This window comes from Cetorhinus maximus, chromosome 3, assembly GCF_964194155.1.
Source record: "Cetorhinus maximus chromosome 3, sCetMax3.hap1.1, whole genome shotgun sequence".
In the NCBI taxonomy this organism is placed as follows: domain Eukaryota; kingdom Metazoa; phylum Chordata; class Chondrichthyes; order Lamniformes; family Cetorhinidae; genus Cetorhinus; species Cetorhinus maximus.
The window spans coordinates 125,212,011-125,788,726 of NC_135881.1; the positions used below are offsets into that span (position 1 = coordinate 125,212,011).

At 43.0% G+C, this 576,716-nt stretch overlaps 3 protein-coding genes across 10 annotated transcripts; all 3 read right to left on the minus strand.

The window, feature by feature from the left end:
• Positions 1 to 6,984: 6,984 nt before the first annotated feature.
• On the minus strand, positions 6,985 to 119,024 carry fam133b (family with sequence similarity 133 member B). 6 transcript variants are annotated; one of them, XM_078538932.1, is made up of 14 exons: positions 118,899 to 119,024; positions 110,009 to 110,106; positions 106,018 to 106,096; positions 103,759 to 103,833; positions 102,101 to 102,130; positions 101,893 to 101,961; positions 98,699 to 98,797; positions 98,559 to 98,612; positions 91,773 to 91,847; positions 81,476 to 81,517; positions 36,789 to 36,929; positions 16,215 to 16,469; positions 11,889 to 12,146; positions 6,985 to 7,440 (listed from the first exon to the last, which is right to left on the minus strand). In XM_078538932.1, the coding sequence occupies exons 1-14, from the start codon at positions 118,920 to 118,922 to the stop codon at positions 7,294 to 7,296; spliced, it is 1,446 nt and encodes a 481-aa protein (XP_078395058.1). In that variant the 5' UTR covers positions 118,923 to 119,024; the 3' UTR covers positions 6,985 to 7,293. The 6 variants fall into 6 exon arrangements, with proteins under 6 accessions (XP_078395058.1, XP_078395056.1, XP_078395061.1 ...); XM_078538930.1 differs by having other exon boundaries at positions 81,476 to 81,523; XM_078538935.1 differs by having other exon boundaries at positions 101,893 to 101,914; positions 118,899 to 119,002.
• Positions 119,025 to 136,683: 17,659 nt separating this feature from the next.
• On the minus strand, positions 136,684 to 465,366 carry cdk6 (cyclin dependent kinase 6). 3 transcript variants are annotated; one of them, XM_078538938.1, is made up of 8 exons: positions 465,192 to 465,366; positions 462,749 to 463,053; positions 372,514 to 372,649; positions 301,438 to 301,605; positions 188,625 to 188,734; positions 149,964 to 150,014; positions 139,270 to 139,405; positions 136,684 to 138,913 (listed from the first exon to the last, which is right to left on the minus strand). In XM_078538938.1, the coding sequence occupies exons 2-8, from the start codon at positions 462,976 to 462,978 to the stop codon at positions 138,767 to 138,769; spliced, it is 978 nt and encodes a 325-aa protein (XP_078395064.1). In that variant the 5' UTR covers positions 462,979 to 463,053; positions 465,192 to 465,366; the 3' UTR covers positions 136,684 to 138,766. The 3 variants fall into 3 exon arrangements, with proteins under 3 accessions (XP_078395064.1, XP_078395065.1, XP_078395063.1); XM_078538939.1 differs by lacking the exon at positions 465,192 to 465,366 and adding an exon at positions 463,623 to 463,811; XM_078538937.1 differs by lacking the exon at positions 465,192 to 465,366 and adding an exon at positions 463,242 to 463,578.
• LOC144672286 (uncharacterized) lies at positions 409,996 to 430,405 on the minus strand. The gene is made up of 4 exons (XM_078534136.1): positions 430,256 to 430,405; positions 424,247 to 424,333; positions 416,529 to 416,637; positions 409,996 to 411,019 (listed from the first exon to the last, which is right to left on the minus strand). Exons 1-4 carry the CDS (start codon positions 430,403 to 430,405, stop codon positions 410,064 to 410,066), a joined length of 1,302 nt encoding a protein of 433 aa, XP_078390262.1. The 3' UTR covers positions 409,996 to 410,063.
• Positions 465,367 to 576,716: the final 111,350 nt, after the last annotated feature.

Sequence of the window (576,716 nt, forward strand, 5' to 3'; positions counted from 1 at the left end):
TCCCACTGACCCCCCGACCCTGGTACACCCCCCAACCCCCGATTAACCCCTCAAGGCCCAACCTGACGACCCAATCTGACCTGACCTCCCACCCCCGCTGACTACCTAACACTACCCCGCGACTGTCCGCCCCACACCCAACCACCTGCCCCTTCCCCACTGCAGCCTATCCCCCCTGTCCTGTGGTGTCCGACATCACCCCCACCCCCACCCCAACTCCCCCTTGGGCAATGCATGTCCCCCCTTGCCTGACGCCCTCCCCCAGTGTCTTCCCCCCCACTGCACCCCCACAAATACTAACCACGTACCTGACAAACCTACCTTCTCTCTGGCTGGACCTTTAAACTTATCAGATTTACAGCAGACAGTGCCTCAACATAGGGGGCATGGTCTCCTTGCCTCCGATTTATCCGCGCTCGACTGAAGTCTTCAGCAACATGCTGCACTGCACAGTTCTCTACCTGGCCTGAGTTGTAAGGTCAGGTGACAGGGATTGAAAAGATTGCAAGGTAAAAAAGTAGAAGCAGAGTGGCAATCTGACTCGGATCGCCACTCCGCGGACATTCGGGCCCGATGAAAGTTAAATTCGAGAGGAACTCTCATCTGCAAACCTGCTGGGTTTTCTCCTGCACTACCAAGCTCCCCTGCAGCCTCCCCAAAAATATGGGGGGCCCATATTAATTATTATCCATAATTATCTGAATAAGTAGAACAAAATAATAGAATCATTAAGATGATATTGAATTAAATCATAGTCCTAACCGACAAAACATGAGGCAGTTGCACACCAATGGTTTTGATGGCTAACGATTTACTAAATATTCTCCTTTTGAGGTAATGGCAAATAAGAATTCCAGAATATCTGTACTTCACACCAAGCAGCAACAAGGCTATCACCAAGAACTATGCCACAGAACTAAACCAGTATCTAAGGCCAAAGAGTTGGAGAAATCTCAAAGAAAGGCAAAAGAATATGTTGAACAAGGGGTCAGAGAAAATGATTGGTGATTAGGAGACCAGGTGATAATTGTGGTATTTGCCTCTCTGGAACATGATCTTGGATATAAAAGATTGGATCCATACTACATTACTGATGAAGCAGGTTCCTCTGTATATAATAAAGAAGTCACCTTTGTGCCAGGGGTTCATGAAAAAACTGATGGGCTATCACAATACATGTTTAGTTTATTTGGTGCCCCTTGCAAATCTAATTGTTTAATGTTGTAGATGGGCACCTGTGCATCTTTTCAGGATGGACCGTATGGGCGGAATCGTCCCAGATTTGCACTAAGTGCAGTAGCAGTAAAACGCCATTTTACCCACCAGTTGCAATGACGGGTTTTTACGCCATACCGTCCCAAACCCACTGCATTGTTATACTTTCCTGGGAAGCATGCCGTTTCCATGGCGGGTGGGCTCTCATTCGCCCACCACACCATCACCTTGCCACTTCTTCATGCCGGGCGCCATATTTAAAATCCAGCCACGCGCACACATCTCAGTGTTTCCAGTCTACCACTACTGCAGGGAAGTTGTCCAGGAAAGGCAAAAAGACTGCAGCCCCCAGGTTTAGTGCCTCATCACTGGAATGCCTTTTGGATGCCATGAAGACCTGCTATGATGTCCTCTACCCCCGGTCTGATGGCAGGATGGGCAGTGGCACGATCAACCAGACTTGGGAGGCAGTGGCAGTGGTGATCAGTGCCAATGCTGCACATAAGAGGTTGGCCATCCAATGCAGATAGAGGATGAATGATCGCATCCGTACAGCCAGGATATGACAACCATCTCATCACTCTAAACTCATACACTCAAGCCCATCATACATTCACTGGTATCTCACTCACTGCCAGCTCAAGGAATATCTTGATTTCTCACACACACACCCTCACATGTCCATCTGGCCTCATCTCCTCTGGAGACTGCCTCCTCAGCCCTTACCATCTTTAGGCCACTTGCACAGATCAACATGTGCCCCCCCGCCTGCCAAATACACACCCTGGTTATCCTCCTTCGCCAAGCAAGCTCTAGCCCTGCAGCCATTGAAAGGCCACCCACCTATGGCTGATCTGGTAGGTAGAGACTGCCATGAGCCCCACTAAAAGTGATGTGATGCTATTTGTGAAGTCTGGTGCTGATGACCGTAAGTGCTGACCAAAGCAAGGTAGGCAAACAAACCTTGAAGTCCCAAGTGAAGTGCAGCCCACCAGATGCATGTCATTTATGTAAAGGCAAAATGCTGCGGATGCTGGAAAACTTAAACAAAAACAAAAAGTGCTGGAAAAACTCAGCAGGTCTGACAGCATCTGTGGAAAGAAAGACAGAGTTAACGTTTTGAGTCCGTATGACTCTTCTTCAGAACTAAAGAGAAGTAGAAATGTGATGAAATTTACACTGTATAAGGGGGGTGGGACAGGTGAAGCTGGATAGAAGGCCAGTGATAGGTGGAGGCAAAGGAGGGATTGCAAAAGATGTCATAAACAGAAGGTCAAAGGGGTGTTGATGGTGGTGATACTGGCTAAAGGAGGTGCAAATGGTGACATTAAGTGTAGAAAACAGGATGAGCAAGTGTCAGATGGCCCTAATGGAGGTGGGGTGGCGGGGGTGGGGGGAGGATAGTGGTGGGAAAAAAGATCAAAATAGGCTAAAAGGCGGGGATAAATCAACGAATAAAAATGGAAATAATTTTTTAAAAATAATAATGATAAAAATAGGTGGGAAAAATATATATATGTAAAAATTTAAAATAAAAATGAATATTTGAAAAAAGCGGATCAAAAAGGGGTGGGGATGGAGGAGAGAGCTCATGGTCTGAAGTTGTTAAACTCAATGTCAAGTCTGGAAGGCTGTTAAGTGCCTAGTCGGAAGATGAGGTGCTGTTCTTCCAGTTTGTGTCGAGTTTCACTGGAACATTGCAGCAGGCCAAAGACTGACATACAGGCATGAGAGCAGGGTGGAGTGTTGAAATGGCAAGCGACGGGAAAGTCTGGGTCATGCTTGCGGACAGACCGAAGTCTGCATTTGGTCTCTGCAATGTAGAGGAAACCGCATTGGGGGCAGCGAATGCAGTAGACTAAATTGAGGGAAGTGCAAGTGAAGTGCTGCTTCACTTGAAAGGAGTGTTTGGGCCCTTGGACGGTGAGGAGGGGGGAAGTAAAGGGGCAGGTGTTGCACCTTCTGCGATTACATGGGAAGGTGCTGTGGAAGGGGGTTGAGGTGTTGGGGGTGATGGAGGAGTGGACCAGGGTGTCCCGGAGGGAATGCCACCAGCGGGGTGAAGGGAAGATGTGTTTGGTGGTAGCATCATGTTGGAGTTGGCGGAAATGGCGGAGGATGATCCTTTGAATGCGGAGGCTGGTGGGGTGAAAAGTGAGGACAAGGGGGACCTTATCATGGTTCTGGGAGGGAGAGGAAGGTGTGTGGGCAGAAGCGCAGGAGATGGGTCAGACATAGTTGAGGGCCCTGTCAACCACCACGGGTAGGAAACCTCGATTAAGGAAGAAGGAAGACGTGTCAGAAGCACTGATTTGGAAAGTGGCATTGGAACAGATACGACAGAGGCGAAGGAACTGAGAGAATGGGATGGAGTCCTTACAGGAAGCGGGGTGTGAGGTGCTGTAGTCGAGGTAGCTGTGGGAGTCGGTGAGCTTGTATTGAATACTGGTGGACAGCCTATCACCACAAATTGAGACAGAGAGGTCAAGGAAGGGAAGGGAAGTGTCAGAGACGGACCATAAGAAAGTGATGGAGGGGTGGAAATTGGAAGTAAAATTAATAAATTTTTCCAGGTCCAGACGGGAGCATGAAGCGGCACTGAAACAGTCATCGATATACTGGAGAAAGAGTTGTGGGAGGGGGCCTGAGAAGGACTGGAACAAGGAATGTTCCACATACCCCATAAAGAGACAGGCATAACTGGGGCCCATGTGGGTACCCATAGCCACACCTTTTATTTGGAGGACGTGAGATGAGTTTAAGGAGAAATTGTTCAATGAGAGAATAAGTTCAGCCAGATGGAGGAGAGTAGTGGTGGATGGGGATTGTTCAGGCTTCTGTTCAAGGAAGAAGCGGAAAGCCCTCAGGCCATCCAGGTGGGGGATGGAGGAGTAGAGGGATTGGACGTCCATGGTGAAGAGGAGGCAGTTGGGGCCAGGGAACTGGAAATTGTTGATATGATGTAGGGCGTGAGAGGAATCGCGGATGTAGGTGGGAAGAGACTGGACTGGTCACTTATGTGCTGCTGTGAAACATGTTGCTGTGTTTTCCTGCCAACATGGGCGGATGATCCAGTAGTGGGGAGATAAGTCCAGCAGGCTGGTCTTATAATGACATGCTGATGTATTACAATGACGTTCCCGACATCCGATGGTGGAGAACGCGGCAGCATTTTGGGGCAGAGAGTTGCAAAGTTCCACTATCCTTTGTGTAAAGAAGTGCTTCCTGATGCACAGTCCAATTCTAATATTAAGGTTTTGCCACTTTGTTCTTGACTCTTTCATCAGAGGAAATACTTTATCTACCTGATCAAATTCTTTAATCATCTTAAACACCTCAATTAGGTCACCCCTTAATCTTTTATATTCTGTGGAATTCAAGCCTAGTTTACATGTGAACATCCACACGAACATGCAAATTAGATACAGGAGTAGGCCATTCGGATCTTTGAGCCTGCTCCACCATTCAATAAGATCATGGCTGATCTGATTCTGGCCTCAACTCCACATTCCGCTTACCCCCAATAACCTTTGACTCCCTTGTTCGTCACGAATCTATCTACCTCTGCCTTAAAAATATTCATTGACCCTGCCTCCACCGATTTCTGGGGAAGAGTGTTCCAAAGATTCAAAACCCTGAAGAGAAAAAATTTCTTCTCATCTCCATCTTAAATGGGAGACCCCTTATTTTTGAACTGTGTCCCCTAGTTCTAGTCTTTCCCACAAGGGGAAACATCCTTTCAGCATCCACCCTGTCAAGTGCCCTCAGTACCTTATATGTTTTAATAAGATCACCTCTCAATCTTCTAAATGCCAATGGGTACAGGCCCAGCCTGTAAAGAGAATTATGTAACCTTTCCTCATAATTTAACCCTTTGGTAGTGATGGCAGTAGCAAAACAAAAAAAGTTAAGAAATGCCTTAATATAACTGCCTAGCAATGCTGGATGCCAGGTTTATGCTGCATTCTCACTGTGGGTATCAAATTGCAAAATTAAATGTTTGACCAGCAGCACTTCATTATTTAACTTTTTCTAATTACATTTGAACAGGTGCTGCCTTTCCCACTACGGCTTTGGGTGAAAACTTGCAAACAATTTTGTGGGCAGGAAATGGTAAAATATTCTCACCAAACTTCATGCTCCCTTCAATTTTGAAACCATCTGAAATTAGTTTTAAAAACTCCCCTGGGAATCAAGGGCATAGAATACAAAAGCAAGAAAGCAATGTTGAATTTTAGCAAGACCTTAGGCCACAGCTGATGCATTGTGAGCCATTTTGGGCACACCATGAGATGAAGGAATCAAAATGCAGCATAAATACACTCCAGATTACCAAGGTTACTAAAATGAAGCAGGATTTGAGAAAGATTTTTCAATTGAACTGAGAAGGTGAGAAGATTATGGTGTGACCTGATAGCAATCTTTAAATATTATAAGAGGTTATGTTAGGATTATAGGAGGTTAAGATAAGATCACTGACTGGTGGGAGGCCATAAAGTTAAAATAATCAGAAAAATAATCAAAGAAAGATTTTTTAAAATCTTCGAAGGAAGTGTTTGGCATGTGGAAATTTTGACCATGAATCACCATTGCAGCAGAATCCACAGCTGGAAATTTCCTTTGAGCTGCTCCTACTGCACTGCTATAATAGGATTGGAGTTTGTGGTCAATGATGAAGCAAAGACAATCACTGCTGACCTTGAAATAAGTTTCACTGAGCATTGTGATGATCTCTCTGTTCAGAATTTCATCTCTACAGCTGTGCAATACTGCAACTGATTGCAGCATTCTTTATTGGGCATTCCTAGTGTGGAGTAGCCAATCCCTGAAAGGGTTTTCACAGCACCCAGACAGGAAACAAAAAGCACCAAAGTAAAATCACTTTTAAAAATACTGACAGAGAGCACATTAAAGATTGGGACATACTGGGGTGAAGGTAAAAGCTCAAATATTGAGAAAAATCTTTAAAAAAGAAACTATTTGAGAAAGTAGCTTTCAAAAATCTATTATTTCACAGCACTCAATGATTCTGCAATTTTGTTTTGCAGTGCAAGTTATTCATCACATTTTGTTAATCACATTGCTGTTAAAAATCCAGTCACACCAATTTAAACAAGGTGGAACTTTTATTGGAGTTTCAGGTAGCGATATGGGTGGGGGAAAGTTGAATTTCTCACTGATTTCAGTTCTTGCCAACTCTGCTGGAAGGGGTTGGGGGAGCAGGGTGCAGCGATCACAATGCAGCCTGTGTTGGAACCCTGAGTAACAGTTAGCAACTTCAGGATTGCTATGCTAATCTCTTTTTGCCTGGGATCCTGAAATTGCGGTCAATTTCAGATCATTAATGACAGTGAACATTGACAGATCGCTATATCAACCTCCCACGTCCACAAAATCTGGCCAAAGTTTGTGCCACACAACCAGTGAAGCTACAACCACAGGGCAGGATCAGCTCAAAGGAAATTTCCCAGTTCATGTTTCTTTAAAAGTTGCTTAAAAATGAGAGGAACATTAAAGGGTATGATGAGCAAACATGAGATTAGATGGACCATGTGAAGAATAACACTGGTGGAGATTTGGTGGCTTGTTTCTGTGCTGTTATTCAAATTCTATGTCATCTCTTTGAATGGTTTTAATCTCACTTTGGTGATTTTTAATTTAATCATTTATATATAGTATGAATAAGAGAAGAGACAGAGTAGATAGTTTCCATTTCCAAATAAAGAAAATTAATATTTTTCAATTAACATAATAAATAAATCCTTCTGCCACATTTTTGATGCTTGTTTAATTGTGATTAATAAGATACATGTGTTCGCTGCTAAAAGCCAATGAAGAGTTGCCTTAAAACAAAAGAAAAACAAATTTGACAAGCTGATTATATTCCTTTAGACAAATTCTAGTAAAGTAGCCAAATAAAGAATGATTTTTGAAAAAAATCTGATTACTGAAAGTATCTAACAAAAAGAAACAAATAGCAAGTTAACAAAATTGATGCTGTTTCCACATCTGTAGCTGCAAAATAGAACGACTTCTCTGTGAACTTAAATTCAGCAGCACTACGTGCGCAGGACAGCTTTAAAAATTTTCAGATTCTTCTGCATTTTTGGCTGATGAGAACTGGAATTTGTTGTATGGAAAGAAAAAACGTTTGCAGAGATGTCTTTTCGAATCACAGTAGTGGAATCTGGGGCAGCAGTGTAGCCCATCCCAGCAACAATGAGCCTGAGAAGGAAATGCAGGAAATACCAATGAGATAAAATTACAGTTGAATGATTAAAATAAAGAAAGCTTATAAATAAATGGATTCTTTGATCCGGGATGTTATGTTTACAATAAATATACCCTAGCTAAGCAGAACGTAGTTTTGGTAAAACAGATTTATATTTGTGACAATGAAAACAAGAAAGTTGGCCTGTCGCGCTTCTAAATCATTGAAAGTATTTTTATAAAAACAAATTGGATTTCATCTTTATTACTTTTACATATTCAATGATCAATTAGAGCAATATATATGATAACACATTGTGTTGTAAAATGTCTTTAAGGGATAGCAGCATGACATCACCAAAAGGGAAGTGTGTCATGCGATCCAGTCTTAGTTTCACTTTTGTCTTTGGGCAGAGCACACACACACACACACACACACAGCTCTGCAAGCTTTCTACCTTTATATCACTTCTCTTGTGCCTAATCTAAATAAATGAATGCACAACATGTTTACCCGATCCCTTATGAACGATTGGAGCCCTTATCATTATAACAACACAACATGGTGCTCAGCAGTGGTCAAACATCCTGGCAGCAAGATTAAGCACAGGTACAACATGGTGAACAGAACCTAGAGCATGCTACACAGCATGAGAAAACCTCCAACCTTCTTGATTCAGGTATGTTTGAATCAGACAAACAAGCCACAAAACTTCATCTAGTAATTGGGAATGAGTTGGAAACAGGCTGAACATGTCATGATTAACAGCAGAAGACCAAAGGATCCCCAAAAGATATGGACGACATTGGAAGTCCAGTTCAGAATCACGTCAAACTTCCACATTCATCGACTAGAGTTCATGTCATTTCGACAACAGCTTGCAGACGCAGAGAACAGTGCACATACTGTGATTTTTCAAATGCAGAGCTAGCAAACAGAATTGTTGAGTTGGTGATCACATCCACTCCCATGGAAGCATCCCAGAAAGACCTGCTGGACAAACCCAAAACATATAGCATCGAAGAACTACTCAAGGATGAAGGTAAGTATGAAATGATCCTTGCAGGTCAATGAAGCTTACATGTCCTAAGTACTACCCAATTGTTGATGCACTTATTAGAACACCCAAACCTAGCAAGACATGTGGAAGGTGTGGCCTTCTGCGTGCACCAAGGAAATGCCCGGCTTTCCAGCAATTCTGCAAGGCATGTGGCTGAAAGGGCCATTGGCAGTGGCAGTGCACTTGGGCAAAAGCTGATGCAGCTAAAAGTTGTGTACTTATCCAAACAGACTGTACATAATGGGTACTTTCAAGCAATAAGAATGACCATCCAGTATCCATCCAGCAAAATGAATAACCATCTGGTATCCCATCAGAAACATATAAATGAGGTGACTGATGAACCAGAAAATGACGATGCTGTGCACGATGAGACAAAGAGCATTGAAAACATGTTTCACACTGTCAATCTCGTGGAAAACATAGATGCCATCTCAATATCTGAAGTGTTTGCCAAGATTCAAATTAGCTGCCCTAAGAAAGTTGGTTACTACTCATTATTGGCCAAGATTGACACAAGGGCAAGTGCCAACATACTACCCCTGCGAATTCCAAAAGACATGTATCCACAGACATGGAAGGCTATGGTGAAACCTACTACTGTGAAAGTTTCAGCATACAACCATTCACTAAGTCCATGTGCAGGTTCAATAGTCCTGGAGTACTAATGCCCTGGAGGATTGATCGTGTCTTTGATGGTCTACATCATGGAAACTAAAGGCCCAGGTATTGTAGGTCTACTGGCATGCTGTGACCTCGTACTAGTCAGAATGCATGAAATCAATCAGACTTCACAAGGCAGATCAACCCCGAAAACTACTCCTATCATCTCTGTTCATGACCTAACATTCAGATATTTAAGTACAGCATCCACTTACAAGACAAATTGAAGGCCGCACTAGACAAAATGGAGAAATATGGTACTGTTAGAAGAGTGCAAGAGCACAAAGATTGGTACAGCTCAATCACATGTCATAAAGAAGGACAGATAATTGAGAGTATGCCTCGATCCACTACGGTTAAACGCAGATTTGAAATGTTGTCCTTACAAAATGCCCAATTTGAAGAGTTAAATATGAGATTTGCAGGTGTAAAATTCTTCTCAAAGATTGATGCCAAGCATGGCTACTGGTCAGTACATCTTGCAGTGAAGACCCAAGTGCTTACTACATTCCATACCTCATTCAGGCGATACTGTTTTCAACAACTTCTTTTTGGGCTGTGTTAACCAGGGTCTCTTTCAAAGTTAGATGGACCACATTACATGCACTGTGCCAGGGTGCATCTGCATTGCTGATGACATTGCTGTTGTGGGTAGAACTAAGCAAGAACATAACCATAATCTACACTTATTGGTGTAAGCGGCACATAATGAAGAATTAGTGTCCAACATTCTGAAATGTGCCAATGTGCAGCAGATCAATTTCTTCCATTCTATTTATTCCAGTGCTGGTGCACATCCCAATCCAAGCAAAATAGAGGATGTTAAGGCCATACCAAATCCTCTGAAGAAGAATCATACAGACTTGAAACGCTAACTCTGTTTCTCTCTCCACAGATGCTGCCAGCTGCTGAGTTTTTCCAACACTTTTTGTCTTTATTACCATTACAAGATCAAGGCGTACGAGCAGATTACCTCTACGCTTTAGGGACCCATAGATTCATCTATTCTATGCACTTATGTAATGGTGATAAACATTAACACATATTGTAAATAGTTATACTTCTTTGGAAGGAGGGAACTTATCTTTAAAAAGAAAAGGGAATGTTGTAATATGCCTCTAAGAGATAGTAGCATGGCATCACTAGCAGGGAAGCGTGTCATGCAATCCAGTCTTAGCTTTGAAGTGGAGTAATGAAATAATTAGATATTAAAACTGATATTAAGACGTGTATTAACAGCTTAAAAAAATAGGCAAATGTAGTATGAATATTAAAAGCTTTAACATAGACCAGGGCAACCATGAAAGCTCTTTCTAAGCCTGATGGAAATATAGCTAGCACATAGAAATGATGGATATGGTACTGTAGGAACCCAATTGACAATCACAAGTTATAAAACTTAATAATCTTCACAGGATGGGTAAACAAATGTTAGGGCAAGGATGCAGTATAACTGCTGGGAAGTAGGGAGGGTGACAGCAACCGTTGCGTCTGTTGCAGTCTTAATAGTTAGTCTCTGTATTTGCTGTTATCAGAGCCTGATGGTATTCCAAGCAGTGTGGATGGTAATGCTGGCCAATAAAGGGTAGACCTCGGTATCCACGGCAACTGAAGTTCCCCTCCCAGGGAATACAAAAATTGGGAATGTTTATGAGCATTTCACAATTTAATGAAATGGTGGTTCTGGGCCTAGTTTAGGTCGGTAGGACTTAGGCAAAGCCCGTAAGACAACAGTAGAGTAGCAGACCGGACTCTAGTAGGATCCCTAGAGTTTTCTGGTGAGCAGAGGATCTGGGGGAATGTCCCTCCTGGGCCAGTTAGTGCCTGTCCAGAGGTTGAAAAGGAGGGTCTGAAGTGGGATAATGAAATAAATAGATATTCAGACTGATATTAAGATGTGCATTAACAGCTTAAAAAAATAGGCAAATGTAGTATGAATATTAGCAGCTTTAAAGTAGACCAGTGCAGCCATGAGACCTCTTTCTAAGCATGATGGGAGATATAGCCAACACATAGGCGATGGATATGGTACTTTGGGAACCCAACTTACAAACACAAGTCATAAAACTTAATGACCTTCACAGGACGGGTAAACAAATGTTAGGGTGATAAGAGCACAGACTAGGAGGTGTTAGAACCGAGGCATTTCCCAGCCTCCCAGTGAAATAACAGATATCTGCAGCTTGAATAATTCTGCTTGTAATATATGTGACTGGAGGTTGTACTAGGCAGTATAGTGAAATGTGATAACTAAAAGATATAAATATGCTACGCAGCCTTTATATCGGAGAGAGACACACTGTAGAACCAGGCTGTGTCCTCCCAACATATGCTTGAATAAAACCTTTGCTTACTAGAAACTTACAGATTTGAGTGGTCTTATCTTAATACCACAAGTTTCGCTTTTGCCTTTGGACAGAGCACACACACACAGCTCTGCTGCTGATGTCTTCAACTTTTTTACCTTTGTATCGCTGTTCTCATGTGCCTAGCTTAAATAAACAAACTCATAACGTGTTTACCAAATCCCTTTTGAGTGATTGGTGCCTATATCATTGTAACAATGAATTGATTCATAATTCACTCAGAATTGTAAAGTGGCCTTTGTATGTTGCAATAGTATTTTTCAATTAAACTGTTTCTGATGTGGACACTGCATGACTCTTCAGATTCAAATGACTGAGATAAACAAGTAGTGTTTTAACAAATACACAGTCCATGTCATCAATAGTGACTTACATTAGGAAATGGGCAACATCCCCATCCTTTAGACCACATCTTGCAGCACGTGCTTCCAGCTTTACAAACATGGGTGTCATCACAATAAACCAGTGGGCCATCACTGCTGAGATTATTCTGTAGATCTTCTGACACAATCTGAGCAGGTTTCTTCACAAGCCATGGGATACTGTTACTATCCATTATACACCTTAACCTTTGAATATCACATTTAGTGCCATGAGGACAGCAGTGGACACCATCTTTACAACAAACGGCCTAATTGGAAATAAAGACCAAAGAGTTATTTCACAAGTAAAGCAGGTAACTTTCACTAAAAAATTGTTTGTAAAAACATTAAGGAAAGGGAGTGTCATAGAATCTTATTGGCACAGAAGAAAGCCGTTTGGCCCATCAGCCCATGTCGGTTCTTTGTAGAGTCAGTGTAATTCCCCAACTCTATCCTGTTGCTCTGCAAGTTTATTCTCCTCAAGTGCCCACCGCAGTAAACAAGTGAGAGGTTGCTGCGGACAGTGGCACTTAGCACTGCCATGTTTACCACTACTAATTTTATTTTATTGTTGGCTTTGGCCAGAGTATGGGGTAGTAGGATTCTGCGAGAAACTCAAACCTGCACTTTGGCATTGCCCAGTAAAGGTGCCAATAGATCAGAGACCATTTGGATAGTAGTGGACACCAGTTGAGCAGCAAACAGCCGAAAGAAAGAATATCTAAAGGTAAAGACTTCTCTCTGTCACTTGTCAGAATTTTATTTCAAGTGAACTTAGGCTGTCAATATCAAGTTTTGGTGTGGACCAGCATAGAACTTCTCTTAAACAGACGGCCGTGAAGCAGGAAGATTCACATTGGTCCAGGAGACTCATTGCTGAGATTGGAATTAAGGCTTTGTTGAAACATAGTGGAGAGGGTTTCAGTTCTCAAGTGGTTATTTATGACTTGAGTGAGAATGCTCAATGTTGATATTGGATGACAATATGAAAAATTGCTCATTCCTTCCTACCATACATAAAACTTTCACCTTAATGAACACCAAGTTTAGTCGCACTTCCTCCAAATAAAAGATGTGGCTATGGGTACCCGCATGGGCCCCAGTTATGCCTGTCTCTTTATGTGGTATGTGGAACATTCCTTGTTCCAGTCCTACTCCGGCCCCCTCCCACAACTCTTTCTCCGGTACATCGATGATTGCTTCGGTGCTGCTTCATGCTCTCATCTGGACCTGGAAAAATTTATTAATTTTGCTTCCAATTTCCACTCTTCCATCATTTTCACATGGTCCATCTCTGACACTTCCCTTCCCTTCCTTGATCTCTCTGTCTCAATTTCTGGTGATAGACTGTCCACCAATATTCATTACAAACCTACCGACTCCCACAGCTACCTTGACTACAGCTCCTCACACCTCGCTTCCTGTAAGGACTCCATCCCATTCTCTCAGCTCCTTTGCCTCCGTCCCATCTGTTCTGATGATGCCACTTTCAAAAACAGTTCCTCTGACATGTCTTCCTTCTTCCTTAACCGAGGTTTCCCAGGGTCTTCAACCGTGTCCGGCCCATCTCCCGCGCATCTGCCCTCACACCTTCCTCTCCCTCCCAGAACCATGATAGGGTCCCCTTTGTCCTCACTTATCACCCCACCAGCCTCCACATTCAAAGGATCATCCTCCGCCATTTCCGCCAACTCCAGCATGATGCCACCACCAAACACATCTTCCCTTCACCTCTCCCGGGCGGCATTCCGCAGGGATCGTTCCCTCTGGGACACCCTGGTCCACTCCTCCATCACCCCCTACACCTCATCCCCCTCCCAGGGCACCTTCCCATGCAACCGCAGAAGGTGCACATCTGCCCCTTTACTTCCCCTTTCCTCACCGTCCAAGGGCCCAAACACTCCTTTCAAGTGAAGCAGTATTTCACTTGCACTTCCCTCAATTTAGTCTACTGCACTTGCTGCTCCCAATGCGGTTTCCTCTACATTGGAGAGACCAAACGAAGACTGGGTGATCGCTTTGTGGAACACCTTCGGTCTGTCCGCAAGCATGACCCAGACCTCCCTGTCGCTTGCCATTTCAACACTCCACCCTGCTCTCATGCCCATATGTCTGTCCTTGGCCTGCCGCAATGTTCCAGTGAAGCTCAACGTAAACTAGAGGAACAGCACCTCATCTTCCGACTAGGCACTTTACAGCCTTCCGGACTGAATATGGAGTTCAACAATTTTAGATCATGAACTCTCTCCTCCATCCCCATCCACTTTCCGAACCCCCTTTTTTCCAATAATTTATATAGATTTTTCTTTTCCCACCTATTTCCATTATTTTAAATGTATTTCCATCCATTGTTTTATCTCTATCTTTTAGCCTATTTCAATCCCTTCCCCCCACCTCACCCCCACTAGGGCTATCTGTACCTTGCTCGTCCTGCTTTCTACCCTTAATGTCACCTATTAACACATTCCTTAGATAATATCACCACCTTCAACACCTCTTTGTCCTTTTGTCTGTGACATCTTTTGGTGATCTCCACCTATCACTGGCCCTCTATCCATCTCTACTTGTCCCACCCCCCCTTAACCCAGCTTATATTTCACCTTTTTTCTATTTTTCCTTAGTTCGGTTGAAGAGTCATACAGACTCGAAACGTTAACTGTGTTCCTCTCCGCAGATGCTGCCAGACCTGCTGAGTTTTTCCAGGTATTTTTATTTTTGTTTTGGATTTCCAGCATCCGCAGTTTTTTGCTTTTATTTTAAACAAGTTCAACACTACCTGCCCCTCCAAAACAAAGATGTTATAAGTATTAAAGCTTCTGGACCAACAGTAGCAAATCATTGCATTGTACCAGAAATGGTAATATAGTGCTCATAGAACTGAACTAGCAACCCAAAGGTGAGGTCAAATCCAAATTATGAAATTGAATTCAATAAATCTGTTAATTTGCAGACTGACATCAAAATATTTAACCATGATAACCCGCCATCATAAATGCTAACTGATCCGCTAATGTATTTCATGGAAAGGAAACTGCTCCCCCCCACCCCATTCCCCCCACCCCTTCCACTCCACTGGTCTGGCCTACACATGATTCCAATCCAATATTATGTAGTTAACTCAATCATAATAAAGGTTGAATAGATCTACTGCCAACATTCCTAGCAACTAATCATCAATGGCATAGGGAGTGATTTAGACAGTCTCAGACAGGTTGACACTAGGGTTGCCAACTCTGATTAAATGTGATGAAATCTCCAGGAATACATGACTGCCCCCATGCTCCAGCTATTTGTTGGTCAACACATCCATCTATGTGAGGCACTGCCTTCCTACTCCAATTGGTAATCAAAAAGATTCATTACCCAATTGAATGATGTTTGACTGTGAAAAAACAGCCTTTTCCCCCTCTATTTTCAATATCTTTGTATCTAGTAAAGAAAAATGTTCAAAGAAAATGACAAAAAAAACCCCAAACTTTTTAATGCCCTGATGATATTTCTCCAGTGTAGCACACAGCAATGTCCTGGAGATTGATCTTTAATTCCTGGAGACTCCAGGACAATCCTGGAGTGTTGACAACCCGAGTTGACCTGGAAAAATCGTTATATGGAACTGATAATCAACTTGGGACAACAACATAGTGAAGCAATGGCTTGACATAGTCATTTCACAGAACCACAGCTCTGAGGCAATGCCCCAAATTCCTCCATTACCATCCCTGGGTGTTCCCTGTCCCACTCAAAAGATAATGTACCACATCTGGGTGCACTTTGCTTTACAGTCAGGTAGGGGTGACCTTGAGAATTTACAACATTGGCGTGCAAAGCATAACAAAAATGGAATTGAGGGCAGTATGGAAAGGTGAACACATAAGGGTGTCAAAAGGACCAAAGTCCTTTTTTATCCTGGTAACTGTTGTAGGTTAAAAGAGGGTTCCAGCAGTTGACTTCAAGAAATCTGGAAACAAATACAAATACATTATCTGAAATCGATTTTTGCTGTATTAATATATTGTACCCACGCTTAAATGCGCTGCAGGGAAAATCCATTCAGGGTCAATGCAGATTGAAGCCATTCATGCTAGTGGTCACGATAAAATCACCAGCTCCATATCAGAGTGTACCATTGCAAGCAATGAGAATATCAGTTGATTGCATTTTCCTCCATTTCCAGTCTCCGGTCACAGAATCAGGAAAATTGCAAAATGTGCTTAATATAATTAGAGTGAGGACGTAATGTAAAGTTAGTTCCCTTTCACTGTGGGGATTTGGACAACTTAAGAAAATATAAATGTAAATTCATAATTTATATTTTAGTAATACAGTATGTAACATACCGAAGTATGTGGACAGCAGCTCCAACCTCCGTTCTGTGTTCTACAGCAGGTATATCCATTTGGACAGTAATGTAACTTATCGCAGTAAATTATGGAGCTGTCACTGCTAACACTGTTGCTCAGAGCATTTGCCTCCATTTCGAGCATCTTGTTTTCCGCTGGAATGGTCTGATACTTCAGTGCCGTAGATGATGGAGAGAAATCACCTTTGAAATCTGTTGGACAGCACTTCGTGCCACCAAAACAGCAGACAGTCTAAATATAAATCCAAGGAAATATCATTGTTATAACTTTGTGAAGGTGATTCATACTGCTTTCAATACATCAGAACCAAGAGTTCATAGAGCTTACAAATGTGATCCAAACAAACAAATTATCCTATGTGATATTGCTATACAAACAATATTGTAGTGGTGGGGTCAGTCTCCTTATTTTTAACTGGGTGATGCCTCTGTTAAAATAGCTGACAAGCACTTTCATACTCATGCGTTAGGTGTCGTTGTGATAGTTTTGTGCTGCCAAATTGTGCCACTACCACCAGTGCAACACAGCTCAGTTTCCTCGCTGGGCCATTTCAAATGCACATGGGCTCCCAACAGAGTTCCTGGTTTCAAAAGGAGGCCTCCCATTGCAACAGAGGAAAATCCCAGTGGTTGCAGTAGGAGTGATACCAAAAGAGACAGCAAGAAACTTTAAAGGGGCAGATGCACCACAAAGCAAAATGGCCACTTCAATCTGAAGAATCTAATTTAATGTTGTGTATTAGACTAAAGGATCCAATAAATATTCCAATGTCGACAAAAATGCCTCAGTTTTTTGCCATAGTGTCATTAACCAAAATTTAGAAAAAGCTCTATGTGGCTGGATTTCAACTGGCATTACATATTTGCTGCCCCAGGCAGAAGTTGAAAATCTATTTCAATGGTGAGAGAAATTAACGCTTCAGAATCACATTCACAATCTCACATAATCCTACTTTGAAATTAAGAAGTCTATATACCAGAGTCAAAGAAACAACCAACGATTCACTGAGTTCAGAATCTCCACAGGAATTGAACTAAACATCATGGAAACAACAAAAAATGACCAATGAATTAGCCTAACCGTTACAAGACTTCCAATTTGGATTGTTCTTAATCTGTGGTCCAAAAAAGGAGAACTTCATTTGTTTGTCAGCTTTGAACAGTAACTATTGACTTTTCATATATTATCTTCAAGTGGATCCATGTATTAAACTCTCTTCAATTACAAACATTCTGCTTCTTTGCTTGGTAGGCTCAACTAAGGTATAGAGCCTTTCAAGAGGTCACAACAAGATTCATCACCGCTCTCACCAGCATGAATTTTGCTGAGGCCTTATATTAGTGATCAAAATGGAACATAACGAACATATGAATTATGAGCAGGAGTAGGTCTTTTGTCCTCTCGAGCCTGCTCCGCCATTCAACAAGATCATGGCTTAGACATGTCTCCTTTGTCAGTGGTAACTGTACATTCATGGTCTCTCATAATCCTGCTTTGAAATAATGATGTGCTACAGCTTTGGTGAAAAACCCATACATTATGAGTAACTGAGAAACATGGGACAATGAAAATGGCTGGGCATTGTTTCTTCATGTAGTTCCCTATTATCAACTCCAGTAATTCTAAGACGATTTTCAAGTGCATAGTTAGAGGTATGAAGGACTTTGTGAATTACGTAAGGGCTGCAGTATGGTCCCTGAGCGGGAGATCCACTGAAGTTGTATCTTTGCTGTGATGGGAACTTCCCGGCACTAGTGTTTAATCCAAGTATATGTGAGCTCTTGTTTGATTTTAGTATTATATGTCAGCCCAAGAAAGAAGAATGTAGTTCCATTGATCAAGCTTCCCACACAAATTCTACCTGTGGAAATTCCCTGGACAACTAGTGTTGTAAAACAAAAACAGAATTACCTGGAAAAACTCAGCAGGTCTGGCAGCATTGGCGGAGAAGAAAAGAGTTGACGTTTCGAGTCCTCATGACCCTTCAGCAGAACTGAGTAAAGTTAGGAGAGGGGTGAAATATAAGCTGGTTTAAGGTGGGGGGAGAGAAGTTGTGGGGGGGCTGGTGGTTGTAGGGACAAGCAGTGATAGGAGCAGATAATCAAAAGATGTCACAGACAAAAGGAACAAAGACGTGTTGAAGGTGGTGATATTATCTAAGAAAATGTGCTAATTAAGAATGGATGGCAGGACACTCAAGGTACAGCTCTAGTGGGGGAGGGGTGGAAAGACTAACAGGGTATTACAGTTATAGATTTAAAAATAATGGAAATAGGTGGGAAAAGAAAAATCTATATAAATTATTGGAAAAAACAAAAGGGAGGGGGAAGAAACAGAAAGGGAGTGGGGATGGGGGAGGGAGTTTAAGATCTAAAGTTGTTGAATTCAATATTCAGCCCGGAAGTCTGTAAAGTGCCTAGTCGGAAGATGAGTGTTGTAAGCTGGAATTCTGCTGGACCAGGTGGAAATTAAAATGCTAAAAAAGGGATATAGAGTTGTGTATTTAGCTATGGGAAACCTTCAACTTGATCATTGGTCAACTCCATAAAATTTCTCTCATGTTTTTTCTATCCTCTCAGTAAGTAATTTGTATGAAATCTTAACTGATCTCCATTACATCCTGTGATTAATGTCAAGGAAGATACCATAACTCATGGCCTGTAAGTCGACCCGGCTAATAGGACGACCCCATTTTTCCAGCTCCAAAAATCATGTTTTTGTATATTCTTGGTGTATAAATCAATCCCCCTTTTCAGCCACAACATGCTATACTTGCATTAGTAGTCAGCCTCAATTTGTCACCCTACAAATGCATGTTTTACTTCTTTTATAAGTACTTTATAACCAAGCGCAAGATAGCAGCAGGCGATTCAGACTGTGTTGCGAAGATGTGGAGTTTAAGACATGCCCACTCTTGGGTCAGATGCAAATGTAATTTCACACCCACAACCACAACAGCAGCTCATTTTTATACTGGACATATAAGTCAACCCTTGTTTTTGGAGGGATTTTTCAAGGTTTCAAAGGTCACATTGAATGGTGAAGCATGCCCAACAGGCCATATGGTCTACTTCTGCCCCTATTTCTTGTGTTCCTTGACTTCTATAGTATTTTAGCCTGACTAAATTGTGGGGAGGGTGGTGAGAGTGAGGGTGGTAATGGGAGGAGTTGGACTGGCAGTTCCTCTGCAGACCAACCCACTGATAAAAGAACAGCATGTTCTTTGATATCCTATTTACAATGCCCTGGGCACCTGAAAGTACTTTTTTTTTTTAAATATTGCATTTAATGTGCACTTAATGTCAATATTACTTGCTTCCTATTTCATGACTTTTGAGTGAAACGTTTTTTATGGTGCCACTTCTGAGGTCATTCACTATAACTTTGGTGGCACAGACATGCACACAATGGCTTTTACATTGCTTTGTGGTTTCCATTACTTTTGCACGGATGTCATGGTGGAAGAAGGGGAGAATCCCCATGATATTGATCCCGCCTATAATGAGAAATTCTGATGCCAACATTTTATTTGCCCATTAGTGTAATTGCAGGCTTTCAACACTGGACAATGACATTGCACCTTACTGCCCATTCTTCCAACTCATTTCTACGGGCTACAGAGGTATCTGGCCCCACTTGACACCCTATAATTCTAATCATTCCAGGAATACTCCTGCCTCCCTTCTTGACTCTGCCTCTGGTTTTCACTTTGGGCTGCCTTGGGTTGCTCCTACTTAGGCTTTATTCCACTTTCTTCCTTGCTCTCTGTTCATACCCTTATTTCTCCTGTGTTCCGCTTCCCCTTCTGGCCCACTTTTTTTCCCACTTGGCTGTTGCCTCTTCTTCCCTGCTTTTGTGGACTTTAGGCCTACTTGTTTCTACGTACTGTAGTCTTTCTTCAAACCCTACTTCAGTTTCCTTTCTGCTTCCCAGCCCATTTCCATTGCTCCAACTTTGCTCTCCCTGCCTTCAAGATCTGTCCCAAGGCAGGAAAACAGGAAAAAAATGTAAAGCTATGAAGTAAAAAATGGGGTAAATAGTGTGTACTTTGACCATTCATGTTTATAACCATGTAAATTGGCAGACATGGTAATTTACTCCTGACAGTACATTGAATCATACAAGTTCACTCTCTAAAAACCTGGAAAGACTCTTGATTTCTATCAATGAATGTGGCTTACCCAAATTTCACTTTCTACCTCACCACCTTGCGATTTAAAAATATAAGTTTCACGGGGATTGCATAACATTTGCGATACAGCCCGTTAGTAAAAACCAGTCTTCAGAAATGTATTGGCCACAAAATTTCAGACTCATAGGCCTGAATTTTTCAGGTGGCGGGTGGGCTCAGCGCTACCTGTGCGGGCGGGGAGGAGGAGGGAGAGTTGGGGCCAGCGCACCTTCGCACATGTGCGCAAAAGAGCGCTTCAATCTCCCTGAGGCACAGAGCTGCCTCAGGGAGATTGAAGGGCTTTTGAAATTATTAAATAGAAGTTTTAAAAATGTATTTAAACATATCCCCTCATGACTGTGCCACATGAGATGGGACATGTTTTTATATTTATGAAATTTTAAAAATTTATTTAATAAAAGCTTTAGGAAACCTCATCCCGCTCGTAGATGAGGTTTCTTAAAAAACGTGAAGGCCGCTTGGCCTTTTCGCCTGCCCGCCAACCGTTAGGTTGGACAGGCAGGGTTAACAATGACCTTAATCACTTCCTTAATGGCCTTAATAGGCCGTTTACATATCGGCGGGCTCACAGCCAACTCTGGTGCATGCCCGCTGAACGAAACATCGCAACACAGTGCGATGATGTCGGGACGCATGCCTGACGTCATCGCACGTCATTTTATGTGTCGGTGTGTCGGGCTCGCTCCCGCACACCGACTGAAAAATCCTGCCCATAGGCTCAGGCGTTTGCAGCACAGAAGGAGGTCATTCGGCCCATCATATCCACGCCGATAAACAAAGATCTGACTACACTAATCCCATTTTCCAGTGCTTTGGCCCATAGCCCTGGAGGCTCTGGCAACACAAGTGAATATCTAAATACTTATTAAATGTGACGAGTGTTTCTGACTTAACCACCCTTGCTGACAGTGAGTTCCAGACTCCTACCACCCTCTGGGTGAAATAATTTCTCCTCAACTCCCCTCATAGCCTTCTACCTCTTACCTTAATTTTATTCTCCCTGGTTATTGACCCCTCTACTAATGGAAAAAGTGCCTTCCTACCCACCCTATCTATGCCCCTCTTAACCTTATACACATCTATCAGGTCCCCTCTCAACCTTCGCTTCTCCAAGGAAAACAACCCCAGCCCATCCAATCTATCCTCATAGCTCAGATCCTCCAGCCCAGGCAGCATCACCTCCATTGTAATCACATCCTTCTTGTAATGTGGTGACCAGAACTGCACTCAATACTACAGTTGTGGCCTAACCAGCGTTTTATACAGTTCCAGCATAACCTCCTTGCTCTTGTATTCTATGCCTTGGCTAATAAAGGCAAGTATCCCATATGCCTTCTTAACCACCTTATCTACCAGCCCTGCTACCTTCAGGGATCTGTGGATGTGCACACCAAGGTCCCTCTGATCTTCAGTACTTTCCAGGGTCCTGCCATTCATAGTGTAATCCCTTGCCTTGTTAGCCCTCCCCAAGTGCATTACCTCACACTTTTCTGGGTTGAAGTCCATTTGTCACTGCTCTGCCCACCTGATCAGTCCATTAATATCCTCCTGCAGTTTACGTCTATCCTCCTCATTATTTACCACCCTACCAATTTTCATGTCATCCGCAAACTTCTTGATCATACCCCCTACATTTAAGTCCAAACAATTTATGTACACCACAAACAGCAAAGGCCCCAGCACAGAGCCCTGCAGGACCCCACTGTAAACAGACTCCCAGTCACAGAAACATCCCTCTACCATCACACTCTGCTTCCTGCCTCTCAGCCAATTTTGGATCCAACCTGCCACTTCGCCTTGGATCCCATGGGCTCTTACTTTCTTGACCAGTCTACCATGAGGGACCTTATCAAAAGCCTTGCTAAAGTCCATGTCAACCACATCAAATGCATTAACCTCATCAACACTCCTGGTTACCTCCTCAAAAAATTCAATAAAATTTGTCAAACACGACCTTCCCTTAACAAATCCATGCTGACTACCTCCAAGTGCAGATATATTCTGTCCCTCAGAATTCTTTCTAGTAACTTGCCCACCACCGAGGTTAGACTGACTGGCCTGTAATTTCCTGGTCTATCCCTTCCTCCCTTTTTTAATAATGGCAAATGTTAGCAGTCCTCCAGTCCTCTGGCACCTCACCAGTGGTCAGAGAGGGTTTGCACTGGATTTGATTTTTAGTATTGCTGCCAATTTGCAGCTTCGCCAGAAGATCAGCAGAAACCCCTTTGTGCCGGCAGATGGGGTTTCAGTCAGACTTCTGGTGATGTTATTGTGGCAGAGCAGGAGCAGCTCCACAGAAGTTCCTGACCACTGAGCTGTCATACCTTGGGCCCAAGTTGTCTATGCAGCCATGTCTCTGCAAGTGTTAAATTCAGTGTTAAATATTGAACTACCTGGTAATTCTGCGGTTTAGCAAGTGAAATATTTATTTCTACAAAAATGTGGAGTGTGGAAAGTTTAGAACAGAATGGTTATTTGAAAACAATTGATTGTGTCCTCTAGAATCTGGAGAGGTGGACTGTCATAAAAAGTTTCTTTCTCTACTTCAATTTTCTCCCTTGCTTCGTGCTGTGTAACAGATTAATAGAATAGTTATGGTAATGAGTAATGTAGACCATAATTTAACAGTGACATCAGGAGTCATATGCTAGACACTCCGGAGAGAGGATGGTACAGTCTATACCCATGAGAGACTGTTACAAGGATGTGCTTTTTTTGAAAGAAAAAGGCATAGCGAAGAATTTTCCAGTCCTGCCAGCATCAGGTTTGGTGGCGAGCAGGAGGGGAAAATTCGGAGAGTGGCCAAAAGTCGGAATCCCGCCAGCGTGAAATCAATTTGGAATTTTCCCCTCACCACTTTCATTGCAGGCTCTTGCCGGGTTGGGTTTCCCGCTGATCCATGTCAGGAATGCCAGTTGCAGGCATACTATGTCATGAATGCTCATTAAGAACACTACTCGCTGGAATCACATTCCCCCTCCCAAATACGTGCCACACCAGTAGGAAATTAGACTGGTCTAAATCATGACCGGATATAAGAGGCATGCAGCTGTCCACTCTACTTTGCTCGTGACTTTGGAGGGAGGGTTTGAATGTTACACTCAGCTCTATAGTGCTGCTCCAGTTTCTCAGCAATGCCAGTGTTATGCCACGCTGGTGAGGGTGTAGGGTTGGTCTGCTCACAGTGGGTGCCTCTGTTCTCTAGGAGGACAGTGCTCAATGTGTGCTGCAGGTCTCAGGCAGGACTGCACTGTGAAACAGAGACCAGCATAGTGCAGACACAGAATGGGGGTTGGGAATCAAGCTTTATAGGCAGAATTTTCCATGCCCGCTGGTGTCAGGCATCATGGAGGGCGTGTCAGTATGGCAGGAAGGCCAAAAATTGGTTTCACACCGTTGCGAAACCAGTTTGCAATCGTTTGCTCTGCCCGTCAATGGCGGGCCACGTTTCCTGCTGCACATCATTATAAGTCCAGCTCGCTGGAATCATCCTCACACGCTGGATCATCTGAGCAAGTCAGCATGCAGTGTTTCACAACTGAACATAAGTAACATGCACTTGGCGAGCTGCACTTCGCTTGGGACTTTGATGCTTGTTTACCTACCTTGCTTCGGGCAGCACCCGCAGTCATCAGCGCCAGGCTTCGCAGGCAGCACCATATCACTCTTAGGTGGGCAGGACTATACTTACAAGACCGGCCGTGAGATGAGGGTGGCTTTTCAACGGCTGCAGAGCTATGACTTGCTTGGGGAAGGGAAGAGGCTGCAGGGCGGGGGCTGTACTGGGGAAGAAGGGTGACCCAGGGTGTGTGTGGGGGCACATGTTGATCAGTGCAAGTGACCTTAAGAGGTCGAGCGCTGAGGAGCCAGCCTTCAAAGGAGATGAGGCCAGATGGAGATGTGACAGTGTGTGTGAGATAGTGAGTGGTGATGTCCCTTGAGCTGGAAATGGGCAAGAGGAATGTGATAGCTTTGTGAGGTGAGAGTGATGAGATGGTTGCCTTACCCTGGTGGCACGGATGAGATCATTCATCTTTTTTCTGCACTGGATCGCCAACATCTTCTGTGCAGCGTTGGCACTGACCACCTTTGCCACCGCCTCCCAAACTGGAGTGGTAAAACTGATGGGCCTCCTGCGGCCAGAGCAGGGGTAGAAGGTATCGTAGCGGGCCCCAACAGTGTCCAGAGGTCATCCCAGGGGCACATCATTGATTCGGGTGTCTGCAGTCTTCTTGCCTTTTGGGGCCACGTCTTCTGTGAAGCAGTCCTGGGCTGGAAGCTCTGTGCATGGCTGCATTTTAAATATGGTGCCCAGCGTGAGGAAGCAGCAAGGTAACGGCTGATGGGTGAATGAGAGCCTACCTGCCATCGGATTGGCATTTCCCGGGAATGCATGATTAATGAAGTGGGATTAGGATGATACAGCATGAAAAGCCGCCATTGCAGCCGGAGGGTAAAATGTTCCTTTTCCCCCCGGTTACCGCATGGTGCAAATCTGGGATGATTCCAGAATGAACCGGAGGGAAAGCACGCAGACTCCGGGATAGGAGTGCGGGAGGGCCGGTTTGTGTTCATGTGGCACAGGAGGGATGGGTTGACGAGAGACTCATGGAGTGTTGGGGGGCGGGAGACTGTTTTGTGATCAGTCATGAAGGAATGGGAAAACTCATTGAAAGATAGTCCCTGGTCTGGGGCTAAGAGGTTGGAGTGAGCGGATAAAGGCTGTCCTGGGGCTTTGTGGGCCATGCAACAGGGCTATGCATGGCATGCATATCATAGTGCCACTCCAGGGAGAGGCAAGGCCTGTGTGCTCAGTTGGGATAAGGCATGGCTTGGTATGCAGGGCTGTAAACAGCAGAGAGGCAAAGTGGGAGTTATGGAAGAAACATTTCCTCTGATATCGAGCAACATCAGGCTTTCATACTAAAGAGCAGAAGCACCGGGTTACTTCATTTCCTTATGCTGGAGGACCAGATGCCGGAGGACTAGTTGCCGGTGATGTCTTCTTGAGACAGGGTGGGAGAGACCTCCACAGACTTTGACACCGTCCTCAAAGCGTTCGGCACATATTTTAGCCCAAAACAAAACCTCATGATAGAGCGAGTGCGCTTTAACCAAAGATCCCAAAGACCAGGGGAGTAGATCAAATTATTTCTTACCCACCTATATCACCTAGCTAGCTCTTGCGGATATGGTGCCTTGAAAGAGGAACTTATTCATGACCACGTTGTCATCAGGGTCTGTGATGAAAAGCTCTCAGTTGTTTTACAGACCAAAGACCACCTCAGTCTGGATTAAGTGGTTCATTATGCGAGGCAGGCCGAACTCAAGAGGTAAACTGGGCCATAATCTGTCGCAACACCAAGGCTCTAGATGACTCCATTAACTGGGTAGGCCCAAGGTTGGTGGCCCCACCCATTAAAAGCCTGCCAAAATGGGTCCAAGGGCAGGAAGTCCATCAGCAGCAATTTTGAGGTGTTATGTTACAATGCAAAGAAACAGCACAGATGCCAAGATTGTCCAACAGAAGGTGCAGAGTGTTTCCAGTGTGGGAAGGCTGGACACTTAAAGTGTTTCTGCAAGTCCAACAACTTTAATGTAGGAAGAAGGCAAGAAAATATTTATGAAATGCACACCATCCAAGGAATTGGAAATAATAACAGATGAAATTACAGAGTTTCTGGGGGAAGTAAATGGTCTTAATCAGAACTATTGTTCAGTTACAGTGGAAGTTAAAGCCTTTGACACCAACTTTAAAACTGACAGTGACTTGGGTGGCGGGGGTGGGGTGGTGGGGAAAGAGTAGGAGTAGAAGTTGGGTAGAATCTGTAGCAGTTAAAGGGAGTTACAGAAATGCACTTTAATTAGTTTAAAACATAGTTTAATGTCATTGTAAAGAAGTTGACAATACTCGTGGGGAAGTGTAGAGTAACGGGCTAATAGAATAGTTATGGTAATGAGTGATGTAGACCATGATGTGACAGTTACATCAGCAGTAATGTGCTAGACACTTGGGAGAGAGAATGGAACACTCTGTATTCATGAGACACATACCTACTCTGTAACCTATCTTATATAGAGTGTGAATAAACCCGTTTGAATTAACTACCCAAGTAAGATTACCGTCTTTCTAGATAAGAAAGGCCACACATACCAGAAGCCAGCAACCACATTGCCAGTATATGAAACACTTCCATGAAGGTGTTGACTCCTCAGTGCACATTTGAGGAAGCTTTACCAAGTTGCCATTATTCCAGCTGTAACTGTGGCAATGAACAACAATGGCAGGGGAAGGATCATGACAACTTTAGCTAGTCTGTTCTGATGAAAGGTCATTGACCTGAAACGTCAGGAAGAATTTCTGTCCCCCCAATGGTAGGTTTCATGGCGGGTGGGATTGGAAAACTGAGGTCCAAAGTCTGAATTCCACTGGCATGAAAACAAGAGGAATGTTAACCATCAGCACTTTTATGGGGGGCTGATGGTGGGTCAGGCTTCCAACTGATCCATGTCAGGAATCCCATTTGCATGTATTAGTATATCATGAATACTTATTAAATGTGCAAATTGTTGGAATCACGTTCTCTCCCAATTACAGATCATGCCAGCAGGAAATTAGGCCAGTCTGAATCACGACCAGATATCAGTGGCGTGTAGCTGTCCACCTTCACTTCACTCATGAATTTGAGGAGAGCGGGGAAAAGGTAATGGGGATGGGGCGAGGGGGGATACTCAAAGCTCTCCTGGGGATGGGGCAGGTTCTCCACTGTGCACACAGCCTTGAGATGGGGAGCTGCAAGGTCCACATGGAGCAAGGGGACATCAACAATGCTGGGTTCAGGGGGCAGGGCTGGAATGTCAACCACAATAACTATGGGCTCCAGGGTTACTGGGAGAGGCTGGAGAATAATCGGAGGGAGGTCTACCTGCACATTGTGAGGATCCAGGAAGATTGGAGGGACCCAAACACTGACAGGGGGAGGGTCAAAGCTGATCCCAAAGTAGAAATGTAGCACCATCTTAAAATCCTGAAGTTATTGCACAGTTTGAAATGGAAGCCGAAAAGAAAGTACACGGGAAGGGTCTGTGGCAGTGTGGGAGTGTGCGCTGCCTAGCGCAGCTTCAAGAGGAGGCCCACCTTGAAGTCCATGGTCCAGGGGAGCCCCAGCAAGAACCAGGGGATGAAGAGGTTAGACCCATCCCACGAAGGTGACTCACGCGACCAAGGATCTACCAAAGATGAATTTCCTATCTGGAGATGAGTGAAAGACAATGCTGCACACATCTGAGGTTGTCAAGAGATGGTGGATCATATCTACCACATTCTGCAGGAGGATCTAATGCACCATGGACTGGGAGAACATCCCCTGCACTCAAGTTTCTTTGCTTGCGGATTTTTCCAGGGATCCACAGGGAACTTATGCGGCATCTCAGTCCTCAACACATAAATGTACCAAGGAGATGACAGGTGCCCTCTACAGTAAGGCTTATTATGTGAAGTTCACATGCATTGAAGCTAGCCAGGCTGCTGAATTTCTGGGGTTTGTAGCTATCTCAGACTTCTCCCAAACTTCCCTAGAGTACAGGATGCGATCAATTGCACACATATGGCAGTGGCCCCTCGGGTGCCTAGTGGGGCTGCTCACGATGGGTGCCATGTTTCTCTGGGGGCACTGCATTCTGTGTGCCTCAGGTCTCTGGCAGAGCTGCACCCTACCAACAAAAGGCAGCATAGGGGCTAGGAGATTTGGGGGAGTGGGGAAGGATAGCAGGCAGAGGGATGATTGGGTGTGGGGAAGCTATAGCCCAACATAGAAGAGTCTGTGCTGCAGACACGGAGGGGGATGGGTGGGTTTCATATGGCACAAGTTGAAAGGGATGAACACAGACTCTAGAGTCGGAGGGGTTAGTCTAGTACAAGGGTTACCGGGGGTATGGGTTAAAGCTTGCACAACAACTTATGGAGGGGGAGAGGGAAATGGTGTTGTGGTCAGGCCTGAAGGAACAGGGGTGGGGGTGGGGGCGCACTTAGTAACAGACAGACAGTCATAGACCCGGTACGGAGGCCAAAAAAGTTGAGTCTTGGGGCTCTGTGGACATCATAGTTGGGCTTAGATTAAAGGCAGTCCTGGGGCTCTGTGGGCCATGCTATAAAGCTATGCATGGCACTCATGTTGTGGTTCTGACCAAGGGAGGGGCAAGACCTGTGTGCTCAATGAGGGTCAAGCACGGCTTGGCGTGCAGGGTGTGGTCATAGTCTCAGTCGGTAGTCTTGGGGCTGGCTGGCTTGGCACTGGGCTGCAGATGGGATGGTCATGGTCAGGGGAGGCATTTGCAACCTGTAAATGGGGAAAAGGTAATAGGTGGGGTACTCAAAGCTCTTGTTTGGAGGGGGAGAAGTTCATCTCTAAGTGAGCATGCACACAACGTCAAGGTGGGGAGGGGTGAGGTCCACATGGGGCATAGGAGCATCCACCATGATGACTTCAGGGTGGAGGGCAGGAATGCCCACCACAATAACTATGGGCTCCAGGGTTACTGAGGGAGGCTGGAGAGTTACCTGACGGAGGTCAAACTGCACATAGGGTTCTAAGATGATCGGAGGGACGTGAATGGTGACAGTGGGAGGGCCAAAGCTGGCCTGGAAGGAGAAGTACAGCACCATCATCTTGAGACCCCAAATCAATGACACAGCTTAAAAATGAAACTGGAATAAAATCTCCATGGGAGGGGTCTGAGGCAGTGTGGGAGAAGCACACGGCTGGATTCAGGAGCCCTTTCAGGGGGCACCCTCATACTTAAGATTCTCAACATGGAGATTATAGAACTCATGAACACTATTGTGAGAACTGAGAGTTGGAACCACTAAGTAATGGTACACTTTTACACAAGACAGCAATAGTCAATGGGCTTGCATTAGAAGTAGTCTAATTGAGCATTTAAACGTCACGAATGGGAGAAGGGAAGAGGCATCCAGCCATTTAGGGAACACAACTGCTGGATATCTGCAAGATGCTAAATCAAACCCCATCAAGTACAATTCCCCAAACGACACGGTTAAGGGCCAAAGGGCATCTAGTCATTCCAAAACGTACAAGGCAGACCTAATCTCTAATCCAAATCAGGCATCTTCCGAGTGCCTTCGGTGAGGGTGACCATAGCATGGCTGGGCTCAAGCCTCTTCCATCCACATGGACTTGGGATTTCAGGGTGGCTTCTTAGGCACCTATAATCTGAGGGTGTGCCTCAGCTATAAGGCTAGAACAGGGAAAGGCGAGTAGCGCAGACACTGCACTAGATCCTGACAGTGGCTTTCTGGCTGAGTGGGAGGTCTACTATAGTTTATCAATCTAAATTTGTCTGTTAGATCGATCTGTCCACAAAAAAAGGGAGGATTTAATAATGGAGGCTGGCAGTGCTCCAATTGAGGGGAAGGGCCCAGCGCTGCCTAGCACAGCTTAGAGAGGAGCCCCGGTCTGAGGTGCATGGTCCAGGGGAGCCCCAGGAAGAACAAAAGGCTGAGGAGGTCAGATCCATCTCACGGAGACTACTGGCATGACCAAGGATCCACCAAGGACACTTAGCTTATTTGGAGGTGAGTGAAACACAGTGCCACACATGTCTGTGCTTGTCAAGAGATGTGGTGGCTCATATCTTCCCCATTCTGCAGGAGGATCTAACACTACATGGTCTGAGAGACTGCTCTCTGCCACATGGACTGAGGCCATCCTCTGTCAGTGCCCCTGAAGGTCACTGCTGCACTTAACTTTTCTGTAAGTGGCTCATTTCAGGGATCCACAGGGGACCTATGTGGCATCTCTCAGTCCTCCACACAAATGTATAAAGGAGTTGATGGATGCCTTCTATAGTAAGGCTCATCATTGTATAAAGTTCACAAGGGATAAGCTAGCCAGGCTGCTAAATTTCTTGGATTCACAGCTATCTCAGGCTTCCCCAGAATGCAGGGTGCAAGCATTTGCACACATGTGGCTTTGAGAGCTCCCTGGCAGGGAAAGGGTTCCACTCCTTGAATGTTCAACTGGTGTACGATCATCATACATGTTTGTGCCAGGTACCCTGGGAATTCTAATGACTCATACATCCTGAGTCACTCCCAGGCATCACAGGTACTCAAGGGGCTGCAGCACTTACAGGTTTGGCTGCTGGGTGGCAATGGTTACCTATTGAAAAGATGGTTCGTGCCACCTGTGTGTCATCCTCCAAGTGCCTCAGAGGGGAGATACAACATGCCACACTGTGTGACAAGATCCTTCAATGAGCAAACCATTGGCTTCCTGAAGATGTGCTTCTGATGTTTGGACCACTCAGGTGGGACTCTGCAGTACTCTCCACAGGGGATTGTCCTGCATCATCGTGGTGTGTTGTGCACTTCACAAGTTGGTGCTTCAAAGAGAAGATTGCTTGCCAGAGGCTGACATGGAGGAGGCTCCTTGGACAATGAGGATCTGGAAGGGCAGGAAGCTGAAGAGGGTAATGATGATCAGCTTCCATGTGAGGATGCCCTTGCAGCAGCACAACATGGAAGAAATGTCTGTGACACTCCGAAAGCCAAAAGGTTCCAGTGGGAGCAAGTGTCATGCCTGTGATCAGAGAGGCCTTTACAACCAGTGACATCGCAAGCAGGGCCAACAATCGGCCTTGGACCCTCAGCCCTTAAGGATCACAAGGCCCTCATCTTTGGAAAGGTCAGCAGCCAAAGCTGTACGTAGCTGCTGTGAGTGTGAAAGGTAACATACCAGCACAAACCCTCTGTCAACTGCACATGATGCAGTGGTGGCCACCTGAATGAGAGACACTTTGTGCAGCCACAGTGATGTGCACATGTTGTGGAAGCCATATTGGCCTCAGGTCCTGTGCTTTCTCACAAATTATGAAGACAGCTCAGTATTGATTAAACAACATAACTTATAACCCTCCAGGGCATGGACAGACATAATTATATGGTGTGTTGTAAGGCCTAAGGTTCCAAACTCAAGGTGCAGACACTTGCGGGAAAGAGCTCAACACATGTCTCTTACATTACACAAGGGGTGAGTAACCAAGAGTTCACTAAACATCACATGAATCTGAGGCTCACAAAGGGAAGCAGCCACGAACTGGGAGCTTGGGTCACCCTCGCAGTAAGAGGGCACAGAGATGTACATGAATGATGTATTCAAATCATAAGACCATTGTCATGAACAGGAAATATTTACAAAGGTGCATGATATATACAGTGAGTGAACACCTGTGCCCCCATAGTGATCTCAGAATTTTACTTTCTTCTAGCCCTACCACTATGTCTAATTGCATCCCTGACATCCACAGGAGAGGTGGAGGCAGCCTCCTACGCCCTGTTGTCTGTGATGAACTTGGCGAGTTTTTTTTATATTCATTCACGAAATGCAGGCTTCACTGGTTGGGCCAGCATTTATTGCCCATCCCTAGTTGTCCTTAAGGTGCTGGTGAGCTGCCGTTTTGAACCACTGCGGTGCTGTTAGGGAGGGAGTTCCAGGATATTGATCCAGTGACAATGAAGGAACAGCGATATATTTCCAAGCCAGGACGGTGAGTGACTTGGAGGGGAACTTCCAGGTGGTGGTGTTCCTATCTATCTGCTGCCCTTGTCTTTCTAGATGGTAGTGGTCGTGGGTTTGGAAGGCGCTGTCTAAGGAGCCTTGGTGAATTCCTGCAGTGCATCTTGTAGATGGTGCACACTGCGGCTACTGTGCGTCAGTGGTGGAGGGAGCGAATATTTGTGGATGTGGTGCCAATCAGGTGGGCTGCTTTGTCCTGGACAGTGTCAAGATTTGAGTGCTGTGGGAGCTGCACTCATCCAGGCAAGTGGGGAGTATTCGATCAAACTCCTGACTTGTGCATTGTAGGTGGTGGACAGGCTTTGGGGAGTCAGGAAGTGAGTTGCTTGCCACACAATTCCTAGCCTCTGACCTACTTTTGTAGTCACAGTATTTATATGGAGAGGCAGATCTTGCCTTTACAACAGACCGATCCATGTCCGCCCCACTAACTCAGCGGCATCCTCCTTGAATTGCATCAGCTCCAGGATGCTGGCCATTCCTCCAGTGGGATCTTTCTCTCCTGTTGTGTGCAAGCTTGGCTTGCATGAAGACAAATGGATGGAATGTGATGAGAAGGGATGGAATAGAGGTCAGGAAGCATATATGCCAAACTGTGTATGCCAAACTTTCCCCAGTAAGGGCTGAAGATGCTGTTTGTGCAGCAGGATAGATAAGATGCTGGTGATGTTAAACTGTCTGCGAGACAGTGCTGATATCTGGCCCATTAACATTATGCGAGATCCCTGAATAGTGTAACCCTTTGAGTGCATGGTGCCATTATAAGAGTGAGAGTTTGGAGTGAGTTGAAGGTTGCCTTACTCAGGCGGTGCAGATTTGATCATTCATCCTGTTCCTGCACTGCAGGGCCTTTTGTCGTTGGTTGCCCATGGCACAGACCTCCTTTGTGGCCACCTCCCAGGCCAACGAGGTGAGGTTGGTGGACTTCCTGGAGCTTTCCTCAGGAAAAAGACATCCAAGTGTTGGTGGACACCCCTTATTAATGCTTCCAGGGAGTTGTGGCTAAACCTCGGGCCCACACGCTTCTTGTTGCTGCGGGCCATCCCAGGGTTGGTCGTGAGCACAGCTGGGCTGCAGAGAGTGAATGTGTTCAGGTGGCATTTAAATGTGGCACCAGGATCTTTGACCCCATTAGCTAATGGCAGGGCGGATGAATCACTGCCCAGGGTAGATGAATTACTGCCTGCCCCTCCATGTGTTGGAGAGCTGCTCGCCGATGCATAAGTAATGGCTTTCAAGCATGAAATTGGGTGAAACATCCTGTCCTGCAGCACAGCGGGAAAAACGTCACTTATCCCATCCACCATCGCACTTAGTCTCTAGAGCAGGAAATTCCACCCGTTAACTTTGTTGCTCTCCACAGATGCTACCTGATCTGATGAGTATTTCCAGCATTCCTTTTATAAGAACTGAACCTGATTGTGACCTAATGAGGTGTTCACATGGAGGAACTTTCGGGCAATGGTCCCTATGCAGGGATAAGGGAGGGAAGTTTCAGAGCCATCAGCAGCTTGGGGCGGGGGGGGGGGGGGGGGGGGGGGTGCGGTTGGGGGGTGGGGGTAAAGGTTCTACTTAGGGAAAGCAGAAATTGGATTCACCTTGCATGTTCCAAAACATGTGTGACACTACTGACATGTTCCCCAACTGGAAGGCAGCCTGATTGACAGTCTTGACTTCCAGTCAGGTTGGGAGCAGCTCTGAGGAGTCCACAAGATCAGGTAGGTCCATGCCCTGACAGGTGCCCAGGAGGAAAAAACTGTTTGGACCAGTATTCTTATTTCCCAGTTTTTACTGTTGTTTTTGTTCTGGGTGTGGTTGATCACGGGGTACTGGGGGAAGATCCAATCCTAGTATCTGGGTATCGGAGGAGTGGGCGGGGTGGTTGGGAGAGAGATCAGAGGTTTCATGTAGGCAGGTCATGGGGGAATCAAAGGCCTCGGAGGGGGGGAGATTGGAGACTTGGGAGGTTGGAGGTCTAGGTGGGGGATGCCAGGAGCATAGTAGGAGAGGTAGAGGAGAGATAGGAAGAGTTGTGAGGAGTATTCAATCACGGGGTGTTGCTCAGGCTGGCACCCTGGATCCAGCAGGTGGTTAGAAAGGCAATAAGCTCCTGATACAGCAATCTCTCTTTAATTTAGCTGGGCAGGTATCCCCAAGAAATTGGAACTCTAGATGATTTTCCTTCCCTAAACCCAAGGATGCTGACACCATTTGTAGGATCACATCTCAATTTAGCTAACCCAACAGTCACTGACACTGAACCTAGGACCTTCCTGATCTATGCAAGCTCAGTATTACACCAGTGGCAGGATTTTTTGGATGGCAGCGTTTCCCTCAATTGACAGAAGTCCCACCTCAGAGACCTGTCAGCCAATCTAATTGGCTGGTAGACCTGGAGTCTCAGCAGCACCAGTACCAGGGATGGGGCTACAAGCAGTTCCCAAATTCGAAGACCCAGATTCCAGGACCAGTTAAGTGCGGGGGTGGGGGGGGAATGGGGGGATCTCAGCTTGTGGGAAAGGTGAGGTCCAAGGTGGGGGTAGAGGTCTGAATGGAGAGGCCGGGGGTGAGGGAGCACCTGTGGGGAAAGATCTTGTGGAGGAGAGGGGTTGGGGGGGGGTGCGGGGAGGGGTTGGGAAAGCTTGAGGGAGACGCCCTCTCTTAATGCCCGAGGCCCAATCAGGGTGACCTGCCATGCTTTCTCCCTGCCCCAAACTCCTTCCACCAGCCTCAGAATTGAGGATGGGGCAGGAAGCAACCCTTAAGTGGCTAATAATTGGCCACTTAAGGGCCTCAATTGGGTTGAGGGTGGGCAGGACGTCCCAGGCCTCACTCTCCCCACTTAAATTGCAGGCAGGTTGGGGTGAGTGGGGGAGCGGCGGGAAGGCCGCCTGGGGAATTTTATGTACCCCCCGCCCCTCCCCCACACCTGCCAGCAGGGAAGCATAAAATTGTGCCCAGGTTGTGCATTTATCTGTCGCGGTCAATCTATATTAAAAAAGTCTTTAAAATATTTGTTGCATTTGAAAGACAAACATGGCAATATGGGTAATTCCAAACAGAAGGAAAAACAGTAAAAACTGGGAAATAAGGGCACTGGTCCGAACTGGTCTTGTATACCTTAAAATGGAACGCCAGTTCAGACCAGTACTCTTATTTCCAACTTTTTACTGTTTTTTTCCACCCACAATTGTGAGTCAGGAGCCTGTTATAGAAAAAATCAGATTTTCCTTTCAGTCGTTTCCAACATGTGTTCCTAGCTCAATCCACTCCACAGAGCTGAAAAAAGGCAGAATAGGTGACGAATTTGTCCAGTACTTTTGTTTTATGTTTAATTCTCAAGTCTCCCCGGTTCATAATTTTAACTACCTCTTCCATCCCCAGTCTGAGCTCTTTTCTTGACCTCAAACTGCTCCAATGTAGCTCAGTGAGAGCTCCAGGAACAGTATCTTATATTTCTCCTACATGCAATCTGCAGATCCCTGGATTGAGCATTTGTCTTCAGCCATTTCAGATTTTATCCACTTATGTTTTTGTTCAAGATCCATTTTCCTGCTTGATGGGGAAAGTTTCTGGTGTGAAGTAAGAAGTTCTTGACAAACTGATTCTTTATATTCGCTTGCTTGTCCCTACAACCACCCCCCACCCCCTCCCCCTCCCTCAACTTCTCTGTCCCCCACCCCACCTTAAACCAGCTTATATTTCACCCCTCTCCTAACTATACTCAGTTCTGCTGAAGGGTCGTGAGGACTCGAAACGTCGACTCTTTTCTTCTCCACCGATGCTGCCAGACCTGCTGAGTTTTTCCAGGTAATTCTGTTTTTGCTTTATAGCTTCTGTTGGCTACAATGTAGAAGCGGGCAGTCAGGACCCAAACAAAAGTGAACACCATAATTCAACAAGTGAAACCATTGTGAGTTTAATCAAAGGTGAATGAAACTGAAATAGGTCAAATTTTGCACATCAACATTTCACCATGTTGCACAAGTCTGACTTGTGGAGTGTTATTAGTGATTGCCACATTCTGTGAAATCACATTCCTGACATAACTCTGATCTTTGACATTGTTGAGATTATATTGATACGATGTTTGGTAAAGTCACACACATGGGGCAGGAATGTACACTCCCTTGCCAGCAGGTTGAAGGTGGGGTGGCACAAAATCCAGTGGGTGCCATGCCTGCCACCTACCTGCCCACCCCAGCCCCCACCGCCATTAATGGTGAACAATCAGGTGGCCCACCTGTCCTTGAGCCCATTGAGTGGCCATCAGTTGTCCACTTAAGGGCCTCATGTGGCTGCCGTAGATATAATACCTGTGGATGGGGCAGGCCTATGCCTGTCAGGCAGCCTGGCAGCTTTAGCTACGCAGACTGGAGTCAGGCCAGGGGGAATCCTCATTTGTGGACCCCTGGGCCCATTGTAGGCACCCTTCCCCACAAGATCATCTCCTCCGTTTAACCCTCTCCCCGGCCTCTCGAACCCAGGCCCCCTCCCCCTTCACACCCCTCAACCTGGGACTATGAAACTGCAGACCATTAAAAATGGGGTTTCCACCCCAAGCGAGACACCTCCTCACATTAAATGGCTGTTGGGCAGTCGATGGGACTGTGGGCAGGCTCCACCTACCTTTTTTAGCTGCAGGGGGCAAGGACAACAGCACCCCATTAGACCCAAGCATGGTCTGTGTAAGCAAGAGTGAGTCATGCCCAGCCCAAGCATGATTAAATTACCCTTTTCCATTTAATATTTATTCCATACCTTTTCCACTGGGCAGCAGTTATAATTACCAGATTCAAGCTTACAACATGTTGATTGATCTGGGCAAGGACTTCCATTTGGGCACATCACTGCAGCAGAAGCCGAGGTTGCCAGCAGCAGAACTATCATTAGTGGCCACATCTGAATGAAATAAAGACCATAAGGTATGAGGCATCCTCAGAGAATTTAACTTCTAGAGTTATATTGTTCATGGAATTTGGATGTTTCCAAAGTAAATAAGAATTAATCGTACAACATGTTCAGATAATGTTGGGGTGTAGATCATTTTGGCAATCTTCTCTTGAGAAGTTTCAAGTTAGAAAGAAAGACTTGCCACAAGTAAACATGCAAGAAATTTCTCTGCTAATGTGTTAATTCTCTCATTTTGGAAGATGTTAATTAGTGAGAAGAATTTACACAGTAGAAGTATTGTGCAGGGACATATTTATACATGCAGACAGACTTAGGATGTATGGTATAGTTACAGTTAGGAAGTGCATATTGTCATGAAGCTATCAATGTATATAATGTTATTGAAAATTATTTTTTAAAATGGAGTTTTAGTCTGTGGGTATGTCTGTGTATGGCTTAACTGGATTAAAGCCAGCTAGTCTGGGTGCTTTGATTGAGACTAGTTTTGAGATGTAGGGCAGAATTTTGCCGTTGGCGAGCAGGGGACGGGGCCCGCTCGCCGACGCGTAAAATGACGCGGGATGACGCTGGGCGGAACCCCTGATGTCATCCCGGTCCATTTAAATTTTCAGGAAGGCGGGCCCACAGCAAAATCAGCTGGGGGCCCACCGACCTGTCATTGACCAATTGAGGCCATTGACAGGGTCATTTATACAATAAAAGGACCTGCCCGTCCAACTTTAAGGTCAGGAGCCAGGAGCCCTGGCGGCTAATAGAAAAAACATGAAACCTCATCCACTGGCGGGATGAGGTTTCATGTTGGGTTTTAAAAAGTTTAATTAAGTTATAATGTAAATTATGAACATGTCCCATCTCATGTGACATTGTCACATGAGGGAGACATGTTAGGGAATTGTTTATTCTATTTTTCATATTTTTAAAAGTGTAAGTAATCTCCCTGAGGCAGCACTTTGCCTCAGGGAGATGTGTGCTCTTTCTTGCACATGCGCAAAAGAGCATACTCTTGCTTTTAGGGAATCCCCCCGCCCGCACAGGAAACGCATACTGCTTCCCGCCGGACATCACACTGGGCGGGCCTTAATTAGCCCGCCCACGTAAAATGGCGGCGGGGCCCACTTCTCCGGCAGGGTTCGGCTCTCGGCCCGCCGGAGATTTTGTCGGGCCCACCCGCCCGCCAGGCAGAAAATTCTGCCCGTAAGAGAGGTATGGTACATTTGCATTTTGTTGAATAGGGCATTCATGAAGGTGAGTGAAATCTGGCACCTAGTTAGCAGACACCAATCAATGTTTATATTACTAATAAAATTGGTACAATGACAGGAGTTTTATTCTTAGAAGAGGTGGAGTTCAAAGGGGCTGGGGATACAATGAGAATTTATTTTCAATGAGATGTGCTGGATATAACAGACAGCAGTTTTATGTGTGCAGAGCAGAGGCAATGTAACATCAAAGCCTGTAAGCCTACCACTGTGTCTGCAAGGAACCAAAGTGAAATGAAACTCATTTTGAATTTGCAAGGTTAAAATGCTTTGCCTGGTGTCTGCTTAAAAGTCTATGGGTTGCTGTTGCCTTAGTGGAGATTAGTCTGGGAATTTGTTAAAAGTTATGCTTGTAGTAATTTGTAGCAATATGTATGTGTTTAATGTTTTGTAACTTAATAAAATGTTTCATTTAGTTTAATATAAAACCTCTTGAGAACTGGTGGTCTGATTCCTGAATTTAGAGTCGCATCTCAAACATACCACTTAAAAATATAGGTTATGACAGTTGTTTAAAGTTTCCCTCTGGGATTTTTAAATAACTCAGCTTTACCAGCTGCTGTCTCATAAACAATATAAAATGTGTGTGAGCAGTAATAGTTCTTAAAGGGACATTACATAGGAATGTGTACCTTCAATTTGTTGCACCGTCAGGCCTGAATATCAATAATATCACAGTTTATCATAAAGTCAAACCTATGCTTAAAGGTAGTATGTTGAAGTTGAGTATCAGCACGGGTGCATATAGCTAATTATGTAATTTCTCTTGGTAACTTCTCCTAAAGTTTCAGCAAATGACTGGAAAAACACCAAGAGTCCAAGCTCTTTGTCTACTTCTGCTTGCTGCAGAATTGAAGAACAGAATCTAGCCACTGCTGGTTTCTGCAAGCAAATCCACACAGTGCAGACCCTTGCATCACTATCAGCATACCTTAACAACACAGAACATAAAAAGCAACATTGAAAATGAAGCAAAGGATGAGCCACAGAGCTTAGTTAAGGAACAACCAAGAACTTGCTGACCAGAAATCCCTGCCTGAGATTTCAACTCTTAAGAACTGCAACAAAGTTTCTTTAAATGCTGATTGCTGGCTCAACACTAATGTCTTGTGTCTATGCAAGAACTAAGGAGCACAGAGCTGACTGCCTTGGAGCACATGCAAACTCCATTGAAGGCTTCAGACTACCCAAAAGCATTGCCATAGTAGTCAGCTAGCTCTCAAGTTGAAAGCACATTTGAGCCATCAAACATCCCTGAACAAGTGCTGGTAAATATCTTTGGAAGCAGCAGTACCAGGAGGGCTGACACAGCTGCAAGGCATGCCACCAGGAGATCTCTCAGTGAGGGTCTCTTAGGCAATCAACTATTTTAACTCACATTTAATGCAGTGCTTCATCAGTATTTTTTTTTGGTTTCATCTCTGCATTAACCATTACCATAACACTGTTTACCTAATTGATATTTGGCAACAGCAGTTTAATGGGTGAGAGACTTAATATTACTCATGGGTATGTCACAGTGCATCAAATTCTTTTGGCTGATTCTGAAGGAGGGGAGTCGGAGGCGGTATGCAAGGCAGGCGTGTTTACATCTTAGGAATTTAAGATATAACTACCCTAACCCTACCTGCCATGTAGATTACCTAAGGAGATCTACTTCAACATGTTTGGGGACATTGGCATGAGAGTCACTATGAACTTCTCAATCATCCACTGAAGTTATGGCAGATGATCAGGTGAACCCCTGCAGAAACTCACCCCCATTAATACACAAAGGAAATGGTGCAGCCTCCTGGAACCAAACCATGAAGACATTGAGGACTGATTGACTGCTGTCTTGAATTTATTTTTAAAAATCTACTAGTCCCTTCCAAACAACAGCAGATTAACTCAGTTCAATCCAGCAACTCACATTCGCATTGAGTAGGTAACAGATGCATTGCTTGCCTGGATCTTCAACCTGTAGAAGGCTGTACATTTTTGAATAGAATTGGCAGCACTTCCAAATGTTGTATGCAGAGGGCAGAGAGATCAGAATGTGGCAGGAAGGACAAAATGTGGCAGTCCATAAACAACCCAATATAAGACATTAAACAGAATCTACAGGCAAATGATTCATACCCTTATTCCCGTTTGATAGGTGCAGATATGGACCAGTTTGATGAATGAAGTTAGTGCTTGTATTTGGAAGAGTTTAAATTAGTTGCTCTTACATTAAAATGTCAGCATTTATGCCCTAATGTACAGCACTCCCAGCAACACCATGTGATGATTGCATCAACAGCCCCAGTGTGTATTTTGTGCTATTCCTTTGCTTTCTGAGTGCAGGTATTAATACATTTCATATGAATGGATCAATACCTCAACTCAAATGAGATATAACTTGAGTTTATATATAGGCCTTCATGACCAGATGGCAGGAATAGGTTTACAATGAACAAAATACTTTTGGACTGCAGTCACTATTGCAATGTAGGAAACACAGCAGCCAATTCATATATAGCAAAGTACAACAGCAATGAGATAATTACCAGATAACCTGTTACTTAGTGGTATTGGTTAAGGGATGCTGGGACACTGGGAGAGCTCTACTCTCTTCTTCAAAATATGCCACGGAATCTTTTACATCCACCTGAGAGGGTAGATGGTGCCTCATTTCACATCACATCTGAAAAGTGGTGGCCACTATTTTAAGTGCCTTCACATAGCAGAAACTGATAAAAGGGGCAGCTAAAATAACTGGAGTGATTTAACCTTCCGATCCTGCTTCTTTCCTGCCATCCCTTCCAATAGTGTAGCACTCAAAATACTGCACTGAAATATGAACCTAGGGCAGAATTTTTTCCCCCGTCCGGGGGGGGAAGTTCAGGAGCCTCCAATCGATGCCCACAATTGGGGGCGCGCCGCCATTTTAGGCGGGCAGGCCAATTAAGGCCCGCCCAGCGTGACGTCCGGTGCAGGTGGGAGGGAGATTCCCTCAGCCAGGAATGCGCTCTTTCGTGCACGCACGCGAAAGAGCGCATTCATCTCCCTGAGGCTAAGTGCTGCTTCAGGGAGATCGGTGCCAAATTTAAAAATGGTAAATGTAGAGAAATAAAATTTCCCTGACATGTCCCCTCATGTGACACTGTCACATGTGTTGGGACGTGTCCATCACTTTTAATTAAACTTTTATTACATTTTTTAAAACCTACATGAAACCTCATCCTGCCCATGGATGAGGTTTCATACTTTTTCTGAAGCCCGCCAGGACTCCCGGCCTGCCCGCCAACCTTAAGGTTGGATGAGCAGGTCCATTAACTATTTGAATTAGTTTTTAAATGGCCTTAATAGGCCATTGACAGGTCAGCGGGCGCACAGCTAATTCGGCTGCGCCCCCACCGACCTGAAAATTGAAATGACACAGGTGACGTCGGGAGTTCCACCTGACGTCATCCCTCGTCATTTTACACGTCGGCAAGCGGGTCTGGACCCCTGCTCACTGACCTCAATATATCCTGGCTCTAGGTTATATGCTGGAATCTCTGCAGGGGACTTCAATCTACAATAGACTGACTCATGAGTTGAGAGCACTACCACTGACCCAAGAATGAGATCTGGCAAATAAAGGACAGAGAAATGCCATATGAATGTAGTTAGCATTCATCGGCTAATGTCAACAACACAATTTTTTTCAATTATGGGTTGTGGGCGTTGCTGGCTAGGCTAGCATTTATTGCCCATCCCTAATGGACCTTGTTCAGAGGATAGGTTAACAAATGCTAGAACTTCTATTTAGGATCACTGTTTAATTGTTCTGAAATAAAACACACAAGCACTATTTTCATTTCAAACATCCAACTTTCAAAGTTTTACTTTTCACCCATTTAATATAAAACCATTATCTTTTTACCTGGTGTAGAACTAACAGTATAAAATTGGTGCAATTTACTAAATAACTGAATATAACTTCAGCATTACAATTTTCATTTCATGTGAGCTGATTCTCAGCATATTATCTGCTTAAATTTGCAGAACTCTTGCAGTCAAACTGAAATTCAAAAAAACATGCGTTACTTACTGTGTTCGCCAATCTTTGCTGAGACACCAGATTGAAAAACACTCTTATAAAGTGTTCCCTCGGTTGTGAAGGCAAAATGTGGGTGAATGATTTAGGAAGTGGCATTGTTAGCCAATAGGATTTAAAGTTAACTCATATCCAGAGGAAGCTTAATAGGTCACCGCCTGTATCAAGCAAGCTGAATCAAAGTGCAAGAAACACCGGAAAGCAGACAGGGGCCTTAAACCAGGCTAGTCTTTTCCAGACAGAGAGCTATGCCTGAAGTGTACAGCTGTGTTACGAAAAACATGGTGATTCTCAAGGTCCTCAGTGAAACAAAGATGCTTTATATAAAGCCAGACAATACAACCTCATTCTCAAACCAACAGATTTTCTTTATATTGAGCAAACTTCGTAAATAAAGGATCAGACAGGAAGTTTGCAAGGATCTCAGATCTTACAGGTGGAGATCAAAACCAATCCCCCTGAAAAAAAGACTTGAGATAAAGGTAGCAAAATAAGCTTACAATACCTTGGATTGTAAGTATAAACTGTTTTATGGGCTTGTTTGGATATCTTAATCATTTTTAAAAATTTTTAACTGGGTTTGAGAATTGAAGTCGGCATTCATAGAGGAATTTTTATAGTTTGTATTTACACTTTGTAGTATTTAAACCAATATTTCAATGCAATCTAAGATACATGTACTTAAAATAAATAATTATAGTACTCATTAAATAGGTTGTAGACTCATTCTGTAAAACTCATGAACCCTAAACATAAATATTCTAGAATTCTTAATTATAAGATTCTAAGTTTTGATTGAGGGGTGCTTTAAGAAATTCAAGTCTGTTATAAATATACAGTGTATGTTTCTTAGGAACTCCTGGGAGAAAGATTAATTATCTTAGGACCCAATTGCTATTTAGTTTGGTGATTAAGCTCTTAAGATATTTTAGAATTTCTCTTAATTAAGGTTTTAATCTAGCAATAAGTTCAAAAGGGAGATTTACCCTTGCTGGGGTAGGGCGGGTGGGGTGGTGGTAAAGATAACAACTCAAACAGTTATGCATAGGAGTGTTCACAAATGCAGGGCGGTGTTGCAGCTCAACCAATGATGGCTTTACTGTGTTCTTATGTAATAGCACCTTGTTAAGATCACAATTAATCACTTTGTAACTATATGTATCTGGTGCAAGGAATATTTTTGTACACTTATTGTCAATTAGGATGTTAACAGAAAGCATGAGGTTCTTACATTTGGCACTGGAGACTGCAGCCAGAAGTCCATTTCTCATTGATGTCATGAGGAGCTAGGATGTACCCGCATGCCTGGCAGTGAAAGGCTGGTTTCTTATCCAGGCTTTCAGAGAAGATAGTAGTACACCAAGTGTTGCAAACTGAGAGACTCCTTGCAGCATTCCTTGTCCATCAATAGTTGTTTTTGAGGAAGGGTCAGTGATCAGACTCAATGGTCAAACCCAGTTTATCTTGTGCACATCAAGCATGTGTGCTGTGTTGAAGGCAGTCATCCACATGTGATTGTTATACAGAAACTAAAGTGGATTCCCCGAATGTCAAGATGCTATGTACGCTCCAGGGAAGCATGCTTTTGTGATATCTCTCCTACAACTGAAGCCTTTGTCTTCTAGATAGTAGAGGTCACAGGTTCACAGGGAGCTTAGGTGTTTTGCAGCACTGCATGTTGCAGATGTTGCACACTGCTCACACTGGGTGCTGGTGGTGGATGGATAATGTGGAAAGTAGTTGAAGGAGTGGTGAGCACACGTATGGCATCACCCTACACAATGTGTAGTCACTTCAGTTCTGTTGGCCCATATAATCACATCTTCAGGTCGTGTGTCTTATGTCATACTTCCTACTCACCTTCTTGGCACAGTGGGCATGGTCTGACTAGGGACAAGATGAAGTTTTCTCCGTGTCTTTGTCAGCCTCTAACATAAATATGCGTGGTCCAGATTGTGAAGTACTTCTCAAGATGTATCTGTGGATGACGTTGAGGCCAAGGGTTATGATCTTCATGGTTTCAGCCATGTTGATGGCACTGAATTTGAGTGTGTGCTGTTGGTTTTCTCTTTTGTTGGGGATGGGCATCTCCCTGAAGATGCGTGACTTCCATGTTAAAGATCAATTATGTGGAAGCTGCTCACTGGGGACTGGGTGATGAATTAGTTACATATACTATGCACCTAGGAGCAACTACTCTATATTAAGAGGCTCTGGCGATTACCACCCTCTGTAAGGAATCAGCCATGGATATATGGACCTGCCCATCAGGTGGGCTCTCATTGCTGCCCTCCTCCTCCATGTCTTTGCCATTGCCTTGGACAGGGGCCTCCTCTCCACCACTTCCATCTTCCTCATTATCTTCCTCCTCAGAGGAGGGGCTAACTGTAGGATCAGCTCTGTCCCCTTAGTTTGTAGGTCCGTCCGCTGAGCCATATTATATAACATGCAGCACACCATGACTATTCTGAAGACCCTTGCAGAGGAATACTGGAGTGATCCTCCAGAGTGGTCAAGGCATCAGAAGCGCATCTTCAAAACGTCAATAGCCTGTTCAATGGTGTTGCAGGTCTGCTTTTGGCTGCTATTGTGCTACCTTTCGGGCTCTGTCTGTGGCCACCTAAAAGGGGTCATCAGCCACCCCCTTAAGGGATAACCTTTGTCTTCTAGAAGCCAACCATGGACCTGTGGTGGGGGTCCAGAAAAGCTGTGTCAGCTGCAAAATCCAGGGTATAATTGAGTCAGAATATCATGCACATACATGCAGGAACATCTTGTTGTGGTCAAACACCAAATGGACATTCAGTTAGTGGAATGATTTTCTATTAATAAAAACATTCGGCTGATGAGCAGGTGCCCTTATGGTGACATGTGTGCAGTCTACAGCTCCCTAGGCAGAATTTTTCGCTTGGCATGTGACCGACATGTTCGAGCATAAAATAGCGCGATGACATCAGGCGAGCTTCCTGACATCATTGCGCACTCGCGCAATATTTTGGTTAACGAGCATGTGCTAAACTCAGAAGTGTGCCCACCAACAATTAAGAGAGCTATTAAGCTCATTAATGGCGCAAATAACTGGGACTTTTCGCTGCCAGTCCAACAGGCGGGCGGGCGGGCGAATCGACCAGGTGGCCATTGCATTCTTCAGGAAACCTCATCTAAGGGCATGATGAGGTTTCCAATATTAATTTAAAAAATATATGGAAATGTTTGCACAGAATTTTCATTATCCATATGTTCCGATTCTGATTCGTGGGCACATTTTCCCAGTTTTTTAAATCTTTGGGCAGAATTTTTCGTCCTGCGGGCAGGCGTGAGCCCGAACCAATCGGTGGCAAAATAGTGTGCAATGATGTTGGGCGAGCGTGCCAACGTCATCATGCACTCGCGCTGTATTTCACATGGGCAAAACAGGCAGGCGGGCAGCTGACCTTCTCACAAACCTCATCCAAGTGCGGGATAAAAAGGGTCAGCAGCATTGCCAGTGTGAGTTGTGAGGAGTTTTGGAGATAGTTTGCTGCTGGTTGCTTCTTGGTACTTGGCAGCCTCGTCTCTGTTTGGGGCTTCATTCTTAGCATTTCCAGGCTTCATTACAGGACTTATTGGTGCCTGCAAGACCCTCAGAGGATTCAGACCGTGTGGACCCTTCCAGGTATCAGACAGCTTTCCCTTACCCTGGTAATGTGGTCTCCACTGAAGGCACCTCCTCTGAGGAGGAAGAGTGGGGCAGATGGGAGAGGAAGCCAGGTGTTCCAATGCAGATTGCAGGGGAGGGACCTGTGGGAGGAGAGGTGCAGGCACAAGGGACGCAGGGCCAGCAGGTAATCCAAGGTGGAGGGGGCCACAGAAGATGCCACTATCCTGCTGCCAGGGTTTACAAGTGGTGATGCAGCTACCACAATATATCTGAGATGCAATGCTGAAGGAGTCTCTGCCTCTCAAGGGAGACCGTCACCTCCATTTGCCAGGTGATTGGGCCTCAGATCAGCTCCAACTGTGTGGGTGGACACCCCATGCCAGTGGCTCTGAAGGTCACAGTGACCCTCAACTTTTATGCCTCTGGCTCTTTCCAGGGATCAGTGGGGGATCTGTGTGGAGTCTCTCAATCAGCTGTCCACAGCTGCATCAGGCTGGTGACAGAAGCTCTGTTCAGGTGGGTACTGACCTTTATTCTTTACCATACGGATGAGGCCAGCCAGGCTGAGTGAGCCAGAGGCTTTGCAGCGTTTGCTGAGTTCCCCCACGTCCAGGGTGCCATCGACTGCACACATGTGGCCATCAAGGTGCCAGTGGGTCAGCCAGGTGCCTTTGTCAACAGGAAGGGATTCCACTCCATGAACGTGCAGATAGTGTGTGACCACAGGATGCTGATTCTGCAAATCTGTGCAAGGTGCCCAGGCAGCTCCCATGACGCTTACATCCTGAGACACTCCCAGGTGCCGGGGCTCTTCAGTCCTTCAGCCCGACTGGATGGATGGCTGCTGGGTGACAAGGGCTACCCCTCGAAAAGGTGGTTTGTGACATCTCTCCACCACCCAAGAACAGAGGCAGAGCAGTGTTACAATACGAATCATGCATCCACAAGGGCAGTGGTAGTGAGGACTATAAGCCTCCTCAAGATGCACTTCCGATGCCTGGGAGCACTACATTACCCCCAAGGTGTCACTGATAGTGGTTGCATGCTGCACTCTCCACAATCTGGCACTGGCAAGGGGGCAGCCACTGGAGGAAGAGGATCTTGAGGCAGCTGCACAGGCCACAGATGATGAGTCCAGTAGTGGGTCCGAAGAGGAGCATGGTGAGGAGAATGCTGAGGGTATGGAGCCAGACCTCAGTAACCTGCAGGGAGGCTGAGACACCAGGGAAGCCTTGATCCAATGCTCCTTCAGTTAAGTTACCAAAGATCTGCTTCCACCTCATGTCAGGGCTGCCTCCTCCATCCAGGATGTCTGAAATGACCCTTTCATTTGTGCACAAAGAACACTCAATGCCTGTGCAATAAAGTTCAGAGGCACCTACGTCCAGCATTACATACTGGCGCCCCCCCCACACCAATGAAATAAAAAGGTGAAGCATTCTCAGGCCATGGGGACAAAAACATAATTTATGTCATTCTGACAGTTCAATAATCTTAACAGAAACATTTCTGGTATTCAACATCGGACCAGCATACATAAAATTGACAAAAAGAACATAAAAACACCCATGACTTGCCCCTCTTGTGCTCATGGTGCTTTTAACTTACACTTGCGAGTGCTACATCTAAGTGCTCCCCCTCGCTGGCACCGGCATTGGAGACAGCCTGCTGTCTTGTTGGTCTTGATGGCCTTGACAGTCATCCTCTGGCCAGTGGAGCCTGTGCTGGCCCCGCCTGGGAGGGAACAGCCAGTGCCAGCGCTGGCATCTTCCCTGTCACCACAGCCTCATCTGATGCCACGGTTACTGGCGGAGGGGCGGAAGAGCTGCTGCCATCATCCGGAGCGCCATGAGAGGAACCCACAGAGACAACAGGCAGATCGTGCGCCAACATAAGGTCGCTGTGGACCTCCCTGCTTACCATTGATGCACGGGCACCTAGCTGGGATACTGGTGCCTCATTCATCTCCCACACTGGTACTGGCCACCTGAGGTCAGTGCCAATGTGAGGGCTTGCAGGTCCGAACGTAACCCCAGGAACCCCTGATTCTGTCTCTGGAACAGCCTCTCCATGAGAGTTACCACAAGCATTATGGTCAATGCAGTGCTCACACTCCGCATGGACTCCTCCACAACAGAGACCATGGCACGCAGACCCTCATGGATCTCCGCCAGATCCTCCTGCATATCGTGCTAGACATCTAGCATCTGCTACCTAATGGACAACTCCTGAGGTGGAATGCACAAACTTGCATCTTTGATGGGTTTGCGCGAAGGTGGTTTTCTTCATAGTAGGATGTTAGTCCCTCCATGGCCTCAGAAAGCATTTTCTCCACGGTGTTAAAATCAGTGCTTTGGGCAGTGACACATAGGTCAACAGCATATATAAAACCACGTGTGACACCGTCTATAGGTTGGTTATTCGTGTAGATGTTGTACAGCAGCGGTGCGAGCTCGCTTCCCTGAGGAAGACCATTCTTCTGAATACACCGCCTGCTGTGCTTCTCACCTAGTTCAACATAGAACTGGTGATTCTGAAGCATGCTTTCTAACAGCTCTGTTAAGTGAATCTACACAAGATAAAGGCAGGTGTCTCAGTCCAGGGCCTCTTCCCTGTGCTCTGTGCAGCCTTCAGACCACAGTGATGGTCCAGCCTCACACTCCCTGGAAACATTACTGATGCCTGCACCTCGGCGGTGCTGGTCATTGCTGCCAGAATGTAGTGGGCAGACTCCATAGAGTTCTCTCATTCTCTGTCTGTGCTGTCAGCACCTTTTAAGGTGGACGCCGCCCCCATTCCCCCATCTCTTCAGCATCTGTGACCAATGACGCTGTGCTCCTGAAGGGCTCAGGTGCTGAAGGCAAGGATCAGATGCTTTGAAAGTTTCATGGCTGCGTCTCTATGTTACGACCCTGATCACGGAGCACAAGCGAGCTGCCCTCGGCCAGACAGGAGTCAGACATTCTCAGAGGCTATGTGAAGATCTATGGAGTGTCCTCACTGCATGTTGTCATCATCTTCCTGGAATTGAGCGACTATTAGGGCCTCCACTGCGTCTCCATGACAGGAGCGTTCTCACAGATGGTATTTGCACTGCCATAAACCAGACTGGATTCAAACATTTACAGATGCAATGTGAGGATCTATGGGGTCTCCTCACTGCATGTTGTCATCATCCTCCACAAATCTAGCAGCTATGAGAGCATCCTGAGTGCACCTGCCTCGTCTAGCTAGGGCGAGGGCTTTATCACCGTCATCGTTGCCTTCAAGGACCTCCTCACCCTCATCCCCATCGGCGTCCTCCTCATCGGAGGAGACCTCCAGCTCCTCCATCTCCTCCTCAGCCAGATACTCTCCCCGTTGCAGCGCCAGGTTGTAAAGGGTGCAGCAGACAACGATGATGCGTGACACCCTCTGTGGACTTTATTGCAGGGCTCCACCAGACCGGTCCAGGCACTTTGTAGGCAGAGGTTTGTGATATCCCACAGAGGTCACCTGTGGAGCTCTGAAAGAAGCCACTGGCGTAGAAATTGAGCACCACAGTCACTTTCAAAGCTACTGGCAGTGAATGCCCCCCATGTCCCCATGGCATCAGATCCTGCCGTAGGTGACAGATGTGACCGACCTGTTTCCTAGATGTACACAGTCTTCAGAGACACTGGTTCTCGGTCATCTGCAGGAATGAACGGAGGCGTCTATAGACCCTGGCATCACTATGCACTGACTTGTGACGGCTCTCTGTGGCTCTTCTGTGGCATGTGGGGAACCCCAAGCCGCCCCTTCTCCCTGAGGGTGCTGCTCCTCCATCTGCGCAGCCAGGAGCCTCCATCGCTCTCTCCTCCATCGACTTCACTCTCTGTAAGCCATGAGGCATATAGCTAGTTCACCAGGCTCCATGATCCTGATGTGCTCCTCCTGCAGGATGAAAGAGAGAGACATGTGGGTCAGCATGGGTGTACTAAGAACCTGTCCTGGTTAAGTGTGAAGGCCCATTAACACATCCCAGAGAGCGCTGGCCACCACTTGGATGGCCAGAGTTTAGTGCGCTGCATGGCTGCTCAAAACCCCACCCACCTCCACCCTACTCCATCCAACTCGTTGGTGACAGCTTTGCCCACTGGACAGCATGCTGTGCTCTCAGCTCAGGCACAGGCATTCTCCTAACCCACACTGCAAGGCTGCCCTGTTAGCTTGGACCATGTGGGAGGCTGGTCCAAACTGAGATGCTGATATTGCAAGGGTCTGTGAGCACCTCCAGCAGTGACTGCTCCATGACCAGCTTTGGCGAGGAGATTGTACAATGTGTACAGTTGTCCAACTGTTCTGCAGTCCACTAAACCACTCTTAATTTGCAGCCTGTGCCTGAGGGGTGAAAAGCTCTGGAACACTTGGTGGCACTTTCATGCCTTTGCATTGCTTGAGTGGGCAGATAAGCTACAAGCCTGACTCCAAACATATCAATGTGGCTGTGCCTGAATTGTCTCAGTTGCAGAGGAAAGGTCGCTTTGTACAGGTTTCCCTAATGCATGGCCACTTCCCTCACCCACCCTACCCCCCCCACCCCATTGGTGCTTGTGCACTACATTCAACCGCAGGGCAGCCCTAGCACCATCCCCACCAACGAGTCACCTCAACCGCAGTGCTGCCCTTGCGCCCCCGCCCCCTCTCAACACGCCTCAAGCTTGAAGTCCAACAGGCGATCCTGATGAGCCCTGTGCAACCTTACTGTACTCATCTCCCAGTTCCCCTCAATGTGCAGCCCACCACGTGCACGCCTTTTAAGTGCTGTTGTGAAACACATCGGCGTGCTTTCCCGCTGACGTGGGTGGACGATCCGCGATGGGTACGATGCCGGCGGCCAGTATTAATAATGCTATGCAGATGTATTACAATGAGGTTTTCAATGTCCAATAGCGGGAAATGTGGCCGCCATCGGCGGGCTGAGCGGACGATCGCAAACTGGTTTCACGCCGTCGTGACACTGATCACGCCATATTGTCCGCTCACGTCACTGAGCATGCCTGACGCTGGCGGACACAGAACATCCCGGCCAATGTTTATGAAACGACAACCGCACAAATTTATTTAAGTGGACAGAAGATCATGGGAAGGCCTGCAAACTCCTGAGCAAAGCTCCCCGAGTGTGCTGTCTCTGAACTTAGAGAATCAAATCCCAGGTCAGCTCTTTTCGCTATTCACTGAAGCCTTCATTTTGCTGAAGTCTTGCCAAATACTAGTATAGTACTGATTGCAGTTAACAAGTTTCAAAAGATGAGAACCCATTTGGCTGTTGCAATAGTTGCATGTGAACTGGCTGAGGTGGAGCAATCTGCGAGAGAGGAACAAGGTTTCAATCATGAGCTGACTTTGCATCACCTCAAGCAATTAAAAAGGGACAATTAAATTAATTCTTTGCAATTTCTGGATGGTTTGAAGGCTTCCCTGTGGAAGTACCATGAAGGCCATTGGGATAGGGGAAAACTACATTTTGCTGATGAATGAATTCAAAAATTTTTATGATCTGTTTCATTTTTTCTCTCTGCTTTATTACTTGTCCATTAAAAATGGAGGGCTGCGTTGTTTTTATGATAGATTTACCTCAATGCTTCGTAAGAAATTTCAGATTTTAGAAATTTTGAGGACCTTACACCAATGAGAGGGGCCAATCTTTCCTCATGATATACTCATTGGCTTGGTATATACGTTTACAGAAAGTGCTGTAAGAGTTCAGCAGGTCTGGCAGCATCTGTGGAGAGAGAAATGGAGATAAAGTTTTGAGTCCAATATGACGCTTCTTCAAAACCAGTTCCGAAGAAGAGTCATGTTTAGTTCAAAATGTTAACTCTGTTTCTCCCTCCACAGATGCTGCCAGACCCGCTGAGGTTTTTTTTTTTTAGCACTTTCTGTTTTTATTTCAGATCTCCAGCACCTGCAGTATTTTGCCTTCAGGTTAATACTTCTGTCAATTCCAACTTTAAAAGCTCAAGGCAAGGAGTTTTAGTTCGATGCTGGGTTATCACATAATCACGATTGTCTAACAATAGGAAAATCATGTTAAAAGTGGGAGGCAATTAATCATATTCATGTTACTATTAGGGAAGAATATGATCATGAACCAGAAAGCTGAAATGAAACCATAGGAGCAGGAAAGTGAAGAAACCTTTATGAAATAGAAAACATGTCACAAGGCATAACTGTCACAGTTATTCCAGATATCTGGGAAGTGTTTAAGAAGGTCCTTAAGCCAAGCAACCAAATCCAGGTAGCGTTTCTGTTTGCCTAATATGGAAAGCAAACCCTTCCCCTCTAGGGTACAGTCCCTTTCCAAATTCGGGCACCCTAGATGCATGTGGCAAAACCAATGAATAAGAACAAATGGTTGCAGATCAAATGCTGTAGTTTAGCCAATTTACACCAACTTTCACCAATGAGTTCCATTATAGGCAGGGATGAGAGAGAACTGAAACCCTTTCTCTTACTGTCTGTAATCAGTGTGTTTTTTAAGAGGAAGATGTGTATGTTTCTGAATCCCTGAGTGTATGGACTATTCAAATAACTAGTAGCAAGCTTTTCATGGGTATAAATAAAGAGGACTATTTCTTGATGTGTTCACCCTGAAAATCACTCACTTATCCACTCGCACACAAGTACACACGAAAGGAAAAGACAGTTAAAGAGAATAGTGCACTTTTACAAGTTATAAACAAAAGAATAGTTTGTAATTCACGTGATTGGCTCCTCTTGGAAAACACAAGGTGCAGGACTGTTGAAGAAAAGGTTTTTCATTCCTGAAGTGTAGTTTAGGTGGATTCAAAAGCCAAAGTTTTATACCAGAGCCATTGCAGGTTTCTCTCGAAGATATGGACTTCCTGCAAGTCATGGAGTTAGTTACTTGTGCTGTCATTACCAGTAGGTCAATTTGCTGTATTGGTGGACTTGAAAAGGAATAGGCTTGAAGACCTTAAGATATTACCATTTCCAGTTCTTAAGGCATAGGTGTTGCTGCCCTTCTGTTACTGCTGTTTCTGCAGTTTCATGTTTATTGTGCAGACAGCACTTAAAAATTTAAATAGGGGAACCAACGTGGCTGCCTTATCATGCAGTTTCCCACAGCTCACGTCCAAGTGTTGTGTTGGGCTTAAGTAGATTAGCCACAACCTAGATTATTATTTGCAGACGTTCATCTTGAGACAATCACTGTCTTGGGGCAGAATCTTTCCCTCGTCGGAAGGGCGCGCGCCCGAACCGAATGAGAGTAAAACAGTGCGGGATGACATCATCGCACATTCTTGCGATCTTTCACTCAGTGGGTGCACGCAGGTGCCCAGAGCAGTGCCTGTCATTAATTAACTGGCCACTTAAGGCCCTTAATACAATTGCCTGAGATTTTTCGTTGCCCGTGTGATTTTTCTGCTTGACGCATGGGTAAAGTGGGCAGGCGGCCAGCCGACATTTCCTCAAACCTCATCCAAGGGCGGGATAAAAAGGGTCAGCAGCATTGCCAGTGTGAGTAATGAGGAGTTTTGGAGATGTTTGCAGCTAGTTGCTTTTTGGTATTTGACAGCCTCATCTTTGTTGAAGGCTTTATTCTTAGCATTTCCAAGCCTCATTTCAGGACTCCTTGCTGTCTGCCAGGTCCCCAGAGGATTCAGACAGTGTGGACGCTTCCAGGTATCAGGCAACCTTCCCTTACCCTGGTAATGGGGATTGTGGTCTCTGCTGGGGGCACCTCCTCTGAGGAGGAAGAGAGGGGCAGAATGGAGAGGAGGCCACGTGTCCCTATGCAGCTTCCAGGGGAGGGACCTGTGGGAGGAGAGGTTCAGGCACAAGGGGCGCAGGATCAGCAGGTAATCCAAGGCGGAAGGGGCCATAGAAGAGGCCACTATCCTGCTGCCAGGATGTACAGGCGGTGATGCAGCTACCTCAATATGTCTGAGGTGCAATGCTGAAAGAGGCTCCACCTCTCAAGGGAGACTATGTCTTCCATTTGCCAGATGATTGGGCCTGAGATCAGATCCGACTGTGTGGCTGGACACCCTATGCCAGTGGCTCTGAAGGTCACATTGGCACTCAACTTCTATGCCTCTGGCTCTTTCCAGGGGTCAGTGGGGGATCTGTGTGGATTTTCCCAATCAGCTGTCCATAGTTGCATCAAGCTGGTGACAGAAGCTCTGTTCAGGCAGGTATAACCTTTATTCTTTACCGTACGGACGCGGCCAACTAGGCTGAGTGAGCCAGACGCTTTGCAGTGATTGCTGACTTCCCCTGCGTCCAGGGTACCATCGACTGTAAACATGTGGCCATCAAGGCGCCAGCAGGTGAGCCGGGTGCCTTTGTCAACAGGAAGGGATTCCACTCCATGAACGTGCAGATAGTGTGTGACCACAGAATGCAGATTCTACAAGTCTGTGCAAGGTACCCAGGCAGCTCCCATGACGCCAACATCCTGAGGCACTCCCAGGTGCCGAGGCTCTTCAGTGCTCCAGCTCGACTGGATGGATGGCTGCTGGGTTCCAAGGGTTATCCGTTGACGAGATGGCTCATGATGCCTCTCCGCCACCCAGGAACAGAGACAGAGAAGCGTTACAATATGAGTCATGGCTCCACAAGGGCAATGGTATAAGTCTTCCCAAGATGCACCTCCGATGCCAGGGCCATTTAGTGGGGGCACAACAATACCCCCAGAGCAAGTGTCACTGATCATGGTTGCATGCTGCGCTCTCACAAACTGGCATTGGCAAGGGGGGACCCACTGGAGGAAGAGGATCAGCTGCACAGGCCACAGGTGTTGAGTTCAGTAGTGAGTCAGAAGAGGAGCACGGTGAGGAGAGCACTGAGGGCATAGAGCCAGACCTCGGTAACCTCCAGAGAGGCAGGGACACCTGGTACCCCTTGATCCAATGCTCCTTCAGCTAGGCTACCAAAGATCAGCTTCACCCACATGCCAGGGCTGCCGTCTCCATCCCGGATGTCTGAAATGATCCTTTCATTTGAACACAAAGAACACTCAGTGCCTGTGCAACAAAGTTCAGAGTCACGTGCGTCCAGCATTACATACTGGCGTTCCCCGCACCAATGAAATAAAAAGGTGAAGCATACTCAGACCATGATGACAAAACCAGATTTATATCATTTTGACATGTGCAGACTACTTACATCAACCTCTCTAGTCTTAAGTCCCAGGCCAGTATACATTAACTAAACATAAATGAACATAAAATCACCCATGACCTGTCCCTCTTATGCTCATGGTGCCTTTAACTTAAGCTTGCAAGTGCTACGTTTAGGTGCTCCCCCCTCGCTGGCACCAACATTGGAGATGGCTGCTGACCTTGCTGTCTTGTTGGACTTGATGACCTTGACGGTCGTCCATTGACCAGTAGAGCCCATGCTGGCCTTGCCTGGGAGGGAATGACCAGTGCCATGGCTGGCATCTCCCTAATCACTGCAGCCTCATCAGATGGCATGGTCACTGGCGGAGGGGCGGAGGAGCTGCTGCCATCATCCAGAGCACCCTGAGAGGAGCCCGCAGAGATGACAGGCAGCTCAAGCGCCAACATGAGGTTGCTGTGGACATCCTTGCTCACCATTGATTGTCGGGCACCTAGCTGGGATACTGGGTGCCTCAACCATCTCCCGCATGGACACTGACCACCCGAGGTCATTACCTGTGTGAGGGCTTACAGGTCTGAGCGCAACCCCAGGAACCCCTCGGGTTGCCTCTCCATGAGAGTTGCCACTCTCTCAATGGAGGAGGCAGTGCGCACGCCCATGATGGTCAACGCAGTCCTCACGCTCCATCAAGGAGACCATGGCACGCAGACCCTCGTGGATCTCCGCCAGATGCTCCAGCACATCTCGCATAATATCCAGCATCTGCCGCCTAATGGACAACTCCAGAGGCTCATCATCAACCTTCGACTGAGCATTGTCCTGATCCCCAGCAGTCCTCCGACTGCCGGCGCCCTGGGCACTCTTTGCCTCCGCCTGCACCTCAAGCAAGTGTGAAGTTACTTCACCAATGTGCACCGAGATACTAGCCGCCGTTCTAATGTGCACCGAGGTGCTGGTATCTGCGCTGGTGCCTGCTTCAGACAGCGGGTGTGACGCAGGGGACAGTGATGCCTGGTGTCCTCTGGTGTCAGGGGTGGGCTTTCAGGGTCTGCAGATGGGACGCCTGCTGGCAAGCCTAAAAGGGAGAAGAAGGACATGTCATTAGTTAAAGTCATCACACTGTCACTGTGCATGCCAGGCACCCTGGTGAGTCAACGGAGATCTGCATCATGGTGCCATCATCTTCCAACGATCAATGAGGATGCCAGGTTCGAGGCTCACATCAATGAAGAGACTGCACTAGAATAGTTGAACAATGCGAGAGTATCACCTCTGTGCACTGCACTCTTACCTTCGCCTGGCACCCCACCTCTCCACACCCAGTTGCATGGGGAGTGTGCTAGCCCTCCAGATCAAGGGTGTCATACTCGAACCGGGGGAGCAGCAGCAGCAGGTTGGGTGGGCCTCTACCTGTCCGTGACCTCTCTGCTTGGTTATGGCTTGTCTTCTCCTGAATGGACAGAGCAGCATTGATTAGTCCACTCTCTACCTGCAGCGCCATTGAAGCCTGACCAACCCCAGATGAGGGACACCTTGCAGAGCACACCTGAGTCATGGCCCTCGAGCCACAAGGCACTCGGTCCAAGCAGCCAGGGCTCAACCCCTTGGCCAGCTCCGGTGTGATTGACGGTAGACACTCAGACTCTAACACCCCTGAGTTCCATGGGGGTGGGGGGGGGGCGGCCGCACCTTAACACTTCTGCACACTGACCCACGCCAACACAGTACTCACCCTTCCTGAGTGCAGCAAATCATTGAAGCACTTCCAGCACTGCATCCATGTGCGCCGAACCACATCATGGCTGCTCACCTCCTCCCATGCCCTCGTGGTGAGGTGCAGTGGCCTCCACCTCCCATCCCTGGGGACAACGGTGTCCCTCCTCGCAGTCACCTCCTCCAGCAGGATGGCGAGGCACGCATCAGAAAAGCAGGGGGCCGAGTGCCACATGACCTGCCCTCCCGCCTGCTGTGTCCAGCTACACTCGACCTCATAACTTTGGTATTGAGCCCGCAGAACAGACGTCCTTCTGTGGCAGCCATCCAGGGGCTGCCTGGGCCGTTTTTAAACTGGCTGCCGGGTCACCATTGGACCCGGCGGCCAACAGGCCCCCTCCCCCGCCCAGCCCTTCCAGACCAGTGAGGAGCCGCGTTTCATGCTGGGTGGGCCTTAATTGGCCCGCAAGCGTGAAATTGCAGTCAGGGCCCGATTGCAGGCGATGGTCAGTTTCGCGGCCGCTCCCGTGTCCGCCCACCGTGCCCACCCAACGAGGGCAAAATTCAGTCCTTGGTTTCAGAACAACCCATTCAAACCAGGAACTACCTTGTGGGTGGTTTCAGGAAATGGGTAGTGACACATCTAGTCTGGAATGAGACCTTCTGCCCTTTCGAGGCAGCGTGGCAGTTTTTGCATCCACAGACCGAGAGTCAGGCGACCCTCGGTGGCCATGTACTGTAGTCCGTCATTGTCCATTTGAAAAGAAAAGTCAGTTCCAGAAGATTCCACACTGCGTACCGTTTATGTTTTAAAAGTTATGCTTATGACATGCCTTTACTGAGCATGAAGCACTAATAAATTTGATGCGACTAGTCCAATCATCATTACCTTATGCATTAGAGTACTTATTGCAGCCTTATCTGAACCTGTGTGAGAAGAATTAAAATCGCTAATGAAAAGGCTAAATCTTCAAGTTCCATCAATAAGCCAGGTCAGCTGGCCACCCATCAATAGTGTTCCTGAGTGACACAAACCCAATGCTGCTCAGCTATCCAATTACTGAATATGCCACTATTCTAACCTTTAATTTTGAAGCCTGCCAGCTTGGAGTGACTTTTACACAAAGCGACAGTGCTCACCACCCTCACCGTGAAGGATGATCACTAGTTTCTCAGCATACAACTGAGAAGATTGGCTTTGAAGCTTTAGTCCATTAGTATCAGGCCTCCTCATGAGCAGCATAATTCATCCTGAAATGTGTTAACACATTGCCACATTGATATGCATTGATATGCATACAATTTGGACAACATCATATCTCATTAAATGAGAGATTCATCAGTTGAACAGGCACAAGATTCTTGCCTCTTTCTATCCCAATCATGAATAGACATCAAGCCTGCATGTAGTGAGTTCTCCTACATAGCATCCAAAAAAATCACTCCATCCACTGTTGTCATAAGTCTCAGATTTCTCTTTTCAGCTATATCATGGAGGTTTACTTTCAACATGGTGGACAATCCTACACACTGTAGTTTGTGATGATGTTGCAAAATCTAATCCCACCACCAAGCTTACTCATCACCAGCTGCATAATCCAGATCCTCATGTGATGGTCTGTGACAAAGGGACTTTCCCACCATATGACTTACTTCCCCTGTCCTGGATACCACTTGCAACTCCAATTTTACATAAGAAACATAAGAAATAGGAGCAGGAGTAGGACATTTGGCCCCTCAAGCCTGCCCCGCCATTCAATAAGATCATGGCTGATCTCCCCCAGGCCTCAACTCCTCTTTCATGCCAGCTCCTCGTAGCCCTCAACTCCCCGATATTTCAAAAATCTATCTAACTCCTCTTTAAATACTTTTGGTGATCTAGCCTCCACAACTCTCTGGGGTAGAGAATTCCAGACATTCACTACCCTCTGAGAGAAGAAATTCTTTTGCATCTCAGATTTAAATGAGTGTCCCCTTATTCTGTAACTATGTCCCCTGGCTCGAGATTCCCCACTGGTGGAAACATCTTCTCAACATCTACCCTGTCAAGCCCCCTCAGAATATTGTACGTTCCAATAAGATCACCCCTCATTCTTCTAAAGGCACAACCTTGATAAGTCAGCCCCTTCCTCCCAATTCCATTTGCCTTCTTAATTATTTGTTGCACCTGCATGCTAAATTTTTGTGTTTCATGCACAAGAACCCCCAGATCCCTCTGTGTTGCACTTTATTGGAGTCTCTCTCCATTTAAATAATAGTCTGCCTTTTGATTCTTCCTACCAAAGTGCATGACCTCACACCTTCCTACATTAAACTCCATCTGTCAAGTTTTTGCCCACTCACTCAACCTGTCTACATCCCCTTACAGATTCCTTATGTCCTCATCACAACATGCCCTCCCACCTATTTTTGTATTATCAGAAAATTTGGACACATTACACTCTGCCCCCTCCTCCAAGTCATTAATATAGATAGTAAATAATTGAGGTCCGAGGGCTGATCCTTGTGGCACTCCTCTAGTTATGTCTTTCCAACCTGAAAAAGAGCCATTAATCCCGACTCTCTGTCTTCTGTGTGTTAACCAATCCCCAATCCATACTAATACATTACTCCCCAATACCGTAAGCTCCTATCTTGTGCAATAACCTTTTATGTGGCACCTTATTGAATGCCTTCTGGAAATCCAAATACACTATATCTACCAGTTTCCCTTTATCAACTCTGCTTGTTATATCCTCAAAGAACGCTAGCAAATTTGTCAAACATGATTCCCCTTTCACAAAACCATGTTGACTCTGTTTGATTATGTTAAGCTTTTCTAAATGCCCTGCTATTTCTTCCTTAATAATGGACTCTAGCATTTTCCCAACAACAGGTGTTAGGCTGACTGGACTATAGTTTCCCACTTTTTGTCTCCCTCCCTTCTTGAACAGGGGTGTCACATTAGCGGTTTTCCAATCCACTGGGACCCTTCCGGAATCCAATGAGTTCTGGAATATTTCGACTAATGTCTCCACCATCTCTGCAGCCACTTCCTTTAAAACCCTTGGATGCAGGCCATCAGGTCCTGGTGACTTGTCTGCCTTTCGTCCCATTAGTTTGTCAAGTACTTTGTCCCTCATGATAGAGACTGTTACAAGATCTTTCTTCCCATTAGCTCCTTGCTTACCTGACATCTTTAGGATGTTTATAGTGTCCTCCACTGTGAAGACCGATGCAAAATATTTGTTTAAGCTATCTGTCATTTTCCTTTTCCCCGTTATCAATTCTCCAGTCGCATCCTCCAAGGGTCCCATGCTCACTTTAGCTACTCTCTTTCTTTTTATATGCCCGTAGAAGCTCTTGCTGTTTGTTTTATGTTCCTTTCCAATTTACTTTATTCAATTTTCTCCCTCTTTATTAGCTGCTTAGTCATCCACTGATGGTTCCTAAAAAATTCCCAATCCTCTGGACTACCACTAGTTTCGGCTGCTTGGGGTATGCCTTAGTTTTTGATTGGATACTCTCTTTGACCGACTTTGTTAACCATGGGTGGTTCATCCTTCTCATCGAGTCCATCTTTTTGACCGGGATAATTTTTTGCTGAGTGTTATGAAATATCTGCTTAAATGTCTGTCACTGCTCATTCGCTGTCCTTCCCCTTAATCTATTTTCCCAGCCCACTTTAAACAAATCTTTCTTAACTACTTTAATTACATCCTTAATGGCCTTAATAATGTTAACTCTGTTTCTCCCTCCACAGATGCTGCCAGACCTGCCGAGTATTTCCAGCATTTTCTGTTCTTATTTCAGATTTCCAGCATCTGTGGTATTTTGCTTTTATTTTAGGTGGGAATGCAATTTGTGAGGAGGGTGCAAATAGAGTAAATGAAGGAAATGCAGACATCATGAGAATATTTCTTACTCAAGCACAGAAGCATTGCTGGATTTCCACATACTGAGCACCTATTAAGATAACAGAACTGAAAAACCTACAGGCTAAATTATCTTTGGCCAGTCATGTATGGTCTCATAATACAGCACAGATGGAGGCCATTCAGTTTATCATGTTTCTGCCAGCTCTTTGGTAGAGCTAACCAATTAGTCCCACTCCCCACTCTTTTCCGATAAGCCTATAAGAAAAACTTCAATTATTTATCCAATTCTCTTTTGAAAGTTATGATTGAGTCTGCTTCCACCACCCTTATAGGTATTACATTACAGCCAGGGCCCTCGTCTCTGCCAGCCAATTGTTGTCGGAGTTAACCATATGGAGGTGCGGGTTCTTAAGCAGCAGCTCCCCTAAGCAGCTTCTGCAAAGGCTCAAGGATATCAAGCAGTTAATGAACAGGAGCTGTGTGTCATAATTCAGGACACTGGTGAAAGAAATGTGTTGCCAGCACACACACCACTTGGAAGATGATCATGTTGGTATTTCTGCAGGGCCTGAGGGCAGGAAGTTGGAACTTGGTGCAGAAGTATACATCAGTGTCTGACTTCCCTGCCTAAGCAGGAGCCTCAGAACCACAGTGTTCATCAATGTTTCCTTTTGATCAAAGTGACCAACAAGTACAATAGCATAATGTCAGTGCTTGACTCTATAGGACAACACTAGAGCGGTCCTGTCCTAGGTAAGTGGTGACTTTGATTTTATTCCTACTGTTTTCTGTCTGTTAACCAATCTTTCCTAAAATGTGGTGTACAGAGTTGGGCAAAGTACTCCAGCTGAGGCTGAACCAGTGTTTCAGGAATTTTCATATAGAATTACATAGGATTTACAGCACAGAACCAGGTCATATCTTGGTGTTTATGCTCCATTTAAGTGTCTCCTCACCCTACTTCATCTAACTCTATCAGCATGACCTCATATTCCGTTATCCCTTGTGTTTATCTAGCTTTCACTGGCCCGGCTTCCTCGAAACGGCTGAGCTGGATTCCCAGTATTGGAGGTGTTCCGAGCAAAGAGCCAAAGCATTCCTAGCAGGCAGTCCACCTTCCACCCATCTACCAGGCATCCAGAACCTTTGTTCCAGTTAATCTTTGCAGAGGACATGGCCGAGCCCATTTGCTGTTACTCATGCATCCTCCGCAAGCAGCGGGATCCATAAGTACAAGGAACAAATCATCAGTGTAAGGCGACATCACTGCCTCCATGCCTGACCCAAAACAGCCAGTCCTAAAAACCCCTTCTGCAAGAGGTGGCAGAAAGGCTTCAAATGGGGAAGTCAGATCCAGGCAAATACATATTTATAATCCATCCATACCTTCTCCTCTCTAGGGAAAGAAACATGCTCGACAGATCAGCCTTCTAATAATGGTGATCAGATGCATATTATTATGGATGGTGTTGGACTGGTAAGGGTGGATTATCTGAGTTTGCTCAGTACTGATGAACAGGCATTGTCCTGGCAAAGATCTTGAACTCCATACTAAGGAGGTACGTCAGGCACCAGTTTTTTAAATGCAGCAGGACAACAACTTCTCAGCACCAAAAAGGGGCATTTCTGTGGTCGATAGGCTTTACTACAGGATCTGGGGATAGTTCTCTGAGGAAGCCCCAGAACAAGCTGTGGAACTCCAAGGTCAGCCCATTTAGTCTCAGGGCTTTGCTCTTTGTGGGTTAGCAGATGGCATTGGTCAGCCAATCCAACCGCAGGCTTTAGCCCTTAAGGGCTGCTGAAGGGAATTGGTCAGTCCATTAACTTCAGGGCTTTGCATCTTGAGAGCTGGTAAAGAGCATCGGTGAGCTCCGCTAGGCTCAGTTGAGCAGTTCAGTGCCCTGAGGGTTGGCCTTCGGCAAAATCTGCAAGCAACCTTGCTGGATGGACCCAGAGAAAACAGAGGCTCATACTGGGCACAGGCCCTGGCACTGATCCCAAGGGACCAGGAGCTAGGGATGTCCTAGCGAATATAAGAAGGTGTGATCCAAACCCTGAAGTGACATCATGTACATCTTCAGCTTCTTCATCAATGACCTTCCTTCCAACATAAAAGTGGGGATGCTCGCTGATGATTGCACAATGTTCAGCACCATTCGCGACCTTTCAGATACTGAAGCAGTCCATGTCCAAATGCAGCAATACCTGGACAATATCCAGGCTTGAGCTGACAAGTGGCAAGTAAAATTTGTGCCACACAAGTGCCAGGCAATGACCATCTCCAACAAGAGAGAATCTAACCATCGCCCCATAACATTCAATGGCATTGCCATCGCTGAATCCCCTACTATCAACATCCTGGGGGTTACCATTGACCAGAAGCTGAACTGGACTAGCCATATAAATACTGTGGCTACAAGAGCAGGTCAGAGGCTAGGAATCCTGTGGCGGGTAACTCACCTCCTGACCTCTCAAAGCCCATCATCTACAAGGCACAAGTCAGGAGTGTGATGGAATACTCTCCACTTGCCAGAATGAGTGCAGCTCCAATAACACTTAAGAAGCTTGACACCATCCAGGATATAGCAGTCCGCTTGTTTAACACCCCACCCGCAAACATTCACTCCCTCCACCACCGACGCACAGTGGCAGCAGTGTGTACCACCTACAAGGTGCACTGCAGAAACTCACCAAGGCTCCTTAGACAGCACCTTCTAAACCTACGACCGCTACCATCTAGAAGGACAAGGGCAGCAGATACATGGAACACTACCACCCGGAAGCTCCTCTCCAAGCCACTCACCATCCTGACCTGGAAATATATCACTGTTCCATCACTGTCGCTGGGTCAAAATCCTGGACTCCCTTCCTAACAGCATTGTGGGTATACCTACGCTACAGGGACTGCAGCGGTTCAAGAAGGCAGCTCACCACCACCTACTTAAGGGCACTTAGGGATGGGCAATAAATGCTGGCCTAGCCAGTGACGCTCACATCCCATGAATTAATTTTTAAAAACATTCCTTGGGATCTGACAACTTACGGTTCCTTCACCGTGCCTATCTTCTCTTTGTACACCTATTGGAGGGCTGCATCTTTGATGATGAAATGGATGGGACTCATGCACCTCCTTCTTCATTCACCTGACTTCTGACGCCTGCCTCTTAGTCAATCCCTTGCGTCTTCTTGGCAGATGGGATAGATATGAACCCTGCCCACGTCCCAGCATCACCTCAAAGACCACCCACCCTACCTTCCCCTACCATCTTCCAGAAACAATGGACTGAGCACTGGTATCACTCATATTCCAGCAGCTGTTGTTAAAGTGCCAAGACAATAGACCCCACTCATGCATGGAGTATAGTACCAATTTTCTGATCTTTACATTCCCAGGACAAAGATGAGAAAAATTGCCTACTGTTCTTGAAAGATATTTCCTTTGTGCAGGGGGGTGATAAGCGATGCCTAATGTCTGCTACTGCTGCTTCTAAGTGCCAGAAAGGAGGCAGGACAAGCATTCATGGCATTGGGCATGGCTGACACAGAACCTGAGCACTTAAAATGTACATGGCAAAGTAATTTAGATTTTTGAGATCACAGCAGGTTGTTAGTGAAATCTTTATTTGTTTTGCAGTTGATTAACTGAGTAGGGCTTTCACTGACCACATGTCAGGATTTTGTCTCTCCTGCCCTCTCTGTCATGTGCATCCGTAACAGTCACTTCTCATTCTTTGGTGGTCGTCTGCTTTCTGGCACCTCCACTGTCCATTAATTAGGAATGATTGAGGGCCTGGATGTACCTTCAGCTTGATAGCTAGCCACCACATCCATGGCAACTGCAAGCGTAGCACTGCTGCTGAACATTTCGTCAAACTAACCACCGATCTACCCAACAGTAGAACTTTTGGGTGCATGTAGGTTCTAACATGTAGCATCATCTCAAGGCTGTCTGTATCCAAAATTGCAACATTTTCAAGTCAACCAAAAGAGATTCATTAACATTTTGACTCAAGTTCAGTTAACCTTTCAATAGCTTTTTTTATATTCGATCACAGGATGTGAACATCATTAGCTATGCCAGCAGTTACTGCTCATCCCTAATTGCCCTTGCTCAGAGGGCATTTAAGAGTCAACCACATTGCTGTGGGTCTGGAGTCACATGTAGGCCAGACCAGGTAAGGACGGCAGATTTCCTTCCCTAAAGGACATTAGTAAACCAGATGGGTTTTTACAACAATTAACGGTGGTTTCATGATCACCATTAAACTTTTAATTCCAGATTTAAATCAAATTCAATCATCTACCGTGGTGGGATTCAAACCCAGGTCCACCAAAGCATTACCGTGGGTCTCTGGATCACTAGTCCAACGACAATACCACTACACCATTGCCTCCCCCTGCTTAATTAAAACAAAGCGTCGTGAAGGTCACAGGTGGGTGTTGACGCGGTGTGATTTCTTCCCAGTGTCAAAGTAAAGAAATTCAATGAAATTACTTCCAGCAATATAGCATCACTCTGCATTTTCAAATATAAGTTAACAGGGGTGTGATTCAGAAACATAGTTAGGCCAATAACTTGAGAATGATCCACAATACATTGGAGCAGACACATTTCAATATTTTAAACCCTTTGTGCTACCTGAATCATTGTGGTTCATTCATATGCTTCCCAATAAATTTATAGTGGAAATTAGAAATGGGGCTCAATCTAACCCCGGAGAGAAGCAGTATGATGTCCCCTGGAGGAGGCAGTTATTTGGTACAACATTCCTTGATGTATAACTCCATTGTAATGTCAAACCTAATTTAAAAATTCTTCAGGGGATCATTTCAACCCTCGGGGAACTTTTCAAACCTAGTTAGAGTTGACTTAAATATTTAGAGGGTTTAGATACTGTTGACCATGCTTTCTAAATATTTGGGGGGAGGGGGTGGTGGGGGGTTAGGGGGAAGTTTGAGGACTTTCCTGACCTCCTACCATAATTGATGGAAATTCAAATCCTGGAATAAAAGGTAGCCATTTGCACTGTTGTCCCAGAGTTTCCACCAATCTTCCAGTGAAGTGATGGCAGGACTTTGGAAGAACACTCCACGGAAGATTCAGGTGTTAAATTCTAAAGCAAAATACTGTGGATGCTGCAAATCCAAAATAAAAATAGAAAATGCTGGAAAATCTCAGCGAGTCTGGCAGCAGCTGTGGAGAGAGAAATAGAGTTAACGTTTCGAGTCCATATGACTCTTCTTCAGAGCTGAAGAGAGGTAGAAATGTGATGGGTTTTATACTGTTGTAGAGAGGGGTGGAGCAGGTTGTCTCAACTGAAACCGTGACAAGAAACTTTTTCTATTCCTTTCAGGTGTTAAGGGACTCAAGCTCCAAAAACTTATTGGTACCAATGCCCATCTGGGTCCTTCCATCCCTTCCCATTCCCCTGATGCTTCTTCTAATCTCAGCCTTTGCCATGTATTCACCATACCCTCTGACCTTCCTTCCCTGATGCTGAACATTCTGTACTCAGCAATTGATTCAGTTTCATCCCCTTATGCCTTCACCTCAATGAATTCCGAGCTTGGCACGAAGCTGAACTCTTCTTCCGTCGCCTTCATCTCCGTGCTCACTTCTTTTGGCAGGAGTCCTACCCCCATTCAATGGATCTATTTACCTGCCTTCAGTATTCTCCCTCTACCCAGACCCCTCCTTCTGGCCTTTTACCTGCTCTTGATCTTTTCATTGAGAACCGTCAGCATGACATTGGCCGTCTTAATTTCTCTGCTTCTCTCATCCACTCCATCCTGTCTCCTTCTGAACTTGCTGCACTCCATTCTCTTGGGTCCAACCCTGACATTGTTATCAAACCTGCAGACAAGGGTGGTGCTGTTGTTGTCTGGCGTACTGACCTCTAACTTACAGAGGCTGAGCAGCAACTCTCAGACACTTCTTCCTAACTCCTCCTGGACCCTGATCCCACCACCCCATCAAGCCATTGCATTCCAGGGCTGTCACTGACCTCATCTCCTCTGGAGATCTTCCTTCCAACCTCATAGTCCCCCAACCCCACACAAGCTCCTTCCCAAAATCCACAAACAGGACTGCCCTGGTAGACCCATCATTTTAGCCCGTTCCTGCCCCTTGGGACTCATCTCTTCTTATATTGACTCTATTCTCTTTCCTCTTGTCCAGTCTGTTCCCACCTACATTCATGATTTCTCTGATGCCCTATGACTTTTTAACAATTTCCAGTTTCCTGTCCTTAACTGCCTCCTGTTCACCATGGACGTCAAATCCCTCTACACCTCCATCCCCCACCAGGGTGGTCTGAGGGCTCTCCGCTTCTTCCTTGAATAGAGGCCTGAACAATTCCCATCGACCATCACTCTCCTCTGGGTGAACTTGTTCTCTCACTAAACAATTTCTCCTTTAACTTGTCTCACTTCTCCAAATAAAAAGTGTGGCTATGGGTACCCCCATGGGCCCCAGTTTTGCCTGTCCTTTTTCTGGGGTATGTGGAATATTCCTTCTTCCAGTCCTGCTCAGGTCCCCTCCCATAACTCCTTTTTCTGGTACATCAATGACTTTATCAGTGCTGCTTCATGCTCTCGTCTGAACCTGGAAAAATTTATCAAATTTGCTTCCAATTTCCACCACTCTTTCACCTTCACATGGTTCATCTCTGAAACTTCCCTTCCCTCCCTTGACCTCTCTGTCTCCATTTCTGGTGATAGATTGTTCATCAATATTCATTACAAGCCTACCGACTCCCGTAGCTGTCGCAACTACATCTCCTCACCCTGCCTCCTGTAAGGACTCCATTCCACTGCCCCAGTTTCTCCGTGTCCTTCGCATCTGTTCTGATGATGCTATCTTCCAAAATGGCGCTTCTGACTTCTTCCTTTTTCCTGAGCCAAGGATTCACCTCCACTTTGGTTGATAGGGCCCCCAGCCGTGTCCGACCCATCTTCCAGACTTCTGCCCTCACCCCTTCCCCTGCCTTCCAGAACCATGATAGGGTTCCTCTTGTCTTCGCTTTTCACCCCACCAGCCTCTGCATTCTAAGAATCATCCTCCACCATTTCCGCCAACTCCAGCATGATGCCCCCACCAAACACATTTCCCTCATCAGCATTCTGAAGGGACCGCTCTCTCTGTGACTCCCTGGTCCACTCCTCTATCACTCCCAACAGCTCATCCCCTTCCCATGGCAGCTTCCCATGCAATCGTGGGAGGTGTAACACCTGCCCCTTTACCTCCTCCCCCTTCATTGTCCAAGACCCCAAACACTCCTTTCAGGTGAAGCAGTGCTTCACTTGCACCTCCTTAAATTTAGTCTACTGCATTCGCTGCTCCCAATGTAGTCTCCTCTACATTGGAGATCAAACACAGATTGGGTGACCGCTTTGCGGAACACTTTCATTCAGTCAGCAAGCATGACCCAGACCTTCTTGTCACTTGCGATTTCAATTCATCATCTTGCTCTCATGCCCACATTTCTATCCTTGGCCTGCGACAATGTTCCAGTGAAGCCCAACGCAAACTGGAGAAACAGCACCTCATTTTCCGATTAGGCACTTTACAGCCTTCAGGACTTGAGTTCAACAACTTCAGACCATGAGCTCTGTCCTACATTTTGATATTTTTTTCCCCAACCCACTACCCCACAGGGCCATCTGTAACTTGTTCTTATGTTTTGCTTTCAAAGGTTGCTGACCCTTGTTCAGCTTTTAACAACTTCTGCTATCTGGCCGTTACACCACTATTAGCGTTCGCCTTAGTCTTTAACACTGTCATTGCCACTCCTTTTGTCTTGTGTCCATGACATCTTTGTCAAATCTCTCCTGAGCTCCCACCTATCCCTGAGCTTCTATTTTGCTCCACCTGCTCCATCCTCTATCCTCAACAGTATAAAACCCATCACATTGCTCCCTTTCTTCAGTTCTGAAGAAGAGTCATACTGATTCGAAACATGAACTCTATTTCTCTCGCCACCAATGCTGCCAGACCCGCTGAGTTTTTACAGCATTTTCTGTTTTTATGTTAAATTTTAACTGGTGTAACTTTGCACTCTTACACTTCCATAAGTGAGTTATGCTCACGGGGGGTATATTACAGAAAATCACGTGCATTAAGTTCCTGATTTTCTACCAATGGGTTTCCCTCTGTAATTGCACTGGAGATGTTACCAAATACATTGCATCACATTCCAACATAAGCTGCAAAAGATTCCAAGGGCTGAATTTTATGTCAACAGGATTCTAAACTCCGTTAACTCCGAAGTCAATGGAGTGCAGAATGACTCACTACATTTTATGGCTCAGCCCCAGCCACAAATGTCTCCCAAATTCTGGCCCAAGTCTGTGTGGAACACTGTCGCTAAAATTAAAGACATAAAATAGATGAACTGAAAGTAACTTGGACTTCCACATTTTACTAAATCTGCTGTATCATATTAAAATTGATCAGTTAGAATATAACTACTTGTTCATTCATTTTTGTTCCTTTCTTGGTTTTCTTTAATTAGTCCTATTCCATGCTTCACACATTTTGAGCTAATTGAGACCTTGGGTGAACGTTGTCAAGCACAATTACCATTTTTGTTAAAATTAATTTAATTATGAATAAACAAAATCTCAATTTGTGCACATTGTGGTTAAAGTTCCACATTAGCATCACACTTTCAGAAAACGCAGCCTTGCTGAAAGAAAATAGAACTGCTTGGGGGAATTTTCATAAAATCATAGAACGGTATATCATAAGAGGAGGCCATTTTGACCCATCATGCCTATGGTGACTCTTTATAAAGCTAACCAATTAGTTCTATGCCTTTGCTTTTTCTCCATGGATTTCAGGGCCCTTCTTCGAATCTTTTCAGACCACAGACCATCTCTCACCACATTCAGACCTCAGGACATCACCCACTCCCACTCCTCCCAACACTTTTGCCCTGTAGCCCAGATGTCTATCCCAATGCTATCAATTCCCACTATCCTTAATTCTCCAGTATTACATGTTGGCACCTAGCCGCAACTTAATATTCATCTTCCTTCTGATCTTCCTGTTTTGCTGTGCTTTCCAAAGTGCAAGTGATGAGGATTTAGTGCAAAGCCAAATGTGCAAGTAATGCTTTTTTCAAATGGAAGAATTACCTAAAATGCAGAATTCAATTCCAAAACACCATTAAAATCTCAGAATGCAACATAAAAATGTAATTCCACTCAAAATTCAATGGTCCTCAAAAAAGAAAATCATATATTACATATCCTTTATTACATAAAATAACATCTCATTGTAAAATCATGTATCCTTTGGCTCATCATGTTGTAGGAGATAAAAACATGGATGCACAATGGAAGGATCGTTTGTGCATGTAATACCAAAAGCAAATTTAAAGTCTCCAGGCTGTTCAACCACATTTGTCCACCTTAATTTTGCAAACTTAATTTTTAGTAACTTCCTAGCAACTTTGTGGTTGTGACTGATGCAATTTTGTGATGGCCGTTAAGGGACTGGCTGAGACAAGTGGGGAAAGCGGCAATTAAAGAATGTAACTGGGAGCAATGTAATTCTTGCATGTTTCGAAATTTATCACATTGGTAAATTTTAACTTTGAGCAGAGTCTGAAAACAGAAACATAACGCAAAGGAATTATTACAATGTCAAATTATGCTTCCCATTTTCATCAAATAAAAAGTGAATGTGCAATTTTACATGGAACTGAATCTGCAATTGCTATCAATTCATCTGTACATCTGCATTAAGGCAAAATCTGTTAAAACTCAATAAAGCTTGCACAGGTCCAATAACTGCTTTTGGACTTCGGCTAATAAAGGCAAGTATCCCATATGCCTTCTTAACCACCTTATCTACCCGCCCTGCACCTTCAGGGAACTATGGATCTGCACATCAAGATCCCTCTGATCTTCAGTGCTTTCCAGGGCCCTACCGTTTATACTGTAATCCCTTGCCTTGCTAGCCCTCCCCAAGTGCATTACCTCACACATTTCTGGGTTGAATTCCATTTGCTACCTGACCAGTCCATTGATATCATCCTGCAGTTTATGGCTATTCTCTTCATTATTTACCACCCTACCAATTTTCGTGTCATCCACGAACTTCTTGATCATGCCCCCTACATCTAAGTCCAAATTATTTATGTGCACCACAAACAGCAAGGGCCCCAGCACAGACCCCTGCAGATGCCCACTGGAAACAGACTTCCAGTCATAGAAACATCCCTCTATCATCACCCTCTGCTTCCTGCCTCTCAGCCAATTTTGGATCCAACCTTCCTCTTCGCCTTGGATCCCATGGACTCTTACTTTCTTGACCAGTCTGCCATGAGGGACCTTATCAAAAGCCTTGCTAAAGTCCATGTAGACCACATCAAATGCATTAACCTCATCAACACTCCTGGTTACCTCCTCAAAAAATTCGATAAAATTTGTCTAACATGACTTTCCCTCAACAAATCCATGCTGACTATCCCAGATTAAACTGTGTCTCTCCAAGTGCAGGTATGTCCTGTCCCTCAGAATTCTTTCTAGTAACTTCCTCACCACCGAGATTAGACTGACTGGTCTGTAATTTCCTGATCTATCCCTTCCTCCCTTTTTTAATAATGGGATAACGTTAGCAGTCCTCCAGTCCTCTGGCACCTCACCTGTAGCCAGAGAGGATTTTAAAATTACTGCCAGGGCCCCTGATATCTCTTCCCTTGCCTCCGTCAACAGCCTGGGATTCATCTCATCCGGGCCTGCGGATTTATCCAATTTTAAAGCCGCTAAACCTGCTAGTACCTCCTCTCTCTCTATGTTAATTTCCTCTAATATTTAACATAACTTCCTTGCTTTTATACTATGTGCCCCTAAAACCTAGGAGGCTGTATGTTTTATTAACCTCTCTTTCAACCTGGCCTACCACCCTCAGTGATTTGTGCACACGTACACTCAGGTCCTTCTGCTACTGCAGTCCCTTTAGAATTGTATCCTTTTTAAAATATAGTCTCCCTCCATTCTTCCTACCAAAATTAATCACTTCACATTTCTCTGCAATAAATTTCATCTGCCACCTGTCCACCCATTCCATCAGTCTGTCTATGTCCTTCTGAAGTTCTACACGGTTCTCCTCACAGTTCACAATGCTTTCAAGTAACACCTACAAATTTTGAAGTTGTGTCCTGGTACAACAAGGTCTAGGTCATTAATATATATCATGAAGAGCAAGGAATATATATCATGAAGAGCAAGGGTCCCAACACCAACCCCTGGAAACTCCACTACAAACCTTCCTCTAGTTTGAAAAACATCCATTAACCACTATTCTCTGCTTACTGTCACTCAGCCAACTTCCTATCTGTGTTGCCACTGTCCATTTTATTCCATGAGCTATAACTTTGCTCACAAATCTGTTGTGTGGCACTTAATCAAATGCCTTCTGGAAGTCCACTTACATGACATCAACAGCATTAACCTCATCAGCTTTCTCTGTAACCTAACCAAAAAAAGATTCCAGTAAGTTAGTTAAACACAGTTTGTCCTAACATATCCATGCTGGCTGTCCTTAATTAACCTGCATTTGCCCAAGTGACCATTAATGTCATCCTGAATTATCATTTCTTGAACATTCCCCACCATCAAACTTACTGGCCTGTAGTCGCTGAGTTTAGCTTTACACCCTTTTTTGAACAAGGGTGTAACACTTGCAATTTCAACAGTCCTCTGGCACAATCCCTGAGTCTAAGGAAGACTGGAAAATTATGGCCAATGTCTCTGCAATTTCCACTCAGTATCCTTGGTTGCATTCCATCCAGTCCTGGTGCCTTATCAACTTTAAGTACAGACAGCTCATCCAATACCTCCTCCTTATCAATTTTAAATCCTTCAAGTGTTTGAATTACCTCCTCTTTCACCGTGACATAGGCAGCATCTTGTTCCTTGGTAAAGGCAGATGCAAAGGATTAATTTAATACCTCAACCATGCCCCTGCCTACTCCATTCCCCTTTTGGGTCCCCAGTCAGCCTCAGTCCTCCTTTTACCATCCTTTTACTATTTATATTCCTATAGGAGGTTTTTGGATTCTCTTTTGTATTAGCTGCCAGTCTTTTTTCATAATCTCTCTTTGTTTTTCTTATATGCCAACAACGCACAGTGACAGCAGTGTGTATCAAGTACAAGATGCACTGCAGGAACTCACCAAGCCTCCTTCGACAACACCTTCCAAACCCACGATCACTACCATCTAGAAGGACAAGGGCAGCAGATAGATGGTAACACCACTACCTAGAAGTGCCCCTCCAAGTCACTCACCATCCTGACTTGGAAATATATCGCCATTCCTTCACTATCGCTGGGTCAAAATCCTGGAACTGCCTTCCTAACAGCACTGTGAATTTACCTACACCACATGGATTACAGCAATTCAAGAAGGTAGCTCATGTTCTCAAGGGCAGTTAGTGATGGGGATTAAATGCTGGCCTAGCCAGTGATGCTCACATCCCATCAATGAATAAACAAATGCTTTTTCAATTTGTCTCTGAACCGTCTACATTCAACCTGGCTTTCGGTTGTATTTTTTAACCTGACATCTGTCATAACCACACTTTTTCTTCATCTTAATATCTATCTCTTTGTCATCCAGTGAGCTCTGGATTTGTTTACCCTACCCGTCATGGAAATATACCTCATCTGTGCCTGATCTATCTATTCTCTAAAGGCAGCCATTGTTCAGTTACAGTTTTGCCTGCCAGTCTTTGATTCCAATTGATCTGGGCCAGATCCATTCTCACCCCATTGAAGTTGGCTTTCCCCCAGTTAATTATTCTTACTCTAGATTGTTTTCTTTTCCATAACCAATCTAAACCTTATGATACCATGATCACTGTCCCCTAAATGTTCTCCTACCGATACTTGATCCACTTGTCCCACCTCATTCCCAAGGACAAGGACTAGCTGCGTCTCCTTTCTCGTTGGATTGGAAACATTCTCCTGTTGCAAGTCTCCCTGAACACACTCTCGGAACTCTTGTCCCTAAAGTAACTCCACAAGGGCTTGGTAATGATTTATATATTATGGGACTAAGAAGATTTTCATTTACTTGAGAAAAAGGAACTTTCCGTGTTTTTCCTCCCCAAACCATTTGCCAACCAGTCCCTGAAGAAACAGGAAAAAATGCAGGTACAGTTCAGGGCTGCCCCCAATTGCAGCTGTTCCCAATTCTCCATTCCTGGCACTGTGAAATGCCAGCATCTGGAATTTCTACTAGGGGCTCCTAACCCGGTGCTGTAACTTCAAGAGAGAATCTCCAGACATACTGTAAATGGCTAAAAAATTGCAACATAGACCATTTCTCAGATAGTTTTCATAGAATATTGGATCGAGTTGTGAACTTCAATCTGCAAATCATCAGCAAAATCCCAAAAGACCTCGTGATAAAATTGGAATGACTTAATGACCCTGAAAACTGTTAAACACCTCCATTGCAATCAAACAGCAAATTCTCTGACTCACTGTGAGCAATTCCATGGAACATCTATTTGTATTTAGAATGGATTTATTCTTGGGCATAGCACACAGTTCCAGTAAATATAACTCTTGTACCTTATCACACCTGTGTATCAGTATATATAATGCAAGTATGATATTCATTTTTTTGGATGAAAAAGGACCTTAATCCTTTCCTGGTGGAGTGATGAGAATATTCTATTTGTAGGCAAAGGGTTGAATAAACTCAAAATAGCTATTTAAATTAGTTTAAAGATAGGTTAATAAAATAAGAAATTGTGAAGGCATTTCAAATATTCACGAAGAACTATGCTCATGCCTTCCATCTCCACACGCAGGTTAACTTTCTGCTCTCTAACGGGCTCTACTCTTTCCTTAATTATTCCCTTGCTCTTTAGGTATTTATAAAACATCTTTGGGTTTTCTTTGATTTTACTTGCTATTATTTTTTCATACCCACTCTTTGCTTACCTAATTTCCTCTTTAATTTCACCCTTGCACTTTCTTGGCCTTCTGCCTAAGCTTTGAGCTTTCGGTTTGATACAAGCTTCCTTTTGTCTTATCCAATCTGTACGATCTCTGACATCCAGGGAGGTTTAGATTTGGGAATCCTACCCTTTTCCTCTCAGGAAGCATATTTGTTCTAAACTCTTGTCTATATCCTCCTTGATTGCCTTCCACTCAAGTAGCTGTTTCCAGTCCACTTTTAACAAAGCATATCTCAGCTTAACCTCAATTTAATACTTTTACTCTTGGTCTTTGTCCGTTTCCATAATTACTAAATCTAACTGAATTATGAGTACTACCAACATGCTTTCCCATTGACAACCTTTCAACCTACCCAACTTCATTCCTTAAAAACTAAGTACAGAATGACCCCTTCTCTTGCTGGGCTTGATATGTACTGGCTAGAAAAGTTCTCCTGAATGCATTTTAAGAATTCTGCACACTATCCCTTTTACACTGATTTTATCCTAGTTAATATTAGGGTACATGAAATTCCCTATTATTAGTGCCCTATTCTTCCTGCACATTTTAGCAATTGTTTATATATTTGCTCTTCTGCATCTAAATTGTTTAGGGTTCTGTAGTATATATTAAAGTGTGATTGCCTTTTTTGTTCCTCAACTCAACCCATATGGCCTCATTTGATGATCCTTCCAGCATTATTCAAAACTGATCGTTTCTTTAGCCAATATTGCACACCTCTATTTTTATCCCTCTTTATCCTCTCTGAAAACCCTGTAACCAGGAATGTTACTACTCTTGACTCCACTGCTATTGAAAACTACATCCTTTTCTCCTCTGCAAATTAGATACAGGCAGGGGATTTATCCAATCAGTAATTGAGCAATAGAGATGGTCTTATCCAAAGAGTAATTGAGTCAGGCAGATTAATCTCCCAGCCTGTTCTGAGTTAGTTGATGCCCTTCTTTAAGCAATAGTTTATGGTATCATACTTCCTAGACTCTGGGCCTTCAGCTCACCTGCTTTATTCACTAGTCTCCTTAATGCATTGAAGTACATATCGCCAATCACTGAACAACTTTTTTGCTCTTATCTTCTAGCCGTTGCTTCCTCTGTCTTCAATACTCATTAATTTTCTGCCTTCTATTTCCAGCTTTGCGCATGTTCCTTATGAAACTCTTTCGAGTTATCAACAGTCACAGATTGCAACTCTTTCGAGTACAATCACAGTTCTTGGTTTCCGGGAATGGGACATGAACCCACAACCCTCTGATTCAAAGGCGAGGGTGCTATGAACTGAGCCACAGCTGACACCTCATGTTCCTTATGAATCTATACTCAGGTTCCCATCTCCCTGCCAAGCTAGTTTAAACCCTCCCCAACAGCAAACCTTGTTGTCACAATTAAGGTGCAATCTGTCTGTCTTGTACAGCTACCACCTCTGACTGAAATAATCCCAATGCCCTACCAACCTAAAGCCTTCCATCCTGCATCATCTTTCAAGCCAATGTCACCTGCTGTATCCTTCTATTTCTGGAATCACTGGCACATGGCACTGGGAATAATCCAGATATTGCTACCTTTGAGGTCCTGCTTTTTCATTCCTTCGTGGCTCCTTAAAATTTGCTTGCAAGACCTCATCCCTCTTTCTGCTTAGGTAATTGGTACAAATATGAACTACACCCTCTGCTTGTTTACTGTCCCTCTTCAGAATGTTCTGCAGCTGCTCAGTGATACCTCTGATACCAGGGAGGTGACATATCATCCTGGAGTCACTTCTGCAGCCAGAGAAACACCTGTTTGCTAATGATTGCTTTCCTGACCTGCCTATTCCTCCCCATCTGATGGTCACCCACTCCGTCAGCACGCACAAGCTGTGTTATTCATGTAGCTCTCAGCCTCCATGATACTTTGCAGTGACACCAGCTGCTGCTTAAGCTCTAAAACCCCAAGTTGGAGCTCCTCCATCTGATACTTCCTTCACATGTGGTCTCCAAGATGCAAGACAAGCCTCATGGCACGGGATGTGCCTTTGACTGGACTGACGTTCCCAGCCACACCTGTTTAGTAGGCTACTAACTACCTTCTTAGTTGAACTCACTACCCTAATTTAGAAAAAAAGACAACTGTAATACTTGCCAACAAATCAACTACATGCTGGCTTGTGAGGTTACTCCTAGATTTTTTTTGTTTTTGTATCGAATGGTGGAGCAGGCTCGAAGGATCAGGAGTAGGCTATTCAGCCCCAAGTCCAAGAATATATACTGTTGCCTACGCTCAGGTCAGGACCATCTCTTCTGCTCTTTTTATGTTCCTGCTGCCTCCACTCAGGTTCTGACTCTGTTATGGGCCTTCTCTCTTGGTTTATTCACGGCAATGCCATTTTTGTTAACGATTTTAATGCCGGAAATGTTGGGGTTAGAGTAGGTGGAGGAAAACAAAAACATAGTTCAGTTTTTCTTCCATTTTAAGAGATTACTCAAGGAGGATCTGTCAATTTAAGGTTTAACAATGGCATAAATCAAGATTCAGATGTGTGTATAAATATGCAAATAGAAACTTGTACCATTGTGAATGTTGTGTCGGAATGTTTAAGCTCATTTTATTCTTCCCAGCTTTAGGAAAGGTGAAGAAGAAATTCCCACTATTTTGTTCCCCCTTGAATCAATCTGGGTATTTTAAAAAAAGTTTGCCCCTGCCAGGAAATTACATGGCTGCTGGTGCTTGGAGAGCGTGCCGGGTGATGATGCTTAATTGCAACATGGCTGAATGGGACAGCATCAATGGGCCAACTGTTGTTTTACGTCCATCATTTTTTACATGCTTTAGGTGATTAGAAAGAACTTTACTGTGCAAGAAACTTTAAGTGGAAAACAAAAGCTGTATAATACCCTCCAATAGTACAAAGATTGTTTTCCCTTGACAAGACAAGACCAGACAAAAAGATGTTTCAAATGATTACTTTTAGCAATACTGCTTACTATTAAAATCACCAATTGTATCAATAGTCACTATCTATTTTAAACATCCCCCTCCCCACCTGATGACAAACAACTGCAAACAAATAGGACAGATATTTTAAGATTTATTTTATATATTTTACAAAGTTATAAAACACTCAGGTCAATACTTTATTAGGAATGATGCTATTTCCCATTCAGAAACAAAATGCAAACTAAAACACAACTGAAAACTTAGGTATGTTGAGCTAAAAGGGTCAAGAAATTATACAAAAATAGCTTTCTAGTGTAGGCCAGACAGCATCAGGCTAACAGGCATCACTTTCTGTAGAGTTAACCAGTAATACAGTGACATAGAACTGCTGATAATTTCCAACTTATCAGTCAAGTTTAGATTCATACAATATAGGCAAATACAGTTGGATCGTCTCACATTTAAACAAGTTATCAAGGGACTATGTTACTTATCAAAAATGGTCACAGTTGGTAAACTTGAACCGTACAAAAAAAAAATCACAGAGGCTTATTTGTTGTTCATCACCTTGGATAAATAAAAGCTACCTGTAAAGTTACAAATGTTTGCAAATGCAAGCAGAGTTTGGAAATCATGCGTTAAGTAGTGTTCAAGTCCTTTTCCACCTCAACTCTCCAGGTCTTTGCCATGCAGCTTGCAGAATTCAAAGAACCACCAAAGATACACTTGTTTTTAAATTATTTTATTTATTCTTGTCTCATGCCGAATCTAAATCTGAACTAAAGACTTTTTTTTTCTTCTTTCCATGTTTCTTGTGCTTCTTTTTCTTCTTTAATTTCTCCTTAATAAAATTTAAAAAATGCTGTCACTATAAATACAGTAGTGAGATCATATGATCCAAACTGGTACCAACATGGTACCGTACCCTATAATACTGTTTCAATTGTCATAGGAAGAGTCTGAGATAATATCTTTGCCTGTAAATTTTGGTCGAAGTAACTAGCATGGAGTAAGCTTATTTATTCTGTTCTGCACATAGTATCTCCCATTAGTTTCCACACACTCAGACTCTTAACAAATAACCATTTAGTTGATAACTCATCCATCTTGATGGCAAGCTATTTTTCATCTTGGATAATATACTGCACTAATTATTTAAAACCCCTCTTCCAAATACACGTATTATACAGAACAAAGAATCCCTGATTAATCTGCAGGATTGAGCATTACCCACGTTTTTTGTGAACATTTGAACTGAGGTTTGATAGATATATAATAGACAACAACAGTTTTATACAAAAGCTTCCTACTCAAAGAACATTCATTTCAGCTAATTTTTAAAATTACATTTTCAAACAATTTTGTTCCCTTTCAGAAGGATGCTAGGTATTGTGAAAACAGGGCATTGACAAATAACAACTGTAGTGCATAAAATAACTACGTACAGTATTCAAATACTTTTTGTGGAGAGGATCATAAAATCAGTGGCAGAGGGATTGGAAGAGAGAATATACCTGGATAATACAAGTCATTGATTATCTTTACTTTTTTAAAAATTAGTGAATTGAATTCTAGAGTTCAAATGTTGAATGATGTTATTATGCCCTTTGCAGGTCTAAACACCGAACTATACATTGGGTGGACCCATCTATTTGTTGGGGGAAGTAGTGCAGGGGCGGTATTTTGAAAATAGCCTGGTCACGCTTTACATGATTGCAGTATACTTAACCCCAGATGACCTAAAAGGGATGTATTTGAACTGGAAGTTAATTAATTATGAAAACTGAAAGATAAAGCACGGTGTCAATTCACCACTAAGACAGTCAAGCAGGCAAAACTAGTTAAGCATTTGTAAGATTGGCATACTGATCAACTGGATATTTTGCAATTTTGAAAACAAGTGCGATGTACAAGGTAATAAGCCAGCAAGATAATTAGGTATCTATTAATCAGAGATGAATAGTGCATGTTTTATATAATCATGATATATATCAGAAGATTTAATAATATTATGATTCAATAAGTCTGGCAATTTATTAATGCAGCAATTTAAATAGGTGCTTTGCAATTTCAAAATTAAGATCCAACCTAAATTAGTAATGGAAAATAAAAATGAGACACACTTAGAGCAACACAGATAAAGTGAAAAGCTTTCAGTGAAAGTGGTTCAGGAGAATCTTCTGTCAAAAGAAAATATTTTTAATAGTAATACTGTGGACAAATTTAGGTTAGAAAAGTTACTTGGAGCAATTTGGTTTTGTGTTTCCCCCCACCACTGGCAGCTGCATTCATTAATTGCTCCATCTTAGAAAAAAGAACGGAAGAAAGGTGTCAACATTAAAGTGTTTAAGGGGAAATCAGCTAATTTCAGTGATATAAAAGGAATTCTAGTTCAGAATAATTGCTTGGAAAAAGGATACAGATCAAACAGGGGTTAGCAGTCGGAGATGTTTAATGCAACTTTGATTGAGGAAGCATGTTAAATACATGGTTAAATAGAGGTTAGAGCAATTTTAAAAAAAAAGTCATGTAATAAATATAGAAAAGAATTTAGAAAATATACTAAAACTATTATTTAAATGCAGTTCAATGTGCAAAAGTGTTAAGTAATAAGACTAGAGAAAATAAATAAACCTTAAACAGCAACATTTTAAAAATAAGAGTAAAAGAGTAGAGGGAACTTGTGTTCAAATGTACATGTGATTAAAAGGTGGGAATGCAGAGATAAGACCATAACATTTGCAAACAAGATCCTTGGTTTACATCTAGATGTACAGAATGCAAAAGCAACTGGGCAATACTGAACTTGCAGATGACCTTAGTTAAGTCACAGCTGGAAGGATTGTGCAATTTTGGGCACCTCATTATTGGACATATATAAAAACAATGGAAATGTGCAACGTGGATTCACTAGAATATTACTAGGAATGAGGGGTTATGAGTTATGAACGGAGAATTGACAAGTTGGGACAAAATAAATAGTCAATAGCTATTTTCATTGGTTTACAAGGCAGTAATGAGAGGGAAAATTTGAAAATAATCACAGAAAGGCGGCATTAGAAAATAATTTTATAAAGAGGTAAGATAGCATGTGCAGTTCTCTGCCACAAAGTGTTATTGAAGCAGGCTTCCTGTTTTAAATTAGTGAATTTGAGAGCTGTTTATACAAAAGGAATATTCAAGAACAAGGAACTGAGTTTAGACTAGGCAGCTCACGTAAACACTTACATACACAGTCCCCAGCAGAGTCATGTACACTCTTCACTCTGCATCACAAGTACTGAAGTTTTGGTCAAACAAATACACTAAGATAAATTCCCAGAAATATTTACAGATGGCCCAAAAATGCATGGATTACATTGCCTACATGAAGTAGCAAAGAAAATCTAGAGATTAATCTGCTGTGTTAGTATCCAATCATAACATTATTACCTAATGTTTGTTCTTTCCTAATTATTTCTCTATTAATTCACAGAAGGTGCTTAATTTCTCTACTAATTCTTGGGAGTTGCACAAGTGAATATCTTTTGGCTCGCTGTCCAACTTGATACTCCTTGTTTCCAGCATCTACTTGGCAATTTACCCCAATGGCTTGGCCAAATTCAGGAACTCATCATATAGGGAAATTAGGCTGCAACCTACATCTCAGCTAGGCAGTGTTCATTAGTTTAACAAAAATCTTCTCAGTTACAGGTAAATCATCATTGTACAAACTATTATTTTCTACCCCTTCCTCATACTATCATAGTGAGAATGCAAACATACTCAGTGGCCAAGTAACCAGAAGAAACAAAGGTATTCTGTGAGAAATGTAATCACGTTCATGAGGTCTAAATTGCAACAGTGCCTCATTCCTGCTTTTAGCACCTCGGTAAATACAGTTGTCTGGTGAGGAGAGGGGAAAAAGGGAAACAGTATTGTAACAACAAACCAAAAGATCTGTAATAAAGGGGTCAGTTGTACTGCCAATTCTATTACGTTTAGTACTTACTGCAGTTTTATCTCTCTCGTCATTATTTTTCTTTTTCCTTGACTGCATCTTGAAAACAAATGTGCTCATTAATGAAATACAGTTGACAAGCTACAGGAAATATAAATATGAAATCTGTACTCTTCAAATGCAATTTCAAGGGCCAATATCCTGTATCATAGCAAGGTTATTTAGCTTTGATCTTTAAAATTATTTTCACTCTTCCAATAATTGCTCAACTTCACATTTTCTGTAGACATGCTTAACTGAGTTGTTGTAAAGTTCAGTTTCACAGGGGTGATTTTTTTTTTTAAAGGTTATGCTTTTAAGTCACTCCCTAAGCAAACAGAAATCTAGGCAAATACGCCACTGCAATTTCAGAAATACTGCCCTTTAATTGAGATTGAAATCAAAGTTCTGTCTGCCATTTTGCGTTATTCAGTAGATGTTTTTTAAAAAGTGTTCTATTTCAAGCAGAAAGGATAGAACTGGGGTCTACTCTACACACTTATGGGCTTTTATTTACAGAGGCAAAATTACAAACATACACCTCCAAACACAGTTTCAGTTTGCCCCTGTATATAGCCCAAGTGGATCCCCAGATAATACCCAATTAATACACACATGGCACTTAGGTTATGAGTTTTTCCAGTGTTTGGGCCAATATTCCTCCCTCAACGATCACCACCAAAACTAAATTAATTGATCATTCACCTTTTTGCTGTGTGATCTTGCTGTGCACACATTGATTGACATGTTTGCCTATGAAACAGTTACAATTAATTCCTCTTCAAAATAAAATATGAAGCATTTCGGGACATTTGAAAGATGCAAGGAAGTGCTGTACAAAATGCAACTCTATCTTTCGTTTCTTGCATAATTTAGTGGCCTACCCATCTGCTAAACATAATGACTAGCCAAGTAACTAGAATAAAACCAATGTATTATGTAAGACACATAACCACATTTTCAATCACAACACTGCACATCTTTAATAGGAATGCCTTTAATGATTTATGTTATTCTTTCCTGCGCCACTGATTGGTCTAATAACCTGGGTACCAGGTTAGTAGACCAATGGTTTTAACAATGAGCTATTGTTGTCAATCTTCAGTCTTCAGGCTTGGTTCATTAAAAATAATTAATAGCTTTGTCGCTTTTTAAGCTTGTGAATAACCAATTTATTGGAGACTCTTCTCATCCCAGTACACATTTTGTAATACAATAGTTACATCATGCAAGAAGTTAAAAAATAAATGCTAAACCAGAAAGAAATAAAGTCAACAGCACACTTAATACAGCAGAATATTACAGCAATTAAATAAGTTGATAAGTCAGACACCAATGACAATTTTAAGCACATCCACAGTAACCAGACAAAGTGCATCATGGCAAGCAATCATGCCAGGAAGAAAAAGCCACAGCAAGCCATGAGCATAGATCATTTTCGGATATGCAGTTAGGCCCTAGATAGAATGTGCCATGGTCAACATTTATTTAATCTTCAACAAAATTATCTTGTTATATATTTCATTGCTGTTTATGGCATCTTCCTGTGCACAAACTGACAAAGTTACAACAGTGACTGCACTTCAAAAATGATTCATTGGCTGTAAAATGCTTTGGGACATCCCGAGCATGTGAAAATGCTACATTGATACAAGTTTTCTTTAATTCTTTATGCAATTTCAACTAAAGAAGGCACAAGTTAATAGGGCAATAAAGTGAAAAATGATACCATGTGAAATAGGCACTTAACTGAATGGGAAAGAAGAATGCTGAAAGAGAATTATTTCTCTTTTCATCGAAATGATTACAAACAATGGCTGGAGGGGTGGTGCTGAAAGCCATATTTAAATTACACAATTTGGTTTAGATAAAGCATGGATTCTTGCAGGCTGTTTGGGAATCCTATCCTATGCCACCTAAAAACAGATTCCCACTGTGAGCTATAACTCAGATTTAAGTATACCATTGTTATAAATACCGCATGGTTTATAGTAGTATTTTAGAGGTAATTTTTAGTTCTGGGAAGATTAACATTTAACTGTAGAAAATAGGCTAAATGCAACTAAAGCAGCTTGAAGACCGTTACATGGGGCCATGTTGACTTAAGGGGCTAACAGCCAAAAAGGCAAGATCATAGAACAACAGGTGGGCTCACTTAGCTGGAGAATTGGAGATGGGGTGTCTCTATTGCCTGCAAAGAAATGCAGCCCAGAGACTTGTTTTGCTTTATTTATTCACTGCTTGTGCAATCTTACTATGTGTAAATTGGCTTGCACAGTTACTTACATAAGACACTAAACTTTAAAAATAATGAGATAAAAGCAAAAAACTGCGGATGTTGGAAATCCAAAACAAAAATAAAAATACCTGGAAAAACTCAGCAGGTCTGACAGCATCTGCGGAGAGGAACACAGTTAACGTTTCGAGTCCGTATGACTCTTCAACAGAACTAAAGAAAAATAGAAAAGAGGTGAAATATAAGCTGGTTTAAGGCGGGGCGGTCAGACAGGTTGAGCTGGATAGAGGGCTAGTGATAGGTGGAGATAGCCAAAAGATATCACAGACAAAAGGACAAAGGTGGTGGTGATATTATCTAAGGAATCTGCTAATAGGTGACATTAAGGGTGGAAAGCAGGACAAGCAAGGTACAGATAGCCCTAGTAGGAGTGGGGTGGGGGTAAGGGATCGAAATAAAAATAATGAATTGGTCATTAAGGACTCTGGGCCACCCGAGGATATAAATGCAAGCCTGTCCTTTTGTCCTTAATTATGTCACTTCTAGTTTGTCCTCGAGAGGATAAATCACCTGAGTTATCCAATTCTAAACATTTCAGTCAATAACAACTGAAATATAGAAGTAAATTATCATAAACTGCAGTATCAAAGTGTTTTTTTCCCCTTACAAAACTGCTTCAGGTTTTGAACAAAGCCAGGACTGAGTTCCTTTGCTAGTGCCATTGGGGAGGGCTTAAACTAACACATCGCGGAGGGGGTGGGGGGGGGTGGAACCAGGAGAGAATATTAGAAAGTAACACCAGGGTGCACGGGATGTTGGGAGAGGAAGATAGCATTAAAATAGAGAATAATAAGTTAATAGATGGAGTCAGAGTAAGGGAGCAAGTAATGAAGTTTAAATCAGGGTTATACTACATGTATGTGAATGCACGGAGTACAGTTAATGAAATTGGAGAGTTACAGGCACAGATTGCCTTGTGGGAACATGATGTTGTGGCGATAATGGAGACCTGGCTTAAGGAAGAGCAGATCTGGATGTTAAATATACCTGATTACAAAGTGTTCAGAAAAGATAGAAAGGGGAAAAAAGGAGGGGTGGTGTTTTTGGTTAAGGAGAGTATTGCGGTACTGGCGAAAGAGGATGTGTCAAGAGGATTCAAGGATATAATCAATTTGGCTAGAGCTATGGAACAAGAAGGGTGCAATTACATTGCTCGGCTTAATACATAGACCACCAGCTAGTGGGAAGGATATAGAGGAACAAATCTGCAAGGAAATTACAGAGGTGTAAACATCATAGAGTAATTATAATGGGGGACTTTAATTAATCGAAAAAGACTGGGATAGTGGTAGTGTAAGGGGCAGTGAGGGACAAGCATTCCTAGATAGTGTTCAGGAGAATTTCCTACAGCAGTATGTGTCCAGTCCAACAAGAAAGGAGACCTGGTTCTTGAGAATGAGGTGGGCCAAGTAGATCAAGTAACAGTGGGGGAACATTTAGGGGACAGTGATCATTGTATCATAAGGTTTAGGATGATGATGGATTGATGAATGTCATTTTCCAGAGTAAGAATAATCAACTGGCAGACAGCGGACTTCAATGGGGCAAAAACGGAGCTGGGCCGGATAGACTGGAACAAAAGGTTGGCGGGAAAAACAGTAGCTGAACAATCTGCTACCTTCAAACAGGAGATGGTTTGGGCACAATCAAGGTACGTTCCTTCAGGGAAGGGTAGGACAAACAAATCCAGAGCTCCCTGGTGACAAAGGAGATAGAAATTAAGTTAAAGAAGAAAAAGTGTGCTTACGACAGGTGTCAGGTAGCAAATACAACTGAGAACCAAGCTGAATACGGAATGTTCAGAAGGGATGTGAAAAGGCAAATGTGAGAAGCAAAGAGGGATTATGAAAAAAAACTGGCAGCTAACATAAAAGGAAATCCCAAAGTATTCTATAAGCACATCAATAGTAAAAGGGTGGCAAAATGAGGTGTAGGGCCATTTAGAGACCAAAAAGAGGATTTACACCTACAGACAACAGGCGTGGCTGAGGAGTTAAATGAATACTTTGCATCTGTCTTTACCTACAAGGGAGATGCTGCTCAGGCCATGGTGACAAAGGAGGAAACTCGGTCACTAGAAGGGTTTAAAATCGAGGAGGTGGTGGTATTGGATAAGCTGTTGGCATTTAAAGTCGATAAGGCACCAGGACTGGATGAGATGCCTCCTTAATGATCGCCTCTGAAACCTTCCCCACGACGGACATCAAGCTCACTAACCTTTAGGTTCCTTTTTTCTGCCTCCCTCCCTTCTTGATTAGAGGGGTTATATTTACTACTTTGCAGTCTGATGGAACCTTTCCAGAATCTAGGGAATTTTGGAACATTAACACCAACGCATTTATTACCTCATTAGCCATCCATTTTAAGACCCTAGGACGAAGTCTATCAGGACCCCGAGACTTGTCAGCCCGCAGTTCCATCAGTTTGGTCAGTAACGCTTCCCCATTGATTGTAATTTCACCAACTTCCCCTCTCCCTTCCACCTCCTGATTTACAGTTATTACTGGAATGTTTTTGTATCCTCTATAGTGAAGACAGAAGCAAAATATTTGTTCCTTTCTTCCGCCATTTCCTTATTATCTACTATTAACTCCCCATTCTCACTCTCTAGAGGATTCACTTTACCTTTTTCTTTAATACTTGGAGAAACTCTTCCTCTCATACTCTAATTTATTTCTCCTGATTAATCTTTTAGTCATTCTCTGCCGTTCTTTATATTCCAACCAATCATCTGACCTGCCATTCATCTTTGTGCAGTTATATGCTTTTTCCTTAACTTTGATGCTTTCCTTAACTTTAGTTAACCACGGATGGTGTATACTCTCTTTAGAATTTTTCTTTATTGTAGGAATATACTTAGAGTATTCTGAAATATCCCCTTAAATGTCTGCCACTGCTTCTCTATTGATCTATCCCCTAGTCTAGTATCCCAATTCACTTCAGCTAGCTCAGCGTTCATGCCCACATAGTTGTCTTTTTTAAGTTTAAAATAGTAGTCTTAGACCCACTCTTCTCCCTTGGTGTGTTGCTGCAGTGCATTTTGTAGGTAATACACACTGCTGCTACTGTGTGTCGGTGGTGGAGGGGATAAATGTTTAAGGTGGTGATTGGGGTGCCAATCAAGCAGGCTGCTTTGTCCTGGACGGTGTTGAGCTTCTTGAGTGTTGTTGGAGTTGCACTCATCCAGGCAAGCGGAGAGGATTCCATCACATTCCTGGCTTGTGCCTTGTAGATAGTGGACAGGCTACGGGGAGTCAGGTAGTGAGTTACTCGCTGCAGGATTCCTAGCCTCTCACCTGCTCTTGGCTAGTCCAGTTCAGTTTTTGGTCAATGGTAACCCCCAGGATCTTGATAGTGGGGGATTCAGCAATGGTAATGCCATTGAATGTCATGGGGCGATGGTTAGATTCTCTCTTATTGGAGATAGTCATTGCCTGGCACTTGTGTGGTGCAAATGTTACTTACCACTTGTCAGCTCAAGCCTGGATGTTGTCGAGGTCTTGCTGCATTTGGACATGGACTACTTCAGTATCTGAATAGTCCCGAATTTTGCTTAACATTGTGCAATCATCAGCGAGCATGCCCACTTCTGACCTTATGATGGAAGGAAAGTCATTGATGAAACAGCTGAAGAAGGTTGGACTGAGGACACTGCCCTGGGGATCCCCTGCAGTGATGTCCTGGAGCTGAGATGACTGACCTCCAACAACCCACAATCGTCTTCCTTTGTATGGTATGACTCCAACCAATGGAGAGTTTTTCCTTTGATTCACATTGACTCATTTTGCTAGGGCTCCTTGATGCCACAATCGGTCAAACGTGGCCTTGATGTCAAGGGCAGTCACACTCACAACGCCTCTGGAATTCAGCTCCTTTTCCATGTTTGAACCAAGGCTGTAATGAGGTCAGGAGCTGAGTGGCCCTGGTGGAACCCAAACTGGGGATCTGTGATCAGGTTATTGCTAAGCAAGTGCCAGTGTTGTAGCTGTACCAGAGCAGCTTGCCTAGGGATGCGGCAAATTCTGGAGCACAAATCTTCAGTACTATTGTCGGAATATTGTCAGGGTCCATAGCCTTTGCAGTATCCAGTGCCTTCAGCCATTTCTTGGTATCACGTAGAGTGAATCGAATTGGCTGAAGACTGTCATCGGTGGTCCGGAGTAGGCCAAGTTGGATCAACCAGTCGGCACTTCTGGCTGAAGATTGTAGCAATTGGTTCAGCTTTATCTTTTGCACTGATTTGCTGAGTTCCTCCATCTTTGAGGATGGGGATTTTTGTAGATCCTCCTCCTCCAGTGAGTTGTTTAATTGTCCACCACCATTCATGACAAAATGTGGCAGGACTGCAGAGCTTAGATCTGATCCGTTGGTTGTGGGATTGCTTAGCTCTGTCTATCACTTGCCGCTTATGTTGCTTGGTACGCAAGTTATCCTGTGTTATAACTTCACCAGGTTGACACCTCATTTTTAGGTATGCCTGGTGCTCAGCAGGGGGGAAAGCCTACCTGCTGGGCTAAGTGACCAATGTCAACATGGTACTCACCCTTCCAGAGCGCAACAGGTCATTGAAGCACTTGCGACACTGGATCCAGGTGCATCGCACCGCGTCACAAGAGCTCACAATCTCCCCTACTTCCTCCCAGGCACGTTTGGTCATGTTGTGGGGGGGGCCTCCTCCTCCCGTCCCTGGGAACGAGTACCTCCTGCCGTGCTGGAGGGCAGCAAGACAATCGTCAGAAAAACGAGGGGCACAGTGCCCCCTTGCCCTACCCTCCTGCCTGGCCTGCTCACCAGCAGCACTCTGGGGAGCCCTTCTGCTGGCCATGTTTGACAGCCTTTGAAAGGCTGCAGCAGCTTTTTAAAACAGGCCATTGGACCCGGCGATCATAGCAGCCCCGGCCACGTAAAATGGCGGCCGGACCCCTGCGCCCATTCCTGCTCTACCCGCCAGTCAGAAAATTCTGCCCTTAATGTCGGTCTCTTCAGTTCTGATTTACAGCTGTTTTACTTTGAGTTAATCAAAGGGCAAAGTGCGATAAGCATGTAAAACAAATGCTACATTCAGCTTCAAAAGACTTAAATAAATGACTAGCTGCCCACTGTAGGTCATAAAGGTAACCTTTACTTACCATTACATTTTGTGTTTTTGTCTGTTTCCTATTTTTGTTTTTCTGTTTCCTTATAATTTATTTTTGTTGGGAAGAATTTGATGCAGCATGCTTAATAAATGGGGTCATTGAGATTGATGGCATTTCTTTAAAGAGATAAGACTTAGGGGAAAATGTGGGCTGTAATGCCTGATGTTTTTGCATCACCTAATGTAGTACAGGATGGTGTTGTGCTGTGCTCTGTATTCTTGTGTTTCTAAGCTCCCGATTTATCTGTATTTGTTGATCAGTATTTGATGAGTTGCTACACTTGAATTTATTAACCTATAAGGAGAAAACAGTTGTGTGTCTCTTTTTGGTTTGATAACTTTGGTCACATTTGTTTCCCCCCACCCCCACCTTCTTTGTTATATTGCTGATTCCATATCCTAATTCCATGTCTATTCATCTGTTTCTGTGCCCATTCTCCATTTCCACTGTGTCAGTCCAGGTTTGTTCCCTCCCTCTTGTCACATCTGCATGTTCATCATTTGAGTAAAGGAGAGAGAGAGAGCGCGAGCAGATTTGGGGAGGTTTCAATGGCACATCAGACCAGAAATTTCTCAATTTCAGCTATGCATCTGTCTTTTTTGTGACTGTATGTTTTTGTGCTGAATAAGGAAGGCAAGGGGGAGACTTATGGGCAACAGGTGGTCTGGGAGATGATGGAAAGCATGGCATCAGGGAGAAGGCCCAAATTACACTTGTGAGGCCTGGAACAGCAGTTACAGAAAGGAAAGCACTTTGTCCCCACCTGGTCTTGGAAAGTGGGTGACAATGGCAAGGCTGCATTCATTATCCACCCCTAGCCAAAATGAGAAGGTGGGGGGCAGCAGATGACTACAGCAGGCATTAGGAGTCAATCATATCCTGTGGGATTGGAGTCACACAATAGCTGGCAAGTTTTCTTCCCTGAAGATCAGTGAATCAATTGAGTTTTGCTTTAATATGGCATTCTGGCAACGTGGTCAATTTTCTGGCTAGCCTAGCTCATAAATGAGCAGACTTGTTTAATTCAACTTTATAATTTACCCGGGTGAGGGGGGGGGGCGGGGGGGGGGGGGGGCTACCCACAACTTGTGGGTTGCTAGTCCAATACTATGACTATTGTTATTATAGTTATTATATCCTGGTACAAACAATTACCTAAGAATTTATAATTGAAATACAGACAGGGGAATTTAAATATTCTGTACATCTGTACCACAATTATGTTTATAATAATGCACTTTTGAATGAAGATAGTTTCCCACACTAATGTAAAACTGTCATTGTCCTTGAGCACAAAGACAGCACCCACCCCTTGCAGATGCCAATTCTGCCAGTGCTGAGATTGTCCACTCAACAATTTTATACATGTAACATCTACAAATGCTTTCTGACAGCCACCTTTCAGAGAGTACCTTTGGCAGAATAAAAAGGATGGGGGAAGAACAGGATAAAGAGCCTCACATGAGAAACTTCTCTCCTTTGAAGCTTGGTAGCATAAGTTGCTGAAATGTCTTTACCTTAAATGTATTTATGGGAAAAATACTGTTTTCTCCTTCTCACGTTTAACTTGCCACATTTGGGGTACCATCTTAATTGGGCAGCTGCATGTGCAATATTTTACGAAACCAGAGTGTTAAAACTAGACACACTCCTTACCTTAACTGCAGTCGCCAGCTTTGCCAACTACTCCATTGAACGTATTGAGCAGCAGGAAGCTTGGAGAGCTAAAGAAACATTGCTTATCTCCAGGAAAACTAGAGGATAAGATCACCTGAAGGTCTTTACCCTGTAATGCTCCTTTAATTTAGTACAATAGCTTGCTAGAGGAGGAACAGATGTAACTCCTCTACTGAAACATTTTTGCTTTAGCTGATTTCAATCAGCTGCTGGCACTGAGGCTTTTCTTGGTTTCAGCACAGTACAACTTAGCTGGTGCTGGAACAGGCTGCTGCAATATACTCCAACTTATGTTATACTGCCACATAGGGGCACCAATCAGATATTGCAGAAAACTGATCAAATTTATTAAAAGCCAAATTGAGGATTTTCTGTTGGCTCCGTGTAAAATGGAATGAAAAGGTTGCACGTTTATAAGCAAAGCATATATTAATAATACAAGGAAATTAAAATAAAAATAACACAAAATAAGCAAAGGAAATAAACACAACATAAAAATGTCAAGAAAGATATTTACTTGGAAAAGTGCATTAATGAATATGGAGAAAAAGCATTGAATTGGATTAAAAAGATGGAACAAAACATAACAAAACATGGTGAAGATGGCCTTATGAGTCAGGATAGAGACGGGAAAAAACCATTTGTGAACTTCGCTAGATATTCACTGTGCTGGTTGAGGAATCTCATGGCTTTCCTTGTTATGACATTTCCACAGTGCAGCATATCACAGTGTTTGATTCTATTTTTACTAACTATCATGACCCTCCATCTCATTCCTGTCCAATTGGTGACCTAGCTCTAAAAATAAACTGCAAATAAATATACCCTGACAATTCTTTCACACCACCCAGATTCAGGAAGGCGAAGTGCATTTTGTTAAGTCTCACAATCAAATGGAAAATTTCTATACTATAAAGACTAAATTTTAAAAGCTAATTTGAAGCACTAAATAAAGTGTCTTTGTGTCTGACAAAGAATACCAAATCACTTCAACAAAACAGCAGCCATGCAAATATTATGCAGTGTAAACAGTATCCAGGTTTTCCCTGCAAATTGACGATATTGTCAATAAAATGCTTTTTCGATTGGAACACAGAGTCTTTCTTCTCAAGTAGACAAAAATCATTAAAAATGAAACTGTTACTTTTGGGGACAAAAACAATGGTTAACCAAGTAAATAAATTGCCAATTTACTGACCTTATTCTCTTCAGCTGAGTCTGACTCTTCCTCTGAAGATCTTCTCTGTGCATGATCACGCTTCTTCTTTTTATCCTGATTGAACAGGGAATTTAAAAGGAGTGAATGTAAGCTGTTTATTCAGCAACTTGACGACAAACATTTAGCAATACTTGAAGGCACTTGTGTCAAACTCATTCTAAGGTAAAAGCAAAATACTGCGGATGCTGGAAATCTGAAATAAAAACAAAAATTGCTGGAAAAACTCAGCAGGTCTGACAGTATCTTTGGGGAGAAAGACAGAGTTTACATTTTGAGTCCAGATGACTCTTCTTCAGAACTAAGTGAAGTAGAAATGTGGTGAAATATAAAAACAAAAAACTACTGCGGATGCTGGAAATCCAAAACAAAACAAAAACAGAATTACCTGGAAAAACTCAGCAGGTCTGGCAGCATCGGCGGAGAAGAAAAGAGTTGACATTTCGAGTCCTCACGACCCTTCAACAGAACTGAGTAATATTAGGAGAGGGGTGAGATATAAGCTGGTTTAAGGTGGGGGGGGGGGTTGGGGGAGAGAAGTTGGGGGTGGGAGGGGTGTAGTTGTAGGGACAAGCAAGCAGTGATAGGAGCAGATAATCAAAAGATGTCACAGGTAAAGGAACAAAGAGGTGTTGAAGGTGGTGATATTATCTAAGAGAATGTGCTAATTAAGAATGGATGGCAGGACACTCAAGGTACAGCTCTAGTGGGGATGGGGTGGAAAGACTGACAGGGCATTACAGGTATAGATTTAAAAATAATGGAAATAGGTGGGAAAAGAAAAATCTATATAAATTATTGGAAAAAACAAAAGGGAGGGGGGAGAAACGGAAAGGAGGTGGGGATGGACAAGGGAGTTCAAGATCTAAAGTTGTTGAATTCAATATTCAGTCCAGAAGGCTGTAAAGTGCCTAGTCGGAAGATGAGGTGCTGTTCCTCCAGTTTGCGTTGGGCTTCACTGAAACAATGCAGCAAGCCAAGGACAGACATGTGGGCAAGAGAGCAGGGTGGAGTGTTAAAATGGCAAGCGACAGGGAGGTTTGGGTCTTTCTTGCAGACAGACCGCAGGTGTTCTGCAAAGCGGTTGCCCAGTTTACGTTTGGTCTCTCCAATGTAGAGGAGACCGCATTGGGAGCAACGAATGCAGTAGACTAAGTTAGGGGAAATGCAAGTGAAATGCTGCTTCACTTGAAAGGAGTGTTTGGGCCCTTGGACGGTGAGGAGAGAGGAAGTGAAGGGGCAGGTGTTGCATCTTCTGCGTGGGCATGGGGAGGTGCCATAGGTGGGGGCTGAGGAGTAGGGGGTGATGGAGGAGTGAACCAGGGTGTCCCGGAGGGAACGATCCCTACGGAATGCCGCCGGGGGGGTGAAGGGAAGATGTGTTTGGTGGTGGCATCATGCTGGAGTTGGCGGAAATGGCGGAGGATGATCCTTTGATTGCGGAGGCTGGTGGGGTGATAAGTGAGGACAAGGGGGACCCTATCATGTTTCTGGGAGGGACGAGAAGGCGTGAGGGCAGATGCGCGGGAGATGGGCCAGACACGGTTGAGGGCCCTGTCAACCACCGTGGGTGGAAAACCTCGGTTAAGGAAGAAGGAGGACATGTCAGTGGAACTGTTTTTGAAGGTAGCATCATTAGAACAGATGCAACGGAGGCGAAGGAACTGAAAGAATGGGATGGAATCCTTACAGGAAGCAGGGCGTGAGGATCTGTAGTCGAGGTAGCTGTGGGAGTTGGTAGGCTTGTAATGGATATTGGTGGACAGTCTATCACCAGAAATTGAGACAGAGAGGTCAAGGAAGGGAAGGGAAGTGTCAGAGATGGACCATGTGAAAATGATGGAGGGGTGGAGATTGGAAGCAAAATTAATAAATTTTTCCAGGTCCCGACGAGAGCATGAAGCAGCACCGAAGCAATCATCGATGTACCGGAGAAAGAGTTGTGGGAGGGAGCCGGAGTAGAACTGGAATAAGGAATGTTCCACATACTCCATAAAGAGATAGGCATAACTGGGGCCCATACGGGTACCCATAGCCACACCTTTTATTTGGAGGAAGTGGGACGAGTATAAGGAGAAATTGTTCAGTGAGAGAACAAGTTCAGCCAGACGGAGGAGAGTAGTGGTGGATGGGGATTGTTCGGGCCACTGTTCGAAGAAGAAGCGGAGAGCCCTCAGACCATCCCGGTGGAGAATGGAGGTGTAGAGGGATTGAATGTCCATGGTGAAGAGGAACCGGTTGGGGCCAGGGAACTGGAAATTGTTGATGTGACGTAAGGTGTCAGAGAAATCACGGATGTAGGTGGGAAGGGACTGGACAAGGGGAGAGAGAAGGGAGTCAAGATAATGAGAAATGAGTTCCGTGGGGCAGGAACAGGCTGACACGATCGGTCTGCCAGGACAGTTCTGTTTGTGGATTTTGGGTAGGAGGTAGAAGCGGGCCGTCCGAGGTTGGGCGACTATCAGGTTGGAAGCTGTGGGAGGAAGATCTCCAGAGGAGATGAGGTCAGTGACAGTCCTGGAAACAATGGCTTGATGTTCAGTGGTGGGGTCATGGTCCAGGGAGAGGTAGGAGAAAGTGTCTGCGAGTTGACGCTCAGCCTCCACGAGGTAGAGGTCAGTGCGCCAGACAACAACAGCACCACCCTTGTCAGCGGGTTTGATGACAATGTTGGGGTTGGACCTGAGAGAACGGAGTGCAGTAAGTTCAGAGAGAGACAGATTAGAATGGGTGAGAGGAGCAAAGAAATTGAGACGACTAATGTCACGCCGACAGTTCTCAATGAAAAGAGCAAGAGAAGGTAAGAATCCAGAGGGAGGGGTCCAGGTGGAGGGAGAATATTGGAGGTGGGTAAAAGGATCCGTTGAATGACGAGCGGACTCCTGCCCAAAGAAGTGAGCACGGAGACGAAGACGGCGCAACAAGAGTTCAGCATCGTGCCGAGCCCGAAATTCATTGAGAGGAGGGCGTAAGGGTATGAAACTAAGTCCTTTGCTGAGTACTGAACGTTCAGCATCGGCGAGGGGAAGGTCAGGGGGTATAGTGAACACACGGCCGGGGCTGGGATTGGAAGATGGGGTGGGGACGGAGGGACAGGCAGGGGTGGAGAGTCCTAGATGGGTGTTGGTGTCGAAACATCAACTCTTTTCTTCTCCGCCGATGCTGCCAGACCTGCTGAGTTTTTCCAGGTAATTCTGTTTTTGTTTTGTTGTGGTGAAATATATACTGTTTAAGCGGGGGGGTGGGACAGGTGAAGCTGAATAGAAGGCCAGGGGAGATTGCAAAAGATGTCATAAACAAAATGTCGAAGGGTTGATGATGGTGGTGATACTGGCTAAAATTGCACTTCCCTCAATTTGGTCTGCTGCATTCGCTGCTCCCAATGTGACCTCCTCTACATTGGTGAGACCAAAGGCAGACTGGGTGACCGCTTTGCAGAACACCTTTGGTCTGTCCGGGAGCATGACCCAGACCTTCCTGTCGCTTGCCATTTCAACACTCCACCCTGCTCTCATGCCCACATGTCTGTCCTTGGCTTGCTGCATTGCTCCAGTGAAGCTCAATGCAAACTGGAGAAACAGCACATCATCTTCCGATTAGGCATTTTACAGCCTTCCGGACTGAATATTGAGTTCAACGATTTCAGATCATGAACTCTCTCCTCCATCCTCACCCCTTTTTGATCCACTTTTTTCAAATATTTATTTTTTAATATTTATATATACATAGTTTTCCCCAACTATTTCTATTATTATTTTAAAAATTTATTTCTATTCATTGTTTTATCCCTACCTTTTAGCCTATTTTGATCCTTGCTCCCGCACTGTCCCCTCCCCATCACCCCACCCCCACTAGGGCCATCTGTCACTGGCTCATCCTCCTTTCTACTCTTAATGTCACCATTAGCACCTCCTTTAGCCAATACCACCACCATCAACACCCCTTCGACCTTTTGTTTATGACATCTTTTGCAATCTCTCCTTTGCCTCCACCTATCACGGGCCTTCTATCCAGCTTCACCAGTCCCACCCGCCTTAAACAGTATGTATTTCACCACATTTCTACTTCTCTTTAGTTCTGAAGAGTCATCTGGACTCGAAACGTAAACTCTGTCTTTCTCTCCACAGATGCTGTCAGGCCTGCTGAGTTTTTCCAGCAATCTTTGTTTTCGTTCTAAGGTAAGTTATCTTTCAGGGCTGCCATTTTGTTTTGCTGTTAATAACTTCTGACTACCCAGTGTTGACTTTCAACATCATTGACACTGCTCATATGAAATAAGTAACTGGAGCACAGGGAGGCAATGTTGAGCAATGGAATGTTATTTTTAGCACCTGTTTCTGGAATTAAGATATTGGCCTGACTCCAGAGCCTGACTATTTTAATGTAATTTGGAATTTTAAAACTAAGGAAAGAAAATGGATAGGCAGTTGTGTGACATTTCCCCCCTCTCCACATGGAGGAATATCCCAGCCAAGGCTTTCAAAGTCACATAAACTCATCTCCTCTGGAGATCTTCCCTCCACAGCTTCCAACCTTAGTCTCCCAACCTCGCACGGCCTGCTTCTACCTCCTACCCAAAATCCACAAACAGGACTGTCCCGGCAGACCGATCGTGTCAGCCTGTTCCTGCCCCACGGAACTCATTTCTTGCTATCTTGACTCCATTCTCTCTCCCCTTGTCTAGTCTCTTCCCACCTACATCCGCGATTCCTCTCACGCCCTACATCATATCAACAATTTCCAGTTCCCTGGCCCCAACTGCCTCCTCTTCACCCTGGACATTCAATCCCTCTACACCTCCATTCTCCACCGGGATGGTCTGAGGGCTCTCCACTTCTTCTTCGAACAGTGGCCCGAACAATCCCCATCCACCACTACTCTCCTCCGTCTGGCTGAACTTGTTCTCTCACTGAACAATTTCTCCTTAAACTCGTCTCACTTCCTCCAAATAAAAGGTGTGGCTATGGGTACCTGTATGGGCCCCAGTTATGCCTATCTCTTTATGGGGTATGTGGAACATTCCTTGTTCCAATCCTACTCTGGCCCCCTCCCACAACTTTTTCTCCGGTACATTGATGACTGCTTCGGTGTCGCTTCATGCTCTCATCTGGATCTGGAAAAATTTATTAATTTTGCTTCCAATTTCCACCCCTCCATCATTTTCACGTGGTCCATCTCTGACACTTCCCTTCCCGTCCTTGACCTCTCTGTCTCAATTTCTGGTGATAGACTGTCCACCAATATTCATTACAAGCCGACTGACTCCCACAGCTACCTCGACTACAGCTCTTCCTACCCCGCTTCCTGTAAGGACTCCATCCCATTCTCTCAGTTCCTTCGCCTCCATCGCATCTGTTTTGATGATGCCACTTTCCAAAACAGTTCCTCTGACATGTCTTCCTTCTTCCTTAACCGAGGTTTTCCACCCACGGTGGTTGACAGGGCCCTCAACCGTGTCTGACCCATCTCGCGCATCCGCCCACACAACTTCCTCTCCCTCCCAGAACCATGATAAGGTCCCCCTTGTCCTCACTTATCACCCCACCAGCCTCTGCGTTCAAAGGATCATCCTCCGCCATTTCCGCCAACTCCAGCATGATGCCACCACCAAACACATCTTCCCTTTACTCCCCTGGCGGCTTTCCGCAGGGATCGTTCCCTCCGGCACACCCTGGTCCACTCCTCTATCACCCCCTACACCTCAACCCCCTCCCATGGCACCTTCCCTTGCCACCGCAGAAGGTGCTGCACCTGCCCCTTTACTTCCCCCCTCCTCACCGTCCAAGGACCCAAACACTCCTTTCAAGTGAAACAGCACTTCACTTGCACTTCCCTGAATTTAGTCTACTGCATTCGCTGCTTCCAATGCTGTCTCCTCTACATTGGAGAGACCAATCGCAGACTGGATGACCGCTTTGCAGAGCACTTTCGGTCTGTCCGCAAGCATGACCCAGACCTCCCTGTCACTTGCCATTTCAACACACCACCCTGCTCTCATGCCCACGTGTCCATCCTTGGCCTGCTGCAATGTTCCAGTGAAGCTCAACACAAACTGGAGGAACAGCACCTCATCTTCCGACTAGGCACTTTACAGCCTTCCGGACTTAATGTTGAGTTCAACAACTTCAGATCATGAAATCTCTCCTCCATCCCCACCCCCTTTCCGGTCGCCCTTTTTCCAATAATTTATAATTTAAAAAAAAAATATTTTTTCCCACCTATTTTTAAATTTATTTTGATCTATTGTTTTATCTTCACCTTTTAGCCCATTTCAATCCCTTCCCCCCACCCCACCCCCACTAGGGCCATCTGCCACTAGCTTGTCCTGCTTGCTACCCTTAATGTCCCCATTCGCACATTCCTTAGATAATATCACTACCGTCAACACCCCTTTGTCCTTTTGTCTATGACATCTTTTGGCAATCTCTTCTTTGCCTCCACCTATCACTGGCCCTCTATCCAGCTCTACCTGTTCCACCCCCCTCTACCAGCTTATATTTCACCTCATTTCTCTATTTCCTTAGTTCTGATGAAGTGTCATACGGACTCGAAATGTCAACTGTGTTCCTCTCCACAGATGCTGTCAGACCTGCTGAGTTTTTCTAGCTATTTTTGTTTTTGTTTCACATAAACTGAGATGTGACTACTCTGATAGAATTTCTTGTCTTGGAGTCAAGAAAATGAAATTATTTTCTGGTATAGATTTGACTTTGTGTTGCCTATTCAAGAAACTTTTCAGATTAGTGTTGCAATTAAACTATTACTCACTCGTTCTTTTTCAGTTTCCTCCTTGATCTTTCTCTTTTTATTCTTTGTGGTTTCCTTAAGACAAATATACCAATCATTTAAAATCAGTTTTAATAAACTCTCATCCCCATTAAACTAAAGCATATGGTAAATAGTTCTACCTTATTATCCATGTCACATTCGGCCCGGGAATCAACTGAGGATTTTCTCACAGTACTATGCTTTCTCTTGCGTTTCTTCTTAACGTGTTTCTTTTCATCCTGTAACAGATGTAGCAATTTCTACACTTTAATACCAGATCAATTTACCATTAAAAAATTTACTTGCGTTGATAGTTGCACTACGTCAATTATATATATTAATAGTTAGAATGAGACCAAAGGTTTAGTTAGCATAGCTCAAAGTGTAGCTAACTTTCACAAAAATTTTTATGTTGGCACCCAATTAGATGTGTATAACAAAAACACAGTAACATTTCAACTCAAACTTAATAATATTTCCTATATTACTTTATTCCAAAGGCCATTTTCAAATAGGGTCAGAATTTTTTTTATTCACAATCTGTTTTATTTAAAAACAAATGTGTGCAATTGACTCAATCTTTTTCCAGAACAGTCCAGTTCTGGTCCAGCATCAGAAAGGAGCTCAATGCCTCAACAGTCAGATGCAATGGAGAGCTTCTTGCAACAAAAGTGCTAATTGGAAAAAATACAGAAATTCTTCACATAAATTATCAGGGAATGAGTTCAAGGTTCAGTGTTAAATGTTTAGAAATTGCTGGAGCTTTGCTTATCACACCATAACCACTCAAATCAAGCTTTCAGTTTCCTCCCAGATATCTATTTTAGGATTGCATTTTCATGTCAGTTTACCTTTATCAATTAATTATATAAAAACAATGTATTTCAGTAGAAAACAGTATGTTTTTAAAAAGGGAAGGGAAAATAAGCACCGCAAAATCCATTGTTTCTTCCTCAATAAGGGAAGGGTACATTGCTGTTCCTAGATCTTTGCCAATCCCATTCCAGTCACCAAGAAATGCATGTAATCATCTCACAGTGGCTATTTTATCCCAGCTTGTACAAAAGCATTCCAATGGAACAGAGCAAGAACTCATTATAGATGGAATTACAAGTGCAAAGCTACAGTTCACTAACTAATGACACAATATCCCAACGTGGCAAGCAATGTGCAACTTTTACAAATTTAGCATCATTGCAATGTAAAATCAAGATCCAAACTGACACTGAAGCAAAACAATAGCAAGATTAACTCTCCCAAGGAAGTTCACTCTGCTTTGCTCCAGTCTCAGGTGTCCAAATCGGAATCTGGATTCAGGCTGCCTTCGATATAACAGTATCATTGGTGCAAAGGCATAATACTTCACTCCAGTTGTGAATGCACTATTGAGTAAATTGAGAATTCAAGTTTTGATTAGATATGTTTTCACCACAAATAAAGCTTCAATATTATTTCTTATGGTGAGTTAATTCCATAAAAAATAATTTTGCTGCAGAGAAAACATCTAAAATTTGAATGAGAAAGGCTATGGCGCTGGAATGTAATAAAATAAAATCAAAGGTAATTATTTCTCAAAACACTACAGTGGGAATAAAGTTTAAATTTCTTATTAAAATTCCTAGCAAATTAATTTCATGTTCGATCCTCCAAAGACTAAGATTTTATTATCCCTGAAGCATTTTTAAATGAAGTGCATACATACAACTGTAGTCCTTGGAGGATTAAAAGAACAAAGGGAGTCTAAAATGGGATATTTTTAATTAAAATACTCCATTTCATTGGAAAACTATTATATACTTCTGAAAATGAAGTTTGACAATTTTTTTAAAAACAGGCATCAGCTGGCACTGGGTCGGCTAGGATATTTGAGCTGGAATTTAGTCAGTGCAGTGGGGACACCAGCAGAGGGCTTGAAAACTGAGTTGGGGTTGCCCTCAGCTTGTGGGGGCCTCCAGCTGCATTTTCTGGCTGTCCGGCAAACAATTAATTACTGTTGAGTCTCCCATCCCTCTAAAGGGCAAGAGCCTGTCTCCAAGAGCTGCCAGCCAAATGAAGGGCCTGTGGCTCAGCAGCAACATAAGCAGTGGCCACTTCTGGGACTGCACCTAGCAGACAGGATTGCATGGGAACAAGCTGCCTTTCCAGCCAGTAGGTGAGGTCTGGGGTCGTCAGGGTTAGTCAGGAAGACCCCAGTGAGGGACGTGGAAGCTGCTTAGGATTGGGGGGGGATGGGGGGTGTGGATACCACGAGGGTAGACATTGTAGCTGGGGTGCCCCAGGTGGGCCACAGAGTCCCTTATTCGAAGGGACATGCCCTGAGCCCCAAGGAGCATGCCAAGGTTCACAAGTGGTTTTCTCACGCATAAGATGTTAACGGCAGTGGAAGAGGCTATTAATTAGTCTTTGGCAAGTAAGGTTGTCCTCCACCTTTCCTGCCACTGGTAAAGTGCCAAGACAGTGGAAAGGCACAGGCACTTCATACCCGCCTTCCATTGCCATTTTATGGCTCCCCACTCCCCACCACCTCCTAGCCCATCTCTAGAATCTCTAAGCCTCTGCAGTGACATCAAATGCAGACAGCAACACCATGCTCCTAATAATGGCTCCACAGGAAGCAGCAGAAACCCTGTCTTGCTGCAGGGTGCTTGAAAACTGAAACCACAACTAAAACAGTTCCACAGCTCTGAAGCATTGTCAGGTTGGTCTGATCATAAACCCTATTTTCCTGTGCTACTGCTCCAGGAAATACAAGTGCAATTCTCCTTACAAAATTCATCAAACCAACCTGGGAGAATGCCAGTTAAAAAAGAAACCAAGGGGAGGCAGTGGCATAGTGGTATTGTCACTGGACTGGTATTCTGGAGACCAGGGTAATGCTTTGGGTACCTGGGTTTGAATCCCACCATGGCAGATGGTGAAATTTGAATTCAATAAAAATCTGATGATGATCATGAAACCATTGTCAACTGTTGTAAAACCCCATCTGGTTCACTAATGCCCTTTAGGGAAGGAAATCTGCCATCCTTACCGGGTCTGGCCTACATGTGACTCCAGACCCACAGCAATGTGGTTGACTCTTAATATGCCCTCTGAACAAGGGCAATTAGGGTTGGGTAATAAATGCTGGCCTAGCCAGTGATGCCCACATCCATGAACAAATAAAAACAAACTAAGAGTTTAATAAAAATCAAACCAACATTTCATTTAATCCCATATTTTAAATAAAATATTGCGAGTGCTTTTAATTAAAAAGGTACTCACATTAACCTTTCATTCTTCCTTAGGACATCAATTTAATTTTGTGATGGATTCAAAACTGTTGTGAAATACTCACCTTACTGTCAGTGTCCGAAGAGCTGCTGGAAGAATCAGAGCTTGATGATGAGGAAGAAGATGAAGACGGCTTGACCAAACACAATAGAAGTACAGCTTGTGAGATTTATCATTCGTTTGATGTGAATTAGCAATTAAAAGCAAACAGGAATGAACTAAAGCAAATGAATAAGAATTTGAAGAAAAACTTTCTTTGAAAATTTGCTCACCCTACTTTTCTTCTTTTCCCTTCGTTTTTTCTAGGAAGGAAGGACAACAAAGAATTACTGAAGGTGGTGAAAATGGTCACAAGTATTGTAATGCACCTAAGTTTTCACTCATTTAAATGAACGGATGGAAAATCAACTAGAAAAGCAAGTAGAGCAATAGGTTTCAGCATGTCACATGCCCAACTAACCACACGAAAATAACCCAGCAATTTCTTGTTTTTAAACTGCAGCCATGCTTTAGGCTGATGGCTTTAAAAAAATACCATCTCAAGTTCCTTCCTTGACTCATACACTGCAAGATTGATCCATTCCACTGATCAACTTTGACGATCCACAATGCTTTCAGTGGGTTATGTTACAATTTTGAGATGGTCGAGCACCAGCAATATGTCGAGGGTTACTGCAGACGCAAAAAAGTGTACAACTGTTGCATCTGCAACTCGCAGAATGACATCATCTCCACTGTTTCTGGCTCAAATATTAATTTCAACATTTGATATCTGGAATAAATAGCTGTCAGGGGAAATGAGGACCACGTTGTTGTAAAGGCCCAACTGGTTTCATAAGCTCCCTTAGAGGAGGATGCCTGCCAGCCTCACCCAGTCTGGCCAATGTGCACTCAGCGACTCACTTCGACAGCACCTTCCAAATCTTTGACCTCTACCATCGAAAAGGAGAAAGGCAGCAGATGCATGGGAATGCCACCACCTGCAAGTTCCTCTCCAAGCCACTTGGAAATGTATCATTGTTCCTTCACCATTGCTGGGTCAAAATTCTGGAAGTCTCTCCCTAACAGCAAAATTGGCGTAACTACGCCACATGGGCTGCAGTGATTCAAAAAGGCAGCTCATCACCATCTCAAAAACAATTAGGGATGGGCAAGAAATGCTGGCCTTGTCAGCAACCCCCGACCCAAGAATGAATACACACAAAAAGCCCATTAACAGGTAGAGATGTCCTAGCTGGACAAATAGCATGAAGATTGCTAGTCTTTAGGTAAAGTCCAACACTACCCCTGCATACACTTCATGATTCTCAAGCTTTAGCTCTGCTGATCTGTCCCTGGGAGAGAATGAAGAGTGTTAACACTCTAACAATCAGAAGTTTTAGGCAAGCAGATTTCTCAGTGTCTCAGTTGAAAGATTTAAACATGCTGGTGGGAGGCTGTGTACATTATGCACCTGACAGGCCCACAAAAAAGACATTGAGCAGGACTAGGAGACATGGAAAGCAAACATAGGAAAAATACTGCAGATGTGGGAAAGTTTAAAGTTTTAAAGAAAACTTATGTTTAACAGCTTTAGGTCACTGAACAGTTAACTACTCTGCACAAAGCAACAGCTTAACATTTTCAAAGTAGGTAGAAAGTGATAAATGTCACAGGAAAGCTTTAAATCATGTTAACAGTGCATCTCAGCTCAGCTTTGGAAGAAGCCCCACTCTCTTATTATTTTAACAAGATAGGTTTTTCTTGAATAAAAGCTCTTTCTCTCAGACTTAGTTTAGGTCTTAATTTTGAACAGTTTGCAATGAGAACATATGAAAACAAATTGAGATTGTGTAAATTAACTTTAATTAGAACCTTGCAGAAGATAGAATTTCATTCCATCAGGTTTAGTTCCAGCTCAAAGCAAAATACAGATGTAAGCAAGTGTCACCTCTCTCTTTTTAGAAGAACTTTCATTTCCACCAAGAATCTTCTCCCTGTTTTTCTCAAGTTCTCTTCTCCATTTCTGAAAGCAGTAAAACAAACCATTGAGTCAAAAATAGGACACAACTGTCACATTACTATTAATTAAAGTACAAACTGTTGTTCAGAGCTTCTACATTGCTAACCATTTTAGTAACTCCCTGACACCAGTTACTTTACCTGTCCATTACACTGATATCACTGCTTATGTGTTTATTTCGTATTTGTGGAGGAATGTTCTTAAAATCATGCAGAAAACCTTTGCAGCAACCTTCAGTTGCAATCATATTTAAAAAGAATCATTTTCCATCTGTGTCAGCGGTTTATTAAGATCTGCTTTATATTGAAGCAGTATGTATGGTAATGAATGTCACACAAAGTTGAAATTCTCATTTTTGCTGGAACAAAATACTAAGGTAGCAATTGTGCAAATTAATGCTATCAAATTAATAGCTCGAATTGTGCAGTAAAAACTAGGTGAAGCTACCCGTGCTTAATTATTGAAGAGTAAATGGACCAGCAGCTTCTGGTGACTGGATATCCGCAACCAGGAAGTTGGTGTCCAAGTCGCCCTGTTCCTCCAGAAGCTTCACTGTAACAGCATCTTGCTGAGGAACTCAACACTGAACAAAAAAAGGAGTGAGGTTGCAGCACTTATACGATATATACCTACTAAATTCGTCAGAAAAAGTTAGAGCTTTTCCATTCCAGTGCAAGCATTTTTTTTAAACCATGAAAAATCTTAATTACTGGCAAACAACCTTTCTGGCATTGAAAATTAACTTATAAATGTGGAGCCTCATTCTTTCAAATTGCAATTATTGTTGAAGATTTAAAATTTAAGACAACTGAAATTCATTTTTAAAAAGCATTTTCTTTGTTTCTTTTAGCTTTGTCTGTTAATCCTAACTTTCTTGCGTTTTGTGTACATGATTTTTCTTGAATTAACTATTCAAACTTACATTCCCTAGTTCAGACTGTATGCCTTGGTAAGGATTCTTCAATCTAATTGGTTTAGGAGATACACAGCTGCTTGTCAAGTTCACACTGTTCCTGATCCCCTGTACATTCTGTGGCACCTAAATGCATTTCTAATTATAAGTTCCAGTGAAAAAGCCCATAGAAAATCTATGGGCAAGTCCAAGTCTAATGAATGGCTAGCAACATTCATTTACTGCTGACTGCAAAATACAAGCAACTTGTTGAAGCTACTTAGGACAGTGTAATTAATCACCCAGGATCATTCTTCCTATTTACAACAAACATTAAATGAATTTAATAAGTCACAAAACAACTTGAAAAGCTTTCAGGCTTATAATAATTATCCAAAAGTATCCAAAGGCAATGTACAATGTACAAAGCAGAAAGCAAATGGCTTCATTTCAAACAAAAGGGCACTTCTATAATACCCAGGTGTATCACTGGGCTGGGGAGAGGGAGCGAGGTGGTCGTGCCAAGGAGGTACCAGGTCAAACCAGAGATCACACATAATGGGAAGCACTGTAATAGCTGCATAATTTTGATGAAAAATAATAAGATTTTTAAAAAGTTCAATATTAAAAAATGTAGCCATTCCAGAATGACTGTACCTTGAGGCTGCAGCAGTGGGTGAACAGGAGAGCATTGGCAGCAGGCACAGTGATTTTTTAAAGAAAACAGGAGGCAAAAAAAAAGAGGGGTGGGGAGGGGAATAAGGATACACTGAAAAAAGTCTAAAAAAAGACTTACTTAAGAAAACAAGATAGAGAGAATTTTGTAAATTAGGCCTTGAAACTGTTCAAAACACCGCCCAATAGCCAGAGCTTGCAATCACAGGCTAAAACACAAGATTTTTTTAAACCAACTACCAGAATAAAATGCCAACCATTGTGTGCCACACAGGTATTTCAGGCCACATTGACGCTTAACATTATAAATGCCATTTGCAATGCCACCTCCAAGTGCAAAAAGAATTGCATGTAATTATAATGAGCTTTCAATGAAATGTGCTCCTGAGATACCAAATGTAACATGTAATAGATTACATATACAGAACAATAAATCCTCTACAACATTAACCTTCAGAGAAAGAGCAAACAGGACAGAGAAATAAAGCGCATAAAATCTGAAATTAGATAAAGTGAATTAATTTACAGTTTGAACAAGAAAGTGCTTAATTGCAAGTAAGCTACTGGAACTCGGTATCTTTCAAAGAAGGTTGAGTCACCTTCTAAAAGTATTAACAAACCTCATTCATTTTCTCCTCAAAATCTGCAAGAGTTTTTGAACCTTTCTTCTTTTTCTCAAGCTGCTGTTTTAATTCTTCCCTGGAAGAATACAACATAAGTCATTAATCTTATTTTTCTGATCATGTACAGACCATGATTCAACAAATCTCTCAAAAGCAATGCCAAAGAAAATTTGGAGTAAATACTAAAGGAGAAACAAAGCACTCCCTTTAGATTTGGCTTCTCCTTTGACAGGCCACATTATCCAGTGCTTATATACAACCAAATGGAGGAGTAGAAGCACAAGCATTTTAACTGGAGCACAAAAACTCCAATGACTGCAACTCCAGAGAAAATGTTGGGCGGTTTTATAGTTTGGTTGCAATTAATATCAAAAAAGTTAGATATGCAATATGCTTAATCCAATTCTGCTGCAGCAGTACAATTCCTCAACACCCAACAAAAAAGTGCATCCGAATTAGGTACTTTTCTACACAAATGGCCGAAGGGTTAAGTCCAAATATACATATTATATGGAAAACACTTAAGGTAGTGGTTTACTGATTTTTTAAATTCACATTTTTTCTCAAATTTTTCAATTTTTTTGGGGGAGGGGGGGGAATTTAGTTTAAATTCTTTTCATCTCCCGGTTAGTAGCAAGTGGCTACTAACAAGATCAATACTACACACTGCCTAGATTTACTCAGCTGTCCAACTCGGGTTCTGATCTTCATAATCAACAGTGCTGTTAATTAAATTGGTTCGCAAATAGTTCAAGATTAGGATTTTCCTTAGTGCCTACTGAAAAGCAACTTTTGGATATGTACACTTGGTTACATGCCATTCAAAGCAGTGCTAAATTTAAGGGAAGGGAGGTGGCAAAAATCAGCTTTCAAATCAAAGCACCATTTAGCTCATTAAATTGCTAGAATCCTAAACATAGTAAAGAATGTATTTTAATACTGCAGCATAGGTCACACAAGGCAAAGATGCATGAGTATAGCAGCTCTTACAATGTTAGCACATAAGTGTTTCTTCCAAGTTGAATTGATGTTTTAAGACTTACTTTATTGTATTATAAAACAAGCTTCTGCTGATGTCTCAGCAAGCTAATTAATTGAATAGCTGAGCCACAGAGACCAGCAAGGTTCCTGGTGCAAATCACAGGCAGGTGCTGCATTGGCTAATAACAGACAGGTTCACTAAAACTGTGTGCCCAAAGAGAGGGGGAATGAAAGAAATAGCTAGAATCCTGATTGCTATCCAATCATCCTTGCAGGGGGAAGCATGCTCAAATGTCAGCCAACAACAGAACTGGGGTGTATCTGCTGCAGACTGTTAATACATACAGTGGAGGCTCCAACACAATAAATATTGACTATGTGAAATGAGGTGCTTTAGGGGAAAACTTGGATGGAAATATTCTACATGAAGAACATTAGAAATTGAGATCACAAATCTAGCATGCACACGGAGATACAGAAATCTTGTGTCGTACATGCATATCAATTTTTGGTGGCCTGAAACATACGTTAAAATGAGGCAAAATTGGGAAAACACTGACTTTTAAATAATGAACCAAATCAGGGATCATATAATCTGTAATATAAATAGCAAATGTTGGAAAAACTCAGCAGGTCTGGCAGCATCTGTGGAGAAAGAAACAGAGTTAACGTTTTGAGTCTGTATGACCCTTCTTCAGGTCATATAATCTGTTATCTGTTTAGTATAGCAAATATAAATAGATCAGATTGCCATTAGATAAAGGGAAATAAACCTATACCAATACTTTTTCTTCAAAATACTGCATCTTTGTATTGATGACGACGTTGATGATATGCTCACAATTCTTCACCATTTAAAAAAAAATGTCAATTTTCTCGCCAGCATGAAGACTCTAAAAGGTTTCAGTCTCTACCAGGGTACTAAGTGATTCTAATTATGGTGAAATGATATCTGGACTCCAAGGATTAGAGTCACACCTTTCAGGAGTTCAGGAGTGAAATTAGAAAACATTTCTACACACTCTTGGAAATCTCTTCCACAAACAGCAACTGACGCTAGATCAATTACTAATTTTAAATCTGAGATTGGTAATACTTTTGGTCAACTAAATACTAAGGGATAAGGGGCAAAGTCAGGTATACGGAGATGGTTCTTAGATCAGCTGTGATCCCGTTAAACGGCAAAACAGGCTTCAGGGGCTAAATGGCCTATTTCTGCTCCTGTGGTGCAGATCCCTTCATCCCACCACTAGGAGAAGGCTGTGGTGTAGTGGTATTGTCACTGGACTAATAACTGAGAGGCCCAGGGTAATGCTCTGGGGATTGGGGTTTGAATCCCATCATGGCACATGGTGGGTTCAATTTAAAAAAAAATCTGAAATTGAAAGCCTGATGATGACCATGAAACCATTGTCGATTGTTGTAAAAACCCACCTGGTTCACTAATATCATTTAGGGAAGAAATCTGCTGTCCTTACCTGGTTGGGCCTACATGTGACTCCAGACCCACAGTAATGTGGTTGACTCTTAAAATGTCCTCCGAAATGGCCTAGCAAACAACTTAAAAACAGAAAATGCTGGAAAAACTTAGACTCTTCTGAAGAGTCATAAGGACTCAAAACGTTAACTTTTTTTTTTCCTCCACAGATGCTGTTAGACCTGTTGAGTTTCTCCAGCATTTTCTGTTTTTGTTTCAGATTTCCAGCAACTGCAGTATTTTGCTTTTATCTAGCAAGCCACTCAGTTGTTACAGTGGGTGTACCTACATCACATGGACTGCAGCGGTTCAAGATGGCAACTCACCACCATCTTCTCAAGGGCAATTAGGGATGGCAATAAATGCTGGCCTAGCCAGCGATGCTCACATCCCATGAACAAATAAAAAAGATGTTCCCCAGGAAATAATGAGGACAAATTAACTATCAAGCTACCAAGAGCTGTTCAAGCTTGGAAACCAGGATAGAAAATAAAATGACTGGATTCCAGTTTTAAAAATACCCCAATTTTTTGGTATTAGTTTCTTCTATTTTCAATGGAAAGGGGTGTACTTTGAATTAAGTCCCTTTTGTACTTGAACCCTAGATCATAAACATCGCAGGATCTTATCCAAGTCGGAAAAAATATTTCTTAATATAATTACGCCAGGTATGACTAACAGGCACGCAATCATGTAATTTCCCCCTCTTCCCTGCCCCCAACCCCTTTCAGTTTATAACATGCTGTCCTTATACATCTCCTCCATTGATCTACAGAAGTCTTCTTTTAAGGCAGCTGGCAGGGATCCTTGGTAAGAGTGCTTCTTCCACAGAATTTCTACACCAAAATAAATGACAGTAACGCAAAAGTAGATGCAAAGTAGTAACTGCCTTTAAAATATAGGATGCTTACCAAAAAAATTTCAGTGTGACAAACTGAAACAGTAAATGGGTGATGCAAATCAGGCAAGTTGTTTACACATTTAACAGCACAAGTTGTTATGAAACAGACGAATAATTCCAGCTGCAGCTCCTAGGATGCACAAAATATTCCCATGTGGTATGATGTGGAATTCAAATGAGATTATTTAGCATACTAGATGAAAGTCAATGCATGCAGCAATAACGATCAATCATCCATTTTGGAAAGTCAGAATGACTGCAAAAAAGGTTAAGCTAGAACCAAATTTGTTCTCTTATTTTAATTGATTTGCGAATCAGAAATAATTTTAAACATACTTTTGGGACTAAATTGTAAATGTATCCATTTATTTGCTGTTTAAAAATAAAAATCAGTTTCAACAACAAAAATGCTTTCTAAATTAAGAGTTTGACAAGTTTCTGGAAAAATACCACATCAAGTAATATACATTGTACACATATATTACTTGCATTTATATAGTTCTTTGATATTGAAACATTACAAGGTACTCCACAAACTCATCATTCCTCACTACAAATGAAAGAAATCTGAGCAACAATCAAAATTCAAATAATATTGCAGAAGTGAAATAATTTTCTGTGTTTCCTACCAAGTAGGTCTTGGCCGACTCAAGTAATCTTGAATAGAAGGTCCTGAAGAAGGAGCAGGGCCTCGAGCTCTTGCAAGGGCTACTGGATTAACAAAGGCCTAAAACAGGAGGAATATTTAGACAATTGGAGCAAGGATTTATAAATATTAATTTTTGCAAACAATAAACAAAGGTGTTACAGGCCATCTGTTTATCCAAGTAAGATAACAATCGCTGTCCATTTATCTAATCTATGCTGTTGACTTAATTTTTAAAAGGCATTTTTATAATCTGTTTATCTCACAGCTTTGTCTCTCATAATAAAAACATTATTGAAGCAACCAGTAAAGTTAACAAAGAATGTGAATTCCACTGAAAACATCAAGGCTTTTGGAAACAGATTATCCATCCTCTATGATGGTAACAGTCCCCAGTGATAATGACAATCATGGGAGACACCTGCAGCTAGAATGACAAGGTTCACAAATGTCTAGTTGCTTTAAATTTGTTTTTGCAATTTCAGAAAAAATGGATATACACAATCTCACATGTGTGGTTAACTTTTGTTGCTAAACATTCCCTGCAATATTAATGGGGCAGTGAGCAGTAAGGCAATCCTTTCCCTCACATGCAGATTCAATAGTATTAATTGCATAATTAGACATGATATATAAGAAATTACTATAACTAATGCAAAACTGAGGCAAACTTAATTGTGACAGCATGTTTGAGTACTCTTATTATTCATCCTTTTGCTGCTACATACGACGATGCAAATTATCAATGCGTATTTGTGGAAACTTTTCTAGTTTTTGGGTGTGGTTTCCAAACATTGTCTACATTTCACTCAGGATAACTGCCTTATAACCTTCAGTTTAGTGGTAGCTTTGATACTCTGCTGACTGAAAAATGCTTCGGCAGTCTATCAAAGGCCATGGCTGCTTTGTAGCCAAGGGGTGCCCATGCCCCATCAGGTACAGAACACTACCAGGTGTGACTGGTAGCTGTGACATAAATAGACTTGCTAAACAAAAAAGCAGTTGTGGACTGAATTCCAATGTCCCTTACTGTAGTGTGGCGGGATAGTTGGTGGTGCAGTAGTCTTTAAAATGCTATATGTAGCCAATGATGATAATGCCAAGGCGAGTGAAGTTGTTGTGAAGAAATGAGCAGCAATGCCCCATAACCTGACAGCTGACAAGAGCCAAAAGGTAGCTGTGGGGCATGTGTCTTTGCATATAGACAGCGCGACAGACTGCAGCCTTAACCATCCCAGTAGCTTCACCCTCATAAGCCACTGGATCATAGAATGTTAGAAGAGACAACGGTGGTGGTTCAGTGCAACCACTGCCACAATAATCCACTCTCACGATATGTATCAGTAAATGTAGGAGGGTTCAACGATCTGTAGAGATGGGCGAGTGTCAATGAGGAAAGCATATTGATGCCAGTGGTCATAGTCAGACCTGCATGCAAGTTGCCTAGAATACGAGTCATTCAGTGCTGGATTTGAAGCAGCACTGTTTTTTTCACATTCCACTGGCAAGACCAGCATTATTGCCCATCCCTAATTAGCCTTGAGAAGGTGGTGGTGAGCTGCCTCTTGAACCACTATAGTCCATGTGGTGTAGGTACACCCAAAGTGCTTTAGGGAGACAGTTCCAGATTTTGACCCAGCAAGGTGAAGGAACGACGACAGTCCAAGTCGGAATGGTGTGTGGCTTGTGAGGGTGGGGGAACTTGCAGGTAGTGGTGTTCCCATGCATCAGGTGCCCTTGTCCTTCTAGGTGGTAGAGGTCACGGGTTTGGAAGGTGCTGTCGAAGGAGCCTTGGTGAGTTGCTGCACTGCATCTTATAGATGGTACACACTGCTGCCATTGTGTGCTGGTGGAGGGAGTGAAAGTTGAAGGTGGTGGATGGGTGGCAATCAAGTGGGTTGTTTTGTTCTAGATATGGAACTACATTCATCCAGGCAAGTGGGGAGTATTCCATCACACTCCTGACTTGTGCTTTGTAGATGGTAGACAGGCTTTGGGGAGTCAGGTGGTGAATTACTTGCCTCAGAATTCCCAGTCTCTGACCAACTCTTGCAGCCACAGTATTTATCTATCTGGTTCAGTTAAGTCTATGGCCAATGGCAACTCCTAGGATGATGATGCTGGGGGAATTCAGCAACGGTAATGCTTTTGAATGTCAAGGGGAGACGATGAGATTCTTTCTTGTTGGAGATGATCATCGCCTGGCACTTGCATGGCACGAATGTCACTTGCCACTTATCACCCCAAGCCTGAATGTTGTCCAGGTCTTGCTACATATGGACACGGACTGCTTCAGTATCTGAGGAATTGCGAATGATACTGAACATAGTGCACTCAGCAAACATCCCCATTGCATATTGGAAGGAAAGTCATTGATGAAGGAGCTGAAGATGGTTGGGCCTAGGACATTGCTGTAGGTATTCCTCAGGGCAATGTCCTGGGGCTGTGATGACTATTCTCCAACAATCACAACCATCTTCCTTTGTGCTAGGTATGACTCCAACTGTGGAGAGTTTTCCCTGATTTCAACTGACATCAATTTTACTAGGGCTCCTTGCTGAAATACTTGGTCAAATGCTGCCTTGAGGTCAAGAGCAGTCATTCTCACTTCATCTCTGGAATTCCACTCTTTTGTCCATGTTTGGGCCAAGTATGTTATGAGGTCTGGAGCTAAATGGCCCGGGTGGAACCCAAACTGAGAATTGGTGAGCAAGTTATTGCAGAGTTAAGTGTTGGTCGATAGCACTGTCGCCTTCATTGCTTTGCTGATGATCGAGAGTAGACTGATGGGGTGGTAACTGGCCAGGTTGGATTTGTCCTTTTTGTGGACAGGACATACCTGGGCACTTTTTCACATTATTGGGTAGCTGTCAGCGTTGTATCTGTACTGGAACAGCTTGGTTAAAGGCACGGCTAGTTCTGGAGCACAAGTCTTCAGGTACTACAGTTAAGGCCTATAGCCGTTGCTATATTTAGTGCCTTCAGCCATTTCTTGATATCACACTAGGTGACTGAGCAACCTTTCTTGCAATTACAAAGATCACCCTGAATGTGAAAGGGTCTAGGAAAGTTGTCCTAAATATTGCCTCCACTAACAAGGTAAATAAGTTACTCATTATGAGGACCAAAATCAGAAACTAAGGAAGATTTTGAATGTTAATTGTGGAATGTTTGTACTTTGTTGGACAATTTGAGGAGGACAGTAATGGTCACCAGTTAGCTGGTTCGATGTGAGGTGGATTGGCTGCTGTGGTGACAAACGCTGGTGTAGTTCATACATTCTTTTGGTGAGGATGCTCGGTGGAGAACATGGTCTTTCTGGTGTCGGGTTTGCAAATTTGCATTAACACGGTTGCCAAGCTGAAGAATTTTCCAACGGCTATAAATGAGCAGCTAATTATATGCAATTTCTACATTGTGTATTTATGCACGCAACTATGACAGGTCCAGAGGAGCAAAAAGGAAAGTTCTACAATGAACTTGAGTTCATAGAGTCATAGAATGGTTACAGCACAGGTGGTGGTCATTTGGCCAGTAGAATGCATGCTGGCTCTTTGCAAGAGCTATTCAGTCAGTCCCACAGTCCTGTCCTTTACCTGTAATCTGCAAACTTATCATCATCAGGTGCTCATCCAATTCCATTTTGAAAGCCACAATTGAATCTGCCTCCGGCAAGCTATCAAGCAATGCCTTCCGCTTGCTACGTGAAAAATGTCGTCATGTCGTCTTTGGTTCTTAAGTCACCTTAAATTGGTATCCTCTGGTTCTTGAACCCTCTGCTAAAGGGAACAGTTTCTCTCTATTCTGTCTAGACCCCTCATGATTTTGAACACCTCGATCAAATCTTCTCTTCTCTAAGGAAAGGGGCCCCAGATTCTCCAATTCATCCTTATGACTAAAGTCCCTCATCCCTGGAACCATTCTTAGAAATCTTTTCTGCACCATCTCTCAGGGGCGAGAATGGCCGTAGACAAAACATTCTGAAAATTATTGGCCGAAGAGGAGAAGGGCTGAATTTTTTTTGTGACAAGCCCCTCTTCCTAAACACCGCCCTCCCCCACTCAGCAGTTCCTCTTCCCAACTTCTCTACTCACTCTCTCAGCAGCCTGGCCTTTCAACAGCCTTAGAGCAATATGGAGTCATCCTGAGCCCCACAGGGCCCTCCATGGCCAGGACACCATGCCTGAAAACCAGCGACAAGTCACCATTATCAGCTGAGATTCAGGCTCCGCTACTCTCTCCTGGGTAGCTGGTTGCACTGTGTTAAAGCAAGTAAGTCCCTTAACATGTCAGCTTTATTCCATTTTGCATGAACTTCATTTGAGCTTGATTCAATGAAGAACTCATTATAAAGAAAAAACGTACCCATCTGAATTAGCAACAGGGGCAAGTTATCAAATTCATTTTAAAATACTAAATCATCTAAAGGCGGCTGTTCTGAATCTATTTCCCAAAAGTACTTTGGTTAATCAATAACACTTTTCTTAATAACTGCAGGTTTGATTTTCTATGCTGTTATTGCATTGTTTAAGAAAGCTTCTTGCATCATGAGTTTTTCTTTGCACTGGGCAAGTATTGCGACATCTTGCATTTTAAAGCTAATTCAGTATAACATCCCAATGAATAAAGAAAAAATCTTTGTGCCATGAGCTTTTTTAATGCAAAGAATTCAGTAAATTCTTTTATTGCTTGAGATCAGAAATCTGCAACACCCCCATGTTCCCTTCCAGTGCACAAGTTTAAACATCGCGCTCTCTTTTGGCTTGACAAATCAATAAATAATGCACAGTGCAGAATCTACCTCACTACCACACCACAGTACACACATACATTGCTTCCACCCCCATCCACCCACCAGGGCCAGGCAAACTCCAGCTCTGCTTCTCTCCACCCTCCCAGGCCTGCCAAACACGACTCACTTCTCCCCAATCCCCCAGGCCTGTCAAACCTCGGCTCCTCTTCTTCCCATCAACCCCCCGCCCCAGACCCACTAAACGCTGACTCTGCTTCTCCCCCACCAAGAAAGCTACCTATAGAGACCACTGACACTAAATGCAGATTAAACAATACCAATAGCAAGACAGAAAATGGGAAGCTATGACATTGGACTTGTAGGGATATGCCAAAAGGCATCATGCAAAGCAGTTCCATGCAGAGTTGAAGATAGTCTATGACTTACATAAAAGGGGGAAGTGGGACTGTAAAGGGGAAAGAGAGGGTAAAAATGGTGAGCTGGCCTCATTCAGGCTTGGACATACAGGGACACCAGAACAGGAGTCAGGCGTTTAGCCCCTCCGCCCTGTTCCATTATTAAATGGGATCATGGCTAATCGAGATTCTAACTCCAACCACCTGCCTTGGCTCCATTTATCCTTGGCTGGAAAAAAAATCTATCAATCTCAGATTTAAAATTATTAATTGAGCTTGCTATGTGGAAGAGTTCCACACTTCCATCACCTTTTCCCAATTTTTCTCCTGAATGGCCTGTCTCTGATTTTAAGATTATGTTCCCTTATCCTGGATATCCCTGCCAGCAGAAAAAAAAGTTTTGCTTTATCTATCAACTTGTTTCAGATTTTTTTTGGGGGGGGGGCGCAGGGAGATGGTGCTGCAGTGGTAACTTAATATAGCCTCTTTTGGTTCAAAACGGTTGACCTCCCACTTACTGGTATTAAAATCCAGCTGCCTCAGTTTCATCCATTCTTGTAATCTATCAATTCTCTTTTTAATTTTATTCACACATCTACATTACTTACTATGGTATCAACCTCTGTGTCATTGACAACATTGATATATGGCTCTTTATTGCAATACCCAAGTCATTAATAAATATAGTGAATAGTTGAGGCCCCAGCACTGAAAAGTGAGACACACCATGAGTCATTTCCTCCAATGCGAGTGCATACACATTATCCTTACTTCCCGTTCTCCACAGCCTAACCATTCTCCTAAATGGATCAATAATTCCCTTTCAATTCAAGAGCTTAATTTTAACAGTCTCTTATATGGAACCTTATTGAATGCCTTCTGGAAGTCAAAATAAACTACATGCAAAGACTTTCCCCCTGGCTACTTTGCTTACTTCCCCAAAAAAATTCAATTAGGTTCATTAGGAATGACCTATTGATTACAAATCCATGTTGGTTCTCTTAAATCAGCTAAAATTTCTCAGTCATACTGTCCTTAATTTTAAGATTCCAATATTTTCTCCACTAGATGTCAGGTTAATAGGTCTATAATTTCCTGGTTTGTCTCCTTCACCTTTCATAAAAGGAGAGAGTTACATTTGCAATTTAACAATCTAAAAAGACTATTCCTGAATCATGCTGCAAAATCTGCGATTTCCCCACCTATTTTCTTTAACAATTCCGGGGTGGTCATGATAATGCGTCAGTCTTCAGTGCCATTATTTTTTCCTAATACAGTTTTCTGGCTTAGTGGATTCCAGTCCTGATTCATTATTAGTTTCCCTGGATTGTCAGAAATGTTATCCTCTTCCATTAATATGAAGATTGGCATACTGACAGAGTCACATACAGCACAGGCGGTGGCCACTCGGCACATCAAATCCAAGCCAGCTCTCAGGACAGTAATCCAGTCAGTCCTACCCCACCACACTCTCGCTCTATCCCCATAGCCTTACTGGTTTACTTCCCTCAAATGGCCATCCAATTTCTTTTTGAAATCATTCTCTCTCCTCTACCATTCTTGTGGGCAGCAAGTTCCAGGTCATTACCGCTCACTACCTAAAAAGGTTCTTCCCCCAACGTCCCACATGCTTTGCTTTCAATATAGTCTGCCCCATCAAAGATCTATGCACAGGGACCACCCCCACCCCGGTCCCTCTGGCCCTGCACACTATTTAGAACAGTGCCCTTACGGACACATTGCCTCTCCCTATCTTCTATCTAAATGCATCACTTCACACTTCTCTGTATTAAATTCCATCTGTCACTTGTCTGCCCTTTCTGCATCCTGTTGCAGTCAACTGATATCGTCACGACACCTCCAAGTTTGGTATTATTGGCAAATTTTGAAATATTACTCTATGTTCCAATATCCATATTATTTATATTGTGATGGCGTATATTTTTTCATATGTTGTATATTCTGTGTTGGTAAGGGAAGATGTGTGTGTGTATGTTCAAAGGAAAGATATTTGGAGTCAAATTGTCTATGGAGTCTAAGGGATGAAAGAGTAAAGGTGTTAACTCTGCATTTAAAATGAGGCCTTACGTTAGATTTTAATTTACAAGTAAACCTTTGGGGTTAAGAGTTGAAATTGATGTGTAGCTATTGCATTTCAAAAGAGGTTTAAAGGTCTCAAGGAACATTTGCATCTTACAGGAAATAAGAGAGTAAACAGGGGCAGACACTTTAAACTTTATTGATCCAAAATAGAGATAAAACAGGAACATAAAAGGTTTTAATATTTGGGGAACCTGAGTTTAAAAGTATTAGTGAAGACAGTGGAGCATGAAGATGAAAGGGGGGAAAATGTATTGATGAGAACAGATTTTCAGCTGGAGTGAGTTGCTGTGGGGGATCTCTCACTGAAGGTCAGCTCCTTTGGTTTTGGCTGTGAAAGATTTTTAACCGAAGAAAACAACAGTCTTAGGCCAGGAGAATATTTATCCTGTGAAACAGTTCAGTTTGAATCTGCCTTTGGAAAACCACACCAGTGTGCTTTGATTCTGGGAAGTTGTGGATTGTACTCCTGTTTGCAGTGAAAGGAAATTTCTTGATTTGGGTAATATTTCTTGGATTTTTCAGTTAAGACTGTATAAGGGCTGTTGCCAAAAAGTTAGTTTCATTGTGCGCCTTTGGCAAAACATTTTTGGGGGTTATTTTGTAAGATCTTTTCCAACTGTATCATTTATCTTGTGTTTAAGTTTTCTTTTTTCTTTTAATAAACATTTAAATTCTTTGAATTTTAAAAGTTATCACTGAAGTCCTGTGCTTGTGTTCAGTAACTATCCCTCCACCTTTCTACAATAAAAAACAGATTACGGTCAGCCGTTGTGGATTTCAATTTCAGATCTGGCTTGCTCAGCATTATCAGCTGTGGTTGTAACATTATATCTCAAAAAAGAATCATCCACCCTAGCACTGACCCTCGGGGAACACCACTGACTACCAGACTGAAACACAAAAATTTACCGCAACTCACTGCTTGCTGTCCTTAAATCAAATTTTTTATCCACAATGACACTGACCCTCCTATCCCAAACGCCTGAATTTTGTTGAGCAACCTTTAATGTGGTAATTTGTCAAGTGCTTTCAGAACACCTATATAGACAATATCCACAGCTTTCATTCCATCAAGCTTTTCTGTTGCTTCATTAAGTTAAATTAGTGAAGCACAATTTGCCTTTTACAATTCTGTGTTGGCTCTTCTTCATTAACTCAAACCTCTTCAAGTGCCTGTGAATTTTTTTCTGATGGTTTCTAAAACCTTACCCACCACTGATGTTAGACTAACTGGCCTGCAGTTGCTATTATTGTCCTTACACCCTTTCCTGAATAATTGCCACTTTTCAATCGTCCGGCATCTCGCCCATATTTCAGGAAGATTGGAAAATTATGGAAAACCCTTCCACTATCTACACTTCCACTTCCTTTAGCACCTTGGGATGCAAGCCATAAAGTAACTAATCAACACGTTTACCATTTGCTTTCCTGCATTTGCAATATTACTCGCTTGATCTGTTTTTAAAGGGCTGATTGCCCTTGAGTTCCTTGGCGGGTTCCAGCAGGGAGCGGCTCCCACAGGGCCAAGACTGCCCACCTTCACCTGCCTGTGATACTGTAGCCCAGAGACCGGCCAGCGACAACTCACTGATCCAGGTTTAAGCCCCGGGGCCGGTACTCACCACTCGGTTATCCCGCTTCCCCATGTTTTTCTGCCCCACAAGCTGCACATACAACGTCCCTTTTGGAGCCAGCCCCCGCTTATCCTCACGCGCCTGCGCAGACCAGCCACATCGCCTTAAAGGGGAAACGCCCGCCCCCAGCGCGCCTGCGCGGCGCAGTGACGTCACCTGTGCAGGAAGTGGCGTACCCAGTTTGACAAACGGATTTCCGGTAGCTGGGACATGCGCAGTAAAGGGTTGGATTTCAATTCGGAATGAACTCTTATTTCCAGTTAGTTCACTCTCTTTTCTTGGTCTCTCTCTCTCGTGGGTTTGGAGGCACGAATCACAGTTACTAACAATTTTCAGAAGGTCGAATACCCGTTTTGGTTTTGAGATTGGGATAAAAACAATAAGGTTACTGAGAAATGAACCATCTCTGATGTTTAAATTGTAAATGTTGCTGCTAATATTTCCCTGATGAAAATTTGCCCGGAAATTTTTGCTGTCAAATATGTTGGGAAGTATATGTTACGAGGTGTGGTAAGATCTCAGTAGATTTTTTTAAAAAACGGTATCCGATGCTGCTGTGCCACGGAAAGAAGTATTGAAGTAGCACCTGTCACATCCAGTGGACACTCCAAATGTTTAACAACCCAATGGGTTGAAATGTTGTAAATCCTCCAGCCACTTCTGTCCAGCAAGGTTCCAGAAGTAATTGGATACTTGGCTAGATAATCTCTTTTGCTGATGATGGATAGCCAAGACGCTAAGAGAATTCCTGCTGTCTTCAAATACAGCCATGGGATCTTTTGTATCCACCTCAGCAGGCAGTAAATGATCATCTCCAACAAGAGAGAATCTAACCATCACCTATTGACCAGAAACTGAACTGGACTAGCCATATAATTACTGTGGCTACAAGAGCAGGTCAGAGGCTAGGAATCCTGTGATGAGTAATCCACCTCCTGACTCCTCAAAGCCTGTCCACCATCTACAAAACACAACTCAGGAGTGTGATGGAATATTCCCCACTTGCCTGGATGAGTGCGGTTCCTAGGACACTCAAGAAGCTTGACAAGTGCATCTTGTCGATGGTACACAGTGCTGCTACTGTGTGTCGGTGATGGAGGGAGTGTATGTTTGTGAAAGGGGTGCCAATCAGGCAGGCTGCTTTGTCCTGGATGGTGTCAAGCTTCTTGAGTGCCCTAGGAGCTGCATTCATCCAGGCAAGTGAGGAGTATTCCATCACACTCCTCACATGTGACTTTTAGATGGTTGACAGGTTTTGGAGAGTCAGGAGGCAAATTACTTGCTGTAAAATTCCCAGTTTCTGACTTGCTCTTATAACTAGAGTATTTATATAGCTGGTCGAGTTAAATTTCAAATCAGTGACGACTCCCAAGATTTTTCTTCATTATTCATTCACGGAATGTGGGCTTCACTGGCTGGGTTAGCATTTATTGCCCATCCCTAGTTGCCCTTGCGAAGGTGGTGGTGAGCTGCCTTCTTGAACCGCTGCAGTCCATGTGGTTAAGGTACACCCACAGTGCTGTTAGAAAGGGAGTTCCAGGATTTTGACACAGTGACAGTGAAGGAACGGCAATATATTTCCAAGTCACCATGGTGAGTGACTTGTAGGGGAACTTCCAGGTGGTGGTGTTCCCATCTATCTGCTGCCCTTGATCTTCTAGATGGTAGTGGTTGTGGGTTTGGAAGGTGCTGTCTAAGGATCCTTGGTAAATTCCTGCAGTGCATCTTGTAGATGGTACACACTGCTGCTACTGTGCGTCGGTGGTGGAGGGAGTGAATGTTTGTAGATGTGGTGCCAATCAAGCGGGCTACTTTGTCCTGGACGGTGTCAAGCTTCTTGAGTGTTGTGGGAGCTGCACTCATCCATGCAAGTGGAGAGTATTCAATCACATTCGTGACTTGTAGATGGTGGACAGGCTTTGGGGAGCCAGGACGTGAGTTACTTGTCGCAGGATTCCTAGCCTCTGACCCGTCCTTGTAGCAACAGTATTTATATGACTAGTCCAGTTCAGTTTCTGGTCAATGGTAACCCCCAGGATGTTGATAGTGGGGGATTCAGTGATGGTAATGCCATTGAATGTCAAGGGGTGATAGCTAGATTCTCTCTTGTTGGAGATGGTCATTGCCTGGCACTTGTGTGGTGTGAATGTTACTTGCCACTTGTCAGCCCAAGCCTGGATATTGTCTTGTTGCCTTTGGACATGGACTACTTCAGCATCTGAGGAGTCACAAATGCTGCTGAACATTGTGCAATCATCAGCGAACATGCCCACTTCTGACCTTACGATGGAAGGAAGGTCATTGATGAAGCAGCTGAAGATGGTTGGGCTGAGGACAATACCCCGAGGAACTCCTGTGGTGATGTTCTGGAGGTGAGATAACTGACCTCCAACAACCACAACCATCTTCCTTTGTGCTATGTATGGCTGCAACCAGTGGAGAGTTTTCTCCCTGATTCCCATTGACTCGTTTTGCTAGGTCTCACTGGTGCCACACTCAGTCAAATGCTGCCTTGTTATCAAGGTCAGTCACTCTCACCTCACCTCGGGAGTTCAGCTCTTTTGTCCATGTTTGAACCAAGGCTGTAATGAGGTCAGGAGCTGAGTGGCCCTGGTGGAACCCAAACTGGGTGTCAGTGAGCAGGTTATAAGAACATAAGAACTAGGAGCAGGAGTAGGCAATTCTGCCCCTCGAGCCTCCCCTGCCATTCATTATGATCATGGCTCATCTAATTTCGGCCTCAACTCCAATTTCCCGCCCTCTCCCCACAACCTTTCAACCCATTACTAATTAAAAATCTGTCTATCCCCTCCTTAAATTTATTCAGCGTCCCGGCATCTACTGCACTCTGAGGTAGTGAATTCCACAGATTCATGACCTTTGAGAAAAGTAATTCCTCCTCATCTCTGATTTAAATCTACCACCCCGTAGCCTAAAACTATGGCCTCTCGTTCTAGAATGCCCCACAAGGGGAAACATCCACTCCACGTCTACTTTGTCTATCCCCTTTAGCATCTTAAATACCTCAATTAGATCTCCTCTCATCCTTCTAAACTCTAGTGAGTATAGGCCTAAACTGCTCAATCTCTCCTCATAAGACAAGCCCCGCATCTCTGGAATCAATCTAGTGATCCTCCTCTGAACCGCCTCCAGTGCAACTACATCCTTCCTCAAGTAAGGGGACCAAAACTGTGCACAGTACTCCAGGTGCGGTCTCACCAATGCCTTGTACAGTTGCAACAACATTTCCCTATTTTTATACTCTATTCCTTTAGCAATAAATGCCAAAATTCCATTTGCCTTATTACCTACTGTACCTGCATACTAGCTTTCAGCGATTCATGCACGAGGACACCCAGATCCCTCTGCACTGAAGCATTCTGAAGTTTCTCTCCATTTAAACAATAAGACGCCTTTTTATTCTTCTGACCAAAGTGGATAACCTCACACTTATCCACGTTAAACTCCATCTGCCAAATTTTGGCCCATTCACCTATCTTGTCCATATCCATTTGTAAATTTCTTATTTCTTCATTGCAACTTACTTTCTCACCTATTTTAGTGTCATCTGCAAATTTAGCTATAGTACCTTCTATCCCTGAATCCAAGTCATTAATATAGATTGTAAATCTTTGGGGCCCAAGGACTGAACCCTTATGGCACCCCACTAGTTACAGCTTGCCATCCAGAAAAAGACCCATTATTGCTAAGCAAGTGCCGCTTTAGAGCACTGTCGATGACCCCTTCCATTACTTTACTGAAGATCGAGAGTAGACTGAGGGGTAGTAATTGGCCAGTTTGGATTTGTCCTGCTTTTTGTGTACAGGACATGCTTGGGCAATTTTCCACGTAGCCGGCTGGATGCCATTGTTGTAACTATTGGAACAAGTTCTAGAGCACAAGTCTTCAGTACTATTGCTTGAATATTGTCAGGGCCCATAGCCTTTGTAGTATCCAGTGCCTTCAGCCATTTCTTGATATCACGTGGAGTGAATCAAATTGGCTGGAGACTGACATCTCTGATGCTGGGGACCACTGGAGGAAGCCGAGATGGATCATCCACTCGGCACTTCTGGCTGAAGATTGTAGCAAATGCTTCAGCCTTATCTTTTGCACTGATGTGCTGGGCTCCCCCATCATTGAAGGTGGTGATATTTGTGGAGCCTCCTCCTCCAGTGAGTTGTTTAATTGTCCACCACTATTCACGACTGGATGTGGCAGGACTGCGGAGCTTATATCTGATCTGTTGGTTGTGGGATTGCTTAGCTCTGTCTATCATTTGCTGCTTATGCTCTTTGGCATGCAAGTAGTCCTGTGTTATAGCTTCACCAGGTTGACACCTAATTTTTAGGTATGCCTGGTGCTGCTCCTGGCATGCTCTCCTGTACTTTTGATTGAACCAGGGTTGATCCCTTGGCTTGATGGTAATGGTAGAGTGGGGGATATGCCAGGCCATAAGATTACAGATTGTGTTCAAGTACAATTCTGCTGCTACTGATGGCCCATATAGCCTCATGGATGCCCAGTCTTGAGTTGCTAGATCTGTGCAAAATCTATCCCATTTAGCACGGTGGTAGTGCCACACAACACGATGGAGGGCATCTCAATGTGAAGGCATGACTTTGTCTCCTCAATGATTGTGCGGTGTTCACTCCTACCGATACTGTCATGGACAGATACATCTGCGGCAGGCAGGTTGGTGAGGATGAGGTCAAGTACGTTTTTCCTTGTTGGTTCTCTCACCACCTGCTGCAGACCCAGTCTAGGAGTTATGTCCTTTAGGACTCGGCCAGCTCTGTCAGTAGCGGTGTTACCGAGCCACTCTTGGTGATGGATGTTGAAGTCTCCCACCCAGAGTACATTCTGTGCCATTGCCATCCTCAGTGCTTCGTCCAAGTGGTGTTCAACATGGCAGAATACTGATTTATCACCTGAGGGAGGGCGGTATATGGTAAATCAGCAGGAAGTTTCCTTGCCCATGTTTGACTTGATGCCATGAGACTTCATGGGGTCCGGAGTCAATGTTGAGGACTCCCAGGGCACACCCTCCCAAATGTATACCACTGTGCCGCCACCTCTCCTGGGTATCCTGCCGGTAGGACAGGACATACTCAGGGATGGTGATGGTGTTGTCTGGGACATTATCTCTAATGTATGATTCCGTGAGGATGACTATGTCAGGCTGTTGCTTGACTAGTCTGTGAGACAGCTTTCCCAATTTTGGCACTAGCCCCCAGTTGTTAGTAAGGAGGCCTTTGCTGAGTTTACCATTGTCGTTTCTGGTGCCTAGGTCGATGCCAGGTGATCCATCTGGTTTCATTCCTTTTTTGAGGCTTTGTAGTGGTTTGTTACAATTGAGTTGCTTGCTAGGCCATTTCAGAGGGCATTTAAGAGTAAACCACATTCCTGTGGGTTTGGAGTCACATGGTAGGGATGGCAGATTTCCTTCCTTAAAGGACATTAGTGAACCATACGGGTTTTTACAACAATCGAAAATGGTTCCATGGTCATCATTAGCCTTTTAATTCCAGGTTTTTATTGAATTCAAATTCCACCATCTGCCATGGCGGGATTTGAACCCGGATCACCAGAGCTTGGGTCTCTGGATTACTAGTCCAGCGACAATACCACTATGCCACCGCCTGGGGTTTCAGCAATGTTAATGCCATTAAACATCAGGGGGACATTGATCATCTCCAAGGGAGAATCTAACATTGTCTGGTGCTTGTGTGGTGCAAATGTTACTTGCCACAAATGAACCCAAACCTGAATGTTGTCCAGATCTTGCTGCATACAGGCATGGACCGTTTCTTTATTGATGATTGCAGCGTGTTCAGTTATATTCACAACTCCTCAGATAAACATCCCATGTCTGACCTTAGGATGGAAGAAAGGTCATTGATGAAGCAGCTGAAGATGGTTGGGCCTCGGACACGGCCCTGAAGAACTCCTGCAGCGATGTGATGGGGCTGAGATGATTGGATTCCAACAACCATAACCATTTTCCTTTGTGCAAGGTTTGACTCCAACTAGTGGAGAGTTTTCCCCAATTCCCATTGATTTCAAGTTTACCAGGGCTCCTTGATGCCACACTAGATCAAATGCTGCCTTGATTTCAAGGTCATTTATTCTCACCTCACCTTTCATGTTCGGTTTGATCATTAATTACTTCAGTAATTTCACCTTAAGAAATGATGACATCACTAAGGGAATCATTTTTCCAAACAGCTCTGGCTTTACATAGGGAGTACATGATTCCATCCTGAAACTTTCAAATTTACCCATTTTAATTGGCTCAATTCTTGCATTTGCTACTGCACCCTCTTGTATTTGATGAGTATTTGGCCTCTGAGTGTACTCACAATAGCACTATCGGGATCACTGTGCTATTTTGTACAGGAATATTGAATAAACTGGTACAATTTGGTTAAAGGAGCAACATTTGGCTCTACGGGTATTAATCTTCTGCAAATTGCCTGTTTGCAACATCTTGTAATATTAATATTGTAATATTACAGTGATACCTTCTCAGCCTCTTTGAACTATGTCTGATTGTATTGGAACTCTTCCACAATACACTGGCTCATCTTGTTGACACCTTCCTTCTCTTGAGTGATGATTCATGCCTTAAAAAAACACTTGCAGTTTTCCTTCTATGGCTTCTGCCACCACATACAGGTCTGTGCAAAGGCAAGTGAATTAGGCACTAACTCAAATCTTTTCTCAAACAGCACGCTGCTAAGGCAGCCTAGGGTCATATTCTTAGATCGCTGGCACATTCTATGATTCAAAATCTAAAGGTACAAGCTTATTCAGCTGAGCACAGTTCACAGGCACCTAGCTTAGGCTTTGTCAGAAGGTTATCACCAATCCACATAATGATCTGCATTCCCCTTTAACTAATGGCTGAATTTTGCATATATTGCCTACTTGAGCACTAAAAATTTTCATCTAAGTTTGAAATTATGGTTAAATCTGGCTCACAGATTTGCTGCTAAAAGTAGGCCTTAATCTTGGCTTGTACAATTGGGTTTAAATACCACCCTCTCCCCTTGAAACAAACTGGCACCCTGTCCACCACCTTAAGCATTCATTTCCTCCACCACTGGTAGCAGCGGTGTGTAACGTCTACAAGATGCACTGCAGCAACTCACCAAGGTTCCTTCAATAGCATCTTCCAAACTCTACAAGGGCAGAGACGCATGGGAAATACCACCACCTGCAAGTTCCCCTCTAAGCCACACACCATCCTGACTTGGAACTATATTGCTGTTCTTTCACTGTCATGGGATCAAAATCCTGAAACTCCCTTCCCAGTGGCACTGTGGGTGTACCTACACCACAGGGACTGCAGCGGTTCAAGGCAGTGGCTCACCACCACCTTCTCAAAGACAGTTAGGGATGGGCAACAAATCCGGTGGCAGGAAAGCTCCCCTGATTTAATCCCGCTGTGGAAGAGACTAACGCAGGATTCCTGGCCACTACTCTTGGGACCTCAGTTAGGCTCAATGAGCCAATTGACACCTATTATCCCCGAGCCCACTGCAATTTAGTGGTGACTGAGGGATTAAATGGAGGCCACATGGGGCTCCCGCACCCTCAGAAAGCTGTCTAATAAAACCTGTCGGGTTTGCCAGCGGCCTCCCAGGGAAAGGGAGGGTGTCCCTCACCATCACTCACCTCTGGCTTGGGGTCCCTGCACAATCCTTGGCCTCAGTTGGGTCCAATGCTGCCAATAGCCAGCTCTCCCACTGTCAGCAGTGATTGGCCAGCAGCTTTCAGCAGGTAGGAATTCCACCACCAAGGACCTCAATAAGGAGGAAGGCCTTTTGGCGGCCGATTAAGTGTCTGAAGGGCATTGGATTCCATCAGGCCTCGGCCACGGAACTGAGGGTGGTTCCCAGCTTGTCCTCCGAGCAGTGGGTGAGACACCTGCCAGTCCAACAAAATCCTGGTCACTGCCTGCTACCAAAAAGGTAAATTTTTGAAATTTATTTAGCTGACTCCACATTTAAAGAACATGGGCAAGGGCTCTCCTTCGAGTGCCATTGCTCCTTACTCCCTGTCCTCCGATTTCCCCTGCCAAATTCCTGACCTCCAACCCTCATTTACCAGCTGGAGTGACAGATGTGTTCTTATTCTTTGGCATTTCTGGCATTGAAATTGTGTATATTTTAATACCCCATTAGAGTAATAAAAGAATCTTTTGGAAGTAACACACCTTTACACAGTATTGTACACACTACAATATTTATTTATTTCCAAAATAAAAAGACATAGCAGCTAAGAACAGTTCAAGCTAAAGTAAAACACCAGGTAGAGACAGCAAAAGTCCACCCAACACAAGCAGCATTAGCATTGGTGTATCTTGCCAATGCAATCTTGTTCCCTATTTAACACATTCTAAATTGTAGACCCTGGCAAGGCATAAATTTAGCAGCAAACATGAATCAGGAATGCTCTAAGTACAAAGCTATTACAACAAAAATACTATAAATATGAAATCATATTTGTTCCATGAAACATTTTTGACGCCCAAACTAATCCACCCCCTGCTTTGCAAGCTTAACCAGTCATACATATACTTGAACAGATAAATATAATTTGATGCAACATAATAAGATTGTTTAACCAAAAGTTATCTATAAGTTTTACAAATGAATTCAATTTAATTTGTAAGCTGAAGGTTTATCTGTCATACAAATCTATACAGAAAAGATCTTTGTTAAAGAAAAGTTATAAAATACTATCAATGTTACAAACATCTGTAGGTCAGTAAAATACCATGTGGACCCAGAGGGAACATGCTTTAGAAAATATGGTTGAAATTTCACAGGGGTTCTGCCAGTCTCCAGCCATAACTCTAGGAAGGCCTGGGGAAATGGTGGAGACCCAGTTGCCAGGTCTTTGCTGTTTCCAGGAATAAGGGGTGGAACTTCAATCTGTTCCTTACGAGACAATAGCAGGCAGGGAAGGCAAGGCTGGGGAAGGAATTCTCTAAGCTGGGACTCTGTGCAGCTTATGGAGTTCCTGCTCCAGTTGGGACTCAGCATTTACGTACTGGGCAGTATGATGAGTGGAGAGATATTGGCCTCTACAAGGTCTATTCCCATTACTCACTGGACTGGTAGGAATTGGCCAGATCAGAGGGAGAAAGGATATGGGAGGTTTTATGGGCATGGGGAAAATGGGCACTAGATATGCACTTGTGTTATTTTCTCCATGGAAAACAAGATGTCCTCCTGTTGACCCTGCAAAGTCCTGGAGTTTTAGGACTGGAGGGCTGTATTGGATGTGATCCAATTATAACCGCTGGGATTGCATCCTGAGGAATGCCATGGCCTCAGTCCTTAAAATATATTGGTGTGGGTAATATAAGTTATTAAATATGAGCAGCCTGTTTCTAAAGAAGTTGTGAACAAAAATTCAGAAAGTTATTTCAAACATAATAATTTGTTTTGAATTAAAGTTTACTTAAGGCAATTGATTATTAAGTGCACACAAGCTAGTTTTGTCTTTATTTCTGCAAAGCACTGGAATTCTGATTGAATTCAGTGTAAAACCAAAAAAAACTTGGTGTAAGGTCAAACAAGCAATAAAAAACATAGCTAAGGGGGCATCATAAATTGTATCCTAAAATGTACAAATGTGCACTAAATAGCAACAGCAAAGTGTTTTACTCACTGCAAGTTAAATATGCAAATAAAACTTGCAGTATGTTGTCTGCATTTTATAAAACCTGAGGTCCATAATAACTTATGATGGTTTAACTGATTTTAGACTGGCTTATGATTTAGCTATTGGGTAATTATACCTTCAGATATAAAGCACATATCATACTTCTATGATAAGTGTTAATTTGCAGAAGTAACTGCTTGTTATCAGTGACCACTGCATTACACCAATGCTGAACCCATGGTAAACTGTATAGTATAAAACAACTCATCATCTTATGACTGAAACAGGCACAGATAAAAATTATAAAGTGCCATGTTTTGAATTAGGAAAGCATTTGTTACAACTGCAGGTTAAATATAAAAATAAAGATTGCAGTGTGCCTTGCATATTTTGCAACACATCAGGTTATAGCAGTTTTATAACATATGGTGGATATTCTAAACTGGCCAGATAGTATTCAAATGTCAAATATTCTAAGCTTGATTTAGCTTCAAGTATTGAAACCATTGTGCACTATAAAACCAATATTGTTATTTGATAGATTTAAACAATACCCCTGTTATGGGTGACACACATACTTTTGAATAAATAAGAAAGCATATAATTGAAAGGTAGGTTGTTAAGATTGTGCTTTGAGATTTATTTTTCACTTTGACATGATGTGTGATGTACAGTTATATAGTACCAGCAGAACTCCCACCCATCAACACAATATTGAATATATTGAGGTAGAGTGTCTGCTTTGGGCACAATCGGGTTCAAACTGCATTGGTTACAGTTCAAGTTTTGGCTAAGATGTATTTGCATAATTAAATATAAAATCTTCCATGAACCAGCACAATCAGACAGCATGGTGGAATGTAATTGTTCAATTTTTTTCCTTTGCATTAAAAGTTATTAATTTGTGTACTTAACAGCTGCAAATGGGTGCAATTGGTGAAAATTCACCATCCTCATTATTTCCGTCTGGGGTCTTGGCCAGTTTTGTGGGTAAGACCAGCTTTAGACAAAAGTGTATTTACACCAGCATTAAAGATCAGGGAATTTCGATTTTATCTGAGCGTAATTTATGCTTGCTTTTCTGCATTGATAATTAGTGGAAACCTGACCCCACATTCAATAATTTTAAATGGCAGTGACACCACTTCATGAGGGATTTTGGTTCTTAAACCTGCTGCTTAGAAAATGCCACTTCTGTTTCACTAGCATATTTTTCTAGTGGGGAATCATTTATACTATAACATACTTGATGGGAGGCTTTCACCTTTCTAATCATAACATTTTCTAATCAAATACAGAAAAAAAGTTATATTTTGAACATCAGATACAAGGCAACATCGTGATATTTAAAGGTAAAATATGGCCCTTCACCATATCTAATGACCTCAGGAATGCCTATCTTTGCAGAAGAATTCTACATGAAGAATTGCAGAAAATCAGGAATCTCCCATTTTTTTTTCGAAAATTAGAATTTTCTGAAATCTCAATCTGTGGACATAAGAGCTCAATAAAACAACTTATCATAATGGAACTCCAATTAAAATGTCTTCTTCAGTCTATAGGTGCTGACCACCTTTGATAGCTCACTAATGATCGTCATTGATGTGAGAACCTTCATGAGTGAATGTTGTAGGCTTTCATCACTATGCAAAATCTTGTCTCACCTGCTAACTACACATTGACATTTCCTTCTGGAGTTGCTGGATAGTGATCAGAAATAGGAATCCTGATGGATTCTCTTCTCTCTAACCCATGGATACTCAATCTAACTGTATTTTCTCATATTACCACCCCAGCTGAGATTGTACACAGTGGGGATTGAATTTGGGACCTTCCTGGTCCTTCTGGTTCAGCAATTCATTATCAACTTTTGGGCATATCTGGCAAATTGTTCTAAAACATCATTTATAAGAACAATTAATCCATAATGCTGAAATAGTACATAACCAGCCATTATTCAAATCAGCATCACTTCACAACCAACCTCCCCTGTGATTTTACATTGCAGCCTGCTTAACATTGCAGCCTCTTGAATTCATGATAGAAATTAGTTACATGCTGTGCCATAGTGCTCTGCTGAAAAACAAGCTACTTATGGATCAGGTGACATTACAAACCCATTCCTACATGATCATATAATATGGTGTTACATATTTCTCAATAAATCAGTGTTTTGTTCTGTTTTCAATCTTTTCTCTAGTCACTAAAAATTAGCCCGTTTGATACCATACAAACGCTTTATATACATTCATACCAAATTCCTCTTTCTTCTATTTTAAGAGAGGCATTACCCATTCTGGCAAAGTTTCTCTCTCTGAATTACTAACCAAAACATTAGCAACTGAAAAGTAGGAAAAAGGTTAATTTAGTACATATTTTCCTGCATTTCCTGTGTTTTAGAATTTTAATATTTGCAACTGTCAACTCTTAGACCATTGGGGGTAATTGTATGTGCCTGTTTTTTTCCTAAACCTCTCGAACTCTTTGGTTCATGTAATGCAATTATTTTAACTTTATTTATTTATTTTCAACTGTCATCCATTGCCACAATTCCTGCACCTTCCCAATGCTCACAAAATCATTATTTCTTTGTTTTAACACACATTCTCAAATCTCTTTTATCACATTCTGTGTCTCTCTCCCTTTCAATGCAAAATAATATCTGTGGAGGAGCAACATATTTCCTAAGCATTGATTAATTTTAGAATTGGATTATTTGTCTCTTTTAGTAACTGTGCAGCAATTTTAAAATGATAATTTTCTCATTAAGAATTAAAATTACAAGAAAACAAACCAATATTGCTAGCTGTAACTATCAAATGCTTCAAATAGTTCGTTCCTCAGCTCTTAAGAATCTGAGTGTCTCCATTTGTTTTACAATTAAGCAGTTGATACTTCATAAATCTTCTTTTCAGATCTTTTTGAGTCAAAGGTGAACTATATTTTTTCAGAACCCCATTATAATAAGAAACCTTTGGTATAGAAGCACTTTTAAAGTACCTATTTTAAACAGTTGAAATGTCCATTCATACATTTATATGTTGCTATCATCAACAGACTTTTGCAGTTATATTGGTCTTGAGATAAAAAGTGGAAAACACTAACAAACCAAGTACTGACATAGTACTTTGTATTATTTTCATAAAAGTGTGAATTATATTGACTTGTATGTGCTATTCCACAAAGAGCAAAATTTATTAGCAACAGAATCGATTTACATTTATATCAATATTAACATAGTTTCAGGGAATTCAATAGCGTAGCAACTACTGCACATCAAAGTAATTTAGTGTTGTGAGGTGATTTGAGTCACAATCATACACTATGTAAGCTTTTATTTTACACTTAAGTATTATAAATGTGTGATTAAGAGATCACAGTCTTCATGAAAAATATTTTTGTAAAGCTTTTTTGTAGATTATGGATAATGAAATGATGCTAATCAAGTCTGAATGCATGATTGATATCAGACAAAACTGATGTATTGTGTTGAAAATTACACATAGCTCTTCTGTCTCCTCCATTCTTAAAGAATGAAAGGTTTAAACATTTTTCATTTAGAGCATGCTTCTTTAAACTTTTACAAATTTAATTCAGGAAATGTGTCATTGTTCGATGTATTTTGTTGTAGCTGTGGCAGTGTAACCTGTATTACAGTATCTCCTGGCTTGCAATTTCATTTGTGTTTGCACAACAGTGTTTATTACATTATTTGGAGAGTTGCTAACTGGGACGCCACTCTAATCTACTGAGTAACATATTCCCATGTTGATGGATGTTAAGGCCACGAGTCTATTATGTTTGATGCTCTCAGTCTTAGCTATAATTAATGAGAAAGCAACAAACAATAGTCTCAGGGACAGAGTATCAAAGGTCCTGATGACTATTATACACTAACGGCTGTCACTGGCTTGTAGCTCAAGCTACACAACTGTGACTGGCTGGCAATATAGTTATGCACAACAATGTTGTAAATCATATATGGTTATAATTATCACAATTCAATAGTGGCATTCACTGGATACACAAACATCCATTGAATCCTTTGCTTAATAGACAGCAAACCATGAGAGGAGAAAGCCGGGAGATCAGTTTAAAACAGTGAGGAGAGAGCGGGAGCAAGAAAAATGGAATATATTTTAAAGCAAGGAGCCTGAGGAATAAGACAGACAAGCTGAGGGCACAGAGAGGCACATGGGAGTATGATATCATAACTATGACCAAAGCTTGGCTAAAAGGGCAGGATTGGCAGCTCAACATTCCTGGATGTAGGATATTCAGACGAGATTGAGAAGGGGATAGAGGAGGGGTGCGGGGTCGCAATATTGATCAAGGAATCAATTATAGCAGTGAGGAGGGATATCTTGGAAGGATCATCAAATGAGGCCATATGGGTAGAAGTAAAAAACACAAAAGGGGCAAAGACACTGTTGGGTGTATACATAAGTCCCCAAACAATCAGGGAGAGATAAAGGAACAGATATGTAATCAAATTTCAGAGAAGTGTAAGAATAATAAGGCAGTAAAAGTAGGGGATTTTAACTACCCAAATATTAACTGGGATAGTTTTAGTGTGCAAGGTAGGGAGGGACAACATTCTTAAGTTGCATCCAGGAGAACTTTTTTAGCTAGTATGTAGAAAGCCAAACAAGCGAGGGGGGCAATTCTGGACCTAATATTCGGAAATGAGCCCGGGCAGGTGGAAGACGGGAACATTTTGGAGATAGTGATCATAACTCAGTTAGATTTAGGATAGTTATGGAAAAGCATAAGGTTGGGCTGGGAATAAAAGTTCTAAACTGGGGAAAGGCTAATTTTACTAAGGTGAGATATTTGGCCCAAGTGAATTGGGAGCAGTTATTTGCAGATAAAAGCTGTGTCAGAGCAGTAGGAGGTATTCAAGGAGGAAATAGCGAGAGTACAGGGCAAATATGTTCCCGTAAAGGTAAAGGGGAGGGGACCAAGTCTGATGAACCCTGGATGTCAAGGGACATAAAGGTTAGGATTAAGAAAAAAAGAGATGCTTATAGCGATACTGAGGGTTCAATACAGCAGAATCCCTAGAGGAGTATAAAAGTGCAGGGGGCAGGGGGGGGACTTAAAAAGGAATTTAGGAAAGCTAAGAGTGTGCATGAGAAAGCATTGATGGGTTGAATGAAGGAAAACTCAAAGGGATTTTTTAAAGATATATAAAGAGCAAGAGAATATCTAGGGAAAAAGTAGGGCCAATTAGGGACCATGGAGTTAATCTGTATGTGGACCCGGAAGACGTGGGCACAGTCCTCAATGAATACTTTGAGTCAGTCTTCACAATGGAAGGACGCTGCAGATATAGACATCAGGGTGGAGGACTGTGAAATATTAGAGGAAACTAATAGAGAGAGAGGAGGTACTAGCAGGTTTAGTGGCCTTAAAGGCGGATAAATCCACAGGCCCGGATGAGATGTATCCCAGGCTGTTGAAGGAGGCAAGGGAAGAGATATCAGGGGCCCTGGCCACAGGTGAGGTGCCAGAGAACTGGAGGACTGCTAACGTTGTTCCATTATTAAAAATGGGAGGCAAAGATAGACTAGGGAAATTACAGGCCAGTCGATCTAACCTCGGTGGTGGGGAAGCTACTGGAAAGAATTCTGAGGGACAGAATATATCTGCACTTGGAGACACACAGATTAATCAGGGATAGTCAGCATGGATTTGTTAAGGGAAGGTCGTGTTTGACAAATTTGATTGAATTTTTTGAGGAGGTAACCAGAAGTGTTGATGAGAGTAATGCATTTGATGTGGTCTACATGGACTTTAGCAAGGTTTTTGATAAGGTCCCTCATGGCAGACTGGTCAAGAAAGTAAGAGCCCTTGGGATCCAAGGCAAAGTGGCACATGCTGAAAGGCAGGAAGCAGAGGGTGATGGTAGAGGGATGTTTCTATGACTGGAAGTCTGTTTCCACTGGGGTTCCACAGGGCTTCACGCTGGGGCCCTTGCTGTTTGTGGTGTACATAAATGATTTGGACTTAAATGTAGGGGGTATGATCAGTAAGTTCGCGGATGACACGAAAATTGGTAGGGTGGTAAATAGTGAGGAGGATAGCTGTAAATTGCAGGAGGATATCAATGGACTGATCAGGTGGACAGAACAATAGCAAATGGAATTCAACCCAGAACAGTGTGAGGTAATGCATGTGGGGAGGGCTAACAAGGCAAGGGATTACACGATGAATGGTAGGACCCTGGAAAGTACAGAAGATCAGAGGGACCTTGGAATGCATATCCAGAGATCCCTGAAGGTTGCAGGGCAGGTAGATAAGGTGGTTAAGCAGGCATATGGGATACTTACCTTTATTAGCTGAGGCATCGAATACATGAGCAGGGAGGTTATGCTGGAACTGTACAAAATGCTGATTAGGCCACAACTGTAGTACAGGGTGCAGTTCTGGTCACCACATTATAGGAAGGATGTGATTGTACTGGAGAGGGTGCAGAGGAGATTTACTAGGATGCTGCCTGGGCTGGAAGGTCTGAGCTATGAGGAAAGATTGGATAGGCTGGGGTTGTTTTCCTTGGAGCAGCAAAGGTTGAGGGGGGACCTGATAGAGGTATATAAGATTATGAGGGGCATAGATAGGGTGGATTGGAAGGTACTTTTTCCATTAGTAGAGGGGTCAATAACCAGGGGACATAGATTTAAGGTAAGAGATAGAAGGTTAAGAGGGGAGTTGAGGAGAAATCTTTTCACCCAGAGGGTGGTGGGAGTCTAGAACTCACTGCCTAAAAGGGTGGTTGAGTCAGAAACCCTCATAACATTTAAGAAGTATTTAGATATTCACTTGCGTTGCCATAGCCTCCAGGGCTATGGGCCAGGTGCTGGAGAATGAGATTAGTATAGTCAGATCTTTGTTGACTGGCACGGAAACGATGGGATGAATGGCCCCCTTCTGTGCTGTAAATGTCTGTGAGAAATCTGTAACTGGATATTTTGCATAGAAACTTGAGTTTGAATATAAATGAAGCTACAGCAGGAGGACTCTACTTTTCACAAAAACTGCAAAAAACAAGGTTTTCTGGTTGTGTGAGCTTCGAGACATATGGGACCTCCACAACTGCTACTCGTTTCTTGGAAATGTATTTGGAAATACAGTTGACTGCATTCTAATTATTAAGCACTTGGTGAAAGTAGAAATATATAGTGTGACTCTTATTTAGGAAAACTTTTAATTTCACATTTTAAAAAAAGTTGACAGTATAAGGTAGAATTTAAGGCAGCTAGGATAAAATTCCTTTATATTGCTTCTAGGAAACCAAACACAGTATTGTAACTGCTATGAGCACTGGACTGTTTCAATGTTGTGCACCTCTTAAAATAAAACAGACAACCAAAAGTACAGTAATGTCATTAGGTAATAGTCTTTTTCAGAAGTGGGACTTACATTGGTGATATGCTGGGAACAGGGCTGGGGTGAGGTGCGGTGGTGAGAACCGCAGATTGAAGGACGGAACTGTAGCATTGCAATATCAGGCAGAAGTATATAGCAACCTAACAAGCACACTTACATTTCCAATGTTGCACGTCACTTTATTTCCTTGAATGAAAATGCATCTGTAAAAGTAGCAGAGCTTTTAAAGCAGGATAGGAAACCATGAATTAATAGTATTTTTCAAAAATAAATTAGTCACAACCATTTTTCCTTTGATAAGTCATGTCACTTGTACCTTTTGCCATTTATTTTCAACTTTATGTTTTCTCTTTGCTGATCCATTTATCTTACTTACTACTTTCTATGTTCATATTTCTGCTGGACACAGTGGTTTAAATATAGTATAATGGTAATGTGATAAAACTATTATGATTCAACTGAAAACAAAAAGCCACTTGAACATAATAGGGAGGAAAATGCTCGCTAGATATCCACCTCACCTATTTCAGAAAATACAACCATTGGGCCCTCTTGAAGGATAAAAATATTATCTACAAGCACCAGTCAGATTAATTGCTGAGCATTGGTATCACATAGGTATATTTCTTCAAACACTATTAATTCACCTGAAATTGATGTGTTAGAAAGTTTATAATTTCAGTTTAATATAAATGTCTTGGTAAAATACAGGTTAAAAAATTATCCCCTTTATTTTATGTATTTTTGAGCAGTATTTACAGATTGAATTTGTGCACAATATTCGTTTGCACTAACATGAGCCTGAACATATATTCATATTCTAGTTGTTGAGGTTAAAGATGTACCTCATCAACACCGAACTCTATCCTAATACGTATTCTAATCAGTATTTTATCAGTTTGCTTTTTATCAGTCATTAAAACACCAAGACTAGTAACACAACTTGTTTTATGTAAAAGTCCCTTGCAATATTGTGTTACTGTAACATGTTAAACCCTCTTTATTCATAATAAATTATCGAAGTAAATATACCCTTCTCACCATGCTTTAGTTTTTGTAAACTGCAAAGTTTTGATTTATAATGGATGTTACTTATTTTCTTGCACCATTTTATAATACAGTTCATAAGGCCATCCATTAATGATACCTTACTAAAGTATGACTGTCTTAAAGGCAAATACAAATATTAGCTACTATATGAAATAGTTTCTTAATTTGCTTCAACATTCATCCAGGTTTATATCCTAAATACAAGCACTTTGATTATAAATCTATAATATTATCAGAGTCATCCGAAGCAGATGGTTTTCCACTTGAGCACAACTGCTACAGTACAGTTTATAAGGAAGATACTAATATGCATTGGACTAGATCATTTAATCAGTGCTGTATCACACCACAATGATGCATCTATGATGGGGTACTTATCCACTCATCTGTAACATTGCAGTTTGACTAGTGATGCCACCCATCCAGTTTGCCCCAGACAGTCTGCTTTAACAGTGGAGTTTCTGGCAATTTACAAAATGTAAACTTGTGACAAAAAGTCAGATTTTTACACAGAAATTCATTTTTTCATTATAATTCTGTGTTTTTATATGCAAGAATCAGTTACCAAGCCTATTCAAGTTTCCATTGAATTTCATCAACAAAAGAACAAGGATCACATCATGCTAACTCTGCCCCTAAAACATGACTATCAGGTTTTAGATTTGGCAAATGGTGGCAACCCCAAATTGAACACATGCGACTTCATCATAACGTTCTGCAGGTACAAGGTATGAGGAGTGTTCCTGTGAGATTCGAAAAGCATCACAAACTGAAAATTGATGTGATCCATTCACTAGCTTCTTCACTTTGCATTTAAACATACTGATATGTGTTAAGCATTTTATAATTCTAAACATATGTATTCCAAATTCACCGCAGCTCTGCTTTGTCTTCTGTTGCAGCATATATAAAAATACCATCTAAAACAAGCAACTTTTATAAATGCAAAAAAGTAGTCTTGATTTTTCTAAAATCTTTCTTTGTTTGAAAAACATGTAGCAGTTCTTTAAATTTCGACTTTGCTTTTAAAATCTTTTGTTACTGCTAATGCCACAGCAAACAAGCTGTGTAAAAAGCACATAAGCAACCTCTTCAATGGGTTCTTCTTTCCACATTTGTTGATACAGAAGATTCTTGATATCCAAATGTTCACAGCACCATGGACGATGGCTGAAGAAATACATTTCACTTTTAATGGTGTATTATTCAAACAACATTTAATAACTACATTCGTCAGTTAGGAGATTTAGTATGTACTTTGTTTTAATGTTGAATTCTGGCCTTAGCAGCTGGAAACAAAACTGGCAGGTTTGGCAGCGACTTTATTCGGTAGGTTTGGCAGTGACTTTATTCCATCTTCCAAATATTTCACATTTGCAGCACTCCACATTTGGATAACAAGATTTTGCAGCATTGGTGAATAGACAGCAGCTAACTGAGTCCAGAAATTTCCTGGGGTAGAGTGGGGTGGTGGGGAGGGAGTGATGGGGGAGCTGCAATAGTTTTTGCATTGTTTAATTCAGAGTAAACCTCCACTGGGCTATTAAAATCAAGAAAGCACAAGTAGGACATGTTTCAGAAGCAGCATATGGATGAGATTGTGTCATATTGTAAAATACTTGATTTGTCAAGTAATCTTTGCAAGAATGTCTGATCAAGAATTCAATGCTTGACAAATAAAAATACGCTAAAAAAAACCAATCAGCACATCTCGGAGCCTTGTCCACTATCGGTAGATTTTAAGCTGTGTTCCCCTCTGAAGACGACTGGTTTGGAGATGAACACAAGTTCTGATTCTCAGTGTATTTCTCATGGTCCATAAAATATTGATGGGACAGTGCACTGAAAGCAGATATTCTCTTCTCTGGGTTGAACGTTAGAAATTTCTGTTTTTCAAAGTAAAAACAACAGATTAGAAATACAATTCCAAATTAAAATTACCTCAAGATTTACTAAATGCATGTTTCCAAAGCTCCAGTAACAGCAGCAGAGCAACAACAGCTCCGAAGAAATTCCCAGTGGTAACATTTCATCACAGACATAGGAATGCAGAACTTATAATAATATGAAATGTACACAGAAAAGATATAGGCATCCATCATTTGAAAGAAGTAATGCTTATATTTTGGTAATTTTTCAAAAAATAAGTCACATTGATTCAACATTTTTCAATTTTAAAGATTGGATTTGCCCACAAAAAGAAATTATTCTCTTAATGAAGAATATGTTAACACAAGCATACCAGCAGCAGGTCTTTCCCTGGTTCATTTATCTCTGGTACTAAATCCTGTATTGGTTGTGGAGATCTTGTCGAAAATGCATGTCTTGGTAGGGCCACGTCACAAGGCCAATCGTCCTCATTTGGAAGACCAAGTACGCTGTGTAAAAGTACAGTACTTTAACATAGGTGCATAAGGCATTCAAGAACAAAACCACATTCATAATAACTCAGCCGTGTGAAGTTATTTTACAATGGGACATATTTATATATATATTTCCCTCCACCATTTTGTAGTTTTGTTTTCCATGTAATGTGTCATTCCACAGCCAAAAGAGTGGACAGGTTGCTTAATGTCATATCCATAAATACCACTCTATAGTTGTCTTTCAGAGATGCGTTTAAGCGGCTTTGGAAACTTTTTTGAATGTCCCTTCCTTGCTGTAAGAAGTACTGTCATTCTTTTAGTCAGCCACACACCATAGGAGTGAAATTCCTTTTTTGATGAAAAGTTGTATTTTTCTTTGTAACTAGCAATCTGCTAAAAAAAAAAATTCAGTCTCAGAAATCACAGGTTTCAAAGCAGTGGGTTCCTGAAACTATTTCCCATTCCTTTTTAATTAATATCGGAATTTCGTCTTCACCTTCAATGTGGGTAACTGTGGGTGTTAACTATAACAAAATCACCTCTAACACTCTGAAGCAGTAATTCAAATAGAATGGGATTAAATGAATGGCCAGTCTGATTAATGGATACGATTATTAATGTTCAAATAACCAGACTGTTGCTAATTTTAAAAAACAGAAAATGCTGGAAAAACTCAGCTGGTCTGGCAGCATCTGTGGACAGAGAAACAGAATTAACGTTTCAAGTCCGTATGACTTTTCTTCAGAGCTGCTTTGAAGAGGAGTTATGTGGATTTGAAATGTTAATTCTGTTTCTCCCTCTCCCCACAGATGCTGCCAGACCTGCTGAGTTTTTTCAGCATTTTCTGTTTTTGTTTCAGATTTCCAGCATCCACAGTATTTTGCTTTTACGTTGTTACTTTTACATTTTTTGATAGTTTTCTCATTGTAAACAGGTTCTGAGAAAGCCCCTCTTCCCCTACAGTAAAAAGGCAGCTTTAGTGACTTTGTGTAATAATTGTTTTAAGTTTGTTAGAGTAAAATAAAACAGTAACTGACAGCATGGTTATATTTGTAACATGAATAAACTTAGCATTTTCAAATTGTTACCTCTGAACCCCAAGAGCTGTCCCTGACAAAACTCACTAGGCAGACAAGTCAACTGTTTCTTAGTCAAAACTGAATGCCTGTATTATTAATGAGAAATTGGGAAAGGAGTGGTCAAGTCTAATTATATTTGATAAAAACAAAAAACTGTGGATGCTGGAAATCCAAAACAAAAACAGAAATACCTGGAAAAACTCAGCAGGTCTGGCAGCATTGGCGGAGAAGAGCAAAGTTGACGTTTCGAGTCCTCATGACCCTTCAACAGAACTAAGTAGAAATAGGAAAGGGGTGAAATATAAGCTGGTTTAAGGTGGGGGGGGGGGGGGGGGGGAAGGTGGGGGAGGTTGTTGGGACAAGCAAGCAGTGATAGGAGGAGATAACCAAAAGATGTAACTGACAAAAGAACAAAGAGGTGTTGAAGGTGGTGCTATGCTAATTAAGATTGGAGAGCAGGACAAGCAAGGTAGCTCTAGTTGGGGTGGGGTGAAATAAACCATGGGTGGAATACATTTAAAAATAATGGAAATAGGTGGGAAAAGAAAAATCTATATAAATTATTGGAAAAAACAAAAAGAAGGGGGAAGAAACGGAAAGGAGGTGGGGCTGGAGGAGGGAGTTCAAGATCTAAAGTTGTTGAACTCAATATTCAGTCCGGAAGGCTGTAAAGTGCCTAGTCGGAAGATGAGGTGCTGTTCCTCCAGTTTGCGTTGAGCTTCACAGGAACAATGTAGCAAGCCAAGGACAGACATATAGGCAAGAGAGCAGGGTGGAGTGTTAAAATGGCAAGCGACAGGGAGGTCTGGGTGATGCTTGCGGACAGACCGAAGGTGTTCTGCAAAGTGGTCACCCAGTCTGCATTTGGTCTCTCCAATGTAGAGGAAACCGCATTGGGTGCAACGACTGCAGTAGACTAAGTTGGGGGAAATGCAAGTAAAATGCTGCTTCACTTGAAAGGAGTGTTTGGGCCATTTGACGGTGAGGAGAGAGGAAGTGAAGGGGCAGGTGTTGCATATTTCGCATTTGCATGGGGAGGTGCCGTAGGTGGGGGTTGAAGTGTAGGGGGTGATGGAGGAGTGGACCAGGGTGTCACGGAGGGAACGATCCCTATGGAATGCCACCAGGGGGGGTGAAGGGAAGATGTGTTTGGTGGTGGCATCATGCTGGAGTTGGCAGAAATGGCGGAGGATGATCCTTTGAATGCGGAGGCTGGTGGGGTGATAAGTGAGGACAAGGGGGACCCTATCATGTTTCTGGGAGGGAGAAGGCGTGAGGGAGGATGCGCGAGAGATGGGCCGGACACGGTTGAGGGCCCTGTCAACTACCGTGGGTGGAAAACCTCGGTTAAGGAAGGAGGACATGTCAGAGGAACTGTTTTTGAAGGTAATTATATTTGGTTGTATCTGCAACATTTAGATGTGCCACTGGAGGGCAGTGTTTATCCTTTTTGGTAAACTATAGGAGAGTTAATGTAAATTGTCCATGGCCATTGAAAAAGTAACAATTCTGTCATTTTTCTTACCTAAATTCATATATGCAGTACAAATGACCAGAAATAGATATTTGAACAAAAATCTATTGTTTTTATTGCAGCAACACCAAATTTATGAGCTGTGTGTATCTGTGCCAAGATAAAGCTAGAATAAGATACAGAACAAAATATTTAAATAATTTTATTATCCTTTTTGTGGGAAAACATATCCTTTATGAAAGTATAAGCAACGCTTGGTGAAAAATTTGCCTGGGAATTCCTCTGGTCTGGAAGTATAGTTTCAGAGCTTTCTAGGTGAGTGGCGCATGAATTGGGGGCAAGTCTCAGATATGTTTTTTTAAATCTATTTTTCAACATGATGGGTATTTCCTGTGTCAAAGCACCACACCATCCAGTGCAGATATCACTGAAAGAGATAGAACTCGCAGGATTATATTGCACTACCACCCCACCCCCACCATCACCCCCCCAACCCCCCACCACCACTGCTTCCCCACTCACCTTCTCCGTCCTCCTCCCACACCTGCTTCCATTGCCTTCAACACTAAATACACCTGCCTGATGCAGGTAGACATAACATGGTCGGTGCCAATCCTGGTGGAAACAGAGGTTGCAGTCTTGCGAAAAGCCAGTTGCCTGAGGGCAATTCCTTTTCTCAGAGATTTATAGATAGCACAGAACCCCTCCTTTTGAGGCAGGCTCCTGGGTTCTCATGCAAATTGCCATGACTTCAGGATTTTGGATGGATCACTGGCCAGGCATAAGTTCCACTCCAAATCTGACCTGTCTGCAGAAGGTCGCCCCCAAAATTTATAGTTGTTTCTTTCTCTGATTCCAATTTTTGTGCTGCCAAATATCGGGGGGAGGAGTTATGCTGCCCATTATTCTACACTTGCTGGCGCATTACCGGTATTGAGTGTGTGGCAGTACAGATAGGCAGTGTACTGATATACTGGCTGCATGTACTTCCATGGGAGTAGCATGGCTGACAGAGCTTTTCATCTAGTGCTCCAAAGCATACACATCATTTGCTGACCTCCTGCATTGCTAGTAATATCTATTGATGGAAAAGTGCTGGACGCTAGAGTTGTAGTAATGGGGAACAAAGAAATGGCGGAGGAACTGAATAGGTACTTTGCGTCAGTCTTCACAGTGGAAGGCACGAGTGACATCCCCAAAGTTCAAGAGAGTCGGGGGCAGAGGTGAGTATGGTGGCCATTACCAAGGAGAAGGTGCTAGGAAAACTAAAAGGTCTGAAGGTGGATAAATCAACTGGACCAGATGGATTACACCCCAGAGTTCTGAAGGAGATAGCTGAAGAGATAGTGGAGGCATTAGTGATGATCTTTCAGGAATCACTGGAGTCAGGGAGGGTCCCAGAGGACTGGAACATCGCTAATGTAACCCCCCTGTTTAAGAAGAGAGTGAGGCAAAAGACGGGAAATTACAGGCCGATTAGCCTAACCTCGGTCGTTGGTAAGATTTTAGAGTCCATTATTAAGGATGAGATTTCAGAATACTTGGAAGTGCATGGTAAAATAGGGCAAAGTCAGCATGGTTTCATCAAGGGGAGGTCATGCCTGACAAATCTGTTAGAATTCTTTGAGAAGGTAACGAGTAGGTTAGACAAAGGAAAGCCAATGGATGTTATCTACTTGGACTTTCAGAAGGCCTTTGACAAGGTGCCGCACAGGAGGCTGCTCAGTAAGATAAGAGCCCATGGTGTTAGAGGCAAGGTACTAGCATGGATAGAAGATTGGCTGTCTGGCAGGAGGCAGAGAGTGGGGATAAGGGGATCCTTCTCAGGATGGCAGCCGGTGACTAGTGGAGTTCCGCAGGGGTCAGTGTTGGGACCACAACTTTTCACTTTATACATTAATGATCTAGATGAAGGAACTGAGGGCATCCTGGCTAAGTTTGCAGATGATACAAAGATAGGTGGAGGGACAGGTAGTATTGAGGAGGCGGGGAGGCTGCAGAAGGATTTGGACAGGTTAGGAGAATGGGCAAAGAAGGGGCAGATGGAATACAACGTGGGGAAGTGTGAGGTCATGCATTTTGGTAGGAAGAATAGAGACATAGACTATTTTCTAAATGGGGAGAGAATTCAGAAATCTGGAGTGCAAAGGGACTTGGGAGTCCTAGTCCAGGATTCTCTTAAGGTTAACTTGCAGGTTGAGTCAGTGGTTAGGAAGGCAAATGCAATGTTGGCATTTATTTCGAGAGGACTGGAATATAAAAGTAGGGATGTGCTGCTGAGGCTTTATAAGGCTCTGGTCAGACCACATTTAGAATATTGTGAGCAATTTTGGGCCCCGTATCTCAGGAAGGATGTTCTGGCCCTGGAGAGGGTCCAGAGGAGGTTCCCGAGAATGATCCCAGGAATGAAAGGCTTAACATATGAGGAACGTTTGAGGACTCTGGGTCTATACTCAATGGAGTTTAGAAGGATGAGGGGGGATCTGATTGAAACTTACAGAATACTGAAAGGCCTGGATAGAGTGGATATGGGAAAGATGTTTCCATTAGTAGGAGAGACTAGGACCCGAGGGCACAGCCTCAGAGTAAAGGGAAGACCTTTTAGAACAGAGATGAGGAGAAACTTCTTTAGCCAGAGAGTGGTGAATCTATGGAATTCATTGGCACAGAAGGCTGTGGAGGCCAGGTCATTGAGTGTATTTAAGACCGAGATAGATAGGTTCTTGATTGGTAAGGGGATCAAAGGTTACGGGGAGAAGGCGGGAGAATGGGGTTGAGAAACTTATCAGCCATGATTGAATGGCGGAGCAGGCTCGATGGGCCAAATGGACTAATTTCTGCTCCTATGTCTTATGGTCTAAGTGTGGATGGGACATTCTCTCATTTTCAACTGATTGGATAAAGAACAGCATTACAGGATCTTCAAGTTTGAAATGAGATAGTAAATTAAAGGTCAGTAATTATGCTGCTGCATTTATACTGCACATCTGGCACTGAGAAAAAACACAGTATGACAATAACATTAGAATATTACAGGATACATTTTCTTAATTTGCACTCCCCACAAAATTTAATGCATGATAAATATGGTATAGCCCCCTGACCTCTGCACCTGAATTCACAACACATGCAACTCTGCACTTGCAGCATAAAGGTGAGAGATTTATTCCTGCATTTTCAAATGGAACCTTCTACAAATCACAGCCTGAAATGTCAACTCTGTTTTGCTCTCCAGAAATGCTGCATGACCTGAGTATTTCTAGCATTTTCTGTTTTTATTTCATACTTCCAGCATTTGTAGTATTTTGCTTCTACAGATCAAGTTACTCAACAACTTCCATTTTAAACCCTTTACCTAACTTACCTGTCCTCCTCCTAATTATCTCTATGAATTCATAACATTGAATTTCATCATACTATTGAAACATATTCCACATTTTTGTTGCTGACTGTATTTTTTGATTTTATATTCATTTTAGTATTCATCACTATGATTTAGTGATGACACCTGATAGTCCACAAGATTTCTGTCTGCTATCCAACAAGAGCACAAGGAGTCTGAACCAGGAAGTGTAAGGTGCAATATCTAATGCAATGCCAAATCATGTACAGAAAGTAAATTCAAGATAGGAAAAGAAAAATGGAATTATTAAGCGGGATACAAAAGAGATAAGAAAAACATAAAAAAAAGTTTTTCAACTTTTTAAATCTCTAACCATAATTAAAATATTGAAGGAATGAGACTCCATACTTGTAAAAGATAATTTTCAGTGTAGAGAGGTTGTCTGGCAATAATTATGACTTACCACACCATTACAAATTAATTTACACTTGAATGGAAAAATTAACTTTTGTGCTGCATACCCACTAGATCCCACTAAACATGCAAGAAAAAGAACACAAAAAATAGGTGCCGGGGTAGGCCATACAGCCCCTTGAGTATGCTCTGCCATTCAATAAGATCATGATGATCAATAAGATCTGATCTTGACTTCAACTCTACTTTTCTGCCTGTTCTCCATTATTCTTGGCATCCTTACAATTCAAAAATGTGTTTATCTCAGCTTTGAATATATTTAACAGCTCAGTCCCCACAGCTTTCTTGGGTAGAGAATTCCAAAGATTCAAAACTGGCATCACTACAGTGCAGATGGGAAGCGGAGAGTTTCATGTAATTCCAGAGGCCTGGGAAACCTGGAGAACCTGCATTAAACTTATAATGGGGATAAAAACTGAGGCAAACAGCTTCAATAAAATATTTAAATGAGTAAGTTGCCTCCTGAAGCCAGCATGGTTGCCCACCCTCTACCTCACCTCCATTAAAACTGGATGTTGAAGATTCAGGTTTGAAATTTTGAAATTGTTTTTTTACATTCCAAACTCACCTGTTTTTAGGGTAAGAATTCCCTCAGTTTCAGCAGGCCTCAGAAATAATTACTGTGGCGGCATGAAGGTAGAGTTGAGAATCATAGAAACCAACAGGAATTTTAAAATTTTAATTACAAATTCAACAAGAACCTGAGTGTCTGTATTTATTTAGGATTTACCACATTGATTCAGGATTTATTTCCGCCTTAATAATAAATTGATCTTTATTGTACTAAAGTTCACAACAGTCCTGCATTTCTTAAATTCAGCTATACTGAAGCACATGAACATACTTTTAACTTTAATATAAAATCGGATTTACAACTTAAATACTTTTCAAAGTTGTGAATAGCTGTCCGGGGATGGGGATAATAATGAATTAAAACGGTAGCAATGCCAACACTTTTCCATTTATTTATGAATCTCATGATTCTGAGAACTTTTTTTTAATTCTCACAATTCATGCAGTAGATTTAGTATATTTAAACTTCCCAAGCAAATCACAGACATTAAAAGTTTTTGCATTTTGTAAGACTTAAGTGAGTTGTGAACACTGGCAATGCCAAAGGTTTAACAATGGAAAATTCAATGGGACTCCAGAGGTGAGGTGAGAGTGACTGCCCTTGACATCAAGGCAGCATTTGACCGAGTGCGGCATCAAGGAGCCCTAGCAAAACTGGAGTCAATGGGAATCATGGGGAAAATTCTCCACTAGTTGGAGTCATACCTAGCACGAAGGAAGATGATTGTGGTTGTTGGAGGTCAAACATCTCAGTTCCAAGACATCACTGCAGAGTTCCTCAGGGTAGTGTCTTAGGCTCAACCATTTTCAGCTACTTCATCAATAACCTTCCCTCCATCATAAGGCCAGAAGTGGGGATGTTCGCTGATAATTGCACAATGTTCAGCACCATTCACTACTCCTAAGATACTGAAGCAGTTCATGTCCAAATATAGCAAGACCTGGACAATATCCAGGCTTGGGCTGATAAGTGGCAAGTAACATTCACGCCACACAAGTGCCAGGCAATGATCATCTCCAACAAGAGAGAATCTAACCATCGCTCCTTGACATTCAATAGCATGACCATCACTGAATCCCCCACTATCAACATGCTGGGGGTTACCATTGATCAGAAACTGAACTAGACTAGCCATATAAATACTGTGGCTACAAGAGCAGTCAGATGCTGGGAATCCTGCAGCGAGTAACTCAGTTCCTGACTCCCCAAAGCCTGTCCACCATCTACAAGGCACAAGTCAGAAATGTGATGGAATACTCTGCTTGCTTGGATGAGTGCAGCTCCAACAACACTCAAGAAGCTTGACACCGTCCAGGATAAAGCAGCCCAGTTGATTGGCACCCCTTCCACAAACATTCACTCCCTCCACCATTGATGCACAGCAGCAGCAGTGTGTACCATATGCAAGATGCACTGCAGAAACTCATCAAGGCTCCTTCGACAGCACCTTCCAAAGCCACGACCACTGCCATCTAGAAGGACAAGGCCAGCAGATACATGGGAACACTACCATTGGGAAGTTCCCCTCCAAGTCACACACCATCCTGACCAAATTGCTGTTCCTTCACTGTCGCTGGGTCAAAATCCTGGAGTTCCCTCCCTAACAGCACTGTGGGTGTACCTCCACCACAGGGACTGCAGCGGTTCAAGAAGGCAGCTCACCACCACCTTCTCAAGGGCAATTAGGGATGGGCAATAAATGCTGGCCTAGCCAGTGAAGCCCACATCCCTTGAATGAGTAAAAAAAAAATCAGTGGGATAGAAAACAGAGCATTTGGGATCTGGATCCATGACACTCAAGGGCCATCTTTATGAAATTGAGCTCGCAGCCAAAAGCACAATTTGGAAATCCAGATGCAAGTTCCCAATGACTTTACTTCCTTTACAGAAAATGTACATACACACATTTCCAATATGTGCTACCACTGGTGCGTTGGAACATAAATTATAAGATTCATCTTTCAATCCTAGCAGTCTTAATTGATAGTCTTGGTTCTTATGAATAAACACCAAATTAGATAATATGCCACAAAAAAAGGACATAGCAAATAAAGGCCATAACAAGAATGCTTTTGTGACCAGTTTACACTCCATGATTTAATCTGTTGGCATAAGGAGTCTAAGAAAGACTACGGCCTAGAGTTTTGCAACAACAGAGAGCCTCTCCGTCATAGTGAAAACAGTGAAAGTGGGAATGGGTGTAGGTCAGAATTTGTGGATGTGTGTTTTGTGGAGACATTTGCCCATATAAATCAGCAGCCGCCAACATTCATATGATTTTGGTGTGAGGGGCTTCTGAAATCCAGTATACGCAGATTAGACCTGGTAGGGGCAGGGTTGAATTTTGTGGATTCGTTAGGATAGTCAGGGTATTCTTTTGGTGAGGCAAGGTACCTTTATGGATATGCTCCCGGGACACCTTTGAGGCAGGCCAGGTTCCCCTTGGGATTGCCAAAGTAGGTATGAACGTGCGTAGAAAGTGCATAAACTTATCGGAATTTTGAAGCTCATTGGATCTGTCAAAAACAACTGCCAAAAGTGTCAAGAGGAACTATCAAGCTGTCAAGGCATTTAAAACTCCAGCCTTTTAACTCTTTGACAAAAACTGTGTGGAGTGTTTTTAAAAATTGTTTGCTACTTCACTACTTGCTACTTTGCTAATGTTTGATTGACAGCTGCAAGTGGTTATGTATTCTTTGAAATGGGACTATGAATTCTAATGCTTGTTTTTATAAGGGATAATGCAATTGAATGAAATGTTTGTTATTACAAGGGATAATATAATTGAAGGAATGTAAATGTAGTAAATGGGTTTTTATGAAAATATTTTTATATAAAAAATTAAAACTGCAAATAGACACTTGGTACTTACTTTATTTAATTTCAGCATGGGTCCTGAAGTCTACCCCTGCTGGATACTGGGTGAGTTGACATGACAGATAAGGGCAAAGGATAGTAAGTGGGGGGCATGGGTTGGCACTAAGTTGACACAGATGCTATAAAGAGCCGGGGGTGGAAGAGAGACATAGGTTGGCACAGAGGGTATGAGGGACCATGGGGGTGGGTGGGATCACCGGGGTGCGTGGTTTAGCATGGGTGGGGCATTGGGGAATGTGTGGGAGCAAGGGCCGTTTTATGTTTTTTTTAACAAATCTGGCGCACTGAAGCAGGCCTTCCACCCAGTCTGCCTCCACACATGGCATCCTCTGTGCTCATTCTGGGATTGCCCAGCCTGCCACCCCAGAACAAAACTCCGACCCTCCTGGCCACTTTCTCCCAGGTTGGGTTTGTGGAGCCAGGAAATGTCCCGACTCTGAGCTCCCAACCCGGGAGCAAAAATCCAAGACTAGGGAAAGAATGATACCATAAAAAAAAGGAAAGGCACTTGGTAGCTTGGCTGTAGCTGTGAAACTTGCAGCTCTAAGTAAGCTGGCAGTCACAATCTGTAATCCTAGGCACACTTTTGCAGAATGATTTTGTTTACATCACTACATATTAAAGAAATGCATTTGACCAAATCTAAGTAAAGCATTTTGACAAAAGTAGTGCAGTTAGAAGTGTTTCTCAGAATTGCATTTTAATCCCCAATCTCCACATAAATTAAATGTAAAATTCTGATAACTTACTCAAAAATTTTTCCTAATTGATCAATATCTGAATTACCACGGAAAAGGGCACTGAAAAAAATAGAAACAAATTATTAGTCAAAATGATATTTACTGTTAAATCATAGTTTTTTTTAAGATATAGGAATTGGCACAGATACTGTGATATGCACTCAAATAGTTGATTGAATTTCTCCATTTCAGTCAATAATTCAGCTCTGAATGACAAAATATATGATCAAACGCAGTTAGCCAGGTCAGTCTTGTTTGATAGTTCTGTACTGCCTCTTGTACGCTTACACAAATCAGAGGTACATTTCATACTTAGCATTCAAAAATACAGGTTTCCAATTCCATTACAAATTGACAATATGCAGCCTGATGTCTCTAAAATTGTTATTAATGCAAGAAATTCGGCGATTTCTCTATATGATAGACACATTATTTTATATCACAGAATTGATTCACAGACCAATAGGCCCCCACTCAAATTTGTTTTTATTTCTATACTAGATTTTTCCACAGTGCCAATTCTATGATCTGTTAAACGAAAACAAATCACATCAAAGATGGACGCAAAAGGTTTGCTGTAAATGTAACTGACCCCTCAGCTGATAATGGGGGATGGTTTAACTGTGACTACCAGGTATAAGTGGGGCAGCATTAAGCTGAAAATCATGTCAGGCCATTTGCCACACTGATTATGCTAATATTCTAGTGATCACCATCTAGGTAAAGGTCTTTAGATAAACAGGCAGGAAGGCACTTTTAATAAACAAATCTTGTTCTGTCATAAGTGCTGTATTCTGCAGCCACTTGTTTTCAAAGGGACTGCTGGAGGCTGCGCAAAAATAGTTCACAACCATTTTCATCTTTTATTTTTGTGAAGCGAGGAGGATGAGGAATACTCTGGCTCATACCTACAATTCTCCTCCCTTGTTGCTCCAGGAAGGCTAATTGCTGGACCCGACGAAGCACCCCCCCTGCACCAAATAGATCCACATTTAGAATTCCTCCATTTGTGAAAGGGTTTTATCTTTTTGAAACAGCAAGCCTCAGAATCTCAATTTGGATACAGCAAAGGTTTTGGGCCCCAACAACTGTCTGTAGTGTTGAAGAGTTGTATTCTAGAACTAGCTGCCCTCCATGTTGGGTCCGGTTGACATGAAAAGAAATCCAAAACTTTTTTCTTTTGCCATTTTTAAAAAGTGGACTTTCTGCTGAACCAAAAAAGATAGCTGCTATATGTCACAATCACTGACATGGCCCTAACTTCTGGGAGCAACCACCAAAGGTTACAAGAACAAAAGAATTCCTCTCTCAGCCTGTGGAATCTCACACCTCATTCTACAGACCCCTTGTATCAATGAAAATAGAGGAAGTGCAGACGAACTGGCTTCCTAACGTGAACTATCACAAAAGAGAGAGATCGAAATTCGTTATGCCTGCAGAGCTGTTGACAGACTCATGTTACACCTGGGACTATCCAGGCCCATTCCAAAAGAGGACCATTGGGGGAACAATGGAATTCTGGCCAGAAGCACAGAAACGGATTGTTAAACTGCAATTAACCATTAACGAGCCATGTCACATGAATCATGCCTCTGGCCTTTTGGACAGTTTTAACATTAAATATTTGGCCTCACAGACAGACTGCTGTTTTGCCAACTGGAGTTATTTTGTTCTTGTAATTCCTGGTGATAGCTCCCAGAACAAAGAACAAGCAGTCTAAGCACAGAAAGCCCTTTGTGTTGCAGCGCCATTCGTTTCAAGGATTTTCGTGCTGTCATCTCCAACCAGAAAATCAACGAGACTGAACTCCATCACGAAGGAAACACCCTCTGGACTTTGACTTCTCAGACTCTGGAAATCACGTGCACTAATATTCATTTCTACAGTTCTTGTGCTATTACTATCCATAGTTGTAAAACTCTTTTTTCTATCTCCCATTTATTGTGTGTGTAGTGGAGTGGGAAGTTGCAAATACTCCTTCCTCGGGTTTTGAATATGAAATAAACTAACCTTCTGAGTTAGTCATAACGCAAGTTTGCCGCATGCTATTCGTAAATTAGATCACACAAACTGAGGGTTTAGGAAAGCATGGCACAGCATACTTTAAAAATAATTCAAAACACCTTTTGTTTATGGACAGTTGATGAGAGGAAAGAAGTACAGTTTACCTCTCTCTCCCGTCCATTAGAGCTATAATACAGCATTTACACATCTACCCAACAAGCTGCTTCATCGATGATCTTTCACCATAAGGTCCAAAGAGGAAATGTTCTCTGATGATTGCACAGTATTCAGATTTCATTCACAACTCCTTAGATAGTGAATCAGTGTGCCCATGGGAAGAATTTTCCCCCCGTTGAGGGGACGGGGGGAGAAATGCAGAAGCGGGTGCGGGCAGGTGCACCTCCGATCGGCACCCCCGATTGGGGGCGCTCCACCATTTTATGTGGGTGGGCCTTAATTGGCCAGGAAGCGCTATGCACTCCCTGTGTGGGCAGGGGGAGAAATCCCTCAGCCGAGAGTGTATTCTTCCGCGAAAGAGTGCACTCATCTCCCTGAGACTAAGTGCTGCCTCAGGGAGACCGGCTCCAAATGTGAAAATGGTAAAGGTACAAAAACAAAATTTCCCTGACATGTCCCCTCATGTGACATTGTCACATGAGTTGGGACATGTCCATCACTTTAAATCAAACATTTATTAAATATTTAAAAACCCTCATGAAACCTCATCCCGCCCGTGGATGAGGTTTCGTGCTTTTTCTGAAGCCTGCCAGGGCTCCTGGCCTGCCCGCTAACACTAAGGTTGGATGGGCAGGTCCATCAATGAGGTTACTGACTTTGTCAATGACCTCAATTGGCCGTTGACAGGTCAGCGGGCGCACAGCTGATTTGGCTGCGCCCCCACCGACCTGAAAATTGAAATGACGCGGGATGATGTCGGGAGTTCCACCTGACATTATCCCGCGTCATTTTATGCGTCGGTGATCGGGACCCGCCCCCTGCTCGCTGGCCTAAAGATCCTGCCCCATGTGCAGCAGGCCTGGACAACACAGCTTTGGCTAGTAACATTCACAGCAGGCAAATGCAAGGCAATGGGCATCTCCAGCAAGAAAGAATCTAACCATTTCCCCTTGACATGAAATGGCATTACCATCACTGAATCCCTCCACAATCAACATCCTGGGGCTCACCATTGACTAGAGGAGGTGGTGGCATAGATGTACCATCATTGGACTACTATTTCAAAGACCCAGGATAATGCTCTGGGGACCCGGGTTCAAATCCCACCACGACGGATGGTGAAATTTGAAAATTAGAAGTCTGATGATGGCCACAAAATCATTGCTGATTGCCAGAAAAACCCATCTGGTTCACTAATTGCCCTTTAGGGAAGTAAATCCACCATCCTTACCTGGCCTACATCTGACTCCAGACCCACAGCAATGTGGCTGACTTTTAAATGCCCTCTCAACATGGACAATTAGGGATGGGCAATAAAAGCTAGCCTAGTCAGCAATGCCCACATCTTATGAACGAATAAAAAAAATAAATTTATCTGGAACAGCCATAAAAATACTGTGACTACAAGAGCAGGTCAGAAGTTGAGAAATCTGTGGCAAACACCTCACTTCTTGACATCTTAAAGCTTGCCCACCATCTACAAGGCACAAGTGAAGGAGTGAAGAAATATTCTCCACTTGGCTGGACGAATGTGGTTCCAACAACATTCAATACCACTTCAAGAAAAAGCAACCCACTTGACTAACTCCTCAGCCACCACCTAAATATTCACTCCCTCCAATAACAGCGCACCATGGCTGCAGAGTGTACCATCCACAAAAATGCATGACAGCAACTTTCCAAGGTTTTTTTGACACCACCTTCCAAACCTGTGACTTCTAACTCCTGGGGACAAGGGCAGCAGGCACATAGGAATGCCATAATCTACAAATTCCCCTCCAAGCCACAAAGCATCATGACTTGGTACTATATTACTGTTCCTTCGCTGTCACTTGATCAAAATCCTGGAACTCCTCCCTAACACCACTTTGGTAATACCTACATCACAAAGTCTGAAGTGGTTCAAGGCGGCAGCTCACCACCATCTTTCTCATGGGCAATAAATACTGGTCTTGCCAGCAATACCCACATCCAATGAATGAACACAAAAAAGAGAAGTGATTTGTTTGTGTTACATAACCCCTCAGGTGCTGCAGAATAAGAGATGATGCTGGGAAGGCATTCAGAAGTTAACTACTCTGTTTGAAAGACAAACTACAGCTGAATATGCAAGTTTTAACCTATTCAGAGAATTTACTTCAATTCTGAAAGAAAGATTTGTAAAATGTAAATAAAAGTATCACAAGTGGGAGCAAATGTAGAGATCAGGATGCAGGTCAGGATGAGGCTGAATAATTGTGCTGACCATGAATCAGGTGTCTGGATATCTGTGCCCGGATCCCAAATTTTTGTTTTTCTTGTGTCTGCATTAAATTGTATAACTCAACTCCCTAACCTACCACGGACTCAATTAAATGCTCCCCCACTGTTTCAAAATGAGAATTAAATTACATTACATTAAATCCAATGGGCAGCCTGCCCGCAACCTACCTGCTCGCCCTTGGCGGCCAGTGGGCCAATTGAGGCTCATAAGTCAGCAATTAATGCCCACTTAAGAGCATCATCCTGCCAGAGCAGCAGGCCCATGCCAAGCAACCAGCCCAGCAGGTTTCCCTGTGTGAGCTGGTGGTAGGTAGGGTCCCTCCCTAAGGTTTTCCACCCCATGGCCTCTCAAACACCATCCCCCACACCCTCACCTTGCCCACCTGCAAACACTAACAAAGTTCTGCTCCATCGCAGCTCACCTCCTCAGCACCTGAGTACAGCACTGGCAGTGGTCACCGCTCATGCTGGTGCTACCAGCACATTGAGAGCTGCCGGGCTCTGATTGACCGGCAGCTCTCAGAGGCGGGATTTCCTGTTCCTGAGGGGGCAGAAATTCCACCTCCCTATTAGTAGTCAATTGGCTGTTAAGTGTCTGTGGGGCAGATGTTCTTACCCTGGATGGGCTCCCCCCGACATTTTAGCTGGGGCGGTGGGGACCCTGGCGCCCCACATTATTCAGTCTCATGAATCAGAGGCTTCAGGAGAGGAAAATAAACAGGATGCAGAGAACTGGATATGTAAGATTATTAACATTTGGAAATCAATGATATGAGGAAAAGCTAGTTGTTTGAATTACCACTTGTAAATTATTTAACTGAAGTGTAAACCTTGTATCGGCTGCTATTTCCAACTACTGTATTATTATTTTGAACAGCTACACTCAAACAAATGAAAATTGATTCTTTTTGTGTTAAGATATTTATGCTTAAGAAACAGGATATTTGAACATACATTAGACATTTCTCTTCAGAGTATTTTTGAAAAAAAAAATCAAAGATTTCTAAAAGGCTCAGTGAACTTTGGAAACAATGTAGAAGTATAAATCCTTGGCAGGTCATAGTTCCATAGCAGCACATAAGTCTACCAACTTCCAATATGCCTAACTCTGATCATCATTAAGTTTGCCATATACTTTTTCAGCCATTCACATCAGAAAATCAGCCATGAATGTATAGAATGATCGTTAGTTAGAAACTGTACAGTGGAGTTTAAATACATTAGGCTGAAGACCTGTACAGCCAACAAGGTGCAAAATGACCTATATAGTTTTTCACTGTCTCTTTAAGTTTAACCTTCCATGAAAGGTGGTATGAAAACTCAGCAAATTTGAAACTAATTCTTTGAAGCTGTATGCCTATCTTGATTTTCATGCCTCTACTCCCTGTGATTTTTCCCTTATTACTCACCATTTTCACCACTTGCCATTTCTTGGCTTAAAGGATAGGCACTTGGCCAACTTCCAGATTCCTTGATAGGGGATTCATGAATTCTGTTGATGTTACCTTTGCCTCTAGTCTTCCCCTATCGGTCCTAAATAGGATCAGGAATTTAGCATGAGGTAAATTCTGGATGCTGCATACCAGGATGCATAAATATGTAAAAGGTAATATAGCACCACTTTTATTATTTTCTTTTAAAGAAGCAAAGGACAAATTCTACAAACCCATGGACTGCTGACAGGATTAGCAAAATTTACTCCTTAGCAATCCATGTTTTCATAATTAAACTTTTTCTTTTATAGCTTTCTGTACTCACCAAGTTGAGGAACTGATTTTTTTCTCCATTTTGGGCAACCTATGTCAGCTTTGAGCATGCTTACATTAATTAGACAAAGATGCAGAGCAAAGCTCCCTGTGCTTTGCTCCAACATTATGCTCTAGATCAAGTTTATATGAGCACCTGTTACTATATCACTTTTCCCATTTTATATTCCAGCCGTCTTTCCGAGATGCCTTTCCATAATAAAATGTAATACTAGTCAGCAGCAAAATAGGGACAGTATAAATCAATGGATTATGCCTTTAGCACTTTTGTTAGGTTGGCATAAAGGGACTATTTTACAAAATTATACTATTGGTAGGAATCTCCCCTACTGGCAGTGTGCATTCACGAAACTGACTGTAGAATGTTCTCATGCTAACCAGTGGAGGGGACTTTAATCTCATTTTCTGTACTGGATTAAAATAGCGATTGTTACTGCAATTTTGTGGAGGTGTTTAGTGAAATCTTCGAATCATATAGCACTGAAGAAGCTAATTTAGCCCATCAACCCTGTGCAGACTCCCTGAAAGACCTAAATTCACCCCCCTCCCCTGCTCTTTTCCTCTAGCTCTGGAAATGTTTCTTTTCTAGAGAGCCAATTCCTTTTTGAAAGTTACTGTTGAATCTGCGTTCACTTTCACTGCCTATTCAGGCAGTGCATTCCAGATCATCATAACTCAATGTGTAAAAATATTTCTCATCTCCCTATTCTTTTGCCAACCATTTTAAATCTGCATCCTCTGACTACCAACTCTCAGCAGAAAGACTGTTTCCCTATCTACTCTATCAAAACCTTTTGTCAATAAATTCATCAATTTACCCTGGTAACACAAATTATCTAGTGGGGCATAAAATTAGAAATTGCAGAAGGCTACATGATTTTACTGTGGCCTCTCAGCAAACTTGTATTAGTCTTTAAAATGGGATTTCTGGCAGTCCTGGCCAATTTATTCAAGAACTTAGACTGTTAGCTCCATGGTGATTTCCTATCTGCTATGTTGTAAAATGTAGACACTTCTGGGGATGGCCAGCAAAATCCTTCCATTCCTTGAATATTTTTTTCTAAAATGGACTGGAGATCATAAATCAAAAATGGCATTAGGGCACATAGTAATTAGCCCCAGTTATAGGTCTCCATCACTGTTCTTTGGTAAGGAAGGTTGTAATCAGATTCGGGACAATAGCAGTCTTCAAAGAGGGAAATACAGCATATCAGGTGGAAACATAACTCAAATAGTATTACGGGGACTAAAAATCCACATTTGGAATACACTGGAAAGGCAAAACTGTAGACCAGGACCCAGATACACCCAGTTTGGTCTTGCAAGAGAGGTCCTGCACAACTTAATAAGAGGTGGGGCTTACTTCTACATTTTAGGGGATTCAGGCACAGCCCTCTGCCTGTACCTCAAAGGTATGCACAGAATTACCATTCAGCAGGCTGGTATGCCCTTTCTCAATTGGGAATACGGCCTCTGATCATACCTCCAACCTTTTAATAGGCCTGGTAAACGGGAACTCCCAATGTAGGGAAATCCTGCCCAGAGCCTTGTCCAATCATTGCAAATGGTTATTTCTGGGATGGGTGGAGGCTGCGGAATCCAGGAACTAGTATGTCCAGATACTGGCCTAGTTTGCAATCCAGATATGAACAGAATAAGGAGAATAGTTCACGCACTAGGCAGATAGATATGTGAATATTGTGTAAATGGATTGCTGTGGCTTTTCATTAAAAATGGCATTTGTTCACAAGCTACGCTGACTTCAGAAACTATATAAAATGCAGTAGGTACAGAACAATTACAAATGATACCTTGAAAAATGTATTCCCATTCATGTCATTCAATGGTCAGTTAACTTGAAGTAATAAGAAAGTACCGTATGAGCTTAAATCAATGATAAAAGGACAGAAATGGACAAAGAATAATACTTAGACAACTTATCAGATAAAAATGACAAAGTGTGAAATTAAAAGAACAAAACTATGGCCAGAGATAGAAACTGACAACAAAAGAGGACAAGTACATCGACTCCATGGTGCTACAAAAATGCTGACCTCAGAAGGGAAAACCAGTTCCATTCTTAAATCACCTTAAACAGTATCATGCCAAACAAGCACAATGTTAAAGATTCTGAAGGAATTTTCCCACCACTGCTTGTAGATCTTAATTAGTAACTTGCTGGGAATTTATTTCAGTCCAAACCAAACTATAAATATCCACTGTACTCAATATCTGACAAAACAGAATAAAGATGACTGCATCATTTTTAATGCCTACAAAATCAGTCCCCAGTGTGTGCTGTTTATGAAGTGCAGTTCGATATGTGCATGACCTACAATTTTAGTTTGCGTGGATGATGAAGGTGGGGCATAGTAATCCAAAGTATTTTGGCTGGGGAAAATTAGAAACGTGTAAGGATGTATTGTTCGTCTTCTCTCACTATGTGACAATGCAAACTGTGATGCCCTTTGCCTTCAGGTAAGGTTGACGTTTTTAATTAGTTTGTCGTTGTTTAGTGGAAAGAACCAGTAATTATACAAAATGCCGCAAGAAAGGTAGGATATTACCATTCACAAGGACCTGGCACTGGTAACTATTAATAATAAGTATGCTCACATTTCCTCAAGCATATTATTCTGACTTCACACGCACAATAGAGGGAGCTTACAGCCAAATCTTTTCAAAAGGTTGCATTTAGTTCCATTCATCTGACATAAAATATTGTATTCAGTCCCTTTATATACACAATAGAGAGATCCTAGAACCCAAAATATTAGCGCCATTCTCTTTTGAACAGCTCAAATGCACCTATTTGATCATGAACTATTAGATTTGTTTTTATTTACCTGCCTGCAATGTACTGAAGCAGAAAAAAATCACAGTGAAATTTGTGCCAGAGAAGTGAATGGGAAAAAAATCCAACAGCGGATTGAAAGTGTCCAATGGCTATGGTTGTTTTTTAATCCAAACTCCCCTAATTTCCTGTATGATAAATAACACCATATCTGTAGAAGGGTACCTGACTAGAGAGTTCAGATTTAAGAGATAGTGTTGACATAATAAAATTTGCTGAATCCATAGGCTGCTTGTAGATTAACTTTTCCCTCTAATAATGAAAATAGCACTGACAATATTTGAAACTGGTGAAGTCGCAACTTTGGCATAGTCAGAACCAGTGGAAAATCAATTGGGCCCTGGATATGTTGCACTGGGAAATTCCTAACCCTAAGCTCCATTCAGCTTGACGCTGAGGTTAACCTGTCCTAAAGGTCAGCTAAGACGCAGTAGTGGAGCCCACTGGAGTCCGAGGAGGTCATTTATAAGACCCCATAAACGTGCTACGGAGATTTCCCGACTGGTTATCTTATTTAAAAAGAAAAGTTTTACATGTTAGCCTCAGTGGCTTCTGGCAGTGGCCTGCCAGCTATGCCCCAGTCAGGCATTAATATATGTCAGTAACACTTTCCTCACCCTCTTCCTTTGGCAAATGCGCAGGTTATGCCCATAATAGTACAGGCATGTTATACAAATGACATGATCTTCACCAGACCCTGGATACTATGGCGGGGTCAGGGGTGGAGGTTACTGTAGCTTGCTCCATTGCGCTTCTGCCAATGGAAAGGGCCTGCATAATTTTACAGTGATTAGTGAAGCAACACTGCAAAGCATTCCCTGGTCTATTGACATACTTAACACACTGCTTCACGGATAGTACAAAGGTGTCCAAGGCTGAAGTGGATAGCCTTGGTGTCTGAGGAGCACATCCTTCCAAGTTGCTTTTGCATTCAAATTGACCCTCACAGACAGCCACCTTCAAATAAAAGCATTCTGACCCATCTGGGAAGTAGTCCATGCTCTGCATGAAGTCGAGTTTTTGATCAATGCCCAGATGGTGAAGTCTGCAGGGAGTAGTACTCTATGTGGAGAAGGCCTTGGTTTTAACTGCAAGGATTCTGGTTAGGCCACTTTCTCCCAGTCAACCCTGGGTCTGCAACATGAGAAGAAGATGGAGCACAGGCAGCAAAGAAGAGGACAAACTGCTTGCAGCGGGGAGTGGGGGAAGGCCTCTCAGCAGATGGCCTTATCCACCTAGGGTCTTCCGGGAGCACTTGTCTTACCGCCACCTTAGCCAGCAACAGTGTGCGTGTCATCTGCACTTTATGAAGGAGAAGCTTGCAGAACTTTGCTACCTCTTGCAATCAGACCTGCAGCCTCAGAGCATGGCAAGTACAGTGCTGCCAGCCGCAGTGAAAGTGACCCTCGCCTTGAAGTTCTTTGCATCGGGGTCTTTCCAGACTAGAGCAAGCAACATCCCCCAGTTCACCATTCACTGCTGTATTAGAGGGGTAATAGATGCTTTTTATGCCAGGAGAGGGAAGTACATTTTGTTATCTCTGAATAGACAGAAGCAGCTGGAGCATGCACGTGACTTTGCCAGGATAGCGGGTTTCCCCCTGCTGCAGAATATCAACAAATGCATGCACCTGGCTTTGGAGATGCAGCATCTAATACTGAGATGCATCATAATTGTAAAAGATAACAAGTGCAGAATGTGCAGTTGGTGACTGACCATGCTCAGCATATCATATAAATGCCCAGTGTCCTGGCAGCTGTCATAATAGTTTCATTCTGCAGGATTCCGTGGTTCCCTTTGCCTTTCAGCCACCATGTCAAACCGAACAATGGTTGATAAGCCACGTAGGTTATTCTGCTTTAAAATTGGCTCACGATTCCACTCTGCAATCCAACCACACAGAGCCAGCATGTGTACAATGAGGGCCATGCTGCCATATGAAAAACAATAGAGCAGACTGCTGGGGTGCTGAACGAATGATTCTGCTCTGAAAGAGCCCTACAATATTTACTGTAGTCTGTGTCCCGGTTTCTGGTGATCTGCACTATTCTCTGCAACCTGATCACAGCTCTTGCCACCCAGGATGCCAGTGAATAGTTCAGGAGGAGGAGGAGGAGGAGCAGAGGAGGAGGAAGGGAGGAGACAGCGAGCACATCCGCATTCCTATTGGACTGTCCGTGATTGCCTCATTTGACTATGGTTTCTCTGAACACAACCCCAAATCCTCATTTAACAACTGTCTCACACTTTGCCATCCCTGTATTATGGACCATCACACTGCCCTCTTGGCCACAATGCTGAAATAAAAGCTCCAACAAAACAACCATTTCAAACCAACTTTATCCACTGAAAAATCCAATATTGCACACAAAAATCAACTAGTCACCCTTGTGCATTTCCTTGGTGCCTCTCTTACGTGTGCCTTTGCCTTTCCCTAGTGCTCCATTGCGGTGCTACCCCAGTGGCTGCAGCATAGCTGGTTGAAGGCAGCTGACCTTCAATGGGGGAGACTGCAGATAGCCTGCAGCTATATGCCGAGAAGGCCTAACTTCACACTGTCTCAGCGCCATCTCAGCATGGGTGGCAGCACTCAGGGCTGGCTGGTTGACAGGCAGTAGCTGGCAGAGTGGGCATGGTGGGATTACGAATGCTGTCCTCCTGAGAGAGGCCAGCAGGCTCATGCTCCATGGCGCCACTGCCACCCCCCCCCCACTGGGGTGGTGCCTCTGCAATCCTACTTATCTGCTAGCCTTTTGGGATTCATGCACAAGGACTCCCAAATCCCTCTGTGCTGTAGCTTTCTTCAGTCTTTCTCCATGTAAATAATATTCAGCTCTTCTATTCTTCCTGCCAAAGTGCATAACCTCACATTTTCCCACATTATATTCCACCTGCCAAGTTTTTCCCCACTCACATAACCCGTCTATATCCTTCTGTAGACTCTGTGTCATCTTCACCCCTTGCCTTCCCACCTATTTTTGTGTAATCCGCAAACTTAGCGATAGTACATTCACTTCCCTCATCTAAGTCATTAATATATATAGTAAATAATTGTGGCCCCAGCACTGATCCCTGTGGCACTCCACTAGTTACAGGTTGCCATCCTGAAAATGTCCCCCTTCTCCCAACTCTCTGTCTTCTATTAGTTAGCTAATCCTCTATCCATGCTAATATACTATCCCCAACACCATGGGCTCTTATCTTATTAAGTAGCCTTATGAGCGGTACCTTAGCGAACATCTTTTGGAAATCCAAATATATTATATCTACTGGTTCCCCTTTATCCATCCTGCTTGTTACCTCCTTAAAGAATTCTAATAAATTTGTCAGGCATGATTTCTCCTTCATGCAGCCATGCTGACTCTGCTTGATTATATTATGCATTTCTAAACGCTCTGCTATTACATCCTTTATAATAGACTCTAACATTTTCCCAATGACGTATGTTATGCTAACTGGCCTGTAGTTACCTGTTTTTTGTCTCCCTCTTTTTTTGAATAAGGGTGTTACATTGACAGTTTTCCAATCTTCTGGGACTTTCCCAGAATCTAAGGATTGTTCGAAGATTACTACCAGTGCATCTACTATCTCTGTAGCTACTTCCTTTAATATCCTAGGATGCAACCCATCAGGTCCAGGGGAGTTATTGGCTTTTAGCCCCATTAGTTTCCCTAGTACTTTTTCTCTAGTGATAGTTATTGCATTTATTTCCTATCCCCCACCACCCCCCACTTTTCCCCTTGATTATTTAGTATTTTTGGAATGCTATCAGTGTCTTCTACCATGAAGACTGATGCAAAGTATTTATTCAACTCCTCTGCCATTTCCTGATTCCCCATAATTATTTCCTCAGCTTCATTTTCTAAGGGGCCTATGTTCACTTTGGCCTCTCTCTTCCTTTTTATATATTTAAAGAAGCTCTTACTGTCCATTTTATATTACTTGCTAGTTTACCCTCAATGTTTATTTTCTCCCTCATTATTATTTTTGGTCATCTTTTGTTGGTTTTTAAAACTTTCCCAATCTTCTGGCTTACCACTAATCTTTGCCACATTGTATGTTTTTTCTTTCAATTTGATACTATCCTTAACTTCCTTGGTTAACCATGGTTGGCTTATCCCTTTCCTAGAATCCTTCTTCCTCACTGGGATGTATCTTTGTTGTGAGTCACGAACTATTTTCTTAAATGTCTGCCATTGTTCATCAACTGTCTTTTCTGCTAAACACTTTTCTCAGTCCACTCCAGCCAACTCTGCCCTCATTCCTTTCTAATTGCCCTTATTTAAGTTTAGAATGGTTGTTTCTGACCCAAGTTCCTCATTCTCAAACTGAATGCTAAATTCTACCATGTTATGGTCACTGTTTCCTGTGGGATCTTTTACTCTGAGGTCATTTATTAAACCTGCCTCATTACTCATTACCAGATTCAAAATAGCCTTATCCTCATGAGTCCTCTGCAGCAGAACTGTTGTACGACCTCACCCACTGGGGTGATGCACCCCGTGCTATACTTTAGACCTACCCTGAATACAGCCAACTTGTGCTGATCCTGCCTCTATGGTACCCTCTAAAGTTTGTGCAATACCAGTATCTGACACCTGCTAACGTGAGATTGAGTGACGGTGTTTCTTCCTGATCACTGTCTTGTTCCTGTACTTCAGGGTCCCGAACCAATTGTCAGCTATCTGAAAGGTTAAAGAAACAAAGATAGGTTCAGCGAGAGGGAACAGGGAGGGGGAAGCAAGAAGTACATGCTTATACCAACTGTAGCTTCCAAATCAGAAGAGGGGGGTGAGGAGGAAGTGGAAAGGTGGATTATGTAGGAATGTACAGTCATCTTTTATGGTTTCAACCCCTCTTCTGGCCATGGCCTCAATTGTGGCTGCACCAATAATTGCCAGCACTGTCTCAAGAGAGTGAGGACATGCATCCGTGCCTGCCCATGTGAGTTAGGTACTGCTGCCTCTGATTATGGGCCACCTTGTCTTGCAAAAAAAGAGGGAATTGTATCAGTGCAGATGGTGCAATTTGTTTGGCTGATGTGCTTGCCATAGATGAATAACTGGCAGTGTGTGCAAGCTATGAAGTGTGAGTGTAAGGCTTGCTGCAGTGTTAGGGTGAGGCAATGAATATTGAGTTTGAGTCGTGCTTCATAGTGGTTGTTGAGAGCTCAGTGATGGGTGATAAACTGAACAATGTGTGAGGCTAATGGTTCATTTGTAAAAATATGAATGCATGTGAAGATGCACTCACTGACCTTGACTGCCCGTGTAAGATCATTGATTTTTTCTGCAGCGTGGTATCCTAGCTCAATTTTCTGGAGCATTGTATCCTAGCTCAACTGCTGACACTGACCACAATGGCTATCTGCTCCCACTGCCTTAGTAGTGTCAGTCTGTTTGAGTCACAACATCTGTATGATGAGGCAGAGTGGCAGCAGAGAAAGAGAGAAAAGGAAGCAAATCTTGCACTCCAGATCCCACTACCTCATGAGACATCCTGCCCCATGTGTTCAAAGATCTGTGGGTTGAGAATTGGCTTGTTCAGTCACATGAAGACTAATGCAGAAACTCCTGACCCTGAGTAGATGTCATCCTCGAATCGAGGAACAGCCACCACTGCAACTGACACGTCTGCCTGGAGAATCTGCTTGCCCCTAAGAGAAGGCGGCCTCTCTCCTCCTGCACCAGTGCTACATCACAGAACCTTGGTGTATGCTCTTCAGCACAACGCCCCACTTCTACTCCTCTTCCTTATAAAATCTTCAACAACTTCCAGCACCTGCTGCAGCCAGAATGAACCCCACCCCCATCCCTTTAAGAGGTGCAGGTTGGCTTCAAAAAGTGAAGGCTAACTTTTGATGGTGCTAATTTCATGAAATTGGGCCTTCTGCTGAGGTGTGTGGCCACTCAGTAGTGAACACTGGGCTACACGCCTCAATCATTATAATTAGCAGGCAGGACAACATTTGTCTGCTGCTGCATTACTTTGAATGGGTGGGGCTTATCTCACATCATAGCCCCCTGTCCACTCTTGGGGGTTGCGGATTTTTTTCTGAGGTGAGGAAAAACCTTGGTAAATTGCTGCAGTGCACTCTGTGAATAATACACATTACAGCTGAGGTGTAGTCAGTGGATGGAATGGATATTTAAGCGGTAAATGGGTTTCTTATCTAACGGATTGCTTTGTCTGGATGACGTTGAGTTTCTTGAGTGTTGTTGCAGCTGCACCCATCCAGGAAAGTGGAGAGTATTTTATCACACTCCTGACGTGCCTAATAGATGGAGGAGTGGTTTTGGACAGTCAGGAGTAAGGACATTTGTCACAGAATATGTAACCTCTGAACTATTCTAGTAGCCATGCATTTATGTGACAGTCTGATAGTGTTTTTCGTCCACGATGACCTAAGGATGTTGATCTTGGTAATGCCATTTAATAAAAGCAAAAGAAAAGAAAGACTTGCATTTATACAATGCCTCTCATGGCTCAATGTTTTGCGGCTGATGAAGTACTTTTGCAATTTAGTCATTGTCATAAGCAGGAAACATCATTGAGTTGCGGTTAGACTCTCTGCTTTTGGAGATTTTTAATTGTCTTGCACTTGTGTGCTGCACGTTACTTTCTAATTAGCAGCCCTAGGTCCAAAGGATTGTTTCACCATCTGAGGAATTACAAATGGTGTTCAGCATTACAATCATCAGCTAACAACTACACTTCTGATCTTTGGATCAAGGAAAGATCATTGATGATGATGGTGGGGGCCTAGGACACTACCCTGAGGAACTCCTGCAGCAAAGTCTTAGGGATGATGATTGTTCTCCAACAATCAGGTTCCTTTACGTTTGGTATGACTCCAGATGTTGGGAAATTTTCCCCCAGTTCCCCAAAGAATTCAGTTTTACTAGGGCTCTTTGATGCCATAGATGGTCAAATACTGCATTTATATCAAAGGCAGTTACTCTCACCTCACTGGTGGAATTCAACACCTTTCCCTATTCCCCATGTTTGGCTCAAGGCTATAGTTAGATTGGGAGTCAAGTGTCCCTGATGGTACCCAAACTGAGCATTGTTGAATAGGTTATTGCGTATAAGTGCCGCTTGATGTTGACAACACCCTTCCATCATTTTGCAGATCATTGAAAGTAACTGGATGTGTTGGCATTTTTCATGCTTTTTGTGGATATACCTGGGCAATTTTCCACATTGCCCGGGAGATGCCACTGTTGCATCTGCGCTGAAACAGCGTGGCTTGAGGAATGGCTAATTCTGGACTACAGCCAAGATGTTGTTGAGGCCTGTAGTGATTGCTGTGTCCAGTGCATTCAGCAACTTCTTGATATTGCATAAAGTGAATTAAATTGAAGTGCACTTTAATGACTGACTCACTGGAACGTGCAGAACAATTCTACATTTAGTTGGCATGATTGGGGAAGCTGCAGAAAATGGCTACTCATATTTAAACAGTGTTGATAAATTATGGAAAATAATCACTAAACTAAAACATCAGAATGTATTTGCAACAGACATTAGCTGTTAAGTTTCTGGCTTCATGCATGGACCAGATGTCAGGAAATTCCAGACTTGCTGTTATTTCTACATTTGTCAACATAAAATGAGTCAACAAGGCATCAGCAATGCAGCTGAATTAATAATTTGTCTTATTTTACTAACTAGACTGAGCTAGCTGATAGATGGCCAATACATTGAATTTCAAGTAAATAGGGATAATGTGGATTAAAATCTGATTGACATATTGGCAACTATGTCAAAATGTCTTGTAAATTAAAAACTTAAAAATCTTCATGGACTAGGTTTCTTCAACTTTTCCCTCATGTACCAATAGGTGTGACATTGATCTATATAGAATAGAACAGCTGTAGGTTCAAGATCTGGAGTTGGATTTTCACTTTGAGGGCAGAAACAGGAGCCAGCACTGTTTCTAGGTCCTGAACCCACCCCCGGTGGGAAGCTGTCACTTTCTGTGGTTTTGACTGGGGCACCACATGTTCCCCCGCGCAACCCCCCCACCCCCTTGTCTAATTGACATAGACACAGATTCCTAATTCAATTAAGGGCAGCACTTCAACATAGAGGTTCTCTCAGCAACTTTTAAAATAATTAAATTAAAAAATAGGAAAAGCAGCCAGGCCACGACTCTGTGTGCACGGGGAGGGGTGGGGTAGGGTCGGCAGGAATCCCTCTATAAGACTGCCTTTGGCTGCACCCCCAACCTGGCAGGCAGGGAGGCCTTGTGGGTCTGCCTGGAGCTCTGGCACCCTGGCCTGCCACTGGGTGCCTGTTTCCAGGCAGTTAAACTGTCCCCAGTTGCACGGGGGACAACAGTCCTTCCAGAGAAGGACTGGAAAATCCCAGTTGGTCCCCCTTCCCTACTTTTAACAAGCCTCTTACGAGCTTAATTGGCTAACGGCCTTATAGGGACATGTGCTCTTGCTGGGACCAGAACCCACCTCGCCCAATACAGATGGCACTGGGAAACTGGCAGGATATCCAGTGCCGGTATTTTCAGGCCCCGTCTGCCTCCGTTCCTGACCTCGGCGGAGCCTTAAAGTTCTGCCCTGGCTAGTACAAACTTAGCTAATTTCAGCTGGGTCATGGTGCAAAGTACAATGAGCTGTCATTTCCCCAAGCTAGAGATAAGAAAAGTATCTGCTTTGGTTCCTGCTTCTGATCGCCATTCAGTATTCCAGCTTTATGTGAATGTTAGATTAGTACAGGATGAAACACGGTTGTAATATCTTTCACCTGCCTAAACTCATAAGGCCCTGGATTTCCCTGGACCTTCTACTGCTGCACAGCCATGACTTTGCCAGAATTATTATGGAAACTCTGCTTACACATGTAGAAGTCAATGAGCTCGTTGCACTTGTTTTTGGAGATGAGGGGATGGGTATGGATTAAGAAGATAAAAAGTATTGGAGAAAAGAAGCCACAGGTTATTGTTCTCCATGATAGTCCTGGAGTAGTGATTGGTTTTGGCAGAGGAGAGTGATGCCATATTACACTTTACGTGTTGAAACCAGAGGTGGCGATGAATGGCTGTATGCCAGATACATACAAATCTGCACCACTCTTCCACAGTTCTGAAAGTATTCAGGCAATTTTGTAAGCAACTAAAGAGAAAGTTCTTCAAGATGATGGTTTATGACTTTGAGGCGAATGGTCTTCCATGGCTGCCAAACCACAATTATAAGAACTGCACAAGGAGCGTATGTTTCCTTGTAGTATTTCAGTCTAAGACAGAAGAGCATGTTGCTTAAGTGCCAGGAGGAACTGATAGTGAAGGACAGGAACTGATCAAGGACTCAAAATGGAGCTGGCTCTTTTGCCTGAAAAGTGCATAAGTAATCTTAGGTCGCAGATTCGAATAGTGTTAAAGTCTATTAGATGTCCAATGTTTTGCGCAAAAATTGAAAGCAAAACGTTTCATGATCTATCAGAGGTGCAATATTCCTTGAACTATTATCTAAAGTAAGGCTTTTCAAAACAAGATGCATTTTTTACAATCAAATAAAAAAACCATGTGTGTCTCAAAAGTCACTTAGGGCGTACGATATTCAAATGAATATAGTGCCAAACTGAGTGTAAACCGTGTACACTGTTGCTCGAGGTGCATCAATATTCCATTCTAAACCATGGTGGAAACCAGCACAAGAATGCTGATAGTACGTCAGGTGTGTCCTATTCGCTGGCCACCAAAAAATTCATGCACATAACCATATCCATGTACCCACTGTCAAAGTTGAATGAATCCTCTCAAGCCAAATAGGGTATATGAAAGGATATAATGTGCTGGAGAAGTAAGGAAGAATTAGCAATGGAAATTCCACCTGACCCAAATCTCAAAAATGATAGGTATTCTGTCAAGAATTTTCAGATAATATTCCACCTTTCATGATAAAATGATAGTCAGTGCTTTGGTTAAAACAGTGATTTTTAAAAAAAATATATCACTTGAAGGCAGAAAATCCACACCTATCAATAAATGATTAGCCAAGACACAGGGGTCAAAATGCTAAAAGATCATGGCAGAATTCTGGTTTGAGTAGGCAGTAGTAACCAGGGGCAGAATTTAGTGACAACAACGTAGGTCCCGCCCACCGGTTCAAGAAACAAAGGGTGTCCCGTGATGCCTCTCAACCTGTGGCCCGAAGCTCTTCCAAGGTAATCAGGCACTTAACTGGTCAGTGTTAGGTCTCCCAGTTAATCAAAGCACCAGTTGGGTGGAAATCCCAGCCCTGAGAACTGCCGACCAGGGATTGGCAGCTCTGCAGTACCAGCAGTGGCACTGGGAGCGGTGGTTGCTGCCGATATTGCACTGGGGCCTGCCCAGAGGATCAGCAATGGATTCCCTGGAGACAGGTAAGTGGGGTGAGATGGGGTTCCCAGCGAGGCGAGTGCTGGGGGTGGGGGATGGGGATGCTGTTTTCCTTTCTTTGAATTGTAAATAAATGATGACACTTTAAGTCAGACTTATTGCTGACATGACAGGAAAAGGGGCATGTGGTGGTGAAGGAGATTGTGCATTCCTCCCCGATGAGGTCAAAGCCCCTGGGCATATGTGCAACCTTCACTGGTGGTAAGATTCAGGACGTGTCTTCAACGGGTGTGTTAGACAGGTATCTCAGACTGAATTCCATGCCACGACCTTCCTCCTGGGTCAGTGGGACTCAGGTGAAATGATCCTGAATCAAATGACCCTGACATTTATGCCATCCTGATGGACCCCTCATGCACTGGCCATCTCTTTGTACAGCCAGGGCACCCAATTTTTCAGCATCATCTCCTTCTATTTCCTTTTCCTCTTCTTCCTCCTCTCTGACCTCCTGCTCCAGCCCTTCCTCCGATGGGCTGTCTCCAGGACCTCAGTACTCAAGGTCCACACCTCTCCGTAGGGTCATGTAATGGAGAGTATAGCAGACCAATGCAATGATTGAGATCCTTGCAGCAGAATATTGCAGGATGCCAGCCAACCTGTCTAAGTGCTGAAAGCACACTGTGAGAAGCCCAATGGTCTGTTCAACAGTTGTCCTAGTGAGCATGTGGCATTTGGATCTATTGCCTATGCTTCTGTCAGTGGCTCCCATGGAGGGATGAATGACTGACTATTCTTTAAAGGGGTGTCCCTCGTCCCCAAAGATCCATCCACAGACTGGATGTTGGGGTGAAGTTCTGAGGCAGCTTGGACTGGCAGAGGGTGAAGGAGACATGGCAGCTGCCAGGAAAGCGAGTGCATACATGCAGGAAGCTCCTGTTATGGTCACAGACCAGCTGAACACAGAGAGCAAATCCTTTGTGTTGATGAATCTAAGTGGGCAGTCGCTGGGTGCCTTGATGGCCACATGAAATCAATGATGTCCTGCACCTGGCGGAATCCAGCATTGGCAGCAAAACCACTGCCTTCTGCCTCTGGATGTCGTGTCTGTCATGAAATAAATATGTTGTCCAGCTCTGGCAAAGTGGTCATCAGTGACCTGCGAGATGCAGTGCTGTGCAGCTGTCTGTGAGGTGCCACTAAGGTTCAGAGCTTGGAAGGACCCAGAAGAAGGGGTTCAAGGCTACGCTGGGCACGGTGATCAGAGCTGTGTGGTGTAAGATCTTCGGTGGCCATCTGCCTGGAAAATTGCAGTCTCTTGCAGCACTGGGTCTCGGTCATCTCTAAGTAGCTTCGTCACTGATGGCTGATGCTATGTTGAGGGTTTGGCCTCTGTTGTCATCCTGCCTTTCTTTTTTCTCCCGTGCCCTCTTGCCGTTCGGGGTTCCACGCTTTCTGTGGAAGGTGTTGCTATGCATCACCAATGAGCCAAAAAATCTGCTCCCATTGCCAGTTGCAGCCTCCTAGTGCTCAGCTGGTTGCCCAATTCTCCTCAGTTGCCTTGTCCCCAGCCCATCTGCCTCCATGATGCCAGGAGGCTGATGATCCCCTGCAATGGCTGACTGCCCACTCTCACTACCACCTGCGCAGCACCAGGGGCATCTGTTTCCCAAAGGCCAAGTCCCCGTCTGCACTGTTAATCCTTTTAAGAGGTCGAGGTGATTTCCATGTCTGGCTTTCCACTCTGTACCTACCTTCCTTCAGCCCCAGATAGTGTGGGCAACATGTGCACCACACCCCAACCTGTAAAAAAAATCAACAAGACCCTTCAACAAGCTCTTAATGACCGCCAACTATTCTAATTGGCCTTATTTGGTGAGCAGATTGAATGGCTGAGCTGCCCTCTTCCTACTCCAATGGACATTGCCAGCACTGGGAAGTGTCACAAAATTGACATGCTGCCCAGTGCCGCTATTTTCGGGCCACTTCTGCCTCCGTTCCCACCCCAGTCAAAAATTCAGCCCTTAGGTTCTTATATTATACGTGAGTTAAGAGTTACATGCCAAGTTAAGTATTCTCATTGCTTTATCAGGATGACCTGATGGTTTGCTCGAGCATCAGAAGTACATGCAAAGATAATATAAAGGAAAACCACAGAACTATAAATCATCCAAAATCTAACAACACTAATATAAGAGTTTAACCACAGGTAACGAAGCTAACGGTTTTAACTACCTTCTCTTCAGCAACGCACAGCTGAGGAGTCATTTTGACCAAAAGAATCATATCTGTTACCATCTGGGGAAGCAGATGTGGAGAGAACTATTCCTGGTTTCTTAACTTCAAAGCCTTAATTCCTTACTATGCCATTAAACTGTGAGGGAGCGCTCAGAAGCTTGAGAGTAATTGCAAGTTCCTGTCTGATTTAGTGACTGTACTTAATTATTCCAGTAATGTTTCAGTACTATTCTTCCTCCTCTCAAAAAGTGGGATCCTCTGTGTATGTCCAGAAAAAGTAGTTTTATTACCACTTCTTCTACTGCTATTACTGGTTCATTTGCTGCAGAAGAAAAAAACTGTGTAGCGTAGGAATTGGATATACTTCAGGATTGCCTTCAGATGTGTCAATGAACCACTTAGTAACAGTGAAAAAACGAGAACTGTAAAAATGGAGAATCTGTAAGAGTAGGATACAATTTAAAATAAATAATGTTCAAACTGTAGCATGCTCGAGCTAGCACATTTATTAGTAAGTTTCAGGCGGAAGACTGTTCATCCATCCAGCTCTCTAGTCCAAAATATTCCCTTGATGTATTTCTTGTAACCCTGAATCTCATTTGTTGACCATAGTCTCTATAGTTCTTTACTGAAACACATTTTAGTTTCTTGTTCCACCATCCATGCTGGCAATCTGTTCCATCTACTCACCACTGTGTTAGTAAAATAATCCCTCCTGTAATTCTTGGCTGCGTCACTGAAACACAAGGGATATTTTCAAACCCCTAAGACACTTCAGGCATGAGCCAAAAGGCTAATCCTTAGTACCAGAAGTCTGAGACCAGAGAAACTTGACTCTTTATACGCTTGAAAAGCCCAAGTGGTAAGCTTATCAAAGTATAGAATAGTAAATGGCATAACGGTAGTTCAGAAAAAATGATTTCAAATTAAACCATGAGAGTAGGACAAGGGGCCACAAATGATTGATGTCAGCTAGTTCTTGATTGCAGAAAATGATCAACACATCTGGAAGGACTTTGAGGAACTGAATTACAGGCAAAAGCCCTGGAATCATTCAGATGTTTTTCTAGATGCCTGAGCTAAAATGGGTTGAATGGACTGCTTCATCTACTTCCATCTTGTGATATTAGATGTTTTCCATAGTTATAAATGTCACATATTCTGTTGCATAACTTTGACTTAACTCCTATTTATTTAACATTAAAGAAGTTACATGTAGTTTGTATAAGGTTTAGATTCTGCTTATATCACTTAGTGCTTATTGCTAGCAGTACGCATCTCTCGAGCAGCTGGTAGCAAGTGAAGTCAAGCAATCACTAGGTTTCTGGTTCTTATCCCATGTGCACTGATATTTGGGAACCACCTCAGAAAATTGGATAAGGAGTCAATGATACCAAGTACCCAGCAGATATGGTTCCCTTTAAACGATAACATGACTGGTACTGGCTGTTACCTCTCTCACAATTTTCTAATTTTATTTCTTCTGCAATTCTCACACTGTTTATTTCTAGGGCAACAATCGCTAGAAAAATGTTCACATTTAGCCTTTGAGCTGTCTGCTCATCCACAACTTTTGACTGAGAAACAGTGGCCCGATATGGATGCATTGCCACTGCCTGCGAAGTTTTCTCTGACCTGACGATATTACCCATTTTCAGCCATTTCTTCTGATCCCAGCAGAAGCATAAATGGGCAGTGCAGACTCTCCAGGGTAAGTCCAGCTAGCATAGGGTTGGAGGAAGGAGAGGACACACCTTTTTACAAAAGTAACTGCCGTATTTAGGTAAGTTTTTAAAGGTCTCAAGTCTTAACGAATGAGTGTGGGTTAGTGAATGGGTAGGTGGGTGAGTGGGTATTCAGCTGGGTGAGTTGGGGGAGTGGGGGTGCTGGTCAGGTGATCAGTGGGGTGGCTGGGTCGGAGGAAGGTAGTTGGGTAGGGCAGTCCGAGGGGAAATAGTTGTGTGGTTGGGATGGGTGGTTGGGTCAGGTGATCGTGGGGATAGTTGGGTGGTCATACAGGTAATCTGGTGGTAAGGGGGCTAGTCAGGTTGTGGGGGTGGAAGGGGGGGGTGGGGGGGGAGTAGATTGGTCAGGTCAGGCAGGGGGTGTAGTTGGGTGGTCCAACAGGTAGTGGATTTGGGTTGGGGGTGGGAGGTGTGATTGTCGGGGGTCGGTTGTGGTGCTCAGTTGAGTTATCCTTGTTTCCAAATCCCTCTGTGGCCCCTCCCCTCCCTAGTTCTATAACTTGCTCGAGTCCTTACAACCGTGTGAGATATCTGTGCTCTTCCAATTCAGATCTCTTGAGCATTCTTGATTTTTATCGCTCTATCACTGGTGGCTGTGCCATCAGCTGCCTAGGTGCTGAGCTCTGTACTTCTCTCCCTAATCTTCTCCGCCTCTCTACTTCTTTCTCCTCCTTTAAGATACTTGTTAAAACCTACCTCTGACCAAGCTTTTGGTCATCTGTCCTAATATCTCTTTATGTGACAAAGTGTTAAATGTTGTTTGATAATACTTCTGTGAAGCGCCTTGAGATACTAACTACGTTGCATGTCCATATAAATGCAAATTGTTGTTGTTGCTGAGTATTTGCTGTGAACAATAGATGGAACTGAAATAGTCTATTGGGGTGTTTGTGGAGGTGGGATCGGGAGGGTGAGTAGTCAATACTGAGCAGTGCTGTAACAAATTACAGGGTGATTTTAATAAATTTGCAGAATGGGCAAATAATGACAAATTAGTTTGAACATAGATAAATGTGAGGTAGCACATTTTTTAGGAAGAACAGGGAGGTCACTTATTGCTTGCAGGTCCAGGTGGGATAAAGGAACAAAGGGATGTCAGGATACGAATACATCACTCACTAAAAGTTGCGTCACAGATTAGCACATGTTATGATCTCTGTGGGGAGACTATAAACCAAAACAAACCGATTTACTGAATGACCCCCAAATGGAGAAATTACCAACAGGATTCCATTCCCTGCAGACATGTACACTACGTAGCTATAAAGTTCCACAATATGCTGTTTCTTATTCACGCAGGGTATGTCAGGAGTCCTATCCAACATCAACTTTCACCTCTGAGTATCACAGACACTACTATCATCAGTAAGGCACACGTCTATCAATCCTCTCTCCCTTGGATCACAACAGTCCTGATGTTGTCTTTCCAGAATTCCTTTTCAACCCACCAACCAATAACAAGCCAGTTCACGCTTTGGCTATTTCTGGGAAAACATCAGCTGTAGCGTCTCTGAATTATTAATATAGCTTTCCAAGTTTTAAACCCATAGCCAGCTTGAACATTGCCCCCAAAAGGTCCTGTCTCCTTTACACCAAACAGAAACAAAACTGACTTCTTCCTGAGGATGATTTGCTTCTTCTTACACAACTCAGTGTGTTCCTCTTTCTATCTCTGTCAGTTTTTCCTTTGTGTCTGCATCTGTGGCTTCACTCTTCTCATGTAGCTTTCCTTTGTGAGTGGCCACATAGCTTTTGGCTTTTATTTACCTCCTGTTAGTACTGCTTCCAGATTAAGGGTCGCCAGGTCACACGGACCAGTATTTCTTATTATCCAGGAACATTACAATTAATACTTTTACAACTGATGCAGACTCTCAAAACATTCCTAAAAACAATTGACCGTAACTCCGACTAGTGTCGGAAAGTGCTGGCCCGCAGAAATTAGAAGTAGTAAATGCACACTTACCTGGTCTTGAAAATCGTGTTACCACTTCCGTTCACCGGAGCTGCTTGGGGTCTGCATTGAATGAATCCTCGCAGGCCCCAGCAAAGTCCAGCGTATTCAAGGAGGCCACGCCCCTTTTTAAAAGTATTTGATGCTGTAAAGCAGGCAAATTTAAAGGGCCAGGGAAATTGACAGGCCAGGAGAAGATAAGTGTCTAAGGTTGGGGGGTGGGTAGGAATGGGGGTGGGGGGGAAGTCTCATGGGGTTGGTCTGGGTCTTTACAACAGTTAAGCAGAAGTTAGAAGAGGTTTTAATTCTTCTAACTTTTTCTGGGTAACAATTGGTAAAACCCCCGGCGGAACCATTGAAGTTTGCGATTTAAACTGCATTTCCGGATGGTTCCCAGTGCAGTGCAATTGTCCAGAAGAAGTTAGCACTTCTGGGCAATTGCCGTGCAAACACTTGCCTGAGGGATTCCCCAGCGCATCTTTTGAGGTACCCCCAAATCCGATGCTGGGGAGCGTAGAAGTTACGGGCCATGAAGATTCCACAGATGTTTTAAAGAATCACTAACTTTCCTTACTTCACTGCTTCCAGGTCAAAGGTCATCACAAAGGCCACAAAAAAATCACCAAGCACTAAGTTTTATATCTAGAGGGTTAGAATTGACACAGGGACGTTATGCTAAACCTGTACCAAACCTTAGTTAGACCACACTTAAAGAGTATTGTGTACAGTTCTGGTCACTATATTACAAAAAGGATCAAGGCACTAAAAAAGGTGCTGAGAAGATTTACAAGGAAGATACCAGAACTGTGCGGGTATACATTTCAGGAAAGGGTCGACAGGCTAGGTCCCTTTTCCCTTGAACAAAGGCAGCAGAGAGATGACCTAATAAAGCTCTTTAAAATTATGAAAGGTTTTAATGGAGTGGATACAAAGAAAATGTTCTCTCTTATGGGCAAGAGCATAACCGAAAGGCCATCAATATAAGATAGTCGCCAAGAAATAGAAACTTCTTTACCCAAAGAATGGTGAGAATTTGGAACTTGCTACCACAGAGAGTGGTTGAAGTGAATAGTATAGATGCATTAAAGGGAAAGGTAGACAGGAAGGAAATATATGGTTATCATAGTAGATTTAGATGAGGATAGATGGGAGGAGGCTTGAATGGAGCATCAACACTGGCATGGCCTATTTGTGCCATATATCCTATGTAATCCTATATGTAACTGATGGAGCTGAAATATTCCATTGGGGTGTTGGTGAAGATGGGGGAATGATGATGAGGAAGAATAAAGGGGAGGAAAAGATTCAGATTGTTTCATTATCCTAGAAGACAGAGGGTGCTTGATGGAAAGCAACATTATCAAAAATGAATAATGTTGTCTGTGTTACAATATAAAGGCACCAATTGCTCATCAGGGATTGTACAAACATGTTGTTGGTTCATTTATTAAGAACAGGCACGTGTGATCATATATACACAGATAGAAAGCTTGAGGACATCAGAGCTGCAAAGCTGTGTGTCTGTGTTCTGTTGGAATAGATCTGATTTTCCTTGGTTATGCTTCACCGTTGCACCTTTGCGTGTAATGACTTCATAGGACCTTGGTTCCAAACAAATCCTAGTCACCTTGGTTGGCGGCCACGTACCTTCTGTGGGATCCTGGCTGTGAACTTCTTGTCCCAGATGTAAATTTAGCAATTCTGTACCTGCATTTTTAATCATGCATGTTGGTCATCTTCTCTTGTAGTTTTAAAAGTTGCTTTGTAGTTTCAGAGAATTGAATGGATAAGAGTAGGTAAATTAGTACACACTAGTCTGCCAAACAAGATTTCTGCTGGCGATGGAATAGTTGCTCTCAGGTGTAACATTGCAATGTGTAAATCTTGCTTGGTCTGTCTACATTTGAGAATAAGGGATTTCACCGTGAGAATCATTTGTTCAGCTGGGCTATTAGGTCTAGGGTAACGAGGAGATGATGTAGTGTGATTGATATTTCACTTCTGACACATATCCTGAAATGGCTTATCGATAAATTGCACACTGCTATCCGTAATGATCTCTCTAGGCACATCAAACAAATAGAAAAAAGCACTTGAGTGTGTGCGACTGTTGTGCTTGACATATTGTGCAATTGTTGAATAATGGGGCACTTGGTAAAGTAGTCGACGATGATGATGAAGTCAGTGCCATGGGCATGAAAGTGGTTGGATGCGATTTTGGACCAAGGATGGGTAGGAACCTCATGCGGAATCAATAGTTCTTTGTGTTGACTTGGCATATGCTTTTGACATGCCTCACTTCTTGACAATGACTTCAATGTCATTGTTCATACCCGCCAACAGACTGTCTCTCTTGCCCATGTGCGAGTGAGCGATGGCATCTATGTTTTCCACGAGATTGATGGAGTGAATTGTATGTTCTTCGCTCTTCGTCTCATTGTGCACATTATCATGATGTTTTGGTTTGTTAGTCACCACATGTATATGTTTCTGACAGGATAATGGATGATGATTCTTATTTCTTGAAGGTACCATTCTGTTTAGATAAGTACACAGCATTTTATAGCTGCATCAGCCTTTGCTCTAGTGCACTGCTGCTGCCAACGGCACTTTCTGACACATGCCTTACAGAATTGCTTAAAAACTAGCCAGTTCCTTGGTGCATGCAGAAGGCAATGCCTCCCACGTTTTGCTAGGTTTAAGTGTTCTCGTAAGTTTGTCGTCAATTGGGGCTGAGCTTAGGACCTGTAAGCTTTGTTGACCTGCAAGGATTGTTTCGTACTCATGTCCATCTTTGAGTAGTTCTTCAATGCTACGCGTTTTGTGCTTGTCCAGCAGTTCCTTCTGGAACACTTCCACGAGAGTGGATGCAATTACCAACTCAAAAATTCTGTCTGTTAGCTCTGAGTCGGAAAAATCACAATATGTACCCTTTTCTCCGCATCTGCTGATGAAGCAGTCTATGGATTCTGTAGGCTGTTGTCAAAATGACATGAACTCTAGTTGGTGGATATGGAAGTTTAACCTGATTCTGAACCGGTCTTCCAATGTAGTCCATATCCTTTGGGGATAGTTTAGCTCTTCTGCTGTAAATCCTGACTTATTCAGCCTGGGTAGAACTTCAATCGAAGCGCAAATTTTTATGGCTTGCTTTTCTGGTCCAGACACACCTGAATCAGGAAACCATAGCTCTGTGCATTGTTTAAACATTTCAGATGGTAGGTCAACTGCATCCCAATTTAAACTGGGGAATTTAGTGGACATTTTGACAATATCTCTTTGACCTTCCTTCTCTTATAGTACCTGGAATGAGTGTCCACTCCGCCCGTTATAATTGCAATGTTCTCTAGCCCGATATTAATGATGATTTTGTTTGCCTTATGTTTTGTTGAACTCTCTCTCACTCGGTATCGATCTGGCCCACACCCAGTCACTCACCTTTCCAGACTGAGCTAACCTGGTGCTGGTCCTCTTGCTGTGTTGTCCTACTCACCATGAGGGATCCGTCTACTTACTAGTTCGTTATTTGTGCACTATCCCAGCACTGTCCTCAAAGCTGTTCTACGCAGTCACCACGCTGTGATTTCAACACTCTCCGACGTTGCAGTCTGACCGAAATGTCGAGGGTCGTCTCATGCCATGTAGCATGATCTAAGACTGTCGTACCTGTACTGAATCTTGCTGCTAGGCTGAGCACTATGTCATTTAGAAGGAACCAATGCTGCACACCATGTTGTGTGTGTTATAATAATATAAAGGCACCAATCGTTCATTAGAGATTGTGCAAACACATTGTGGGTTCACTTATTAAGAACAGGCACATGTGAACATATATACATGGACAGAAAACTTGACATCAGAGCTGTGTGCCTGTGTTATGCTCCAGCCCAAAGTGAAACTGAGGCTGGATCACATGACACACTTCCCTGATGCCTGGCTGCTATCCCTTAAAGGCATATTACAACAGATAAGACGGAGAGAAAGGAATTCAAACTACAGCAAAATATACTAGTAACTGTATGCCACAGCATGTCATATAATGGATAATATATAATCAATATAATGATGCCTAATAATACATCAAATAATGGATAATAGGCTGCTTTACTAAACAGAAATCAAGAATAAATTCTATATCTGATACATATTTAGGAAAATGCAATTTTCAAGTGAAGTTCATACTTGCAATTTGCCACCATGGTCTTCAATACTGCATATTACAATCAGTTCCAGACATGACAACTGACATTTCACACCTAGAACATTGCACAGCTACAGCAAACGTGCATCAAGAGTATCTTGGATGACAATGTGGCCACTTTAATGCTTTAACTCTGGCAGTAGAGTATTTTTATTTAATTTGGTAACAAAAGAATACAGTGACATACAGGCCCCAAAACCCCACTTCACACCTGATGCAGGGCCCAGATATATAGGTTTGTTAAGTATACAGCGGATGACCCAACACAACACAGTTAACTATGTTAAACTTCTGTGCTCCTACCTTCCCACAGTGGTAATAATCATTACTGCTCCAGCTCCCAAGGGGATGAAAGGTGTAAGGGAAAAAAGGCTTCTATCACAATTACAGCAATTTTTTAAACCTTGCAAAAACACTAAAATTAGAGAATGGAAGCATGCATTGCTTGGTTTGGTGAAAAATTGAGGCTACTCTCCCTGTACATTGGGCAGATAACTATTGCCATCACAAAGGAAAAGTGATAGTACCAAAGGCAGTGTGCCTGAAAAGCATTAAGAAGCAGTGCCATGGAATCTTCCATGACCACCCAAGAGGGAAGACAGGGCCTCATCCAAAAACAGTAGTCTGACAGTGCAGCATTCCGTCGGAACTGCAGGGGGGCTGTTCGTCTAGATTTTGTGCTAAAGTCTCTGGAGTGCTGCAACCCTTCTGTTCTGCACACTTACGTTTCTGCCCTGCTGCTCTTCAAGTGGTGTCAATGATTTCTGAATTTAAATTGTTTATCTTGATGTTATCTAATAATTTGTAAGTGCAGTCCCTCTCTCTATCCCCTCAAGCACTTCATTTAACTCTTGTTTTTAAATAATACAAGGGGTAGTTCTTAGAACCTGAATAGAGTTAATTTTGACTTTGTGCAATGGCAAATCGGCAGCTCATATTACATCTCTCTCTTTTTTAATTTCCACTCTTGCCAATTACCCCCAGTATGCCCAAGGTTTAACCTGAATAGATGCAGGAGAGCCCCCAAATTAATTTGGTTGGGTAAATACAGTTGAAAAGTGTTTGATTTTGCGTATTCTTGAAATCTCTACATTTTCCGGCTGAAGTTGTTCATTAAAAATGAATTGCGAAGTGGCAGTGATGGGGGGAGGATCGGGCGTGCTGACAAGCCGAAAATTCAAGTCCCAAGGTATGGAGTGGTTAAGCTGAATTAGTCAATGTGACTTAGCAGTTCTGTTTGCCACTGTGAATGAGGTATTTAACACTGCAATTTCACAATACTGCATTATTAATCTCTAATTAATTTCAGGAACCTCAAAATGCTATATCTGCTATCCAGTTTTAAAGGAATTATTGTTTGTGAGGCCAAGTACAATTTTAATTTTTTTTGAATATTTATGTTGGAAGACATAAATGGAGGTTATCACCAGGGTTTTACTAGCTTCCCCAAGCTTTAGAATTATCAACCTGAACAGATGACAGAAACTCCAAGTATGTGGCAAAAATTTCTCCTTTCAGGTTTTGCATCATGCAAACATGCATGACAACGCTTTACTGTAAAACAACAGATAACAATACATTTGATATGTCTTGGCAACTGGCCTGTGATAAAGAGCCACACACAACCTCCTGTTGCCTCACAAAGACTATATGTGGCAGAACATGAAGATATTCTCAACGACTGCAGCAGTTCTTAGAAAACCCAACAAAGCCACATGCAGGAGCTGATGACTAACCTTAATGCTGACTAACTTGGAAGAGATTGGCCCAGACATTCAGACCTGTTCATTTTTGGATGCATAGGGTTAGAGCGCAGGGTATATTCCCTGTGCATGAATGATGAGGCCTGAGGCTCCCCAGTGCAAGATTGGGCTGCTGCACCTGTTTATAGGTAAGCACCTCAGGCTGAATAAGTCAGAATTCAAAGGGTCTAATGCTTGCTTTAGGCATGAGTAAAGGATGCATATATTCTGTCCTTATCTAAATTGCTAGACATAAGGACATAAGAAATAGGAGAAGTATGCTATTCAGCCCCTCAAGCCTGCCCCGCCATTCAATAAGATCATGGCTGATCTGCCCCAGGCCTCAACTCCTCTTTTGTGCCAGCCACTCATAACCCTTAACTCCCTGATATTCCAAAAATCTATTTACCGCCTCTTTAAATATTTTCAGTAATCTAGCCTCCACAACTCTTTGGGGTAGAGAATTCCAGACATTTACTACCCTCAGCGAAGAAATTCCTTCGCATCTTAGTTTTAAATGAGTGCCCCCATATTCTGTAACTATGTCCCCTAGTTCGAGATTCCCCCACTAGTGGAAATATCTTCTCAACATCTACCCTGTCAAGCCCCCTCAGAATCTTGAACGTTTCTTAAGATCACACCTCATTCTTCTAAACCCTAATGAATAAAGGCCTAACCTGTTTAGCGTTTTTGATAAGTCAACCCCTTCATCCCAGGAATCAGCCTAGTGAATCTCTTTTGAACTGCCTCCAATGCCAGTATATCCTTTCTTAAATACAGGGACTAAAACTGTACACAGTACTCCAGGTGCGGCCTCACCAACACTCTGTACAGTTGTAACAAGACTTCCCTATTTTTAAACTCCAACCCCCTAGCAATACAGGCTAAAATTCCATTTGCCTTCTTAATTACTTGCTGCACCTGCATGCTAACTCTTTGTGTTTCATGCGCAAGAACACCCAGGTCCCTCTGTGCTGCACTATTTTGGAGTCGCTCCGTTTAAATAATAGTCTACCTTTTGATTTTTCCTACCAAAGTGCATGACCTCACACTTTCCTACATTAAACTCCATCTGCCATGCTTTTGCTCGCTCACTCAACCTATCTATATTCCCTTGCAGATTTCTTATGTCTTCATCACAACATGCCCTCCCACCTATTTTTGTATCGTCAGCAAATTTGGACACATTACACTCTGCCTCCTCCTTCAAGTCATTAATATAGATAGTAAATAATTGAGGTCCTAGGACTGATCCTTGAGGCACTCCACTAGTTACGTCTTTCCAACCTGACAAAAGGACAAATTAATTCTGACTCTCTGTCTTCTGTGTGTTAACCAATCCTCAATCCATTCTAATAAATTACCCCCAAACTACCTTCTACCTTGTGCAATAACCTTTTATGTGACACCTTATCGAATGCCTTCTGGAAATCCAAATACACTACATCTACCAGTTCCCCTTGATCAACTATGCTTGTTATAGCCTCAAAGAACAAATTTCTCAAACACGATTTCCCTTTCACGAAACCATGTTGACTCTGTTTGATTGCGTTAAGCTTTTCTAAATGTCCTATTTCTTCCTTAGTAATGGACTCTAGCATTTTCCCAATAGGGAAATAGGTGATAGGCTGAGTGGCCTATAGTTTCCTGCCCTTTGTTTCCTTCCCTTCTTGAACGGGGCGTCACATTAGCAGTTTTCCAATCCTCTGGGACCCTCCCAGAATCCAGTGAGTTCTGGAATATTTCAACCAATGCTTTCACTATTTCTGCAGCCACTTCCTTTAAAACCGTTGGATGCAGGCCATCAGGTCCTGGCGACTTGTCCGCCTTTAGTCCCATTAGTTTGTCAAATACTTTGTCCCTCATGATACAGACTGTTACAAGATCTTTCCTCCTGTTAACTCCTTGCTTATCTGACATCTTTGGAATGTTTATAGTGTCCTCCACCAAGCAGACCGATGCAAAATATTGGTTTAATTTATGTGCCATTCCCCTGTTCCCTGTTATCAATTCTCCAGTTGCAACCTCCGTGGGCCCCATGCTCACTTAAGCAACTCTCTTTCTTTTCATATACCTGTAGAAGATCTTCACAGAATCAGAGCGCAGAAGAGGCCCTTCGGCCCATCGAGTCTACACCGACACATGAGAAACACCTGACCTACCTAAACCCATTTACCAGCACTTGGCCCATAGCCTTTAATGTTATGACGTGCCATGTGCTCATCCAGGTACTTTTTAAAGGATGTGAGGCAACCCGCCTCCACCACCCTCCCAGGCAGCGCATTCCAGACTGTCACCACCCTCTGGGTAAAAAAGTTTTTCCTCACATCCCCTCTAAACCTCCTGCCCCTCACCTTGAACTTATGCCCCCTTGTGACTGACCCTTCAACTAAGGGAAACAGCTGCTCCCTATCCACCCTGTCATAATCTTGTGCACCTCGATCAGGTCACCCCTCAGTCTTCTCTGCTCCAACAAAAACAACCCAAATCTATCCAACCTCTCTTCATAACTTAAATGTTTCATCCCAGGCAACATCCTGGCGAATCTACTCTGCACCCCCTCCAGTGCAATCACATCCTTCCTATAATGTGGCGACCAGAACTGCACACAGTACTCCAGCTGTGGCCTCGCTAAGGTTCTATACAACTCCAACTCTTGCTGTTGTTTTTATATTTCTTGCCAATTTACAAAAACCACTAGTTTTTGCCACTTTGTATACCTTAGTTTTTGATTGGATACTCTCCTTGACCGCCTTTGTTAACCACAGGTGGTTTATCCTTCTCATCGAGTCCTTCTTTGACTGGGATAAACTATTGCTGAGCGTTATGAAATATCTGCTTAAATGTCTGTCATTGCTCATCCGCTGACCTTCCCCTTAGTCTATTTTCCCAGCCCACTTTAGATAATTGTTTCTTCATATCTCTGTAATTGTCCTTATTTAAGTTGAGGACACTGGTTTGAGACCTGAGTTGCTTTCCCTCAAACTGAATTTGAAATTCTACCATGTTGTGATTGCTACCCACTAGGAGGATCCTTAACTACAATATCTCTTATTAATCCCACCTCATTACACAATACTAGGTCTAAAATAACCTGTTCCCAGGTAGGTTCTGCAAAGTATCGCTCTAAGAAACAATCCCTAATGCACTCAACAAATTCATCTTCCATGTTACCCCTGCCAATCCGATTTGTCCAGTCAATATGCAGATTAAAATCACCCATGAGAATTGTAGCACTCTTCTTACACACCTCCATTATTTCCCGATTTATACTTTGTCCTACAGTGAGGCAACTCCTTGGGGCCTATAGACGACTCCCACCCGTGACTTCTTCCCCTTGCTATTCCTTATTTCCACCCAAACTGATTCCACATCATGATCCATGGCATCTATATCACTACTTACCACTGTACTGATACCTTCCTTTATTAACAAAGCTACCCCATCTCCTTTTCCTTTTTACCTATTTTTCCGTAATGTTGAATACCCTTGAATATTGAGTTCCCAGTCTTGGTCACCCTGCGACCACGTCTTTGTAATAGCTATCAAGTCATATCCATATATTTTTATTTGTACCATCAACTCATCTACCATGTTACAAATGCTGTGTGCATTCAGATAAAGAGCCTTAAGCTTCGACTTTTTACCAATGTTACTCATTCTAGTTCTAATTTCTGCTGCACTCTTCTGCTTATATTTTCTGCCCCTTCCTGTCACACTTTGATTATCGTTCGCCTCTTCACTACCCTGCACCTCTGCTCTCTTGTTTCTTTTTGATTTTTTAAACTTCCCTTCAATTGAACCCTCCATCCAACTAATTAGTTTAAAGTCCTATGTACAACCCTAGTTATACGATTCGCCAGGATGCTGGTCCCAGCATGGTTCAAATGAAGCCCGTCCCAACGGAATAGCTCTCTCCCTCCCCAGTACTGGTGCCAGTGCCCCATGAATCGGAATCCATTTCTCCCACACCAATCTTTGAGCCACGCTTTTACCTCTCTAAGGGTACAATCTTTGGCTCGGTGAGCAGGGTCCACTCGCCCAGGCGTAAAATGATGTGGGGTGATGTCGGGTGTGTGTCCTGACGTCACCATGAGTCATTTAGATTTTCAGTTTGGTGGGCGCGCAGCCGATGTGGCTGTGCGGCCGCCGAACTGTTAAAGGCCTATTAAGGCCATTTAACAATCAATTAAATCATTGACCTGAACTGCCCATCCAACCTTAAGGTTGGTGGGCAGGCGACGAGCCCAGGCGGCCTTCCCATTTTTCATGGAACCTCATCCACGGGTTGGAAAATTTTTTATTAACATTAATGGACATGTCCCAGCTCATGTGACTGTTTCACATGAGGGGACATGTCCTTAAAACATTTTTCTCCCTTTATTCAACGTTTTATACGTGAAACTAATCTCCGAGGCAGCTCTGTGCCTCCGGAAGCTTTCTGCGCTCTTTCATGCATATGTGTGAAAAAGCGCACTCCCCAACTCAGCCTACTCCCCGTCGAAACAGGGAGTGCTCAGCACTTCCGGGCGTGCGTCACACTGGGCAGGCCTTAATTTGCTTGCCCATGTAAAATGGCGGCATCCAGCCAATCAGGGGCACCGATCGGCTGCGTGCTTGCCCGTGCCCGCCCCCGCACAATCCCCATGATGGGGAGAAAATTCTCCCGAATCTTATTCACCCGATGCTAGTTGGCACGTGACTCAGGTAGTAATCCAGAGATTATTACCTTTGTGGTTCTGCTTTTTAATTTAGCCCCGAGTTGCTCGTAGTCCCTCAGCAGAACCTCTTTCCTAGTCCTACCTATGCTGTTGGTACCTACGTGGACCACGACAACTGGATCCTTCCCCTCCCACTCCAAGTTCCTCTCCAGCCCAGAAGAAATGTCCTTAACCTTGGCACGAGGTAGTCAACACAGCCTTCAGGACTCTGTCTTTGCTGCAGAGAACAGTATCTATTCCCCTAACTATGCCATCCCACATTACTACTACATTTCTCTTTTCTCCCCCCACTTGAATGACACTCTGTTCCATGGTGCTGTGGTCAGTTCGCTCATCCTCCTTGCAGTCTGTGCCCTCATCCACACCAGGAGCAAGAACCTCGTACCTATTGGACAAGGGCATCGGTTGAGTCTCCTCCCAAAGCTAAATTCTGGATCCTCACTTGCAGCGACACCCTCCTGTCCCTGACCACGGACCAAATTTGATGTAATTAATCTAAGGGGTGTGATTGCCTCCTGAAACAGTGTCCAGGTAACTCTCTCCCTCCCTGATGTGTCGCAGTGTCCGCAGCTTGGAGTTCAGCAAATCAACTCTGTGTTGAAGTTCCTCAAGCAGCCAACACCTCCTGCAGATGTGGTCACCGTGGATTGCACCGGTGTCCACCAGCTCCCACATGCTACAGCTGCAACACATCGCCTGCCCAACCACCTCTATTCTATTTAATTAATTAATTAATTTGGATGTTAACTATTTTAAAAGTGAATTTCTTAACTGTATTCTACAGCTGTAATTATATCTCTTGATTTAAACCACTTGGCCAATCAAAATAGACAGGGAAGAGATACCCACCAATCACCTACCTGTTTTCCTGTGATGTCACACTTGGCACTGACAGGTAGAAACAGGTTGAAGGGGCTCACTGCTGCAGGTTTTTATCTCCCGCCACCGCTGCCCTTCTCACGCCGGCCTGCTCTCCGCATCTGAGCTTCAGGCTCAACTTGCTGTTTTAAACTATGAAAATCCCGGCTCTCCTCTCGCTGGTTTAAACTATGAAAATCCCGGCTCTCCTCTCGCTGGTTTAACTGTGAAAATCCTGGCTCTCCTCTCGCTGGTTTAAACTATGAAAATCCCGGCTCTCCTCTCGCTGGTTTAAACTGTGAAAATCCCGGCCCTCCTCTCGCTGTTTAAAACTGTGAAAATCCCGGCTCTCTCCTCGCTGTTTCAAACTGCGCACGTATGGACAGAAACATGTACACGCTTCCTGCCTGCTGTATTGGGACCTCGGTAGTCGGAATGGGCATTGCCTCGATCAGTTGCTAGGCCGTTGCATTTTGTTTTTTTTATTTCTAGTACCTTCGCTCAGTGTGATCAACATTTCAAACAGAGGGAAAACCAAACTAATACCACACCGACACAAAACACCAAAGCTATTAGTCAAGCTGAAGAAATCAGAATATTTGGATTTGCAAATTGTGTCAAAAAGCAGACTAAAAGGGAGCATTTACCTCCCCTAATGAGTTGAGAACATAGGATGATGGCTGATCTACACTTCAACTCAATATCCCTTGATAATCCTTACACAACAAAAATCTAACTATCTCAGTCTTGAAAGTGTCTTTGGGCCCAGTATCCATTTCCTTTTGGGAAGTTAGTTCCAGACTTCCACTATTCTTTGTGTAAAAAAAGTGCTTCCTGTTTTTTCTTCTGAATGGCCTAGCTCTAACTATTATTATAACGGTTTGTTCCTAGTGCCCCATCAGAACAAATAATATCTCCATATCTACTCTATCAAATCCTTTTAACATTTTAAGCACCTCAATCAGATCTCAATCTTCTACATTCAGTTATTCCATATTATATACAACATAGTGCACAACCACTTAAGTCAACATCTAGGTTCATATCGAGGAGTAATGTTTGCCAAGACGAGCAGAATTGGAAGCACTTTCCAAGCATGTTTATGATTTCACTAGAAATACTGAAAACAGCATGGGGGGATTTTAAATCCATCTGCTCTACTGAACTGGGTCAGTTAAATCGAGGTGGTTAGCTTTCAGCTCTATTCCTACTCCATTGCCATTTTAACTTGGGCCTTCTTGTTAGGTGGCCTAAAACAAGCAGGGCTCAGATTAATCTATGAAAATCAGGGTCATATGAGTTATATAGGACCCCAAAGTAGTTCTGCAGGCACAATGAGCAAACTGTGCACTCAGAAAGACCTGGCGATAAGAGAAAAAGGCCTTAAATGTAAAGAATAAAATTAGTTTTTTATGAAGCAAAAGGAGCAGGAGTTTGCCTCTGAGCTTCACAAGAGTGCTGTCGGCTTCGCCTCCTCAGGTTTCCCCACTCCAGAATTGCTCCCCAGGCAGATCTAACATTCCACAGCTGGGTCAGCCTCTGGGCCACCCAATCTAGGACTGACCCAGAGTCAGTGCGATGCAGCAGGCCACGCATCGGAGCATGCATTTTACAAGCAGCAACTTAATAAGGTCCTGTCTTCAAACTGGACTGGCCCTTAGATTAAAATACCTCATGTGTTCACACAATACTACTACACAGAGACTCAAGACATATACTTTCCCCTACAGATCTTCATCTAAAAGTTAACAAGGGATTATATTCTCCTGATCTCCTTAAATAAATGTAATATATTTGCACCAATATGAGCCTTACCTTCGACGGAACATTTCTGCAAATATGCAGCCAACACTCCATAGGTCAACAGGCGTAGCATAACTAGACTGCAGCAGAACTTCTGGTGCCCGGTACCACAAAGTGACAACCTGCAAAGGCAAGATGTCTGATTTAGTGCACATAGAAGAGCTTAACATTTCAAATTTTACATGTCATTCTATAGTTTTTGTGGCACTTTAGCACAGAATAGTTTCATGTACAAGAGACAATATTACATGCCTTCTCTGGCTGTTTAAATGGCATATACACCACAGTGGCAAAAGCATTCCACAAACTTTAAAGAAAACCACCTTCCACCCCATATATGTATCTCAATTCCCAAAAAAGGCATTACAGAAATACAATCTTTCTCTCCAAAATATTCCCTCAAAGAAAAATGTTGGTGGGCTGTGCTCAAGTATTAGAGATTCTGGCCCTGCTCATGTAACCATCTCTTCAAGGGAGGAGTCTTTTATGCTACAATGGCCACAATAGATCTGACAGTTCACTATGTCCACATTCATGCCTATGTGGCATCGTATCTAAGTATGTAATGTCTCAGACTTAATATCCCATCACTCCAAACACAACGATTTCCCTATCTCGCACCTCAAGGTAGATGGGCCAACTTTTTTGTGGCTAATAGTCACTATAGCATACCAAGATAATTATACTACAAACCTTATGCTTCTTCTCTGTTGCCCTTTTTGCTGGGGGAAGGTTTAAATAAAGTCTTTAACAATGGCTGTTTGCAGTGAGTCCATGTGCAATACACAACAGAAAGATGGTGACGAGGCTTGGATGAAATTTTTTTTTACATTTTATTTGAGAAATTAAGGACCGAAAAACTGTGATACACATTTTGGAACTCCTAAAGTGGACTTTGAGGAAGTTTGAGTGGTTTGAAAGATTGCTCATGTTGTCTTCATGAACAATTCAGTGTGGTACGTAAATGTATAAAAAAATGTATAAAAAAAGGCACAGAAAGCATATTTGATGACAATGGGGAAATTTAACTCTTGCAAAGAGGACTGGTGTAATTATGAATTATGCTGAAAGTGAATAAAATAGGAGATGAGGATAAAGTAAATGTTTTTCCTCATGGTGATGGGGTCAGATGCTTTTACTTTAGTGTTTAACTAGTGTTGCCCGTGAGACCCCAGTACCATGGACTAAAATTAATGAGATTCTGGACTTCTATCACGGCACAACTAAGAATGAAACTGCACAGAGAGTTGCATTCTGTCAAAGGAGACAGTTGCCAAGTGAGACTGTAGCAATTACAATCTTGACTTAAAAAACCTCTCTCACACTGTGGGTATGGCGCAAACTTAGAAATCGACCTTAGAGATACTTTTGTAGGAGGCCTAAAGAGCTATAAAATCTGGGTCAAGCTTTTGAGTAAAGGCAATAAGTTGACATGGAAGAAGGCCTGTGATGGGGTAATACAAATGGCAGAAAGAGATAGTTGCAAATGCTAGAGAGTTCTTTTCCTGAGCCTGTAGGGGAGCTCCACCAGCTTTCTGTGAGATCCAGGTCACAGGAGCCAAGTTCACAGGTCTCCGAGTCAGAAATTTAGATGTTACCATTGCCACGGTAGCCACCACCTATCTAAATGTCCCCACTTCCAGTCAAAGTGCTAATCCTGTTGGAAAGTCAGTCTTATCCAGATGGCATGCAGGAGTAGAGGAAACAGTAATGCTCCAGGTCCCAGTTAAACACTAGGCCACAGGCAAGCACCAGCTCACTGCAATACACCAGGTTGAGGTAGATTTAAAGCTATTTCATGGACCTGGAAGTCCTTGAATATGCATGTGGTCGATATGGAAACAAAAGCTGATGTCAAGCAAGAAGATCAAGAGTTGTGCTCAGTTAAAGAGCAAGGAAAACAACACATGGAAAATGAGAATAATAGGGCTGAAGGTATAATTCCAGCACCACAATAGAAATGAAAGTCGGAGATTCACAACTTACTTTCATCTTTGCAGCATTTCAGCTGCAGCAGTATCTGTTATCTCAGAATAGGAGTACAAGAAATCCCTAAGTTATATTCCCGTATGCAAAACTGGTGTGAAACTGGGTGGCTATTGCAATAATGGTGGTCCAATGTTGGCCAAGTCAGTGTTAGGGTAGAATATGATGATGCATCCTATTATTTGTCATTAGTAGTAGTTGGAGGGAACAAAGTCCCCGATGAGAAGGAATGGCTTAAGAAGATATGGTTAAACTGGGCCAAGTTATTTACTGTAAGAGTATGTCTGACATTTGATAAGTGCTAAGAGAGCACAGTGGTTTTTGAACAAGCAGGACCAAATGATTAAAATTAGGCACCACAAGTATGAATTCCACATTAAGGACAGTGTACAGCCAACGTTTTGCAAGACTATGCCAGTATTTGCCAGAGAAATTAGTGAAGAAATGTGGTTCTCAGTAAAGTGCTCAATTATGTCATGAATGGCTGGCCTAAACAGTGTGATAATGAGAATCTACAGGAGCATTTCACACATCAAAATTAACCGATATGGATCAAGGCCATCTGCTTTGGAGGTTTAACAGTCATTATTCCATCAAAGTTTAGAGAGAGATTGTTAGAGGAACTTCATCAAGAGCACAGAGGGATAGTCCATATGAAAGCAGTAGTAAGAAGCTATTTTTGATATCTTAAGGTAGACAGAGAAAAGTTGGTGAAAAGTTGTGAAGTGCGTCTCAGAATGAAACATGATCTACCTAAAGTTCCTTTCATTCCGCCACCAAACACAAGAAAATTGTGGGAACAAGTATCAGTCGATTTCTTTGAAGTGGAAGGAAAAGAGTACTTTGTTTTGGTTAATATCTATAGCAAGTGGATAAATGTTGAGCCTATGGTCAATGATACAAGTGCCAGAACTATTGATGTTTTGCAAAATTGGTTTGCAATTTATGGGTTGCTAGAGGTGTTGGTGTGAGATAATGGTCCACAGTTTATCTCAGTAGTGTTTGAAATATTTCTGAGTGAGAATGGAGTCAAACACACCCAAATGCCATCATATCACCCAGCATTGAATGGTGCTGCAGAAAGAAGTGTATAGATTATGAAGAGGTCTTTGCAGAAGTATTTGCTAGATGACATGTTTCTTTTTGACAAAGGCTAGACAATTTGCTGTTTTCTTACAGAATAACCCCACAGTCGACAACAGATTTCTCACTTATGAATCAGTGTTTAAACACTTTCCCAGGGCAAGGTTCAGTTTGCTTAAGCCTGATGACAAATAGCAAAGTAAGAAAAAAGCAAGACAAAGTGAAGATGAGTCCTGATGCACAAGGCATGAAACTTTAAGAGTTCAGTGCTGGTCAGAAGGTCATGGTGAAAAAGCACCGAAGTGATAAGAAGAAATATATGATTTGAGTTGTTGTGAAGAGACGAGGATTCACATATTTAGTGAAGTTTGGAGAACGACTCCATTAGCGTTATGGTGATCATTTGCCTGAAAGAGAAAATCTGAATCTAAAGGAGAGCATGACAGCCCTTCTATGGTTCCAATTCCTCCTACAGTCCAAAATGAAAGTCTGAAAGAAAGTAAAAGTCACAAAGAAACTGAAAGTTTGCCGGTATCATAGAATCCACCGGTAGAGCAAATTGAGCCAGGGTCAATCAATGTCACATTCCCAATCATTAAGCGTGGCAGTCAAAGTCAAGAAGTTCAGAGTTGAGAAAGCAGAGTCAAACTAATGGAAACGGAAGAAGATACCAAGACAGAAAAAGAAGCAAATAGGTTAATTGAAAGGAAGAAGATAGGAAGAAGAAAAAAGTTGTTCTTTTCGTTATTTGTCAAATTATGATATTTTTGTTAGACACTGATATTAAGGAAAAGCATTTTTTTTTACAATTACATTACTCTGGTTACATTGGTCATAAGTTTTAGTTGTGATTACAGTAACAACAAATATGCAACTCAACCTCTGAAATTTCAGGTATTGTTGATATTGGTTTATTCACATTATATTCTGGGAAATTGTGTATCATGTTACATTTCAACATATAAGTTGCTTTTTAAGTGGGGAACGTGTGTAGTACACAAGAACTGCCTTCTCTGCTGCCCTCTCTGTTGGGAGGTGTAAATAATTCAACACTTTATGTACAGTGAGTCCACGTGAGACTTTTCTCAGTGCACTACGCAATAAGCTTAAAGCCACAAAATACTATGGAATAATCAGCACTGCTATTTCTCACAATGTTATCATGCAAGAAGCCATTAGTAAGAAAACCAAAAAAAACTCTTTTCAATATTTTAAAGTTAAAAAGCACCATCTATATAGAAAATTATTGGAACATAGGACAGGAGTTGCTCATTCAGCATCTTGACCCTGTTGGCGAACCTGCTTTTGGTTAGGGAGAGAAAAGAACTGTGCACTAACTTTATAAGCAAAGGAAAAAAAAGGTTGGGCAAACATGATGATGCCCCTTTAACAGTCGCATTTCTTTTTCTAAAGTATATAACATTTTGCCTCAACATATGTTAGTAAAAACGAAATCTCTCCCGGTTCATATGAATGGTAAACGTAGCACCTTCTGACCATGTAATATGATTTCCTTCAAGCCAAGTTCTCTTGCAAAAATATTAAGTTTAGTCCCTGAGGTAACAAATTAGCTTAACTAACGAAATAAAATTGAAACAGAGTTCAATTCCAAGATTTGTCTGATATGCATGTCTCTGCACCACATATTACAGGTATCTCTTAAATATTTGAACACTCATTAATCAAGGAAAAACGGATGCAAAATTTAAATTTGTCAGTTTCAAGTTGTGCTTAAACTACTTTTGTAAGATTTTAATATATAGGCATAGTAGAGTTCTTAGTCTTACAGGTCAAAAATAAGTAATAAGGCAAAAATTAGTTTTAAGAGAACCTAAAATAACATTTACGTTTTTATCATCCTGGATAACCAGAAATGAAGTGGAAACTCTCTGAAACAAGGAAATCAAGGTTATTTTGGTTTACCAACTCTTGCGGTTAATGCTCGAAAGCATTTCCATGAACTGAGAATCACAATCACAATCACTTAGGTGAAAATCTAAAACCAGTTATGTCACTGCTGTTTTTATTCATATTAACCCTTTGCCCCTTTCAAGATGCATTTGTAGTTTCAGCAGGGCAAAGGCTTAAAACTGTGTTACCTACTGTCAGTTCCTAAATGATAGCTCTCAAACATTTGCTTTTGGGGCACTAAATTTTGCCATCACTGAAAACTAGACGAAAGAAAGAAATGTGGTTTTTTTGTCAGCTGCTAAAATGTGTATGCCTAAATCATTTTTGGAAGTCTGTGAGCTATGACAAATAGATCTCTATTGATATTACTGAATAGACGGATGGCATTCTGAGGGGAAGGCAAACAGCCAGAAGCCGTGGTCCCTGCTGGAATCAATGAAATAAGTGGGAAAAGCATGGAGGCCCGGAGTTGAGACTGTATCACCACTCCTTCACTGTTTGTGCGTCAAAATCCTGGAACTCTCCCTAGCTCAGCACTGTGCGCGCACCTATACCAGATGGATGACAGTGGCTCAAGGTGGCTCACCACCACGTTTTCAAGGGCAATTAGGAATGGGCAATAAATGCTAGCCTTGCCCATGATGTTCAAACCCCATGAAAGAATAAAAAAATGTTTCAGGAGCTAACAGAAACATTAAAGAACAGAACCTCAAAGCTGGCACTTTTTAAAACACTCCCTGTGCCATAAGCCTGCGAGTAAAGAAAGAAGGAGGCAGTGCAGTTGAATGCGTGGCTGGAGAAGCGGTGCAAGAAGGCTTCAGGTCCCTGGGGCATTGGGAGCATACAAGTCAGAGGGGTTGCACCTGAACATGGCTGGGACCAACATCCTTGTGGGGAGATTAACCTAATGCCCTGGGGGAAGAGTTTACATTAATTTGACAGGATGGAGTAGAAAACTGGAAGATCAAACAACAACAAAGTAAACATTAGTGTGTTGATAGAGCAGGAATTAGATGGAAAAGAAAAGCCAATCAAACTAATATGGAGTTGGAGTGCATGTGCATTGATGTGAGGGATGTTACAAATAAGAATGACGAGTTTTGGGTGGGTGCAAAGTTGCCACATGGGGTTATGATATAATGGCTACAATGGAGAATAAGCTTAAACATGGCTAAGGATGGGAACTAAAAGTTCCTGGCTACAATATATTCAGGAAGGATATACTATATAGACTGAATCTATGTCATTAGAGTTAAGAGAGAGAAAAGTAGCTGTTAGGATGCTGGGTGCAGATTATACATCCCAAATAGCAAGGAGAAGATTGAGGAGCAAATCTGTATGCAAATTGCAGAGAAATCCAAATATAATGAAGCAGTTTTAGTGGAGGACTTCAACTGCCCTAAAATGGATTGGGGGGCTGGGGGAACAATGTAAAGGGCAAGGAGGATGAAAAATTCCTAAGACGTGCACAAGAGAACCTACATTATCGTAATATTTCTGCCCTAATAAGGAATGAAGTAGTGCTGGATTTAGTTTTTGGGAATAAATTTAGTTTTTGCGCTGAGCAGTCAATCGCACAGCTGATCCATTCAGCGTAAAATGATGCATGATATTTTAGTCCGCAGGCGCGTGCCGGAGCCAGCAGCGCTCCCACCAACAATTAACAGGCCTATTAAGGCCATTAAAATATTAATTGAATTCAACTTTTTGCTGTCTGTCCAACCTTATGATTGCCAGGTAGGAGAATCAGCCAGGCAGCCTTTGGATGTTTTATGAAACCTCAACCACGGGTGGGATGAGGTTTCCAACAGGAATAAAAAATAAAAAATGTTGAAATGTAATTTATAACATGTCCCTGCTCATGGGACAAAGTCACATGAGGGGGCATGTTTTTAACATTTGTAAGATCTTTATTTTTGGATTTTAAAAATCTTCAGCTCCCTGAGGCAGCTCTGTGCCTCAGGGAGCTTTCATTGCGCACACCCACGCACATGCGCAAACTTGTGCGCTCCCGCCCTCACCCCGGCAGCGCTCAGCGTTGTAGCGCATGTTTCACGCTGGCTGGCTGTTAATTGGCGAGCCATCGTGAAATTGGTGTAGGGGCCCGATCGTAGACGGTGGTCCGCTTCGCAACTGCTCCTGGGCCTACTTGCTGCGTCCGCCCGACAAAGTAAAATTCCTGTCCCTGGACAATATCCAGACTTGGGCTGACAAATGGCAAGTAACATTTGTGCCATAAAAGTGCCAGGCAATGACCATCTCCACCAAGAGAGAATCTAACCATCACCCCTTGATGTTCAATGGCATTGCCATCACTGTATCCCCCACTATCAACATCCTGGGGGTTGCCATTGACCAGAAACTGAATTGGACTAGCCATATAAATACTGTGGCTACAAGAGCAGGTCAGAGGCTAGGAACCCTGCGAGAAATAACTCATCTCCTGACTCCCCAAAGCCTGTCCACCATCTACAGCGTGTACTGCAAGAACTCACCAAGGCTCCTTAGACAGCATCTTCCAAACCCACAAATGCTACCATCTAGAAGGACAAGGGCACCATTCACATGGGAAAACCACCACCTGCAAGTTCCCCTCCAAGCCACTCACTATCCTGACTTGGAAATATATCACTGTTCCTTCATTGTCACTGGGTCAAAATCCTGGAACTGCTTCCCTAACAGCACTGTGGATGTACCTACAGCACATGGACTGTAGCGTGAACCGCTACACCACCACCACCTTCTCAAGGGCAATTAGGGATGGGTAATAAATGCAGCCTAGCCAGCGATGCCCACATCACATGAATGAATTAAAAAATCAACATGAGTTATGATGGTTCCCCAGCAGTTTTGGATTTTTGTGGCTGCAGAAGCCACAGGAATGGAGAGGAGACCTGGGAAGGTTGCTGCCCCCAGGTTTCTCACTCTTACCTAGGGATCCTGCTGCAGGATCTGAGGGGCTTTTGCTGCTCCTGCAGTATTGTAGCTTCTGCTCTTGTCCCACTTCAGGGTGGAGCTGCTTAAACTGATCCCATACCATAGTGAAGGCTGGCAGGAGGCAAGTGTAGCTGAAGGTGAGTGAAGTGCCAGACAGGAGGAGTGCCTTCCAAGTAGTTGGCAATCACCAATCATGTAGTAATAGCACCCTCTGAGAGAAGTGCTTTCATCAGTGGCCTCTAAATAGCCGTGGCTAGAGCACTTCAATGTAACCGTTCAAGTTTCCCAACCTGTTAGTTTCACTGAAGAAACTGTGCCTGCTGTGTACTTGCTTAGGTGACTCTGGCAAGTTGCTGAAAGGTCAGGGCACAGATCCCTTGGCTGGGAAATCCAAAACTGTGGGGTAAAAGAATTCTTAATTGTTTTTTAATTACCTTAATAACTACCCCACATATCAAATGAGGTTCCCTGCTCACATTAAATCCCACCCTGCAGAATCCTGGAAGAGAGTGGGATGTCGGGATCCCAACCCAATGTCAATTTCAGGGACACACATTCGTCTCCCTTGCCTGCAAAAATTCCCCCCAAGTAGATGCATTGGTTTTGAACTTCCAGAATTCTTTAAATTCTAGAATGGTCCAGGTGGATTGGAAGGTAGAAAATGTTTCCTCACTGTTCGAGAAAGGAGGAAGAAACCATGGGCCAATTAGCCTGACATTTAGTAGAGAAAATGCTAAAATATGTTGTTAAGGATGTGATAACAGGGCACTTGGAAAATCAAAATATGATTAGACAGGATCAGCATTATATTAACTAAATCTGTTAAAGCAAAATCATGTTTGACAAATTAGAAGTTTTTTTGAATGTAATTAGTAGGATAGAAGGTACCGGGGAAACCAGTGAATCCAGTATATTTAGATTTTCAGAAGACATTCAATAAGGTTGCCACAAGAGGTTGTTATATAAGATTAGGGTTCATGGTATTGGGGGAAATATTTTGCCATGGATTGAAAATTGGTTAAGGACAGAAAAATGCAGGAATACATGGGTCAATTTCAGGATAACAGGGTGTAACCATGAGTCTCAGCTATTTACAATCTGTACCCAATGATTTAAATGAGAGGAGTGAGTATAAAATATTGAAGTTTGTTGACAATACAAGGCTAGATGGAAAAGTGAATTGTGAAGAGAACGCAAAGAGGCTGCAAAGAGAATATAGATGGTTCAGTGAGTGGGCAAGAAGGTGGCAGTTCAGGTTTAACGTGGGGAAGTGTGAAATTATTCACTTTGGTAGGAAGAATGGCAAAGCAGAATTTTTTTTGAGAAGATAAGATAATAGTAAATGTTGGTATTCAGGAGATTTGGGTGTCCTTGTATACAAATCACAGAAAATTAACATGCAGCTACAGCAAGCAGTTAGGAAGGCAAATGGTACATTAGTCTTTATTGCAAGGGGGTTGGAGTATAGGATTAAGGAAATCTTGCTGCAAGTATATAGGCCTTTGGTGAGACTCCATGGAGGACTGTGTACAGTTTCGGTTTCCATACCCAAGGCAGGATACACATGCCTTTGAGGGGATGCCATGAAGGTTCAGTAGATTGATTCCTGTGATGAGAGGTTGAGTAGAATGTGTATAATATGTTTTATGGAGTTTAGAAGAATGACAGATGATCTCATTGAAATGTCTTGGCGGGCTTAAAGGGCTATTTTTCCTGCCTGGAGATTCTAGAACTAGGGTCAAATGGTAAGGGGTCTGCCATTTAGGGCTGAGATGAAGGGAAATTTCTGCACTCAGAAGGTTGTGAAGCTTTGGAATTCTCTAACCCAATGGGCTGTGCCTGCTCAGTCAATGAATGTATTCAAGACTGAGAGTAAAGTAATCAAGGGTTATGGAGTAGAGCAGATAAGTGGAGTCATGTAGAAATTCAGCCATGATCTTGCAGAACAGCGGAGTAGGCACAAGAGGTTGTATTGCCTACTTTTGCTCCTATTTCTTATGTTCTTAGGACACTTAGTGTTTGAGGCCAACCATTCCCAACTGCCTCACCAATGACCTTCCCTCCATCATAAGATCAGAAGTGGGGATGTCCACTGATGATTGCGCAATATTCAGCTACATTTGTGACTCCTCAGATACTGAAGCAGTCTGAGTCCATATGTAGCAAGACCAAGACAACATTCAGGCTTGGGCTGATAAGTGGCAAGTAACATTCGTGCCACACAAGTGCTAGGCAATGACCATCTCCAACCAGAAAGAATCTAACCATCTGCCCTTGACATTCAACTTCCTGGGGTTACAATTGATCAGAAACTGAACTGGACTAGTCATATAAATACTGTGGCCACAAGAGCAGGTCAGAGGCTGGAAATTTTGCAGAGAGCAACTCATCTCCTGACTTCTCAAAGCCTGTGTTCCATCTACAAAGCTCAAGTCAGGAGTGTATTGGAATACTCTCCACTTTCCTGGATGAGTGCAGCTCCAACACCACTCGAGAAGCCTGACACCATCGAGGACAAAGCAACCCACTTGAATAGCACCCCATCACCACCTTAAACATTCACTCCCTCCACCACCAACGCACAGTGGCAGCAGTGTGTACCATCCACTGCATCAACTCACCAAGACTTCTTTGACAGCACCTTCCAACTCCATGATCTCTACCACCTTGAAGGACAAGGGCAGCAGATACAATGGAACACCACCATCTGCAAGTTCCCCTCCAAGCAACATTTGGAGCTATATTGTTGTTCTTTTACTGTCGCTGGTCAAAATCCTGGAACTCCCTCCCTAACAGCACTGTGGGTGTACCTACACCACAAGGCCTGCAGCAGTTCAAGAAGGCAACTCACCATCAGCTTCTCAAGGGCAACCAGGGATGCGCAATAAATGCTGGCCTAGCCAGCAATGCCCACATCCAATGAAAAAAATAAAATAAAACTTTGGGCGCGGTGGTTATGGTTCACAATTAAGTTGTGCCTGATCCTGCTGAAGCAGGCAGGATGCATACTTTGTGCTGCCTACTCATTTGAATTATTGTAGAATGCAGCCTAATGCCAGCTGCTGGCTGGCTGGATCTTCGACAGGGGTCAAGCAGTGTGCATGGTTAGCACGTGTTTCAACAAGCCTGCATGTTTTATAAGTACCCTGTACCTCTGGAAGGGAGCTGCATTCATTATGTAGAAGTTGCTGCTGACTGTCTGTGGAATAATTGTCTACAAAGAAAAGCATATCAAATGGAGCACCAGGAAAGAGGAAGGGGTCCCAGATTTTCAAAGCGTAGTACAGAAGGTGGAAATGAGGACATGAGGAGAGAAGCAATGGGAAGAATTTTCCCGTCGGCGAGCGGGGGTACGGGGCCCGCTCACCGACACATAAAATGATGTGGAATGAGATCGGGCGGAACTCCCGACATCATCCCGCGCCATGTGCAATTTCAGGTCAGTGGGGGCGTAGCTGAGTCAGCTACGCACCCGCTGACCTGTCAAGGGCCTATTGAGGCCATACAAAAATCACTTAAAGCAACTAGTGGACCTGCCTGTCCAGCCTTAAGGTTGCTGGCGGCCACCTGAAAAAGCACGAAACCTCATCCACGGGTGGGATGAAGTTTCACGGCTGACTTAAAAAATTAACAGTCACTTTTACTTAAAGTTATATCCATGTCCCAGCTCATGTGACATTGTCACATGAGGGGACATGGATGGTTAATGAAATTTTCCAGAGATTAATTTTTTCCCTTTGGGAACTGATCTCCCAGAGTCTTAGTCTCAGGGAGTCGGAGCGCTCCTTCGCGCGCATGCATGAAGGTGCGCACTTCCACATTTGCCATTCCCCCCCTCCCCAAACTGGATGTGCACAGCCACCCACCCATGAAAAATGGCAGCATGCCCCCAATTGGGGGCGCTGATTGGAGGGCCGCCCGCCCACACCCACAAATCCCCCCCCCCACAATGGGGGGAAAATTTTACCCAATGTTTCTACAGGGGGCCAGAAGGCCATCAAGGCACACCCTGAGGGGAAATGGGAACAGGTGGTCAAGGAGGTCAATCTCTGAGCCTGGCAGCAGTGCCGAAAGAAGTTCAATGACAAACATGGGTGGTCAAGGTCAGTGAATGTATCTTCAAAGGACGTATCGCAATCAAACACAAATCTCTCACACTGCTTGTGGCACCTTACCCACATCATTCACCCATTCACAATACAGACCTAGACCTAATATTTAGACATTATCGGGAGAATTTTCTCCGTCGGGGGGCGCTGAGTGGGAGCGAGTGTGGGCGCGCAGCTGATCACCGCCTGCAATCGGCTATGTGTTGGCATTTTACGTTGGCGGGCCAATTAAGGCCCGCCCAGCGTGATGCGCACCCGAAAGCGCTGAGCGCTCCCTATGTGGGTGGGGGGAGGAGGCTGAGTCTAGGCCTGCGCTCTTCTGTGCACATGCGCGCGAGAGCGCAGAAATCTCCTTGAGACACAGAGCTGCCTCAGGGGGTTTAATTTCATTGTGAAAAAGTCAATAAAAGATTTTAAAAAATGATTCAGACATGTCCCCTCATGTGAGCTGGGACATGTCAATGAATTTTATTTAGAAAAAGTTTAAAAACCTTCATGAAACCTCATCCCACCTGTGGATGAGGTTCCATGATAAATGTGAAGGCTGCCTGGGCTCTTCGCCTGCCCGCCAACCTTAAGGTTGGACGGGAGCCCTGTTAATTGTTTTAATTGATATTTAAATGGCTTTAATAGGCCTTTGACAGTTCGGTGGGTGTGCAGCCGACTCCGGTGCGTGCCCGCTGAACTGAAGATCTGAATGATGCGCGGTGACGTCAGGACGCACACCCGACATCATCGCACGTCATTTTACGCGTCGGTGGGTGGGGCCCGCCCCTGCACGCCGACCAAAAGATTCAGGCCTATATTTCACCTTCATAAATCTTTCCATGCCGCCAGCCTCACAACCACCTCTTGCTGCTCCCATATACCTTCAGCTATTTAACCATGGAAGACACATCTCTAAAACATACTGCAAAACAATCACTGACATTCTTCCCTCTCTTTTGCAGGATACGTGGTCCATAACGGGACAGATTCAGAGTGAAGCAGAACTGGCAGGGGTCAGACACACCTACATTATTCGAGCCCTCTGGAAATGAGGCTCTGCATCATGGGGGCATATGTGATAGAGCCTGTTGCATTCGGCATTGCAGAGAACATTAAGATGACACTATGCTCCTGTAATATGCCCCTTTTCAACTCCCACCTCACCCTCCTCCTGCCATTTGGTATGAAGTGAAAGCATCAGATGGTGTGACAATGGACTTCACCAGCTTTCCACTCTGCTGTCACAGTCAAGGGTCCAGCTCCAACTTTGCACAGGACATTGTGCAGAGTTTGGAGTCCAATCTCCCATGTGCAACCAGTGGTCAAGGCAGGGTGACCAACAGTCCCAGATTTTCCAGGACTGTCCTGCAATTTGGTCTTTCATCCTGCGTCCTGGGTCAGGCCTTCCCAGATTGCGTTTTGTCCTGAATTTCTTCTGCCTCAGCAGGCCTTTTTTCTGCACACATGTTGAGCACGGCAATTGGTGGCTTGTGTTTGGGGCTGTCCTGCAGGAGGGTGGCATTTGAGTCAACAGGCTGCAGCATCAGAATCGGGGCAGCTCACAGCCACCCTCCACTCTCAAGGAATCACCAGCAGGACAAATCCAATCTGGTCAATTACTGTCTCATCAGTATGTTCTCAATCACCAAAAAAGTGAAGAAAGGTGCTAGCAGGTGGCAATTACTTACCAGTAACCTTTTCAATGGTATTCAGTTTGGGATTCACAAGGGTCACTCAGCTCCAGACCTCATTGCAGCCTTAAGTCCAAACATGGACAGAAGAGCTGAATTCGAGAGATGAAGTGAGGCAGTATGCTCTTGACATCAAGACCACATTTGACCGAGTGTGGCATCAAGGAGCCTTAACAAAATTGAAGTCAATGGGAATCAAGGGGAAATCTTTCCACTGGATGGAATGATACCTAGCACAAAGGAAGATGGCTGTGGTTGTTGGAGGCTAATTATCTAAGCTCCAGGATATCACTACAGGAGTTTCTCAGGGTAGTGTCCTAGGCCCAACCATCTTCAGCTGCTTCATCAAAGACCTTTCCTCCAACATAAGGTCAATGGTGATGATATTCACCGGTGGTTATACAATGTTCTATACCATTCACAACTTCTCAGATACTGAAGCAGTCTGCTTGCATGCTGCATGACCCGGCCAACATCAGGTTTGGGCTGATAAGTGGCAACATTCACACAACTCAATTGTCAGGCAATGGCCATTTCCAACAAGAGAGAGTCTAACCATCTCCTGCTAATGATCAATGGCATTACCATCATTGAATCATCCCCACCATTAACATCCCGGGGGCTACCAATGACCAGAAATTGAACTGGACCAGCCATATAAATACTGTGATTACAAGAGAAGGTCAGAGGCTGTGAATTCTGTGACGAATAACTCACCTCCTTACTCCCCAAAGCCAGTCCACCATCTACAAGGCAGAAATCAGGAGTGTGATGGAATTCTCTCTACTTTCCTGGAAAAGTGTAGCTCCAACAACACTCAAGAAGCTCGACACCATCCATGACAAAGCAACATGCTTGTTTGGCACCCCATCCATCACCTTAAATATTCACTGCCTCCAGCAGGGTTGTACAGTGGCAGCAGTGTGTACCATCTGTAAGATGCAAAGCAGCAACTCACCAATTCTCCTTCAACAGAACCTTCTAAATCCAAAACCTCCAACACCTAAAAGGATAAGGGCAGCAGATACTTGGGAACACTACCACCTGCAAGTTCCCCTCCAAACTACACACCATCCTGACTTGGAATTATATCACCGTTCTTTCACTGTCACTTGGTGAAAACGCCCTAACAGCACTCTGGATATACCTATACCACTAGATTGCAGTGGTTCAAGGTGGTCGCAATTAGGGATGGGTAATAAATGCTGGCCTCATCAGCGAACAGCACATACCACAAACGAATAAAAAAGAACCCTTGTCATTTGGTTTATGGTGGGTATTGAGCAATCATCCCCTTGTTGAACTGTAGTCACTTCAGATATTGCTCCTGGCTGAGGTGAAAGTAGGAAAATAAAACAAATAAAATAAGTGAAGAGACTGTGTGAGAAAAAAAACTTGGCAGTGAACATAAAAGGGAATCTGAATGTGTTCTCTCAGCGTATAAAAGGAGCCGTTAGGGCAGATTAGTGACCTAAAAGGGGATTCACTCATGGAGACAGAGAGCATGGTTAAGGAATAAATGAGTAGTTTGTTTTTGTCTTTACCAAGTCATAGTGAAAGTGCAGGTAGTCGAGACACTGGATGGGCTAAAAGCTGAGGTACTAGAAAAGCTGGCCACACCTAATGTTGTTAAGTCACCAGATCTGGATGAGATGCATCAAAGGATACTGAGGGAAAGGTGGAAATTGTAGAGCTCCTGGCCACATAATCTTCTAGTCCTTCTTAGAAATAGGGGTGGTGCCAGAGGGCTAGAGAATTGTGAACGTCGAAAAATTGTTGAAAATAAAAAGGGTGCAAGGATAAACTCAGCAACTACATGTCAGTTAGTTTAATGTCGGTGTCAGAGAAATGATAACTTGGGACAAAATGAATAGCTACTTGGACAAATGTGGGTTAACCAAGGAAAGCCAGCATGGGATTTGTTAAGGGTAAATTATGTTTAACTAACTTAATTGAGTTTTTTGATGATGTAACAGAGAGAGTTGATGAGGGGAATGTAGCGGATGTGGTGTACATGGACTTCCAAAAGGAATTTGATAAGATGCCACACAACAGGCTTGCCAGCAAAGTTACGGCCTATGGAATGAAAAGGGCAGTAGCAGCATGGATACGAAATTGGCTGAATGACAGGAAGCAGAGTAGTGGGGAATGGTTGTTTTCCAGACTGGAGGAAGGTATACAGTGAGGTTTTCCAGGGGTCAGTGTTAGGACCCTTACTTATCTTTATATTCATGGCCAAGACATGGTTGTATGAGTCACATTTTCAAAATCTGCAGACGACACAAAACTTTGGAAGTGTTCTAAACTGTGAGGTGAATAGCGATAGACTTCAAGAGGACATAGAAAGGCTGGTTCAATGGGCAGAGAAGTGGCAGGTGTAATTTAATGTACAGGAGTGTGAAATGATTCATTTTGATTGGAAAAATGAGGAGAGGCAATATAAGATAAAGGCTATAATTCTAAAGAGGGTGCAGGAGCAGAGGGACCTGGGTATACATATGTACAAATCACTGAAGGTGGCAGGGAAGGTTGCATAAGGCATGCGGAATTCTGGGCGTAATAAACAGAAGCATAGAGTACAAAAGCAAGGAAGTTACAGTGAACATTTATAAAATACCTATTTAGCCTCAACTGGAGGTCTGTGTCCAATTCTGGGCACCACACTTTCAGAAGGATTTGAATGCTTTAGAAAGGGTACATAAAAGATTCATGAGAATGTTCCAGAGATGAGAAACTTCAGTTATGTGGATAGACTGGAGAAGCTGGAGCAGTATTCCTTAGAGATGAGAAGATTAAGAGGAGATTTGATGGAGGTATTCAAAATCATATGGGATCTGGACAGACTAGGATCGAGAACCAGAGGACACTGATTTAAGGTGATTGGTAAAATAAACAATGGTGTCATGAGGAAAAACATTTTTTAAGCAGCGAGTGGTTAGGAAATGGAATGCATTGCCCGAAAGCGTGGAGGAGGCAGGGTCAATCGATACCTTCAAAAGAGAATGCGATAATTTTCTGAAGAGAAAAAACTTGCAGGGCTACGCGGAAGAGGTGGATGAGCTGCTTTTGCAGAGAGCTGGGACAGACATGATGGGCTGTAACCATTCAATGATTCTGATTCAAAATGCTCCCTGAAAATCCTTGGTGGAAAGGCATTCTGCTGATTGCACTCTTCCTTCTTCTGCACAGCTTCCTCTCTCTGCAGCCTGTGCTCCATGTCTTTGACATGTTGCAGCCCAACAGGGACCACAAATAAAGCCCCAGTAACTCAACAGGCTTTCTGTTAACATGGCAGAAAACCCCACTGACGTCCCTCTGAGTATGTAGCAACACTTGCTTCAAAATCCATCAGGTCACCAAAACTCCTACAAGAACACAACACAGTACTATGACAAACTTTGCTAAAGTAAAAGTTTGTCAAAAGCCATTCACCTACAAGTAGGATGGCTGTCCCTTTAAATAATACTGGCTGTAGGGGGGTGGGGGGAGAATTAGGGTGGGGTACCTCCTGAAACTCTTTCGAGTTATCAACAGTCACAGATTGCAACTCTTTCGAGTACAATCACAGTTCTTGGTTTCCGGGAGTGGGACATGAACCCACAACCCTCTGATTCAAAGGCGAGGGTGCTATGAACTAAGCCACAGCTGACACCTCACCTCCTGAAGCTGAACACATTTTCAGCTGGGACTGATTATTAGAAGATGTTAACTGCAGTCCAAATTGACAGAACATGCATCAAGTCAGCCTTAAAGGCTGTTTGACATTACAAACTGCCCCCTGCATACTTCCAGCACATGCACGGCAAACCGATGCCATCACCGGTGCATCTGTCATTTTCAGTTTCTTGGGAGTTGGCAGTATGGAGTTGAATTTTACAGCCATTATCTTTACCAAGGGATAAATAAGCCACAACGGCAATACTTCATGTTCTGTTCAACACGACATACAGATGCCACCGTTATGTTTCTCTAAAGCAATGATATGCATTGATGCAATTGTACTGATTATTTTCTATGTCAATAAAATGGCTTGGCAAACAGTTTCCGATGAAGGCTCTGACTCTTTAGTACTTCCCTGGATAACAAGGTTTAACATCTCTGTTGAATTATGTTATGTGAATATGAATTAAAAATGATAAATAAAGCCATCAAAACAAGATGGATGTTAGACTAAATATAGCTCTGTGCTTTTCAAAAGAACTGCAGGGAATGTAGCAAACTGCTTCTCCTATGATATTCATTTTGAGCCCTGGCAGTAGCATGTAAAATACAGAGCATGGCTTTAGTGGTTTAATATTGACAGGTGATGTGACCACAACCAAGACTCACAAAGAAAGCAAAAAATAATTATCGTGAAAATTAGCATATAAATTAGCATGAAAATTAGCAATCTTCCCTCACTATCCCCGTACCCCTTAATGTCATTGGTATCTAGAAATCTATCGACCTCTGCTTTGAGCATACTTAATGACTAAATTTCAACAGTCCTCTGGGGTGGAGAATTCCAAAGATTTACCACCCTCTGACTGAAGAAATTCCTCCTCATCTCAGTCCGAAATGGCCTACCTCTTAATCTGAGACTGTGTTCCCCTGGTTCTAGACCCCTAAACCAGGGGAAACCATTACCCTATTGAGCCTTGTAAGAATTTTATACATTTTAGTGAGGTCACCCCTCATTCTTCTAAACTCAAGAATACAGGCCCAGTCTCCTCAATCTTTCCTCATAGGACAATCCTGCCATCCCCGGGATTAGTCTGATGATCCTTCATTGCACTCCCTCTATGGCCAGCATATCCTTCCTTAGGTAAGGAGACCGAAGCAGCACACAATACTCCAGGTATGGTCTCACCAAGGCACTATACAACTGCAGCCAGACTTCCTTATTCCTGTACTCAAATTTCCTTGCAGTAAAGATTAACATACCATTTGCCTTCCTAATTGCTGTTGCACATGCATGTTAGCTTTCAGTGAATAAGGCCACTTAGGTCTCTTTGGACATCAACATATCCCAATCTGTCTCCATTTGAGAAATACTCTGTATTTCTGTTTTTCCTACCAAAGTAGATAACTTTGCATTTTTCCACATTATATTCCATCTGCTATGTTCTGCCCACTCACTCAGCCTGCCTAAATTTCCTTGAAGCCTCTTTGCATTCTCCTCACAACTCACATTCCCATCTAGTTTTGTGTCATCAGCAAACTTGGAAATATTACATTTGGCTGCAACATTCAAATTGTTGATTTAGATTGAATAGTCGGGACCAAAGCACTGATTCTTGCTGTATTCCGCTAGACTAATCACAGCCTGCCAACCTGAGAATGATCCGTTTTTCCCTACTGTCTTGTTTTCTGTCCACTAACCAATCTTCAATCCATGTCAGTAAATTTCTCCCAATCCTATGAGCTCTAATTTTGCTTACTAACCTATGTGGCACCTTATCGAAAGCCTTCTGAAAATCCAAATACACCACATCCACTCCTTCTCCCTCATCTATTCTGCTAGTAACATCCTCAAAAACTCCCAACAGGTTTATAGATAATCAGGTCTAGGGGATGAAAATTAATCACAAACAAACCTGCACTAGTTTATTAAAATGATGTAATTATTTATTGGTCAGCTAAGGCCCTTCACTGAAGAATTCACTGTCATCTTCATTTCTAGGTAGAACCACAGATTCTAAGTAAGCCGATTCTGTTGTATTTCTAGGTAGATCCGTTGCCTAGATACAAAAACCACTAGCAGTCACCACAAATACAAGGCAGAGGTTTGTTTGCTTCATCCTACATGTGATTCAAAGTTTGTTCATAAAATTGTATTACTTCACCACTTAAAAAGAAAGGAAGTGTCTATTCGTGTCAAATATACTTGATGCTTCTCAATAAATGCTGCTCGATTCCCTCCCCCCAATACCATGGCACAACAACTAGTGTGTTGAATGCACCACAATAAAAACTTTTTTTTGCCAGGAAGAAGATTGGAGTTGGAGCTTTTTGGAGCAGTACTAAAGGCTACAAGATTTACAAGAATGTTGCCAGGGCTTTAAAATTGCAGCTATGAAGAAAGATTGGATAGGCTAGGGTTTTTTTCCTTAGAACAGAGGCGGCTGAGGGGTGACCTAATTGAGGTGTATGAAATTATGAGGGGCCTAGACAGGATAGACAGGAAAGACTTGTTTCCCTTAGCTGAGGGGTCAATTACCAGGGGGCATAGATTTAAGGTGATTGGTAGAAGGATTAGAGGGGAAATGAGGAAAAACCTTTTCACTCAGGGGGTAGTGGGCATCTCAAATTCACTGCCTAAATTGGTGGTAGAGGCTGAAATGCTCAATTCATTCAAACGGTACCTGGAAATGCACCTGAAGTGCTGTAACCTGCAAGGCTACTGACCAGGTGCTGGAAAGTGGGATTAAAATGAACGGCTAGTTTCTTTTTTCTCTTTTTATGGCTGGCGTCATAAACACGATGGGCTGAATGGCCTCTTTCCATGCTGTAACATCTTCTATGGCTAGAAGAGCCACTGAGTACTGGAGTTACTTTCTGAGCAATGGGAACTTTTTTGCCAAGTTTGCATGAATTAGAAAATAGTCCACCTGGTGTGAATATTCGTATAACTAATGTTAATATCAATGTCATGTTACATTTTCTGCTTGCAGTAAAAATACCCAATAGGGCATTAAATTACAAGTACATTTAGTTTTGAAACAACCAAAATGATTAGAGCAATGTTTTCCAAAACATAATCTACTAGCCACATTATGGAACTAATGGGGAATCCAAGGCTGGATTTTACAGCCCTGCCAATATCCCAGACTTACCTTTAATCTGGCTTCCATAAGCTCCACTTTTTTGGGTTCTGACTGTAGTCCCAGCAGTGGTCACCACTTGAACCCGGCATGGCTGGGCCGACAGACTGCTGCTTAATTGGATTGGCTGGCAGCTCTCTAAAGTGGGTCTTCCTCCCCAGATGAGGCGAAAGTCTTGCCCTGAGCCAATTACTGCCCTGCCTGTAGAGTAAAGGGTTAACTCTAATAATAGCTACTGAGCATGTGCATAAGGAGCTTGTGATGTCACTCACAGAGATGATGAGTAAGAAGCACCTTGGAGAGGAACTGTAGCTATGCCATGATGTTCTATAACCTTGCAAATAGTTAGTGATGTAATAAAGATACTTTGAATAAAAGACCATTGCCTCCAGCAAGATCTCTTCTAGGGTAAGAAACCAAGAAATCCAGAGACAAATAACCGACAATAATGGCTGCAGAGCAGCAGACCTTTTCGCAAGTGGGCTCCTGACTGGCATTTATTTGGGGGGTGTGGGTGGGGAACATGACACCCAGTAAAATCCCAGATGTGGGTAACTGAATTCCAAATAGTAAATTTAAAAAATGACTAATCAACACGGTCCTTGTGTATGTGACCTTAATACTCATTCACATGTTGTGTGCATGTGCACTTCACCTTATTAACAACAAACGCACAAAAATGGTCAAGACAAAAAGGGTGTGCCAGTGTTTTTTGACCATTGTGATTGCTTTATTTGCTTGCTAACTGAATGGTAGTAGATTGTTGTTGAAACACTGTCACCGTAGTCAAACATTTGTGGATAGTCAACGATTTTGGATGATACTGGGGCAAGAGAAATCCTTAAGTATGTGCTGACCTTCATAATTGGAGCAGGAGGCCTTTGCCTATATGAATATACCATTGAGTCGTTGGTAGTTGACGTGGTATCATGTCATTCCAACAGGGGCAAAGCCCCTTGAAGAGCAGAAGAAAATATCCGTCAATTGTTTTCACTATCTATAAGGAAGGGAGTTCTATCTTTAGATAGAAAATATTTCTTGAATTACTGAGAACTTTGAATTAAACAACAAAGATAACATAGGCCCAGAACTTCGTGAAGTGGCAATCGCTGTTGGATTGCTACTCTGCTCCTTTTAACCTACACTGGAATATCCAGACTTCTGACCCAGGCCTGGTGAGAAAAATACAGCATAGCAGCTCTGGAGTCCTTCCAGTGCAGGGCAGCGATATCAGGGGAAGTGAAGCCACATCCTCTCCTCATGTCATTAAACTTACTGGCTTACAGTAGCAAAGTTCCCAGCCACTTTGACAGGAGAGAAGGCATGTGTAGGATGGGTCAGGAGAGTGGGGGGGGGGGGGAAGAAGAGGTTGAGTGGGGGAGTCGTGAGGGTAGTTGGAAATAGAGGGTAGGGTGTTTGGTGGGGGTAGCGTGGTCAGGGGTATAGGTGGGGAGGGATCGGGTGGTGTCGGTTGAGGGGGAGTGGGTGGAGGGGGGTAGTTGGGCGGGGGGGTTGTTGGGGGGGGTCAGGTGGTGTCAGTTAGTGGGGAAGTGGGGAAGTAGTTGGGGAAGGTCGGGTGGAGGGGAGTCAGGAGGTGGGGTGGTAGTCAGGGGCTGGAGGGCAGTCAGTGGGGTTTTGTTGGGTGGGGAGGAGGAGTCAGTACTATAGCTACTCAGGAGCTAGAAGTGGTTTTAATCCTTCTAACTTTTCCTGTGTAATTATTCTGCTAAGGGAGTAGGAAACATCCAAAGTCTCCAATTTATATCAGAGTATTGGATGGTTCACAGTGCAGGGTAATTGCCTGTCAAGTTTAAATTTCCCAGGCAATTCCCGTGCAGTCCTTGTCTGGGGACTTCTGGGAGGTCCCCCAGTGCATCTTCTGCGGTACCTCCAGGGTACTGCCCCTGAGGAACGAAATTCTGGGCCAATGGAATTTAGTGTTCAATTATTGGACAGTTCAAAATAATTTGCTTAGAATCAAGAAAGTTATCTCTATCTTTATTGATCTGTAAATTTTCTGCGCCTGACTTTTGCCCTAAGAAGCAGTGAAAGTTCTAGTCTCATATTTGTAGGCTGCTTGCAGCAAGAGAAATTCCAAAACTAGGCCTCTGGTGGGCCCTACAGAAACAAACAGCTGGCCTTGCCTTGGGTAGGCCAAAAGGATTATAAAACCACCAAACATACAATTAGGATAGGCTTTCAATTTGAATATGTTGCGTTTGTGCACTGGCCATCCTCAGACTATCTTTGACACAAAAAGATGGAAAATCCATAAAATATCCAGGTAAAAAGCTGACTAATGCCATTTGTACTACGCATTTATTCTTTTTTTCTCTCTCTAGCAGTCCTTTAAAGTGTGGAGGTGGAGCCTGTGGCAAGAACTTGTGCATGGAGTCTTTTAACGTGGGGATTCTGTTGTGCTGCAGCTACCACACTCTGCTAGTTGACCAGGAAACTTTCCCACTCTTAACACCTGCCATCGGCATATCAGAAGGATTTACAGATTGACAATCAACTCGCTTGGCCACGCCATGAACACACCTTTTGTGGCCATAATTATTCTATTTTGAGATCACATAAAAAGCAAAACCACTCAACTCCCAGCCATGAAGTTATGAATAGATCAAGAATGGAGGTAGGGACATTTGCATTCTTATTGTATTTACATAGGAACATAGGCTGTTCAATCATTCAATTAGATCATGGCTGATCTGAACCTTAACTCCATTTACACACTTTGTCACATATCCCTTGATAAAATCTATCCCTAACAAAAATCTATCAGTCTCAGTCTTGAAAACCTATGGCGTGTGTGAGTTGAAGGTTTCCACTAATCTTTGGGTATAAAGGGCATCCTGCTTGATTCCTAAATGGCCTAGCTCTAATTTTAAGGTTATACCATTTTCCCTGGATTCTCTCACCATTGGAAATAGTTTTGCTTTATCTACCCTATTAAATCTATTATTTAAAACATCTCAATTAGATCAAACTTCAAATATCTAAACTCAAGCGAATGTTTAACTTCATTCTGACTTCTCCTTCCTATGGCTGCATTAAGCCTCCACCAGCTTCAAATCATTCTGAATTATGCAGCCTTTGTTCCTGCTCAAATTATCCCACATTCCTTCTTCTCCATGTTCCATAAACTCAAGTGTCCCAGTTGGTCGAGTTCCAAATTCTCATTCTCTTTTTCAGATCACATCCTACCATGCTATTAGCCATTATATTCATCTAACATGGGATTTTACAACTTGAGTTCCCACCATTCCGAATTTGATTTGGCCATAGGTGTCCTTTGGAATTCACTGCCTAGTCATTTCTACTTATCCACTTCTCTCACTGTTTTCAAATCCCCTCTGTTTTCAGTATACCTTTTGGCTTCCCATCATGCCTCTCTATTCCTTTCCTCATACTTGGCGTCTGCTTCACTTTGTTACACATTCCCATCCCAATAGCCCAATCTAGACCGGTAACTCAGAAATCAGGTCTGTAGTCTCATTAAAATATTTCATTGTGATTTAATTACAAATAATTTGAACTGCAAGAATCTGCTATCATTACCATTCAAACTGTTGTAGCATTGATTTTACAAAAAATGTTCATTAAAGAATGTTTCACTCACTACAACAATTACTATCATTCAATTCTTTGTGCAGACGTATCTCTTGTTTATTTTAATTTTTTCAAGATAAATTCCTTCCTTGCATGTAAATATCACTGAAGAAACTGGGTCTTTCGCAGATACCAGTATATGATAAAGAAATATGATTTGGAACTGGAGACCAATTGTAACATTTCCAAGTTTGCTGATGATGTGATTTGTGAGGAAGATGCAAAGAGGCTTCAGGGGGATTTAGACAGGCTAAGCGAGTGGGCAAGAACATGGCAGATGGAATACAATGTGGAAAAATGTGAAGTTATCCACTTTGGTAGGAAACACAGAAATGCAGAGTATTTCTAAAATGGTGAGAGATCAGGGAATATTGATGTCCAAAGACACCCGAGTGTCCTTGTTATTAAGTCACTGAAAGCTAACATGCAGGTGCAACAAACAATTAGGAAGGCAAATGGTACATTGACCTTTATTGCAGGAGAGTTTGAGTACAGGAGTAAAGAAGTCATGCTGCAGTTGTATAGAGCCTTGGTGTGACTGCGCCTGGAGTATAGTGTACTGTTTTGGTCTCTTTACCTAAGGAAGGTTATACTTGCCATAGAGGGAGTGCAACAAAGGTTCACCAGTCTGATCCCTGGGATGGCGGGATTGTCCTATGAGTAGAGATTGAGGAGACTACACCTATACTTTTCTTCTAAACTCTAGAGAAGTGACCTCATTAAGAGGTACTAAATTTTTGCAGGACTCAACAGGATAGATGTAGGAAGGATGTTTCCCCTGGCTGGGGTGTCTAGAACCAAGGGACACAGTGCTGAGAATAAAAGCTGGGCCATTTAGGACTGTGACGAGGAGGAATTTCTTCACTCAGAGGATGGGGAATCTTTGGAATTTTCTACTTCAGAGAGTTGCCTCAAGGCTCAGTCACTGAGTATATTCAAGAGAAAGATTGATAGATTTCTAGTTATTAATGATATCAAGAGATATGGGGATAATGCAGAAAAATGGAATTGAGGTAGATTAGCCATGATTTACTTGAACAACGGAGTAGGCCTGAGGAGCCAAATGGTTCCTGTTTTCTAGGTGTTAATGACCAGATAATCAGTTTTTGTGTTGTTGGTTGAGGGATAAATATTCACCTGGACATCATGAAGAAGTCCCCTGCTCTTCTTCAATATAGCATCATGGGGTCTTTTACATCCTGTGAGGGAAGATGGGGGCTCAGTTTAACATTCATCTGGAAGACATACCTCCATCAATATTGCACCCCTTCAGTACTGCGCTGGAGTGTCAGCCTTAATTTTTTTGCTCAAGTCCTGGAGCGGGACTTGAACCCAGAACCTTCTGCTCATTAGAATGATTTCTGAATGCAGCTAATGCTTACCATACTGTTGAATGGCTACACCATCAGTAAAGGGCCCAAAATTATAACTTCCTAGCACCAATTAAAGCTAGCCTACATGTCTTAAAGAGATGCATTGTGGCTGGAGTAGGTGCTGGCATCATTCAGGAAGTGAATCTTACTTGGGAAACAGTATGGCATGACGTTGGAGAGAGTTTTCTCCTGGGTTTTTGGATGTTACACTGGAGATCTTGTAGGAGGTGGTGGACAGGAGGAGAGATGTCCTGTATCTGCAGGGGGACAGATGGCCCTCCAGATACACAGTCAAAAGGCAGTGGGACCATATAACTATGGATCAAGCCATGAGGGCCTGGATGTAGTTCAATGACCTCATACGAGTGGTCAAGGTCAGTGGATGCTATCTTCAAATGTGATATCCTACCAGCTGCACCACCAGCCTCAGCCACTGCTAAATCAGCACACCCCCATTATATACCTACCAACAATCTCTATCAATCAGGACTTATATCCAAAGCTTCACCTCAACCACACACACTACTGCAAGCCTTATGCCCATGTGTCACAAATTTCACAGACTGCCAGCTTTTCAACCATGACCACCACATCCCACGTCAGCCAAACACACTGGAAAACACTCACTGGCACACTTCCCTCTCTCTTGTAGGACAAGGTGATGCATATTTGTAGATAGCAAGAGCAAACAAGAGTTGGACAAGTGTGCCTGCATGTCCTGACTCCCATGGAGGAGATGGTGTTGGCTATTATTAGAACAGCCATTACTAAGGCTGTAGCCAGCAGCAGGGCTGAAACCATTGATGATAAAGATACCCTCATACCTAATTCTCCTTTTCCTAGTTCTGATGAAAGGTCACAGACCTACAACATTAACTGTTTCTCTCTCCACAGATGCTGCCTGACCTGTTGACTGTTAACAGCATTTTCTGATTTCTAAATTTTCTGATTTAATGTCAGATTTCCAGCATCTTCTGCTTCTCCTTCTCACACCCTATTTCCCCTCATCCCACTATCCCTTACACTATCTGCAAATTGTAAGTTTTCACCTCTTACACTGTACCCTCCCCTCACGACAATCATAGCTGTCTGCCATTTTCATAGTCATAATGATACAGAAGAGAATCAGTTAGCCCCTCAAGTCCATGCCGGCTCTGTAGAGAGCAATCCGATCAGCCACATTCCCCCCACTCTATCCCCATAACCCTGCAAGAGTATTTCTCTCAACTGTTCATAACTCTCACTTATGACTCCAAGTAGCTGGTTATGCACACCAGTGGTCATACCTCGACTCATCAGTCGCAACAGGAAACAAATGGAAACATATGAAAGTGAGTATAGAACATGCTGCAAAGGAAATATTGCCAAAATAGAAAAGAGAAAGAGACAAGGAGTGGATGACTGACAAGACACAAGCAATGATGATAGAAAGAGGAAGGAAAAGAAACACTCCCGAGTATGATGGAATTGAAAAGAAAATAAAGAATGCATGTAGGTAGGCTAAAGAGAAATGGTATAATGAGATGCGTGATGAAGTATTGGAGCTGGAAAGAAATTATAAAATGGGAATTACGTGCACCTGAAGGTGAAACCTTTGACAGATAGAAAGAAATGGATAACAGCAAGTAGTGGGTGCATAAGAGACAGAGATGGTAAAATATTGGTTGAGAGGGATGCAGCAGCAAAACGATGGACAGAATATCTAAGTTAATTGTATAATGATCTAAATCAAGGGAATCCTCAAGATATGGAGGCAAATGAAGGAAACATGATATACGAGGTAAAGAATGCTTTGAAATTGAAACTCACAAGAGAGGTCAGCTTCTGAGCCCATTACACTGAAAGGATGAGGCAGTTTCTAGGTAATAGCAAAATGCAATATAAAGACTTTACATCAGGTGGGAAAGCTTGATAACTGCATATAGGTAATGGACACTGTATTGACTTACTAGGACTTGCAGAAGTAAGATGGTTAGAATCTGGTCAGATGGAAAAGAAGAATCATGTGCTTTACTTCTCGGGAGGTGAGAAACTTAGGAATGGAGTAGGAATCCTAGTAAACATAAGATACAAGAGATCAGTTCAAGGTTACTGGCCAATCTAAAAATGAGTGATGATGATTAAAATCAAAGGAAAGCCTTTTGATCTCGTTGTCATACAAGTTTATGCCCCAACACAAGATCACAGTGAGCAGGAAATAGAGACATTTTATGGTGACATCCTGAAGTGTTATGATCAAGTTAAATCAACTGATGTGGTATTTGTAATGGGCGACTTAAATGTTAAAATCGATGAAGGAACATAAGGAACGCATGTCGGTCAACATGGCCTTGGATTGAGAAATGAAAGGGGAGAGAGACTGATACAATGTCAAAAAATAATCTAATGGTGGCAAGCATCATCTTCTTTAAGCAACTAAAAAGACTGTACACTTGGAGAAGCCCAGGCGATGTAGAAATCAAATAGATTATGTAATGGTGAAACAGCATTTTAGAAAGAGTATAAAGAACATTCATATGTATACTGATGTGGATATAAATTCAGATCATTGTCTCCTTGTGGCAAAAATTAAGTTGAAACTGAAAATATCAAAAAAAAAGATTTGCGACCATTTAGACCTCGACATGTTGAAGGATGAGGACAGAAAGGTATTCTCTCAAAGTAAAAAAACAAGTCTCAGGATTGAGGAATCAGAAAAGAAATCCCAGAACAAGAAACAGGAAACAAATGGAAACATATGAAAGTGAGTATAGAACATGCTGCAAAGGAAATATTGCCAAAATAGAAAAGAGAAAGAGACAAGGAGTGGATGACCGACAAGATACAAGCAATGATGATAGAAAGAGGAAGGAAAAGAAACACTCCCGAGTATGACGGAATTGAAAAGAAAATAAAGAATGCATGTAGGTAGGCTAAAGAGAAATGGTATAATGAGATGATTGATGAAGTATTGGAGCTGGAAAGAAATTACAAAATGGGAATTACGTGCACCTGAAGGTGAAACCTTTGACAGATAGAAAGAAATGGATAACAGCAAGTAGTGGGTGCATAAGAGACAGAGATGGTAAAATATTGGTTGAGAGGGATGCAGCAGCAAAACGATGGACAGAATATATAAGTTAATTGTATAATGATCCAAATCAAGGGAGTCCTCAAGATATGGAGGCAAATGAAGGAAACATGATATACAAGGTAAAGAATGCTTTGAAATTGATGAGTACAGGAAAAGCTCCAGACATAGATGAAATAACAACACATCTAAAAGCCCCTGGAGAAACAGGATTAGAAATAACAGAAATTTGTGATCAAATATACACCAAAGGATACATTCTAAATGATTTGAAAACACTCATTATTCATTAAGTTACCTAAAAAACCTAAAGCAATGCAGCACAATCACTTTAGAACTATAAACTTAATGAGTCATCTCATTAAAGTGATCTTGAAAATCATATCTGAAAGAAATAATAACATTTGAAGTAGAAATTGGTGAAGTACAGTCTGGATTTAGGCCTGGAGTAGGAAAAGAGTGGGAATATTAAATCTAAGAACAATCTTCAATAAATATCTAGAAATAAATAAGAACATATGCTTCATAGACTATGAAAAAGCATTCGATCGTGTTTATCATCAAAAGTTAATAGACATGTTGCTGAAACGCAACGTTGACAGTAAAGATGTGAGATTTATCCAGAGCTTATATTGGGACCAAATAGCAAGCATTAGGCTAGAAGGTGGACAACCATATAGGTATCAAATGAAGAGAGGAGTGCGACAAGGCAATACAGTGTATTGTCAAAATTATTCAATCTATATACAGAACAAATATTCTGTTGAAGACAAGAACATAACAAACTTGCAGTACACTGACGACAGTGCTACTTGTAGAATCAGAACAGGCCCTACAAAATATCGCAGATCAAGTAAAATCTACAAGTTTAGAACATGAATTGAGTATGAACACCAAAAAGACAAAAACAATGATAGTTAGAAGGAATACATTAGAAAAAAAAAGTGAAGATTGAAGTGGATGGTTTCACACTGGAGCAAGTAAATAAGTTTGTATATTTAGGACTGTTGGTAACAGAAGATGGCAGATGTGATACAGAAGTTAGAAGAAGGATAGAAATAGCCAGAAGTAATTTTGTGAAGATGAAAGATTTGTTAACAACAAGAAAACCCAAGCTTATAACAAGGAAAAGAAACTCATAAGATGCCACATTCTATCCACTTTCCTGTATGCCTCAGAAACCCGGACAATGAATAAAGATCTGTGGAAGAAATAGAGGCCTATGAAATATGGATACTAAGACGCAAGCTAAAAACTCCATATGCAGACCATAAGATTATTGAAGAGGCACTTGAAATAGCAAGAGCAGAAAGAACTCTAAAAAGTGACAGACCTGAAAAGAGAATTTCAGCATTTTGGCCATTTGATGAGAGTTGAAAAGCTACAGATGTCTCTTCTAGAGCGAAAAGTGGAGAGCAGCAGAAACAGGGGTCAACCTAGATGTAGTTGGATGATGGCTGTCACAGAGTGATTGCAGACGAGTTAAAGTGAATGTGTGAGGATGGCACAAGACAGACAAGTGTGACATACCATGAGAGCAGATCTCCTAGCAGGGGTAGCAACAAGTAGCCGCAGCTGCCCATCCAATTTCCTTTTGAAATCATTCATTGTCTTTGCTTCCACCACCCTTGTGGGCATCGAGTTCCAGGTCATTACCGCTCGCTGCGTAAAAAAGAGCTTCCTCACATACCCCGTGCATCTCTTGCACAAAACCTTGAATCTGTGTCCCCTAATCCTTGTTTCATCACTTAATCAGAACAGCTTTCCTTTGGCTCCTTACCTAAAATCTTGCACACCTTTATCAAATCTCCCCTCAATGTTTGTTCCCAGGAGAACACCCCAGCTTCTCCAACCTAAACTGGTAGCTAAATAAATAAAGCATACAATATTCTGGGCCTTATTAATGGGGCATAGAGTACAAAACCAAGGAGGTTATGTTAAAATTGTATAGAATCCTGGTTTGGCCTAAACTGGAGCACTGCATCCAGTTCTGGGCACCACACTTTAGGAGAGATGTGAAGGCATTAAAAAGAGTACAAAAATTATTCACGGGATGATTCCAGGGATGAAGAACTTCAGTTATGAAGAGAGATCGGCGAATTTGGGACCATTTTCTTTGGAGAAGGTTGAGAGGAGATTTGATAAAGCTATTCAAAATCATGAGGGGTCTGAACAGAATAGATAGAGAAAAACATTCCCATTGGTGGAAGGTTCAAGAACTAGAGGGCACAGGTTTAAGGTAATTGGCAAAATAAGCAATGGAGACATGGAGAAACTTTTTCACTCAATGATTGGTTAGGATCTTCACTGTCTGAAAATGTGGTGGAGACAGGTTCAACTGAAGCATTCAAGAAGGAATTGGATTATAGTCTGATAAGGAAGAATGTGTAGGGTAATGCGGAGGAAGTGGGGGAGTGGCACAAGGTGAATTACTCCTTTTGAGAGCCAGCGCAGACATGACGGGCCTAATGCCTCCTTCTTTGCTGTAATAATTCTGTGATTCTGTGGACTAAGAAACTGAGATCTGGTGAGAAGCAAAAGTACAACCTCATGTAGAGCACAGAGATGTACACAGATCTGTAAATAAACAAGAACAGTTTCTATGAATAGTGGTTTAAGGAGCATTCTTAGGGTAAAAGGCAAACCCTAAAAAAACCCCATCTAGATCCCGAACCCAAGGTGAAGCGAGAACTGTCACACCGGTCTTTGAAGGTTCTTGCAACCTGAAGGAACTTTGGCAAGCACCAAACCTTCATACAATTATGGCCATAGCTAAAAGAAATCAACCAGCAACTCACCTGTAAATAGTTGATGATCACTTTTAAACAGGTGGAATGCCAAACATGTGTTCAGTCAAGTTCATCTGTTCTGATGACGCTACCTTCAAAAACAGCTCCTCTGACATGTCCTCCTTCTTCCTTAACCGAGGTTTTCCATCCACGGTCGTTGACAGGGCCCTCAACCGTGTCCGGCCCATATCCCGCGCATCCTCCCTCACGCCTTCTCCTCCTTCCCAGAAACATGATAGGGTCCCCCTTGTCCTCACTTATCACCCCACCAGCCTCCGCATTCAAAGGATCATCCTCCGCCATTTCCGCCAACTCCAGCATGATGCCACCACCAAACACATCTTCCCTTCACCCCCCCTGACGGCATTCCGTAGGGATCGTTCCCTCCGGGACACCCTGGTTCACTCTTCCATCACCCCCTACTCCTCAACCCCCACCTATGGCATCTCCCCATGCCCACGCAGAAGATGCAACACCTGCCCCTTCACTTCCTCTCTCCTCACCGTCCAAGGGCCCAAACACTCCTTTCAAGTGAAGCTGCATTTCACTTGCATTTCCCCTAACTTAGTCTACTGCATTCGTTGCTCCCAATGCGGTCTCCTCTACATTGGAGAGACCAAACGCAAACTGGGCGACCGCTTTGCAGAACACCTGCGGTCTGTCCGCAAGAAAGACCCAAACCTCCCTGTCGCTTGCCATTTTAACACTCCACCCTGTTCTCTTGCCCACATGTCTGTCCTTGGGTTGCTGCATTGTTCCAGTGAAGCCCAACGCAAACTGGAGGAACAGCACCTCATCTTCCGACTAGGCACTTTACAGCCTTCCGGGTTGAATATTGAATTCAATAACTTTAGATCTTAAACTCCCCCTCCCCCCATCCCCAACCCGTTTCTTCCCCCTCCCTTTTTTTTCAATAATTTATATAGATTCTTCTTTTCCCACCTATTTCCATTATTTTTAAATCTAAAACTAAAACTTTGTTAGTCTTTCCACCCCACCCCCACTAGAGCTGTACCTTGAGTGTCCTGTCTTCCATTCTTAATTAGCACTTTTCTTAGACAATATCACCACCTTCAACACCTCTTTGATCATTTTGTCTGTGACATATTTTGATTATCTGCTCCTATCACTGCTTGCTTATCTCCACAATCACCACACCCTCAACTTCTCTCTGCCCCGCCCCCCCACCTTAAACCAGCTTATATGTCACCTTTCTCCTAACTATGCTTCAGTTCTGCCGAAGGGTCATGAAGACTCGAAATGTTAACTGATTTCTTCTCCACCGATGCTGCCAGACCTGCTGAGTTTTTCCAGGTAATTCTGTTTTTGTTTTGGATTTCCAGCATCCGCAGTAGCTTTTAGCTTTTTGTTTTTATTTTTGTTCAGTTAAGTGTTGGCTGCAGTGTTGAGTTCCAAAATGACACCGCTGGCATCAAATCGTCATTGCACACTGACTGATGTGATGATCTGCATAGTTCCAGCGAACATTATCTGTCCATGCAACATATCTTATCCAAAACCACATCCGGCGTGATTTACAGCAGGAGTGTGGGCTACACATTTGATTCCATTTTGATCCCTGACATGCATCTGTGGCTCCTAAGCACGGGTGCTGCAGAGCCCACTTTTGTGCCCAGAGACTCTCATTCTACCTATTGGACTGGTTTTAAATCTATATAGCAAAAGAACAATATTGCACTACTAATATTGTACAAACAATTCATATGCTTTATGGTTTATGATTACTATAATTTATCATCTTGTTTAATATTTACAAGCTGCATCATTTGTTTTTATTTTAACCAAAGATGTAATCTGATTCTACAAAGGTAAGCTCATAACATTTCAGGAAATCAAGGGTGGTAAAGCACTGAACACACTAACTCTTTTCTGCCAAAATTAGTACCTTTGTGCATTACCTTGCCTTAAGGTCTTAAACATTGACATCTGAAGCCGTGAGAAAATGCTTCCTGTATCCAAGACTATTGTGTAACTATTGAAAGTAATTGACTCCATGGGAACATGTGATCTTCCTAGCTGCCAGAGCTTGTAGTATAGCCTGGGAAAATCCCAGAGGGGATGGAAAGCTGCAAATTTTCTAAGAATTATACTTATGTCCTTTAACAGCATATCCTAAAAGTTGCCCATTTTTACGTGATTTTTTTATGCACACTATATTTGCTCAGCTCAGTCATCACCTTTGAGTGATTTTTGTTTGGCCAGTATTAAGCATCTTAAGGCATCAGTTGGCATGTTTTTTCAAAAACATATTCTAGCAAGTAGGCGTTGCTGACAAGGCCAGCATTTATTGCCCATTCCTAGTTGTCCTTGACTGGGGTCCATAACACTCCACTATTTCAATGAAAAAAATAAGGACACAAATGATCTCACGGTAACCAACAGCTGCTGTTTCATTCCACCTCATTTAGTGGGCAGAACCTTCCAAGGCTCCGTGTACTGGCTGGTCCTTATGTGCCATGGATGTCTTACTGGTAAAATCATGAATAAATTGCCCAAGCTTGATCTCCCATTGATATCGATGAGTGAATAATTGCTGGGAAAATTGCATATGATTTTCTGCTAAGTTTCCTGCCTGTGTAACATCCTGCTAGTAGCTCAGAGCCTCAGAAGCCTCTGCCTATTTTCTGCTGTGCAGACCAGTGACAGGATTAAAGCCTGTGTGTGTGAATAGCAGTGGTGTTGCTTCCTGTTAGTTCCTCTGTTGGGTTCCTGGCAGGTTCAAGTGTATGGGCCAGCTCAGATAAATAAAGAACCAGTCTTCAGCTGCAGAAGAACTACATGCATGGGTTGGCTACTCCTGATCTAAAGGACGGAAGTACTGAGAGACAAACACCTGCACCCCAGAGATACTTTGCATCCTGGGCAAATGAATAGCTGCACTCCAGTCCATTAAGCACAGAAAGACAAATGAACATGGAGGCTGCAATGCAATTTTCCATGATCTAGGGATTAGCATGGAAGTTACTGTCGTTGATGTTACTTTACAAATGCTTAATGTTGTCATGTCAAATTCAGATTTAGATTAATATATGTGACGACTGCTGGTCTATGCTGTACAGAAACAGAACACAGTTTAACACAAGGACATAATTTGGCATATCATTGACATGTATAATTGAATCGAGGAAAAGAAGCCAGTATTTTAGTTTAAGTGCTAACCTACTGGATTGATCTAGACGTACCGCTGCAGAAGGGTAAGCTGAAAGACAAAGTAACTTGGCATAACGCATCATCACTTAAACGTTTAATAATGGGCATTCTGGTGATGCAACCAACACCAGGTTAATCCAATGGTAAAGTAAAGAATTCTACAAAGTTCACTCTTTCAAGTTTCTCTCCTCTGGCTAATTGTATGTAAGACCAAGTTAAACAATACAATACCAGTATGCAAATGTTGCTTAGTAATAACAGGGTTCTTTCACTTTATAAGTTCCCATGTCTGAGGGCAGTGAAGCAGGCTGAAGGACAGACAGATAAGAACAATAATGCCGGCTAGTAATAAATGGCAGATAAAAGAGCTCGAGTCAGTTATGATTAAATGACAACATTTTACGCATTCTTTTCTGGTGAGAAAGTTGTCCCACTTAGCTCGAGACAGGCAGCCACAGTATAGCAGACATTCAGCACCATAGAGAATGCAAACCCTTGCATGTTGAACTACTGACAGGAGACCCCGAATGCACTTTTATAAATACAATGTTTCCTCCCGTCCCGCTCCACACGCTGTAAAAATAAATATATGTTTTATACTCCTCAGTTTTTCTTAATTAAAAGCAGGAAAGTGGTGCTCAATGCACATAAAGCTTCACCAGGACTCTCAGCAATGTGCCAATGTTTACATTCCCCCCGGGTGGGAAATACAGGGTGAAAGGCCTTTGATAGCAGGCCTTTGAATTCTCAACTGTAGCTGCCTGTGACCCCTCTGCTCTCATACTTTCAGAGGAATTCTCCATTTAACCGTTCAAATACTGCTGCAAAACAACAAAAAAAATGAGAATCCTGTTGAAGTGCTTGTTCCAGTTACTGAGCCATTTTCTTTCCCCATAAGAGTAATTCCTAAATCCAATTATACTGATGAAAAGATCAGTTCATGCTGCAAACCAAAGTTTAAAGAAAACTGGAAAATAAAAGGGAAACACTAACTAAATAATTAAATATTGGTGCTGCAAGAAGCATCAGTAAGAAAAATCAACATAGAAAATATGCCCTGTTCAAAAATCTGCAAAATTTTAATAAGCACAGCTCAAAAGGAATGTTATTGGGGGCCCCAGTTTGCGAACAAAGAGAGCTCAGTTTGGCTCTTCCACCCACCTCCACCCCCACCCCGGCCCCCTCAGTGCTACCACATCCGCACATCGTTAGTGGAAAATTCCTGAGATATGCTGTAATTTTTGCTTTTTTTTCCCCAGTACAGTCAAAGCTTTAATGTCCAGATGACATTTTCCCAATTTATCCCTATTGAATTGGCTTGTTGCCCACCTTGGTGAATAATTAATACACCAGAAAAAAAATAGTTCACTCCCTGGCAACTGGCAGCCTGACAGGAAATACCAAATAAAAACTTTATTATGCATTGTTTAACCATTTTGCTTGCCTGTAGGCCACCCTGTTCTAAGTGTAATTTATCTATTGGCACACTCCATCTCTGACACTGAGCAGAGATTTGTCATTCCCAGAATATGTCATGCAAAGGCACTTGTCTGAGTTTCTGCCTGTGAAAGTGACAGTGGCAAAGCTCCAAATATTTGGTACATTATACAGTAGATTAGTGATGTCAAGTACAGTATGTTATTTTTAGATAAGGTTATTCAAAAAAGAAATTCACAGGACAATGGTATAATGCTCCAAAAGCACTTTAATTTTATATCACACATAGCTGTTCCCTTTGCAGCAGACCAACAAAGCAGTTTAATGCACAATCACTATTCTGAATAGTTGTACTTCATCCCTTTAGATGTGCTTGATAAGGTGCATTTCTACATATGAAATCCTGTCAAACTAATGTTGATGTAGTTCAAGGCCATTCCAAAAAGGGAAGTTAAACTTGGCTGCATGTGTGCAGGCTGAAAAGTCACTTAAATTTAACCTCATATTTTTCAGCAGATCTGCACTGGCTAGGGTGGAAAGTTACTCAAGTACACAAACCATTTTCCAGAATCCTATTCGCCAGAACGTACCTGCTAAGGTACAAGAGAGGGGAAAATGAGCCCTGATGTTAAGCCCACCACAGTCAAGGTTCAAAAAATGAGAAATGGGAGACATGTCCACAACCAACTGAGAACATATCCGTTACTGTTTTTATGATGACAGGTTCCAAGGTGTCGGAGTATAGAGAGACAGGACATTTCATTAATATATTTAAATTGGGCTTCCACAGTGTGATTGGGACTTAGTCCTCCCCTCTGCTGATCACGCCCCTCTCTCTCTGTCCTGCTGCAACTTCTGCCCCCCACAACTCCTGCAATTTGACCTTCCTCCCACTTGCCATTTTTGGAGACTGTCCCTCGGTTGTGGTCTCCTGATGCTGATTTTACAGCCCAATTTGGCCAGCTAGTGTGGGAAAGAAAAGGAGAAATCGGCCTAGTCAGATTCTTCAGCCCTCCTTGGCCTCTAATTCACTCTCCTTGCCTCACCAGGGAGCCATGATCTTTGACATGTTTTCTGCATTTGCTCAGATAGAATGGTGGATGTATAGGCTAACTGTTAACCCACAACACCCAATGTTCAAAGATGGGTGGAGAGAGTCTTACGGCATTGGGTAAGGAGTGGCCTGTCGAATTGTTTTCATGGCACAACTGTACAATTGCTTTTGTGGTGTCACTGTACACAGGCACCATTACCAAATTAATATTTTTAAAGAAATTATGGTAGTGCAGTGGATGCATTACAGGGATCATAATCCAGAGCCCAGGACTGATAATCCAGGGAATGAGAGTTCAAGTACTATAACAGTTTCAGTATTTGAATTCAGTTTAAGAAAACCTGGAAATAAAAAGCCAGTATCAGTAAAAGTGACCATGAAGCAGTCAGATTCCTGAAAAAAGCCATCTGGTTTACTAACGTCCTTTAGGGAAGGATATCTGTTGTCCTCGCCTAGTTTGGCCTATATTTGACTTCAACCCTATGCTGTTGGTTCTAAAAGCCCTCTGAAGCGGCCTAGCAAGACACTCAGTTGTATCGAGTCTCTATACTGCAGCAGTTCAAAAGGAAGGTTGACTACCACATTCTTAACGGAAACTGGGAATAAGGTGATAAATGCACATCCTGAGCATAAGATTTTTTTAAAAAAATGTAATTAATAATGCAAATGTGATACGACTGAAAAATCTGTGCTTTTAGCATTTCTACTTCAGGTGGGCCTTAAAGAAGTACAAAACAAATTAAAACTAGTTTACACCTCAATATGTAAATCACCTCTAGTCTTTAAACTTCTTTTCTCAACGTATCCAAGTAATTGATGAGCCTTGTTGATAGCAACTTTACAATTTCTGCAAATCCTCAGTAAATGACCCATGATCAGATCCAAATACATTTCTTTATTTTCACTAATTGGCACCCTTTCAACATGGAAACACTTTGTGTTTCCAGCTCCACTGTGCATAATGTTACATTTCTCCATGTCAGAATTTATTTCTCACTTTTCACAAATCTGATCCATTGATGGTATTCAAAAGGATTAGAACCAATCTTCTAGCAAAATAATTTAGTGTTATCAACAAAGGTTATACTATCCTCCAGGGAATAGCATCCTCCATATTGTTTACAGATAGGCTAAACAGTGGGGATCAGCACAGAGCCCTGGAAACTCTCTTGATAGAATTCTGTACAAGGCAGATTCCGTTCACTAAATCTTAAGCTAATTTGATATGTTGGGTGGAATTTAATGTCTGCAATATGGGCCTTGTCCGTCGGATGGAGAACCAGCTGGAGCTCTGTGTCACCTCTGTTGGGGAAGGCCTGCTGCAAATAAGTGCTCATCAGGCACTTTTAACTGGCCAATGTCAGGCCTTCCCCAGGATTTAGGCCCCCTGGGGCAGAAATCCAAAACGCTGAGAGCTGTTGGCCAATGAGAGGCCTGCAGCCATCCAATACCATCACTGCCACGGGGGGTGATGACAGCTGATGGTAAAGCACCAAAGGAGAGGCCTAGGAATGACAAGGGAGCCAGGTTATAGATGAATGCGGGTGGGATAGGGATCATAGGAAGGGTTGCTGGCTGGGAGGGGAGGAGGGGGTTGGAGGAAAGGGCAGGGAGTGGCTCTCAGTGGGCTCCCCCCACTTACTGATGCTGGATCCTTGATCAGGGACCGAGTGCCTTTGAATGAGGGAACACCCTGAAATTGCATTTTCGGCCACTCCACGACACCCTCGCACACGTTAATTGCCCATTTAGGGCCAAATTAGCATCCGGACAGGAAGGCCATCCGTGAACTTTCCCACCCCAGATTTAATTGGGCAGAGGCAAGAAGGCACTGGGGTCACCACCCTGCACCCTTCCACCCGATTAAATGCCACCGTGCCCCCCGTTTCTGAACTCAATGTCTGGGGCAATGAATTCCGCCTTCAATTTCAAGGTTTACATCTCATTCCTTTTTTGATTGCTGGGATACCATTTACTATGTTTCAGTCCTCAACTACAACACCAGTCCTCAGCTACAGCTCTGAAAAATATTAGTCTAAGGATTGCATAGTACAATTGGTTAAACATAGCCTTTTCACCTCCAAGACTTGGATTTGCATCTATCTCAGACAAATGGGATGAAAGCTTCCTCTCTCTGCTGCTGGTAAGGATCCCCTATGAAATAAATTTGAGCAGGTTTAATCTAATGCCTAATTGGTGTTGGCCTACATTACAAAGTTACCCATACAGGCAATCTCACTCAGAGAGGTCTCAGGGATAGCAAATGCGTGAAGTGGAATAATTCATAGACATATTAGGAAGCCTTTTCTTAGGCTGGGAGGCTGTCTCTAGATACACTAATGTCCTCTGGAAATCTCTTTTGATAAAAGCAAAATACTGTGGATGTTGGAATCTGAAATAGAAACAGAAAATGCTGAAAAAGCTCAGCAGGTCTGGTAGCATTGGTGGAGAGAGAAACGGAGCTGTTGGCCTACATTACAAAGTTACCCATACAGGCAATCTCACTCAGAGAGGTCTCAGGGATAGCAAATGCGTGAAGTGGAATAATTCATAGACATATTAGGAAGCCTTTTCTTAGGCTGGGAGGCTGTCTCTAGACACACTAATGTCCTCTGGAAATTCTCTTTTGATAAAAGCAAAATACTGTGGATGTTGGAATCTGAAATAGAAACAGAAAATGCTGAAAAAGCTCAGCAGGTCTGGTAGCATTGGTGGAGAGAGAAACGGAGTTAATGTTGCAAGGCGAATTACTCAAGTTCACAGCCATTTTGGAAAATTGAAAAAGGATATAATTTTTAAAATTCTTTTATGGGATGTGGGAGTCACTGGCATTTGTTTCCCATCCCTAATTGCCTTGAACTGAGTGGCTTGCTTGGACATTACAGAGGTCAGTTAAGATGCAGGACGGCAGAATTCCTTCTTCTATAACAATTTTTTAAAGTTGGTATGGTCACTATTACTGAAACTACCTTTATATTCCAGATTTAATTGAATTTAAATTCCACCAGCTGCCATGGTGGGAATTGAACCCAAGTCCCCATAGCATTAGCCTGGATCTCTGGAGTACTAGTTCTGTGACTTTAGCACTAGGCCACCATTTATTCCTCTATAATCTATCATAAATTAAAAGTTTTGAGATGTACCATTTGTGTCATGCATGCTTACTTCCTGTGTTACAATTTGTTGGTTATGTTATTCCTAAACTAGGATGTCATGCCTGGGTGTCAGTTTGGTAAGGGTAGTCGCAATGACATAAAGCTTTTAGATCTCTCAAAACTAGATTGTGATTGATAAACTGGCATGTGACCCTGGCTAACACCCTCCTATCTACAACCAATTTCCTTGTTGCCAGATGCCCTGGCCAGATTCCCCGCCCCCTCTCTTCGCATTTGCAATGACCCATCACCCAAGATGCACCAGCTGAAATGAAAGAACTGAAAAAGAACAGAAGTAGGGGAATATGTAGAATGGGGAGAGAGAGACAGAAACAGAAGGTTGGAGAGAGAGCAGAAGAGAAATAGAGAAAGAGCAACAGATGCAGAAGACCAGAAAATGAGTTTTTGAATAAAAGAGAAAGAAGTAGAACGAACCAGAAGATGTGACCAAGAAAAGCAAAAGAGGCTAAATATGAAAAGCAGCAATGCGAAAATAGAAAGAAACAATGAGTTTTTGCTGACTGACTATGAGCAGTGCCATTAGGGATTTAATAGTATTTAAAGAAACTTTCAGGGTTGTGTTGAACATTTAACAATGATCAAAAATCACCTTGATGGAAGAGAACCTTGCCCTACAGGAATGTCAATTAACGTTACCTCAAAGCATATGAATAAAATTTATCTAAAAAGTTATTTGTCGGATTTAAAGCCACATACTTTAAGTTCCATTAACTGCATGAGTAAATTAAATTTTCACGTTTCACCAAACATGAGAAAATAGCAGAGCCAATTTGAACTAGTCCTAACTGGTGCAAAAGTAGCAGCAATACACTTAAAATAACAGTGCAATACTTACTGTCTTTGTGTGTACATTGCAGCTGTTGTCATTTTTAAAGGGGAAGACTGTTGAGCAACTGAAACATTTCTAGGCCCTTTTGATATGTAAATCTGAGTCAATGGTATATATAATACCTCTAGGGGTCCAAAAATAATCTGTGTCGCTTCTCCCTGGTAACCCCCTCCTGGCAATCACAACTCTCCACCATGCTGTGGATGCCAATAGCGAGGGCATACCATGTGTGCACTGGAAGCACACAAGGATATTCAGATCATGATGCCAGTCAGCATCTAATGACTTGGCAACTGACTTGCCATTTTTGGACTTAACACCCTCTCAAACACGCCCAGCTAAATATGCATTCAGCTTCATGAGGCGTGCCCCCCATCCCACCCACCACTATTCAACTTTCAGGTGAGGTGATTTTGTATATTTTTTTGCTGCTGCAGAGCTTGTGGAAGTATTGTGTAGTTGGAGGAGTTGACAAATTCTGTAAGTCAGAAGGGAGTGATGCTGGACCTTTGTGCTTTTGAAAGGTCTTGGAGTACATCGGTTGCTTACAGCCATGGGAGCTATAGTTGAAATTCCCCTGGGCTACAGTATGACAGGGAAATAGGGCAGAGGCAGCAAAGACAAACTGCTTGCAGAGGGATTAAGAAGAGGACTCTCATGAGGACGCTGCATCCACCTAGGGTCTTCAGAGAACATTTCTCATGCCTGCACCCAAGCTAGGAGCAGTGTTTGGCGGCTGCGCTTCACCAAAGCCATCTCTTCATCCTGGACTTGCTGCATCAGAGCAAGGCTAGGATGGCGCTGCCAGTTGCCATCAAGGTCCATCTGGCCTCCAATTTTGACAACTGCAGGTTCCACTGGAGCAGGCGATGTCATTAGTTGTCATCCATCGCTGCATTCGGGAGGTCACCGAGGCCCTGTGTGCCAGGAAAAGGGTCTTCACCATCTCTTCTCAAAGCAGGAGAAGTGGGCATCTGGCTTTGCCAGGATATCAGGCATGGTGCAGGGAGCTATCATGTGAATGCACCTAGCCTTGGGGGGGTAGTTGATTTAAATGGGGAGAATGTGGCATCAAGGAACCGTAGCAAAACTGGAGTGAATGGACTGGAAATCAGGGGGAAAACTCTCCACTGGTTGGAGTCATACGTAGCACAAAGGAAGATGGCTGTGGTTGTTGGAAGCCAGTCATCTCAGTCGCAGGAAATCACTGCAGAAGTTCTTCAGTTCTTCTTCAGGGTAGTGTCCTAGGCCCAACCATCTTCAGCCGCTTCATCAAGAACCTTCCCTCCATCATAAGGTCAGAAGTGGGGACCTTTGCTGATGATTACACAATGTTCAACACCATTTGTGACTCCTCAGATGCATTCCGTGTCCATACACCGAAAGACCTGGACAACATTTCAGGCTTGGGCTGATAAATAGCAAGTCACATTCACACCAGAAAAGTACCAGGAAATGACCATTTCCAAAAAAAGAGAATTCAACCATCTTCCCTTGACATTCAATGGCATTACCATCACTGAATCCTCCAATATCAATGTCCTGAGGGTTACCATTGACCAGAAACTGAACTAGACTAGCCATATAAATACTGTGACTACAAAAGCAGGTCAGAGGCTAGGAATTCTGTGGAGAATAACACACCTCCTGACTCTCCAAAGCCTGTCCATCATCTACATGGCATAAGTTAGGAGTGTGATGGAATACTCTCCACTTGCCAGGACAAAGCAGCCCCTTGATTGGCACCCCATTTACCACCTTCAACATTCACTCCCTTTACTACTGACACACAGTGGCAGCAGTGTGTACTATCTACAAGTTGCACTGCAGCAACTCATCAAGGCTCCTTCGACAGCACCTTCCCACTCCCGTGACCTCAACTTCCAGAAGGACAAGGGCAGCAGATGTATGGGAACACTGCAACCTGCAAGTTCCTCTCAAAGCCACACACCGTTCTGACTACATATTTTCATGACTCTTCCTGGTAGCCACTTCAATGACATAAGCAACAAACAAATTATACAAAATATCCAGCAGCTGTTCGATTCATCGGGAACTGTTCAACCCGCTTGGAATGGCTATCAGGATCAATAGTTGTTGCCATTCAAATTCTGAGAAATCTACATGTAGCCTCTACCGCGTTCCTTTCTCCAATTCCACGGAACATCCTTCCTCAAGAGTTCATTCAATGGGTGCAATAAAGTTGCCAAATTTGGTGTGTATTTATTATAAAGGCCCAAAAAAGATCTGAGCTCAGAAACATTTTGAGAGTGTGGCACATTTCTTATTGCTTGAACCTTACTCTTGATAGGACGTAACCCATCTTTGTATATCCTGTGACCCAAATACTCGACAGAGTTTTGAAACATTTCACATGTGTGCACCTTCGCCCGAACGCCATGCTTTTCCAAATGTTAGAACACCTTTTTCAGCCTGTCATCATGGATCTGCCTGTTTGGAGCTGAAATAAGCATGTCATCCAAATGGCAAACTACTCTGAATTCCTTGCAAAATTTGGTTCATCACCTCTTGGAAAATTCCAGGGGCTGAAGAAACACCAAATGACAGTCTATGAAACTGACACAGACCCATCTAAGTATTAATAGTCAAATATGACTTAGACTCATGGACTAGCTCAATTTGCATATAGGCATTTGTCAGATCTAACTTTGATAAAAATCTGGCCTCCTGATAACATCGTGAACAGATCCCACTACGTTTGGCAAAGTATTGGGTGGATTACATTCTGGAACCTGGTTTACAGTCGCTTATTGTTGTGGAGTACACTCAACATTGAGTCGACCATAGGTAGATTCAGCAACAATTCTTCAACCAGCAAGGCAATGTCATCTGCGAAATCCAGATTCATCAACCAGTGGTGTTGCCACGGGATGCCAAAGTCTGCGCCCACCAGCGACTCCCTCATGATACAACAGTTCTTTATTTTGTACGAGTGTGCACACAAGGGAAAAGCTCTTTCAGAACACTCTAAAAGGCAGTTCAAAGTTACACGATTTTTGTCAGATATTTATACCTTCTTTTGGGAACTCATCATTAACTCACAATGTTCTTATCTTGTATGTCTAATTGTTACACTCTTAATTGCAAACAAGTTTACAACGTAAACACAGAATGACCTGTTCCTCACCTCCGCTGCTCTGGAGGAATTTGTTAAACAGTCACAGAATGACCTGACCGTTAGCACAAATGATGTTCTGAAACATGTACTTTGCTTAAATATCCTGTTGTTTCACTGCAGTGCCTAGCATTCTGCATATCTTGACCCTGAGGTCAAACTATCAGTTTATTACAGTATAACTCATAGACCATTCATCAACTTCCTCATCTGGCTAGAAGGTCATATTCATTCTAGTTTTTTTTAAACTGCAGATACTTTTAAAACTTATAATTCAAACTTGGCCAAGCCTAGGTAATTCCATGATGCATCCTGATATGCCTCTTCACTTATAATAACCATATATTCTTACACCACCATCTGATTTTGGTACTACCACTATGGGAGTAGCCCAATTACTCTGCTCTACTTTAGAGATAATACTATAGAGACTCGAGTCTTTTCAGTTCTTGCTCCACCTTCTCTCAGAGCCATGGGTTCTGGCCATGGCCTACAATGAACTGGTCTTGCATTCCTCTGAACCCATACATTAGCCTTCTACCCTTGAACTGAGTAATCATCAAGCTGCCAAAGAAAGGGAGCCTCAGAGACAAATGAAGGGGCATAATACTATTGTCACTGCCTGGCAAGATCTTCAGCATGGTACTCCACAGATTGAAAGCAGAAGTAGACAGTAGCCTTCGTGAAGAACAGGCACGTTTCTGGGGTGGCAGATCATGCAACAAGCAGATCTTTACTGGAACATCATAGGGCAGAGACTAGAGTATCAGTAGCCACTTGTTATCAACTTCATTGATTTCAAGAAGGCTTTCAATAGCATCAACGGCAGTCACTCTGGTACATTGCAAGACAGTACGGCATCCTGTCACGGTATATTAACATCTTCAAAACCTTACACTATGACTTCAGCTGCTGCATCAAGACTAGCATTGGCACCATAGACTCCTTCAATATCATCACAGGAGTATGGCAAGGCTGCATACTCCCCCCATTCCTTTTCCTCTTGGCTACTGATTTCATCATGAGGGAGTCGCTGGTGGGCGCAGACTTTGGCATACCGTGGCAACACCACTGGTTGATGAATTTGGATTTTGCAGATGACATTGCCTTGCTGGTTGAAGAATTGTGTGCGTTCCAATAAATGACCACCAGTCTTGGGATTAGCGGCACCAAGGATGGTCTATGCATCAGCTGCAGGAAGACCAAGGACAATGATGGCTGGATAGCAACAAGGCTCTCCAATTACCCTCAGGTAACAGAACGTAGAGGACGTTGATCACTTCCTCTACCTAGGAAGCAACATCTCCAGGGAGGGTGATGTACAGACCAATGTCTGCACACGAATCAGCAAAGCAACATTGGTCTTCCAGCGGCTCCACATGGTCTGGACATCCAACACCAACATGGTCATGAAACTGCAACTCTATGACATGTCCATAGTAATACAAACTGCAATCTATGCCAGTGGGACATGGAAAAGAACATCAAAGGTGTCACGTAAGTTGGACGTTATTCACCAGCATTGCCTACATAAGATCCTGAGCATCACATGGACAGACATCATCACCAATGAAGAAGTGCTACAGAGAACTGATCAGGAGCGCCTGTGGGGCATCATGATGCAGAGATGACTGAGAACTGCAGGACATGTATTCTGCCTCTTGGATGTATGTCCTACCAGGGTGGCAGTAAAATGTACACCACAAGATGGAAAAAGAAAACGAGACTGGCAAAGGAAGACCTTACAAAGTACATTTAAGGAGAATCTTCAAGAATGGGACACCACCTGGGCTGGAGTGAAGGAAATTGCGATGGAGCGGGGCCAATGGCAAAGTCTTGCTGCCCATTGTTCCTCCGGTCCTATGCAGGACAAAGTATAAGCCTAAGTGTCTCAACTACCACTATGACTTTGATAGCATCTTCATCCATGTTAAAGATGGATGCAAATTATTCATTTCATACCTCAACCATGCCCTCTGGCTCCACGTGTAGAGCCCTTTTTTGGTTCCTAATGAGTCCCATTCCTCCTCTTATTACCGTTTTAGCATTCATATGTCTATAGAAGACTTTTAATCTTAGCTAAAATAAAAGCAAAAAACTGCAGATGCTGGAAATCCAAAACAAAAACAAAAATACCTGGAAAAACTCAGCAGGTCTGACAGCAACTGCGGACAGGAACACAGTTAACGTTTTGAGTCCGTATGACTCTTCAACTGAACTAAGGAAAAATAGAAAAGAGGTGAAATATAAGCTGGTTTAAGTGGGGTGGGGGGGGGAACAAATAGAGCTGGATAGAGGGCCAGTGATAGGTGGAGATAACCAAAAGATGTCATAGACAAAAGAACAAAGAGGTGTTGAAGGTGGTGATATTATCTAAGGAATGTCGCTTGCCATTTCAACACTCCACCCTGCTCTCATGCCCACATGTCCGTCCTTGGCCTGCTGCATTGTTCCAGTGAAGCTCAACGCAAACTGGAGGAACAGCACCTCATCTTCCGACTAGGCAATTTACAGCTTTCCGGACTGAATATTGAGTTCTACAATTTTAGATCATGAACTCTCTCCTCCATCCCCACCCCCTTTCCGATCCCCCCTTTTTTCCAAAAATTTATATAGATTTTTCTTTTCCCACCTATTTCCATTATTTTTAAATGTATTTCCATCCATTGTTTTATCTCTACCTTTTAGCCTATTTCGATCCCTTCCCCCCACCTCACCCCCACTAGGGCTATCTGTACCTTGCTCGTCCTGCTTTCTACCCTTAATGTCACCTATTATCACATTCCTTAGATGATATCACCACCTTCAACACCTCTTTATCCTTTTGTCTATGACATCTTTTGGTTATCTCCTCCTATCATTGGCCCTCTATCCAGCTCTGCCTGTCCCCCCGTTCCCCCTCCCCCACTTAAACCAGCTTATATTTCACCTCTTTTCTATTTTTCCTTAGTTCTGCTGAAGAGTCATACGGACTCGAAACGTTAACTGTGTTCCTCTCCGCAGATGCTGTCAAACCTGCTGAGTTTTTCCAGGTATTTTTGTTTTTGTTTTAATCTTAGCTGCCAGTCTCTTCTCATCCTCTCTCTTTGCCTTGGTTATACCCTTAACTTTCTATCTTTGGCCTTGCTCTCAATTGTATTATAACCTGACATTGCCATATGTACCCTTTATCTGCTTCATCTTACTCTATCTCTTTTGTCATCCAGGGAGCTCTGGCTTTGCTTGTCCTGCCTTTCCCCCTTGTAGTAATGTACCTTGACTTAACCCAAATCATCTCCTGTTTAAAGACAGCCCAGTGTTCCATTACAGTATTGCCTGCAAATCTCTGGATCCAGTTTACCTGTTCTCCAGTTCTCACCCCAATGAAATTGGTCCTCCCCAATTATTTTTACTTCAGAATTCTTCTTTTCCTTTCCATAGCTAACCCAAAACTTACAATTCTATAATCACCATTTCCTAAAAGTTCCCCTACTGACATCTATTTGACTCACCTCATTCCCCAAAACCAGATCCAGCAATGCCTCCTTCTTTGTTGGGCTTGGAACGTATTGCTCAGGAAAATTCTCTTGAATGCACTTCAAAAACTTCCCCCCCCCACCCTCTCTGCATTATTATTATCTCAGTTTATATTCAGATAGTTGAAAATATTATGATAGTTCATAAGTATTTTCAATATTTATGATGTGATCAACTTGATGAAATTATTTGTGAAAAATTTGCTATTGCTTTTAAAATGCTTTAGTCCTCAAGCTGGCACAAATGGGTGGGCAGAGAGATCACTTTGTCCACTTCACACCATGTTGGGCACATTCTTTAAAAATGCCCACAGCAAGAGACCAAGACCACTAAATAAAGGAAGATAATGAACCTCCAAACACAAAGCACTAAACCCATTATAACTGACCAGTCTAATCTCTCCTGTGATAACTGTACTTCAAAGTAATTAATTGTGTGTGAAGTGCCTTGAGACATTTGCCAAAGAGATGATTAGGTGCTGAATAAATGTAAGTTTTTCTTCCCATTGTCTTCAGTAGTCAAACAGTGGGATCTTGTTCAAAAGACCTGAGTGAATATTCAACTTTGAGAGTTTGAATTTAGTTAGTGGTTATCGGTTCTAGCTTCACAGTAATAGAGTGCACTATTGTTGTATGGGGGAATGATAGGAACTTGGCAGAAAGGAGGGAAAATGCAAAAGAAAACACCTTTTGATGATTGATGTTGTTTATTCTGCTATCCTGATGCTGGTTGAAAGAGATAGCAAGGAGATAAAAAGGTGTTCTAGGGGGAAAAAAAGCCTGCATTTAGATTGCACCTTAACCTATCTTGTGGAAAAGTTTTAAAGCACTTTCATACAGTAATTTATGATAGATAGGAGAATGCAACAGCCATTGTGTGCACAGCATGATCCCACACACAGAAACAAGATAAATGGTTAACTACACTATTTTTAGTCGAAGTGGTTGAGGGAGAAATATTGGCTAGCTTCTTATGAGCTCCATGAGCTCCTTAAAAGAGAAAAATAAAAATTAAGAACTGCTACATATGATAAATAAAACAGTAAGGTGGCACTTCTGGCTCAGTAGAGAAGTGCCTTCCACTTAGTAACATTCAACTTATCACTAGATAACTGGACATACCTTCTTTACACAAAAACAAAAACTGCTGGAAAAACTCAGCGGGCAGAATTTTACGACAGCGGGATTTTACGTTCCCGCTGAAGTCAATGGGGTTTATAATGGCTCGCCACATTTTATGGCCCCGTCCCCACCGAAACAGGGCCGTAAAATTCTGCCCAGCAGGTCTGACAGCATCTGCGGAGATGAAGACAGAGTTAACGTTTTGAGTCTATATGACTCTTCATCAGAACTGATGAAGATGAGTTCTGATGAAGAGTCATACGGACTCGAAACGTTAACTGTGTTCCTCTCCACAGATGCTGTCAGACCTGTTGAGTTTTTCCAGCAATTTTTGTTTTTGTTTCAGATTTCCAGCATCTACAGTATTTTGCTTTTATCTTTTTTGCTTACACCTTTACAGATACTTTTCATTCAATTGCACCAAGGCAGATTGGGACAGCTGCAATGTCTAAATTCTTGTGAAACAACATTTATATCTTTATATTTTGGCCAATGTCTGTGTAATCTCTAGTTATCTGCATTTCATAATTAATATTAAAGTTCCAATGAAACTTTCTGGCAAAACCTGGTTTGTCAGAGGTTGAACTCATACTGCTGAATGCACTTTGCACTGTTTACCAGGATCAGATTGTTTAACCTTGCTCTGATTCTCTCTCATTATACAAAGGGTAGTATCAAATAGCACATTCCAACGCTACTTAAAAGCAGTGAACCAATGAGGAACATTTTCTTAGCAGAATCCGGACTAGTTACCACCACACCCTGTTACTGTACTTTTTTTTTATTACTGACAAATTAAACTTTTTGAGATATAGTTTAAGAGTAATCTTTTAAAGTTTCAAGTGTTACCATTGGTAAAATTATAGGGTTACCTTAATGAAATTGTTTAAGTGTGAGAATATACTTAATCACATACATAATTACTTTTATATACAAATTTCAGTCCTGATTTTAATTTGGGCTGAAGATGGTGACAGACTATCCTTTTGATGCTTGCGCAGTTTCAAATCCTGGGCCTGCATGTGCCTTGGCAATTGCCTGCCAGAAACTGGTGGGAATATGAAAGCTGGCCGATGAGTGGGATCAAGCACAAGGAGGCCACTGCCAAGGACCAAAGGAACAGTCTCTGTTACTCCTGCTCCCACAAGGAAAGTATACCAAAGTTGAAAAGATTTACCTATTCACGTCACTTTGGCCCTTACCGGTATATTCACCTGGCATGAAAGCCACAATGGCGTTCCTGATTAGGCCATTGGTTAAAATAGCAGTCAAGACTCAACGATATCACTGGATCCCATTATACATAATTGAAGAAGAAACCTAGATGTTGAGCAGTAGAAGGTGCATAATACATCATTGTGTAAAGCACTCTCTTATGCGTGAGTGAGTCTGAAGCTGACAAAATATTTATTATTGAAACCCAGAAACCTAACAGAAGGTTAAAGATTCATCTGTGCCATTCAGATAAATAGGAATAGAACCATGGAAAGTAGTCCCATAAATTCAGATCACAGGGCAGGTGTGCTTGAGGAGGATGTCATAGGCAACTATATTGATCACTGCAGAAAGGTTGAGAGAAAATTTTAATTGTTCATTAGTGACTTAGATGATCGGACACAAAGTCACATATCCAAGTTTGATGATGACACAAAGAGAGGGGGCACTGTAAGTAGTACAGATGGAAGTATAAAATTACAAAGAAATATTAATAGATAAAGTGAATAGCAAAATTGTGGCAAATAGATTTCAATGTCGGCAGAAGTGAGGTCTTCCACTTTGAACTGAAGACGAGTAGAACAAAGTACATTCTAGATTATGAAAAGCTGATAACATTGGATGTCTAAACAGACTTAAGGGGTCCAGGTAAACAGGTCATTAAAAGGTCATGAACAGATAGAGAAAATACTGGGTGCCTTTGATAATGGACCCCAAACCCCCCACTACCAAAACTGCCACTCCCTTCCCCCGACCCCCACCCGAGGTGGCAAGCGGCCCACACAGTTTCACCTGTCATGCAAACCGAATGGCGACTTCTGCAGCTGGGTTAATTCCAGCGGTGGTGGGATGGGGCCCTTAAGTGGTCATTAATTGGCCACTTAAGAGCCTCAATTGGTGGCAGGACAGGAAGGCTGACCATGGGTCTTCCTGCCTTGAACTTAATTCAGTTAATAAAGCATATGTATCCTGGGCTTTATTGATAGGGGCATAGAATACAAGAGCAGGAAGGTTATGCTGAATTTATATCAGACACTCGTTAGACCTCAGCTGGAATATTGTGTACAGTTCTGGGTGCCACGTTAAAGGAAGGATGTGAACACATTGGAGAGAGTGCAGAAGAGGTTTACAAGAATGGTTCCAGAGATGAGAAACATCAGCTATGAGGATAGATTGGAGGGGTTGGGACTGTTCTTCTTGGAGAGAAGGCGGCTAAGAGGAGATTTGATAGACATGTTCAAAATCATGAGGGGGCTGGACAGAGTAGATAGGGAGAAGCTGTTCCCGCTCATAAAAGGATCAAGAATGAGAGGGCACTGATTTAAAGTGATTTGCAAAAGAAGCAAATGTGATGTGAGAAAAAGCTTTTTCACACAACGAGTGGTTCGGGTCTGGAATGCACTGCCTGGAAGTGTGGTGGAGGCAGGTTCATTCGAGGCATTCAAGAGGGCATTAGGTGATTACTTGAATAGAAACAATGTGCAAGGGTATGGAGAAAAGGCTGGGCAATGCCACTAGGTCATGATGCTCATTTGGAGAGCCGGTGCAGACATGATGGGCCGAATGGCTTCCTTCTGTACCATTAAAATTCTGTGATTCTGATTCTGATGGAGGCGAAAAGGCAGTGGGGTTCAGGTATGCCACGACCCCGCCTAATTACATACCTTTCCTGCCTCCAAGCTCACCAGCAGTGAGAGCAGAAGATTCTGCCCATAGTGCTTGAATTTCTTTGAGATTGCCCCCAATCTGTTACCATAACTTTGGCATAAGTACAAGGGAAACCTTGTTTACAAGCAATGTTTTTTTTGGAGAAGTAGCACTAGTTTGAGTGACAGCAGCTTCAAAGAAATTCTGGGCCATAATGTGGGCTAGGGCAGGACAGGGGCTGAACATTTCTGGCTAAAAAGGGAAAGAGCAAAGAAGAATAAGGAGGGGAATTAATCAAAGATTTTAAAAAAAGACTGAAATATAGGGATTATATGGAATGATACATAAACTAAATCTATTTCGTTGGAATGAAGAGGGAACTGCTACACTTTTTGGGGTAGGGCCACTTACTGAAAAGGACATAGAAGAGGTATGGAGATAAATTAGATCAGAATGTAGGAAAACAGCACTATAATAATACTTGACATTAATTATCCTCCAACTGATTGAGGGCAAGAGTAATGCAAATGGTATAGAAGGGGTTGAGTTTCTAAATGTGCACAGGATTGCTTTCTAGATGAGTGAGTATATTTACAGTCCAACAAGGAAAGGCACAGTGCTGAATTTGATTCTAGGAAAGGAAATGGGCAAGTCAGTAAATATGGGGAAGAGAACAAATAGGAAAGATGATCATAATATAAGTTTGATATAAAAATTGAAAAGCAGAACGAAATGTTAATGATTAAGGTACTTGATTGCTGAAATCTCAATATCAATACGATAAAAAGGAAACTAGCCCAGATAAACTAGAAGGAAAAGCTGGCAAATAAGGCAATGGGCAAAAAAATGGGAAATGTTTAATCATGGATGATTCGGGTGCAGACTGGATATATTCCCACAAGTAGTAAAAGTGGTGTAGTAAAAGCTGGAGCTCCTTCAATAAAACATATAAAACACGGACAGCAGCAAAAAAGATTAGAAAGGTTAAGAGAAACTATAAAGAATGACTAGGACATAACATAAAGGCAAATAGGAAAGCATTTTCTAAACACATAAAAAGTAGTTATAATTAAGGAAGGTAGGGCTGAATAGAGATCAAAATGGAAATCATGTTATGGGGGAATGGCCAAATGTATTAAATGAATCCTGCATGAGATGGTGAAAGTGCAGAATTTAGATACAAAAGCTATAAATAAGGGATTGGTACTGAACAAATTGGTGGGACTCAAACTGGAAAAAGCACAGGGATTTGATGCCAGGCAGCCTAGAATGCTGTGGGGAGTCAGTCAGCAGTCAGGGTTTTTCAAGCATCTCTGATATGGAATGTGTGTCATTGCAATACCTCTCTTTCAAAAGAGAAATGGTTAGTTAAGGTAATTAGAGCATAGTAATTCTTGTTAAGAAGATAAAGTGATGGGTTGAAAGTTTAGTGATTGTGGGGAGGAAAACACAAAGTAGAAAAAAACTTTATTGTTGTCGAGCAATAGTGGTCCAGGGACACAGACACAGACACAGAAAATACACAAGGGAGAGTTCAGTGTGTGTCTGAGAATGAAGACAGGAATTTTCAGCTCTCTGAGAAGAAAATGTTATCAGGCTATTGAGACAGTAGTTGACGGAATAGTCAGTTATAGAACTTCGTAAAGTGATCAGTTTAGCAGAGGTGCTGCTGGAAGACTTGAGTTTAGAGTGCAGGTTTTTTTTGGGTGTCTCAGGGAGAGGTAAGAGTTGGGTGAAAAGCATCAAGTGAATGCTCAGGAAGTCACTGGAAGAAAACCATTTGCAACTGTACCAGTCCCAAGCAAGTGTTAAGCTAGTGGTAACTCTTCACTGGTTTACTTGTCTATAAAGATATTGTTAGGTAAAGGAATAGTGTGAATCTGAAGCATCTTCTTGTGTATGTATTGAGATTTTTCCAACCTTTTTGTCTGGTGCAAAAGAATTCATTTTTCTTGTTCAATAAATATTTTCTTTGTGAAAAAGTTCATCAGCAGACTCCCGTGAATTTGTTCAGTAACTTTCCTCCGTAGTTTCTAAAAAAATAAAAGCTGGGATATATCAAGCCAGGTTTCACTCTGGGATCTGACTTGTCCAGTATCAACAGTAGCTGGGATTGTAACATTCTAAGTTGATAGTGGGTCACCTCGAGATGCCATGATACAAGAATCAGCACAAATTTTAAAAGGCCTGATGACATCAGCAAGCAGCCTGGGCCATATTCATGGTCAGTCCTCATTACAATAAAATTGGGGGGCTGCCTGCTTAATGAGCATTGACAGGCAGCTTGCCAAATGGGGTGGGGTGGGGTGGGAAGGTGGGAATCTAGGACTAATCCATAGAGTCAAGCTGAAAGTAATGCAATAGAAGAGATAGAGACAAACCCAGGTGAGGGGGGCATGGAGGGACCGGCTGTAAGAATTCATGCTCACAAAAATCAGAGATTGAGGAATTTTGAGTTAAATTGGGAAACATGTTTTCACTAGTTGCTGAGTCCAAAACTAGAAGGCAAGAATTTAAGATCAGCACCAAAGGAACAAAGGAAAAATTTGGGTCTCCTTCTATGGTGCAATGTTTTATGAAGTTAGGGGAGAGGGGGATACTGAGCTGGGTGCAGACAACACATTTAAAAACCTTAGAGGTGAAAGGGTCATTGAATGTGGTGCAGTACTGACGAGGATGCAAAAGTTGAGGCTACGCATTTTTAAAGGAAAGTAATGATATTAACAGTTTTGGAAGAGAAGAGGGATAAAACCTTGAACTGAAAGAACTTCTTGAAAGGCAGTCTTACAATATTTAGTTTGTATGTAGTGCACTATTGTGAGGAAAAATTATAAAATAAAGAATCATAAACTATTCTCTTATTTAATTGCATGACACATTTTTTCTCGTCTGAAGGATATTTTGAATTTATTTAGGCTTTCAAAATTTGTTTAACACAGTTATCATGTGTTTTTATAATTGAGATTTATGATCTGTTAAACTGAGAGAAAAAATATTTGTGGTTATAAAGCATTTTTTATGTGGAGGTCTTGTGGCACAGTGGGTAGCGTCCCTGCCTCTGAGCCAGAAGCTCAAGGACTTGATAGCCAAGGAAGGTGCATTCATAACATGGCCAAACAGGTTGATTATCAACTTGTAAATCAATTCAACATATACCAATGGCAGGCAGTAAGAGCTGGAGAGATTCCTGGTCAGCCATGTGATGGAAAGAAATGGAGCCTCCACCATCACCATCCATAGCTCCAAGCTACGTGTAAAAGTGTATGTTGCCACAGCAACTCGGACTCCTTGGGGAGCTGGTTGGTTCAGTTGGCTGGACGGCTGGTATAGATCAGGTTAGTGTTAACAGCATGGGTTTCAATCACTGTTCTAGCTGGGGTGGACCCGTGACCTGTCTCCTTGCTCTACCCTTGGTGGAGATCGTGGCGCTGTGGATCGGAACCTACTTTTGGGCAGAGAACTCGGGAAGATGACGACATCCTCGAGATGTTCCAAAATACATCACATTTGAAATGGGGATAGTGTTTTTTTTCTAGGCATTGGGAGAACTCCCAGTTCTTCAATAAAGTGCTTTTCAATCTTTTATATCCATCTCAAAATTCAAACAAGGCATCAGCTGAGTGTGGCAACCCCAGCAGTACATTACCTCTGACTGCTAGACAAGAGCACGATTACTATGCCAAGCTGACACTTAACACTTCAACTCTGAGCTCCATCCTGAACATGCAATAGCAATAAGTGACCAAATGTCCAACCTTATCTGAGGGCAGACAGATAATGGGCAGAATTTTCCATTGTGGAGACTAAATCCGATGGCGGGTGGGAGAGTCAGCATGATTCCTGCTGGGCAGTGAGGCGGGTGAACACATGCAATTTTCCGCTTTTGAGCTCATTAATTATGCCTCTGTGAGAAGCTCTGCAAATTACTTGATGGGGCAGGCAAGAATTCGCCTGCCCTGCTATTATCTCATGGGGTCACAGGTCCTGGCACCATATTTAAACGTCACCTGGACACATATTCACTCAATGCAGGCCAGGATCTCCTCGCTACTCCTCCAGAGTCCTTGCAGCTGCAGCTCATACTGGAGAAGCTCACAGATGTGAGCAACCACATCCCGGAACATATGACGGCGCCTCCGGCATTGCCTTACACACATCTCTAGATAAGAGCACTGCTGGTGATACACCCATGGTCGGGCCAATGCTCACCGTTGCAGTGGTTCATGTTCGCCAGCCTCTTGACATTTGAGGCCTTGCTGCCTCTTGATGCTCAGGCCTTTGTTCCTCCTGACCCTGTGACAACCTGAAATGGGCCCTCCCTCTCCTCAGCTGGATGAGACACATTACCTGGCAGGATTGCCTGCAGCATGCATCATTGACACCTCAGTGGATGTGTGAACGAATTGAAAGGATGCATTAAGTGAACATGTCCCTGACAGGTTTCCCTCCATCTGAAAGCCAGCAGCCAGTACAATGCCCTTCGCCTTGCCCCCGTCTAGACAAGGCATCCGTACCCCACCCCTTCTAGGTAAAGGACATCCTGGATGACCAAAGATGGATGTCCCTCCTGTTCATACATGAATGCGTACGGAGACATTGCTCTTTGACTGGGGTGATGAGAGCCACGTGCAAGACGGCCTCCCGTGGACACTTTTCTGCTCGTCTCCACTACCCTCGAGACTCTGAGACCATTGCCTTGGCAGCATGGAAAGACTAACCGCATGATCCTTTATCAGCCATGACCATTGACCCAGGAGGATGGAGGTTTGGAGTTGCGAGTTGGCTGCCCTCCACCAGCCATGCCCCTTGGAGGCATCCACCTTTCTCCCTCCCTCTAACCCTGCTTCTGGCTGCAGCCGATGGCAAAAGGCACAGAATGAACAGCAGCTCCACACCTTACTGGAGTCTCAATGTTATGAGACCCATGAGTCAGGAACAAACCTGCTGCAATGCAGCTTCACCATAGAGAGGAGAACACAACTGAGCATTGGTGACATCCAGTTGCCTCAATTATAAGGGTTTCCCTTTAGTCGGCCATTTGTGCTGACTTTGAATTCCAGCCACCCAAAAATACCCTCCCACCCACCTAGACGGATCTCACTGACTGACTAACTGCATGGTCAAGGTCAGTTTGGAAAAGTAGTGCGCGTCACCTTTCAAACTCACTCCACCACCTTTTACCTTACCCTGCCCCCCCCACCCCCAGACACCCACCAACTTCCCCCCACATCACCCTTGACCCACATGATATCACTATTTCTCTCCCCTCTGTCACCCTTGAACCCTCCCCTGTTACTCTGGACCTTATTGTGATCCGCCTCCACATGCCTTCCCTCCCTTCAGAACCGACTCCCATTACCGTTCCCATGCCCCCCCTTACCCTGCCTCCTCCCATTATCCAAGCTATCTATCTTGTCCTCCCCTGTGACCGCCCCCCACCACGAACTATGATGAAACCTTCACCTACCAGAATCCCAACCTGGACCTGTCACCCACTCCCCACTCTGCCTGTGACCATTCCTTCCTACCACCAGTACCCTGCATTCCCTCCCCAGGACCCCACCATCGACAGCACCGAGGCCGTCTTCTAAGACACTGCTTCCCCAACCCACAGCCCCCAACATTCCTTTCCCCCACTTGCCCGGACACACACTTTGCTCTCCCCACAATCCCAAATAGCCATTAAGCCTGCCTCCATTGTCCAGCCTTTGCTGCACCCTTTCAATCTTGGCCTGCCTCCATTGTCCAGCCTTCATGCAGTGTTTGCTAATGGCACTCGAGCAAAGTTACACGAGGTCCCCAAGAAGGAGAAAGCAACATCTATTGACCTCAAAGTGGTGGGAGAGGTGAAGCTCGCCAAGTGCACACCACTTATATACAGTCGTAAAACTGAATGTTCTAAATTCTCGCTGGTGGGAAACTTAATTTGAAGGACAAACTTTCAGTGAGGTGGCCTTTTAATGAGCACGCGTGAGATGCTAATGAAGGCAAATGGGGTTCCTGACATTGCTCCTTGGGAATCTTGACCTGTTTAACCTGCCTTGAAAGTCGAAAGAAGAAAATTTGCACAGTTCATCTCACTGTCAGGTGCTTGCCAAATTAAGTGCACCCGCCTGCCATGATTCCCGCTGCTGGCATGAGTAGAAAATTCCACCCTGTAACTGTTTAGATGCGTACTGAAAACTGTTGATTAGATTTGGTTACACAGAGGGTGGAATCATCCCAGAATTGCACTAAGTGCGGTAGCGGGTGTTAAAAACGATGTTTCAACCGCTGGCTGCAGTGGTGGATTTTCGCGCTGTATCATCCCCTTCAAACCTCATAAATTATGCAGTCACAGGAAACACGCCATTTTGCTGGCAGGCGTCCTCCGATTTGCTCAACACATCATTGCTTTTGCAAAGATGTCGTCTGTCACCTCCTGGATGCACTTGAGGGCGGAGGCTTGCGAGATTCCGCATAGGTCACCTGTGGAGCCCTGGAAGGATCTACTGGTGTAAAAATTGGGCACCGTGTTCACCTTCACAGCCACTGACAGTGGATGCCCTCCATGTCCCCGTGACACCAAATCCTGCAGCAGGTGGCATGTATGACCGACCAGTTCCCAAGACATATGCAGTCTTTGGCGATACTGGTTCTCAGTCATCTGCAGGAATGACTAGACCCTGGGTCTAGCGAGGTGCCTACGAGTGACAGCTTGCTGTGGATCTTCAGCTGCATGAGCAGGAGGCCCTGCCACACCTTCATCTTGAGGGTGGTGCTCCTCCTGTTGGTGAGTCAGGTGCCTCCGTCGCACTCTTCTCCTTCTTCTCTGCTCCCTGTAAGACACTGCTAGGTCACCAGGCTCCATGACCCTGATGTTCCCCTTCTGCAAGATCAAAGAGAGACGCGTGGGTTAGCCCGTGTCCTAAAGACCAAGTCTCCGGCTCCGGCTGCATCTCAAGGCCTCTTCACGCATGCCAGGGAGTGCTGGCCACCACTTGGATGGCCAATGTGTAGTGCACTTTAAGGTCGTCTGAAACCTGACCCACCTCCACCCACTTCCATTTGACCGACTGGCAGCAGCTTCGGCCACTGGACTGCATGCTGTGCTCTCAGCTCAGGCATTCTCCTAACCCCCACTGCAAGGCTGCGCTTTTAGCTTGAACCAGAAATCTTACTGATCCAAACCTGAATAAAGACATTGCAAGGGGCTCCGAGGGCCTCCACTAGTGACTGCTCTATGGCCACCTTTTGCAAGGAGGTTCTACAACCTGCCTAATCAGCCAATTGTTCTGCAACTCCCTAAAATGCACATTAATTTGCAGTCTGCACCCAGTGGGGTGAAAAATTCTGGAGCATTTGGTGGGACTTTCATGTTTTTGCATTGCTTGAGTGGGCGGAAAAGCTTCAGAGGCTGACCCCGAGCATGTCAATGGAGCTGCTGCTGAACAGTCTCAGCTGCAGAAGAATGCTCACTTTTGAAAAGCCATTCCAAGTGCACGGTCACTTCCCTCACCACCCCCAAACCACCCCCTCCCCCCGGCATGTGATTGTGTACTTCCATCAGTCTGTGCTGCCTTGGCCCCGCCTCCCAGAACCCCCCAGCACTGGAGCAATGGCCCCGGCACCATACTGAAAGCCAGCCTGGAAAAGCGACTTCCCTGTGCGTCCCTCCTCCCCACAAAATGCGCGGCGCCTTTTCCTTGATGTCCTACAGGCGATCCTCACGAGCGCTGCACAGGTTTTGTGTGCTCACCCCGAGTTCCCCTTGAAGGTCAGCTCACCAACTGCATGCCTTTTAAAGGCAGGCGTGAATCATGCCATTCTGAAGTCACGCCAACATGGACAATAAATTTGACATGGAAGGATGATTCCGGCATGCGGGCACAATGATGAGGTACAAGTGCATTCAAATTAAGCTCCCGACATTGGACGGTGAGAAACGTGGCCTGCCATTGACAATCATAAACAGGTTTCACGACAGCATAAAACCGATTTTTGGCCTTCTCGCCATATTGTCCGCTCATGCCGCCAAACATGCCCATTACCAACGGGAGCGGAAAATTCCAGCTAAAGTATTTTCAAAAGATAAAACATTAAAACTTAAGATATTGTCTAATTTTCACTGATGCAGTCTAATTGTGCCTTTTAAAGAGATTCACTGTGATTCTGAATACATTGTGATCTGTGGGGTCAATGTCTTTAATTGTTTAGGAAAATGAAGGCAAAGAGTCAGCAACATGAGTGTGCTGCATGAGAACGCTGACAAAGCAGTTCAAAGCACTACCATTTCCAAATGCTTTGTCAGCAGGACTACTGAAGAATACTGAAAAACAACCATAATTTAACCTGATTAAAACAAAAAAATGCTGGAAATAAACAGGTCAGGCAGCATCTCTGGAGAGAAAACCAAAGTTAATGTTTCAGTTTGATGGCCCTTTCATCAGGACTTGAAGGTCACAGATGTAGCAGGTTTTAGGCAAGTAATGAGGCAGGGATAGCAAGTGGCGAGGAAAGAACAAAAGAGGACGTCTGTGATAAGGTTAAGGGAAGAAAGATTAAATGACAAAAGGGATGATAGTGCAGGACAAAAGGAGATGGTAATGTGGCAAGTAAAGAGACAAAACATTGACCTAGAGATGTAAATGTCAACAGAAGAAGCATTACAGGAAATTGCACCAATATATTCCATGTACTTGAAAAAAAGATGAGGGAGGGGACCTGAATAGGATTGGAACAAAGAATGTTCCACATATCCTAGGAAAAGGCTGGCATAACCAGGACCCATATGGTTCCCATAGCAACATTTTTTATTTTGAGCAAGTGAGTGGAGTCAAAGCAATTGTTCAACCTGAGAACAAGTTCAACCAGGCAGAGAAGGGTGTTTAGTGAATAAGTGGATGGCTCTCAGACTGTCCTGGTGTAGGTGTAGAGTGATTAGATGTCCATGGTGAAAAGGAGACAGTTACGCCCAGGAAACTGGAAACTGTTAAATTGGCAGAGAGCATTGGAGGAGCTGCGGATCTAAGAGGGGAGAGACTGCACAAGGGGAGGAGAAAAAAAAAGTCTAGATAGGAAGAACTGAGTTCCATGGGACAAGAACAGGCTGAAACAAGGGATCTATCAGAACTTCTCTGTTAGTGGATCTTGGGAAGGAGATAGCTTTGGGTTGTGTGAGCATGGGGGAAAGCCGTGGAGGGAAGATCTTCAAAGGATATCTGTGACAGTCTGGGAAATTACGTTTTGATGTTCGGTGGAGGGTTCATGCTCCAGGGGGAGGTAGGAGGAGGAGCAAAGGTGACAACCAGCTTCTGAATTCTATGGCAGAATTTTCCATGCCCGCTGGCGTTGGGCATGTCCAGTGATGTGTGTGGACAATATGGCGAGAAGGCCAAAAATCGATGTCGTGAAACCAGTTTGCGATGGTCTGCTCAGCCTGTTGATGGCGGGCCACGTTTCCTGCCATCGGACGTTGGGAACCTCATTGTGATACATTGGTATATCATTATAATGCCAGCCCGCCGGACTCATCCCCACCCCCACCGGTCCCCGGCGAACTGGATCTGCCCATGTTAGTGGGAAAGCACACCAATGTGTTTCACTACAGCATATAAAAGGTGTGCACTTGGCGGCCTGCACGGAGGGAAACTCGGATGTGAGCGCACAGTAACATTACGGAGCATTCACGAGGGATGCCTTTTGGACTTCAAAGTTGAGGCATTTTGGTGGGCGGCGGGGGTGTTGGTAGCTGGGGGAAGGCTGTCCTGCAGTTGAGGTGAATTTGCAGGTTGGGTGGGGTGGGCAAAGGTTGGCATGCGATTGGATTGAGGCAACTTTGGGGGGGTGGCAAAGGCTGCCTTGCAGTTAAAGGTAGCGCAGAAGCACATGCAGGGTGGGAGGAGCGGGCAGTGGGCAGGGGAAGTTGCCACGCATTAGGGAAACCTTGTATAAAGTAACCATTCTTCTGCAGCTGAGACAGTTCAGGTGCAGCCATGTTGATATGATTGTAGTCGAGTCTCTAGCTTATCTGCCCACTTGAGCAACGCAGAGGCATCAAAGTGCCACCAAGTGCTCCAGAGCTTTTCACACCTCGGGCACAGACTGCAAACTAATGAGCGTTTTATTGGACTGCAGAACTGCTGGACGACTGCACACATTGTACAATCTCCTTGCTAAAGCTGGCCGTGGAGCAGTGACTGCTGGAGGTGCTCACAGCCTCTTGCAATGTCAGCATCTCGGTTTGGACCAGTCTCCCCCATGGTTCAAGCTAACAGCATGGCCTTGCAGTGCACGTTAGGAGAATTCCTGCACCTGAGCTAAGACCACAGCTTGCAGTCCAATGGGGGAAGCTGCTGCCAATCGGTCAGGTGGAGTTTCAGGCAGCCGTGCAGTGCACTAACCTCTGTAGTAACCATCCAAGTAGTGGCCAGCACTCTTCGGGATACACGAAGGGGCCTTCAGACGTGCCCAAGAGAGGCTTTTAGTACACCCATGCTAATACACGTCTCTCTCTTTCGTCCTGCAGGAGTACAACATCCGGATCATAGAGCCTGATGAACTAGCTCAGGTGAACATGCCTCATGGCATGAAGAGGGCGATGACTACAGAGAAGAGAGCGAATGAGGCGTCTGGCTGTACAGAGGGAGGAGCAGCAACCTCAGGAAGAAGGGGCGGTTGGGGCTCCCGCACATGCCGCCCAAAAGCCTCGGCGAGCCATTGCTGGTCGATGCCTAGCGAAACCCAGGGTCTACAGATGCCACCTTTCATTCCTGCAGATGACCAAGAACCAGTGTCGCCGAAGACTGCACATGTCTAGGGAACTGGTCGGTCACATCTGCCACCTGTTGCAGGATTTGGCACCACATGGATATGGAGGGTATCCATTACCAGTGGCCATGAAAATGACAGCGGTGCTCAATTTATACGCCAGTGGCTCCTTTCAGAGCTCCACAGGTGACCTCTGTGTGATCTCTCAAGCCTCCATCCACAAATACATCCATGAGGTCGCGGATGCCATCTTTGCGAAAGCACACAACTTTGCATTTCGCCAGGGACCAGGACAACCAGGATGCAAGAGTGATTGGATTTGCCCATATCGGGTTTCCCACAGGTGCAGGATGCCATCGACAGCACTCATGTGGCGCTCAGGTCTGTGTCACAACAAGCGGACAACTATGTCAACCGTAAGGGATTCCATTTGTTGAACGTGCAGCTGTTGTGTGACCACCACAAACGCACCCTACAGGTGTGCACGTGGTTTCCAGGGACTGTGCACGACTCCTACATTCTCAGTCGTTCACAGATCACCGACATCTTCAAGGTCCACGGAGGCTGCAGGGATGAGTTCTCGGGAACAAGGACTACCCATGGAGGACATGGCTGATGACACCTGTGCAGCAGCCTCAGACTGCAGCAGGGGCGAAGGTATAACAAGGTTCATGCTGCAACTTGCAACTTGGTGGAGCAAACCATTGGGATGCTGAAAATGAGGTTCCGGTGCTTGGACCGGTCTGGTGGAGCCCTGCAATACAGTCCGCAGAGGGTGTCATGCATCATTTTTCGCCTGTTGCGCCCTTTAAAACCTGGTGCTGCAACGGGGAGAGGAGCTGGAGGTCTCCACTGATGAGGAGGACATCGATAGTGATGAGGGTGAGGAGGTCCTTGAAAGCGACAATGACAGCAAGGAGGCCCTCGCACTGGCCAGATGAGGCAGACGTGCTCAGCAGGCCCTCATAGCAGCTCAATTTGTGGAGCAGGATGACGACATGTAATGAGGAGACACCATAGATCCTCACATTGCATCTATGAACGTTTGACTCCAGTCTGGCTTATGGCAGCGCACATATCCTCTGTGAGGATGCTCCTGTCATGGAGATGCAGTGGAGCCCTAATGGTCACCCGACTGCAGTAGGATGATGATGATGACAACATGTAGTGAGGACACTCCATAGATCTTCACATAGCCCCTGAGAACGTCTGACTTCTGTCTGACCGAGGGCAGCTCACTTGCGCTCTGTGATCAGGGTCATATTGTAGAGACACAGCCATGAAACTTTAAAAGCATCTGATCCTTTGTCAGCCTTCAGCACTTGTCCCCTTCAGGAACACAGTGTCACTGGTCACAGATGCTGAAGAGATGGGGGCCAGCCCCACCTCAAAGGTGCTGAGAGCACAGAGTATGAGAGAACTCTGTGACGCCTGCCCACTACAGTCTGGCAGCAATGACAAGTGCCATCAAGGTGCAGGCATCAGTAATGCTTCCAGGGAGTGGGAGGCTGGACCATCACTTTGGTCTGAAGGCTGCAAAAAGCACAGGGAAGGGGCCCTGGACTGAGACACCTGCCTTTATCTTGTGCAGAAAAGTTTCACAACTGAGTGACAAGAACACTGCTCATCAGAACAAGGAGCCTTAGGCAGGGAGATATTCTTGGGAGTTGATTGACAGTAGTGAACATTATGTACAAGTAATTAACACCCATGCTCAGGCTGTGCAGTTACATCTTCTTAACCTTCCTAACCTTTCCGCTACATCTTGGTGCTCCACAGACCTCCACAGTGGAGGTGGAGGCAGCCTGCTGACTGCCACATCCTGTTTGTGATGACCTTGATGGGCATCCCCTGGAGGGCCGAGACCTGTAGGGCCCCAGCCTGCTTTCAGGGTCCTGCTATGTGGCAGTGCCACCCTCCTCAAGCTGTGGAACTGGAGCTGCTGAGGTCACAGGAAAGTATACTGCAGCCGGCTGGAAACTCCCGGAGTCACCTGGGTGGATGGCCCTGGGGGGTACACCTGCTGATCCTCCTCCCTGTGGCTGCCCAAGGGCCGCTGGCTGACTCCTTGATAAGGGGTAGCTGGAGGGGAGATAAAGCTGCCCCACGCCCCTCTCGTGTACAGACTGTTGGAGGTCAAGTATGGCATCAGCAGTGGAGTTCAGCCAGTACAGCAGTGTAGGAGCGACGTCCTGGACCAAGGTTTCCATGGCGGCTGCTATCCTACCAGTGTTGACCTCAGTGCGTTGCAATGCCAGCGCTATCACCTCAGCCTGAAGGTGGACGGACTCCTCCATCATGCCTCGCAATCTGAGGAGTGCAGCGGACATCCATTCTTGATGTTCCCGAGCTTGCCTTTGCAGCTCCAGCAACTGTGACATGACTGAGTCCAGAGGCTCGTCATCTGACTCTGATTCAGCAAATTTTTGGCCTCCAACAGTCGTCCAAGTGCCAGACACCTGGGAAGTCCCTGCCTCCTGCGGATCAGACAGTGCGATTTGCTCACCAGGTTGTGATCCTGAGGCTACTCTAAGGCAAGGTCCCACTGGGGTGTGTGTCGCTGTGCTGGTGGAGGGTGTGGGTGAGCGCAGTGACAGGACTTCAGGGAGGGTGCCTCCAGGTCCCTCTTCAGAGGTTTCTTCAGGGCTTGATTGGAGGCCCTGGGTCATGGACGCCGTTGGCTGTTTTCCAAGTGTGCCTGTGAAAGCAAGGAGAGATAATTAGTCCATGGCAGTGGCCTGTGAATCAGGAGACATCACTCACAGCATGGTTGTCTGATGGATGTTACACTGCTGGATCCTCATTTGGTAGAGCACTGCCAACCTCACTGTCAGCACAGGACTGGTCCAGATCCTCGCTGGCTAGCTGGATTGCTCTGTTTTCAAAGTCCATGAGGACCTTGATTTCAGACTTTCCTCCACCAGTCAGCGACCTCACCCTCTTGTTGTGTGCCAGCTTGTTCTGCATGAATAGAGTTGGAGAGAGCGTTATCAGAACGCCTGCCAGGCCAGATGGTAAGTAGGCCTGGCATGTGTGGGCGGTGAGTGGTCTCATGGACGGGACAAGGACAATGAAGCTATGTATGAGAGAGTGAGTGGTGATGTCCCTCGGTAGTGAGTGAGGGCCCTGTGGATGTGTGATGGGTTTGAGAGTGTATGAGTTGAGAGTGATGAGAAGAGTGACTTACCCTGGTGGAACAGAGGAGACCATTCATCTTCTTGTGGCACTGGGTGGCTCTCTTCTTTTGAAGGGCATTGGCGCTGACCACCGCTGCCACTGCCTGCCAAGCCAGATTCTTGAGGTTGTTGCCCATCCTGCGACCAGAGCAGGGGTAGAGGACATCACGATGAGACTTCACTGTGTCCAAAAGGTGCTCGAGGGATGCGCATTGAACCTGGGGGTTGCAGTCTTTTTGCCTTTGAAGGCCATGTCTTCTTTGCAGTTGTCATGGGCTGGAAGCCCTGAGAGGTGTGCGCATGGCTGGACTTTAAATACACCTGGTGTGACGAAGCGGCGAGGTGATGGCTTGGCGGACGAATGAGAGCCTGACCGCCATGGAAACGGTGTATTTCCCAGGAATGATTAATTAATGTGGCGGGTTTGGGACGATGTGGCGTGAAAAGTCATTTTACCTGCCTGCTACCGCACTTCATGCAAATCTGGGACTATTCCACCCCTAATCATTCTTTCAACAAAAGGGGAAAGCATGCAAACTAATCAAAAAAAAAATCAGCTTTCTTAAGAAACTATCCATGGAATTTCTCACAACTGAACCCGTTTGGTAAATTTCTGAGACCTATGCTGAAATATAGAACTGGAGAAAGTAAGATCAATGCTTACAAACATTGTGCTGTGCTGATCTTTCAGAATTTCTTGGGTTCAGCCCTAATTAGCTATGCATGGCAAGGGGGAGGCGGTGGCATAGTGGTAATGTCAGGGTTCAGGCTAATGCTCTGGGGACACAGGTTCAAATCCCACTACTTCAGCTGATGAAATTTGAATTCAATTATAAAAAAAATGGAATTAAAAACTAGTCTCAGTAATAGTGACCATGAAACGATTGTCATAAAAACCCATCTGGTTCACTAATGCCCTCTAGGGAAGGAAACCTGCTGTCCTCACCTGGTCAGGCCCACATGTGACTCCACACCCACAGCAATGTGGTTGACTCTTAGCTGCCCTCTGAAATGGCCTATATTGTATCAAACTGCTACAAAGTCTAAAAGGAATGAACTCCCTCCCTAACAGCACTGCGGGTGTACCTCCAACACATAGACTGCAGCAGTTCAAGGCGGCAGCTCCCCTCCGCCTTCTCAAGGGCAAGTGATGAGCAATAAATCCTGGCCTAGGCAGCGACGCCCACATCCAGTGAATGAATAAAAGAAATGTAGACCTTCACCTCCAGAATTGGAAGAACGGTGTGTGCAGCACAAGTAAACAGACCTGAAGTAGAGGAAAGCTCAGGAACTGCAAACCCCCGTCATTAAATTTAATTCGGCCTGCTGGCTGTCAAGATAATATAGCATGTACTTGCGAATTTCTGAGCTTCTGTAAAATTTAGTAATGTAGTAATGCCGCTTTTTTCACTCTTTGTTCCTGCGGACTCCTGTGAAATGTTTCAAGAATATTTGACTTTCTGGTGAATTAGCAGGAATGATTCAGCTATTTTAGGTTCTGTATATTGACTGTCAATTATTCTCTGTTGTCTGACCCTGCTTCATCTGAAGATGACACAAAAACAATAATTTGCACTTACATAGCACCTCTAACATAATTAACCATCTTAAGATGCTTTAAAGGATCATTATCAAACTGTGCACATGGTTATGACTCAACCATGCGCAATACCACAAAGGATTAATTTAGCAATATATTTAAAGTCATACATCTGTTCATTTTTCCCATTATGTCCACACTTATAATCGAATTTACCGATTTCTATTTGTCACACTATAATTAAACCTTCCCTGCAGTGATGATGCTGCAACGTCCAAGATGTGTGTCTCTTACATCCTAAGTCTGTACGCAGAGAAATTTCTAGAGCAAGATTTTCAGTTGGGCATCAGGACTCCAATGTTGGAACCATTTCTGCGTCCTGAGCTGGGGGGGGGTAGGAGGAGAACCGGAAGGTAGGGGTAGTCATAGCCTAGATTAGCAGCAAGGCGAAATTGCCAGCCAATTAGTGGCAGCAGGCACGGGATGGAGACAGAACTCTTAAGGGCGGCCTGATTTAAAGGCAGCCACCTTGCATAGATATGGAAGGTCAAAGTCAGAAGGGAGAAAGACAGAGGTCCAGCACCCATGGCACAACTGTCCCCAAGGTTTACTGATGACTTTTTCAAAGCTGCGCGTGCCCCCAGTTTCATTTTATTCTTCGCCTCATCCGTCGCCTCAACAAGAAACTTTTTCTCTTTCTCTCATGTGCTAAGGAACGCAAGCTCCAACAACTCATCGACACCAACACCCATCTGGGACCCTCCACCCCTGATTGTCCCTCCGTCCCCACCCCATCTTCCAATCCCAGCCCCAGCTGCGTATTCACTATACCCCTGACCTTCCCCTCTCCGATGCTGAACGTTCAGTGCTCAGCAAAGGACTTAGCTTCATACCCTTACGCCCTCATCTTAATGAATTTTGGGCTCGGCATGATGCTGAACTCTTCTTCCGCCGTCTTCGTCTCCGTGCTCACTTCTTTGGGCAGGAGTCCTCTCCCCGTTCAACGGATCCTTTTACCCACATCCAATATTCTCCCTCCACCTGGACCCCTCCCTCTGGATTCTTACCTTCTCTTGATCTTTTCATTGAGAACTGTCGGCGTGACATTAGCCGTCTCAATTTCTCTGCTCCTCTCACTCATTCTAATCTGTCTCTCTCTGAACTCACTGCACTCCGTTCTCTCAGGTCCAACCCCAACATTGTCATCAAACCCGCTGACAAGGGTGGTACTGTTGTTGTCTGGCGCATTGACCTCTACCTCGCGGAGGCTGAGCGTCAACTCGCAGACACTTCCTCCTACCTCTCCCTGGACCATGTCCCCACCACAGAACATCAAGCCATTGTTTCCAGGACTGTCACTGACCTCATCTCCTCTGGAGATCTTCCTCCCACAGCTTCCAACTTGATAGTCGCCCAACCTCGGACGGCCCGCTTCTACCTCCTACCCAAAATCCACAAACAGAACTGTCCTGGCAGACCGATCGTGTCAGCCTGTTCCTGCCCCACGGAACTCATTTCTCGTTATCTTGACTCCCTTCTCTCTCCCCTTGTCCAGTCCCTTCCCACCTACATCCGTGATTCCTCTGACACCTTACGTCACATCAACAATTTCCAGTTCCCTGCCCCCAACCGCTTCCTCTTCACCATGGATGTCCAATCCCTCTACATCTCCATCCCCCACCAGGACGGTCTGAGGGCCCTTAGCTTCTTCCTTGAACAGAGGCCCCAACAATCCCCATCCACCACTACTCTCCTCCGTCTGGCTGAACTTGTTCTCACACTGAACAATTTCTCCTTTAACTCCTCTCACTTCCTCCAAATAAAAGGTGTGGCTATGGGTACCCGCATGGGCCCCAGCTATGCCTGTCTCTTTATGGGGTATGTGGAACAGTCCTTGTTCCAGTCCTACTCCAGCCCCCTCCCACAACTCTTTCTCCGGTACATCGATGATTACTTCGGTGCTGCTTCATGCTCTCGTCGGGACCTGGAAAAATTTATTAATTTTGCTTCCAATCTCCACCCCTCCATCATTTTCACATGGTCCATCTCTGACACTTCTCTTCCCCTCCTTGACCTCTCTGTCTCAATTTCTGATGATAGACTGTCCACCAATATCCATTACAAGCCTACCGACTCCCACAGCTACCTCGACTACAGCTCCTCACACCCCGCTTCCTGTAAGGACTCCATCCCATTCTCTCAGTTCCTTCGCCTCCGTCGCATCTGTTCTGATGACGCTACCTTCAAAAACAGCTCCTCTGACATGTCCTCCTTCTTCCTTAACCGAGGTTTTCCACTCACGGTCATTGACAGGGCCCTCAACCGTGTCCGGCCCATATCCCGCGCATCCTCCCTCACGCCTTCTCCTCCTTCCCAGAAACATGATAGGGTCCCCCTTGTCCTCAATTATCACCCCACCAGCCTCCGCATTCAAAGGATCATCCTCCGCCATTTCCGCCAACTCCAGCATGATGCCACCACCAAACACATCTTCCCTTCACCCCCCCCGGCGGCATTCCGTAGGGATCGTTCCCTCCGGGACACCCTAGTCCACTCCTCCATCACCCCCTACTCCTCAACACCCACCTATGGCACCTCCCTATGCCCACGCAGAAGATGCAACACCTGCCCCTTCAGTTCCTCTCTCCTCACCGTCCAAGGGCCCAAACACTCCTTTCAAGTGAAGCTGCATTTCACTTGCATTTCCCCTAACTTAGTCTACTGCATTCGTTGCTCCCAATGCGGTCTCCTCTACATTGGAGAGACCAAATGCAAACTGGGCGACCGCTTTGCAGAACACCTGCGGTCTGTCCGCAAGAAAGACCCAAACCTCCCTGTCGCTTGCCATTTTAACACTCCACCCTGTTCTCTTGCCCACATGTCTGTCCTTGGGTTGCTGCATTGTTCCAGTGAAGCCCAACGCAAACTGGAGGAACAGCACCTCATCTTCCGACTAGGCACTTTACAGCCTTCCGGGTTGAATATTGAATTCAACAACTTTAGATCTTAAACTCCCCCTCCCCCCATCCCCACCCCGTTTCTCCCCCCTCCCTTTTTTTTCAATAATTTATATAGATTCTTCTTTTCCCACCTATTTCCATTATTTTTAAATCTAAAACTAAAACTTTGTTAGTCTTTCCACCCCACCCCCACTAGAGCTGTACCTTGAGTATCCTGTCTTCCATTCTTAATTAGCACTTTTCTTAGACAATATCACCACCTTCAACACCTGTTTGATCCTTTTGTCTGTGACATCTTTTGATTATCTGCTCCTATCACTGCTTGCTTATCTCCACAATCATCCCACCCTCAACTTCTCTCTCCCCCCGCCCCCCCCACCTTAGACCAGCTTATATTTCACCTTTCTCCTAACTATACTCAGTTCTGCCGAAGGGACATGAAGACTCGAAACGTTAACTGATTTCTTCTCCACCGATGCTGCCAGACCTGCTGAGTTTTTCCAGGTAATTCTGTTTTTGTTTTGGATTTCCAGCATCCGCAGTAGCTTTTAGCTTTTTGTCTTTATCTACCTGTGATGCCCTTGTTTGACTAGGACACTGACAGTCATTGTCCAGGCACAAATAAAGTAACCACCCAGAAAGGTTACCGGAGGGCTACTAGCCCCCATTAAACAGAACCAAAATATATGACAGCACTTGTGGAAAGAATGTGAAAGATATGGGAGGTGATTTTTTTTCTAAGCAAGTTCCATTTATATGCAGAGAGAGAAAGATCAATGTCTGTCAGGGGACTGAAAGCAGTAATTAAGTTTTTGGGTTATTCCAATGAGCAAATTATTTGATCTTTGCTCTAGTGCTTTACAATGACATTTCATTATTTCAACTATATTACTACATTGTAATCTATTACCAGGCAAGTTGTGTCCTATTTTCTGCAGCAGTGCAGCAACTCAATGTAAACATTGGACCAGGAATAGGTTTTTCTTTACTCATTTTAGTTATATATTAAAAATATTTTTAGTTTAGAGGTCAGGAACAGAGTGATTAGGCATGGGAGGGAATAAAATTGATGGAGACAGCAGGAAGGAAGCAAAATAGTTTCAAGGAGCCAAGAGGAGCTGTTAATGGGAAAAACATAGCCTGGCATAGGGGCGGAAGAGAAACAGATTAAAAAAAGGACAAAACAGTCCACAATGGGATAGCTATGAATTTGGTTACTCCGCAAATTCAAGCAGGATCAGGAACTGGGAGGTTAAATCAAGCTGGAAAGCTACATTATTGTGATCAGAGAATGAGCAAATACCAGAAATAGAAAGGAAGTGTGACCAGGAATGTCACTTAACAGGAACAAGACCAACAAGGGAGCATAACGTACAGAGAACTGACTGAGCTAAAAATGTTTGACCAAAGGCAGGATTTACTGGGAATGAGAGCTGGTAAAGGAGCACATATAAATTTAAAAATGAATGTTACAGAACCTTGGATCAGGACAGTTGATCAAACCCCTCTTTTGATCATTGATCTGTATGCAAAGTACCAGCAAGTCTATAGTATATTGTATCACGACAGACAGTGACCAGATCCAAGTATCATTTCCAAAGATTCATTTTCCTTCTAAATGTTATTTCTTGGTAACCTATTATTTATTCGCTAGCTGTCCACTTAAGTAACTTAAGACAGCAGACATCTTTTTATGACTTTCTTTTGACATTCTAATAATCACAATTTTCCAAATCCATGCATCATTATTTAATTATTAAAGTGGTGAGTGCCAGTGATTGCAAGAACTACAGAATGGGCAGGACTTTTCAGTTGTTGTGCAGGGGCGGGCCTGACACGGTAATGCGTAAAATGACACGCGATGACGTCAGGCATGTGTCCCGACGTCATCGTGCAGTCCCGCGATATTTCGTTCGGCAGGCGCGTGCCGGAGTCGGCTGTGCGCCTGCCGATATGTAAACGGCCTATTAAGGAAGTGATTAAGGTAATTGTTAATGCGGCCCATCCAACCTTAAGGTTGACGGGCAGGCAAAAAGGCCAAGCGGCCTTCGCGTTTTTTTAGGAAACCTCATCCACAAAAAGGATGAGGTTTCCTAAAGCTTTTATTAATTCAATTTTTAAAAAAATTATAAATTAAAAGCACATTACATGAGGGGACATGTTTAAATAAATTTTTAAACCTTTTATTCACTATTTACAATAGCGATTCAATCTCCCTGAGGCTGCTCTGTGCACTACGGCTCGCGTCTTACGCTGGGCGGGCCTTAATTGGCCCGCCCGTGTAAAATGGCAGCGCGGAGCCGATCGGGGTGGTGATTAGTTCCGCAACCGCCCCCGTCGAGCCCGTCCATTGCCTGAAAAATTCAGGCCAATGTGTGGAGATGTGCATATAAGTCTTTTAGGATTTATGTGAATTAAAATGGATTAATACTTGAAAAGCCAACTGCTTATAACCATGCTGGAGCAATGAAACTCTCACATTCAGTTTCGGCCATCCTCTAAATATGGTCATAGATCACTATGAGTAAGAAATTGTTGTTGCCTGCTATTTTAGCAAAGGTAGCAACCCAGTTGTTTTAGGTATTTCATATAAATTTGTGTACTTTTTCATTACTAATATCACAAAATGTAAATTCATCCCCAACACTGTTCCTAATAGCCTATGCCAGTATGTGAGTCTCCTCAAATTGGCAGACACCATGTATCACTTAAATGGACACTTAGGAACAGAGCTAAAGAATTCGCTTAGTTTAATTGACACAAGGTCCTCCTCGGGGTCTGATCCATTTCACACACTTCTGCTCTCACTCCTTCCCCTCCTCCCAGAATCTTGATAGGTTTCCTCTCTATAGTATAAGGGCCTGGCACATACAGAGTTAACGTGGGACTGAGTCCTACAAAGTGATGTGCGAGAACACATGACCTGCACCAAGGGGTCAGTCTAGTGTTGGACAGAGCAGTGTGCACAAGCAAGCATGGAGACAGCTCCTCGCTTGAACCCTTTACTGTATATATGTACATAGTTATTGTAGTTAATGAATACATACATTTAGCCTAGTTAAGACTATGAGGACTTCATTAACTTACCAAACGGTATCCAACTCTTACAACATGGCGGCAGTGAATGGAAAAACCCAAAACCTCGCAAAAAATGCAGGTAAAAATTAAAATACTGCAAGACTAAAATAAAAATCCAAAGAAACATTCTGATCTGAAGAAAAGCTCGAGAAGGAAATGCATAGAGGAAAATCACTGGGAAAAGCTCCAAAGAAAGACTTGGAAGCTGAAGGTAGAAATTTACAATTCCTCACTCAAGCAGAAGAGTCCATGGGATCTCTCGGAAATCCAGCTTTACTTCCCAGAGTGCAGATTCAGCAGACCTAGCAGGGGTAAGCTAAAACTTTTAGATTCTAGGATAAAGCAAGTCCTGAGAAACTTTAAAATAGTTGTGGTCAGAAATTGCCATTTAAAAACTCTGTTGGAAAAACCAGATTCCTGAGTCGGCGCCTGAACACGTGGCACCGAGCTTGCTTCAAAAAGGAAAAAAATAATTAATTCAGAAGAATCTCGACTAAATAATCAGTTTTAAAGACCAGCAAAGGCTGAGATTTGACTCTACTGTGACCCTAAAGCATAGCACTGAAAAGGGGAAGTCTGCAGCCAGCTGATCCAAACAGCCATTGTTTAAACTTTTTTCCAAGGCTGACCACGAGTGTAATTGCAGCAGCAACCTGCCAAAGCTGACAAACATGGGTAAAACCCCTTTGTCTTCAAACAAAGGGCACCACCACCTTGAATTTCAGCAACCTCTTAAAGCTAAACCTACACTTGAAATTTATTTTAAACCATGGATCAGAAATCCACTCTTCCAGATCAACTTGGACCTGTCCAAGGCCCAAATCAATCACATAATTGGTGACTTGGAGAAAAAGATTCCCTAGATACATGATTGCTTCAGGTCTGGATAAAAAAACAGAAGCTCAACAAGTTAACACACTGCTTTATTTCGGTCCGATAGCAGACGACATTATTGATAGACGAGGAATCAACCAATCATTTGCTAAATTTTAAGAAGTACTAAAATCATTTAACATTTATTTTAACCTAAGAGGTTACAAAATCACTGACTGTGCTAATTTTAATAAATGTGTCCAGAAGAACCAGTCGACTCATTCATTAATGATCTGTACAAATAGCTGAAGACTGTGAATATGGAGACTTAAAATCTTAACTTATCAGAGATAGAGTAATTGTAGCAGTAGTGGACAACGCACTCTCTGACATGCTGCAAGCGGAGCAAGATGTAACCCTCCAGAAAGCTATCCAGATTGTTAGGCAGTCTGAACTCCATGTGTAGCACAGGTCAATTTTAAGAGAACAAAGTAAACCGTGGTACAAAGGAAGCACCACAGACCAGTTAGTTAAACAGCACAGAAACAGGGACACTCTAGGCCAAAGGAAGTAGTACCCTAACTGACCAGTAGACCAACCATGCCAACGCTCTGGAACAAAGCGCCCCCACAGGTGAAATCAATGTCCACAGTAGATTTCAGCCTAATGCTTTTAACGTAACAGGATTGGACACTTCGGCAAACTGTGCAAGGCCAAAACATCTAAACACACAGGAGACCCAAAGATGATTCATGAGATCAAGGCTGCACACCAAGAGAACACATAGCCATGCTTCTTGGGCGAGATCAAAGATCCTGGATTTGCGTTTTGGAACATGGACATTTTGGTTAGCGGCCATCTCACAAACTTTAAGTTGGACATGGGCCAGTGTTATGGTCCTGTCAGATGGAGAACCATGGCTGGCGCCCCAATGGCTGATGACACCCATGAAACACCTATAGGGAGCAGGAAGCATAAAGCTCCCAATGAATGGCACCCTGTAGGCGACACTGAGGTACAAGAAGTAAAGAATCTGAGAGATCCTGTTCATGGTCTGCAACCAGGACTGTTCACTGCTAAGCCGCAAAGCCTGTGTCAAACTTAACCTTCTATAAGAAAATTGACAAGGTCAACCAACAAGGGCTTGGCTCAGAGTATAAAGTGAGTTCCTAAAGCTCTTTACAGGACTGGGGCAACTGAAAAATGCATACAAGATCACACAGAGTATATACTAAAACCATATGCCTATTCACGCCATGAAAAATTCCCCACCTACTCATGAAACAAGTGCAGCAGCAGCTGGACAAGATGACAAACATGGCAGTCATCTTCCCCAGTCACACAACCAACCACATGGTTTTCCGGGATGGCCCCAGTCCCAAAACTGAACGGGTCCATCCATATTTGCGTTGACCTGACACAACTCAATAAAGCCATAGCCAGAGAAGTACATCCTATGTCCTCAGTGGACAAAAGCCTGACTAAAGTCTCGAAGAGCACAGTATTTTCAAAGCTGGATGCCAACAGCAGCTTTTGGCAACTTCCCCATGATGAAGTGCCCAAGTTGCTGACCACATTCATTAGCCCCTTCGGCAGATTCTGCTTTAACCACCTGTCATTTGGAATCACTTTGGCATCAGAAATATTTCAACGTACAATGTTGGCCATTTTGCAGGGCCTACAGAGGGTCATTTACCACATGGATGTTGTATTGATTCATGGTACAACGGTGGAGGAACATGGCAAGAGACTCATTGCAGTCTTAGAAAGCTTGCAGGAAACAGGGCAGACACTAAATGAAAAATTATTTCTCCAAAACATCAATTTGGTTCCTGGGCCACATCATCAGCAATAAAGGTATCATGGTGGACCCACAAGAAACTAAAGCTGTTAGCAAGTTCCCAACCCCATCCTCGATTCCAGACCTCCAGCAATTCTTGGGGATGTAGAACCAGCTGGCAAAATTTTTACCAAATTTGGCACAGGCTATAGAACCTTTGAGGCATCTGCTTAAGACAGACCAGGCATGGTGCTGAGACTCACATCAAGAGCAAGCATTCACTTGCATCAAGGCAATGCTGCTCTCCACTGATATTCTGGCTCATTACAACCCATCCCTGCCCACCACCATTGCTGGCAGATGCTTCGTCCATAGACCTTGGTGTGGTCCTATTCTAGGAACAACTGGATGGGAGTTGCTTATTGGTTTACCACGTTTAGAGGGCTGTTGGACGCAGAAACGAGATACTCCATCATAGAAAAGGGAGCCCTCACAGTCATGTGGCCATGTGAGCAGTTTTCAGACTATACCATTGGCCTCAGGGGCACAATCAAAACAGCCCATAAGCTAGTTTCATTACTGGATGAGAAGGAGCTAGCAAAGATGCTTCTCAGAATCCAGAGGTTCTGCCTATGCTTCATGAGGTTCACTTAGGAGACAGTATATGTCCAAGGTAAAAACCAAAAAACTGCAGACACACTTTCCAGCGCCACAGTAGGCATTCCTATGAAACAGGGTGCCAATCTCACCTAAGAGCTGGAAGCATACTCCCAATTGACAAGGAGACACCTGCCAGTGACCACAAGTAAACTCCAACAGCTTTGCCAGGAATAAATGCATGATGACTTGTGTGCCCAAACCCACTATTATTGCCAACAAGGGTAGCCACGACATGGTACCATGAAAGCTTGGTTCAAACAACAAAAATACTTTACAGTCACAGACGATCTCCTAGACTATAATGAGCGGCTGGTCATCCCAGTTTCTCTTCAGCCAGAGATCCTTTAAAAAATACACTAGGGCCAGCTGGGCATCACCAAGTGCAGGGCATGGGCCCAATCCACTGTCTGGTGACCAGGCATTTCCAAGGCAATTGAGGGCACCATAGCAAACTGTCAGGTGTGTGCCCTGCACACTGAGACCAAAAAGAGAGCCTCTTATCTCCACATAGTTCCCTACCAGGCCATGGGAGAGATTGGGCATCGACCTATTTGTCTTCAACAGCAATTTGTTCCTTATAGTGGTGGATTACTTTTACAGATGGGCTGAGGTGAAACAACTATATACGACTGCCACAGAGGCAGTAACTAAGGCACTGAAAGAGATGTTCATGAGCCATGTCATCCCAGATAAGATTGTGTCTGATAACGGCCCACAATTTTCAAATGAGCATTTCGCGCACTTCGCCTTCACATCCGGCTTCCACCACCGCACCATTTCCCCGTGTTAGCCACAGGCAAATGGTCAGGCCAAAAGGGGAGTCCACACTGTAAAAGCCCTCCTTAACAAAAGAATAAGTACTTTCCTACAGCCCTGCTAGCGGTCCACCCAGTTACAATGTGGCCTGGCCCCATCTGAACTCTTGATGGGCAAGAAACTCCACACAACTGTCAATCCTGCTGAAAAAACTAATACCAGGGTTGGTAACCAACGATTATCACAACATCCAAGCAAGAGAGCAGTCCTATAGGCTGAAGCAGGTTTCCACCTACAATGAAAGGTACTGCACCAGACAATTGACATAACTACAAAAGGATGACAAGGTTTGGATTAAAGACCTAAAGAGAGAGGATACTATCATCAGGAAAGACCATGATCAACTTGGGTCCTATCTGGTTGGCACCTCAGAGAGTACAGTCAGGAGAAACAAGAGGAGTCCCCTCCTCATCCGTAGTCCACCTGTTCCCACAGTACTGTGGACCCACTGAGGAAGATATCCAGAAGCTAGAACAACCTTCAAATCAACAGAATTTACTTGCAACAACAATGCCTACAACTCCTCCGACAGTAGTGCAAACGAGGTATCGAAGGGATATGAGGCCTCCAGACCGCTTGAACTTATTAATTCAGAGGCTTGAAGGGGGAAATGGGATAGTGATAATGATGTAAATACAAGGGGTAAACTAGATTAACTTGAAATACATTGGATAAAGACTTGGGGGAAGTATAAGGGTCTGGCACGTTTAGACATTCACTTTCTGCCATCCCCTCAATGTGCTCATAGATTACCATTCACTTATGAGATCTCAGCACTTTGTGCGAGGGCTTAAAAGAAAGCGATTCCAATAGTGCAATGAAAAATCTCCAGGCACTTGTTTAATTCATCAACCATTATGCATTTATCTCTGTATTGTAATACATTTGCGCTCTAAATTATACATATTTTCTAAATATTTTAATGGAGAAAAAACACAAGTCATTCCTTCATTGTCGCTGAGGCAAAATCCTGGAAACCCCATACATAACAACATAGCGGAAGCACCTTCCTCACATGGACTGCAGCGCTTCACCACCATCGTTTCAAGAGCAACTGGAGATAGGCTATAAATGCCGACCTTACCAGTGATGTTCACATCCAGAGAATGAATTTAAAGAACATAAATACAAATGGTTTTCTCATCGTTATCCGTCTCTGCTCAATTTTTTGGTTTTAATGAAAATTGATAATCAATGGATTTAAAGGAAAACCTGCAGCAATGAGAGAAATACAGTTGGTAATAGCATCCTGGTATGAGGAGGAGGAGGATTGGGCCACGGTTCCTGCTCCAGAATACCATACAGTTGCCCCTGCTGGAAGTATGTGCATGGATTTTGTAATGAGGACAGGATCGTGCTAGGCTGAGGTGTGGATGTGGTTGAATAATCTGCTGACAGTGACTGTCCAATTTCATATATTAAAAAAATAGCCATATGTGGAAGGGCTGCATGTCTCTGGTGCCTGAGGAACCATTATCTAGTCTGTGTTCACGAGAGAAGAAATTAGAGAAAAAAAAGAAAATCGGTGAAAGCTAGCAAAGAATCAAGGTCAACTTAAAAGAACCACAATGTAATATTCCTGAAGGCACCATTGAGAATATTTAAATCCCTGATCCAGGTGGGGTAAGCAGCAGAGGTCTTTGCCCGTTCCAATACCTATAGCAGGATGTCAGCCCTGCAGAATACAAGATGAACATAATGTTAACCCATCATTGCTCTTTTTGGGTGTTGATGGAAGTGCAGAGTTTCTAGTATTGCTGTTTTACTTCTTAATATTCTCCAGTACTTTCTGCAATATTGCTGTTGACATTACCAATCATACCTCCAACTTTATTTTGAACACTGCAATCATATTAAGAGTCTGGCTGGTTTTTTGGCACAATTCCTCGTTTCAATCTTCATACATTTAGATGCAGTAAGAATATAAGGAAAAAAAAGTACAAAACAAGAAGAAACAGCTGAGCTGTGGAAAGTTGTAGGTTTAGAGGGAGGAACACAAGCCAGAGCTCCAACCCCGGATCACTATCCAACAACCATGGATGGAATTAGGCATGTCGATGCAGGTTGTGGATTGGACATTAAGAATGACAGTTTGTGTAAAGGAGTAGAGAGCACTTGTGAATTATAATCAGCAAGGGATCTGTGTTTTGATAGGCAGGGTGGGGGGAAGAAAATTGGTTAAAAAAATTCTATATTAGATTATATAGTGCACTGAGTGACAAAATTTGTCCATCATGTTAGTTGCTTCTTTCTTTCTGTCACAGAACATATGGTGTTAAAAACTAGACTCTATCACAGAAAATCATCTAGCTGGTTTTGATATGATAACCAGGTGTCTCTGGAAGGGGCTAAGACATTTCAGTGCAAGTATCTTGTGAGCTGTTCTGGTATATCTGTTTGCTTGGAAGCTTTTCTTTTAGAAACACATATTAAAATGTGCTTTGTCTCAATCACTATGAAATATATTTTTGTGACTTATTAAAATTGAGTAATCAACTATCAACCATCAGAGACAGATAGGGAGGCCGGAGACAGAGGCCGGGATTTTCCGGCCCTGTCGCGGATGGGACCTGACGTGGGCAAGGGGGCGCCCCAGCCAGAAGTCCATGACTTGCGGCAGGACTGGACGGCGGGTGGGTGTGGAAAATCCCGCCCAGAATCTCTTAATAATCAGCAACAATTAACCCACATAAAGGTTAATATGTAACGGCAAAGTCCAGTATACACTGAATACTTAAGCATCTAAAGTGTCTATTGTCTTCTACTTTGCAGAACATGCAAACAGCTTATGTTCACTTAGGTAGGTGGGCAGGAACAGGTAGTGGCAGTAGCAAGAGAGGTAAAGGCAAAAATGGCTTTGAGGTCTTAACGGTGCCATTTGAGCTAGATTTGCACCTATGTACAAACCTCCATCACCTATTTCCAATAGAAGGTCTGTCTGCAAGCATGAAGGTCTGCCCCAAAATTGTAATAGGTGTCAATGCAGCAGTAAGTTGACATGACGAACCACCACTACTGCCATGTTTTGAACTGAAAACAAGGCAGTCGTAACATGAAAATTGCCTTCCGTATTTCTGCTTCATATTTTCATACTAACTGTTGTGCAATTTGTGTCTCCTTCATTTTCTATGTATTTGCAAATAAATATTTTTGTCACTTTTATCTATTCAGAATTTAATATCATGACCATTCTGAAGATCGTGGTGTTATACTGCAGTGTACAGTTAATCTGGCCAGCAGATTAAGGCAAATAAGTAGGATTGTTAATCCTCAGGGTAATGTAATTCTGCGGGATAAATTATCAATAGAAATATAGCTTTCAGGTCATGGGAAAACAGAGTAGACCTGTTAATTAGCAATTGGCATAAAGTGGGTAGAGTTTGGATAACCTTCATAAACTTGGCATTATCCAAAACTCTGCTGCCTGTATTCTACTTTGTAGCAAGTCTTGCTCACTTATCACCCCTGTATTTGCTGAGCTCCATTGGCTCCATGTTAAAGAGGGCCTTCATTTTAAAATTTTCATCTTTGTTTTCAAATCCCTCCATGGCCTCACCCCTCCCTAACTCTAATCTGCTCCAGCGCTACAACCCTCCCAGATATCTTCACCCCTCCAATTCTGTCTTCAAGCATCCCCAACTTTAATCACTCCACCACTGACTGCCATGCCTTCACCTACCAAAACCTTAAGCACCACTTTTAAGGTGCTCCTTAAAACTCTTCATCCTCGTTTCTCCTCATGTGGCTCTGTGTCAAATTTTGTCTTATAGTTCTTCTGTGAAGCTCCTTGGCACATTTTACTGCACTGAGGATTCCATATAAATACAAGCTGTTGTTTCTGAAATGGAATGGGGTGATGGGGGGTGGTGGGTGTAGGTTGCTGAAGAACAGGAGATCTACTCTCAGCAGTTTACCGGACTTTCCACGTAAATGAAACTGTTAAATTATTTCTTTGTCACTTTGTAAACAATTTCTTCAACAACCGCTACTTCTGTTGCTAACAATTCAAAACAAATTAAGGGAGCATGCATGCACTGTGTGATCTCTATGCATCTGGAGACCAATTTTGATTACGGTGCTACAACCAGCATTAGGGCCTCGATTTACATATGCAAAGCACCAAACGCCTCTAATTACAGTAATTGCAGAAGATTGCTTTTGCCATAGTAATAACAAATCAAAATATATATCAACGATAAAATGACAACCATGCATTTCCTCGTTGATTGCATACAGATTGCTGTGATGCAATTTCTCAAGAAAATTTAGCGAAATATAAATCAACCATTTTTGAAAAGGGCTCGAGTGCAACGCTGGGCAAAGATCTTAGAGAAAGTCTATTGTCCAGTACACATTTATTTCAGTGTTGTCTTTACAGTGGCAAGGAGATCTGAGAGCATCAATTTTTCTCATGCTGGTGACATCATTATTGTAATATTGATTTTGAAAACAGTCCACAGGCAGTGAATCAACTGGTTGTTTCCAAACTTCAAACTGCACCCCTGCCATGCAATGATGTGCAATGCTGGGCGACGCCCAGCATTATGTTTTACTGAAATATTGAAACACTAATCATTAAAATATTTCAGAAACATGGCATTATTTACTAAAAACACTCAAATTATCTTTGGAAATTTTTATGAGTAACTGAAAATTCATCAGTTAAAATGTCAGGACATTTGATGTTCTAGTTTCTATTGCCTGCTTGACCCCAAAATGCAAAAATGACTAGATTTAACCAGAACTGTTATCTGGTTGACTCATTATGAAGCTTCAATCAGTTACTGTAGATATTATTGCTTTCACAAAATTAATGAAACAGTTGGGCCAAGTGTCTTTTTTTCTTTTTCTGTATCATTTTGGTGTTTTTTCTTTAGGCTTTTCAATTTTTGTAAGAAAATCTTTTTCTCTAGTGGAAACAAAATCTGTTAAAACAGTCACCAATTTTTGTGCAAGAAACATGTGGTCATTTAGCTTTTTCTGTGTTATTCTCTGCAGCCCTCAGTTTTCTTACACTTTGTGAAGGTTTTCACACTCCTAGTTTACTGCTTCAAGTGCACAGCCAACTCCCTGGTAATTCTTTTATTCATGTGTGAATCTTGCTCATACGCTTTTGTTAAAAAAAGCTGTTGCAAGCAGTACAGGTAAGGCCACATTAATTGGCTGTTCTCAATTGGCATAAGAAGAGAGGGCATTGTGTATCAATGGCGTAGTCTGAACTAGGGTCACAAGTAAGCCGCACTGAGTATGGGTAGCTGGTCCCTTTTCCTGAAGATCACTGGTCAGTCAATTGTGATTAGATGACAATGTAGTAGCCTCCCTGATGCATTTTCCCTGATGCTAGCGCACAAATTACCAAACTTACTGATATCAATTCACTTGCCAACCATCGACATTTTGCATAGAGAACAGCATTTCAAACCCAGGGCAGAATTTTTGCCCCAACATGGGATGATAACAGAAGCAGGCAAGCGGGTAATTTCACACCATTGGTCATTACGCCAGTACCATCCCACCCCTGAGCCATTTTCCTGGAGGCGGGATCAGGAACCAAAGGGCTACCTGCCCAAAGTGGCAGGTAGCCAATTAAGGTAGGTGAAAGGCCAATTAAGACCAATTATTAGAAGATGACTGGAGTTTTCCAATCAGCCTATGGGCTCCCCTCAGAGTTGGAAACAGGTCAGCTGCCTAGGGATAACCTCCCGACAACAGACCCCGAGGGCCAGTGCCCCACAATGCCTTTTAGGCCACCCCTGCATACCTGGCCACAGCTGTGGCGGGTTACTCCTCCACAATGGAGGCCGAGTATCTGTGGCCATTTTTAAATTCATGATGGAGGCGTCCTCTCTCTCCCACACTTGCAATGGCAGACTGCGCCTCTTTCCATGCTGGAGGGCCTCCTCCTGGCACTCCAGCTTCACGAGCTACCTGCTGTCCTTACTTGGGCAGCCAGTACATCCTCTGGCCACTAACTGGCCAATTCAGGCAAAATCATGGTCAAGTGCCTGCACCTGACAGTATGGGATCAGGACATCCATTTGACCCTGACGTTTGTGACCTGATCCAAAACACAAAGGCCTGCCATTTGTGAGATTGGATTAAAATCAGCATAGTATAATTCTTAAATAACACAGGCACTTTTACGCTATGAGTCCTTGAGGTTCAGCTGTAATATGCACTGTGTCCACAGTCTGCAGGCTTGCAATCATCAAGTACAGCAAATGTGGTTACAGCTGAACTTAGACCACCGAACTGATGGTTAAGAATTCATGAAAAGAAACTCTCCTGAGTTTACTCACAACTTTTACAAAACAGTGGGATGTTCACCATTGCAAAAATTTGTTTTAATGCAGGGCTCATTGTGCAGTCCCCTAATTCATGTTCGGGTTTACGTAAAATAGTGCCTGAAATTTGGGATACAAGCATAAGGATACTTAAAAGATTTTGCCTAAAATTCTTCTGCCATTTCACTTAAAGCAGTAACTCATTTATTTTGATTCCATGGGGACAAAGCACAAGGAATTATTTCCTTTAAGAAGAATAAAGTTTTGACAAGCCCTACCTAAAATTGGATATAAACTGATATCCTTATCTATGCAACATTGCTGATCTTTTCAAACCCATAAATCAGTCTAATTACAAAAACTTGAAAAGGATGAATATGGAATTTGTTTCACATAATAAAGGTTCCAGGGATCAAGGCAGGATTCATGGTGAATGACAATGGATTACACAAATATTTCAGGATGAACTGACTGCATAATCCACAAATCATTCATTCACTATTGTGCTACTTCCTGATCAAAACAATTAAAGAATCAGTTTCAAAATATATGTCAGGTTTGAGTCTAGTCAATCCTATGGAGACTCCAAAGAAGTCAACAGAAAAGCTTTAGGGATGTCCTCAAAACATTCCTGGGGAGAACAAACATCCCCATTGACTCATGGGAGTCCCTGGCTTGAGACCAACCAAAGTGGAGAACGTTCATTTGGGAAGGCATCAAACACATTGAGAGACTTCATCTGGAACAGGCAGAGGGGAAGACAAGGCATTGGAAAAAGTGCACAAACATTCGAGCAACTCACCTACCAAACCCTCACCTGCCCTACGTTTAGCAGAGTCTGCAGATCATGCATTGACTTCTCTCAGCAATCTCAGGATCTATCAAACTGGAGTGGAAGCAAGTCATCCTCAATCCTGAGGGACTGCCTAAGAAGAATAATCCTATGGAAATGAAGTTGTGTTTCACAGCACCAATAAATTGGGCCAGACAACTGCTGCTTCTCTACTGTCCCCAAGCCAAACAAGTTGCCATCTTTTGTTGTGATATGTCACCACACATACCAACTTGGAAAACGAGAGATAGGTGAATAATAAATTTAAAAGGAACCTGACAAATCTGAAACATTCTTGAAAGTAGAACTTTGACATGCAATTATATTAAAAGTACAATGGGCAAGGGAAGTAATAACTTTTTCATAATGACCGCCTTCTCTCTGTCTCCCCGCTCAATTAAAAAAAACATTCTTCTTCCCCCCCTCCTCACAGGTCCTGATCTTGCAACAATCCCCACACACATTTCAGCACAGGTTTTTGCTCTTGGGTCAGGTACACAGAGATGAGAGAATTCATTGGATTAAAAGTCAGAGCCAACGACCCAGGAAGAACTGAGGATGCCCCTGGGTGTGGAGACGGACAGGGCGGAAGACCTGCCTCAGGTTGTGTCCAAAGTTGAAAAATAAAGAATAAACATGAAACATCCCTTCAGCTCTTACCCCTCATCCCACTTATCCCCCAAACACTCCCCATGCCCCATCTATGCCAACCCATGCACTTCATGCCCCCCACCCACCCCAATGGCCCTTCATGCTCCCATGCCAAGCTATGCCCCCAAACTACTCCTCTGGCCCCTCATGCCAAGGTATGCCTCTCCACCCCATCACCCTTCCTAGCCCCTATGCCAACCTATGCCCTCCACCCACCCACATGGTTCTTTATAGCCCCTGTGCCAACTTCATGCCAACTCATGCCCCTCCCACCCACCACCCTTTGCCCTTACACCATCTTTGCCAACTCACCTAGTATCTACCATCAGCAGACTTCAGGACCCATGCTGAGATGAGATAAAATAAAGTTCTATGTCACCATTGCAGACTTCACGATATTGAAAAAAATACTCATTCATTAAAAAATTTACTACATTTACATTCCTTCAGCTAAATTACGCATTATAACAAAACATAATTCAAGTACACCATCTCTTATAACAACAAGCATTGGAATTCATAGTCCCACATCAATCTATAACCATTAGTAGCTCAGAATGTAACTGCAAAATGGCAGGCACCCTACCTGTGATAATGGATGGCTGTGAAATCAGTCATGCAGCAGCAATCCAGTAATGGAAGCCCCCATGCTTATGTCAACAGACAGAGTGAAATAGCAGAAATCTCTTTTTTTTTAAGAACATGCCAGTCATTTTTTTTCCATAGATTTAAAGGCAAGGACATTTAAATGCCTTGAAAGGTTGGCAGCTCCCTGTGATAGGTCCCCTTGACAGGTGCTCACAACAGTTTCGATAATTGATTGTTGATAGTAGATCTGTTGACAGTTCCAATGAGCTTGACAGTAATGAGTTTATGTACTTTTTACACACATTTATGCCTACTTAACAATTCCAAAGGCCACCTGACCTCTCACAAAGGTGTCCTAGGACCAGATCCAAAGGGGTACCTTGTCGCACCAAAGGGATGCCTTAGCTACCCGAACAAATCCACAAAGTTCAGGCCTGCTCTTACCAGGTCTAATCTGCACACTTCAGGTTTCACACTCCAAAGCTATCAAAATCTGACTTCAGTGGAGGCAGCTAATGAATTAAGTGGCCAGCTGTCTCCGTAAAACATGCATGCGTGAAACTCCTCCTACCCCCATTCCTGCAAAAATGGGAAGCACTATGTTCGGGGGCTGGACTTGTGATTTTCGAGCAGTTCTGCAATTTTCATCAAGATGGAGAGGACCTCCTGCATGGTAAAATAGCTGGGCCTTAAGTGTTTAATCCTTTGGAGTTTTAGCAAGTGGCAAGGAGCAGTAGCTGGGTACTGGGAGGAACCAGGAAAACTGATCTTCATCTGGAGCATAGGAAAATCAATACTGCCCCAAAAATGCTGACTGACTGCTAAATGCAGATGGTTAACATACTTGTGCTTCAACAACATTTATTGGTGGTTATTTAACAGTTTGTATTTAAGATACTAATATCATATCCCATCTAGTTTTTAGTGAGTTAATTTTTAGAAGAAATTCTGACTCCACCCATTATTGCAGCTTCTCTAAGCAAGACTGCCAATTTTAGTGCTAATTAGGATCAATTTAACATTTTGTAGCAGTGCAGACGGGCTGCTTTCACTTTGTCCCTGATTTTGTTACTTTAGTTTAATTGTTTTGACTCAAAAGAGTTACAAACTAGTTTCAAACTGTTTACGCTTGGGCTCCTAATGCACAGCAGAGAGATAGTTGCCCCATCACACTGGACTAGATTCAAACTCTGGAAAATCTAGGCATGAAACGAGAATGTAATAATTTCATTCTGTACTCTATACTTCCCCATGAAAAACAGACTCAGACAGAACCTGGAATTCTTTTTATCTGCTTTATAAAATTTATTCAATTTAGCAACTCCAATCTGGCTTTAGGGTTTAAGGACTTGAGCTGTGGTAGATACTCCTGCATGATGATCTGACTCAACTCCTGCTTCAGCCCATGGGCTGCTCAAATCCTCAGCTGTGCCTTTCTTAACTCTAGACTTGACTCCTGAACAGTCTCCCATGTTCTCCACCCTTAAACTTGAGCTCATTCAAAACTCTGCTGCCCATATCCTAATGAGCATCATGTCCTCCTCGCTGACCTACAGTGGCTTCTGATTGAAGAATGCCACAATTTCAAAATTCTCATTCTTGTTTTCAAATCCCTCCATGGCTTCACCCTTCATATAAACTTCACCACTCAAATTGTACGAACATATAACGTAGAAATCATTTAGATCATCATCAACATGTTATGAAAAAATACGTTCACAGATGTGATACTGCAATTAAAAGCTTAATTTTTAATTTAAAAAATTGCACCTATTTTTCTGAGTTTTTTTTTTAAAGCCCCATGTGTTACTTGAAATCTATAAATCACTGTTAAATTAGTTTTCACTACCGTTAAGTTTTGGGTCCCCTTGACATGGTGCCAATTTACTACATTAGTAACCTAAATGTAATTGGCCATTTCAAATAGAATTTTTGCAGACATTTCTGACAGTTTAGATCAGAACAGAATGAAGAGAGTTTCAGTTTAAAAGGGAGCCTCTCCATCTGGACTCTGTTTATAAACTCAGTTGCACAGGACTATGATTAATTTTAGCATCCTTTCATTTTATTTCCCCTGCATATATTTTAAGAATATTTTTGTTAAGTGGCATATGCTGTTGACATGAAGTACTTATCTTTAATTATCATTGCTGATACAATCCTTAAACTAAGATGCCATATTCAATTATTTTTCCAAACTTTCAGCTTAGCTAGAATTAGCAACTCACCCAAACACATTCACTACTTCCACGATGTTATCAGTAATCAAAAGGTCAAAACAAAAAATAAATCAATAGAAACAGAATGGATGTTAATGCTTGCAACAGTTTGATTTTTAAAAGAAGTGCCAATGTTGAAGCTCAGTTTTTTTTTAGCTAAAATACAGTGTGGGAACAGGGATTAGGGAAGGAAAAGTCTGGTTTAAATGGAAGAGGCTTTCTTTAGAAGTCTTTATACTTTGAGTTGTTGGCATTAAACTCTGTTTTTGGAAGTGGATAGCATTGCACAAATCCTTTGAAGTCTTTCCACTTTTGCCATTAGTTATGCAATTAAAAAGTGAACACTTTTGTGTACTATACTTGGACAACCTTATCTGATATGAGCTTAGAAATTCCAGACAGATAAGCAGAAAAAGGATCCACTGTCCAATATAAAAATGTCTATGGTAATTCAAACATAATTTGGTTTTGGAACTTCTTAAATTAATATGCAATGATCAGCGCAAGGCAGCAAAGTCAGCACTGAAGCTCTATTTAAATGGATAATGCAATGAGGATCATCGTCCAATGAAAGATTCTCTGTTATAAAAGAAAGAACTTTGAAGTCATTCCTCATCATGATCAAGCTAACTATAAAGAGGCCACTTTGACTTTTACATTTTACTTTGGCAATTGACCTGCACTGACTATTCACAAACCATGTGACAGTAATCACCCTTACAATCTGAGCCCTGGCCTGAAGAGGTCTTGGACAAAATAAAAGGCAATTGCTGTGAACCCTTTGTTGCTGTTCCTCCTGCCCCCACTCCCGTCAAAAACAATATGATCCATATGTGATACATCCATGATGCCTTCCAGAAATCAGGAGCAAGAACAGCATTGCTTACTCCGTTGCAGATATTAAATACACTATTCCGTGGGATTTTAAAAACAATTTCACAGGATCTTAATGATTATCTTGGATCTTAATGATTGACATGGTTTTAGTAACACAAGGTTCAGTTAAGGATGGGCAATAAATGCTGGCTAGGCCTAGCCAGCATTTATTGCCTATCCTTAATTGCCCTCAAGAAGGAGGTGGTGAGCGACCTTCTTGAACCACTGCAGTGTAGGGTACATGTAGGGTACACCAACAGTGCTGTTAGGGAGGGAGTTCCAGGAATTTGACCCAGCGACAGAGAAGGAAAGGTGATGTAGTTCCAAGTCAGGATGGTGTGTTGCTTGGAGCGGAACTTGCAATGTGATATAATGGTAAAGTTTTCACAGAACTGTAGATGTGTAATGTTATACCTTGGAGCATTCAACCGGTAATCTACATTGACCTTTTAGCTCCCTTATTCGACAATGTATTTTTCCCACTTTCAGATCCCCTCACTTCTCTCCCCAATCTTCCCTCTCACCAGTATTATTCACTGGCAGAAAAAAAGATTGGCAGACAACTTGCTTCTAAGCCTCTTCCAATGTGACCCTGTGACTGACCACTAGAATGCACTACAGCAGTCAGATGTGATTCTTAGAGAGCATCTGCATCCTGGGTGGTCCAGCCAAGATTTGGAATTTTCCACATGGGGGAATCATGAAGACAAACTTTCAAGTTACCACATGGTGGCACAATACAATTGTAAATTTACATGACGTCACTCGGATGTCTGCTGCAGACATATCAGAGATGCCTGGTTGATCTCAATGTCTGCAAAACTAGCTAAGAATGCTATATACAGGTTAGCTGCAATAGCTAATCAGGCTCTGTGTAAAAACTGATGATGATGTTACAGACCTGCAGGTGTTATAAAGTGCGACATTTTATTTCATGTTAACATTAGTTTAATAATATTGATTAAGGCAGAGTTATAAACAAAGTAATACATCTTGTTCTCATAGTGAAGAACAGGCTTGGTTTCCATGATCATGCTGAATGTGTTCATCAATTTGAGTACAGGAGATTAAAAGGAAGAAAGAACGATTCCTACTTATGCTCTGCGTTGGTTGTTCTTCAGCTTAGTGCTAGGTTGAGAACAAGCTCCGAGATGGGTCTCATTCGTGTCAGCATTCATATGGTTTGGCTGTAGTTTGATGAATATGAACTTTGTGTTACTAAAACTATGTCAATCATTAAGACCCAAGGCAAATCCAGACATGGAGTAAATTAACTGCAAAGAACCTACAAACTGCCAATCTGAATCACAAACTATTCAAAATCAGCAAGGAAACAACTCCAATACCAAAGGCAAGTCCAAAGCTCTCCTCAAACAAGGGTCACAAATACTTGAGGAAATATAAGGACCAAGAATGCAGTTTTATTACTGCTCTTTGCTTAGGGTGATAGAAAGCGAGCTGGCACATTTTATAACACTAGTTCTGTATTATAATTGCTCAACAGTGTCCAAATGGCAGTTAAGTTTTAACATCAGTTTTTCTAATATTAAAAAGGTTAATAATGACATTTAAAAAGTTCACAGGTGGCACAGGGAATTTTTGGAATTTCATAATGCTTTCCAAACACAATTTTCAGTTTTGCTGTAGCTGATACAAAATTACCTCCTTGGATCACCCTCACTCTTGTCATTCAAATATATTAGGCCATAATTAAGCTCCAATCAAAGTCACAAATGACATCCTATGTGACTGTGATAAAGGTAAGCTTTTCCTCCTTGTCTTCCTCAATCTGTATACAGCCTTTGACACAGCTGACCACACCATCCTCCTCCATGCCTCTCCACTGTCCTCCAGCTGTGTGGGACAGCTCTCACGTGATTCCATTTTTCTCTATCTAATCATAGCCAGGGGATCACTTGCAATGATTTTCATTCTGCTTCTGCACCGTTACCTCTAGTTTTGCCCAAGGATCTATTCTTGGCCTCCTCCTATTTCTCATCTACATGGTGCCCCTTGGCAAAATCATCCAAAGGCACAGCATTAGTTTTCATACGTATGCTGAGACACGCAGCTCTACCACCTCCTCTCTCAATTCCTCCACAGTTGCTAAATTATCAGACTGCTTATCTGACATCCAGTACTGGATGAATAGAAACTTCCTCCAATTAAATTTTGGGAAGAAAGAGACCATTGCTTTCAGTCCCTGCTCCAAACTCCATTCCCCAGCTACCAACTCCATTCCTCTCCCTGGCACACTGAGGTTAAGCCAGTCTATTTGCAACTTTGGTGTCACATTTGAACCCAAGATGAACTTCTGACCTCACTAAACCCATCTATTTCCAGCTCTGTAAAATCACCCGACTTTGCCCATTTATTTTTATTCATTTATGCATTTATTACCTATCCTCAATTGCCCTTGGGAAGATGGTGGTGAGCTGCCTTCTTGAACTGCTGCAATCCATGTGGTGTAGGTACACCCACAGCTCTGTTAGGCAGGGAGTTCCAGGGTCTTGACCCAGCGACAATAAAGGAATAGTGATACATTTCCAACTCAGGATGGTGAGTGGCTTGGAGGGGAAGTTCCAAGTGGTGTTCCCATGTATCTGCTGCCCTTGTCCTTCCAGATGGTAGTGGTCGTTGGTTTGGAAGGTGTTGTTTAAGGATCCTTGATGAGTTTCTGCAGTGCATCTCGTAAATGGTACACACTGCTGCCACTGTGCGTTGGTGGTGGAGGGAATGAATGCTTGTGGATGGGGTGCCAATCAAGCGGGCTGCTTTGTCCTGGACGATGTCAAGCTTCGAGTGTTGTTGGAGCTGCAATCATCCAGGCAAGTGGAGAGTATTCTATTACACTCCCGACTTGTGCCTTGTAGATGGTCGACAGGCTTTGGGGAGTCAGGTGGTGAGTTACTCACGGCAGGATTCCTTGCAACCACAGTATTTATATGGCTAGTCCAGTTCAGTTCTGGTCAATGGTAACCCCCAAGAGATTGCCAGTGGGGGATTCAGCGATGCTAATGCCATTGAATATCAAGGGGCGATGGTTGGGTTCTCTCTTGTTGGAGATGGTCATTGCCTGGCACTTGTGATGTACGAATGTTACTTGCCCCTTTTCAGCCCAAGCTTGGATATTGTCCAGGTCTTGCTGCATTTGGACATGGACTGCTTCAGTGTCTGAGTCGTCGCAAATGGTGAATATTGCACAATCATCAGTGAACTTCCTCACTTCTGACTTATGATGGAAGGAAGGTCATTGATGAATCAGCTGAAGATGGTTGGGCCGAGGACACTACCCTGAGGAACTCCTCCAGTGATGTACTGGAACTGAGATGATTGGCCCCCAACAACCACAACCATCTTCCTTTGTGCTAGGTATGACTCCAACCAGTGGAGAGTTTTCCCCCCTGATTCCCATTGATTCCAGTTTTGCCAGGGCTCCTTGATGCCACACTCAGTCAAATGCAGCCTTGATGTTAAAAGCAGTCACTCATCTCACCTCTGGAGTTCAGCTCTTTTGTCCAGGTTTGAAGCAAGGCTGTAATGACATCAGGAGCCGAGTGGCCCCTTTCGGAACTCAAACTGAGCGTCAATGAGCAGGTTATTACTAAGCAAGTGTCGCTTGATAGCACTGTTGATGACCGTTTCCATCACTTACTGATGATCGAGAGTAGACTGATGGGACGGTATTTGGGCAGGTTGGATTTGTCCTGTTTTTTTATGTACAGAACATACTTGAACAATTTTCCACATAGCCGGGTAAATGCCAGTGAAATAGCTGTACTGGAACAACTTGGCTAGGGGCGCAGCAAGTTTTGGAACACAAGTCTCCAGTGATATTGCCGAATGTTGTCAGGGTCCATAGCTTTTGCAGTATCCAGTGACTTCAGCCATTTCTTGATTTCAGGTGGAGTGAATCGAATTGGCTGAAGACTGGCATCTGTAATGCTGGGACCTCCGGAGGAGGCTGAGACGGATCATCCACTTGGCACTTCTGGCTGAAGACTGTTGCAAATGCTTCAGCCTTATCTTTTGCACTGATGTGCTGGGCTCCCCCATCATTGGGGATGGTGGTATTTGTGGAGCCTCCTCCTCCAATGAGTTGTTTAATTGTCCACCACCATTCACGACCAGATGTGGCAGGATTGCAGAGCTTAGATCTGATCTGTTAGTTGTGGAATTGCTTAGCTCTATCTATTACTTGCTGCTTACGCTGTTTGGCACACAAGTAGTCCTATGTCACAGCTTCACCAGGTTGACACCTAATTTTTTAGGTATGCCCTGTGCTGCTCCTGGCATGCCCTTCTGCACTCTTCATTGAATCAGGGTTGATCCCCTGGCTTGATGGTAATGGTAGAATGGGGGATATGCTGGGCCATGAGGTTACAGATTGTGTTACAGTACAATTCTGCTGCTGCTGATGACCCGCAGCACCTCACGATCGCTCCGTCTCGAGTTGCTAGATCTGTTCAAAATCTATCCCATTTAGCACAGTGGTAGTGCCACACAACACGATGGAGGGAATCCTCAATGTGAAGATGGGACTTGCGCCCTTGCCACCATCAGTGCTTCCTGCAAGTGGTGTTCAACATGGAGGATTCACCAGCTGAGGAGGGGGGGAGGGGCGGGAGGTGGGTGGGGACGGCACATGGTAATCAACAGGAGGTTCCCTCGCCTATTTTTGACCTGATGCCATGAGACTTCAACTCAGCTCTTTTACTGTTGAAACCCTCATTTATGCATTTGTTAGACTTTACTATTCTATCACACTCCTGACAGGTTTCCCACATTCTACCCTCCGTAAACTTGAAGCCATTAAAAACTCTGCAGCCCATTTCTGAACTCATAAAAAGTCCCTTTTTCCTATCACTGTGCTTGCTGACCTACATTGCTTGAAGGGGAGCCAATGTCCTGATTTCAAATCCTTCTGTAGATCTGCCCCTCCCTATCCTAGTAATCTCCTGGAACCCCACAACCCTCCAACATATCTGTGTTCCTCTAATTCTGGCCTCTTTTGCAGTCCCAATTTTAATTGCTCCATGATTGGTGGCCGTGCCTTCAGTTACCTAGGCCCCAAGCTCTGGAATTCCCTCTTTCTTCCACAATAAAGGAAAAGTCCCTTAACTCTCCCATAACCATCAATGTGTGCCAACCATAAAGTGTGTCAGTGCATTTGGCTCTCTGACTGAGCTAGTCTCAACAAATAACAACAAAGCACATATGAATAAAGTGAAACCAATGTAACGCAAAATATTTACAAATGAAATTTAGTTTTGAAAAACACCCATGCCACCTTTGTGCTCCCAAGTCTCATCTTAATGGCAATGGAATTGGGCAGGAAGGTTTTGGCTGTGATGCCGAGCATCCCTGTTTGACCAGGAGGTTCTTTTACAGCCCACCCATAGCTGCAGTATTGTCAACTGATGGCAGTTTCACCACTGAAAAGCTTCCCCTGCCGCAGAACTGCACGTGTCTCCTGTGCGCACGCCAGCACTCCAAGTTTAAACTATAATCGTGTGGGAAATAGGAAAAAGCAAAAAAGCAGTTGTGGCGCACACTTCTGGCTACATCGACAGGAATGGCATGCTGTCGACAAACTTGCCCCCCCTTAGAGTGGATGAAATTGTTATAGAATCAGGCACAAAAAGAAAAATAAAGAGGGAAAAATTATTGGATTCAGAATGGGAGAAAATAAAGAGGCAAAGGAAAAATAACAGCCCGTACTTGCAAACCCAAAGCAAAATGTCTAATGTTAGATGTATTTCTGCAATTGGCCAGCACTTGCTGAACAATCCGGAGTGTGCTAATAGCTACATTAACAATCAATTTAACATAATGTTGAATTCGTAACGTGGCTCATTTACTCGTAGCAACATACATTCATACGTAGTGACCCATTCTCTGCAAACAAAAGGAATATGTTCAAGCCTTGCACCTTTTTTGAATTACCCAGGAGTTTGGGGAGGCCTGTAGCTCCCCATTGTTTTCTCCATGACAATGCCTCAGTCAATCAGAGTCCACTTGCCAACCAATCATCACCCTTTTCTCCTGTAGTATAAATTGTTGCGATCATTTGGAATTTAGCAGCTTTGTGTTTGTCCCAATGAGTGCATGACAAAAAGCTGAGAGCATGCCTCTTTTCAGCAATATGAAAAGTAAAACATACAAAAATTAAATTTTACATTTTTAAAATCTTCAACTATTATTAAAAAGTGGAAGGAATGAGAGTACCCACTTGCAAAAAGTTAATTTTCAGTGCCAGAAAGGTTGTTGCAGTAATTAACACAGCATTGTTAAATGGGTACTTTTCTGTGGCAGGTTTAGTTTAATCTTGCTGTGCAAATGCCACAACTTCCATGCTTTTCAAAGGTGAGGCAGCCCAGCAATGCTGCTTTTGTGTGGTTAACGGCGGTGCATTTTGGACAGCAACTTTTGAATTTCAGCATTTCACCTGAAGCTGCTGCAGCATTTGAAAATAATAAGTGAGCAATGCTAGCCGAACCATTATTTTGACTGCATTTTATGGGCAAAGTTAGCATACCATATATTTTAATGCTGATGTAATGGTTCAACTGCTTTTCATTAGCATAAAGTATGCAGCACATACTAATACAGTAGCCGCTTTGAAGAAACTAATGATGGATAAACTGTGAAACCTTAATATGATATGGGATTTTTCTGCAGATCAAAAGTCTTGTATAATCTTGGAAAACACTATCAGAAAAATGAAATTTGTGGCCAAGCTATTGTGTTTTACCTATAGTTTTCTGAATATTAAATTGACTGCTGTAAACCAATAAAATTAGAATATAGATGGAATTAGCTCCCACCTCAGAGTAAACAAATAAAGATGCAAAATTAAAATGTTGTAAAGGTGCACCTGAATAAAAAGTGATTTCATTGATAACGTTATTTAGCAATTAATTTATTGTAACAATAGTAAAAGTAAAAAGAAAAACAGCTATGACTACTCTTAACTGTGAGATTTAATCATACTTTTTAAAATCAGTACAATGCCTACTCATATCTAGGTGGACAGAAGCATCAGCAGAATAATCTAACTTATCAAGCAAACTGAAAAGTGCCATCAACTTCCCATCAATGAAAATGGCCTGACTCAGATCAGCTATTTCAGTTGCAAAAGGATGGCTCTCTAGTTCTTGCTGCACCTGCTGCATTGCTCTCACTTTACAGATGCACCATTAGCTTGCATCCCAGATGATTATCATGGAAGGATTCCGGGCTGTCCCGGGAGACTAGCTCTTTCACAGTAGAAACCTGTCACACTTGTGACCTACTAGCAGGAATTCTTAGGCATTCAGAACTTTACAGAACTCGTTTTCCGCCAGAAAGCTTTTGCTTTGATAATCCAGACTTGCAACATCTAGTGGGTGAGATCGGATTTTTTAGTGGAAGGCTCTCTGGCAAGCTCATTGTCCCAATGAACAGTCTCTTTGTCAGCAGAGAATGTGGGTGCAGTAGCATGTGAATGAATGAGGAACGCAAGAGGATTCTTTCAACAGATTTAGTGATAGGCACATTTTTTTTGGACTGGGTGCTTAGTATCTGTCTTCAGCATCAATTATGTAATGAAGTGTTTCTTCAACTCCTGTAGAGCTTTCTGAACAGCCAGCTGGATTTGCTTTTGATTGCCAACAATCAGTTTAAAAAATAGCATTCAGAACTTTGGAATCGTATGCAATTCTCAGGTCGTTATTATTTCAAAAAACTTGGGAAAAAGCTATACATTTTTTCGACTGCCAGTTGGGATGTAGTGAATTTACTTCACACTTTTTAGTGATGGAAAACACCATTAAAGTCAAAATGAAACAATTCTGTTATTATGTTTGTCACTAAAATATCCTATCATGACTAACTGCATTCTTGGAACAAAACCAAACTTCTAAATGTTGAAAAGTTTTGTAGCTGCAATGATGTGAAGATTGGTCTGTACTTTCAGATTTTAATAAATTCATCGGACAGTTTTGCATTGAGCTTTTTGTTTTTCCATTCATGGGAGGTGGACATTGCTGCCAAGGTTAGCCTTCATTTCCTACTCCTCATTGACCTTAACCGATTGGCTTGCTGGGTCCACTTCAGAGGGCAGTTAAGAGTCAATCACATTGCTGTGCACCAGGAATCACATATCAGCCAGAGTGAGCAGAGCAGACCTCTTTCTCGAAAGGTTATTAGTGAACCAATTTTTTTTAAAGAAGTGACAATCCAGTAGTTGCATTGTCACCATTACTGATAGCTTTTTATTCCAGACTTATTTAATTAACCAAATTTAAATTTTCCAGCTGCCTTGGTGGGATTTGAACTCATGTTTCTAGATTATTAGTCCAGGATTCTGGATTACTAGCCTAGTAACATAACCTCTATCATGGGGAATCCCTTTTACAGGGAAGAATAGATTAGGGGGAACACTTTCTGTTCAAAGTAGGTCATTCTTTTGTCTCTAAGTAAGATAGATATTTTACATTTAATAAAATAAAAGCAATTTTCTGGCTTCGTGGTCTTCAGCCATTTTGGGCTCCCTTCCTTTCCCAGTTACAAGGTAAGCATGTCTACTTCCCAGTAGTGGGTTCTTTGCTTTAAATTGGAACCATAACTTTGAAAGCCCTTGAAGTTCATTCAGAGCCACCCGGGCACAGAAAAATAGAGGAGGGCTGAATTTTCTCCCCGTTTGGGGGGGGTGTGGGGACAGGCCTGAAGCCGATCCCATTTGGGGACGTGCCGCCATTTTATGTGGGCGGTCCAATTAAGGCGCTCCCTGTGCGGGTTGGGGGGGAGGGGGGGTTCCCCGAGTCATTCCCTGTGCGAAAGTGCGCAGAGATCTCCCTGAGGCAGGGAGCTGCCTCAGAGAGATTGGTTTGACATGTGTAAATTTAAATAAAGGGAAATAAAAACTTTTAAAACATGTCCCCTCGTGTGACACATGAAAGAAGCATCATTTTACATGTCAGTGACCGGGCCCCACCCCCGCTCACCAACCAGAGAGTTCTGCCCACACTATGTTAGTCCATGGTTCTAGCCATCATTGGAACAAATGGATCAACTGCAGAAAGCATGTTTTACTTCTCCTCATAACTGGAACTAAAAAAAATGCAGGGAACTTGAAGCAAGGCATTCCCATGAAGCCAGAAAATCAACTTGGTCTTATTAAGAACCTGAAATAAGAACAAAAACAATGCTGGAAAAACTCAGCAGGTGAGGCAGAATCTGTGAGAAAAACAGTTAATGTTTCAGATTGATGGCCTTTATCTGATGCTGTGATTGAAGAGGACTGCTTGCCACCATCCCCAGGGAAATTAAGGAAGGACAATAAATGCTCGCAGTGACACCCATATTCCATGAATTAATTAGAAATGTACTTGAAGGTTACTAGTCCAAAATGCCAGCAACATTCCTGCTGTCGATTCAGCAAGCATCATCCTTCCATTAGTGCATTGATTTATAGGGTTAGTTGGAGATTAGTGAGAAAATTTCAGCCCCAGTTATGGTCGACACTCTCATCAAAGAAACAAGGAAATCAGTGACAATGTCTGTGGACCTGCTCAGGTCAGATGTCAGGTTATTCAGAATACCACAGAGAACTCATTTTCCACCGTCAGGCATTCAACTTTGGAGCCAACTGCGTTCCAAAGAGAGCCATCATACAGATGTACCGAGGAGGGGGTATACCTTGAGCAGCAACAGTGAAAAATCTGGATGGATAAACATCATCATTTGGGCACCATGAGTAACCTTGCAATTCCAAAACGGTGGTGGTAGAGCACGAACATACTTTTGGATCAAATTGTGCCGGACACCATATTGGTCAGGGATGGCCACTGGAATTATGCAAAGCAGGTAGATACAAAGAACAAAGAACAAAGAAAAGTACAGCACTGGAACAGGCCCTTCGGCCTTCCAAGCCTGCGCCGATCATATTGCCCGTCAACTAAAACATTTTGCACTTGCGGGGTCCGTATCCCTCTATTCTCATCCTATTCATGTATTTGTCAAGCTGCCTCTTAAACACCACTATCGTACCTGCTTCCACCACCTCCTCTGGCAGCGAATTCCAGACACTCACTACCCTCTGCGTAAAAAACTTGCCCCGCACATCTCCTCTATAGTTTTCTCCTCTCACCTTAAATCTATGTCCCCTAGTAATTGACTCTTCCACCCTGGGAAAAAGCTTCTGACTATCTACCCTGTCCATGCCACTCATAATTTTGTGAACTTCTATCAAGTCGCCCCTCAATCTCCGTCGCTCTAGTGAGAACAATCCGAGTTTCTCCAACCTCTCCTCATAGCTAATAACCTCCAGACCAGGCAGCATCCTGGTAAGCCTCCTCTGCACCCTTTCCAACGCCTCCATATCCTTCTGGTAATGTGGCGACCAGAATTGCACGCAATATTCCAAGTGTGGCCTAACCAAGGTTCTATACAGCTGCAGCATGACTTCCCAGCTTTTATACTCAATAGCCCTGCCAATGAAGGCAAACATGCCATATGCCTTCCTGACTACCTTATCCACCTGCGTTGCCACTTTCAGTGACCTGTGGACCCGTACACCCAGATCCCTCTGCCCGTCAATGCACTTAAGGTAGATCATGACATCAATCATGGGCAATGCTGATTTGATGCCAGCAATGCCATCTCGTAATCTTGCACAGCTGACCACATGTTAAGCAGCAGGAAAGACCCCCTACCAGCACTATTTAAAGGGATCAACAGCCACTCACAGGTTGATTTCCTCTGGCCATTGCTTCTATTCTACATATGTGGTGTTTGCTACAGTTGGTTAAAGTTGCAAAAATCTACAGGGAGTAGTGTGGCAGGTGGCGAAGAAGCTTTTGCAGACTTCAAGGCTTCTGCACAAACCAGTTGCTCCCAGATGTGGATGCACTAGTCATCCCTTTGGGATACACCATGACTGGGAGAATGAAAAGAGAACACACAGAGCAGAACAAGGAGGATGTGTAGAGGCTCTCAGCAGGAGGTCGTATCGATGCTGGATGCTTAGGGAGCAACTCTTCTAACTAAACCTCAGCACATGTGTAAGACATTCGTGCTTTCAGTAAGCACTTCCTCACTGAAACCTGTTGTCTGTTGCAGCAACATTGCAGCCTCAGAACTAGGCAAGGGCCACATTTCCAGTGGCTATGAAGGTCTATCTCCTTCCAGACTGAAGCTGAAGATGTTTGTAACATCTCAATTTGCTGTCCACTGTTGCATAAGGGAGGTCACTGAAGCTCTCTACTAAATGCCAGCTAACTATATTTCATTGTCTCTTGCCAGAGAGAAGCAAGCAGAGTGAGTCCACAGCTTTGGTATGATTGCAGACTTTCCCGTTGTGCAGATTGACACTGACTGCACACATATTGCTTCGCAGGTGCCACATGTCAATTCTGCCCTAAACTAGCAATGAAGGAGATTCGACTCCCTCAATATCCAGCTGGGGTGTGCCCATAGATTAAGACTCACAGGGGGCAGTGGTAGGTATCTTGCAGCAGCCTTAATTCTGTAGCAGCCCGATGTGCCAACTGCACTTGAGTCATCACAGCAAATCAATGAGAAGCTACTGGGTGACAATGACTATTCAGTGACCACATGGCTTATGATTCTGGAGTGCCACTCATACACACATGTGTAGAATGCATGCAATGAAAGCCATGCTGCCCAATGAAATATGACGGTGAAGATCATTGGCATGTAGAAACAATGTTGTCTCTGCCTGGATCACTCTGGAGAGCCCTGTAGTACTTAGCAAAGGGTTTCAAGAACTGAGGTGGTTTGCTGCACAACATTGTTATCACGAAGGGACACGCCCTAGCTACCAGCCATGAGGAGGGCCAGGAGGATCAAGAGAATGAGAAGAGAAAGGAAGGAGGCAACCTAGGCAGTCTGTAAAAAAGAAACTCATCCAAGGTGTCACAAAAGTATAATAACTCTCATAATATTATTGTGATTTATTGTAAAAGTAGGTTAATAGTGGGGCTTGGATAGTTTGTGTGCGTGCATGCGTGAGTGATTTAACCGAATTGGAGATTAGTTGTTGATTAGATCAGTTGGTCTGAAGGCTTTGACTCATCAAAAGAAGCTAGGTTTGAAATGATAAATATGTAAATATGGCTGAAGTCTTAGAATGGGAGGTGAGGGGAATTTGCATTTTTAGATAAATCAGGGTAGTTTGAATTTCAAAGAAATGGTAGGATGTTGCACCTAGCCAGAGAAGCTAGGCCAAGCAGTATGTTTATTTTTCCCAAAGGTTACTGATAATATAAGCACCATGTAAAATTTATATTATGGGAAAGGTGAAGTTATTAATGCATATGGGAACAATAGGATTTACATTAAAAGAGGGAAACATGTATAAAGGAGAATGAGGCTGTGTGTCAGGGAAGGCATTGTAAGATCTAACACAAGTGTTTGAAGCCTCCAGTCTTTGTGCATCAAGCCTGCTGCCCACAGAAACTAAAGCTGGGAAAAGCCATTTTGAATTCTGCTGTCCCGGGTATTGTGTTAACTGGCTGGAATCTATTTAAAATCTATTTTTTTGTTTACTGTTGCCTTAATAGGGGTTTAACTGGAAGCCAGATTAATTAGGGGTTTTAGGAGTTATTGTAGTAGTAATTTGTAGGCCTGTGTAAATGCTTGACATCTTTTTTGTTAATAAATGTTTAATTTAGTATTCTAAAAATCTCAAGTCTGGGTGGACTTATTACTACTGAGTTCAGGGCACGCATCTCAAAATAAATGCAAATTGCAAAACCGCTGTGACCATGTGATCAAGTTTCCCTCATGGATTTGATCTGCTTGGCACACATCTGCCGCATCATAACAAGCACAATACCAATAACTGCAACCCCAAATCTCTATTCACCAACAGTGCCACATCTTACCTATCCTCTGTCACTGATCATCACAGCTTCTGCGCTTGGCCACAAAAATAAACGCCACTTGAAGATAAGCATTCCAAAATCTTTCCTTAAGTTATCCTCTTGCTATTTATGCACTTAAAAATATCTCTGTTTTTGTTGATTTTACTTGAAAATATTTTTTGTGCCCCTCTTTGTTTTCCTAATATCCTTTTTAATTTCAGTCTGAACTTTTCTAAAATTCGATAGGCTTTCTGAAATATGGAGTTCCTGGTACCTGACATAAACTTCCCTTTTTTTGCCTTACTTTTTACCCTGCATGCTCTTTGGCATTCAGGGCAATCTAGATTAGTCCCCACCTTCAAAATCAGGGGAAACTTAAAATAATCATTATCACTAGAGAAAAATACTCACATAACATTGCCCGCGTAACATTGTTTCATTTTAAAGTAGTTTATTCTTTAGGGTCTGTTTTTCTGATCTGCGTTGCCCTTTTCTTTTTACGTTGTTTGTGTGTGTTGTCAACGCCAGAGTTGTGTGTCATCATCGCAGATCGGCTTACAGTAAGTGAACAGAAATCCTATTCGCATGAATGTGTAAATTCAGGTAAAGAATACTGGAAACCCATCTGAAGGTGACTGAAGGGCTTGGATAGTCATCTGTAACATCGGATTAAATGTTTTCTTTAAAGGGCGAATAATGTTTGGGAAGAAAATCATCAAGAAAACTAAATGCAATGTGCAGAAATAAAAGTGGTGAAAATATAATGCAGCACTTCATGATTGAAAGGTTACCAATAGAGTTTTTAAAAATTGCGTTTGGTTGTAAGACAAGGTTTTAGGGACAAGGTTTCTGAAACTTACAGAGGTAAATGTGGCAGAGATTTTCTGTGAAGTTTAGGGAAAGGGCCAGAGGACCAGACTCAGAGGCCTCTCCTCAGCTTCTAATCATAGAATAATCAAATTATACGGCACAGAAGGAAGCCATTTGGCCTATCATGCCTGTGCCAGCTCATTGAAATACTGTCGCTATCCAAGTAATCCCACTCCTATACTCTTTCTCCATAACCCTATAATGTTCTTCCTTCAATTTATACAGTGATTCTTCTTTATTTAGTGACTTATTTTATTTTGCAAGTTATTTCAGCTAGGAATGCAGTGTTGCACATGTATGGTTCAGTGTTTCAACTCGTACATTGGTTTTTCTGGGTGAGAAATGTCCGCAGGAACCTAACTCCAGCTTTAACATTGATTCCTCTAGATACCCATAATTCACTTACAATTATTTCACTTAAAATCGTGGTTTTTTGAGGACGCAACTACTTGAAGTGAAGACTTACTGTACAATCTACATTAATGACTTGGATGAATGCACCGTGCATATTTTTACCATATTTGCCAATATGAGTGGGAAAGCAAGTTGAGAAGGACATGTAGGGCTGTATTTTCGCAGAGTTAGGGCGACTCCGGAGCCTTTTGAAATGGTGGCAGGATCCGGATGCAGAAGTTCTACCCCTATGCCAGCAAGGGGAAGGGAGCAGGGCGTGAATCACACAGGCAGGAAACCGAGGCAATTTGAAATTAGTTCTGAATTCAGACAGACTCCGTTTTCACTGCTCCAAGGGCCTTAACCTGCAGTGTGGGAGTCACAAATTTATGAAAGTGTCATAAATGCAATTAAGGGCAGATAAAACATGTTTAAGTGTCATGATCTGAAGTTATTTAAATTCCCAGCCCTTTAAAGATAAAAAAAAAGCTGCAGCTGTCAGTTAGAGTAAAAAAGCAAACACCCTCTGCTAGAGTGCATTGATTGACAGGCCATCTGGTGCAGCTTAGAAAAAGCCATTAGCCATCTGATCATGTAATTTCAATGGACTTAATTGCTGACATTTCCCAAGGGCTGTTATTAAAGCTGAGCCCATTATCAATGCTTTGCCGAGTTTCAAAAACTCTGAAACCATTTATCTCAGCAGGGGGATGAGTTCACATTTTGATTGACAATTTTAAGAGGTTATTCAAGGATTAGTTGTTTTCTGATGTGGTTACTGAATAGAAGTTTGTTTGCTTTTACAACAGAGTGATTACCTGAGGGGAACAGATTTATCACTTGAGGAGATTTAAAATATTTTAATGGGTTTCATGAATGAGAATCTTTTCAGTATTAAGTGTGTATGCACAAGAGCACTCTTAGATTGTTTGAAGATTATATTTTTCATCTCCATATGGCTCCTGAGGTCTGCCCATAATGGATGCTGGGTGAATGGCTATGGAGGTGACATGAGGGTTTGGGGGAGGCATGGTGGTCATATGGGGCTATGAGGGGGCATGGAGGTGGCATGGGGACTATGAGGCGTCATGATGAATGGTTGGTTTGGGGGGGGGGCGGGGAGTGAAGGGTGAGGGCTACACGGCCTAACAGCCTTTTGTACAAATAGGCCAAAGTATCAGGAAACCGAAGTGGGCCTTCTAACCAGCCTGCCTTAGGACTTGCCAAACTCCATAGCCATCTCCGAAGGTGGGGGACCCAACTTGATCACAACCCTGCCCCCAGGAAGTAAAAATCATGCGTGTGGGGATCGTTTCCATGGAGGTGTGTCTGCCGAGATTTCCCCAAGTCAAGCTTACCACCTCATTGGCAAAAATCCGGCCCAGAGAGTCTACAAAGGGTTATAGATAGGTTAAGTGAGTGGGCAAAAATTTAGCAGATGGAATACAGTGTGGGAAAATGTGAGGTTATCCATTACGCTAGGAAGAATTGAAAGGTGAAATATTACTTAAATGGAGAGAGACTACAAAATGCTGTGGTGCAGAGGGATCTTGGGTGTCCCCATACATGATGCACAAAAGATTAGCATGCAGGTATAGCAAGTAATTAGGAAGGCAAATGAAATGTTAGCCTTTATTGCAAAAGGGATGGAGTATAAAAGTAGCTGTGAGGATACAGGGCATTGTGAGACCATGCGCCAAGAGTACTGCGCACAGTTTTGGCCTCCCTATTTAAGAAGGGATATGCTTGCATTGGAGCAGTTCTGAGAGAGCTCGCCAGGATGAAAGGACTGTCTTATGAGGAAAGGTTAATAGGTTAGGCCTTTAATCATTGGAGTTTAAAGAATGAGGGGTGATCTTATTGAAACATAGAAGATTCTGAGGGCTTGACAGGGTAGATGCTGGGAGGGTGTTCCCCCTCATAGGGGTATCTTGAATTGGGGCCATAATTTCAGAATAAGGCATTGTCCATTTAAGACTGAGATAAGCAGGAATTTCTTCTCAGTCAGAAATGTTTGAAATTCTCTACCCCAGAGAGCTGTCGAGGCTAAGCCATTGCATATATTCAAGGCTGAGACAGACAGACTCTAAAAAAATTGGGGAATCATGGACTGTGCGAATAGGTAGTAAAGTGGAGTTGAAGCCAAGATCAGATCAGCCATAATCTTACTTGCATTGAAATATATACCATTAAATGCTGCCAAACTCCTTTGTGTCTATTTTCTAGCCTTTGTTTGCTCATCTTTCCACATTCACTTACTAATCTTCTGCCTTCTATTTTGACCTCTGCTTCTCTCCCTTCTGAATCTACACTCAGGTTCCCATCTCCCTGGCAAGCTGATTTAAAGCCTCCCCAACAGCACTAGCAAACCTCCCCACAACAATATTGGTGCCAGCCTTGTTGAGGTACAAGCCTTGTACAGGTTCCACATTCACCCAAAATTGGCTCCAAAGCACAGAAAGCTAAAGTCTTCCCTCCTGCACCATTCCCCCCAGCCATGCATTCATCTGTACTTTCTCCTGCTTCTGTACTCACTAGCATATGGCACCTGGAGTAATCTGGAGATTAGTACCACAGAAGCTGGTGGAATTTAAAATCAAGTAATAAATCTGGAACTAAAAAGCTAGCCTCAGTAATAGTGACCATGAAACCATTGTTGATTGTTGTGAAAATCCATCTGGTTCACGAATGTCCTTTAGGGAAGAAAATCTGTCGTCCTTCCCTGGCCTGTTCTACATGTGACTCCACATCCACAGCAATGTGGCGGACTTTTAAATGCCCTTTGAAACGGCCTAGCAAGCCACTTAGTTGTATCAAACTGCTACGAAATCAGAAAAAAAAGGAACAAAACCAAATGGACCACCTGGCATCGACCCAGGAACCAGAAACAATAACACGACACCCAGCCCTGTCGACTCTGCAAAGTCCTCCTCACTAATACCTGAGGGTTCATGCCAAAATTGGGAGAGCTGTCCGAAAGATTGTCATACAGTCATACTCACCGAATCATGCCTTACAGATAACGTCCCAGACACCACCATCACCACTCCTGTCCCACCAGAGGTGAGGGCACGGTGGTATAAAGTTGGGAGGAACTAGCCTCAGAGTCCACAACATTGATTCTGGACTCCACGAAGTCTCATGGCATCAGATCAAAGGAAAGCTCCTGCTGATTGCCACCTACCAGCATCACCACACAAGGAAAGGATACAGAATGTACTTCAATGTCCATCACCAAAAGTGGCTCAGTAGCATCATTACTGACCAAGCTGGCCGAGTTCGAAAGGATATTGCTGCTAGGTTGGGTCTGTGGCAAGTGGTGAGGGAACAAGGAAGAAAAACCTACTTGACCTCATCCTCACCAACCTATCTGTTGCAGATGCATCTGACAGTGACAGTATTGGAAAGACTGACCACTGCACAGTCCTTGTGGAGATGAAGCCCCATCTTCACACCGAGGATACCCTTGTGTTGTGTGGCATCACCACCATGTAGAACGGATAGATTTTGAAGAGATCTAGCAACTCAAAACTGGGCATCATGGAGGTGCCGGGGGCCGTCAGCAGTAGCAGAATTTTGTTCAAACACAATCTGTAACCTCATGACCCACATATCCCCTACTCTACCATTACCATCAAGCCAGGCGAGCAATCCTGGTTCAATGAAGAGTGCAGGAGGGCATGCCAGCAGCAGCATCAGGCATACCTAAAAATGAGGTGTCAACCTGGTGAAGTATACGCAGCAAGTGATAGACAGGGCTAAGTAATCCCACAACCAACGGATCAGATCTAAGCTCTGCAGTCCTGCCACATCCAGTTGTGAACAGCGGTGATCAATTAAACAACTCACTGGATGAGGCTGCTCCACAAATATCTTCATCCTCAATGATGGGGGAGCCCAGCACAACAGTGCAAAATACATTGTTAAAGTACTGCAACCAGCTTGAGCCAGAACTACCAAATTCATCTCAGCCTCCTCCTGAGGTTCCCAGCATCACAGAGGTCCATCTTCAGCCAATCTGAATTACTCCACATGATATCAAGGAACAGCTGAAGGCATAGGATACAGCAAAGGCTATGGGCCCTGACAACACTCCAGCAATAGTCTCCAGAGCTTGCCACGCCTCCAGCCAAACTGTTTCAGTACAGCTACAACACTGGCATTTACCCAGCAATGTGGAAAATTGCCCAGGTGTGTTCTGTCCACAAAAAGCAGGGCAAATCCAACCTGCCCAATTACTGCCCCATCGGTCTACTTTCGATCATCAAAGTGATGGAAGAGGATGTCAACGGTGCCGTCAAGCGGCACTTACGCAGCAATAACCTGCTCACTGACGCTCAGTTTGGATTCAACCAGGGCCACTCGGCTCCTGACCTCATTACAGCCTTGATCCAAACATGGACAAAAGAGCTGAACTCCAGAAGTGAGATGAGAGTGACTGCCCTTGACATAAAGGTAGCATTTGGCCGCATGTGGCATCAAGGAGCCCTAGCAAAACTGGAGTCAATGGGAATCAGGAGGGAAAACTCTCCACTGGTTGGAGTCTTACCTAGCACAAAAGAAGATGGTTGTGGCTGCTCAGTCTCAGAACATCACTGCAGGAGTTCCTCAGGGTAGTGTCCTTAGTCCAAACATCTTAAGCTAATTCATCATAGGATCAGAAGTGGGGATGTTCATTGATGATTGCACAATGGTCAGTACAATTCACGACTCCTCAGATACTGAAGCAGTCTGTGTCCATTTGCAGCAGCACCTGGACAACATTCAGGCTTGGGCCGATAAGTGGCAAGTAATATTCGCGCCACAGAAGCGCCAGGCAATGACCACTCCAAGAGAGAATCTAACCATCTTCCTTTGACATTCAACTGCATTACAATCACTGAATCCCCCACTATCAACATCGCTGGGGTTACCATTGACCAGAAACTGAACTGGACCAGCCATATAAATATTATGGCTACAAGAGTTGGTCAGAGGCTGGAAATTCTGCAATGAGTAACTCACTTCCTTACTCCTGAAAGCCTATCCATCATCCACAAGGCACATGTCAGGAATATGATGGAATGCTCTCCACTTGCCTGGATGAGTGCAGCTCCATCAACATTCAAGTTCAACAGCATCCAGGACAAAGCAGCCTGCTTGACTGGTACCCCATCCACCACCTTAAATGTTCATTCCCTCCACTACTGATGCACAGTGGCAGCAGTGTGTACCATCTGCAAGATGCACTGCAGCAATGCCCCAAGATTCCTTCGACAGCACCTTCCAAACCTGCAACCTCTACCATCTAGAAGGACAAGGGCCGCAGACACATGGGAACACCACCACCTGCAAATTCCCCTCCAAGCCACACACCATCCTGACTTGGAACTATATTGTCGTTTCTTCACTGCCACTGGGTCAAAATCCTGGAATTTGCTCCCTAACAGCACTGTGGGTGTGTCTACAGCACATGGAACACAGCAGTTCAGGAAGGCGGCTCATCATCACCTTCTCAAGGGTAATTGGGGATGGGCAATAAATGCTGGCCTAGCCAACGATGTTCACATCCCGTGAAGGAATAAATAAAACGCTCTTTCTTTTCATCCTCTTTCCTTTCAGATATTGATTTCAGGTGATGGAGCAGATTAAAAATCTTGCCTTTGACTTCAAAGAATCTCCTTCATTGTGTTCTTTAATGTCAATAGGAAACAATATTATGCACAAAATATACAGGAAATTTGGCACCGAATTAGGACACAACCTAGCATGCAGTACGGGATGTCTGACACAATAGGTGATACGTGTTAAAAATAGTGAATATATATTTTTAAAAATTCACTTAACAATCAAGACCAGCAACCATGCTTCACATAATAGGTAGATACTTTCTATAAAATATTTGCACACTGAAATATAGAAATTTCATTGTATAATGAAAGAAGCTATATGGTTAACCAAAGCCAATCCAAGATGCACTCCAGCAACTCACCAAAGATTCTTTGACAGCACTTCCCAAACTTCCAATCTCTAACATCTAGAAGATAAAGAGCAGCAGGAGATGGGAACACCGCCATCTCCAACTTCCTCATGTTACACACTGCCCTGATTTGGTAATATATCGGCTTTTCTTCACTGTTGCCGTGTCAAATTCCTGGAACACACTCCCTAACAGCGCTGTGGGAATACCTTCACTACACAAGTGCAGAAGTTAAAGGTGGCTCATCACCACCTTCAAGGCCAATTAGGGATGGACAAAAAATGCTGGCCTTGCTAGTGATGTCAGCATCCCACGAATGAATTAAAAACATTCCATTTTACTGTTACGATTAATTCCCACAATGCTAACAAGACAAACATAGTGGTAGAAATGCAGCATACCTGAAACTGAAAACTCTCAAATTTCTACTCCTGGATTATTCTAGTGAGCAACACTAAAGTTGAGATCGTAGGACAGGTTTTCAGCTTTGGGAAGCTGACTGACAGAGTTTGCTTCCTGTCAAGCGGGTAAGGAAGCTGAAGCCATTTGGAGCTTGGATCTCAGTTAAACTTTACCGGTGAGCAGCACAACCTGCATAGGTTTCCCGCTGCAGCTCACTAGCTCTGAGCCAGTGCAATATTAGGCAACCTGAAAGTTGTGCTAGCCCATAGCTAGGTCCTTGAGGAGGGTGGAGGCAGGGAAGTTGGGTGGGAAGCAACTGTGGAGAGCATGAACCTGGGTCAACAGTGACCTACAGTAGTTTTGTGAAACACTCTTGCTACTCCTGGCTTTGCCAAGTATAACCGAGCCATCCCTTTAAGGATTGCTGGTTGGTTACGCAACAGCAGGAGACACGAGTGAAACATACATGCCATTTCCTCTACTCAAATTGTTCCTGATTCTGGCACTCAGCATCCTATGTCTCACAATCTCAACTTGCAGAATCAAGAGGTCTACTGCCCGAAACTCGGGCTGCCTGGAGAAGACCCCATCAAAAATAATGACGTTAGTCTGCTGTAAATGAGACCCAAGGCCTCCATCTATTGCAGGAATTATTTGTTGTGCCCAGCTCAAAACAAATTCCTGGACCCTTGTTGTCTCCCAAATCTATGTCCACCTTTCCCACAACTCTATATGAATCTCTCCAGTGAGGTTTCACAAAGTGACATCCTTTGAGACTGTGATCATGATACATAATCCCTCCTTGTCCTCCTTAAACTTGCCGCAGCCTTTCGCCAACCAAACCATTCTTCTCCAATGATTTTCCTCTGTTGTATAGCTCAGTGGGTCTTCTCTAGCTTGGCTCCACTCCTCATTTGGCTGAAGCTACAGCATCTTCACCAACTGCTTCTCTTTAACCTTGCACACTACCTCCGAAATCCCCTAAGGGTCTAACCTTGATCCCCTCCATCTCATCTACATACTTCCCCTTGACAACATCATCCACAGACATGGGGTCAGCTTTCACATGCATGTTGATGACACAGCTCATCCAAAACTCTGATGCTTGTGTTTTATCCCACACCTGGTCCTGTTAACCCATCACCTCTGTCCTCTAAAGACCAACAGTGACTCCCAGACCTCTACACTACCTCAAATTTCAAATTAACTTGAAATATATTTAAGACCTTTCTGCTTTTTCATCTTTATAACTCCATCCAACACTAACTTCTGTCCTGAACTCTGTTCCCCTGGCTCTGACCTCTTGTATGTTCTCCCATCCTAATTTGTTCCACCAATTATATCAGTGCCTTCATCCACCTAGGCCAATAATACAGAATTGCCTTTCTAATCCCCTTTCCCCATTTAAAATCTTCCTTAATACCCACATTTTGAAAAATCCTTCCATGGGATGTGGGTGTCGCTGGCAAGGCCAGCATTTGTTGCCAATCCCAAATAGCCTTTGAACAGAGTGGTTTGCTAGGCCATTTCAGAAGGCAGTTAAGAATCAATCACACTGCTGTGGATCTGGAGTCACATATAGGCCAGACCAGTTAAGGATGGCAGATTTTCTTCCCTAAAGAACATTAGTGAACTAGATGGTTTTTTACAACAACCGATGATAGCTTCGTGGTCACCATTATTGAGACTAGCTTTGTATTCCAGATATTTATTAATTGAATTTAAATTCCATCAGCTGCCACGGTAGGATTGGAACCTATGTCTCCTGAGCATTAGCCTGGGCCTCTGGATTACTAGCCCACTGACATTATCACTACACGACTATCTCCCTCTTCTTTGACCAAGCTTTAGTTCACCCTTCCTAATATCATCTACTCCAGCATCCATTTTTTATTACCCCTCAATTTTCCACATTAAAAGTGCTATATATAGAGATTGCTTTTGCTGTTGTCCCAACTCTTCCCAATGTAAAATATATTTAATATATAGTTACAAAAACAGACAATGTAAAAGAAAATTTGCCAGATATATTATTTCATCTCAGATACCTTATAGATCTTTGTAGAGAAGTTTAGCTGACTCATTTGTTTTAAACAAATAAACTTGGAAATTATCCTGGGCATTGTTATTGTACAAATGCTTAACTCTACTGGTATCAAATTCTTCTGTACACTATTTTAATGCAGCAATAATCCATTTGAAACAGCAGTCCGCAACCATATGTAGCAAGACCTGGGCAACATTCATGCTTGGGCTGATACATGGTAAGTAGCATACGCACCACACAAGTGCCAGGCAATGACTATCCCCAACACAAGAGAATCTAACCATCTTCCCTTGGCATTCAGCAGCATTACCATCATGGAATCACCCACCATCAACATCCTGGGGATATTAGCCAGAAACTTAACCAAACCAGTCATATAAATATTGTGGCTACAAGAGGAGGTCAGAGGCTGGGAACTCTTGAGACAATGAACTTCCTGACTCCCAAAGCCTGTCTACTATCTACAAGGCACAAGTCAGGAGAGTGATGGAATACTCTCCACTTGCCTGCTCCAACAACACTCAAGAAGCTCGAGACAATCCAGGACAAAACAACCAGCCTGATCAGCCCCCCACATCCACCACCATAAACATTCACTCTTTCCACCACCTACATACAGTGGAAGCAGTGTGTACCATATTCAAAATGCACTGCAGCAACTCACCAAGGCTCCTTTGACAGCACCTTCCAAACCTGCAACCTCTACCATCCAGAAGGCCAAGAGCGGCAGTTGCATGGAAACATCACCACCTGCAAGTTCCCCTCCAAGCCACACACTATTTTGACTTGGAACTACATCCTTGTTCTTTTACTGTCGCAAGGGCAAAATCCTGGAGGTCCTTTCCTAACAGCACTGTGGGTGTACCCACACCAGAGGGACTAAGCAGTTCAAGAAGATGGCTCACCAACACCTCATTCAGGGAAATTGCTGGCCAAGCCAGAAATGTGCACATGCCATGAAAAACATAAACATTTACTATTTTATTTGAAGTGTTAACCCAAAGAAATTTGATATGAATACATTAAGCTTATGATATCATCTACAGCCTTTCCCAGGCTAGTGAGTAATATTCACCAGTGAAAGAATACAGCTAATGAAATCCTATATACAAAGAACAAGTGCTGGACAGAACTTGCTTTTGGTTCCAAACTGAAGAAAAGTCATTAAATTGTTAAAATATTTATACATTCATGAAAGAAAATTTTACCATTACAAATTGTATTCATCAGTACATGCCATCTGGGTTGCCTTGGCCTGTTGTTCTACTAGGAATTATGGTACTTTCTCTTATATAGCCCTTTATCCATCAAAATAAGTACATCCAGACAACCAAAGATACTTGAATGCCAAGTTGTCCGATATGAAGACACAGAAATAGCTAAGAAAATAAATTACAGAACATAAAGGGACAAAAAGTATTTAATTACTTTAAAAGGAATTTATGGAGTTTAGTCCATTTTACCAACTCTTCCAAGGCAGCCAGTTTGGTCTATCAGAAGGAACACAACGTTTTTCACTCAAATGAAACCTACCTGTAAGATAAAACGTTAACACCCTTCCATTGGTTGCAAGGTTATGTATTCTCATAGAAATCATTCAGGAACTTACCACTGAGGTAAGTGCCATCTGAAAACTATAAATGCGTGCCAAGCCAAAATCAGCCAGCTTGATTTGGCCACTGCTGGTTACAAGAATATTTTGGGGCTTCAAGTCTCGATGAACCACACGGTGTGAATGAAGGAAGTCTAGTCCACGAAGCAGCTGAAACATCATATCCTACATAAAAGGAAGGGAAAATGGGAAATTAGAAAATATGTTTTAAAATCCTACTCATGCTATATTTTTGGTTTAAAAGTTTCAAATACTATGCAGTTTAGTATTTTTATTTTTGCTCCTTCTCCCTGTAAAAAAGAATCTCACCTTGGATACTTAAATCACATTCAGTAATTTCTAAGTCCTCCACTGCTACCAAGTATATTTTATTGCACTTTAATGAGAGAGATAAATGTCATTTAAGAAATACTTTTGTTTTAAATTATGACATTTGTGTCATAATGAGTATGCATTCAAATTGCCCAGTGATGTCCCCGAAGGATTTATTCTGAGGCCTAAAGTTTTCACAATACTGTATTTATAAATTACTTGGAATTAGGAAAGGTGAGCTATATATTGAAGTTTGCTGAGAACACTAAGTGTAGTGAATAGTGTAGATGATACAGAAAAGCTGCAAGTGGTCAATGATACATTAAGTGAATGGGCAGATGGAGTTCAATGTGGGAAAATGTGAAGCCTCCATTTTGGCCCTAAGACAGTCAGTTCAGGTTAGTTCCTAAATTGTGAGAAGCTGGGAACTGTGGAAGAACGTATTTGGAGGTCCTAAATATATCTCCCCATATTCCTTGATTCCATGATGTCAAAAATCTATCGATCTCAGTTTTAGATATACTCAATGATGGGAGTAATCCATAATCTTCTGGGGTAAACAATTCCAAAGATTCACAAACCTCTCTGAGTAAAGAAATTCCTCCTCATTTCAGTCCTAAATGATCAATCACTTATCCTGAGACTGTGCCACTATGTTCTAGATTCCCTAGCCAGGGGTAACAGCTTCTCAGTTTCTATCTTGTCAAGCCCCTTCAGAACCTTGTATGTTTCAATGCGATCACCGCTCCTCCTTCTAAACTCCAGAGAGTATAGGCCCAATTTACTCAGTGTCTCATTCCAGGAATCAATCTGGGGAACCTTTGATGTCCTGCCTCCAATGCAAGTATATCCTTCCATAGGTACGGAGGGCAAAACTTCTCAGTGCTCCAGGTGTGGTCTTACCAAAGGCCGATGCAATTATAGCAAGACTGCCTCATGTGCTCCAACTCCCCTTACAATAAAAGGTCAAAACGCTACTTGCCTCCCAAATCGCTTGCTGTACCTGCATGCTAACTTTGTGTTTCTTGATGGGCTGCCCAAAATCAACAATTAAAAGTTTGACCTCTTTTTAAAAAAAATGTCTTTCTATTCTTAAAACCAAAGCAAATAATCTGACATGTTCCTACGTTATACTCCATTTGCCATCTTTTTGCCCAGTCAATTCCTGTCTATAACTCTTTACAGCCTCTGTGTCCTCCTCACAGCTTATATTTCCATCTAACTTTGTATCATCAGCAAACTTGGATGCAATACTCTTGAACTCTTTGTCAAGTCATTAATATAGATTGTAAAAAAATTGAGGCGCTAGCATTGATCCTTGTGGCACTCCACTAGTTAGTTATAGCTTACCAACATGAAATGTCCTGTATAGACTCAAACTCATAGATGTTTACAGCACAGGAGAAGGCCATAGGGCCCATTCTGCCTATGCCAGTCAAAAAAGATCGGACAATATTAATCCCATTTTCCAGGGCTTTGGCAATGCAAGTGAATATCTAAATACTTCTTAAATGTTACGAAAGTTTCTGACTCAACCACCCTTTCAGGCAGTGAGTTCCAGACTCCCACCATCCTCAGTAAAAAAATTTCTCAACTCTCCTTTTCGCCTTCTACCTCTTACCTTAAATCTACAACGCCTGGTTATCGACCACTCTACTGATGGAAAAAGTGCCTTCCTATCCACCCTATCTATGCCGCTCATAATCTTATGCATCTCTATCAGGTCCCCTCTCAACCTTCATTGCTCCAGCAGAACAACCCCAGTCTACCCAACCTTTCCTCAGAGCTCAGACCCTCCAGCCCAGGCAGCATCCTGGTAAATCTCCTCTGCACCCTCTCCAGTGCAATCACATCCTTCCCATAATGTGGTGACCAGAACGGCATACAGTCCTCCAGTTGTAGTCTAACGAGCATTTTGTACAGTTCCAGCATAACCTTCCTACTCTTGTATTCTATGCCTCAGCCATATGCCTTCTTAACCACTTTATCTACCTGCCCTGCTACCTTCGTGGATCTGTGCATATGCACACCTCTGAACTTCAGCACTTTCCAGGGTCCTACCATTCACAGTGTATTCCTTTGCCTTGTTAGCCCTCCCCAAGTGCATTACCTCACACTTTTCCAGGTTGAATTCCATTTACTATTGCTCTGTCCACCAGACCAGTCCATTGATATCCTCCTGCAGTTTAGTTCTATCCTCCTCACTATTTACCACCCTGCTAATTTACGTGTCATCCGCAAACTTCTTGATCATACCCCCTACATTTAAGTCCAAATCATTTACATACACCACAAACAGCAAGGGCCCCAGCACCGAGCCCTGCGGAACCCCACTGGAAACAGACTTCTAGTCACAGAAACATCCCTCTAGCATCACTCTCTGCTTCCTGCCTTTCAGCCAATTTTGGATCCAACCTGCCACTTTACCTTGGATCCCATGGGCTCTAACTTTCTTGATCAGTCTGCCATGAGGGACCTTATTAAAAGTCTTGCTAAAGTTCATGTAGACCACATCAAATGCATTACCCTCATCAACACTCCTGGTTACCTGCTCAAAAAATTTGATCAAATTTGTCAAACACGACCTTCCCTTAACAAATCCATGCTGACTATCCCTGATTAATCCGTGTGTCTCCAAGTGCAGGTATTTCCTGTCCCTCAGGATTCTTTCTAGTAACTTCCCCACCACCGAGGTTAGACTGACTGGCCTGTAATTTCCTGGTCTATCCTTGCCTCACTTTATAATAATGTAACAACGTCAGCAGTCCTCCAGCACCTCACCTGTGGCCAGAGAGGATTTGAAAATTACTGCCAGGGTCCCTGATATCTCTTCCCTTGCCTCCCTCAACAGCCTGGATACATCTCATCCGGGTCTGTGGATTTATCCACTTGTAAGGCTGCTACACCAGCTAGTACCTCCTCTCTCTCTATGTTAATTTCCTCTAATATTTCACAGTCCTCCAACCTGATGTCTACACATGCGTCGTCCTTCTTCATTGTGAAGACCGACGTAAAATATTCATTTAGGACTGTACCCACATCACCTCTATGATCCTTAGTTGGCCCTACACTTTCCCTAGTTGTTCTCTTACTCTTGATATATTTAAAAAACCGCTTTGGGTTTTCCTTTATTCTACCCACCAATGCTTTCGCATGCTCTCTCTTAGCTTTCCTAATTTCCGTTTTAAGTTCCCCCTGCACTTTTTATACTCCTTTAGGGGTTCTGCTGTATTGAGCCCTCGGTACCTGCCATAAGCTTCTCTTTTTTTCTTAATCCTAACCTTTATGTCCCTTGACATCCAGACTTTGTCTTTACGGGAACATATTTGCCCTGTACTCTCGCTATTTCCTTCTTGAATGCCTCCCACTGCTCTGACACAGTTTTACTTGCAAGTAACTGCTCCCAGTCCACTTGGGCCAAATCGTATCTCACCTTAGTAAAATTAATCTTTCCTCAGTTTAGAACTTTTATTCCTAGCCCAACCTTATCCTTTTCTATAACTATCCTAAATCTGAGTTATGGTCACTATCTCCAAAATGTTCCTCTACTGATATGCCTTCCGCCATGCCCAGGCTTATTTCCGAATATTAGGTCTAGAACTGCCCCCTCACTTGTTGGGCTAGCTACGTACTGGCTAACAAAGTTCTCCTGGATGCAACTTAAGAATTTTGCTCCCTCTCTACCTTGCACACTAAAACTATCCCAGTTAATATTTGGGTAGTTAAAATCCCCTGCTATTACTGCCTTACTATTATTACACTTCTCTGAAATTTGATTACATATCTGATCCTCTATCTCTCCTTGATTGTTTGGGGGTCTATAGTACACACCCAACAACATGTTTGCCTCTTTTGTGTTTTTTACTTCTACCCATATGGCCTCATTTGTTGATCCTTCCAAGATATCATCCCTCCTCACTGCTATAATTGATCAATATTGCGACTCCCCCTCTTCTTCTATCCCCCTCTCTATCTTGTCTGAATACCCTATAACCAAGAATGTTCAGCCGCCAATCCTGCCCTTCTTTTAGCCAAGTCTTGGTCATAGCTATGATATCATACCTCCCATGTGCCTGTCTGTGCCCGCAAATCATCCGTCTTATTCCTCAGGCTCCTTGCATTAAAATATGTTCCACTTAAGCTTGCCAAACTCACTTCTTTCTTATCCAGCCTATGTTTCCTTTGCCTTCCAGACTCTCATGCTAACATTTTAACTTCTAATTACATCTCAGCTTCTCTCCCCTCTGAACTACTTTTCAGTCCCCATCTCCCTGCCGATTTAGTTTAAATCCGCCTCAACAGCATTAGCAAAGCTCCCCACAAAGATGTTAGTCCCGGTCCTGTTCAGATGTAACCCGTCCAAATTGTACAGGTCCTACCTTCCCCAAGAAACGGTTCCAATGCCCCAGGAAATTACAGCCCTCGCCCCTGCACCATCTCTCCAACCAAGCATTCATCTGCTCTATCCTTCTGTTCCTATACTCACTACTGCGTGGCACCGGGAGTAATCCAGAGATTACTACTTTTGAAGCCCTGCTTTTTAATTTCCTACCTAACTCCTTAAAGTACACTTTCAGGACCTCATTTCTCTTTCTTCCTATGTCATTGGTCCCAACATGGACCACAACCACTTGTTCACCCTTCACCCCCCCGCTGCCCTGCCTGCCCCTGCGGCCACCACCCCCCCCTCCCCCTTCAGAATGCCCTGCAACTGTTCCGTGACATCCTTGACCCTGGCACCCACAAGGTAACATACTATCCTAGAGTCACGTCTACAGCCACAGAAGTGCCTGTCTACTCCCTTCATTAACGAATCCCCTACCACTATTGCCCTTCCACACTTCTTCCTTCCCACCTGAGCAGGTGGACCACCCACAGTGCCATGGCCTTGGCTCTGGGTGACCTCTACCAAGAACTGTTACTCTCATCGTTTTCCAAGGCCGAAAAATGGTTAGTGAGTGAAATGCACTCGGGGATTCCCTCACTACCTACCTGGTCCCCTTCTTCTGTCTGGCGGTCACCCATTCCCTCTCTGCTTGCACTTCCTTAAGCACGTCCTGAAACGTGCTATCCACAAACCTCTCAGCCTCATGAATACACCATAGTGCCCCCAGATGCTGCTCAAACTCCAAAACCCGGAGCTTGAGTTGCTCCAGTTAGCGACACCGCCTGCACACATGATCATCCAGACTGCCAGGAGCGTCTAGGATTTCCCACATAGCACTGGATGTGCAAATCATGAGCTATAGGGATATCTAGCTCCCCAGACATATCTTAACTAAATAGAATACGGACCCTTGCCTTTATTTTACCTTTACTCCTACTCGAGTCTCGCTGTTTTAACCTCTCTCTCCCGAAGTCTCGCGGTTTTAACTCTGAAGCTCTTCTTGAAGTGCGGCAGCATCGACAATAATGACTAGGAGGAGCTTGTTACTAATCATTCAAAATGGCGAAAACTTTTTATCAAGCTGCATCATGTTTTGAGTCCAAATGCATGAGGAGGTAGAGCGCTGGGAGGGAAGGAAAGAAAAGGAAGTAAATTCTGCACTCTGGATCCCACTACCTCGTAGGATGCCCTGCCCCATGTGCCCAAAGATCTGCAGGTCGGGAAGCGACCTGTTCAATCACATGAAGACCCATGACAGAATGTGTAGACGTCATCCTCAAGTCGATGCTCAGCCGAAAACAATGTCGAAGAAGAGGAATTATTTCTGGTCTTCTGGCCAATATTTATCCCTCAATCAACATCACAAAAACAGATTATGTCATTATCACATCAGTCTTTGTTGGAACTTACTTTTTGCAAGTTGGCTGCTATTGTGTTTGAGTTAATAGTTTTGGGGGCTGTCTCAGAATACTATAAGTGTTTACTGACTTGCTGAATTTTTTAGCTTCATGTGTATACTGTTGTTTAAATTTCCACTCTTTTCAAACCGTCAGTATTACATTGGAATGGCTGAACTGCAAAAGTCTGCAATCAGTTTGCAACTAAGAACACACAATGTCAATGGTGCAAAATAGGAGCACGTTTGCTCATCACAATATGTTAGAGATTTTTTGTAGCAAAAGCATGGTGATTCATTGCAACATAATGATATTGAATTCACAATTCTAGAAAAACATAAAAATCAACGGGAAACCAAATCATTTCACATATTAATTGCAGAGATCGTTTAGAGTTAATATTAAAGAAAAGTGTTTCTAATTACAGCTGTTGTGGTCCGTAGCTGCCATTTTTAACACTTACGTATTTTCTGGTGACACACCATTTTATAAATACAAAATATCTCTAACACTTTACAAAACGCAGTAATGCATCAAAATTAAATCCAACAAGTCTATCCATTTTGTTTACTTGGATCATATAAATCGAAAAATGTCTTCTTTGCAGTGTAAAGAAAAGTCAAAAATAGTTTCTAGGCTGTGAATATTAATTCCATGATATCCTATTAATCAGCATAGAACATGAACACAGCAGTGTTCTTGTTTTTTTACTTTGATCAATAAAATACTAAATAACAATTAACTGAATTTGCAATTTCTAATAAGAGACAAAAGTCATCATTAGTAGAAAACAGAAAAACATGGATAAGATAGAAAATATGTGAAAGGCTAAAACAATAGAGAATTAAACATCGAGAAACATGCAGATCCTGGCAGTATTACTCACTTTATTATGGGAGAATTTTAATATGGGTGAGTATGTGGGAATGGGTGCAGGTGGGAAGGGACTTGTTAAAGTTGAAAAAATTCCAGGTGCATTGGGAAACCAGCTTTGACCTGCCGACTTCTGGGTATTATCTGGACAGGCAGTTAACACACTCTGAAAGGTAAGTTGGCATTTTAAATATGTTAGTGAGGATGGCAGCTTCAGAATAAGCTACTTTGCATGCTTTACCATTGGCTACTGAATTTCCTAGATCTTGGGAAACTGGACAGCTGAAAGGAGGCAAGGACAGCTTCAAGGGGAAGGCAAGTGCCTTTACAGCACTGCTTATGGGTTAGGAGGAGGACGAGTGCTTCCCTCCAGCACCCCCAAGATCCACCCTTTCAGGGAACTCCCTCTCGCCCCATAGAAAGGCCCCTTGGGTCAGGGATCAGATCACCCCTCTCAGGGTCTGGAATCAGAAACCCACCTCCCAACCCAAGTCTGGGATCAGATCTGCTCCTTGGTGCTCCCCACCCAACTGGAAGTCAAGTCTGACAATCAGGCTGAAATTTGGGGAACAAATCAGAGCCAAAAGATGCACACCGAGGTTTCCAGATATCTGGGTTTCTTGCCTGACACACTGTTCTCCACATCACAACCACCCCCCTCCCTACATTTTGCCCATCCCCACTTGCCTCAGCGAATATCCAGGCCTTAATCGCTGTAACAAGAAAGGACTAACAGATTACTATACGTATCTTACAAACCAGTGGTAGAGAATCAGGTATATAACCAACCAGGTGCTCCCGATTCAAATCCAGCCTCACTAAAGTGTTTCAGTCTTGCTTCAGAAAGATCAGAAAAGTACATTGTGGGGGCATGTATAAAACATTTTTGTCAAGGAAATGGGAATTGTGAGTTGGGAATTTTCTGTCTTCAAAGAGCCTGTCACCGTATTTTTGTATCAGGGAGGCGTGCATGGACTGGAGATGGGCCTGCTGCCGCCAAGGTAGGCAATGGAGGTTGGCGAGGCTGGAAGGCCCGCATCCGTTAATTGGGACATCAGCCCAGTTGTAATCATGGTTGTTAGGTCCTCTAGCCAAGCACTTATAGTGAGGCCATCTGGCAACTGCATCAACAAAAGCAGGTTGAGCAGATGGCCAGACATCGTTTTTTTTCCATATGGCCTCATTATAAATCCCTAGTTAAGTTCTAAGAATGGCTAATGGACTCAGCTCAGCAGAGGTCTGTTTACTCAGTTGCAATGGGGTATGCCAGCTTTGTGAGATTACCATCTTTATTACCTTGTAATAACTTGATTTTTTTTTGAAGAGTTTTTCTACGCCTGTGTTTCTATTTAGACAGGATCAAGAGGTGTGAAGTGGATTGAAGATTTCTTCAATGGGATTTTCACTGCCTGCGACTGATTGACAGTTTAATGAGAAGGTAAAAGGTTAATGCTTTTCAAAAGGAAGATTGAATGCCAATTCTTTCTTATTGACTCCTGACTCAAGACTAGGGTTCCCTCGTGGTTCATGACACCTCTAAGGTTCCCTGAGCCAGTCTCCGAACAAAGCAGGCCCACTGCCTCCATCAAAATTACAAGGGGGATGGTGGAGGGTTGATATACTCACCCCTGCAATACAGCCAGGAAAGGCAGGAGTGCTGCACGCGGGCTTATTCTGCACTGGCAAAAATTGCTGGAAACGGGAGTCAGAACTGGAATCCTGAAATTGGGTCCTGCCAGCTATATTTAAAGCCCTTCTGCCTCCATCCCAACTTGGACGGAGGCATAAAAATTAGATCATAATATCTGGTGCAGGTCATTTAGGAATCCTATTGTTAAAGCCCCAAGTTATGTCATCATCTAATTAGATATTGGGCAGTATAAGCAATTTACTGCATATAAGATGTTTGGATCACTAATGGGAACGGCCAATGGTACCCAACAGAATATCTAAGGCGCTCTTGAAAGTTATTTTTAAAAAGCCAGAGTTCATAAAATCTACTCTTACGCAGTGAGAGAAATTAAATATAGAAAGTGAAAAAGGGACAGCAGTTGGCCTGAGTTTCCAAGCACTAAGACAAATAGAGGAGATAAATTCCCATGCTTAAAGTGCTAACCAGTTCCAGCGTCAAGGTTCACTAACTTGAAGAAGTACTGGACCCCAGCATAAGTCAAAAGGTCAAATTTTTCCGGTTCCCTTCTTCCCTGGTGCTAGACAAGGGCAACATACTCAAAGCGTACTGTTCCAATTCAGGGTTAGGATCGCAGGTATTTTTTCCTGGGCCATTCCACCTTCCACAAACTACCAGCCATTGAAAATGTTCAGGCTTGAGTTCTCACTCACATCATTAACTCAGTGCTGATTAGGTTTCATTGGCTCACTGTGCCCCAAACAACTTTCCCCCTTGATCATGCTTCCTCCTCTTCCAAAGACCCCTCTTATTTTCTTTTCCTTGGGGTCCATTCATTATCCACTGCCTTACAAAGCAAAGTGAATGTTTTTACGAACATGACGAGTGCTATACAAATGTAAATTGTTGTTGTTTTAACCGCTGTCACGTTTTAACATTTTGGGTAAACTGTAGAAGGGCCTAGCTTTTGCTTAATTCAGGGCTACACAATCTACTGTCAATCTAACTATAAATCACTCATCTCCTTCAGTGAAAGGACCACAGAAAGCCTTTTCTTCTAACTAACCTTTTGTGTAGGGAATTAAAATCAAACCTTGTAGTAACACAGATACCAGATTTAAGCTAACACGGAAACGTCTTAAAGAATGGGTGCCTTCTTTTCAGCACTGATCAAACTTATCTTGACCCGGATACGCACTGCTAATGCTGCCATTTGAGTTTGATTTACAATGACTTGGGCAGAGAATCAGGGAGAAGCTTATGTTTATTTAAAATACATTTACTTTGAAAATGAGGGATTTATTTGTTTTTAATTTTATGAATTGACTTTTTGATTAGCTAATAATATTTTAGCATTTAACTATTATAGGCAATATATATCTATTTATATGCAAACCATCAGACAAAAAACTGTAGAATCCAGTTCCAACTATATAAACCACAGATAAAAATCTGAGAAGCCAAGGTTGAAGTATACAGTCCAAGCAATTTTTGTAATCCACATTTTTGAAGGCTTTTAGGAAAGAAGGCAAGCCATTATTCACACTTGTCCTCTTCTTTCAAATATAATTAATGCAAGTAAAATGACTGCGAACTCCACGACCCACAAACTTGCTAAACTGAACAAACAATATCATTCATACAAGATAAGAGTACAGAATATGTTTTTTTCCCTTGAATGCTTGCTGTTCTTGCTCATTTAGGATCCTAATGGTGCATTGCATTGCAGTGGTAAGCAGTTCTGAGAATAGTACATACCGAATAATAAAAATGATGCTGGCTTTTGGCTCTATCAGTTCATGATTAATTGACAGAAATTGCTGCAAGTAGAATTGGCACAGTTGTGTACAAGTTCCACTTTTCTGCTCTATGTTATCAGAATTGGCCAAGCATTATCTTTACCTAAAACATTGATTATAAAGCATAGGGAAATCCAGTTATGCAAAAATTCTTAAAACACAAACAAAATTAATGCACAAACAACTGAATAAGTCAAAGATTTAGTTATAAAATGAAGGAACTACTGAACATTTATGACCTCTATTTGAATTTTCAGGGAGGGAAATTACACCGTGGGACATTACGTTGTAAATGTTTAATGCACTCATCTAAAATTCATTTGCTATTAGTGTTGTGGTTAACCTATTTCATGTAACATTTTTGCATTATTTTTATTTTACTTCCATTTATTCCACTTCCTTTGTTTAAGACTTTAAGATAACCTTTTGATCTTCTTTATGTTTTACTTTTCCTTCTGCTTTACTTTTACTTCAACTATTTTCTCAGCTTCTTTGATTGCCTTGGTGGCGGGGGGGGGGGCGGCAGAGGGAAATTTCTAATGTTTTTTCCCCACAAATTGACCTTGGTTTATATTTGTTTTTTTTGGAAGAGCTGTTCATCTTTTCCTGCTTTTGATTTTTGTTGTTTAGTTCAGAGAATATTTTAAATCAGAGGACAGGTAAGATAACTTTACCTAACAGAAATAACCATACTGTGTGGTATCCATCACCTTAAACTTTCACTTGCTCCACCACTGATGCAGTGTGTACCATCTATAAGATTCAATGCAGCAACTCACCAAAGCTCCTTTGACAGCACCTTCCAAACCACAACCTCTACCAACTAAAAGGACAAGGGCAGCAGATTCAAGGGAACACCACCACCTGCAAGCTCCCTCCAAGCCACACACCATCCTGACTTGGAAATATATCGCCATTCCTTCACTGTCGCTGGATCAAAATCCCTTCCTAACAGCACTGTGGGTGTATCTACACTACACATACTGCAACAGTTCTAGAAGGCCGCTTACCACCACCCTCTCAAGGCAATTAGGGATAGGCAATAAATGCTGGCCTAGCCAGTGACACCCACATCCCAAGAATGCATAAATAAAACAAGAGTAGGAGCAGACCATACACCTTACTCAAGCCTGCTCTGGCGTCCAATATGATCATGGCTGATCTTGAATTCTACTTTCCCACATACTCCCCCTAGCTGCTGATTCTCTGAGAGATCAAAAATCTAATGAGCTCACTACTTTCAGTGCCTCCATATCCTTTTTGTAATACAGAAAGTACTACAAACTACTCTACAGGAGTGTAGACAGTACTCTGTGCACTGTTGTCACCAGTAAACTGTGTAAAATTGACACTTATACTAATCAATTGTTTTATACTAATCTACTTAAACTTTGGGCGGAATCATCCCAGATTTGCATTAAGTGCGGTGGCAGGCAGGTAAAATGATGCTTTACCCGCTGGCCACAATGGTGGCTTTTCACGCTGTATTGTCCCAAACCCACAGCATTAATTATGCATTCCCAGGAAACGCGCTGTTTCCATGGCGGATGGGCTCTTATTCGCCCGCCACGCCATCACCTCGCCACTTCATCACGCCGGGCGCCATATTTAAAGTCTAGCCGTATGCACACCCCTCAGTGCTCCCAGCCTATGACTGCTGCACAGAAGACAGGATGGCCCCGAAAGGCAAAAAGATGGCAGCCCCCAGGTTTAGTGACATGTCCCTCGACCGCCTTTTGGACACTGTGGAGACATTCCGTGATGTCCTCTATCCCCGCTTTGGCCGCAGGAGGGGCAGTGGCATCACCAACCCAGCATGGGAGGCAGTGACAGCGGTGGTCAGTGCCAATGCCCTGTAAAAGAGGACAGCCACCCAGCGCCGTAACAGGATGAATGGTCTCATCCGTTGTGCCAAGGTAATTCACTCTTCTCATCACTTTCAACTCACAAACCCATTATACATCCACAGGGATCTCACACCTCAAGGGACATCACCACTAACTCCCACACACACCCTCACAACTCCATCAGGCTCATATCCTCTCGAGCTCGAATCCTCATCCTATACATAGTTTCACTCACCACACAAACATTCCATGCAGTGCCATGTCACTCTCTCTATCTGTTTCCATGAAGGACAAACCTGCTCACATCAACAGGAAGACATCCCAGAGTGGCCCACATTAGGCTCCTCCCTCACTTTGAGGAGTGTGCTATCACACTGACTGGTAAGGACATGGACTATGCCTGCGGTGATATTGAGGTCGGCGGTGAACACCCTCGTGAGGATCCTGCACCACATCATCCCTCTCTCAATGCAAATGTGAATGCTCTCTCTCTCTCTCTCCTGCTTTTAAGTCTGCTGCCATGCACTAATTATCTTTATTTTGGTTCACAGGGAGCTCTGCCAAGCGACTGACACCCTCAGTCAGCCAGTCCCTCAGCCCCATCCGGGTCCTCACCTCCAGCCAAGAGGACACCTCCTCCATTGAAAAGCTAGAAATAAGCAGGCTGAAGGACCCATCAGCACTTACCCACATCATGCACCAGCGCCGAGGCATACACCTCGGGTGGGACCTAGATCTAGAATAGGCTCAGGTTCACATTGTGGTGGTCACCACGTGGACAACTGCCCGCAGCAGCAGGAGGCAGGTTCTTGCGAACTCCCCAGCACTTGGAAGACTGCTGGGGATCAGGCGTCTGTGAGGTCGGAGTCAGATGACGTGTCTCTAAATTTGGCTTTCTAAATCATCCTGCAGAGTTAAGAGAAGGCGTGGCATGCAGAGCTGCTGAAAGCCCTCAACAGAGTGGCACGCAAGTCAGAGGAGTGTATCCACCTGCTCTGTGAGCCCACGTGTCTCCCCATGGGAAGGATGGTGGATGCCATGGAGACCCTGGTCCAGCAGAACGCAGATATGCGCGCAGGCCTGCACTCCATCGTGCAAGCCATGGGTGAGTTTCTGCAGTGGCCACGCGGGAGGGAAACGGGGCACCTCGACATCCCTCCAGGTGCTTCTTCCCCTCAAGGAGTCAGGCTGGGGCCCTCAGGCACCTGAAGGGAGGAGGAGCTGGACACACCTGGGCCATCCACTCAGGAATCTCAGAGGCTGTCCACTCCCTCCAAGTCCCCCTTGCCAGTGAGCCCCTCAACCTTGTCCTCTGTCACTACACAGCAGCTGGTCAACAAGTGACTCTGGAGAGAAATGTGTGTGTGTGTGTGTGTGTGTGTGTGTGGGGCAGGGCCTTTCAGAGCCTTGCGCAAGCACTCTTCCACGCACGGAGAAGCTTCACATATCACACTCACCTCAATGTCCTGAGCATTTTGAATGCTGTCTGCTTTCGGTTGTCTATCTGAGCTGACCTGCATCTCCGCCCACTCAATGATCACACTCCCAAGCAGCACCTGACCTCGCCCACCACGGCTATCGTTTCACTTTCGATTTGGACAGCCTGGTCTAGACTCGCTTTTTCGTCAGCTCCCCCATCTTTTCCCCTCCCCCAGTCACCCATTTCCTTTCCCCTATCACACCTGGCCCTTCTGGCATCACCTTCCACCTCCTCTCCATGACTTACCAGCCATAATCCTTTTCTTTCAGGATGTCCAGGTGAATGTGCACCTTCTCTTCCTCCCTGAAAATCCCACCACCATCCACTCACCTCCCCGACCTCCTCCTTCCTACCCCCAGGGTCTGTGACTACCTCTGAGTCCCCACCAAACACCTTCGCTGTCTCTTCTACCATTACATCGAACCCTCACCCTCCCACCCTATCGTCTTACTCTGCCCTTGGCCATTCTCATCATTCCCTCATACCATGCCCATCTTCAGTTTGCTCTCCAGGAGGCAGTCATGGACCCATCAGACCCCTCCCTTGCATGCTCATCTGGACATTTCCCCCCTCTGGAACCCCTTTATGCCTAAACTCCTCCCCCCCGCCCCCCGGTTAGTCCCTCCACCTTGCTGACTCCCTCAGACACCCTTATTTCTTCTGCTGCCCTTATTCCTTTCCCCCCTCCAGAGTCCTTCCGCCAGCCTTACCTCTCCTCCCAGCCTCACTTCGTTCTCCAGCCTTACTCCTTCTCCCTCCCTGACTTCCTCAGACACCCACATTTCTTCCTCCAGCTTTACTCCTCCACCCTTACTTCTTCCCGCACCCTGCCCACTCCCTCCCCTCTCCGCACTCCCTCCTGTTTCCACACTCCTCCTTCCCCCTGGACTCCTTCCCCTTTCCTCCATTTGAACTCCTTCCCTTACACCTTACACCCCCCTTATGCCTACATCCCCAGTTGCCATCTTCTCCCCCATTACCCCCTCCTCCCACAGTGCTCCCTCCTCCACCAACCTCACCTCCCCCTATATCTTCATTCCTCCCCCTACACCTTCAATTCCCCCCTCTCAAACTCAACCCCGACACCTTCATCTCCCTCCCAACCTCACTCCTGACACGTTCATTTTCCCAACTCCCAACCTCAGCCTCCCGACACCTTCATTTTCCCAACTCCCAACCTCACCCTCCCGACACCTTCATTTCCCCAACTCCCAACCTCACCCCACGACACCTCTTCCTCTCCCAGTCGATCCTAGACCTTCCTCTCCCACCCCCTCGACTATCATCCATTGTGAGCATCAAAAGTGACTTTCAAACTTCCATGAGCTGCTTCCCAGCAGAGCCATGTCCATGAGAATCCAACCAGCATGCCACGGACATTCATCGATGATGTTGATGGTATTGGGCTCCAGCATCTTCTGCTCCTTGGATGTCCAGCATGTGAGCAAGGTCCTGGCGGTAAGTCCTGACTTCTGCATATCACAGTTGTCAAGATGTATTCCGCACTGATGTGTTTTCCCGCCGACGTGGGTGGATGATCCAGCAGGGTGGGGGGGGAAATGAGTTCAGTGGGCTGGCCTTATAATGATCTGCTGATGTGTGACAATGAGGCGGCGAACATGGCCTGCCGTTGACGGACTGAGCGGACAATCGCAGACTGGTTTCACATCGTTATGAACCAGATTTTTGGCCTTCTCGTCATATTGTCCACTCACGGCACGGAACACGTCCAACGCCAGCAGGCATGGAAAATTCTGCCCTTTATTTATATTAACTAACTCAAATAAAGGAGATTTTTTAAAAATGTGAAGATGGGAAACCTGATAAAATTGTTTTGCTCTTTTACTTTATGGAAAAGTAGTCTCTTGCTGCTGCTCCATTTTGTGACCTATCCTAGCACCTTAGGTCTAAAACGGATGTTGGTTGCAATGAAGCCACATCAGGTTTTGCTCCTGCAATATTGTTAACCATGTACACAAACCTGATTAAGGGTTTTGGAATGTGCACCACTTTAAGAAAAATTTCAGAGTTAATGCAACACACTGTTTGGGGTGAAATTCAACATCAGTAGGGTTCAAAATGAGCACCACTGGTTAGACAGTCCACCCAATTTCCTCTTCTATTGACTTCAACGTAAAGGAAAATTGTCTCTGAGTGTATAATAGGTGCCTGATATGCTAGCATACATTTTGCATCCCTGCCAAAGTTGAACTTTACCCCTACCATGATTAGCTTTGTGGAGTATGATTTGGCATCATTTTAAAATCAACATTTTACTCAAAGTTTTCATTTTACTTATACAGGTATAGGTAAATTGTGTTCTTGCATTTGTACATTTATGCATGCTTAAACACGTTTGTGATGTTTCCTGCTATTTTATTTTTTTGGCCAAAATTTACAAAAATGCCATTATATACTTGTCGCCTGCAGCAATTTTGGATAGAACAACTATCGTCACTGTAATAAAGATTTTGCTAAGGTCCTAATGCCAGATACACTGTGTTCAAAGAAAAACAAATTTTTCACAATTTATTCTGATTGTTCAACTGCTAACCAGAGGTAATGCAGAAATAGCATCTTTTCAACTCTTCAAAGAATGAGGTTGAGACACACCTAGGAGTCTTAGCATACTCGAAACTAAACATGTCCCAACAATTCAGTGCCTAAAAATCCAATAAAATATATAGGCCATAGAGTCATTACAACATAGAAGGTGGCCACTTGGCCTATCAAGTCCATGTGGCTCTCTGTAGGGCAATCCAATGAGTTCCATTCCACCACTCTATCCCAATGCCCTGTAAGTTCATTTCCCTCAAGTGTTCATTCAATTTCATTTTGAAATCATTAACCATCTCTGCTTCCATCACTGGTGGGCAGCGAGTTCCAGATCATTACCACATGCTGCATAAAAATATTCTTCGTCACATCCCCCTCTGCATCCTTTGTCCAAAACCTTAACTCTATATCATCCTTGTATTATCAGCTAAAGGGAACAGTTTTTCTTTGTCTACCTAATCTAAACTTGTCAATCTTGTACACCTCTATTCAAAATAGTAGAATACAAGTCAGAGGAAGTCACTTATGAGGAAAGTCAAGGGATTTCCAGCCTGGAAAGGAAGGGATGATTTTATAGAAAAATATGATAGTAAATAGTATAGAAAAGGTTAATCTGGACTGTGACTTTAAATAGTATGAGTAGAACAAGACAACGCAGGTTCAGACTAGCAAAGGGTAACTTTATGGCTGATATCAGGAGGTGGTTCTTAATGAACAAAATAATTACCACTTGGAATAAACATCCAGCCATAAAACTGTCTTCTTTCATTTTGCATATTTACATAGGTTTAACTGGAGACCCTATGATCATTTACAAAGCAATGAGTATAATAAGGGGAGTGTAGAGTTGCTCTGGATGGATGAATTATGATGGGCCAAATGGCCCTCATCAAGCAAAAGTTTCTTGTGGTCTTTGTGATAATTAATGGAATTAATTAGTTCATTGGACATGGGGATTTAGTACATCAGGCTTTGGGAAAAATTAACCTTTCCCCTCAGCTACATATTGCAAGCTGTCCTGCACTACACTTTTGATATATTGTTGTATGTTCCTGAGAACGTCAAGTCATATTCCTCTTTGTTTGCAAGCAGTTGGCCTTTAGGCGTTCAAATCATAATCAAGGAAGCTTCAGAGGAATTCTTCAAATATTTACCAAGATGATGAGGGTTTGTCTACATGAACAGGTACAAGAAAAGCTTTATGTCCTTGCTATTCAACATTAGCAAATTCTGAGGCTCATCAAGCAAATGAAAACAAAACTGTGTAATTTACTTGTCTAATTTTGAAGTAACAATGCAGAAAGCACAATAAAAGGCAATTAGGGACAGTCAAGGCTACCTTAATACAGTAGGGGTTCGTTAGATGTTGTTACAATTGTGCTGTAACTCCCCGTTTACAGCAGAAGAAACATTACATTATTTCCTATGAAATTTATGGCCCCAATATTTATGAAGAGGCATGAAAGAACAGGGAGCATATTTCAGTGACCAGCCAATTTAACAACAGGACCTCATCAGAATTATCTTTTACAGATTGAGAGGCTGGCCAGCTGCCAGGTGGGAAATGCCCCAGCAAACAAGAAGATTGGTGTTGTGTGTGGGGGAGGGGGCAGGGGTGCAGGGGGGATGTCTCAGAGCCCACGAGGAAGAACACACCGTGGGGAGGGGAAAGCCATCGCAGAGGAGAGAAAATGCAGTGGGGTTGTGGAAAGAGATCACAGCAGAAAGTTCCCCCGAGAGACCACAGGGAAGCACTTCCATCATTATTATTATCTGCATTCATGCAATACTTTGTCATGTCAAAATATCTCAAACTGCATCACATATTGAATGACTTTGATGTGCCATGACTGTTCTGTGGCCAAATTAAGATGCAGAGAATTTGTACAATAGTTTAAGAGAGTTTGCTCTAACTTTAAAAGCTCATCTTTTTGGTCAGGCTTTGCACCAGTTGTTTTATAAACACAGCCAATAATTATTCTTCCTGGTGTGAGGTTACCACTTTAAAGTGCTTCCTGAAAGTTGATAGATTGAAGGCATTCCTCTTCCACTTACTGAGAGTTGAGGCTGAAGAAAATCTGAGACTCAGAGAAGCTGGATTAAAGCACAAGCAGGGTAGTGGCTACAACCAGTGTGAAAAATGCACCTTAACACTTCTAACTGGAGGGTGAATTTCTTCACAGCTCCTCCCATTCCATCACCATAATTTCAGCTGAAGTGCACAGAAATCCATTTCAATTTTGCTGCATATATTATAAGTTGCCACAAAGTGTGATTCATTTTACCTAGTACAACTCTTTCCTATTATGCAAGTCACATTTAGATGCTAGAGATCTGAAGAATTGCAAATATTGTACCCTTGTTCAAAAAATGAGTGTAGGGGTAAACTCAGCATAGCCACAGCTCCCCGGATAAAGAAAGAGATAGGGAGTAAGATGGAGCAGAACAAGGGTGCAAATGACAGATGTCAGACTGATAATACAAGGGAGAACCAGACTAAATATAGAAAGTTCAGAGAGGGAGTAAAAAAGAAAATGAGAGGCATAGAGAGCATAAAAAGAGACTGGGAACTAACATAAAAGGAAATCAAGGTAGTCAGAGGAGTGATGGGGCTAATTAGCAAAAAAAAAGGGGGATCTACACATGGAGGCAGGAGGCATAGCCGATGTACTAAATTACTATAGATTCTGCTATTACAATTGCTTTCCCAATCTTCCTCCTGCCCTCTTATACAACTGAGCCACCAATGATCCTATGGACGTGGTTCTGGCTGCATTCCCCAGAGGACCCATCACTTCCACTAGTATTCAGGACTAATGACTGGATGGAAAGCAAGATGCACTCGAAGGATTCTGCACTACCTGGTCTTCCTTGACTGCCTGCTGGTCACCCATTCCTTTTCTTCCTGTACACCATCTCTGATTGGTTACATTGACCCAAAATGACAGAACAACCCCCCTGCTATCTAAAACAAAATAAAAACAGAATTACCTGGAAAAACCCAGCAAGTCTGGCAGCATCGGCGGAGAAGAAATCAGTCAACGTTTCGAGCCCTCATGGCCCTTCGGCAGAACTGGTCTGAGGGCCCTTAGCTTCTTCCTTGAACAGAGGCCCCAACAATCCCCATCCACCACTACTCTCCTCCGTCTGGCTGAACTTGTTCTCACACTGAACAATTTCTCCTTTAACTCTTCTCACTTCCTCCAAATAAAAGGTGTGGCTATGGGTACCCGCATGGGCCCCAGCTATGCCTGTCTCTTTATGGGGTATGTGGAACATTCCTTGTTCCAGTCCTACTCCGGCCCCCTCCCACAACTCTTTCTCCGGTACATCGATGATTACTTCGGTGCTGCTTCATGCTCTCGTCGGGACCTGGAAAAATTTATTAATTTTGCTTCCAATTTCCACCCCTCCATCATCTTCACATGGTCCATCTCTGACACTTCTCTTTCCTTCCTTGACCTCTCTGTCTCAATTTCTGATGATAGACTGTCCACCAATATCCATTACAAGCCTACCGACTCCCACAGCTACCTCGACTACAGCTCCTCACACCCCGCTTCCTGTAAAGATTCCATCCCATTCTCTCAGTTCCTTCGCCTCCGTCGCATCTGTTCTGATGACGCTACCTTCAAAAACAGCTCCTCTGACATGTCCTCCTTCTTCCTTAACCGAGGTTTTCCATCCACGGTCGTTGACAGGGCCCTCAACCGTGTCCGGCCCATAACCCGCGTATCCTCCCTCACGCCTTCTCCTCCTTCCCAGAAACATGATAGGGTCCCCCTTGTCCTCAATTATCACCCCACCAGCCTCCGCATTCAAAGGATCATCCTCCGCCATTTCCGCCAACTCCAGCATGATGCCACCACCAAACACATCTTCCCTTCACCCTCCTTGACGGCATTCCGTAGGGATCGTTCCCTCCGGGACACCCTGGTTCACTCCTCCATCACCCCCTACTCCTCAACCCCCACTTATGGCACCTCCCCATGCCCACGCAGAAGATGCAACACCTGCCCCTTCACTTCCTCTCTCCTCACCGTCCAAGGGCCCAAACACTCCTTTCAAGTGAAGCAGCATTTCACTTGCATTTCCCCTAACTTAGTCTACTGCATTCGTTGCTCCCAATGCGGTCTCCTCTACATTGGAGAGACCAAACGCAAACTGGGCGACCGTTTTGCGGAACACCTGCGGTCTGTCCGCAAGAAAGACCCAAACCTCCCTGTCGCTTGCCATTTTAACACTCCACCCTGTTCTCTTGCCCACATGTCTGTCCTTGGGTTGCTGCATTGTTCCAGTGAAGCCCAACGCAAACTGGAGGAACAGCACCTCATCTTCCGACTAGGCACTTTACAGCCTTCTGGGCTGAATATTGAATTCAACAACTTTAGATCTTAAACTCCCCCTCCCCCCATCCCCCCCCCACCCGCCTTTTTTTCCAATAATTTATATAGATTCTTCTTTCCCCACCTATTTCCATTATTTTTAAATCTAAAACTAAAACCTTTAGTCTTTCCACCCCACCCCCACTAGAGCTGTACTTTGAATATCCTGTCTTCCATTCTTAATTAGCACTTTTCTCAGACAAAGACCACCACCTTCAACACCTCTTTGACCCTTATGTCTCTGACATCTTTTGATTATCTGCTCACACCACACCCTCAATGTGTCTCTTCCCCCCCCACCCACCTTAAACCAATTTATATTTCTCCCTTGTTGAAACTATGCTTCAGTTCTGCCGAAGGGCCATGAGGGCTCGAAACGTTGACTGATTTCTTCTCCGCCGATGCTGCCAGACTTGCTGAGTTTTTCCAGGTAATTCTGTTTTAATTTTGTTTTGGATTTCCAGCATCTGCAGTAGCTTTTAGCTTTTTGTTTTTACCTCTGCTATCTACACTGTCATGATTGAACCCAGGCCCTATTTTTGAACTTTGAAGATATTCCACAAATTTAGCCTCAAACATTTCCTTCTAGCTGTATACTAACCTCAGTGACACAAAAAAACTCATCCTAAAATACACCTATTTGTTCAAACATTTTAGTTACTGGTTTAAAATATGAACATTAAGTAAAATGATATTTTTTTACATTTTTAATGTTTATATCTACTGCATGCATCAGTTGTTTTCTGTAAATGTTCTGCCTTCTTGTCACATAACATTTTGTATTTGTAGCTATACTGGAGAACATCACATAATGCATCACTTTCACAAAGAAAGAAACTTGTCAACAGGAGATAGAAAAATCCAGACACATTTCACAACATAGAAACTGGCCTGATCCATGCTTTGCTCCAGATAAACTTCCTAGTGAACTTCTGGGAGAGACTGAAACTGGTTGAAACCATACAAAAGAACACAGAGCCATCAGAGCTCTATGATGATGAATCTCACACAGGCAGGAACAGGCAGAGTGTCATAAAGAGATACTAATGTCTATAATGTTATTGGAAATTACTTTTAAATTGGAATTGTAGTGGGGTCTGTGTCTATGCATTTGGCTGTGTGTGACTTAATTGGATTAATGAGAGCTAGTCTGGGTGCTTTGATGTTTAGTAGTTTGAGAGGTTAATTGGGTAAACAGTAAGGAACTTAAAAAGGTGAAGTGTACATTTGCATTTGTTGAATAAAGCATTTAAGAGTGGGAGTAAAGTCTTGTACCTAGCTGGGAGATGCCAAGCAATGTGTTTCTATTACTAATAAAATTAGTGGGATGAAAATGTTATTGTTAGAAGATGTGACATTAAAAGCCTAGTGATACAATGGGAAATTTACATTCAAAGGGGAAGCTAGGCATAAAGAGGAAAATGAGTTTGTGTGTGTAAGTCAGAGGCATTTAAGAGCTAACTAGCCTGTAAGCCTACAACTGTGTCTGCAAAGGAACCAAATTGCAAGGAACCTCATTTTGAATTCATTAGGTCAAATGTACTTTGCCTGCTGTCTGTTTAAAGTCTATGGGTTACCGTTGCCTTGGTGGAGATTTACCTGGGAGTGATTAATTTGGGGATTTGTCTACAAGTTATTATGGTAGTAATTTGCAGACATGGGTATGAATTTATTTTGTTGTTAATTTAATAAATGTTTAATTTACTTTTATAAAAAAAACCTCGAGGCTCGGTGGTTTTATTCCTGAATTCAGAGCTGCATCTCAAACATACCAATTAAAAATATAGGTTAGGACAGTTGTTCAAATTTCCCTCTGGGATTTAAACAACTCAGCATTTACCAACTGCTGTGTCATAACACCCACCCACACATGCCACAAGATTCTAGGGTTTAAAGCAAACAGATCTTTACTATACAAGAGTCAAACAAAGCAAACACTAAATACTATCTTGGGTAACCACCTATACTCTAAAACCCAAAATCAACATAAGTTGAACATGAATTTACAGGCAAATTAGTCAATTATAAACTATAAATTACACATTAAATGACAGATACAACTAAGACAAATCTTATGAATTGTCTCGGCAGTCCACTCATCATAAATTTCATAAATTTCAGTATCAAAGTCCTTCAAAACTGTGTCTTCCTCACCAAGAATTTCAGCTCCTCTTCTAGGATTTAGCCTGATCCCCAGCTGCCAGCCTCACACAACCAACCCAAGTTCCATGAGTATGGTCTTCACCAAAAATGGCATATGTCTGCAGGACCTCCAATGGCATAGATCCACCAATATTATCTTCAAGTAACAGAACCAGCTGCAGCAACTGTTTATTTGCCTATTCTCAGCTTCTAGGTCTTCTTCAGCCTGCATGTACTGCACCAGTGGGGTCATCATTTGAGCTCAGTATCTTTTCATATGGTTTCAACCAGTTTGCCTCCCCAAAAGCTTTTGTTTCCAATCTCAGTTTCAGTCTTAGTTTCCTTAGAAACGGAAAGGTCAGTTTCCTTTCTCAGTTTCCCTTTTCAATTAGGATCTGTCTCAAAAAATGCATGTTTTGAAAGCACGGATTCCATTACAGCATCCAGGTCGAGGTGAAATTTTCAACTCAAACTACAGGTTCCTCCAGAAAGGCAGGTCAAAATGGGGGAAATGTCTTTTGAAGGTATTTTCTATCATAATATATCCAACTTTATGGTAAGCTTAATGCTTTTTCAGGCTCATGTCATTTTCTATGTATTTTATGCTATAATTATTTGCTATAGACATTCACTTCAGTGAACAAAGAAATGTGGTTGAAGTTCTTTGCGTTAGTTAATTGACCAGCCGTGTGGTTACTTGGTTTGTGAACGGCAGTTTTGAAAGAATTAAAGGACTTGAATGCTCTATTTTCTGCTCGTCACTTGTTCCTTGCTGATACTTTTTATTATTTTTGACTTTCTCACATTTAGTCAATCCAACATTTGATGTGTAATTCAGCAGATAACAGACTTTTGTCCGATGGCCATGTGATGATTCAGAGGTAGACACCATGAGGTGCAGTGCCACAATTGGCACTATTTCAGGTGTTTTGATTTTGAAAGTCGTGGCACAGTAACCAACAACTATATAAATGAATGTAACTCAACCTTCTAGTCTCTTAAAGTCTATAAACGCAAACGGAGTAGTAATAAAAACAAATCAGTGCATTCAGCAGCTTCTCGCAGATCATCTTATCTAAACTTGTCTGACTTACTGTAATTCACTGAAATGTACTTATCTTCCACATGTATAGACAACAGATCTAGAAACCTTCCAATAATTAACTGCATATGATTGCAAATATAAAATGTAAACTGTAAATGTAAATACATAGTGATGAGATTGCAGATATGAAGCCACTGAGCCTAAATTTAAACCTAAATTTAATTCCATGAGTGATAGGATCAAGCAATTCATGTTTTGCATTATCCACAAATTTTGAAATTGCAGCCTAGACATCAAGAAGCGGAGGGGTCCAAACACCAACCCCTGGGGAACTCCACTATTAACTTTCCTCCAGTCCAAAAGACATCCATTAACCACTACTCTTTGTTTTCAGTGACTCAGCCAATTTTGTATCCATGTTGTTACTATCCCTTTTATTCCATGAGTTCTAATTTTGTTCATAAGTCTGTTGTGCGGCACTTCATCAAAAGTCTTCTGGAATCCATGTACACCTCAACAACATTAACTTCACCAATCCTCTTTGCTACCTCATCAAAGGAGGTGGTACTCCTATTAAAGTAAGTTTTAAAACCTGAAAACGAATACTGTCAAGGCGGCGAATGAACCCTGGCCACCAGGTTCCTGGTGCAAGCAGGATTCTTTCAGGGACAACAAAGCACAGAAGCAGGACCAGCAACAAGAGCATACCAGCTCAATGTTGAAGGCCTCTCCTGGGGAAAAACATGAGCTACTTGCAAAAGAACCCTCTGACAGGAACATGGACATAGGGCGGAATCGTCCCAGATTTGCACGAAGTGCGGTAGCAGGCGCATAAAATGATATTTTACCTGCTGGCCGTGATGGTGGGTGTTTATGGCATATTGTCCCGAACCCGCCACATTGCTTATGTATTCCTGGGAAACTGTTTCCATGGCGGGCGGACTCTCATTCACCCGGCACGCCATCACCTCACCGCATCATCACGCCAGGTGCCATATTAAAAATGCAGCCACGTGCACACATCTCAGTGCTTCCAGCTCATGACTGCTGCAGGGAAGATGTCCACGAAAGGCAAAAAGACTGCAGCCCCCAGGTTTAGCAACACATCACTGGAATGCCTTTTGGATGCCGTGGAGGCCCGCCGCGATGTGCTCTGCCGCTGGGTGAGCAGTGGAGTGACCAACCAGACTTGGGAGGCAGTGGCAGCTGTGGTCAGTGACAATGCCTTTCAAAAGAAGACAGCCACCTAGTGCCGCACAAGGATGAATGATCTCCTCTGTTCCGCAGGGTAAGTCACTCTTCTCACACTGTAAACTCTCACACTCAAATCCATCACACGTTCACAGGGATCTCACTCACTGCCAGTTCAAGGGACATCACCATTCATTCTCTCACACACACCTTCATTGTCCTCATCCCGTCCATGGGATGACTCACCACCCACACATTCCAGGCATACTTATCATCTGGCCTGGCAGGCGTCCTGCTTACACTCTCTCCATCTCTATTCATGCAGGACAAGCTGGCACACAACAAGAGGGAGAGGTCACAGACCAGTGCAAGAATGTCTGAAATCAAGGTCCTCACAGACTTTGAAAACAGAGCCATCCAGCTGGCCGGCGAGGATCTGGTCCGTTCCTGTGCAGACAGTGAAGTCGGCAGTGCTCGACCATGTGAGGGTCAAGCAGTGCAACATCCATCAGACAACCATGCTGTGAGTGATGTGTCCTGTTTCACAGGCCACTGCCATGCACCAATTATCTCCCCTTGCTTTCACAGGCACATCTGGGAAATAGCCGATGGAGTCCACGACCCAGGGCCTCTGATCGAGCCTCGAAGAAACCTCTGAAGAGGAATCTGGAGGCACCTTCCTTGATGTCCTGTCACAGTGCTCACCCACACCCTCCCCCATTGCAGAGAGACACACCTCGTTGGGACCTAGCTTTAGAGTGGCCTCGGGATGACAACCTGGTGAGCACATCGCACTGTCTGATCCACAGCAGGCGGCGACAGAGACTTCCCAGGTGTCCGGCACTCGGAGGACTGCTGGAGGCCAGAAATTTGCTAAGTCCGAGTTAGATGACGAGTCTCTGGGCTCGGTCATGTCACAGTTGCTGGAGCTGCAAAGGCAAGCTCAGAAACATCAGGAAGGGATGTCTGCTGACTCATCAGATTGGAGAAATCAGATGGAGGAGTCCCTCCGCTTTCAGGCTGAGGTGATAGTGCCGGCATGCCAATGCACCGAGGTCAACACTGGGAGGGTGGTGGCTGCCTTGGAGACCTTGGTCCAGGTCTTCACTCCTGCACTGCGCAGGCTGAACTCCATCACTGACACCATGGTTGGCTCCAACCGTGTGTATGCAAGAGGGGTGCGGGGTAGCTCGATCTCACTCCAGCTACACCTTCTCCTCAAAGAGTCAGCCAGGGGCCCTTGGGCACCCATAGGGAGGAGGATCAGTAGGTGTACCCCCCAGGGCCATCCAACCAGGTGACCCCAGGAGTGTCCAGCCCATCCGAATCCCCTCTTCCTATTACCTCAGCAGCTCCAGCTCCACAGGCCGAGGAGGGTGCCAATGCCACACAGCAGGACCCTGAAAGCAGGCCCTCCAGGTCTCGGCCCTCCAGAGGACAACCGCCAAAGTCATCACAGACAGGACGTCACAGTCAGCAGGCTGCCTCCAGCTCCGTTGTGAGTGTCTGGGGAGCATCCAGACTTAGCAGCACGGTTAGGAAAGTTAGGATGGTGTAGCTGCACAGCCTGGGCACGGGTGTTAATCACTTGTACATACTATTCACTATTGTCAATAAACTTGCAAGAATGTCTCCCTGCCTGTGGCTCCTTGTTCTGATGAGCAGTGTTCGAGTCACTCAGATCTGAAATCTTTCTACACAAAATAAAGGCAGGTGTCTCAGCCAAGATCCTCTTCCCTGTGCTTTGTGCAACCTTCAGACCACAGTGATGGTCCAGCCTCACACTTCCTGGACACATTACTCATGCCTGCACCTTGATGGTGCTTGTCATTGTTGCCAGAATGTAGTGGGCAGGCTTCACAGAGTTCTGTCATTCTCTCTTTCTGCTCTCAGCACCTTTTAAGGTGGGGCTGGCCCCCATCTCTTCAGCATCTGTGACCAGTGACGCTGTGCTCCTGAAGAGCTCAGGTGCTGAAGGCAGACAAGGGATCAGATGCTTCTGAAGTTTCATGGCTGCGTCTCTATGATGTGACCCTGATCACAGAGCGCAAGTGAGCTGCCGTCAGCCAGACAGAAGTCGGACATTCCCAGAGGCTGTGTGAAGATTATGGAGTGCCCTTACTGCATGTCATCATCATTGTCCTCCTGCAATTGAGTGACTATTAGGGCCTCCACTGCATTTCCATGACAGTAGCCTTATCATATGCCATAAGCCAGACTGAAGTCAAACGCTCATTGATGCAATGTGAGGATCTTATGGTGTCTCCTCACTGAATGTCGTCATCATCCTCCACAAATATAGCAGCTATGAGGAGAGAAACAAAGTTAACATTTCGAGTCCGCATGACCCTTCTTCAGAGCGGATTCGAAATGTTAACTCTGTTTCTCTCTCCACAGGTGCGCTAGACCTGCTGAGTTTTTTCAGCATTTTTTGTTTTTTTTTCAGATTTCCAGCATCCATAGTATTTTGCTTTTATTATAGCAAGCCCAAGCGCGCCTGCCTCGTCTAGCCAGCCTGAGGGCCTCAATCCCATCACCACCTTCAAGGACCTCCTCACCCTCATCCCTATTGATGTCCTCCTCATCAGTGGAGACCTCTAGCTCCTGCATCTCCTCCTCAGCCAGCTCCTCTCCCCGTTGCAGTGCCAGGTTTTACATGGCACCCTCTGCGGACTATATTGCAGGGCTCCACTAGACTGGTCCAGGCACCAGAGCCTCATTTTCAGCATCCTGGTGGTTTGCTCCACCAAGTTGCGAGTTGCAGCATGAACCCTGTTATACCTTCGCTCTGCTGCAGTCTGAGGCCGCTGCACGGGTGTCATCAGCCACATCCTCTGTGGGTAGGCCTTGTCCCCAAGGAGCCATCCCTGCAGCTTCTGTGGACCCTGGAAGACGCCAGGGATCTGTGACTGACTGAGAATGCAGGAGTCGTGCACACTCTCTGGAAACCATGTGTAGACCTGCAGGGTGCGTCACACACACCAGCTGCACATTCAGCTAATGGAATCCCTTGCAATTGACATAGTTGACCGTTTGTTGTGACAGAGACCTGAGCGCCATGTAAGTGCGGTTGATGGCACCCTGCACCTGTGGCAAACCCAATCGTTCTTGCATCCTGGTCCCGGGCGAAATGCACAAAGTTGTGTGCCCTCGCGAAGATGGCATCCGTGACCTCATGGATGCATTTGCGGGTGGAGGCTCGTGATATCCCACAGAGATCACCTGTGGAGCCCTGACAGGAGACACTGGCATTGAAACTGAGCGCTGCGGCCACTTTCATGGCCACTAGCCAAATCCTGCAGCAGGTGGCAGATGCGACCGACCAGTTCCCTTGACATGTGTAGTCTTCGGCAACACTGGTCCTCAGTCATCTGCAGGAATGAAAGGCTGCACCCATAGATCCTGGGATCACTAAGCGCCGACCAGCAATGGCTCGCTGTGGCTCTTCGGTGGCATGTGCAGGAGCCCCATCTGGCCCTTCTTCCTGAGGTTGCTGCTCTTCTCTCTGTGCAGCCAGGAGCCTCAGTCGCTCTCTCCTCCATTGTCTACGTCACGAGCCATACAGCTAGTTTACCTGGCTCCATCATCCTGATGTACACCTCCTACAGGATCAAAGAGAGAGACACGTGGTCAGCATGGGTGACCTAAGAGCCTGTACTGGTTAAGTGTGAAGGCCCCTTAACGCATCCCAGAGAGCGCTGGCCACCACTTGGATGGCCAGAGATGAGTGCATTGCATGGCTGCCCGAAACCCCACCCAGCTCCACCCAACTGATTAGCGGCAGCTTTGCCCATTGGACTGCATGCTGTGCTCTCAGCTCAGGCATTCTCCTAACCCGCACTGCAAGGCTGCACTGTTAGCTTGAACCATAGGGGAGTTTGGTCCAAACCAGGATGCGGACATTGCAAGGGGCTGAGAGCGTCTCCACCAGTGACTGCTCCATGGTCAGTTTTAGCAAGGAGATTGTACAACGTGCCCAGTTGTCCAACTGTTCTGCAGTCCACTAAAATGCTCATTACTTTGCAGTCTGTGCCCAAGGGATGAAAAGCCCTGGAGCACTTGGTCGCACTTTGATGCCTCTGCATTGCTTGAGGGGGCAGACAGGCCACAAGCCCGACTCCAATCATACCAATGGCTGCGCCTGAACTGTCTCAGTTGCAGAGGAATGGTCATTTTATATAAGGAGTCCTTATTGTGTGGCTGCTTCCCTTGCCCACCCTACACCCCACTCTGAATGCTTGTGCCATACATTCAACCACCGGGCAGCCCTAGCACCTCCTGCCAAGTTCCCTCAACCACAGAGATGCCCTTGCCACCCACCCACCCGCAATGTGCCTAAAGCTTGAAGACCAACAGGTGATTCTGGCGAGTGCTGCGCAACGTTACTGTGTACTGACCTTTGATTTCCTCCTCAAAATGCAGCCCGCGAAGTGCACGTCTTTTATGTGCAGTTGCGAAACACGTTGGCGCGCTTTCCCACCGACATAGGCGGACGATCCAGCAAGTGGGGGAGGATTCCGACGATCAGGCTAACAACGATATGCAGCTGTATTACAATGAGGTTCCCGACTTCCGATGGCGGGAAACGTGGCTCGCCATCAGCAGGTTGAGCGGGTGATCGCAAACTGGTTTCATGCCGTCGTGAAACTGAACGCACCATACTGTCCACTCATGCCACCGAACATGCCCAACATCGGCAGGCACGGAAAATCTTGGCCATAGTCACCATCTTACCTCATGGACCACTCCTAGCCACCAAGGAAAGCCTCTTCATAGATGAAAACTCCAAGCTGACCATCAGAAATGTCCACAAGCCACCAAATTTCCTGTGGCCCTACATCATAATCCAGCCTGCAGCACACCAAACCATCTACATTGGTGCCTTTAACAGCCAACATCACTAGTGGGGGTAGCTCAACAACAACACTGAGGGAGGAGAACTGACAGACTGGACCTGCATACATGACCTAAAACTTCTGCACAATGCAAAACAGTCTGGCACATTACATTCTGCCATATGGAAGAAGGATTATTCACCTGAACTTTTCTTCACAACACACAACAGCAATGGCTGACCACTGACATGCTCTCAACAAGGGCTACCTATCTTCTGCCACTCCCAACATCACTAACCCTCATTCGCACTCTCCCTCAAAGTACTATACATAAACTCAGCCAAAAACACGCTGGAATCTGGTAAAGGGCAACTGAGATGCCTTCAACATATACTTAGGAATCACCATAAACTGGATTCCACCTCTCAATGAAAGGTACAACCGCTTTACTTGATTTCCCAAATTAGCAACCACCAAATTTGTTTCCCAGGCTTCAGAAAAACTTTCATCACTACTGGACCCCGGAAAGTGAATGGCTCTTGGAAGAGTACAGGGAAAATGAAGACCCCAACGTGGCAGAAGCACTCAGAGTTCCTTGATGAAGGTCACCTTATAAGATTGTGGGAAACAGTGGAAAAGGTTGACTTCATGCACTAAAGCCGAAAGGCATGGAAACTCCAATGCCACCTGGGAGCATGAAGCAACAACCACACCAGTGACCCAGTATCAATACATATGCCGTTGTTTCACAACTCCTAATAAGCTCAAAGACACTGGTTATCAGTGAAGGTAAGCGGACAGTAAAAACAGCCTTGACAGTCTCTCAATGCTCCCAGAGCAGACAGGCTTCTCAAGACCTTACACACAAGAGGAAGTGGACAGCACCCCAAAAGCAACCAAGTCAGGCAGAGCAGCAAAAGACGTTAGGATTTACACAGAACTTCTGAAGAACATCAGATCACAGGGAAGGAAGTGGTTCGCAAAGCTGTTTACCAACATCCACAGCACAGGCACCATTCCAAACATCTGCTGCCAATCCAAGATAGCAGCCATTGCCAAGCCAGGGGACCAACACAACTACCAACCCATCGCTATGCTGTCAATAACATACAAGGTCCTGAAACACCTCCTGCTAAACAGATCAAGTCCCACCCTGGAAGCAGTAATGTTCCCCAACAGGCAGGTTTTTGCACAGGCTGAGCAGGTCCTGACACTGACCTCGTGTTATTGGGGCTGGTTTTCAGAAAGGCCTGAAGATGGGGACATCTTTTGTTGACTTATCCTGTGCCTATGACACAGTGTGGCACACAGGCATGCCTGCTGAAACTCTCAAAAATCATCTGTTACATGAAAACTCTATTAATAATCAAATCCATGATCAGCAACCAAAAGTTCCGTGTGCACCTTGGAGATCAAATCAACTGCCCACACAGAAGCAACAACGGGCACCCACAGGGATCTGTCCGCACACCGGACCTCTTCAACATATAACTAGTGACCTCTCTCCCACAAAGCCATGGCTCTTCGCATATGCTGACGACTTGGCCCTGGCTTTCCAGGCTAAAGAAATACAAGATATTGAGAAAACACTAACTGAAGATCTCTGTTCTGAGGCCTACTTCAGAAAATTGAGACTTTGACCTAACACTGCCAAGACATGTTCCATGTTTCAGCCTTCCACTGAACACAACAAAGGCCAGGGAAGAACTTCATGCCCAGTTCTGTGGCTGACTACTCACCCATGACTCAATGTCAAAATATCTTGGCATCACTCTTGACCATACATTGACCCATCCAGAACACCACAGCTAAGGTAAAGACAAGAGTGAATCTCATAAGGAAACTGGTGTTGCAGAGCCAATACACTACACATTGCTTCACTCACCTAGTCTACCCAACAGCAGAGTACTGCTGCTCAACGTGGCTCAGGAACCGCCACACAACCCTGGTAGGTATCCACCTCCAGGAAGCCATTAGGATTATTTCTGGGATGTTGAGACCAACACAGCTCGAGTGGCTTCCTGTGCTAGCACACATTGAACCTCCCGATGTCCATAAGGAAAACATTTTCCTCGAAGAACGCCACTGGCTGGCAGCTAACGAAGAGCTCCTACTGACACAGCATCTCAACCCCATGCACTCATCTGAAATCCCATTGTTCCTACTGGAGCACACTCTACACACTACAAACAGCCCCACTGAACAGTAACTGACCAAGTGCAACTCACCAATCTTATTTCCTACCCTCTGCACATTCACATACATGCACAGTAACCCTAATTTAGACTTTATTACTTACCCCCTTACTCTGAACCCATCTAATAGCTTACTATTAGCGACTCTAATGCTATCTGTCTCTCCCAGCATTCTGTACACATCGGTGTTCCTCTCTGTTATCTCCTGGTTCCCATACCCCTGCCAAGTTAGTTTAAACCCTCCTCAATAGCACTAGCAAATCACCTCACAAGGAAATTGGACCGGGCTCTGTTTACTGTCCAGCACACTGTCTAACTTGTACAGGTCCCATCTCCCACAAAGTTTGGTCCCAATCTCCCAGTGGTGAAGTCCCAGATTTCAACCTTCCCATGGAAAATCTGGACAACCCTCAACTGCTTGAGGACAGACCAGAGAAGACGTGGCCACTTGCTCCACAAGTGGAACGCGAGGAACAGCTCAAATTGTGACTGTGGACATCCAAGCTGGACCACTGCCCATATACTGAATTTATGCCCTAAGAGATCCACTCCTGGTGGCACCACAACCAGTCACACTGTGTCAGCTGAAACTGTTGAATGGATCATTAATCTTGAAGTCAAACCATAGCTATTTCCCCAGGTTTACAAACAAAAAAACCTCATCAGAAAACTCAAGTAAGTTAGTTAAACATGATTTTCCCTCAACAAATCCATGCTGGCTTTCCGTCATTAACCCACATTTGCCCAAGTGACTGCTAATTTTGTCCCAAATGATCATTTCTAGAATCTTCCCCACCACCGAGGTTAAACTTACTGTTCTGTAGTTACTGGGCTAATCTTTACACTCTTTTTTGAACAAAGGTCATTTGGCACTACCCCTAAGTCTAAGGAAAACTGGAAAAATTATGACCAGTGCACCCATAATTTCCACTGTCATTTCTCTCAGTATCCTTGGATGCATTTCATCTGGTCCTGGTGCCTTATTATCTTTAAGTATAGACAGTCTATTCAATACCACTTCCTTATCAATTTTAAACCCTTCAAGTGTCAAAGCTACCTCTTTTTCAACATGGCCCGTGCAGCATCTTTTTCCTTGGTAAAGACAGACATAAAGTATTAATTTAATACCTCAGCCATGCCTCCTGCGTCCATGCATAAGCCCCCTTTTTGGTTCTGAATTGGCCCCACTCTTCCTTTTATCACTCTTTTACTATTTATATGCCAACAGAAGACTTTTGTATTCCCTTTCATGTTAGCTGCCAGTCTTTTCTCATACTTTCTCTTTGCTTCCCTTATAATGCTTTTTCACTTTCCCTCTGGACCTTCTATATTCAGCCTGGTTCACAGTTGTATTGCTCACCTGGCATTTGTCATAAGCACACTTTTTCTTCTTCATCTCAATTTCTATCTCTTTTGTTATCCAGGAAGCTCTGGACTTCTTTGCCCTACCTTTCCTCGTCGTGGGACTTGACTGTGCCCAAATGCTCTTCTTTAAAGGCAGCCCATTGCTCGTTTTGCCTGCCAACCTTTGATTCCAATGGACTAGATCCATTCTCACCCCACTGAAGTTAGCTTTCCTTATGTTAAATTATTCTTATTCTGGATTTTTCCTTTTCAGAAACATACTTCTGTAGAAAATTCTCCTGAACACACTCCAGAAACTTTTGCCTCTGTCTGCCCTTTACTATTACTATCTCAAACTATATTTGGATAATTAATTATAATTACTCTATAATTCTTGCACCTCTGTAATTACCTCGGAAATATGTTCCTCTACATCTTTCCCACTAGTTTTTTTTATTCATTCATGGGCAATGTGCCAGCATTTATTGCCCATCCCTAATTGTTAAGAGTCAACTCATTGCTGGAGTCTGGAATCACATATGCAGACGCGGCAGATTTCCTTCCCTAATGGGTATTAGTGATGGTTTTTACAACAATCGACAATGGTCGTCATCAGGCTTTTAATTCCAGATTTTTACTGAATTCAAATTCCACCATCTGCCGTGGCGGGATTCAAATCCAGGTCCCCAAAGCATTACCCTAGGTCTCTGGATTACTATTCCAGCAACAATACCACTCTGCCATCGCCTCCCCTATTGGTGGCTTACTGACTACACCAAGCATTATAATTGCATTTTTTCATTCTTAGCTCTAGCCAAATAGATTCTGTCCCTGACCCCTCTGGGGCAGCCTCTCTCTCTCCAGCACTTAATACTGCCATCCCTCCCCCTTTCCTATCTTTTCTGAACACCTTGTAAAGAGGAATATTTAATATCCAAGTCCTGCCCTTCTTTGAGCCAGGTCTCCATTATAGTCAAGACATCATATTTCCATGTGACTATCTGCACCTGCAACTCACCAATCTTATTTACAACATTCCGTGCATTCATATACATACACAATAACCCTAATTTAGACTTTATTATTTTCCCCCTTACTCTAAACCCACCTAATAACGTACTACTTCCTACTCTAGTGCTATCTGAATCTCCGAATATTCCGTGGACCTTAATATTCCTTCCTGGTTCCCACGCCTGTCCATTAGTTTAAACACTCCCCAATAGCACTAGCAAAATTGTCCTGCAAGCAAATCAGTCCCAGTTCCATTTAAATACACACTGTATGACCTGTACAGGTCCCATCTTCCCCCAAAGTTGGTCCTAATGTTCCAAGATCTAAAACCCTCCCTCCTGCACCACCTTTCCAGCCACATAGCTGGGTCAAAATCCTGGGACTCCCTCCCAACAGCACTGTGGGTGTACCTACACCACATGGACTACAGCAGTTCAGAGAGGCAGCTCACCACCAACTTCTCAAGGGCAATTAGGGATGGGCAATAAATGCTGGCCCAGCCAGCGAAGCCCACATTCCATGAATGAAAAATTTAATAAAATCATCTGCATCATCGTATTTCTATGCTCACTTGCGCGTGGTACCAGGAGTAATCTAGGGGTTTTTACTTTTGTGGTCTTACTTGCTAATTTCCTACCCAGCTCCCTAAATTATGACTGCAGGACCACAGTTCTCTTTCTACCTATGTCATTGGTACTAATGTGGACAATGACTGCTAGCTGTTTAGCCTCTCACCTCTGGTGCTTTGCAGCCAGTGACATCCTTGACCCTGGCACCAGGGAGTTAACACATCATCATGGATTCACGTTTGAAGCTGCATAAATGCCTGTCTGTTCCCTTAGCTATCGAATCTTCTACCACTATTGCTCTTCCAGTCTTCTTCGTACCCTCCTGTACAGCTGAGCCAACTATGGTGCCATGGACTTGACTGACTGCATTCCCCAGATGAACCAATGCTTTCATCAGCATTCAGAACTGAATACTGGTTGGAACCTAGTCCAACATTGCCTCAAATTTAAAAATCCTCATCCTTGTATTCAAATCCCTCCCTGGCCTCACTCCTCCATACTTCTGTAACCTCCTCCAGCCCTATAACCCTCCAAGAACTCTGCATTTCTACAATTTTGGGCTCTGTGTCTCCCCAGTTTCCTTTGCCACTATCATTTGTAGCCACAGCCTCAATTATCTGGGCTTCACTTGCCTGAATTCCCTCTCCAAATATGTCCACCTCTTTTCCTCCTTCAAGATGATTCTTAGGATCATCTTTCCTAATAGCTCTTCATGTGGCTCGGTGTCGGGTTTTGTCTGTGACACTCCTGTGAAGAACCTTGAGACATATGACAATATTAAGGGCGTTATATAAATGTGAGTTGTATCAGATGTGCATTATTTTCTGTTTACTGCTGTTTAATATTCTAGGTTATGGTAAATAATAAGAAAATTAACTCCCATGTAATCATGAGAAGTGGCCTTGGAGAATAACTTTAACGACTATAAGGAATGATAAAGTTAGGGCGAAATTAAAAAGAATTAGAATTAAAATTGTATACTGGGAACTAACTCAGAGACCTTCTCAATTCTCCTCTGTCAATATTAAGAGTAGATGAGAAGTGATTTTATATGCCTGTAAACAAGTTGACTGCAACATGTTATTAAAAAAAAACTGACTGAAATTCATCAACAGTTTCTGAACATGGATTCATGGCCACAAAATACAAGATAAAAAACTTACCATAAACTAAACTGTCTTACATATATTATAAATAACACTGAAAGAATTTCAAGGCTGCAATAAATTCTAGAGTTTCCAATGATGAGTGAAGCATTCTAGCTTTGCTCTTGTAGTTTATGAGATAATCCAAAAGGTTTGATTCTTCTGTTTATAATCTGAGTTACACTTTTCATTTCTCGATAATTGACTGCTGTATCCCCAGCACATGCACAAGTGAGTACCATTTGAGTTTGCGAAGCACCTGCTACTTTATTTTTAAATTTTAAATGAAGTTCTTTAACTTTAGCATCAATGGACTATTAGATGGAAAAAGGGTACTTCAGAGAGAAAGTTTGCCCAGCTCATGACACATAGAAAATGATGAACATGTTCTTATTGAATGCATTTCATGATTAAGCAATTCTTTCTCCAAGGTTATTTGTGCTCCAAACTTATCAGCAACTATGATTAGTTTTTTTCCCCCCAGAATAGTGACATTGATACCCAAAAGAATATTTTTTTGTTTCTGCGAAATTTGGACACTACATCTGCATCAGATAAAACTGCAAATCACTGTGACTGAAATCATCTGCTCTCTTCCAATTGTACTGCCCAGCTGTGCATTTCTTAACATTTCAGTCCTCTTTTACTGTTTAGAAATTCAAGGGCAAGATTTTATGTCCTGTGAGCAGGCATGTGCCCGACCCGATTGGGCATAAAATAGCATGCAATGACATCATCGCGCGCTCACGCGATACTTCGGTTGGCGGGCGCGTGCAAGAGTCGGCATTGCGCATGCCAATAATTAAGTGACCTATTTAGGCCCTTAATCAAGTCATTGAAAGCAACTTTTCACTGCCTGTCCAACTTCACAGTTGGCGGTTGGGCGAATTGGCCAGGCGGCCTTTGAATTTTTTATGAAACCTCATCCGTGGGCAGGGTGAGGTTTCCAACAGTAATTTTAAAAAAAATTTAGACATAATTTTTATTATGTTTCTGCTATTGTTACTGAGTTCTATGTTGGGACATATTTCTAACATTTTAAAAGTCTTTCTTTTTGATTGTACAATTCTTCATCTCCGTGAGGCAGCTCCCTGCCTTCAGGGAGCTTTCAGTGTGCGCTCCCCCACGCATGCACAGACCTTTGCACTCGCCCTCCTCTTGCCCCCACCCCGGCAGCGCTGAGCTCCTTAGCGCTCCTTTCACAGTGGCTGGCCATTAATTGAGCAGCCAGCTTGAAATCGTGGTAGGGTCCAGATCACGGGCGGCAGGCCATTTCGCGGTAGATCTGGGCCTGCCGCCCGGCAACTGGAAAATCAGAATCTGGAAACACAGATATGCAAGAAATTAACTACAAAGGACTTATTTTGTAAAGGGTCTTACGTGCAGATATAATTTAAGGCCTGCTCATCAGAAGGCAGATAAAGCAGTATAAAACACTGGTGAGGCCACAACTGGAGTATTGTGTGCAGTTCTGGTCACCACATTACAGGAAGGATGTAATAGCTCTGGAGAGAGTGCAGAGGAGGTTTACAAGAATGTTGCCAGGGTTAGAAAAGTGTAGCTACGAGGAGAGATTGGATAGGTTGGGGTTATTTTCCTTAGAACAAAGAAGGCTGAGAGGTGACTTGATTGAGGTGTACAAAATTATGAGGGGAATAGATAGAGTGGACAGGATAAAATTGTTTCCCTTGATGGAGAATTCTAGAACCAGGGGACATAGATTCAAGATAAATGGCAGAAGGTGTAGGGGGGACATGAGGAAGAACTTTTTTACGCAGAGGGTAGTGGGTGTCTGGAATTCGCTGCCCAAGTTGGTGGGAGAGGCAGAAACTTTAAACTCTTTTAAAAAGTACCTGGATCTGCACCTAAAGTGCTGTAAACTGCGGGGCTATGGCCAGGTGCAGGAAGGTGGGATTAGAAAGGGCACCCGCTTGTCCTCGGGCTGGCATGGACAAGATGGGCCGAATGGTCTCCTTCTGTGCAGTAACTTTTCTATGGTTCTATGGTGTCAAATTAGATCCACACTTTCCCATCATTCTACATCCCTTTATAGCAGGAACCTCACCATGCATAACCATCAAAAGTATCTGAGAGAACAAATGGCCTTGTTCCAGTGCTTCAAACCTTGTTATAAAGCTACTCCTTACGAATGAAACATGCATTCCTATGTAGAAGCTTGTCCTTTGTAACTGTTAATTTCCAAGTCAGACTGCCGTCAGTTCAAGTCCCTTTTGAGGATATAATGTAGGCGAATGTTGTTGGAGATGTTGCCTTTGGATGCAGCATTAAAAATAAGCTCTGCCAGTTAAGGAGATACAAGGTTCCATTCAAAGAATCATACCCAACAAAAGAATGCCATTCGACCCATCTTGCCTGTGCCAGCTCTTTGCTATCCAGTTAGTCCCAATTCCCCTGTTCTTTTCCCATAACTCTGCATTTATTTTTTGCTTTCAGCTATTTATCCAATTCCCTTTTGAAAGTGCTTCATCATCTTTTCAGGAATACGTTCCGGTTTATAAGAACTCATTGCAAAAAATAAACTTCCACCTGGTTCATTTTGAAGAAAAGCAGGAACTTCTTCCATGAACCCTCCTCAATCAACAATAGCAAGACAATTTATTTAGCCATTGGTTCTTTTGCTGTTTATGGGACCTTACTATGTGTAAATTAGCTGGAAGTTTGCCTACACAATAATAGTCAGAAATAATCCATTTTTCAAAAGTCCTTTGGAACATATTGAGGATGTGGTGAAGTGCTTTGACAAATGCAAGTTTGTCGTTTCTATTAACTATCTTTCCATGACGAAGATCACTTTCCAATAGTTTGAACACCATGGGCTAGATTTTGCCATGGGCTTTGGGACCCCCAACATTGTGACCAAATGGAGTCTTAAACCCGCATTTGCTGGTGTGAGACTAGCTCAGCAACCTTCCAGGAGGCACCCTCCTAATTTGCCGCCTCTGCATTTGCTGTCCTATTAAGCATATTAGGCAACCTCTCCCAGAGGGCTGGCTGTTCTGGAGCCTCGGCAGCCCCATGAGGAAGGGTGCACTGCTGAGGCAGGTCAGTGTCCACAAGGCACTTCAACATGGAGGCGCCCTCACTGACCTGCAGTGCAGTGAAGAAATAAACAATATCCAGGATAGCAGATCTATAGGGATGGTGGGGAAATCTTTCCACTGGGTTGGGTTTGGCAGAGATTGTACATGCTCATAGCCCTGTCAATGAGACATGGACCCTGTGGTTCTAATGGCCGCCTGCTGCAAGAAAGCTGTCTTGCATGTTGTGCGGGTGGGGTTGGGGTGGCGGTTGGCCGGGGGGGGGGGAGGGGGTTACTCTGCCGGTGACAGAATGGCAGAGAAACTGCAAAATCACCCCATAATGGGGCCTTAACCGGAGTAATTAGCTGCTTGGCTGCGTGCCTCCGTGAAGCGGGCAGCTGACCCACTTTTCAACTGCCCCTGGGAAAGCTCTCTGGAGGAGGCTCCCTTGCCTCCAAGCCCACCATCATGAGGCCAGAAAAGTTCACTCCCAATTCGCCTCAGTTTATATGTCACATTTGACCCCGAGATGCACTTCCAACTTCATATTCACACAAAGGTCACCTATTTTCACAACCTGAAGCACAACTTCACCCTGTCTCAGCTCATCTGCTGTTGAAATCCTCGTCCCCATACCTTTGTTTCCTCTAGACTCAACTATTCCAACACACTCCTGGCTGCTCTCCCACCTCTGTAAACTTGAGGCTATATAAAACTAATGCCCATGTCTTAGCTCACAGCAAGTCTGGTTTCCCTATCAACCCTGTGCTCACTGACTTACATTGGCTCCCCGTCAAGCAGCAACTTGATTTAAAAGTTCTCATCCGTTTTCAAATCCCTCCATTGCCATACCCCTCCCTATCTCTACCCCACGGCCATCTGAGATATACATGCTCCTCTAATTCTGCCCTCTCTTGCATTCCCAATTATAATTGCTCCACCATTGGTGGAAGTGCTCCAGCTGCCTACACCCCAAGCCCTGGAATTCCCTCACTACATCTCTCTGCCTCTCTACCTTGCCTTCCTCTTTTAAGACATTTCTGAAAACATACTTCTTTGACCAAGTTTTTGGTCATCTGTCCTAATATCTCCTTATGAGGCTTGGTGTCATATCTTGTTTCATAATGCTCCTGTGAAGTACCTTGGGATGTATCATTATGTTAAAGGCACTATATAAGTTGTTGTTGAAGTTGTTACAAGCAGTGGAACCAAAGTCAGTCTTTTACGACAGAGGGCGGCAATTATTACCAGAAATAGACTAATTCCGATTAAAATAAAAGCACTTGGTTACATCATTGGAACTATTCACTGATACTTTATTGGTGATACAGAAAATGCTAACAGAATCTTTAAAGAACTGAAATTAGAGAAAAGAACTGACTGAAAAGACAAATCAAATCTCCTAAAATATTTGTTTTATCAAAATATTTCTAATAAATCATTAAATTATATTATTGTCTTATTCAACCACACCTTATTGTTGAACTAAACAGTTACACCCATTCACCACTGAATAACAGCTGCACCCTTTTATTACTGAACTAAACTACGATAACCTTGCATTATTGTATTGTACACCCACTCTTCCTCCTTTTATATGCTGCTCTGTCAAAACATCTGGTTAGTTTTTCAGAACACCTCCTGAGATTTGAATGATTAGCTTCATAATGTGACATGTGCCATTGTTAAAAGTCACAGAAGAATTGTAATTGGTGTTGTGAACATCTAGTTCATGGTTCATCTGTTTTAGAATATAACTTTTAGTTTAAAGAATTAAAGTTCTAGCTGTAGAGAAAATAGGGCAAATGCAACATAAAAAAGCTGGGAGATTAATACAATTAGAAGGTCAGAGTAGAAGAGATAGAACTATAAAACAGCAGGAACTTAAACAATACGTGACCTAGCCGAAAACAGAAACTGAGAATGGAAACAGAAAAGGGAAACATGAAAAGGAAACTGACCCTCCTGGTTTCTAAGGAAACAAAAACTGCACCTGAGATTTGGAAACCAAAACTGCTGGGCAGACTGAAACTGGTTGAGGCTATATAAAAGGGACATAGAGTCATACGAGCTCAGTAGCTGCAGAGTGAACCTGGGGTGTACAGTTTGCAGCTGAGAGAAGATAGCCAAAGTAGGTGACAGTTAGTTAGACCTAGCACTGTAAGAAGAGCAAAAACAAACAAACTTCATCATTCACCCTGTGGAATGAGAGTGTCTTAATCTCAGTTTCCCTCCCTAACAGCACTGTGGGTGTACCTACACCACATGGACTGCAGCAGTTCAAGGGGGCAATTAGAGATGGGCAATAACTGCTGGCCTAGCCAACGACACCCACATCCTGTAAATGAATAAAAAAATAGAGAGGGTACAGAAGCCAGAAGATTGTCTAGTTTGAAACGAGTGGAAGGATCTAAAGTGGTCATCACTGAGTCTTGTGGCAAGGAAATTAGATTAGCTTGGAAGCTTTAGAAAAGCAACCAGGATAAGGGACTGAAGCATCCACAGTCAAGATGTGCTAAATGAAAGTCTCACCTCTGAGAACAGCTGGAACTGAGGAGAATTAAAAGATAGTTTCCTGAGGATTGTGGCATACTTATGGTTGTTCCCATAGAAGTAAATTACTTTAAGATATTGTAATTTATAAGAGAATTCTTGGGGAAAGTAAGAAGGGCCTGGCATATGTGGGTATTAGCCATAGAGCTAACTAAATCATGTTTGCTTTGTTTAATTTGTTCTATATACAATAAAGTTTGTGTTTTGTTTAAAAGGTGTGAAATCAGGTGGCATGGTTTATTGGTTAAAACAAAGTGTTGGGATTTCTCTTTAAATGTTAATGATCCTTGACTGGATCGTAACAATGGAATATGTAAACGATCGGCAAAAATTTCTGGCCACATAACCTGGATATTAATTGGAAAATTGGCTGCCAATAAAGTTATGCAGGCAGTGCAGTTGTGCATCGTGTACACACTGGGTTATTTTTAAATTTGAGAGATCAAAGATGAAAGGCTAAGCACAGATTAACTCTAAGGCTAAAAAGAGTAGAGAAAAGCTGAAAAAAAACAGAAAATTATCATAAGGTGATACCAAGTGAGTTAATTTGAAAAAGCTTAAGTTTGAAGGAAAAGAAAAATGGCTGAGAGAGGTCAAGACTTTGGGAGAAAGCTTGTTGTGGCATCAGGAGTCTTGCTTGCCAGCTGGAGAACTGGTTAGAGGCCTGCAGTGCCTCTTTTCAAGAAGGACGTCAAAACCACACACCAACCAGGTAGTGGCGAAGCCATCGACGGGACATCCCTGGGAATCAAGGCGGAAGACGGAAGACTCACCCAGTGAGAGCTGCCAGCCATGTTTGGGTTTTGAAATGCAACATTACTTCATGCTCTATCTGTAGAGCATGCTGCTGTAGTCATATGACCTCTGCCATGAGGGGCTCTATCTGCAAGCAGCCATCTTACAATCAGTTTAATAAAGTCATACACTAAGAAAGATCGCAGTTTTTGAGCTTGAAACAGCCAAAAGGCCAGCAGCTCTTACGATCAGCAGCACCACTGAGAAGGCCACGCCTGCTGCCAGAAGGACACCCTCTGGAGTCCAGTGACTGTGGAGGACCCAGGCTACAGGAAACTAATGCCCGGGGGGGGGGGGGTTCGTAGGGTGGGAGTTGCGAGCAAAGGGGCAGGGTGGTCCAAAGCACGGGCTCTCAGCAGGCTCCTGCCTTACAAATGTCCAGTCTCTCAATCAGGCACTGATTGCCTTTGATCGAGGGACACTCTCCCCTCCCCCATCCCACCAGGTGAAAGTGGCCCAATCAGGTTCACCTGTTGTGCATTCCACATGGCAACAGGGCCACTTGTAGCTGGTTTAATTCCAGTGGCAATGGGATGAGGCCTTTAAGTGTCCATTACTTGGCCACTCAAGGGCCTCAACTGATGGCGAGGCAGGCAGGTCGACCATGGCCTTACCGCCCAAAACTGGTGGAGGCAGAAGGGCAACGGGATTCAGATACACCAGCATCCCGCTTAAGTAAATGCCCTTCCCACCTCCAAGCTCGCTACCAGTGAGAACAGGAGATTCCGCCCTTCATGTTTTACATGGCCAGAAGAAAACTTTAGTTTCAGCATATTAGAGATATATTGGGGAATTCACCTTCAACAATCTCACTGGAAATTGGGTATAATTGTGGCAAAGGATGCTGGACAATTAACATGGCGAGAACCACCACAATCTTGCGGATTTGCCTTCTATCTGCAACTTGCAACTTTGTATGTATGCCAAAAGGAACATTGCAATAGGCCACAGGAAATCACCAAATTTAAGGACACTACCTTGCAACAGCCTTCTCTCCTCCCAGACAGTTCCAGAGACTAAGTTGCTGAAGACCTCAGTCTGGGCTGAAGCCACTTATGAGAGGTCACTTTTGACCTCTGTCTTTGAAGTTTCTGTCTTTGAAGTCTCTTTTTGGATCTGCAGATTCTGCAGCACTGCTGGACTTCCGAGCTATCACTGATCACAGATGGAATCTTGGGTAGAGCTGCATGACATGTTAATTGAGCATGACCCTGGAAAATGGGTCAGGTCTGGGGCAGACAGAAGTACAGCAGTGCCAAAACTCTACCATGAAGTGGAAAATCCTCAGTCAATGTTTCTTTTAATATGTCATATTTATAGGTTACAAGTACCAAGTGAGGAAGAGTTGACATGAACACTGACCACAATTACAGAGATAAGCTAGCGATAGATGAGAAAGGGGTTGGACAAATGACATCCCATGTGACTATGATAAAAGTAAACTATTCTCCCTCATCCTTCTTGACCTGCAGCCTTTAACATAGTTGACCACTCCATCCTCCTGAAATGTCTCTCCACTGCCTTCCTGCTGGGTGGGATTGTACTTGCCTGATTCCATTCTTATCTATATAATTGTAATCAGACTAACACCTGCAATGGCTTCTCTTGCCATTCCTCTTGTTTCTTAAATGATTTATCCTTGGTCCCCTCCTATGTGTCATCCATATGCTGTCCCTCAGTTGCATCATCCAAAAACACAGCATCAGTTTCCTCATATATGTTGCTAATACCCGGCTGTACCTCATTACCACCGCTTTGAACATCTGCCCATCACCCACATCTCCCCCGCCCCCCACAACAACACTGTCTCTCAATTGTCAGATGCTTGTCAAACATCCAGTACCAGTTAAGCATAAATTTCCTCCAATTAAATATTGGGAAGACAGAAATCATTGTCTTCAGTCACTGTCATAAACTTCTTTCCCTAGTCACTGATTCATACCTCTCCCTGGCAAATATCCGAGGCTGAACCAGACTGTTTAAAATCTGTGTGTTATATTTTACCCCGAGATGAACTTCTAACCACATATCTGCACCATCACTAAGACTGACTATTTTAATCGTCGTTTCATCGCCCAATGCTCCACCTGCCTCAGCTCATCTCCTGTTGAAACCCTCATTCATGCCTTTGTTACCTCTTGACTTGGCCAGCACTGCATTAGAATAGTCATGTTTTTCTCTCCATAAGTTTGAGATCCTCCATAATTCTGTTGTCCATGTACTAACGCACACCAAGCTCTGTTTATCAATCATCCCTGTACCCAAAGACCTACATTTGCTCCTAGTTAAGCAACTCATCAATTTTAAAATTCTCATCCTTGTTTTCAAATCCCTTCATTACCTCACCACTCTGTAAAATTTCTGTAATCTCCTCCAGCCCCACAATCCTTTGAGATATCTACACTGCTTTAATTCAAACATCGAGTATCCCCGATTTTATTCGCTCAACTGTTGGTGGCCGCTCCTTCAGCTACCTAGGCCCCAAGCTCTGGAATTCCTTCCCTACACCTCTCCGAATCTCTAACTCTCTTTCCTCCTTTGAGCTGCTCTTTAAAACCTACCTCTTCGACCAAGCTTTTTGTCATCTGCCCTAATCTCCTTATGTGGCTTGGTGTCAGATTTGTTTTATAACTCTCCTGTGAAGTGCCTTGAGACATTTTGTGTGCTACATAAATACAAGCTGTTGTTGGAGGACAGAGGTGAAAAAGGTTTCTCTTATATTCAACTCACATATAGGAGAGAGATGCTAAAGAACATCAACAGATATGGAAGCAGAATTTGGATACAGTTTGGTTTTATAGAAAATAAAGTGCTATTGATGGGAAATAAATAAATTGGCACACTGGAGGAAACCAAGAATTTTGGAGGAAACTTTGACATCAAAGAGATCTGAATGTTCCATTTCAGTTCAGGAAAGAATGCGAAGTCAAAAATGTTGATAAAAGAAGTAGCGTTGTAGCCATTAAAGGTACTAACTTGAATAGATTCATGGAGCTCCAATCAGATATATTCCTTCAGGGAATCATTGAGCAGCAAGAATGAATGAAGGGAAGAATAGAGAAAGAATCATAAGAGTTGGAAGAAGCCTGCAAAGGGACTGCCCATCTCACCTCTCACAGTCAATAGGACCATTGCTAGAATTAATAACAAAATAGAAAAAAACCCAAAGAACAAATACTCTTCAAAAAGGGAAACATCTTTTAGATAAATAAGATAAAGACAGGAGGAATTTGGTTTTTGGCAGTAGCAGAGTATCACCCCAATATACAGTCCACCCATTGAAGTCAGTGGAAAAGAAAAATTGAGCAGGGTGTAAAACAGCATCCCAAGGCTGCTGATTCACCACCACCAAAAACCAATTTCACTCACAGACACTTTTAGCAGAAAATTGTGTATCTATAGAACAATGCCACGCTATTAGAATATAAAATATGATGCAATTTAAACAAATTTGATTGAACACCATACAGGGTAATCTTCAAGCAAGCTATGATAAAATGAGTAAGTTTAATAAATCTTTGTAAAAGAAATGCAACATCCCTCAGGAGAATCCTTTTCTTTCTCAGCTGATGTATTGTAACTCTTGTCTCATTATCTACAGGGGAGTGATATCTGCTTAGAAAGACTGGCAGGGCCCCGCTCACTCCACACTCTACAATAATGATACAGATTTCTGTGCCTATGTGCTTAAATACATGTGCAGAGCTCCACTCACTGGTATGCAAATGCTGGTGAAGCTTTTAACATTATTAATGGTTGGCCTATCTCTTTCAGCTTTTTATTACTATTAACTTTAGAAACTTTAAGAGTGGGCCAACAAACCACCTGGTTTTAATTTTAGCGCTTAAAAAGTTGGCTCTGTGCCAATTACAGTTATACTGCAGCTGGTGCGATGTTAAAGCAGTAAGAGATTATTCCCCTGGAGGTGGACTCTCCTCTTCGGATAAATCAATTTGAACTCAGGTCAGTTGCTTTTAAACTCAAGTTCTTCAACAGATTCTGCATAACGTGATGAGAAAACAATATCAAATCAACACAATTTGTAGGCAGTAATTTATGTATCAACCATCTATTGAGGATAAATAAAAAAAAGCACAATCCTTGGGAATATGATCAATGCTGCAACACCTTCTCAGGATCTCTGTAAGCCGTTCCAGCTCCACTCTTTACGTTTATCATATCATCCAAATTTCTTGGATTTGCTACGGCAACATTATACACTCCCAGGCATTGTTTATTCTTCATAGAATTACTTACAGAGCCATGCCTCTTAGAAAATGGAAGCATTTGTTAGGAAAGAAGCCTAGTTAGCCACTCAGGAAATAATTGTTCTGTCAGCAGGCATGGAAAAGTATTAATACCCAGGAGGACAATGTTAAACAAAGTCCAACTTGAGGTCATCTACTCCTCTGTGTGTTTATTACTATTTGAAACACAAAGCTTTAAACAGGAAGGGATTATTAATACTATTATTCTTATAAGTTTAAAGCCTCTGGCGTTATTGTGTTTTTCCCATCTGACTGATTATGTCAGAGATAAAAGAAATAATGACTAAGTAACCTTTAGTTAAATACTAAAACATGGAATTAACTATCCTAATGCTCAGGCTGCTTCATATAGAAACAGCCAGCTTTGTATCAACGGGTCTCAGGTCAGGGCATCTATGTTCTGGTAGTAAAAAGCTGTCTGATCTAATAAAGCTGATCATCTGAAACCAGAAACAAAGAATTACACAAACAAAGAGTTACAGAAACATAATTTTTAGTTAAATACCAGGAAATCAATTTTTCAGCTCAAGTTTATTGATAGAATTTTGGTTTATTGTTGCCATTTATCAATTATAAATTCAAATGTACACCTCAGTGACTGTTCTAGGTGCATCTTTAACATAGTGAAAGGTCACAAGGGATTTCAATGCGATGAAAACAAATAGAAATGGGAGAAAAGTTAGGGGAGATGACCAAAAGCATGGTCAAATAGGAACTTTTTGTGGAAACTATTTAAGGATGGAAGAAAATTACTGGGGGTTTGGGGAATGTTCTGCAGCATAAGGCTGAGACAGCTGAAGACTCTGCGCCACCAAGGATGCAGCAGAGGAGAAGAGCACGCAAATAAAGCCAGAATCAGAAGGGCAGGAGTTGAAGTTGGCAGATAGGGCTGAAGAAGTGTGCAGAAAAAGGGAAGGGACAAGCAATTTATGAATGTCAGCTAAGAATTTGATTTCTTTTTGGGAGCCCATGGAAGTTGCTGAGAACAGGAGTAAAAAGGGAGTAGGGCTTAGGAGGAGATTATGACTCGCTCAAAACCCATTCACTAAGTTAAAATTGGGCCCTCAGTGCGGGATAAGATGTGGAGAGTGGAGTTTTGGAAGAGTTGTAACTTATACAGAAATTCAGTAGGTCAAGAGGGGAGTTTACTTTTTGCGTAACAGCTACTATCTGAATTTTAATAATAATCCCAAAGGCAAAAAATACAGGCAATATACCATACCAACACTGTCCTATAAATTTAACCAATGTGCGATGATATGTTTGCTTAATATTCCTGTGGGTTGAAATTATCCTACGTAAGCACGATATTAACAATGGACATGTATGAATTTTTTTGAACATTACTTTAATAAAGGTATTAGCCCTTTGAAAATAAATATTTTGATAAAACAGCAGAGGTATTTCATATATTTATTAATACTGCACTGCATGATTTCAATCCATTGGTGTGCTGCATACAGTATTTCCAATACATTGTACTATAAACATTACAAGTAGTCAAAGCAAACCGATAAGCAGCATGCTTTTTCACATGCTGTACCAGAATAGTTACATATTTAACCTATAGGCTACATTTATCATGACATATTCATTACTGTTTCTGGATTTTTAAAATGAGATTCATAGATGGTCCTCTGGAAAATGTATTTGAATACAAATTAGAAAAATTGAGACACAGTTCTTTTTTTGTAACAGCAGTTCAGCAGTCCTAAATGAAAGTTTTGGGTTGAGTCATTCCAGTTCTTTTTGGATCCAAGCCCATTGGACAAAGCAGCCATAACTCAGACTAATTGGGAAATGTCACTCAAACACTGTATGGATGGCGATGTTGGGAAATGTAAATGTCACACTAGTCTATTACCTGGGGACTGAAAAGTGACACTTTTCTCAGACTGCAGAGAAGACACAGAGACTGAGCATCCTCTTGATATATGTTGGTACTGAGCACTAAGCAACATCAATTTGTTTTAAACTGGTGTCATCCAATACCAATGGTTCCATTCTTTTCCTTTCTCCAAAACAAAACTTTTGTAACACAAGCATCAATCTGAATTCTACCTTATCAACGCATTCAGAGAAATGGGCTGGATTTTACGGCACCCCTCCAGCACATTTGAAGGCAAGATGGGGCTTGTAAAATAAAACGGGTGGCCTTCCCACCACTTCCCCTCCCACTCCCGACATGTCCCCCAATTATGGTGGACTGGAGGCCCTTAAGTGGCCAATTAATGGCCTCATTCCACCTCCACTGTAATTTTACGAATGGAAGGGGAAGGCAGAGGCAAGCGGGAAGCCCAGAAGCTTTCACTGCATGGACTACTATCAGGCAGGAAGGGTGGAGTTACCTTCTTTGGCAGGGTTCCCTGTGTCCATCCAAGGCACCTCCCAATATTGTGGGGGGAGGTTTACAATCACCCCTGGCCTCTAAAAACCCAACCAGCCCACTCTGAATCAATTAAGGTTGCTCCTAGCGTACCACTATTGAGGGAAAGCCGGATTCTAAGTCAGCGGGCTCAAGGCCAACTTTTCCATCAGGATGGGCAGGGAATACATCTCCATGTAAAACCCAGCCCATGACTGTGGACTATGGGTATAGTAACATTCGTTCTGTATCTGCTTTATATATGGCTTTGGAAAGCTTGATGTTGCCAGTGAGTGATGAGAGTATGAAAATGTTCCACAGCACTGAAACCCTTCATCTTCAGCAGCAGAATATTCATCCATTCATTCCATTGCAGCTCAGGAACATTGCAAGTGTTGGAGAGGAGAAGAATGAAGTTGAGTTGGGGCTATAATGCTGGGGCAGTGTAACGTACATTTAATATATGGTTTACCTAAGGCTAGGGAGTCTGTCAAAACGTTGCTAAGCAGTATTACATATCAAACAGAATTTTGTTCTTATTGTTCTGCAAAATTAGCATTTCTACAACATCCTCTAATAGAAAGTTATAAAATCCTTATGTTTAGTGCAGAATTATACCATTTGGTTTGGATGGTTCAGATTCTCCAGTAAACTGTGATGACTTTTTATCGTGTATGTCTGCTCATGGAATTGTACGAGTTGGCAACACTGAATTACGCTACTAGCTCTAGCACTTTTTTTGGGTCAGGTGAGTGCATGACCTGAAGAACCCCACTACTCTGATCAAAAGTGCCCAACCCAAACTACTAAGAAATCCACACAGGTAGAGTTTCTGTTTACCTCATATGGAGTGCTTGTTTTTTCACTGTGGAAGCACTGCCTATTTACCTAAATCCAGTTTGGTTAGCCAAAGATTGGCAGAGCCAGGGGTTGGAACTACCAAGGGCAAGCAGAGATATTGCTGGAGTTTATCTAGCTAAAAACACTCAGCCTACCCGTACAGAGCACATGATAAGATTCTTCCTGCCAGTGCCATTTTACTGTTCAGGGCACTTGGATTGCTGGGTTTTCTGAAGCCAAGTGGGAAGAATCGTAGCTCTTAGTGACAGTTATCTCCTCAGTTCCTCATAATAAGCCAGGTTGGCTGACCATCAACAGTGCCCTGGAGGTACTGCAAGGTATGTCTGGCTCAGTTTCTAGGTTATCAAGTCTGTCAGTGATAACTTATTTCCAATCTATCATCATCAGCAAGCCATCTTGGAACAATTCTTGACTTTCAGAAGAGTCATTTTACCTTTAAATTCCCAGATGGAAGTTCTGTATTGTACTCATTCTGGGGCAAAGCCCAGCCCCATTGGCATATACATTTAATAATCAGCATCAAAACGTAACAAAAATAAAGAGTCTATTTTTCTGTCATTCTCCTGTAGGAAGTAGGAACTTTAAGAGAGCTTCAGCAGACTACTCAGGAACTTGCAGAACTTTAAGAGTTAGTTTCAAGCCAGTTGTTATACCACATTTAGTGCAAAATCAAATCACCTAAGGGAGAACACTAATTCATGCTGGTTTGACTGGTCTTATGCTGCATATGTAGTGAACCTACAAAGATAAATGTGCAAAAAGGCAAATATCTCAAAAAAATGTCAAATTGTTTTTTAATCCAATGGAAGGCTTTATCCCCAAGGGGCTGTACATAATGTAAAAACCACACTGTATCCAACTAAAAAGTGAACCTGCCATTACGATTTTCAACCTTCATTACTCAACTAATTTTGCAGCACAAGTGCTTTACTGGTCAGCAGTAGCTGCCCCATCACCATTTGTATTTCTGTCGCTGTTCACGGGCAGAATATTAGCAAAACAGTGCTTCCAGGTAAACAGAAATTTTACAAGTATAAAGAAATCCAAAGGCAACCTTCAAAATGAGCCCATTGCTGTCTTTGGTTGCTTCAATGTATGAAACACATTTATTTTGAAAGAACATTTTGTGAGGCACTCTGCAAATACAAATTAATATTTCTTATTGAAACATTATGGTGAGTTTTTGTGGGGAAAATGAAAAGTGAAGAGAAAATAAAGTTCATTTTAATCCTATACACTCATTTAGTGGAATTGAGATCCTGTCTCCTTGCATTTTGAACTTTAATGCCCACTCTCAGACATTCCATGCAAAATCCACAATTTTTGTTGTGAGGAAACATTATTGTAACTCTTCACATTAGCTCATCAGTGAGAAAATTATTGTTTCTTTGGCTTGCCAGCAAACAAAACTGTATCTTATCTGGGTTATTTTATAAGGTCATGCTCCTCCAAGACGATACAATTTCAAAAATAAAACGTGTTGATTATTAGGATTAGAAGAGCCCAAGTAACAAAATATTTTTTTGCCCTGGCCTTAACAGTTAAACAATTGAAAAGCTCATATCCTAATCTGCTGCTCCCAGGCCAGATGCATTTAAACTTCAGCCTTGTACTGAGGCCCCAGCAACAGGCCCTTTTTTCCTGCAGCTGTTTGTGGATAGCAGCTAATTGTATCCACTTTTTTTAACCTAAGGGCGAACGTCTGGAGTTGGGGGGGTGGGGGGGGTGGGGTCATCTAAGTGCTGTAACCATACATTTTAACGGTCATTTCCTCTGGTGTAACTTGCATGACAGCATGTGACATGCAGAAATTAATGGGGACGCTGTACTGCCAATTCTTTTTAAATGGCTTTGACACTGGTTGCAAAAGGCCTGTTTATATGCCCTGCCAAGACCCCACATTGAACAATCCGAGAGGCCTATTACTTCATTCTGTAAATGGTTAGGAAGTGACTGGAAAGTTGAAATAAGGTTACGAATATTTATCTAGAACTCAGTGAAAACAAAGGTGGTGGCAATGTGCAAGCAAGGACTGTGCTTACATTTATATGAGTATAATAAAGCCAACAACAAAAACTACATCATAAAATGAAGCAGCATTTGCTGTTTTGAAAATGCTTTTTTGTTGTTTAAGCTCTGCTCAACACGGCAATATTGTTTTCTTTGGCCAGCCACAAATCACATCAGATGTCTATCTATTTTGTGTCATTTTGTTATCTGTCCTTATGCTTCATTAAAGCATTATCATCATGACTAAAAGAAATCTGTCTGTTCAGACAGAAGAGTTTTGTTGCATACCCCGAAGCAATAAAAACAGCAGTTGTTAATTTAAAACAGATGATTTCACCTATTAGCTCCTACAGTCATCCTTCTTGACGTAGGTTCATTTTCATGCAGAACATCTGAAAGGCCTCTGCTATCATCATACCTGTCTTTCATATTTTTTGACAACAAAAAATTGGTAACCACAAGCTGGCTGCTTTAAGCATGAAGCAGGTATGACATGAGTCTTTCACATTCAAATTATAATAGGAATTAATTTGAAAACAGCTGTAGACCAAGGAAAGGTATGACTTATATGATCATGGTTATATTTTATGTAGGAAGTATTATGGACATATGGTTAACTATGTGGTTGAACTATTTTGAATGTAATTAAGTACCCTCTTCATGGGAAAAAATGTTAAATTTTGCTTATATTTCATGTTAACCTATATTGTGACAGTTATCTTGTTGGCACCAGAAAATCTAATAAATTCAAAATAATTCTAATATTGCTTTGAGGAATTTTTTTGAGCTTAAAAATTACTGTTTGCAATATTATTGGAATTGCATAGTATGTTGGCGTGGTATTCATTTGTTCCCTACTTTAACGGAGTTTTAATTTGTTTAAACAGTTTGACTGAACAGTTCCATTAAATAATAGTGCTGATTAAACCAAGATATTCTTAATCTGAGCATTCACTGCATGTATTGTTTGCAGTTAATTACAGAGATGTACTGTTTACTGAGAGTTGTGTTTATCAAGCCAAGATTGATTTTAAGGCACGTTCAAGACTCGGGGCAGCATCTTCCAATCGGCAAGCGGGGGCAGGGCCCGCTCGCCGATGCGTAAAATGACGCGGGGATATGTCGGGCAAGCGTCCCGGCGTCACCCTGTGCCATTTAGATTTTCAGTTCTGCGGGCGCGCAGCCAAACCGGCTGCGTGCTCGCTGAACTGTCAATAGCCTATTAAGGCCATTAAAAAACTAATTAACACGATTGATGGGCCTGCCTGTCCAACCTTAAGGTTGGCGGGCAGGCTGGGAGCCCAGGCGGGCTTCGGAAAAAACATGAAGCCTCATCCATGGGCGGGATGAGGTTTCATGAGGGTATTTAAATTTTTATTAAATGTTTAAATAAAAGTTATGGACATGTCCCAACTCATGTGACAGTGTCACATGAGGGGACATGGCAGGGAATTTAAAAAAAAATCATCTTTACTGAAAGTTTTAAATCGGAGCCGACGTCCCTGAGGCAGCACTTTGCCGCAGGGAGATCTGTGCGCTCTTTCATGAGCATGCACAAAAGAGCGCACTCCAGGCTGAGGGAATCTCCCCCCCTGCCCGCACAGGGAGCGCATAGCGCTTCCTGGCGGACTTCACGCTGGCTGGGTTTAATTGGCCCATCCACGTGAAACGGCACCGATCGGAAACATGCCCGTCCGCGCCCACTCCTGCACTCCCCCCCCCCCCCCGGGGGAAAATGTTGCCCTCAGCAAACATAATTATAACAAGAGCCAGTTTTGCTCACGGAACACAGCCTCGCCAGCCAAGAGAACAACCTTGAGATTTTTGTTTGTCATCAGATTTTGTAAAATTACCCTGAAACTGTTTGGCCTAAGCAAAACAAGAAAGTGGAAAATTCTATCTTGAGGTTCAAAGGCAGCTACACTTTCAGAACATGTGACATCAAGGAAGGTTTGACTGAGACCAGCACCAGGCACTCCTTGTAAAACACAGATCAATTGGTGTTTAAGTGGAAAATCTTCTATTGCTTGAAGTCATAACTGTTACAAAGGAAGATGGCTGTGGCTGTCACATCCAGACATTACAGCCTCAGGGTACTACTTACAGGAGGCCCTCAGAAAAGCATCCTTACCCTAATCATCATTAGCTGTCTCATCAATAATCTTCCTTCTAGCATAAGGTTAGAAGTGGGCTGTTAGCTGGCAATTCCAACGTGATGAGTTACATTCAGAACTCTTCTGCCCCATGCCAACCTATAGAAAGAGCCTGAAAACATTCAGGCTTTGGCTGTCAAATGGCAAATACCATATACATCGTATCCTTCCTTCCTTGTTTGAGGTGAAGACAGCCATGTACATAATTTGGAGTGTTTGTTAAGGTTCTGGTGGGTACGTAGGTGACTGCTATGGCTGATCTGTGCCCAAAAGGTTCTGCTGAAAATATAAAGGAAACTGCAGATGATTGAGTTTTGTACAAGTTGCTGGCTCGGGATTCCCCTCCTTGCGTTTTCTCTCTGCCTCTGATAAGCACTTGCTTTTGAAGGAGCGCAGCATTTTTTATTTGGTTGTACCAGGTGCAGCGATCCTGGGTGAGCTTCTCCCAGGATTCGAAGCCTTCAAAGTACCCTTGTAGTGCATCCTTTGACCGCTATGAGCATGCACCCCAGACTCTCCATGAAGATTCATTTTGGTGAGCATTTGGTCAGGCATTCTGGCTACATGACCAGCCCAACTCAGTTGTGACTATCTCAATATGGTGCAGATGCTTGGCATGCCAGCTCAGGTGAACATCTCAAATGTCTGTTATTTTGTCCTTCCTTCTGATCTTTAGAATCTTCTGAAGCCAGCTCAAGCGAAAGTGGTTGAGCTTCTTGGCATGGTGCTGATACACAGTCCAAGACTCACATGTTTAGAGCACAGTAGGCAAGGACATTGCTCTATAGACTTTCAGTTTGGTAGGCAGCTCTTTGCACCTCTTCATTCCCAGGCTGATGTTTGAAATCTGCCGAAGGCTACGCTTGCTTTGGCAATTCTTGCACATATCGCACCATAAATATAAATAGCTCGAGAGACTGTGCTGCTGAGATATGTAAACTTATCCACTGCCTATAGGCTCTGGTCATGGATTGAAACCGTGTGCACGAAATAAGGCTTTCCTGGAGCAGGCTGGTACATTACTTCAGTTTTCTTTGTGCTGATCACAAGGCTGAAGTTGTCACATGCACTTGAGAACAAGACCATGCCAAATTGCATCTCCAGCTCTGAACCAGCAGACAGTGCACAGTCATCAGCAAATAGGGAATCACAAAGCACCTCCTTGGAGATCTTGGTCTTTACCTGGAGTCATCTTAGATTGAGCCGCTTCCCATCCATTCGATATTTGATTTTGATGCCAGGATTATGATCATGGAAGGCATATGCATCACACAAGTGCCAATTAAAGACCATTTTCATTAAGAAAAAGCCTACCTATCTGTCCTGGATCTTCAAAAGCATCACCATTGCCGGTTCCCCTATCGTTCAACTTGGGGTCACCACTGACCAGAAGGTTAACTGGGCCAACAATATCAGCACCATGGCTACAAGAACAGAGCAGGGGCTAGATGCTAATAATAAGCACCTCACATCCTGATCTCTCAAAAGCTCTCCACCATGAGACTCAGACCCAGAATGCAATGGAAAACTCGCCACTCACCTGGATGGGTGCAGCAACATTCAAGGTGCTCAACAGCATCCAGGTCGGACAGTTAACTCAATCAGCACCCTTGCCGCCATAGTCACTGGGTCAATATCTTTGAATCCTCTACCCAACATCATTATGGAGGCACCATCAAAACAAGGACTGCAGCTGTTCAAAGAGAAGTACTATCGCTACCTTCTCCTGACAACTAGGGATAGGCAATAAATAGGGCCTCGCCAGCATCTCCCACTTCACAAAATAATACATTTTTTTATATAAGTAGAAAGCTTCAATGTGATTAGGCAGTCTAATTGACATCTCTCGCAATCACCCATTTTATACAATTGCCCAAGATCAAATTGACCCCATTTGATCTTAATTTTTAAAAAAATGTTTGATTTTACTGCCTCATCTATATGACAATCCACATGCCCAGCATGGAACAGTACTTGCAGGGGCATACCATTACATTTACACAATCCTACAGATGCTGTCTTGTATATTATCAGTCTATATATTAAATATCTATGAAATTAAAAATAAACATACATACACGGCCTATGACCGAGAGTTTAGAAGAATGAGAAGTGATCTAATTTAATCATATAACTTTCTTTTTTAAAAAGAGATTTGGCAGGGTAGATCCTGAGAAAATGTTTCCCTGCCTTGGGAATCGAGAACACGTGGTCACATTTACAACATGATGGATTGACCACTTAGAATGGAAAAGAAATTTTCTCATTCAAATGGCTGCATACCTTTGGAATTTTTTTTTATTCTTTCACAGGATGTGGATGTCACTGGTTAGGCTAGCATTTGTTTTCCATCCCTAATTGCCCTTGAAAAGTGAGCTGCCTTCTTGAACCACTGCAGTCACACACACAGTGCTGTTAGGGAGAGAATTCCAGGATTTTAACCCAGCAACAGTGAAGGAATGGTGTATAGTCCCAAGTCAGAATGGTGTATGGCTTGGAGAGGAGCTTGTAGCTGGTGTTCACATGCATCTGCTACCCATGTCCTTCAAGATGGTAGAGGTTGCAGGTTTGGAAGGTGCTGTCGAAGGCTACCCTAAAGAGCTGTGGATGTTGAGTTGTTGAATATATTCAAGATGGGTGTCAATAGATTTTTGGACACTAAGACAATTACCAGATATGGGGATAGTATAAGAAGTTGCTGGAAGTAGAAAATCACTAATGCCCTTATTGAACGGTGGGGCAGGCTCAACGAGCAAAAGACCTACTCCAGCTTCTATTTCTTATTTCTGACTTTTGCTCATGAATATTGATTTCTTAAAAATTTGGAGTTGAGTATTTGCGATGCCTCACTCTGAACATTGCTCCTGCACACTTGCAGGTAGCAGGTACTCTCTCATTTGTGAGTTTTATTTTTGCTGAATTTGGGTTAAAATATGAAATCAGCTATGGGAAAATCTGTGCCTGTAAGTGAAAAATATCTGTGCCTATAAGTGAAAAATAAACCAGACTATTTTATAACAATGAATCACTTTAGATTGCGGGTGGTCTGTATCGCAACTCCATCTATCCACCTTTGTTCTGTAATCCTTAATACCCTAGCCTAACAAAACTCCATCAATCTCAGTCTTGAAATTTTAAAGTGACCTAGCCTCAGCTGCTTTTGGTGGGGGGGAGGGGTGGAGAGTTGCAGATTTTTACTACCCTATGTGAGAAAGAGGAGTGTTTTCTGACTTCACCCCCAAACAGCCAAGTTCCAATTTTAAACTTATGCCCCTTGTTCTGGATGTCATGTCAATCACTACAACTACAACTTGTATTTATGTAGCATCTTTAACATAGTAAAACGTCCCAAGGCACTTAGTGGGAGCTACATAAAGCCACTCAAGGAGATAACGGAGCAAATGACTAAAAGCTTGATTAAAAAGATGGGTTTTAAGGAGCGTCTTAAAAAAGCAAAACATGCTAGTGAGGAGCAGAGGTTTAAGGATGAATTCCTGAGCTAAGGGCATGGATAGCTAAAGGTAAGGCTACCAATGGTGGAGGATTAAAATCAGGGATGCTCAAGAGGCCAGAATTAGAGGAATACAGATATCTCAGAAACTACAGGCTGGAGGAGATTACAAAGATAGGGAGGGTCAAGGCCATGGAGGGATTTGAAACCAAAGACGAGAATTTTAAAACTCCAGGCATTGCTTAACGGGAACTAATGTAGGTCAGTGAGCACAGGGGTGATGAGCGAATGGGACTTGGTGCATATTAGGACACTAGCAGCAGAGTTTTGGATGACCTCAAGTGTAGAATGTAGGAGGCCAGTTGGAAGTACATTGGAATATTCAAGTCTAGAGGTAACAAAGGCACGAACGCGGGTTTCAGCACAGTTGAATTGAGGTAGGTGTGGGACCATGTGATGTTATGGAGCTAGAAATAAACAGGGAAGGGTGGGCATGAATTTGGGAGACAACAATACAGGACTTTGAAGAGTAAAGAGAGGTTTGGAGATAAGGTAATAGTTTGCAAGGACAGAGGGTTGAAAGTTTTTTTTTGAGGAGAGGGTTAATGACAGCACATTTGAAGGAGGGGATCAGTACTGAGGAAAGGGAAGGGTTAACAAAAACATGGGGGCCAGGAGAGGAAGCGGATGGTCGGTAGTTTAGTGGTAATAGGGTCGAGAAAGCAGGAGGTTGGTCTCATGGACAAGATGAGCAAGGAGAGGGCATGAGGGGAGATAAAAGAGAAACTAAAGAAAGATACAGGTTTGGGTCAAGATAGAGAATTGAAAGTGCGCATTTGGCCCAGTGGGCTAGGGGGAGGGAGGGAAGTGGTAGAGGTAACTGATCAGATGACCCCAGAGACAAAGTAGTTCATGAGCTCCTTGCACCTGTTGTTGGAGGCGGGGGTGGAGGACACAAGAGAGAAGGGTTTAAAGACAGCCTGCAGTACAGAAAAATGCTGAATGTTATCTTTGCATTCCAGGATGATTCTGGATTAGTGAGCAGTTTTAGCAGACCAGAGCAGGACCCACTAGGAAACAGTTTCTCTCTATCTAACCTAACAAATCCTTCTATCATCTTAAACACCTCAATTAGTTTACCCCTTAATCTTTTATATCCAAAAGAATGCAAGCCCAGTTTATGCAACCTATCCTCAGGAGTTAACCTTTTAGCTCCTGTATCGTTCTGGTGAATCTACGCTGCACCCCTCCAGAGCCACTATATCATTCCTGAGGTGCGGTAAATGTAGTGCTGAACGTAGTACTCTAGATGGGCTCTGTACAACTATAACACCATTTCCACCTCTTTGTATTCCTGCCACTTTGAGGGCAGTCACATTTATTATGTTGGCAAATTTGGCAGCCAACAAGATTTTACAAACACCAAATGAATCAATAACCATTTTGGTCTGCTTTTGATGCCGTCGAGGAAGAATGTTGGCCAGAGCACTGGAAGAACTCCATGCCTTTCTTTGAATGGTGCATGGTTTCTTTTTTTATCCTCCTGAAGCAAATGTGTCTCTCTTTAATTTTTTTCCCCAAGGGATGGCACTTCTAATGTAACACCTCACTATGTACTGAAGTGTCAGTCTAGGTTGATGAAGCCTGGAGGGCAGCTTGAACCCAAATGTAGGTTATTGTTCAGAAGCAAGGGCATTACCAAATGAGACAAGATGACACTAAGTTCACTAGATTTATTTATAACTGGACTGGAAGCAAGGTTAACATTTGCGTTAGATATATTTGGATGTAAATTTAAAAGATTTTAACTTAAACAGTATAAACAAATGCTAGTTGATCCGCCTTGGCATTTTTCTATGGCAGTCTGGGATCTGAAGAGGAGTTTAGAAAGGCCCTTTTTCAAATCAGGGAATGAAACACATTGTTGGATCTGAAAGAGGGGAACAGTAAGCCCTGAGCAAAGCATATTGGAACCTGGGCAGAATTTTACAGTCCCCCGCCGGAGGACTTGCAGGCAGGGTGGTCACAGGGGGTGGTGGGAGGGAAGGAGGGGGGTGGGCGTGGGGTGTGGGGAGGGGTGTTGTAAAAAATTCCCAAAGTGGCCTTTCCGCTTCACTCCTGCCCACCCCTGACCTACGCACGATTTTACGTGGGGCACACAAGGCCTAGGACGGCCTGCCCACACTCACCCCAAACGAGATCCAATTGGCCACTTCTTGTCTGGCCTCAATTTTGAGGCTGATGGGAGGAGTTCACGAGCGGGGAGCAAGCAAGACAGATCACCCTGCTCAGGCCTCAGGAAGGAAATGTGGGGAGTGCGCCACCCTCAAGGACCCCCTTTCCACATCAGGCACCGCCCCCAAGGCCTGCCCCCCCCACTGGTGCACCCTCCTCCCTAGCCTCTCCATCAAGACCCCCGCCTCCCCCATCCTCCCACCCCAACCAGGCCTCACCTCTCCTGCCTGCCATGAAACTCCACTCCACTACCAACCACACCAGCCCACCCGTCTACCTGGTGTTGGACACTTAGGCCTACCATTCATTCTCTAATCCAGTAATGGATGAGCACACAAAGCCCTGTGTTCCTGGGTGCATCCGGAACAGGAAAGAAAATATCACAAGGGTGACCTAAATGTAGCTTTGGCTAAAAGATGAATTGTGGATCACACAATTCGTGTACAAATTAGGGTTTACAAAAGCCATAGGGCAGAATCTTCTGCTCAGCGTGCGGGTGGGGGGGGGGGGGGGGGGGGGGGGGGGGGGGGATCCCGCTCACCGACGTGTAAAATGACACATGGTGACATCAGGCATGCGTCATTCCGATCTTCAGTTCGGCGGGCGCGCACCGGAGTCGTCTGCGTGCCCGCTGAACTATCAAAGGCCTATTAAGGCCATTTATCAACTAACTGAAGTACTTGTCAGGGTTGTCCGTCCAACCTTAAGGTTGGTGGGCAGGTGAAGAGCCCAAGCGGCCGTCGCATTTTTCATGGAACCTCACCCACGGGCGGGATGAGGTTTCATGAAGGGTTTATAACTTGAATAAAATTTTTTATTAAAATTCATAGACATGTCCCAGCTCATGTGACACTGTCACATGAGGGGAAATGTGTGAATAATTTTTTAAAATTCTTTTTCTCAATGTTTCACAATCAAATTAATCTCCGAGGCAGCTCTGTGTGGACAGGGGAAGGAGGGAGAGTCGGGGCCTGCACTCTTTCACGCACATGCGCGAAAGAGCACAGGCCCCGACTCGTCGTCCTCTCCCTGCCCGCACAGGGAGCGCTGAGCGTTTCTAGGCGGCGATCGGCTGTGCGCCTGCCTGCTCCTGCCCAGCCCACCCGATGGGGAGAAAATTCTCCCCGTAGATGTTTCTAACTACATTTCCTTAACTTAATTTTATTGGAATTAGTGTAAGTAATGTGAGGGTCACATAACGGGTTTTTTTTTAAACTTTCCTGAAGCTTTCGTTTTGTGTAAACATACTTAGGGCTCTTGCTTTACACTTCCATATTTAAGGGAAATTTGTGTATTAAATAACTTGCCTGCTGTAGAAAGATTTGGGATAATGATATCAACTTAACTCCAAAGTGAGTCAACTTCATCTGCTCAATGCAGAGTGAGGAAGGGAAGTAGGTAGGGAGGGGAATGGGGGTGGAAGGATTAGCCAGCATGGTGGAGATGTGTTCAGCTAAATCCGACCTTAGCAGCTTTCATTGGAGAAATGCCTGAACACAAGATACTTAATTTGTGCAAAGATATTTTGCTGCATGTTCCCATAACCTATGCCCCTTACTTGCCCTACAAACTATGAATCTCGCAAACTCAAGCTTGGACATTCAATCACCATATCCACAAACTGACATTATTTTGAAGCTATGATTGCTATATGCTGTACCAGTACTTTTATATAATTTCTCCAGGGTTTCCACTGATCATCCACAGCAGTTACGGTGAATAATTGGGGAACACTTACAGAAATACCTTGTAATTTCAAAACACTAAATAATAGGATCGCTACATTAGACTTTCAGCAAATCCATAGTTAATGAACAGGAAGTTCAACTTCTATATTTGGTGTTCTTACAATAAGAATCAGAGGTGTACCAGGTATTCAACTCACACTGTAAATGTATACAGTTAGAATTAATGATTTCAAACTCATTCAAGTTAGAATTGTGCTGTGATAAATGAATTAATATCTTAAGTAAAATACAGACAACAGAATTTCATAGAAATAAGTTAACATGTTTGTTAATAATATTACATGGCCTGAGTACATCCTCAAAATGTCCAAGTATATGTTGAGTCGCCAGTGAAAGCTGATCATTAAATAATGATGTTCAAGTGCTTCATGTGATGGGCATAAGACTATAATGCCTAATTTTGGGCACTACGTTGTAGAATGACAGAAAAAACAATAGCATACATTTACTAGGGTATTACCAGGAAAGAAAAGTTGCAGTTACAAAGAGGCTTTGGAAAATTTAATTTTTAAACGGAGCTGGGAAGGTTAAGAGGTCACTTTTTTATTCATTCATGGGATATGGGCTTCACTGGCTGGGCTGGCATTTATTACCCATCCCTAGTTGCCCTCGAGAAGGTGGTGGTGAGCTGCTTTCTTGAACCGCTGCCATCCAATGGTGTAGGTACACCCACAGTGCTGTTAGGAAGGGAGCTCCAGGGTTTTGACCCAACGGCAGTGAAGGAACGGCGATATATTTCCAAGTCAGGATGGTGAGTGACTTGGAGGGTAACTTCCTGATAGAAGCATTGAAGAATACTGAGGTAGTAATGCCTTAGGTATTACTTAATACCTTAAGTAATAAGGGTTTTTGAAATTATTAAAAGGTTTAAAAATTTATTTGAACATGTCCCCTCATGCGACATGTGACATGTTTTTATATTTAATGAATTTTTAAAAAATTTATTTAATAAAAGCTCATCCCACTTGTGGACAAGGTTTCCTAAAAATCGCGAAGGCCACTTGGCCTTTTCGCCTGCCCGCCAACCGTAAGGTTGGATGGGCAGCGCTTACAAATACCTTAATTAGTTCCTTAATGGCCTTAATAGGCCATTTACATGTGGACGGGTGCACAGCCGACTCTGGGATGCTTCTGCCGGGCGAAACATCGCAACTCAGCACAATGACATCGGGACACATGCCCGACATTATCGTGTGTCATTTTACACGTCGGCGTGTCAGGCCCGCCCCCGCATGCCGACTGAAAAATCCTGCCCCATGAGACAGAAACAGAAGATGCTGAAAAATACTCAGCAGGTCAAGCAGTATCTTGGGGACAGAAACAATATTAATGTTTCAGGTCGATGCCCATCAATCTTCAACCCCCATCCATTACATCTACCTTCTCCACTTCTCCCAATATTTTGTCAGCATGCTCTTCCCTAATAAAATCCATTGCAAAGTACTTACTGAGCACTCAAGCCTTGCCCTGCATCTCAAAGCATATGTCACCTTTTTGTGGGCTGGATTTTACCAGCCCTCTCCTGGTGACTTTAAGGCAGAAGGCTTCAGGAGGGACACCCAACATCTTCCTGCTGTGGTGTCATATGCAGCAGGATACTCTGCAGCATGTCTGCCCACCAGCCAGTCAACTGCGCCAAATAGGTGCCCAATTAAGAGCCACTCCTGCCCCCACCAGCACTTAACCAGCATTGGGAGGGATTGCTGCCACGTGGAGAGACCACCAGGTAAACGCTGGCAGCCTCCCAACCTGATTCCGGAGGGTGGCGCTCCTTTATGATCATTCCACGGCACATGGAAAGGCCGCCCCCACTAGAATATGCTCCCCTACTCCGAAGCCTGCCTGTCAGTCCGCAGCATGGTCTTCAAGGGTGCCTCTGCATGGAGGTGCCCTCTCCTTCTTGCAGTCCTGGCAGTGGCCACCTCTTAACAGCAGTGATGTCGAGCCTGCCGTGCTGATGGCCCTCTGATTGTGCCAGCAGCTCGGGCAGGCAGCCATCCTCAATTGGACAGTGCTACCAGTGGCAGCCTCTTATTTGGCTGACACCAGCAAAATGCCACCCAGGCTGCTGCCCGCCCTCGCAAGCTCAGGACCCACATTCGGCCCTGGCAGGGGAACCTCTTCTCAGAAAATCCAGCCCTCAGTCCCCAATAGGTCAACCTGATTACTATTTACAAGCTGATAAAAGATTTCTTGGTTACTTTTTATGTTAACTGCCATTCTATTTTCATTTTGTTTCTTCCTCCCCTACCCAAACTTCCCTGCCTTCGTACAGGCCTCCGCAACTTTAATGACAGGAAGTGCCATTTTAAAAAAATTTAGTCAAAAACGCAATATCTTAAGAGCCACAATGTGTTAACGCTATAAGCATAAAACAAGACAGAGCCACATTTATGGATTTCTAGGCAACACTGATTTGCTGACACTTATAAACATACATGTATTAGTATCCATGAACGAGGACATCTGATTATTAATATTTTAAAGATTTTGACAAGTAGTTGCTAATTGAATGATACTTTCTCAAATGTAAGTAAAACTTTAAAATAATGAAACAAGCCATTTAACTAACCAACTCCTTCCTTATATGAAAAAAAACCCTTTTATTTTAATGCAATTTCCGCTGCTGCATTTCTTTGGAGAGCCATAAGAGCACAGTATACTGTCATTTTCTTTTTCAAGCAGGGTGTTAACTTCTCATCTTTCAATTGGCTGCTCAACTTGATTTTTATGAAATTCTTACTTGAAAGCACTTTCTCACAATGAAGCTGAATTTATATCCTCAAATCTGCTGGCTGGTGATACCTGTGGCCATTTTCACTTCTGATCCTCATGGTCTTTACAGATAAAGGTATGTCTTTAATTTTTTGAATAATTTCATGTTTGTTTTTAAAATCATTGTACAGCTGCTCTGAACCTTTGAATATTTTAAATGTTCACCATGTATGGTCAACTTTCCTTGTTTCACAGACTTTTGAGCTGCCACAAAACTAGCAGTAGCTGAGCTACTGGTGGTTTCACCAACTTACTGAACTCGCTCGTAGATTTCTCTGCTTTGCTCTTCAGCTCCTCCACCACTTTCTTTTGGGCTTCCCTAGTGGATAACCTTTGGCTAAGGCACTGTGCTTTTAAGTAAAATGCTCTCAAGATTTGGCTTCTTGTTTGTGAATTTCTCATTGTAAATGTGACAAACAGGTAGGCCAGCCAAACATGGGATGAATACAAATGAATCAATCCATTCATCTTAAAATTCCCGACTTTCCTGTTCAATTCTTCTCTTCTTTGCAGCCATTTCTTGCCAAAAAAGCAAGGGCTAGAGTATGTTCCTTCAATGATTTATCTGCCTGCCTGCATGTGACACATGTGCTCATCAACACAGCCTCAACAGCAGGGCCAGAGTGAGGGCGCTCTTTTTATTGATTAATGTACCTGCCTGCAGTAACTTATGTTACAATTGACTAATCAGTGCTTTGCTTTGTACACCCATCCAATCGCGGAGGAGTCACCCATTAATACTGGCCAATCAGGTTCCGAATACAACGGCCAATCAAAACGCACCATTTTGGGCTAACCTTTTGAAGAGACCAACTACGGCCAGAGGGAGTGTGATGTTTTATTGATTAATGTGCTTGGCAGCATGTGATTCATATGATTGGACGGCGGGTGATAGTGCAGGGCACCATTTTTCTTGGTGAAACATTCGACAGACAAAATTTTTTCAAAAAAATCATCAGCTAGCTAACGTTTCTGCATTAACAGAACACTGGGGAGAGAATTCTCTAAAAACTCATCACTGTCAAACTTTCAAAGATGTATTGGTTCGGGAGCCACATATTAGACCCCGGGGAACCACAGGTTGCCAACCTGTTCTAGCACATCGCTAACCTTTCCAGCTCTGTTGAAAGGTCACAGACCTAAAATGATAATAACTCTGTTTCTCTTTCCACAGATGCTGTCAGACCTGTTGAGTATTTCTAGCATTTCCTTTCCTTATTTCAGATTTCCAGCACCCACATTATTTTCTTTTTGTTATGACCTTCAAGTCTGCAATAATAAACTGTTTCCCTGCTAATTCGTCGAATGTATCAATCATTTGGAGACTTAAGATGGTCAGCAACTCAGTAATATCTGGCAAACCTAGTGACTAACTTAAGTTTAAACTTACTAAAACTTACTGCTGTCCATTTTAGTGGGAAGAATAAAATAGCACATTATAAATGGAGAGAAACTGCAGAATGCTGCAGTACAGCGGGTGTCCTCATACATCAATCACAAAAAGTTGGCACGTGTACAGCAATTAATTAAGGCAGCAAATCGAATGTTAGCCTTTATTGCAACGGAGATGCAGTGTAAATGTAGGATGTCATGCTAAACTGTACAGGGAATTGGTGAAATTGCACTGAGAGGACTGCATACAATTTTGGTCTGCTTGCTTAAGGTGGAATATACTGCATTGGAGGCAGTTCAAAGAAGGTTCACTAATTTAATTCCTGGGATGAAGGGGTTGTCTTATGAGGAAAGGTTGAGCAGGTGGGGCCTGTAGTCATTGGAGTTTAGAAGAATGAGAGTTGATCTTGTTGAAGCGTATAAGATTCTGAGGAGGGGCTTGACAGGGTAAAGACAAAGAATATTTCCTCTCGTGAGGAACTTAAGAACTAGAGGGCACAGTTTCAAAACAAGGGGCCTCCCATTTAAGATGGACATAGGGAGAAATTTCCTCTCAGAGTCATTAATCTTTGGAATTCTCTTCACCAGAAAGCAGAGGAGGCTCGGTCACTGAATATATTCAAGGCTAAGCTAGACTGATTTTATATCTACAAGTTAGTCAAGGGTTATGGGAGACAGGGAGAGAAGTGGAGTTAATGCCACAATAAGACCAGCCATGGCAGAGCAAGCTCAAGAGTCGAATGGCCAACTCCTGCTCCTATTTCTTCTGATATGTTCTTTGAATCTCCATCAATTATGCATACTGACTTTCTGTAAACTGGGTTATTAACTATATAAGTGTTTTGACCAAGAGCAAACATTCTCTACTGTTTGAATGAACCGTACTAAAATAATATGGTGTTGAAATTTGAAGTGATACTAATTTGGGCTTATAGCCGACAATGTGGTGGACTTCACCATGGTACAGGAAGACGTAAACAAGTTTACAGAGTGAGCCGGCAAATGACAAAATAAATGCAATATAGCAAATGAGAGGTAGTATATTTTTGTCGATGAAATAAGGATGTCACTTATTTTCTTACCTTCCAAGAAATAAAAGGGCAGAGATGGGTACAGATAAATAAATCACTAAAAGTAGTAACACAAGTTGATTTGGGCATAAAAAGTGCAAAGTACTGGGATACATTTCTAAAATAATAGAATATAAAAGCAGGGGTAAGGTTAAATTTATATAGAACCTTGGTTAGAACACTGAGTACTGAGAGTAGTTTTGGTTTTCATACCACAAAGGATACCAAAACACTGAAGAAAGTACAGGGAAGATTTGCAAGCAAATTGCCAGAATAGAAAGGATGCAATTCTCAGGGAAGATCAAGTAGGCTGAGAAACTTATCTCTTGAAAAGAGAAGACTAAGAGGAGACCTAACAGAGGCCTTTAAAATTACAAAGGGGTCTTGTAAGTTGGATAGGGACAAACCGTTTGAACTTGCATGCTAATCCAGAACATCGGGGTAAAACTATAATACAGAATAGATCAAAATAAGAATTTGGGAGGAATTACAAAGATAGCGGTGAGAAGATGGAATGCAATGCCACAGAGCGGTTGAAGTAATGCAGGTGGCATACAAGGGAAGTTTGATGCATACCTGAGGAAGTGAATAAAGGGATAGGGGATGGAGTGGGATGAGGTAGTCAGAATAGGAGGAGTCTCTATGGAGAATAAACTTTTAGGGGAGAATTTTCTCCCCGTCGGGGGGGGTTGGGTGGGAGCGCGCGCGATCAGCTGGGTGCCGCCATTTTACGTGGGCTGCCCAACGGGCTGAGCTCTCCCTGTGCGGGCGGGGGTGTTGCCCAAGTCGGGGCCTGTGCTCTTTCGCGCACGTGCAGGAAAGAACGCAAAAATCTCTGAGACATAAACTAATCTCCCTGAGGCAGCTCTAAGTTCAGAAAAATTTAATAAAGGAAAAATAAAATTTTAAGACATGTCCCCTCATGTGAAATTGTCACATGAGCTGGAACATGTCTATTAATTTTATTAAAAATTTTTACAAGGCTTTAGCAAAACCTTCCTGAAACCTCATCCCGCCCATGGATGAGGTTCCATGAAAAATGTGAAGTCCGCCTGGGCTCTTTGCCTGCCCGCCAACCTTAAGGTTGGACGGGCAGCTCAGTTTATTGTTTTAATTGATAGTTAACTGACCTTAATAGGTCTTTGATAGTTCGGCGGGTGCGCAGCCAACTCGGGTGTGTGCCCGCCGAACTAAAAATCTGAATGACGCGCGGTGACGTCGGGACACCCGCCCAACGTCACTGCGCGTCATTTTACGCTTCGGCAAGCGGGCCCCGCCCCTGCTCGCCGAGCCGAAGATTCTGCCCTTAAAATTTGTTTCTTTGTCTTAATTTAACTTCCTAAATTCGTTATAAACACCATCATAGACCAGTTGGGCCAAATTGCCTGTTTCGCTCAGTAGGTTCTATGGATTGGATTTTCATCCTTGAGGTGGGTTGTGGGAGTCGGGAACATTACTGGCTTGGCCAGCCCACCTTCAGGGAAAGTGCCCACAAGGGCAGGATTTTCATCGTGTGCGTTGTGGGGGTGGTGGCATGAGTATGGGTTGGAGTCAGGCCAGCCGACCAGGGAACAAGTTAGGAGGTAGCCCCAGGGGCTGCCAGTTGCTGAGGTGGGCTGTTTAAAAGGCCTGCTTTGGTGCTGGTGCTATTGGACATCATCCCAGTTATAATAAAAACAGAAAGGCCCTCAACCCTCATGCCCCCTCACCATCCCCTTGCCCCATCCATGCTCCCTCATTCCTTCCACCCACTCCCTATGGCTGCTCATGCCCTCCCATGCAAAGATATGCCCTCCAAACAATCCCTATTGCTCCCCGTGCAAAGGTATGCTGCCCCAAAACCTCTATAGCCCCACATGCCCCCATGCCAACATATGCTCCTCACCCATCCCCTATGGCCCCTATTCTCCCATGGCAAGGTATGCCACCCACCTACCCCCTTGTGGCCCTTCATACCTCCCGCCCACTCTCTATGGCTTCTTATATCCCCATGCTAAAATATATTTCCTCAAACAACCCCATGGGCCCCTCATGCCCCCATGCCAAGCTATGACACTTCAATGTGCATTCACCCACTATACACTGTATAGAAGCATTGAACCCTATAGTGACAGTAGGTTGTGTAAAAAGAAACTTTAAAAAACGCTGATAACTTTCCACTTTCTTAAAAGAACCGTATCTTTACTACAGCCCAATAAAATTGTCTATCATCCAGACCCTTTAAATTTCAATAGCAGAAATTGCAAGAGCTTGAAGCCTCTATCTTGTGTAAATAAACATTGTGAAATTGACAGCAAAGATAAGAGAGCCAGGGCTATCAATCAGGCATTTTCTTTTTCCCTGGAGCTCAGGTGTTTCAGTGCTCTAATGGATTTCAGGTCTCATAGCCAAGAATGCATAATGAGGCCTGGTTGAGATCCCAGAAATCCGTACACCCGTTGAAACACCTAAGCCTTGGCATGATGGGCATGAGGGACCATAGGCGTTGTTTTGGGGGGGGGGGCATACCTTGGCAAGGGAGGCATGAGGTGGACCTTTTGAACTAACCTTTCAAAAGGTTCCCTCATGCAGACTATGGTTCTGGCCTGACTCCATGAAGGTTGTGGAGGACTGAGACATGCCTATCACCGCAATAGAGCCGGCTAGGTCAGGGGTGCAGGGTGCAGGCTCGCAATCCGATCCAGCCCACACCCTTAAAGAGCACTCCTGAAGATTGGAAACACCGGGAATGGGGCTGGGAACCCTGGAATTGGGACCTCCTCCCCATTTTTAAAGAGCTCCCAAATCATTCTGACTCGGTGAAAATCCAACCCTATGTAATCATCATTTGGGCAAGAGAATTGAATTATAATCCAAATTGGATAGGCATGGCCATAGGAAAATAACCAGAAATAAGTAATAAATATTGATTCTATCCAAGACTTAGGAATTAGGAATTAGTTAGGAATCAGCAGGAGCATTACATATACTTTTGGGCACCCCAACATAGTAAGCTATAATAGCCACTTCCAAAGTGTATTGCGCTTCCTACATTACAACAGCAGCTACATTTCAGAGTGCCAAATTAAAGTACTTTGTACATTCTGAGGCCATGAAAGGTGCTCTATTTTTTCAAGTTCTTTCTTAAGTGAATAGAGATCAATTTCCACAGCCAGATCAGAGTCTAGGTGAGCAGCCATTGTTTATCTTGTCAGACTTGAGCATAAGCTAACTGGAATTTGTTTACCTAAACTGATAAATGAGCACAACCAGCATGAGTACAACTTATATCTTTCTACACTGCTAGCCAGAGCCACATCATCACAAAAAACAGCACCAAATGATGCTGCTACTTTTCCCCCTACTCTACGTTAAAGCTTTGAGGCGGTTCTATCCCACTTTAGATAACACAAAAAAAACTTGCATGTGAGGTAGTGCAGCATGTTTTTAAAATAATTATGTAAAAATTATCATTTTATAGTCAAGAGAGAAAGCTTCTCAAAACAAAGAGAAGATTCTAAGAGGTCAGGAAGTATCCTCAAAAGAAATTAAAGAAGTCTCTAATTGATCTAAGAATCTCCCAAGGAGCAATTAGCTTTTGAGTGACTTCACAAAGACACAGCAACTGCATTCTGTGACCTTAAAGTAGCATACACTTTTACCAGCAGAATAATACATTGTATTGACATATTATAATGCTTCTGCTGCTCTGCGGTGTTTTCCTCTGGTCCCAAGGGAGATTCATACATATTTCTATATATCAAGTGGTAGTTGAAATTTAATGCAGAAAAGTGTGAAGTAGGAAGAGCGATGAGAAGCAATATGAAGTAAAAGATACAATTCTAAAGGAGGTGCAGGGGCAGAGGGATCTGGGTGTATATGTACATAGAAAAGTACATATGCATATTTTGTATTTAAAAATTACATCTCATTCTGTTCTTAGGGCTCATTTTGAATTTGGACGACTGAGGTAAATAGGTGATATCAGATCAAGTATCCACTAGATTTCTCTCCCGATTTTCATTTCCACTGAAGAGAAATGAGCACTTACTGCGCGTTACACATTAAAGGAGTTATTTTGACTCGGGCGATAATGTGGAAAAACTTTCATGATAAAACCAAATAAATTGTTGCATTATGAGGACAGTAAATGTGTCATATCTTGCTGCCAACTTTTCAGATTGCATTTGTTTTGAAAGATCGAAAATAGTGCATTAAAAATCAGTCTTTATACCTTAATTGTTTCTGGGGGCACTCCTGGCGCTGGGACTTTCTCCAAATAGGTAGTCAAATCTTGATCAACATGTTCGAAAACAAGAGTCAATTTTGTCTCTCGGTCTGTTCGAGACACAGTGCATACATCAAACAACCTAAGAACAAAAGAAAAGAAGGTAAACGGGTGGGGAAGATGAATGCCATTGGAAAGTAACTTCTCAGATCCAAACCACTCCCAATTAATGCATTTCTGATAAAATTAAAATCTTTCACAGAAAGTTCATACAATATTACACAATTGTAGGCCTGATAATTCCAAACTTCACTTACAATTGCAGACCTGTTTTTTTCTTTGATTCATTCATGGGATATGAGTATCACTAGCAAGGCTAGCATTTATTGCTCAGCCCTAACTGCCCTCAAGGAGGTGTTGATGGACTGCCTTCTTAAACTGCTGCAGTCCATGTGGTGTAGGTACATCCGGTTTCTCTTATAATTGTAGGCCTGATGATTCCCAACTTTACTCACAATAATAAATTTACATTAACGTTTTAACAGCATAAAAATCATATGATTTTACAGTATAGAAAGAGGCCATTTTGCTTTTCATGCCTATGACAGTTTTCTGAAAGAGCTATTCACTTAATCCTACCCTTTCCCATATTGTTAAATATTTACCCATTTTCCTTTTTAGAACTGCTGAGTGGATGATCCATATTGGTCTCCTGAGGTCCCCAGTATCATAGATCCCAGTCTTCAGCCAATTCAATTCACTCCATGTGATATCAAGAAAAGGCTGAATGCAATGGATACAGCAAAGGTGATTGTAGCTATAAGGAATGTCGTGACTGTAGCTTTAAGACTTAGTGTGTTGTATAGTATCACCTCTCAGTGTGAACGAATCAGTTCTTAAGCATGGGGAGCCTTAGAGTGGGAGTTCTTTTTTCTAGTTATGGAGCTTGATGGAGGAATGTAACTGATGCTTCAGCCTGTAAATAAAGTTCAATGTTTCTAATGAGAAACCTGTCTGAAAAATCAAGTCCATAACAAACTGGCGACGAGGATGGGGTCTGGTCCAGCGTTGTCCCTTGCCCAGTGACTGTGAGAATCTTGTTTAAACAGAAGTAAAGGGAAATAAACTCACCAGGTATGCTGCAGAGTTCAAACAGAAGCACTTATTTAAAGTTAAAAAATCTGGCCTCGATCCAAATGGCTAAGAAATCTTCTGGGGCACTCTCGACATTTATAAAATAAAACAGAACCTGCAGAGTTAGAGAAGCTGGCACACAGGTGCACGTAAAGAAAGGTTTAAAAACAACCTGCAGTGCACAGTAAAATAAAGACTGCAGAGTTAAAATAAAAAAAATCACTTGCCACAGAGTTGACAGCTTTCAAGTTAAAAAAAGGGCAGCCAGAGCAGAAAGCCGTGCTGCAGTTTTAAATTTAAAGAAAAAAAACAGTCCCGATTGGACCACAAAGCCACCGGGTCTCCCGAAGTGCGGGACATCCAACATCAAAAGAACCTGTGGATTTAGTTAAACAAAAAGAAAATAAAAATCTGCAGAATTGCCCAGAAAAGGGTGCTGCTGAGATTTTTCGAACAGGAATGAAGTGTTACAAAGTTAAAAAAAAGTCACATTTGCCGGTGAGCCTGTCAAAGCACAAAAAGCGTGGGAAATTCAAAGCCAGCACAGAAAGGCCGGCAGCTGCAGAGACAGCCCAAGTCAAAAAACAAAACGATGACTGCACTTAAAGTGGCAATACATTTAAAGTAATAAATACAAGAAAATGGCAATGGAAAATTCGATGAGACCTGAGAGAGGGCAACTTTGCGGAAGACAACAGGAGACCCCAGAGAGAGGGCAACTCCACCAAGGGCAACAGGAAGACCCAGAGGGAGGGCAACCAGAAAATAAACAGTTGAAAGAACAGTTGATTGTCCTTCAAGATGAAATGTGTAACCATTCAGCAACAAGAAGAAATAAAGACTGCCTTAAACAGTAGAATGGAAGCACAGCAGAAGAAACACGAAGAGGGCTCAGGGGAAGCCCTGGTGGTCAGAGAGGGCTCAGGGGAAGCCCTAGGAATTGTATATAATTGGATACAGCCAGAAGACAGGAAGTTGGAGAAACTCCGAGGCATTGCCAGCTCAGTGAAGCCAGCTGTCTAGCAAAGAGCTGAAAAATCAGCTGAATGAAGCTAAAAAGGCATCGAAAGGAAAAGTCATATAACTTTCCAAGATGTGAGATACTGATGTAACAGCTTCTGTGATCATACCCTTGTCGTACCATGTAGAGGTGGAGGGTCGGATTACCTGCAAACATGTGGCTGATTTAAGAAGGGAACATAATGATATTCCACTTGTAACCATTGTAGAACCCATGGTCTCTGCTGAAATTGTCCAACCAAGGATAGACATACCAGCTGTCTCTGTTGGAGTAGATGACACTGAACTGCCTGTGCCTAAAGAGGTACCTGATGTTGCTGTGGGTTCCAGATGATGTGGATCCTGTAAGAGATTAGAAAGTCATGGAACTACGATGTTCTACCTGGATCAGGAAACCACCTGAGAGACTGAACTTATAATTCCATGACCCGTGTATATATTTGTAATTTCATGAAGGTAGATGTTCTTGTAAATACCAACTGAACAAAAAATTTAATGGGGGAGGAATGTAGTAATTGTAGCTCTAAGGAATGTAGTGACTGTAGCTTTAAGGCTTATTGTGTTGTATAGTATCACGTCTCAGTGTGAATGAATCAGCTCTCAGCATGGGGAACCTTAGAGTGGGAGTTTTTCCAGCTGTGGAGCTTGATGGAAGCATGTAACTACTGCTGCAGCCTATAAATAAAGTTCAATATTTCTAATGATGAACCTGTCTGGAAAATCAAATCCATAACAAACCTGTCTGGAAAATCAAGTCATTAACAAACCTGTCTGGAAAATCTGGTCCATAACAATGATAAACCCTGATAACATCCTGACTGTAGTACTGAAGACTTGTGCTCCAGTACTAGCCACACCCCTAGCAATGCTGTTCCACTATAGTACAACATTGGCATTTGCCTGACAATGTGGAAAATTGCCCAAGGTTATCCTATCTCCAAAAAGCAGGACAAATCTGACCACAGCCAATTACTGCTCCATTAGTATGCTCTCGATCATCAGAAAAATGATGGAATATGTCAGCAACAGTGTGATGAAGCGACACTTACTCAACAATAACCTGCTCACTGACACTCAGTTTTAATTCTGCCAAAGCCACTTGGCTCCAGAACTCATGCAGCCTTGGGCCAAATATAGACAAAGAGCTGAACTCAAGAAGTGAGATGAAAATGACTGCCCTTTGACATCAAGGCAACACTTGTCTGAGTGTGGCATCAAGGATTCCTAGTCAAATTGAAGTCAATGGGCATCAGGTGAAAACTCACCACTGGTTGGAGTCATAATTAGCACAAAGGAAGATATTTGTGGTTGTTGGGGGCCAATCATCTCAGTCCCAGGACATCAATGCAGGTGTTCCTCAGGGTGCTGCCCTTGGCCTAACCATCTTCAGCTGAATCATCAATGACCTTCCCTCCAACATAAGGTCAATAGTGGGACAGTTCACCGATGAACGTGCAATGTTCAGTACCATTTGCAACTCCTCAGACACTGAAGCAGTCCGTGCTTGCACGTAGCATGATCTGGACAACATTCAGGTTTGGACTGATATGTGGTATGAATATTACTCGTCACTGAAGTGCCAGGCAATGACCATTTCCAACAAGAGAGAAGCCAACCATCTCCCCTTGATATTTAATGGTATTACCAATGCTGAATCCCCCACAGTCAACATTCTGGGGTTACCACTGACCAGAAACTAAATCGCACCAGCCATATAAATACTGTGGCTACTCACTCCCAACTCTCCAAAGCCTGCCCACCATCTGCAAAGCTTAAGTCAGAGAGATGAAATACCCTTCACTTGCCTGGATGAGTGCAGCTCCAATATACTCAAGAAGCTCAACACCAGCCAGGACAAACCAGCCCACTTGATCAAAACCCCATCCAACACCTTGAAGATTTACTTCCTTCACCAGTGGCACACATGGCAGCAGTGTACGTTTACAAGATGCACTACATCAAATCATCAAAGTTCCTTTTACAGCATCTTCCAAACTGGGGATCTCTGCTACCTAGAAGAACAAGGGCATCAGATGCATGGGAACATCACCATTTGCAAATTCGCCTCCAATCACATATCATTCTGACTTGGAAATATATCACCGTTCCTTCACTGTCACTGGGTTAAAACCCTGGTACTCTCTTCTAAACAGCACTGTAGGTGTACCTACACTATGGGCTGCAGCAGTTCAAGAAACACAGAATTGTTACAGCACAGAAGGAGGCTATTCAGCCTGTCATTTCTGTGCTGGCTCTCCAAATGAGCAATTCACCTAGTGCCACACCTTCCCTTCTCCCCATAGCCCTGCAGATTCTTTCTTTTCAGATAAAAATCAAATTTCCTGTTGAATGTCTCGATTGGACCTTCCTCCACCACACTCTCAGACAGAGCATTCCAGATCCTAACCACTTGCTGCACGAAAAAGTTTTTCCTCATGTAAGGCATCACTCCACTGCCTTCTCAAGGGCAATTAGGGATGGGCATAAATGCTGGCCTTGCTAGCAACACTTGCATCCCATGAATAAATAAAAAAGGTCATGCTTAATATAAAAACAAGGATATTAAATTTGAAGTGTTCAGGTCAGTGGGAACTGAGGTGAGGGGTGAACAGGACTTAGGTTGCATGTGGCAGAGCTTTAGGCAAGCTGAAATTTACAAAGGGTGTTAAAATTGAAAGGCAACAAAGAGAGTGCCTATGCAATCTAGCCCGAAGACATATAAAAAGGTTTTAAAATCAGCTAAGAGAGAGAGAGGTAAAGGCATAATTTTTGCAGGTCTGATTTTCCTGTTCTTGGGGTAGAGATTGAGTGGTTGGGGGAAAAGGCCTTAGGTAGATAACAGTGTGCTTTAGAGGGTTGGGGTGTCAGTGATCACAGGACGGCATGGGTTGTTGGGGTTCCAATCATGGGGAATGTATTATGACACAGCCAGTGGGAAAGGATGACTTGTTCAAATCCCAGAAAGAAACTTGAAACAACTGTCATAACCCATTTTTGCAATTTGTATGTTTCAAGATGCAGGCTTTGAATTCAGTAGTAATAAGACCACCACCAAGTCTCAAGGTTTTTTTTTAAATAAAACTAAATTAAACATTTATTAATACAAGAAAGATTGTAAACATACATATGTCTAAAAAATTACTACTATAATAACTAAAAAAACCCCATAATTAATCTCCTTTACACGCCCATTAAGGCAATAGTAAATCTCACAGATTTAAAGAAACACCTGGCAAAGCACAACCTGGGCAGTCGCATTCAGAATGAGTTTCTTTCACTCTGGGTCCTTGCAGACAGCAGCTCGAAGTTTCTCACACTTGTTGGATCTTAAAATGCCTCTCCCTTAAACACAACTTCCTTTCTCCTTTATATATTCTTCCTCCTTGAATATAACTTTCCCATTGTATCACTAGACTTTTAACTTTACCTCTTCTAACAATAACATCCTTTCATTCCACCAATTTTTTTAGTAAACTGAAAAAAATAAACACTTTGCTTGGCGTCTTCTAGCTCGGTGCAAGGTTTCACCTATTCTTTTGAATGGTTTATTTAAAAATGCAAATTTCCCCCTTGACACCTATGTTTCTAAACTTCCCCATGTTTATCTAATTACCATTTCAAACCTACTTCTTTCTATGCACCAAAGCCTCTAAGCCAGCTGGCTTTAATCCAATTAAGACACACACACAGACACCACTAAACTCTATATTAAAAAAATAACTTCCAATAACATTATAGACATTAATATCTCTTGGCAAGCAGAAAATAGGTTGGTTAGATGGGTGAGCATAAGGCCCACGAGTTTGCTGGATAAGTGCTTGCCTCTTCCATGCAGAATTTCTCGCCTCCCTTTAGCTGCCAGTTTTGCCAACGCCAGCATAAAAGCTGAAAAATGCAGATAAGGGATGAAGCCTCAGTTAAATAAAAGACCCACCTCCAGGGAGTAGGGTGGTTGTCCGCTCTCCATTATGTCTTCATTAAAACTCGAAGGGGCAGGTTTGAAACCCACTGGGTTCGGGTTTGAGATTTTCTTATATTTTAACATTCCACCTGACCTAAACCCACCTGTTTTTGGGTGGTAAATTGGCCCCCTTGGGATAGAAAACTCAGTTCAATGTCAAAAAGGATAATGATGTTGTAAACAATCTGATTCAGCTTGAACCAATGATTAGGGAGGGGATGGAATGGGCAAGGGAGTGACATTCATCATGAGGGCTGAAGCTGGAAGAATGTTAGGCTGTTGCAAGTTGGGCTATTGAAAAGCAATTGTGCATTTGACAATGTCAGTGGAGCCATGGTGCTGGATGCTGTTGGCATATATGTGGGAGCTGACCACATGCATCATTGAAGGACAGAATATGGATGAAGAACAGTAGAGGGCCAAGAATGAGTTGTGAAACTTTGGAGGTGCAAATAGAGGGGTGGGAAGAAGCAGCATTAGTGGAGATGCATTGCCTACATTCAGATAAGTTAATGTGAAAACAAGCAAGAGCAGTCCCACAGAACTGACAATGGATGAGAGGCAGTTTTGGTGTGGACATACATGCCAGGGAGAGGTTGAGAAGGACAACGGAGATAATGCACAATGGACTCAGTCACAGAGGGTGTTGCTGTTTTGGTACTGTGAGAAAGGCAGAAGCCAGGCTGAAGGGATTTGAACAGGGAGTTAGAGAAGAGATAAACATGGAGCAAGGAGATGGGAACATGTTCAAGGATTTTAGAAAGGAAGATTAGAGACAGGACTGTGGTTGGCAAGGGCAGATGGGTCTTTTTTGAGAAGCAGAGGGTAAACGTGCTTTTGAAAGGGGAGAAAATGGGAGAGGAATGAGGAGAAGATACTATAGCTAGCAAGGAGGCCAGAAAGGCAATAAGCAGGTCAGAAGTCAAGACCGAGAGGACAAGAGGTACGTCTCATGGATAAATTCGGAGGGCGGGCAGGAAATGGGGAAAAACTAGAGAAAATGATCTTTAGAAATAGTGGGTGTCTGGGGCAATGGGATGAGAATAATGTAGTGCACATTGCTGCATGGATTATGTTGATTTTGGTGATAAAGAAATTAGTGAGCACCTCCCACAAGATGCCTGAGGTGATAATAGAGAGTGTGGATGAAAGGAGTTTATGAAAATAATTGGTTACAAGGTGTTGTTGCCTTCCTGGATGATCCTGGAGTAGTGGCCATAAGAGAATGAAGTACGTAATATTGATATGGCAAGCCAGATCGGGTGGTGGATAGATAAACTGGTGGTACACCAGGCATACTTTGGTTTGCATGCTTCAAATCTGAGGTTAAAGATGGGCTACACTCAAGAAAACAACAAAGTGAAGATCATAAATGGTTAGAAAGCCACTCATAACATGTGCCCAAATCTCAAACGGATTTCCCTGCTGGACAGTCCACTACCATGGGGGCGATTTCAATCAGGCAGTCAATGCAGGGCAATTGCGCCCAATGATACTAGAGGGAAGGTCGATCAATTTTGGTGATTATGAGTCATTATAATAAAATCAGCAAACAGGCGGTGATAACCAAATGCTGACAGGCAGCTAGTCGAAGTGGGGAGTGAGATGTGAAATACAGCAGTTCCCCACAAAGCTAAGTCAGCACAGACAGCTTTGGGGAGAGGGTATGCAACAGCAAATTATTTAACAACCTTAAGATAAAAGCAAAAAACTGCGGATGCTGGAAATCCAAAATAAAAATACCTGGAAAAACTCAGCATGTCTGGCAGCATCTGCAGAGAGGAACACAGTTAACGATTCGAGTCCGTATGACTCTTCAACAGAACTAAGTAAAAATAGAAAAGAGGTGAAATATAAGCTGGTTTAAGGGTGGGAGGGACAGGTAGAGCTGGAAAGAGGGCCAGTGATAAGTGGAGATAGTCAAAAGGTGTCATAGACAAAAGGACAAAGACCACCTTCAACACCTCTATGTCCTTTTGTCTATGAGATCTTTTGGCTAAGAGGTGTTGAAGGTGGTCTTTGTCCTTTTGTCTATGACATCTTTTGGCTATCTCCACCTATCACTGGCCATCAATCCAGCTCTACCTGTCCCACTCCCCCCCCACCCCCCCAAACCAGCTTATATTTCACCTCTTTTCTATTTTTACTTAGTTCTGTTGAAGAGTCATACGGACTCGAAACGTTAACTGTGTTCCCCTCCGCAGATGCTGCCAGACCTGCTGAGTTTTTCCAGGTATTTTTATTATTTAACAACCTTGACTGTTTTTGGAGGAGCTCCTTTAAGCCACTCTATGTTTAGTTGCAATGGTGCAGAGTACCCAGCACACTACACCCAATGAAAGACAAACATTTCATCAGGGTTCTAAATATATCATAGGATAATAAGATAATAAGAAACAGGAACAGGAGTAGGCAATTCAGCCTCTCGAACCTGTTCCACCATTCAATATGATGGCTGATTCAATTGTGACCTTAACTCCACTTTCCTATCTGCCCCATAACCCTAGGCCCCCTTGTCAATCAAAAATCTGTCTAGCTCAGTCTTGAATATATTCAATGGCCCAGTCTTCACTTTCAATTCCAATATCTACCAACCCTCAGAAAAATTTCTGCTCATCTCCATCTTAACTGGGAGACCCTTATTTTTAAACTGTGCCCCCTAGTTCTCTCACCCACAAGCTCCCAGGCTTCAGGAAGGAGTATTGGTCACCTATTTTAAGGACCCTTCCAAAACTGTAGCAGGTGTAAAGATTGTGGATGTTTTTCTGTCTTGCTAATGTTTTCTTTTGGTGGAAATGGCATGCTAGTGAATAACAATCTACCCGCCATTCTAGTCCGATGGTGAAGGTGTCCATTTTCTGGCACACTGCCTTTTACAGTGGGGAAAATTAAACAATTGCCTAAATTATCAGAAGCAGTCTTGACTTTGCAAATACTCACATTTCAGGCCCTCCAAAGCCCAAATTCAAAATGATCCTAAAAACAAACCTATTCCACCTAGTTATTTGCATGAAGGAAAGTTGTGCATAATATATCCTTATCTACAAAGAAAATCAACGATCGTTGCAATATTTATACATCTTCACTATTGCTTCCCTACTCCAGTGCTGTAGAATAACATCCTGTGGAATATTTGTTCATCAGTATTTAAAATAATGAAAGGATGGGACAGGGTAGATAGAAGGCTCTTTCCAGTAGTTGTGGATTCTAGAGAAAGAGGCCACTGAATCAAGGTTAAGTGTAAGAGATTTAGAGCAAAGGGTAGGAAGATCTTTTTCAGAGCGTTGAGACTCTGGCATTCATGTCTAGGGTTCACGGTTGAGGTAAAAACTATATCAACATTCTAGATTGAATGTGAATGAAGAAAAAGTGGGTGAATGAATACGTGAATAGGGTGAGCAAATGTTATGAGAGCTATTTGGTCATGCAGAAGATAAACTGGCAAAAGAACTGGAGGTGAGATAAGGAAAACCTTTCTTTGCAGCCATTTGTTATGAATTGGAAGGCACTGCCTGAAAGGGTGGTGAAAGCAAATTCACTAACAATTTTCAAAAGGAATCTGGATAAACGCTTGACGGGTAAAATTTCCAGAGCTATGGGAAAAATGCAATGAAACGAGACTAATTAAATAGTTCTTTCAAAGAATTAGAAACAGTATGATAGGCTAAATAACCTCTTGTGTTATATCATTCTATGATGATGCATACATGGGCTGGTTGGGACATATGGCCTGTTTCTGTGTTGTAACTTCCATGTCTTTATACATATCTCAATCTATACTAATTATTGTGGCTACAACAGCAGGTCAGAGGCTAGGAATTGTGCAATGAGTAACTCACCTCCTGACTCCCCAAAGCCTGTCCACCATCTACAAAGCACAATCAGAAGCAGGATGGAATACTCTCCGCTGGCCTGGATGAGTGCAGCTCCCACAACACAAGAAGCTTGACACCATCCAGGACAAAGCAGCCCGCTTGATTAGCATCCTTTCCACAAACATTCACTCTCTCCACCACTGACACAGAGTAGCAGCAGAGTGTACCATCTACATGATGCACTGCAGGAATTCACCAAGGCTCCTTTGACCTTCCAAAACCCACACTGACTACCATCTAGAAGGACAAGGGCAGCAGATAGATGTGAACACGACCACCTGGAAGATCCCCTCCAAGTCACTCACCACCCTGACTTGGAAATATATCGTCATTCCTTCACTGTCGCTGGGACAAAATCCTGTAATAGCACTTTGGGTATACCTACACCACATAGACTGCAGCGGTTCAAGAAGGCAGCTCACTACCACCTTCTCAAGGGCAACTAGAAATAGGCAATAAATGCTGGCCCAGTCAGCGTAGCCCACATTCCATGAATGAATGAATGAATAAAAAAAAAATTGTACTGTCCAATCACATTTCCAGATAGTTATCAAACTCTTTTTCCCAGTCGCAACTGGTAATAATCTTGTTTCATGTATCCATTCCTCCTTTGTTTAGAGAGCATGGATTACTTCCTGTGTAATATTCTTAACTATCTTCATATCTTTACATAAAACAAATTTTTCTATCCATTGGTTTGACCCTCTGTTTCGGTTCTCAATTCAATTGTGTCTTTTCTGGAGAAGATAGACTGTGCAATGCATCATTTCAAAGGAAGTTACACTCTTCAGAATGTAAGGTAGAAGCTAAAACATATAGAGAGAAAGGAAGCAAAAACAAATCCTGGTAAGGTTCTCTCTATTTGACTGCAGAATTCTGCAATTGTAATCCTGGTGGGCAAGGGACCAAATCAGGAGTACATTTTTGGAAAAAGAAATAGATCTTCATACCCAGCATAACGCCCACCTCCAGGAGAGGAGGAAACGAGAGAACAACTGAACTTTAAAACATGTTTAAAGTGACAAGCGGCATCAAGCTGGTGGGAGAGCTGAACAGGTATTTAAGAAATTCCGTTGTAGCAAGTGGACGATATGATTGTTGTACTTATCATTACCAGGTGTATCATTACTGGGCATTTGGCACACAAATTGAACATTGTTTACCTAAGAAGAGATTCAGTAAGTCACTTTGAAACATATCATTGCACTACTTGCGTGGTACATTACCATGTTAAAAATAAACTACAGCTCTCATAGCTCTTCGTCCTCTCGGAAAAATGAACTATTTGCCAGACACTGGTGCCTCTCTGAGCAGCAGAGTACAGATGCTCCTCATTCAAAACCATGAATGGTAATCAGTCCATCACTGCAGTTTGTTGAAGAATACAACAATAATGGTAGGTGAGACATGTAACTGGTTGATACATGATTTACATCAATTTAAGAACTAGCAAATCTTCCATGGTATTCCTTATAATAGACTGGATGATATGCTGCTTTCTAAGGACAGGAGTCAGACCCGGTAATATTCCGCTTATTTGTTTGTGGGAAGGTCAATTAACAGGCTGCAGCCATTGTGGCTCTGGCATTTTCTGTTCCTGGAGCGGTTTTCTGTACATTCCAAATGACTGTAAAGTTGCAAAAAGCCAACAGAATGATAAAGGAGCTAATGAAGAACTGCTAAGCCTGAACTGGAATGAGTGGGTAAAAATCAAATTATAAATAACAATGTGAACCACAGTCATTTTTGAAAGTGCTGAATGTGCTGGTTTGATTCACATTCTAGTTATTAACTGTAAAAGTTGTGGTGGTTACGTGTGAAATTTAATTATCAGTTAATTTGAAAGTGGTACATGTTTTTGAATTGAGTGTTTTCTTATGCTGACTGATGGAATGATTAGCATCCATGCTTTTGAATGAGGAGGATCTGTACTCTGCTGCAAGTAGATCATTTAAGCAAGAGATAATCAAATTGCAACAGATCAGCAGAATACGATAGCTAAGTGAATAAAGGGAGTTTGTAATTTAAGCATTGTTTGCATAATACTTACATGAAACTACTTTCAGTTATTTTAGTTTCTGTATGATCTGTATCCATTTATCATGGCAGTAGATTTGAAATATATGTTGTATGGAACTGGCATAATGCAGCAATCCCTGAAAAATATGGGTGTACAGGACACCCACAGGTGCTTGAGCTGAAATTTACTGCTCAAGAGATGGTTAGAGATACTAGAGATAGCAGAACAAGAAAGGTTTCTAAGCCCACATTACATGGGATATTCTTGGATATGGTGAACAGCCTTAGATTGTGCTACATGGCATGAGATGACCCTCGACGTTTTGGTGAAACCGTAATGGAGTCGAAGAGTTGGAAAATGTTGAACACACAGCATGCTGGCTGCACATAGAAGTGTTGAAGACACAGTGCAGAGATAGTGCTCACGGTGACATTGCAGTGCATAGCCTGTCAGTTCAGTGAGTGAGAGAGCGCATTGAGAAGACCAGCGCTGGATTAGCTCAGTACGGAAAGGCAAGTGACCAAGGTGTGGGCTGGGTCGATGGGCTGAGTGAGGGAGAGTTAAACAAAACAACAAAAAAGTGTCATAAAAATTGTGCAAAAGGCGGCTGCGATTATAACAGGCAGAGCTTCTGAAAAATACGTGAAAGCGGCTACAGCGACACTCATCCCAGGTACAATAGGAAGGTCAAAGGGATATTGTCAAAATGTCCACAAAAGTTCTCCAGTTTGAATTGGGATGCAGCTGACCTACTATCCAAATTCATAATGTTTAAACAGTGCACAGAGCTATGGTTTCTAGATTCAGGTGTGTCTGAACCAGACAAGCAAACCATAAAAATTCACCTAGCAATTGAGAATGAAGGTCTACACAGGCTGAACACGTCAAGATTAACAGAAGAGCAGCTAAATGATCCCCAAAAGATATGGACTACGTTGGAAGACCGGTTAACCTTCTGTATTCATCAACTAGAGTTCATTTCATTTCGACAACGGCCTAAAAAATCCGACCAAGTTGACAACTAACAAAAGGGGTACGGTGAGGGTTATGACTGTAATGGAAGATGAAAGCACTAAAGGGCATGTTGGACTGAGGTATAAAGAGAAGGAAGTTTTCAAAACTTGGCACGTAAATGTTGGAGTCTTAAGCATAAAACAGGAGATTTTGCTGTCTACTCATAAGTGATAATAATGATAACATACAGGGATAGAAATAAACTAAGGAAGAGGTGTTAATGAGGATAATGGTGTTAAGAGAAATCAGAATTGGATAAAGTGGCCCAAACTTAATTAAATCAAAGGAGAAAACTACTGATTAGAATTTGTTATTGGCCATCAAGTTAAGAAAAGTCATTTGGCTTCAGACTTATTATTGAAAGATAAGCATTTGTGGGATCAAACAAAATTGCCATGGAAATCTTCAATATAGTAGGGATACATTGGGTTAATTACAATGGGAATTGGAAAGGAAACATGTTTCTGGATATGGTGATTTTTCATATAGTGCCAAATAGGACATTGAACCATCAGATTTGAAGGAACAGGCAGAGTGCTTCTGAAGTGGCTTTGAAATTGACTTAAATAGGGGAAGCAAACAGTGGTTCTCTCTGGAGCTGAATTGGCTTGGGAAGAGCTAATCAGTAGGTTGCCTCAGGCATTAGTGCTGGCGTGACTGGTTTACCAGAACACAAAAATAATTTGAAAGTGAGAATAAAAACAAAACTGTCAAGATTGGAGATGACACAAAATCTGAATACAGAAGTGCCTCGGATAGACTGGGAAGTTGGACTGATGATTTCCATGCATCACTGAATATGGACAAATGCAAAGTAATGAGATTGGATAAGATAATAAACAGTGGCAATATAAACTCAAAATTGTTCTACAGGACATGACCATGAAAAGGGGCTATGGGGGTACTAGTAGATAAATTACGGTAGCTATTAGCGCTGTATGTAACAGAAATACAGAAAATAAATATAGGATCTTAAACGTGTAGGGAGAAACTGAGCAAAATCTCTGACAAGTGATCCTGAGTTTGTGCAGAATGTTGGTCTGGCCCACCCAGAGTACTAGATACAATTCTGATTACTTCATTATGGGAAAGGTCATCCAGGTATTGAAGGGGCTGCAGTAAAGGGTAATTAAATTGATAGCTGGGATTAAGCATGTTATTGAGTGAGGCTGTGAAGCTGGGAAAGTTCACATTGCCGAAGAGCATGTAGAAAGATGATCTTATTGGAGTGTTCAAGATTATAAAAGGGTATATAGATAAATAAATGTTATTATTCTCGAAATTCTGAATCATTTTAGGTGGGGAAATGGGACAATGTCACTATGAGGGGGCAGAATTTGTGGTGCAATCAATTTCTGCCAAGTATCGATGTCTGCCCCTTTCTAGTAATTTTCTGAAAGGTTTTTCATTCATTCTTGGGATTTGGACATTGCTGACGAGACCAAAATTTATTGCCCATCTCTAATTACCCTTGAGACGGTGGTACAGGGCCTCTAGTATACTCAATGTTATTATGTAAGGAGTCGCAGGATTCTGACCCACAGATGATGAAGGAATGGTGATTTATTTCCAAGTCAGATGGTATGTGACTTGGAGGGGAACTGCAGGTAATGGTGTTCTCACAATCCTGCTGCCCTTGTTCTTCCAGGGGGTAGAAGTCATGGGCTTGGAAGGTGCTGTCGAAGATTTGCTGCAGTGTATCCTGTAGATGCTATATGTGGCAGCCATGATGCACTCATGGTGGAAGGAGGGAGGGAGGGTTTAATCTTGTGAACATGGTGAAAAACAAACGGGCCACTTTGGCCTGGATGCTGGCCAAGCTTCCAATGTCATTTCCCAACTACAGATTGATCTGAGACAGATAGGTCACTGTTAGGGAAATGGAATCAGGAATGATGCAAAATCAGGTGTTTGTTATTGCAGGTGTGCCTTCTGAACCACCTGATCTTCCAATATTCTCAACAGCCACAGTCAGTGTACCTGAGCACACCTGGCAGAATTCCCAATCACACCAAATGCATTATTCTTCTGCTAAAGTGTAGATGCACGTCCCTTCAAGGCTTCACAGTTAAACTGCTGACAGAAAGAGCAAAATGGTTTTTGTGCTGTTGCAAAAATGAACTGCCATGCTAAAGCAATCTGCAGCTAGTTTAGATGCAAGAGTAAACATGAGGGTCTGCAACTGGTGGAAAATTGACCCATCATCATCCAAGTATACAGTCATTTACTGTAAAGACTGATTAATTAATTAAAATCATCATTATCGCATCAGCCATTCTGGAGAGCGAGGGAAACAGTAAATGGAGTTAGATCTCACCGATATTTAAAATAATTGCTATGGGGTCATTTTAACTTTGGATGATAGCGTAAAATTAGCATATCGTTTCAGCCACCCATTACACATCTCTCCTAATTTCGACTGACCCTTGTGTTTAAAAAACACAGCCTCTGACTTCTTGTTGCTGGTGTAAAAATACAGAGATGGGTCAGAAGTAGAGCAATTCTATACAGAGGAATATCTTTTGCCTCTTAGCCACTGAAAGTACAGAAAAATGCAAAGAATCCTGCTAGATATTTGATAAAGTCAACAAACCCGCTGCTGGAACTAAAGCGGATAAGTGATATTACTGGTAACTACTGCCCCAAACAAATTTGTGCAACTGACATCTGAGCATGCTTCACCTTGATAAAGTTATACCAGGCTCTAACAATGTATCATAAGATGAGGGTAATAATAATAAACCATAGCTCATTTTATATCTCATAATTTTTATTTCCTCTGAAGTCAAAGGAGTGCCAATTCACAATTTAGGGAATGAGTTGCAGGAAGGTGAACAGGGTGACCACACAACCAAATAGTGATGGCAGAAGAGGGACAGGAATCTGTAATCATTATAGATGTAGCAAGCACCCTACGCAGTCTGAGAGCAAGTGTGAGAAAACCAACTATTGATTTACTCCAGTCACTGTGGAAGCAGTTACCAGGAACACATCAATTTTCTTGAGATGATGACAGAAGATTTCAGAAGATGAAAGGAATGCAATTTGGTTAGAGATGGCAGAGATGTTAACATTATATCCATTGAGCAAAATAGTCAATTAAGTGTAGAACTAATCTATTACAGCCTCTTACATTCTTCTTCATTCTCATGCTATCTGCTTCATTGCTGTAGGTATGTGTCTTGGTCTTCTACTAACCCCATAGTTATGCCACATTGGAAGGCAAAGCAGCTTACAACATATAATAATGACCTTAGAGACAATGCATGACATATGTTCTAGGATGTCTGCTTTAAAATGCCCATTGTATGCTCAACATGATCCTGGCGGCTACTTTAGCCTCACTGTACCTGCATTCTGCTGTTGCTCATGCCTGTCCCAGAGATGTTGAGTTATGGTTCAAATGGAAAACTTTGTTCTCCCAACCTTGCTCTCTTAATGGCTCAAATAATCCTGTACTGCCTTAATGTCTGTCGTGAGATGTATAAACTGCAGATTGACTTAGAAACATAGAAACTAGGAGCAGGAGTAGGCCATTCGGCACTTCGAGCCTGCTCCGCCATTCATTATGATCATGGCTGATCATCCAACTCAATAGCCTGCTCCCGCTTTCTCCCCATACCCTTTGATCCCTTTCGCCCCAAGAGCTATATCTAACTCCTTCTTAAAAACATACAATGTTTTGGTCTCATCTACTTTCTGTGGCAACGAATTCCACAGGCTCACCACTCTCTGGGTGAAGAAATTTCTCCTCATCTCAGTCCTAAATGGTCAACCCCATATCCTCAGTCAGTGACCCCTGGTTCTGGACTCCCCCACCATCAGGAACATCCTTCCTGAATCTACCCTGTCTAGTCCTGTTAGAATTTTATAGGTTTCTATGAGATCCCCCTCATTCTTCTGAACTCCAGCGAATATAATCCTAATCAACTCAATCTCTCTTCATATGTCAGTCCTGCCATCCCAGGAATCAGTCGGGTAAACTTTGGCTGCACTCCCTCTATAGCAAGAACATCCTTCCTCAGATAAGGAGACCAAAACTATACACAATATTCCAGGTGTGGTCTCACCAAGGCCCTGTACAATTGCAGCAAGACATCCCTGCTCCTGTACTTGTACCTTGTACTTACTTTGCTGATATCCCATTGTGACAGCCATCTTAATTACATGACTGGATTTTGCAGCCAGCGACAAAGCAACAGCACCACCACTAACCTCAAAGAAAGCTTCCCACAAAGGTCTAGCAATTTCTACGGGATTGGTTTCCCCTTTCCTAACATCAATTTGAATCTGGTGCCAAGTCAGGACATCTGGGATGTCCAGCAGTGTAACGTCATCAAGTAGGGTGAGCAGCCAATCACATTGTTTGCTGGCTGTGAGACTACATCAGAGACATAAAAACCACTGGATCCCTTCACTTTTAATTTTTACATATAGCAAAATAAATGATCGGACATACACATGGGATTAAAGTAGAAGTTAAAATCTCACAAATTTTAAAAAAATTAAAACTGTGGAATATTTTTATAATGGGAAAATTTAACAAATATAAAATTACTTTCAGGACAACTGAGGCCATTCAGCAATAACTACAATCTCAGAAAAAACCCAGTTATCCGCAAGAAGGTATAACTTATTCCAATTTTTTTTTTTTACAGCAAGACTAACAGCATAACAGTGAACATTCTTTTCCATTCAATGATTTCTAATTGATTGCACTATTGAGGTGTGTATCAGCAGCTCACTCTCTAGGGAAGTGCAGAATCACTAACAGCAACTTCTGGGTTTCTATGTTTAACTGTGCTCTTGCAGGCTCCTGAAGTTGCTGTTAGTTTCAGAGGAATAATGACAATTTCACTACTGTAAAATCTAGGCTTTAATCTCATCTGGCAGGAGTCTGATCTTTCATCCCCCTCCTCTTCCTCAAATACCAATATAATGAATTCCTATTGGAGTGCCCATACTCTAAATTAGAATTGCAGCAACTAAGAATATCTCAGCCAAAAGACTGGACCCAAACATATAAACCTAGCAAAAAGCTGCAGCAAAATAATCTGAAGCACCAACCTTCTAACTATAGACAGTAATTCAAAAAAAATCTGTAAATGTTAACTCCCTATCAGCATGGTACAGTCTTAACTGCAGTTGTGTTTTTAATCCACTCGTACAACATGAGTTACTCAATCAAGGCTGCATTCACTACAAAAATAAAAATAGTTGGAAAAACTCAGCAGGTCTGACAGCATCTGTGGAGAGGAACACAGTTAACGTTTCGAGTCCGTATGACTCTTCAACATTCATTACTCTTCATTAATCCATGGTAAATTACTAGTACCAATGTCTTAACCCAGCTCCTCTGTGGAAATAATCAAGTAATTTAATAATATTTGATGAGCCAATTTTCAAGACATTGAAGTGTCAGGCACAGGATCATACAGCAGAAAAAAAACTACCATTTATTTAGCGCCTTGCACACTTTCAGGATATTCCAAGCACTTCACATCCAAGGAGTTACTTCTGAAACATTGGAAATCAATATTAAGGCATCACCTCCCACCCCCAATGACAGGCAGGAGGGGGTTAGGCAGTAGGGAGCCCAATTTAAGTTTAATACTGGCCACCGGGTTTCCAAGGACTTGGCGAACCTGGCAGTTAAATGTAGACAGAAACAATTAGATCAAACAGCTAAGTTTTTTTTTTAAAAGCACTGAATGTGAGGCAGGAGGAGTATGACCGCTTGCCCCTACCCCCAGTCCCTCAAGTAAATCTTCTGCAGCTAGCCGACCCCCACCCTCCTCCCATCAAGCTCCGATCTTTGCCTTGCTCCTCGACTCCTGTGCTCAGAGCCCCGCACCCTCCCACCATCTTTTCCAATTAGCATTCTACCAACAGTTTTTATGCTTCAACAGACAACCAGCCTATCAAACTGCCACAAAATGGAATCTTAAAAAAATAATAAATTCAGCAGGACCTCCATTTCTCAGGATTTCCAAGTTACCACAGCAACCACGGTCCCCTTAAATATTGGGGTCTGCTTCCCCATAAATATTGGGGTCATGGTCATTGCTATAATATAGGCATCAGTCAAGGTCCCACAATCAGCAACAAGATGCATTATGTATTCAATGTATCTAACTTGGAGCAAATCATGTTCACCGCCCCCACAATATTCCCTTGCTGATCAACACTGGCTCCCAGTCTGGCAATGCTTCAAATTTAAAATTCTCATTTGTGTTTTCAAATTCCTCCCCATCTCTGTAACCTCTCCCAGCCATACAACCTTCAAAGATCTCTGCATCTCTCCAATTCTGGCCTCTCGTGCAACAATGATTTTAATCACCACCATAGGTGGCTGTGCATACAACTGCTAAGGCCATAAAGCTCCAGACTTCCCTCCTTAAATGTCTCAACCACTCTCTCCTCCTTTATGACGCCCCTTAAAATCTAGTTCTTTGGCAAAGCTTTTGGAATCTGTCCTAATATCTCCTTATGTAGCTAGTTGTCAAACACCATTTTGATATTGCACATTGTTATGGTCCCAGCTGATGTTAATACTGGACAAGTCAGATCCCAGGATGAAACCTGGCTTGATAGGTCCTAACTTTTATTTTAGCTATTGTGGAGGTCAGTTACTGAACACATTCACAAGTGTCTGCCAGCATACAGTTAACACAAAGAATAAAACATTTAATAAACAAGAAAAATGAATTATATTACACTAGACAAAAAGGTTGGAACGATTTCAATACAGGTACCAGAAAATGATTCAAACTCACACTATTCCTTTTATCCCAGCAACCCTTATAGACAAAACCCCAGTGAAGATTTACCAAGGCTTCTTGCTTGGGTTAGCTTTGTTTCAAACAGTTTTCTTCCAGCGGACTTTTGAGCATCCACTAGATGCTTTTCTTCAGCTGGTACCTTTCCTTGAGACACCCAATAATCACAGTCTAAATTCACTATTACTTCAACTTCAGAGCAAACACATGAGTTCCCTAAAGTCAGTTTCCCAGCAGGCTTGCAGGATTTCTTGTTAGAGAGATTAGATCTTCTGTCTGCACTCTCTTGTAAATACGTACTAACTAACTGCCCTTCTGTGTTTTCCTGCCTCTTGATGTGTCTCTGGACCCCTGTCACGCGGCAACAGCACAGTTTTTTTTTTACTAAACAACTAAACCCTTGGTAATCCATCTCTCTTCATTTCAAGTGTTGTAAAAACTCATTAAAGTACACATATACCAACAGGACCCCAGACTTCCCAGCACCCAGCTCACAAAAACCACTAAATGAAACTAAAACCAGATTTCACCTTTCTTAACATCCAAATACAAAATATAAATTGAATTTAAAGCTATACACTGTTCCGAACAATGTGCTTTATTCTGTTAAAGGCACCATATAAATGCAAGCTGTTGTTACTTCTACTACTGAGCCATGATTGACACAAGGCTATTGTTGATGAGAAGCAATTCTGAGTGTTAAGATGCTGAAGTGCAATTTAAGGAAGTGGTGTGACAACACCTTCAGGACAGTTTGACTGAACAGGAAATGCTAGAAATATATAGCAGGCCCGTTAGGATCCATAAAGAGAAAGAATAGGCATAAATCTAAAACAGTAACCAGCCTCATTTCTTTATAGATACTGATAGGCTTGCTGTGTTTTCTTTCATCTCCTATTTACTGCACTTCTATTTACCTGTAGTAAGGCAATGCCTTAAACACAGAACAGCAAACAAAAATCTAGTATTAAAACAGCAAACATATAAAATGTCACAAAGCACTTTACAGCCAATGAAGCACTTTTTGAAGTGTAGTCACTGTTGTAAAGTAGGAAACACAGTAAGAAGTTTGCACACAGTTAGGTCCCACAAACAGCAATGTAATAATGACCATATAATGTGTTTTTGTGATGTTGCCTGAGGGATAAATATTGGTCAGGGCACCAAGGATAACTCCCCTGCTCTTCTTCAAAATACGCCACTTTAGAAAACAGACTGGGCCTCAGTTTAACATCTCATTCAAAATACATCACCTCTGACACTGCAGCACTCCCTCCGTACTGCACTGGAGTGCCAGCTTGGATTTTGTGTTCCACCTTGGGAATGGAACTTGAGCCCATGGCTTTGAGACTCAGAAGCGAGGGTGCTACAGTTTACAGCTCAATAATAAAATTACAGCTATTACTTGGGTAGGCATATCATTATGTACATGATCATGTACATGTTAATTTAGCAATTTAACACTGCAAACAATAATTATAATATTGCAGCATTCAGAACAGTAATTAGAGAAACCAAACTGTAGTGTATTAATAGTATGACCACTGTTGATCGCTCCAAAGTAATTGCATGACACCCAAGATCACTGAGTTAACAAACATTTGTCCTTGTTAACCATATAACAATACTGACCGGATCAGAAAATAAAACATTTAATATGTTTTTGGCCAACATAATACAGGTTAGTTTCCAATCCCAACATCCACCTCAAATCTTTGTCAATTCTTTCCCACGGAGACTTTACCAATTCTAACTAGCCTCTGCTCAGTCCATCCACTTCATCGCAGCTATCCCCTTTACATCAGTGCTTCAGTTCTGTGCCATCCCTCCCGCAAGGCCTCCTCTCAACATTTCACCTCTGCTTCATTTCTTTGTTTCCAGGCACACCCAAATATTTCAGCACCAGATCTGCTCTCTCCCAGTCAACAAGGCCTCCCAACTTCCAGCTCCATTCCCTCCCTGGTAGGAACTCAAGTTCACCCCCCTTTCCACAACTTCACACCCCTCCCACCATTTCACCATTCCTCTAGTCAAAGGGCACCAAAGGGGGTGTTTTGTCCAGTGTCTGCTTAGGCTGGCTTAATTTCAGGTACAAGATTAGCGGATCTCATAAGCATTATTCCTACTGCTTCCTAAAATTAATATGATGAAGACATGGATTTAGCACTGGCAGAATCAACGAGCCTTGATGCCAATTGAGCCTGTGTGCTCCTTTTTAACTCCACAGTTTGCAGCAGCAACAATTCTAATGTCCCAACTCAGGTGTCAGCAATGCCCCTCTAATCTCAGGCATTTAAACATCACCATGCAAGTTCCCCATGACTCTCTCGTATCTTTGGTTTTAGCCACAGCCACCGCCACCGCCACCACCCCCCACTCCCAGGCTTTTCAATTCCTTCTCACTCTAGCTTTACCTTCAGGTCTGCAGTCCCACTGTGCTCCCTCTCAAGTTTTGGACCCCAATTCCTGCTCTGCTTCTTCCGAACCCTGATCCCACGTGAGACACCAGCCTGCCAATCCTGCACAAGTTTGAGACTCAATTGCCCCCTCATCTGTACCACAGTAATTCCTGGACGCACAGTTCCAGTCAGGGCCATGGCCCCAGATTTATCAAAACATGATTGTGAAACATATTTTCAATTAGGCAAATGCTGGCTAAAATTAATTCATATTCTTTAACCAAAAAAACCTATGGTATGCTTAAAGAAGGATGACAATTATATCCTGGTAACTGTGGATTATTCTCTGCCAATAAACTGGTGAGCATCTGTACAAGAGGTTGGGGGACTTTTTTGATTTGTTAGTGTAGAATTTTTGATGTGACTAATTACACAGAATTACTTGGATGTGCACAAACATGGAAAAATAGACATGATAAATGATTTCTTCCACTTAAGTTGTCCAGTTAATGTGAAAAATGATCTGTCACAAATGTACTTTAGCAGACTACAGAAAGTATCATTAAAAGGCCAGTATTTCTAAGGCTTGACTTGAAAGTAGCACAGCAGCTAATACTGTTATTCTCTTGCTAAAAAAAGGACACTCATAAATTAACTTTTATTTTTTTTCTCTTAATGGCACTTTGTGCAATTTTTAAAAGGCCACAGCATTAGTATGAGCTGAAATGTCTGACTGTTTCAGCTGCAAGTGTCAGTGGGCTGAGGGGTCAGGAATTGTGGATATCCTCTTCCTCCAGCTGTAGTCTCTACCACTGCTTCAGAAATAGTCAGGATATAGTATGTTCATTATTGCATCTGACCGCATCCAAGCAGGGTCGACTAGAATTAAGGCATGTCACCCTAGTCATAACAAGATTAAACAAATGTAACTTTCTAAGCTGTTCCATGCTATCAAACCTTCCGAAACTTTAGGGTGGGGAAATTTACATAACATTTTTGAAATTTGAATATAAAATAGAGAACAGCCAATAATATTGATTAAATTTAATAGGCGCTTAGGTACCATATATCCTGTGCATTTCAATATGCAACAATACACTGTAATACAGAGGTATCCACATAAGTTGTCAAGAATTCAGCAATAATTCAAACATCAAAATTATCCAAATGCTCCTGAAAGGTGTGGTGAACAATTGACAGTAACCAGCGCTTGTTACCTGAAGTTAGAAACACTACTGGCTGCAGCATGAACATGCAGTTTAGACATTGCCATTAAGGATTCTCTTCTTTCTAATGCCTTATACTCCTAATAATTCAAACATTTATTGCATAAGCAAATCAAATTATCCGACAATTCAAATTACTCCATTTCTAATTCAGAGGAATTAACTGTATTAAAACTGAAATCAAAGTCTGTGGTTTATTTTAAACTTATAGATGGTTTACTACAATGCTGTGCAAATGGACAAGTGCATGAGAGACAGGGTTCTAGTTACTTTGAAAGCAGCAGCCCATAATTGCCTAAAGCACTGGTTCTGCAGGTTTGTGCAAGTTACAACATCATTAATGAATATGTTAAGCTAGACTTTAGTGAGAGTTACATTTGCTATCTGATAAGAAGTCATGGTTGGATAGGGGCAACAGAAAATGATGATGCATCTCTTCCCATGGAGAATCATTATCACTAAGTAACCAGGTTTTTTAATGGTATTTAAATGTTTGAATCAATGCCTCACTGTCCTTAAAAAGGAAACTGTTTATTAATTTAGCTGGTGTAAACATAGAAAAATGTCCCATGGAGGTTCAGAAAATTCTTCTAGGTTTTGCCAAATTTTGTTCAGATTTATATTACAAATATTATAGGAGCTATTAATCCCAAGGTAATCTCAGAGTAGCGCATTTCCAATTTGGCTTGCAATCCAAACATATAAGAAACTTTTTTCCTTTCCACTATAAAGATCCTTCATCCAGAAAATATGCCTGGCACCCAGCAATGGTAAAGTCTCACATTCTTATTTAAACAGGGTAACACCTCTAAAAATACGTGACAAAGGAATCTCATATGAACATATTAATCATTTGTAAGCTAATACTGCAGTAGAATTTAAAGGGGTGGAAGTTTGACTCTTGATACGGATGTGGTGCATATTTGGTCCCTCTAATTCTTGAGCGACTAACTATAAATGCCTCAAACTCCTTAGGCTCAAGCTGGTTGGTTCAAGGATTGTAGCCTGCCAAAAAAAGTGTGTTTAGCCCATTAAGAGTTGCAAAGCGATGAACTTCATTACTTTTCATTGCACTAGAAACAATATAAAATAGATGTATGGATAAAATAGAAATAGGCATTCTGTTCATTCGTGCATTTCATGTAAACTAGATTGTAGCTTTGTAATCATTATTTCACAACCACAAATGGCTATAGTTGCGAGATGAGAAGTTCCAGTACAAATAAACAATAATGGTTGTCAATATTTTATTAGTTACATTGTTAAACAGATAATGTATATTTGTACACCTATAAATGGGATAGCTGGAACTGGTGTGTTGGAGTAGTATGGACTGTGAATTAAATCAATAAGCTCTCTCCAGCAAAGAAAGCTGCTGTGACTTAGTTTTAACTTCACCAACCAGCATGGATCCAGTTCACATTGGCAGCAGAATTTTTTCTTTATTCATTCATGGGACGAGGGCATCACTGGCTAGGCCAGCATTTATTGCCCATCTCTAATTGCCCTTGAGAAGGTGGTGGTGAGCTGCCTTCTTGAACTGCTGCAGTCCATATGGTATAGGTACACCTACAGTGCTGTTGGGGAGGGAGTTCCAGGATTTTGACCCAGTGACAGTGAAGGAGCGGCGATAGATTTTCAAGTTAGGATGGCGAGTGGCTTGGAGGGGAACTTTCAGGTGGTGGTGTTCCTGTGTATCTGCTACCCTTGTTCTTCTAAATCATAGTGGCCATGGGTTTGGAAGGTACGTCTAAGGAGTCTTGGTGAATTTCTGCAGTGCATCTTGTAGATGGTACACATTGCTGCCATTGTGCCTCGGTGATGGAGTGAATGTTTTGGAATGGGTACTAAACAAGCGGGCTGCTTTGTCCAGGATGGTGTCGAGCTTCTTGAGTGTTGTTTGAGCTGCACTCATCCAGGCAGGTGGAGAGTATTCCATCATACTCGTGACTTGTGCCTTGTAGATGGTGGATATGCTTTGGGGAGTCAAGTGGTGAGTTACTCACCACAGGATTCCTAGCCTCTGGCCTGCTCTTGTAGCCACAGTATTTATATGGCTAGTCCAGTTCAGTTTCTGGTCAATGTTATCCACCAGGATGTTGATAGTGGGGGATTCAGCGATGCTAATGCCATTAAATGTCAAGGGGCAATAGTTAGATTCTCTCTTGTTGGAGATGGCCATTGCCTGTCACTTGTGACATAAATATTACTTACCACTTGTCAACCTCAGCCTGGATATTTTCCAGGTCTTGCTGCATTTGGACATGGACTGTTTCAGTATCTGAGGAGTCATGAATGGTGCTGAACACTGTGCAATCATCAGTAAAAATCCCCACTTCCGATCTTATTATGGAAGGAAGGTCACTGATGAAGCAGCTGAAGATGGTTGGGCCTAAGACACTTCCCTGAGGAGCCGCTGCAGTGATTTCCTAGAATTGGGATGATTGACCTCCAACAACCACAACCATTTTCTTTTGTGTGACGTATGACTCCAATGGTTGGCCTAAAGGTGAAGGTCGGAAACCAAGATACCTTTTCAGGCAGAAGATTATGATCGGCGTTACTTTTGAGAAGAATATCTGAAACGAAGTGCAAATTATCAGGATATGATTTTCCACCATTGTTCTGTGAAGCTGAACCTTAAGCCCAATGGAAGAATGAAGCGGATATATGGACACGGGTTACGTCTTTACCAAAGGAAAAACAAGGTATGGTCTTGGCACTTTCACTTCCCACCAGAAGCAGGATCAGATGCAAAGCATTTTCAGAGCTAGAGGCTCATCGTTCGGGCACTGAGGAAGGTTTCAATAATCTCTAAAAAAATTTATGGACAAAATTTATAAGAAAGGTGACCTGTTAAATGCATAGGAGGCGTGGTCAGATTTTGATAAATTTAAGAGGATGAATGGCTATTCCATAGAAGAATATATCATGGAATTTAACAGGTAATATAATAGACTGCAGAAATTCTATTTGGAGATCCCTAATTTGATGCTTGCCTTTAAATTGTTGGATTGCGCTAAAGTATCGAACATGCAAAGGCTCCTTGTCTTGACTGGAGTTTGATTCTCAGAGATATGCTTTTGGAACAGATGTCTGAAGTTTTAAAAACACTTCTGGGGAAACATTCATTTCCAGCCCCTTTCTCAGTACTAGCGGGACATAAGAAGTGGAGGATTCAATGCTGGCAGCATTTCAAGATTGTTAGATATGGGGAGCAAGCATCAATACAAAAGAACCACCACAAAAGAAATGATGATGGAGACCCTTTTCTAGCTGCAACAGACAACAGGAATTGGGTAGCTATTGCAAGAGAATGAACCCCAAGAATAACCGAAGTATGGTAAACAGATGCTTCAGATGTGATTCGAAATATCATTATGCGATGAATTGTTGAAATGGAATAACAGGGTTTTTGAAATGACACATGACAAGGAAGGATCGAAAGGGAACGATGATGATACTGATCAATCAGAAGGAACTGTACAGCTCACCAGAAGTTTTAGTCCGGTGATGGGTGTTCCAGTGGCGGACGCATTCAGTTGTGCTGTATTAGACAGTGGATGCATGTCTGTTAACAGTAGTATATAGTAAAAACAAAGGTAATTGTGGACAAATGCATAGCAACTGGATTGGGAGCATTGGGGGGAGGGGGGGATGGAATTTACCAATGATGAATTTAAAAGTGTGTGAGAAAATATGAACGTTGTAGTGATGAACACCACAGCTGAAAGTCCCTTTAGTAATAGGATTTGTGAAAGAAATCACACAGTAATTGATGAGATGCTTCTCAAAATCTTAGCTGACCAGCCAAGCTGTAAGTTGACATCTGTGCTGGCGTGGCCTGTCCATGCGAAGAATTCACTTCAAATGGCAGGGGGCTACAATCCCTATCAATCAGTTTATGGGAGAAACCCCAAAATACCTTCAGTGATGTGGGATCACCCCACAGCCTTGCAAGGGACTACAATTATTACAACTTTTTCTGAAAACTCGAATGCCCTGCATGCAGGGAGAAAGGCAATCATCAAGACTGAGGGTGTGGAGAATATTCAACAAGCCTTACGACACTTCCTAATGCCATCAGAAACGTATTTTAATTCAGGGGGCATGGTATGTTACAAAAGAGAAGGGCAGGAAGAATGGAAAGGGCCTGATACAGTTACTGGCAGTGATGGGAAAACAGTAATTTTACAACATGGGAATCAAACCGTTAGGGTACATTTCTCAAGGCTAATTGACATGGATTATACATTTACAGAATCTGAACTAGGAATAGAAAGTGAAGAGGCACCATGCACTTCACATACACATATGTTGGACAATTATGGAGGAGCAGATTACAACAGATAAAGAGATAAGTGAATATCAACAAAGTGATACTGAAGTGCAGGATAAGGCTATTTATCCCAAAGGACAACTACCCAAAGTTGGCACTAGAGTAACATATATACCAGTAGGGGCCAGTGTATGGAGGGATGCCACCATTATAGGGAGAGCAGGAAAAGCCATTGGCAAATACAAACACTGACTGAATGTGCAAGATGAGGGACAGGAGGCAAAACGCATGAATTGGCAAACTGAGGTAAAGTTGTGGCAGCGCAGCAAGAATTCTGAAAGCGAACTGGAAAGTGGTCACAGCCCTAGGAAAAGTTCACGGATTTTGGAAAGGGGGTCTGGTCATAAGAGGGAGAGGATTTTGGAAAGGGGGTCTGGTCATAAGAGGGAGAGATTGTGTAACAATAGTCCATAAAGAGAGGAGGGTGAGTAGAAGTGGTAGATTGACAAGAACAAGGACCATAGATCAGGCTAGGAATGCCACTAGAAATAGAAGCCCTTATGATGGAGAAATTTTAATGGCTATTAACAATTTAGAACATAGTTTGATGAAGGATGCGAAACAAAAGGAGTTGGAAAGTAGTAAAGAAATTGATGTACACACAAAAACCAGGGAACAACCAGCCTTACACACAGATGGATATGCACAAAAAAAGGTACTTCCTGATGGCACGTATAAAGCTAAAGCTAGACCAGTAGCTCAGGCTTTTGAAGAAAGACTTCGTGATCAAGATGTCAGGGTGGACTCCCCTACTGCAGGAAAAGTGAGCTTGAAGATTCTCTTAGCAACATATTCCTGGGAATGTAAATCGATTGATATAATAGCTGCATTTTTGCAGGGCGAGGAATTTCAAAAGGGAAGTGTTTTTGAAACCACCTAAAGAAACTGGTGATATAGAAGGGAAACTGTGGAAATTGAATAGGTGCGCTTATGGATTGAATGATGCATCAAGGATATGGTATTTCTCAGTTAGGTCCGTCCCGTTCAAAATGAGTTCTATTTAGCTAAAGGCAGATCCAGCAATGTTCGCAAGGAGGAATTAGCAGGCATCTTTATAATGCACGTTGATGATTTTCTGTGGGGAGGTTCCACAGAATTTGAGCAATGGGTGATAGATAAAACAAAAAAAGGAATTTAAGCTTGGAAGTTGGGCTTTCTGGGCTTTTTTTTATTATTCATTCACGGGATGTGGGCTTTGCTGGCTGGGCCAGCATGTATTGCCCATCCCTAGTTTCCCTAAGGATCTATGAGTACTATGATGAAACATGCTACAGTTGAGGAAGTTCTGAGAGCAAATAAAACATTAACAAAGTTAAATTCAGAGAAATGCACACTCAAGTTTCCAACCTTAAGTGATCCAGGAGACATGAGGTTAGTCATTTTTAGCAATACCTCACATGCCAATCTTCCAGATAGATATTCTAGCACAGCAAGATTTATCACATTCTTGGTGGGAAAGAATAATAAATGTTGGCCGTTGGCCTCGGAAACGAAGAAAATACAAAGGGTAGTTGAAAGTACCTTGGTTGCTGAAACAATGGCATTAGTAGAAGCAATAAATATGGGGGTGTACTTATCTAATACACTGATGAAAATCCTCTATTAGGGGCAATCTGAGAAAAGTTTTCCCATAGAATTCTATGAATAACCGCTGTCTTTGGGGCAATGTTCATTCGACCAAGGGTGTCACTGCAAAAAAGATTGAGGATTGACCTTGCTAACATAAAGGAGACGTTAGAAAGATGAGAGATTTCCAAAATAAAATGGGTGGATGCAAGTCACTAATTGTCAGACAGTTTTACGAAGAAAGGTGCTTGCTCCAAGAAATTATTAGATGTACCTTGTGTTATAATGAAGGTTTGGAAAACAGATATTTTCTTTGATTGCTTTGTAATTACTTATACATGGTAAAGAAGAAAAAAAAATTAAAGGGGGAATATGGGATATATTAATGACTGGTCGTAATATAATGAAAGACATAGAAGTTGGAAAAATACATATAATTTTGTTTTCTTTTCCAATTAGTTTGAAAGATTGTTCAAGTTGAAAGAAAAGAGGGAAATCTGTCAATGTCTTATTAATCACATTGTTAATGTTTAATGGCAATCACATTGTTTAATAGGTGATGGGTATTTGTACACCTATAAATGAGAGTAGCTGGGACACTGGTGTGTTGGAGTAGTGTGGACTGTGAACTAGTCAATAAACTCTCTCCAGCAAAGAAAGCTACTGTGCCTTAGTTTTAACTTCAACTGGCGTGGATCTAGTTTACAATGGTTCTTACTGTTATGATCCCCAGGTTCATGCTTTCCTTTTACTAATTATCAGACTGAAAGGTATTTTCCAGGTTGTAGAGGAAACGGTCCATGCAAGAAAGGGATCAATGATGCTAAACCTGAAAATATATGTAGTGCAACTAAAATTTGTAATGGGATTTCATTGATATATTTGATATCATATCCTTTGATTAGATTAATACTTGACAGAGTCGACAATATTATAAACCCTTTATTTCCTCACTGGATGTTAAGTCCAACTGCGAAGAAAATGAAGGGCCAAAACAAAATTGAGTCAAACCACAGAAATGCTACTGTATTCCTAAATTCAACTCTGTTGGTAAATAATCCTATTCTCATGTTAATAATTTATCCCAGATCATTTTGCAAGATGACTATTGGTGGCACGGGCAAGAAATGTTAAAACTCCACAAATAAAGTTTACCTGAAGTATCAAACCAACAATTGTAACACTAAAGTTTTTCTTAAAACCGTTCAATGTTTTAAATGATTTGTTAAGTGTTCAGAAATTGCAATTTAATAATCAGTTCACCTAATTTGAAACTTTACAATGCAGTGGTATGGAGCAATAACACACTCAAGTTACATATTACATACGACGTTGTGTTTAACATGAAACACTGTATTTAACAGTAATCCTTCTTAGAAGTCCAAGTAACACGGTATATAAACACATCTGCACTAAGCTACACACAAAGAGAATATGTGATAAACTACAGGGTCCGGTGTGTTTACAAGGGAATAACTTCAAAAGAAACTAGATAAAGATCTAAGGTCTGTGCTAACATTTATCAGAGAATTGGAAAGACAGCATGGCCCAGGTTTTCCTAGGGTCTTGTGCTAGTACAACAGTATACATACAGCACAACATTGTTCTTTAGTGAAAACAATTGAGAAAATTCAACAATAAATTACTTCTTTTAAATGTTGACATTTCCTCTATATTTTACAATGCATACATGAAACCAGGGTTCCAGGGTTTATCTACCTCATTAACATGGACCAGAGAGAAGAAAAATTGTGATTCTCTTGCATTTGCTCCAACTTTCTGGTGTCTTTATTGCTATGCCAATAAATCTAGGAACAGCAAGGCCTAGGGTCACCTGACACTGGCGTAATCTATAAGTCTCAGCATGAGAGATCAGTGCAAGCTTATAGCATCATCTACAGTGGTTAAAGGATCTTCAATTTTTTTGTTAACTTTTTTCATTCTTTGTGGCAAGATAGACATTCATTGCCTATGCCTTGTTGCCCTTGAGAAGGCAGTGCTGGTCTTTCCTCTTAAACCACTGCAGTCCATGTGGTGAAGGTGCTATCACAATGCTGCTAGTTGAAGAGTTCCAGGATTTTGACACAGCTACAAAGTAAGGGTGATATATCTAACTCAGGATGCTGTGCAATTTGGAGGGCAACAGAGATGGTGGTGTCCCTGTATACATGCTGTTGTGAGAAATGATTTCTTAAAAAAATATTTCTGGGGAATATTGTGTTATTCTGTGTAAAAGGGTGTGTGCGTGTGTGCGCGAGAGAGAGAGAGAGAGAGAGAGAGATTTAATTAAGCTGGCAAAGATTAATAGGAGACAGGTTGTCTGCAAGGTTTAAAACATGAAAAGGATCGAGGTGTTAGGTTTGAGATACAAGTGAAGAGGTTAGATCTAACATTTACATTTTTAGATAAGTGGAGAGTTTGTTTGAATACAAAGGGGAGTCAGAGGTGGGAAGAAATATGTTTCCATCTTGCAACAGTTCCATAGGCAAACAGAAGGGCGGCATTATATTTTATTGACCTGAAAGCGAAGACATAGTGGAAACATGAAAGATCATATATTTGGAAGGATTTGAGTTTCAAATAGGTGTGAAAACAATGGAACCAGAGAGAAAGGGAAAAAAGGGTACTTTAGAGTTACCATGGGTAGTTTTTAAAAAATTAATTCAAGGGATATGGGCTTCGCTAGCATTTATTGCCCATCCCTAATTGCCCTTGAGAAGGTGGTGGTGAGCTGCCTTCTGGAACCCTGCAGTCCACATGGTGTAGGTACACCCACAGTGTTGTTAGGGAAGGACTTCCAGGATTTTGACCCAGCGACAGTGAAGGGATGGCGATATATTTCCAAGTCAGGATGGTAAGTGGCTTGGAGGGAAACTTTCAGGCGGTGGTGTTTGCATCTACCTGCTGCCCTTGTCCTTCTAAATGTTAGTGGTCATAGGTTTGGAAGGTGCTGTCCAAGTTGCCTTGGTGAGTTTCTGCAGTGCATCTTGTAGATGGTACGCACTGCTGCTACTGTGCATCGGTGGTGGAGGGAGTGAATGTTTATGGACGGGGTGCCAATCAAGCAGGCTGCTTCGTCCTGAATGGTATCTAGCTTCTTGATTGTTATGGGAGCTGCACTCATCCAGGCAAGTGGCGAGTATTCCATCACGCTTCTGACTTGTGCCTTGTAGATGATGGACAGGCATTGGGGAGTGAGAAGGTGAGTTACTCATCGCAGGATTCCTAGCCTCAGACCTGCTCTTGTAGCCACAATATTTATATGGCTAGTCTAGTTCAGTTTCTGGTCAATGTTAACCCCCAAGATGTTGATAGTGGGGGATTCAGTGATGCTAATGCCATTGAATGTTATGGGGCGATAGTTAGATTCTCTCTTGTTGGAGATGGTCATTGCCTGGCACTTGTGTGGCATAAATGTTACTTGCCACTTATCAGCTCAAGCCTGGATGTTGTCCAGGTCTTGCTGCATTTGAACATGGTCTGCTTCATTATTTGAGGAGTTGCAAAGCGTACGGAATATTGTGCAACCATCAGCAAACATCCCCACTTCTGACCTTGTGATGGAAGGAAGGTCACTGAGGAAGCAGCTGAAGATGGTTGGGCCTAAGACACCAACCTGAGGAACTGGTGCTCGGTATGACTTCAAACAGCAGAGTTTTCCCCCTTATTCCCATTAACTCCAGTTTTACTAGGGCTCCTTGATGCCACACATGGTCAAATGCGGCCTTGATATCAAGGTCAGTTACTCTCACCTCACCTCAAGAGTTCAGCTCTTTTGTCCATGTTTGAACCAAGGCTGTAATGAGGTCAGGAGCTGAGTGGCCCTGGCGGAACCCAAAACGATTGTTAGTGAGTAGGTTATTGCTAAGCAAGTGCTGCTTGATAGCACTGTTGATGACCCCTTCCATCACTTTACTGATGATTGAGAGTAGACTGATGGGGCGGTAATTGGCCGGGTTGGATTTGTCCTGCTTTTTGTGTATAGGATAGACCTGCGCAAATTTCCACTTTGCTGGGTAGATGCCAGTCTTGTAGCTGTATTGGAACATCTTGGCTAGGGGCGCAGCAAGTTCTGGAGCACAAGTCTTCAGTACTATTGCTGGAATATTGTCAGGGCCTGTAGCCTTTGCAGTGTCCAGTGCTTTCAGCCGTTTCTTGATATCACGTGGAGGGAATTGAATTGGCTGAAGACTGGCATCTGTGATACTGGGGACTTCTGAAGGAAGCTGAGATGGATCATCCACTGTAGCAAATGCTTCAGCCTTATCTTTTGCACTGACATGCTGGGCTCCCCCATCATTAAGGATGTGGATATTTTTGGAGCCTCCTCCTCCAGTGAGTTGTTTAAATGTCCACCACCAGTCATGATTGGATGTAGCAGGACTGCAGAGCTTAGATCAGATCCGTTGGTTGTGGAATCACTTAGCTCTGTCACTTGCTGCTTATGCTGTTTGGCACGCACGTAGTCCTGCACTGTAGCTTCACCAAGTTGACACTTCATTTTTAGGTATTCCGCCTGCTGCTCCTGGCATGCCCTCCTGCACTTTTCATTGAACCAGGGTTGATTCCCTGGGCTGCTTTGAGCTGTAGTTGTTGAGCTGGAGCTGTTTGAGCTGTTAGCCTGTTGAGCTGGAAGTGCGAGATGTAGCAGCTGAAGCTAGAGCTGGAGCTGTAGCTGAGAGAGGATGCAGTTTGAATCAACCATCCAGTCAAGCCAGAAAAGACTTGGGTGGCAAAAAGCAGTTTTATTCTGAAATTTGGATCTCCACCACAGAGTGGAAGAGGGTTAGAGGTCATGTGGCATGCCTCTATTAAAGCTACAGCACTTTACCTTGGGTAATATTACTGGACTTTTTTATATTTAAACATCTATAAGGGAGCGTTGCCTGGAAGGTGCTTACTTGTGGGTCTGACCAAGTAGAGTGTGTTTTTGGGGGAATGTTTTATCAGACTAAGTCTAACTGTGTATCTGTAATTTTGTGTACTTAAGTTTGCTTTTATTCTTGTTAACAAAGCTTTTACTTTTAATTTTTTTTGAATCCCAAAAGCATTACTGGACTTCTTACGGCTGAGATCAGTATGTCCCCTTCTCATTTTCATAGTATGAAAAAAATTGTTTGGCCCGTAAACCAAGTTTCACTCCGGGATTTGGTTTGCACAGCAATTAACATCAGTTATAACAAATTTGAGGACGCGTCCGGGATTATTAAAATTCCTTGATTGGGTTGGAGTTTGTGAATCCAAGGGATACAAGTACGAGAAGAACGCTGGACTCAGGAGTATTGTGTTGAGGGATTTTAAAGTGGTTGGACTACAAAATGCCTTTGGCAATTGCTATGACTTTTCTGGGCGTGGAACATGTAACTGTGGAGTATTTGAAATCTCTGACTAAAACTCAGTTGAGAGAATTAGCAGATAAAGTGCAGGTAGAGATAAAAGTGGAATTTCGTAAGGCTGATATGGTTAAAGCGCTTACCCAGCATTTAAAGTTGGAGGAAGGGTTACCTGAAACAAGTGTGTCACAGCTAGAGGTAGGAAGACTTCAGTTGCAAATGAAGCAGAAGGGATAGAGAAAGGCAAAAGCTTGAATTGTAAGGAAGGGAGAAAGAAAGAGGAATTAAAAAAAACTCGAATTAGAAAGAAAAAGGAAGGAAAAAGAAAGGGATAGATTAGAAAAGAATAGGAATACAAAAGCTTCAATGGGAAAGAGAGGAGCAGGAAAAGGAAAAGGAAAGATTACAAGGGATAAAAATTCAAAAGCTGGAACTTCAACTTCAGAGAGGGAAGTTAGCAATGGAGGAAAGAGATAAAGAGTTTCAAAGAGAGATAGAAGCTAGACAGTATGAATTGTCTAAAGTAAAACAGAATAAAGGAAAAAAGGAAAGATTGTGATTCAGATGGTGACTTTGATTCCTCTGACAAATTTGATTTAATTAAAAATCTTCAGTTAGTGCCTAAATTTACAGAGGATGGAGTTGAAAGATATTTTACGCCATTTGAAAAGATAGCTATGGAATTGAATTGGCCAAGAGGTGCTTGGGCTTTACAAAGCATTTTGTTAGGTACAGCAATGAATGTGTATGCAAGCTTATCAGAGAAGCAGTCTGCAGATTACGAGATAGTAAATAAGGCAATATTAAATGCTTATGAGCTTGTCCCTGAAGCTTATCAGTTGAAGTTTAGAACTTTAAGGAAAAGACCCCCATCGGACTTACGTGCAGCTTGCAAGAGAAAAAGAAATTATCTGGGATCAATGGTTCAGAGCATTAAAATTAGGCAAGACTTTTGAAAATGTAAGTGAGGTTATGATTGTGGAAGAATTTAGAAATAGCATTCCAGTAAAGACATATTTAGAAGAAAGACAAAGCAAAAAGATCAGGGAAGCTGCTATTTTAGCCAATATGTATGATATTTCACAAAAACAAAAAGTTAAGTGTAGGAAAAGAGTCATATGCAAATCAGCAAGGAAGTTGGAGATTTAGAAAACCTAGTGATAGTAAAAATGTTAATAAGAAGGATCAACCTGAAGGACACCAGTCTATTAAAGACGGAAAGGTGGAAAGTAGAGTTTAAGGGAGGAAGTTGATGTTACCATTGTAATAAGACTGGACATACGAGATCATGTTGTTGTAGGTTAAACGGGAAACCCAATGCGGTGGTAGGAATTCAGAAAAGTTCTATAAGTAAGAGTACTGTGGGCTCAGAGATCCAGAGGCAAGATAAACCAATGTTTTTTGTACAGGTGGAGCAGGAAGAATCAGTGGTAGCTAGAGAAGTAGGAACGTGTTCACAACTTACCCAAGGGAGTTCTGAAAGACAGGTTGCAGAAATGTTTAAAGCTTTTATATGTGAAGGGAAAATATATCCATGTGTAAAGGGAAGAGCAGGAAAGGATGTCAAAATTTTAAGGGAAGCTGGAGCTAGCCAGTCCTTAATGCTATGGGATAGTGCTATCTGTGGCCAGGAGGGTTAATGCAGGACAAAATATTAATTAAGGGAATCCATGGCAAAGTCAACCCTATTTCATTGTGCAATTGTAAATTTAAGAAATCATTTGAAATCAAGTGGTGATTGTTGGGGTAGTAGAAAAATTGCCCATTGTAGTGGTTCAATTTATTCTATGGAATGATATAGCTGGATCACAGATATTGACTATGCCTATTGTAGTCGAGCAGTCTGTTGAGGCACAATGAGGTTTTACAGAAAGAGCATCCTGGATTGTTTCCAGATTGTGATCTCATCACCACACAAACGCACAAGTTTAAACAGGAAGAGGAAGAATCTAAAAGGTAGGGGGAGGATACTGAAATTCAGTTGGCTGGATCAATTTTTGAAAAGATTACTCAGGAGGAGAAGATTAAAGGCTGAGGTGCTTAGTTCATTGATATTAGTGGAGTTACAGCAGAAGAACCCAAACTTGAAGCAATTATACCAGACGACAGCTTATTCTGAAACAGAAGCAGAATACATTACAGGATGTTATTTTAAGAACAATGTGTTAATAAGGAAATGGAGACTGCCTCATGTTCTGGCAGATGAAAAGCGGGCGGTAGTGCACCAAGCAGTGATACCACCTGTGTACCGGAATGAAATTCCAATGGCTAGATATCTGATAATTAGGAAAGCTCAGACTAAGATACAAAAACATTTCTATTGGCCTGGGCTACATAAAAATGTAGTCAAATGTTGTCAAACATGTCAGGTGATAGGAAAACCTCAAACAGTGATTAAGCCTGCACCTTTAATTCCAATTCCAGCATTTGAGGAACTTTTTAAACAGGGTCCTAACTGATTGTGTCGGATGCCTCCCTAAGACTAAAAGTGGAAATCAGTACTACTGACAATCATGAATGTGTCCACCAGATTTCCCGAAGCAATATCTTTGAGGAAAATTACAGCAAAGGTGACTGGAGAGGAGTTAGCCAAATTCTTTACAAGCTATGGATGACCAAAAGAAATACAGTCAGATCTGGGATTGAATTTCATGTCACAGCTGTTTAAAGAAGTAATGAACAACTTAGGAATAAAGCAATTTATGTCATCAGCCAATCACCCTGAATCACAAGGTGCCTTAGAAAGGTGGCATCAGACTTTAAAGATTATGATTAGAGTATGTAGTCAAGACTATCCACATGATTGGGATTGAGGGATTCCATTTTCTTTTAGGGTTAGTTACATTTTATTAGTAACATGAATCCACTATCATAATCCATGTGAAATGTCTCAGACGACACACCCATGCAGCAGAGGGCTGTTCTCACTGACTTTACTCCGCTGACAACCGAACATATTTCTTAGGAAAATGTTCACAGCAGCCCTGTCTGAGATCCACTCAAAATGAATTCTCGAAGGGTCCTGCTGCAGTGGAGCATATTCCTTGTACTTCCTGTAGGTAATGGCTACAGCTCCAATGATACTTGCAATGAGCATCATCCCAACAAGTACCAATGCTTCAGTTGTACTAAGAGTCCCACTTGGGTTCACATCAACACGGGCACTAACAACAGCCAAGCTGACTGCGTTTGTCATAGAGACATTTACGCAGTAAGTTCCAGAGGAGTTGAAGAATTGGCGAAGGATAAGCTGACATTCATCAGCAGGCAGCACTTCACTGCAGTCAGTTTGCTGAGGATTTATGCAGTCTGCATCCAAGACAACAGTGCAAATTTCACTTGGGAAGCTTCCCTGACAGGTCACCGTGAAATCCACAGCATTTTGCTGCATCTCTGCCACAGAACCTGGCACCATATTCGATATTTGCACGATTTCCACACTTTCAATGCCCTGGACAATATTGATGGTGGTACTGAAGGTGCCATAGCGGTAGATAAGGCAATTATCTGCTGGATCTTCAACAGCCTGTCGCTTCACCAGCATCAGTCCTTCATTTGTGCCCAGAGCAGTTGTCTCACTCTCTGGAATCAACATTGTGGCAGATACAGTGGTTGATTGTTCTGAGACAGCGATTGCTGCATTTATAGTTTCATCAGAGGCAGGAGTTGCCAAGGTTATAGCTTGTTCTGAGACAGGGTTTGCTGCATTTATAGCTTCATCAGAGGCAGGGGTTGCTGAATCTATAGCGTCATCGGAGGCAGGGGTTGCTGAATCTATAGCGTCATCAGAGGCAGGGGTTGCCACAGTTATAGCTTGTTCTTTGTTGCTTGCTATTAGGGATGCCCCTAACGAGTCAACAAGATTCAGTCATTTTGAGTTAATTTATGGTCATGAAGTAAGGGGACCACTCAAACTGATTCAGGAGAAATTAGTCAGTCAGTGAGTCAAAGTTCTGAAACAACTCTCCTGGATTGTGTGACAAAATTCAGAGAGAGATAAATTAAGGCATGTGAATTAGCTAGGAAATATTTAAAGATATTTCAACAAGTGATGAAGGCAAAGGCAGACAAAAGGTCAACGGCTCATAGTTTTGTGGCTTGGGATAAAGTGTTAGCATTGTTACCGGTGTCAGGCGAACTGTTGAAGGCAAGGTTTAGTGGACTTTACCAGATTGAAAGGGGACTGAGTGGGGTAAACTATGTAGTAAATACTCCAGATAGAAGGAAGAGTCAGCGAATGTGCCATGTAAGTATGCTGAAAAAATATTTTGACAGAGGATAAACAGGTGGTGGTACTGGTAGTTATAAAGAAACGGGGTAGAAATTAAAGATTCTGAAATTGACCTTCTTCTGATTAAATTGGACAATGAGGAAGTGCTGGAAAATCTAATTGCAATGTTAGATTACCTTCCAGAAAAGTGTCAGAGTGATTTAAAAGAGCTATTGCAATCACACAAAGCGATTTATGGAGATTGTGGGGAAAACAGATTTAGCTGTATGTGATGTTGATTTGGGGAATTCAGATTCAATAAGGCAATACCCATATGGAGTAAATCCAGTAAAATTAGCTCAAGTGCAAAAAGAAATTGAATTTATGCTTAAAAATGACATCATAGAGCACAGTCACAGTAATTGGAGTTCACCTATTGTAATGGTGCTGAAACCAGATGGATCACAAAGACTGTTTTAATTAGTGAAAAGTGAATGCAGTAGCAAAAGCAGATTCATATCCTACTCCACGATTGGACGATTGTATTGAGAAAGTGGGACAGTCGACATTTATCACAAAAATTGACTTGCTGCGAGGATATAGGCATGTACCCTTATCGAAAACGGCAAAAGAGGTTATCAGCTTTTGTGATGCTGGATGGTCTATATCAATGCAAAGTAATGCCCTTTGGTATGAAAAATGCACCAGCTACATTTCAGAAGCTAACAAACCAAGTGGTTGAGGGACTGAGCAATTGTACTGTTTATATTGAAAACTTAACAGTATTCAGTCAAACGTGGGAGGAACATTTACAACATTTAATGGAACAGTATGATCGACTGCAGGAAACCAATTTGATTGCAAATTTGGCTAAAAGTGAATTCGCGAAAGCGCAAGTTACATATTTAGGCCATGCTGTTGGACATGGTCAAGTGGCCCCAGGGAGACAAAAATAAAAGCTATTGTGGAATTCCCGGTGCGTAAAACAAAACAGGAAGTTTTGAGGTTTATAGGCATGAGTGAATTTTATTGGAAATTCATGCCAAACTTCAGCAGTGCAGTTGCTTCGCTGGCTGGATTGATGAAAAACAATCAAAAAATTCCAATGATCACAGGAATGTCAGAGTGCATTTGACAGCCTTACAACTACACCTGTCCTATCAGCACCTGATTATACAAAGCAGTTTAAGTTGGGGGAGGCAGTGGCATAGTGGTATTGTCACTGGACTAGTATTCCAGAGACCCAGGTGATACTCTGGGGACCTAGGTTTGAATCCCATTACAGCATATGGTGAAATTTGAATCCAGTTATAATCTGGAATTAAAAGTCTAATGACAACCATGAAACCATTGTCAATTGTCGTAAAAACCCGTCTGGTTCACCTATGCCCTTTAGGGAAGGAAATCTGCTTTCCTCACCTGGTCTGGCCTACATGTGACTCCAGACCCACAGCAATGTGGTTGACTCTTAACTGCCCTCTGAACAAGGGCAACTAGGGATAGGCAATAAATACTGACCTAGCCAGCGATGCCCACATCCCATGAACGAATAAAAGAAAAAGTTGGCTATTGATGCCAGTGCTGTGAGTGTTGGTGCTGTGTTGATACATGATGCTGAACTGGGAATTGAGAAGCCCGTAGGATATTTCTCATGGAAGTTGAATGTATACCAAAAGAAAGCTTCAACTATAGAGAAAGAGACTTTGGCCAGAAACTTCGGGGGTGGGCCCTGCTCGCCGTTGCGTAAAAAAAAACGCGCAGTGACGTCGGGCGTGCATCCCTACGTCACTGTGCATCATTCAGACCTTCAGTTCGGCAAGCATGCACAGGAGTCGGCTGCATGCCCGCCGAACTGTCAAAGGCATATTAAGGCCATTTAAATTCCAACTGAAACAAGTAACCAAGCTGCCCGTCCAACCTTAAGGTTGGCGGGCAGGCGAAGAGCCCAGGCTGCCTTCGCATTTATCATGAAACCTCATCCACAGGCGGAATGAGGTTTCATGAAGGTTTTAAAACATTAATAAAAATTTTAAATAAAATTCATAGACATGTCCCGGCTCATGTGACACAGTCACAAGAGGGGACAGGTCTTAATTTGTTTTTCCTTTATTAAATTTTTAAAAATCAATGTAATCTCCCTGAGGCAGCTCTGTGTCTCAGGGAGATTTCTGCGCTCTTTCTCACACATGCTCCCCTTTAAGTTTAGCATTAACTTTGCAGCATTTTGAAGTATATGTAGCAAACAATTCTTCAGAGACAATTATATATACTGACCACAATTCTTTGAAGCTTCTGGAAAAGCTTCAGGACAAAAATGCAAGATCGTTTCAGTGGGGTTTATTATTGCAACTGTCCAATTTACAAATTATACATGTGGCTGGATGAGAAAATTTGATTGCAGATGCATTATCAAGAATTTAAAATTCAAACTGTAATGAACTCTGTTTTTACAGAAGACTTGTATATATTTTCATGGTTAATGCATGTACACCATAGTGTAATAGTTATCTTTGCATAGTTAAATGTAGCAAGGAATACAAACTGAAACTATCTTTTTGAAATTATGATGGTTCATTTTTTGCCAAGGAGGGAGCTGTGAAAAATGGATTTTTAAAAATATTTTTGGGGAATATTGTGTTGTTCTGTGAAAAGGCTGTGTGTGTGTGTATGATTTAATTAAGCTGGGCAGAGATTAATTCGAGGCATGTTGTCTAGTGGGTTTAAAACACGAAAAGGGTTGAGGGGTTAGGTTTGATCTAACATTTGCATTTTTAGACAAGTGGAGAGTTTGTTTGAATATCAAAAGGGAGTCAGAGGTTCCAAGAAAAATGTTTGCATCTTGCAAGAGTTCCATAGGTAGGTAGAAGAGGGGTATTATATTTTATTGACCCGAAAGCAAAGACAAGATAGAAACATGAAAGATCTCATATTTGGAATGATTTGAGTTTCATAGAGGTGTGAAATCAATGGAACGCAAGATAAAAGTGAAAAAGGGGTATTTTAGAGTTACTGTGGGTAGCTGTTTTAAGCTGTAGCTGCTGAGCTGGAACTGGGGCTGTGTGAGCTGTTGGACTATTAAGCTGGAGGTGTGAGATGTAGCAGCTGGAGCTAGAGCTGGAGCTGTGGCTGAGAGAGGCGTTTAAATCAACCATCCAGTCAAGTCAGAAAAGTCTTGGGCTGCAAAAAGCAGTTTTATTCTGAAGTTTGGATCTCCATCACAGAGTAGAAGAGGGTTAAAGGTTATGTGGTATGCCTTTATTAAAGTTACAGCAGTTTGCCTTGGGTAATATTACTGGATTGTTTATAGTTAAACATCTATAAGAGACTGTTGCCTGGAAGGTGTTTACTTGTGGGTCTAACCAAGGAGAGTGTCTTTTTGGAGGAATGTTTTGTAAGGCCAAGTTTAACTGTGTATCTGTGATCTTGTGTGCTTAAGTTTGCTTTTATTCTTGTTAATAAAACTTTTACTTTCAATTTCTTATAATCCCAAAAGTGTTACTGGACTTCTTACGACTGAGATCAGTACATTCCCTTCTCATTTTCAGAATACAAAAAAAAGGGGGTTTGGTCTGTAAGCCAAGTTTCCTTCTGGGAAATTAACACCAACTGTGATCATAACATAGCCTTGTCCTTCTAGGTGGTGTAGGCCACAGATTTGAGAGGTGCCACTGAAGAAGCATTGGCAAATTGTTGGAGTGTATCGTACAGATGGCACATGCTGCAGCTTCAATAGGCCAGGATGGAGGGGTTGGATGTTTAGGCTAGTAGAGTAAGTAGACTACTTTGTCCTGCATGGTATCAAGCTTAGAGTGTTGCAGTTGCACCAATCCAGGAAAGTGGTGTGTTTCCATCACACGCCTGACTTGTGCCCTGTAAGTGATCAAATGCCCTGTGAGTTATCAGGAGATGGCTTGCCACCCTCCATAGAATATCTAGCCTCTGACCTGCTGTAATAGCCACAGCATTTGTTTGGCTGATTTCCTGGTTAGAGTACAAAATAGCCCCATTTTATACTGTTATTTCGCTGTGGAGTATTCTAATTATGCTCATGGGAACCTTCAACAGAAGTTCACATCAGCAAGATTGGTTTGGTTTAAGTCCAGAATTAGGGCATAACTTGTCAGTTACATAGATCTAGAGAAGTCTGGGTCCATTGTATCTAGGCACCCAATAGCCAATAAAAACATCTTAAAATTACAATAAGATAGAATATAATAGAGTCTGATTCCGAAACATGCCCATAAGACAGATTAGATCATCTCTTAGTGCAATTCTAGCTCTCACTTTTTCAGGAACTGCATTTAAAATAAATACTCTGGGATCAATTTTCAACCGTAAGCTTCTTGGCCACCAACAGGTGGGTACAACTCAGCTGCTAGATGCAATTAACACAAGCCTGTAATTCTATGCAAAGCACGCCAGCCACTGGTAGGTCAGAGAATACTTATATATGCAAATTGAGGTACTATGCTGGTTGTAGGATCTGGATTCCACTCTCTTCCAGAACTGCTTCATGCAACTCAGGGTCACAGGGAGTCAGAGCCTATCTCGACAGACGATGGGCGCTAGGCAGGGTACATCCAGGATGGGATGCCAGTCCATCACAACACGTGCACGCACACAGAGACAATTTGCCACAGTCAATCCACCTAACTAGCATGTCTTTGGACTGTGGGAGGAAACGGAGCACCCAGCGGAAACCCATGCAGGCACGGGGAGAACGTGCAAACTCCACACAGACACCCGAGGTCAGGGTCAAACCCGGGTCCCTGGGTGCTGTGAGGCAGCAGCACTAACCACTGAGCTGCCTGATCCTTACACCAATTCATACAAAATAAAAACAGGAAAGGCTGGAAAAACTCAGCAGGTCTGACAGCATCTGTGGAGAGAGAAACGGAGTTAACATTTCGAGTCCAACATGACTTCTTCTGGCCAAAGGAACACACCTTTCCAATTGTTTTGGTGGAAAAGGGTAAAGCATGCAGCATGTATTCCATTCATTTTTGTGAGGCCAGGGGGAGCAGGAATGCCTCTTAAATCATCAACAATGGCTCAGTTTGCTCTTGGAGCCACCAGATTCCACACCCCCCTCAGCTTGGTGTACTCATCTACTTGCCAACACTCAATGAGCACTTGGCAGCTCACCTGAATTTTGCTGACGAGACCTCAAACTAACTTTAGGCCAACTGGCAGCAGAGCCATTTTGCCGACTTCTCAACTCTTTTGGTGCAAGTTTAAAATCCTCCTTCTGATACTAAGCATAAAATGGACATGCTACCAGAAAATGTATGTGACTGATAGTAACACTGAAGGCAAAATTCATACCAAATATTTTTAACCTCTTGATTGCTGGTATTTTATATGCTTGAAACCAAAACAAAGGTCGAGCTGAACTTTGTGCATAAAATTGCTTTATTATTGTTGCTTTCAAGCTGTTCAGTTAATCATGAGTTAAAGCAAAGTTAAGGCACCTGTATTTTTACCACTTTGAAGTCCCTATGTGGCAGTATTAACATGTTGGTCCTAGGTCACAAAACTCACGCCAACACCCATGTTCAAAAACAAAATATTGTTCCCTGCAGATACCTAACAAACACTACCAGTGTATAACTATACATCACTTCTATTCTGTAATATATAAAACGATAGCTCCCAGTTTCTCAGTGAGTACATAAACAGTCTGCTCTGCAAAGCAGCCATACAGGCCTAGGAAATCCCAAACTCAATACCAACCAAGATGATAATGTGGCTATGGATACAACCTTTACCCCTAGAAAATAGGCAGAAGATGCATGGGAACACTACCACCTGCAAGTTCCTCTCCATGCCACATTCTATTCCAACTTGGAACCATATCACTGTTCCTTCACTATTGCCAGGTCAAAATCTTGGAACTCCATCCCTAACAATACTGTGGATTTACCTACACCACATGGGACTACAGTAGCTCAAGAAGGCGATTCACCACCATCTGCTCAAGAGCAATTAGAAATGGGCAATAAATGCTGGCCTTGCCAGTGACACTCATATCCCAAGAATGAATAAAAAAATGTTGCAAATGGTATCACAGCCCTGGGATAGGGCAAAATATGCCAGTGATCTCACCTTTATGCTATAGCCTTGATTTGTGAAAACTGTACCAGCAGAGGCAGTGAGGTCATGGCAACCTTCCAACCAGCCCCCAGATATCACCAGTGTAAGGCCAAAGCAATTTTAACTCCCAGATCTCATTTATTGCCTAACGGTTGGCCACTGGCCTGAAACTGACAGCTGACCTGCAGGCTGGAGCAGAAAGTTGGGCAGCAGGAGGACACAACCAGGGACCAAAGGAGAGGTCTACAACCCACAGATGTTTCACTGGGGGGGGATTTTGGGAGGGTCTTGTAAGCAAGGAGGGAGGGGGAATCCTGGGCAAGGTGATGCCTAAACTTCCCTCGTGTAGCCAGGAGCAATCCAAGAGGTATATTGAGGGAGCCAGAGGACCAGGAAGATCCCAGTACAAGTGGGAAGAGCAGGCATGGTACACCCTCTGCCCAGTTGTATCTGAAAATTGCCACAGGGACCTATAGCTAGAAGAAATTGTACCAAGTGAACCTTGGGTATTTATGTGGCTGCCAAGATAGCAATCTTCCTCCCAATCCATTCCGATTTCCAATTTTGATTTCTGGCTGTCCCTTTTTCAGGTGAGAAACAGAGATGACAGTTGGAAATTGTCCTCAGTAGGTCCTGCTTCAGTTGTTGGTAAATTTCTCAGTCGCAAATTTTCACGAACCTGCTCCCTCGGTCAAGTGCAACTAACAGGGGACAATGATCTCTGTTCTTGACCCCACCAGTGTATCCAAGGTCAGAAGAGATCACTTCATTTAAACAATTGTGTCTTGGGTCTGGCTTGGAGATCCCGTAACATATGCGTCCGATTTTTTTCACTCGACTTGCAGCTCACTGGAGGATAGAACCAAGTTTCCCACAGTCATCCTCAATAGGAGTCACAATTGGAGGAACAGTAAGTGGGGGGAGGGAAAACATGCTGCAATTGGAGGGTTGGGGGTGGGGTCAGGAAGTAGCCTCTAAATGAGTAAAACTCCCAAACTGCTGATTGGTATGGTGCTTCTATAATCAGCAGCTGAACAGTCTGAGAGTCAGTTTAATAATTACCAGCAATTTGCAGGACTGTGAAGGTTACTATCCTGCTGTTTGGTTTTATTTTTGCACTAGAATAATATAGCGGTGAAGGTTATTATCCTGCAGCTTGATTTTAATTTCAATCAAACCAGAGGGCCCATCAGGAGGCAGAGGTACAGAGAGATAGGTTGGATAGGGCCGCAGTTCCAATCTACAGTGAATGGGTAAGGCGTTCAGCAATAGATTAGGAGTGAAATTGGAGTAGAGAAGCAGAATAGGGGAACAGAGTCTTCAAGGCTACACTGCTACTGGAAAACCAGATGGCCTTTTTGAACCAAGGATTATTTTCAGTCACAACAGTGTTCTTGGGCACAAAGTGTCTGATGGCTGAAAGGGTTTATAACAATCTAGTTAATCAGGCACTTTAGTAACTGTCATTGGAGGAAAGATGTGGGGATAATCAAAATTGAGGTGTTAATACAGAAGATACTCAAATCCAAATAGTTATTATTCCAAAATAGAATGGCTTCTCCAATGTTGGATGGAGGAAACAGAGAAATGGAAAAAGAAAATCAAGCTGAAGGGGCAGTTGGAAAATTATAATACTATCAGGCAGAGTCAACATGGTTTTGTGAAAGGGAAATCATGTTTGACAAATTCATTGGAGTTTTTTGAGGATGTAACAAGCAGGATGGGTAAAGGGGAACCAGTAGATGTAGTGTATTTGGATTTCCAAAAGGCATTTTATAAGGTGCCAGATAAAAGACAAGACACAAGATAAGAGCTTATGGTGTTGGGGGTGATATACTAGCATGGATAGAGGGTTAGCTAATGAACGGGAAACAGAAACTGTGGATAAATGGGTCACTTTCGGGTTGACAAACAAACAGTAACTAGCAGAATGCCACAGGGATCAGTGCTAGGGCCTCAACTATTTACAATCTATATTAATGACTTGGATGAGGGACTGACTATATTGTAGACAAATTTGCCTACAATACAAAGATAGGTAGGAAAGCAAATTGTGAGTAGAGTACATAGAGTGTATAAAGGGATATAGACTGAGTGAGCAAATAATTGGCAGATGGAGTAGAATATGGGAAAATGGGAGGTTTTCCACTTTGGCAGCAAGAATAGAAAAGCATAATATTATTTAAATGGAGAAAGGCTGCAGAATGCTGCAGTACAGAGGGATCTGGGTGTCCATAAATCACAGTCAGCATTCAGGTACAGTAACAGCTTATGAAGGCAAGTGGAATGTTAGCCTTTACCAGGCGGATGAAGAATAAAAGTAGGGAAGTCTTGCTACAACTGTGAGACTGCACCTAAGGTACTGTGTACAGTTTTGATCACCTTAAGAAGGGATAATCTTGCATTCGAAACAGTTCAGAGAAGGCTAACTAGGCCGATTCCTGGGTTGAGGGTTTTTTTCTTCTGAGGAAAGGTTGAGCAGGTTGGGCCTATACTTATGAATGAGAGTTGATCTTATTAAAACACAAGATTCTGAGGGGGCATAACAGGATAGATGCTGAGAAGGTGTTTCTTCTTGTGGGGCAATCTAGAACTAGGGAGCATGGTTTAAAGAAAAAAAAAAATCACTCATTTAAGGTGGTAACGAGAAGGGATTTCTTCTTGAGAGGGTTGTTAGTATTTAGAATTTCTCTACCCACGAGCAGTGAAGGCTGGGTCATTGAATAAATTCAAGGTGAGTTGGACAGATTTTTGCAATGATAAGGAAGTCGGAGGGTGCAGTGGGGGAGGGGATGGTTGCGGGGACAGGTGGGAATGTGAAGTGAAGGCCACAATCAGATCAGCCATGATCTCACTGAAAGGCAGAAAGAGCTTGAGAGGCCAAATGTCCTGCTCAAACTCCTATTTCTTATGTTTATATGGGAAAACAGCCGCATATAGATACAAATGGAAGAGCTACTGTACCGACGCAATAGCACAGTAAACTTAGACAGTAAATTGTCAATTTGGCCTCAGGGAAGCAATTCTTCAGCACGTTCCAATTTTATTTTCTATAACAATTACTAAGAATTTTGTGGCTGACCATGAAATAATAGAAGTGAGAAATGCCAGGCTGTGGTACAGCACACACACCTGTCAAGTCCAGCAGCAGGTTGGCACAGAGGAAAAAAAAACAAACATTCCCACACTATAGATTTAAAAATAAAGCACGTTATCACCAACTTCAGAAATATGCCAACTACCCAGTTGGTAAATCTAGACAGGTCTCCTTTATCTTAGCGCCATACTTAACATAACCCATTTAACAAAGAACAGGGCTACAATGTTATCGAACAGAGGGAACAAGAAATCCCATGCATAGCTTTTTTAAAAAAGGTCTATGAAATAATTCAATGTTTTAAAAGATTTAAATTCCAAGAATTTCTGTAAGCATGAGTGATTACTAGAAAGGATGTATCATCACTTACTATTCAAATACCACTAGATAGATAAGGCTAGTTAAATACAACATTATGCTTTCTATCACATCTCACTTCTGTTTATTTATATAACTTGTGTGGATATGGGGGCTGCATCAAGAACTACAGCCCCAGCAATACTACTGCTCTCATTACATGGAATGCACATTTCATTGAAAACCCATTATAAGTATCTGCAGTACCTGTTTTGCACATAGGTGGCATTGTGTGAGGGTTTTTCAATGTTAAAGAATGCATGGTTATCTGGCATGCCTTTTGTGACACAGCTGCTGCTTCATACACAGTTTAGCAATCTCACCACACTGTTATGAAAGAAGTATGCCAAAATGACCAGAGATTTTTGGGACAATGTTTTCAAGTGATATCGACAAGTTTACCGGATAGTTTAAAAATTATATAGCCTCATCAGCCTGAGCAATAACCATCAGCCAAGCATGACGAATTAGAGCATGAAATCAGTATTTCTAGTTAACTGTTGTATAAATAGTTAAAACAAGGGGCTGTGTTATTTATGTCAAATCTTAGAGACATTAGCAACTGGACTAAAAAATTTCTCTCAAATCAAGAATGAAAACTATTCTGTACCATTTTTTCAAGTTGAATGTATTTTCAACAAACTAAATTTATAATCAGCGTAACATACACTGAAGTCAGCTCATGGCAGTTAATCAGATTGCAAGACTCGACAAAATGTTCTTTGTTTGTGATCAGTCTTGATTATTTTCAGTAAACCATACTGGGAAGATCAGTTGAGAAAATTCTTCTGCTCAGATTTACTTGCAATAATAACTTGCATTTACATAGTGCCCTTAATGTGAAGGAAGCACATGCATTTCAGAACTTCAGTTTTGAAGTGTAGTCAGTATTATATTGTAAGGAAATGTTGTAGTTAATTTGCATACATGAAGGTCCCGCAAAAGGCAATGAGATAATGATCCAACAATCTGTTAGGAGAACCAAAAGTATGGACAAATGGGTGAAGTTTTGCAGATTTTAATCAGCGAGCTCACATAGCACATAGGTTTAGGGTGAGCATTCTAGATTGAGGGCAAGGCAGCTGAAAGTGGGCTAAGCCGGAGGCTGGGGTGGTGGTGGTGGGTGAGGGGACAGCAAAGGAGGCCAAAGTTGGAAGATCAAATAATGCATGTTGGTAACCAGAATTAGAGGTAGCTTTTGAAGGAGAAAGGGTGTGGGCCAAGAATGACCTGGTAGATAAGGAGAAAGGTTTTGAATAAAATGCAATGATCTACAGGGAACCACTGGCAGCAGAAATTAGTATGGGACAGAATATGAGTTGTGGAGTTTAAAACAGAATGTAGTATTTGCAGTTTGGAAGTCAGATGTTGGCAAAATAAAAAAAGGCCCTGGAATATGGGTAGAATTGAACATGGGAAAAAAACTGATCAATGTGAAGTTAGGTAAGGGTATGGAGGGGATCAGTGGCTAATGATGATCATCAAGATTAAAGAAAGAGAAAATTCCAGTTACCATATTTAGATGACCACAACTCTTGTAGCACCACAAATACCAAACATGAAGAATTTAAGAGGATCTTTCACATAAGGAAGAGGACCATCATAATGTATTTTAATGATGTGATGTTCTATTTATCATATAGGTGTACTTCAAGACAGGTTGCATGTATTGCAAGCCCTTACGTGACAACCAGTTCTAATTCATAGGATCATGGAATGATTACAGCACAGAAGGAGGCTGGGTGCCACTCTCTAGAGGAGCAATTTAGCTGGTCCCGCTCCCCTGCGCTTTCTCTGTAATCCCGGAAATTTTCAAGTGCTTATCAAATTCTTTTTGGAAGACCATGATTTAATTTGTGCCTCCACCACACTTGCAGGCAGTCAGGTAGTGCATTCCAGATCCTATCCACTCGCTGTGTAAAAAGAAAGTTTTTTTCTCCTGCCACCTCTGGTTCTTCTGGCAATCACCTTAAATCGGTGTCCTCTGGTTCTCAACCCCTCCAGCAAAGAACAGATTCTGTCTACTCTGTCCAGACTCCTCAATTTTGAACACCTATCAAATCTCCTCTCAATCTTCTCTTCTCTAAGGAGACTAACCCCAGCTTCTCCAATCTATCCTTGGAACTGAAGTCACTCAGCCCGACAACCATTCTCGTAAACCTCTTCTGCATCCTCTCTAAAGCCTTCACATCCTTCCTGAAATGCAGTGCCCAAAATTGGACACAAAACTCTAGTTGAGGCTGATACAGTGCTTTATAAAAAGTTCATCCTAACTTTTGTATTCTATGCCTCTATTTATAAAACACAGGATCATATATATATTTTTAATTACCTTCCCAACCTGCCTTGCCACTTTCAACAATTTGTGCATGTCACCCCAGATCTCTCTGTTCCTGCAACACTTTTAGAATTGTACCCTTTACATTTGCGCTCACCTTCCCACCAAAATGTATCACTTCATGCTTCTCTGGTTTAATTTCATCTGTTACACGTCCACCCATTCCACCAGCTTGTCTTTGTCATCTGGAAGTCAATCACTATCCCCCTCACAATTCACAACACTTCCAAGTTGTGTGTCATCTGCAAATTTTGAAATTGTGCCTTATGCACTGAAGGGTATCATTAATGTAGATTAGGAAAAGCAGTGGTCCAAGTACTGACCTCTGGGGAACACCTCAGTATACTTTCCTCCAGTTCAAAAAATAATTGTTCAGCACTACTCTCCTGTTTCCTGTCACTCAGCCAACTTTGTATCCATGATGCCAATGTTCCTTTTATCCCATGGGGCTCAACTTTGCTGACAAGCCTATTACATGGCACATTATCAAATGCCTTTTGAAAGTTTATATACACATCAAAGACATTACCCTCATCAACAGTCTCTGTTTCACATAAGAATACTCAAGCAAATTAGTTAAACACGGTTTGCCGTTAACTAATCCATGCTGGCTTTCCTTAATTAATCCACCCTTGTCCAAGTAACGGTTAATTTTGTCCCAGGTTATAATTTCTAAGAGCTTTCCACCACCAAGTTTAAACTGACTGGGGTGTAGTTGCTGGGTTCAATCTCGCATCCTTTTCTGAACACAAGTGTAACATTTGCAAGAATTATACAATAGCTATAATGGGAGAATTTAATTATTAGAATATCAACTGGGATAATAGCAGGGTAAAGGGCAGAGAGGGTCAAGAGTTCCTAGAGTGTGTTCAGAACAATTTTCTACAGCTTAGGAGCCTGGAGGCAGAAAGGGATGCGCCCAAGGCAGTCCAAGAAAATTAGGCAGGTAGTGCAGGACTCCTCTGGGGTCACGCTCACCATTCGGTTTTCCGTTTTGGATACCAGCGAGGGCATTGATTCCTCAGAGGAGCTCAGGTTCGTGGCATCACAGGCAGCGCTGCTGTACTGGAGGGGGGAAGAGCAGTAGTAATAGAGGATTCATTAGTTAGGGGAACAGACAAGCATGTCTGTGGCCGTAGACGTGAATCCAGGGTGGTATGTTGCCTCCCTGGTGCCAGAGTCAAGGATGTCATGGAGCGGCTGCAGGACATTCTTCTGGGGGAGGGTGATCAGCCAGAGGTCATGGTCCACGTTGGTACCAATGACTTAGGTAGGAAAAGGGAATGAGGCCCTGAAATCAGACTTTAGGGAGCTAGGAAGGAGCAGAACCTCTGAAGCAGTAATCTCAGGGTTACTCTCAGTCCCAAGTGCAAGTGTGTATAGAAATAGGAGAATTGAGTAAATAAACACGTGGCTGGAAAGCTGGTGTAGGAGGGAGGGCATTAGATTTCTGAGGCATTGGGACCAGTTCTGGGGAAGGTGGGACCTGTACAAGCCAGACAGTCTACAACCGAACAGGACTGGGACAAATATCCTCGCAGGGAGATTTTCTAGTGCTGTTTGAGGGGTGGGGGTGGGGGTGGGAGTTTAAAACTAGATTGGCAGGGAGTTGGGAACCTGAGGGAAAATTCAGAGCAGGAAATGGGAGATGGAGAATTAGTGAGTGACTCAAAGACGGAAGCAGCACAGGTTAACAAGTGTACAGCACAGGAATTTGGCAGTGTTAAAAATATATGTAAATGTTGGGAGCATAGGTAAATAAAACCAATGAGCTGAGGGCACAGATATACACATGGCAACATGATAAGATCGCTATAATGGAAGCTTGGCTTAAGGAGGGACAAAAATGGCAGCTCAACATCCCTGGGTATAGAGTTTTCAGGCAGGATAGGGAGGGGGATAAAAAAGGTGGGGGTGTAGCATTATTAAAGAATCAATTACAGCTGTGAGGAGGGATGATATACTAAACAAAGCATCAAATGAGGCCATATGGGTTGAGCTCAGAAATAAAAAAGGGGCAGCCACACTGCTAGAAACGTACTATAGACCCCCAAATAGTCAAACGGAATTAGAAGAGCAAATATATAGGCAGATTTCTGAGTGAAAAAACAATAAGGCCGTAATCGATGGGGGCTTCAACAACCCTAATAGCAATTGGGATACGAACAGTGTGAAGGGCACAGAGGGCACAAAATTCTTAAACTGCATTCAAGAGAACTTTTTTCACCAGCACCTAACAAGCCTAACGAAAGGAGCACAATTCTAGATTTAGTCTTACGAAATGAAGCTGGGCAAGTGGATGAAGCAGCAGTTGGGGACTCTTTTTGGAGATAGTGACCATAGTACAGTTAGATTTAGCATCATTATGGAAAAGGACAAAGATAGAACAGGAATAAAAGTTCTAAATCGGGGAAGACAAATTTTATAAAGCTGAGAGGTGAGCTGGCGGGAGTGGACTGGATAAAGCTATTAGGAGGAAAAACTGTCAAATCAGTTCAAAGGCAAGATTCTACAGACACAGTGTAGACATGTCCCCACAAAGAAAAAGTGTGGTACTGCCAAATCTAGAGCCCCCTAGTTATGCAGAAGCATACAGGCCAAGATAAAGCAGAAAAAGAAAGCTTATGATGGTCACAAAAGACTTAATACTGTAGAAAGCCTAGAGGAGTATAGAAAGTACAGGGGAGTGAAGTAAAAATGGAAATTAGAAAAGCAAAGAGAGGATACAAGAAAATATTGGCAGGTAAAATCAAAGAAAATCCTAAGATGTTTTACCAGTACATTAAGAGTGAGAGAATAACTAAGGTAAAGGCAGGGCCTATCAGAGATGTACATGGTAACTTGTGGGTTGACGCAGAAGGTATGCGCAGGGTTCTCAATGAGTACTTTGTTTTCACCAAGGAGAGGGATGATACAGATATTCTAGTTAAAGAGGAGTGTGAAATATTAGGTACAATAAGCCTAATGAGAGAGGAAGTACTGGAGGGACTGGCATCTTTGAAGATGGATAAATCACCAGAGCCAGATGGATTATATCCAAGGCTGTAAAAAAAAAGCCAGGGAGGAAATAGCAGATGCTCTGAGGATCACTTTCCAATCCTCACTAGATATAGGCCATGTCCCAGAGGATTTGAGGTCTGCAAACGTTGAATCATTATTTAAAAAGGTGCGAAGAATAGGCCAGAAAATTATAGGCCTATAATAATGGTGGGAAAATTATTGGAAACAATTCTGAGAGACAGGATAAATTGTCACTTAGAAAGGCACAGATTGATCAGGGGTAGACGACATGGTTTTGTTAGGGGAAGACTGTGCCTTACTAACTTAATAGAATTTTTTGAGGAAGTAACAAGGAGGATTGATGAGGGTAGTGCAGTGGATGTTGTCTACATGGATTTCAGTAGCGCATTTTACAAGGTCCCACATGGCAGACTGGTCACAAAAGTGAGATCTCATGGCATACAGGGACCTTCCCCCTTCGGCAGGTTGGATCCAATATTGGTTCAGTAACAGGAAACAAAGAGTAATGTTTGATGGATGTTTTTGCGAATGGAAAACAGTTTTCATTGGTGTTCCACAGGGCTCAGTGTTGGGGCCCTTGCTGTTTGTTGTATACATTAGTAATTTAAACTTAAATATGGGAGGCATATTGGGAAATTTGCAGATGTCACAAAAATTGGCTGTGTTGTTGATAGTGAAGAGGATGGTTTGGTTGAGTGGGCAGAGAAGTGGCAAATGGAATTCAATCTGGAAAAGTGTGAGGTAATGCATTTGGCAAGGGCAAACAAAGGGAATACTCAATAAATGGGAAGCTATTGAGAGGGGTTGAGGAAGAGAGACACATTGGAGTGCATGTCCACAGGTCCTTGAAGGTGGCAGGACAGGTGGACAAAGTGGTCAAGAAAGCATATGGAATGCTTTCCTTTATTGGGCGAGGTTTGGAATACAAAAGCAGGGATGTAATGATGGAACTGTATAAAACACTGGTTAGGCCACAGCTGGAATTTTGTGTACAGTTCTAGTCATCACATTACAGGAAGGACATAATTGCTCTGGAGAGAGTCCAGAGGAGATTTACAAGAATGGTGCCAGGGCTTGAGAATTGCAGGTCTAAGGAGAGATTGGATAGGCTAGGTTGTTTTCCTTAGAACAGAGACCACCAAGGTGTGACCTAATTGAGGTATACAAAATTATGAGGGACCTAGATAGAGTAGTCAGGAAAGACTTGTTTCCCCTAGCTGAGGGGTCAATTATCAGGGGGCATAGATTTAAGGTGATTGGTAGAAGGATTAGAGGGGATGTGAGAAAAAAAACTTTTTCACCCAGAGGGTGCTGGGCATCTGGAATTCACTGCCTAGGTTGGTGGCTGAGGCTGAAACGCTCAACTCACTAAAAAGGTAGCTGTATCTGCACCTGAAGCGCTATAACCTGCAAGGCTACGGACCAAGTGCTGGAAAGTGTCATTAAAATGAGCGGCTAGTTTATTTTTTCTCTTTTTAGCTGGAGCAGACACGATGGGCTGAATGGCCTCTGTCTACACAGTCACTTTTCTATGGTTCTAACAATATGCTTCCATTCCAACGAGAAAGGCAGCAGTGCTAGACCTGGTTCTTGGAGATGAGGTAGGCCAAGTAGATCAAGTGTAAGTTGGGGAACATTTAGGGGACAGTAATCATTGTATCATAAGAAATAGGTTGGTTATGGAAAAGGACAAGGTGCAATCCAGAGTAAGAATAATTAACTTGGAGAAGCCAATTTCAGTGGGGTGAGAACGGATCTGGTCAAGATCAACTGAAATCAAAGGTTGGCAGGCAAAACTGCAACTGTACAATAGACTGCCTTGAAGGACATGGTATATTCCCACAAAGGGGAAAAGCAGGGCAAACAAACACAGAATGCCCAGGATGATAGGAAAGATAGAGATTCAGAAGAAGAAAAAGAAGTATGCCTATGACAGATGTCAGGTAGACAACACAACCGAGAACCAGGCTGAATATAGAAGGTCCAGAGGGAAAGTGAAAAAGCATTATAAAGAGAAGCAAAGAGAAGTATGACAAGAGACTAGCAACTAACATAAAATGGGATCCAAAAGTTTTCTTAGGTTGGTAAAAAGAGCAGAGGGGCCAAAAAAGGAATTTACACATGGAGGCAGGGGGCATGGCTGAGGTATCAAATTAATATTTTTCATCTGTCTTTACCAAGGAACAAGATGCTGCACAGATCATGGTGAAAGAGGAGATAATTCAGACATTTGAATGGATTAAAATTGATGGAGTGGTATTGGATAGACTGTACCTAAAGTTGATAAGGCACCAGGATCAGATGGAATGCATCCTTGGATACTGAGGGAAGTGAGAGTGTAAATTGCAGAGGCACTGGCCATAATTTTCCAGCCTTCCTTAGACTCAGGATCGGTCCCAGAGGACTGAAGAATTGCAAATGTTATAGCCTTGTTAAAAAAAAAGTGTAACGATAAGCCCAGCAACTACAGGAAGGTCAGTTCGACCTCAGTGGTGGGGAAGGTTCTGGAAGTAATAATTTCTGGAAGTAAAAATAAATGGTCACTTGGCAAATGCGGGTTAATTAAGGAAACTCAGCACAGATTTGTTAAGGGCAAATTTTGTGTTTAACTAACTTGCTGGAAGTTTTTGATGAGGTAACAAGAGATTTATGAGGATAATGCTGTTGATGTGTTTTACATGGACTTCCACAAGGCATTTGATAAAACACCACACAACAGACTTATGAACGAAGTTATAGCTCATGGAATAAAAGGGACAGCAGCCACATGGATAGGCAATTAGCTGAATGACAGTAAACAGAGTATTGGTTAATGGATGTTTTTCGGACTGGTGGAAGGTTTGCAGTGGAGTTCACGGGGTCGGTGTTGCTCTTCTCAATGTATATTAATGATCTAGACAACAGGGCACAATTTCAAAATTTGGGGATGATACAAAACTTGGAAGCATTGTGAACTGAGCAAAGGATAGTGTAGAACTTCTATGACAGCTTGGTGGAATGATGGACAGGGGACAGGTGAAACTTATTGTGGAGAAGTGTGAAGTGATTCATTTTGGTAGGAAGAATGTAACACAACGTAAATTAAAGGGTACAATTCTAAAGGGAGTGCTGAGCAGAGGGACCTGGGTGTATATGTGCACACATCATTGAAGGTGGTAGAAAAGGTTGAGAGCATGGTTAATAAAGCATAGAGCATGCTGGGCTCTATTAATAGGGCGGGGAGCATAAAAGCAAGGAAGTTATGTTAAGCTGGTATAAAATACTGGTTTGGTCTCAATTAGAGTCTTGCACCCAGCTCTGAGTGCCACACTTTAGGAAAGATCCGAAGGCGTTAAAAGAAAATGTAAAAAGATTCATGAGAATGGCCCCAGTGGTGAGGAACATCAATTACATAGAAAGGCTGGAGAAGTTGGGACAGTTTTCCTCGAAGAGAAGGTTGAAAAGAGATTTGATAGAGGTATTCAAAATCATGAGGGCTCTAGACAGATTAGATAAGGAAAAAAAATGTTCCCATTGGTGGAAGGATCAAGAGTAAGGTGGCACAGGTTTAAGGTAATTGGCAAATGGAGACAGGAGGAAAATCTTTCACACAGTGAGTGGTTAGGATCTGGAATGCGCTGAGTGTGTGGTGGGGGCAGGATCAATCGAGGAATTCAAGAGAGAATTTGATTGTCATCTGAAAGGAAGAATGTGCAGGGCTACAGGAAGAAGGAGGGGGAGTGGCACTGGGTAAATTCCTCCTAGAGAGCTGGCACAGCTGGGCCCTCCTTCTGTGCTGTAAAAATTCTGAGATTCTGTAATTTGCAAACCTCCAGTCCTCTGGATGCAGCCTTATACCTAAGGAGGATTGGAAGATTATGGCCAATACCTCTGCAATTCCTGCCTTACTCCCCTCAGCATTCTCAGGTGTAAACTATCTGACTCTGGTGACTTATCAACTTCAGGTGCAACCAACCTTTCTAATACCCCTTCTTTATCAATTTTTAGCTCATCAAGTGTCTCAATTGCCTCCTCTTCCACTATACTTCGGTAGAATCTTCTTCCTTTTATAAAGGCTGGTGACAAGTATTCATTTAAAAGTACTCCTTCGACAGCACCTTCTGTCATGGATATCATAATCGCTCACAAGGGATTAGACATTGTGAGATAATTTATTAAGACTAGGCACATGGGAATTATACATAGTATAAAGCTTGAAGACAGAGCTCTGTGTGTGCTCTGCTCAAAGCAAAAGTGAAACTAAGACTGGATCACATGGCATGTCCCTTCTACTAATGTCATGCTGATATCCCTTAAAAGGCATATTACAACATCCCCATTTCTTCCTAAAGGTATTTTCCCTCTTCTAAAGGAGTATAACTATTTACAATACATGTTCATGTTTAGTTACTATTACATAACTGTATAGAACTGATGAAACTATGAGTCTCTACAGCATAAAAGTAATCTGCTGGTACGCCGATAACTTGTGACAATAATCTTGTCTGGAGGTTTCTGTGGGATTGTCACTCTTAGATGTTGTTCCTGGTTGCATTTTGGATCTTGTCCTAGATGCAATAGGGCTATAAAGGTGGTTGAGGAGGTGGAATGGATCTGATTTGTCCTCGGTTACATCTCAGCCTTGTGCATTTTTGTGTAATGACTTCATAGGGCCTTGGTCCTGAATAAAACCTTGTGATCTCCACTGGTTGCCATGTACCTTCTGTGGGAGCCTGGATGTGAACTTCCCAACTGTAAAATTGGCAATTCTCTACCTCAATTTTTATCATGCATGTTGGTTACCTTCTCTTGTAGTTTTAAAAGTTGCTCTCTAGTTTCAGAGATAGTAGTATGGGTAAGAGAAGGTAGATTGCTACGCACTGGTCTGCCAAACATAAGCTCTGCCAGTGATGGAATAGTTGCACTTAAAGGTATTGCTCTCAGGTGTAAAATTGCAATGTGTAGGTCTTGCTTGGCCTGTCTACGTTTAAGAAATAGGGATCATTCAGATAGGCCGTTAGATCTAAGCTAATGAGGAGAAATAGTAGTGTGATTGATATTCCACTTCTCTCACATATCCTGAAAGGATTACCAATAAATTGCAGACCGTTATCTGTAATGATCTCTCTAGGCACACCAAATAAACTGAAAATAGCAGTGTGCGCGCCAATTGTGCTCGAAGTGTTGTGCAATTGTCAAATAATGGGGTACTTGGTAAAGCAGTCAACGATGACGATGAAGTCAATGCCATGGACATGAATGAGGTCGGCTGCGATTTTGGACCAAGGGTGTGTCGGAACTTCATGGAGAAACAATGGTTCTTTGCGCTGACTTGGCATATACTTTTGACGTGTCTCACGCTTCTTGTTGATGACTTCAATGTCATTGTTCATACCCAGCCAATAGATTGTCTCTCTTGCGAATCTTATCATTCGATCCATGCGGATGTGTGAATGATGAAGCGGTTGAAGAATACCAGGTCGCAAAGATTACAGTACAATGACCTGTCTGCCTTTAAAAATGACTCCCCAGGAAATGCCTAGATCATCCTGATATGGCCAAAGTGGTATCATATTTTCGTGGACATGCTGAATCGAATCAGGCTATCCTTGAATGATGGTTTTCCACAGTTTCTGTTGTGCAGAATCTTCCACCGTTTCTCCTTGCAGCTGCTGGTATTTGTGTTGCCCAAATTGTAGCAGATCAATTTGGAAAACATCTTCAAGTTTGAAGTCAATTAAGTCAACTTGCAGATCTAAGGATACATTATCTGTTTTCGCTAGGTTAGGCAATCTGCTAAATGCATCCAATGTGACCAAGTTACCTCGCTTGACTCAAGCGACATTGCAATCTTGGTGAGGCACTGTCAATAGTTTTCACCAAATCATCTCCAGTGGCTTGTGGTTGCTCTGTAACACAAATCTTTTGCCAAATATAGGTACGAAAACACATGATTCAAAACACTAAAGCTGACGTTTCTCGCTCGATGTTGTAGTAGTTGGATTGCGTTACAGAGAACACTTATGCAGCAACTGCAATTGGGTTGCCTTTTTATAGTATACAAGTTCCCAGATCTGTGAGGCATCTATCTCTAGGGTAGCTGTCTCCCCAGTATCAGAAAATTCCAACATCGATGCTTCTGACAATGACTGTTTCAGTGCTTTGAAGAGGTATTGGTGATCTTTGTGACACAGGAAAGGCACATCCTTTCTCAACAATTCCCTTAACAATGAAGATTTTTGAGCAAACTTGGGAATTTATAGAGACAAAATATTAAAGAGACCTAGACATCTTCGAAGATCGTCCTTATCTTGAGGAGTTGGCATGGCCTTATGTCCTCTATTTTACTTGAATTGCGACATATGCCAGCACTGGAATAAACAGTATAGAAGAAATTGATCTGCTGCACATTGTTGGCACATTTCAGACTGTTGAACATGAATCCTTCATTATGCGCCACCTGCATCAATAAATGCAGATTATGGTAGTGTTCTTGCTTTGTTCTTCCCACACAGCTATATTATCTGCAATACAGATTCATCCTGGCACAGCACATGTAATGCCGTCCATGTGAGCATGAAAGAGATCCTGACTAACAGACAGCCCAAAAGGATGTCATTTAAAACAGTATCATCTGAATGAATCTCACCAAGAGGGATCTGTCTCTTTATTTAGCTCTTTATTTGAGCACCTGCTCAGTGCTGTGTCTCCAAAGCTTTTCTTCACAGTCAGCATGCTACATTTTCAACGCTCTCCAATGTTGTGACTTTGTTGTGGTCTGACCAAAACGTCGAGGTTCATCTCACGCCATGTAGCATGATTATAGGCTGTTCACTATGTCGTACCTGTACTTAATCTTGCTGCCACTAATCTTACCACTGCTGCTACCATGTCATGTTATTATAATGTTATATTACCTAACTGCTCAGAAAATATTGGGCAAACACACTGTGGAATCATTTGTTAAGACTAGCACATGAGAAGTTATGCTTGGCATAAAGCTTGAAGGCATCAGAGCTATGTGCGTGCTCTGCTCAAAACAAAAGTGAAACTAAGACTGGATCACATGACACATTCCCCTTCTAGAGATGTCATGCTGATATCTCTTAAAGGCACATTATACCTTCCAAACCCATGACCTCTACCACCTAGAAGTCAAGGACAGCAGATGCATGGGAACACCACCACCTGCAAATTCCCCTCCAAGCCACACAGCGTCCTGATTTGGAACTATATCGCCGTTCCTTCACAACTGCTAGTTCAAAATCCTGGAACTTCCTTCCAAACAGCTATACCGCATGACTGCAGCAGTTCAAGAAGGTGGCTCACCACCTCCGTCTCAAAGGGTAATTAGGGGTAGGCAATAAATGCTGGCCTATCCAGTGATGTCCACATTCTATGAAAGCATATAAAAAACCTCAGTCTCCATACATAGGTCCCCTTTTTGGTTCCTATTTGGCCCCACCCCTCCTTACTATTTATTTGTCCACAGAAGATTTGTTTTATGTTCATTGTTAGTCTTCTCTCATCCGCTCTCAGTTAGATATCTTTTTAATTAACTACAGTTAGTCATTACAGCATAGATAGTGAACTTCAGTATCCCTCTAAAGTTTATAAGGTCATAGATCAGTCATAATCTCATAGAATGGTGGCAGAACAGGCTTGAGGGGCTAAATGATCCACTCCTATTCCTATGTTATTAAACTGTCAATTTCCAGCTGATTCGCAACCAAGTGCTTCTACCTCATACAATTATTTTCAGGGCACTAGGCTATGGTTTAGGTTCCCTCTCCTGATCACCATCCACTGATCCTCACTGTAACATGCTAATGTGAATACTAGATGAGATTTAGTGCAAGATAGTGGAGGGCAAATGGCACTGGAATACCCAGCAAGAAGCAATATATTTAGAAAATTAGAACAATTAGAAGAAAGCAAAATCACATAATTTATCCCTTTCACAATAGCTATAATTGTTTTACATATTAAATTAAACCCTTTAGTCCTTTCCTTATCGCAACTATCAAATACACACAATATATTTTGTGCTCCCCCCCCCACCAAGTTAGAAGTAGCCAACATAGATTTTAAAAGGGACAATCATACATGGCCAACTTAGAAATCTTTGAGGAAATAACAGATATGTTAAATGGGGTAAAAGCAATGGATGCACACTACATGGATCTTAGAAAAGCCCTATGACCAAGTACCACATGGAAGATTATTAGAGTAAGGGGCAGGGAATTAGCAGAAGAATAGCAAACTGGATTCAAAAGTGGTGGAATGCCATTTTTCGGAGTAATTAGAAGTGGATGGTAGTGTCCCACAAGGTCCAGCTGAGACCATTCTGTCCACTATGTATCTCAATGATTTAGATATAGACCTAGAGAAAGTGATGTCAAAGTTTGCAGATGATAGCAAAATACAAGGTACAATTAATTTTGTGTAAGATCAAAGGAAGTTCTAAAGAAATATTGATGAGATGGGTTACTGGGCTAGAAAGTGGAAATGGAACTCCATGCAAGTGACAGGTGACACAGAGGAGATTATTTTGGTTAAAAAAAGAGCAGTAATTATACTCTAAATGCATGCAGTTTCAGATGGAGTTGGCTTATACACCTTAAAGGCAGCACCTCAGGTTGATAGGAATGTGAAAGAAAACTAATTGAAATTTTGGTTTTAATCACAAGAGGTATAAAATATAAAAAAAAGATGGGTGATCAACCAGCATTGTGGCAACCTCATGTGGCATGGGAAAAGCTGAAAGAGAAAGGAAAGGAAGGTTTAGACTATAAAGGACAAAGACGCACTGATCAACCTACATAAAATTGCAACAAGACCTCATTTAGAGTACAGTGTGTAGTATTGGTTTTCACGAGACAGAAAATATTGCGGCTTTGGAGCTGGTACCACACAGATTCACTAGGATGCATCCCAAAGAAATACTTGAAAAATTGAGCCTTTTTTTTTAAAGCAGTTTAGATTATGAGGCAATATGATAGAGGTGTCTAAAATTATAAAATAATGGCCTGTCTCATGGTACGCTTACAAAGATTACACAAATGCAAAGAAAAATGGGAACTCAGTTACTGGGAGAAGTTTATAAAGCAACCATGGGAAACAAAGAAATATAAGGTGCAAATAAGGAATGCAAAAAACCTGCAACTGACATCAAAGACAACAGCATAAGTTTTTATAAATATTTTAAGAGAAAGAGTGATAAAGAGGGATGTGGGCCCATTAAAGTTGGATACAGGTAAGACCATAACAGATAATAAGAAAATAGTAGACTTGTCAAATGAATACTTTGTACCGCAGTGGAGTTAGAGGATAGAATACAAGCAGCACAACCTAAAATAAATCAATGGGAGGAAGTTAACAAAGATGGTAATGGAAAAAATAATGGGACTTAAAGAAAAACATCAAGGGCAGAATTTCACCCATGTCAGGCGAACTCGGCGGGGGCTGTCAGGAAGCCAACCGATCGAGGCCGGACCGCGATTTCACGCTGCCAGGCCAATTAAGGCCCGCCAAGAGTGAAACGCGAGTGGCAGCACTGCCGGTACGGGTAGTGTGAGGGGGAGGGGGAGTGCGAGCAGGGTGAGCATGAACTTCATGCATGTGCGCGCTTCATAATCTCCCTGAGGCATAGAGCTGCCTCAGGGAAATGAAGAGTTATATAGAAAAAAATAAAGAAAATTAAAATGTGGTGAAACACGCCCCCTCATGTGACTCTGTTACATGAGCAGGGACATGTTATTAATTAAGTTATAAAACTTTTATTTTATTTTTATTTGCTTTAGGAAACCTCATCCCACCCGTGGATGAGGTTTCTTAAAAAATGCAAACGCTGATTGGCCTTTTCGCCTGCCAACTGCAAGGTTGGTCGGGCAGCCAAAAATTCAACTTAATCGATAATTTAATGACCTTAACAGGCTGTTAATTGTTAATTGCTTAACAATTGTCAGCAGGCACGCGCCCGCCGAACAAAACTGCGCGTTGACATTGGGACGCTCACTCGGCATCAACGCGCGCCATTTTACGCTCACCCACTGAGCTAAAATTTTTCCCCTAGTTTCTGATGGTTTCCACCCCAAGGTATTAGAAGAATCAGGTGAGGAAAGTGCAAATGCATTTGTCATAATTCTCCAAAGCTCTTCATATTCAAGAATTGCAGTTTCAGATTGCAAAACTTCAAATGTCTCGCCATTATTTAAGAATGGAAGCAAAGTGAAATCAGGTAACTGGAGACCTATTAATTTAACTTGAATTGTGGAGACGGTACTGGAATCCGTTAGGGATGGATGTGGTTGATCAATGTGGCTGGCTCTTAAATGCCCTCTGAACAAGGGCAATTAGGGTTGGGCAATAAATGCTGGTCTAGCCAGCATCATCCACATTCCATGAATGAATAAAAAGAAACATTGTGCCTGAACATTTGGGCAAATATCGGCTGATCAGAGACCACACATTTATTTGTGAAGAGTAGGCCTAGCTAATCTGGTTCCATTTTTTTGAGGTTGCTAGCATTGTACATTATAGAAATATCTATACCTGGACTTCCAAAGGTACTTGATAAGTTCTGCATATTATTAGCAAAGAATAAGAGCACCGAAGCAACCTTGTAACTTAGGCAGGAGACAGAAATTGGAAATAAAGGGTGCATTCACTGATTGGTAAGGCGTGATAAGTGTTGTTTTCCAAGGATATGCACCGAGGTTTCAAATTATACATCCAAGTTTACAGATGGCACTGAGTTAGGAGGTAGACTAAGTTATATGGATGGGAGCAAGAAGTTACAAAGGGACATAGCCACATAGGTAAACTTTAGGTCAGAGACTAGGAATTCTACAACGATTAACTCACCTCCGGACTCCCCAAAGTATGTCCACCATCTACAAGGCACAAGTCAGGAGTGTGATGGAACACTTGTCTGCATGAGCGCAGCTTCCACAACACTTCGGAAGCTTGACACCATCCAGGACAAAGCAGCCCACTTGATTGGCACCACATCCACAATCATTCACTCCCTCCACACTGATGCACAGTAGCAGCAGTGTGTACCATCTACACGATGCACTGCAGGAACTCACCAAGGCTCCTTAGATAGCACCTTCCAAACCCATGACCACTACCATCTAGAAGGACATGGGCAGCAGATAAATGGGAACACCACCACCTGTAAGTTCCCCCCCAAGTTACTCACCATCCTGACTTGGAAATATATCACCATTCCTTCACTGTCGCTGGATCAAAATACTGGAACTCCCTCCCTAACAGCACTGTGGGTGTACCTACACCACATGGACTGCAGCAGTTCAAGAAGGCAGCTGACCTCACCACCACCTTCTCAAAGGCAACTAGGGATGGGCAATAAATGTTGGTCTAGCTAGCGAAGCCCACATCCCGTGAATGAATAAAAAAAATGTTGGTGGGCCAAACTACAGCAGTTGGAATTCAACATGCAAAGCATGAAACCATTGACTTTGGATCTGAGAAAGAAAAATTGGAATATTTTCTTAACGATGAAAGGCAGCAGTGGATCTTGACTCATGTGATGATGTAAAATGGTTGACTTTAGAGAGAAAATGTTTCCATTAACAGAAAGGTCAAGAACACAGATTTAAAATGAATGGCAAGAGAACCAAAGGTGACATGAGGAAAAAAAACTCTTAAAAATATGCAAAAAATGGTTATGATCTGGAATGTGCTTCCTGAATTGGTAATGAAGGCAGACTGAAGCAAGTAAGGGGACCCAGAAGCCTGGAGTTTAGGAGTGTCAGTCTCTGCAATTGTCCAACAGGTTTGAAGTTCTCTCAGCTTGTTTGGATGAGAATGGTGGCTGCAGAGTGGATGAGCTGACTGACCATGGCACTGTGGTACAGGAAGCCATTCAAGTGAGGGGAGCACAAAGGAATGCAGTGGTAGTAGGGCACAGTATAATGAGGGGGATTGGCACTGTTCTCTGTAGCAAGAGCGAGAGTCCAGAAGGCTGTGTTGCCTGACCGGAGTCAGGGTTCGGGGCATTTGCTCAGTGCTGGAGAGGACCTTAAAATGGGAGGGGGAGGATACAGTTGTAGTGGTCCATGTAGGTGCCAACGACATAGGCAGGACAAGGAAGGAGGTTCTGCATAGGCAGTATGAGGAGCTAGGCACCAAATTATGAAGCAGAACCTCAAAAAGGTAATAATCTCTGGATTATTACCTGGGCCACGTGCAAATTGGCAAAGGGAAAATAAGATTAGAGAAATGAATGCATGGTTCAAAGACTGGTGTGGGAGAAGTGGGTTCTGGTTCATTGGGCAGTGACGCCAGTACTGGGGTAATTGGGTATTGTACCGTTTGGACTGTCTACACCTGAATCATGCTGGAACTGATGTTCTAGCAAATTGCATAACTAGGGAAGTGGAGAGGACTTTAAACTAAATAGTGCAGGCAAGGGGTAAAATCTGGGAAGATGTGGTAAACAAAAAAAGAGTAGAGACAAGGCAAGAGAGAAAGGAGCTAATATGGGAAATGATAAACAGACCGTAATAGGAAGGAACAGAGAGTGCAAATCTAAGAGTAAATCAACAGATAAGGCCAGACATTACAAAAATCATAAAAGGACAAAATTAAAGGCAAATTTGTATGCAAATGCATGTAGCATTTGAAAAAACAGATGAACTGATAAAGCAAATAAATAGAAATAATTTAGTAATAAATAACTAAAGTCTGATAGCCACTACAGAGACACGGCTGCAGGATGATATAGATTGGGACCTGAATGTTGAAGGCCTCTTTCTGTGCTGTAACCATTCTTTGATCTTATTCTAACAGAAATAAAAATTAGGAGATGTAAAATGAGCTGCTGACTCACTATCACCAATTGTACACTATCATACAATATCAAGATCTACCCCTAGGGAAATATGAAGTAGTAAAGGAATTTTCATGCCCATAAACATAAAGCACTAAAAGATAGCGCAGAATTATAAAAAGTAATCAAAAATCCAATTGACTGTTGACCTTTATCTTAAGGGAGATGAAATACAAAATTAAGGAATTGATGTTCCAGGGTGCCCATTAGATGGGCAATGAATGCTGGCCTTGCCAACAATTTACACACCCCATAAATGATTTTTTATAAAAAAAGTCTTGGTCAAACCCCATCAGGAGAAGTGCATTCAGCTTTGGTAACTGAAAGTCAGGAAATATATGCTGACCTTGGCGGGGTATGGGGTAGATTCATCAGAATGATACCAAGGGCTTAAAAGGGTTAAATTAGGATAACAGAATGCATAATTTGTATTCCCTTCAGTTTAGAAGGTTGACGGCACTTAAATTATTAAAGGATTTGAAAGGGTAGATTTTCTTTGCTAGGGAAATCTAAAACAAGGGAGCATGACTGTTGACTTCAGCAACAACACCCATCACAAAAAAAACAAAACTTCCCCAACAAACTCCATAACAACATAGAAATAAATGAATACATGGAAGTGGTTTCACTGCTATAACTTTCACCTCAAGCTTTAAGTGATAGTTTGTATGACCTAATGTTTGCTTTCATTGTTTATATCAGTCAATCCTTTTGGTAAGATTTCCGTTTTGTATTCAACTACAGATAACCATTATTCTCTACATAATTATTTGTATTTTGCAGGAATTTAAAATCATTTCATTCTCAGTTTATGAGTATAAATACAATCTAAAAGTAACAACTTCATTTTTAAAAAATTGGTTTACGTACCAAAAAGGTGGCTTCATCACATTATCTTGCCAAATAAAGTGCCTGGGTAATTTTTTAACACCACCTTTATTGCTAACCTACTAAATGAAGTTGAAAGCAACTGGTTTCTATTGATAGTAAAGTCCCTTTGTTTTCTCTTGGTCCATGCAGCAACTACAGTTCAGAGGGCAATCTGCTCTCAGGCATCCACAAGTGACCCTCTAACTATGATGCAAGATGTGCAAGTGCAGGCTGGACTTCTGTTTGCATCTCCTTGTGGGTACACAATGGCATTGCGAGCCAAACCTACATCTCAGCACTGCCTGTGCACCAACTGGGAAAACATTCTGATATGTTGTATAAAACAGCCACACAATATATCTTAATTGTCTGATTCTTCTTGTCTAAAAAGACAAAAGAAAATAGTAAAACATAATACTGAATCTTTACAGTGCAGAAGGAGGCCATTTGGCCCATCGGGTCTGCATTGGCTCTCTGAAAGAATATTCTACCTGGTCCCCTGCCTTATCCCTGTAATCTTGCACATTCTCTCTTTTCAGATAGCAATCCAATTCCCTTTTGAATACCTCGATCGAATCTGCCTCTCAGGAAGTTTGTCCCAGACTCCAAACAACCTCTGGGTGAAAAAATTTTCCATCAGTATCAATAGATGCCAATAAATGGAAGTACAGAAAGGGATGCCAGTACAAAAACTTTTATAAAGGAGGAGAAAATTCTGGAAATAGTCAGTAGGTCTGGCAGCATCTTTAGAGAGAGAAACAGAATTAACATTTCAGGTCAAGGGACCTTTCTTCAGAAATTATGTTTGTTTCTTTGTGGTCACTGTCTTTCTAACCATTAAAGATGGTGTATGATGCCCATGTTCCAGAAAGGTCCATGGTGTATATTTTTATATTGAAGCAAATTGTGCTAAAGGGAAGGCATTCTTTACAAGCTAATAAACAGCCACTACAATACTTGCTGACGATTTTATAAGAAAACCACTTACAGCAAGTAGGATAATGCAAAAGGAGTTTGTAATGAGGCAGTAACAAATGGGAGCAAATTTAATGAAGCACAAAGGCAGCTTTAACAGCCTGAAGCAGAAGTTCATTAAATGCTTGAAGCACTCTTCAGCTTGTGTCATTCTTTATAATCTAAACTGAGATGTGTTTTCAATTCAATTCATGTGTACCTGTAATTAGTGTTGTGAAGGAAATTCAGACTCCTGTGATGCAAGTTGTGAGATAAGTACTTAAGTGTTATTTTATTTGTGATTTGAAATGTAGTGATATGGGTTGTAGTTAAATTGCATTTTACACTGGAAGGTATATTAACATGTAATGGTGTTTGAAATATATACAACTAAACTTCCTCGGACTTCGTTCATAATAAATCAGAGGATCAGCTGTCTTATAAGAACAAAAGTATTACACCACGTAAGGTACAAAGTTGTATTCTGCTGCCACAGGGCAGGTGTATGCAACTTGATGAAGTAAAGCTTCTCTTTATAATATCGATAAAGATTTTTTTGAAGAAACTATTTCATATTTAAGAAATAGCTACCTGTAAATATCGGGTTAATTTGACATGAAACTGGCGTTGTGCATCAATCGCCAATTACAGAAACTGCACATTTCCGCTTCCTTATATAAAAATCAGGCTACTTTGATAATAGCAAAGTTGAAAATCTAGCCTTGTGTTCTCTTAAGACCACAAGGCGCAATTGCTTTGCCTTTCTAAAGACAGTTAGAGGTTAATTTCTCCTGGGGTGATCCCAAAGTCTATTGGAAGTTAAAAAAAAATCCTGATTACTTTTTCCAAAATCAAGCTGGTTCATTTGCATTCCAAGATAATTTTTCAGTCCTGAAACTGAGATTTGGGCAATAATGTAAAATAGATGAATCAGCAACCCGTTTAACATCTCTCCCTACTTTCATTTCCATTGCAGTCAATCCTTCCTGGAGTTTTTTGGAATAGTGATACAGAAATATATGCACATGACAAAATGTGAAACAAACCATATTTGTTTCAAATCTTTTCACCAGTAAAATTATTACATCAATATTAATACATTGTGAGTTCTTTCAGATGTATGACTGCAACCTCATATCACAGCATTGATAATTCCTATAGGAATATATTTTTTTAGGATGCCTGTTGCAACTTTTTAAATTCCATACAAACTGATAAATGATCAAAAATTATTTTATGAGTTGTTATTAATTGCATACTAGGCAGAAAAATATATTGAAAATAAAAATCTATTTCACCCGACATGTCACATTCAGCTGTTACACAATGAGGGACAAAAAAACAAATCAAATATGGCAACAGAGAGTAATGTCAGAAACTTTATAATTAGAAAAATGAATGCTTTTTATACTGAAAAGAATTGGTTTGGGTAGCGTGTTACAGAGCTGTAATGCAATCTTGGTGTTCAAATGAACCAACCTTTAAAAACTTGTGAAACTATTCAAAACACAAAGGCTGCACTGTTTTACCCTTTAATTGTATTGCAGATAACGATTCAGCTACACATGCTTGTTATTTTAATAATTCACCCAGTATCAAAAGGAATAAAACTGTAGATTTCTATTTCAATGAAATGCAAACTCAATCTACAATAGTTTGCGCTTAATGGAAACACCACTGCTGTCAGTATTGTAAAATACAGATACGGTGAACTACAATAGAAGTGGTATATATCTGAACAATTTCTTCTGACTTCAAATACTAATGAGTACATTGTTAAAACTCAGTAGTAAGTTACTTGGAGCTTGAAAATCTCTGATCTTAACAAACTCTCCTAATTTGTACATTTATAGATGCTCCATTTTAAATGCTGGTAAAGATTTTCTTGAAGATACTATTTCATAAAAGAAATGGCTCCCTGTAAATGTTAGGTTAACTTGATTTATTCACCAAGTGCAATTAACCGTATGTTTAATTTCTGAAAGATAAATGATGAAACATAATATCAAATTGTAATAAAATAGATACTGGACGTAGGACTAGAACTAGGTCAGTTGGCCCCTTGAGCCTTTTCTGCTATTCCTCAAGACAATGGGTGATCTGCGATTCAACTCCAGATACCCACCTTTGTCCCACATCCCTTAAAAACTCTGGATGACAAAAATCTATCACTCTTATATAAAATTAACAACAGACCCTAGCATCAATTGCCATTTGTGGAAGAGTTCCAAACTTCAGCTACCCTTTGTATTATATTGTTATATTATTCGTAAACAACTTGGAACTAATTGTTATGTGAATATATATGCCAGGATGCCACATTCAGTTCTGCAGTCACTGTCGACAGAATAATGCATCAGTCTATCAGCCACAAGGAGAGCTGAAAGAAGTACGCTCAATGAAACTCCAGCATTTTGAGTCTAATATGTGATCATTTCTAACATATGGGAGTGGGAAGATATAACATGTAGGCAGTGGGTGTCTGAGATTAAAAATCCAAACATTTTAAATTAATTAAATGCTGAATTACATTGAAAAATCAACCCAAATTAGTGCCAGAGAGTGAAAACCTGAGTCAATCATGCAAAAACAAAATGGCCACTGCTGCAGCAATAGATACACAATTCCAGCCCATCTGGAGGCTGATGATTTCGTAGAGGCATTTGCAAAAGTGTGGACTGACATTCAGCAGCTTTCTAAAAGACACCAGTGAAGAAGAAAAGGTCAGCTACATCCTTTTGTGAGCAGGAGAGAAAAGGGTTAAATTTATTTAACAGCTTAGAGCTGAGTGAAGATGACAGCAGAAACCCAAATAATTTTTTTGGGAAAAATTTAGCACACTTTTCCAGCCAAAGTCAAATCATCAGATCTACCAATATGAATTTCAAGGCCTGAGGCAGGAATCAGGTGAACCTGAAAAATACTGCCAGAAAGTGTAAATCTAACGACACAAATGACAGGCTGCTAGATCAGTTCAGTTGGTGCTCTGCACACCTAGACGTACAGAAAAAATTGATTGGACAGGACAAGCTCACAATATTGAAGGCCGTAGACACTGCCAGAACACGTGAAGCTACGAGTAGACAGATGAAGTCATTGACTGTCCAAGCTGGTTTTCAGTTAAGACAAGAGAAAGGCAGCAGGATTGATGCAATGAAACAGCAACAAAAGAGAGGAAGACGTAGAAGAGCTGTGGATAACATGAGTTTATAGACAGACGTAAATTTCCCACATGTGGATCAGACTTACAGAACTTGTAGAAAATCTAATCATTGGGAAAAGATGTGCAGAACAAAGAAAGATGTGGTAAATTAGTTATCAAAGACAGAGCAACAGGGTGAACAAGAAGTAAAAAGAACCAAAACATCCATACCCTGGAAAATGACAACGAGTTTGAGGTCACAATAGGCACAGGAAAGAGACAACTGCATGAAATTGCTGGGTACAAAAGTTCCCAGAGGAAAGAAATTCACACAATAATTCAGATCAGGAAGAGGGTGAGAAATAAGCCCAGAATGATAAATCTGAAGCTGAAGCTTGATACCGGAGGACGAAGTAACATCATCCCACTCAGAAGATCTTTTCTGAAAATTTAAAAGAAAATGGTTACCCACGGGAAGGTGCTTTGAAACCAAGCAAAATCATGCAAATGGTATATGAGGCAACAGATTTGATAGCTAGGAACAGCCCAAATCAGAGGGACACACAAAGGAAAAGATGTCAACTGTATGTTCTATGTCACTGAAACAGATGGTCCGGCTTTCCTGGGGTTGAGCAATTGCAAAAAGCTGCAGCTTATCTCAGTAAATCATGAGGTGAAGGGGCCACGCTGAGGGTTGAAGGTTGTACCCCCACTGAAATGCACCCTCCGATCAGAAGCAAGGAAGATCTAGAACAAATGTACCTAGACTGCTTTGATGAGATGGTTGGATGCTTTGGAGATTTTGAGTATCACCACCATTGACCCAGCAATAAAACCAGTGATTCATCCCCCACATAAAGTACCAACAGAACAAAAAGGAGAGCTAGAAAGAGAGCTCCAAGAGATGGAAGAAAAGGTGATCACTAGAGTCACAGAGCCTACAGATTGGGTAAATTCCATCATGGTGAGAGAGAAACCCAATGGACGGCTGAGAATTTGTTGGATCCCAAAGATCTTAAATAAGATACTCTTGATCTTAATCAAGTGGAATCATTACCCTATTCTAACATTGGAAGAGATCACACAAGCACTGGCAAGGATAAAAGTTTTCAGCAAGCTTGCTGCCAGAAATGGTTACTGGAACGTGAAAGCTTGACAAGCATCTTCCCTGTTGAGAACAGGCTGGTATAAATCCCTGCTTCTACCTTTTGGCCTTGAGGCGAACCAGGATATGTTCAAGCAGAAAGTAGATGAGACATACCAAGGATACAAAGGAGCCCTTGGCATAGCTGATGATACCCAGATCTATGATGCAGATCAAAAAGATCATGACCGTCATCTACATGAAGCCACGAGAGAACCCCAGAATAGCAGGACCATCTGTTTCAGTGACGTAGAGCATACAGTTCTTCGGAATGTTTACATACCTGACAGGGTCAAGTCCTGAAAATGTCACAGCCATTTCTGAATCCAAGATGGGTCGTGCCCAGTAAAGGCACGTCATATTCATAACTTTAAACATGGGCTGAATTCAGTATATGTTTTTCTGGAACTGCCTTTTATTTTAAAAGTGGACATCAAAAAGTTTCTAAGATTGCTGCCTAGGGTTAGATGACTTCTGCAATTGCAGCACAGACAACCTCAAGTTTCCAGAAAGCTCCTAAACGATTGGCCATTGGTGGAGTGCCCACTTGAATGGACATACCAAGACGAAAACCATCTGTGGAATTCACAGCTTCTATTGTTTGTAGACTTATGCAAAACTCAAAATCAATGGACTTCCAGACCGCTGTCTTCAAGCTCAATACTTGTGAGCTGTAAAGGAACCAGTCAAATCATTATGTGTAAATGGCCACCACCCAATCTCCATTTTATAGCAATGGCTTTTAAATTTAAATCATTCTGGGTGGACATACAAATACTGATCATGTGGTCACCTGATCAAAACTGCTCTTCAGGTAACTAACCTTAATTACTCCAAGCACCAGAGAGAAATCAGTCAGTCTGGAAACCAACAAGAGGGACCATTCCTCCAGCCAGGAGAACAGAACCTTGCCTTACAATCAGGCCACTCGGACAGTGCGAGTGGGACTAATTTGTTTTCACCTGCAAAGATTCACCTCTGCAGTAACTCAGCCATAACCTTGTCAGGTAATCCAGAGACTTTCAAGTTCCATTCATCTCCTAAGAACCACAAGAGAACACCCATCCAGGCCTGTACCATGCACACCTTAAAAGGACTTAACATGAACATGATTTGCTTCTTGTATTCTGTTAACACTCTAGCTGCATACGTCATTCTCTAGATCTATCTTTGCGCGCACGGTCACAACACTAAAAAGGTAAAACACTCCCTCTACACACACATCTTATAGCAGACACCGGACAGGCGAGGAAAAAAGGCAACAGTTATCCCACCACCTCTCTCCCCATCTGTAACAGGAGCTCCAAGAGACAAGCAAAAGTTGAGAAGTTTCCTTGGTTTGATCCAGTATTTTCACACCTCATCACATCAGAATTCACAGCAAATCTACAAGAGCTGATGAAAGAAGATGTTAAGTGCCAGTGGCCAAAGTCACACGAGAGGAGTTACAAAGAACTCAAAGAAGTAGTATGCAAAGAGACAAATTTGTCATACAACAGCAGAAAGAAACCCGTCACTCTGAAAGTAGATACTTCTACAAAAGGACTGGGGACAGTGCTGGTACAAGAGGGAAAACCAATAGCATTCGTATCCAAAGCTCTAACATCAGCCAAGGCTAGATATGCCAACATAGAAGGAGCGCTTTTGGCAGTGGTATATGGATGTGAGAAATTCCATACATATCTCTATGGGAAAAAAATTCACAGTGGAGAGTGATCATCACCAACAAGGTGGCAAAGGTTACTCTTGAGGCTTGAGAGTTATGCTTTCACTCTGAAATAGATGTCAGGAAGATAAATGGTGCTAGCAGGTGCCCTATCTCAGTTGTGGCCGGAGGCAAAACATGAGATAAAAAATCTAGGTATACAGATCCATCACCTAGTGAATGCAAGGTCACAAGAATCAAATTAGGAGGTGAGACCAGCAAAGAGCAAGAGTCATAGATGCTCTCTCAACAAGTAATCCAGGGAAGGCCTGATAAGATACAGCAAACACAGCCAGCAATACAGAAGTATTGGTCTATCAGAGATGACATCTCACTAGAACAGGGGTGGGGAACCTTTTTCTTATCAAGGGCCACTCGCACACAAAATCAGTGTGGGCCACACAAAAAAAATAATTAATTAAGTTGGTTTTTATAAGAGAGAACATAGAAATGTTCAACTTACCCACTGCTTTGATGTGATGGCTGAGTTTGCTTTCCTTTAAACGAGACTTGTTATGTCTGCTGGCACTGGATGTTGCTACTCGCAACTGGCTTTCCAAATTCACGTCTATTAAGCTGGCACGCAGATGGTTCTTTGCGAAAGAAAGTTTTGAAAAAAACTGTATACTGCAGTATGTAATTCCAAACAGTGTTGCAATTTTTTTTTGCAAAAATATACTTTATTCATAAAATATCTTCAACCACATTCCAAACCATTTCAAAATCACCATTACAAAAGTACAATCAGGTTCAACTTTTACAACATATATCACGAGGTGCATCACTACAAACAATGAATATTACAATCATTTGCAGACATTCATTTTGAGCTGTGCAGCCCGAGGGGCTCTACACAGTTCCCAGTCCCTCGGTGCACTGTGGCAGAAAGGTCTTAGGCAGCGACCCTTCCCCATTGCGCCTTTGCGGCAGCTGCCCCAAGCTTTAGTGCGTCTCTCAGCACGTAGTCCTGGACTTTGGAATGTGCCAGTCTGCAACACTCGGTCGGGGACAACTCTTTGCGCTGGAAGACCAATAAGTTTCGGGCAGACCAAAGAGCGTCTTTCACCGAGTTGATGATCCTCCAGCTGCAGTTGATGTTTGTCTCGGTGTGTGTCCCTGGGAATAGCCCGTAAAGCACAGAGTCCTGTGTCACAGTGCTGCTCGGGATAAACCTCAACAGAAACCACTGCATCTCTCTCCAGACCTTCTTTGCAAAGGCACAATCCACAAGGAGGTGAACAACGGTCTCTTCCCCACCACAGCCAACTCGAGGGCAACGTGCAGAGGGGGTGAGACTCCTGGCGTGTTGGAAGGATCTGACGGGGAGGGCCTTTCTCACCACCAGCCAAGCTACGTCTTGGTACTTGTTGCAAAGTTCTGGCGATGAGGCATTCTGCCAAATGACTTTGACAGTCTGCTCGGGGAACCATCCCACAGGATCCACCCTCTCCTTTTCCCTCAGGGCCTCTAAGATGTTACGTGCTGACCACTGCCTGATGGACTTGTGGTCAAAGGTGTTTCTCTGCATAAATTTTTCCACGAGGGACAGGTGGTCCAACTACTTGGAGCATTCCGCGGCAGCATGGCCAGACCCATCCTTCGCAACACCGGGGACAGGTAGAATCTCAGCACGTAGTGACACTTGGTGTTTGCGTACTGAGGGTCTACGCACCGCTTGATGCAGCCACACACAAAGGTGGCCATCAGTATGAGGGCGATGTTGGGCATGTTTTTTCCCCCTTTATCTAGAGGCTTGTACATTGCGTCCCTGCGGACACGATCCATTTTCGATCTCCAGATAAAGTGGAAGATGGCTCGGGTGATCGCCCTCGCACAGGAGTCTGGAATGGGCCAGACCTGCGCCACGTACAGCAACAGCGAGAGTGCCTCACACCTGATGACCAGGTTCTTACCCGCAATGGCTCCCACATGCCCAGTTTCCTTTTCACCATAGACACTCGCTCCTTCCAGTTTCTAACGCATGCCCTGGTCCCTCCGAACCATATCCCCAGCACCTTCAGGCCGTCAACCCTGACAGTGAAGGGGACAAAGGATCGGTCAGCCCAGTTCCCAAAGAACATGGCCTCGCTCTTCCCACGATTTACCTTGGCTCCCGAGGCCAGTTCGAACTGGTCGCAGATGTGGATCAGTCTGCGCACCGACAGCGGATCCGAGCAGAAGACGGCGACATCATTCATGTACAGGGAGGCTTTGATCTGAGTGCCTCCACTGCCTGGGATCGTCACTCCTCTTATGCCCAGATCCTTCCTGATGGACTCAGCAAAGGGTTCTATGCAACACACGAAAAGAACAGGCGAGAGAGGACAGCCCTTCCTGACTCCAGATTTAATCGGAAAGCTATCTGATTCCCACCCATTGATTGAGACTACACTACTGATGTTAGTGTAGAGCATTGGATCCAATTGCGAATTCCCTCCCCAAACCCCATTTTGGAGAGCACATCCACCATGTAGGTGTGCGATATTCTGTCAAAGGCCTTCTCTTGATCCAGGCTGATGAGGCAGGTATCCACACCCCTGTCCTGTACATAGGCAATCGTATCCCTGAGCAGCGCGAGGCTGTCAGAAATCTTCCTGCCAGGCACAGTGCAGGTCTGGTCAGGGTGGATCACCAATTCCAGAGCGGATTTGACCCGATTGGCGATGACCTTGGACAGAATCTTATAGTCCACATTCAACAGTGAAATGGGTCGCCAATTTCTAATTTCCTCCCTTCCCCCCTTGTGCTTGTAGATGAGGGTGATAATGCCCTTCCTCATGGATTCTGACATACTGCCGGCCAGGAGCATACTCTCGTACACTTATAGCAGGTCTGGGCCAATCCAGTTCCAGAGCCGAATACAACTCCGCCGGCAAGCCGTCGCTTCCGGGAGTTTTACTCTTCTCGAAGGACTCAAGGCCCTTAGTCAGTTCGCCAGGAGTTAGCGGTTTGTCCAGGCTCTCCCGTGTACTGTCGTCTAAGACCTCCGTGATAGAAGACAGGAAGGACTGGAAAGCCGTGCTGTCTGTGGGCTTCACGTCATACAATCCGGCATAAAAGGATTTGCTGATCCTCAAAATGTCGGACTGTGATGACTTTACTGAGCTGTCTTCTTCCTTCAGGCTGCTGATCACAGAGCTCTCTCTGTGTACCTTTTGGAAGAAGTGAAACAGTGTTGCAATTTTCAGCATGTCTCCTCAAGCTTGGAAATTCATCTACATGGAGTCTGTAGAATTCCAGCAGAGGCAGGTTATTGTATTTAGCCTCAAGTTCAGTGTTGCTTTGCAGTTCTGTAACATTATGTTGAAGGTCTTCAGGTACGTCGACTGCTTCAATATTGAGACAATGTTGAGTGGCAAAAATGTTTAACTCCAGTTTCTTTGCTTTTAGGTCTTGAATTCACTCAAAATTTCTGAAGTAAATTTGCATACTCCCTGGCGTACTCCACTGTCGCAGGTTTTTATTTCTGAAAGGTAGGAAATGCACCGTGCTGCCCTTTTCCAATTGCATTTGCCACAGCTTTAATTTGGCTTCAAATGATTTCACATTTGAAAGAAGGGAGGAAAGAAGCTGGTTAGGCCCTTGCAATTTGACACTGAGCTCAGACAGATACTGTTTAATGTCGACCATTAAAGCCAAGTCACACAGCCGCTTGTCGTCACTCAGCTCGGCCACAGGTTTTCCCGTTGTCTCCGTGAAAAGTTTCACTTTGTTCCTCAGTTCGTAGAACCACATCAGCATATCCCCCTGGCTGAGCCATCGCACTTCGCAATAGTAAACTAAGTCGCCATACTCTAATTCAAGGTCTTTCAATAACTCCTTAAAGTGGCGGGTGTTTAACCCACTACTTTAAGGAAGTTAATGCTCGATACTTCAGTCAACATTATGTTGCTCAGTCGCACGGACTGTGCACGCAGATTCTCCCGATGATTGATGCAGTGCCATACAATCAACTTACTTAGATCACGGTCAAGGAGATTCATTTCTTTCTTGATTAGAGCAACTCATCCCTTTTGAGATTCAACCATAGCAGGGGCACCATCAGTAGTAAGACCACTTAAGTTTTTAAATGACAACTGAAGCCCGTGTGGAGACACATGCGTCACACGTGATTTTTTTTTTTGAAACCTCACAATGCGCCGGGCCGTGGGTTCCCCAACCCTGCACCAGAGGGTGGTGTTCTCCTAGTCAGATCCAGAACAATCATACCCCACAATACAGAGGAAACTCCTCCGTAAGATACATGAAGAACGGAGAAATGTAAGATTAGAGCAAGATTAGTGGTGTACTGGATAGGCATCTACAAAGACATCAAAAGAATGGTGACTACATGCAACGTATGCCAGTAATTACAGAAATACACAGCAGAAAGAGGAGATGATAGCTACCAAAGTACCGCCCAGACCATGGAAACTGCAGGAGCCAATTTATTCACACAATCAAAAATGGTATCTCATAGATGCAGACTACTACTTAAAGTTTCCTTTTACCCAAAAGTTGAAAGATTTGTGAGCTACAACAATCAATTCAGCAGTACAAGTTCTGTTTGTTGAGCAATATGTGTCAATCAAACCCAATTCATCTCCAGAGAATTTAAGGGATTTGCTGAACACTTTGGGTTCAACATCACTTCATCACTACATCGCCCAAGGGAAGACAGGTTTATCGAAAGACACATCCAGACAGTCAAGAGAATTATCAAAAAATGCCAACAGACAAAGGAAGACCCAAGCCTTGCCTTATTCTCACCCCATCTACACCTCTCAATGCTGACAGGAAATCGCCTGTAGGGCTGCTGAATGGAAGGAAGTATAAGAAAACTCTACCAAGCAAGACACTTGCTCCTGGAGTAAGACAACAACTCACTGATGCACAGGTAGAAAGGGGTCAATGCTTCAACAAGCATGCTAAATCCCTGCCTGAATTGTTGAAAGGATCCAATCATGAAAACCTAGAACCCAGCAAAAGTTACTGGTGAAGCCAAGACTTCAAGGTCATACGTCATTGAGACTGAACCATTAAGCAAATGAGAAGGAACAGAGTTCATATTTAACATACACCTGGAGGCGGAAAAGCAGAAAAGATCAAAAACAGCACCAGCAACATCACTAACCAGCAAGAAAACATCAACAGGATAACAAGCAGTAAACATCAATGATGTCATCAGCAAGCGACATAACATTAGCATCAAGCAAGACTCCTACAGAACCAGGAGTAACACACACAACACGACCTGTGCAGCGTGCCAACTCACCATTGAGAGCGATGAATGCCAAATCTACAAGATGGAAGCACATCCTACCACCTAAGCAATTCTGTGAATAATGTCTTTCTGAGAAAAGAAAAAAGCTATAAAAGACATTTCTAAAAGTTGATTGTTAATCTTCTTCAGTTTAGAAAAAAGTTAATGATTGGAACATTTATATTGATATAGTGGCATGATCCCTTGCAGTCATGTGCCACAGAGAGCTGAAGGAACTACACTTGATGAAGCTCCAGCATTTTAAGTCTAAAGCATGATAATTTCTAACTAATGGAAACTGGAAGACACTTTGCATATAGAAGCATTTCTTAATTTTAGTCCTGAAAGGTCTGACTCGAACTTGTAGATTATGGCCCCTAGTCCTAGGCTTCCTAACCAGCAGAAATAGTTTCTGTATCTACCCTATCTGTTCCCCTTAATAACATGAAAGCTTCATTCAAATCACATTTTAACCATATGAACACCAGGGTAAACATCCTTGGGCGGAATCATCCCAGATTTGCACCAAGAGCAGTAGCTGGCGTGTAAAATGACGCTTTACCCACCAGCCACAGTGGCGGCTTTTCACGCCGTATCATCCCAAATCCGCCACATTAATTATGCATTCCCAGGAAACACACTGTTTCCATAGCAGGCAGGCTCTCATTAGCCCGCCACGCCATCACCTCGCCACTTCATCATGCCGGGCACCATATTTAAAGTCCAGGTGCGTGTACACATCTCAGTGCTTCCAGCCCAAGACTACTGCAGGGAAGGTTGCCCATGAAAGGCAAAAAGACTGCAGCCCCCAGGTTTAATGATGCGTCACTGGAACACCTTTTGCACACTGTGGAGGCTTGCCATGCTGTCTCTGCCCCAACCCTGGATAGGGAGCGGCATGACCAACCAGGCTTGGGAGGCGGTGGCAGCAGTGGTCAGCGCCAACGTCTTTCAAAGTGGACAGCCACCCAGTGCTGCAAGAGGATGAATGATCTCCTCTGTTCTGCCAGGGTAAGTCACTCTTCTCACTCTCAGCCCCATCACATATTCACAGGGATCTCACTCACTGCCAATTCAAGGGACATCACCATTCACTCTCTCTCACACACCGTCATTGTCCTCATCCCATCCATGGGACCACTCATCATCCACACATGCCAGGCATACTTATCATCTGGCCTGGCAGGCAACCTGCTTACACTCTTTCAATCCCTATTTATGCAGGACAAGCTGTCACACAATGAGGGAGAGATCGCAGACCAGTCGAGGAATGCCTAAAATCAAGGTCCTCATGGACTTTGAAAGTAGAGCCATCCAGCTGGCTGACCGGTCCTGTGCTGATGGCGAGGTCGGTGGTGCTCTACCAAGGTGAGGGTCCAGCAGTGCAACATCCATCAGACAACCGTGCTGTGAGTGATGTGTCCTATTTCACAGGCCACTGCCATGCACTAATTATCTCTCCTTGCTTCTGCAGGCACATCTGGGAAACAGTCGACGGAGTCCACGACCCAAGGCCTCCAATCAAGCCCCGAAGAAACCTCTGAAGAGAAATCTGAAGGCACCCTCCCTGAAGTCCCATCACAGCGCTCACCCACACCCTCCACCAACACAGAGACACACACCCCGGTGGGACCTAGCTTTGCAGTAGCCTCAGGATCTCAATCTGGTGAGCACAAGACACTGTCTGATCCGCAGCAGGTGGAGGCAGGGACTTCCCAGGTCTCCGACACTTGGAAGACTGCTGGAGGCCAGAACCTTGCTGAGTCCAGAGTTAGATGATGAGCCCCTGGACTCGGTCATGTCACAGTCACTGCAGCTGCAACGGCAAGCTCGGGAATATCAAGAAGGCATGTCCGCTGCACTCCTCAGATTGCAAGGCACGATGGAGGACTCCGTCAGCCTTCAGGCTGAGGTGATATCGCCGGCATTGCAATGCACCGAGGTCAACACTGGTAGGATGGCAGCCACTCTGGAGACGTTGGTCCAGGACGTCGCTCCTGCACTGCTGCGCAGGCTCATCTCCATCGCTGATGCCATAGTTTGCCTCCAGCAGTGTGTACGTGAGATGGGTGCGGGGCAACTCGATCTCACTCCAGCTATCCCCTCTCCTCAAAAAGTCAACCAGGGGCCCTTGGTACCCATAGGGAGGGGGGGATCAGGTGTACCCTGCTGGGGCGATTCAACCAAGTGACTCCGGGAGTGTACGGCCTATCCGAATTCCCTGTTCCTGTAACCTCAGCCGCTCCAGCTCCACAGACAGAGGAGGGTGCGATTGCCACACAACCGGTCCCTGAAAGCAGGCGAGGGTCCTGCAGCAGATGCCCACCAAGGTCATCACAGACAGGGCACAGCAGTCAGCAGGCTGCCTCCATCTCCACTGTGGATGCCCAGGGGGCACCAAGAATTAGCTGGAGGATTAGGAAGGTTAAGAAGCTGTAACTGTTTTGTTAGATTATACTTCAGAGTCATTGTTGTGTGTGCTCTGTCCCAAGGCAGGTCCTTGGCTCATTGTCTATTCATGCTGAGCTGCTTTTGTCAGTGGTAGTTTTGCCATTGCCTTTCGCTCACCGGGCAGGACGAGGAGGCAGCAGATCCCAAGTCTACCTCAGCTGTAATGGGAATTAAACATGTGCTGTTGGCGTTATTCCGAACCACTTGCTAGCCATCTAGCCAACTGAGCTAACCAACTAACTAAGCCAACTCCACCTGGTATTCCCAGGCGGTTTCCCATCCAAGTATAAACCAGGTTGAGTCTGCTTAACTTACGAGATCAGACATTTTCAGCCTAGTATGGCCATAGGCAGCACACTGCCTGGGTGTGGGTGTTAATCACTTGTATATACTGTTCAGTATTGTCAATAAACTCCCAAAAATGTCTCCCTGCCTGTGGCTCCTTGTTCTGATGAGCAGTGTTCGTGTCAGGCATATGTGAAACCTTTTTGCACAAGATAAAGGGAGGTGCCTCAGTCCAGGGCCTCTTCCCTGTGCTTTGTGCAGCCTTCAGACCAAAGTGTTGGTCCGGCCTCACACTCCCTGAACACATCACTGATGCCTGCACCTCGACAGTGCTCATCATTGCTGCCAGAATGTAGTGGGGAGGTGTCACAGAGTTCCATCATTCTCTCTGTGGGCTCTCAGCACCTTTTAAGGGGAGGCTGGCCCCCATCTCGTCAGCATCTGTGACCAGTGACGCTGTGCTCCTGAAGGGATCATGGACTGAAGTCAGAAAACAGATCAGATGCTACTAATGGTTCATGGCTACATTTCTATGACATAACCCTGATCACAGCGTGCATGTGAGCTTCCCTCAGCCAGTCAGGAGTCAGACACACTCAGGTGCTATGTAAAGATCTATGGAGTGTCCTCATTGCATATTGTCATCATCTTCCTGCAATCGAGTGACTATTAGGGCCTCCACTGCATCTCCATGACAGAAGCATTGTCAGAGGGTATAGGTGCTGCCATAAGCCAGACTGGAGTTAAATGTTCACAGATGTGATGTGAGGATCTATGGTGTGTCTTCACTGCACGTCATCATCATCATCCTTCACAAATCTGGCAGCTATGAGGGCCTCCCAAGCGCACCTGCCTCGTCTAGCTGGTGTGAGGGCTGCATCCCCATCATTGTCACCTTCGAGGACCTCCTCACCCTCATCGGAGGAAACCTCCAGCTCCTCCATCTCCTCCTCAGCCAGCTCCTCTCCCCATTGCAGTACCAGGTTGTAAAGGGCGCGACAGGCGACGACGATGCGTGACACCCTCTGTGGACTGTATTGCTGGCCTCCACCAGACTGGTCCAGGCACCGGAACCTCATTTTCAGCATCCCGATGGTTTGCTCCACCAAGTTGTGAGCTCCAGCATGAGCCTTGTTATACCTTCGCTTTGCAGCAGTCTGAGGCCGCTGCACGGGTGTCATCAGTCACGGCCTCTGCGGGTAGCCATTATCCCCGAGGAGCCTTCCCTGCCGTTTCTTCGGATCCTGGAAGATGTCAGGGATCTGTGACTGACTGAGAATGTAGAAGTCGTGAACACCCCCTGGAAACCGAGAGCCAACCCGCAGGATCCGTTTGTGGTGGTCGCACACCAGCTGCACATTTAGCGAGTGGAATCCCTTGCGGTTGACATTGTTGACCATGTGTTGTGATGGAGATCTGAGCGCCACGTGAGTGCAGTTGATCACACCCTGCACCTGTGGGGAAACCCGAGATCTGGGCAAATCCAATCGCTCCTGGCTGTCCTGGTCCTGAGCAAAAGGCACAAAGTTGTGTGCCCTCGCAAAGGTGGCATCTGTGACCTCATGGATGCATTTGTGGGTGGAGACTTGTGATATCCCACAGAGGTCACCTGTGGAACCCTAAAAGGAGCCAATGGCGTAGAAATTGAGCACTGTGGTCACTTTCATGGCCACTGGCAGTGGATGCCCTCCATGTCTCCGTGATGCCAAATCCTGCAGCAGGTGGCAGATGTGACCAACCAGTTACCTAGGCATACGCAGTCTTCGGTGGCACTGGTTCTCGGTCTTTTGCAGGAATGAAAGGTGGCGTCTATAGACCCTGGTCTAGCTAGGCGCTGACCAGCAACAGCTCGCTGCGGCTCTTCAGTGGCGTATGCCGGAGCCCTAGCCAACCCTTCTTCCTGAGGGTGCTGCTCCTCCCTCTACACAGCCACGTGCTTCAGTCACTCTCTTCTCTGTCATTTCCACCCTCTGTAAGCCACAAGGCATACAGCTAGGTCACCAGGCTCCATGATCCTGATGTACTCCTCCTGTAGGATGAAAGAGAGACACGTGTGGGATGGGATAGCATGGGTGTACTAAGAACTTCTCTTGGTTAAGTCTGAAGGCCCATTAACACATCCCAGAGAACGATGGCCACCACCTGGATGGCCAGAGATTAGTGCACTGCATGGCTGCCCAAAACCCCACCCACCTCCACCCGACCGACCGATTGGCGACAGATTTACCCACTGGACTGCATGCTGTGCTCTCAGCTCAGGCATTCTCCTAACCCACACTGCAGGGCTGCACTGTTAGCTTGAACCATGGGGGAGACTGGTCCAAACTGGGATGATGACATTGGAAGGGGCTGTAAGCACCTCTGGCAGTGACTGTTCCATGGCCAGTTTTAGCAAAGAGATTGTAGGCATGAACGTGTGAAGGCAGTTTAGTCTGCAGATCTCTCGAAAATCTCTATGGACCTTGTTTGCGAACCTCAGATTTAATCCTTGTAGTCCAGGCATTATTCTGGTAAATCTAAGCTGCACTCCCTCCAAGGTCAATACATGCTTCCTAAAGTGTAGTGTCTAGAACTGCTTAGAGTACTCCAGATGTGGCCTAATCAGGGATTTATATAATGGGAATTGAAGCATGACTTCTATCCCCTTGTATTATGGTATTCTGCATATAAAGGTCAGCATTCCAGGAGACTTCTTTGATTACTCATGTTAAATGACATTTTAATCATCTGGGTACTTGGACAACCACACCATGCTCTCCCTCCCCCTTTGGACCTTTGGGCTTCCATTGTTTCTAGATTTTCACCACTTAGAAACTATCCAGTTCTATTTGTTTAGGTCCAAAGGGTTGACTTCATATCTGCCTACATTGAAATCCATTTATCACAATTTTGCCTATTCACAATCTATTAATATCTCTGCAATTTTGCACCTCCATCTCCAATGCTTACATGCCATCTAACTTTGTGTCATCAACAAATTTGGTTATGTAGCTCGCTAGATCATCTAAATAATTAATAAATATGAAGAAGCCCTAACACAGACCCTTGCATACCCCATTGGTCACATCCTGCCAATTAAGAGTACTTACCAATTACTCCTCTCCCTGTCTCCTGCCACTCAGTCAATGTCCTAACCAGATTAGTTTAACTTTAATTTCATGAGCTTCAACTTTAACAGTCTCTGATGAGGAACTTTATCAAACACCTTCTGGAACTCCATACAAATAACATCCATAGAATTTCCCCTCTCCGTGACTTTAATTACTTTTTCAAAAAATTTTATCTGGTTCATCAGATATGGCCTATCCATTAAAAATTCATGCTGGCTATCTCCAACCAGCTGAAAATTTTCAAGGTGTTCAGTTGCTCTGTACTATAACTCTAGTAATTTCTCAACAACAGATGTTAGGATAATTAAACTATAATTCCCTGCCCTCCCTCTCTCACCTTTCATAATTAGTGGAGCTACAGCACAATTTTCTAATTTAAAGGGAACAGCTCCCGAACTGAGAGATCAGATTAGAACAGATCTCATTTTCAACTAATATAACTCTACCTTTATCAGTTAGCTTAAATTATAGTCTTTATAAGGTAGAAGTTGTTTATAGTCTGGAAACTCAGTCTGTTTTGAAATACAGTGCTCACTGAAAGCTAAATGAGTAAAGTTGGATTCACATTTCTCCCATTAATTTATAGACATAACATTAACCAGAATTTGGTCATTAGAATAATAAGAAAATGTATTTAATTTAATAAATCTACATTGTGATAATAGTTATATTCTCTGATAATTAAATTTGATAAATTTTATTTTTCTACAATCTTAAACTATCTGCAGATTTCATGTTCATCTAATAATGTCAGCTGTTCTGGATAAACAATATGAGTAAAGGAGCCAAGATGTTACTGTTGACAATAATTCAATGACAAATGTATTACTGTGTGATGTCCAATGCTAGAAGGAACTTTTAAAAATATTTTGCTGTGAAAAGCCACTGTGGGAGCTAGTACAAAATTTCTGTAGATGATCTTAAAAATTATAACAAACCTTACTAAATACTACTAGTGGCACCACAGTTAGTGTAGGTTGCCAAGCACAAGCACATATCCAATGGAGAGGCATACCAAATGTAGGCACATATACCTTCCCGGATGCTTCTAAGAATATTGAAACAATTTTCCCTAAAGTTCTGAAGAGTTATTATTTGATCTCCCATGGCACTACTCGTGAGCAATCTCTTTATAAAACTGTGTTGCTTCATGCAAGTGTCTATCTTTTGTCCCTAACTCTCTCATTCCAGTGCCTATTTTTTGTTTCCAACTCTCTTTCTGAATAACATGAATATCAGTTAGCTTAAATTATAGTCTTTATAAAGGTAGAAGTTGTTTCCACTCTCCAGGTTTTTCTTTGTACGGCTTTCAAAACACTTTTTTTTCCTTTTTCTCCATTTTTTTCCCACTCTGTCTCTTTCTATAAATCTCCCATGGGCTGTTTCACCTATCTTCTGTATGTCTCTTACTACCTTTGTATACCTCTCATACATTCTTGCTCTATGTGCACTTATAGAGATCTTTAACACTCCGACAAAGAGCAACGGTAGATACACACTTCTGGTGGGGATCTCCAGCAGGGGTCTGACAAACCAAACCAAAACTTCAAATTAAATCTTTTCTCTTTACAACTGTTAATGACCTTGTGTGTCTCCAACATTTTCTATTTTTATTTTGGATCTCCAACACATTTTTTTTTAAACCTCTACTCAGTTAAGGCCGCCCAATTCACAAACTGTTTATCTTCCACCTTCAAGATAAATTGCTAGTAGTCCGATGGAAAAACTGGCATTTTGCATCCAGCAACTGCAAGGAAATTACTTTGGAAATATATTTGGCAGGTCAGCAAGTGGTTTTATTGTAATAGATCCTTCCCAGTCTTGGATGCTGATCTCAAGAGAACCAACCTATAAGTTCAATTGGCTCTAGGATAGAATTTTGAATTACTTTGGAGCTCTGAAATCAAGGAAGATGTCAAACCATGCTCCTAGAATGTATCAGTCATGGTTCAGTTGATAGTACTTTCTGCTGCTGAGTCAGGAAATTGTTAGGTTGAGCATATAATCTGACTGATATTTGAGTGCAGTACAGAAAGAGTGCTGCACGCTTGGAGGTGCCATTTTTTAGATGAAGTAAGTTAAGGCCCCATCTTCCCTCTCAGGTGGATATAAAAGATCACATGGTTCTGTTTTGAAGAACAGCATGGGATTTGACCCCATTGTTCAATATTGATTCCTCAACCAACATCACTTAAGCAGATTATTTGGTCATCACCTTATTGGTGTTTGTACACCCATGCAGTGCACAATTTGGCTGCTCTGTTTTCTATATTGCATTAGTGACTATACTTCAAATATGCTTAATTAGCTGTAGCCCCCGTGGTCATGAAAAATGCTATATAAATGCAAGTTCTTCTTTCTTTTAGAATGAAAGTTGTTCATTGACAGGCTCATGATCTATTTCCTCACGGCTGTTGGAAGCACAATAAGGTTTGATTTCCTGAGTTTGCTATTTATAGTGAAATTCATAGATGTGAATATAAATAGCCTATATATGATTTTGCTCCAAGTCAGCAGAGGAAATCTTGTGTATGATTTCACACAAATGGAAAAGTACATTATGTGGAATCCATTTTACACAAGAAGCATTTCTGCACATTCCAAAAGATTTGTTTTCCTTTCCAAATAATTAGATTATGACTCAGCTACTTCCTCTCATTTTAAAAGGGTGACTGTCTTCACAGGAAGACATATCAACGCCTTTAATAAAAAAAAGAGGAGAACCATAAGACGTAGGACCAAAGGTAGAAGTTAGACTCATTTATCACCATAACTTTACACAGAAGTGATGATTTTCTGAACCATGTATTTGCAAACAAATAAAAATGGACTTATCATGCACTAATGAAGACTTTGCCCCTTTTAGCTTGCAGAAAATAGCTTCTGCTGAGATCACACAAATAAGGCAAAACTGAAAATTGCAGAGCGCTTTGTATTTAAGAATTAACTTGTGTTTCTTTCGGCAGAAGTAATAAAAAATAAACTGAGAAAGGAAGTACATTTTTGAAACTTAGAATAGATGAGTCAACAGAAGGATATGACACTTGCAATGAAACGAATCATTACAAAAAAGGCATTTAATAAGGAGAGCCAAAAATGTTTTACTCATTCGCCACCCCCAAAAGAGTCTCTGGCAGCCAAGAAGTTGGAAACTCCTACTGCCAAGTGAAAATGAAAACCTCTATTCTAGAAGTGACTTAAGGTGGTTTCTCTAATCAAATTAAAATCCAAATGTGCATTCAAAGGTAACAGACTACTCTGCAGCTGTATGCAAATGACATGAAATGAGGAAAAACGCCAACAAAAGAAGCTCTGCTGCTTCTGCCCTACAGTAAGAATTAAAGGGAGACAGAAACAAAGAAATGTTAACAGTCATCCCAGTACGTACACGCAACGTCTCCAAAAAAGGCCGTTCTTTTTTTAAAAAAGAAAAAGATAAGTACACTCAGAACACGAGTCCCCGAAATTAGGACTTTTGGGGAAATTCCCTAAATAGCTATGTCAGCTAAAATTAATCTTATCTTTGGCAATTACTCATTTGCGTATTTTTTTGCATGCTCCGTTACAGAATGTTAAAGGTGGCACTTGATGCTGCTGGAAATTCTTAACCTGTGAAAAGTGAACAGGCAGACAGATTGACACAAGCAGAACAAGTATAAAAGCGGACGGGATGGAAACAACCCACACAAAGCGGACGGGAAAGGGAGAAGCAGCGCCTTCCCGCTCACTTCTCGCGCTTGATTACGCGAGACCTTCAATAGCCCCCAGAGTTTCCAAATGTCCTTTAAATTATCATGACACGTCCGTCCCTCTTGCAATTATTATTTGAAAGTTCTGAATTGAAGTAGTTGCAACAGTTAACTTTGAAAAGGACCGCCGATACCCACAGAGGCAAGAGTTTTAGTTGCTTGTCAGAAAATCAGAAACTTGATGCATTTTCACCTAATTTGCACAAAACGTTCATGTCACAACATCAGCTTTGCGTTTCTCGGCCGCCCGCACCGCCTGAAATGGCGTGGGCGGGCACTTTAAATTCTGGGTTTTAATTAAATTACTGGGAGGGGATATAATGTATTTGTAAATATAACAAAGATTATTGAAACGATGGAAATTGCACAACATATTTATACCCCAAATATCAAACAATACGTGTATAAATAACCAGTATAAACATTTAAACTTAATTTTAATAATTCATTTTAACTCGGAAAGTGAATGATAAATCGCCCCCAAAATGTTCTTTGCCATTAAATGTTTAAGGCAAGCCATGTTATTGACCAAGCTTACAATCCGGTTTGGGGAAACTCTCCCACTTGACCAGGAAGGTGGATGTACCCTCCCTGCCTTGTTTTATTGGTGCTATTTCAATAAATGTCTGCCGGCTGCGGCAGAGGAAGTGCAGAATTTCTGTGGGTGGGACTGGTGAACATTTGATGTTTTCGCACCTGACTGACCGTACGACACAGTTAGTTTTCCACCAGAGTGCGTGTGTACACTCGAATCTAAATCGCTGTCGTTTTGCTCCATTCTCAACCGAATCCCAGGTTGACGATAGGAAACTTTTAGACTGGGACATTTACAAATAACCCAGATAACACCGGACACATATTAAAGACCTAGCTTTCTCCCCCCCGCCAATTGGCATAAGCAATGTGTGTGGATGCAATTCCAACGCCATTATTAAAGTTCAATGGCAGCTTGTTTTTTTTCCCCCTCACCTGACCACGTTGGGATGCTCAAAGGACTCCAGTTGCCTCAGTACAGCCACCTCCCGGATGGTGGAGAGAGGCATCCCTTCTTCCCCGGTCTGGACTCGCACTTTCTTCAGAGCCACGAAGCGACCTTCGTTGTCCCTGTCTCTGGCCTTGTAAACCTTGCCGTACGCCCCTTCCCCGATCTCGGCCACCGGCTCATAGCGGTCAGAGAAACTGGCCTCTTTCCCCTCCATAGTCCCAACCTCGGATCCCCGCGCTGTCTCTCACACATAGACGGAAACAAGTTTGGATATTCGGGCCAATCACATCTGGAAAGCCAAGAAAAAAAATAATGAATAAACAAAACTTGCCAGTATATAAAAAAAAATAATGAAAATGTATGGGCAACTGCTAATGGGGGTGTTAAATAATCCTTTTCTTTTTAAAAAGAAAAAGTAAGCAAGTCAGCCGAGTTGACAGAAAGTTAATGATTCCAGTCATGAGGACGACGCTGTACCATTAAAAGTTGTGCAGCGATGCCTGGAAAGCTCGGTTTCCCACTAGAAGACATCAATAAAACGGATGTCCAGCTGCCCCTCGGTGAATGGAAAGCAGCCTGAACGCCGGCTCACTCCCCCCACCCCCCGGGTAAGCGGGTTCAGGCTCCCTCTCCCCTGGCTGGCAGCCTGAGAGCGGCTCCCGCTCACTGCAGCGGCCCGATCGGGATCCCAGCTTTCCAAAGCATGCGCACAGCGACCACCTTCAACACGTGCTGCTGAAAAAAAAGATTGTGTACAAAACAAATAGTTCAAACTAACAAGGCAGTCAGAGAGCCGCCTGCTTAAACAAACAATCTCCCGATGCAGCTCTGATCAAACTTCCAATAATAGTCTATTACTTTCCGTCAGTCACTTGGACTTCAATTTCAATTGTGGGGGCGCGGAGGACGAGAAGGAGAGAAGAGGAGGAGGAGGAGGGGAGGTGGGGTTGGGGGTCATCGATTAGCCTCTGAATCCCTCCGTTTCCCACAGGATTTCCCTCCCACATCCACTGTACCCGGGGAGGAGGGGGCAAGAGAGCGCCGCGCCCACCACTTTCCGCTGCTCCAGTATACAGAAACGGGTACAGCCAAAGGCTTTCGTTTCTTTTCAAATCTCGATCTGTCACCGAGACTGACAGCCAGCTCCTCAATGCCAGCAGCTGAGGGCTCTTGGCAACGTTTGTGGGACTCTGCGAAACAAGGCAAATGCTTAAATCAGGTGAACAATCCATTTATCAACAATCAACGTCGGCTCCATTCCATTTGCTACCAAAAGCATTTTATGTGAGACTCAAGATCCCACGCTCAAGACACGATGCAGCTTTAAATATATATTATTATATATAATGTGTATAAATATTTAACAATCCGTCCAAGATCCAGGACTTATTTAACCAAAACAATGTACCTGTTTATAAATATATATTAAAAGATCACCCGCTTGGACGCAGTTTCGATTATTAAAACTATGGTCAAGCTGAAGCCCTGCACTTATTTTTTTTTAAAAAACACCCTCAGCAGAGTGGGGCGGACAGCCCTGATCGCTACAAACTGGGCCACACAGGTAGCTGTTCCACACTTTGCAGCGTGTAAACGAGGATATCCATCGTCGAGGATTGGGGTGGGGAGGAGGTGGTGAATTGCAATTCGTGGCAAAAACGAAAAAAAGGTCGGCGCAAACCATATAATCTGCAAAACTCGTCAAGCAAACATATATTGCCAATCAGAGCAGTGTGTACATATATCTGGAGGCTGGGCGTGGAGTTTTCCCCTCACCCCCACCCTTTGCCTCTTTCTCTTTTTATCCAAAGGATTTGTTCCCCCTCTCCGCCTCTAGCCCTTGTCAGAGAAAGAGAGAGCAGAGAGCAGCGGTGCTGCCTTTTCTTTCCCACGACGCCTGAATGTGACCCCCCTTCAGCAGTTGACACAGAGCATCAACATTTCCGCATTCCTCAAACAACAAAGGCGAAACGCCGCCTGGCCTTTTTCTCTTCCCAACTCACTCATTCACTCTCTCTCTCTCTCTCTCTCGCACTCTCAGCTCAATGAACCTTTCGTTTCTCACTGTCAAGTTCCAGCAGCCGAAAGGAAAAGAAACTTAAGACTACACAACGCAAGATAAGCTTCCTTCCCCCACCCCCTCCTCTCCCCGCCACCAACCAACAACACACTTTCTCCTCATTAAGAAAAAAGCACGAAAAACTCCAATCCTGCTTCCTGGATCACAACATGCTAACGGTTCAGTTTAGTTAACTTTGGAAAAGTTAAACCAGTTAAAACCTTGGCTGCTGTCCCGCTGGATTCCGACCCTTTTGTTTCATACGCTTGCAAAAGCGTTGGAATTGAACACTATAATCGTGATCGTGAACTTGCAAAGTATAATGCGAACAACATTCATAAGTGATAAAGTTCACGATACGTACTTACCGTATATCCTGTTACTTCCAACTCATTTTGCCCTTGCCAACGTTGCCGACAACGGATTTTGCTCCTTTGCCCCCGAAAGTGATGTGAAAGTAACTAGTTTATACCCTACGCAAATAATCAGTAAACAGGGCAGAACTGAACCTACAGCACAACGTTTACTTTCTCCAAACCAACACGTCCAAAGGGTCTGTCATACAGTAGCTCTTTTACCCACAATACTTAAAGGGAAATAGATCACGTTGCAGAATATCAGCAGCAAACTATAATTATATAAAGTATAGATTTAACTTACGGTGGAAGAAAGATTGACCATTTTCTAAGTTCAAACACTACAGCTCATTACTCAATTTACATGAGCATTCAGATCTTTAAGGTTATTGAGGCCAAACTGCACTAATCAAGTGGGGCCAGAGGGGGGTAAAACATCAATACCTGCATTGAAAACCTAGAACTTGTTTAAAAATTGCTCCATTCCAGGAAACGTGAATCGGTTTATTTCTCCGGAAAAAAACTTCAAAGATTGCTCATTTATGTGTCATGATGATTTATATGTGTATATGTATATATATGAAATCAGAAACAAGATTCCAGCCTGACCCTATCGCTGCAGTTACAGTATTCAAAATAATCTACACTCCAGAGATCAATTTAATCCGCACCTTTTTTTCTGAAAAGACACATTCGTAATTGGCACATTAAAACAGTACTGTGGCTGGAGGGGTCTTTTTTGGTAAGTCTTTGGTCCAGATTTCCTGTTTATAGTTTACAACAATGTTGAAATGAAAAGTGAGAGGAGGAAAATGAATAGTGCACGTCTGTGGCAATGTGTAGAAAAACCTAAATGGTAAAACACTAAAAGCTTGCGTTGTTTTTACTTTCCTGAAATCACAGAAAACAGTTTGAAATGTTGTTTTAGAAGTTTGTAGGAATTAATCAATTGTTGTTTCTTTAAAGGCCCTAGGCAAATGTATAATAGTTGAATTGTTGACATTAGTTGAAAATAGCATGTATAAACTGCAAAACACTATTTTTCAAAATAAGCTTGGGGGATGGGGGAAAGTGTAACTCTCTCATTGATTTAACATTGAGTTGAAGATTTAGTAAATACATTTATCTGACACAAAATACAAAATTAACACATGAATGTGCAAGGTTACTGGGATAAGGCAGGGGAGTGGGACTAGGCGGAATGCTCTTTCAGAGAGTCACTGCAGACTGGATGAGCTGAATGGCCTCCTTCTGCACTGTAAAGATACTGTGATACATGTATCTGTTTATGTTTTTATTAAGAACATTAACATTTATGTTACATTCAAACCTAAGTATCACATAATCTCCTCAATATCAATATTAGTTGGTTATTTATTTCCACTGCCTTATATTACATTAAAGTATTTGATAACCAGAAGTAAAAATAAAAATAAAATATATAAATTTAATTTTTTTGAGTTCTTAAGCTTTTTCGATTTCTGAAAGCAGTTGTGATGTTATGTGATTTGCAAAATAGAAAAAGCTTACTCATAATTTTAAGACATCACTACACTGTTTGTTACAAAGAGGTCACTTTTAACACGACAATATTTTTCTATATTTAAAACATGATCTAAAGATTCCATGAAAAATACCTTTTTAAATGTGTTTCATCTAAAACTTTTGATGAAGAATCCAAAGTTATTGATAAAGTATAGTTCCTGTATTGATGCAACTGACCTTTCCTCCTCGTTCTCCACACCCCCTTCTGCCCCACAAAGATCCTGGCAGGTTCCCAGGGGCAAAGAGCAGAGGTCAGTGACATTTCTACACAAGCCTCACATTATTGATATTAATGCTTATAGGAGCAAATATATTTTTTAAAAAGATCTAATTTGGAAAGTAATTTTACATTTGTAGAGTTGATAGACTTTGTGGAACATAGCAGCATTAAAAATCAATAATGGGAGCTTCCATTATTTATACAAGATAGAATGACAAACATGTATTAAATTGGTTTAATAATTGATTCTTGTTAAAGGTGTTTATAATCTACAGAAGTCTTTTGATTTTGAGAAACAATGTCACTTCTTTTCAATAAGAAAACTTTAAAATGAGCAAGTTAATAATTCCCTAATGAAATTAATTCATAAATTTGGGAGGGAAAATGATAATAATAACAGCTTAGTCAACTTCCTGAATAATAATACTTGAATGCACACATTGCATTGAAAATATACCATACATAATGATTCATAAATTCAGTATGTGTGTTCAGTGAATGCCGTGCATATTAAAAATGTAATTAAATTATGAATATGCATTCAATTACAGACCTTATGTTCTGTGTTTTCCCAATATTTTATTTGTTTGACATACTCTTGCTTATTCACATTATTGAACATTTAATTTACCTTTCTTTTGAAGACCAACAGCGAGGCAAAGAGAAAATTTGAGAAAGTTCAAAGTAGTTCTTAAATACAGGACAAAAGATGTCATATCTCTTATTCACAAATGGATTAGCTTCTGGAATTAATGTAACTAACATGATAAAGAGGAATACTATTTTCATGCACACTGCATAAAATATGATATGAGTCTTATCTGTTTATGAGTATGAAAGAAAGTGGTGACATGGATTGAATTAACTGGATGTTTAATCTTGTAATAGAGTAATTACATAATCAGTTGCAGAATTTTTTTAAAAATAGAGAATAACAATCATAAAAGGAAAGTGACAGTGACATTGCAACTGTTTTGTAAGTTTAATAATCATTTGGAGCCTGGAATATACTCACAATTGACTGTGATTTGGAACTGTCAAACATGCTGTAATCATTTACCACTATTAGAATGCTTTGTAACTTTCAAAGAAAGCAAAATGTTCATTTTGAAATTATTTAGATTAGAATTCTATGTCTTTTAAAAAAGTAACCATCTAGCCTTCCAAATTTTACTTACATGCAGCAATAAATAATGTTTAATGTGCAAGTCAACACCAAATGTTTGTGGTATGCTTTTTATCCTCTAAAATTATCATATTTCAGCTACACAAAGTGAATTCTATAGATAACATAGGAAGCTGAGCTGCAACAATACATCAGCATTATTCATGAATATGCCTTAAATTATCTTCATAGTGTATTTAGTGGATGTAAATGTGTATCATATAACTTGCCTCTCCTTTTCACTGTAAAGAAGCAGACATTTATCACATTTATTCTCATTTGACATTCTAAATGAAATAATTGAATTAAGGTCAATTCCATTAGAAGATGTAACTTTCATTGCCATCAAGCTGTTTTGAAACATGGCTGTAAATGTTTTAGATTAAGTTGCCAATTTTGTTTTACAGAGGCCAAAGATCTAGGATATAAATAAGCACTGATTTCAAAAAACAGGCTATTTTAATCTGTTGTGTAGTCAGAATAAGTAATTTCGTTGTGAAACAAACCCTAAATAAACTTGGCATTTGGATTTTGAGTTGTTTTTATTCTGATCTTTAGCAACAACGTAAAAAAATCTAATTTACTGACACATTATATCCTATAAGATGGGTAAATTGATTTAATGATGTGTTTGGTCTCCAGCTTCTTTGTTAAGGATGAATGGCTGGGTACATATAAGTCATTTATTTCTTTGCTGATTGTTACCTTAGCAGAGTTCAATGCTGATTGTTAACTCAGCAGATGTTGGAAAGATCTTTCATTTCAAGTTTTGAACCAGAACTGCATAAACAATATTTTGCTCTGTCACAACTACTATTATAAACTGAAATATTATGAATTAGAATATACCCTTTGAATGAGTGATTTATGTAATTTTATTGCCTTTTATTAAAGATTAGTAGTATTTGTATATTTGTACATATTTTTGATGTATAACACTATATATGTTTTGGATATTACAGACATGTCAAATAGTAGAGGGGTCAAATAATTCCATTCTGAACGGTATTTCCTACAACATACTCATAAAATATAAATATACGTTACATGCACAATATAAAAATAATAGTACAAAGCATAGTGAAATAAACAGTTGATAATTTATTCAAAAGTTGAAAGAAATAAAGTGGAAAATAGAATTGACATTTCCATTATTTGACAGTTTTGGAAAACCCAAAACCTATTGTATTCTAAACAACTGATGACACACACATATATTTACACATAATGCTTATAATAATTCTAATAATTAATTAAATGAAGCATTAAACTTTCATAAATGAATCATTATAGGCATGCATTTGAATGCATAGTATTTTCATTACTATCAAGTGCCTTTTAAGTTTGTTATGCCCACAATTACTGTACTCCAGCACTTATAAACCTGTACAACTAAACACTTTGTTATCTAATAGGAACAATCCTTCTTTCTCCTGCTAAATTTTTACATGCTTAGTGATTAGAAATAAATATTTCTACAAAGTTTTCTTCATAAAAACTCAGGATTGGTTGGGTACAGAAAGAGTTTCATGTTGCAGATCAATATTATAGGCTTTGGCTTCAGGTCATACCTGCCCCCAGCCCCCACACAAAATAATTCATGATAATTAGAAACTCAGTTTATTTATAGCCAATGAAAGTATTTTGTAAATGCAGGCTAATGTGTCAAAGATGCAATGTCCTATTCCTCATTCTTGGAAAATCTCTCTGATCTTGAAATATTTCCTGTTGAAAAAAGTGTTTGGTCTGATTTGGATGCCATTTATGGATGGATGAAAGGCAATTAGTGTTTCTAAACATCCATAACCATATGAACATTTTGGGGAATTTACCATAAAAGATGAATTGCTTCATTTTATAGTGTAAGAGAAATTTCTTCTTTAAGCTAGCTGTAGTGTTAACATGCAGTGTTTGTATAGCATGTAATTAAATAAGGAATTTTCAAATATGGAGACATGTAGAATGAATATCTTTCACTGTTTATGACATTAGTTTCCTCAGTTCTGTTTATGTTCCTAAAATGAAATCTATTAAATTGTACAAGAACGAATCATTTAATGACTGAATAAGGTTTAGTATTATGTTCTCTGTTCAACATATGTTCAAAATTCTGTCCTTATAAACATGAAAACAAGTGAGCAGATACAACATTTATCCTCATTGTTTAATGTACAGTTTAAAATATCTTTGAAATGTAATATTTCTAAGGTTCTTCAATATCTAATAATCCCAATGTTGCAAATATGCCTGATATACTTGCGTCTAATATAGTAAATCACTTAATCCTGATTATATGATATAATGAAATCTCACTGTTCTTTAACCTTCTTCGACCTATCTATAGATAAAATTACATTTGGCATTTTCTGAAAGCATTGGAATATATTGATAATATTCAAATTACTGCTTTATGGAATTAAGGCTGGTCCCATAAGTGAGGGATAAACAACTTCAATTAATTTAAACAAACTGAAAATTACTTTCTTATTTTTATTGCTTTATATAGTTCATGCTTATTCAATGCCTTGTTATTTGTTTTGTAGTTTTATTTTGGCTGAATTCAGCTAAGGTGTCTAATTGCATACACATAGCTATATATTCTAACTTCTTTTCAATTTGATTTTTATTTTGTAACTTATTTCTTAATCTCGCTGAAAAGAGATATTTCCAAAGCTTGACTCCCTTTAAGTAGGATGGTGAAAGTTGGAATCTAATACCTCCTTAGGGAAATTACTTTTGTTTGTTCAAATTATTTAACAAGACTTAATTGTTGCACAACAGAAAATACTGTAAACCCTCAGTAGGTCAGACAAAAATAATGTTTTGGGTGTGGATCATTTGTCAAAACTAGTTAGGCGAAAGGTACAACACACTAGAAAGGTTAAGTCCTTTGTTCTCTCCATAAATGCTGACTGACCTGCTGACCAATTCCAACATTTTCTTCTTCTGTTTTAGGTAAGTAGCATCTGCAATTGTTTACTTTTTTATTTGATTATTATACAGCCTGCTAAAAATATTAAACATGTTTTCTTAGTTTTACTATCAATTTATTTTTCTTCTTCATGGCTTTTTAAAAATATATTCAGAGTTTGAAACCTAGGAACATTATGGGTAAATGCCTTTTATTTATAATCAGTCATTAGTCAACATTACGTTGCTGATTTATTTATAATTGTCCTGCTTCCTAAATCATCAAAAAATTTCACTTTTCAGCAAATGTGTTGTTTAGATCATTGAAAGGGAACAAAGTTTACCTGGAAATTTTTAGCAATTTGTGAAATATGAATATCCAATACTTGGAGAAAAAAATTGAAAGACAAATTATCCTTCAATCAATGTTGCAAATACATATCTTAAAATGGCTTGCATATCCTTTTATCCACTTTACCTTTGATGAGTTCTCTGTATAAGTAGCTCATTGGTGAATGTTGATTCACGGCAAAACAAATAAAACTTTAGTTAACTTCAGCAAACTCAATCTTACACATGAAAAATTTTATTCACAATTATTCTCTTATAATCCTATAATTTTGTAGCTGCAATGTTATTTACAACCTTTATTAAATTCATTGTTTTTTATTACATTAATTTAAACATTAAAGCAGAATATTATTATTTAAATAGAGAGAGACTGCAGAATTCTGCGATGCAGAGGAACATGTGTGTCCTTGTACACGAATCACAAAACATCACCATGTAGGTACAGCAAGTTATTGGGAAGGCAAACGGAATGTTGGCCTTAATTGCAAGGAGGATGAAGTATAAAAGTAGGAAAGTCTTGCTACAATTGTACAGGACATTGAAGAGACCACCACCTGGAGTACTGTGTACAGCTTTGGTCACCTTATTAAGGAGGGACATAATTGCATTGGAAGCATTTCAGAGAATGTTCACTAGGCTGATTCCTGGGATAAGGAACAAAAATACCTGGAAAAACTCAGCAGGTCTGGCAGCATCTGTGGAAGGGAGCACAGTTAATGTTTCGAGTCCACATGACTCTTCTACAGAACTAAGGAAAAATAGAAAAGGGGTGAAATATAAGCTGGTTTAAGGGGGGGAGGCGTTGGGACAAGACAGCTGGATAGAGGGCCAGTGATAGGTGGAGACAACCAAAAGATGTCATAGACAAAAGAACAAAGAGGTGTTGAAGGTGGTGATATTATCTAAAGGAATGTGCTAATTAAGGGTAGACAGCAGGACAAGCAAGGTACAGATAGCCCTAGTGGGGGTGGGTGGGGTGAAGGAATCGAAAAAGGCTAAAAGGTAGAGATAAAACAATGTATGGAAATACATTTAAAAATAATGGAAATAGGTGGGAAAAGAAAAATCTATATAAATTATTGGAAAAAACAAAAAGGAGGGGGGAAAAATCAGAAAGGGGGTGGGGATGGAGGAGAGAGTTCATGATCTAAAATTGTTGAACTCAATATACAGTTCGAAAGGCTGTAAAGTGCCGAATCGGAAGATGAGGTGCTGTTCCTCCAGTTTGCGTTGAGCTTCACTGGAACAATGCAGCAAGCCAAGGACAGACATGTGGGCATGAGAGCAGGATGGAGTGTTGAAATGGCAAGCGACAGGGAGGTCTGGGTAATGCTTGCGGACAGAACGAAGGTGTCTCCCTGTCGCTTGCCATTTCAACACTCCATCCTGCTCTCATGCCCACATGTCCGTCCTTGGCTTGCTGCATTTTTCTAGTGAAGCTCAACGCAAACTGGAGGAACAGCACCTCATCTTCCGATTCGGCACTTTACAGCCTTTCAGACTGAATATTGAGTTCAACAATATTAGATCATGAACTCTCTCCTCCATCCCCACCCCCTTTCTGATTTTTCCCCCTCCTTTTTGTTTTTTCCAATAATTTATATAGATTTTTCTTTTCCCACCTATTTCCATTATTTTAAAATGTATTTCCATACATTGTTTTATCTCTACCTTTTAGCCTTTTTCGATTCCTTCACCCCACCCCACCCCCACTAGAGCTATCTGTACCTTGCTTGTCCTGCTTTCTACCCTTAATTAGCACATGCCTTTAGGTAATATCACCACCTTCAACACCTCTTTGTTCTTTTGTCTATGACATCTTTTGGTTGTCTCCACCTATCACTGGCCCTCTATCCAGCTCTTTTGTCCCAACCCCCCACCTTAAACCAGCTTATACTTCAACCCTTTTCTATTTTTCCTTAGTTCTGTTGAAGAGTCATGTGGACTCGAAACGTTAACTGTGTTCCTATCCACAGATGCTGCCAGACCTGCTGAGTTTTTCCAGGTATTTTTGTTTTTGTTTTCGATTTCCAGCATCCGCAGTTTTTTGCTTTTATCTTGGGATAAGGGATTTGCCTTATGAGGAATGGTTGAGCAGGTTGAGTCTATACTCATTGGAGTTTAGAAGAATGAGAGTTGATCTTTTTGAAACATATAAGTGTCTGAGGGTTTTGAAAGTGAAAATGCTGAGAGGATGTTTTCCCTCATGAGGGAACCTAGGACTAGGGTGTACAGTTTCAAAATAAGGAGCCTCCCATTTAAGACAGAGATGAGGAGGATTTTCCTCTCTCAGAGGTTGGCTAATGTTTTGAATTTTCTTTCCTAGCAAGCAGTGGAGGCTGGGTCATTCAGTATATTCAGGACTGAGCTACAGACAAATTTTTGTTTGTCAAGGAAGTCATGGGTTATGGGGGGCAGATAGGAAAGTGGAGTTAAGTCCACAATTAGATCAGCCATGGTCTTAATGAGGTCTTAAGGTGGTGCAGATTTGAGGGGCTGAATTGCCTACTCCCGTTCCTATTTCTTATTTCTTATGTAAAGAAGATCGCAGACATAATTGTGGTGTATTAATCCCAGTGTTAAATGTTAAATGTATGATTCTTCTCTCCATGGAAGTAATCTTTAAAGCTGCTATCTAGTAGCAAAGTATAAAGTTGATAAATCCACATAATCTCATTTCAAAATGTTTTGGTAAACTCCAGTAAGCTCCATGAAGTGTAAAGTTGACAATCATTGGTATTACTATCAGCTACCAATTATTGAAATGCACTTTAGTTCACATTTTTTAAAAACCCTATATTTCAATTTATAAGATTAGTTTTAAAAAAAATTTTGCCTTGTAGCTGGCACAATTACTTTACTAGCGAATATGTATGTCAGTAAAAAAATTATTAAAATTGTTTGTTTAATACTTTAAAAGTGTTTCTACATATATTACTTCCATAGTCTATTTTTGTCCCTTACAATTATTTCACGTTTGACATTTTCAACGTATAAATCTTCTCACCAAATCTTCTCATGCTTATATGGCATATATATCACCATCATCAATTGCTAACAAAATAATGGTAAAATAATTGTAGATCATAAAATCAATACAAAATTTAGTGAATCCATGAAAATCCAGAATAGGTAATGAGAAAAAATAATTGATGCTGCAGTTAAATTAGGGCAATGGGGCAAAATAACAGTAATATAAAGTAGTTTTAGTTATGCATTTTACTAAAACAACACTTAGGTAAACATTTGAAATTTTGGGAGTAAATTTCTGTGGTGTTTCTGCTGCTCATCCACCATAACATTAGCAGAAGAGCCACAGGAGCCCCAGAAAAATAGCATTAAAACCTTTCACTCCATTTTTCAGTTTCTGCTGTTCTCCCCACAAAGTTATAGCCGACCACCAAAAGAACCTCTATGGAAATTCACCTCCATATAATGTAGAGATAAGGCTGTGATATTGCTGCACCCACAGATTTATTTTGCTATTATTTATTGTACATGTATTACTGACACATTCAGAATTCTGTTTGGTGATACTAGCATAGTGATTTGTAAAATTGTTCCGCATCTTTGGAGAACATAGCATTTAGGTGACAAATGTCTACAATGCAAAATGGTAATTATACCAGCCTCAGATCTGAGATATCTGGGTTATAATAATGAAGAATGAAAGAATTTCAGTTCAGTGAAACGTGTTACTTGTAGACTGGGAGCTAAGGCTGCATGTTGGAACACTACTAGGGAGCTTGACATTGCTGCTATTTCACACCATTTTTCATCAAATACCAATTTCTATCATGACAAATATCATTAAAATATTTTAATAGAGTACTTAATTTTACTATTTAAAGGAAACAGAAAACAATGATTTTCATATCCTATATAATCAGATATAGTTATGTAAAGCATATAATTTATTAGTCTACATTGATAACTAATACTTTCATGCCTCTAAATCCCTTATATATAGAAGTCGTCCTATTGGACCTTATATTCCATCTTTCATAAAGATGGCCACATCCCCTTCTGTAACATCATCCACCTCTTCTCCTGTCTTAGACCATCTGTTGCTGAATCTCTCTATGCATTTGATGCCTCTAGAACCACCTTTTATAATACTCTCCTGGAATTCTCCACCCACCATAAACCTCAGCTCATGTGAAACTCTGCTGCCCTATCTTCAAAGGCACCAACTTCTGCTCACCTATTGCCTCTGTCCTCACTGATCTCCATTGGCTCCCAGTTCCCCAACACGTCAAATTAAAAACTCCCATCCTTGTGTTCCCTCCTTTGGTTTGATGCTCATATTTTCCATATGCCTCTCTGAAGTGCCTTGAGATATTCGTCCTACGTTAAAGGCAATATATAAATATGAGTCATTGTTGTTATATGCATAATATGATTGTAATTGCTTTAAACTCACTTCTATTGTATTATAATGTCTATTGGGATTTGAGATTTATTCATATTTGACTATAATTTGTATAGCAAAACAAAATACTTGTCTACCTGATGCTGTTCAACCTTAAAATTGTAACCTTAGCTCAAATTGACTTGAAAACATGCCCCATTATAATGTTGAAAGTCCAAGAAATGTTGTCACAAGTGACTTCTGCCATTACTAATTTCACGCCAAAACTTACTGGTCTCTGCACTGCTCCACCAATACCCTTCATCCAAATTGTTAAAAGTTAATTTAAAAACTTCCATTCAAAGCATTAGCAATGGCAAATTTCCTTGATTGGCTAGTTTATTGGAATTTTCTGATAGTTTATTTTCAGGTGGCGGGACCATTTCTTGGTTTTGAATTCATTTTATTTTCATACATTCTTCTAAAACAATTCCATATTTATTTTATGACTGCCAAGGCTCTGTGCAATTAACAGTAAGAGTGGACCTCATAAGATAGTTGTTTACTCTATGGCTATCTTTCTCCAACCAGAATTCACCCCTGGAATAAGTTTAAAACCATCAACAGGGAATGTCATGCATTATAGGGAAAGCTAGGCAAATAATTTATTGCTGTGCAAAAATAATTTTCAAAACCTCATAATATTGCATTTTTATATTTGAGAAGGGCTTTGAAATTGGATTGGCACATAAAATGGTTTGGTTCCATGGACAGTTTAATATTCTTGTTGAGTGCACCAACTAGGAATTTTTGAAGAGATGCACATTATACTAAAGGTGAATTAAAACAGGCTTTGGTTGTTCATATCTAGTCAGCTCTCACGAATTAAATCATTTTTGTGTTTTAAGATAAATATAAAGACTCATTTAACACAAAAATAAAACTACCTGGAAAAACTCAGCAGGTCTGCCAGTTTATTTTTGTTTTGGATTTCCAGCATCCACAGTTTTTTGCTTTTATCTTATTTTGACTCATTTAACATATAATTTTCAAGAAAGTAGGTCATTGTCAACTTGAGCCATGTGTTCAGATTACAGTACTCCTGTTGGAATAGAGATGTCCATTGGCTGCTTCAATTCTAAGTTGTTTCTATACTCGCTGTGGTGTTTTTAAATGGTTATTCCAGAAAGCTTTGTCATAAATTCACTATTGAAAGATTGGGGAATACAACAGTCTAAGTTATGACTTTGGGAAAAATGCGCCACATTAGAAATTCTGAGCCATTATATTTGTGCTACAGCATATTATGTACATCAGAAAATGCGTCCAATGGTATACAGTGGTATTCAAATACTGTTTTCCAGTTTGTGCTGAGATATGTAACAGAAAAATGCACAAGAGTAATATGCATATTTACGATCCTGCCAAGGAGCATTAATGTTTAAACTGAAATCTGAACACCCTGTAATTAACTGATAGAATTACGCCATTGATTTCTCATTTTTAAACAAACATATATTTTTATTGTAAATAAGAATTAAACAGAGCAAACACTATTAACTTAACACTACGGCTTACAATTACTTATGATATTAATTCAGTTCTACTTTTTTACTTTCCCGCAAGAATTCCCCTATACATTACAACCCTCTTGAAGGTTCATTCACTTCTTTAGGGATCAACCTGCAAGGTATGTCACAGACCCCTGGAAGTCACTTTGATTTCTCCTCAGCATTCCAGCAATTCTGCGAGGTATGAAACTTCATGGGGACCCTTTCATTAGTTTTGGGGTAAGCAATCCTCCAAATTCTCTGTGAACTTCTGAGCTCAAACTTAGGCTTCACTGCACTCTTACTTAGGGACTTAAACCTCAGGAATACTCCTGTTTTGTAATGGTCTTCTATGCTCTGACAGCTGCTGATCCCACAGCTGATTCCCAGTTCCTGGCAGATATTTTCTTTCTGCCTGTTCCAAGCTGACTGCTTCCAAGCTAACTGCAAACTGTCTTCTGCCACAAGGATCTGTGTGGACCACTGTAGATTTCTTCCTCTTGCTTTGAGCTAGGCAAATCTTTCAAATTCATTTCCCCTCATGAATTCTAAACTGAGCTTGAGTCTTACCCATATTCTGTGTGGTGAATGATAAATTTAGTATTTTCTCTGCTTATAGCGCAGGCCTGACTAACAGTAATCTCCTATTTGTTCTCTCCAGCCAGTGAGATGCAGTCCACACAAAAGCAAAACTACAACTACCTGCTTCCTGAGCAAACATCCAGATAATTAATACAAGCTAATTTTCTACCCCCACAGCCCATCCCTATGACAATGTTTGGGATGGTCTCAAATAGAAATATAAACAAGAAATTTTACTTTCAACATAACTTTTTGATTCTGTAACCCACATGAACAAGTTATATTTCTAATGGAGTTTTATGACCTTACCTCCAGAACTTCTGTCTCCATTTCAAGCTTATAGATGAATCATTCATTTTTCAGGATTTTTCAGTATTAACTCTGACCTTGTAAGATAAGCACGGGTTAATTAAACATAGGCTTGTTTAGTTTGCCTTTACATGAAAGTTGTTTATTAATTTTTAAACCAGATGCCCCCAGTTATCTACAGTTAAAGCTTTAATTCCTAAAACTAAAAATTATACTCTAAAACATATGAATTATGAACTAGATACTTACAACAGCATCAATTAACCAAATATTTCATTTAATTAGTGTTGTGAAACCATGTTTTATAAGAAATGATGTAGTGAACTTACTGGCTGGAAACCACTAATTAAATTTTTAAAAAAGACTAAAGCCACATTCCAAGGATTTGAAATCACAGTCAAAGATGGCTATATATTTGTATCACCATACCTTCTACACTCCAAGGTCATGAGGTAGAGTCAATCTGTTTGCAAAATCTCACCAAGAACAATTGGCTTGAAGGAGTATGAATGGGGGAAATCTCCTGCTCATTAGCAAAGCATCCAGACAATCAACTGGGTGCAGACAAACTATTAGAAGCAATCACTTGGACAATGGACCTCTGGCTATGAAAGGAATTTGTTCAGACATCTAATCAAATAAGCCATGCACCTAGAATTAATATACCACAACCATATTTGGGGTAACTGGGCAGTTGGAGAGAAAGGGTCATGTGACAAGCCAGCTAACCTTTTGGGTTGGGTTGTTTAAGCAGCTGTTTTCTGCACAGACCAGCATAAGCAAATGGCATGTTGAAGAACCAAGATTTCTGTGTGACTCTCTCTATCTCACAAAACTATCCTTTTTTTCAAAAAATTTTTAAAAATCTGTGTGTTTCTTTTATAGTCACAGCATATAAACAGTTAAACTCTCACTGAATTGGCTTTAAAAAGAAACTGTTCAAGTCTAACGAGGAGTGGGAAAAGAGGGGAGTCATTCAACCCCTCCTCACCTGATTGTAACATTAGGTTAATGTGGAAATGATAGAACTGTATCAGTACAGTATATACCACCTTCCTTTAATCAAGGAGAAGTGTTTTGCAAATTTACTCTCAGCCACAGTAAAGCTTTAGCTGAAATTAAATTCTGAGATCGGAAGCAAATTAAAACAGAAAAAGCTGAAAATGTTTTGCAGGTCAAGTAACATATGTGGTGAGAGAAACAAGTTTAATCTTTCATCATAACTGATAATGTTATTGCACAATACTTTTATTACAAGTATTTTAACAACTTTCATCATTCTTGTTGAATAGTTATTGTTTGGATGTGATGTTTTTGTGAATTATGTTTTTCATAATTCAAATGATTACTAATATGAACTAACAGTTCTAGGAAAAGAATAATGAAATTGGATCTTTTTCATTCTATTATTTATAAATTAAACCAAAATAGATAACCTTAAGTTTTACACATTATATATCCTAAAGCCTTTTGTATTTAATTAGAAATATTTCATAGGATAATGGGAGCATGGGAATGATTCAAAGACAGATTATTACTGAAGGGTTAGGATAATATCATAAACAGAACAAAGCTCAATTATCCTTTGAATCTGGACTGGTATTACTGCCTTGAAATTATTCCAAAGTATATCATTTTAATTGTGTATTATATGAACCTCATAGGGCAGTTTTATTTAGTTCTTGATCAGTTTTTGCATTGGCAGAAACTATTGTGTCCCGCTCTTGTCTGCTAAATCTGCTCACTATTCCAGGATCACTCTCAAATACAAAGGTAAACCCTGGCTCATTCCTCTACTGCAAACTGTCCTCTTAAAACCCTCCCCTGTCTCCTCCATCCTCATCTCCAACAAGTGCAAGGAGCTCATGGATTTCTTTGTCATGAAGATTGAGACCATCTGATCAGCTCCCTCTGCCACTTCCCTTCATTCCCCTAGCCCATTGGCCAAACTTCCTCTCAGGCTCCCCACATTCTAGTCCAGACCTTGTATCTTTCTCAAATTTTTCTCTTAACTTCCCTCATTGTCTCTCTGAGCTAATATTACCCTTGAGACCTAACACCTTCTCTCTCCCCTATTCACATTAAACTACTGGCCACCCAACTTCCCTTCCTGGCTCCCATGTTAGCTGATATTGCTAACAGTTCTCTCTCTTGAGGTACTGTCTGCCTTTCCTTCAAATCTACTGGCACCACTTCTGTCCTCAAAAAAAACAAAACAACCCTGATCTCTCCGCTTTTGCAAACAACTACCCCATCTCCAACCTCCTTTTCCTCTCCAAAGTCCTTTAATGTGTTGTTGCCTCTCCAATCTGTGTTCATCTTTCCGAGAACTCCATATCTGAGTACCTTCAATCAGGTTTCTGCCCTTGGCTCTCATCAATGCCCCCACTGACCTCCTATGTTACTGTAACAAAATATCCCTCATCCTTCTTGATTTGTCTGCAGCATTTGACATGGTTGACCATTCTCCTCTAATGCCTCGAATCTTCACCCAGCTGGGTGAGACTGCACTGACCTGATTCCATTCTTAGCTATCTAATTGTAGCCAGAGAATCACTTGCAATGGCTACTCTTTCCATTCCTGTACAGGTACAACTAGTGTCTTCACCAAGAATCTGACATTGACCTCCCCCACTATTTCTCATTCAAATGTTGCTCCTTAGCGACGTCATCTGAAACCAACATCATTTCCACATTTTTTTGGTACATTTTCACCATAGCATTAGTGGGACTGTTTGTGTCACCTTACTTCTTCTCTGGCTTTCTTCAAGTCTCCCTCAGTCCAGGTCTCAATGTTAATGTGCTCATCCCATTTTTTCTTCCTCTTCTGTATTTACCCTCAATTTCGTCCTCAATTGTTGCCAGGACAAGGCTGACGGGTCTTTGTTTCCGATATCCATACTTGGCTATCTTTCTCTCTCTAAACTTACTTAGCAACCCTTGATCTAATCCACTCATTTGTCTTTCTGTGCATCCAACTGATTCTGAACATCCTCTGTCATACTCACATCTTCAAAGCTGTTATCTCCCTCTCATCCTCTTTCTTCAGAATCCAACTCTTGCATCCATAGCGTGCAACACTAGTGACTGTACTCCGTGTTTTTTCAGCTTCATGCTGATGCTTTTGGGATTCCAGATTCTATTTAAATCACTGGTCATGCCTCTTGTCATAGCTAACATAACCTGGATTTCATTCTTGTATGTGACTTTGGTGTTTATTATCAAGCCAAGGTATTCTGATGAATATATCCAGCTCTACCTCCCCACCTTCTCTTCACTTCCTAGGACCCTGTTAGGGACTGTTAACGTTTAAAGAAGAAGTCCAAACTCCCATCAATTAACCAACAGACCGACACCACAGGATTTCATATTTTTAAACAAGCCTTATTGTATGCCAAAATAGAATTAAACAAAATGAGCACTATTAACTTAATGTCATTTCTGATAAAAAGTTACCTATAAACTCAGTTCTATTTTTTACTACCCCCCCGCCATCCAACAGTTCCCTTATTTTATGAAACCTTGAAGATTCATTCACTTTTCCAGAGGCCAACCCAAAAGGTATGTCACAGCCCTCCAGAATTTACTTTACATCTCCTATTATTCCAGCAATTGTTCGAGGGGCTTCTTTCATTATGCAACTGTCCATCTTTTCATTACAAAACTCATGACTGCGGATGCCTCAGCTCCTTGTTTGGTTTGCTGGCAGATATCCCATTGCCTTTCCACAGCTTTACAAGTTAACTCTGCTGACTGTTTTCTGCCACAAGGCTCTGTGCAGACTACTGTAGATTTCTTCCCACTATCTACAAGCTAGAGCAAATCTTCAGGCAGCTTTTCCCTCATACAACCTTCCCAGCGTTCCTTGTGATGAACAATAAAGTTGGTATTTTTTCTCAATCCAGTGAGATGCAGTCTTCACCAAAGCTATAACTTCCTCTCTCCTCTTCTGTCAGCAAAAAGAACCTTCTAACCAAGCCTCCACCCTGAATCACAATCATTATGGCACATGACACACAAGGCGTGCTCCCCTAATGCAAATTAATTGCAAATTCCAAAGTTTTCCTTGATTCTAGGAAACTATAGGAATAATTTCTATCTCTCATGGAGTTTTAACACCCTCTTTCCCAGAATTGCTGAAGCAACAGGATAGTGCTACATATGGGTAATAGATAGTGGGAGAGGGAGACTTGAATGTTTATAACAATATCAATCTCATTGTGCATATGAAAAATTTTAATGAATCAAGCATTTTATTTCAAGTCTTCATTGTCCAGCCATTTCCATTGTTGCCAAATGGGTATTTACCTTGAATGGTATGACCAGAATAGAAGGTGAGCAAAGGGTGTGAGTGTGATTGAGGAACTCTTGACTGTGGAAATGATTTTGTTGGGGGTGGGTGTGTGGGGTGGTGAGGAAAGTTGACAGTGCCATAAGACTTCACCTAATCAGGCTATTGGAATTGTGCCTGTTTAAGTCTGTTGCAGGTTTCTCTGGCAGTTAGGTGAGCAGTTGCAAGTCCCCTGGCCATATCAGGCTTCTCTTTATTCTGCTCTTCCTCCTCATCCTCTTCCAAGGATTCAGAGCAGCCACCACCTTCCTCCTCCTGCAGTTCCAGTCTACTCTACATTACCAATGTTGTACAAGGCTCAGCAGACCACTATTGTTGTGAACACCCTTACTGGTACATAACTGAAGGGCTTCCCAGATCTATCAAGACACCAGAATAGCATTTTCAACAGGCCAACGGTTTACTCAATGGTTGTCCTTGTACTCCTGTGGCTCCAGTTGTACTTTTCTCAACATCAGAGGTAGAGTTTCTCAAAGGTGTCATCAGCCACTTCCTTAGAGGGTAGCCCTTGACTTGAAGGAGCCACCTACTGACCCTGTTTGGAGGTACGAAGATCTGTGAGAGGTGGGACGGTAGCTTCTAGGATATCTTGCATAGACAGTCATAAATACCTACCATAAAATGCCTTTTAAAGGAAGTGGCTGCAGAGATAGTGGAGGCATTGGTCGAAATATTCCAGAACTCACTGGATTCTGGGAGGGTCCCAGCGGATTGGAAAACCGCTAAATTCAAGAAGGGAGGGAGACAAAAAGCAGGAAACTATAGGCTAGTCAGCCTAACATCTGTCATTGGAAAAATGCTAGAGTCATTATTACAGAAGAAATAGCAGGACATTTAGAAAAACTTAATGCAATAAAACAGAATCGACTTGGTTTTGTGAAAGGGAAATTATGTTTGATCAATTTGCCAGAGTTCTTTGAGGATATAACGAGCAGAGTTGATAAAAGTGAACTGTTGAATATAGGGCAAGATTTTCTCCCGGTTGGAGGCGAAGTTGGAGGGCGGGTGCGCACAGGCTCGCTTCCGATCGGCACCCCCGATTGGGGGCGCGGTGCCATTTTACGTGGGCGGGCCAATTAAGGCCTGCCCAGTGTGATTTCCGCACAGAAGCGCTGTGCGCTCCCTGTGCGGGCAGGAATCCCAAAATCAAGGGTGCGCTCTTTCGTGCATGCACACAAAAGAGCGCACTCATCTCCCTGGGGCTAAGTGCTGCCACAGGGAGATTGGTTCTAAATATAAAAATGCTAAAAATAGAATAATAAAATTTCCCTAGCATGTCCCCTCATGCAACACCGTCACATGAGTTAGGACATGTCCATAATTTTTACAAAAACTTTATTAAAATTTTTAAAAACCTACATGAAACCTCATCCAGCCTATGGATGAGGTTTCATGCTTTCTCTAATTCCTGCCGGGGCTCCTGGCCTGCCCACCAACCTGAAAGGTTGGACGGGCAGGTCCACTAATTAGTTTAATTATTCTGTCAATGGCCTCAATTGGCCATTGACAGGTTGGCGGGCGCGCAGCTGATTCTGCTGCGCCCCTGCCTACTGGAAAATTTAAATGGGGTGTGGTGACATTGGGAGTTCCACCAGACGTCACTGCGCGTCATTTTACGCGTCGGCGAACGGGCCCCGCCCCCAGCTCACTGATGGGAAAATCCTGCCCATAGTGTATTTGGATTTCCAGAAGGCATTTGATTAGGTGCCACATTAAAGGTTATTGCACAAGATAAGAGCTCACGATATTGGGGGTAATGTATTAGCATGGATTGAGGATTGGTTAACACACAGTAGATGGAGAATCAAGATTAATGGACCTTTTTCAGGTTGGAAAAGCGAAACTAGTGGAGTGCCACAAGGATCAACCCTAAGGCCTGAATTATTTACTATCAATATTAATGACTTGGGGGAGGGGGCAGAGTGTAATGTTTCCAAATTTGCTGATGATACAAAAATAGGTGGGAGGACATGTTGTGATGAGGATATAAGGAATCTGCAAGGGGATGTAGACAGGTTGAGTGAGTGGGCAAAAACTTGGCAGATGGAGTTTAATATAGGAAAGTGTGAGTTCATGCACTTTAGTAGGAAGAATCAAAGGGCAGACTATTATTTAAATGGAGAGAGACTCCAATAAAGTCCAGCACAGAGGAATCTGGGTGTTCTTGTGCACGAAACACAAAAAGTTAGCATGCAGGTGCAACTAGTAATTAAGAAGGTAATTAATAAGAATTTTAGCCTGTATTGCTAGGGGGTTGGTGTTTAAAAATAGGGAAGTCTTGTTACAACTGTACAGGGTGTTGGTGAGACCGCACCTGGAGTACTGTGTACAGTTTTCGTCCCCGTATTTAAGAAATGGCATTTTGGCATTGGAGGCAGTTCAAAAGAGATTCACTAGGCTGATTCCTGGGATGAAGGGGTTGACTTATCAAGAATGGCTAAACATTATTCATTAAAGTTTAGAAGAATGAGGGGTGATCTTATTGAAACATACAAGATTCTGAGAGGATCGACGGAGTAGATGTTGAGAAGATGTTTCTACTAGTGGAGGAACTTCAAACGAGGGGACATAGTTACAGAATAAGGGGTACTGATTTAAAACTGAGATGCGAGGGAATTTCTTCTCTCAGAGGTAGTGAATGTCGGGAATTCTCTATCCCAGAGAGTTGTGGAGACTAGATCACTGAAAGTATTTAAAGAGGAGGTAGATAGATTTTTGAAATATCGGGGAGTTGAGGGCTATAAGCAGCTGGCACAAAAGAGGAGTTGAGGCCTGGGGCAGATCAGCCATGATCTTATTGAATGGCGGGGCAAGCTTGAATGGGCAAATAGCCTACTCCTGCTCCTATTTCTTATGTTCTTGTGGTGGTCACATACCAGCTGAACGTTGAGGGAGTGGAATTATTGTCAATTGAGAGGTTCTCCAGGCTAATCTGAGCATGCCTTGATTACCACATGGGTGCAGTCAATGATTCCTCGTGGCTGTGGCAATCCAGTCACTGCAGCAAATGTGAGAACCCTTTGAGTCTGACTAGCCTCATCAATAGCAAAGTTGATGTAAACATGCCTTTGGTCACCTGGGAAAAGCTCCTGCAGATTATGAAATTCTGCAGGTGTCACCAATGTACCCAGGGGAGTAGTCACAGTCAAAGACATTCAGGGCTGTGTGACCTTGATTCCCGCTAATAATGCGTTGTCACCTGGACAACAAAACTGGAGTTTTGTACCAAGAGGCTGCAGATGACAGCGATGAAAGCCTGAGTCTCTTGAGGCAGCGCTGCTTCCTCGTGTTGGGAAAACTGGTCGTCTGCTGTAAACTCGGAGCTGGGGGGTAAGAATTCCTTCAAATTGGAGTGTCATTTTCAGCCTCACTGCCCTGTGGACAGCTATGTGGCTGCGTTGCAGTCAGCTGCTGTTGGTGTTGGTGTAACTCCTGGTGTTGTTGTCGGTGTAGCTCCTGGTGTTGCTGTTGGTGTGACTCCTGGTGTTGCTGTTGGTGTGACTCCTGGTGTTGCTGTTGGTGTGGCTCCTGGTGCTGCTGTTGATGTAGCTCATGGTGTTGCTGTTGGTGTGGCTCCTGGTGTTGCTGTTGATGTAGCTCCTGGTGTTGCTGTTGGTGTGACTCCTAGCGTTGCTGTTGGTGTGGCTCCTGGTGTTGCTGTTGATGTAGCTCCTGGTGTTGCTGTTGGTGTGGCTCCTGGTGTTGCTGTTGGTGTGACTCCTGGTGTTGATGTTGGTGTGACTCCTGGTGTTGCTGTTGGTGTGGCTCCTGGTGTTGCTGTTGGTGTGGCTCCTGGTGTTGCTGTTGGTGTGACTCCTGGTGTTGCTGTTGGTGTGACTCCTGGTGTTGATGTTGGTGTGACTCCTGGTGCTGCTGTTGGTGTGGCTCCTGGTGTTGCTGTTGGTGTGGCTCCTGGTGTTGCTGTTGGTGTGACTCCTGGTGTTGCTGTTAACGTGGCTCCTGGTGTTGCTGTTAACGTGGCTCCTGGTGTTGCTGTTAACGTGGCTCCTGGTGCTGCTTTTGTTATGGCCCATGGTGTTGGTGTGGTTGTTGCTGCTCTGCTTGTTCCCCATCAGAGGTCCATGTCAAAGCTGCTTAAACTGCTCCCATGCTGCAGTGAAGGCTGACAGCTGGGAAATGCAGATTCAAGTGGACAAGTCCAAGATATGTGAAATAAGTTCCAAAAAAGCTTGAAAGCCACTATTAAAAAAAGTGAAAACACATCCGAAGTCCTTTGAGCACAAGTTTCTCGCATAGGCAGGGAAGTGCTATATGTTTCACTCTTTAAAGGCTTTCCAACTTGTCAAAAAAATCAATGAATACTCACTATCCTATTGCCTTGTTAATCCTGGTGAGTTTTACAGACCTCAGGAAAGCGGTGCACTGGGTCTTAAAGCCAGAATGCTTGGTCAATGTCTGAATTAATTGGCTCTTTACATATTTCAATTAGAGCTCTGACATTGCTACACGACACCAAGTATCCCCCTGGTAAAAGGTGAGCAGGATAATGTCAGGCTTCCAACATGCCAGCTGGAAGGTTGCCAGAGTTTACCTGGTGGTTCCATGCAACAGTGGGAACTCCCAATGCTGAAGAAATTAATTTGGTCCTTAAATGGCTCAGTTGGCCACAGACTGAGATTCCTGTCACTGGTAATATGCCACAGTGACAGAAATATGTCAGGTTCTCCTCCCGACCCATTACCCCACTATATTACCAGCCCTCTAGCCTCCCATGCCTTACCCGTGCCCTAGACCACCCAACTTGTAGAAGGTCTTGGAGGATGACCCTGAGCCTCTTAGGGTCTATTGATTACGTTTAATTGTATGCATGTGGTAGGCATTAACTGGCGATTTACTTGAATCCCCATAAATAGACACAGACTGAAGCTCTGTTTGTTGGGTTAGGAGGCGTAAGCTTGTAATGTTTAATCAGTAAATAAATTTAAATGTGTGTGAAAATTGGCTCCAGTTCTATCATCACCGACTGACTTTCTGGAAAATAACATGGTAGTATAGGATGGTTGTCTAAAGGTGAAAGTTAATCAGACAGAAACCTACAATCTCGGTAACCTTTTGATGTTTTTGGAGTCTGAACCATTTGACCAGTGGAAGATTGAAGTAGGTATGTGGACACAGGTTACATCCCTACTAAAGCAAGGCTAGTAGTTAGGAGTCTGGAAGAGCATCTGGGTGATACAGATGTTAGAGTGGTTTCTCCCACAGCTGGAAAAATAGGCTTCACAGAAGGATGATGTAATGAGCTGAATTTTCCAAGCCCTGTGGAAACAGCCTGGGAGGCTGGAGGGCTGGTAATATAGTGGGGTAATGGGTCGGGGGGAGAACCTGATATATTTCTGTCACTGTGGTATATTACCAGTGACAGGAATCTCAGTCTGTGTGGCCAACTGAACCATTTAAGGGCCAAATTAATTTCTCCAGCATCCGGAGTTCCCACTGTTGCATGGAACCACCAGGTAAACTCTGGCAACCTTCCATTGGGTTCCCGGGAGGACCCTCCTTAATGGCCGCTCCATGATCCACGGAGACCCCATCCGGCTAAGGACCCAATGCTGTAATTTGACCACCCCCAGCCTCCCAACCCCGCCAATCTCTGCGGGTTGCCTGCTTGGTCCTGTCTTGTGGAATAAAAACGTACGTGGTTCCTGGCCTGTCAAATGACATCAAACTCAAGTAATTTCAGGCCAAATCAATTGGAAACTACAGGAACACAATGTCCAAGATGACTGGCAATCATTGAAATCCATCATATGTGCCAAGGAATCCTCAGTCACACCACTAAAATACACCAAGACTACTTTGATGAGAGTGATACAGAAATATGCAAACTCATCGGTTATAAATGGACTACATTCCAAACCTGGCAACAGGATCCAAGCTCCACAGAAAGAAGCTTGCCCAGCAGACAGCCAAAGCTGAAGCTCAAGGAAGAACTCACAATTTGAAGAACAATGGCGGAAGAACTCCTTGTTGACATGCATTAAGCGCACCCTTCTCAAGGCAACCAAAGATATCCTTAGATCCTCAACACACAATACAACACAAGTAAGATCCAAAGATAGCAAGACTCTATTCAAAGATACAGACAGTATCAGTATCCGCTGAAAAGAGCACTTTGTAGAACTACTCAATCTGAACACCACAGTGAAACTGCTTTTGCTGAAGAACATCCCACAACATAGAATTAGAAGTGGGTTGGACAATGATCCAGTGCTCAACAAAGTGACAACTGCTGTTAACCAGATGAAAACAGCAATGCTCCTGGTCCTGACAATGTTTCTGTGAAGTATTGAAACATAGGGGAGACACACTGATCTCTCAGATACATGCCCTATTTGTGAAACTCTGGCAGAACAAAGAAATTCAAAGAGACACCATGATGATCACAATCTTCAAGAAAGGAGACAAATCAAACTGTAGCAACTAGGCATAGCACTGCTACCAACTTTTGGCAAGTCCTAGCTAGGTTATTTCTTATCACCTCTCACCAATTGCAGAGGAGATCCCTCTCAGAGCCCTAGGGTGGAATTTTCTGTGTCCACTGTTATCGGGCATCATAGTGGGCATGAGTGGACAATATAGCAGGTAGGTCAAACATCGGTTTCACGACATTGGGAAACCAGTTTGCAATTGTCTGCTCCGCCAGTCAATGGCGGGCTGCGTTTCCCACTGCCGCATGTCGGGAACTTCATTGTAATACATCTGCATATCATTATAATCCCAGCTCGCTGGAATCATCCCCACCCCCCCATGCTGGATCATCCGAGCTCATCGGCGTGATTACACACCGACTTGTTTCACAGCTGTATATAAGCAACATGCACCTGGTGACCTGTACTTCGCTCAGGACTTTGAAGTTGTTTGTCTACCTTGTTTTGGGCAGCACTTGCAGTCATCTGCGCCAGGCTTCACAGGCAGCACCATATCACTTTTAGGGGGGCTCACGGGCAGGTCTCTACCTATCAGACCAGCCATAAGGTGGGGGTGGCTTTTCAGCGGCTGCAGGATTAGGGCTTGCTTGGGGAAAGGGGGAGAAGTGGCCTCAGGAAGGGAAGGCGCTGCAAGACAAGGGCTGTACTGGGGGAGGAGGGTAACCCAGGATGTGTGTGGGGGCACATGTTGATCTGCGCAAGTGGCCTCAAGATTGTGAGGGTTGAGGAGGCAGTCTCCAGAGGAGATGAGGTCAGATAGAGATGTGAGGGTGTGTGTGAGACAGTGAGTGGTGATGTCCCTTGAACTGGCAGTGAGTAAGATGCCAGTGAATGTGTGGTGGCCTTTGAGTGTGTGAGTTTTGAGTGATGAGATGGTTGCCTTAACCCGGCAGCACAGATGACATTATTCATCCTTTTTCTGCACTGGATGGGCAACCTCTTCTGTTCAGCGTTGGCACTGATCACCATTGCCACCACATACCAAGCCAGAGTGGTGAGATTGCTGGACTGCCTGTGGCCAGAGTAGGAGTAGAGAACATCATGGTGGGCCTCCAAAAGGCATTCCAGTGACAGGTCAGTGAATTCTTCTTAGCTTCAGAGCCATGTCTTCACTGGAGCGGTCCTGGTCTGCAAGCATTGAGAACTGTGTGGATGGCTGCAGTTTAGATAAGGCACCCAGAGTGACGAAACAATGCGATAACAACATGGTGGGTGATTCGGAGGCCGGCCACTAGTGGGATGGCTGTTTCCTGTGGCTGCATAATTAAAGAGGCGGGAAGTGAACAACACGGTGTGAAAAGCCGTCATTGCAGCCGGCGGGTAAAATGTCCTTTTTCCTGCCCGCTACCGCACCTCGTGCAAATCTGGAATGATTCTGTTCCTAGCGTGGCTTCCAGTCTGCTAGAGGAACAGCTGACATGATCTTCCTAGCACACCAACTTCAGGAAACGTGCAGAGTAGAACATCCCTTTGTACCTAGCTTTCCTCGATCTTGCAAATGCTTTGAGTCAGTGAATCAAACTGCCTTTTGGAAGGTGCTACAGTGATATGTATGCCCACCTAAGTTCATCCCCTACATGACAATATGAAAATAGCAGTACTCTGCAATAGCTCCTCCACTGACCCTTTTCCTGTCAAAACAGACATCAAACAGGGGTATATCATTGCATCAGTACTATTCTCAACTTTTCTTGCAAGAACACTGCAATTTACCACTGACAGGCTTCCCGCAGTTTGGTAATGACTAATTGCACTGATGGTAAACTCTTCAGCCTCAGCAGGCTGAAGACCAAAACCAAGGCAACAATTACTTCTGTAATAAACCACAGTACGCTGATGATGCACAAGTTAGTGGTCACTCTGAAGAATAGAGGAGCCTTAGGGGAAGCAATGGCGTAGTGGTATTGTCGCTGGACTAGTAGTCCAGAGACCCACGGCAGATGGTGGAATTTGAATTCAACAAAAAGCTGGAATTAAAAGTCTAATGATGACCATGAAACCATTGTCAATTGTTGTAAAAACTCACCTGGTTCACTAATGTCCTTTAGGGAAGGAAATCTGCTGTCCTTACCTGGTCTGGCCTACATATGACCCCAGACCCTCACCAATGTGGTTGACTCTTAAATGCCCTCTGAACAAGGACAATTTGGGATGGGCAATAAATGCTGGCCTAGTCAGCGACAATGAATAATAATACAAAAATAACTACAACAGATAGTTGACATATTCACTGCCTACAAGAGCATGGCACTTGCCTTAACACCAGGAAGACCAAAGTTCTCCATCACACCATATATATTAAATCCAATGCCATTAATTGAGATTCATGTTGAAGTGTTGGAAAATGTCCCATATTTCCCACATCTTGGAAACTACCTATCCCAAAAAGCTGACATTGGATTTGCTGAAGTACCTCTTCATCAATGTACTAACTCAGCCTATGGTAAATTCCTAGCTTGAGTTTTCAGGAATTGTGATATTAGACCTGGCATTAAACTCAAAGTCTAATGGGCAGTGGTTCTCCCTGTGCTTCTCGACAGTGCTGAAGCTTGGGCAACTTATTGACACCATATCGAGGTCATAGGACAACATTGCCAATGCTGTCTTAGAATGCGAATCAAGTGGGAAAACAAAAGAAGCAATCTGAGTATCCTCCAAGATACAGATATGCCAAGTATAGAGGCCACAATGACCTCACATTAGCTAAGATGGATAGGACTTGTCAGAATGCCCCAACAGGTGGTCTACTCAGAGCTACAATGTTGACCCATTCACGCAGGGGCCAAAGGAAATGTTTCAAAGACAATCTCAAAGCCTCCATGAAGGTTTGCTCTATTAACATTAATGCATGGGAAGCAGATGCCCAATGATGACCAAAATGGAAATCTATCATCGAGAACAGTGTGTAGACCTTCCAATCAACAAAGCAGCCACAGAGACAGAATGGCAAGAGAGAGTGAAAGAGAGGGCTGCTGCTCAAGCCAACAATCCACCAGCACCTCTACCAGCAGACAATTGATGTTCTCATTGTAGGAGATCCTGTAGGACTAAGATCAGGTTCATAAGCCATCTGCGAACCCATAGCCAACATCTGAAATCTCACTTAAACCCAGCCATCCATAGGGAAGAATCATTCTCGACAGGAGGGATTACCACTGGTGATGAGTTTGATCTGTTGGTGTTAAGTCCCACAATGAAACAAACTAAAATTGAGAATGTTTTAAGGATGAATAAAACATTAAAACATTTAAATCCTAAGCAATGCATACTTAGGTTCCCATCTTTCGTTATCCAAAGAACATGAAACTAGTCATATTTAGCAATGCTTCAAATGCTAATCTTCCTGATGCAACTAGTGCAGCTTCCAGTGCAACTGATATCATATTTCTGATGGGTAAGAATTGAAAATGTCCTTTAAGCTTGAGAAGCTAAGAAAATATAAAGGGTTGCTAAAAGTACTTTGGCTACTGAGACACTGGCTCTTGTGGAAGCAATGGATGTAGGTTTCTATTTGACAAATATTTTGAGTGAGATTCTGTACATGGGATTTACTGAAGAGAGCATAACATTGACCAGGAACTCTCTCCTCCATCTTGACTCCTTTTTAAATCCAATTCTATTTTTTTTTCACCTAACACCTCCTCCCCCTGCCGTGCCCCCCACTCCCCCACCACCCCCATGGGGCCATCTGTAACTGGTTCTTAAGTTTTGTTTTCACAGAGCGCTGACTTATAAAGAAGGCAAATGCACATGGGATACAGGGTAATTTGATAAGGTGGATTCAAAATTGGCTTAGTTGTAGGAGACAGAGGATGATGACAGAAGGATGCTTTAGTGATTAGAAGCCAGTGTCCGGTGGTGTATCACAGGGATCTGTGCTCGGTCCCCTATTATTCGTCATTTATATAAACAACATAGATAACTATGTGGGGGGTAGGATTAATAAGTTTGCGGATGACACAAAGATTGGCCGGGTGGTTAACAGTGAGGTTGAGTGTCTTGTGCTACAGGAAGATATAGACGGGATGGTCAAATGGGCAGATAAGTGGCAGATGGAATTTAACACTGAAAAGTGTGAGGTGATACACTTTGGAAGGAGTAATTTGACAAGGAAGTATTCAATCAACGGAATGGCACTAGGAAGTTCTGAGGAACAAAGGGACCTTGGCATTTGTGTCCATAGATCTCTGAAGGTGGAGGGGCATGTTAGTGGGGTGGTGAAAAAGGCATATGGGACACTTGCCTTTATCAATCGAGGCATAGATTACAAAAGTAGTGAGGTCATGTTGGAGTTGTATAGAACCTTGTTGAGGCCACAGCTGGAGCACTGTGTGCAGTTCTGGCCACCACATTATAGGAAGGATGTGATTACACTGGAGGGGGTGCAGAGGAGATTCACCAGGATGTTGCCTGGGATGAAACATTTAAGTTATGAAGAGAATTCGGATAGACTTGGGTTGTTTTCGTTGGAGCAGAGAAGACTGAGGGGCGACCTGATTGAGGTGTACAAGATTATGAGGCGTATGGACAGGGTGGATAGGGAGCAGCTGTTCCCCTTAGTTGAAGGGTCAGTCACGAGGGGATATAAGTTCAAGGTAAGGGGCAGGAGGTTTAGGGGGGATGTGAGGAAAAACTTTTTTACCCAGAGGGTGGTGATGGTCTGGAATGCGCTGCCTGGTAGGGTGGTGGAGGTGGCTTGCCTCACATCCTTTAAAAAGTACCTGGATGAGCACTTGGCATGTCATAACATTCAAGGCTATGGGCCAAGTGCTAGTAAATGGGATTAGGTCAGTAGGTCAGGTGTTTCTCATGTGTTGGTGCAGACCCAATGAGCCAAAGGGCCTCTTCTGCACTGTGTAATTCTGTGATTCTGACCCTTGATCTGTAATTAAAACATTCAGCTACCTTACCATTATGCCACTATCAGCACCTTCTTTAGCCTTACCATTAACACTCCCTTTTGTCTTGTGTCTATGACATCTCTCCTCAACACCCACCTATCTCTTACCTGTTATTTTGCTCCAGCCCCCCTTAAATATTTCTACCTCTCCTTAGCTCTGAAGAAGGGTCATACAGACTCGAAATGCTGACTCTGCTTCTCTCTCCACAGATGCTGCCAGACCTGCTGAGCTTTTCCAACATTTTCTTTTTCTGTTTTTATTTCAGATTTCCAGCACCGTGCAATTTTGCTTTTATATTAATATACCCATTGAATGTTATGTAAATAAATTGTTCATTGTGGGATAATGCACACTTTACAGAAAGTGAGAGTTAGAAATGGCTAAGGATTGACCTTGATTGCTTGAAACAAGTGCTGGAGAGAAAAGACATCTCCAAAATTAAATGGGCAGATGCAAGTCATTCATTGTTTCATGAAAAGAAATGACTGTATGAAGAAATTGTTAGGGGCCCTGGCAAAGGGACGTCTCTTAATGTAATACTTTGTACAGAAAATGGAATGCTTTGATGTAATTTGTTTTGAAATTTTGGTTGCACATATTAACTCAATTTTTATTTAAAGGTGGAAGAGAATCAATTAATATTATGTTAATTATGTGCAATTTATGCAGATAGCATACTGGCAATTCATTTGTATCCCCATAAATAGCCAGATGCACCTTGGTATCCCTGGAAAGGGAATAAGCAGAGTCCAACAGTACACTTAAGGCATTCTGCGACTGTGGGTGGCGGACGGCTGGAGTGCATCATCACCCCCGGAAATCACATTTTAATTTAAGTTTTCTTTAGAGTTTTTGCTTTCGTTGCAATGTGTTATTAGTGCCCCTTTCACATGGGGCACTTAATTGGTTTATATGTGCGAAAATGTCTATATAAATATATTTTAAAAGTGCCCCTTTCAATGGACACTTACTTGGTGTTTGGTGCACAAAAAGGGTATAAATAGGCTGACTGAAACTGTTGTTGGGTTGTATGCCTGTAACTCCGTAAATAAATATTTTCTTCTTGTTCCTCCGAGGTGAGGATGACCATGTTCATCATTTGTGGTGTTTGGTAGGGTTCCAATGGATACGTTTGTGACTGCTGAGGTTGATTTGTGCCAGGAAGATTATGCTGAAAATAGGACAGGATACCACAGATGATTAAATTTTGGACGAGTTGATGGCTCAGGATTTCCTTTGCTGCTGTTTTCTCTCTGCTTCTGATCTGTGCTTGCTTTTGAAAAAAAATTGAATAAATATATAAGTGCGTAAACAGTTGGCTCATGTTCTATGCTTCACCACCTGGCTTTCTGGCATATAACCACAGTTGTGGGAGGATGGATGTGATCCTCCTGAGAGAAGACAAAAGGCTTGTGCTCCATGCAGCCACTCCACTACCCCCAGGAATGGACAGATTGCTGGATTACTGTGGATGGCCTGCAAGATTATTTGCATGTTGTAATCCACAGCCATGATGGCAGCAAACTGTGTTTACACAGTAGCATTCAGACCTTGGTTAGCTGTTGCTTGTGCTGCAATGGAAGCTTTGATATTCACCATCAGGCACTGCTTCTTGGCTAGGTCCAAAAGGAGTTTCCACCTTTTCCATGCTGGAAAATCGAAATCTAAATTTACGAATCTCTAATCTACCATGTGAGATATGCAGTCTGAGCTAGTGTCTGACTGTGAAATCAAGTGATGTTGCTGTGTCTTCATCATCATTCTCTTGTTGGTATTCTCCACTGCCTGGGCTGGTTGCACTGCTTGGGTATTTGACTGAAAAAAGGCACAAGGAACCAATTTAATTTCTCCCTTGTTGAAACTATGCTGCAGTTCTGCCGAAGGGCCATGGAGGCTCGAAACGTTGACTGATTTCTTCTCCGCCGATGCTGCCAGACTTGCTGAGTTTTTCCAGGTAATTCTGTTTTTGTTTTGTTTTGGATTTCCAGCATCCGCAGTAGCTTTTAGCTTTTTGTTTTTATACAAGGATAAGGTGCATGCTCACAACATCTGCAGCTGGTAAATAACAAGGGATTATGGAATGAGGGTGAGATGCAATGTCAGAGGAGGATTAGGTAGGAGGATAACAATATTTTTGTTAGATTTCAGCCTTGCCACAGACCATGGCCTCAGTAATGGGTTTACCTACAATAGTCAACACCATGGAGATCAGGACATGCAGGTGCTCCTATAGGACCCTCGCCTTTGAATCAGAGGGTTGTGGGTTCATGTCCCACTCCCGGAAACCAAGAACTGTGATTGTACTTGAAAGAGTTGCAATCTGTGACTGTTGATAACTCGAAAGAGTTTCCCTCTGGTTAGCTCCTGCTGTTTCTCGTTCTGCACCACCTTCTGCTGGAAGAGAGATGCAAATGTTTCAGTGAGTGGGTGCAATCTATTTGGCTGATGTGGTTGCTATGATTGAGAAGCTGGGAGTATATGTAACCTGTGAGATGCGAATATGAGGCTTGCCGCAATGTTAAGTGTATGAGGGTGAGAGAAACACGCATATGAATGTTGGGTATGAGTCCTGATTACCAGAGATTGTAGGTAGGTCAGTGATGTGGTGTAGTGAATTGAGCAGTGTTTTTTTGTATTCTTTCATGGATGTGGGCATTGCTGGCTAGGCCAGCATTTATTGCCCATCCCTATTTGCCCTTGAGAAAATGATGGTGAGCCATCTTCTTGAACCATGACAGTCCATGTGGTATAGGTAGACCCACAGTATTGTTAGGAAGAGAACTCCAGGACTTTGACCCAGCAAAAGTGAAGCAACAACAATATAGTTCTAAGTCAGGATAATGTGTGGCTTGGAGGGGAACTTCCAGGTGGTGGTGTTTCCACACATCTACTGCATCATTGTACTTCTAGGTGCTAGTGGTTGTGGATTTGGACGGTGCTGTTGAAGGAATCTTGGTGAGTTGCTGCAGTGCATCTTATAGATGGTATAGACTGCTGTCACTGAGCATTGGTGTTGGAAGGAGTGAATGTTTAAAGTGGTGGATGGAGTGCCAATCAAGTGGGCTGCCTTGTCGTGGATGGTGTTGTGCTTCCAGACTGTTGTTGGAGTTGCACTCATGCAGTCAATTGGACAGTATTCCATCATACTCCTGACTTGTGCCTTGTAGATGGTGGACAGGCTTTGGGGAGTCAGGAGGTGAGTTACTTGCCACAAAATTCCCAGCTTCTGACCTGACCTTGTAGCTACAATATTTATATGGCTAGTTCAGTTCAATTTCTGATCAATGGCGACCCCCAAGATGTTGATATTGGGTGATTCAGTGATGGCAATGTCCTTAAATGTCAAGGGAAGATGGTTAGATTCTCTCTTGTTGGAGATGGTTATTGCCTAGCACTTGTGTGGCATGAATGTTACTTGTCACTTATCAGCCCAAGCCTGAATGTTGCCCAGGCCTTCCTGCAAATGGTGCTAGTGATGCGTTTGGTAGGCAGTTTGCTTGATGTTTCTTGGGGAAGGCGTTAGAATTGATCATTAAGGAGGTTATAGCTGGGCATTTAGAAAATCTCAAGGTAATCAGGAAGAGTTGGCAAGGTTTTGTGAAAGGGAAATCATGTTTAGCCAATTTATTTGAGTTCTTTGAAGGAGTAACATTCGCTGTGGATAAAGGGGAGCATGTAGACGTGCTGTACTTGGATTTCCAGAAGACATTTGCTAAGGTGCCACATCAAAGGTTATTGTGGAAAACAAAAGCTCATGGTGTAGTGGGTAATATATTAGTATGGCTATAAGATAGAAGGATGCTGGGGTCTCAACTTTTACAATTTTTATCATTGTCTTAAATGAGGGGAGTGAAGGCATGGTAGCTAAATTTGCAGATGACATAAAGATAGTTAGGAAACTATGTTGGGAAGAGGACAATAGAAGGTTGCAGATGGATATAGATAGGTTGAGTGAGGACAAAATCTGGCAGACGGAGTATAATGTAAGAAAATGTAAGGTTGTTCATTTTGGCAGGAAGAATAAAAAAAGCAGAGTATTACATAAACGGAGAGCGGCTGCAGAATTCAGAGGTGCAGAGGAATCTAGGTGTTCTAGTGCATGAGTCACAAAAAGTTAGCATGCAGGTATAGCAGGTAATTAAGAAGGCTAATGGAATGCTATCCTTTATTATGAGAGGAATTGAAAATATGTTATGTTATGCCTCAATTAAACAGGGCATTGGTGAGACCACATCTCGAAGATTGTGTGCAATTTTTGGTCTCCTTATTTAGGGAAGGATGTAAATGCGTTGGAGGTGGTTCAGAGGAGGTTTACTAGATTGATACCTGGAACGAGTGAGTTGTCTTATGAGGACAGGTTAGACAGACTGGGCTTGTTTCCACTTGAGTTTAGAAGAGTGAGGGGTAACTTGATTGAAGCATATAAGATCTTGAAAGGTCTCAACAAGGTGGACATGGAAAGGATGTTTTCTCTTGTGGGTGAGTCCAGAACTAGGGGGCACTAGGGTAGCCTAGGGTCAAACTAGGCTTGTCCTTTTAGGACAGAGATGAGGAGAATTTTTTTTTCTCTTGGGGGTTGTGTGACTTTGGAACTCTGCCTCAGGAGGCAGTGAGGCCGGGTCATTGAATATTTTTTAAGGCAGAGGTAGATAGATTTTTGTTAGGCAAGGAAATCAAAGGTTTTCAGAGGTAGAACAGAATATGGTAGTCGAAACACAAACTGATCAGCCATGGTCTTATTGAATTGTGGAGCAGGCTCGAGGGGCTGAATGGCCTACATCTGCTCCTATTTCATATTTTTGTATGTTTGTAAGATTGGTTGGCTGGCAGAAAACAGAGTATGCATAAATGGGACTTTTTCTGATTAGCAGGAAGTGACGAGTGGAGTCCCGCAGGGATCTGCGTTTGGGTCTAAACTTTTACAATTTATATTAACGACATAGGTGAGAGGAGTGAAGGCATGGTAGATAAATGTGTAGTTAACACAAAGATAGGTAGGGAACTATGCTGTGAAGAGGACTTAAAAAGGTTGCAGACAGATATAGAAAGGTTGAGTGAGTGGGCAAAAATCGGGCAGATGGAGTATAATGTGGGAAAATATGAAGTTCCTTCTTCCTTAACCGAGGTTTCCCATCCACTGTGGTTGACAGGGCTCTCAACCGTGCCCAACCCATCTCTCACGCCTCTGCCCTCACACCTTCCTCTCCCTCCCAGATGATAGGGTCCCCCTTGTCCTCACTTTTCACCCCACCAGCCTCCGCATTCAAAGGATCATTCTCCGCCATTTCCAACCCCTGCATGATGCCACCACCAATAACATTTTCCCTTCACCCAGCCCTGTCGGCATTTCATAGGGACCGTTCCCTCTGTGACACCTTGGTCCACTCTTCCATCACTCCCAGCACCTCAACCCCCTCCCACGGCACCTTCCCATTTAATCGCAGAAGGTGCAACATCTGCCCCTTTACCTCCCCCCTCCTCACCGTCCAAGGGCCCAAACACTCCTTTCAAGTGAAGCTGCACTTCACTTGCACTTCTCTCAATTTAGTCTACTACATTCGCTGCTCCCAATGCGGTCTCCTCTACATTGGAGAGACTAAACACAGACTGGGTGACTGCTTAGCAGGACACCTTTGGTCTGTCCGCAAGCATGACCCAGACCTTCCTGTCGCTTGCCATTTTAACACTCCACCCTGCTCTCATGCCCACATGTCCGTCATTGGCCTGCTGCATTGTTCCAGTGAAGCTCATCGCAAACTGGAGGAACAGCACCTCATCTTCCAATTGGGCACTTTACAGCCTTCCAGACTTAATATTGAGTTCAACAACTTCAGACCATGAACTCTCTCTTCCATCCTCACCCCTTTTTTATCCCCTTTTTTCAAGATTAATTTTAATTTTTAATTTTAATTTTTTCCACTTATTTTTATTATTATTTAAAAAAATTATTTTCACTTTTATTTATTGTTTTATCCCCACCTTTTAGACTATTTTTGATCTTTTTCCCTACCACCATCCCCTCCCCCACCCAACCCCCACTAGGGCCACCTGTCACTTGCTCATGTTGTTCGTTCCAGTGTGCTTACCCTTGTCCGACTATTTTCACATTCTGCTTTCTATTCTTAATGTCACCATCAGCACCTCCTTCAGCCAGTACCACTGCCATTAACACCCCTTTGACCTTTTGTTTATGATATCTTTGGCAATCTTTCCTTTGCCTCCACCTATTGCTGGCCTTCCATTCAGCTTCACCTGCTCCAACCCCCCTTAAACAATATATATTTCACGACATTTTTACTTCTCTTTAGCTCTGAAGAAGTGTCATATGGACTTGAAACATTAACTCTGTCTTTCTCTCCACAGATGCTATCAGTCCTGCTGAGTTTTTCCAGCATTTTTTGTTTTTGTTTCAGATTTTCACCATCCGCAGTATTTTGACTTTAAAATATGAAGTTGTTCACTTTGGCAGGAAGAATAAAAAAAGCAGAGTTTTACTTAAACGTAGAACAGCTACAGAATTCCAAAGTGCAGAGGGATCCAGGTGTTCTAGTGTATGAGTCACAAAAAGTCAGTATGCAGGTACAACAAGTAATTAACAAGGCTAATGGAATGCTATCCTTTATTATGAGAGGAATTGAACATAAAAGTAAGCTCTGAAAAGGGTCATACGGACTCAAAATGTTAACTCTCTTTCTTTCTCCACAGATGCTGTTAGACCTGCTGAGTTTTTCCAGCATTTTCTGTTTTTGTTTCAGATTTCCAGCATCTGCAGTATTTTGCTTTTATAAAAGTAAGGAAGTTATGCTTCAGCTATACAGGGCATTGGTGAGAACACATCTTGAATACTGTGTGCAGTTTCGGTTGCCCTGTTTAAGGCAGGATGTAAATGCATTGGAGGTGGTTCAGAGATTTACTAGATTGATACTTGGAAAGAGTGGGTTGTCTTATGAGGAAAGGCTGGACAGACTGGGTTTGATTCCACTGGGGTTTAGAGAGTGAGGGGTGATTTAATTGAAGTATATAAGATCCTGAATGGTCTCAACAAGGTGGACAACGAAAGGGTGTTTCCTCGTGTCAATGAGTCCAGAACTAGGGGGCACTGTTTTAAAATTCAGGGTCGCTCTTTTAGGACAGAGATGAGGAGAAATATTTTTCTCTGAGGGTTGTGTGACTTTGGAACTCTCTACCTCAGAAGGCGGTGGATCAAGGTCATTGAATATTTTTAAGGCAGAAGTAGGTAAGACTCTTGTTAGGCAAGGGAATCAAAGGTTATCAGGTGTAGATGGGAATGTGGAATTTGAAACAGATCAGCCATGAGCTTATTGAATGGCGGAGCATGCTCAAAGAGCCGAATGGCCTACTTCTGCTCCTATTTCGTAAGTTTGAATGTTCGTGTATGGCATTTGAAAATGCATTAATTGTCCTTAACCTCTCATGTTAGATCAAAAACCTTGTTATGGCATTTCATTCAGGTTCTCTGAACTTGACATCTAGCATTGATCTCTCTGGCTATCTGTTTCCACTGCCTTTTCACTATGTATCTGGAGCGTCTCCTGACACCCTATGGATACAAAAAACTCTCCTACTTTCTCCTTCATCTGTTAATACGTCCAGTGTAAAGTCCAAATACCTTGGAGCACATTGTCTCTCATGTTGTGCCATTCTTCACTGTAACTCAAGTCAGATTCACCTTCCTGTATGACTGCCAGCAATTACTGCAGTCACAATGAACCCCCCCTTTAAGAAGTGCAGGATAGCTTTAACTGGTGCTAGCAATTTTCGATTTTATGCCCCTGCTGATGAGTGCAAGCAATGAACAGCACAGTTAGCACTGGCTACAAACAGCACTCATTCAAATATATGGTGACATGAAGTTGGCATGCAGCCTGCATTACACTGAGTGGGCATGGGTTAATCATGCATCGCAATCTCCGCACTTGTTTTCAATTTACAATACAATTTAGCCCCCTATAAGTAAAAAGTGCAGAAATTTGCTATAATTGTAATTCTCCATTATAATTTGTTACTTTATTTTGACATTTAATTGTCCTCAACAGTTCTGTTATTTTAGTTAACCTTTTTATTGCTAGTTTAAATGTGTGAATCATTATACAATATTTTTGGACAGTGCTTTCAGTTTTGCTATTAAATGACCTCTTGACTATGGGCGGAATTGTCCCAGATTTGCACTAAGTGCAGTAGTGGGTGGGAAAAAAGACATTTGCTGACTGCAGTGGTGGGTTTTCGTACCATATCGTCCCAATCCCACCACATTAATTATGCATTCCCGGGAAACATGCCGTTTCGCTGGCGGGTGGCCTTCGATTCACCCGCCACACTTTCACCACTCACTCTCTCTCTCACACACATCCTCACATCTCCATCTGGACTCATTTCCTCCGGAGACTGCCTCCTCAGTTCTCACGCTGTTGAGGCCACTTGCACAGATCAACATGTGCCTCCACACACACCCTGGGACACACACCCCCCCTTCCCCAATAATGCCCTAGCCCTGCAGCCTCTTCCCTTGCCTGAAGCCACTTCACCTCCTTCCCCAAGCAAGCCATAGCCCTGCAGCCATTGAGAAGCCACCCCCACCTTACGGCTGGTCTCGTAAGTCCTGCCCGTGAGCCCCCCTAAAAGTGATGTGGTGCTGCCTGCGAAGCCTGGGGATGATGACTGCAAGTGCTGCCCGAAGCAAGTTTGGCAAACAAGCCTCAAAGAACTGAGTGAAGTGCAGCTCACCAGACGCATGTCGCTTATGTTCAGTTGTGAAACATGTCGGTGTAGTGTTTGGATGATCCAGTTGGGGGGTGATGATTCCGGCGAGCTGGGTTTATAATGACATGTGGATGCATTACAACGAATTTCCCGATGTGCGGCAGCTGGAAATGTGGCCTGTCATTGATAGGTGGAGTGGATGATTGCAAACTGGTTTCATGATGTCCTGAAGCCAATTTTTGGCCTTTCCCCATATTGTCTGCTCATGCCTGCCACGACGCCAGACGCCAGCGGGAGTGGAAAATTCCACCCTACTTCACTATTTAAAAAAAACACAAGCCTTCCTACCAATATACAACTTTTATAGTTGTTATAAGGTACTTTTCCTTAAGGCTTTAACATTTATAGGCAATGGAACGCAAATTAGAAAGAATGAAATTTTAAAAAAGTCTTGCCACCATATGTTGAAGAAGCAGTTGCTCCCATAGACAGGCGACAGGAAATTTGAGGGAGATGGTTGCTGTCTTGGCTGCGTAGATTCTACATGGATAACAGGATGTTGGTTATTATATAGAGGCAAGGGCTGTCACTCTGTTGAAATGACAGCTAACAGATTTGGTTTACTGTAGATATAAGGAGCAAAAACATTGTAATCAATTTTCTGTCTTTCCTCCTGAGACTATTAATCTCAGAAAATTGTATGAACTGAAGTTTTTGCTACTAATTTAACAAGGTGGCCTGGGTTTTCAGCCTTGAGGCAGGTAGTGGGAGTTGGGAAAATTTCGGGCTCGGCCTGCGCACCTTGGGAGAAAGAGTCCGCAAAGGCAAGATTTTCATCGCTGGTGGGCAGGCGTGGGCTGGGGTTGGGCCAGCCGATCCGGGAATGGGTTTGGAGGTAGGCTGTTTAAAAGGCCCACCTTGGTGATGAGGGACTTCTTCCCAATTAAAATAAAAACACAAAGACTGTCCAGTCCTCATTCCCCACAGCCCCTTATCCTCTAAACACCCCCCATGCCCCATCGATACCACCTTATGCCCCCCACCCAACCCCATGGCACCTCATGCTCTCTGTACCAAGCTATGACATTTCCATGCCCATTGACCCACTATTGGCTGTGCCCAGACATCCATTAGCCTTGTTGAAACATTTGCATCCCAGAGAAAACAATGCTTGGTTGATAGCTCAGGCTCTCTGGTTTCTACTGTCAATTTCACAATGTTTGTTTACAAAAGGTTAAATGGCTTTAAGACTTTGTGTTTTTGTTATTGATGCTTTAAAAGGATGATTGACACTTTTATTGGCTTGTAGTGAAATGACATTCTGTTTCAGCATAGTAAAAGTAAAGAATGATTTACATTTTTACAACTTTTTTTTACACATCCTACTGTCACCTTTGAAAAGCTCTCCTCATACAGACTAGGGTTCATGACTCCTCTGAGGAGTATGAGCCATGACTCTTTAAAAATCTGGCCTGATTCCATGAAAATTGTGGACAAGTAGGAGAAGCCTATCTTTATAATGGAGCTGGCCAGGTCGGGAGTGCAGGGCTTTTCACAGGAACTAGACCACACCCTTTAAAGGCATTCCCAAAAATCAGATAGCCTGGGAATGGGGTTGGGAATCCTGGAATCGAGACCTGCCCAACATTTTTAAAGGGCTCTCGAGTCATCTCGACTCAGTGAAAATCCAGCCCAGTGACTGGACTGAAAAACTGATCCTTGAAAAGCTTGCTGTTCAGTATCTGCATGGCTGTAATTAATGTGTTTCCTGTTAAAATAGGGGACAGGAAACTGCCCTGGCACAGACTAGAGAGAATCGCCACACACAAGAAGTCAGAATGTTCATTGTAAGGAATGGTGGATAGAGAGTTGTAATGAAAAACCATTACGCTGGGAACATCTGCTGCTCTATTGCAATATTCAACAAAAAGAAAATGCAGCAGTGGTTCCTCACAAGTGGGAGGAGTAGGTTGTGGGCAGTTCAAAAGAAGTGCACAAAGGTTGGATTGCCACTGCTTCAGCTATTTTAAAGGGACTGATTATCTATAGCCAGCCATGCTGTGCACAGGTAGTTGCTGAATGTTCAGATATAAAGGTGATTCTGGGGGACCATACCATCAAGACTGTAGTGAGAAGAGCTGAGGATGTTCCACTGACGTGTGCTTTTTTGGTGAAGACCATGCCCTTGGAACTCAGGATGGTTGGGTGCAATTGTCAGCTGAGGATCAGAGGCTAAATCCTTGAAGATAAGGAGCTGGAATTCTACCAGAGAAATTTCAGATCTTTGAAGGACTTGGTGGCTGAAATAAGTGCCATATATTCTTAAGAGTCATATTGGGGACTCAAAACCCTTACTCTGTTTCTCTCTCCAGATGCTGCCAGACCTGTTGAGTTTTTCCAGCATTTTCTGTTTTTATGTCATGATCTGCCTGCTGTGCATGCTGTTGAATGTTAGGTGCACGTTAACCTCTTTACCAATATGGTGCCCATATGAGCTGTGGAGGCAGGGTCATGAGTATTTTTAAGGCTGAGTTAGATAGATTCTTGATTAACAAAGGGGTCAAAGCCATGGGGGTAGACAGGAAAGTAGAGGTGAGGCACAATCAGATCAACCATGGTCTTATTAAATGGTAGAGCAGGCTCGAGGGGCTGAATTGCCTATACTGGCCCTAATTTGTATATACATATGTACATACACATATGTCTGCCTCAATTTGCAGCAGAAATGGGCATGTGGGCCATGGATGCCATTTTAAACTTTAAGGACATTGTAGGGCCTAAAAAAAGGTGCTACTGAGACAAATTTTAACACTGAGATCTTGATATTATACTGTGTGCATTGCCATCTCTAGTAAAAGCAATTATTCATGTTTACAATAAATACCCTGCCACTATTTTGACTGATACTACCAAATATATAACTTCAACTTTCTCATACTACCCATGAGACATGCCCCAACAAATGCTAACAAGAACTTAATGTAAGTCAGGCAGTTAGTGAGCTTACATCCTGCAAGGAACAGGCTATAAAGGTGCTGGAAAAGCATACTGCCCTAGCTGTGTGAGATATTGAGACTGGTGGAACAGTGCAGGGTGAAGAATAGAGCGAAGTCACTTAGACAGTTGCTCTGATATTCCAGTGATATGGCAAACGGATCACATTCTTCCCTGTCTCCCTTATCTCAAGAAGGTAATATTTACCCACTTATAGCTTATTCTTTCTTTCCCTGCAGAACCATCATAGCAATGGAATTGGACAAATATATAGTGAGTGCAAAAAGAATTCAAGGAGGATACAAGGAATATGGGCAATACCTGTCAGGATAGGATGACCAGGCTGGCTCTCCTTTCTCTTAAAGAGAAGGGCTTAGGGTTTACCTAATAGAGATCTTTAAAATTATGAAAGGTTTTGGATGGAGTAGTCACAGACAGAATGTTTCCCCTTGTGGGGAAGAACAAAATTAGAGGCCATCAATATAAGATTGTCATCAAGAAATCCAATATGAAATTTAAAAAAAATCTTCACCCAAAGTGTGCTAAGAATATAGAGCTTGCTATCACAGAAAGTGGTTAGAGTATAGATGCATTTAAGTGGAGACTAGATAAGCATATGAGGGGGAAGGGACTAGAGGGTTATATTGAAAGAGTGAGATGAAGAAAGACAGGAGGAGGCTGGCGTTGAGCATAAATGCCAGAGTCGACTGGTTGGATCAAATGGCCTGTTTCTAAGATGTATATCCATTGTAATAATGAGAAGTAAGATTACAACAATGAGGAGGAGCAGGCGGCAAAAATGTCTTCTTTGGTGACTAGCGATGACAATGGTGACAATGATGATAAAGAAGAAAATGAGGAAAATGAGGAATGAGAAAAGGCATTCACGAATTCCTGAAAAAAATTGCCTGTTCTTCTACCCAAAATCCCTCAATATCACCACTTCCACCACTGCATAAGATGCTTTCTCCCTCCCAAACACTTGCCAGAAGGTCACTAGGAGGAGTTAGATATACTGAAAGTGAGAATGTGGCAGCAGCTGATTTATGGTGCATTGTTATGACCCAGCAGTTGATAAAGGCTGTGTTTTAAAATCCTAGAGGGAAACTTTAAACAACTGTCATAACCTATATTTTCAAGTGGTATGTTTGAGATGCAGCTCTAAATTCAGGAATCAGACCACCAGTTCTCAAGAGGTTTTTATATCGAACTACATGACACATTTATTAATTTACACAAGTTAAACATATACACATGGCTACAAATTAATAGTATCATAACTTTTTAGCAAATTCCCAAACTAATCTCCACTAAGGCAACAATAACCCATAGACTTTAAGCAGACACCAGGCAAAGCATTTTCACCTTACAAATTCCTTTCACTTTGGTTCCTTTGCAGACAGTTGTAGGCATACAGCTGTTTTGATGTTACATGCCTCTGCTCTGCACACACAAACTCCCCTCAGGTTATACCCATTCTCTTTGAATGCAAATTCGCGTTGTATCACCAGGCTCTTTGAACTCCTTTCAAAGTATCAATTTTATTAGTAATATAAACATATTGCTTGATGTCTCCTAGCTAGGAGCAAGATTTCACTCCCGCTCTTGAATGCTCCATTCAACAAAATGTAAATGTACCTCTACTTCTGTTTACATCTCAAAACTAGTATACATCAAAGCACCCAGACTGGCTGGCTTTAACCCAATTAAAACACACACAGGCACACCCACAAAATAAACCTCTATTTTAAAAAAATGATTTCCAATAACATTATATATATTAACAGCTTCATGACATGCACTGGAAAGCTGTATGAGTGGGAAGGGGAGAAGCATAGATCCTCTTCTCAGTGAAGGTTGAGCAGAAGATTGCCCAATGCTCTGGGCTAATGGAATCAATATTTTAAGGGTACTTGCCTTAAAAAAAGGATGTTTGAGGAACCTCATATCTACCTGGAAGCTCTGAGGGCACGCTAAAGATATGTAGCAACTGACAGTATTGTCTCTGGACAGCCTTAAATTGTAGTAACATTCAGAAATACTTTTTCTTATTGTGGTTATCAATGGACGATGTGGCAACTGTATTAAAATATGCAGCTGCTCACCACCTTAGAAATGGCCAGGGTCAGTGATTCTCCCTCTGTGGAACACAGATTAGATAGCATTCTGTAGCCCAACTGGTTGACATTCCTTGAGATTCAGGCTACTATCTGTTAGGGCTTTCAGAACACGATAGCTGCCATTAACCCAGTTAACCCACTGATGAATGGACCCACAAATCCAGGGCCCAGCAGAATGTTGATGATATGAGTCAGCCTGCCTTAGGCTGACATTTCTCAGGTGAACAGCTTTTGCCTGGATTTCCCCCTCAGGGAACCAGGTAAGAGTTAATACCAGCTTGCTGAGGCTCAAGTACCAGAGATAGAGATAATGCTGGCTCTGTCCCAGGACTGAGCTCCCATAACAAAATTGTTACCTTAGTCCCCTGAGCCTTGTGCAGCAATAGGACCATGATACTGGCCCTTAGTTTGAATCTTGAAAAAGCATTATAATAGGATAAAGAAAGGCACATTCAGACACCCAGGGAAAACTTGCTGTCAGGAAAGGATGACATGATTTCTATTCCTCTTTAAGTTCCTTGTAATAAAGGATAATGAGTGGAATTGTCCCACATGTACACGAAGAGTGGTAGCGGGCAGGTAAAACAACTTTTTACTTAATGGCCGCAATGGCGGCTTCTCACACCGTATCATCCCAAACCCGCTGCATTAATTATGCATTCCTGGGAAACATGCCATTTCCATGGTGAGCAAGCTCTCATTTGCCCACCACACCATCACCTCGCCACTTCATCAAGCCGGGCGCCATATTTAAAGTGCAGCTGCGCGCACACCTCTCAGTGCTTCCAGCCTAGGACTGCTGCATAGAAGACATGGCCCCAAAATGCAAAAAGACTGCAGCCCCCAGGTTCAATGACAGGTCCCTTGAGGCTTTTTGGACATAGTAGAGGCTCGCCGTGATGTCCTGTAGCCCCGCTCTAGCTGCACGATGGGCAGCAACATCACCAATCCGGCTTGGGAGGCAGTGGCAAAGGTGGTCAGCGCCAACGCCCTGCAAAAGAGGACAGCCACCCAGTGCAGCAAGAGGATGAATAATCTCCTCCGTTCCGCCAGGGTAAGTCACTCTTCTCATCACTCCCAATGCACACACTCACAAACCCATCACACATCCACGGGGATCTCACTCACTGCCAATTCAAGGGGCATCACCATTCACTCTCTCAAACACAGCTTCATTGTCCTCATCCCATCCATGGGACCACTCACTACCCACACATGCCAGGAATACTTATCATCCGGACTGGCAGGTGTCCTGTTTACACTTCATCTCTAATCATGCAGGACAAGCTGGCACACAAGAGGGAGAGATTGCAGATTGGTGGAGGAATGCCTGAAATCAAGGTCCTCACGGAATTGGAAAACAGAGCCACCCAGTTGACCAATGAGGATCTGGACCACTCCTGTGCTGACACTGAGGTCGACGGTGCTCGACCAAGTGAGGATCCAGCAGTGCAACATCCATCAGACAACCATGCTGTGAGTGATGAGTCCAGTTTCACAGGCCACTGCCATGCACTAATTATCTCCCTTTGCTTATCTGGGAAGCAGCCGACAGAGTCCACAACCCAGAGCCTCCAATCAAGCCCTGAAGAAATTTCTGAAGAGGAACCTGAAGGCACTCTCCTTGAAGCACTGACACAGCGCTTACCCACACCCTCCACTAGCGCAGAGACACACACCTCGGTGGGACCTAGCTTTAGCGTAGCCTCGGGATCACAATCTGGGGAGCACATCGCATTTTCTGATCCACAGCAGGCAGTGGCAGGGACTTCCCAGGTGTCCGGCACTCGGAGGACTGCTGGAGGCCAGAAATCTGCTGAATTCGAGTCAGGTGATGAGCCTCTGGACTCGGTCATGTCACAGTTGATGGAGCTGCAAAGGCAAGCTCAGGAAGACCAGGAAAGGATGTCCGCTGCACTCCTCAGATTGCAAAACACAATGGAGGAGTCCATCTACCTTCAGGCTGAGGTGATAGCGCCGGCATGCCAACGCACCGAGGTCAACACTGATAGGATGGCGTCTGCCATGGAGACCTTGGTCTAGGATATCGCTCCTGTACTGCTGCGTGGGCTAAATTCCATTGCCGATGCCATAGTTGGCCTCCAAATTGTGTACGAGAGAGGGGTGCGGGGCAGCCCAATTTCACTTCAGCTATCCCTTCTCCTCAAGGAGTCAGCCAGGAACAATCGGGCACCCATAGAGAGGAGGATCAGCAGGTGTATCCCCCACCGTGGCCATCCATCCAGCTGAATCCATTCTTCCTGTGACCTCAGCAGCTCTAGCTCCACAGGCCGAGGAGGGTGCCACTGTTACACATAAGGACCTGAAAAGCAGGATGGGGCCCTCCAGGTCTCAGCCCTCCAGAGGACACCTGCCTAGGTCATCACAGACGGGGCATAGCAGTCAGCAGGCTGCCTTCACCTCTGCTGTGGATGTCCGGGGAGCACCAAGGCAGGGTTAGGAAAGATGTAATTGCACAGCCTGGGCAAGGGTGTTAATCATTTTTACACAATGGGCAGAATTTTGCCGTCGGCGTCTGGGGGCGGGCCCAACACGCTGATACGTAAAATGACGTGCGATGATGTCGGGCGTGCGTCCTGACATCACTGCGTGCCATCGCGATATTTCGGAGGGCGGGTGCACTACGACTTCCGAGACACGCCCGCCATTAATTAACGGGCCACTTACTGCCCTTGAGGCAGTAATACACAGTGATTTTTTGCAGCCTGTACAGGCGCAACGGGCTGGCGGGTAGGCCACATTTTTAAAAACCTCATCCATGAGCAGGATAAGAGGGGTGAGTGGGCTTGCGAATACAAGTTGTTAGTAATTTACTTTTTAAACTGACTGCTACTTGCTTGTGTGAACAGGAGAACTTCAAATCTCTTCAGAGCTGCTTTGACAGTAATAACAAGCTTCAGGTCAGGACTCTGGAGGAAACGTAATTCTTGGGGCCTTGCAGATCTCAGGCAGCCTCCCTTTACCCTGGGAATGGGGATTGTGCTCTCCACTGGAGGCACCTCTTCTGAGTAGGAAGAGAGGGCCAGAAGGGGGGGAGGCCAGGAGTCCACATTCAGCCTCCAGGGGAGCCACCTTTGGGGGGACAGGCACAGGCACAAGGGGCGCAGGGCCAACAGGAAGTGCAAGGCGGAAGGGGCCACAGAAGACACCACTATCCTGCTGCCAGGGTTTACAGGCAGCAATGCAGCTACCTCTATATGACTGCATGACTGAGGTGCAGTGCCGAAGGAGGCTCCGTCTCTCAAGGGAGACAGTGACCTCCATCTGTCAGATGATAGGCCCTGAGATCAGCCCCAACTGTGTGGGTGGACACCCCATGCCAGTGGTGTTGAAGGTCACGATTGCCCTCAACCTCTATGCCTCTGGCTCTTTCCAGCGGTCGGTAGGTGATCTTTGGGGAGTCTCCCAATCAGCTGCCCACAACTGCGTCAAGCTGGTGACAGACGCTCTGTTCAGGTGTGCATTAACTTTGATTCGCCACCGCTCGGACGAGGCCAGCCAAGCAGAGTGAGCCAGAGGTTTTGCAGCGATTGCTGGCTTCCCCTGCGTCCAGGGTGCAATAGACTGTACACATGTGGCCATCAAGGCGCCAGCAGGTGAGCCCGGTGCCTTTGTCAACAGGAAGAGATTCCACTCCATGAATGTACAGATAGTGTGTGACCACAGGATGCAGATTCTGCAAGTCTGTGCAAGGTACCCTGGCAGCGCCCATGATGCTTACATCCTGAGACACTCCCAGGTGCTGAGGCTCTTCAGTGCTCCAGCCTGGCTGGATGGGTGGCTGCAGGGTGGCAAGGGCTATTCCCTCAAAAGGTGGCTCATGACGCCTCTCCGCCATCCAAGAACAGAGGCTGAGCAGCGGTACAATAGGAGCCACGCCTCCACAAGGGCCATGGTAGTGAGAACCATCGATCTTCTCAAGATGTGCTTTCGATGCCTGGACCATTTGGGGTGCACTCCAATACACCCCAGATCGTGTGTCGCTGATAGTAGTTGCATGCTGCGCTCTCCACAATCTGGCGCTGGAAAGCGGGGACGCAGTGGAGGAAGAAGATATAGATGTAGATGCTCTGGCTGCACACGATTAGTCCAGTAGCGAGTCCGAGGACGAGCATGGTCAGGAGAACGCTGAGGGGCTAGACGCTGACCTGAGCAACCTCCAGGGAGGCAGGGACACCTGGGAGGCTTTGATCCAACAACCCTTCAGCTAGTTCACCACAGATGGCCCTCCAACACATGCCAGGCTGGAGGCTCCATTCTCGATACGTGAGAGCAACATTTGCCTGGTTAGGAACATTAACTATCTGCCTTGTCAATAAAGCTCAATGACAAACAAGTCACTCATGGCATCATGGGTTCCCCTACACCTGCGGAAGTAATAAAGCACCCAGAGGCTTGTTGAGAACTAAAACATTTAATGATTGCGTAGTTGCATACAGAAATGAAAGTGCATAAAAAGGTGTTGAGCAGCACACCTAATGAAAAACAACTGGTATGCCTAAGGTGATTTATGTTTACATTTGTGGGTGCTACGTCTAGGTGCTTCCCCCTTGCTGACACCGGCATTGGAGACAGCCTGCTCACTCTGCTGTCCTGTTGGCCTTGATGACCTTGGCAGGTGTCCTCTGGCCCATGGAAGCTGTCTCCGACTGGGAAGGAGTGGCCAGTGGCACGGCTGGTATCTCCCCAGTCGCCACAGCCTCATCAGATGCCATGGTCACTGGCAGAGGGGCGGAAGAGCTGCTGCCCTCATCTAAAGCACCCTGAGAGGAGCCCGCAGAGACGGCAGGCAGCTCTTGCACCAATGTGAGGTTACTTCGGACCTCCCTGCTCACCATTGATGGATGGGCATCTAGCTAGGATACTGGTGCCCAATCCATCTCCCACACTGACACTGACCACCTGAGGTCAACGTCACTGTGAGGGCTTGCAGGTCCGAGCGCATCCCCAGGAAGCCCTGATTGTTCTCCTGGAGGAGCCTCTCCATGAGAGTCTCCACTCTCTCCATGGAGGAGGCGTTGCGCTCGGCCATGAGGATCATTGCATTGCTCATGCTCCACACGGACTCCTCCATCACGGAGACCATGGCACGCATTCCCTCATGTATCTCCACCAGATCTTCCTGCAGACCCTGCTGATCTTCCAGCATCTGCTGCCTCAGGGACGACTCCAGAGGCACATCATCAGCTACCGACTGAGTATAATCCTGGTCCCCAGCAGTCCTCCGACTGCTGGCTCCATGGACACTCTCTGCCTCTGCCAGCACCTCAAACGAGTGTGAAATGCCCTCACCGCTGTGCACCAAGATACTAGCCAATGATCTTATCCCCAGCGAGGTGCTGGTATCTGCGCTGGTGCCTGCCTGGCTGAGATGGTGTGACGCTGGTGCGTGTATCTCTTCAGGGCCCTCAGGGGTCAGTGGCAGTCCCTCTGCCTCCTGAGTGTGGGCGTGCTCCGGTGAGGCTGAAAGGAAGAACAAGGACATTTGATTAGTTGAAGTCGTTGCACTGTTAATGTGTATGCCTGGCACCTGGATCAGGATGCGCTCCTCCTTCTTTTATCAATGGGCAACCCATGTTGGATGCTGAAATTAATATACAGTCAACAGTGGAATGTTTGAGACATTCAGATATTTCAGACATTGTGACCTCAGTGCACGGCATTCTTACCTCCCAGTGGCACCCCAACCTCACCGCGGCTGGTTGACCTGGGCGCATGGCGCCTCTCCAGCTCGAGAGTCTCGTATCTTGTCAGTATGAGTAGGTGGGCCTGATCTCCACCAGTTCGCATCTGCTCAGCATTATTGTGTGGGGTCTTCTCCTTAAAAGAGAGGGGAACATTGATTAGCCCACCCTGTATCTGCATTGCCATTGCAGCCCTGCCACCCCCACCTGAGGGAAACCTTGCAGGGCTCATCTGATTCGTGACCCTGGAGCCGCCATACACTCACTCCAAGCAGCCAGGGCTCACATCACATTTGGCACTCACACTCTAAGACCTTCCAAACCCATGAGCACTACCACCTAGAAGGACAAGGTTTGCAGATGGATGGCTACCCCGCCACCTGGAAGTTCCCCTCCAAGTCACTCAGCATCCTGACTTTGAAATGTTTCGGTGTTCCAACACTGCGCCTAGGTCCAGACCCTGGAGCTCACCCCCAAACAGTACTGTGGGTGTACCTGCACCACATACAGCGGATACAGAAGGCAGCTCACCACCACCTTCTCAGGGGCAACTAGGCATGGGCAATAAATGCTGGCCCACCCAGCGAAGGCCAGATGCCGTGAATGAATGAATGAATGCAATAACAAAATTCTGAGTTGGGGGTTGTGGGGGGTGCGGGGGGCGGTGGGCAACCTAACTGCTGTGCTAAGTGACCCATGCCAACATGGTACTCACCCTTCCTGATCGCAAAAGATCATTGAACTGCTTACGGCACTGAACCCAGGTGTGCCTCACCACATCATGGGAGCTGACCCTTTCTGCCACCTCCTCCCAGACACTTTTCGTCATGTTGCGGAGGGGGTCTCCTCCTCCCGTCGCTTGGCACAAGGATGTCATGGCATGCTGCCACCTCCTTGAGGAGGGCAGCGAGGCACTCATCCGAAAATCTCGGGGTCGCCTGCCCCGCCGAACTGCTCTCCCACTTGGCCTGCTCTCCGAGAGTGCTATTGGACATCCTCCTGTGTGACATCAGTGGCAGCCCTTAGAAGGCTGACCACGCCGTTTTTGAATAGGCTGCCGGGTTGCCATTGGGCCTGGTCAATGGACCGCAGCTGCCACCCGCCCCTTCCTGCTGTTCTTGGGAGACGTGATTCACGCAGGGCGGGCCTTAATTGGCCTGCCCGCATAAAATGGCGACGTGGAGCCGATCGCGGGGCGCTATTGGCTCCACGCCCGCCCGCGCCCGCTCCTGATTAGCCCACCCGCCATAGGAAAAATTCACCCCAATGTTCACTATTATAAATAAACTCCCTAGAATATCTCCCTGCCTGTGGCTCCTTGTCCTGATGAGCAGTGATCTTGTCACTCAGATGTGAAACTTTTCTGCACAAGATAAAGGCAGGTGTCTCAGTCCAGGGCCTCTCCCCTGTGCTCTGTGCAGCCTTCAGACAAAAGTGATGGTCCAGCCTCACACTCACTGGACACATCACTGATGCCTGCACCTTGACAGTGCTCATCATTGCTGCCAGAATGTAATGGGCAGGCGTTACAGAGTTCTCTCAGACTCTCTGTGTGCTTTAAGGTGGGGCTGGCCCCCATCTCCTCAGCATGTGTCCAGTGACGCTGTGCTCCTGAAGGGGTCAGGTGCTGAAGGCGGACAAAGGATCAGATGCCTTTAAAGTTTCATGGCTGCGTCTCTATGATATGACCCTGATCACAGAGCGCAAGCGAGCTACCCTCGGCCAGACAGGAGTCAGACATTCACAGAGGCTTTCTGAAGATCTATGGAGTGTCATCACTGCATGTCGTCATTATCTTCCTGCAATCAAGCGACTATTAGGGCCTCCACTGCATCTGAAGGACAGGAGCATTATCGCAGAGGGTATGTGCTTTGCCATAAGCCAGGCTGGAGTCCAATGTCCATAGGGGCGATATGAGGATCTATGGTGCCTCCTCACTGCATGTCGTCATCATCTTTCACAAATCTAGCAACTATGAGGGCCTCCCGAGTGCGCCTGCCTCATCTAGCCAGTGCAAGGGCCTCATCACTGTCATCGTCACCTTCGGGGTCCTCGTCACCCTCATGACCGACGACGTTCTCCTCATTGGTGGAGACCTCCAGCTCCTCCATCTCTTCCTCAGCCAGCTCCTCACTCCATTGCAGCACCAGGTTGTAAAGGGCACAGCAGGCAATGCCGATGTGTGACACCCTCTGCGGACTACATTGCAGGGCTCCACCAGACCGGTCAGGGATCAGAACCTCATTTTCAGCATCCCAATGGTTCGCTCCACCAAGTTGCGAGTTGCAGCATGAGCCGTTGAGGCTGCCGCATGGGTGTCATCAGCCATGCCCTCTGCGGGTTGCCCTTCTCCATGAGGATCCATCCCTGCAGCCTCCGTGGACCCTAGAAGACATCAGGGAACTGTGACCGACTGAGAATGTAGAAGTCATGCACACACCCTGGAAACCAAGCATAGACCTGCAGGATGCATTTGTGATGGTCACACACTAGCTGCACATTCAGCAAATGCAAGCCCTTGTGGTCGACATAGTTGACCGCGTGTTGCGACAGAGATCTGAGCAGTCGAGTGCAGTTGATGACATGAGGGTAAAGCTGTTTATGTGGTGTACATGGACTTCCAAAAGGCATTTCAAAAAGTGCTTCACAACAAGCTTAAGAGGAAAGTTAAAGTTCATGGAATAAAAGGGACAGTAGCAACATGGATACAAAATTGGCTGCATGATAAGACATACAGAGTAGTGGTGAATCATTGTTTTTGACTAGTGAAATGGTTATAGTGGAGTTCCCCAGGGGCTGGTTTAAGAACCCCTGCTCTTCCTTGATATTATATTAATGGCAGACTTTGATGTGCAGAGTACAATTTCAAGATTTGCAGAAGATACAAAACTTTGAAGTATTGTGAATGATGAGGAGGATAGTGTAGAACTTCAAAAAGACCTTGACTCCTTGGTGAAATGGGCAGACATGTGGCAGGTGAAATTTAATGCAGAGAAATGTGAATTGATTCATTTTGGTTGGAAGAATGTGAAGAGATAAGATAAAATGAAGGGTACACTTCTAAATTGGGTGCAGGAGCTTGAACCTGTTGAGAAGCATTTTATCAAGTGCCTTTTGGAAGTCCAGGTACACCACATAAACAGCATTACCCTCATCAACCTTCTCTGTTACCTCTTCAAAAACCTCAAACAATTTAGTTAAACACAATTTGCCGTTAACAAATCTGTGCTGCCTTTCCATAATTGACCTACATTTGCCCAAGTGACTATTGATTTTGTCCCTGGGTGTATATACATAAATCATTGAGGGTGGCATGACAGGTTGAGAGAGCAGTTAATAAAGCATATGTCATCCTGGGTTTTATCAATAGGACTGTAGGACAGAATTTTTAGCTCGGTGTGCGGGCGCGCGCCTGACCTGCTCGAGTATAAATAGTGCGTGATGATATCGGATGAGCATCCTGACATCATCCCGTGCTTGCGCAGTATTTTGGTCGGCAGGCGCATGCGAAAGTCGGAAGCACGCCCACTGACAATTAAGAGGGCAATTAAGCCCATTAAAGTTCCAATTGACTCAGATTTTTCGTGGTCCGTCCAACCTTACGGTTGGCAGATGGACGAATCTGCCAGGCGGACTTTGCCTTTTTGATGAAACCTCATCCCAAGGGCAGGATGAGGTTTACGTTAATTAAAAAAGAAATAAAAATGCACAGAATTTTCATCATTTATATTTTCAGGTGACTGATTCTGATGTGTGGACAGTTTTTTCTGCATTTTAGAATCTTTATTCATTGCTTTTAAATTCTTCAGCTCCCTGGGGCAGCTCTGTACCTTCAGGGAGCTTTCATTCTGTGCTCGCCTATGCCCACATTTATGTCAGCGCCCGCCCTCCTCCCGCCCCCCACCCCAGCAGTGCTGAGCATTTCAGTGCGCCGTTAATTGGCCAGCCGGCGCAAAATCGTGGTCGGGGGCCGATCACGGTTGGTGGTCTGTTCCCTGGCCACTCCAGGGCCCGCTGATCACACGCACCCTGAATTTTAAAATCCTGCCCATAGAGTACAAAGACAAGGCAGTTATATTAAATTGGTTTGTCCTCAGCTGGAGTATTGTGCCCAATTCTAGTTGCCACACTTTAGGAAAGATGTGAAGGTATTAGAGAAAGTGCAAAAAAGGTTTGCGAGAAACATTCCAGTGATGAAGAACTTCAGTTATGAGGATAGATTGGAGAAGTTGGGGCTGTCCTCCTAGGAGAAGAGAAGACTAAGAAGAAATTTGATAGAGGTATTCAAAATCATGAGGGAGGGTCCGGACAATGTGGTTAGGGAAAAGCTGTTCCCATTGGTGGAAGGATTAAAAACCAGAAGTCACAGATTTAAGGTAATTGGTAAAAGAAGCAATGGTGACATGAGGAAAATCTTTTCATGTAGCGAGTCGTTAGGATCTGGAACACACTGCTTAAGACTGTCATGGAGGCAGGATCGATTGAGGCTTTGAATAGGGAATTGGATCATTATCTGAAAAGGAAAAAATTGTAGGGCTATAGGGAAAGGCAGGGGAGTAGCAGTCGGTGAATTGTGCCTTCAGAGGGCCAGTGCAGACACGACGGGCCAAATAGCCTCCTTCTGTACTGTAAATATTCTATGGGCAGAATTTTATTGCCCCTCCCACTGGTGGGATCTGCCGGTCCTGCCAAAGCCAATGGAGTTTTGAATGGCTTGCCGCATTTTCCGGCCCTGCCTCCGACACGATGGGGCTGTAAAATTCTGCCCTATAATTCTATGTCTAGAAGTGATATCCTGTGATTGGTAATAGTTTAAAACAACTTGTAATTTAGCTGAAGTAATTAATGGCATCGATGACAAAGCTAAATGGTCAAACTGATAGGAATACATGAACAATGAAAAGACCCTTTGGTGCGTCTAGTCTGTCCCACACAACTGCAATGCCTTGCACATCACTATATATCATATATATACATATATATACACAACGTCCACCACACCTAAAATCGTGATCTCCTTGGAGAGGCTGAAAACCAGATAAAAGCCCAGAACAATTAGAGGAAACAAAATCTAGAAAATTCTTCTCCAACGCCATTAGGCAATCAAAACTTGTTCAAGAGATCACTTTGGTTTTGATTCCCACCTTTTGTAAAAAAGAGATCTGTGCCAGCCAGAAACAGGCACAGGTTTCATTTGAAGGAATTCAGTGAATCAGTGTCAACTGCATGAGTCACCAGCCTGTTCCACAACTCCACGATTCTCTGGGAAATGAACTGCCTGATGGCATCTCATCTAGGCCTGGCCTTATTTAACTTAAAGTTGTGAAGCCTGGTATCCCTATCCTATTTCGTTGAAATAAGCTGTATACACAAATGCAATCATCTTACAAACTTTAATAAATCACCCCAATGATCTTGAGAATACAATGCGTGGGATTTTCCGGCCCTGACACTGTCAGGCATCGTCGCGGGCAGGACGGGAACATTTGGAGAACTGTTAAAGTTCTACGGCTCTCCAAGTTTTCCCATCCTGCCCGCAACGATACCCACTGCTGGCGAGGCTGGAAAATCCCAGCCATTATTGATAAATTGAGTTCTGGTGCATCTTCTAAGCGTCACTTCAGAGTTCTCAGTCTAATCTTTTCCATGTTCTTCTGCCTTCAAAGTGGCTGGGGCAACCTTCCCAGGAATGCCCATATCTAAGCTTTTTGAATGACCAAGTTGTGTAGCCCATACTGAGCTGCACTTACATATATTAAAAACTTGCATTTATATAGCGCCTTTCACAATCTCTGTCTGTACCAAAGCACCTTAGAGACAATGAAGTATTTTGAAGTGTAATCACTGTTATAATGCAGGAAATGCTGCAACAAATTTGCACAGGACAATCTCCCACAAATAGTAAGTGACAATGTCCAAATAATCTGCTTTAGTAGTGTTAGTTGAGGGATTAATATAGGCCAGGACACAAGGAAGAACTCCCCTGCTCTTCTTTGATATTGCCATGTCCTCCTGAGAGGACAAACAAGGCCTTATATTTAACTTCTCATCGAAAAAACAGTACCTCTGATGTGCAACACCCTCTAATGCTGCACTGGAGTAATAGCCTTGATTCTGTGCTCAGTTTCTGGAAGGTGCCATGCACCACCATTTGACTCAGTGGCAACCTTGCCAGCACTGAGTCATGACTAATAACTAATTTATGTAGAATACATGTGCAGGAGCATATTGCAAAGCTCCTCCTAATCTCTCAAGGCAGTGAAATTATCTGCTTAGTACTGCAACAGTTTTCTATAACTACTCTGGTAGAAGCAAGTGCTGCATTGGTATTCCTTGCTACTTTTAGAGGGGGTCATTATAAATAACAGAAAGAGGTATTTCTTTTCACCCTCAAACTGTCCATTCACTTGACAATTTTCCCTGAAGGACTCAGAATAGAATTCCTCAAGATGATCACATCATGGCAATTTTCAGCAAATATGATTATGATGCAAATGTGGCATGTTGTCACATGTAATCACAGCGACTGGCAGCTCTCTCATTAGGAATGATGAAGGAGTTAACTGTAAGTGCTTGCAGTGCTACTTGGGTGCCATTTAGTGCACATTGCTGTTTGGGGAAATGAGAAACATGATGAAATTGGTTGGCTATAACCCAGTATTGTCTTTCTATCATGCCAAACTGATGAATTACTAAGTTCTCCCGCTTTAGTAACATGACGAATAGATGTCTGGATGTAAGCCTTAATGATATTACACAGATCTGCTGTGGCTGCTTGAAATGAGCATGCAGCATAACATGTTGAAAGGCCAAACTTGGGTCCGTTCCCTCCTTGTGTCTAGATCCTCCTGCAAACTATTTTTTTCATTAATCGTCCTAACTCCTGGACCTTTCTCTCCACAAATGACTGGATTGTTCCCTAATGCTCTGATCCAGATCATTAATAAAGATTGTGAAGAGCATTGGCCCTAACAATGTTCTCTGTCCATAAGAATACATTTTTTATTTAAACTAAAATCAGCCTAAGGTGCAAATTGGGAAAAATATGCAGTTTTTTGATTTTTTAAAACTTTTATTTTGAACAATAGATATTTCAGTGACTGAGACAAAATGCCAAATGAAAACATCTCAGATTTCAAGTTGGCAAATATGAAAACAGCACACAGCTCTCATTGCTTTAGCATCTCGTAACATATATCTTATTTAAAACCCCAGATATGCATATATTTCCTGTCCAAATGCGAGTCTTTTCTGTCATGCTTTTGCTTGAACTTTTTTCATAAGCTCTCATGCCCACCTTTACCACTAATACCCGCTTATATTTGTAAAACTACCAATGTAAACTTATCAGGCTAAAATTTACTGGAGCATGCAAATGAATGGTGCCTGCTGTTCATTAGACTCGGCTTTGCACATTTCATTTCCATGAGACTTTGCACAATGTAAGTGAGAGATTGAAATGACGTGGGGCAGAATTTTACACCGGCAGGATTTTATGGTCCCGCCGAATGGACTTTTGAATTACTAGCCACATTTTCCGGCCCCGCCAGGATGGGGCCGTAAAATTCTTTACAGGGCATTTAGGATTTGTGTGGCCAGGGCAAACAACTATGTCTCTTCTCAACCAATGAGATTGAAGTATTGTAAAATGAAGTGCGGTCTGAACCACAAAGTATGAGTTAGAATAGTGAATTCAATGCCAAATTAAGTTCAGAATGCAAATTAAAGAGAGGAGGGAAAGAAAAATGGGATTAAAAGTGAGAGAGGGAGAACCTATAGAAAGAAAAAGTAAAACAAAATCATTTGATTTTTATCTTAAATCTCCAGCAGCGATTAAAAACTGAAGGAATGAGATTTCACACCTGTAATAGTTAATATTCAGTGCCAGAGAGGTTGGAAGCAATTAAGATTTATCATACCACTAAAACAGGGTACATAGACTGGAATGAATAAGCCCCAACTCTCTTTGGCAAGCTTACTTTGTATCTACCATGAAAGTGTAGGATTTTCACTGCTTTCAATGCATTTGAATGGTGGGTCAGACAGCAAACTGCTGTTTTCATGAAGCTAACAACAGAGTGGTGCCTCTCAGATAGCAACATCCAAACCTTTGTGTCTAACCATGTAGCTATGCTGCCTGAAGTTGCTATGTAATTTGGGTATAGATTTTGACAATAAATTCTTGTTGATCACTTTGTAATACATAATTGGCTACTGGGTGTTGCTGTACCTTCAAAATCACTCAAACTGCTTTCTGAAAATTTCTCAATGCCATTCTTTCCCTCAGTAACTGACATTTCTAATGTCCAAAGTTGAAGTTCAACTAAAATGTAAAAAAGCAAAAAATACATAGGTGGACTCATGTTATTTTTATAAGTATCAATAGAATTACCCTTTGTGTCTTTAAATACCTTTTTATTAATGTTTATAGTTGAAGGCTTCATTCTCTTCCAAAATTTTGGGCTTGGGTTTGATATTTTTATCTAAACTGATCAAGCTGTAAATCTTTTTGGATTCTGGAGTCTGATCATGTGCACTGTGCGTAATTTTCCAGGAAGTAATAGTATTGTTAGGTCTTCTGTATAACTGGAATATTTCTACCAGTTTCTGTCTGTTTTTCAAATTTATTTGAAAGAAAAGCTCGAAACCAATTTTCAAAACTTTGTTCAGATAAGGTTTTTAAAGGAGGTGTATATGTTGGAAAAACACAAACTACCGGTTACAGTCCTGTTGTAGTTTTGACTTATGTTGTACAAATGTCAGAAAGAATGTCAGACTCTGACAAAGAGAATGCTTAATCTATTGTTAATTTGAGTCCATTTTTTAAAGGAAGCTGAAACTTGAAGCAAACAGCATCAAATTATCCTTGATTATCATCCGTGCTGTGTTGACAGCCAGAATGTATTGCTTTTCTATTACTAACAGATGTCGGAGAGAAAGACTCTTTTATTGTCTCAATTTGAGTTCTTTTATTCATCCAAATAAATGAGTAAATTGAAAGCTCAAATTATTACATACGTTTTATTGATAATTAGTCATTAAAATGTTTGTATTGTCTTACAGCTGTGAGAGATAGAGACCAAAGAAGATGCAAAAAATCAGAAATAGCGTTACTTAGCCAGGAACACAATACTAACTTCAAGGTTAGTAATTAAAATACTTGTATTTTCTTATAGCTGTGTGAGAGAGATGTGAGGGAGACACATCAAGTTACAGAATGTCATAAATTGATATTTTTCAACCCTTTTTCCATGGAAAGGATTAGAGAATTAATTGTACTGAAGTGATTATGTTTAAACTAAAGTGACTTCATAAGGAATAAAGTTAAGCCTGCAACTAAAACTGGAAAGAACATAGTGGTGAAACCAAACTAGATGGATGAAGACTACTGCAGCTTTACCTTATGATCCAAAATAAGATGGTGACTAGCTCAAGTTTAAGCTCCCACCAAATACACATTATTGTTGGGATGACTGGGTTCATTTGATCATGGCAGGGTGCAGTAGCCCTGGTATTCTGAAAGAAAAATAAAGAAAGGCTTGCATTTACGTAACTTTTCATGGGGCAGAATTTTCTGCCTGCCGGGCGGGCGGGCGGGCCTGACCCAATCTCCGGCGGGCGGGGAGCTGATCCCCACCGGAGAAGCGTACCCCGCCACCATTTTAAGCGGGTGGGCCAATTAAGGCCCTCCCAGCGTGACGCCCGGCAGGAAGCACTGTGCGGGCGGGGGTGGGGGGGGATTCCCCAAAAGCGAGACCTTAAGGTTGGACGGGCAGCGCTGTTAATTAGCTAAGTTACTTTCCTAATGGCCTTAATAGGCCTTTGACATTTCCGTGGGTGCACAGCCACATTTGGCATGCGTCCGCCTAACGAAATATCTAAATGACGCACACCCGACGTCGTCACGCATCATTTTGCGCGTCGGCGTGTCAGGCTTGTCCCCGCACATCGAAGGCAATATTCTGGCCTATATGTAAATTAAAATCTCCCAAGATTATTGCTGTGTCTTTCTGACAAGCTCCAATCATTTCTTCCTTTATGCTCAACCCCACCATATGGTTACTGTTAGGGGGCCTGTACACAACTTCCACAAGTGACTTCTTGACTTTACCATTTCTCATCTCTACCCAAACCGTTTCCACATCCTGGTTTCCTGAGCCTAGGTCATCCCTCTCTATTGCACTAATACCATCATTAACTAACAGACTCACCCCTCCACCTTTTCCTCACTTCCTGTCCTTCCTAAATATCCTGTACCCTTCAATATTAAGGTCCCAGTCCATGTCCTCCTGCAGCCATGTCTCTGTAATGGCTATCAAATCTTAATTATTTATTTTTATGTGCGCTCTCAGCTCATCTGTTTTGTTCTGAATGCTGCGTGCATTCAAATGCAGAGTTTTTAGTTATATCATTTTATTCTTTTTATAACCTTTAGTTTCATCTGTTGATTTACTATTAGATTTATACTCTCTATCCCTTCCTGTCACGGTCTGTTTTTCATCTCCCTTAATAATACCTTTCTCTTTTGTCTTGTCTCCACTCTTTGGTTTACCACATCTTACCAAATTTGATCCCTTGCCCCTACTATTTAGTTTAAAACCCTCTCTACTTCCCTAGTTATGCAGCTCACAAGAACACCAGTCCCAGCATGGTTTGGGTGTAGACAGTGCCAGTGGTACAAATCCCACTTTCCCCAGTACTGATGCCAGTGCCCCACAAACTGGAACCACTTCTCCCACACCAGTCTTTGAGCTGCATATTTATCTCCCTAATCTGATTTGTCCTATGCCAATTTGCATGTGGCTCAAGTAATAATCCAGAGATTATGACCTTTGAGGTTCTGCTTTTTAATTTGGTGCCTAGTTCCTCATACTGACTATGCAGAACCTCCTTCTTTGTCCTGCCCATGTTGTTGGTACTTACATGGACCACGACGTCTGGGTCCTCCCCCTCCCACTGCAAGTTCCTCTCCAGCCCCGAGCAGATGTCCCAAACCCTGGCAACGAGCAGGCAACACAGCTTTCTGTACTCATGCTCTTTGCTGTAGAGAATGGTGTCAATCCCTCTGACTATACTGTCCCCTACTACCACTTATTCCTTTTTGCTTCCCCCACTCGAATGCCTTTCTGTCCAATGGTGCCATGGCCAGTTAGCTCACTCACCCTGCACCCCCCGCTCTCATCCAAACAAGCTGAAAATACCTCAATAGTTCCAACAACTGTTGCTTGATGCAGGCCTTGGCTTGTGTTGTCTGCACTCCACTAATTCTGACCCCTTAAACATCCTCAATTTTAATCGTTTCACCATTGTTGGCCTTGGAATTCTCTCCCTATGCCTCTTCACCTCTCTACCTCTTGCTCCTCTTTTAAAACACTCCTTAAAATTTACCTCTGCCCTAGGATCTCCTTATGTGCCTTAGTATCAGATTTTGTTTTATATTGCTCCTGTGAAGTGCCTTGAGAAGCTTTATTATGATTTAAAGCCCTATATAAATATAAGTTGTTCTTGTTGGAAATTAAGATTTCCAGGTGGGTTTTATAGCTAGAGGTTGATCAGAAGGAAAGTACAATTCAAAAGTGAGCACTTCCCTTGCATTTGGGAAAGCGGATTACATTTTTTGTTTACTGTCTCACAGGAGATATTCTAGAAGAAGTTTATTAAAAAAAAATGTCTGCCAACATTATTCCGTACAGTCACAGGATGGACTACATTTTCCCAGGCCTGCAAAGATGAGGTGGGGGACTCGGGAAGATAGGGGTGAGCTTCGTCGGGACCTCTCCCCAATGTATTCTGCCTCTGGGGGACTTTCTCGGGGCAGTCTGGGAACCGAGTGGATTCCCAGTTCCAAGGAGGAGGGCAGCCAATTAGTACACATGAGGACCCACTAAGGGATCATTTTGCACCTGCTCCATTATTTTACTGATGTTGGAACAACCCCCTTCATGTGCAGAGGCTTCCAGCTCAATTGAGACAGCCACCCAGCTGCAGGCCTGGGGGCCATCAGAGCCAGAGGCTGCATGGCCCAATGACATGGCTGTTTGGATGAAAAGCCACAGCCATGTTTGGCATTAGTCCTTCGGAGCGGTTCTCCCTCTAACCTGATGTCCTACCAGCTTCGGACCTTTTGAGTTGGATGCAGGCAACTGGAAGCCATGATGAGGCGCCCTCATGCTTACCCACCTGACTTGGCAGTGGCCAGCTTGCCTGGTGGGGCTGCCGGCCTGACATTACGACAGATCCTCTGGTTGGCTCTACAGCCTCAGGAGCCCACCCAACATCCTTAGTAGGAAATTGAGGGCGGAGGCGGCCTATTAAGAGGCTGCCTCCTTGAAAGCTACACCAGTGGCTGCGCTGACAAGATGGGCAGGCTCAGGACCCTCCTATCTGTAGTCCAGGTGTCTGTTGGAAAATCCAGCCCAACACAATGGACAAATAATCCAATTGCTTGATTTTGTATCAACATTTTTTGACCAAAGTCATTATCAGTTCTGTCTCCTGGAAGATTGGGCAAGTGTATAAGAGAACATGTGTGAAAGACATGGGGGTAGAAGTCCTGCACCTGTTTTAAGGACATTAAACAAACACAAGGCATACCAATTTAGCAGTGGGTCAGCCTTAGCAGAATCCGTGCCAGTGTTGGTCGCATTACTAAATTTGTTGGGGCCATTTTTTTAATGGATACCAGTTGGATGCATACATCAGGGCTGCCCAGCTCAAAATTCTTCAGTGGTTCCATGGCTGCCAATAACAACTAGTATCTATTTTAAGCAAAACCTTTCTGCAGAGGCAGGAGGAGCAGAAGTGGTCCCCTCACGCCCCCTCCCCACCCCACCTTCAACTCCATGGTCCTAGCAACACTCCTCCCCCTTAAGTCCACTCAAGCCCCCCTCCCTGAACTTACCTGATTCACTCCTGGAGAAGGGTGAGCTGCCTCTGGAGGCATGACAAACACTGGCAGGTCACTCGAAATGTCTCAACGAGGCCCGAAACTTCAAAACAGGGCCAGATTAATTTCTGCTCATGGTATTCAATTAGTATGACAAGAGAGAATACATTGTCACATGCCAGAGATTATGCTTTCATTGGGCATTGTGATTTAACTCTGGAATGCCAGCCATGCATTGTCTACTTAGGGGTGTGACTGGTGTCACTATAACACTAAAGAATATCTCCTGACCACCTTAGCTGGCAGTACTGGTTTTTGACTTTCTAATGAATCTTTGTAATCTTTGAATTTCATGTTTGGCAAATGGCTCAGGCTAGCTCTGTCTTACCAATCACAGAATACTGTGTAATGAAATAGCATGTCACTTATTCAGTCACTGTAAATACATGGATCTGACGTTATCCCTCACATGACATAAGGACCACTATTCTTATCATACAGCAAGTTCTGTGATTCATCATTTGCAATGGCACAAGAAATTTACTAGGACCTTATTAAAAATCCTTTGCCATGAATTTCTGTGTCAGCTCTCCCAATCAACTGCTGCAACTTTGGTGGAAAATCCAATTAAACCTGAGAGAAATGTCAAGGATGGCTGGTTTTCTGGGGTTGCAATGGATAATCACAAGAACCCTAGAAATTTCGCCTCCATATGTTTGCGTATTTTTCCTATATTCAAAATCTTATTTTTTATTGTAATTTTCTTGTTGCATTTTTGTATCAATCTTTTCCCATTATGAATTCCTATTTCTGCATGAAATGAAATTCCCTGGATATACTGACTGGATATTGCTGTGTTATCCTTGCCCCTAAAATCACTCAAAATATTTTCTGAAAATTCCTAATCTGCTTTTTTTTCCCTCAGTCACTGGAATTTCTAATGTCTAAAGTAAGGAAATAAAATATTCAAAAATAAATATTGCATAATATCATGATTAAATCTATCCATTAAAATTCTGATTGAATATTTCTATTAAGCTTCCAGCTGCTTTTCAAATTATTTGAAGGAAAACCAGGGGGCAAATTTTAAATGTTTTTTTCCAGATAAAGGGTGGCATTTTCCGCTCCTGCCAGTGGTGGGAATCGTGGTTGGCAGGGGCGCTAAACTTGGCGAGAATGAAAAAGTCAATTTCCCCCTGGCAGAAAATTAGTTTGGAATTTTGTTCTCCTGACTTTGATGATGGTTTAAAGGCGGGCCGAGTTTCCTGCTGAGCTATGTTGGGAACCACATTTATATTCATTTGCATCTCATGAATGCTCATTAAAAGGCCAACTTGCCAGAGTTACTTTCCCCCTCCAAATTAAGTGGCCCACCAGCGGATAATTAGAATGGTCTGATTTGCGACTGTATATAAGTGGTACACACCTGGCGGGCTTCACTTCATCCATGACTTGGTGGTCAGTAGATGCTGTTTTTGTCTTCCTTTAGCATCGCAATTGCTAAATATCACTAATGGCGTGCATTCAGCCAAGAATCCATTGAGTTTTGGTGCAATTGGTCTTAATGGCCATCTGATCCTCACAAGGCATGTGAAAAGAGAAGGAGGATCAAACAATCAAGAGCCATGGTTGTTGCACAGAAGCTAAATGGACACTAAAAACTTCAATGTTCCCAGTGTGCTGGTCATGGCATACACGGCACCATGCTTACAGCCATGGCACAAGTACAAGGACTGGGTATCAATAGTTATTGTTTAGGCTACTGGAGAACAAACTGAGGATTATAGCACATGGGTCTATTGAGGCCAATGAAGACTCTCATTATGAATGAACAGTCACATCTGGGGGGGTTGCTCAGCCCTTTCGACCTCCAGGATGTAATCATCCTGTAAGGGTTGGCCTGGGGATGCCATGTACAGATTGAGGGCAGGTCAGAGGCTAGATACTGGATTCCGGCCTTGAGATAGAGGGAAACCATTCAAGGGGAACTACCATTGATTGCACAATTTTATCCATTCACAGATACAAGGAGGAGTGGAGAATGCAGATTGCAGTCAACCTTGCCTTGTTGATAGCTATGATTAGAATGAGGAGAAGGACCCGTTGTCAATTGGCACAACTCTGGGAAGGCCATTGCCCTAAGGGGCAAAAGGCAATGGGGCCTCAGGAAGTCCCAGGTGCTACTGAGGAGGGGCAAAATCCACAAAGATGTTTGGTGCGACCAAGGGTCTACAGAAGATGCAGCTCATACTTGGAGATATGTGCCATAGGTGCCTTGGCTTGTCTAGTGATGTGGAAGCTCTTATTTGCCACTGTTTCCATGAAGGACTTGGAGGGCAACTAATTCTTTGAAGGCTACCACTGTACTATACTGTTTTGCCAGCGGACCCTTCCAGGGCTCCACTGGGGTCCTTTGCAAATCTCACAATCGGCGACACACAAATGCAGAAGGGAGTCATAGATGCTCTTTTCATTAAAGCTCAGCGTTATGTGCAGTTCCACATGGATGACGCAAGCTAGGCTGCCAGAGCTGTGGGATTCACCATGATCTCAAGTTTCCTGCAAGTCCAGGGCGCCACTGACTGCACACAAGTGGCCTCGAGAGCTCCCTGCAGCAGCCTGTGAGATTCATTAATAGAAAAGGGTTTCACTCTCTGAATGTTCAGCTAGTTTGTGATCACAGAAAGCAGATCCAGCATGTTTGAGCTAGGTACCCAGGGAGCTCACATGACTCATATATTTTTGAGTCACTTGCAGGTGCCACAGATCTTTGAGGGACCTCGGTGCTTAGAGGGTTGGCTCCTCAATGATAAGAGTATAACACCCACTTAGTAATGCAGCCCGAAAAAAAAACATTCTTCAATGGTTTGTGCTTGGTTGTTTTGAGGGAGCAGCATCTGGAGAACTCCATTTCTCCCATTACCAGCCTTCATGGATGCATAATGCAGACCCCCAATCGCCCTTCACATTTCAGGTCGCAGTGACCTGTAACTCTATATCACTGCACCCAGAGCTGCAAGGTTTGTTTGCATTGTCCGCACAGAGAGTCTCACCAGGACCATGCTTTGATTAGTTACAAACACTCAGGATCCTGCATTCGTCACAGACCTGCCAAGTTTCCGACCTGGATGACCTTTGCACTAGGGAGAAACATGGCCCAGTCAGTATTGACACAGCAGTCGATGACACTTCTTCCCTTTATAGACCCTGCTGAAGATTTAGGAGATGTGCAAAGCATCACTGTCAGAGCATGACAGTCCTCAACATTGTCCAGCTCACAAAGGCCAACCTTTCTATATACCCTAAGTCAATGAGAGCACTGTCATGCGATGATCGAGTTGTGTGCTGTGCCTTTACAAAAGGATCACGTAAAACATCGCTAAGCAGTTGTCCAGGTGCAATGTAAAATCCTCACAGTTAAGGAAACGGTTTCATCAGGATGAGCACTCACCTCTGACATCACACACTCACAATCCTCTTGCAGATATTTGTAATGTTCCTGATTGACCCTTACTTCTCTAGTTCAGCGTCATGCATGGGGAGAGTGGGGACGAAGCATGGAATGGCGTTCAGCCTTAAACACAGAGACGATAACAAGTTGCAGGGAGGCATGTAAGCCTATGGTGCTTGAAGATGAATACTACCTTTTTCCAAATACTCATAAAATAAATGCATTGCAAAGTACACATTGGAGAAACTATTATAACATTAGTCGTGAAAAGTAATTGCGCCATCCACAAACAACAGATATTAGTGCAACAGCAGCAGGATAATCACGAACCTTGCTGACCTATTCCTGAGCGCAAACAATGTCTGCCTGAGATTTAGGGGTGACAGGTGTATTGGCTAGCACATCACCTTTGCTGATGTCGCAGATGTAAGAAATAAAGGCTACTCACTGTGGGGAGATTGTGTGAGAATTAATACAACTGAAGACCAATGGAGATGGGAGTTCATTGCAGGGGGAGTTACATGTTTGACTCTTGAATGAACGTAGGACATTGAATCACATTGAATTTCCATGGAATCCATGGGCAGAATTTTACATTCAGCGTGTGGGTGTGCGCCCGACACACCAGAACGTAAAATGACACGCGATGGCATGGAGTTCAGCAGAATGAGGGGGATCTCATAGAAACCTATAAAATGCTAACAGGAATAGACAGGGTAGATGCAGGAAGGATGTTCCCGATGGTGAGGGAGTCCAGAAACAGGGGTCACAGTCTGAGGATATGGGGGAGACCATTTAGGACTGAGATGAGGAGAAATTTCTTCACCCAGAGAATGGTGAGCCTGTGGAATTCGCTACCACAGAAAGTAGTTGAGGCCAAAACATTGTATCTTTTCAAGAAGGAGTTAGATATAGCTCTTGGGGCGAAAGGGATCAAAAGGTATGGGGAGAAAGCGGTAGCAGGCTATTGAGTTGGATGATCAGCCATGATCATAATGAATGGTGGAGAAGGCTCGAAGGGCCGAATGGCCTACTCCTGCTCCTAGTTTCTATGACATTGGGCGTGTGACATCATTGCGAACTTGCAAGATGTTCCGCGCCAGAGTCGCCTGTGCGCCCGCTGATAATTGAAAAGCCTATTAAGGCCATTAACTAGGTAATTAAGCTGAATTTTATGCTGCCCGTCCAACCTTATGGTTGGCGGGCAGGTAAAAAGGCCAAGTGGCCTTTACGTTTTTTAGGAAACCTCATCCATGAGTGGGTTGAGATTTCCTAAAGCTAATACTGATTAAATAAAAACTTTATTTTGAAAATAAAAACATGTCCCATCTCATGTGATGCAGTCATATGTGGGGGCATGTTTCATCACATTTTTAATGTCCTTACCTATTTTTTTAAAAAGCGCTTCAAAATCCCTGAGGCAGCTCCATGCCTCAGGGAGATTGAAGTGCTCTCTTGTGCGCATGTGCGAAAGAGAGCTGGACCCGACTCTCCCTCCTCCCCCAACCTGCACAGGTAGCGCGCAACCACTCGCGATTCATGCAGGGTGGGCCTTAATTGGCCCGCCCATGTGAAATTATGGTGTGGAGCCGATCGCGGGCGGCGGTCAGCTCCGTGACTGCCCCTGTCTGTTCCCGCCTGATGACTGGAAAATCCTTGCCCCTGAGACTTGGAGAAGGATTAACGCAAAATATATTTCCAGAAGTGAAAAGCATATACAATGACAGGAGACCCACGTCATGAGTGTACATTCAAAATGTCCTAATTTCTCTTACCCTACTGCTACATCTAGGTGCAGCCTTGACATCCGCAGCAGAGGTGGAGGCAGCCTGCTGACAGCTATGCCCAGTTGTCTGCGATGACTTCGGTGGGCATCCTCTGGTGGTCTGACGCCTTGAGGGCCCCGTCTTGCTAAGGATGTCCTGCTCTGGGGCAGGAACACCCTCCTCAGCCTGACCTAGTAGAGCTGATAGGGTCACTGGCAGAGGGGAGTTGGAGAAGCAGGGAACCCTTGGACTGTCCTGGGTGGATGCCCCTTGGCTGCCTGTATGGTGCCCCCTTTCCTCTTGGATGCCCGATGACCCCTCTGACTTCTTGGGGAGAAGGGATAGCTGGAGGGAAGTTGAGGTGCTCCATCCCCCTCTCGCTTAGCCACTGCTGGAATGTACCCATGGCTGAAATGATGGTGTATAGATCTGAATGCAAATCCGGCAGAAACTGCTGAACTGGGTCTCCAAGACGGCCGCCACCTTTCCAATGGAGATTTCAATTCGCTCGCATGCCAGAGCCACGACATCAGACAGAATGTAGATGCACTCCTCCATCCTTTGTTCCAGTCTGGTGATGGCCTCTGCCTGATGTTCCCCTACCTGTCTCTGCACCTCCAACATTTCTCTTAGGACTGATTCCAGAAGCTCATCATCAGACTCGGTCTCAGCAGGGGCCTAGTCTCCAGCAGTCCTCCAAGTGTCAGGGGCCTCGGCTGTCACAGCCTCTGCCTGCTGTAGATCCGTATAAATGAGGTGATCATCAGATTGTGAACCTGAGCCTGCTCTAGAACCGGGTCCCACCAAGGTTTGTGTATCTGTGCAGGTGGAGGGCGCAAGTGAGCGCGGTGACATCTTCATTAGAGGGTAGGTTTGCTTCCTCCTCAGAGGTTGTCTGGGGGCTGAGGCTGAATTGTCTGGAGGAGGGCATCCTCCTCCTTTCTTGCTGGCACCTGGAACAGAGAGAAGAGAGAATTAGTGATTGACTAGGCAGGCTCATACATGAAAGATCATTCACAATCATTGTCCGCATGTTGTCAATGTATACTGGATGGACCTTCACTGGCTTGTTAGGGGAGGCCGATCTCGTCTTTCGCACAGGAACGATCCCTATCCTCAGCAACCTGCTCTGCAGCCTGTTCCTTGAAAGGTGAGAATTTCCTCAACTCTGAGGTTCCCCCTCCGGCCTTGGCTGTGCCCCTTCTGTTGTGGGAGATCCTGTCCTGCATAAAGACAGATGGATTGACTGTGAGCACTATGGATGAAAGAGCAGTTCAGAAGCATGCATGCCTGCTATGTCTGCTGAACCCTCCCCAATAAGGGATTAAGATGCCGTTTGTGCAGAATCTTGCTTGAGACTGTGAGCTTAAAGTGGCTGATGTCCCAGCTGCTGGTCGTGTGTGACATCCCTGAGGGCTCTAACCCTTACTGCCTGATGCCTTTATGAGAGTGAGAGTTTGGAGTGAGTAGAAGTTTCACTTACCCTGGCAGAGCATTCACCCTTTTCCTGCACTGCAGAGTGGTCCTTTTACATTTGCCACAGGCTTTAACCTCCCTGGCAACCTCCTCCCACAGCAGCATGGCGAGGTGGGAGGACCTCCTGCTCCCATCCCAAGGAAAGTGGATCTCCTGCCTTTCCATGACGGCCTGGAGTGAAATCCCCAGGGAGGCCTCACTGAAACATGGTGCTGATGATTTGGTTCTCCTTGGTGCAATGGATTCCCTGTGCAACAGAACACCTGGCCTGCAGTGAATGAAGGACTGTCTGGGTGCTGTTTAATTATGATGTCCGGACCTTCGATCCCATGAGGTAATGGCAGGAAGGGTGAATCCCTGCCTGCCTGCCACGAGATTCGCTGACCTCTTTGCTGATGCATAATTAATGAGATGAAAAGGGGGAGATTACGCGTGTTCAGCTGTCCTGCTCCCAGCGGGAATCACGCCAACTTTCCCGCCTGCCACCACACTTAGTCTACAGAATGGATAATGCCACTCAAAGTTTAGTTCAGTTGTTTTTTGAAACTGTAGGTGGAATTTAATGCCACCCAACTCCCCCTACCCTCAACGGTGAGTTTGGAAGCTGGGGGGTGCGGGGGGTGGATTTAATTGGGTGGGAAGGTGTGGGGTAGGACCCAGCTGCCTTCACACCTAAACTTATTAAATCTGGGGTGGGAAGATTTGTGGATGGCCTGCCTGCCTAGATGATAATTGAGGCCTTTAATGTGCAATTAATGCCCACTTAAGGGCCTCACCCTGTCACTGCTGGTATTCAACCAGTGGCAGGCAGGGGAGTAGTCACGTGGGGAGCCCAAAAAGGAAAACGCTGTTGGTTTTGATTGCAGACTTCTGGGGGCTCCCTCATTCAAAAGCACGCAATCACTCAGTGCCTGATAGAGGGACCCGGCATCAGGAAATGGCGACCTGCTGAAGCTGTGCACCCCCCCACCCCTCTGCTCTTTCTTCTGACCCCCACTCGTCTCAGCCCCTGTGGTGCACACCCTGCCTCACTCCTCTGTTGCCTGGGTCCCTCAATGATCCTAAGTCTTTGGTGGGTGCATTTTGGGTAGCAGCCACCGTTCTCGGTGCCACTGTCAGGCAACAGAGAGCTACCAGCCTCTGATCAGCTGGCAGGATGTGGGAGGGGTGGAATCTCCGCTCCAAGGTCCTAAGTACTGGGAAAGGCCCAATGCTGGCCAGATAAGTGCCTTTCCAGCTGGCCTTCTCCGATAGAGTTGATGCGGGTGGCGTGGCCCACGTTGGTTCTCCACCTAGTTGGAAAGATCTCCATCACCAGGCACAGATTCCACCCTCTGTGTGATTGTGAGACAGAGAGAATGATTGCATACCAATAGTAACTTTTAGTTTCTGTTCCATATATTTCGCAAACTGAAAAAAAGAGAATCTTTACACATTTTAATGTTAATTTGCTTTTCAAGCGTACACAAATTTTGTATAGTATGTATACATATGAGGGAGAAATTAAGCTGACAAAGATAGAGAAAGGAACTGTTTTCTCATCGTAATTTAAGTTATTTCAGAAAAATGATGAATTTTGATAGGATAGAATCTAGAATCTTAGAATGGTCACAGCACAGAAAGCGGCCATTCAGCCCTCGAAAGGGAGGGGTCCCATAGTGGCATTGTCACTAGACTAGCAATCCAGAGATCCAGGGTAATGCTATGGGGACCTGGGTTCAAATCCCACCACGGCAGATGGAGGGATTTGAATTCAATAAAAATATCTGGAATTAAAAGTCTCAGGAAACCATGTCGATTGTTGTTAAGAACCCATCTGGTTCACTAATGCCCTTTAGGGAAGTAAATCTGACGTCCTTCCCTTGTCTGTCCAACATGTGACTGCAGACCCATGGCAATGTGGTTGACTCTTATTGCCCTCTGAATTGGCATAGCAAGCCATTCGTTTGTATCAAACTGCTAAAAACAGATCTAAAAGGAATGAAACTGGACTGACCACCCGGCATCAACCTAGGCACTGGAAATGAAAATAGCAAATTCAGCCCTGTTGACCCTGCAAAGTCCTCCTTATTAACAACTGGGGGCTTGTGCCAAATTTGGGAGAGCTGTCTCACAGTCAAGCAACAGCCTGACAGTCATCCTCACGGAATCATACCTTACAGATAATGTCCCAAACACCATCATTACCTTCCCTGGGTATGCCCTGTCCCATTCGTGACAGCAGCAGTGGCAGCACAGTGTTATACAGTTCGGAGTCCTCAACATTGACTCCAGGCCCCATGAAGTCTCATAACACCAGGTCAAACGTGGGCAAAGAAACCTCCTGATGATTACCACGGACCGCCCTCCTTCAGCTGATGAATCAGTGCTCCTCCATGTTGAACATCACTTAGAGGAAGCCTTGAAGGTGGCAAGGGCACATAATGTACTCTGGGTGGGAGACTTCAATGTCCATCATTGAATGGCTCAGGAGCATCACTTCAGACTGAGCTGGCTGAGTCCTAAAGGACAAAGCTGCTGGACTGGGTCTGCGGCAGGTGATGAGGGAACCAACAAGAAAACATACTTGACCTCATCCTCACCAACCTGTCTGCCACAGATGCACCTGTCCATGACCGTATCGGTAGGAGTAATCATCGAACAGTCCTTGTGGTGACAAAGTCCTGTCATCACATTGAGGGTATCCTCCATTGTGTTGTGTGGCCCTACCGCTGTGCTAAATGGGATAGATTTGAAACAGATCTGACAACTCAAACTGGACAACCATGAGGTGCTGTGGGTCATCATCAGCAGCAGCAGAATCCTACTCAACCACAATCTGTAACCTCATGGCCCAGCATATCCCCCACTCTACCATTACCACCAAGCCAGGGGATAAACCCTGGTTAAGTGAAGAGTGCAGGATGACATGCTAGAAGAAGCAGCAGGCATACCTAAAAATGAGGTGCCAACCTGGTTAAGCTGCAACTCAGGACTGCTTGCGTGCCAAATAGCGTAAGCAGCAAGTGATAGAGCTAAGCGATATCACAACCAACAGATCAGACCTAAGTTCTGCAGTCCTGCCACATCCAGTTGCGAATGGTGGTGGACAATTAAACAACTCACTGGAGGAGGAGGCTCCACAAATATCCCCATCCTTAATGATGGGGGAGCCCAGCACTTCAGTGCAAAAGATAAGGCTGAAGCATTTGCAACAATCTTCAGCCAGAAGTGCCGAGTGGATGATCCATCTTGGCCTCCTCCAGATGTCCTCAGCATCAGAGATGCCAGTCTTCAGCCAATTCGATTCACTCCACGTGATATCAAGAACCAGCTGAAGTCACTGGATGCTGCAAAGGCTATGGGGCCTGACACTATTCCAGCAATAGTACTGAAGACTTATGCTCTAGAATTTGTGCTCTAAAACTTGCTGTGTCCCTAGTCAAACTGTTCCAGTACAAGAACAATACTGGCATCTACCCGGCAATGTGGAAAATTGCCCAGGTATGTCCTGTACACAAAAAGCAGGACAAATCCAACATGACCAATTACCGCCCATCAGTCTACTCTCGATCATCACAGCCATCATCAACAGTGCTATCAAGTGGCACTTGCTTACCAAGAATCTGCTCACTGACGCTCAGTTTGGGTTCCGGCAGAGTCACTCAGCGCCTGACCTTGTTATAGCCTTGGTTCATACATGGGCAAAAGAGCTGAACTCCTGAGGTGAGGTGAGAGTGACTGACCTTGATATCAAGGCCGCATTTGATCAAGCGTGGCATCAGGGAGCCCTAGCAAACTGGAGTCAATGGGACAACAGTTGCGTCAAGCTGGTGACAGAAGCTCTGTTCAAGCGGATAATGACATTTATTCATTTCCGTACGGACGAGGACATAGAAACATAGAAAATAGGAGCAGGAGTAGGCCATTCGGCCCTTCGAGCCTGCTCCGCCATTCATTATGATCATGGCTGATCATCCAACTCAATAGCCTGCTCCCGCTTTCTCCCCATATCCTTTGATCCCTTTCGCCCCAAGAGCTATACCTAACTCCTTCTTGAAAACATACAATGTTTTGGCCTCAACTACTTTCTGTGGTAGCGAATTCCACAGGCTCACCATTCCCTGGGTGAAGAAATTTCTCCTCATCTCAGTCCTAAATGGTCTACCCCGTATCCTCAGACTGTGACCCCTGGTTCTGGACTCCCCTACCATCGGGAACATACTTCCTGCATCTACCCTGTCTATTCCTGTTAGAATTTTATAGGTTTCTATGAGATCCCCCCTCATTCTTCTGAACTCTAGTGAATATAATCCTAACCGACTCAATCTCTCCTCATATATCAGTCCAGCCATCTCAGGAATCAGTCTGATAAACCTTTGCTGCACTCTCTCTATAGCAAGAACTTCCTTCCTCAGATAAGGAGACCAAAACTGTACACAATATTCCAGGTTTGGTCTCATCAAAGCCCTGTATAATTGCAGAAAGACATCCCTGCTCCTGTACTTGAATCCTCTCGCTATGAAGGTCAGCATACCATTTGCCTTCTTTACTGCCTGCTGCACCTGCATGCTTAACTTCAGCGGCTGGTGTACGAGGACACCCAGGTCTCGTTGCACATTCCCCTCTCTCAATTTATAGCCATTCAAATAATAATCTGCCTTCCTGTTTTTGCTACCAAAATGTATAACCTCACATTTATCCACATTATACTGCATCTGCCATGCATTTGCCCAGTCACTCAGCTTGTCCAAATCACACTGAAGCATCTCTGCATCCTCCTCACAGCTCACCCTTGCACCTAGCTTTGTGTCATCTGTAAATTTGGAGATATTACATTTAGTTCCCTCATCTAAATCATTAATATATATTGTGAATAGCTAGGGTCCCAGCACTTATCCCTGTGGTACCCCACTAGTCACTGCCTGCCATTCGGAAAAAGACCCATTTATTCCTACTCTTTGTTTCCTGTCTGCCAATCAGTTTTCTATCCATCTCAATACACTACCCCCAAACCCATGCGCTTTAATTTTATACGGCAATCTCTTATGTGGGACTTTGTTGAAAGCCTTCTGAAAGTCCAAATAAACCACATCCACTGGCTCTCCCTCATTAACTCTACTAGTTACATCCTCAAAAAATTCCATTAGATTTGTCAAGCATGATTTCCCTTTCACAACAAAAACAGAATTACCTGGAAAAACTCAGCAGGTCTGGCAGCATCGGTGGAGAAGAAATCAGTTAACGTTTCGAGTCTTCACGACCCTTCGGTCGTGAAGACTCGAAACGTTAACTGATTTCTTCTCCACCGATGCTGCCAGACCTGTTGAGTTTTTCCAGGTAATTCTGTTTTTGTTTTGGATTTCCAGCATCCGCAGTAGCTTTTAGCTTTTTGTTTTTATCTCTATGATTTCCCTTTCGTAAATCCATGCTGACGGTCCGATTCTGCCATTGTTTTCCAAGTGCTCAGCTATTAAGTGTTTTATAATGGACTCTAGAATTTTCCCCACTAGCGATGTCAGGCTGACTGGTCTATAATTCCCTGTTTTCTCTCTACCTCCCTTTTTAAATAGTGGGGTTACATTCCTCCAATCTGTAGGAACTGTTCCAGAGTCTATTGAATCTCAGAAGATGACCACCAATGCATCCACTATTTCTAGGGCCACTTCCTTAAGTACTCTGGGATGTAGATTATCAGGATTTGTTGGCCTTCAATCCCATCAATTTCTCCAACACCATTTCCCTACTAATACTGATTTTTTTCAGTTCCTCCCTCTCACTAAACCCTGTGTTCCCCAACATTTCTGGTATGTTATTTGTGTCCTCTTCTGTGAAGACAGAACCAAAGTATGTATTTAGTTGGTCAGTCATTTCTTTGTTCTCCATTATAAATTCCCCTGTTTCTGACTGTAAGGGATCTTCACCAATCTTTTTCTCTTTACATACCTATAGAAACTTTTAGAGTCAGTTTTTATGTTCCCTGCAAGCTTACTCTCGTACTCTATTTTCCCCTTCTCAATCAATCCCTTGGTCCTCCTTTGCTGAATTCTAAAGTGCTCCCAATCCTCAGGTCTGTTGTTTTTTTCTGGCCAATTTGTATGCCTCTTCCTTGGATCTAATATTATCTCTAATTTCCCTTGTAAACCATCGTTTGGCCACCTTTCCTATTTCACTTTTGCGCCAGACAGGAATAAACAATTGTTGCAGTTCACCCATGCACTCTTTGAATGTTTGCCTATCCACCATCATCCCTTTAAGTAATGTTTCCCAATCCATCATAGCCAACTCGTGCCTCATACCATCGTAGTTTCCTTTATTAAGATTCAGGACCCTAGTCTCTGAATCAACTACGTCACTCTCCATCTTGATGAAGAATTCTAACATATTATGGCCGCTCATCCCCAAGGGGCCTCGCATAACTAGATTGCCAATTATTCCTTTCTCATTACACAATACCCAGTCTAGGATGGCCTGTTCTCTAGTTGGTTCCTTAACGTATTGGTCCAGAAAACCATCCTGTATACACTCCAGGAATTCCTCCTCTATGGTATTGTTACTAATTTGATTTGCCCAATCTATATGCAGATTAAAGTCACCCATAATTACAGATGTTCCTTTATTGCATGCTTCTCCAGTTTCCTGTTTAATGCCATTCCCAACAGCACCACTACAGTTTGGAGGTCTATATACAACCCCCGCTAATGTTTTTTGCCCGTTAGTATTTATACAGATTCCACATCGTAGGAGCTAATATCTTCCCTCACTATTGCGTTAATTTCCTCTTTAACCAGCAATGCAACTCCACCGCCTTTTCCTTTTTGTCTGTCCTTCCTAAATACTGAATAGCCCTGGATGTTCAGTTCCCATCCCTGGTCACCCCGCAGCCATGTCTCCGTAATCCTGACTATATCATACCTGTTTACATCTATTTGCGCGGTTAATTCATCCACTTTATTGCGAATGCTCCTCACATTAAGGCACAAAACCTTAAGGCTTGTCTTTTTAACATTACTTGTCCCATTCCCATTATTTTTCACTGAGGCCCTGTTTGATTCTTGCCCTTGATTTCTCTGTCTATCACTTTTCTTATTCCCCTTTCTGTCTTTTGTTCTTGTCTTTGATTCCCCTTCCTCTGACTCCTTGCATAGGTTCCCATCCCCCTGCCATTTTAGTTTAAACCCTCCCCAACCACTCTATCAAATATTCCCCCTAGGACATCAATCCCGGTCCTGCCCAGGTGTGTAGTGGTCCCACCTCTCCCAGAACCGGTCCCAATGTCCCAGGAATCTGAAACCCTCCCCCTCACACCATCTCTTCAGCCACGTATTCATCCAATATATCCTACTATTTCTACTCTGACTAGCACGTGGCACTGGTAGTATTCCTGAGATCACTATCTTTGAGGTCCTACTTTTCAACTTACTACCTAACTCCCTATATTCTGCTTTTAGGACCTCATCCCTTTTTTTACCTATGTCGTTTGTACCAATGTGTACCACGACCACTGGCTGTTCACCCTCCCCCTTCAGAATGTCCTGTAGCCGCTCTGAGACATCCTTGACCCTAGCACCAGGGAGGCAACATACAATCGTTTGCGGCCACAGAAAAGCCTATATATTCCCCTTACAAATGAATCCCCTATAACTATTGCACTCCCACACTCCTCCCCTGAGCAGCAGAGCCAACCAGGGTGCAATGAATTTGGCCATTCCCCACAACAGTATCCAAAGCGGTATATCTGTTTTCCAGGGGAATAGCCACAGGAGATTCCTGCACTGCCTGCCTAGTCCTCTTGCTCTGCCTGGTGGTCACTCATTCCCTTCCTGCCTGTGGACTCTTAGCCTTAGAGAGTGACCACCTCTCTATACGTGCTATCCACAATACTCTCCGCCTCACGGATGCTCCACGGTGTCCCCAGCCACCACTCCAGCTCAAAAACCCGGGCTTCTAGGAACTGCAGCTGGAGACACTTCCCTCACGCATGTTGGCCCCGGGCACTGGAAATGTTCCCGGCTTCCCACATAGAGCAGGAAGAGCACACCACGGCTTTGAGTTCTCATGCCATGACTTACCCCTTTAAATTAATTTAAACCTTCTGGAAGATACTTAATGTCAAATAATATCAATTACTCTGGGGCCCTTCCTCCCTGCTCCTCGTTGTTACAGAATATAGCCCTTACAAACAATGAGCCACAAAATAAGACCTTAAAAACCATAAGTGATAAAAGTAGTAAATACTTATCCGTCCGTACTCACGGTACTCAAAGGATCACCTCGTTCCCTCCTTACCGACTCCCTCCGTCACCAAACTCCAACTTAAGCACTCTACCGCTGCCCAAAGCAGCACTCCAGTGCAGACAAAGTCAGCACTGTAAGATGGCCTGTTTTTATACTCTCTGAATCAAGGCTCTGAAAACCGGTTTAAGCCAGTTATCTAATTAATTAGTTGTAGCTGCAAGCAGACCCTGTAAAAACCCTGTTTTAAAGCTGGCATAAAACTCACCTTCTTCCAATCTAAACAGCAACTTTTAGTTAATTACTAAATTAAAGAAAGACTAGACTTTAGATAGAAATTAAGCCTTAAATTCCCTCAGTCACCAAACTCCAACTTAAACACCCTACTGCAGCCCAAAGCAGCACTCCAGTGCAGACAAAGTCAGGGACAGCCAGGCTGAGTGAGCCAGAGGGTTTGCAGCGATTGCTGGATTCTCCCGCATCCAGGGCACCATCGACTGTACACATGTGGCCATCAAGGCACCAGCGGATGAGCCGGGTGCCTCCGTCCACAGGAAGGGCTTCCACTCCATGAACATACAGATAGTGTGTGACCACAAGATGCAGATTCTGCAAGTCTGTGCATGGTACCCTGGCAACTCCCATGACGTTTACATCCTCAGACACTCACAGGTGCCGAGGCTCTTCAGTGCTCCAGCACGACTGGAGGGATGGCTGCTGGGTGACAAGGTCTATCTGTCAAAAAGGTGGCTTATGATGTCTCTCCACCACCCAAGAACAGAGGCAGAGCAGCGTTATAATAGGAGTCATGCCTCCACAAGGGCTGTGATAGAGAGGACCATAGGTCTTCTGAAGATGTGCTTCCTGGATCATTCAGGGGGAGAACTACAATGCCCTCCAGAGCGGGTGTTACTGATTGTGGTTGCATGCTGCGCTCTCCGCAATCTGGCTCTGGCAAGGGGGGACCCACTGGAGGAAGACGATCTTGACGCAGCTCCACAGGCCACTGAGGATGAATCCAGTCGTGAGTCAAAAGAGGAGCACGGTGAGGGCTTGGGGGCAGATCTCTGGATCCTTCAGGGAGGCAGGGACACCAGAGATGCCTTAAACCCATGCTCCTTCAGCCAGGCTGCCAAAGATCTGCTTCCACCTCATGCCTCCATCCTGGATGTTTGAAATGACCCTTTCCTTTGAACCCAAAGTCCACTCAGTGCCTGTGCAATAAAGTTTAAAGCCACTGTCCGGCATTAGATACTGACGTGCCCAGCACCTACAAAACAAGCGAAGCATACTCAGGCCATTAAGACAAAAGCAAAATTTATATCATGTTGGCACTCACATCATATGAACATAACAATATCTGGTGTTAATGGTCACACCAGTAAACATATTAACAAATCATGGCAGAACAGAAGATCACCCGTGACCAGTCCCTCTTGTGCTCATGGTGCCTTAAACTCACGTTTGCAAGTGCTGAGTCTTGTTGACCCTCCCACCTCCCTCACTGGCAGTAGCATCAGAGGCAGCCTGCTGACTCTGCTGTCCAATTGGCCTTGATGACCTTGGCGGGCGTCCTCTGGCCAGTGGAGCCTGTGCTGGTCCCACCTGGGAGGGAGCAGCCAGTGCCATGGCTGGCATCTCCCCAGTCATTGCAGCTTCGTCAGATGCCACGGTCACTGGCAGAGGGGCAGAGCAGTGCTGCCATCATCCAGAGTGCCCTGAGAGGACCCCACAGATTCTGTCACTGGATTTGCCTCTCCATGAGAGTCGCCACTCTCTCAATGGAAGAGGCAGTGCACTCGGCCATGAGGGTCAACGTATTGCTCATTCTCTGCATGGACTCCTCCACAACAGAGACCATGGCACGAAGACCCTCATGGATCTCCAGCAGATTCTCCCACACATCCTGCTGGACATTGAGCATCTGCTGCCTAATGGACGACTCCGAGGCTCATTATCTGCCTTTGAATCAGCACTGTCCTGGTCTCCAGCAGTCCTCCGACTGCCAGCGCTCTGGGCACTCTCTGCCTCCGCCTGCACATCAAACGAGTGTGAAGTGCCCTCACCGCTCCGCATCGACATTCTAGCTGACAATCTAATGCCCACTGAGTTGCTGGTATCTGCGCTGGTGCTTGGTGCAGAGAGGGGTGTGATGCAGGTGCATCTAAAGCCCATTGGTCCTCTGGCGTCAAGGTTGGCACTTCGGGGTCCTGCGTTTGTGGGTGAGCTGGTGATTCTAGGGGAGAACAACGACATGTCATTAGATTAAGTCATCACACTGTCACTGTGCATGCCAGGCGTCCTGGTGAGGTAATAGAGACTGCAAATGAACATACAAATTAGGAGCAGGAGTAGGCCACTCGGCCCCTCATTCCTGCTTTGCCATTCAATAAGATCATGGCTGATCTGAATGTAACCTCAACCCCACATTCCTGCTTACCCCGATAACCTTTCACCTTCTTGTTAATCGAGAATCTATCTAGCTCTGCCTTGAAAATATTCAAAGACGCTGCTTCCATCGCCTTTTAAAGAAGAGGGTTCCAAAGACTCACAGCCTTCTGAGTGAAAAAATTTCTCCTCATCTCTGTCTTAAATGAGTGACCCCTTATTCTAGATTCTCCCACAAGAGGAAAAATCGTCTCCACGTCCACCCTGTCAAGACCACTCAGGATCTTAAAGGTTTCAATTAAGTCGCCTCTTACTTTTCTAAATTTCAGTGGATACAAGCTTAACCTGTCCAACCTTCCCTCATAGGACAACCTGCCCATTCCTGTATTAGTCTAATAAACCTTCTCTGAACCGCTTATAATGTATTTACATCTTTCTTTAAATAAGGAAACCAGTACCGTACACAATACATTAGATAAATGCTCTGTACAACTGAAGCATAACCTCCCTACTTTTGTAATCAATTCCTCTCACAATAAACAATAACATTCTATAAGCTTTCCTAATTACCTGCTGTACCTGCATACTGACATTTTGTGATTTATTCACGAGGACACCCAGATCCCTCTGAATCTCAGAGCTCTGCAATCTCTCACCATTTAGGTAATAATCCTGCCAAAATGAACAATTTGCCTATCTTATACTCCATTTGCCAGATCTTGGCCCACTCACTTAACCTATCTATGTCGTTTTGTAGCCTCCTTATGTCCTCTTCACAATTTGCACCCCTGAGCACCACGGGTGGACGGCCAGCCCTTAAAACTTCTCCACACTGATCCTGCCATCTCGGTACTCACCCTTGCTGAGCACAGCAGATCAATGAACCTTTTGCGGCCCGGCACCCATGTGTGCCGCACAACTTTGTGGCCGCTGACCTCGGCTGCCACCTCCTCCCAGGTTTTTTTGGCCAGGTGCAGTGGCCTCCTCCTGCCATCCCTGGGTACTAGAGTGTCCTGCCTGACACTGACGTCCTCCACAAGGACTGTGAGCCATTCGTCCAAGAAACGGGAGGACAAGTGCCTACCCGACTTGCCCTTCCACCTGACCTCTCCAGCCGCTGGTGAGGCCATTGTCCGAATGAAATGGTTTCCAGGACAGACTCCAAAGATTCTCCCCTGGCAGTCTTCAGGGAGCTGCCTCCACCGATTTTAAAATGCCCACTGGCTCGTCATTGGACCCGGCACCCGACAGGCTCCCGCCCCCACCCGGCCATTCCTGACCATTGAGAAGACGTGTTTCACGCTGGGCGGGCCTTAATTGGCCATCCGACGTGCAATCACATTTTCAACGTGACTGCGGCCAGGAGCGGATTCCACATCCGCTGACTTGGCGCGCAAGCCAAGCGTGAAATTCAGGCCCTGGATACATCCTGTAAATGGGAAATTATGGCAGATCAATGAGGAGTGCTGAAGAATCCTGCTTTGGATACCAGGCTTCGTTGTCTTGAATATATTAACAGCAAGTCTTTATTAACAACTCCTAACTATATATATATTATATATGTAGCATAGGGTACAGGTATGGAGCTGACGCCATCCTAGGTCTTTACACATCTTTGTCCATCCCTAGACTGATCCTGGCTCTGGTTCATGTGCCTTTTTACATCACTGTGTGGGTGGCACTGTACTCAGTCCCACATTAATCCTGCATGGACCTGAACCTTCTACTACAAAAGCTACCAAGGAAATTCCCACTGATAAAACATGCAATTCCAAAACATTCCACCGCCAGAAACAGTTGTAGGCTCCTTAAATATGCAAATTAGGGTCTTATGCTGTTTCTAGAACTCTGATTGCATTATCCAGGTACAAATAGATGGAGTGTATGTTGTGTCAAGTTTTGAATGGACTAACCAGGCACCCTGAAAATCTGAAAGTCACTCAGAGAACAGCCCATAAAGTTTCTATTTTCAAAAATGTTTTGTGGAGTCTGTGTGAGGATGCCTCTGGATTCACCTCTCAACCTCTTTCCCAGAGTTGATTGTCAATGGCTTGTGTGGAAGTCATCTGATTTCTGCCCTGCCACAACTGGCAAGCTGCAATGGGATGCTGATTTCACACTGAAATGCTCAGGTACTGTTCTCTTGTCCAACAAGCATTATGATGGAAGCTCATATCTCCTTGCACTCTTTTTCCAGTTCCTCTTTTCGGGAAACCTACCTTTCCAAGTTGGAGATTGTGACACTTGCAGCAATTTTATCCAATACAGTTCTGTGGGAAGTTATTGTAATATTATGAGCCATTTCTGTCAGGCTGGGACACAAGTGAGCACTGGAATCCTTCAGTATGAAGGGGTAAACAAGGCCACTTCACAACCCTGCTAGATTTGGCAATTTACAGGCACATGAGCCATGTATACATTGTAAGCTAGTGCTCTGAAAAATAACATCTTTTCTTGTATACATGCCAGCGTGAGAAGATGTTTTGGCAGGCCAAATATGTGTGCACTTTTGCAAAATACCTTTCATGAGAAGTTACACTTCTACTTCCTTGAAGAATACTTCCTGTGTGATTTTCTCTGTCAGCTTTTATCATTTGCTGCCATTGAGATAATGTCGTGTTCATTCACAAAATGTGAAACAGCAAGTTTCCATTGGGGTAGGCTGACTCATTTACATGACTTGACTGTACATGATTGGGTGACTTAACTGTCTGCTGGTGATAGTACCACTTTATTGGGAGTTTGAAATACAGGAAGGTTTTCCACTTTTGCGGAATTCCACAGCATCCACCCTACAGAGATATGCACCACTAACCCTGGTCAATCTTCAAATTTTAGCTAGGATAATTTGACTGCTGAAGGTTCCCCTACTGCCCTTGCTCAACCTCCCACCATGCAACCTGCAGTTTCTGACAAGGAGTCTTGCTGAAATGAAATTGGGGTGTGCTGTGACAAGTCTTGGAAACCTGCTGCAGCTTAGAAATGCGTCAAGCTCCGTGTTGGCTGTGAAACGAGCAATTGATTTAACCTGAAATAAAAACAAAAAATGTTGGAAAAACTCAGCAGGTCTGGCAGCATCTGTGGAGAGAGAAACAGAGTTAACGTTTCAAGTCCGTATGACTTTTCTTCAGAGCTAAAGAGTAGAAATGTGATGAATTTTACACTATTTAAGACGGGGTGGAGCAGGTTAGAAGGACATGGATAGGTGGCAGCTAAGCAGATATTGACAAAGATGTCATGGACACAAGACAAAGAACATACGAATTAGGAACAGGAGTAGACCATTTGGCCCCTCGAGCCTGCTCCGCCTTTAAAAAATAAGATCATGGCTGATCTTCTTGTGTTTCGATTTCCACATTCCCATCTAACCCCGATAACCTTTGATTCCCTTGCCTTACAGGAATCTATCTACCTCTGCCTTAAAAATATTGAATGACCCCGCCTCCACCACCTTCTGAGGCAGAGATTTTCAAAGTTGCACAACCCTCTGAGAGAAAAAAATTCTCCTCATCTCTGTCCTAAAAGGGCAATCCTTAATTTTAAATCAGTGCCCCCTAGCTCTGGACTCATCCACAAGAGGAAACATTCTGTTGATGTCCACCTTGTCAAGGCCATTCAGAATCTTGTACACTTCAATCAAATCACCCCTCGCTCTTCTAAACTCCAGTGGAAACAAGATGTCATAGACAAAAGGACAAAGAGGTGTTGAAGGTGGTGATATTATCTAAGAAATGTGCTAATTAAGGGTAGAAAGCAGGAGAAGCAAGGTACAGATAGCCCTAGTGGGGGTGGGGTGGGGTGAAGGGAAGGGATCGAAATAGGCTAAAAGGTAGAGATAAAACAATGGATGGAAAAACATTTAAAAATAATGGAAATAGGTGGGAAAAGAAAAATCCATATAAATTATTGGAAAAAAACAAAAAAAAAGGGGGATCGGAAAGGGGGTGGGGATGGAGGAGTTCATGATCTAAAATTGTTGAACTCAATATTCAGTCCGGAAGGCTGTAAAGTGCCTAGTCGGAAGATGAGGTGCTGTTCCTCCAGTTTGTGTTGAGCTTCGGTCTGTCTGCAAGCATGACCCAGACCTCCCTGTCACTTGCCATTTCAACACTCCACTCTGCTCTCATGCCCACATGTCTGTCCTTGGCCTGCTGCATTGTTCCAGTGAAGCTTAACGCAAACTGGAGGAACAGCACCTCATCTTCTTACTAGGCACTTAACAGCCTTCCGGACTGAATATTGAGTTCAACAATTTTACATCATGAACTCTCTCCTCCATCCCCACCCCCTTTCTGATCTCCCTTTTTTTCCCCAATAATTTATATAGATTTTTCTTTTCCTACCTATTTCCATTATTTTTAAATGTATTTCCATCCATTGTTTTATCTCTACCTTTTAGCCTATTTCGATCCCTTCCCTTCACCCCACCCCACCCCCACTAGGGCTATCTGTACCTTGCTTGTCCTGCTTTCTACATTTAATTAGCACATTCCTTAGATAATATCACCAACTTCAACTCCTCTTTGTCCTTTTGTTTATGACATCTTTTGGCTATCTCCACCTATCACTGGCCCTCTATCCAGCTCTACCTGTCCCACCCCTCCCCCCCTTAAGCCAGCTTATATTTCACCTCTTTTCTATTTTTACTTAGTTCTGTTGAAGCGTCATACGGACTCGAAACGTTAACTGTGCTCCTCTCTGCAGATGCTGCCAGACTTGCTGAGTTTTTCCAGGTATTTTTATTTTTATCAATCTAGTAAACCTCCTTTGAACTGTATCCAACGCATTTAAATAAGGAGACCAAAACTACACACAGTATTCGAGGTGCTGTCTCACCAATGCCCTGTATAACTGAAGGGAGTGTAAACGGTAGTGGTAAAGACTAAAGAAGGTGCTTATGATGGCATAAAGGTAAGAGCAGAATGTGTTAATAGCAGAACAAGGGTTATCAATTGATTTAACTTTTTGGGCCTGTGCATTTAAGCACTCAGATGGCACATGGCCCAACCATTTGGAAACAAAATCCACTCTGCCCGCTGTAGAACACGAGAAGCATGGACCTAAAGAACAAGAGAAGCCTGGATCTATAGAGCACGAGAAGCCTGGATCTATAGAGCACGAGAAGCCTGGATCTATAGAACATGAGAAGCCTGGATCTATAGAACATGAGAAGCCTGGACCTATAGAACGTGTGAAGCATGGACTTATCGAGCATCCCTTGTATCAAGCACTGAAGCAATGTAAATAGAAATAAATACTTTGGAGGACATGTTTCTCTCGAATGTGTGTCGCTTCAATATGTCCACAGATGGATGCGACAAGATGACAAAGATGCCAGTGGGCATGAAATGGTGGGGTGCAGAAGGGGGTTGAGCACATGGAGGAGCATGTCCAAAGCAATTGCTACTCCTGCTCTCTCCTAGATCCACCAAAAAAATTGATGGGCAAGAGAGGAATCTAGATCATGGTGTTGCTGCATTGCAATAAATTGCTAGTAACATGCTGTAGTAAATCAGCATTAAGTGTTGTAGTAAATTGGTGTTCAGATACTATGGTAAATCAGTGGAACACCCATCTATTTTCATAAACCCAAAGAGGCTCCAGCAACAAATATGTCTCCAAATCATCCTGGATTCAAAAATACCTCCAGCCTCTGACGATGCTTTGGCAGTCACAGTTTAAATAAATAAAACAAATCCAAAGAGACTGCAATAAAGAAAAAGATATTAAAATCAATAGTACCCTATATACTCACGTAAACATCGATCTCATGTAGAAGTTGACATCATGATTTTTGGCCTAAAAATTTGATTTTTCATCTGCCTCATGTATAAGTCAACCCTAGATTTTCAGGGATTAAAGCTCCAAAATTTCAGAACCAAAGTATAATCCTGGGGATGTTAATGATTCAATTTCATTGTAAATGTATAAATACTAATGAAAATGAGTACTGATAAATAAATGCTCAAAACATTTAAATGTTTAAGGTTTGTTTTCATTTATTTAAATTAGTAAAGTGGTCAGATTATGAATGATGATGAAAATGAATTCTTTAGTGTTGTTGGTTTTAACTTTATTCCAATGCGATGGTCTTTTTTGGATTTCATTTGGGTCCAAATCAAGTGTGTCAACCCCTCAAAAACATTGCCTGTGGGAAAGTTGACCCGGTGACCTTTAGCCTAACAAATTGGTCTAAAAAAATACAACTTTTGCAAGAGTATGCACATTAATTATGCGATTATAAAACAGTGTACTGAAGGTGACAATCATTCATTAAATGACGTGAAGTAGGTACAACATTGAAAGGAATCTTTCAGAGCAGAGGTCTAGCATGTGGCAGTCAGTAAAAGTCACAGTAACTATAAAAAAACAGCGCCAACTAGTTTACTGCAAATACACCTGTTTTCTCAGAAATTAAATAATTGCATTTGAAAGCCAAAGGGCAGGTGCTGTTAGATTAATTATCTACTCAGATCAGCTCCCACTCTTTGTGACGTTTGCTGAAAGTTGATCACTTAAAAACAATTTCAAGAACACCAGCTGTCTGTGATTTAATAGAAGTGGATATTTTGCAATAAGCATTTAACACAGGAGTTAACTGGATTTTATGCATTGTCACCATTTATTTATTGGATAGCCACAGCAGGTGTGCTCTATATAAAATCTAATTGTTAAAGAATTATTAAAATGTATGCACTTTTAACATTCAGTGGTTTATGAAAACGTTTTGTTGTTAGATAGTAAACTTCTTTTACATCGACAGGGTTGAGCAATAACTTCCGTCCATCAGGACTGCATTAGGCAATAAACGTCTCTGGGGCTGATTTGTTGACAGGTCTGCAGCCCAAACCGTTTAATCAAAGCACAGGAGCCGTTTATTGCCAAAGACATTTCTGAGAAACAGGGGTTATCGGTTGTCGCTTGTTGAACTATATTTTAAGGAAAGAGATTTAACTTTATAATGGCTGAACGTTGAAAGAGTTTAAACTCAGTCTGTAGCTATATTGGGATGATGCTGTTTAAGAGCACAGCATTATTTTTAGCAAGATTCAAATCAGCCTTAATTGGCTAGTATGCAGAAAAATGTTCCTCAATGAATAAGAGAAGATAATGCTGCAAGTCTGAAGGAGCAATGAACAGTATAATGGGATGATTGATTAACATAAGATCTCCATTATCTGCTATATGCCCTGAAAATGCAAGGGAAGAAATACAACTCGCGCAGTTTTCCAATGTGAAATGGGGGGCACAATGCAAGTGCACACCTGGGGCAGGATTTTCATGCGCTGAGAGGTTGCGCATGCACCGGGGTGCGCTCACTGAAAGCTCCCTGAAGGCACAGAGCTGCCTTAGGGAGTTGAAGAATTTCAAAAATTCACATATAATATAAATACGTCCCCATATATGACTTCTGAATGATGATGAATGATGTTGGTTTTAATTTTATTCCATTGCGATGGTCTTTTTTGGATTTCATTTGGGTCCAAATCAAGCATATGACTCAGTCACATGAAGAGGGACATGTGAAAAATTAGTTCCAAGAAAATGTTTTTTTTAATTCACGGTTGGAAACCTTATCCCGCCGTGGGTGAGGTTTTGCAAAAAATCCAAAGGCCCCTGGCTTATTCGCCCGCCCGCCCGCCAACTGTAAGGTTGGATGGGTAGCGAAAAATTCTACTTAATTAGCTGCTTAAGGGCATTAATAGGCCTCTTAATTGTCTCCAGGCGTGCTGCCGACTCTTGCGCGTGCCTGCCGACCGAAATATCATGCAAATGCGCGATGGCTTTGGGACGCATGCCCGACGTCATTGCGCACTATTTCACGCTCGGGCGTGTTGGGCGCGTGCCCGCAGGCCGAGCTAAAAATCATGGCCCTGAAGACATTGGTCTGAAGCCACTTCAAAGCTAGACTTTGGGCCTCATTGCATGAAACCGATGAAATGTAGCGGCAAGCCATTCTGGTGCAGCTTGCTGGTCAGGCAAAGTAGACGGGTAGGGATGATCCCGGACCAGCAGCAGCCTACTTTATTTTTGAGCAGCCTGGAGGAGTATTCCTGATTTGTGCGAAAGCAGATAGAGTAGCATCTGGTTGCCTGTTTTTGTGTACCTCTACAGTAGAATGTTGACATTTCAATTTGGAGATCCAAGAGTTCAAATCTATCTCAATTGCTATTCCCATCTATGTTTCCTCCTTTGGAGAATTTCTCAATCTCTGCTTTCTGAATGAAAACTCCTCAATTTGCCTTGTTTAGTGTCTGATTATTTTGCACCTTGATAGTGTTCTGCACTTTAGGCCTTGCCTTCAGCATAACTTCTCAACAAAAAGAAATCTGAAAGATGAAGTAAAAGCCCATGACAAACAGGTGCCACAATCAATAATTTACTTCTTATAGGTCAACCAAGGATTTGACCTTTTAAACCGCCCTTAGACACTTTAGCTCTTTTAGTTGTAAAGGAACACAAAGATGCAAAGTTAACAAACCTGTGAGCTGTAAGGAAATAACAAAAATATATAAAAGGAAAGCTAAAAAAAAAATTTGCTAATGTTTAACTACGTCTCGTAGATCAAAGGAAAACGTTATCTGAAGTGCGGTAGTGCTGGCCCAATAGGACCTTTGGCCCTTTTTAGACACAAACAGGATGCAAGTACACAAGAATACAAGAATTAGGAGCGTAGGCCACTTGGTCCCTCGAGCCTGCTCCTCCATTCAATAAGGTCATGGGTGATAAGATTGTGGCCTCAACTCCACTTTCCTGCCTGTCCTCCATAAGTCTTGACTCCTCGTTGATCAAAAATCTGTCTAACTTAGCCTTGAATATATTCAATCTCAGCCTCCACTGTTCTCTGGGGAAGAGAATTCCAAAGACTAATCACTCTCTGAGAGAAAAAAGTTTTCTAGCTCCATTGGTGTCGTGCAACATGGTGGGCGGGGAATGCGAACAAGATGGCGAGAAAGCCAAGAATCAGTTTCACGCTATCGTGAAACCAGTTTGCGATCATCCGATTCACCCATTAATAGCGGGCTGCATTTCCCACAACTGCACATCGGGAACTTAATTTCAATACTGTAGCATCTCATTATAAGCCCTGCTCGCTGGAATCATCCCCCACGCCAGATCATTCGGGCATCCTGCTCACATGTTACACAACTGTACATAAGTGATGTGCACCTAGTGAGCTACACTTCACTTGGGACTTTGAGGTTTGTTTGCCTACCTTGCTTCGGGCAGCACTCGCGAACAACAGCGCCAGGCTTCACAGACAGCACCACGTCACTTTTATGGGGCGGCTCACGGACAGGTCTCTACCTACCGGACCAGCCGTAAGACGGGGGGTGGCTTTTCAACGGCTGCAGGGCTAGGGCTTGCTTGGGGAAGGGGGAGAAGTGGCTAGAAATATCAAAACAGATAGTAAGAGTTCCTACAAGTATTTAAAAAGGAAAAGAGTAACTAAAGTGAGTGTTGGTCCCTTAGAGGGTGAGACTGGGGAATTAATAATGAGAAATAAGGAAAGGCAAAAGCAATGAACAGATATTTTGTACAAAAACAGAATTACCTGGAAAAACTCAGCAGGTCTGGCAGCATCGGCGGAGAAGAAAAGAGTTGACGTTTCGATATTTTGTGTCTGTCTTCACTGTAGAAGACACAAAAAACATCCCAAGAATACTTGAAAATCAAGAGGTATAAAGGAGAGAGGAACTTAAAATAATCACAAGCACTGGGGGAAAGGTATTGGGAAACTATTAGAATTAAAGGGTGACAAGTCCCCTGGACGTGATGGCCTGCTTCCTAGGGTCTTAAAGGTAGTGGCTGCAGAGATAGTAAATCATTGGTTGTGATTTTCCAAAACTCCCTAGATTCTGGAAAGGTCCCAGCAGATTGGAAAATTGCAAATGTACCACTTCTATTCAAGGAAGGAGGCAGACAAAAAGCAGGAAATGATAGGCCAGATAGCATAAAAGCTGTCATTGGGAAAATGCTAGAATCCATTATTAAGGAGATTATAGCAGGGCACTTAGAAAATATTAATGCAATCAGGCAGAGTCAATATGGTCTTGTGAAAGGGAAATCGTGTTTGAAAAGTTTTTTGTAGTTTTTTGAGGATGTAGCAAGCAAGGTGGATAAAGGAAATCTGTGGATGTGATAGACTTGGATTTCCAAATGATTGACCTGCAGCTCCTAAAGGATGGGGTGGGGAACAACCTCCCTGATGGAGGTGAAAAGCCCATCTCAAGCCAATTAACATTTATTAAATGCTTGTGGAACGTGCCGGCCAAGTGTAGGCGAGCTTGCTCCTGACTTTCACACCAGGTGGTAGGGTCCCGCTCCCGGAGTAAAATTCAGCCCATAGTGTAAACAATTACATGTAACTACTATATACAAGTTATAAACTTAATTCAATAATCATCAAATGGAAAAATGTCATTGTTGAAGGAAGGAATACTGTTCCACTGTGACATTTAAAACTGATTTCACAATTTTCATATTGGGTATTTGGGCTCTATTGTTACCAGATCTTCTGTCTATTTATTTTAATGATTCATAAGAAATTCATCAAAACAAATCATAAAATCTACTATCTCATGTCAAGATCAAGGGCTTCAGGTAAAGCATAACTGGGGACTTCTTTACAACTTGTCCGAGTGAGCTTGCCCAGTTGTAGCTAAATTTTCGTGAATAATGCCCCTTCCATTCTTACTTCCAATTAGTGGAGGAGTTCATGAACTTCTTTGAGAGTGAGGCCATCCATTCAGCTGTCCCTGCTGCTGAATTCCCTATTCTTGCCCAGCCAAGTGCCTGTCCCCACCAATACTCCCTGCCCAATCCCTGAACCCAAGCACCTTTCTAGTTTCTTTCTCTACACTTGCCCTAACTGAGTTCTGTCGGACTACTTGTCCAACATCCAGTCTTAGATGAGCTGCAATGTCCCCCAGTTAGGCATTGGGAAGAACAAAACCATTGGACTAAATTTCCTGACAAAATAACAAGCTAAAAGTGCTCTATTATTTATGCGCAAATAGCACAGCAACTTCAGGCGGGGGCAGGTGGATGGCTGAACGAACATACCCAATAGTTGCTGTCCACAAAACCAATGGGATTTTTCCAGACCTCAAGGAATGGGCAGGGAGGTGGGGGTGGGGGAGTTTGAAAAATCAGGAGGGAGGGCAGGGGGTAGCGTGCCAGTTGTCTTCCTGCTGCCATGGCATTTTGTCCCAGGCAGGGAAGGTGATGGAAGGCAGTCCCACCCAGAAGCTAATTGAAGCCCTTACATTGCCAATTAAGGACCTCTTCTTGCCACTGCTAGCATTTTTCTAGTGGCAGATGGGCTGTCAGCCACGAGAGAAAACCAGCACTCCCTACAGGGTCAGTGGGAAGGGAGAATGTGGGCGGGTGGGGTGGGTGAGGAAGGCATCCCGATCAGGCACATTTTGGCCTAGGGAGGGCTCCCACAACAACACACTTGTCTTCACCAACAACATCCTCCATTGCTGGGGCCTGTCTGATTAGCGACCCCAATCCCACTTTCCTTGGTCTGACAGTGACACCCATGCTACTTGTGCAGTCCCAGCAGTGGCCACCACACTTGGTGATGGAGCAAGGACTAAAGATTTGCCAGCTCTCTGATTGGCTAACAGCTTCTGGAGGCAGATTGCCACCCAATAATTATCTCATTCTTTGCCTTACCATTGAAATGTATTGAATGGCACGAAGATGTTGTTTTGTATGAGATATGAATTAACCAGGCTACAGAAAGTTAAGTCCTGTTGATTTCAGTCTAAGTACCCTTTTGATGACATGATGAATGTTTAATTATTAGCCTTTCTGGCACTGAACATTAACTATTATAAATATGGAGTCCTATTCCTTTGGGTGTAAATTGCTGGAGATTGTACAATTTAAAAAGTATTTTTAACATATTTTCTTTCTGACTCCCCTTTCTCTCTCTCTTAATCCAATATTTCTTTTCCTCTCTTTGTGCTGAATTTTCTCAGTCCTGTGATGGTGGGCTTGGAGGCAAGGTGTTATGACACAACTGATAGTAAATGCTGAATTGTTCAAATCCCAAAGGGAAACTTGAAACAGCTGCCACAATTTGTTTTGCAATTTGTATAAATTTCGAGGTGCGTGCCTTGAATTCAGTAGTAATAAGATAACCAATTCTTATAGGTTTTAATAAAATTAGATGAAACATTTATTAATAGAAGAAATGACTTCAAATACATACGTAGATCTACAAATTACTACTATGATAACTTCAAAATTCCCTACTTAATCTGACTCCCAGTTATACTCTTGCTATGGCAACAGTCAGACATATATTTTAAAAGACCCAGGCAAAGTAAACGATACCCTGAACAGTCGAATTCAAAGTGAGTTCTCTTAATTTCAGTGCCTAAAGGCAGCAGTTTGATACATCCAAGCTGAAGATGTTTCAAACTTGTTGAATCTTAGACTGCCTTCCCTTACACACAGCCTTCACTCCTTTATACATATTTTCCCCTTTGAATGCAAATACCCATTGTTTCACTATGTCTTTGGACTTTGCCTTTCTGATAATAGAAATCTCTCATAGCACTAAGTTTTACCAGTAATCTTTGGGAAAAATAAATAAACACATTGGGCAGAACTTTCTGCCTGTCGGGCGAGCGGGCCCGACCCAATCTTTGGCGGGCGGGGAGCCGATCCCTGCCGGAGAAGTGGGCCCCGCCGCCATTTTACGTGGGTGGGCCAATTAAGGCCCGCCCAGCGTGACGTCTGCTGGGAAGCGCTATGCGCTTCCTGTGCGGGCGAGAAGGTGGGGGGGGGAGTTCCCCAAAAGCAAGAGTGCGCTATTTCGCACATGCGCATGAAAGAGCGCACATCTCCCTGAGGCTAAGTGCTGCCTCAGGGAGATCGCTGACACTTTTAAAAACGATAAAAATAGAAAAAAAAAATCCTTAACATGTCCCCCTCATGTGACACATGAGATGAGACATGTTCATAAATTACACTAAAACTTTATTAAACTTTTTAAATCCCTACATGAAACCTCATGCCGCCGGTGGATGATGTTTCGTGTTTTTTCTAATTGCCACCGGGACTGGTCCTTTAATTGTTTCAATGATCCTGTTAATGGCCTCAATTGGCCATTGACAGGTTGGCAGGTGCACAGCTGATTTAGCTGTGCCCCCACCTTCCTGAAAATTTAAATGGGGCGGGAAGACGTCGGCGTCATTTTATGCATTGGCAAGTGGGCCCCGCCCTCTGCTTGCCGAGGGCAAATTTCAGCCCATTATTTCTAAACTTCACCTGGCTCTGTGACACATTTCACCCCTCCTTTGAAAACAATCTAATCTGGTTTATTTAAAACTGCAAATGTCCTTTTATACCTTACATTCTAAACTTCCCCCATGTTTACCATGATTGCATCACAGCCTTCAGACCAGCTGCCTTTAATCCAATTAACTCTCACACACACATACATAGACACACCCCACTATTACTCTATTTTACAATAAATTCCAATAACATTATGGGACTTATTATATCTTCCTGACATCACCCTCCTTATTAAAAAATGGACTGTCGTAATTTAACAGATGGCTTCATTTTTATTAACCCATGTTACACTATCTCCTATACTTATCTATATATTTACACTATTACATCACCAGATGCATGCGTTAACATAACAATATATATACAAATCCTTTATATCAACAGAAATTATTCCAGTTCAGAGTCCAGGTTTTTAAATGTCCAATTTTCCCTTTCAGCTTCAAACTCTTGGTAAAGCATTTGCAATCAGATTTTCTCATCCAGCCATATGTATAGTCTGCAGGTTAAATGGTTGCAGTAATAAATTTCATCTAAAGAGCCTTGCACTTTTGTCTCGAAATTTGTCCAGAAACTTTAAAAGATTGTGGTCCGTATAAACAAACTATATAATTGTTTCTGGCGAATTGTTTGCCATATAAATTTCAAAATGCTGCAAGGCTAACATCAAATCCAAGGTTTCCTTTTCGATCATTGAATATCTTCTCTGTTGTACATTCAACTTTTGTGAAAAATACCCTATTGGTTTATCAATTCCATTTTCATTTTCTTGTAACAGGACGGCCCTAATGCCTATATCGCTTGCATCAACAGCCAACTTAAATTGCTTGGCCTAATTTGGTGCTGCCAAAATTGGTGTCGTAGTTAATACAATTTTCAAACTGTCAAATGCCTCCTGACACTCCTGTGTCCATTGAAACATCTTGTTCATTTTTAAAAGTTCAGGTGAAGCAACCACACGGCTAAAATTTGGTACAAATTTCCGGTAAAACCTACTCATGCCCAGAAATCTCAAAACTTCTTGTTTGGTTGTGGGTACTGGGAAATCCATGATAGCCTTGACTTTCAGACTCTCAGAGCCACTTTACCTTGTTCAATGGTATGGCCTAGATACGTAACTTGCGCTTCTGCAGATTCACTTTTACCCAAGTTCATCACCAAATTAGCCTCCTGTAATCGAAAAAAACAGTTCTTCCAGATTCTGTAAATGCTCCTCCCACGTGGAACTGAAAACTATCAAGTCATCAATATAAACAGCACAATTGCTCAGACCTGCCATTACTTTGTTTGTCAGTCTTTGAAATGCCACAGCTGTATTATTCATACCAAATGGCATGACTTTAAACTGATACAGTCTATTTGGTGTCACAAAAGCTGATATCTCCTTTGCTCCCTCCATAATGGTACTTACCAATACCCTTTTAGCAAGTCAATCTTTGTGATAAATTTTGATTGTCCCACTTTCTCAATGCAATCTTTCAACCTTGGTATAGGATACGAATCTGCTGTTGTCACTGCATTCACCTTTGATAGTCCACACACAGGGCTAAATTTTTCCGTTGGCGAGCAGGGGGCAGGGCCCACTCGCCGACGCGAAAGTGACGCAGGATGACATCGGGGGGGACCCCCAACGTCATCCCGCCCCATTTAAATCTTTAGGAAGGCGGGGGCACAGCGAGATCAACTGTCCACCCGCAGACCTGTCAATGGCCAATTGAGGCCATTGACAGGATCATTAAAACAATTAAAGGATCTGCCCGTCCAACCTTAAGGTTGGTGGGCAGGCCAGGAGCCATGGTAGGCTTCTGAAAAAAATATGAAACCTCATCCACCAGGGGGATGAGGATTCATGTTGGGTTTAAAAAAGTTTATTAAAGTTTCAGTGAAATTTATTAACATTTTAATTAACATTGTCTATTTTTAAAGTTTATAAAGCTGTCAGTGATCTCCCTGAGGGAGCACTTAGCCTCAGGGAGATGTGTGCTCTTTCATGTGCATGTGCAAAAGACTGCACTCTCATTTTTGGGGCATCACCCACCCCCCCCCCCCCCCCCCGCCAGCCTGCACAGGAAGCGCATTGCGCTTCCCGCCGGGCGTCACGCTGGGTGGGCTTTAATTGGCCCGCCCACTTAATATGGCAGAGGGGCCCGCTTCTCCGGCGGGGATTGGCTACCCGCCCGCCGGAGATTGGGTCAGGCCTGCCCACCCGACAGGCAGAAAATTCTGCCCACAGTCTTTGTGTTCCATCCGGTTTCGGTACCAGTACAATAGGTGAAATCCAGTTACTGCAACTGGACTCAATGATATAATTTTGAAGCATGAAGTCAATTTCTTTCTGTACTTGTGATAACTTTGCTGGATTTAATCTATAAGGATGTTGCCTTACCGAAGATGAAACTTCTACAGACACATCATGTATAGCTAAATCTGTCCTCCCCAACTTATTTCCACAAATAGCCTTGTGTGACTTCAATAGCTTTTCCAAATCACTTTGACACTTGGCTGGAAGGTAATTCAATATTACATTTAAATTTTCAAGTACCTCCTCATTATCCAATTTGATTAGAGGAAAATCAATTTCAAAATCCTGCGTTTCTACTTGTTTCTCATTATCTACTACCACTAACACTTCCTTTTGGTCCTCTTCCATGTCAAAGTACTTTTTAAGCATATTTACATGACACACCCTCTGCTTCTTTCTTCTATCTGAAGTATTTATTAAATAATTTACTTCACTCAGTTTCTTTTCAATCATGTAAGGCCCACTAAACCTTGCCTTTAATGAGTCACCCAGTAATGGTAACAGAACTATCACTTTCTCTCCAGCAACAAAATTCTGAGGTATAGCTTTCCTGTCTGCTTTCACTTCATCACTTGTTGTGATATCTTTAAATGCTCCTTAGCCAATTCACATGCTCTGTCCAATCTCTCTCTGAAATTTGATGCGTAATCCTGGAGAGTAGTTTCTGAATTTGACCCACCAATTTCCCATGAATCAATTTCAGTGGTCCCCTTACCTCATGACCATAAACTAGTTCAAAAGGACTAAAACCAGTCGATGCATTAGGAGCGTCCCTAATAGCAAATAACAAGAATAGAATCTCTACATCCCAATCCTGTGGATAATCCTGACTGTATGCTTTCATCATAATTTTTAGATTTTGATGCCATCTTTCCAAAGACCTTTGTGATGGTATGGTAAACTGTTGACTTAGATTGTTTTATCCCCAAACTATTCATGACTTCCTTAAACAAATGTGACATAAAATTTGAACCCTGATCTGATTGTATTTCCTTGTATCTTGTAAAAAATTTAGTTAACTCTTCCACAATCTTCGTGCTGTAATATTTCTCAAAGGTATCACTTCAGGAAACCTGGCAGACACATCCATTATTATCAGTAAACACTGATTTCCACTTTTAGTCTTAGGGAGGGGTCCTACACAATCAAACATGACCCTAGTAAAAGGTTCTTTAAATGCTGGAATTGGAATTAAAGGTGCCAGCTTAATCACTGTTGTGGTTTCCCTATCACCTGATATGTGTGACAGATCTGACTACATCCCTATGCAATTCGGGTCAAAAAAATGTTTTTGTACTTTTGCCTATGTCTTTCTAATTCCTAATTTCATCAGAATCTCATTTCTATATCCAAATGATATTACAATCTGATGTACCTCCCTCCAGCTTTCATTTGCTAAAACATGATATGGGCTCCATTTTCTCACTGAAACATTACCCTTAAGGTAATAACATTCTGGAATACATTTTGCCTCTGTTTCTGAGTAAGTTGTTTGATATAAATGTTGTATTCACAAATCCTTTTTCTGCAACTCCACCAACTGCCTTGAGTTAAACACTTAAGCTGAATTGTTTTCCAAGTCTTTCTTCCTAAATAATGTTATCAAACACAGTGTCAGATAATTGGATTTCCATACCTTTCCCTGTCATTGAACTCCCTGTTCTTGTTTCAACCTATGAGCCTGTGATCTTGTTATCACACAATCTGGAAACTATCCAGGATGCTCTCTCTGTAACACTTATGTTGAAGACACCTCTACAGGCTACTCAACTACCTTAGGCATCACCAACATTTGTGATCCAGCTATATCACAACCCAAGATAAATTGAACTCCTGCAATGGGCATTTTTTCCACCATTCCAACAGTCACTTTGCCTGTTTTCCACTTACTCTTTAAATTTATCTTCCACAAGGGGATAGGTTTAGCATTTCCATGAACCCCACTTATACTGCAATACTCCCTCTGAACAACAAATATCTTTATCTCACAAAATTAAGGATTAACTAGCCCTTGTGTCTGTTAAAATTTTAACATCTTTACCTACTCCACCCTGTACATATGAAAATACTTTCCCTTCAAATACAAAATCTTTAAACATCTCTGCAACCTGCTCCTTAGAATTCCCTTGGGTAAATTGTGAACACAGTCATAATCCTTTACCTATCACTGATTCTTCCTGTACACAAACCACTGATTTTTCCTGTGCCGGAACCTCAGAACCCACAGTACTTTTACTTCCAGAACTTTTCTGCACCCCTATAATTCCAACAGATTTTCCCTGCAATTTCCAGCACACTAACTTCATGTGTCCAACTTTATTACAATGAAAAGACCTCAATTTTCGAATGTCACTTCTACCCTCAGCACCTTCTCTTTTATTCTGAGAAAAAACTTCCTGCAAATTTCCACCTACTCCTTCTCTTCCCTGAATACCCACCTTCCTTTCACCTTCCCACTTTCTATCCTTCTCTGATCTGAAAGGGTGACAAAAAAAGGTTTAGCTCTATGAACTAACTCATAATCATCAGCTATCTCTGCTGCCTGTCTTACTATTTGGACCCTCTGTTCCTCCACGAGTTCTCATTACTGAAGGAATTGAATCTTTAAATTCTTCAAAAATAATTACCTCTCTAAGAGCTGCATATGTTGTTTCTATCTTTATTGCCTATATCCATCAGTTAAAATTACTTTGTTTTACTCTTTCAAATTCAATATAAGTTTGCCTAGGCTATTTTTTCATATTCCTAAATTTCAGCCTGTTTGCCTCAGGAACCAACTTATATGCATTCAAAATTGCCTTTTTTTAGCCACATCATAATTCACTGACATTTCTTCTGACAGTGAAGCATAAACCTCATGTGCTCCACCCACTAACCTGGATTTTAACAACAATGTCTAGTTTTCCTGTGGCCATTTCATCTGTTTAGCTATCTTCTCAAATGAAATAAGGAATGCTTCAACATCTCTTTCTTCAGACTTTGGAAGAGCTTGTAAAAATTTAAACATCTCTCCACTGGGTTTTAGGTTAAAGGTTTTTTCCTCATCAGAACTTTCCTCAGAATCTGAGGTCTCTTTTTTAACTTCCAGCCTTTTAAGATGGTATGCCCTTTCTCTTAGATAACGGCAAAATACTGCGGATGCTGGAAATCTGAAACAAAAACAAAAAATGCTGGAAAAACCCAGCAGATCTGACAGCATCTGTGGAGAGAAAGACAGAGTTAATGTTTCGAGTCCAGGCTCTGAAGAAGAGTCATACAGACTCGAAACGTTAACTCTGTCTTTCTCTCCACAGATGCTATCAGGCCTGCTGAGTTTTTCCAGCATTTTTTGTTTTTGTTTCAGATGCCCTTTCTCTTTCCTTCTCTCTTGCCTGGAGTTCCAGGTCCAGCTTCCTTTCTTTCTCCTGTCTTTCTGCTTTCTCCCTTTCAAATGCCCTTCCCTTTTCTGCTGCCTTGAGCTCAAGTTTTTTCATTTCTAACTGAAGTCTCACTACCTCCAGCTGTGACTCATTTGTGTCAGGTATCACTTCCAACTTTAAATGTTGTGCTATACGTTCAATTATATCTGCTTTCTTAGCCCCTGCAGGTAACCTCAATTGTAATGTATCTGCCAATTCCATTAATTTAACTTTAGTTACCTTTTGTAAAACAGCCAAAGTTATAACTTCAACTTCCAGTCTGAGCAATGGGTATTTGCATTCAAAAGGGAAAATATTTATAAAGGAGCGAAGGCTGTGTGTAAGGGAAGGCAGTCTAAGATTCAACAAGTGTGAAACACCTTCAGCCTGTATATACCAAACTGTTGCTTTCAGGGGCTGAAGTTAAGAGTTGAATTCGCCTGTTCAGGGTATCATTTACTTTGCCTGGGTCTTTTAAAAGTATGTGTCTACTATTACCCTAACGAAAGTGTAACTGGGAGTCAGATTAAGTAGATTAATTCAGATTATATTTACTCTACAAATGCTTTCCATCACTTTGCTGATGATCAAAAGTAAACTGATGCGGCGGTAATTAGCCAGGTTGGACTTGTCCTGCCTTTTGACAGGACGTACCTGGGCAAGTTTCCACATTGCTAGGTAGATGCCAGTCTTGTAGCTGTACTGGAACAGTTTAGCTAGGGGCACGGCAAGTTCTGTAGCACAAGTCTTCGGTACTAATGCCAGATGTTGTCAGGGCCCATAGTGTTTGCTGTATCCAGTGTCTTCAGCCATTTCTTGACATCATGTGGTGTAAATTGAATTGGCTGAAGACTGACATCTGTGATGCTAGGAACTTCAGATGGAGGCCAAGATGGATCATCCACTTGGCACTTCTGGCTGAAGACAGTTGCAAATACTTCAGCCTTGCCCTATGCACTGGGCATAGGTAATGGACTCCTCTGTCATTGAGGATGGGGTATTTGTGAAGCCTCCTCCTCCAGATAGTGGTTTAATTCTCCACCACCATTCACGACTGGATGCTTCTTCTTCAGAACTCTCTTCCTCCTCTCAGCCTTTCACATGATGTTGAAGGGATTGAGCAGTTCCTGGCACCTGAATGGCTTAACAAAAGGGAGGAAATCAGGAGATCTATGGTCACTCCATTGGCAGCTTCCATTTCATGGCACCTTTCAGAATGAGAGTGAGGATTGAGTGGGTTGGGTGCTTAAGGCAGCAACTCATCATCATCCAAGGTGGCTTCGACTGTGCCATGTGCCATTGGCTCCATCACACTTGTACCTATGATCTTCAAGACCATCTGTTTGAAGGTCCTGAGGGAATGGATCCTCAGTGATCCTCCACTTGTCATCTGCCTCTCAAGCTAGTTGTGGGCCACCTTCCCCTGCAAGAGGACAGAATGCCTGTGACTGTGTCAGCGTCTGTCATAGTTGAATATCTGTAGGTGTGTGGAGTTTTCAGAGGTATGTGTGTGCCTAACATGTTCGGAAGATGTTTGTGTGTATGTGTGGGTGAGATGCAGTGGAAGGCTGTTGGGATGAGTCCTGGACGTCAGGGAGTGGTGCTGGGTGATGGAGACATGGTGCATTGAGCAGTATGAAATGCAAGTGTTGTGGAGGGTGAGTGATGTGATGTGCAAATACATTAATCATCCGAATGACATCTTTAAATTTTCTTCTTGCCATGTCAGCAATGTCACATTATGAGTGTTCACTACTCTCAGCATCTGTTCCCAGTCTCTTCACAGGATTAGTCTGGGAGCCTTCCTGTCCTTTGCCATAAACATTGCCTCCTTTCTGGCCTGGGCTTCTCGACAGAGTGAGTCCAAGGTAGTGTCACAAAATCTCAGAGCCCTCTCCTTCCCTTGCTGTGCCATTGTTTCTCCCTGAATGGTGAAAAGCAATTGTTCAACAGTCTGCAGTGTGTTGCTGAAACCTTCCCTTTTATAAGTATGGCACCTTTAAGAAGGGGAGCCTGCCTGGACCATGTGGTACTTGGCCTCCTAGAGCGTGGAGAGGACACCCGGACTGAAATGGAGATAGGGTCTGCTTCAGAGCTGTTCACTCTACAATCAGGAAAATGTAGTGTAGGAGAATTTTGTATGTTATCCACCTTGTTTCCAAAGGGAATGAGTGATGCGAGTTGCGGTCCCCATGCCCAAAAACTGTGCCAGATGAATTTTGTGCCCTCTTTTTCTCTGCCTCTGGCTTCTTCTGCACACCCCATCTCCTTCCACATCCTCTAGTGGCAGCAATGCCATCAAACATGCCCTGAAATACCTTCCTAAACTGCTCCATATCTCCACATCCCTGTCCTCCCTTAAGACCTTCTTTAAAACCCACCTCTTTGACTAAGTTCTTGGTCACCCCTCCTAATACTTTCTCCTTTAGCTCAGTGTTCATTTATTTGATTACTTCTTTATGAAACACCTTGAGATATGTTTCTATGTTAAAGGAGTAATATAAATGAACATTGTTTTTGGTGTGCTCAGGGAACTGGGATAAGACTTTCCAAATTATTTTACCGATTTCATTAATAATAATTCAAATCAATATTTGATTTAGTTCTCATTCTCTATTTTGTGATTATGAAAATCTGCAAATATATTATTCTCTGTCTGCCAAGGTTAATGAAAAATTCATAATGAGTCAAGAGTATAAAGCTTTTCATTGACATTAATGAATGGAGGTAAATGGATCGATTGGGAATCCAGGATTCCTCTGTACATGTCATTGAATAACCAATATTGATGTTTCTTTCACTGCACTATATCATTATTAGAACTATGCCAGATATTTGTTAGAAGAATCAAACATCGCATTACATGAAATTCGATCATTATATCACAAATGCGTGCAGTTTTGATCATTAGTAGAAAAGGTGAAAAGACAAAGGCATGGAAAATATATTGTATCGTATTTGAAATACTTTAAAGTACATCCTGTTGAAGTGTCACTAATCAGAGAGCATCAACAAAAAAAAGAACAAGTTCATACGCTCTTTTTGTGTTGAAAATCATGTTCAGAAATCCAGTATAACCTGCTTTGATAGAAATCCCAGGACATACTTTCCCATGCAATAAACTAGCCGCTACATGTAAGGAATTCATTGAAGTGTGCCTTTCCAGTTTGATATGAGAAGACCTCCATTGATAGTGATATCAGTTGTGCATTGTTTCAAATCAGTTCCACCGCTTGGTAAAATTAACAAGAAAAAAGATGGTGTAAATATAAGTTATGGGGAAACACATTTTATACTTATGACTAAATACACTTTAAGATTCCACCAATACATATCCAATAAACAAATCTGATTTAAAATGCATGTTTAGCAAAATTGTAAATGAGTTCTGATGTAAGACCTGTTGATTAGCTAATTATAGCTAATTGAATGCAACATCGTTTTTCTTTATTCTCGAGCTTCTGTTGGCACCTAAGACTGTTTTATACAAGTTATTATTATAGATTTTGGATATGATCACCATTGGTGAAGTATGGCTAAGAACTATTGCAGAGGACATGGTATTTTATTTCACAGGTTGCTGTAGAATTGCATCATCTGGAGTACAGCCCAATCAAGTGATTGACACAACTGGGTGTTCTCATAACTTCTAGTTGAGAAGAAAAGATTCTAGCACTAGTGCTATGTAACTATCTCATAAATGTAGCATTTTAATAAATTACATTCTTTGGTATTTTATTTTAGTGCCTTAAGGCATTTGGGCTCTAAGCTCTGGAATTCTCCTTTTACACCTCTCCACTTCACCACTTCTCTTCCCTTCTTTAAGTTGCTCTTTAAAACCTCTCAATTTGACTAAGCTATTGTTAGCTGTTCTAATGAAACTTTCCTAGTTTTGGGGCTGGATTTTATGCCCCCTGCCGAGCAAGCCGTGCTCACCCCCAACACGATGCCCATAAATTGGAGGGTGGGTAGAGAGATGGTGGTGTAGTGGTAATGTCACTGGACTAGTTAATTCAGAGACATAGGTTAATATCCTGGAGACATGGGTTGGAATCCCACCATGGCAGCTGATGGAACTCAAATTCAATTAAAAAAATTCTAGAATCAAAAACTAGTATCAGTAATGGCAACCATGAAACTATCATCAATTGTCATAAAAAGCCATCTAGTTCACTTATACCTTTAGGGAAGGAAACCTGCTATCCTTATCTGATCTGGCCTACAAGTGACTCTAGACCCATAGAAATCTGGTTGACTCTTAACTGCTCTCAAGGGCAATAGGGATAGGCAACAAATGCTGGCCTTGTCAGCAGCACCCACTTCCATGAACAAATAAAAAAACACAAACCAGCCTGCCCAACCTTAGGCCTAGTGAGGCCCTTAAGCAGGTAATAAACACTTAAGACCCTCAATCCACCTCCACTGCCATAATATATTAGGCAGTGGAAAGTGGGTGAGAGTGAGAAGGTCATTTTTTCATCCAAGTTGGTGAAAAGGCAGGAAGGAAATGGGATACATCCTTTGGAGGGTGCCCTGCGTACACTGGGGGCAGCTCCTCTAATATCATACCAGCCCCACTTTGTGCCTCCCCAGTTGGTTGACAAAATTCACAACCCCCTTTCCCCAGCCCGCCCCTCTTTCACCGCCCCCCTCCCTATGGTGCCTGATCCCACCCCGCCCTAAAAGCCTGAGTCTTACCTGTGTCTGATCGCCATGACCTTCATCCCGGAGCCTGCCCAGCAGCACCCACTATGCAATTCTGGTGCTGCTGGGACTGTAAGTGCCGTCGGCCAATCAGATTGGCTAGCAGCTTTCAAGGGTGGAACTTTCTCTCACTGAAGATCAGAAATCTGACCCTCAGCTTGATAAGGCCGCCCCCAGTGTGTTATACCTGTGGGGCAGCCCTACTTCAAAGTCAGTTGGTTTGGGACTGACTTTTCTTCCGGAAGTGAGCAGTAGGCACATCTGCCATGTCCCCCACCCTGTAGAATCTAGCCCCTGGTATCTGATTATGCTCTAGTGAAGCAATGTGAGGTGTTTTACTATATTAAAGGTGCTATTTACATTCAACTTTTTGTTGTAAAAATACAATACACTATTTTTGCCCAGTTGAAAACTTTAACTAAGAATGATGTTGTTGACAGAGGTCTTGTGGTGCAGTGGTAGTGTCACTACTTCTGAGTCAGAAACTCAGGGTTCAAGTCCCACTCTAGGACTTGATGGCCATGGAAGATGTGTTCATAATGTGGCCAAGCAGTTTGATTATCAACCTGCAAATCCTTCCACTATACCTATGGCAGGCAGTAAGAATGGGAGAGTCTCTTGGTCAGCCAAAATCTGCAGAAGGCACTGGCAAACCACTGCAGTACCTTGCCAAGCATAACCATGGAAGTCCATGGTCATCAAAGCTCTCTTATGGCATCGTGCCTGAAGGTAGGGAGAATGGTAATGACATTGTTGTGCTCATGCATTATCATCGTTCCAGTTCATTGCAGTCCAAAATTATAACAGGGATGTTCTAGGTGCGTGTGAAGGTTTTATGGCTTGTACTTTAATGGCGTTCAGAAAATCGGTACATTGCCCTGATTTCATTTGTGGATCATTAGTTGCAAGGGTAAAAGGAAGCATTCACTTTTTCATCATAAGGAGAAACTGTTCTCATTGGCGGAATGATCGCGAACCAGAGGGCATAGATTTAAGGTAATTAGTAAAAGAAGCAAAAGCAATATGAGAAAACTTTTTCATACAGCGAGTGCTTAGGGCCTGGCATGCATTACCTGAGAGTGTGGTCAAGGCTGGTTCAATTGAGGCACTCAGAGGGAACAATGTGCAGGAGGAGGCAGAAGAATGGCACTAGGTGAGTTGCTCATTAGGAGAGCCAGTGCAGATAAGATGGGCCAAGTGGCCTCCTTTTGCACTCTAACAATTGTGAATTTTTTCTCCTTTTCAAAAACATGTAACAATAGAAATCAGGGTCCTACACCAGTTACCAGGTATTGGCCGGATTTTCTGGCCCCTGCATGGTGGAACAAGTGAGGTGAGCAGGGGAATGGCAGATTGCATGGAGATTCGGAACCAGCATAGGAGGATGAGTCAGGGGTGAGTGGGTGGCGGGGGGGTGGGGGGGGGGGTTGTTGGGAGAATGGAGGAGTGGAAGACTGATCCAAGGGAGGACAGGGGGTGGGGTCATAGACAAGGGGCAGAGAGGTGGGAAGGGCCTGGCGTCCTGGGTGCGGTGAGGGGCAAGTCATGGTGATGACATTCAGTCAAGGTAACGAAAATTAGAGGCTTAAAGGGTGGGATCATTACTGTCCACTGGGGTGCTAATTGGCAGAGGGAATGCCCACAGTCACAGTGGGGAGGTTGATTCATTAGGAGGTGGTAGGTCCAGTCTGAGGTTGGGATAATCAAAGGTCTTGTAGAACAGGCACCAGGCAAAGCACATTTGTCCTTATGAATTCAAAATGAGGTTCCTTTCAATTTGACTCCTTTGCAGACACAGTTGTAGACTTACAGGCTGGTTAGACCTTAAATGCCTCTGACCTACACACACAAACTCCCTTTTGTATATACTTAGCTTCCCCTTTGAATGTAAATTTTTCATTGTATTATTAGGTTGTTTTAAATTTTACCTAACAATAATCTTTTCATTCCACCAATTTTAGTAGTAATATAAACACATTGCTTGGTATCTCCCAGCTAGGTGCAAGATTTTACCCATTCTTTTGAATGGTTTATTCAACAAATGTGAATTGTACTCTTTACCTTCTGTCCTTATGTTTGTCTAACTAACATTTCAAACTACTATGCATCAAAGCACCCAGACTGGCCAGCTTTAATCCAATTAAGACACACACAGACACACACATAGACACAGGCCCGACTACAATTCCAATTTAAGAATAATTTTCAATAACATTATACACATTAATATCTCTTCACGACACTGCCCAGATGACAGCACCAGGTGGGATGCACTTTTACACTTATGCCTGGCCATTCTAACCTCGCCATCTGCAACCACTCATCCTCCTTCCTCTCTTGTGAGCTGTAGAGACTCCTGCTCTGCAGGGGTAAGAATCATCAGGTCTGAATCCTCACCTCCTGTCCTTGACCTCTCCCTCACATTGTGGGTCTGTTTGTCCTACATGACAATGTCCAGAACTAGTGACATGTCAAGTGACACCTAACCCCGCTTGTCTGTAAACATGCCCACCACACATACTGGCTTGTCATTCACAAATTGCACCCATGCTCTCACATAAGCCAAACTTTCATGTGTTTTGGCCTCAATTGGCACTGAGGCTGATCATGCATTCCCAATTGCAAATATAAATTAATTGATGATCCATGAGAGATTATTTGGTAAGGTGCGACTCTGGCTCTTACCATGGTGAATCAGAGCAGGTCGTTGACCTGTTTCCTACATTTGACCCAGGCTCTTGTACAAACCACAGGGTTGCTCAACTCCTCTGCGATCAGGTTATCTTGGGCAGGCAAGAGGTTCTTCTGTTGCCATCCATGGGAAAGAGCACCTCCCACCTTTCCCTGATGGCCCGGAGGAGGATCTGCTGGAGACATCGTTCAATTGTGGGGTCAGTCACTGTCTAGCCTCAGACATTAGAGAACTTGGATGAGATGGAGGGTGGTGAATGACAAGAAATAATAATAATGTAGGGAGTGAAGGGGGGGCAAGTTTGAGTGGGAGGTTGGGTGAGGGTCATGGACTATTGCACAGAAAAATTGCAGAAATAACTTAGGCAATGGTGCTGGGCAAAAAGTTGTGTCCATGATGCAGAGCCTCCCTATTTGTCCAGGAGGCTCTTTTATGTCCCGCCCATATCAGTTGCATTGTCAGCTGAAGACATTTGTGATACTGTATGCATGCCTATGCAGACAATGACATATACCTTTAAGAAGTTGTATAGTGACATCACTGTGGCATTACCATGTGAGGAGCTGGTGCCAGATGGGCGGACCAGTAGCCATTCTTTGTGTTCAACATCGAGAAGTATCTTGCACTCGCAAATGTGGGATTCAGTTCCTCAAGTGTGGGGATTTTTGAGGACATCGCTTTGGTCCCATGTTTAGTTGTCTCTGGTCCAGGCGTAAATGTAATGAACTGTCCTTTTTTAATACCCAGGTAACCGAATTACACCATTTGGGATGGTGCTCGACTTCTCGAATGATTTTATTGCTTACCATTGTGTCCAACTCTACTTTCAACTTTTCTTGGATATGGATACTACATTTTCTAGGTGCGTCAATGCTGGGCTGAGCATCGTCCTTTAGGTGCAGCACTTCATCACCCCTGAAATCTCCAATAGTGTCGAAGCAATCTGGGTATATGGCTGTAAGGTCCTCTATGGAGTCAATTCTTCCTTTGGTGCTTTCCTGTGCGATGACAGTGGCATCTGCCACTTCATGGATGGTAACCATGTGCACGTCACTGCACGCTGGCAGATCAATGATTATTGGACCACTGGTTTCCACAACATAAAAAAATCTCTGGTGTCCACCTGGACCTTCCATATTGGCATTGTATTGTGATGGTGCCAGTGCACGAATGTCATTATAGGAGGTAAGCCTGTCAGATGTTGACTGGACTATGCCATTCCATTTTTCTATGTATACGGTGTTGAGAATGTGCAATGGTAAGATGTTTGCACATGCATCGGTATCAATTTTTACGCATACGGTGTACTGCCCATAGTTCTGTGGATACTTAACACTCACAGTGGCAAATGCTATCCACGTGATGAGTGAGGTTGACAACATGTACAGTTTGGCTTAGATCTTTACACTGTGGTGTATTGGGGCGTCATTTACTTCATTGATATGTTTACATTTTGCGATGAGCCTTGGAACGGTTGGGTTCCTGTGGAAATTGTTTTTGTTGTGAGTTTTGTATGCTGGGCTTGTCTGACTGGTTTAATTTACAACACATTTTTGCCCAATGTCCTTTGGTGGAACATAGTTTGCACATGTCAAAACATGCTGGACATTGCCTGGGTAAGTGTGTAAAACCACACTGCATGCAGGTTTCGGGTGTCTTTGATATTTTGGTTACTGTGGCAATGGTAGATTTGTGATTGAGGGCTTGAAGGTGCTGTTCACCAGCCAGTAATGCCTCAAATTTTCTACTTTCGTCCAGTAGTGCACCTATTGAGTAACCTTTGGCTTTGTCTAGGAGCGCTTTCCTAAAAGGCTTGATGGGCGTTGAAACGATGACAAGCTCCATCAATCTCTCCGCAAGGTCATCAGCATTGAAGTCACATTTGGCTCCTTTGCGCTGGCACCTGCTTACATATTGATCAATGCTTTCACTTAGCTGTTGTCTGTATGACATAAACTCTAGCCTGTGAATTCTAAAGTTAACTTGGGCCTTTAGTTGATCTTCGATGAGTTTGAAGATTTGGTCTTCATCAGGTAGACCTGATGAGTGTACACATGTTAACCACTCATTACCAAGAGCAATTAGTAATTTGGAGGCCTTTTTCTCTTGTTCCTGTACCTGCTGGTCCACAAAGTGTAAGTACATCTTCTGCCTAAAGAGTTGAAATTCTGCAAGAAGATCTCCTGCTTGCTAGGCCATAGTCAAATCTTTATTTGCCATTGTGATGTTCTTGCTTATGAGCTACACTGGGTGCTACACAAATGTAGTTGTTGTATGCTGTATCTCTTTGAATGTGAATCTGCACCTGTTGCCTTTCTATTGTCCCTGTGCTGTAGAGAACAATGCTGCAACAATGTATTACTGCTGGCTTATAAAGGGTGCTGCTAAGGAGAAGCTTGCCTCTTTATTTTGCTGTGCTGTATCTATTAAAAGTAACATTTTAGATTCTTGGCTTCTTATAATCTGGCTTGAAATAAGGAGAAAGAATTTGTAGTTGCAGATTTTTAGATGGCAGAAATTTTTGCTTTGCCTGCTGTTTCTGTTGCAGTATTGAAACTGCGCAGTATTATTCTGCTGGACTGCTACCACGCTTTGATTGACAGGGCTGGAAAGCTGGTTTTGGCGCCTAAACTGTAAAAACAAAATGGCGCAGTCAACCAACAGTCGTGCTGAGCTCTGCCGAGAGCTGTTGAAACTTTCCCCTCCCAGCCCTCTCAGCCTGGGTAACCTTCTTTAAAAACAAATTTGACACTCCAACCTTTATTGTTAGGATGAGTGGCTTATAAATAGTTGATCTTGGAATTCAGGTAAAACGAAGCCTTCTGTCCAAATCACTGAGCTTGGTGTGAGGTCTTCACTCACTGCTGAACCTGGATGTCTTTTGGGTCTAGTCTCTGTGCCTAATTTCAGATTCCAAGTCCTTGCAGTTGAAGAACTGGATTTTTTAAAAAGTGAAGCACCTAAATTGAGGTCCCCCGTGAGTGACTTTTCTTAAATTGTTGTACTTACAGACTGTCCTTCCCTCGGACAGTCTGGATTGGGGATGGGTAAGTGGAATCACTGCAGCTTATGTTGATACTTAAGTAGTCTTCTGCCTTGTATTCTGGTATCTTTAGGAATTACCTCTGCTGATATGATATCTTTTAGAAGTGACCATCGCTGCAAACCATGGCATGGTATGTTGCAATCTGCCTACACCATATATTTTGAGAATCTCGATGTAGACCTCAAAAGATCTGTCTCTATGCTATCTATACTGAGTAAGATATTGAGACTGATAGGGGTTCTGGTTGAATGTAAGCATCTGAAGTTTATTTCTAGCAACAACTATATATGGTTCTGCACAGGCCTTGATCTGGCCTGGGTCCAAAGAGTTACATAGGCTAATTACTTGACTATATGCCTGACTCAATATGTACATAGGATCTTGCTGATACAGGGTCACAGGCAGTAGCGAGCATCTCTAATAGAGAGTACTGGCAGTAGTGAACATCTAACATGGAGGCTGTACTTTTATACTCCAGCCTCACACATAGTGATGTCACTATGCAGCTTCTTAAAGGTACATGTCATTGTCTGCACTCGCACGCACACAATAATACAAAAACAGCAGGTTTCACAATTAAAAGCTTCCCTCGTCGCAGAATCGCATGTGTCTCCCATTGCTGCTGCCAGCACTTTAAATTTTAATTAGAATTGCATGGGAGCTGGCTCCTGACACGAAAGCCGAAGTGCCACCCAATTCCAGTTCCAACACCAGGAACAGCACATCACTGATAAAATACTGCCCATTGTTTGCAATTTGCAGAACTAATAGGTGGTGCTTGTGCCGATCATGCTTTGCCCATTAGTATTACATCTTGAATGACCTAATCAGCGGACCCATAAAGGAACTACTGGAGGATACTTAAAAGCAGCCAGCTACCAAACATTCATGGCCCCTCTGCTTTCCCGTTGATTCCAGTTAGATTTCTCACATCACCAAGTTGGCAAGCAGTCTATCAGCACCCTGTGAACATTCAGCATCGGGCTGATCCAGTGCAAATGAGGCCTGAACTTCAAAGGGATTCGAGCGTTATGCAACTGGTATCGGGAAAGCCGTACAGTCGCTTCACCGACTGTCTGTCTAACGTGGACAAATGTTGAAAATTGTCTCCATTAATCCCTTCCTTCTTGTTACGAACTGAAGGTAAAAGACAGACAGGAACATTGTCTGTCAAAACATCAGGAATAGTTATCTGCAGGAGATGGTTAAGAATCATTTCTGATTAAGTCAAGCAAGGTGACCGACTGATTTGGGATAGTGTAGCATGTTCATTATTTTGAACTATGTTACATGAAAACAGTGCGTATATATTGATTGAAATAAGTGAATTCAATTTTGCATATTCTCATATTGATCAGCCTTATTTGACAAGTTGCATCAGCATGCCTGTTTGTTGCCTCGCAGTTCACCGGTGCAATAGAAATGAGCTGTGGGCCTCTTAAAATGAGTCCAGCCATCTTATTGCAGGAATGGGTGGCTGGTTGGAATTCTCTGCTGGTTGGCCACCCAAAATTCAAAATAAACCATTCCTGAAATATAATGCACACTACAGCACAACACAAGGGTATATTTTCAAATCTCTAATGGGCTGATGGCGCAGAAGGAGAACAGATACTGGGGAGCTGGAGATGGTGGTTCAGATCTCTATAGATGGATATATGCCACTTTAGTGTTGGTGATTTTCTGGAAGACCTTTCAGACAAACCAAAAAGGAACCATAGTTCATTGAAATGCTTTAAGAGATTCAATGAATTCTGGCGTGACTATCTATTTGGCTAGAAAGGGATATTTGCCCCTTTGGAGTTGGCCTAAGAGAAGCTTCATGATTAATGGAGTTCCTAGAAGAATAGCCTTCTTATTTTCTAAATTTATAGCATGTTCTTGTTACAGGCTTGTGTTAAATTCATTTTAATACAAATATAAGAAAAATGATGTGTTTTCAAACACTACTTAAAAGATATTTTTCTTCTTTCTAGCCGTAAATAATGTTTCTGAGAAATCTAAAATAATAGAAGGTTGATAATTAGTTGGAAAGTTAACTGTAGTTGAAGTGCTTTAGCAGAACAGGAACGATGAAGAAGAGAGCTCTTACTGTACAAAATATCACCGGAGCTCGGAACAACAAGGCGTACAAATGTAGTGTCTCATGGGCACTTGTGATTCAAGTTAATATTAATGGTGTGGATTAATTATGAAGTGAAACAGATACATGCTTCAGGGTCTTCGCAGTACAAGACGAAAGGAAATTTGTCAGAGATCACCTGGACTGTACGGCCTGAATTTTCATGCAGATGGAGGTCCCCTCCCTCGCATAAAAAAATGACACTGGAGGCCTGAATGATAATTCCCACCCCTGAACCTGGCCCCCACCATTTTCATAGGGGGGAATAGGGGTGGTCAGAATTTGGGCATGCGTGTGTCACAGCTGCCCAAATAAAACTGCAACTGCTTCCAGTCAGGTCTGATTTTTGTCAGCTAGGAGTGGGAAGTATGATTGTGCAGATTCGATCTGGTAGGAGGAGGTCGAAACTTTGTGGAGTTGCTTGGACAGGCAGGGATGCCTTTTGGAGAGGTGTAATGTTCCCTTTGGAAAATTCAGAAAAGTTTCAGCAACTGCTACAGAAATGGCTTAAAATCATCCCCAAGTGTCTGGCTTTAACCTAAAAGAATAGGAGATGCGCAACTGCACCTGGCAGGGTAAAATTGTTTTGCCCCTACTGACTGAAGTTGTTTATAATCCTAGCCCCTTTTTGGGACTAGTCCGGATCAGGTTTACTCATCGGATGGATCAGCCTTACTTAAGATTGAGAAAGACAGGCCCCACAGGTACTTAAATGGGTCTGAAGAACTGATGTAACTCCCCCCTGAAGGAAAGGAACCACCAGAGAATATTACCGTCCTTCAGATAACCGTTTTAACACATTTTAGCTAGATTATAACAACCAGGACATATGAAAATCTGAAATCGGAGCAGAAGTAGGCCATTCACCCCTCCAGCCTGCTCCACCATTCGATAAGATCATGGCTGATATGTTTATGTTTCGAATTCCACATTCCCATTTACCCCCAATAATCTTCGATTCCGTTGCCTAACAAGAATCTATCTACCTCTGCTTTAAAAATATTCAATGACCCCACCTCCACTGCCTTCTGAGGCAGAGAGTTCCAAAGTCACATAACCATCTGAGAAAAAAATTCTCTTCATCTCTGTCCTAAAAGGGCAATGCCTAATTTTAAAACAGTGCCTCTAGTTCTGGACTCACCCACAAGAGGAAACATCCTTTCCTTGTCCACCTTGTCAATACCCTTCAGGATCTTATATGCTTCAATCAAGTCACCCCTCACTCATCTAAACTCCAATGGAAACAAGCCTTTCTAACCTTTCCTCATAAGATAACCCACTCATTCCAGGTATCAATCTAGTAAACCTTCCCTAAACCTCCTCCAACGCATTTACATTCTTCCTTAAATAAGGAGACCAAAACTGCACACAATATTTGAGATGTGGATTCATCAATGCCCTGTATAACTGATGCATAAAATCCTTACTTTTATGTTCAATTCCTCATGTAATAAAGGATAGCATTCCATTAGCTTTCTTAATTGCTTGATGTACCTGCATACTAACTTTTTGTGACTCATGCACTAGAACACCTAGATCCCTCTGCACCTT

Coding starts and splice junctions, on each gene's coding strand:
- fam133b (XM_078538930.1), bottom strand. CDS start 118,922: ATGGGGAAGCGGGATAACCGAGTG. Junction 91,848..98,558: donor AGGAAACTGAAAAAGAACGA/GTGAGTAATAGT, acceptor CTGTTCAATCAG/GATAAAAAGAAGAAGCGTGA. Junction 7,441..11,888: donor GATGTTGCCCATTTCCTAAT/GTAAGTCACTAT, acceptor TTTCCTTCTCAG/GCTCATTGTTGCTGGGATGG.
- LOC144672286 (XM_078534136.1), bottom strand. CDS start 430,405: ATGATATCCATGACAGAAGGTGCTGTCGAAGGAGTACTTTTAAATGAA. Junction 416,638..424,246: donor CCAAAACGGAAAACCGAATG/GTGAGCGTGACC, acceptor TTTTATGCTTAG/TATCAGAAGGAGGATTTTAA. Junction 411,020..416,528: donor GTCTCGTCAGCAAAATTCAG/GTGAGCTGCCAA, acceptor TTGACTCGTTAG/GGGCATCCCTAATAGCAAGC.
- cdk6 (XM_078538938.1), bottom strand. CDS start 462,978: ATGGAGGGGAAAGAGGCCAGTTTCTCTGACCGCTATGAGCCGGTGGCC. Junction 139,406..149,963: donor CAATTAGGAAAAATTTTTGA/GTAAGTTATCAG, acceptor ACTTTTACACAG/CGTACTTGGTCTTCCAAATG. Junction 138,914..139,269: donor CAGGGAAAGACCTGCTGCTG/GTATGCTTGTGT, acceptor TTTGAAAAACAG/AAATTTCTAACGTTCAACCC.